This window comes from Epargyreus clarus, unplaced genomic scaffold, assembly GCF_041222505.1.
Source record: "Epargyreus clarus isolate Ecla_fem2 unplaced genomic scaffold, WU_Ecla_fem_2.2 ptg000027l, whole genome shotgun sequence".
Classification (NCBI taxonomy): Eukaryota; Metazoa; Arthropoda; class Insecta; order Lepidoptera; family Hesperiidae; genus Epargyreus; species Epargyreus clarus.
Window position 1 is genome coordinate 6,492,592 of NW_027332234.1, and position 569,772 is coordinate 7,062,363.

At 34.6% G+C, this 569,772-nt stretch overlaps 3 protein-coding genes across 13 annotated transcripts; 1 reads left to right on the forward strand and 2 right to left on the reverse strand.

Moving 5' to 3' along the window:
• Positions 1-13,378: 13,378 nt before the first annotated feature.
• RapGAP1 (Rap GTPase activating protein 1) lies at positions 13,379-396,952 on the forward strand. Of its 10 annotated transcripts, none has more exons than XM_073088859.1 (16): positions 13,379-13,584; positions 125,646-125,845; positions 249,443-249,578; positions 336,934-336,984; positions 367,917-368,115; positions 376,202-376,386; positions 388,059-388,203; positions 388,732-389,025; positions 389,369-389,550; positions 389,841-389,938; positions 390,770-391,126; positions 391,372-391,462; positions 391,884-392,073; positions 392,818-392,856; positions 393,789-393,946; positions 394,511-396,952. In XM_073088859.1, the coding sequence occupies exons 2-16, from the start codon at positions 125,772-125,774 to the stop codon at positions 394,655-394,657; spliced, it is 2,346 nt and encodes a 781-aa protein (XP_072944960.1). In that variant the 5' UTR covers positions 13,379-13,584; positions 125,646-125,771; the 3' UTR covers positions 394,658-396,952. The 10 variants fall into 10 exon arrangements, with proteins under 10 accessions (XP_072944960.1, XP_072944958.1, XP_072944961.1 ...); XM_073088857.1 differs by lacking the exons at positions 13,379-13,584; positions 125,646-125,845 and adding exons at positions 189,440-189,694; positions 221,867-222,088; XM_073088860.1 differs by lacking the exons at positions 13,379-13,584; positions 125,646-125,845; positions 392,818-392,856 and adding exons at positions 189,440-189,694; positions 221,867-222,088.
• Positions 396,953-441,648: 44,696 nt separating this feature from the next.
• Positions 441,649-552,985, reverse strand: LOC140753985 (synaptotagmin-15). 2 transcript variants are annotated; one of them, XM_073088880.1, is made up of 12 exons: positions 552,885-552,985; positions 520,414-520,581; positions 518,407-518,592; positions 502,870-503,032; positions 497,848-497,984; positions 470,143-470,231; positions 458,813-458,937; positions 452,291-452,384; positions 450,850-451,017; positions 450,243-450,350; positions 447,129-447,345; positions 441,649-441,969 (listed from the first exon to the last, which is right to left on the reverse strand). In XM_073088880.1, the coding sequence occupies exons 2-12, from the start codon at positions 520,559-520,561 to the stop codon at positions 441,842-441,844; spliced, it is 1,563 nt and encodes a 520-aa protein (XP_072944981.1). In that variant the 5' UTR covers positions 520,562-520,581; positions 552,885-552,985; the 3' UTR covers positions 441,649-441,841. The 2 variants fall into 2 exon arrangements, with proteins under 2 accessions (XP_072944981.1, XP_072944980.1); XM_073088879.1 differs by having other exon boundaries at positions 552,800-552,950.
• Positions 531,258-533,321, reverse strand: LOC140754079 (uncharacterized). The gene has a single exon (XM_073088992.1). It carries the CDS (start codon positions 533,319-533,321, stop codon positions 531,258-531,260), a length of 2,064 nt encoding a protein of 687 aa, XP_072945093.1.
• Positions 552,986-569,772: the final 16,787 nt, after the last annotated feature.

Here is a 569,772-nt window from a genome sequence, read left to right on the forward strand (position 1 = left end):
ATTTCAACCCTACGTGAACTTACACGAGCGCTATTAAACCACGTGCTATGTGGATTTGCGGTTGGGTGAAAATTGTTTGCTAAAACTAGGAAATTGGCAGCCAAGAGACGTTAATGGAATTGTAACATCTCTAACTCTGTTTGTTTACATCTGTGTTTTGAGTGTACCAGATCTAGAATGATGTTTAATTAAGTTACTGATATTCGTAGGACTCGTAGTAGCCGAAGTAGATTTGATTATTATTTAAATTTTTATTACAGCTATACGTTTAAACCTGAATTAGGGGAAAAATACTATTATAATATTTGCAATATTTTTTTTTGTAATAAACTTATCTTCGTTTTAATATTTGCTTATTTTTTTTTTCATAAAATATCTTGGTTTTTATTGTATTTTTAAATGGCATTATACTAATTCATTCGCATTACCCAGTAGGTACCCTCAGACAAGACGGCACCCTCGAAGTATAACTTGAGAGCATAGGTATAAAAGTAGCGAAAAAAAAATAAGTCTATGCTTGAGAGCATCATCGCTCTAACTTTTTTCCAAATAGCATTAATATAGCGCTGCTATGGTCTACTTTGGGGATACACATATTTATTTTCGAACTTTCGGTTGAGATTTCAGGGACACCAACACAAATGTAGGTAGGACTCTGTATCAGTTATTACTAGGTAATAGGTATTAGGTATTATATCGTTTAAGATCGATAGCAATTTTTAATAGCTTACAATGTTCATTTAAAATCCGTTGAATTCCTTTATTCCTATTTCATACTAAATGTAATGCCTTCAAGACCCAACAATATTTGATTGCACCATAAAATATAATATTCAGCAGAGCCTACCTGAGGGATTACTGACCCGATCTAAGCTTGAATCGTAGCCATAAATAAACTTGAATCTGAATATCCAGCGGATAATGAAGGTAAATGTATTCAGACTTCATTTCAGGAAAATTAGGGTCAGGGTAATGAGTTTACTAACGCTTATACGCGAACCGTAGGTAAGCAAGATTGAGAGGTGAGTGCATGGTGGAGCCGGTTACCGGTAACCCGATAGTCGGCGCTGGAATTTTAATGAAAATTCGAACATAAAAGTAAAATTTGTGGTCATAACTGTCTTTTTTCTAATACTTATTTATGTTATTCCAATAGTTAAAAACAGCTCGCTTTACTTTGTTTGTTTATAGGAATACATTAGAATCGTATTTTCACGAGAAATCAGAGGTGTTTTTTGGAGTAGGCTATTGGAGGCACAGGCTATTTTTACGCCTTTATTTATTTCTTCGGTGATTTTGAATCATTTTTCATTTGTTTCATCTCTATCTTGCTTGCTTACACGTACAGTGTACCATGTACGAACAAATAAAACAGTTAATCAGATTACTACGTTTGTTGTTCTAAATACATGGTTAAGGCAAAATACCCAGAATAGAGAAATTGAGCATTCTCTGATTACGTCTGGAATCAAACGACCACGCCGATTGTCAAAATAAATCATTTTAATGAAATAAATATCGACGATAAGAACGATAAATCCATTTACGTTTATAAGAATAGTTAAAAATAATATATTTTCGCCTCACCTATTTTCTATAATATAAATCTGTATCTTTATGCACGCACCCATAATCCGTACCAATATGCCAATGTACCCTGGAAGTTGAAGGTATAGGAAATTCGGGTTTAGGAAATCTTAGTTATTTCACTTTATCGCACAGATTTGCAAAGATTGTATTTGCTTAAACTTTGTAAGGTGTTATAAGCAACTTTGTAAGTACTTGTTTATACAACTTTGTAAGATCTTTACAAGAGGAATATCAAATGTGGAATACTTAAGAAAGTTATGTACAAGGATACAACTTGATCTACACTGTTGTAAACCTTGGATTTCTGTCTTTGTTATCGGATTTGTGTGAAGCTGGCAATATATTACAATATGTATGACTGCGTTCAATTCCATTTTGATTATACTTTGTGGTATAGAATGGTATATTATAATAATTGTATATTTTTATTTAGTGTTTTAGTATCTTATGATTTATTATCATGTAATACCCCATCGTTATGAAGTTCAAATTAAGAGTACCTACAATCTAATTATAATTACTTATTTCGCATTACTTTTTTTCGTATTCTTGCATTGTTCAATGTTCAGGTGTTCACAGGTGATATTGTGTACGTGTTTATATCTGTTAACTACAAAACATATGATAACACCTAAATTACTTACTATTATCTAACTTAAATAGCAGTCCACTTTTCAAAATAAATCTGTCACGAGGCGCAACGTTAAAAGTCACACTATTTATTAAATCCGATGACAGTACCTACCATCTAATTAGAACAATACAAAATCCGGCCATCATCCTGCTTTCTATTTAATTCCAGAACGAACTCAATCAGCGCCGTCAACTGTCGAATGCCAATAGAGGGTTCGACCCCAAGTGCGGAACCCATTAAGCTATTAACCACAGGAATGGAGTGATCAACGCGCGAAAATATAACGCTTCCTCGCTACACGGTCGGTGTACGACGGGTTGCTACATCGTAATTAAAAAGGGAAAATGGTTTCAGTTGTATTACGTATGTATTATTTAATTGTAATGGTTCACCGTTTACTAAACTTTATACCTACTACTTTTTATAATATTGGAGTAGCAGACGAGCATGTCCACCTGATGGTAAGTGGTTATTGTCGCGCATAGACATCTGTAATCAATCCCAGTTAAGATTAGTTTCCTACCTGAGCTCGGTCACAGATGCTCCACTGCTCCTGACGACTAACCTGGAATGTCCCGGAAAAGTACGTCTCGCTTACCACACTCAACATTAGTTTTGTCGACAATCCATTCAGTGTTCCATTATTACTCCGTCATTGATCCATTGCTGGACACAAGTCCCATCTTGGAGTGAGAGTTGGCCATGGTCCATCGCGCTTGATATTGAGAATTGGTAGACATCATACAAATTTAAGAACTTTTTTCTGACGAACAAGCATGTTCGTTTTAGAATAGCAAGTGATAATGAATTTCAACCACTAGGCCACTATTACTTGTCCCTGTAGTTTCGGGACCAGAATAGGGCTACGGTATCCCCTGCCTGTCGTAAGAGGCGACTAAAAGGGGGCTTCCGGGGTTGCGGGCGGTAAGTGTGGGAGCTCGAACCGCTCGGTAAGCGACCCCGGGAAGGGCGGCGGTATGTGTGGTCGCATACCGTCGTACACACCAGATGGTGTGGCGAGCGTCAAGCTCACCTGGGCAGAGCCCGACGGGGCAACGCGCTAAGAGGACTCCGGTTGCGTTCCTTTGGAGATCCCGGAGCCCTCAACGCAGCGCAGAGGACGGCCACCGAGGGGGTTTTAGTGCGGTAAAAATCCCACATAACCCTGCGTCGCTCCCACGGCGCCGGGTACCTTTTGAAGGTTTCCCCCTCGTGAACAAAAAAAAAAGGCCACTATTACTGTTGTTTCTTTAATTGTAAGATACGTTATCCTGTAAGGATTAAAATAGGAGCTCATTTGGAGCGGCAATCTTACTACATTGATAAGACCACGCAAAGGGTCAGAGTGTTTCTGGTTAGATTTAGGCTAAGCATTTAAGTGTTACATTCAGATATATGTCGTTAGTCTGGATGTTTGTCTACTTATCTTTGTGTATCCATGCCGTCTGTGCCAAGGGAATGAGTTAATAACCTGCAAAGTACCAGTAACTATATAAATGTCATTTTCATTTTTACTTTTATAATTATTACTTTAGATACAAGTCTTCTCACAAAATGAGAAGTTATTTGTAAATATCTTATATCCACAGACCTATATCTAAATATACCTATAAGAGAATTCCCGAAAACACTCAAACGTTAATCAGTTTGGGCTGGAGAGCTGGAGAGCACAATAAATAGACCTATAAGTACATATGCTCGAAAAAAAGTTTACATTACCCTCTGTAGTTTGATAAAAAATCCATTGAGCTATCACTAAACAAATTCATACTGTACAGATGAATTTAATTATTCTACTACCTATAAGTTTGACGTAAAAACAGATAACTTTTAGGAAGCTTGAGACAGGCGCATAATTAATTTCAATTGTTTTAATCACTTTTCCATTTTAATCTGAAAGTTTCAAGTCCGTAATCGCTTTCACGAAAGACATAGACCATTAAGCTTCACTTAGAAAACTGGTATATAGCTGAATGTATGTTTTCAAGGGTGGTATTTGTTATGCATAGCTTTTATCGGGTCAACATCCTTGAACGATCAAGTGGAACAGCTTCCTAGTCAAGACGTCTTATTCGGTATAACGCTGTAAAGTATGAAACCACGAGATCCGAAGAAATTCCTTTTACCATATAGGATAGATGAGGCGACCATCTTACTAGTGATCGACGTGGTCTATGAAGTTGTTACATATGTCCATGGGCAGTAACCACTTACCTATTATCAGGCGAACGGAATGTTCATTTGCTATTTATTTACTTCGTTGGGTCATCTTCCCGACGTGAATCTTGGTCTCCAAAACGAGGAATCGTCATTTCTGTCGGTCTTGTGCAATTCCTTGTCAGTTGTGCTGTCCTAGCTCCATGAAATACTTGGCTGCTTCATCTTACAAGCGGTATATAGGCCGGCGTTTGCTACTCAGTTCAGTTTTAAGACGTATCCTTATTTTAAGGTGGTGATCATTGAACGAAATGAGCCGTGATGTTCAAATTTTTTCTCGAACAATCAAAATCAAATATACAGCGATGCAAATGTGACTATTAAGCATCACATATTTGACTGTCTAATTTTTTTCAATATAATTATGTGTTGGAATTTTAATATTTTCGGAATAATATGACTTCGACTAAAATGACATTATACAACCTGACGCGTTGATGGTACAACTTTTTAAGATACCATTATTAACATTGCGTTTAATAGTAATCAACTATAAAAAACATATCGATAAACAAAAAATATTTCGCTTACCTATACGAAATAAAAAAGCAATAATAAACACCTAAAATCGTAGAACAATATAATTACGAAAATTAATTACGAAGAATTATAATTATAGAGAAGAAAGATAAAACGCTTTTCAAAGTACATAATTCCATAATGATTCCAAATTTATTAGATTGTTGAGCGAGTATATTAATTAGTCATTGCCTATTTCAAACAATCTATTAACGTACCAAGTTTGCGGCTTTTCTAAACTTAGATTGAACTTTAACTTTGCTTTAGAATTTAAACGGGTTCCTACATTACATAATAGGAATTATTGTGGTTACCATTATGTCATTGGAATGTTAGAGTTGTATAGGAATTTTAATTTGGAAAATGATCAACCTATTTCTGTCCTGCTCATTGCCATGATCTTTCTTAGAATGAGAAGTTTTAGACCATATTGCACTACGCTGACCACGTACGGATTGTTCATTTTAGATCGGTTTTTAAGCTTTTTGAAGAATTTTGAGTGAGAAAATTTTAAAAAGTTTACCTAATTCCTGTTAATATCTATAACATTGTCCTGACTTACAAGTGAAAATTCAAATGATAATAAATACAATTTTAATCCAAAGCCCTCGCAAGAAGGTCGCAATTCATACTACGTAAGGTTATTAAAGCCTTTATAGAAAACGATCAAATACAGAAGAGCGAGTGCTTGAGCGTTTCAAAACAAGCAGGTTAAACTTTAGGTGTAGAAAATATATGATATCGATTAATTTGTTCCAAAGTCTACCAATCGGAACATCCGTAGAGTGCTACGTAGAGTCGCTACCGGAGTATTATGTACCCTTACCATGAGTTTTTACGTTGACAAATATGACTATTTTTAACCGACTTCAAAAAGGAGGTGGTTATCAATTCGGCCGGTATCTTTTTTTTTTATGCATGTACACGAATTACTCCGCCGTTACTGGACCGATTTTAATAAAAAAAAATTATTGTATAGAGACGAGCTGGAAGTTGGTCCCATTTAAATATGGTTAGGATCCATCGATGGGTTCTGGAGAAATTGAGGGGAACTCCTCCACCCATGTAAATATAACAGCCATAACTTCGCCGTTTATGAACCTATTTTAATGCCTTTAATTTCGTGTGTGTACAATTGCTACAAGTTGGTCCCATTTAAATATGATGAGGATCAGAGCGGGTTCTGGAGACCAAAATATGTAACTCCTCAACCGATGGGTATAATTGAGTTTTGTTTGAAGATATTTGGTGTAGGTTCTAATAAAATTGCAAAACCAGTTTATCATTGACTATTTAAGGATCTGATAATGTAGCTCAGAGACAAAATATGTAACTCCTCAACCGATGGGAATAATTGAGTTGTGTTTGAAGATATTTGGTGTAGGTTCTAATGAAATTACAAAGCCAGTTCATCATTGACTATTTAAGGATCTGATAATGTGGCTCAGAGACAAAATATGTAACTCCTCAACCGATGGGAATAATTGAGTTGTGTTTGAAGATATTTGGTGTAGGTTCTAATGAAATTACAAAGCCAGTTCATCATTGACTATTTAAGGGTCTGATAATGTGGCTCGGAGTTAAAATATGTAACTCCTCAACCGATGGGAATAATTGAGTTGTGTTTATAGATATTTGGTGTAGGTTCTAATGAAATTATAAAGCCAGTTCATCATTGACTATTTAAGGGTCTGATAATGTGGCTCGGAGGCAAAATATGTAACTCCTCAACCGATGGGAGTAATTGAGTTGTGTATGAAGATATTTGGTGTAGGTTCTAATGAAATTGCAAAGCCAGGTCATCATTGACTATTTAGTTAGGTTAGGTTGGAACATATAAGACAATATAAAACGCTCATATTAGACATGCTGTTTACATCGTTATCCAACGAAATATATTGAACGCCGACTTCAGAAATATGTACTAAACCAACATTTATTTCAATTATTTTTTACTTTGTAGTAACATAGAAGTCGGTTGTATTTTTTTGTTAAAAAATTTATGGTATTTGTTTACGTATTTGCCCATACAAATTCCAATCAGCGCCTCTAGCGGATTGTATCAGAACTATAGTGTCAGTAAGGTAACATTGAATGTCTAAATTGACAAAATGCCGCTTATTGGTTTGTCTCTCTTTTTTACGAACATATGAGGCAGATAAAAAGACTTGAGCACTTACTTATTGTTAAATTTACTCAGTCTATTGAAGCAAACGGAATAAAATAATGGATTGTGTAAACGTAACGTAAAATTGTGGGATGTTTTGAAAACTCTTGGTAGTAACGCTTTGCTACGTCGGACTCCACCTAGGTGAGCATGACGCTCGCTACACGTTTGGTGTGTACTCCGGTACACGATCACACATACCGCTGTCGTACACGGGGTCACTGGCTGAGCGATTCGAGCTCCCACAACTTGCCGCCCGTGACTCCGGATGCCCTCTTTTAGTTGCCTCTTACGAAAGGTAGGAGATACCGTAGTCCTATTGGTCCCGGAACTACAGGGATTTCACATAGGATACAGACACGTAGTGGATGGCCAGAAATAGGTGGATACTAATAAAGTTGATGTTGATCATTAGGTACGACGTTCAGGAAAATGTATGAAACAATATCGAAGTCACAAGCGATACGAGTAAGTCAAATTAGTACCCACGCAATACTTTCCTGGTAATCTGTTAATATCGTGTTCAGTTATAATTAATTATCGCAGTTCCTGGCAGGAAAGTTGCAAATGATTAACGATTTACAGATTCTTAAAATTTTCGTCGTTGAAATAATTTTCTTACTGCTATGCACCTGTCAGCTAAAATTATACTTTTTAATCTTTTATCAAGCAATAGGTCAAAATACATGATGAATATTAAAACAATAGAAACTATCTTCAAAATTTTTCAAATCAAACTTAGGAAAAAAAAAATATTACGTAAAATAAACTAAGTCGAAATGCAGATGTTTCTCGAGTAACTTAGTACCGGATGCTTCATTTAGAGATACGAAATAGGTAGTATACTTTAATTAATACTAGCTTTTGCCCGCGACTTCGCCCGCGTTTAAAAGAAAATAATATGACATACTAACATACATAAAACTGAAAATTCGTACCTTCATTGGAATACCAGTGGCGCCATCTGGCGAAAATTGGTCGTACCAACTCTGAAACCTTCGTGGGCTCATGGACAACAACTTTGCTAATGATCATTACTTGATCAAATGCATAGTTTAAGATTCAATCCTTACTAAAATCGATTAAAATAATCGATTTTTTGGTGATTAAAAAGATCGATTCTCTCATTTTTCGATCTTAGATCACCATCCCTAGTTCCCGTGGGATTTCCAGGATAAAAACTATCCTATGTCCTTTCTCGGGTCTCAGACTATCTTTGTACAATATTTCATTAAAATCGGTACAGTGGTTTAGGCGCGAAGAAAAGACAACCAGACAGACAGACAGACAGAGTTACTTTCGGATTTATAATATTAGTAAGGATTATTAAGGATAAGGATTTACTATTACGTAGGCATTTAACATTTAGAAGATGGTAGAACCCCTCGTGATTCGACTCCGGCGGCACCACCGCCACACCTATTTCTGCCTCATAACAGCAGTGTTAAGCACTGCTGTGTTCCGGTTTGAAGGATGTGTTAAGGGAGACATTCTTTTCCGAGGCGTACCACCTTAGTCCTCAGGGGTAGCAGCGCATCTGTGGCTGACTTCACGTAGGAATATCCAAACATATCTGGGTTTAATTACAGATGTCCATTGGCGGCAGTACCCACTTACCATCAGGTGGACTTGCTCGTCTGCTACTCCCATATTATGAAAAAAATTTGCTTTCAGAAACAAATAAAGTTTGTATATTTTACAAAAAAATTAAAACTGAGCAGTTTGATTGAATATATGTGTCAATTTGATCATATTATGCCCGTAGGAGCTCACAACCCCATATTAATTTCTGCCACGTAATTTTACAGCTATAAATTAATTACAGTAATTTTATTAATTTGAAGTTATAACAAATATTAACAAATATAAAAAGCAATATTAAAATTAATACACAAAAATGATCAGACATGTTAATTGAGTAATCCGTTAGACTAACAGCATTACATTAAAACCCTTTTAGGTATTTTAGTAAGTCGCGCGTTATAAGCGGGATGGTAAACGATATAAGCACAATGTGAATATACACTATAAGTACACTGCGTATAAGTCGTGTTGCAGACACCGAAATTAATTTTAATGTTCATATTGCGTTACTTTAAATTGGTTACACAAACTTAACCGTCTTAAGTCCACCAAGTTATTATAATTAATAATTAAGTGTTGTTTTACTTCCAATCTACTTATTTTTAAATCGGCGAGTTATTGCACATTATTAAAAGGATATGCAATGAAGATTATGCATGAAGTATCGAAAAATAACTTCACTCATTATTTTTAAATTCGGCAGTCAACAACGAAAAATTAGAACGAATAAGATTTTTTCACAAATGATTAAATTTTATGTTTTGAAAGTACCTTTTATAAGATATTTTTATTTATTGTTTTACTTCATGGCTCGTTATGGATACGTAGATAATAAATTATTAAATAAACAAACACATTAGGCATCTGTATATGATGCGTACCTTAATCCTACGCTACATATTTACATTTCAAAGAGCCTGTTGACGGCTTAATAATTAATTATTAATAACATAAGCGACTCTGCAAATACAAACACTCATTCACTTTAGGGATGGCATATTGGATCCTAATTGTGATAAAATTAATTATTCAACATGGCTGGAAATTAATTACGAATGGTGTAATATAATTATGTTTTGGAATATTTTGTTCTCCGGTTTTCGCAATAAAGGATATTGGGTATCAGGAAGCGAACGTTAATGTTATTTACAAAATATTAAACTGTAATTTCGATATTACTCATAAAATATTATATTTGCGTTTTGCACGGCTAGTTCCGCTTTTGTAATGTTATAAAAATAATGAATCTGCAAATTGACAACTTACTTAAATAATAAATGTTGTTATTGTGATGTCGGCCACAAATAGCAGTATAATTTTATTTCAGGTTTCAGGTTAAAGGAAAATAATGAACTTACGAACGCTGAAAAACGAAAAGCAAATTTGAAGGTATACATAGAATTCGTTAGTGAAAATGTTTTATTAGTAATCTCATTCACCTGAGTTTATTTATCTGGCACACACCCTTATTCCTCTTCGTCTGTTCTGCTAATATGTTCCCCCTTACATATTAACGAAACAGACGAAACATCACGGCTCGGATTTGTTATTAAAGGTCTGATAGGGTCAACCCTATTCCGACCCTTATTAGTTCGTATACGATGAAACACCACAGGACAAACTAATTACTGATCAGACAGAATTATTGTCAAGCCAATTCGAGCTATATTAGTCAAAAAACAAGAGTTGGTGTGTCTTATTTTAAGTCCAAAATTCACTTGCAGGGTCACCCCATGCAAAGGGTGGTGGAAAGTTGAAAATTTCCGGTGAGTATATAATTAATTTATCAGTCGCGAGACGTATTCGAGCTGAATAAATGAGGCTTGTATCATTTTTATTGGTTTCAAGTTTTGAGTTAAACGTTTAAAGGTATAAATTTAAGGCTCATATCCGCTTAGGCTTGTAATATAAAAACGAAAATATGCACAAATAATAACAAAAAATATTTTTAACTCTATTTATCAATACAAATTGGCGACGTTCACAGTATAATAATTGGGCTTCTATTCTTATAAGTGTTTGTGCTGGGATTTTCCTTATTCTACGGAAATAATCACAGAAACTTAAAAATACAGAAAATTCGGCTAAAACTATGCATGGAAAAATCTTGGTGTAAAATGTATGGAACATGGTATCACGTGACACTAGTGTGCCGTGGGTTCAATAAAGGAAACTTAATTGCATTGGAAGCCAAACAGGATAGCCACGTTCCTATCAGCTGACAGCGATTGGGGTCAAGATTTTTTTAACGACACAGCTACAATATACTCGAAACATCTTTAATGTTCTGAGTGTCAATGATTGATGTTATTTTTATTGCTTAGTCGTGATCGGTATATGTCCCTGCGACCCGCGTGGCGGAGCGGTTACCATACCGGTCTGACGCGCAGAGGGTCCCGAGTTCGATCCCCGGCCAGACAGATATCTAAATGATGAATTTAGATTTCTGTTTCTGGGTCTGGGTGTTTGTGTATTCGTCTATGTGTGTGTCCATGGCACCTACGACACAGGAAATCCTAGTGTGGGGCTGTGAGTGTAGAAAGTGTGTGTGTGTGTGAGTGTGTATGTATAAAGGTAGTGACTGACTTGCGACGATTGCCTGAAATGTATCATTTTGATCATTATTTGAGATGATATTGTAAGTATCACATGAATAAGGCAAATGCTAACTTCAAACAGCTCGACTTGGCTTGTTGACTGGTCGATTTCTAACGCGACATATTACACTCAAATATTGATATCTATCTCCTCCTTAAGGGGATTTTTCGCACAATAATTTGCTCTTGATAACCGATGCGATGTGATAAATACTGTCATCCAATTGTTGGAATACAAATTGTTACCTTATTATTTAAATCGACTGCAAATTAAATTGACTTTTTAATCCTGATGGTAACTTGATGGTAATAAGAGAAATTGAAGTCCAATCTCAGGTTGTCATGGTTTTCTTACCATTGAGGACTAACTGAGAACATCTCTTGTACCCTTGCACCTTCAAGAGAGAACAGTAACGCTTCATATTACTATTATAAGGCAGAACGGAGATTATATTTCTAAATCAACGAACTGAATACAGTACACAACAGTAGCTCGCTCTGCACCGTGCTAATGAGGTCAAGATTTCCTCACGAGACCACACGCATGCTTATTTCAATTCGCCTTGATAGTTCCTACTTGAAATATACTACAACCCTTTTGAGAATTCAATGCTTATGAATAACTTTGTGTCTTGCTAAAATATTTAGAGTTCCTTACCGAAGGAACCCTTTGCTTAGCCTAAGATTGAGTGTTCATGGGTTACTATCGCTTGAGCAACTGGTAGCTTCTGCGGTTAAGGCGACTGTCAAAAATTACTTAGCGATTATTTAGTACTTTATGTATCTCTTTTGACTACTGTCAATTGTTAATCAAACAATAAATAGGATTTCCGAGCGGTAGCGTGATCGTAATTTATAATCCATCTAAATATATTTTTTTTCGAGCACAAAGATCGAAAATTAACAATGTGGTAGTAGGGAAAAAATGACGATTTTTGATGTAAATTTGCATGACATCGGATAGATATGTATGACGGGCAACAAACAGTAGTTAAACCGACAAAAAAGTCTGCTTCTATTGCTTCAGCGACAGTAGCCAATAGGCGATCAGACTTAAACATTCAAAATTCGTACATTTATAGTTTACGAATTTCACATGCATTATTGCGTATACGCTAAAATATAAATGTCAATATCTCAATTATTCAGGTCAATACATCTATGAAATTGTATTTGTGATACTAATTTGCTATTTCTGAATCAGGTGGAAATTTATTAAAATATGAATAGAATTTTGAGTTAATTGCGCTTCACAAAATAGAACAATAAGGTTATAAAGTTACATAAGAATGAATTATTGTTTAATAATGTTATAGTGCAAATACAAATATATTTATTTTTTATATCATTTTTTGTGCTATTAGATTTCTCTTGCAAAATAATTACGTAATTACGTAAGTACATAAAATATCTATAAATAACTGCAATACACGATATATTTTTAATATAATAATTGTTTATGTATGACTGACTTATATTTTTATTAAAAAAATATGGGGAGTTTTCGAGCAAGAAAATGCGATAATTAGGTATATTATTTTTTATTGAAATAAATGAAAATGGAGGAAATACTTGAAATATGAAAGGAAAATTAAAAAAAAGACTTTTAATCCACCTGACGAGTTGCTTTTGTTTTTAATAAATAAAAAAGTTTGGAGTGTAGAAATATCTCTTTATTTTGGCTGAGATATCTAATGTTAAAAATTCCTAACATACTTGTATACATGAATACTCCATGCTTTGCGTAAAATTATTTAGATTATATTACTTATGCCTTTTTTAATTCATGCGTCTCAACTTTACCACTCGTGTAATTAAAGCTTCTCAAAAAACATATATTTTGTAAATTATACTAACTGAAGGTACTTAAGAAACGTTTCAAACAACATTTTCTACCATTTAAGTACTTTTAAACGTACATTTAGTTACATTAAAATTAAATCGCATTCTTTATTGCGTTTAATTAGTTCAAAATTAGTTTACTTAAAGTCCTAGCTCGTCACCGCATTTTCCACAGTCAAGCGGCGCGAGGAACAATTTTCTTCGCACAATTGTCAGTACAGACTGAACACGGGGAGGGAGAGCGCGTCGCTTCACGACCGACGCGCCAACATCGCGAATGTAAACATTCGAACGTATTTTGAATTCGGAATCGTAGTGTTCTTTTTACGGATGACGGTTAGTTTTTAAATTTTATGCCAGTTGTAGTTTAAGTGAGTGTGTGTTTGTGACAGTTGGATTTTACGTGTATCGGGTCGTTGACTTAATTTTTTCAGGTGAGGCTTAAAGTTTTTTTACGTGCGTGGTAACCCCGACCGGCAGCCACTTGTTTTGGTTTCACCGGAATCTTCGGTGTTGATGTAATTGCATGTAATTTTTTAGACGCAATGCATTGCTCAATTAAATACATGCGTGTTGAAAATTTTCACGCGTTAAATATTTTTATAGCAAAATTAACTGCATTTCTGACGCTTAGGTATTTTTTATTTGAAAACTAACGTAACAACGAATTTAAAATGTGTATTTTTTTCTGTGAAAACACGTTAATTACTAACTTCGAATAGTTGTTTAAAAATAATTATACAAAAATGTACTAATGAACAAATTAATAACAATAGCCGTTTGGCTTCAACGTTTCTAATTTGCCTTAAATGTATATTAGTAAATTTACTGCGTAAGGTTTAAAATCTACAATGTACATAATATGTACGTTTTATCAGCACATGTTTTGTATATAACTATTTTATCTTTGTTGTTTTGTCTTAGTAATAATACATTAATTTACGTTATACTTACTACTTAAAACACAGATTAGTAAAGATACTTCGCCGCCTTGAAATTGAATGAATCCACAAACGGCTTATAAGTAAGTTATTTTTGTGAATTCTTGACAAATAAAAACATTTTTAGAGAAAATTTACGAATAAATAACTACTACTGCGTAATTTACATAATAAATAAATAAGTATTTCAAATATTTTAGGGTCATTTTAGCACGGAGACGTGGCAAAACTTTTTTACGCAACTATTTCAATTCTCAAAACTGGGTGCATTTTCTTGTTAGGAGTGAGTAATCTTTACTAATCTATGTTAAAACATTAAGTTTTCCAAAAGCTCCACCTTGTGTTAGCATTTTTAAATTTCGGTACTTTAGTCTGTAACGCCATCTGTAAAACTTAGATAACATATACCATGGTTTTTATTATACCCTCGCGATGTTTTAATTTGATTTTATATAGACTTTTTTTTAATTTTGAAGTGGCAAACAGATATGCTGTCAACATAATAACAAGCATTCCCTGCCTTCTATGGACATCAGTAACCAACCTGATATAGAACAAGGATTTTGAAGTGTGTCACAGAAGCGTAACCACTTGTGAGGTCGATGGTTTCTTCATATGTATAACTTGCGCGTGCTTTAACTGAAATTCCTAACAGCTTCACGGTAGAATTAGGAATGACAGTGATACTTCCCTTACCGAACCGTATTGGTACTACAACCTTTCAAGTTAGCTTCATATCCATGGCATTTTCGTAGCTAAGCTACGAAGATCCTCGCATGATTAGAATTTTGCGGTCCCTAAACTTACGGTACATTTACGGTCTAAAGTAGTATTTTCTTAAATATATTTCAAGAATAATTAAGTTTAAGTTTATCTTAATACAATAAAATTTGGAATTTAATTTTGAGTGTTAATCCTTAATGCACCTATGAATCTACAGGGTCTGCGAGTACGTTCCCTTTGAAGTCTGTGCTCTCACGGGCAGTCCCTTACCCCAGACATGGGTGCACTACGCGGAAATAAAAAACCTATTAATTGTTTGGTTCAACTAATCCGCATTTTTTGCGTTGGCAGCACAAACAAACAAGTTCTTCATTTGTTTGATGCACTGACTTTCGCATTTATAATATTAAGTAAGGATATCATGTAAGTAATTGCACCGTTAGTCATCAACGCACTTTTCACGTTTGTTTATATAATAGCGCAATTAAAGTGATGTACTGCCTCGACCGGTGATTATGTGTATGACTATAATCGCACCTAATCTTGTAACGTAACGTAAAAATAGTCAACGACATCTTTTTTTTTAAGCAAACGACCATGCAGTTCACCTGATGGTAAGTAGTTACTGCCGCCCATGGACATCTTAAATCAACCCCAGATAGTATTAGATATTCCTACCTGAGGTCGACCAGAGATGCGCCGCTACCCCTAAGGACTAATACAGCATAGTCCTCCCCTCGGAAAAGTATGTCTCCCTTTAACCCTTCAAAACAGAAAACAGTAAAGTTTAACATTGATGTTATCAGGCAGAAATAGGTGTGGCGGTGGACATATATATGGACATTTGCAATATCAGAAGAGTTGCTTATTGAACGAGAGCTCCTTTTGTCCGTTTATTGAAACGTCCATGTCATAGTTCGGAGAATACTGAGGAAAATTCGTTGTTCATACAGCATTTCCCCGGAATCTTTCATATCATCCGGTTGAAAGAACATTTAAAAATGTCTTTTAGCTAATACACGAGTGACAGTTCACGTGCCCAACATTGGGACAGTAATGGGTTGATGATGATGACATGACAATGTTTAAAAGCGATGACGTTGAAAATGATCAGCGTGGCGGAGCGGTCAGCACACCTGTTTGATACGTAGTGAGTCCGGATTCGATCCTCGGCCAAACACATATCAAATGAAGACTTTACAATTCTGTTTTGGGTCTGGGTATATTCGTCTTTGTGTGTTCATGGCGCAGATGAGAGAGGAAAAATGTTAGCGTAGGTCTATAAGAGTAGACAGTGTTATTCAATTAAAACAATTAACGGGACATACTAAGTAAATAACTCTATTTATATTTTAGCTCTACAATTTCTAGTCCTAGAGATATTCGTAGCACGCTACATTCCAAGCGGAAATTGCTAAATCGAGCCTGCGAGCGGAAACTTTCCAGTCGCTACAGATTCAAAGGTGGTCGATAAACGGAAATACTTAAATAATTAAAATGTATAAAAAACTCATCTTCTTTCTTGTATTTAAATGTGCTTGGGTTCTTCACCGCGAGAGTAAAAATTGGATCCTATCACTATGCAATCGTCTGCCAAAACCGTCCCTAAATTATGACAGTATATGACCGCTATTACAACAAAATAAAATGTAATTAATAGTAAAGGGGGTGCCTATACAAAATATATGTACTCGTATGTTTCGGAGTTTTTCGGTTTAACTACTGAACTGTTATGGCTTTCAAAATAAATCTACTTTCATAGCTACTATGATAAACCCACGGATGTAAGAAACCCTCTGTGTGAGAAATTGGCTCGTAATTTGACAATTAAATCCTTAGTTATGTTCTCTAAACCAATTATTCAAACCTTTTTGATTTATGTTCAAAGAATTACCTCCATGTACCCCTACATTCTTGACCAAGACTACCATGGCGTTTTTTGGTCAGACACAAGATCCTAATTTATCATCCCTAAATCTTATCCTTCTTATCCTAATTTAACATCCCTAATTTATCAAATTAATAATTAAAACAATATATTTTTAATTCCATATGTATTTCAAACACTTAGTGAAACTTCCTATAAATTTGGTTAGTTTTAATTACGTCACTCGGCACTCCTAACTAGCTACAAGTATTAATTACGAGTGTTTGGCATAATATAAATATTCATTCACATTTAGCATATAGGTGTTGGTGCATGTAATGTAAACGTCAAATTAAATACCTACTATACTAGTGTCTGTATCGCTTATATTAAAATGGCTGAAATACTTTTGAGACATGCGAACGTGTGTAAACTCTAGGACAATTATTATAAAAACGAAATCTCCGATTGCTTCAGAATATACAAATCCATGTCTCTCCCAAAAATTAAACAAATCCAACGTGAGTACTTGATATGTTAAAAGGCGTTTGGTCTGTAGGGAACCTTATGTATAATCCCCACCAAACAGCTAGTCCAATCCAAAGTTGTTACGAGCAAGTTTAGTCAAACAATTTGCTATGGCGACGCGATTCATTTCTACGAGTATATTCAGAGCGGACTAATAGTTTCACGTGGACTATACTTACATACAGTCGAAAAACATTACCCTCTGCAGTCGGGTAAAAATAATGATTTTTATTTTGGTAATAAAAAGATTTCGTATGAAATAATTTAAAATAATAAGCATTCGATAAGTATATGTATATATAGTTATATAAGTGAAAATCTATATAATTTTATGACAGTTTTTAATTAAATCTTTCAGAAGTCATTTTTCGCCGTAAATCTTGACTACTATTTTGCACTTCATAGCAAGTTCAAACGGAAATTACTTAAACGACCTTCCGAATGGATTTTTTTGTCACTACAGAAGCATATCTATTCTACAAATCCTATATCTACAACTCTGCAGCCAAAAATATCACAAAATTAATTTATTAATACATTTGTCTAACAATAAGTTGATTGATTTTCTGGTACCCATTGCGACAGACTTTTTATTATATTTTTTTTACTTTTATTATAATTCAAGTTATTGTATTGATCGGATCATAAAATAAAATGGAAATTTCCAACAATTACGCTTTAGTCTTCAATGTGACTTCTGACCCATTTCACGCTAACGCTGGAATCGAAAGTTTGAAGTTCCATATTATTTAAATTCGAATCTATTTTGATTTATACTTTCAAAAAACATTATTATAACTGATTCCAGTAATTCGTTGGTTTCCTAATAACAAAATTAAAGACAAGAAAGAAAAAATAGGATAATAAGAAATCATGAAAGAAAGTGTAGAGTCCGTAACTCAAAAAGGAATTATTGTAAAGAATTATCACTATTGATTCTTACACATTTATTCAATTTACTCACCAATCCTTTCATGTAATTATTTAAAGTCATGCATATAACGCTACTGCACCAAACAACAGGCAACGTTTTTTACTTGGAATCGCTGAAAATGTGGAAGGAAATAGTGAAGCTTTAAAACGAATTCCATTCCATCTTTGTTCTCTTTGTTATGAACGAATGAATGAATCGTGAACACATTCAGGAAGCGCCAGCTAATTATATTCGGGGTGTTCAGGCTGAATCCATTCAGATTAAGGCCCCAATCCCGAGATTCCTGGTTCTCGAAAATACGAGATTGCAATTTAGTATTAACCTCTGCGCACATTGTTTACAAGTCAGCTTATATTAGTTTTTATCTACACTTAGCTTTAACGCTGGATAATGATAAGTAAGCTTTTGAAGGGACTTTCTTTTAAACGTTTTTTTCTTTACTTTTAATTTTAGTTTCGGCGTGCAAAATAAAACAAAGTGAATCGGGGGAATCGGGTGAATCGGGTTTGTATTTTAGAATATTAAATATTGATCGTCGAGTGTTTTCAAAGTGAAATTAATACAATTTTGTATGTAATGGAAATTATATATAATACACATTGACGGATGTCGCTCATGATAACTTTACGCATGAAAAGCAAAAAAAAAATAGTTTATTTATGTCTCTGGCCCAGGAATGAATCATACTTTGTATCAAACTTTGTATATTAGACAAGACCGATATACGAGTAGTAACCAGTCAGCCAATAATTATAAGATTAAAATTAATAGCACTGCACTACACACGGTGGTAAGTGACAACTACGATTATTACGAGTATAACCAATTCTATACCGAATAGAACTTGAAGCCGATCACAGGTCGTCTTCTTATGTAAGCCAGCTAACATTTACACTTTTTCACCGATACACAAGAACTGCTTCGTGGTAGAAATATATTATATGCCGATAATACGTCGTTGGTTGAACCATACTAATTTTACCTTCTTTCAATATATTCGCTTGATCATTCACGGTAATAGGATTCATTTTATGAGTAGAAGTTATAAAGACAACGGTCTTTGAAACCTTACGATTATTGCTCTAATTAGAGTTACATAATTAGATGATTCAGTCCGTAGGAGTCTAAACAATTGCAGACTTAAGTGTACTGATTGGATCTAGTGTAATAATTATAATTATTTCACAACTTTCACGATTGTGTCCAATGTGGTAATGTTCAGGGAGTTAGGAAAGCTGCGTATTAAAGTAAGTGCGACCCAAGATACATATTGGGATTACGAGAAGTACTTACTAGCTGTTGTTGCGTAAGACAAAAGCATAATATAAACTGGAATACCCTTGAAAGTAATAACTCTTATTTTTTAGTTTATCTTTACGTATTTCATTCTAAGAAGATTTATCATCATAATTAAGTCGTTAATATTTCACAGTTGGGGACAAGATACCTCTGGGAATATAATTTCTTAAGGCTTAGTCGTAATGTCCGTGGGTGGGTTCACACATCTTTGAGAAAATTATAGAGAAGATGACACATATAAGTCGGTCATACATATAGGAGCAGTTTTTGGTGCTGCTTTGTTGTTGCGTTTTAAGCTAGCTTTAATGCAGAAACTCTTAAGTCCGTTAGACCTCCCAGCTCTGTCTTCAGCGGAAACGCATAAGTAACCAACCAATACACCTTCTGCCATATATGGAGTTGATTGGAGATGTCCACGGGCGGCTATGTCCAGTTAACATTAGATGCGTTGCGTGAAAAAACCTTCGTATAAGTTAGTTTATGAAGGTATTCTTCACCGTTAAAAGATTCAAACTTTTAGTTTAATATACTGCAAACAATACCATAGTGAGCTATCATTGTTACATAATATATGTAATGGTCGACCTCAGGTAGGAATATCTAATCGTATCTGGGGTTGATTACTGATGTCCGTGGACGGCAGTAGGTAGTTCCATACTATCTAGGTAGACTACATGCTCGTCTACTACACCCATATTATAAAAAAAATCATAATACTTATTATCTAAAGACGAATTCAAAACTATTGTGTAACCTTTTTCTTTACAACACTATGTTTGAATTGTTTCGTACTGCGAACCAGTAAAGGTTCATTTATATCTACATATATTTTAACAGACATAGGCTGTGTCAGATATAATATTTTTCTTATACAATATTTCTCACAGGCCGTGAGAAATATTGTATTGGGTTTGCTCGACTGTGTTATGGTAAATAATAAACACCTTCATAATATACTCGTAAATTGTATGACAATATATTAAGATTATTTTATCTGCCAATCTAAGTCTGTCGACATAAATAAACCCAAACAAAGTAGTCAACAATGTGCGTTGCTCCTTACAAAGGATCGGTTACAAACTAAGTGTGCAATCCCAAGATACATCGCAAGATTAGTAAGGTCTAACAAGACGTATCTTCGATACGTTGCGGGAATTATCCCGTTACTACCCCACCATATACGATATGCATCCGCTAAGATATTGTTTTTGTGACGCAACTCGTTGAGCTGTGCCGTATTATTATAATAACCGTATTTTTGTTTTTATAGCAGTTAAACAGTTAAGTACTTAAGATGTCTTCGTACATGTGATTTAATAGCGCAGTGATATGAATTTAACACTTTAATTCAGAGCGATTCATTTTTTCATACAATTTTCTTACGTGTCAACGGTTAATAGACGGTTGTAGAAAAATGCCGTGGGAAATAATCTTTTTAAATAGTTGCTTGTAAAGTAATGTATTAATGTACCAATCCGTTCTTGGATACTAAGAATAGGTAGAATAAGTATGATGTTTATTTGGAGAGCAACTTTTGGTTGAGATAGCGAATTTCGACCGGGTAAATACCACCCCCACGCCTATTTTCCTCGAAAAAAGAACTTACACTTGCCCAAGTTTGTGTATTGTGTCGCGTGTTTTTCTTTACTATTAAATATGTCTAGGGTTTGAACCTCTTTACCAAATCAATCAAGAGGCCGAGTTTGAATCATTTCATGGTATTATTTTTTTTAGCGCAGAAGCCTATTTATTTTTCTAAAATGATAGTAACATCAGCTTACTGATAGTGGAAGTCCCGTGAAAATTATTCCAACCGTTTCGGAGATTAGCGGAACAAAGTACAGATAGACAGATACACAACAAAAGCATGCCTTATTTATTCTTATAACTACCGTATATATGTACATTCAAATGCAGTAACAAACTGTTTTTTGACATTACAAACAGACGCTTCATTTTTTATATTTGTATATATAAATTTGGTAGTATAATTGTACGTTTCAGACTTACGACTTTTACCATCATATTTATATGAGCTTAGAAAGCGTTCCGTTTATAATCGTTATTGTTATATACCGGAAACTAAATTGCTGTTATTTACATTTATAAATGACATAACTGTTTTATATAACGCACAGGTTACACGGAAGAGACGTTGTTACTTAAAAAAAACGATTTAATATTTACATTATCATTCTATTTCTGTCCAACTAGGCAAGAGTGTCCTCTCAAAATGAGAAAGAATAGTATGAGTAGTCAACACGCCGCAAAAGCGCGAATTTATAGAGTTTACATTTACATACTTTTGTAAGCTTATTGCCGTACTCATGTATGTTGTTTTCTCACGACGTTTTACAACATAACTAGGAAATCTGAAATATTTGCCTTAGGTAGGACCCTACCTCGAACTCTTATTATAGCAGGTCGAGTTTCAGATCTCTAGCTTATCATTGCTTTTTGAACAACTTTTGTACACAGCATGGATAAGATAATTTATCAATTTATCCAATTCGCCTTACGTACCTTCTGTTTGGTCTTCACCTAACTCATATTGATCAAGTAACTATACCCACATTGTTCAATCCTAGCATATATTCAAATCACGTAAGCAATTTGAGTATAATATTTACTATCGTTGACGTGTTCCCGACATTTACGACTACTATTAATGGGGATATAAAGTTTAACGCTCCTGTTTGTTCGTGCAAATACATGTGACGTCACGCATTCGATCATGCTATTATGTAGGCTGTAAAAATAGATCTTCAAAGGATAAAGGACTTGTCTTATCGAAAAACGCACTACACTATTTCTGTGTGACAGTAGTGTTAGGGGCTGCTGTAGTCTGGTTTGACGGGTATGGTAAGGGAGACATACTTTCTGGGGTATTACACCTTAGCGCCCGGGGGAAGCTACGCATCTGTAAGCAACAAAAGGCAGAACTTTTGATCTTATTTGAGGTAGATTACAGATGTTGTGTAACGGCAGTGGCTGCTTACCAGCAGGTGGACTGCACACTCGTCTGCTTGTAAATTGTAAATATTCTATAAAAATGTCAAGTTTCTATCTATTACGGTTCAAGAGATGGAGGCATAGTAGGTAATAGGGTTCCGTTTTTGTCCTTTAGGTACGGAATCCTAAAAGGCGGGCGGTACACTCGATTGGGCTTCTTTTAGATAAATACAATTGAATTAGATGATACTAATTGTCTATAATTTATGTTAAACATTGCTTAAGAAATGCAATAGATCTTATATTTTGCACCTAAATATCCAAAAGACATAACTTGTCGTTTGCTCGCTTACGATGTGACTAAATATAAAATTCCAGAGATGGCTAGCATAATCTGTGTTTGGTGACTAATTCCGAGTGTGGGTGTAATTATACTATTATGACACCTTCGCACATACATTTTTGTTAATGTTTATAAGAGTTATATGCATGTTTATAAATATTTATAGGCTTATAACCGTTTTAACTGCGCATAGGTAACTGTTATCGATAAATCTGTGTATAGAAAATTCTGATAGATAGATCATAGATGTATTAATGATATAAATTCAAATTCAAATTCTTTATTGCTCATGTTTATTTTCATAGACAGGTCTTACCAATTATTTATAGTGCAAGCAAGCATCATGCTAGAGTGTTGCAATATAATATTTACAATTTTATTTTATAACACCGAAATATCTTTATCATTATTAAACAATAATTTTAAATTAATGGGAATAATAGATATAATTGTAACATAGTCAAGATAGAATGTCAATTATTTCAAAGAATTAATATAATGTAATAATCTTAATAGTTAATTAATCAATCATTTGTATAACTCAGAAATGTATGTATATGTATTAGTTCCTTAATTTGAACGACGATTTATTGAGCTCCTTAAGTATACGTGACAGATATTACTATTAACTACTTCACTAGAATAATGTCCGTTATTATAAATCTATCGAATAATATCTATACGCATAAATCTATCCAATGTTTTACGTATTGAAAAATCGACGTTTGACAATTGCTTCCTATAATTTGAAAAAAATCTTTGGTTGGCAAAAAATTGATTTAAAGGTGGTAGAACTTTCTGTGGTACGACTCCGGCGGCACCGCCACCACACTTATTTCTGCCTAATAACATCAGTGTTAAGCGCTGCTGTGCTTTGTTGAAAAGGGTGTGGTAAGGAAGACATTATTTTCCGAGGCAGTGCCATACCTATTTCTGCCTAATAACATCAGTATTAAGCGCTGCTGAGTCCTGGTTAGAAGGGTGTGGTAAGGGAGACATAATTTTTCGAGGCATTTCAGTTTAGTCTTCAGAAGTAGCGGCGCTTTGGTGGCCAGCCTTAGATGGAACTCTGGTCTTGTCTGGCTTGATTCCAAATGTCCATGGGTTGCAGTACTTAATAATGAACTAAATGCTCGTCTGTTACTTTCATCATACAAAAAATGATAGATCGATTAATAACAAAGGACGTAAGTAACCCAGAGAAGACAGTTAATAATGATGGATAGCATTCGATGCTACATGAGCTTCATTGACAATTATGAAGCAATCAAATCCAATTGGCATTGATTTTGATATCGTATATCCATTTCTATTGTTACCTTTGTTATTGGGCCATGTTTGATTGTTTTGTTTTGTTCGTTCATGAAATCAATACTGAATGAATTCTGAAATGAAAGTTTGATGTTTTTGTATAAATTTGAATTAGTATACGAGTAGGCCACCTGTTAATAAGTGGTCTGTCCCTACGGGCATTGTAGAAATATTAGATGAGCATGCAACCAGATAGTAAGTGGCTACTGCCGTCCATGAACATCTATAATCAACGTCAGAAAAAAAGAGTACTGACTACGGTCGATCACAAATGTTTTGCAGATATGCTTTAGTTTTGAACGTCTCAAATAAATTTGTCTTCCTCACCATAACTCTAAATTGGAACATAGCCACGCTCAAGTCTACTATTATTACAAAGAAACAGGTGTGGCGGTGGTGCCTCTGGATTCGGTTCCAGCACCACCAACAAGATACAAGATTAGCAAAGTTACCTAAGTTTACCTTCATTACAAACACTTAATTTCCATTAGCGATCCATCATCCAGATCAGTAATACTAATAGATTCCCCACTATAGTAACTACAAAATCAATCAAATACCCAAGCAAGACAGTTTAAATTGTTAACAATCGTGTACCAATTGAGTGTGAATCAAAGTATATTATTGTTGTTCCGGAGTCGATCTTCAATGAAATTATCGGTAGGCGCTATTGTTCAGCGCTTCCCCAATTCAGGCTAACGAAGGTTTGGCAAGAGATGTTTTGCTTAGTATGATGTAAGGATTGAATTTCAATAAAGATTCCAGGCGTAACGTATGCGTGTTGAAATATAAAAACAATTATCGAGTGCACAATAGGTAGATATGGAAATGTCACAATGAAAATTAAATAGAGAAACCTATAACCATTTTTAAGACCACAAATCACGCCCTTGAGAACTAAGCTGTGTTGCCTCAAAAAACTCTTATGTGTTTCTTACCGCACACTTCAAATTACATCACAGCACCGTTTAACACAGCTATTATTAGACAGAAATAGAAGTGGTGGTGGTGCCGCCGGAGTCGAACTAATGAGGCTTCTACCACCTTTAATGTGTGAGAAATCCGTCAGCACTGTACAGTGTACACTCGTAGTATTTAATTTCTTGGTTTTTATTTTTCCCTTATTCAAAGAAGTTTTTACAGAAGGTAAAGATTTACTTTAAAATGCTTTTGAAATTACTAAACTTTGAAATCGCCATCACAAAAAGCAGCTTAGCAATTCGTTCGATTTATTGCAGTTCTATCTTCAGTTCAAGTTGAACGCTCGTAGGATTGTGTGCAATGAATCACTGGTTAGACGCTAACTGACAGATCTTGAACAATTCCGTGTTGTGCGTGCTTTATGTGTTTTGCGGCTGGCAATTTGTTAGCTACGGACATGTTTATGTCGTTTTATCGGAGCTTTCTTAAATATTTACTTACTTACGGCTTTTCCGAACAATTGTTTCTATTAAATATTCATGTACTTAAATAACATTGACATAACGCTTTCTACACTCAACGCACCATATTAGGAATTTTGATGTTATGATGTACACACAAAGACAAATACGAAAACACCTAGACTTAGTAAAGCGATTTAAAATTATCATTCAGATATCTGTCTAGCCAGGAATCGAACCCGGTATGGACGCTCGGCTACGCGGGTGTCAAACATTGTACATTTAGACAACGAAGATACTAACTAAGTATTGGTTTATATTGTGATTAATTCTTGTCATATCCGACTTATATAGAGTAATAGAAAATAATATACTCGTAGATGAAACATAAAATATTTGTTCATAAAAATCTCTGGTGGATTACACAAGATAAGAGCCTAAAGACATTTGTACAAAAGCCTAAACTTTTAATCTACTTTTTCGTTGGGTTTTGTTAACTAAGCTGATTAAGAGATCGGCCAAGGATCATCTTGAGAGGAATCTTGTAATCCCGTAAAACTTGATAAAAGAGTATATAAAGAGTTGTAGGCTTCTCAGCCAGTAGTGATCCGACTACAAAAAGATGTTTTATGTTATAGACCATTTATGGTGAGGCTGATTGCTAGCTATTCCGTTAACATTAGATATATGAAAAAAGCAACGATATTATCATCATAGTATTAATTATGGCTTTTAATATTATGGGTTCGAATCATCGCACTTCTCTTAACTCTTATTAGCTTCGTGTGTTCGTTTGTTCATCGAATATATTTAAAATCGGTAATATAAATTGCTATATATTATAACAATTTCTAACACATTTCGGTTACTTCTGTGTCTGAATGTTTGTCATTACTTCAAACGACAACCACTATATTCAATCAATATATGGTCATAGACCGTATCTTGACTTAACATTAAGTCTTCATTTCATCAAAATCGATGAACTCTATCAAAAGTTATTACAATTTAAATTCGGAAGCAATTTTTCTAACATTGCATGACGGAACGGGGAATTTCAGTTTACCGGTGTGTTCCATGAGCCTGATAGATGGCGTTTTATTTTTGACATTATATCCTGAATCCACGCGAACGAAGTCGTAGGCACAGCTCGTAAATAATAATTTATTACTTTCTAAATACCCGAAACTTTTCCATAGGAAATGCAATTGATCATGGTGGACTATGGTGTAAATCCTTCTCGTATAATAAACTGGTGCCCAGCAATGGGGCAGCAACTAAAATAATTGATATTGGAAGGTAAACAAAATAAAAATATCTTCTTAGATGCATTTTATCTAATTTAGAAACAAGAAGTAGCGTCGCTATGATCTAACGAAGTATCGGTGGATAAAAATACGATTTGAATAATAAAATTGGGTCAGTAATGTCATTTGAACTGAGATCGCTGGGTCACGGAAGCAATGGTAAGAAATAAGTTCCATTTGAACCGCAATAAGTTAGTGATAAACCACAACAACGCTATTTGAAATCAATTCTAGTGCTGTTTAGTTTATATTTTGCAATCGAAAATGTGTGGTATTGAGTGGGAATTTTCCTATCGTGAAAATCGTAAAGATTGAGAAATGGATTAAAGTAAATCCAAAGTTACAACTGCATCATTTCCTTTCGACCAATCAGTGACTAAAAGTAAATTTCAAGACTTCTTTTCCGCTTTTTATGCTTACGAAAACACGTTACGAAGTTATTGTACTTTCACATGATAATATCATACTTATTTGTTGACTGTTGGTATATTTACTTGGACACAGTTAATAAAATTCGTAGAAAAATAAATTCGTTAGTAAAACGGTGGCCAAGCCTACTTCGCTTATAAGTGTGTACATATCATTAGTAGAAAAATATATTGCTAATTACAAGTTCAGCTTAATCTATACAACCAATGTCAGACAGTAATGTATAATACGAGTATGTCAGTCGTAACTCGCATGCTGATAAGGTCGAAATAATAACTGTCATGACAACACAGAAACTACAACTAACTACAACTGTTGTCATGTTCAAATTAATTGTTTTAGTATTCAAGTACATTATGTTGGCAATACATCGTGTTTAGATTAAATATTATGACACAGATGGAGGAATTAAAACAATAATTTACTGAACATAATATATAATTAATTGTTTGTGTTTTGTTATAAGATTGGAGTTGTAATCGAGTTTGCTGTTCACCTGATGATAAGTAGTCACTGCCGAAAATGTACACCTGGAACTAACTAGAGCAGATTCCACCTAAAGCCGATCACAGATACATTTCCGTTTTTGAGAATAAAGGTCACCTCATATTTGATTCAGCCGGCACATACAGGGTGTATGTGCCACTCAAAATGCAAGAAATGAAAAGATGAGGCAAGTGGTACCTGCCTGGGCGGACTATAACTTCTTTAATTTGGAATTCTTCTAACACTTCTTAAATTTGGAATTATAGTTTAAAATAAGTTCATTAACACAAATTTTGGCGAACAATGCCTAGCTAAATAGTTTTTCGGCATACTCAATAACCCGAAGCCTGTGATATAAATTAAATAGAAAAGTTTAAAATGGTGTCCAAAACTTTTCAAAGCTTGTCATTAATCTAAATTATCGTCTTAAAATTTTCGTCATAAATTGAATTTTTCTTTCTCATATTTTCGACATTACTTTTATAATTTTTCCTTTAATATACCTAAATTATTTTTCAAGGTATATAAAACTTCCTTTAATTGTGAAACGCATTAAAATTAATTAACCCTTGTACTATACAACATATAGTTTTGTATATAGGATATCTGGACTTCGACGAAACCACTGCTCAACTATTCCTCCAAAGCATTCCACAGGCATTCCATTCTACCCCTTGAGGGTAACTAGGGCACATGAAGCATTCCATCTTTCTTCATTCCCCCAAAGTTTGGTGTCGACTTGGTATATTGGTTTATTTCATTGGCCCACTTGTAAACTATTTCTGATTAGATTATCGTAAGTTTAGTAGTGCTGTCAGTGCTTTCTCAAAATGTTCTGTTACATTAATCCATAAGCAGCGATAGTCTATTGACCATAAAACTAAATCTCACGTACTGAGTGCTAGAGTCTTGTTCTTAACACGCATGGACATCTATAATCGTCCTTAAACAGTACAAGTAATCCAATAATTTAATAAATAACACTGTCGCGTATTAGAAATTAATTAAAACTTGCTAAACGGCGAAGGAAATCATCGTGAGGAAATCTGCATACTGAAAGATGTATAAAAAAATCTCAAAGGTATGTGAAGTCTTCCAATACGCACTTGGCCAGCATGGTGGACTATGGCCTTCTCATTATGAGAGGAGACCCGTGCCCAGCAGTGAGACTGTAATGGGTTGATGATGATGATGATGAACGGTTGCTTATTGCCTATAATTATCGTTAAAACAGATAATAATTAATTTCTAATACCTAAATAAATTCCAAAAGATGTGTCTGGAATTCGAACCTAGGACTCGTAGATTGAGAGGCCGAGTTCAAACTACATACTGTATTAGGCCAATGTTTTCGATCAACGTTTGTTAAACTTTAGCTGATAACAGCTAAAGTTAAAGTTAGTATAAACTAGTATGTTGTTCTTACCTCTATCATGCATGTAACACATATCATAACACAATATTTACCGTTAGATTGCTTGCGTTAATTAATTAGCAATATATTGTACTGTTACAATAAGATTACGGACTGATATCTTGGCATAACATCAGATTGACTTATTACTGGTTCTTGTGTGGTCGTTGATGGAATACGGTGTGTGTTTTTGTATGTAACTTGTACTTTATGTTTGTTCTTAAAGCTAATGATCTTCTGGAAACTATAAAGGTAATGATAGGTGCAGTAAAATACGGTTAACATTTAACTTTCTTTTGTGACAGTCTCGAACCGAACGGAAAGAGCTACTCTACTATTCGTGTTCCTTATAGGTATATAGGTATGAGGCTTCCCTGGTCCTCAGGAAAACAACGGATATATATAAAGCAGTGATAGCCTAGTGGGTAAGAAACGCGGCCTCTCGATCGAGGGGTCCGAGGTTCAAATCCCAGGCACGCACCTCTGATTTTCAAATTTATGTGCGTATTGGAAATTAATTATCACTTGCTTGAAAGGTGAAGGAAAACATCGTGAGGAATCCTGCATACCTGAGAGATAAAAATCTTAAAGGTATGTGAAGTCTACCAATACGCACTTGGCCAGCGCGGAGGACTATGGCCTAATCCTTCTCATTCTGAGAGGAGACCCGTACCCAGCAGTGGGACAGTAATGGGTTGATGATGATGATGATGATGATATATATATATATATTTCTGAATGAAATCAAAGTAGGAAACCAGCATGTAATTCACTAGATAATAACTAGTAACTACCGCGCAAGGACATCAGTAATTAATTTCAAATATGTATAATATTCCTCAGATTGACTACAAATAAATCACTATCTTTAAGGATTACGTTTTGTGTTAATGTCTAATCACACCTTTCAAACAAAAAAATAGAAATTCGTTATACCGCTTTTACGAGGTAGAACTATTTCCCATCCGTTCATATCAAGCAGTGCTATACCTACTCCTTTGCGCCCCTATATTAAATGACCTAAATAAATATTGTTAAGCTTTAATTATTCCACAATATCATAAACCTGGTACAATTGCATCACTTATACTTTATCTGATTTTGAAATAAGAAACCGATACTTCTTAAGAAAGTCGGAAAAGAAAATAAAAGCTGAATAATAAAACTGAGTGGTTCTGAATATCGTTTCAGAGATCAGTAGATGGAAGCGACTTCGAACTATCTTATTAAGATGTTTTAGATATCACAAGACAATCATAAAACGAAATTAGAAGAGATTTGCTATAATAATTATTGTGTAGATAATATTTTTATAACAACAAGATATGAAATATGAATGTTGTGTTCGTGTTATCCAAATACATAATAGAGGAGTATTTAAAAGTTAATGATGTCTGTACCTGTCATTTATTCATTCACGTGCTTAGAAAAATATATACTCGTAAAAAACTTTTACTCTTAGAAAATTATTTTTTGCAATATTCTATATCCATAAAAGTGAATGAAAATTTGTACCGTCTCTGCCGAGATTCTGCTTTGTAATAACAACAGAATAATTATTTTACGCCTTACATTTTTTGCCAAAGGCTAAGTTTTTTTTATAAAATAGGACTAGCGGACGAGCATGCAAATGCAGAGTAGATGGCTACTGCCGGCCATTGACATCTGTAATCAACCCCAGATAATATTAGTTTCCTACCTGAGACAACATGCGCCGCTACCCCTGAGGACTAAGGTAGAATGCCTCGGCTAAGTATGTCTCCCTTACCACACCCTTCCAAACCGGAACACAACAGCGCTTAACACTGCTGTTATTAGGCAAAAATAGGTATGGCGGTGGTACCGCCGGAGTCGAACCACCGAGGGTTCCACCACCTTCAGTCTCCTTGTAGTCTGAGCTCACATCCATTACTTTTATATTTCATAAAGGATGACTATCGCAGCATCTGCCGCATGCAATGCTGAAATATTTTCGGCGAAAACAAGAATATTAACGGAATAAATCCATAAAGATGCGGATATTAATCTTGCTACAACAATAAATGTGAGCGATAGCCGTATTTATTACAATAAATGCCTCTACCATGACGTTTACGATATATTTTATAGACTTCTCGACTTATACATGAGCTGTAACGTAGTCTATGTAATATTTGGATTTGTCTAGACTAGGAAATACCTACTCGTTATATTTTTCTAATAGTAAATAAGTACATTTTCAATGAATCTCTATCTCATTTCTTTCTGAATATTCTTATAGTGGAGTGCCTGGAGCATTCTAAACCGTAAAACCTCGGATTAGAGTTATAGTGAATGAATTAATATGATCGATGTGGGATATTGTTTTTTAAACTATAAATTGCAATGTTTACCCAATTTTTTTTTGTGCACTCCATTTTTTTATTGTTTAAAAAATATTAAAAAAAAAAATAATGTTTGACCATATATTTTCACTTTAAACAGTATTTTATTTTTTTAATTTGTTAAATCTTACCTGAGTACACATATAGGAACATTTTTCTAAGATATCTGTGTATAAAAATAGCAGTACCTAGGGATTTTGAACAGGTAGAAAAACGTGGAGGGGAGAGCGAAAGCTGCAATGTACAATGGAATTTCTCGGCTAGTTTAGTTGCAAGTAACACGTGTTCTGTGAATATTGTGCTTCTATAACAGTGAAAATGTGGTTTATTAGTGAAAAATTCTTGTATATTTTTGTACTGGAAGGTGTATTGAAGACGACGTTTTTATATTGAACTATTACAAATTATTTTGTATTGCTTAATTTGGTAAGTGATTAGATTGAAAACTACAGTTCATTATTGAATTAATTAAATAATAAATAAATCGAAATTTAAAGATCAGTTTCAATAAAAAATATATATGATAATACTGAATCAAATGCAATTAATTAATTATTAATTGTTTTTATTAGATTTCGAACAATGGATAAACCAACGGCATGCAGCATGGCTGATGAAAATAGCTACATAATATGTATACACCAGATATAATATAAGATTTAACATATAAATAAAAAGATTACTGTGAAAATATATGGTCAAACATATTTTTTTATAATATTTTTTTAAACAATGAAAACATGAAGTGCACAAAAAATTTTTAGGTAAACATTGCAATTTACAGTTTAAAAAACAATATCCCACATCGATCATATTAATTCATTCACTATAACTCTAATCCGAGGTAAAAAGCCCCAGGCGCTCCACTATTACTATGGGTCTGTAGTAATGAGAAGAGCTAAGATAGTCTAGATAGTCTAGTACGGTATCCGAATGTGTAGGTCTTTACACGCTTTTTTGAATTAGGTTTTCACCAATGCCTCTAAATCAAAAATCTATTTACGTGTATTGATCTAAATATATATAATTCAAAGATGACTGACTGACATAGTGATTTATCAACGCACAGCCCAAACCACTGGACGGATCGGGCTGAAATTTGGCACGCAGGTAGATGTTATGACGTAGGTATCCGCTAAGAAGGGATTTTGATCAATTCTACCCCTAAGGGGATAAAATAGAGGATGAAAATATTTCTTCGTAACGCGAGCGAAGCCGCGGGCAAAAGCTTGTTTAAAATAAAGTTATTACAAAAAATATATATGTACATAGTGATATTTATTTTGTAATATATGAATCCTAATTCAATAACAAAAACTAAACATTATCAAACGAACGTCCACAACAGACAGTGAAACTGACATATCAATAACCAGATGTCGGCTACGAGTGCCCACACTAATCAATAAAGTCCATCGGTCTTCCAAGCCATGTGACAAATTCCTAACCCCTGTCTTACTTCCGCGCCCAGCGATGTCAATCAAGCCCTAACCAATTGGAAGAAAACATTCTGTGTGTACCGACCGATCCACCGACTAATCGATCGAGCTGTCGGACAACTTGATCAGCCGTTAAGTAGATTGTGCTCCTTCCGACTTGTAATTACGTCATCGGACGAAAACGTTTCGTCTGTTTCAATCATTACAGTGGTCTTCATTTCGATCTATGATTTCGAATTCTTGTGAATCTTCTTAAGAATTTACTAAATATATTTTTGGTTATTGATCGATGCACGAATGATACTATTTACTTTCAGTCAGGTAGATGCATAGATGGCAGAGGTTTCACGTCATATGTGTGAGGAGCCACGGGCTCTAATGTGAATTTTTAGCTTGCGAACGTTTGGGTACCACGATACCACCTTTTTTATGTGCTATGGCTCTGTTATTTAAATAATACAGCTAGAGGGTTAAAGTATTTTCCACTACCACACCGCCATGCCGCAAATACAGTACCCTTACCATGAGTTTTTACGTTTTGACAAATATGACTGTTTTGGTATTTGTTTACGTATTGCCCATACAATTTCCAATCAGTACCCCTAGCGGATTATATCAGAACTTGGAAATTGTATGGTCCAATACGTAAATAAATACCAAAACAGTGATATTTGTCAAAATGTAAAAGCTCATGGTAAGGGTACAGATCAATGGAATACATACGTTTTCCGTTTCCATCTTCGATGCCTAATTTACAGATTGTTTTACTCCATGTAACACATCTAACATACAGTGTACAATCCACTTTACAACGCCCCGTCATTATAATTTCATGAGTCCACTCGGAAGACCGTCAATTAATTCTTAGATAGACCAACTCCACGTGCGGAGATTTAATTTTTCCAGCTGATAAATGAAAACTTTTTGGCGCATAAAGTTTTTCAAACTCCTACGTTTCTTATTGTCTTTAAAACGTGATCTGGAACACGTTTCGCTTGATTACAACTTTAAACGTGGAATATTTATAAAATTCGTTAAACTCGCTGAATTATAACTCCAATTTCTTACTAAATGAATTAACTTCCTGTACTATTTTTCACGTGTTTTGTAGCTGTGAATTTAAATACAATGGTATGGGATTTTCGCGTCTAGTAGAAATTGCCAATCGATTGGCGAAGAAAAACATTATGAGGAATTTAATGCCTGGGAGTTCGCCATAAAATTCTCAAGTATACGCGATGTCTATTATTTCGCATTTTATTAGTTGGATTGGTATTTATATTACAACTCCTTCGAGCTTTATGGATTCAGAATGAAACATTTCTTATTTATAAAATAAGGTATAAACCTTTTGTAATAATGTAGGTACACAATGAAGATTATACGATTAAATATGCAGATAAAAATTTATCTGTTATTAAAGTTGTCGTCAAAGTAGTCCATTGAAAACTTACATTTGAGGCAACGAAAATCAGAAAATGCATTTTTCATACCCAAAGGTAGTTAGTATAAAGCTTAATCCAAGTTTGCGAGGTTTCAACCCTTATAACGTGACTGCCATTTCGAAAAAGAGACGCGAACCTTATTTATCGGGCAAACAATTCTTTGCACAGAAAATATGTAATAGCATTTATGATCCCAAATTAAATTCTCTAACTTTATGTCGTAGATCCAAAAACAATAAAGTCATTAACGAAAAGAGTTTAAAATTTGACGGTTTTTTTATTTTCTTGATTTAAGTGGGTTTTACAGCGCTGCGAAGGTAACAGTTAAAAAAAAGCTATTACATATATTACTTACATATTTCCTTACCCGTGAATCGAACCCGAAACAACGACCACTGCCTTATATGGCTCGTCAAACTAAAACAACATTGCATAGACGCTATCATTCACCAAAGCGGCTTAATTAAACGATTGAGACTAGATAAGGATTAATTAATTCTAATAACTCATTCTCACCGCAAATATTTGTTTCAACAGAACATAATGTTCAAGATTGCGTAGTAACCTCAACTTTGGTTCCGTTAACTCGATCTGTGGTGATTGATCTCGGCGTTACAAAACCCGTGGTCTGGTTTAATATGCACCCACTCTGCTGTGATCTGTGATTTGTCATGGTTTGTATAGGGCAGATACCGAACAATCTTAATGTTATGTAATTTATATATTGGGGTTCAGTAACATGACTATGCTGTTAATTCTATCGTGTATTTCTATTCTATCAATAGAATAACGCTTGATTTTTAAATATAGAAGCAGTAAACTAGCATGCCATCCATTTGATGTTAAAACGCCGTTGACACTTATGTGCCTTTTGTAATTAACACCTTTTTTTTTTTTTTCTCGAGTGGGAATCCTTCAAAAGGTACCCGACGACGTGGGAGCGACGCCGGGTTATGTGGGATTTTTACCGCACTAAAACCCCCCCGGTGGCCGTCCTCAAAGCTTGTTGGAGAACTCCGGGATCTCCGACGGAACACAACCGGAGCCCTCCAAGCGCGATGCCCCGATCGGGCTCTACCCTGGGGGAGCAGTTTTCGCTCCTGCCACACCATGTAGTGTTTACGACGGTATGCGACTACACATACCGCCGTCCTTCCCGGGGTCGCTAGCTGGACGGTTCGAGCTCCCACTCTTGCCGCCCGCAACCCCGGAAGCCCCCTTTTAGTCGCCTCCTACGACAGGCAGGGGATACCGTAGCCCTATTCTAGTCCCGAAACTACAGGGACTTGTAATTAACACCTACGACTCTAATACAATCTGTATTGGAGTGATATTTGAGTTTAAACTTTTGATGTGAAACATCTATAGCCGCACGTAAAAAAGATTTCTGGCGTGGCGACGCTTACCTTTAACTACATAGACAAATGTTCTATAAGGGACAGAGCTATTAGAACAATGTGATAAAAAAGACAACTAGTGTTTGACCTTGCGTTTCAAGTGTACGCAAACGTAAATATTGACAATGGAATATAGTGACCAATGATTACTTCAGTCAAAACGGGACATCGATTTTTTTATGTCAAATACTTTTTACTTGAAAAAATATAGTTAAAAATAATAACAAACACGATTTTATGATAAAATTAACTAAAAAGTAGAAAATAATTTTCAATCTAGGAATCATTTAAGGAAAAGTAAATAGTATAATTGTGCAAAAAATGTGGGGCGCTTTATGAAAACTGATAAATGGAGCACCCCATGTTTTTTTCATAATTATAATATTAACTGTTACTTAATTGACAATGGCAACGGTTTATTTCGGAGACAACGGCACGAAGCATCGAAAAAAGGGACTGTCCCGTTAAAAACGGGACGTATGGTGGTTTTCCCATTGATACGCATGCTTGTCAAAGACAATGAAATAATGGAACAGAAGGTAAAAAATGTCCAAAACTGTCGATAATAGTTTTAGTACATCGTTTACGTAGAAATGTTATTAATGTTATAGTACAGTTTAACTAAATAAATTATTATTATATAAATATATAATTTGAAAGAATGTATCTATACAGATGTATCGACTGGTTTAAAATATACGATTTAAAAATTGTTTATATTTATTATCATAGATTAGTAAAGATTACTCACTCCTAACAAAAAAATGTACCCAGTTTTGAGAATTGAAATAGTTGCGTAAAAAAGTTTTGCCACGTCTCCGTGCTAAAATGTCCCTAAAATATTTGAAATAATTATTTATTTATTATGTAAATTACGCAGTATTAGTTATTTATTTGTAAATTTTCTCTAAAAATGTTTTTATTTGTCAAGATTTAAAAAAAAGAACTTACTAATAAGCCTTTTGTGGCTTCATTCAATTTCAAGGCGGCGAAGTATCTTTACTAATTTATGTTTATTATTTTCAGTTTTATTTTACACACGACCATTAATTGCAAAGTTGTGTACATTTTATAAATGTTATGTACTAGCTGACCCAGCAAACATTGTGTTGCCATATAAATAAAAAAAATGTTAAGGGTGAACAACCCTTATCACTTAAGAGATATGAAAAATAGATAGTAGCCAATTCTCAGACTTACTGAATATGCATATAAATTTTGATGAAAATCAGTAAAGCCGTTTCGCAGGAGTAAAGTAACTAACATCGTGACATGCGAATTTTATATATAAGATTCGAATCTTACCGTGGTCTTTTTGAGGATTAATTTCTGGCTATACAAAGATTGTTTATTAAATTATGTTTAGGTTAATTTATTCAATTAAAGAAATTTTAAAATACCGTATACTATCCTATATAAATTTTATGGTAATATTTTTTATTATTTACCACAGGTATCGAAGAAAATTTAGAGATTAGGATACAGAATTTCCCATATATCGCTTTTATTTTATTAAAATAAACTATAAAAAGTTATATTTTGACTAAAAACACACTAATATAAAAATTAAGCAGTGGGATCTTAAACTATAACATACGACATATGAACATCGTGAGCTTCAATAAAATGTCACTTCTGTTCTGTTGATCTATGACCATGCATTTTGCGTCTTTATCACTTTCATTGACAAAAACATACTTTGTCTCTTTCTGGTTACTCACGTAATCATGGCGGATCGAACACGAAAAATAAACAAAATTTAATAATTTCTCTTTATTTACGTGTGATAGGTGATTCCATAAAGCTTGTTTCTTTTTCGAGCTTAATTTTTGCATTTACGCATTGCACAAGAAGGCATTTTGAGGCTTAAAATTCAAAATAATGACGTTTAACGTGTTCAGTGACATTAGTGTGTATTACTACGCCGCGCGAGAGCGACTGGAGTCGTTTTAACTCGTTTTACACCACTTGACGTATTTTGTATGTTTCAAGTTTTGCCCGCTTGCGGCGTAACTTCAGGTTATAGATCAATGCTTGAAAACAAATTATTTTTGATGTGAAACATCTATAGCCGCACGTAAAACCGATTTCTGGCGTGGCGACACATGTCGCCACGCTATACGATGGTATATATATACAGTCTATATGCAGTAGTGTGTACGGTGTGGCGACGCGTCGCCATGTGCATTCGAATTCAATAAATAGTCATCGTTATATAGAAAAAAAATTGTAATATTTTATTTTATCATTATGACATATTTAGTTCGTATCACAATATGTTCTTTTCTGTATATTACTTTTACAAAATAATGTCGATGTTTCACATCTGCCAGGCGTCCCGTGACGGCTCACATTTTTTTCTAGCTATAATTATTGTGTGTACATTTATAAAATATTAATTTAAATTAGGACCAAACAAATATTATCTTAGTTGCGCTGATAGATTCTATTCTTTTCTCTTCTCATATCTGTTAAACCAAACAGGAGAAAGAAACAAAAATAATCCTTAATGAAGAGTAAAACCTTTTGTTTGGCAAAACACTTATCTAAATATGGAGTTACTCGTATCAAACATGGGTCATAGGGTTAACGCTATGTCTAGCATGTCTATGTATAGCAAACAAACATACATGTCCCTATCGCCCCAGAAAATATATGACCAAGTACAAGCTTCACACCAAAAAAACTTTAAGAATTGATCAGTCGAAAACCTACATAAATGACGCGTTATTACACCCAGAAAATTTATCTCAACCCAAGAGAGATACGTGGACTCGTCCGAAATAAAGGTAATTGATGAGCAGGCGTCCTAGGGGAGTTCATGAAATTTAAATTGCCCCCACACCTGAGGCTGTGACGGATTGCACTGATACTGTATCAGATTCTGATTGTATAATACTGAGGTTAATTTGAATATCTGAATACGGAGATCTACAGAAATTGGTGATGATCAATACATATACCTATTTAACTTTTTAATAATATAGGAGTAGCAGACGAGCATGCAGTCCACCTGATGGTAAGTGGCTAATGCCGCCCATTGACATCTGTAATCAACCCCAGATAGGATTAGATTCCTAACTGAGATCGGCCACAGTTGCGCCGCTACCTCTTAGGACTAAGCTGGAATGCCTCGGAAAAGTGTGTTCTCCCTTATCACATCCTTTAAACCAGAAAACAGCAATGCTTGACTGCGCTTAGCTGCTGTTATTAAGTAGAAATAGGTGTGGTGGTTGTGCCGCCTTAGTCGAGCCACAAAGAGTTCTACCACCTTCATCTGATAAATAACTACGGATTCTTCACAAGAATATCCTGTGACTCATCTGTTGATTTACGTAATATCTTATGCCGGTTATTATTAATCAATCTATCCAATGTTTTGCCTACCTTGTATCAACATTTGACAACTTCTGTGTACTAGATATCCGTCAGGTATGCTCACTGTTACATCATGCAGATTGTAATTTGTGGAGGATGATGACAGAGTTACCAAATAGGCAGATCTTTACTATAAGGGTAAGGGTAAGTATCCTATGGAGTACAGATCCTGGCTTAGAATGTCGCTTTGGTAGAAGGTATTGGACAGATACGACCGGCCACCTGGGAATATGATATGCTGGCGAAAAACGGGAGTTAGTCTTATACGGTAAAGCTATTTGTTCCAAGTAATACTTTAATTATAAAATTCAAGTAACATTCCTTAGCGTTTTGGTAAATTGTTTGGCGCTAAATGAATACTAAGATCGTAATGCATTTCGCAATCCGATATGGTCTGATAACTTCCATGTAATACTGAATAAGAGGCAGCCTGCTATATCACTTCGTCATATTAACATTTGTTATTATTTTGTATACTTACACCAGCAGTTAGACGAGCCATCTGATGCAAATATTATAACTCTCATATTATACATAGAAAAGATGGAAACTCGGAGCCACAGGTGACATATATGTTCTCAAAAATTATATTTCTGTTTATGATTAAATTAATATTCATTCCATTATTAATTTCCTGTTTCCTAACAATTTCTCATGATGTTTCCCTTTGATGTGTCGTGACATAAATTTGCCCAATTTATTTAGATATTGTTGTTAGCTACGCCGAATTTCCAAGGACATAGTATAAAATCTATTCACTCAGCCATTGAAACGTACCATTCCATAGCAATATTCGTAGCATAGCGAAGTATGATCTAGGCCTCTCCGAGTGAGATCCTGGAGTCTTCTACGTAGCGCTGAGGACGGCCAACGGGCGGATTTTGTTGGGTAAAAATTCCACAAAATCTGGTCGTTCCCATGGCATCCTTTGCCTTTTGAAAGTTTTCATAAGGTTTTGTCGGCGACAAAAAAGGTATCCAAGTGATTGTGGAAACAGATGCCGAGTATAAGTAAATCGTGCAACAAACGGATAAGAACTGCATTTTCCAGTCGGTAGCTTGGTTATTTCGACATCTATTGAGATCGGATCACGTATCGCATTGCGTCACAACTACTAAGCATTAAGGCTTGGAAATCGTTACAAATGTGCGGTTTGCCACCTGGTTGCAGTTTTCGAAGAAAATATATTCATATTGGTATACGAGTATATGGATTTTAAAATTTAAAATTTATATTTAATACTTTGCTATATTTAAAGAATCATAAGTAATATTAAGTATACTTAAATTTTTAAGGTTGTCACCAATTTTGAGGATATTTTTGTTTTCTCATCAATGCTATAAATATTGTTTGTGATATTTTTAATAAATATATTTTCTTTCTCATTGTTCATTAAATAATTAAATTACACAGTAGTCACAGCCAAGTAAAGTATAAGAAATCAATACATTTACGGATGAATAATTACAGCGTTTATTCATCCGTTTCGTACCCACATTTATCGATTACAAAATATATTTATAACTTATCCTTGGGTTAGGATATAGCGTGGATAGCTTATTATTAGGAATATATGTACAGTAACATATTATAATTGTGAGAATTAAGATCCATTAATAATTTCACTATTTATAAATATCACGTGTTGATGCTAACAGGGTTTTTAAGCTATATCACAATTTTCTTACTTCTAATAAAAATAAAGCACTTTGCATTAACCCCCTGCTATCGACATCGACAATATCACAGTATGACTCCATTACAACACTAAAGTTTACGTCATATAATGTTATTTCTTTATATCGTTGTATCCTTGAAACATAGAGTGTTTGACGACCCGCGTGGCAGAGCGGTCTCCGTGCCGGGCCGAGGCGCAGAGGCTCCCGGGTTCGATCCCCGGCCAGGCAGATATCTAAATAATGAATTAGGGTTTCTGGGTCCATAGCACCAACGGTATGTGGAATCCTAGTGTCGGGCAGTGTAGAAAGTGTTTATAATTTAATTAATTTCATTCATGTTTATTATTACGATTTGTTTATCAGTAACAACTAAGGTTGTTACTGATAAACAAATCGTAATAAAAAGTAAGGGAAGTAAGCCCTAGTAAGACGGGGCCCTGTAAGGGAGTAATATCATGAGGTAAGCCTCATGATATTACTCCCTTACAGGACTTATTCAAATACGGAAGGATCTCTTCGATTCAAAATATCCTTGCCTTTTCCCAGCAAACCTATTTGTCAGAAGGAAATATAGGTTATTTTGTCTTGAGCAACATATGCCTGTAGAAATGGCGGTAGGGGATACATCACTCTAATAACATTTGTAGTAGATAGTAGTGTAGTAGGTAGTTCCGTTCGTTTACCTGATTAGGTTAGTCAGGTGGATCCGTAAGCTCCATTTTCTTTCCGTGTGGCACGGAGGAAATAACTAAGTGATTGGATACAAAATATGTCCATCAATGTCTTTTTAGGAGTTATTTACTTGAAATCACCAACATGCACAGTCGAGCATGGTAACTTTTTTGATTCATCCTCAACCCATGACTGTCTCCTCTCATCATGAGAAGGATTAGGCCATAGTCCACCGCGCTGGCCAAGTGCGTATTGGTAGACTTCACATACCTTTGAGATTTTTTTAATAAGTCTCTCAGGTATGCAGGTTTCCTCACGATGTTTTCCTTTCATCGTTTAGCAAGTGATAAATAATTTCTAATACGCACATAACTTTGAATAATCAGAGGTGCGTGCCTGGGATTTGAACCTCGGACCCCTCCATCGAACCACTAGGCTATCACTGCCGTACTTTTTTGATTAGGGGAACCTAATATCAAAACGTATTCGGCACCATGGGAAATACGGTGTCTTTGTCCTCTAGCCCAGTAGACGTCCTCAGCGATACGTGGAGGACTCCGGGTTCTCCAACGGAACACAATCGGTGCTCTCCGAACGCGATGCTCCTTATGAGACTTCAGGGACAAAGCACGGTGACTATAATTACTAAAAATTTAACTTAACAATGGACTTAAGCTTTAACGTCTTCGAGTTCTTAGTTTTGTAATTCTGTAAATAAACAGAATAAACATTACATAGACATTTTTAATCCATATCAAATTAATCATTTCGAGAAAAATAAATTATGAAAAGTACTTACGCATTATTAAAGAAATGTTGGCATTAGTATGCAGTACACGCGATAAAATATGACCTGATTATTTATCAAACCCAGATTTCAATACTCTAATTTATTCCTATCTCAATAGGCTCATTTAGCTTCGGAAGCACTATTCCGTTCTCAATCAGGCCGATTCAGTTTGACCGATGATTCTAAACCTGTATTTTCCCTCTATTTACTTTTGATTTATAGATGTTCATTTTTCAATGCTTTAAACTCAATGTTTTATATTTCAACAAATATAAGGGGGAAAAGGAAATGCTAGCGTTATTTGTGTTATATTAAAAAAAAGTATTTTATGTTAATTATTTACAACAATTATTTTAAGTATACATATACATAAAGGGAAATGCCTGTACACACCTTATCTAATCCGGATTCCATTAAGAACCCTCGAACAATTTTGAGTCTGATGGGGGTCTGAATCGTGCCTTATCTAAAAGCATATTACTTAATAAAGATTAAAATTCCTGTTTTTATTTCCGAGTGCTATTTAGTTAGGCTAATAAAAGAGGAAATTTACACGGAGATCTCTTTGCGTTGTGCGAAATCTTCTAAAGAATATTTCTTATCCTCACGACGGTCGTTTATATAAACATAAAAATAACCGTTAGGACGTCCTAGAACGGCATTAGCTCCTCTTTAAAAGACAGAGTTTAAAGTTCAGTTTATATTATGGCCACCTTAATATAATGTAACAAATGAAATACACAACTTTAATTATTTTTAGGATACACAGCTAAATTAGGCATGATTCCTTCCTTCATCCAGAATGTATAATTGTGGGGTGTTCCTGAAAATAATTAAAATCCTCCTCCCTATATAAATAATTTCTTCAGTCTATGTAACATTTTTCTAAGTAAATAAGTGTAAAAGAAATTCTACAATTGTGTAACAGTTTTCCTATAAATTGCTACAAATAAGAAAATAACTAATTCAGGTTGACACCGCAGTAGAATTCCTACAATATCTTCTGACCCTTACTATTTGTTATTGTCGATCGAAAGTCGATAAGTAAACTCGTATATCTGCGTATAAAACGTCTTAGCAGTACTTGATTGCCTAAAAAATTATATTTCTTATTTTTCATTTAAATCAAAAACAAAACATATTATTTCGATACAATTAGTATCTATTCTTTATCAATTTTCCCATTTCTGGACACAATTCATTGCTCAGGGAAGGTCTATTGTATATGGCTTATTAAAGTTAGGTATATACTATGGGTCATAAAACTATATAGAAATAGCTATATCAGTAGATCATAAAATGAGGAAGCGATACTGTTTTATGTCGTCATAAATTTTGTTGCATTAAGTTAGCGGTACGATGAATAAAGTATTCTTCGCTATTTTTAAGTTAGTTTTAACGTTATTATATAAATAAGTTAAAACAGAATTTCACATTTATAACACCGACAACATTTTTTATTTTATTGTATCCTTGATAAATATTTTAGTCGCTTTCAGATCAAAATCTTTATTCAGATTTACTATTACTTGTTCTAACCCAGCGCACAGAATGTTCTATTCTTACGAAATTAGAACTAAATTTTATTACTGCTCTTCTTTGCTAACTAAATAATAATCATATTAGGGTTATTGTTCCATCACGACATTATTTTTACGATGTTACTTAGATAAGTTTACGTAGCGACTGCGGAATACCATTGTCTCGTCGCAAACAGTAGTCATTAAGATGGTTATGGTTCTTACGTAAGTATAAAGTTCATGGTTGAAGTAATGTAAAGAATACGCGTATTTTATATTTTCGTGGGGTTTTCCTTATAAATTTGTCATTTTTGCGATAGATAAAGGTAACGGAAACACAATTTTGGTTATATTTTATTATATTGGAGTCGAGAACGAAGTAAAGTGTAGAAAAATTCATGTGGTTTGACTATGCCGGTTTTTCTGCCACATTTATTTCTGCTGCTGTATTCTGTTTTGAAAAATTGTAAGGCAACCTTTGTAACATATGACATTCCAGTGTAATCCCAAAATTTTTACATACATTCTGAGAGATCCTTTGTAAATATTGGTCAGTAAAAATGCCAACAAAATAAAATTCATTTGAAACATCTTGGTAGGGGTTTATTTGTAGCGTGTGCGGTATCACGTGAGGCCTTTGAAGCAAACATGAGGACAAAAAAACATCTGCTTTTGTAACAGAATTTTCACATTTTCTTTGTATTGTATACACCTTTTTTTTAACTCTAATTGATTTTTATTGGAGTTTACTAGGCCTAAAATATTGGAATTTTTAAAAGAATTTCGTCTGATTAGTTTGCAAAGTCTATAGCGTCTAAGGGTCCCGCGCGTTTTGTTTAAACTATTTATTTAACGAGTTAATGAAATAACTTTGAAGGTACTATAATATTAGTTCGCTTTTCTAAACCTATTATTCTGTAGAAAGTTTTAAGAGTTATCTGAGGCATGACCTCATATCGAACAATGGTTAAGCTTCATAACTTTGAAGCAACTCGATTTGAATTATAATTCACTGTAGAAAATTATTTCTAAATTTGAATTAAATATAAGTACTTTATCCATTGGGATATTTATTCTTTTAATTGACAACAACTTTTCGTGTCTGGGAAACTGGCGAAAACAGTATTGGGCTAAACTTAACTGAAAAATGTTGTAAAAGTCGTTCAAGCAGTATTTAATACTGCATCCTTAATATATTACACAAACGTTCTAGTAATACCAGCCACGTTTATTTTAGCATTATAAATACTCCTAATATGATAAATGTATTATTATTATTATTGTTTAAAAGGTTATGGTACAGTTATATCTATATTACAAGCTCCTTACCTAGTTTTCAGGTGTAATACTTGTGTAATCTATTTCAGGTAAGAGCTCTGTTCTATTTACGATCAGTAAAGAAGTTCATGTAAAGATGATCAGTTTCACTTAAAATTATGCAGGTAGGCTTTACGCCCGACACAGAAAATATTATTTATCTTAGGTATTTGTCTATATCTTTACTAACAAGGGCTAATATACAAATTTCCAAGACCAGAAATCTTACTTCAACATTAAATTTTTGATTGACTTAGAATCGACCTGGACTACTCTAGACCGAACTTTGCGAGACAGTTCATACAGATAAGGTGACTTGCAATAAAACAAGCATGTATATTTATAATATTATAAGGTATGTTTCTATAAACAAGTAAAAACTACGTAAATATATAATTAAACCAGAATATTATATTCTAGGTATGTTTATACATTCGTTACTTTGCTACTCCCATTCCCATTACACGCTGCGCCAACAATTTGCGGCGGAGTGAAATACGGCAGAACGCTGTCCATTTGTACACTGACGCAGTGGGATTTGTCCCGAATATGTGCGTATTTTTAACACTGTATTAGCTTGACATGTACATTAGCTTGAAGGTGGTAGAACCCTTTGTGGTTCGACTCCGGCGGCACCACCGCCACACCTATTTCTACCTAATAACAGCTGTTTTAGGAGCTGCTGTGTTCCGGTTTGAAGGGTGTGGTAAGGGAGACAGACTATTCCGAGGCGTTCCAGCTTAGTCCTCAGGGGTAGCGGCGCATCTGTGGCCGACCTCAGGTAGGAATATCTTATCTTATCTGGGGTTGATTACAGATGTCCATGGGCGGCAGTAGCCACTTACCATCAGGTGGACTGCAAGCTCGTCTGCTACTCTTACATTATAAAAAAAAAAAAAAAAAATAAAAAAAAACATATTTTTACTGTAATTTGATGTACCGGTACGCAATTCACAGATCTTTAGACTAAAAAAATATCGTCCTGTGAAACATCCTCCAGTATTCGCATTTTTCTGCCCATGGAATCAACAAGAAATTTAAGTGTGGTTCTATAAGTGTAGCTTTCCTTAAAATAATATAACAAATGCTTTGCTAACTTTTAGTAAAAAGAGCACCTTAACATTAGCCTTTTTAGACGTTTAACCAGAATATTAATTCTAGCGTACAAAGGAAAGATTATCGCGGCATTTTAATTTCTAGACACCTTTTGTCTTAACCACGAGTAAACTTTTTCTTGCCCTAACCTAAATAAACTTATCCTATAGAACAGTTGAATGTGAACGATTAATATCTTATGAGTTAAATTTCATTGTTTATTTCATTCAATTCATCAAAAAACTGAGCTTTTATTGCATTTTCATATTTAATGCATCACCGACGAGTATCAGAAAAACTCCAATTCACAGCACAGTAAATACTTTTATTGCTTTTAAAACACTTTTATCAGCCAACTAGCATAGTTTCCACTTGACAACTTACCACCTTGACGGTTAACGTACGACTACCAACCGACTACCAGAGCCGACGTTATCACAGACTTTTATACTTTTTTAACCGACTTCTTACTTTATATTTTAGGTGCATACTACCCACAATATAAGTTTATTTTAATATCAAACTACCTATTTTAATATTAATTTTTCAATCATTGATGTTAAGACGACAAAAAAATAATTATTAAATTCGGAAATCATGACGTTAGTATCCCGCTAACTTTAGTTACTGGATAACTACTACTAGATTCGCGGAAAATTTGCTTTCTGGTAAATAGGCACACGGCTATTCAGTCCTTAATGATGCGGGAATACTCATTTGTATGGCGAATGGAAGTTACACTATCAGAATCATCAAGCATTCACTCATTCAGCTCAAAGGTAGGCAAACACAATCGAAGCGAATATTGTACTGGCATGCATACGTTATGAAAACGTTCATCTTCCTTTATGAAAGTTTATCTCTTTTGATGTTTGGTTATATTTCATTAATACGACATCTTTTTTATACACAGAAGAATTTGAAGATTGTAATTATAACCTATATCTTTATTCTCTCTCTCTATTCTTATTCTGTATTTATTTTCAATAAAATCGCAATATTATTATTAGAAGAGACCTATTTCAACCTTATAATAGTAGTTACCCCAATACCAGCAGTAAAGAGTACGTAAAGAGTAACATATTTATCCGAGAAGTTCCAACTTAGTCCTCATGGGTAGCAACGCATCCCATCTTAGGTAAGACTCTCATCTTATCTGGTGTTGATTGTTGATGACTATGGGCGGCAATAGCCACTTCCCATCAGGTGGACTGCAAATTCGTTTGCTATTTTTTTTTTTTAAATTATCGGAGTACTGCCGCCCATGGACATCTGTAATCAACCCCAGATAGGATTACATATTCCTACCTGAGGTCGGCCACAGATGCGACGCTACCCCTGAGGACTAAGCTGGAACGCCTTGGAAAAATATGGTTCCCTTACCACACCCTTGAAAACGGAACACAGCAGCGCCTAACACTGCTGTTATTAGGCAGAAATAGGTGTGGCGGTGGTGCCGCCGGAGACGAACCACAAGGGGTTCTACCATCTTAAATATTATTAATATTATAAAACGGAGGATTGTCTACTTGTTTGCTACTTCTATATTATAATAAGAGAGTTATCCGTAAACTAACATTTTTATCTCTTTGATCATGTTCTTTAATTAATTTCTCATAAAGAGTTTATATAAAGTACTTTAATAAAGGTTGAAAAGGTTTGAAAATACTTTAAGCGTCTAAACTCAAAAACTTGGCATACAATTTCCCAGCAATTTCTTGGGAAATAGGATCTCCATTCCGGTCGGATGACAGGCAGCATCTAGAAAGAAAATCTTATTTAGTAACGCATTTTAAATTCAAAGGAAAAATAGGAAAATATTTGTTTCCCCAGTTAATAAAGTCGCTACAAGTTTAATTATCGTATTGTGTAATATCAAATTAATATTATAAAAAGAAAGAGAGAACCAAAAATACTTTATCCAGGAAAACTGCAACACACAGTACAATTTCAAATAAATTATTAATAAATAAATATGACAATCAGTTGCAGTTATACTTTTTACCCCAGTGCAGAGGGTAATGTTTTCTTTTGAGCGTATGTACGAGTATGATTTGTTGGCATGCTCTACAGCCCACCCGAATTGATTTAAACCTATGAAGTCGTTGGAATCATTTAAATTGTGGGAATTACTTACCTTGTCGATTCTTTATTTTTAAGCAGTCGATTTTTTTTGTTTTGTTATAATTTAAATATATTTAAATATTTAAAAATTTATTTAAATATATAATAATTTAAATATCTAGTTTTTTTTCCATATTTACTTATATAATGACGAACAACATTAAAAACTTTATTGTAACTTACCTTTAGCGATAATAGAAGATGTAGTTAAGTCAGTTAAATTACACAAGGTGAACTTTGAAACTGCATTAGGATATTAAGGCATGTCCATAATAAAATAAAATATTTGAACTATATTTTCTATATTACATATCACTTATCGGGCTATATATGTCTGTTATTAGATCACTTCGGGCGAGATTGAGATTGCCTCAAGCGACATCGCCGCCAGCATTGATATTATGTATATTAGGAGTATGGAGTCTTGATCGCGGAGTCATCTACGTAGCGCTGAGGACGGACTCCGATAGGGGTAAAAATCGTACATAATCTGGTGTTGCCTTTAAAGGAAATAAACCTTTTGAAGGTTTTCAAAATGAACAAAAAAAGGAGTGTGGAGGAGTTTACTATGACATAGTATTATAGAAAAACATCGGCAAACATCGTGAGAAATTGAGACTTGTTGAAAAGTTCTAACGGGTGTGTGAAAAATATGTCTGTAAGAAATTGAAAATTTTCTTACCATTTTGGATTAGGAATAATTAATTTGACTAAGTAAGACTTCTTGTTAATACGTATTAACGTACGTACGTTACTTCGATGTATTTATAATAATTAAATTTAAGATATAGGTATACACCATAATATTACTTAGGATATGCTAACATCGGGATTGTTAGGGATAGGGTCTAACCGTTTCGAATAACGATGTGAGTATAAGGTATCGATTTCAGATACCTATATGTATATGAATTATTTTAGATTCCCGATAGTTTCGTTTTTAAATATTGTTATAATATGAGATGTCTGACACAGTCTAGTAGTTTGAAAATTGGTCTCCCATGCATCCCCATCCCATGCACATTGCAATATTTACTAGATTACTAATTATCACAAACATCACTTTACTTTACAAAGTTGTTTTTTCATGATTTTAATTCGTTATTTCAAACTTTAAAATAGTGAGGATGAATTAGTATTGTAATAATTAAACTATAATAATATATATTAAATATAAGGTCATGATTTAAGGTGTAATGTGATATATAAGCAACAATAACATAAATAAAAAAGAAATCTGATGATAAAATGTATTTATTGTACTCATTATGAAGTAATATGTAAATCGCAAAGACAATAAACTCTTCTTTAGAATTCGTTGATGTAATATTAAAATTATTTTCAGTGCCTAATATTTGAAAGGGAATATCTTCAGCTATAGTTTCGGATCACTTTACTTTGGATAAAGCGAACCTCTTCACATCCCTAGTTGACACCGTTCCGTTATTACATCGTGTCGGGATTAACTGAGTCTCAGGCGTCATCTTCGCTTCGTTTAATATCTTCTATGACTTTTTATATATAGAAGACGGGCTTTTCCACTTGATGTTTTGTGGACATCTACAAATGTATTTAAAAGTTGCTTGACTCGGGCAGGTTTTGAAGTGACATGGAATTTAAGAGTTTTATTGCTTAAGTTGCGTTACTTTTATAGAGGTTTTTTTTTTAATTTACAAGTGTCTGTTCGAGAATTGAACCCGAAACTATCGGCACATCAGATCGGTGCGTTTATTTTTATCGATAACATGCAATCAAATCGATTGATATTGACTTTTTAATTTTAATAATATCATGTAACACATTTTTAATCGTGTAGCACAGTACCTAATTTTTACGCACTGTAAACTAATAACTGTGAGTAATGCATAAAGCCGGTGCAGGATGTATGCTTCAAGGCATAACGGAAGGAGCTCTTAGTAATAACATAAAATCGATTGTTTCAAATACCCATCTGTTAACATCTGCTGACGTACGTATGAACTCTGTATATGTATTCTTTGATTTTTTTATTACGTTCAAATAGCAAATGAGCATGAAGCAGTTGTGTTGGTAAGTGGCCCCTGTAGCCATTGGACATCTGTAACCAATTTCATATAAAACAGTGGTTTAATCTGAAATCGATCACAGATTAATTCCCACTTCTGAGGATACAGATGGTCGTTTCAGATGTAACTTTATGCGTTACACCCTTCCACCGAATATCAAGAACTGTTTCACGCTAAAATAATAATCGACTTCTTGCGGAAAGCCTAAAAACTGCACAATAATATGAACATTGCGTGGAATTTGGTTCTTCAATAACAAAACAAGGTGTAATAAGTACTTTATTACGGCCCGAAGGCCGGCAATTAAACAATATCATTCGTACTCACGCAAAACCTAATAATGTACACTACTGTAATTCTTATACAAGTACTTCTGTGTGCGTTTCTTTTCGTTTAAACTGCAGAATTAATAGCATATCGCATTTGCGTGATCAGAAAAACTGAACATCCGAATACCAACTAAAACGTCTTCAAGTTTTGTATGTGCACGAATTTCCTAATTGCATTGCCTGAAAATGTCTTCAATTACGTTTAAAGGTATAGATTATAGTTATTTATAGTACTTCCTTGGTGTAATGTACGCGGAGAATTCGTACTATTGCACCATATTTTGGTGCAATAGTACGAATTCGAAAATAATCTTATACATAAAATTCTCGTGTCACAATGTTAGTTACCGTACTCCTCCGAAACGGCTTTACCGTTTTCCACCAAATTTTATATGCATATTCAGTTGGTCTGAGAATCGGCTACTATCTATTTTTCATACCCCTAAGTGATAAGGGTTGTTCACCCTTAACATTTTTTTATTAATATGACAACGTTTCCCAGCTAGTAATAATGTAAAATAATTCTGTGACAGCGATCCTTTTTATGTCCTTATGTTCTATTTTATAAGCAGGGACAATCCTGTAGCATTCTTCCACGCCGCACGAATACTACGTGTACTTAAATAAAAATATTATTTTTATTATTTGACGGTTAAAGAAAATATTGTTGAAAAGTTGACCGTTGCTTATATATTTAAAAAAGATAAAAGTTATTATAATTGACGATATTATTTTTACAACAAAACGATTTTTTGATTTTTTAAGAATTAAGAAAAACCGGCGTAGGAGTTGCAAAGTGGAACATACCCCGAAGAAAAAACTACGAAGGCTTTGTATAAACATTGGTTTCTTAAGCGGCGATCGACTGCCAATCTATTTTACCTTCCACCTTTTCAGCGAGAGTATTTTCATAGAACACGTGACCGCGAAAAGTTAATAAAGGGTGCCTGGCTCTATTTATATTCAAGGGTGGTGAATATCATTGAATTCTAGTTTGCTATTTATAAAGATTCATAAATGCTATTCTACTGTATATCACAGTAATATAACACTTTACATGGATGCCTCTGCAAAGTTCATGTTTGTTTTCCTTTTATACGTAAGAGGATAAAGTGGGAACGTCTTTATGTAGCCTTGAAATAATATTTCCTTGTGTTGTATGTTTTGAGGAGAAAATAGGTTTAAAAGTTATCTTGTGATGTTGTGGAGGATGTATTAATGTATAATTTTAATAACAATGAAGCAACAAGCGAACATGCAGTTGATCTAGTGGGAGTAGTTACTGCCGCAAAGGTAATACATATGTCAACTACATATAGAACAGGAATTCTAATTGGGGCCTGTCACAAATGTGATGTCTTGAAGATTTTAACCAAATCATTATTTGTAGTCAATAAATAATTTACATTCATATATACTTCAGAAAACATAATTTTCATGAATAAGAGGAAAGACAAAGATTAGGTACATATATTTATTTTAAAAGGACATTCAAAGTACCATTATTTTTATAACAACTAGTGGGATGAGTGAAATATAATATACTATTTTATTTTACATTATAATCCATGACTATAATACAAAGATATATCTTGGTCTAGAATAAAATATCATCTTTTTATGTATGGCCTGGGAGTTTGTCTAGAGAAAACGTAATTAACATTGAAATATGAGCTTTCTTTCGATTTACCCAACGTTTTCTCATAAACCGGCTGTTATTAGTTTGAAGATATTGCGAATTTATTTCAAGAGAGAATGGACGAGAATTAAACTTCATCGGTATTCTTATGGCCTTTGAAAATAAGGCCATTTAGATCTTAAAACATTGAACGTGTAGTGTTAGACAACATCATTATTTCCATGCGATATTTTGACAGGCACGGCTCGTGTCTGCGTGGTCATGTTATGGAAGATAAATACTTTCATACACAAAATCATACCGTTATAGATTTTGTTTTGCCACTGACCGTGTCTGAGACGGTAGATATAAATGCAGTGTAATCCTCAATCTTTGGTAGATTGAAGCTACGAACTATTTCTAGTAACGGCCACTCAAAATTTGGAATTATACAATCGTCTACGCGAACCCCTTAGTGATACCAGTTTGAAGACATTGGGCTTTGTTTTAAGCCGGGGGCAAATAGGTCAAGAGGTCTGCTCCCGACATAATCCTTGGTTTTGGATTTTCGGAGTGCTTTGCAACTGAATCGCTCGACTGGATCATTATTTTCACGGGTCAAATCCACGTAACATCAAAAGGATTTTTCGAAAAGGGTAGAGGGAATTATTTTTGCATTTCAAGAGCTGGAATTCGTTACTGTTAAATGTGGGGCGCATTTTTAACGTGAAGAATGTAATGTTATAAATATGTAAATTACACAGCGTTGTAACCTATTTTAACATCGGTTTAATTAATGTTTCGTTGTAACGCGAATTGATACGGTCACTTTGACTAAAATCTTCGCGATAAGTCTATGTAACTTCGCTTTTGATGTTGCATATCAAAGAGCGTGCAAGAAAAAGTTGTGTGATGATTACCGGATCACTTGGCCAGCATTGTGAACACTGGTCCAAACCTCCATCATTTTGAAATGTCTTCTGCCAAGCATTAAAATAACAAAAAACATTGAGAGAAGAAAAGAGGAAAGTGTTATTTAGTTTAGTATTTCAAAATGTATCCACATCTTCTTTAATTTATTGTCTGGTCGTTGCTATAAATTTTCCCTACAATATGTGAAGCCGAGCTTCGCACACGAGATTTTACTATCAACAAAGTTAAGTATAGCGATTGATCTTTTGTTAGTGAGTTCTCCCTTCTTCTGCAATTAGGTCACATCGGTTCCCTTTAACAAAGATGTGTCCACTTGTCGTTTTACTCAGGTGTCTTGAGGGCTATTCCCAGCGTTTGCTATAGAGCTGAGTTTATCGACGTAAAAATGTTTTCTTCTTTTTGAGTTCATTAAATGTCTCTGGTTCATTAAATACTGGTCTCTTGTTGTCAGCTGTTTTAGTGAAGGTTAGTAGAATTAGGGCAATGCAAATATTGAAACCATCTACCACTAATGAGAACCTGGTAAATTATGGTCCAGGCCACTCCAAGTTCTAGATATCTGTGCCCAGGGATGGTATACAAAAATGGTTGCAGTCATATTATGTCAAATATTAAAATAAACATATTATGTTATGATTTAGGCAAAGGCGCGCATAACCGTGTAGTAAGGTGCATGAAATATGAATGGGCAATTTTACGGACGACATCAACCCATCAGTCCCAATGCCGAACTCGGTTTCCTTTCAGAATGTTGAAGCTATAAATCATTTCGCTGATCAAGTGCAAATTGACGTTTTTATCACCAGATATCCTTTTATCGAATTTCAGATAATTGACCGGACGATCCGGTGTCTATAAATTATCCTCTATTTTTTGGAAGCCTGTCATCGATAGGTGCATCGGAAATCAAGTTGGCATTCAGGTCATGTACCTCCGGCATTTCCCAATTCAGTCAATGCTGAAAACTATTGAAGGTATTTCATTGAATTCAGTGTGTTGACGCACTTATTATGATATACAACTATCCCGTTCATTTTTTGCCCAACAAAATCGTAGAGAAATTAAATTCTTCTAGTAGGCAGAAATTAACAAATTCTTTCTTAAGAAAAGTATTACATAGATCGGTTATTTATAACGCGCGTTAAACTATATGTCATATTTTGTTTATACTTAGATAAAGTCTGGTTGCTTTCTATTAAGCATAGATCAATCAGAGTTCAATTGGTCGGACCCGCTTTTTCTCAAATTGGGTCACACAGCTGTTTCCGTTCTGTCATCATATTTGAAGCGCTGCATTCTTTATTACTGAAGTGATGCTTTTGTTAATTAGCGAGACCACGTCTGATATATTTTGTAAAATATCAACGTAGTAACAACGAAACAAATGACTTTTTGTACAACTTTTGAACTCTTTAATACAAATAAACAACCTAAAAGGGTCAGAGTGGGCACAATTTTCATTAAATTGCATTTGTTAATGTAACAAGAAACATGCAGTTAATATGACAGATCTAAAACCATAGCAAAATAGTTCTGTAGTCCTGAAATGCTTTGCGTGTATCTCTTTTCATTTTTACCTACCTCCGAAATATAAACCATCGTTAGGTACATATCTATGTGTCCCTGTAGCTCCGGGACCAGAATAGGGTTACGGTATGCCCTGCCTGTCGTAAGAGGCGACTAAAAGGGGGCTTCTGGGGTTGCGGGCGGCAAATGTGGGAGCTCGAACCGTCCAGCAAGTAACCCCGGTAAGGACGACTATGTGTGTGGCTGCATACCGTCGTAAACACCAGGTGAGGAGTGTGAGGAGCGTTCTGCTCCCCCAGGGAAGAGCCCGATTGGGGCATCGCGATCATCGGACTCCGGTTGTGTTCCATCGAAGATCCCGGACTTCTCCACCAAGCGCTGAGGACGGCCACCGGGGGGTTTTAGTGCGGTAAAAATGCCACATGACCCAGCGTCGCTCCCACGTCGTCAGCTACCTTCTGAAGGTTTCCCCCTCGCATACAAAAAAAAGGGTACATATCTATAAAAAGGTAAATTATTACAAAAACCGAAAGGAAAGAAAAAAGTTTTGAATGCAAATAATATGCGAACAATACAATGCTTTAATGTAACATTCCTCGTAAAATTTCATTGACCGTAACAAGTGCTTTTACAAGGCAAAGCTCTTTTACATTATTTAATTTTATTCTTTTGAGCACCAACCATTTTATGAATAAGTGCTTTAATATGCTAGTATTAGCTTAAGTATATCATACAGTAGGAGTGTTTTTATCGCCATCCATTTATGAGTATGTATCTATAGTAGATGTTTATTTTATGTGTGTTCACATAAACATTTGCAAAATGTAGTGGAATAGGAATGAAATGGATAACAATAATTTAGTCAAATTCAAAGAAAACTTGTAAATTAAAATCGGCTAGACTGAACGAAGTGTCACCGAATATGGCATTATATAGGTTCGAAATATTTTCAGCAGTTGGGTATAAAATAACTAAAAAAAAATCATACATTTTAAATATTATTATATATGTAATTTGGTCTGTTTCGTCTTCAGATACAGGTTTTTAGGTATCGTTTTTATAGATGTAGCAAAATTGTATACTCTCCATTACAGAAAAACAATTTTATGATATATAGTTGATATAAATTAAAGAAAATAGTTCTACCAAAAATGAAATTCAGAAAGAATTTCTAAAATAATCTAGAATCATAAGGTAAATATATATTGAACGTACTCGTATTATTTTATACTGTTATACAAATATTCAACTTTTAAATCTGACTTGAATCGACGAATATTGATTACAAAATATTAATAGTCTGTCCCTGAAGTTGAAGGTTGAGTATCCGAGACCGTCCGAACAAATTGTACACAAAATTTGTTATCAGCGGTGCTCAAATTTCGACGCTTATCTCCCCTGAAATAACCGAGCGGTCCTTCGTCTTGCGGCGATATAAATCGCCTCCTGAAACCGATACAAAGGCCGAGGGTGCCGAAAGGTCACGGCTGCGTACTGAATAATTTGTTTACTGAAAATAGAGCATAAGATGGTTTATAAAGTACAGTAAAAATAATTAATTTTATAAGCCAAGTTCTTAAGAAACATTTTGTGCATAATGACGGTGCTTCTTCAATGAATATTATGTTCGCATACTTGGAGTTTTTATTACCTACTTTTAATATACACATAACTAAATTTTGTAAGTTAGTTACGCTCTACACATGACGATGTTAGGCAGCGTCAAGCAAGTCGTGTTACCATTAGTGGGTAAATTTCTTGTGCATCTTTGTTTTTGGAAGAACGTTCTGAGGGCAAAAAGTCGCCTTATGATTTTCGCCCGTTGTTATCAATATAGCGTGAAGCAGTTGCGTTTAAGTGGAAGACGCTTTCTACACTCACAGTACCATACTAGGATTCCCTGTGTCGTCGTTGCTATGACAACTCACAAATACGAATATACAAACATCCAGACCCAAACCGATATCGAAATTCATCATTACGACATCTGTCTGCCAGGGCATCGAATCCGGAAACCATTGCGGGTCGGATTGGTATGATGTCCGCTCCGTCAAGCGTCAGTTGCCGTACTCCTCCGAAACGGCTTTACCGATTTTCACCAAATTTTATATGCATATTCAGTAGGTCTGAGAATTGGCTACTATCTATTTTTCATACCCCTAAGTTATAAGCGTTGTTCACCCTTAACATTTTTTATTTATATGGCATCTCAACGTTTGCCGGGTCAGCTAGTCTTATAATAAAAAAATCTTTCAAGTTTCCATGAGTGTATACCACTTTATAACTCTCGGGTGGGTTCCATATTCTTTTGCTGCTTCCACGACATGAAGAAAACCTGTTAAGTTCAGCATCGTTGTTACGTAATAGATGTTATACAAGACCCATTAATTAACAAACTCGATAAGTGAATTTTCGTCAGCTCAAATAGTTCAACGTCCTGAAGTACTTAGCGCTCTAAATTTATAGCACTGAAGGGACTAAACACTAATTAAACAGCGTCCCGGCGATGGGTTTTCGTCAGAACCTTGAAGTTTGTTGTAACTATTTTAGGATATTCATAGTGATGAATAAGCTTTGGGTGATAATATTCTTAGGTACTATTTTTAGAAATTGATTTAGCAAATCAGTGTGATGTTCATCTGATAGTAAAAGGTTACTACCGTTCATAGACAATGTCCAATGGAAGGTTAAGGGCCCCCAGAATCTCTAGCAAAGGCGAGGAATGAAAAAAAATCAAGCAGAAGGACATTTTTTATATTTATTTCGCTTTTAATTTTTTTCAGATATCTCCATTAGTATATCATCGATAAACTAAAGAGTTACCTGTTTTTTATCCCACCTCCCTTCAATCCAGAACATAATTAATGATGAACATCGCTACCATAAGACAGAAGCACATTACAGAACTATTTTAATGGTCATTAGTTTAGGGGAATCATCCTCCTATAAAGTCTACATAGCCTCTGATTAATTCTAAAAATATTTCATCAACGTTACTTAGATATACATTTAGCCGTCTCTGTCGCGCCGTCCTAAGTGTCGGTGCGACGGCCACTAATTCCCTCAGCATGTACACTCTAATTACACTGTGCACGGTTCAAAATGACACGACGGGTATAAAGCATCATTTTATTAACAAGTGCATTTCGACAGGGTTCAACGTTCTGAAACGCTTATCAATGTACTGAGGGAGTACTTAATAAGGGCTAATTAAACAGCGTTGGCTATAAGCTTTTCGTACTGTATTCGTGCTTAAATTTGAGTGAATGCGAATTTATTTCAATGGGTGGATCAGATTTGATTTGAGAATATTTTAAATACAGAATTACTATGAATGATTACTGAATTTAAAAGAATTTACATATGAGATGTATGTATGTATATGTGAAAAATAAGAATGTAAACGTGATTATGTCGGATTTAGTTAAGTACATTTTATTAAAGTACCGACCTTACATGCAATCACCATACCATTTAATGATGAGCGGTCACCCATGGACATCTGTGATCGACCCAAAATAGCATCATTATCCAAGGAAGGACTATTCGGACTAAGGACTAGTGGGACACAGATGTGTGTCTATCCCTATTAATTAAACTGAAATGCCTAGTAACCATTCCATTCCACTCTTACCCAGAACATAGTAGTATTTGACTGATGTTATAGGGCCCATTTTAGGGCTGACATATATATTACACATTACACATTACATTAACATTTAAGGCTAACAAATAAAACAAATTAAATATAAAATGCCTATCGTTTACCACGCGTTTACGCCATATCTCAGAGCTAGGGAAATATCCGATTATCTCCATCTGTACCCTTACCATGAGTTTTTACGTTTTGACAAATATTACTATTTTGGTATTTGTTTACGTATTTTCCCATACAATTTCCAATCAGCGCCCCTAGCGAGTTGTGTCAGAACTTGGAAAATGTATGGGCCAATACGTAAACAAATACCAAAACAGTCATATTTGTCAAAACGTAAAAACTCATGGTAAGGGTACTGTATAAAACTAACTTTTAAATAAATACGTTAAATAAATGGAGCAAATAAAATCACACACTCACGTGAATAGGGAAATCTAATACCGAAAGTATTGTAGCAATTACGGTTGCACGATTGCCGTTAAGCTTAAGCTATAGCGCGTCGTTTGTCATCCATCAAAATGACTAGCTTTCTACAATTTCCCGTCGCGTAATGAAATCCCGTCACACAGTTCATTTCGCGTCATTTTGCGTCATTTCGCGTTGGAAATTCAAACGGCAGCGGACGTGCCGGCCTTATTGTTGTCTTACTTATACAGGGTGGCCAACTTTTGTAATTATCTTTTATTAAACTTTTATGTAAATTTTACATTTTGTTAGCTTTATAAAAGTAGGTAATCAAGTAATTCTTCTGTTACAACACATTTTAAATCGAAAGAAGTATATAATGTATATTATTGCTTGTTACTTACAATTAATGGATCATTTAGATATAGATAGGGCACTTAATTTTTATAGTAAACACTACAAATCATTTAAATGGAGTAATTTGCTGGACATCAATAAAAAGTATATAATTATAAGAAAACGTAAATTATAATGTTAACAATAATGTCGATTGTAATAAATTATTTTAATTACAGAGACGATATGCAGTTTATTGCGTCAGTCTAAATTGGCGCACCCTGTATAACTATTATAACAGAGCCCTAATGTCAAACAATACTAAATTAAATGGCAAAGCCGCGGAACTTTGGACTTTATCGCAAACATGAAGGGTTAGGATTATGATGACAAGGTTGAGATGTTCTGTTTATTACGTTGACATAGGTCAATTTTGCGTCCGAGCAAAATTAATTAGTGTCCAACATTTCATTATGGACAATAACGGAGATATTGCGAGGCGAGGTAAATACGTGGCGTTGCTGCGAATGCGAATAATTAAATAAAGTAAATGTAATAAGGAACGTATACTTTCTACTTCGTCGCTTTTACGTTTATTATATTTGCTTTCTATAATTCAATGAAGAATGTCCATTGGCTAATTAATAAATGGACGTCGATTCTTAAATTAAAGTCACGAAACATTCTTTCAGATATATTTTTTTAAATTATACATATACGGCGTCATTACCAGTCATTAATACTGTCATTGTAGTACTTTTTAACACGCTTTTATTAACTTGGGTTGTACGTTTGTATGTATGTATGTACGTAACAGTAACGGAATCTTTGAGCCCGATTTCTATCCACTTTGAACGTTCAGTTTAATTCAAAATTTTGAAGAACTATCAAGAACCGATGACAATACACGATTTTAATAATTTTGTACCATTGTCCTTATCAATATCCTCAGGATTAACGATTTTCGAGGCGAGAGAAAGCGTCTTATGGAGCGTTCAGGCAAAGTTACTAGATTGATTTTTAGTTTTGAAAAATAATAATGTTATTTCCCTATAACTAAAATGTACTGAAACATATCTATAATGCCATCTTGTAGAATAATTTTTAGGATTCCGTACTCAAAGGATAAAACGAAACCCTCCGCTGTCTGTTCGTGAGTCACATGGCTTTATCTCTTAAACCGTAATAGATAGACACTTGATATTTTTACAAACGATGCATAATGATGGTCGCTATAACAACAAATACTAAAAAATCATAAAATAAATATAGTTCAAAAAACTAAAAAACACGCTTTTATGATAATATCAACTAAAAAGTGGAAAATAATTTTCAATCTAGGAATCAATTGAGGAACAGTAAATAGTATAATTGTGGAAAAAGTGTGGGGTGCTTTTCGAAAATTGATAAGTGGAGCACTCCACGCCTGTGCCTTGCCTTAAAGTATCTCGGTATTTTAACATTATTGAGGTCGATTATAAAACGTAACTTATGTCCCAAAATAATACTTGAAATTCTTCTATAGCATTGTTACGACCTTTAGAAACTTTTAAGCGCCAAACTTTTAAATCGGGCCGTCTGAAATGTTTTGAGATTTACATTTTTTGTTTTATTATGAAAATTTTTCTTTATAACTTAGATGAACTAAATTGAGTAAATGAAAATATATTCCGTGTATATTTTGCTCACTTCTGAATAGGGTTTGGATTTTGATAGTGGATCGAATTAAAAGTACCACTACCATAATTTTACTGTACTTAAGAGAAAAATCAAGTAGGTATATCCATACTTTTTTCTGTGAGTACTGCTAACAAGCTCAATAACAGGGTAGAATAAGTATTTTATTACAACTATAATACAAGAAAAAACACGGAATAAAGCATTTATTATTTTTGAAAAAAAAAAAACAACTGAAGCCAGTTCCCAAAGGTCAAAAAAATTATAAACATGAACATAAACTTAAACGAATTTAACATACTTTAATTTACATACTTCAAGGCACCAGTTGATATTATATAACATTAATGAAATGGAACTAAACCTGTCCATATAAATAAAAAAACAATGTGAGCCGTCACGGGACGCCTGGCAGATGTGAAACATCGACATTATTTTGCAAAAGTAATATGCAGAAAAGAACATATTGTGATAGGAACTAAATATGTCATAATGATAAAATAAAATATTACGATTTTTGCGCATGGCGACGCGTCGCCACACCGTACACACTACTGCATATAGACTGTATATATATATCATCGTATAGCGTGCATGCATGCACGGCATGCATCGCCACGTCAGAAATCGGTTTTACGTGCGGCTATAGATGTTTCACATCAAAAATATACAAAACAAAGCAGGGTATCGTTGAGTGGCATATTTCCTAAACGCTTTGTTTTCAACTCCTTCGCCTGCCAACGAATAGCACGAAACCGACTAGCTAATTAAAAATTCGTTTTGAAACTTCCATGGCTGCATCATTTCAAGTGCAAGATGAACCTAATTAACAGCGGGTTGGAAATAAAACACTTGGTACTTCCGTTCTATTTTTGTCAATTGTACGAATATTCGGTTTTACCAAATTTTTATAATAGTGACTGCGTCTTAAGAAGTGTTGTACTCTTTTTTATACGTTTGAAGTAGTAAATGATTATGCAGTCCATTGATGGTACCTGTTTACCGTTAAAGCAAGTGAAATTGATTTCTAAAAAAGCGTATTAAAATACGCACTACGCAACTTAATGTAGTTTTAGCAAAATTAAAATGTGTTGGGTGAACGATTTTTTCTTATAGTGATTAGCCGTCAAATGTATCAAATCATTTTGTAGCACTTTCTGTGAACGACATTTTTATGGTATTGATTTGAGATGTGTGAGCGCGTACCGAAAAATTACTTTATCAAGAAAAAACATCTTTAACAAGAAGTAAAACTTTTAAAGTATACTAAAGCTTTTTCTACTTTAATTACGACAACACCACCGCTATGCCTATTTTTGCCTTACAGTAGTGATCTGGTTTAAGGGGTGTAATAAATTAGAGAACACGTCGCGTTCGAACTTAATCCTTCGACGGATTGGAGGACTCTAATCCTATCTGGAGTTGATTACTGATCTCTGCCGCAATAAGTCTTTGCCATGAAGATAAGTCTTTCTCGTGATCATTTGCTTCTGTATTTTATATAATAAAATTACGATAAAAGCAAAAAATCCTATTGCTTAAAAATAATGAACTGAAAAAGGAAACCAATGTCACTCCCACAATTTAAACGACTTTAACACTTCATATGTTAAAATCCACCAAGCTGTTTGAGGTGTAGGTTGCCAAAAATGAGACAACCACGCATAGATACGCTTGAAAAACATTACCTTCCACAGTCAGTTATAAAATCTTGTCATAGCGTTCTATTGACTATATATAGTGTTACAACAAAATATAAACGCAGCTTTTAAACATAACAAAGATATTTTAAATCATTTCAGTTTCAAGATATTTCAAGAACACAAGTCGAGTGCGATTATTCAGCTTGTGTTGTTTTGATGTATTGCATCGTGAATACCTTGACATTGTTCTGGAGAAATGTAATATGTTTTGGTTGAATGTTCCTTGTCATTTTAATATGAAACAATGGCTCTAGAAATGTGCTTGTTGGATTTTACTGAAATAGAAGTTTGAAACTATTTTGAGTTTAAAATTTTAATTTAACAAAGCTGCTCAAAATTCTAGTTGTAATGTAAAGATATCTTGTCAAAATTATACAATGTTTTGCTGATCAAAGACTGATATTTGGCATTTGCTTCATCCCAGAAATGATCAAATTACGATTTTTGGTGAGTATATTTAACAAGCATAACCAAATTTTATGTTTCAAGTTCAGACAACATTTTTAGTAGGACTGTAGTACAATATTTCTCAACCCAGAAACCTATGAATTGTTTCTAAGCTAGAAATCATACGGTATCAATAAGGTAGAAATCATAGCAGAGTGATGTAAGAAGGGGTTACAGTCAAAACAAGAATTCAGTAGTTTGACGCTGCTGTTACGGCTACAGAAGGTGGTAATACTAGCAGTTAAAATACGAGTTTTATTGCAGTGGGTACCTACAATAACTTAGAAAGCGTCCAAAGCACGTATTATCAAACTCAGGGCATATCCAGCTACCCGGGAATCCCGCGGGAAATCACCAAAAAAGGTTATTTCATACATAGTTGGCGAGTAACCAACCCTTATAGATTTCTGTTACCCTCGTTTGAAAATATAATTTCCCTCTGGTACTAATGTTTCACGAATTTGGTATGCTTTACCCGATTACGTTTATAACAAACACTATGGTAATAAAGCTTAATTACTTTAGTTAAAGCATTTGAAATTTCTAGCTGCTTAACATGTTTCCCGTTGCTATACATGCGCGCAGAGCCGAAGGTGGTAGAACCCTTTCTGGTTCGACTCCGGCGGCACAACCCCCACACCTATTTCTGCCCTGTTTATATATAACAGCAGTGTTAGGCGCTGCTGTGTTTCGTTTTGAAGGGTGTGGTAAGGGAGAGATACTTTTCCGAGGCGTTCCAACTTAGTCCTCAGGGGTAGCGGCGCATCTGTGGCCGACTTCAGGTAGGAATATCTAATCCTATCTGGGGTTGATTCCAGATGTCCATGGACGGCAGCAGCTACTTGCCATCAGGTGGATTGCATGCTCGTCTGCTCCTCGTATATTATAAAAAAAATACTTGTCATTTGCTCCAATCGCGAAGAAAAACTTTGTGAGGGCAACTAAGAGTTCTTCATAAAGTTCCCAAAGGTGTGTAACGATTACGAGGGAAAACCTTGAAACCACTCTAACAATTTTCGTGTGTGTATCACGCTATAGGGAAAAGAAAAGGGTTAATATTCATTAAAACTCAAACAGATTCTTTGATCAACCATTTTTAATACGTCATCGTCCTTTTAATCACATATTTGGATCGTATATATCTTATCTTATTTATTTACGTCCTATATGATCAAATTAGCAAGGGAAGGTAATCTTCGCTAAAATTAATTTATCAATAGTTGATCTGTTGTTTAAATATGGCAGAACTTTCTTTAATTTATCTGTGGCTGCACCACAATTATAACTTTTTTTTCCTTATAGCAGTAGTCTATGTTCTGATATGTAGACTGTCTAATAGAAAATACCCTACATGAGGCGCGCACATGCTCTTCAGTAATAGTAGTCCGATGTGACGTTCACGTTAGCTACGCCAATTTCACAACAAAAACAAATATGAAACCAATCCTCACACACACTCGCAAATCATCACAAGTTTCGTTTACATAAATAAAAGCAAACTGTTGCGCTAGGCGGCCTGTACAAATCCGTTCAGTTTGTTTAGGACATATCGTGTTTGTGTGTGGTGACGTCCACTAGAAATGTTATTTCTCTTATATTTTCGGTGTCGATGTTTGAATAATCTGTATAAATAAACACTGTATCAAAACTTTGTTCGAACAATACGCTGACGCAAGCACGCCAGACAACGGAAATTCTCTACGTATATGCAAGCTGGTCCTTAATATTTAATTAACATTCTGTAGGATACTATAACTCGTTACTAAATTGGGTGGTAATTTACTTGTTAATTACGGATTTCGGCAATTGTAGTCCACCGTCAATCATTTCTAGGATCAAATATGTTGTACACAGATATTTAATCTTAAGGATCTAAAGGCATGGATAGTTAAGTCGTTGGAAAGGCAGTCCGTCAATCCGGGATCCGAGGCTCAAATCCTACCCTCTGATTTTTCGAATATGTGAATTTAAAAAAATAATTATAACTTGCTCAAAAGGCAAAGAAAATATCGTGTGGAAATCCACACCTGAGCATTGTTAAAAGATAAAGTAATTACATAAGTAGTTTTAAAACTAAGCTAATAAAATAGTAAGGAAACTTGCAATGTTGGAATGTCTTTCTTAGCACCCCCTTCAAACCGAAACAGCAAAGGTGGCTTCGGACTTGAACCATAAAGGGTTACATAATCTTCAAAATTATTTTACAGTTTCGTATAACTCCTTGGCTCTAGCAATCAAGTAATAATGTTATCTCCATAGTAAATTTCAGTAAAAGCCCACCAAACCAGGTACCGAGCTTAATAAAGAAAAAAAAATCGCACTGCGGATAGGTGCGGCTGACGAGACTGCAGGACATTGACCTGGCTGAAACGGAAGTGCTGGATTAGATTTCAATTTCAGAAAATTATTTGAAAATAAATTCATTAGGACTATTCGTATAATTTACATTTTTATCAATAAGGCTAATAATACAATTGCCATGGTATATATGTATTTACTACGTACATACTACATATATCTATGATTTTTATTAGTTATATTAGAAAATTAGTAGTCAATCAACTTGGTAGTAAGTGGGTAATATCGCCCACATTTGTTTTATCTATACATACATACTCGTAGGTAGCTTTTACTTACAAGAATATGTAAAATTTTAATTTATGGCTATTTAAGCTTATTACAAATTGTCAAATTTCGTTCTTTGGTAGGCAAAAATTTGGAAAAATTAATTAATGAATTAAATTACGTACATAGGTCAAACTTAAATATTGCGGACTTAATAATGTTATGAATTTTACGGCGTCTTCTCAACACCGTGTGTCGTCAAGCGATTTCTGTCAAGAAGCAGCCGGCATTAAACGACTAAGGTTTATATATAGAGAGGAGACTCGTGCCCAGCAGTGGTACGGTAATCAACACATTTGTATAGATATAGACATAGCAACACGTGCCGCTAATCGTTCAAACGCCAAAGGGTCAACATCAATCACAGGACTAAATGCGGGCGCTTAGTCTCACTTAAATTCAATATTTCGTTTCTTGAGAGTTAGTTAGTGACCAATGTTTTTTACTCAGTAATCTGAAAAGCAAAATATATTACCAAAATTACCTCTATCTATAAGGACTTCAGATTATACCATTACACATAGGCTTCCCCAACAAAAAAAGTTTTAACACAAGTTTTTGATATACGAGAATTTTTTACAGTTCTGTATTAAGTGCATACTTTGTGTTCAATTCTTTCATAGTAATTAAGTTTGTAGGTAATGCTCTAATTTAAATTACAAAACAAAAACAATTTATTTGGACATTACAATACATTTTTTCAATGTTCTTACGTAAGAAATAAACAGGTAACATTTACAAAAAATGTATTTTTAATTAAAATATCAAACACATTCCATTTAAACATTATATTTTTGTGTATACGCTGAACACACAACTTGGTTGTGTGAGTGTCATGCACATAAACACCAATTTAATAACGAGTTTAACGAATTTATAAAAATAAAGACACAAACATGAAGGAAACTTAATTTTAGGTCCTCGTTCGTTTAGTTAGCACTACTTCAAAAATTCATCAATACTTAAATCTAGTACATATAGAATACTGCGGAATAGTGCAGGAAGAATGCGGGCCGTTGACCCCGCTGAACTTCGGTTTATGCCGCTCGGCTGAAGCACTACTTCTGTAAAGTGTTTCACAATTAAACTTTGCTGTAATTTTTAGTTACGAAATGTCATTCGATATTTTAAATATTTCTATAAAGTACCTATTTGTTGTCGTATATAATTTTAATTATATGTATGTAAAATTAATAATGAAAATGAATTTTTATTGTACGTGTAGAATAACAATTGCTGGACACTAAACCGATTCAAACTACATTTTTAAATAGACTGATAGGCCTGAATAGATACGCAAAAAGACTTATTGATCTTATCTGGTTCCTTCGTTTAAACTAAAAATCTTTTATAAAGTTTTTTAACTAAAAGTATTTCACAAGAATAAATTGTAATATGAGTAATTGTACGTTTAATGTAATGATTTCTTTTTTCTTATAAGAACAAAATTATTATATTCTACTAAAACTTTATTGAAACTATAGTTAAGACTTAAGATCTTTTAACAATTAGATATTAGTTGTAAGTATAGTCTCCACAAATAATAATTAATAAATCATTTTTCAGAACACCGAGGATCATAATAAATATTGGTTAACTATCAACATACTTAATGTGTCTACAAAGTACAAAGTAATTGGTCGACAACCATTGAAATTTATCTCCGATTGTGTGAGAAACTCGATGTCCGCGCCTCGTTTCATCTCTACGATAGGCACTGAATGGCCTGTTTGTTCCCTTTTAGTTCACACACATTTGATGCAGTAGTATTCGGTTAAACTGAATATCTAAGCTCAAAGGAAGTAGCAATTAAGAGTATTAATTTGCACTGAGTCGCGCATTGTTTCATTTCTGTGTTGGAGAATATTATGTTGAAAGCTATTTGAAAATTCATAGGTACTCGTAAATAACAAATTTTCAGTCATACTTTTATATATGAATAATATTTTATGTTTACCCGACTGCAGAGGGTAATGTCTTTTGCGCCCTTCAGCTCAAACGGCTCAACAGATTTTAACGCTACTCGTAAAATGTGGGAGTAGAGGAGCTTTAACTCTACATTGTGAAAGTAACATTGGCTATATTTTTAAGTGGTCGGGTTTTTCTTTTCATAATTATTGCGAGTTGTTTGTGTTAAAAGGTGATAGAGGTAGTATGGTCTGACCGCGAAGATACTACATTTACAGCAAATATCAAGCGTAAGCAGTTCTGCTTTCGGTGGAAGAGTGTGCACTGTGTACTGTGCAAGCCGTTTGACTTACATATAAGGCACTTGGTCCTTAGCAATGGTAACACATCTGTGATTGACTTCTGGTAGGACCTACCTGTGTATGGAATTACACGAAGAAGTTTAGTAGAAAAAATAACAAATATTGTGAAGATGTTTTGTTAAATGTAGAACTATCTCTAACTTAACTTAACTAAATTAACTCTATCTTTGTCGGGACAAAGTACTCGTATTATTGCAGCTTCGTTTCATCTCTATAAAGGACTTACCTACTGTTACTGAATGGTTATGTTGTTTTAATACAGTTGGATAGTATAATAATAATATTTAATTCCACTAAATTCAGATAATCTAACCTCAGTTGTATAAAGTAAATCAGGTAATGTTGTTAACGTTCCGAAATAAAATATGTTCTACATATTTTTTGCTTTTGTTCTACATACCGTCTTTCCTAAAATCACAATAAAGAACAGTGTTTTACTACATTTTTTTACTATTGTTTTTCTGTTTGTATTGTATGTAATGATTAGTTTATTACGATTAAGTTACGGTTGGATGGGGGACCTCTGGTGATAAAATTCGTGTTGTAACTCTGACAGCTCGTTTTAGAGCCATCCTTCCCGTGGTTAGCATTGGATAGCAGTTGTTAAACCTAGTATAAGGCCTTATAGATAAGCGATTTCAAAATATTCGACACTGGTTGATTATGCAGTATGCACATAAATAATATGCTATGGAAACACAAAGACGAGTACACAAACACGTAACAGAAATTTAATTTGAATTCAACCAACCGACAATTGAACTAGGGACCCTCTAACATCAAAGCGGTATGTTGCTTTACCATCCTGTTCTTCATAAATATTTATTTCCATCATAGATCAAAATCGACGGAGAATCAGAGTTCGTCTCAACCTAAAGTATATTTTGTCACGACATTTACATAATCTTATCGCAGCGACGGCGGTTTATTCCCGAAATAATATATTTACAGGCTCAGCCTTGCCCTCTCATAGGGTTGTCGTCCGTTGTACTGTCTTCCATAATAATAGTGGTAGGAAAATACTATTCTAGGTTAATATATCAAAATTAACCTAATGGAGGGTAGCTAGTCCTAATATATGGTCACCTAGCGTAGTAGGAAATCTCTCTTTGACATTTTTTTTGAGTACCTATATATATACTTATAGTGGAAAGCAATCACCGTCGCCAATGGACATTTGCAACACCAGAGGAGTATTTTATGTTGTTTTACTTTTATAAGGTTGAAGTAATAAGCAAGCATACCGTCTGGGGCCTAAAATGCTAAGCAGTTATTGCCGCCGATGGACGTCTGTTAACATCTTCATATGGAGCAGAGGTTCTATTTTTAAGTAGTCGAAATATTTATATTATGATAACTGCAAGTTATTGCCGCCGATGGACATCTGTTACCTCTTCATATGGGGTAGAGGTTCTACCTTAAGGCTCTTTTGTAAGCGCTACCACTTCTAAGGAAAGAGGTGGTATTTTCATATTAATACAGTTCAGGCGGCATCCACAACGCATCATCGAAACGTAGAAACTTCTTTATCGCTCGAGTCAATTATAATGTCAACTATAACTATTATATAACTTGCTGTCGACATCCACCGTATTGTTTTAGTTTCAATAATATCGATGCAACTCTATCGTTTTAAGAAGTTTTGGTTATAATATTTATTATGAGTATTATGAACATAATTGTAAGATTCCTGCTCGACATTTTTTCAATAACTTGCGGTATTTGTACAGAATAAGAAGAATAATATAAGCTGGATATTTTTATTTTAAATATAAACTCTGACCTTTAGATTGAAACGACACTTCCTTCCGTCCATTCTTTGGATTTTAATTAAAATATATAAAGACTTCCACTTTTTATACAATTTCAATTTATTAGTTAACAGCCCTGTCTCCAGGCCGTTGTTAGTGAAACACGAAATTGATATTTCAGTGAAATGAGAAAAGTTGTTTTTTTTGTAACCCTTCTTAGTATAATTGGTTTGGACAAAATGAGAGAGGAATTTAATTATTCCGAAGAATCTGATTACAAATGAAAACACAAATTGGTAAAGAAATTAAATTGATGAAAATGTTTTATTTTGTATAATATGGGTATAGGAAGGCGATATGAGCAACAGTTAGATAATACACGAGTGACGGACCACGCTTACAACAGACGAGGGCTTTCGCTGGTTGTCGTTGCCGTTGCCGGTAACAGTCTGTGACGTTGGTGATGGATAACTTTTATGAAAATTTGGCTATTTTTATTGCTAAGGAAGGCTGAAATGTTATAACTTCATACTAATAATAAAGAAGCTTAAACCTGGCGCTACAAGTACTTAAGGCGCTCATATATTTTGTGCATAGGTACATATGTATTTCAATTATTTATTTACAATTTTAATTACGCAAGAATAGGAGTGGGTTGCTGGGTTGTGGGGTGATTTTAAGCTCATCTAAAAATCTAATTTAGCATCTAAAATAATGAAAGAACCACTTTATAAATGCTCATCATACAAGTAAGGTACGAAGAGGGGTCCACTTTGATTCCAGCTGAGGCAAATATCTAAATGACAAGTTCAAATTTATTTTTAGTAGTATGCATTTTTTTTTAAATATAGGTGTAGCAGACGAGCATGCAGTCCAACTGATGGTAAGTGGCTACTGCCGCACATGGACATCTGTAATCAACCCCAGATAGGATTAGATATTCCTACCTGAGGTCGGCCACAGATGCCCCGCTACCCCTGAGGACTAAGCTGGAGAGCCTCTGTAAAGTCTATCTCCCTTACCACACCCTTCAAAACGGATCACAACAGCGCCTAACACTACTGTTATTAGGTAGAAATATGTGCATGTTTGCACACTCTATTTCTGCACGCTCTACTCTATTTTATCGTTTTCTTATTAGTAATACCCATTTATTAATGCGCTTATTCCCTAAAACCGCTTAATTACATCCCTACATTTCCCGCGTTTAACGATTTTGGACGACAATAAAGTGAGTTTATGCTTGTAAGGAATATTATACCCGTAGCTAAAATGAACATTTTTATTACATACTGTAGCCAGTTATTTTATTTCGCGGTTAATTTTATTAAAGCTGTTTGTTTTAGGTTATTTGTTTTCGTATAACATAATTGTGGTTTAGGGATAGTCACATGTTATGGAAGTAAAACGATATATTGCATAGACACTAGCTTTTACCTGCGACTTTTTTCGCGTGGCCGGCTATATGTTACACTGTAGTCACTAATTTTCATTTAAAGTTATCTCCTGGTTATCCCTTTAGGAGATGGTTCAACATTTATTATGTTACCTTTATTATTTATGTTAACTTTATTATGTTATAAACGTACCATGCATGTATGCATAATGACTTATATTTGGCACTTATGGACACCCAAGCTACTATATTAAACTTTTTCTAAATAATATAATAGGTATAGTCCAAAAACGTAACGACTTGGTCAAAATTTAGCTTTGTAATCAACGCTAACGATTAATTAAAGCCGTATGTCTGCATTATTCATAATGTCAGTGTATAAGGAGCACTGTATAAGTAGGTACTACAAAAATTGACATAATTGTTATTAATACTTGTTATTAATAATTGTTATTAACGCTACCGATAATTTTAGCCGTATGTCTGCATTATTCATAATGTAAGTAGTATAAGTAGGTACTACGAAGACTGACATAATTGTTATTAAATAAACTCAATTGACATAATTGAGTATTTTACAACATATTGTTAGATAGGCTGAGTCTATCTATGGTCGGACATACCGAATGAAAATAATGCTAGACACTTTCAAATGTGTGTTCAGTGGTAAAACGAATGTCAAGCTTCCAGTTTAGTTTACTTCGACCGTCGCAAGATAGTTATTTTGTCACGACAGTCCAAGTTCCTATAATCCTCCTTCAATCAGAGCCCTGTTACTACATGTATATCTTATCTGATGAATATTGATGAAGGGCGGCGTGTAGGTACGTGAGACCATTTCAATCGAGGTCTTAATTTAAAGGTGTTTAAAATGTATTCTTAAAGTTTTCGAGATTTTTTTTATTGAATTACTTGTTTGAAGTGTCAGGTAAATAAATTATTTTTATCCGGAATCATATATTGAAGTGTATATAATGTCTCGGTAAATGAGATTAATGCGGTATGAAATTGAGTAACCGAAAGTAACAATAAATATAGAATTATTTGAAGTACTTTATGGGTACCACCGGTACATCTTTTTTTAAACGACTTTAAAATACCTTGTAATAGTGTAAGCCGCTGTTCTGATTTAAATGTTTAAACTACACATTTTTTGTTTGTTTATGTAAGTTTACTATAATGCAGCGATTCCAACAAGAAATCAACTAAGTCCTCAGGAGAAAAATCATTATGATCGAGTTCTGGCTGGATTCCTCTATTGAGCAGCATTTATTCAACAACTCAGCATCAGGTGAATTGCTTATAGACTAGGTAGGTAATGACCCAACAATATTATGTAAAGCAGGCGTTCACAGCTCTACAATATATCAAACAAGACCCACGAATGCATTAGCACTGTCTAGCAATATTTTAAACACAGTTCACTCTGATCCTTTCGTCACGACACCCCTGGGATGTAATCCCAGCGCAATCAGCTGACGTGACTGGTGGCAACCCGAAGCACGCCACTTGAAATTCTAATCAGACCTAATGAGGTCACATACTAGTGTCTAATTGAATCTTATTGTGCATGTGTATAGTGAATACCTACATGAGTTCTCAGTAATATCAGCATAATAAATATTAAATATATTGTGTTCATAAATTTCAGAGTACGTACGACTTGTTTAATAAAGATTGCTCACAGTTAGAACGAGCGAGGGATAAATAGAACTGCGGCTATTTTAGATTAAACTTTTTAATACATGTTATGTACATTTAGACATATACAATTATACATGTATTACCTGTTAAATAATTACGATTCGTAGGGATAACTTATACATGTTATTTATATCTTGTTGAGTTTACTTAACTTTGTGCCGACCCGAAGTGGTTACTAACTTTCGTTTTAAACTGAAATTTTCATATATTTATCGACATTATGATTCAATATTTTGGTTGCAGGAATACAAAATAAGGAAAATATATTCAAATATTTATTTATGAAGTTATTAACCAATCAATCAATCCTGTGTTTAAAAATCTCTAATGATAATTATAAATAATAGATGTGGTCCGTTCAATAAATAACCTATAATTGTAGGAAATTTGCAATTATTGAAAGCAATTTAATACCGACTATTTATTATGTAATGCACTTTTCTTTTAACAACTTAACTTAATTGTTTTTTTTTTCCTTTCAGGTACGAATAGTTCTGTCAAATAAAAATTATATAATGGTAAGATATTAGTAATATATTTTACAAATAAATTTACTTCAATAAGAATAACATTTCCAAGAACATATTTAAAAAGAATTACAGAAGAAAGTTTTTAATACGTTGACACTTAAGTTTATGATATTTCAAATCATTTGAATAGGTTGTCATTAAAATTTCTGCCTGAGCACCGGTTGGAATTTTCTAACTTAATAACTCCTCAGCTCAGAAATTTCTATTATTAAAAACCTGTTAAGCAAACATATAACTTTAACTGCAAAACGAAAGTGAAAACTGCAAAAACTTTACGAACAAGTCATAGGAAAGTATGTAAGCAAAGGAATGTTAACTGCAAGACATGAGGAATTGAGAATGTCGAACATATTTGTACAATAAGTATGTTGTTAAGGATTTAAGGATATATAGTATGATATAGATGATGTTGCTGTTCAAATGTATATGTTTATGTATGGGAACAAGAATAATGGGGATTCTAGTTTGATATACTTTCAACTACTAATCCCGAATGCATAATATTTGTACAAGGTAATATTTTTTTGTCTTTTTTGCTTATCAATAATCATAACATTAGATTAGTATATAAATCATAGCAAATAATAAAAGTCTAAAGGTGTATACAAAACGCAATATTAAACGAGGTCTTACTAACTTTCAGTAATTAGAAAAGGACTGCACCATTACTAAAGGTAAAGTTAGTTCATAAAACTACGAACGAAGTTACGGGTACTAATAGTTCTGAAAACAAACTTCAATACAAACTTCTCATTATTGCTTCATCCCGGCGAATAAAATGCTAAGTCGCTTAGCGAGGATCTGGTTCCAGAAAAGGATTAAGAAAAACTTAGTTTCGTATCGTAACTTTACAACTATCTTGGAAAATGTTGAAATCGTAAAATGGTTTATAACAAACCAAATTTTAGTAGTTTTCCATGTTTAACAGTATTTATATCATATCGTATTATCATATACTAATGAAAGTGTAATGCTAGTAGGTAATAATAGATCCGTCCCTGTAGTACCGGACCAGAATAGGGCTACGGTATCCCCTGCCTGTTGTAAGAGGCGACTAAAAGGGGCTTTCGGGGTTGCGGGCGGCAAGAGTGGGAGCTCAAACCGTCCAGCAAGCGACCCCGGGAAGGACAGCGGTTTGTGTGGTCGCATATCGCTGTAATCACCAGGGGATGTGAGAGGAGCGTAAATTGCTCCCTCCAGGGCAGAGCCCGATAGAAGGGCATCGCGTTAGGAGGACTCCGGTTGTGTTTCGTTAGAGATCCCGGAGTTCTCCAACAAACGCTGAGGACGGCCACAGGGGGGGTTTTAGTGCGGTAAAACTCCCACATAACCCGGTGTCACTCCCATGGCGTCGGGTACCTTTTGAAGGTTTTCCCCTCGTCAACAACAAAAAAAAAGGTAATAATAGATCCATTCAAGATATTTTCTTCCAATTTTCTTTAACCAACATGAGCTTGTAATAATATAGGCCACTTAATTGAACACGCAAATTAGGTTCTTTGTCAATATCCAAATTAAAAGCAATCAAGTTGTCTAGCATACATACTAATTAATACGACCTTTGTTTCCCTTGCAACAAGATCAGCCAAGTTTTCCGAATGTGACGTTTATGCAAATGAGGAACGGATATAATGATCGTAGTCTCAATGAGACAAAGCGGGGAATATTTCAGTAAAGCACGTTGCTTTGTACCGCATAACGTTTGCATACATTGCGTGTGTATTTCATTCATTTGCAAATGTATGCCGTTGAAAGTGATCTTGATGAGTCATCGGAAACATGCATATAGCTAATGAAGTAAGTAGAACAGTGAGCTTAAGGCTCGGTTCGCACTGTCCGCAATTTCGTGGAATATTGGTTATTCAGCCCGTACGATATGTAGAATTAAATAGGCCGATCGCGGGCGATTTTCTTTATAAACCCGGTTATCAATTATTTTATATCTTCGTCGTGTTTTTGTTACCATGTTTTCTAGTTTATTATTTGTAGAGTTACATCTCATTCATCATCAGTACAAAAACATTCACGGTTAGGATGTGTTCACTGGCTCGTTTCTAGCATAATTTGACACATAATTATATTGAATAATAATAATAATAATAATACTTTATTTGACCAAAAATGTTACAAAGTTTATATGATACATACTAAATTAGCTTAGTGTTTAACACAATATTTCAGAAGGCATTGTCTGCCGTGCTAGGTGTTACCCTGTATTACAGCATACATCGCCCACCCCCAAGTTATTTTAACTATAAAAACAAACTAGCTAATTAAAATTAATAGTAACACATTGTGCTTATATTTCTAGTTAGTTGTGTAGTGTAAACCTCTCTGTGTGTTATATGAGATGATGTGTGAGTGTGTGTGAGAGGGTAGAGAGAATCCACAATTCTTGATTTAAAATTGGTATTTATACTAGACTTCTGAATAGTCATAATCATCCAAAAATAATACATTGTGTAAGTTTTTTATTGGGACTCTAAAAATTGCTAATTGTACTGCGATTATTTAAACGCAACGTTAGTGCTAACCTAATGTAGTTAGTTATACAATGTGTCTTGTCTTTCGAACGGATACAGAATGTTGTATTAAATCTGTTTGAAACTTACGCAGGCAGATGTACATTAATTTTATTTCATGGTGATCTGAAATATAATTGAGAATTACAATGTAGTATCCTTCTTCCCACTCGTCGGCATCGCGATTGTTTAGCCTTTAAAAACAAAAAAAGTTTAAAGACCACTGACACTGCGTATGACAGTGACAGCTCCGGATTCCTCACTTCTTTTTCGCGCTTCCAAGGCATCGTGATACTATTTTTTCAAAGTTTTGTTAAACGTGTATAGTGAAGCAAAGCTAGTGAAAAAATGAAGAAAATGGAAACTAGGAATGAAGAATCATGTCCGCGTAGTTGTAGTCGCAGTAGCAGGAATTTACGAAGCAATTCTTCGGATTGGATCACCGGTTCAGAGGTTATGTACAAATTACTTACCAGGTATGTAAGAAAATAATGCATTATTCACCTTTTACAGTATGTGTGCACGACTATAAAAATGCCTAAATAACTAACATATTCTCAGAAAGAAACTATATTGTTCGAAAAACTTTCTCGTATCTACAACTTCAAAACTATTCATGCACGCCAATCTCGCTGTTGCACATTACAGACACCAAACGGTGCTCATATTCGCCATTAACCGTAAGATGCTTGCATTTTTATGCATATAATTTAGCAATTAATGGTCCAAATATAAAATGCACCCGAGCCATTGAGTACGAGATACTCGTTGCGTCGCTTTGTCGACACTAAATGTTTCCCATGTTCACCATTAAGCACGAGATGCTGGCCCTAACATTTATATGTGGCAAATGTTCAAATATTCAAAGAGTCACAACCGTCGAGTACGAGATACTCCTAGTGTTACTTTGTTGACACTAAACGGTTCACTCATTCGCCATTGAGTACGAGATACTCGCGCTAACATTTCTATGTGGCAAGTGGTCGAATATACAAAGCATCAGAACCGTCGAGTACGAGATACTCCAAGTGTTACTTTGTTGACACTAAACATTTCACTCATTCGCCATTGAGTACGAGATACCTGCGCTAATACTTATATGTGGCAAATGGCTTGAATGCTTCCATCACTAGCTATTGCACTAACAATACACAGTATAAAGCATGAATGATTTATAAGCACCAAGCTAGAGCTGCTACAACACAAGGTTATGCCAACCCTGTTATACCAACTCTGACAAAATAATTTTCAGAACCAGCTATAATTTCAGGAATCATTCATGGAGTTATTGCAAATAGCAAAACATATTTGTAACTTTATGACAAAACAGTGTCCTAACAGAAATGGAAAATATTATGTCAACATACTGGGACAACGAGTGAATACAATAATATCATCAGAGTTCTCTAAAATTGGGAGGTATGTGTGAAGCAACTGGATGAATAACATATTTCAATGAGAACTGAGGAAATCAACCTGGTACATTTTGATGCTCTTCTCAGAATAACACTTTAACTAGTGCTACCTATAATGGTCATAATAGGTAATTTATGCTCCACCACAATACACACGATAAAAATATGTGCAATACATGGTGGAGAACAGAAAATAGGAATCATCACATTGCTGGTGCGCTAACCCATAACAAATATAACCCCGTGCATATAAGAATCTTATCAGGATTCACCGCACAGCATGATGCTCATGAGCTCATGTAACGGAATCATACTGAAGACATTGAAACTCACTTAGCTGCATTACAAATGATAGAAGACTAACTATCTTATCAGAAAACAATGTCTAAAATAGACATTTGTGACATAAATGTTTTATGCAGCACCCCGTTGCCAATTTGAAATTGGTTGAGATTGGTCGTTCCACACAAATCAATTGTGTTATATGATATTAAAATTTAATATATGGCGTCAAGATAAAAATCTTACAACATTGATGACAAAATTATCTTTGTATACTAGTTAATCCAATGCTCGATCTCAAATGGTAATAGATGTGCTCCTCACATTATCACATACACACTGGTGTATATACATGACAACTGTTTCATGTTAACCTGAAATAGAACAGAAGGCATGCTCTCTCAAAAGAACCACCTCAGGAGGACAATGATTAAGCAAACAAGACTCCGGCTTATTGATACTGACACATATCTGTCCAATATATTTTTAGTCATATGAAGAAAGAATACTATAAGTATCTCATATATTGGAACCAGCGTCTGAAGTCCTAGCTTTGATAGTAGCATTCTGTGTTAATACCTCAACACAATTGAGCAGAGTTCATTGATTTGTTATGGATACTCTATAGTTCCTACTCAATCTCAGCTGTTTTATAAGCAAATAACAGGTACCTATACATGGCTCAAAGTAAACAATATTACATGGGTTATATTGTAGTACCTCTTACTCACATATTATTATATACAAATTATGTATAATAAAATTTAATCAGTTACCAGCTATATAAAGCTGTTTGATTTGATATCTTGTGGGCTAGGTATATGAATATCCTAACATCCAGATTAGGTGTATTTCAAGATATTGCGGATTTCAGGAAATACTCGTATTATTAAGGTATAACTCTAAGGAGATTTGTATCAAGGAGTACAATCAGAACTATAATGCACCACTTAACTACTGGTACAGAGTACCTACTTAAAGTCATTGAGCTTACATAACATATATAACTCTATTATATATAGATGTAACTTGAATTGAAGTTTTTAAATTATCTATTTAATACACTGGTTTACAGTGATAATCAATGCAGAAGTCTGGAGTTGTCTTTGGACACAAATACCTTTATGATTTATTCTAAGGCCAGGCACTATAACAATACCTGCAATACTATAACAATACAAATGTGGTAAATAATAAATGTACATACTTGTAAATAATTCAAAAACCTTGTTTAGTATTACTTATTTATATGGCATATGTGACATAAATGCAAATATGTGAATGTCAAGAGTGAACTTTATGTACAAATGTGAAAATTTATACAAAATTAACACTTTGGATTTCGTTACACTTATGTTTCAGTGACTCAATAGGAATAAATACAGTAATAATTAAAGGTTTGGAAGTTCAGTCCACAAACATATGGGTAATTATTAAATATCTGCACATATTTTTTCACTTTTACATGTACAGTAAAACTGCTTAAAATATGAGGCTGATCATCATGAAAAAATTGACTAAAGATTATTGGTGCCTATGTAATGCTCTACAACAGAAGCCTGGTACTCCCAACATTACAAAAAGCAATCAAATATTAATATACTACTTATATTGTTGCTTAAACATTTCCTTTAGCAACACCAGGTTTATATAGAAACATGCATCATACATTTATACACCAGTCATCAGGTCAAAAAATAACACAGCAGTCCATTAATCCTGGAATAAAGACAAGCATAATATGAGAATTGCTATTGCACCTAAGTCTTCATAATGTCTATGTTAGTTACACTAAAACTGAAATTGTTCTCATTTCATAATGAAGCTTAGGCTAAGGGTAAATAATGTCCACCATGGTAATATGTGACACATTAATGATATAAAAGTAATAACAATATTATTATATCATGTGAATGGCCAGCCATTAATATGATATCTTCTTTGGGTCTTTTATGCCCAGTGTGTATACCTAGATGCTCTTATAAAACATAAAACAAAGAAAGTAAGCTGCATGTCCAATCAATTTTCAAATGTAAATCTAGCATCCCTAGAATTAATAGGAATTCTTTAGGGGTATGTGTGATGAACGGTACTATATAGGACACACATGGCAGACATATGGCCTGGAACAAAGAAAACTATACTATATATACAAATTATTATTATAATTATTATATATAGAAGATTTATCTACTTTCCTTTTCTTAAAGAATTAGGATGGAGAAAAATGTGGGTAATAACTTTATAATTTATCACTGTCAGAGCTGTAACTAGAACCAGTTGTGTTAGTAATCATTACAGGCTAAGTAAGCCAGAACCCCATGGAAATTATAAAATATTTGACTTATTAAAACTGAATTAATCCTGGGAATGCTCAGCATAAATACTTTTGAGTCAAGATAAGCTTTTCTGGTCTAGTCATGAATGGGGTTTGAAATAATCATATACATAAATACTGCTATGAAAACTGATATCAACTTTTACATACACATAACTGATAGTTACACACATTTTTAGGAAAAGATGTTAGATGGAAAGTCAGATTGGATTTCAAAAGGAAACACATCATAAGCTTTCCAACCAACCATATAGATATGTAACTTTACAGAGGGCATGCAATAGCATGGTACAGCAAAAAGTATAAGTAACTTTTGCAAATCTGATATATACCTACAAAAACAGGAAGTCATATAAAACTAAAATGTTTCATTGATCTATGAATGATCATGTCCCTCCTGAACATGCACACTAATATAAAGAAACAAAGTAGGTATAACACCCAATATTATACCGGGTATACCTACAACATAAAATATAAATTTATCTCACATGGGGCATATATCCTCCCAAGATCAAATCAAATACCCAATCATAATTTGTCAATAAATAATGGTATTAATTCCTTAATATTCAACATGGGATGGGATGGCTTCCTATTTTAATAATATTGGAATACATACAATGTACCTACTGGTACATTTAAGTATAGTATTATATAAAAGTACATAATTATATAATGCACATCACATATGAAACATATTTATACACATATTGCTATATAGCAAAGGAAATAGTATTATTTGTGTCAATAAAATTGACCAAGTAATTCATTCTACACATAATTATGACATACTATGGAGGGTAGAAAACATATTTTCGACCTTGTATGTATTTATTTTTTGCAAGGTGCAAAAGCTTGAATTGAATAATATTACTATTATTATTATTGTTGGCCAATTTTAGTAATAATATATTTAGAGAAAAATATTGCATTATTATTGCACTGAATATTATTTCATCTAATTCAGAGGGAATCTCACTTAGTACTATGTGTTTCAGAACATTTCATCCATATTATACAGTAAGAGTAAATATTCAGTTAGCAATCCTAATAATTATGTATATTTTATAATTATACCTAATTAAGAGAAAAAACTCTTATTAATATGATATTTTCATATTGTATTTTTATATATATATAAAAATAATATAAATATTAAATATAATAAATATTTTATTATTGAGAATAAATCTCACTAAGCACTATGGATTTCACAACATCTCATCCATATGATGCAGAACAAATAAATATTCAGCAATGTAATTAAATCCATATAATAATATATATGTATGGTAATAAATCTTTAATTTAATTACATGTCCCATTGTTGCAGTTGTCTCTAAACATCTACATTGTAATTCTCAATTATATTTCAGATCACCATGAAATAAAATTGAAAATTAGACGAGCTTACCTGTAAGCGAAGTCTGATTATAATTTTATGAATGGTGATCTGAAATATAATTACCCACCCTCCCAAAATCAAAACCCATACTGCAACAATAAGAACAAAAGAGTCTCCTAGATATAGACAGCATGCATATTATCAAGGAGACTAAGTTGGAAATGATAGACTCTAAATTAAGTGAGGAATCCGGAGCTGTCACTGTCATACGCAGTGTCAGTGGTCTTTAAACTTTTTTTGTTTTTAAAGGCTAAACAATCGCGATGCCGACGAGTGGGAAGAAGGATACTACATTGTAATTCTCAATTATATTTCAGATCACCATTCATAAAATTATAATCAGACTTCGCTTACAGGTAAGCTCGTCTAATTTTCAATTTTACTCATTGATTACAGACCATGGAATTCTGTCAGATATTTTCTTACGAACATACTTTATATACGTGTATTATAATAATATACAATACATAATTAAAATATTAGCCTTTGAATTATTATTGAGAATTTAGATTTCTTTTCATTTTAATTTCACCTTTATTAATAGTGTACAAACATTTGTGTTAACGAAAATAAAATGTAAAAAATATCAATGAAATAAACGATACACAAAACAACAAAATGGCCAATTTTAGCACATGACGCCCACCAAGCGTGGAACTGACAAGTTTATTTTAAATCAATAGCCAATTTATATCAGGAACGTCAAAATATTACAATAATATATTTCACAAAACGTGATACTGGTGGTAGGTGTAATGACGTCAATACTTAGCTTTAAACTGGCCTATGCTATATTAGAAACAATACTAGGAATGGCCCAATAAAGACACAGGCTTACAATAGTGGCAGTTGCGTCATGAACCAAATAGATATTGTGGATGTCCTTATTTGATCAATTTTAGGTATTGATAAATTTTAAGCCAAAAGTAAAATCCTAAAGTAACTTCACTTTTTTCATACCTGATTCAGTGGTGACTAAATTGTATCTTTTATAAGTTTGTTTGAAACTTATAAGTTTAAAATAGAATCCCTCATAACTTGATTCAACCAGATGATAAAAGTATCCTTTAGAATGTTTACCTAGTTTTGATCGAACTTAGACTTAAAAAAAATCTGTCAATTCATAACTGATTTTGATTCCGATACGATTGTTTAATCCCGATGGTCTGGGTATTTAATATCGATGGCAATTTTTCTCTTTGTAGGTTGAATCATTTTTAACATAATACACACTTATATTTGATATGTGTACCTCCGTCCTCCTCCCTTAAGAAACTTTTTGATCCAAACCGCCAGATTTCCAAAACAGATGTTTGTTACACGAATATAATTGCAACTTTCCTAACCTGGAGCTGCCACGTTATTTCAGTAGCCAAGTTATTTCTGGAGTCAAAGTATTGTTTGTGTACACGCGTGCTCTTCAAACGTAAATGTTAGACCCGTTTCATCTTGGGTGCAAAAGGTGGAATCTTTCACTGTCACTGTCCTTTATAATAAACAGAATTGGATTTATTTCTTATTTTATTGTAATAATCTTACTTATTTCGTTATAGTGTGGTGTTTTACATTTTACGTTATTAATTAACTTTCAAATATTCTTGTCTGATTCGTAAGTTTCATGTAAGATTTTAAATAATTAAATCAGTAAAACCCTTGCCGTCTTGTTGGAAAGCTTCAATGAGACAATATTTGGGTTACGATGAGGATGTTTTAAAGTTAAGCAAATTAGTAACGTAAATAAATACTTCAAACAAATTTAATTTCAGTAGGCGAGCGAGTTTCAATGGTAGCTGAAGTATCTACTATTCAGATTAAATTCAAAAGCACTGTACCTTTCCTTGTATACAGTTATCTTAATAAGGAAGCCAAGTTTGCATAATTGCAAAACATAGGCAGCGTTAACGACGACATATTTTGCATATTCATCTAAATGAAATATTAATCCATTGCACGCGTGTGACCAACAATTCTTAGCTAGTCTCCCATTTATTATCATTAAGAAATTTTCAATCTCATATCGTAAACACGTCAACGTAACTGTTTCATTTCATAAATACCCATTACGAGATCCTTATATGGTAACACATAAGGTTGTAAGTGGATTAGATGTCGTGCCTTCGTGAGCTACAATAGCACCACCTACTGACAATGGACTATCTTCTGGAACGTGAGAAAGATTTTCAATCGACATTTAACAGAACAATGGTAAGAATTGTGAAAAACATTCAACGACCGGTGTTTTGTTTGCTGAACGCTAATTCTACTGTTATTGTATCGCTTGTGTAACCGTCAGTGACGTGAGTGCCTCGTGCCAGATACGAAAAATTATCGTAATTGCTTGTTTAGATACGTAATCTGCCTTGGATTAGGATTTAACAGTTTCACCAATGCAAATAACTGTAGCATTACCATGAGTTGGCATAGGAACGCCACTATAGAAATGGTAAATAGAAAACTATTGTCATTTTGCTAGTGAATAACATAACTACTATCGTTACGGTATTTCTTGACAACGTCTGTCAAATTAATGACTCATGGGACCGAATTTGTATGGCAATAGATCATAATGACATTCGCTAGCGATTTGATTTCGATAGGTTTTTTACGTATCGAGTTACGTCACTACGGATTTTAGTTCTACGAGTAACCACCAGAGGCGCTGTACAATTTTTCATACATTTATTTTACGCAGTCGCTAGCGAGTAATACTTTTGTAAACTCATGGTAGTCCTACTGATTATAAATAATGATTTCTATTGTGTGTTAAATGAAAATACAATTTGATTGCATTTTCGTGGGATCGCAGTCCCTCTGTGCCGGCTAAGAGGTTTTTATTGGAAAAAAGTATCGTTCAATGCAACGGTTAAAATAAAAATAATCACGAGTATACCTGACAACGTGTCATGGTGTGTCAATGTCAACGTCAATGGTGTATAAAACCTTCCTGTAATTGGTTAGCGTGATAGCCTACCTCTTTGGTAGATACTAATGAATTTAATCAAATATTGTAAATACCTATAAAGTTTGATTGTAACGAGGACTGAGTAATATTACATAATAACGACAAAATTGAACTTAGAATGAAAGTTTACAAGGAAATTACATTATCGATAGAAAGTGACATATTGCAGCATCAACAATATAATCATCTTCAAAGAAACATTCATTGATAGGTACTCTATTACCTCTTACATGCATGTATACAACTTTTTCTACATTTCTAATACCCAGATGTAATTACCGCGTATATACGAACGCTCTTCCATCACAGGTGACAGTTATATTACCGTTTTCCGCAATTTATAAACTGATACGTACTTAGTATTTCACTATCATTCGTTAGTTTCTTCTAAGTATTGGAATGAGGTAGGAGTTTATTGGTATTAAGCAAGTTAGTTACATAGAAAAAAACTGGAGTATTATTCCACAGTCAGTAGAACTCTATATGGTTTGCTGCAATTGCACCATCACCACAACCACACCTGTTTCTGCTAACATTGTTAAATGGTCGGTACGGTAATTTCCAATAGGAGGTGTTCTAACTTGTCCTTAGAGTCATACCTTCATCTATGTGGGTCATCAGCAGTGCTGAGCTATTATTTTGAATTACCCGTTCATGCATAAACACGTTATATTTTACGTTAAAATTTAAATTTCGATAACAAATTTATAACTCCAGTTTCGTAACAAAATTATATCTGCCCAATTTTAAACGCATTAACGTCAAAATATTTTGAATTAACCTTATTTTTGACAGAATATAGTCAAAATATAAAATACTATCCGAGGCGTGTTTTAAGTAGGTATATCTCTTATCCTAAGTATGATTTTCGTGTAATTGAGTATTCTTATTTTAGGGTATTATCCGAGGCCCTTCCATATTAGAAATACCTCCGAAATCTGGAAATGGATTGAGAAAATATTTATTTATTATGCTGCTCTGTTATTCTATGTAGATTGTAGATGTTCTAATATTGAAGGAAGTCTCATATTTATTTAAGTACCTGTTTTGTAAAACATAACCAAATAACTATTAGACTTCAATTTTACATGCTGTTTTCAAATTTAAATAAAAGCAAAATGAAAGTAACTCAATGCTGATTACTAATAACGATACAAAAAACTTATTAACAATTAAAACTTTAATGTTGTTTATGGTATTGTTCAAATAAAATGATACAAATAACATTATTTCGTAATTTTAGACAGAATTTGTACTGACAACAATTAACCTTGTAAACGACACCTATATATGTTAGTAGATCTCAAAGCAACAAAAGCAAATGTTTACATTCACACTCGCTTCGTACGTGAACGGAAACAAAATATATCCGTAGAGACTTTCTATCGAAATATTTAACACTGCGTGTGCGTCGAATATTAAAAACTTACATTTCACGACGGCACCTTTATGTCCTAAGAAATAAAGCTAAGATTCAATTAATTACGTGCCGTCGTGAGGTGGTAAGCTATAGGAACAATGGCGGCGGCCGACTTTAGTTTAGGAGGTGAACGCGCGATCTTTATGGGTACTCTATTGTTATTATTACTACAGGTGAATTATAGAGTGGTGTTGGAATGTCGCATGTTGTAAGATTTGTTTCCCATGGTTTTGGTATCCCATGTATTGCCATAATTTAGCTGGTTATTTCATAATTGGCACATTTGATTAATTATAGGATTTTTGCAAAAAAATATAATACGAGAAATTAATACTCGTACCTGTAGTAAAAATTTTAAATTAGTCTTATTTATTTATTTATTTATTCATTTATTGCGTCAAATATGGTACATTAGATGGTATATTTTGACAAAGTTCTGCACATTTGGCCAGCATCGGCATGCAACAATATAAAAGTAGATAATGTCAAATAAACTAAACATAAATTAAAATACATCCACTAAAATTACACAGTATGATAATTGCTGCTCAGTGCTAACATCAATTATATGGCGTGATAACATTACAATATCTACTTAAATTAAATAAAAAATATTACATCATTATTATTAAATTATCGTATAGAAAGTGGTTCCTCCTGACTCCTGATGTATAATTATCATCAAATTCAAGTAGGAAATTTTGAAAATAAGATTTTATTAAGAACTATCCCGTTTAATCCATTATTCGAAATAAACCGCATCAAAATCGACCCAGCTTTATATGAGCTACCTCAGCATAGACACAGACATACACACAAAGGCTTCAAGGGTTTAAAAGCGTTTTTGCGGTAAAGATTAATAAAATTTAACTATCATTCTCATAATTTAACATTACTAATATAAAAGGTATCTTTGTTGAACACTGAATGTGAAGATTTATTCGTCTCAACCACAGACGTCTTCTGAAATAATATTCTTATAAGAATCCACAATGCCATTTATCCACGCCATCCAATTTCATTTTGCAGTTTAAGCAACTCTTATTCAGATAAAGCAATTTCTTTTAAAATATTACACTCATATACAAGACTTTTTTGGACAAAAATACGATTTTATTTTCGTGTAATCCATGCGAAATTGGCGCTCAAGTTAAAATATAACTTAATACTTTTTAAAGAGTGAAAATTTTCTTCGTAGCTATAGAATTAAAAAGCTTGCAAGTAAAATTTAAGATTTTAAAACCACAGAATACTTAAAAATAAAGTCAGCTAGTTAGGATACGAAACATTTTAAATTACGTTACCCAATCGTAAGTGTGCGAAAAATTGTAGATATTTCACGGCAAAATAATCTATATATTTCCTGACCTCTATATTTCGAGATGTAAAGTGGCTGCCTTAAAAACTTTATAAATGAGTGTAGTTATCTCATGGAGAAAAGTCGTCGTCACCTAGGCATATCTAAGTACATAGTAAAATTCAAACTGAAGTAGATAAACATTACTACCGGGAGTTAACCGGCAAGTCCATTTGCAACATTTGTGTATAAATTAATATAGTTAGTTTATTAATTTTTAGTATTTGTTGTTATAGCGACCATTATTATGCATCGTCTGTAAAAAAACCAAGTGTCTATCTATTACGGTTTAAGAGATAAAGCCCTGTGACTCACGAACAGACAGTGGAGGGTTTTGTTTTATCCTTTGAGTACGGAATCCTAAAAATCATTCTACAAGATGGCATTATAGATATGTTTCAGTACATTTGGATTATAGGGAAATAACATTATTATTTTTCAAAACTAAAAAACAATCTAGTAACTTTGCGCTTTTTCTCGCCTCGAAAATCGTTAATCCTCAGGATGTTGATAAGGATAATGGTACAAAATTGTTAAAATCGCGTATTGTCATCGGTGTTTGATATTTTTTCAAAATTTTGAATTAAACTGAACGTTCAAAGTGGATAGATATCGGGTTCAAAGATTTCGTATTCCGTTACTGTTACGTACATACATACAAACATACAACGCAAGCTAATAAAAGCGTGTTAAAAATAAATCATTTTTACAAACGATGAATGTACCTAATAGCGATTTACATGAAGGGCTCTCAATAATTTTGAAGAGGGAATATCTCTCTTCAAAATTATTGAGAGAATGCTTAGTAAGCGGCAAATCGAGGATCTATGTCCTGCCTCTTCGGCTGAGAGCTTTTTACGCCTTCATAAGAACCCTACGGCGGATGAAAAATCCACATTTATGAGTCCGGTATTTTTGTATTCTTAAGACCAAATCTTATGCTTATACGAGAGTACAGTTGATAATTAATATATAGATTTGTAAGTGTAAACGAAAAAATATTAAAAACAAATGTTTATGTATATAAGATTGAGTTACATTAATAAATGTTTATAGATGGCTGACGTATTAGAATACAACTACGTATTACTTCTCAACCAAAAGGATAATTACATCATTAATTTTACTTACACTTTATTCTTCAACACAGAATGCCATTTGCAATTATGTACCGAATATTTTACTTAGTAGACAAATTTATTTCTTAAAATCCATTTCTTTTTTTACTGTCGTCTCCAAAAACTTCCAGTTGATACTCTAACAAAACATTTCCAACCTAAACGAAGAATGATATACCGATTGATAACTCCTGATTTATGATACTTCCGCAAATCCTTATAAAGGAGACTGCGACCAAGTTTGACATTCGTAATAACTCTGACGCGGTTGAACTTGGCGCATGGAATCCTGAGTTATTTATTTCACTTGTCTGCGACAATGCGGAGTTTATCTTTGAGATATTCTGACGTCACGTATCATATTTCATAACTTTTTACAAAGATTGGAATAGAAATTGAAATTATAATTTTATGGGAATCAAAACATGGTGGGATACTTCGTGGTTCGACTCCGGAGACAATGTCACCACACCCATTCTGCCGCATTCGTTTTTAAAGGTATGAAAGGTTTGAAGGGCTCATAAGGGGTAGACACCTGTAAGAGACATTATATTAGCATTAGCTCTCAGTAGAAACGTACCTGGTCGACCTTAGGTATGACCTCAATGCTCTTTAGGTTTAATTTCAGATACTCTAGAGTTGCGGATTCTTCGACTGTATACATGTTTGAGATTTTGTACACATCTTTTAAGTATGTAAATTTCCTTTTAACATGCTCTTTCACCACTAAAATAATTTAGTACATTTAAATTAGAAAAAAAGTGTGTGCTCCGGATTAGCATTCTGGACTCCCAGCATAAGAAGGCCAATTTTGAATCACTGGACTATTAAAGTCTGAGCGTGAAATAAGCTCGTTTATTCCCAATATTTATTGAACACGGCACTTTGAGCATAAATCCAGATAAAATACAATCGGTGCACGCCAAAATGACACGTTCGGCACGCTTCCGACCGTATTAAGCTATTCAGCGTCATAGCTTCACACAAATACCATTTATTTAAAAATTGTACGACGAATTATAGCTTCATTGAAACTATTTTGTAGATGGTAGAAAACAAGATATGCCGAGTAGTCGTTACTCGATACTCGGCATACTCGGTGTTTTTTCAGTACTCGGCCGAATAGCGAGGTCGTTTATGACCGAGTTATTAACCGAGTCTTAACAGTGATTAAGTTGAAGAGTTATAGTAACATTAGAGGTAATGAAAATAACATGTATTTCTTTATTTAAATACGTAGCAATTGTAAAAAAATATAAACAATGAATATTTGAATAAACCGATGTTTGTAATTATTCGATTGAAGGCACCAGCACTATTTTTAGATACCACGTTTAAGTGCTGCTGTGTTCTGATTATGAAGGTGGTTTGAAGGGTTGTAATTTAAAAAGGCACGTAGTACCAGCATCACCTCGGATAATATGAAATGATAATTTTACTAAATCATAAATGAAAATAAAAGGGATTCTGAACGTACGTGTATTATAAAATTCTTGTTTGTACAAAATTTCATATTCAGACCGTACCGCAAACGTAATATAAAAAGGTATAAATTCTTATATCTTTAGCTTTCCATTTGTTTGGGAGAGCGAATAAAACTTAAAAGGCTGCAGTAACCGTATACAAGGCTTAGCAAAACTAAATAACGTAGACCACACGCGGGATATGAAAATATTTGTGACTTTGCAATCCTGAAAAAACAATTTATTCGACCCGTACGTAGAAAAATATAGTTCTACGTTCTCGGTATCATTCATATTCTTAAAAACATATGAATACTTAAAAACAGACACGATAGTAATTTTTGCGAAACTTTATTAATAGGTATAAGTACATATCTCTTAATAAGAAGGATAACGCCCATAAACGTTTCTGACCAAATAAGGGATCCTCGCAACATTTAAATCCCAGAAATGTATATGAGTAAATTCTTGAATTAGGCATGGATGACATAATCATCCCTTTAAATCCCTCATAGCTGGGCCATGACTATTTTCTATTCTACTATTTAAAAAAAATTAAGACTATTGACTCTAAAGAAACGCGAATGTTTTATTCGAATCAATTTCTATGTGAAACTATTATAAGGAAGGACTAAACAAAGACAAATTTTCAAAGGTCATTTTGGAAATCTTATCATTAATTAAATGTTTTATTAAAAACACGTAATGTATTAAATATTTAATTAAATACTAACTTATCATAGATTATTGCTAATACATGAAACAATATACGAAATAACTAAACGTCTTTGATAAGGGATCTTCATAAAACGTAAAAGATGAATTCGCCATTTAGTTTGACAAGGTACTAAATATTTTTAGATTTCTTAATAATTTATGTACGAGTACATGAGAAATTCAAAACACTGAACGTAATAGTTTGTATTTATTAAAGGAATCTTAGCCTAACTTTACTATGAAAATTGCATTCACCTTGTAGAACCCAGGCAAGCGTTCAATACCAGTATACAATATACCTACCTTATCTAAATGTATACCATACGAAGGGTTTACGACCACTGAAGGGTACTGAGGCATAGTGAAACATGTATAAAGAAGGGTGTGTGAGACAATAGTGTTTTACTGAAGTGCTGTCTCACCTGCATCCGTTTCAGAGGAAGTGTTTTAGATAACAGACACTTGGGAATAGGGACCTATATCGTAAGTGAAAAAGTAGTCTAGAACAAAAATATATAGGAACAAGCGTCTGAGGTATCTAGATGATGTACAGCACTAATTAATCGAATGTCATTGTAAGGATGATCGGACGGTGTGTGAGAATGCGATCTTTGTCTTTAAGCCCCAATCGTAGCGGGACACCAGGGCCACGTCGCAAACGATCGTATCCAAAAAAATATTAAATATGACTCGTAGGAATCTCACCTGGCGATAGTTTGTCACCGTCGCCAATTTGTGTAGCTGTCAAATGTTTCCATATGTTTTGTTTGGATAAGTCACCGGGGATGTTACTTGGCCTTAAGTCCTTTCAAAAAAAATTAGTAGTATTTACTTACACATGCAAATACAGCAAATTTATAGATTAAGTGAGTAGATTAAGATAGATTTAAAAATAATTTACTGAAAAAGAAAATTTACTACCATACGAGTAGATAACGACGTATTTAGCAGAACGGTGACCATAACTGTTCAGATATAGAACAGTTCTAGGTTGTTTAGTTTCTAGGGTGTTCCGGTACTAGTTTTTGTATGTCGATACAGAATTTTTGTGTGGCACTGAATACTAAAAATATTATCGTTCAGTGAAAATGAACACAACACATTTCACGTTTATATTTCTTTGTTCTATTGTATATTCACTTCATATTTGTTATTTATTAGACCTTTTTCCCATTAATTATTCAAACTGCGCTGTATTTTGCGCTTCATATCAGCCATCTTTCAGGTGCTTCGTGAAGGCCAAAGGATTCCTCGGCCGAAAATATCTGAATATTTCATAAGTGCTTCTTTCTTTCTATTCGCTGTTTATTTGAAGGTTGCAAATAAACCTAAAATAACTGTTACTCAATTATTTTAATTCATAACTGTGCATATTAACATGTACTTTTAATTTTTGTTTATATTTTATTCCAAGGGTTCCGTTACCAAAGGATATATTTTTTTTAAATACAACCGACTTCTTTGTCACTACAAAGTACGATATAATTAAAATAAATATTAGTTTAGTACATCGTTCTGAACTACACCTTTGAAATATCTTTTTTCCAATAAAAAAAACATCAAAATCGTTTCATAAACGATAAAGTTATCCGCGAACAATTTTTATGAAAAAATACATATATATTGAATTGAGAAAACCTCCTCCTTTTTTGAAGACGGTCAAAACGGGACTATTACTAAGCCTCCGCTGTCAGTCCATCTGTCACAGAACTGTACCTCTCGAACCTTAATAGATAGATACTTGAATATTTTACAGAGTGTGTTTTACTATGGCTGCTACAAACAACGTAACGTATGTACAAAAATTAAAAAGGTAAAAATAAAAGGGAGTTCTCATATAAAAATCAGGTATTTTTCAGTTAATTTCTTGAACTTTAATAGATAGATACTTTAAAAAAATCTCTGAAGACAGGTGGGTACACGAAATTTACTGATGTGGAATATAAATAATTGAAAAAAAAAACAATAAAAAATAATATAGTCACCACGTATAAAAAATACAATTTTACAATTCTAGTCACATTATCATAATAAAATAATACGTCATAAAATTTAGTATTTCATAAAGTTCATTTATAGAAGAAAATGTCATGAAGAGATCATAAAATAATATCGGATGAAATATCTTTATTTTAGAGAAGACGGTACTAAAATATAAATTGGTATTGTCAGAGCGAGCTTCAAAGATAGCTAACTTCTACGACACATAAAGTTTAATTTCACACTTAATTTTAGTGGAAAATAGAGAAATTTACAACCTTAATGTTTCTATATTAAGCTGATTAAGGTTTAGGGCACATTGAATTAAGAGTTCTGTTTTGATAAATCAGTTTCGTGTCTGCGTGTTTGTTTCATTGTCTTTATTATTTTTATGGCATTCACGATAGAAAGACCGTCGTCGCCAAATCAATTATCACAAAGCTAGCTAGGCAAGCGTCTCCTCTCCCTCAGAAGGGTTTAGGCCATTACACCACGTTGACTAAATGCGGGTTGGTAGATTTCACACAATTGAGAATTTATTTTATTAAAATGTTTCAGGCGTGTAGCTTCACGATGTATTTCTTAGAGCAAGTGATTTAATTGCTGATACGCATAAAACTTTGAAAAATCAGAGGTGCGTGCGATTTAACCACAGACCTATATCTAAATAGATGACACATATACCTTTATTTGTATGAAAACCAAGCGTGCCACTTTTTTCCGATCGACTGACACTTGTCAAGAACGTTTTAGAGATGATGGATATAGAATTCTCCGTCAAATAGAAAATCGATTCAAAAGTCGTGTCGATTCTTCTATAAAAATCGATTTTGAAATCGAAAATTCGAAAAAATTAAAAAAAAAAGGAAAAGTTGAGCAGAAAAAAATTCTGAAATGATCGATGTTCAAGAAATCGATCGACTAGATTTCTTTTACTAGTGCTCTGCGAATGTTGTACGAATGCGTGCCATTTTATACGAGTAAATGGTTAAAAAATAAAAAAATGTTTTATTTAAATTTTATCTTATTTTGTACAAAATTGTGGTAGAAAATAGAACAATCTCTCTAATTACACATTGGAAATAAAAAAAAAAACCTTACAGTGATTAAAGTATTTTTTTATATAAATTTAATTTACTGATACAAAACATAGATACATCAATACCTTATACAAAGTAGTAAAGATATCGCTATTAGATTGAGATGCGTCGATGTTGCGTTGGCGTACTCGTAATCACGTAACATATGAAAAAATCCGCCGAAATGACCACGACAACTCAGAGATACCATATTTGATAATTATGTTATAAATTATTTGATTTTTTTATACTAAAAAATTAATCTTCTATCTGGCCATGATCCAGCCATAATGAATTCATTAAAATGAGCAGAACAAATTCAGTTTTGTTTGATTGGGACCAATATTTATGCCCGGTCTTTAATCCATCTCTCTTTAACCTTGACATCACTTGGATACCTGTAAATTTAATGGTAAGTATTTTGAACAAAATAACTAAACATAATCATGTAATTAAAACAAAAATGTAATTAAAAAATACTTAAACGTTCCACGGATAACAATTCAGTTAAATAGTTTGAAAATATTTATTAAGCAAATATTATTCATTCATTTCCAAAATCGATTAAATAATCGAGAACAAGAAACTGGCATTTACAACACCAGTTACTCAATTTGAAATAACCAATGACAATTGTCTTTGAGCGACGAGAGCAAATATCGATCGTTTTACTTTTCATTGCGGGTTTTAATACAGAAGCTTTATAACCAAAACTGGCAATGTACTATAAATTATGAAAAACACATTCGGTTATTAGTTGTCTTTGTAAAACCACAACAAATTTTTAATAATTGATAATAAAATAAATCATACATATTTTAAGAAAAAAATTACTGACCCATAAAAGGAAATATTTTCTTTATCGCTGCAATATTTTCTTGTGGAATTTGTACAATTTATTACCGCGCAATTCGGCATATTTATTGATGTTATTTGACATCCGATGTCAACAAATGTTACTTTCGGACTAAATGACATTTCATCAAAGTGAGTTGAATCCACCTCCTTATTTCGAGGTTTAACCACGCTAAATCGTACACATGCGGGATCTATTTAGATATAGGTCTGTGGATTTAACCCTCAGACCTCCCGATTGAGATGCTGACTTTCACACTATTACGTTATTACTGCTAGAATATATTAGTATGGGTATAAATATTTATATCTATATGGAAAGCGTTAATTTACCAGCTAATACTGGCCAGGTACTCAACAATGCCTTATGTATACAATTTATAATTTTCTATAGTTTTGATACATTTTAAAATTTCAGTTCTCCATTTATGTCCAATCTTTTTGCTACGAGAAAGTCTTAGTTCACTTGAAAAGCTCAGGTAGAATTATCTGCGCTTTAAGCTCTTAAGCTTTCATTCGATATTTGCTAATGCCATACGTCTGTCTTTTATCTATAGTATCTGTTTCAATGGCTACCTCTGAAGGCTTAGTTTAGTGAAAAATTCCCTAGACTATTTTATAAGAGCTATTATAAGCTTGTAATAAAAATCCTAACTAATATTACAAATACAAATATGATATTCTTTATTTGGTACACTTTCACGTCTAAACTATAAAATCGATTTTCATTAAATTTTGTTTACACGTTGTCAGCGGTTCAGAAAACGACATAGGGTACGTTTTATCCCAGAAAAGGTACCCTTCCCGAAGGACAGATAAAAACACTGACCGCGAGCGAAACGAAGTAAAAGCTAGTTGAAATATAATTACCAAATTCAAATTCATACTTTATTTATTAATTTTCGAGCTTAGTAAACTTTTATATTAAAGTTGAAACATCGAAATATGTATATCAAACAAAGCGAGTAAATACTAATATCTCCAAAACACGATATTGGATATTCTGAAAATTGATTATGCCTATGAAATATTTAATTTTATCACTCAATTTCAATTCTTGTTTGAATAATAAAGACTGTCGTCCATCCAAATAAGGGGCGACGGAGATTTTTAATCAGAGTGACATAATTCACAAAATCTCGAGCGTCGCGAATGGGCAATTTTAGTAAGGAACTTGTTTTATTATCACGGTGAAACCATTTTTTTGTGGAAGTAAATGCTTTTATATTTTTAATGGTAACTTAAGAGTGCCATATGGTAGTTTCTCTTTCTTACACACACACAAAACAGAAGGGCTTTAAACTACCGTTGATATAGAATATAACTGTCAGAAGGTGGTAGAACCTTTGTGGTTCGACTCCGGTGGCACCACCGCCACACCTATTTCTGCCTTATAACAGCAGTGTTAAGCGCTGCCGTTATAAGAAGATTTGGTGTACTACACTACAGTTGAACCAAAGTATTTTACCACCTTTAAATGTATAAAATAAAAATATGTCAATGTCGTTTTAAACATACAAATAACGTTTTCAAGGCGGCTCCACGAATATTTCTTATATAAATAGTAATTGTTAAACGTGAAAAGCTTTCGGCTCTGTATATATTGATTATTCTAGTTACAACTTACCCCATAGAAATAAGCAAGAATTCTTCGTGTCGGAAAACAAGCCATAAACAGGGTAAGTTAATTCTACAACGATAAATCATAACTTAAATGCAATATAAGCCATGTAGAATAAAGATATCATTATGTTAAGAAAAACATCCGGTACTTATAATAATATGCTATCATCCGATTTTTACTTGAGACACTTGTCCCTCGATAAATTATCAAATTTCGAACTTCGGCTGGGAAAAATTTGGTTTGCATTGATTATTACTAAAGGAAATGAGATTTTCATGAAATGAGTATGTCATGGGCTTATAGCGTAATTCACATACAAAGTTTGCAGGTAAATGACGGTTCAATACACGTGCCCGTAAGTTTAAGCTATTCGGCCTAAAACTAATAAATTGTGTGGTAATAAATTAAGTATATAGAGTATAATTTCAAACTTCTCAGTAATTCCTCTGGGTAGTATAAATATTTTGTTAATCTGTATTGTAGGCTATGCGAGATTACTCCTTTCAATACATAGAAACAAGATACAATAAATATATACAAATAATACTCCTCCCTTGCGTAAGCCGGCACCAATTCTACTATTTGTTCACATCATTTCGTTTCTGTAAGTCCTAAACTTATATATCAGCTCATAAAAAGGTCATTATTTGAATACAAAGTTTAGCGAATCAAGCGCGTTGGAGATGGGTGACCGCTGGTGGTTATATTTCATGTGTGTTTCAACACTCGTAGGTCACAGAAAATTGTAAGCCATGATTATTATTTTAAATTGTCATTAAATCTTGTCAAAGAAGAAAAAAGGAGAGACTTCATAAAATATTTGTATATTATGCACGAATAACATAAGAAATAAAACACTTTTTTTAATACATTACCTACATGTAGATTAATTAAACCCGATGTGTATTATATACGAACATTGACCGATCCATTTCGAATCCAAAGAGTTACAAATTTCCATATCTCGCAATAAATTTCTCGTATTTATAGAGAAAAGGCAAATACTTAATACATTTGGGAAATCAGGGATTATGGGTACCTGAATAACGCCCCAAAGTTAAATTAAGATACCGAATGGAGAACTTCATTAACAAATGTAAGGCCTGTGCTAAGGTTAAGGTGAGGGACCGATTTGGATATGCTTTTGTTTCTAATTTATTTACCGGTTTTATTGCCGACCCTTACCCAATTTGTACTTTTATGGGCCCTTTATATAAGAATACAATACAGTCATAATTATGTAATAATACGCCTGTATTATTGCTTCTAAATTTCCAGTATCTTTTTTATAATACGAAAGAAAGAAACAAGCATGTAGTCCATTTGATAGTAAGTGGCTACCGTCAACCATGGACATCTCTATCTCTAATCGACCCCATAAGTTAAGAGTCCTACCTGAGGTTGGTCACGGATACGTTTGTACTCGTACTCCTGAAGACCACTGAAACTGCTGGGATAAGTAATGTGTGTCTGACATATGTAGGTCTGCAATTTTTTTTGCAATAATTTCGGTTTTAGGTAAACCCATGCTAAGCTTTTGTTCACGAGAGGGAAACTTTGCTGAAGCTCGTATGATATTTGGCCACTAGCGATTACACGTAACTGCCCGCCCGAAGTAGTTTAACTTTGTAGATCACTCACAATGTATCTAAACCTTTATGTTCACTGTCGTTCTGGTTTAATAGCTTAGTAAATAGCTTTAAGAGGAGCCACGCATTTTTGACAATCTCTAAGTAGATCTGTCTTAACCAATAAAATAATACCTATCTTATATTGAGTATCGGTATATAGGTAGTTGTAGAAGCGTTTAACATTAGATGGACTCTCTGTGCGTTTGTACTTCCATTATAAAAAACGGCCTTCACGGGATGTATACAGAACACCTGATGATCAAAGTGTCGCTACCGGATCTCCATAACCCAACGGCTTATATACAAAACACACGTTTAACTAAACAAAGCCTAACTGTACGGGATAAAGTTTAAGTTCCTTTGAGCCTAAAGGGTCTTTTAGTGGACGAGATGGGTCCCACGAGAGACATCCAAGCGAAATAACTGCTCGGCCTTCTTTCGTCTCTTATAATTCACGTGCCCCATATTGAGGCTGGCTCTCTGTAAATATAAATAAAAGGCCAGAGATAGAATCTTTCTACGAACTTTTACGTTATATCGGGTTTGTGAAGATTTTATGGGAATAAAAGGCAAATAAACTTGCAGTCTATCTATTAAAGTTATTGCGATAGTGCAAAAAGAACATAATTTCTATATCCCAGTAATTAAATAGTTATATACATACTCGTACCATGTAGATACGTACAATGTCGATTCTTTGTCCTCATATGGCAGAGCTTTCACCATACCGGTCTGACGCGCAGAGGGTCCCGGGTTCGATCCCCGGCCAGACAGAAATCTAAATAATGAATTTATGTTTCTGTTTCTGGGTCTGGGTGTTTATGTATTTTTCTCTGTGTGTATCCATGGCGCCCACGATACAGGGAATCCTAATGTGAGCTGTGAGTGTAGAAAGCGTTTTTATATAAGAATTGAACCTTTTTTTATATATTGATAGCGATTACTAGAAAATCTATAATTATTGAGTAACTTTACTATTTTTAATTTTCGTTCGAGTTTCAAATCACGTTTCAGAATCAGCAAAAATAAAATGCTTGTCTAGACTTATAAATTTATTTGAGGCTGGCAACTCACCAAAACTGAAGCCAGCTGACTTTTCACTTAAACCTTTTTTTTCGGAACTTTCTCAACAGTTTTCTTCATTTTTCGGCGATAAATCTTTTACTCATAAAAGCTTTTATGCATATTACTTCTATACTTCATTTGTTTCTCAGATGATTTTATTAATAGACGATCAGTAATTAAAACAAATAAATAACCCATATACGAACAGTCCGCCCAATCGTAAAAACAACTTTATGAAAATTATTTTACCAAAAAATCGCTAAAGCATAATACCAGCAGAGGTGTTTTTTTTTACAAAATTCTTCACATTCAAATGATTTCTAATAAAATCTAAACTTATTGATATGTGTTGAATAGATTACTGTTATATTAATATCAGAGTAATTAATACACAATTCAAAGATTAATCTGTCCAAGGTGATTAAAAAATTTCCTACTCTATCAGGTATTTTTCCTTCATATGTTATTTCTCAGTCTGTCTGCAATTCCGTTTTCTTACGTGGTGTCGTTCATGTATTGGATGAATATATTGGATCGATTCATTCAATCAATTCATACCATTGGTCTGTCGCCGCCAATATAAAAGCAATAAGAAGCAATAATAATGTAAATGATGTACTTGCGATGAATTGGCGCAAAACGCAAACAGTCGTTATGCGTCTTACTTCGTTGTTTGCGTCATCTAAGACATTATAAAAAGCGATAAGAGACATTAAAAGTTGTTCGTTTTGCTGGATTTCTTTTGCTTTCCTGCTATAAAGGCATTGTGAACAAACAGATAAAGTTTCGTAACAAACATCCGATTATTACGGCTTGGGTGAGGGCAGAGGTGAGAAGTGAGCGGAAGAGGTGGCGTTGAGGTTTCCTCGTGCGTTTGTATGGCTTAATAGGAATCAGGTGTCAGGATTACTCAGGGTGAGTCATATATCAGTCAGTGAAACCGCCTCCCTATAGAGATAATTATTTTGGGTCTGAGTGTAGAAATAGGGAACTTAGTTAATTCATTACGAAATGAACCTGAGTTCTACAACTTTTTATTATATTTTAAAATTAATTATAGTTTTAATGCATACGTCAAGACATTTGCATTTTGTTATTAAGTAAGTTTAGAATACTATTACATTATTAGTCATAAATCGAAATCCACCTGAAGTAATATTTATCAATTACTCACAACTGATATTTAAAAGCGTGTGTTATGTCTTTCAACGTTTTTTCTCCAAAAACAGAACACTATCATCGACGATAGGTTTGTAAGACTCAGAAAAAAAAACATTTGATTTTAACTAAGTATACAATACTAGTGGACGCTATCGTCCGCTAATCGCGCCGCCTATGACAGTGTTAACACCTTACTTACAATTGTTCTGCACAAACGTCGAATTAAAACTTTGCACAGGATACGGGCGCCGGGCAAACGTTTGTAAATGGATTTATAAATAGCAGCTACGGTTCGAGCAGAGCCATTATTGTTATGCATTTTGTTATAATTTAGATCTGTTATTGTGTGTACTTTATAAATATTACATTAATATTATTACTTTCTTTTTTAAATCTATTGACTTTACTTTTTAACGTATAACGCATTGTGAGTATATTCGAAAATAAAGTATTTACTTCATGTTTTGTGTGTCACATAACATAACATCAGGGACAACTTATGTACTTTAAATTAAATTTGCATAGTAACCAAAGATATTGGGTCCACGCAGCGCAAGAAACAAACAAATAATATATGCGATACCGCCAAGATCTAGATCAAGATTAAGATACATTTTCTTAGTAAAATAAACTTAACCTTATTCGGTCTGCTTAAAAATTACTGAAAAGGAAAGTAATATGCCACTTCCATAATTTAGATGGATCTAACGACATCTCATATGTTAAAATGTTTCAATGCGTTTGTGCTGGAAGGCAAACCAAAGAATGAGACACACACGCTCAGACACATTACCCTCCGCATTTGGATAAAAAACATTTTTCATAATGATTGTCCGCTATATAATTTCTCACTACATAGTCGCAGTACGTACATATAGATCCTAGCTTAAGGCAGAAATTAAAGCTACCTACGCGTTTCTTTTGCGAGTAGCGTCTTTGAGTTAAAGCTCAAGTGTTTGATGATACTCGCAGCTAAGTGCCTCGGGGATCTCACTGCACCTGCGACCAACGGGAACACGTGTTCTAGCTTACTTGTTCCAGAACTTTCTATGCATGCACACATTAGAACAATACGTATAAATGATAATGCTCTAATGTTTAAAGTTGGTCATAAATAATGTAGAATAATTCGTAGTTTGATTGCGAAGGTGCTTTATATGTGTTTATCGTTACAGCAAAATCAAGCGCCTTTGTTGTCAGGTTAAGGTTAAGTTAAGAAGTAGATTAGTTTAGAAGCATTCCAATATAGCTCACAAAGGTAATTAAGCATCCGTGGCCAACCTTATACAGGTCTCGAATCTTAATAAGGGACGATCCCAATGTCCTTAGTCCATATGGGCACAGACATAGAGGAGTAACAAATAATAAGAATGCCAGAAGAACCTTAAAATTTATTGGATTCCTATCTGTCAAGAACTTAAAGGTATACATACATATTAAATTAATTTAAATGCTCTATAGTTAAATTGATAAGAAACCGTTTCAGTTATAGAATAAATATTTAGGTATATTGATTTACCGTAAAAGAATTGACTTAAACGTAAAAGTTTAGCACGAATTGATAGCTATCTACGATACCGCGGTAGCAGCGACCCGTTTCATTCGGATTCGCATCGATGCATCCAGTTTCATTTTTAATCATAGGTACCACTCAAGCATGGAGTTCTTGAAGTTAGGAATCCTAATTGCTAGAACGTCTTATGTTTTAACATGTAAAAATTGATATAGGTAGAATGAGATTTGTATACCCCACGCCGTTTGACGAGTCGCCATAAATGTTGGCGTACCTACCCACTTAAATATTTTTTCGTCCGTAAAATGTTTATATTTGTTCTTTGTTACAATTGCAAAGATGGCAATACAGCCATTTACTTCTTTACAAATTACCATTAGGCGTACTGGTAAATATTTTCTCTTGCATTTTCGATTACACTGATAAACTAAATTTTCAAAATTTCATACAGATAAGCACCATTAAAGTTATATTTTATGCTACTAAACAGTGAAGAAAAATATTACTTTCCTGCAATGTGTAATTTGAAATTCCTGTGATTGTTTTATTACGACTACTCCATTTTACAGTTTAGCTCCTAGTTCTTAGACAATTGCTTATACAATTAAAATGGTGAACTGTGCATTAATCGTACAGAAGCAATGTAAGTGTTGTGCACAGAGCGAAGAAATATAAAACTTATATGCTATTTTATTACTTTATTCTATATTATTATACTAAATGCTTTTCTTAAGTTTTTAATGTGAAGTCCTTGGTAAGGTACCCAGGATAAAAAGAAAATATTCCGAAATATTGCTCATGTTATATCAATGTAAATAGATACATAATTGTGTGTAAAGTACCACCACATTTGTGAAAATGATTAAGTTTATAGCTTTGTAACATATATGCAGCACAGTCTCGTGAAACAACTATAAATTTTAAATGTATAACTCAATGAGCGTATAATTTTGGTAAACAAGTTTGTACTAGTAAAAAAAAACTTTAATATGTATAATTTTAATATGGAAACTTGCATATCGTTTCTCGTTCGCAGTGAGACTTACCTATATCAGGTATCGACGTGCGTAATGAGTAGAATTAAATAGACTTACTGCCTGAACGAGTGATTATTTTTGCTTCGTTCGCAATGGTTCTGCTTATTAGATACGTGCGTTATTAGAAACTGAATCGATTGCTCTGAATTGGCTCTTAATTAATTTTGTTATTGTTCTTATGGATCAAATGAAATTAAGATTTTAATACAGATTCTATAAATATGATTTAACTGGGTATTCTCAGAATATTCAAAATATTGAATATTATACAATACTACATTCCATGTTTTTGACTAATTGATGTATAGGACCAATTAAAGGTAGGTTGGTTTCTTTGTGTTTTCCTATATATTTTTATTTATTACTTCAAAGGCATTTAAAAAGTCATAAACTTTGAATGTATGTAGTCGACAAAATAAATATATCTAAAAAGTTACAAAGTAATTTAAGATCTGTATCTTATACATGAAACATAATTTAAGATACAATTTTATAAGATTATCTATGTAAGTGCCAACTAACACTAACTAGTACATAAACACCGTGCTCCTTATATAACTCCTGTAAACCAATATCTTTAGTCAAATGAAATTCCTAAACTTGAACTCCACACGTCGGGTAGTCGCCAAAATGGCTGGAGCTTACTGCAAAACTTTTGCAGACAATTTGCGGGGCGAACTATAGAATTTCTGAAGAAAGTTTAGTACATAACACCAAACGAAACGAGATAACGCATAAGCAGCGTATTATATATATATAATCCTGTAAGGAATGACGTGCGTTCTCCATGTTGCCGTCTAGGAGCGACTTTGTTGTCTATGGCGGGTTTTCTCCTCTCCCCCCCGAGGCAAAGGGAAAAATATGAGATGCCATAGATTCAAGATGGCGGCCGATATTTATTGACTTTACCCTGATGTTTGTTTCTTTTTCGAATAATATTCGGGTGGGTATTACGATGAAATTGGAAAAAAATGAAAAACCAAGATGGTCGCCGAGATATTTGAGTTTGAAATTTTTCAATTTTCGAGGTGTTTTTGGGAGGTCGTATCTCTTGGGATTTTTAATATTTTGTTGCCATTTTTTTAAATTTTCTCGGATATATCCTCAATTTTGCCAAATCGGATTTATTTTTTTTTTCAACAAGATGGCGGGTCGTCTGTTAGGCGGTTTGTAAAATGTACGAAAAAACGGATTTTTTGAAGTGAAATATTCGGAGGTTGGCAACGTTTGAGCTATTTGGTTTGTTCGGGGCGGTCGTGGGGCTCGGTCCGAAGTGTTGCCAGGTTTGAGTTTTTTTCTCCCCACTCTTACAATTTTTCAAACTTTTCATTCAAAAATATGAAAAGTAGAAGGAGAAATATTTTTGATAAACATTTTTCACAGGAATATTTTTTTTGGCTGTCGTAATGACATTTGACCATTTTCGTCGATGTCGACTGGCAACACTGGCCGCAGGATTTTTTTTTCAGTTTTACGAAAAATCGACTTCATCGACCTGAAGGAGTGGTGGGGGGTGGGTTTGATGTATGAGTGGAATTTTTTGTTTGCCTCCGTGTCTATGGGAAAAATCTGAAACTTTCAAAATTCAAGATGGCGGCCGAGCTGGATTGGGCAACTTTTTTTTTTATTTTGCACCTATCCAAGATCGGTATCGTTTCCGGCTAATTTGAGGGCGACTGATACGATGAAATTAGAAAAAGTTGAAAAAACAAGATGGCCGCCGAGATACTTGAGTTTGAAATTTTTCATTTTTCGAGGTGTGTTCGCGGGGTGGCACTGATGTTTTTTTTTTAATATTTTTTTGATTTTTTTCGTTTTTTTTCTCGGATATATGCTCAATTTTACCAAATTGGATTTATTTATTTTTTTAACCAGATGGCGGATCGTTCGTCAGGCAATTTGTAAAATGTATGAAAAATCGCATTTTTTTAATTGAAATATTTTGAGGTTGGCAACATTTCCGCGAATCGCCTTGTATGGGGCGGTTGTGGAGCGTGACTTGAAGTGTTGCCAGGTTTAGGATAATTTTTTCTTCGTTCATACTTTTTTTGGAACTTTCCATTCAAAAATGTAAAAAGTAGAAGGAGAAACATTTTTAATGAAAATATTTTACATGGGTATTTGTCAGGGGGGTCGTAATGACATTTGACCATTTTCATCCAAATTAACTGGCAGCACTGGGAGCTAGATTTTTTTTTTCACTTTTTTGACATTTCGAGTAGCCCAGCCTAAACTATTGGTAGGGGGTAGGAATAATGTATGAGATATTTTTTCGGTATATTATGGTGGTTATAGGAAAAATGGGAAACATACAAAATTCAAGATGGCGGCCCCCCTGCGATTTTCAATTTTTTTTTATTCTGCGCGCCTACCTGAGATTGGTGTCATCTTCGGCTAATTGTGGGACGACTGTTACGATAAAATTAGAAAAAATTGGAAAAACAAGATGGCCGCCGAGATATTTGAGTTTGAAATCTTTCATTTTACGAGGTGTGTTTGTGGGGCCGTAGCGCGATGGTTTTATTAATATTTTTTCGACATTTTTTTTTATTGGCCGGAGTGTATCCTCAATTTTACCATATGGCAGTGTCATATTTTTTTAACCAGATGGCGGACCTTGTATCAGCCATTTTGTAAAATGTACGAAAAAATGGATTTTTCGAAGTGAAATATTTTGAGGTTGGCAACATTTGAGCGAGTCGCTTTGTATTGAGCGGTTATGGAGCTCGGCTCGAAGTGTTGCCAGGTAAAGTTTTTTTTTTCACCTTTCATACATTTTTTGGAACTTTTCATTCAAAAATGTAAAAAGTAGAAGGAGAAATATTTTTAATTAAATTTTTTCACAGGACTATTTTTTATGGGTGCCGTAATGACATTTGACCATTTTCGTCTTAATCGACTGGCAACACTGGGATACAGAATTTTTTTTCATGCTTTTCACTTTTTGAGTACTTGGGCGGAAACCGTAGACAGAGCATATAAGTAATGTATGGGAGATATTATTTATTTCAAATGGACCCTATGTAAAAAATCGAAAATCCAATGTTGCCATATACAAAAAAAATGTTTTCATACAAATGCATTTTCTACAGGATTATCGAAGATTTCAAGCTGTTACCACCATTTGACGTCATTTTTTTGTATGAGGCGCTTAATGGCATTTATAGACTGTACCAATGTGTAAAAAAATATTTCAGTGTTGCCATACAAAAAATAATAATTTTCATACATGTGCATTTTTGTATGTTACATTTTAAGCTGTTGTAAATTTTTGACATCGTTATAATGTATGACGCGTTTGTATGTACTAATAGACTGCACATTTTGGTAATAAAATATTTTAGAGTTGCCATACAAAAAATATTAATTTTCATACATATGTATTTCTGTATGTAATATTTCAAGCTGTTGTCTTGTATTGGTAACATTAGAATGTATGAGGCGTTTGTACGTACTAATATTGCGCACATTTTGATTAAAAAATATTTTAGTGTTGCCATACAAAAAATAATAATTTTCATACATTTGTATTTTTGTATGTGGCGTTTCGGGCTGTTGTCTCCCTTTAAAGACCACCACCACCAATACCCAACATCACTAAACGTCAGTTTTCTGTATGAGGCGTTTAATGGTACTTATAGACTGTGTAAATTGGTGGAAAAATATTTCAGTGTTGCCATATAAAAAATAATAATTTTCATACAAGTGCATTTTTGTATGTCATATTTCAAGCGGTTGTTTCCTTTTGATGTCATTTTAATGTATGAGGCGTTTGTAGGTACTAATATTCTACATATTTTGATAAAAAAATATTTTAGGGTTGCCATACAAAAAATTATAATTTTTATACATATGTATTTTTGTATGTGGTGTTTCGGGCTGTTGTCTCCCTTTAAAGACCACCACCACCATGCCCAGCATCACTTAATGTCAGTTTTCTGTATGAGGGGTTTAATGGTACTTATAGACTTTATAAATTGGTGAGAAAATATTTCAGTGTTGCCATATAAAAAATAATAATGTTCATACAAGTGCATTTTTGTATGCCATATTTCAAACTGTTGTTTCCTTCTGAGGTCATTCCAATGTATGAAGAGTTTGTTGATATTAACAGTTAAGACATTTGGGTAAAAAAATATTTCAGTGTTCCCATACAAAAAAATAATAATTTTCATACATATGCATTTTTGTATGTAATATTTCAAGCTTTTGTGTATTTTTAACAACCTTATAATGTATGACGCGATTGTAGGTACTAATAGACTTCACATTTAGGTAACAAAATATTTAAGTGTTGCCATACAAAAAATAATAATCTTCATACATATGTATTTTTGTATGTAATATTTGAAGCTGTTGTCTTGTATTGTTTGTAGGTATTAATAGACTTCACATTTTGGTAAAAAAATATTTCAGTGGTGCCGTACACAAAATAATATTTTTCATACGTATGCATATTTGTATGTAATATTTAAAACGGTTGTCTTACCTAATACCTAGCGTTTTTAGCTACTAATGCTTTGAACATTTGGGTGAAAATATATTTCAGTGCTGCCATACAAAAAATATAAATTTTCATATGTATGTATTTTTATATGCAATATTTCAAGCTGTTGTCTTGTATTGATATCATTAGAATGTATGAAAGGTTTAGAGGTACTAATATTCTGCAGATTTCGAGAAAAAAATATTTTAGTGTTGCCATACAAAAAATAATAATTTTCATACATTTGTATTTTTGGATGTAAACTTTGAGGCTGTTGTTTCCCTTTAATGACCGGCACTATTTGACGTATTTTTTTCTGTATGAGGCGTTTAGTGGTACATATATACTGTACAAATTTGTGGAAAAATATTTCAGTGTTGTCATACAAAAAAAATACATGTGCATTTTTGTATGTAATATTTCAAGCTGCTGCCTCCTTCTGACGTCATTCTAATTAATGAGGTGTTTGTCGATTTTAACAGTTTGAATATTATGGTGAAAAATTATATCAGTGTTGTCATACAAAAGTTCATATGCAGGTATTTTTGTATGTAATATTTCAAACGTGTATTCTTTTGATATCATTACAAAGTATGAGGTGTTTGTGGGTATTTATAGTCTAAAAAAAAACACTTTGTTAAAAAAATATATCAAAATTGTCATACAAAAAAAAAATTCATACATATGCATTTTTGTATGCAATGTTTCAGGCTCTTCACTCACTTTAATGACCACCACCACGATGACCGGCACCATTTTACATTTTTTCTTAGTATTTATTGTAAGGTCACATTTATTATTATACCTTACTGCGTTAGTTCAACATTATAAAAATAAATTAAATTAAAATTAATTTAAAACCTTTCACTCGAAAAATAATGCTGGCCATATATTGAATTGGCTGTAACGCTGTACTCGTGATTTAAAAAAAAACTAAAGCGTTTATGGCGGGAAACGGCAGATGTCAAGGACGATGTTTGTGGAGGTCTTGGAATAAAATAAAAATAACTAGCTTGATTCAAGCCTTTCATTGGAGACACCCCCAACAATTTAGCCAGTGGGATCGCCTGTGTAAAACTGCGTAAGTTAATTTATTGGATATATTTAAATACAACAAATTGAGAATCGATACAAATGTTGGTTGGTACAGATTGTCTTAAGTTTGCTATCTGAGTTTATTAAATAGGCATGTAGTAGCCTAGCCGGCCGTTTTACAGGAATTTGATTGGGTCAAATATTTATGTTTTCATTTTACCTTATTTTGATATAAATCATAAGAACACTATATTACAAGTTCTTACTTACACAGTTGAGATATAAAATGGCAGTACCGTTGTTATGAGCAAATGTTATATTTGTTTAGAAGAACTTTAATGTTATAAGGTAACTTTTGCAGGCTTCAAATTATTAATATTTTGTCATACATTTAACACTTAACGTTTCGGAGTATGTGTTAAATATTTATACGTATATTACGAATAATTATAACAGTCCTATATTAGTACTAGGGCTTATTGTGTTGATAATATTCGAAAGCAATTATTGATTTTTAAAGTTATCGATGTTATATTGTTTAACATTATATTATCCGTATAATAATAATAAAGGGATTAGGTTATTGAAATTTTGTTCTATTTGCGTTATTCCTAAGTGTCCATTACGTTACTAACAATTGGAAAAGTATGGTTACAGCTTGTACTTACTTAGTTACATTTTTAAATAAAATTAACTGCAAGTTTTATTTTTGTTTTCATGTTTATATTGGATCAAACAATGGAGAATACCTGTGGTCTTTGGAATGTAAGAATAATGGACTGGGTATTCAACACTAAAGTATTTAAATCACTTGTTACCATTTCGGAGGAGAAGAATTCATAGTCAGAGTTCATAGAAGAGTCATAAGATATAAAAGAAGAAAAGCAAGACAAATTGTTTAAATTATTTGGAGAGAAGTAATGGTTATCGATTACAGGGTTTATAAGTATAAGTATATTTTGAAATTTATTTATGAGTCGTTTAAAAAGGTACATATATGATTCAATCTTAATTAGCTAACTTATTGGTATGTTAAGAAAGCAATAACTGGTTTGAAATTATTTATGACTTGAGTTTTTGAGTATTATATTTATTTGAGTTAAATTGTTTGTATGTGTTAAATTGTTTGTGGCTTACGTTACCTATATGAATTTTACTCGTGATTCTTATTTTTGGAGTGTAGCCCTACCATACACATAGTGGGAAGGGACGTAAGATGTTAGATTCTCTTCTTACATAATAATTTATAATTATTTATTAACAGACACAGAGAAACAGATTTTGTGGATGTTGTATGTACTCAAGTAAAGGATATAGGTAAAATGTAATAATCTTCTACATTTTTGTGAGTTATTAAAGAGGGTTAATATATAAGATTTACTTAAGAAGGGCCATAATCTATGATGTATATTCGGACATTTTCATGATGCCGTAATGACATTTGACCATTTTCGTATTAATCAACTGGCAACACTGGCATACAGATTTTTTTTCATGATTTTCACTTTTTGAATAGTTGAGGGAGAACCGTTGACAAAGGATAAACTTTTTACTTAAAATGATCGTTACGTAAAAAATACAATATCCAATGTTGCCATAATCAAAAGAAATGTTTTCATACAAATGCATTTTCAACGGGACTATCGAATGTTTCAGACTGTTTCCACCATTTGACATCATTTTTTTATGAGGCGCTTAATGGTACTTAGGTATATACTGTACCAATGTGTGAAAAAATATTTCAGTGTTGCCATACGAAAAAAATATGCACTATGCATATGTAATTTCTTTTTTTGGGAAGCGTATATGCTGTAAACATCATATTTTTAACTCATTGTTACTTTAAAAAGCTATAATCCGATGAGTTTATTTTTTTACGCGAAAAAAATGCTGTAAGTTGTGGCATAAACAAAATTAATATTAAAATAAAAAGACGTATTTAGGGATCTGGTCTAAAACTAAAACACTTTAAAATCTTACTTTATTTTTTATTGCAGGTAATGAAAATGTAATTCTTTAACGTTTTAAATATAATTGAATTGACTTAAGAAGAAAATCGTACATTACAACGGAATCTTAAAAAACTGAGATCGTAATTTTAAATAATTTTCACTTAAACGTTATAATTAAACTTTTCTGATTTTTTAACGCCTCAACTCAACTCATAATACCTTTCATCTCATCATTGTTTAATTTGTCTCTTACGTTATCACTCTTCTTATACATCAACATCTTCCTCGTCTGTTTCTTCTAAACAATATTTTTACTTTAGTACAAGGCTTTATCAGTCCTCCTGATGGTAACTGGCTACTGTCTGGACTGTATGTTCGTCTGCTACTCCTATATTACATAAAAAGGTACCTATAATACTTCCCTCAAGATACACCTTTTTTTTGTTAACAAGAGGGGAAACCTTCAAAAGGTACCCTATGCCGTGGGAGCGACACGGGGTTATGTGGGATTCTTACCGCACTAAAACCCCCCCGGTAGTTATCCTCGGCGCTGCATAGAGGACTTCGGGATCTCCAAAGAAACTCGGGCTCTGCCCAGGTGAGCATGACGCTCACCACTCGGTGTGGCGTGCACGACGGTATGCGACCACACATACTGCCGTCCTTCCCTGGGTAGTTGCCCGTGTGGTTCCAGCTCTCACTTATGCCACCCGCAATCCCGGAAGCCCCTTTTAGTCGCCTCTTAAGACAGGCAGAGGATACCGTAACCCTATTCTGGTCCCAGAAATACGGGAACAGATGGGTGTTATCTACGCCCACGGCGACTCCTCCTCCGAGTTGTGCGCTCCCTAGCTCGCTCGGCTTCTCCCTTCGTGGACATGACAATCTCGCAGGTGATCATGCTATATCTCGGAGCTATCCAACAATGGCGCTGGAGATAGGTCCGGTCCCACTTTTGACACGAGGATCCGCCGCTGAGACTCCCATGCTGGGCAGTACTGCAGCGTGTGCGGAATCCTCGTAAGGCCGTTATTTCCCTCTATCCTGTTTAGATACTCACCGAAACGGCCATGTCCGGTGAGTATCTGGGTCAACCGGTATGTTGCATGACCTTTCGCGAAGAGCCAAACCCGAAAGTTCAGTACGATAGCATTGACCACCCGTTGGCGTATGTTACGTGGTCCAAATAGCCGATGATGCTAGCAACCTCTAGATACACCTACACAGGGTGAATTTTTCAAATAGGCCTTCAGGGCTAAATCCGAAACTATAAGGATTTGCGAAAAATGCTGAAAGGAGTTACGAGGCCGATTTTGATAAAAACTAAAACTGCATCATTCGGTTTTTAAAATATCTTCTTCCTTAGCCGAGAATCGAACGAGTTCATTTTGGAAAATAATAAATTTCTATATTATTTCACTATCTGATAGTGTTGCTTATAAGGATCAAATTCTGGGAAGTTATGTTATGTGATACACTAGGATTTTACTTGAAAAAGTCATTCTCCCAAATTGTCAATTTTACATTTGTATTAAACGAAACCCCGCGCAGAGCAAGTTGAAAATCTATTACAATGGTCCTAAAAATAACCTTAACTAAGTCAAACATAAAAATATAAATTCTAGAAGAACAAATCGTCCGCTTCTGAATGATTTGAAATATTAGACCAAAAACATTGTTAATACGCGAGATGTTTAAATTAATGAATGGCGGCAACTTAACTGCCAAATTAATATGAAAAAATATGTATATTCTCAAAATTTACGCTTTTCCTTTAGTTTGTCATTTATCATTACTTCCCAGAATTTGATATTCCAGAATTCCCAGAATTGAATTTGACGTAAAGTTCAAAATACAGTCTAGATTCTTACAGGTTATATAGATTCGATGGTCCGATATAATAACGAAAGTCGAATAGGTAAAGTAAATCCTTTAGTTCATATAAGAAAAACAGTAACATTAAAACTTTTAATTTTTAAAACAATATTTTTTGAGGATTTCACCAGACTTATATGTTAACATCTGGAACCAGCAGCTGAACGTAAATTCAAATGCACGAAAAGGTTTGAGGAGACAAATAACAATACGTGGCGGTCACCCATCCATCTACTGACCACAAATTTAACCTACTCAACCCTGTTAATATACAATTATTTTCAACTTAATAAAAGTAAATTATTTGTGCTTGCGCATATATTCAATATTAAAGTCCTTAATCCTGATGATACAGGGATACCACCTGTCTATTCGGCCATTTAGCGCTCACTTTTTTACACTTCACAATATGGGAGTAACAGACGAGCATGCAGTCCACCTGATGGTGGGTGGCTATTACCTATGGACGTCTGTAATCAACCTCAGATAGGATTATATATTGCTACCTGGAATCGGTCACAACTGCGCCGCTACCCCTGAGGACTAAGCTGGAACGTCTCGGAAACGTATGTCTCCCTTACCTACACCCTTCAAAAACACTGCTGTTATGAGGTCTAACCACAAAATGCTCTACCACCTTCAATGACTATATATATATTTGAATCATGATAAAAAAAATGTTTTACTTTTGTAACATTAGTACAGAAAAAGATAGTAGGTATGTAGAATTTGTTAGGTTAGGTTAGGTTAGAACATGAAAGAAAATATAAAACAAGTAATTTAATTAAAAAAATCAAAAATACGAATGCACTAAAAAGGCTGAAGTAGAACTCTTTTAAAACGTGTTACTATTTCGCGAAAAAAAAATCACAATTTATGCTCCATAAAATATATAACTTCAGTAATTTAAAATTCCAAACATTATTTTACTTCGTTTAAGGGTAGAATTTCATTATTTTTTCCAGCAAACCAGATACAAAATTTCATAGCGTTTGCTTCAAAATTGACGGTTGTTCAAATGAACTTTCAACCCCGATTTTATCCTCTACGGGGTTGATTTTTGGGAAGGTGATAAATGGGTGTGTCCTTGTTCCTATCCAGGAAGCCAAATACTAAATTTTATAGTAGTTGCTTCAAAATTAAAGGATTTAAAAAAAAACTGACATGATGCCTATTTTACCCTCTTAGGGGTAGAATTTTAAAAAGTACTTATTACTTATTAACGCTACATAGAGAAACTATGTGCAAAATTTCAGAACTCTATGGTCCGTGGTTTCGACTGTACGTTGATTTCCGAAAAATGAATTAGTCATTTATTCAGTCAGTCAGTCACCTTGCTGTTATATATATATACAAATATGTTTTTATAATCTCCGTTTAACTTCCTTTCATTTGATACCCTGCTTGATAGGTTCGGTTAGCTTTATTTTTTAAATGTGTGCCATTGTGATTTTTTTTCTAACACCTATCTAAGGACACTCGGGTCATTGAGACGAATATAATGATACCTTAACCCTCGAAATTTAAATCTCCAAAAGAACGCAACTGAAGTCTTTTTAGCGCGTTGCCTTGTCGGGCTCCGTCCAGGTGAGCAGACGTACTGCCGTCCTTCCCGGAATCGTTGCCCGGGTGGTTCGAGTTCTCACTTTTGCCACCCGCAACCCTGGAAGTCCTTTTACTCGCCTCTTAAGACAGGTAGAGGATACCGTAACCCTATTCTGGTCCCGGAACTACAGGGACAAATGGGAGTTATGTATGTCCGCGGCGACTCATCCTCCAAGCTGTGCGCTAGCTCGCTCGGCGCCTTCCTTCGTGGACATGACAATGTCGCACGTGATCATGCCGTCCCAGGCTTTGCTACGCTTAACTAAAGCTCCAATAATGGTGCTGGAGTCAGGTCCGGTCCCACTTTTGTCAAGAGGAACCGCCGCTGAGACTCCCACGCTGGGCAGAACTGCAGCGTGTGCTATACCGTCATCTCCCTCTATCCTTTTTAAATACTCACCGAAACGGCAATGTCCGGTGAGTATCTGGGTCAACCGGTATGTTGCATGACCTTTCGCGAAGAGCAAAGCCCGAATGTTCGGTACGATAGCATTGACCAACCGTTGGCGTATGTTACGTGGTTTCAATAGCCGATCATGCTAACAACCTCTATATAGATACACCTATATATCAAAGCTCGCAAAAAAATCTCTATTCTTTAGTCTAGACGTCCACTGGACAAAGGCGTTCACAACAGTCGCATTAAACCTTGATTTATAGATGGGTATCAGTCCAGAATACTACAACAGTGGAAGACAGATCGTCTGGTCCTCCTGGAAAGCAGGGCGTCCAGCGCAACCCCACCCGCGTACCGTTCCGTCGTGTTGCTTGACGAGGACGGGCACCTCGAGGATGTCGGTCTGGATCTGTCTGACAACCAGTTGAGATTTCGCAGAGGGAGATCCACCGCAGACGTGGTACAGTAGGCGAAGTCCCTGGCGAAGAATACAGTTACCCGGGGTGAGGTAATGTTGGCTGTATCACTTGATATGGCCAACGTGTTTGACACCCGCCCCTAGAATTGCAAGAAGGTAGCGTCCCATTACCACGGAGGTTTTCCCGGAGAAGATTGTCGGGGACCACTTATCTAGGCGTATGGTGGAATACCCTGGCCAAGACCAGTGGTGTCGGCGGGAAATATGGTGCGGAGTTCCACAAGGTTTGATGCTGGGTCCTCTCTTGTGGAATATCGGCTAAAACTGAGTGCTGCGAGAAACTCCCCTTCCGGGTGTCAGCATAGTTCGTTATGTAGACGACACCCTGATGACTGTCTGTAGCGGAAACCATAGGGATGCTTTCCTGCGCGTCACCGCTTACACGGTATTCATAGTGAGCCGCGTACGGCGGTTGTGTTTAAAAATCTTGAAAAATCCGAATCTGTGCTTCATGGCAATCATGGCGATGCTTCATGGCCCTCGGAAGGCGCCGCCCCAGGATGCTTAAATCGTCGTCTCCGAAGTTCGTATCGACGTGAGGCCGTTGCGAACGTATCTGGGATTCATCCTGGATAGCCGGTGAAATGTCGGACCCGGCTTTGGATAGACCCCTCAGCGCCTGAGGTCGCCGGCGACCTTGGGTAGATTTTCTGCCTTATCTCATGTGAGGCAGCCTACGTGTTGGCGGGAAGTTTGCTCTGGGATTTGGGAGCGATGACCTTTTCGTCGCTACGTTATTGGCGCGAGGAAACACACCAATCCTGGAGCCGCCCGCTCGTGCGACAGGAACTGGAGAGACACAGAGCTGAGCTGCGCCAATGGGTTACCGAGACGTGGATCTCAAGGTTGGTGCATCCTAGAGCCGTCCTGAGGACTATTGAGGCAATTCGTGCGTTATTGAGAAGTGGTTATGTAAGCGCAAGGGCGTCCTGTCTTTCCGTCGGACACACGTACTCTAGGTATATGGTTGTTTCTGGAATTATTTGTGCTGGATCGGGCGGGTGTCGACGGCCAGATGCCATCACTGTGACGATTACCTCGAAGAAATGGCCCAGCACACGCTAGAAGTAGTGCTGGTGGTTCGCGCTATGGATGAAAGTGTCTGGTTGCCGGGTCGTGAACGTAATGCTAATGCTTTCTCGTGAACCGTCTCTGAACGTCCAGAGGAATGCCGCGGAGTTTTAGTTGGTAAGAGTCTGACATACCACTGTTCCCCCGATCTTCTGATCTGATATGCATGAATTGTCATGGATGCTTTTCTGGATTTCTCCGCGTTAAAAAAATGGGTAGAAGCAATAATTTTAAATATACCTACCTAGCACTTTTTGCCATTAATAGCTTAAATTTTTACATTTTTTTACTAAACAAAGACTGTAATTATAATATTCAATTTATACCTAAAATGCTACTTATTTTTAATAATTAAATGTACTTTAATGAACACCTTACACGTCCTGCCACTTCGCTTACCGCTCGGCAAATGGAACATTTTCGTCACCTCCGTCAAAAGGGCGCGAGCACACGTAGTAACATTTAAAAATATCGTAAATATTGTGAAACTTAAATATTGGATGACTTTAAAATGTTGTAAGATATGTTTTTGTGTCCATTACAAGTGATTAGGTTTAGTTTTTATGTCCATATTTATATGTGTGTGTCCATTACGTAATTAAGGATTTAAATATGACATATTTGTATTTCTTATACCATATAAACGCTGTAACTATAATTCGCCTTTAAATCTCATACCGCGTAAATACTGTAACTGAGCTGGGACTAAAATTCTCAGACCGCGAAAACGCTGTAACCCGTGTTGTGTTTAAATGTTTTGATAGTGAAATTAGTGTAACAGGCGCAGTACAATAAAACGAAGGACTTTTACAGGGTTATTGCAATTTAAGGTCGAAAAAAAAACATTTCATTGAAATTTTCTACGCTGTAAATGAATTTAAAATACTCTTAGAGCTACACGAGTGTTAGATCGTTCAACACAGAAAAAAATCTGTTTCCAAATATGTATATAACGTATTTCCAGACTTTTTGGCGAAACAGCAATAACGCATTCCTGGGTCGATATGCACTATTTTATGTAATATTTCAAGTTGCTGTATATTTATGACGCGTATGTACTAATAGACTACACATTTTGGTAAAAAAATATTTTAGTATTGCCATGCAAAAAATAACAAGTTTTATAAATAGGTATTTTTGTATGTAATATTTCAAGCTATTGTGTCATTATGTTTTTAAAATGTATGGCTTATAGACAAAAAAATCAGGACCCAAATTCTTGGTATTTTGCAAATATTAACTCGTATCCTTTACAAACGGCCCCAAAAATTAACAAATTTTCAATAAATATATAGAAATAAAAATTGTAAAAAATCTTGCACGCAAAACTAAACAAGACATTTCCCCGCGAGCTGCTTGCAGCTCGCGCACCCACGCGATACCTAGTCTTTAATATAATGTCAGGTGCTAGATGCACCTAGATTTAAATTATATTTGATATATAATTTTTTTTTTTCATTATTATTAACACGCTTTTATTAGCTTGGGTTGTATGTATGCATGTATGTATGTATGTATGTATGTATGTATGTATGCATGTATGTATGTATGTATATATGTATATATTAATGTATGTATGTATGTACGTAACAGTAACGGAATCTTTGAACCCGATTTCTATCCACTTTGAACGTTCAGTTTAATTCAAAATTTTGAAAAATTATCAAAAACCGATGACAATACACGATTTTAATAATATTGTACCATTGACCTTATCAACATCCTCAGGATTAACAATTTTCGAGGCGAGAGAAAGCGCCTTAGGGAGAGTTCCGAGAGAGAGTTGATTTTGTCATAAAAGCGTGTTTTTTAATTTTTTGAACTATATTTATTTGTATTTCACATGCTAACTAAACCTTGGGTATGGTTTAAAGGGTCCGTCGCACACACAAGGACTTCCTTGTGGGTTTCCTAATAAAGTTTTACATTTTGACTTAAATTACACAAGATAAAGAGCTGAACAGTCTCAAAAATGTCAGGTAATTAAAAAGATTCAACGAATATAGGTTTGTATAAGACAGGTAGTTTAATAGCAAATATACTTGTGTTTTAAAGAATACTTTTGGTTACACGCAATTTTTTAACTACCAGCGTACATATAGGTACATCATGGGCTTTTCACTATTTGAAAAGCTTTTATTGAACTTAACTTGTATTCATGTATGTATCGGATTTTTAGAATGATGCCGATAAATGTTCATCAGGAAAGGAACCCAACAACATGCGTCGATCGACTCGCACTATCCTGCTGTTACTGAAAGCACTTCAAGATTAATTTTTCCAATTATTAATTACTTGTCCACACTTCGCCGTCTTAGAACATTTTCTCACAGTCCATTAATAGTTTTAATGAATGTGAACAATTTATTACACCCTCGACTAAGAGGGATGGTAGTATTGAAAGAAAATTTGTCATTACCTAAGTACATTGTTATAACATAGCTGATGTCGCCGTATTTCAGTTTTAAACTTATTTCTTTTGCCTTATGATATTAATGAAAATGGCTATGACTTGGTAAAAACAGTAGATATGTGTTTGGCCGAGAATCAAACTCGGGACATTCTGCAAGACGGAGTGGTCGATTATATTCGCACTTATTATTTCTAAAACCTAAAACAATATAATTCATATAAGACTCCTGAATAAATTCTCTAGTGTCCATCTATTGAATTATTCCATTATACTCCCTAATGCATAACTATTTAACTAACAAAACTTCTAAATCCTTAGAATAATAGGGCGGTTTCTCTCTCGTATTCTCTGATAAACGATATCATTATCATTACAATGTGGCAATTTTATTGTCATTTCGTTATCCGATTAACTTGTAAGCTCATCCAGATTCCAGTGGTACGAATGTGTTGAGTCCGACCAGCATAATCTTATATATAAAATTCTCGTGTCACAATGTTAGTTACCGTACTCCTTCGAAACGGCTTTACCAATTTTCACCAAATTTTATATGCATATTCAGTAGGTCTGAGAATCGGCTACTATCTATTTTTCATACCCCTAAGTGATAATGATTGTTCACTCTTAACATTTTTTTATTTATATCGCAACACAACGTTTGCCGGGTCAGCTAGTTGGTATATGTAACTTTTTTTCTAGTTCGACTCCAAAGTCAACGGCGTCAACGCTATACCTATTTCTTTCTTCCTTATATTCGAACTACTCCTGATCTGCTGTGAAAGGTATGATATAAGAGAGACACTTAAACAAGACGGTCCTACTTAGTTCTTACGGGTAACAATGGACCTATTTTGTGGCCAATCTCAGGACTCCAACTCTTTCCTGGGGTCCACCATCATGTGGACCATCAGGTGGACTACATACTCGTTTATTTTACTAAAAATAGTTTATGTCCAATAGTCCGTAATTGGTCTGTATACTTCCCCAAAATTTCATTTATCAAATTTACTTATGTACTTGTAAATAAATTATGTAACGTACTTATATGTGTTATGCTCACTTTATTTTTTCAATATCAAAATTTATTTTTTCTCTCGGGCAATATTCAAAATTTCGTGAATCAAGTCATCCGACGGAACCTGACGTAAAGATTAATTCAGCATCAACAACATTTTGAATTCTATCTCTCAGAGTCAAACTTGTTACTTTGAAGTTATAATAGGATTATGAGGTTTATTTTTATCGAGTTATATAACGGTATACTTAGTACGGTATCCGGTTAAATGGGTTTGTAGGTCAGTCAAGGAATTTCGGAAAGTACTTACACGTTTATTTAAACGGAAATTGGAATGACGGCGAATTCCGTACGGTTCGTTTACGGTGGCAGTAGCATATCAATCGTTCTGCCTTATACCAGCCTTACAGTACTGGTCTGGACTTGGTCTTCAGGGGTAGTACCTAAGGATTTTGTGGCCGACCTCAAGTAGGACTCTAATTATTTATTTATGGCCATCATGACGGTCCATAGACTTGTAATGAACTACAAGTGATCATGACCACCTAATTAAAAAAAGCACGTTTTTGGTAAATAGTTTAATATTTTATTGTACATAATATGCAAGTATAGAAATGTACCTGATATTTTCACGTTTGCTTTATGAGTCCGAACCCAACAGAGTGGGATGGCGAACGGCGAATTCAAATATCCGTCTGAAATAATATTTATTCCAAGAGAACGGAAAACATGAGTAAACAACATTTCACTCGCTTTTCAACTTTTAATAATATCTGGCATCTTATGTCAAAGTTAATCCAAAGGAAATATTATCCGAAATTCCGGATACCGTTTCCGACAGGTACACTCGTGAGGTAATTGGAAACCTGATAGTATTGATTTTTGTGTTTTATGTGAATTAAAATTTTCATTACAAGTTAAATTGAGTATTTCTAATAAATTCACAAATTAAACATAAATTGACCCATACCATAGACTTGTAAACATGGAAATAAAAAACTCTGGAACGTCGTATTTTAGCAAAAACCAGAACAACAGAAACGACTGTAATATTAGATAGACTTTTTCAGTCATATATTACATTACTTTGCATAATATATGGGCTATGAGGCTATGACTGTTAGGAACATGAGCAAAAAAATAAAAACCATATCGTATGAAATGTGGAACGGGAAAATGATTCTAAAAATATTTTAGGTATTACATTCTCATTTTAAGGTTTATATTTATTTTACATTTTAGCCTCATTTTAACAATCATGATGATGTGTATAATTCAACACTTAATCTAATATTTCCTATTAGCATTTATTTTTGTAGTCTTCAAGGTACCTGCTACTTTAGAAAAAAAACAGTTATAATAGTAATGAAATTAATAATAATGAACTAAAAAAAATAAGTAACTCTGTATGTACTTTAGTACTATAATAATAGTAGTTAAAATGTATGAACCAGTAGGATTATTTTTTGACCGGAAGGCACCACCGCCACATTTCTGTGAAATACTCGTAACATTAACTTTAAGGGCTGTGTTTACTTCAAGCAATAAATAAAAAGATATTATAACTAAGCTAACGAGCTTTAAGGTACATTCCAAGTTAGTTAACTACTGCATTATTTACCTAACCGGTAAACGCAACGTAACTTTATTAATGTTTAAAGTTAAGATTCCATCACTATTTTAATTTCCTGGATAGATGTTATTAAACGGGAAGGTATGGAAAATACATCAAAGTATACTGCTAGCGTCGTGAACAAGTTTTATTATCGGCTTTGTTGGCGCTAGAGTGACGTAGCAATAACGACGTTATAGCGGCAATATTCTTAACAAGAATCCTTACTTTGTATCTGAGAAAACAAGAATATGAGCCTTTATGAAGGACCATTATGAGAACGTTACACGTAGAACTGGGAGGATCATTTCTAGAAAATACTTGGGAAGCGGTAAGATAATGCGAGTAGTGAATGTTTATAAGATTTACTTATTCGTAGTATTCTTAGTGATATTTTAGTAAGCGTCTTTTAGTATACTTTATTAAGCGCCAAGTGTAAGCGCAAAAATTGCTGTTATTTATTAACAGGTGGTAGATTCGATATGGTTCCACCAGGAATCCACCACCACATCTATTTACGGTAGAAGGGTGTGTATGTCGGTTTACCTACAATTACCACTACAATTTTATAAAAATTGTTGCATCTTTTAATTAAGCTTTACTAACTTTGACGACTAGGTAGAACGCAGGAACCCCTCGTGCAACTACATAGATATGCCTTATTACTATCTTTAAACAATACATTAGCGTTTAAGTGCTATTTAAAAGCAGAAATAGGGTGTAACGCCACCTAAAGAATACATTTTCACTGCGTTTAATCTTTACTTTGAAATAGAATCCCTATGCACGGAAAAACAAGAACTTCACAGCACACGATTAAAATTTACAAAGAGAATACATAACACGACCGTAGGAAATATTCGTTAAGTGCAAGTAACCACCTCGTTATTCTAAAGTATAATTGCACCTGCAGTGAAGGAGACGGAAATACTTTAAGCCGTATGTGCGAGGGAGATGGAACCCCTCACCCCCTTTGATAGTACAGGGGCGGTTTACAATGACGTTGCTTTGTTTACACGGCTACGTAAAGATGACACTTAGCTACGATAAATCATAGTTGTATTGCATATGTTTCCGACCTTTATGCTGGAAATTTATATGCGAAATGTTAAAGCTAAGTAGTTATATTTAAAAAATAATTTTATATATTGTAGTCACGTCAGTAGATAACATAGTCTGTTTATTACAGAAGTAATTGGCAAGTTGTTACGAAGCTGTTTCTCGAACTCGTTTTGCGAAATGTTAGAAACTAAAACTAAAATACAGTATAGGTAATAAAAGATTGGCACAGAGGCAAAAATAAGCCGTTAACAATCTCTACTTGTACACTATCCTATGACCGACCCTGCAATTGTGAAAAAAATTGGGTCTGTTGCAAAAAAAAATACACAATGCACACCCCAAAGTACCCTATTATCTTCAAACTAGACAAATAGATGCAGGTAAAATTTATAAAACGCGGTATTAAAGTTTTCTAAAAATTTCTAATAAATATAAAGTGCGGCCATAATTTCTGGGAGTCCGTATCTTCGCGTTGAACCAGTAAGGGAGCTGGCCTAATTCCCGTATTTTTAAGGTTTCTACGACCTTGACCTTGAACCCAGTGAATCTACCTCTGATGACTTGATATTTGGCACTGAGTGCGTGTCAGTCTCAATCCCAATGACGAAGAACTCTTGACTCCTTTTGCTGCTTGAAAGATGTAATAAACAATTTATGCATAGAAATAATTAAATATCGATAAAATCAGCAAAACAAAAGGCATTAGTTATAACTTTTGTAGCTACTGTTAACATTAACCGTGAAAACAATTTTGTAAACATTTTAATAAAATATCATATTATCTTTTAACAATCAATTTTAATAATAAAAAAGTATAAGTATTGTAGACGTTACGAAATAATACTTAAAATTTTGTAATAAGAATAACTTGAAAATTTAGGCCTCCAAATGATTTATGTTCCAATATTTCGGTCAATATTGCGAAGTTACATTTCAAACCTTCCAAGTGAAAAGTTAGTGAGCATAGAAACAATTCTGCATTCAAGGTTTTTCAAAAAACATGTTACTTTAGCTAAAATTGATGCAAAACCTGAATCACGCTATTGAAGTTTTTTACCCTCGCCGTATATATACAAGTTCCAACGCTTGTACAGAGGGTGGGCCGTCTCTACAAGGGAAGTCGGTTTACGACTGATCCGATCTAATTCAGTCGTAACATTCAGATGATATTGCGAATAGACTATGTAATACAGACACTGTGGTTCCAATAATTACGATACACGTAAACAAATGGGTGCATTCATTGTATTCCATACAACCACCTTGTAGAGGATTTGTCTACCTTTTTGTTATTTATTTTGATTTTAGTTTTACTTGTCTAAAACCTTTTTTCTACATTATTTTAAAATAATTCTTGTTGTATGTTTATTATAATTGTATGTTTAATTAATTGAAATACATATATTTCTAGCTGACCTAGCAAACGTTGTATTGCCATATAAATAAAAATATATTAAGGGTGAACAACCCTTATCACTTTGGGATATGTAAAATAGATAGTAGTCGATTGTCAGACCTACTGAATATGCATATAAAATTTGGTGTAAACCGGTAAAGCCGTTTCGGAGGAGTACGGTAACTAACATTGCGATACGAGAATTTTATACATAAGATAATTGAGAGTAAAAGCATAGGTAGTTTGCTTCCCCCGTTGCAATAGCAGTATTTGATATTGAATTCACAGGCCACAGATAATTTAAAATAATGAAATTCCGCTAGCTGTCCGGTATTGGAATATCCCGGCACACACCTCTAGTTATTATAAGCTTTTAATTAACTTGCATTGTTATGTCGTAAGTATACGAACCTATGTGGGGGTCAAATCTTGTAACTGGTTTAAACCAGTTAATCCCAAGCGATGGAATTGTGCACATACGTGTGGTTTGGATGACAATAGGCACAATAATTGCTGATAATAAACTAATCCCAGTCCAAAAACTGCATTAGTTATTGAATAATGAAACAGAATATTACGGCTTTATTGAAATTTAGTGCAAAAATATATATGTAGATATTGTTCCTTGGCTACGTAATAACCACAAATTTTAACCAAGCACAGCATAATCTGCATACACAGCACAGTAATTATAATCCTCTAGTACTTAAAGATAAGGTTTGAAGGCAATTTACATTTCACGTACTAGCTTACAGTCTTATGTACTTATGTGCGTTTAAGAATAATTGTTACTTAACATTAACTAAACCCTTAACTGTACTATTTGAAATTTTTACATACAACTTACTATACATTTTTATTTACAGGCTTACTCCCTTCTGTGTCAAATTCCGTCTATTTGATTAACGTACCTTAATTCCGTATATTTACAATGTGTAAACCATACCGATACAAAGAAGTATTTCGGATGGGTCGTTAGGTTTTTGTAAAAAAAATAATATAAAGTATTATTTTTAAAGTAAAAAAATAATTAAGTATTATTTTTAAAGTAAAAAAATAATACTTTAAAAAATCTGTTAATAACATCTAGTCGCAAAACATAACTCGACATAGTAGGTAGGTAGGTATGTTGCGCTTAAATGCAAGGTACAGTTATTTTTTTTAGTCTCTTACAAAAAGGAGTCAAGTTTGCTACGTCAGTGGTGTTGAGTGCTAAGCACCTCCCTTTCCTCATCAAACAGCAATTTGCCCTCTGATGCATGATCCATACTTTCAAGTACTTCACGCCAAGCCAATAGATAATGTGATTGTTACCAAGTCACACTTCCTGCGTAGTAACGGACTCCCTGGTGACCTTGACGCGTTGGAGTATATATTCTAACAATGTAAAAAACATTAACAGCGTGATTCAGGAATCATAGAAATTCATAGAAAAAAAATTGCATCCCTTGCCTAGGAGTGGGGATACAGGTAGCGGAACTGTGTAGGCGATCCCTTCAACAATAGATTCGAAATGGCCGTGAAGTAACCGTAATGTTGCAGAATGCTCACGCAATTATGTCCTTATTGTAATGAGTCCACTTGTACGATAAGTGTCATTGTGCCTTGTACCCTCAAAAGGGATTATCGTGACGGTTAGAAGTATCACTATCGTTCTCCTTATTCGTTTGTGCACAGATAAAAGTACAACATTTTGGTACAACAGTTTTTCAAGTAAAATAATTCTTTTCAAACAATTTAATTTAATTTTCTCAAGGTGGTCGAACCCCAACGTGGTTCGACTCCGGCGGCACCACCGCCACACCTATTTCTGCCCAAAAACAGCAGTGTTAGGAGCTCCTGTGTTCCGTTTTGAAGGATGTGGTTAGGGAGACATACTTTTCCGAGGCGTTCCAGCTTAGTCCTCAGGTGTAGCGGCGCATCTGTGGCCGACCTCTACAGATGTCCATGGGCGGCAGTAGCTACTTACAATCAGGTGGACTGCATGCTCGTCTGCTATTCCTATACTATTAATTAAAAAAAAACCTATGAACTGATAAACAATGATCTTACAGATAACCTTATTTATTATGTTTATATGTTTATATATCTTCTGGTACTAACATTATTTTTTTTAATTAATATTATTTACCAATTCCAATCAACGGCAGATGACATTCCAGGTAATGATTTCTCTAAGCGTTTAATTTGGGACGATCTAAAATCCTAATGAACTAGACGATCCAACTATTTCAATTAATTACAACGATCAAAGCGGCTTCAAAGTAGAAATGTGCTTAAGACGAAAGTTCAAAAGGTATTCTTGAACTACTCACACCAGTCGGTGTGAGTAGTTCAAGAATACGAGAGTTTGTAACTAACACTTCTAGCGCTTAGTGTTTGAAATACAAAATTAGGTAATAATTAGTATACAATGATTGTATTGAAATAAAGAAAAAAAGAATATAAAGTGAAATCTATGCATATAATAAAACTGTAACTGATATAAAATACAATTAAAGAAAGAAAGACGAAAGACTAGACAGGAAATTTACTATATTTCATATGTCGAGTATCTGAGAGTGTTTCAAAAACAATTCGGACTAAGATGTCCCTTAAGACTTAAATATAAAAGAAAAATTTGATCTAGACATTAAAAAAAAACTGACCAACGAAACCACTAGCCAGACTGGAGGGAATCATAAGGTCGATGCTTAAACAACAGTGGAATAGCTAGTAACAGACGAGGGGAATGGATAAATAAATTGTTGTACGTGACAATTTTTTATTTTAAGAATCTAAAATAATCTAAGATGTAACTACTAAACTTATTTTTAAGCTTTACAAATTGAATAATTTACCGAATTTTCTTTTTAAACGGGTGAAGTTGGAAGTAACAGGCAGGTGTAAGGTGTGTCTATAAAAAACAATATTACTTCATTTTAAGGTGAGCTTACGTACATAGTTAACGATTGAAAAAGTTTATGGTACCTAATAAATAATTATATTTTAATAATACAAAAGATGTTTTACCCTCATTCTTCTATTTTTATTTTTATAAATATATTTTTTTTTCTTTCCAGGAGTCAAAACAAGACAACCGAGATTCGACTTAGCTAAACTGACAAGCGACTGAAGTGATAAGACATTAGTGATAAAGTCCAGTGTAAAGTTGGTGAGTGCAAACGAGGGTCATGTGAGGGTGGACGATGCTGAAGATACAGATGTTAGAGTCCATAGTCAGCAATGACGCCGACGAGACCCCCGAGCCGCAGAACACAGGGTGAGTCATTTTATTTACGTATGTCATAGAAACTTAAATAGATCTTACGTGTATTTCGTGAAAAACTGGAACTTGTTTAGAATATGCTACTGAAATCTACTCAAAATGAAAGCCTCAAAACAACGAAACGAAAAAAAAAAAAATAACTCATAATTTAGTGATAAATGAAGTTTGTTACGCGTATTTTTTTTTAAATAACCTAAACTTTTTTTAATAACTAAATATAAACAGTCATCGATAGTTCATAAAATTTCTTAAATTCTTGAGTTTTTAATAACATAAATAAATTTATAAGTAAAGAAATGCCATTCATTTATTGTGAAAATAAATATCACGGAAGTATCATCATTAATTTAAAAACTTCTTCCTCGTTCAAATATTGTAAAAGAAAGTTTTTAATTAAGAAAAGTTTTGGTGGAGTTAAAGTTACATTTATCAACTCAACAAGTTACATAAAGTGTGTATGCAACTTTTTAAATTATTAGCACAAATAATTGGAATTCATGCTTACTTTATTTATGAATATGAATAAAATAAAGGTAGCAAATAATTGGTGTAGCTTATATATCACTGCCGGTATTTAGGCATTTATAATCGACCCCAACCAAAAAATATAAACAAAAAGGAATACTTTATAAAGTGTGTTGTATCGTGGTTAATAATTGCTTTTTATGATGTTAAAATCATGTTCAGAAACTGCTTATACTGTAAATAAACCGAAAAGTATTTCCTTTATAACAACGTAGATACTCGTAAATGCATACACGCGCTAACAATGCGTCGCAATTTCTTCCGTCCGGACGATACTGCAAAATAACAAGTAATATTTCACGTACAAAAATAATACCACGCTTTTCTCTGTTTCCATTTCAGATGTGTATTGTAGAACTGTGTCAATGTTCAATTTACGGTTTAAAATACAGTTTGTGTTGAATTCGTTCTGAACAATATTTATGTTTCAAAATTTTAATTCTCACTATTAAATATTTAAATTTTGTAAAACTTATATACATAAACAACCATCTAAACGAAACTATATATATTATTCTAAGCTAATTTAACTATTATACACATAAATAATAACTATAAAAATAGTAACAATAATTAAATATAATAGGCTTCATCCAAATTGTTGTTCTTCGAAAGAGTTCCACTGGCGTCATTACCCCGCTGAATAGCTAACTATTCTCACTTCAACATGAACTTGAAGTTGGACACTCTTACCTGAGGTTTATTATTAATGTTTTACTTACAACTAAGATATTATATTTTATACTCTGCTTTACCACACTCAACAAACTAGAATGTAGCACTACTTAACACAGTTTTTATAAGGTTAAAATACGTAGGGGTGCGGTCAAAGTTGAACCCTGAAATGTTATATCATCTTAAAATGTTCATGTGGGGATCGGTACCAGTCAATAACAATCTATTAGCAACTTCTGAACATGGATCTCTTCTCGGAATGACAAAGACTTAAGTTATTATTCGTCCCAATATTCGTTGGTAAAATTTATATAAGCTTGAGAACTTGATGTATAGTCTGCATAAAACTGCTAGTCCGTTCTGAATATAGAAATGAATCGCGTCGCCATAGCAAATTGTATGATTACACCTGCTCGCAACAACTTCAGAGCGGACTAGCACTTTGGCGCGGACAATACTTACCTAAATCCTCCGGCGTGAATCTTACATAATTTTCCTTCGTCTGTTTACATATTAGAATTCGTAGATTCTTCTAATTTAAGTTGCAGTTATATCACTAGGCTATCATGACTATAAATTATAGTTACCTATTCACTAGATACTCCACTATTAAATATTCAAATGTATTTGTTATCGTCAGGTAACTAATATCGATATTCGTTCTATTCACCTACATTCCATTTCCACTTTAACAGGTCCATCGATTTTTCCTTCACAACTCGTCCCAGTGGCGCCGGAATTATTCGCAAATAACTTTTTATAGCAACATCAAGAGTTTGTGATCCACTAGGGAGCCGGAGAAACCAATGTACAATAAATTCTATACAACGTAGCAAGAAGTCTCTTTGAAAACAGCGGCTATTGTAAGAAGCTTTAATTAAAATTGCGCGATTTCCATTTGCTTAGAAACTTAGTATTCACTGTATCAAGGTAGGCTAAATGTAGGTTTCTAGATTTATTTGAATCATTATAATAAATAATATTTGAATGAGAATTTTGTAAGTGGTTATCATCAAATTAAATTTTAATTATGGGTTTATTTCCTAGGATTTTGTCTTCGTTAAACGTAAACAGAGAAGAGATTAAATTCCAAATAAAAATTCAACATCCAATGTAAATAAATTCTGTGACGCATTTCTGACTCAACATGTTGAAAATAAAAAAAAAATTATAAAAAGGATATTTTTAAAACAGACCCAACCAGTTTAAATATACAGCCTATGTCACTCCCACAATTAAGATGTTTGTATAAACGATATTACGACTATTTTGACCAATAATGTAATATACTAACAGGAACGGGTAGGTAGTACGAAAACAAATACGAATACGACATAACTTATATAATTGTAGCTACCCACTGTCCTTATTTATGACGTTTGCGTAAGAGCAAATGGAACTGAACCTGTAGTAGCTCAGTTATGTACCATTAATCGTGATATATAGACCGTAAGAACGCGCGTAAACCTTAGGAGAGATGAAAACAACCTTAGGGGTCGAGAGATATTTTCAATAGAAAAAAATATGTGTCATGGTCACTCGAATACGAGTAGCGAGTAAAAGTAAGAAAATATAAAATAAATATGTTACGTAATATATCACAATAGCAATATAGAAATGGGTACACTATAAGGAGTTTATACGACCCGCGTGGCGGAGCGGTTACCATACGGGTCTGACGCGCAAAGCGACGCGGGTTCGAACCCCGGTCAGACTGTCATTTTAAAGATGAATTTAGATATTTTTTCTGAGTCTAGGTTTTCATGTGTTCGTCTGTATGTATGTCCATGGCACGCAGGGCACAAGAAATCGTAGAATATAAAAAAAAATGTGGGGCTGCGAGTGTAGAAGGCGTTTTTTAAAGTTGGGAGAAATATGTCACAGTGACAATTATTTCACTTTTCCACAAAAAAATAATTATTCTCGGGATAATAAAGTAATCATAATATGCTATGCAATATGTTATATACCTACGCGTAACTGGCAAAAATTGAAACAGGTTTAGTCAATAAATTAATTAGTTGATTTGTTAGTGGTTCTGACATCCAGTTCTCATAAATTTATAGTGTTGTAACTTTGTTCGATAATCTTGTCTAATTCAGTTCAGGGGTTATGAATAATACCTAATCCGTTATATTATGCGCACTATTGTTACACAGAATAAGCAGATGTGTAACCGTATATCTATTTATGTAGGTAATATTCTACACAATAGAACTTTGTCATAATTAATGTTGTAGACTCATCTATTCTAACCTGACTAGATATAAAAACTATGGACTGCTACTTTTAAACCGTTGTCTTACTTGTCACTTAATAATAGCGTCAATTAAAATTATATCATCAAATCGCCCATCACTATAGTTCTCCACCCGCTATAGTACAAGCGGCCAATAATCGAGTAAAGCTCAAACATTGTATGCGATGTTGGGGATCGTAAACTAAATGAAAACAAGAGTTCCCGACAGTCGCCGCGCCGTCGCCGTTCGGACAAAACAAGTTCGTCACTACTTTATGACTACTGGCGTACCACCAAATAGTTAGATCGCTAGATTGAATTGAACAAATAACCTCTATTTCGATTCCTGCTCGCATCCTTTTGACATTCTTGCTTTCAAAAGGTCACAAGTTTCAAGGGATTACGGGCATAAACAACATTTATAGTCTTATTTGTTCATCTCAGATATTACGAAATATTAAAGTAGAAAACCCGGTCATGCTTCGCTGTGGCTCAGTCTGATATTTCCCATGGGCACTTTGGAATAAAATTTATATAAACACACCTATATAAAAATACAATGTCTTCTTATTTTTCAACTTCGAATTCTTTTTAAGTTTTGTGGTCACAAATACACGGAATCTGAATTTCTAAAAATATATTTTTTAAGATCACTTATTTAAAATCATATCAGTAAAGACATTAATATTCATACATTTTTTATAAATCGTCAATTTAATTTGGTACTCGTTATAAATTCTCGAAACAAAAAAAAAATTGGTTATAATTATGTCTTTCTTGCAAAGAAAGAATTTTACCAAGATCTCGCTATTTGACTAAAAACGTTGAATATATTTGAATTGACTCGAACATTATATAGTATGAATAAAAACCAACCAACCAAAATCAATTCAAGTTTTTAATAAAATTTGTTAACATTAAAAAGTCAATGTTTTGCAATATTTCAAATCTACCTTCACAATCTGTCACAATCTGAATCACGCTATTGAAATTTTCCTAAAACGCGACATATAAGCAATCTAGTCAAACACTTAACCGGGGAGGTCCGAAGTATACACAGTAAGCCAAGGGGTATCTGGACATTACCCTTTATACCTGTTGTACATCACCTAGGAGCGCTTAGTGGGTGTACAGCAGGTACAGCTGTAGCGAATGTCTGCGGCTACGCTCGGGCCGCGGCATCCAGCGGAGTGCGGCTTCCGCCCAGTCTCAGATAGCCGCAACTACACACTGCAGTATACGCCTCGACTTCCCTTTTATTACTATTAGTTAATAATCCATCATTCCAAATGAGTCTATTTGGAAATGATTTCGAAATTGGGTGTCGTACGTTGGGGTCCGGGGTTCAAATCCCATATCATAATATCTATTTTTTTTTAATTTGTTAAATTAAGTGAAGTAATAAAGTGGCGTCAAAGTCAGTTTAACCAATCCAGAAATTAAATTTAGATTATCTTATTATTTTCGCATAATTCCAAGCGTGTTAGTACTTACCTATTTTGAAATTACAAAAAGACAACTTTATTTATTTTTGTATATTTGTACAAAAAGGGTTAGTAAATACGAGAAATGGGTAAAATATTCTTATTCCGCTCGAATCATGTTATTTACATGAGACTTAAGGTTACACAAGTTTTCCTTTTGATAAGGAATGTTACATTTTTGTGAATTTAGAGGAGGTATTTCTAAATACAATATGTGTGTTTATTTGATTTTTTTCGCGAGCACTTCTGAATTAGGAAATACATAAACTTTAATTTTGATTTTTAACTTAAACGCAATAACCGGCGATGATATATAGGATGATAAAATGGGAAGATCTCTGGAACCTCGTCAGGTTTTCTGGATGTATTTGGATTCGTTATGTCGATATTATAAGACCAGCCTTTCAAAATCCAAAACCATAATATGACTGTATTTACTTTCATCAGCCATAATATTCAGTAAAAATCGTTTTATAATCTTATCAGATTCACAATGGTATATTAATTTAAAAGACGACAAAGTGATGCTGTACTTTCGAGTGTGGAAATAAGACGAACTAAATTGCGGGCCTTCTGACATGGAATGTAATGTACCGAACCGCACCTCGAATTTCATTGTTTTCTAAATTCACCCGTCTTCATATCAATTATCTCAAAACAATCTAGATTAAAATGTAAAATACAAAAAAAGAAACTCGAATATTGTGTTGATATTTACCGCATAGCACTACGAGTACTTTACAAACATTATACATTCCTGTATGTCTATTAATTTGTCTAGTGCATAGTTATCGTAGGTACGTATTATATGAGTGGGTAAACGGTGTGAAAGGTTCCATTATATCGATAATTACTCCACAAGCTGGGTAATCGGCTGCAACCAATTAGAGTTCGTTGATGCGGCAATTATACTCTCAGGTTAGGGCGCTCCTACACTGAAGTTTGAAAGTCAATGTCGTTTAATGAAATTGAACCTGGCTAATATTACTAATAAAAAAATGTGATTTTAAAAATATTTCATTCAATAAATAACTGAATATCGATTTTTTTAAAAAGACCAAAATAAATTAAAAAAATTGAAATATGTAAAATAACGACATTTTTCCTGTGACTCACGCATGTTCCGCTATCATGGATTAACTCGTTGCAGTGTCTTCGCAACGCGTGCGTCGGCGTATTAAACGGCGGGATGGAGACACGCGTGCAGGTGGGACGTAAATACTCGCGACAGGAAAAGAAACTTATTAGAATTATATTCTGCTAGAAATACGTGTAATTACTTAATACTGAGTCTATCCTAAACACATAAACACAAAAAGATAAACACTTAGATCATAGTCATAATCTACGTACTTGTCCGCCCGAGAATGAAACTCGGACCAAAGGGGTATAAGCCACTACCGTAAACAATAGTAACAACAGCGTAACTTATAATCAATGTTCACGTCAGCTTGACTCAAACAGCACTAATTTTACAAAAAACGCAATCGTAAGTACGCACTAGACTTAACAATCACGACTGTTACACAACGGTGAGCGAGATTCCGTTGTCGTGCGGCAATCCGTGAACAGCGTGTATTAGATATGTATAAAAATGTCTCAAATGGGACATAAAATACTATTTCTTCCCTATGTTATGCACACACTATAAATATGTAAGGAGAATTGAGAAACATCCAAACCCGGAACATAAATTAAAATACGTTATTTAGATGTAATATGTTATTTTGATGATTTATGTTGTTACATGGTTGGCTGGGAATCGAATCAGAAACACTTCTTACTCAGTAATCATGTCGTTAAGAGCTATTTTGGCAAAATCCTCCCTTGCTGTAAAGTGTTATTATTGTTACGTGGTGCACGTCTCACCTGAACATTGAACGCAACGCCGCAACTGTCATGCGCAGATTAGTTAGTTAAACAACGTACCCACTGAGTGCATACCAACATAATTTAAATGTGTGTTCCAAATCAAAGCATCTACAAAAGTCTAATTAGTGTAGCTTCGTGCGTATAATAGACGCGGCTTTTATGTGCCACTTCTACGAATTCTGTAATCTGTTGCACATGAAAAAATGTGCTCAGGTTTAATGTTCCATATTCGATTGTTTGAAGATAATGAATTGTAATTGTAGGCTATGAATATGCACAAATTTAGTAGAAATTCACTTTGCTTTACACTGCTTATTTAAATATTATTAGATTCTCATAAGATCTTTAAGAAGAAATAAATCTTATAAGATCTAGTAAGACACTTGTGTTACTAGAATACTTTTCTTATTTAATCAACCTAGACTCTTATTGCAATACACAACATGGATAATTAATTCATTAATGGTATGTGAAATTAAATATTTAAATTTAATTGTGATTGCTTTTCATGTAATAAATTGTGAATAAAACTATCATAAAAGTAATAAATAAGGAAAAAAATATATAAGTAAATACTATTTTCAAAACTTTAAATTGCATAGCTTTGTTTTAATTATTATGTTCTTTAAAGTTTTCCCCACGTTTACATTATCGTAAAATATTGGTCGCTAATACATTTAGACAAGACATGGATTTTCCCAGCTCAGCAAAGGAATACGAGTATAATTCCAACTTTGCAACTTATTTATTCTTTTCTAATCCAGACAATTTCCTGTTTTCGTAACTTATGACTATTGTTATTAGCTTCGGAAGTAGTTCGCCGTTACCGATGTTAAACGAAGCAATATATTATTTACGGGGTAACAAAATGTGTTTTCTTTTCTCTGACTTTTATTTGGTTTTCCATCAAGTAAATTTCCTTTTATTCGCCGGCCCTGATCAAGTTTCGACAGTTTGTTGAGCGATAGGCTCTTATGCTTCGCGAATTCATGTAATTCAAGAAATATATCATGAAAATAAACGTTCCTTTTTCTATAGGGTTGATAACTTTGTATCTGTAATGTTATGTAGGAGAGGTTTAAGGTACTCGTATTATGTAAATTTATACTACTATATTATCTCTAAAAGCAGATAATGCGGTTAATTTACGAACAGAAAAAGTTTCCGTAAACCAAATAAATACTTGTTTCATCCGCAGCAATAATAGGTATGTATTTTTCAAAACTGTTCTTCTGTTCCTTTATTGAAAACACTGTAAAAATATCGTCGAAAAAAGTCTGTACTATTTTACTCTTATAATCTACGTACGATTGAAGTAGTGGTCTTTCCCTAGCTACAAAAAGCATAAAATACGTTTTCACTCAAGACCCTATGACCCAAAAGTTCGTTTTTCGCCAGACATCCTTAGATGCTTAAATCGCCTAACCTCTAGACCATAATGGAATCCTTTCTACATCATATTAAACGTCAAATCACTGAACCGTATCACATTCGGATTATTCTTTGATACGAAACGGGTTAGAAGTTTTGTAACCTTTTGGTATAAGAATTTTATATAGAAGTATACCTGCGTAAGTATGTAAATCATATAATATCAAACGACATAGGCCTTTATTAACCAATCTATCTAATTAGTTTTTATACATTCTTATTTTATTTGTATAGATAAATATATAAATTGGAATGACAAAATTTATATTTCATAAAAAAGTAGGATAAAAAAATAAGAAACATAATATCATGGGTCCCAATATACCCCGTCACTGTATAGTATAAAACAATAAGCCTAAATGTATAAATACTACACTTATATGAAAATTTAACGCTTGTCTCCAATAATTTCCCGTTGACAAAGGTATTACCTGTCAAAGCCACTGGCTCGTTACTACCTCCTTCGATCGAAGGGCAAAGAAAATATCGCTTACAAGAACACGCCGTAACAACCAGTGCAGTGTGAACCCCGTCATAATAGTAATCCCACTATTCATCCTCATAAGAACTTAACTCCAAAGTTCAGGTAAGGTTGGTGCAATTACTACACAAGTTTTGCTTATTTCTCAGAAAGATGTCGTTTGTTCCAAGTGTCCCAATGACACATTTTCCGCTGACATTATCCTTTGATGCCATGAATCATTTACGCCTCGAGGAATCTCGAATGTTAAATGGATCAAGAGGTTATAGGAGTGCTTATAGCTTAGTGGTGGCTGTGTATAGGAAACGTTTTATTGAAGAGGCATACGGCATACAACCTAGTCAAAATTATCTTTATATCTGACAAACACAGATAAAATTAAATACTTTGTAGTGTCTAATAAAATTTAAAATAAAAAAAAAATAATATAAGACGTGATTACTGGCATAGATAATATACAATAGCCATCTTCCGGCATCATTTTTATCGGTAGCGATATCTGTTCCAGAAAAAAATATGAATCAGCAAATACAAATTAATTAAGCAAATAATTATTACAACATCGCCTTTTGTAAAAAGTAAAAGTAGCTATGTAGATATGTTTAAAGATGTTACAATAGATGAACTCGTATATTTCGTAAGGGACGTATATTATTATACGCTTAAATAGGATATTCAGATAAAAATTCAATACCTTTTTTATTCAGCGGCACCTTTTGTACCTACACATTTTTTCAGCTTCTTTCAAGCCAGGAGAAGATTTATGGCAAATATGATACAGATATCAGAAAAACTCCATAAAATAATAAGTAGTCTAGGATTCTTTTTTATTTTGTTTTTATCTTTACTAAAACTGAATTCTTCGTATATTTTGTAATAATTATTTATTTTGATCTACTGATACCTATAGATATACATACTGTTTTCGTATTAACAATTAAAACCGGTTAACTGCGTAGTTATAATTTAAAGCTGTTTTTTTTACGAAAGCTACATACACTTTTTCGCTATTGTCAATTGTTTTTCTTCGAGTTCTAATTCCACACTTTTCTTTTTAATGAATATTAGGCGTAATGTCATGCCAGTATTAAAATATAAATATAAAATAAAATAAAAATACAATAAAATATTCCGTTGTAAGCATTATAATTATCTTAAAAATTAACATAAGATTATTTAATAAGGAACAAAATATTTCCCGCCGATTGAATTAATTTCATACTCATCAATTCACTATAAGAAAGACTGCCATCTATTGATGCGTTTGGGAACTATAATAAATTTGCCTAACGTCGCTATGTTGCATGCTTTCAAGTGCGCTCGCTAGATGGCAGTGCAGTGCAATGCTGTAGATACTGCTCTTACGCATACGGAATGAAATATTCATCGATATACTACTAATGGAAATATTAGATTTATTTTCGATTATTATCACAAATTATATATATGTATTTGCTACATCTGAAATGAATGTAAAATAAAACCGTAAACAATGTAACATTCCATTTTTTGTATCACAAATTCATACGGTCTTAAAAGATTTAAATCCAAGTTATTTATTAAAATAAAAATCTTTAGTACTAATATAATTGTCTAACAATATTATAGTATTATTATACTGTAGTTTAGGTGTAGATGACAGGCCCTTAATAAAAATATTATTATACCTACATATTAATACAATACGATACGATGAGTTGATTTCTAAGTGTAAAACATGTCGCGACATTCCTAACCCATACTTAATAAATCAAAGACTTAATTAAGTAAACACTAAAATAACCTACGTATATATAATCATAGTGTTATACATGTCACGACAGACACTGAGGAACTTAATTAAGTAACAATGGCACAGTGCCATCGGCCCTGTTAGCGTGTCATCATACGTCGGGGAATTGGGTCACATACCTACAAAGTATATGCCAATTTATGGAGCAATAATTTTAAAATCATTTTTAGTTTTATAGCAGCTGTTGTGATGTATGTCTAAAGAACGTGATAAAGATTCTTTCAAGCGCATGAGGCGTCCTAACGTAGGTGGCTGAAGTAGATAATCCGTTATTAATATTCAATCCATCCAGTTTTTGCTCATCAAAATTGAAATCTCTTGTATGCACGATTTGAAAAAATTCTATTTTTGGTAATCAAAACATTAAATAGATTATTAAATAAAGGGTGATAGATAATAATATTGCCTTATACACGCACATCCCCACACTAGGACTTTTCATGTATCTCAGCGCTTTGAACACAAGTAAAGACAAATACCCAGACACAATTTCTTGAAGGTGCCAGAACCCTTTGTAGTTCGACTCCGGCGGCACCACCGCCACACCTATTTCTGCCTTATAACAGCAGTGTTAAGCGCTGCTGTGTTCTGGTTTGAAGGGTGTGGTAAGGAAGACATACTTTTACCAGGCGTTCCAGCTTAGTCCTCAGGGGTAGCGGCGCATCTGTGGCCGACCTCAGGTAGGAATATCTAATCCTATCTCGGGTTGATTACAGATGTCAATGGAGGGCAGTAGCCACTTACCATCATGTGGACTGCATGCTCGCCTGCTACTCCTATATTATAAAAAAAAACAATACAGAAATATAAATTTCTGGTTTAGGTACATATCTGTCTGGCGAGGTTCGAACCCAGAACCCACTGCTATCAAATATTATATGTATGTTATTTTTTACCTTTTTTTATTCAATGATAATTTTAATATTGCTTCGTACACTTTTATTCAACTAAAAAATTAAATAGGAATTCCAATTAGACTCGCTGACAGTTGTGTTGCTTAGAAATAAGTTAGAATAGTATTTAAAAATACATTTGCATTCCATTTTATTTTAAACCAGAGATTCCAATTGTTATTGCTATTGGTATTTTAGATATAAGTTGGAATATTAAAAAATTCATTTTTATTATTTTTTAAACCAGAGTCTACCGAACCCCGTAGTTTCGTCCGAAGATTCGGGCGTTTCCTATTCCGACGCACTAAGGATATCCGTGTATCATCGTGTGCTCGTAAAAACGGCTTTGTATATCATTTATCTCGCTCCCACATTATAGTGGGTGAACGAGAGGCGAATATCGTAAGGTACTTTAGATTACAATCTTTATTGAAAAACGTTGCGTTAAGGACTTTTTTTCTCGAATCTTTTACCTTCAACATTCTTAAATATAAGACGTTATAGTACATAATGTTCAATAATTTTAAAATAACTTTTTTTATAATATAGAAGTAGAATTAGCATGCAGTCTACAATTAAATAGCTATTGCCGCCTATGGACATCTATACCTAATCAACCACAGTACCCTTACCATGAGTTTTTACGTTTTGACAAATATGACTGTTTTGGTATTTGTTTACGTATTTGCCCATACAAATTCCAATCAGCGCCCCTAGCGGATTGTAACAGAACCATAGTGTCAGTAACGTGACACTAAATGTCAAATTAACAAAATGGCGCTTTATGTTTTGTCTTTCTTTTTTGCTAACATGTGAGGCAGACAAAAAGACTTGAGCACTTACTTATTGTTACGTTTACTCAGTCTACTGAAGCAAACGGAACAGAATAATGGATTGAGTAAACGTAATGTAAAATTGTGGGATGTTTTGAAAACTCATGGTAAGGGTACAGTTTGGCGACTAATGCGTTAATACGTTTAAGGGCTAAGTTATAACGCCAATGACAAGTATGTCTCTATACAACAAGTATGTACCTACCACACCCTTCAAACTGGAACAGAGTGGCGCTTAACACTGCTGTTATCAAGCAAAAATAGGTGTAGCATCGGTGTCGCCGGAGTCGAACCATAAACGGTTCTATCTTCAAACTATGTCTTTTAAATAAATATATATAAACTTTATTACTTTAATACATAACTGTGACATAGTGACATCGATCCGTTAACTAATATTCCGATACATATCAAATTGGGTCAATTAGACAATGACCTGCTGTACGCTGTCAGCTTTTAATATCAGTACTTCCTTTTGCCGTAGAAGTAGGACAAAGGATTTAATTGAATAATATTGAGTTGTCTTGTGAAATTGTTCAACCACATTAGCCAACAATACAAGCAGTGATAGCCTAGTGGTTGACAACTACAACTGTCAATCGGCGGGTCCAAAGTTCGAATCCCAAGCATGCATGCATTGAAACTGTTGTCAAATTTCCCGTCCGACAGTAAGAACATATTTGACAAGTAATATTGAATGTTTCACGTACTTCCAAATAAAATAATTATAATTTTGGTTCCGGCATAACATTGAGACTAACCGTAGGTCTTAAGAATATTGTCCCTGTAGTTCTAGACTAGAATAGGGCTACGGTATCCCCTGCCTTTCGTAAGAGGCGACTAAAAGAGGGCTTCCGGGGTTGCGGGCGGCAAGAGTGGGCGCTCGAGCCGTCCAGTATGCTACCCCGGGAAGGACGGCCGTATGTGTGGTCGCATACCGTCGTAATCACCAGATATTGTGGAAGGAGCGAACGCTCCCCCAGGACAGAGCCAGATCCGGGCATAGCGCTTGGAGGACTCCGGTTGTGTTTTGTCGGAGATCCCGGAGTTCTCCAACAAGCGCTGAGGACGGCCACCGGGGGGGTTTTAGTGCGGTAAAAATCCCACATAACCCGGCGTCGCTCCCACGTCGTCGGGTACCTTTTGAAGGTAACCCCCTCGATAACAAAAGAAAGCTCTTTAGAATACCTATATCAAATTCACAATAATTCATGCCTTTTTTGTTTTACACCGATATAAAACAACCCTTTAGCTACATTAAAACAACTGCAATAACAAGCAACCGAAACAAAATTTAAAAGCGACGCCTCATTAAACTTCGAAAGTAATGGTCAAAGTTATTAAGTTCTGGCATCTGTCTTAAGGAACTTATTCAACGCAATATTGTCTTGTGTGACGACCGTGACGACTGTCGATTGTATTGTTAAACTTTTAAAATGATGACAAAGAAGTCTTACGCATTTATCTTCCCGTCATTTTACGGAAGTTTTAGCCTTTAGCAACGAGCAAGAAACTAGAATGCAGTTCACCTAAATAAAAATGGTAAATTTTTGTATTTGAGTAAGTTTCCAATACTATTTTACACTATTTAAACTAGAACATAGCGACGCTTATCACTGTTTTTATAAAGTAGAAGTAGATGTTGCGATGGTGGTTGAACCGTAAGAATTCTAGTACTTTAAGTATATTACTATACTATAATATTTAATTTAACAATAATGGAAAAAACGTCATCCAAAAATTATCTGTCCACTATTTGAGAGCTATGCCATAAACAAACACAAATCCACTGATTGTGTATCATACTTATAACACCCCTCTTTTTACGCCTGGGGTTAATTGAATAATATGATAATTTGACATAAAGTAGGAAGAAATTTATAAGAACCGATGGCTATTACTAAATAAACTAACTCTTGACGTTCGGAATTGCTTGTTAGTGAACGCAGTTGATAAAACGTAGTACGTGTTATGAAAACCTTGATGTTTGTGCCTTAGATTTCATATAATAATATATTATGTATGTACACGCAAGTACGTATGTAAGCAGGGGATTTTCTAGTATATTTCCATGAGTATCTACTGTTGAATTTATGTGACAATAACTTGTAATCACACTTTAACTAAATACAGTATCAGATTAACTCAAACCTTATAAACCTCGCTCAAAGGTTTAATTAATTCCATTGACCGTTTCAAATTCCTTAATTCGAACCCTAAAAATCGTGTTGCTATGTCACCCATCTTAAACGTCCAGATATTTAAGGCACAAGGCATTTCAGTGGAATAAAAATCCGCTTGGTAAATAGGAGGTAGCCCGACCCCATTAAAACGTGTTTGGGACAGAAAAGTGCGAATTAAACATGACGATTTAATCATTTTCTCCTTGGGTTTCGAGAAATTTATTCGTGAAAAAGAAGTAATTATTTTGTTACAAAGGCAGATCTTTGTATTGATTTGTCCTGCTTCGTATTTGGTTTATTAGTTTTCTCAGTACTCAGTATTTTAATAATATTTAAATTCATTGAACATCGATTGAGAGGCTGACACTCGGCCTCTCAATCGGGGCGTCCTAATTTCGAACCCCCGGCACGTAGTTTATTCAAATGTATTTTATTAGCAATTAATTATCTTGAGTGATATTAAAAAATTAATACCAATCTGTAATTGGACAGCGTGGTACTCTGTGGCCTAATACTTCTCATTCTACGAGGAGACAAAAGCCCAGCAGTTAAGCAATAATGGGTTGAAGACCATCTGTTACCTTCATGTTGAAGGTAGTAGAACCTTTTGTGGTTCGACTCGGGCGGCACCACCGCCACACCTATTTCTGCCTAATAACAGCAGTGTTAGGCGCTGCTGTGTTCCGTTTTGAAGGGTGTGGTAAGGGAGACATACTTTTCCGAGGCGTTCCAGCTTAGTCCTTACGGGTAGCGGCGCATCTATGGCCGACCTCAGGTTGAAATACCTAATCCTATCTGGGGCTGATTACAGATGTCCATGGGCGGCAGTAGCCACTTACCATCAGGTGGACTGCATGCTCGTCTGCTACTCCTATATTATAAAAAAAATGTGGTGGCCTTTTCTCAATTTGTATGGAGGCTTCATTTTCATTTTGTTTTATATTAGGAGAATTCTACTTAGATTTCACTTCTTAGCTTATTTGTGTTCTTCTTAAAAGTACACACAGTCCTCTTAGATTGTAGATACAATCCAAGGATAGAATTCGTCTATCTCTTGGAACTTAATTAAAATACTTCATCCAACTTTGTTGGACCTTTTAAACGCTGCAGCAATATAACATTAATACACGAAATGGAAACATAATCATATCCATCTTATAAACTTAGGAAAGTATGACTAGCATATAAACTAACTAAATAGACCTAACATCGGTTATAAGAAATAAAATCCTGTCCGCTAAAGGAATAATAAATAGTGGTTATTTATCGGCTCTGCCAAAGGAAGTCTATTAAAGTTTGCGCCTTAAAGTAACTTAATAATGCATTCAATAGAAAAACTAGTTCGAAACAAGTCTCCATTAAGCCGTTTCCTTTTAAAAAATACAAAAAATCACACTCCCACCTGGTTATGCGGGATCGAGTCCTTTTCCGGTAGCTTCCCTTCAAATAAAGCTGATAATTTGTAAAGGGCGTATGTATGTTGCTCTTTTATGTAGTTACGGCCTTTTGGAGTTAGGTTTCATGATAATACCGGTTTGTTTTTCTTATAATTTAATAAGGAGACGCGTGGCTGGCACGCGCATTCAAGCACTGTGACGCCGTTTGTCAAGTTTTTATAAGCAAAAACGTTAGGGATGCACTGAGCGAATCTAACGACTAATTTTTAATTGATAAGTGTGACTTTGATGTCTTCCGGTTATATATTTAAGTATGTAGGTTTAAGTAGTTTTGATTAAATGTGGAAGGAGTCGTGATTTAATTGCGGTATGACCCTCATGCCTACGTTTGCCTTATTAGCGCAGTGTAGCGTTACTATTCTGATTTGGAGGGTTCAGTAAAACACACTAAGTGACTAACGTACAAAATATTACATTGTGAAGTATTCTTATTCTATTATATTCTGAGTAGTTTAATTAAGCTGAAATTCCTGTTTAGCTGAAAGTAATAAATACATGACATTGAATACATTGCTTGCTATTTAAGTTGTAATTGGAATACCTGAAACGTAACGAAAGTAAACCAAAGAAATAAATAATCGTATTAATATTAATATAATGCGTATAGGTAAAGGACACAATAATTATTTGAATACATTAATAATATTCGTAAAACATTGACGCCAAGAATGTGTTCGCACAATTTAACAAAGTATTTGAAATTTAAATTCTGCTCGACTAAAAACAGTATAATCTGAAAGCCGAATGTAAGCTTTAGAAACTGTTAACCCTACAACTGTCGGAAGAGCAACCGGTCGTATTGTCGGATCTGGAGCAAAATTTATTGCATTTAATTCGGAGCGTAAAGAGTTTGATTCAGTGTCAACGTATTGTTGTTGAAGAGTTACATTGTTGCTATTGTTGTTTACCTTATTTACGATAATGAAGAATTTTCACGGACCATTTATTTCCTGATAATTATTTATGCGTTGATAAATGACGGGTTGTTAATAAATCTTATTTCTGTTCATATTTCATTAGCACTCAACTACTTCAAAATGTATTGCGCATGCAATAAGCACTTATGACATTTTAAACTAATTACATTAAAAAATTACAATTTGAAATGGTAAAATTATTTTTTTTAAGCTATTGCACCTTTTTAAAATTAAAGTATTTTTCCTCCTCTCATTCTTTCAACTTAATAAAATTCCTATAAACCTGCCTTAAATATAAATCTAAAGAGTGCTTTTGTTTATATTTTTATTAAGTAACATGATGTATTATGATGAGTAAAGTAAGGATGATAATTAATTAGCATTTTATATTATAAAGGTAAAATAATCGTATTTAACCCTATCATACACCGACTCATATAAAGCACGCACATCAAACACTCAAGCAAAATGGAGCGAAATTTTAAACCAAAATTTCATTGTATCTCCAGACTGATTAATTATAAAACAATGGCGACATGCCGTGTTTACCTTTGCTTTTAAAATTTAAGCCCTGTACGTACGACTGAGCTCATTAATAAAACATGCCGTGCACTTTTGGTACATACGGTATTCAAATTTCATTTTCAGTACATTCGAAATAGGTGGCCATGCGTTTATTCAGAAACCTACTTAATTTATTCATTCATTTGCGGTTCCTAAACAAGAGAGTACAAACAAGCCAATAATTCCTGATCCAATAACGGATAAAAACGGGTGAAATTTTAGGAACAAAAAATTATAAAAACAAACAGGCGTAGACTTCAAATAGAGATCTGAACAAATAGTCCCGTTTTATAACACTGTTTGAAGCAAACACAGAGCATATAAGCTACTAGAGTTGGTCGTTAGAACTTGCCTCATTTTGCCCTTCCTCATCTAATATTGAAACGGCCCTGGTAAATATAAATGGGATGGAGGAACTTTGATCTTGTGAGATCGTTTTTTTAATAAAACTTTGCTTCACTTTGGGAATCTATAGCGTTCTATCTATTCTATTATTTAGACTCGTCACAAGTTTGCCGTCGAGTTGGAGGACGTATCGCAAACTTTGTCGCATAACATAATAAATAATGGTTTACTCGACTTTGCAAGATGTTTTTAGTATAGAATAATGTAAGTAAGAAGTTCCGTTGCATGAAGCTGATATTTTTAAAAGGTTGAATGTAAGAACTTTATTAATATTCAGTTACATAATTTTTACACATATCCACCTTGTTTATATTACTTCCTAAGAGGTAAAATTAATCAGTGACATTTTATACAAATACTTGACTTTCCTGGAAAAGTTCCATTTGAAACGGTGCAGACTTTTTATAAGATTAGTCCAAATTAGCTTTATTTTGTTTGTTAACCCTGTACCTATTTTTTTAACAAATCATTATCATAACATCTAAGTGAACATTTAAGGTAGGCATGTCTACGTCGTTTATAAGCCAATAATCTCCCAATCCTGCGGTTGGATTGTAGCAAACAAGAGCCGAAGACAAAAACAAAACAAAGCTGTTTGATTTGCAGACATACGTTTGTTACCGTGTTTGTTCATATGGGGCGAGTGGCGACGCAAAAAATATTTGCCGTTTCGCTAACATCAATAAATAAAATTGAACACCCTCGGAATAGGCGAAGTCATTGTTGTTGTTGTTTATTGAGAGCATTGTGCGTGTGAAGTGGAGTGTGAACAATTTTTTACCTTCTGTGTGGATATGATAGCCTGGTATTTTTCTGCTGTTAAGAAGCATTTTTTTTTAACAAAAAGCAGCATACAAGCATGTAGTCAACCTTATTGTGGTGAGTTACTGCTTCTCAAGGACAGACGATTTTAATATAGACGTAATATACCTAGTATTGGAGTTTCATGTAAGGACTAAGGACTAAGACAGAACGTCTGATGTAAGTGTTACCATAAGTGGCTTTACCATACACCTAAATTGGAGAAGAGTAGGCTGAAAATTACTACAATCAATAAATTAATTTCAAATTATACGACATAATATATCAACGTCATAGAATATTGGCATGCTAAACAAGTAAAGATAAATGAGCTTTAAAGGAGCTTCAAGTTCAAATCCAATGAGTTTTCAGTCTGTGAAGTCATGAACGTGTTCAACTTTTTATACATATAATTTTTAAAATGAAAACATCGTACAGAATCCTTGAATAATCTCTTAATTTCTACGATATTGTGTTTGTGTCTAGTATGTGACGTACGTTACATAATGTTTTATCGTTTCTGAGAGTTGGACAGTAATATGACGATATCACCATAGTAATCATATTAATATAAATCCCGTACATTGAACTAAATGAATAAAATGAATTATAATGAAATAATTTCATTACTTCCACTTGCAATTTAACTACATAGACTCATTCATATAATGGTTGGGCGATTTAATTAACGTTTCATGTATTAATTAAATCGCGTACGAAACTATTAAAATTATACTGATTTATCGTAATGGAATCAAACCAATATTCGATATAGTCGTGTAAGTAAATAATTTCTGCAGATATAAATTAAAAATAAAACATTTATTTATTTACATATTCCTTTTTTTTATAATACAAGGATACCAGACGAGCATGCAGCCCATCTGATGGTAAGTGGCCACTGCCGCCCATGGACATCAGTAATCAACCCCAGATAGGATTAGATATTCCTACCTGAGGTCGGACACAGGTGCGCCGCTACCCCTGAGCACTAAGCTGGAACGCCTCGGAAAAGTCTGTCTCCCTTACCACACCCTTCAAAACAGAACACAGCAAAGCCTAACACTGCTGTTATTTGGTAGAAATACTCGTAAGTGAGGCGGTGTTGCCGCCGGAGTCAAACCACAAAGGGCTCTACCACCTTCAAAATTATATATTCATTTGGATAAATAAAGGCGGTAGAACCAGTATAATTTAAACAGGAGTTACTACCGCTACATCTACATAGATATTTCTATTATAAAGAAGGTTTTGTATTTTCGCGGATACTGGCCGACTGATATAAAATAATGACGATTATCTGATCAGTACTTACAATACAACAATACAACAAGGCAGTGATAGCCTAGTGGTTAAAAAACTCGGCCGCTTGATCGAGGGGTCCGAGGTTCAAATCCCAGGCACGTACTCGTACCTCTGATGTTTTAAAAGTTATGTGCGTATTATAAATTAATTGTCACTTGCTTAAAAGGTGAAGGAATACATCGTAAGGCAACCTAGATACTTGAGAATCCTATCTCAAATAATCCTAATCATTCTGAGAGGAGACCCATGCCCAGCAGTGGGATAGTAATGGGTTGATGATGACTTATAATTCATCTGTGATCGGCTTTAGTTATAGGTAACGTCGGTTCTATATGAATTTTGGTAATTGATGTCCATGGAAAACATTCACCATTTAGATGGACCTCATGCTCTTCGCTACTTACCCATGTAGAAAAGAAATCATAAAACTAAATAAAATACTATAATTAGGCACTAATAAACTGCTTTACTAGGGCAAATGTTAATATTAATGTCCTAGGGTACGTATTAATAAATTAAAAGTATAAACAATATGAGAACAAGAATCGCGATTTACGTTACGTTCTTGTTATGCTAATTAGAAGCACTTTTACGAAGCTAATAATATTTCAAAGCGTAATGTGGTACAACTTAACACTTGTAACAATAATTTGGGGTTACTTTTTCTCACAATCAAAACAAAGAAACATTTCAAGCACTCTTTTGTGGTTATAATGAAATGTAGAGCAATTGTTTTGAACTGAATTGAATTCGTTATAATTAATATAAGGTTGTAACGTTTATGGAAGCCGTGTCACAAAATTTTATTAAACACAGAAGTTTAATAATTGCTTTGTTAAGAAATGATTTGTCATAATCGCCGACTTAATAAACAAAGAGATTAAATATATATGGAACGGAGGTTGTTAATATGTTCATATTATATTTTCACCCCACACTGATAGTAAGGAACCTATTAACTACTGATACCACCTCGAATCATTTGACGTTTAAAATATATTTCAGAACTTGTTACCAATCGGTAATAACTCGTGGACCCTTTTTCCTACGTAATCTTTTGATTATAGAGTGGAATGCCGTCGTACTAAACGACTGACAATTTTAATCGGAGATACTATTTTTTGGAGAAAATTATGCATCTAACTAAAGCGTACGTATCTAACCTTCGAATAGAAGATAAAAAATAAACACACACTATCATACCCATACAGCATACCATCCTAAACTATGTTAACGGAAATTATTGGAAGGTGGTAGAACCCTTTGTGGTTCGACTACGGCGGCACCACCGCCACACCTATTTCTACCTAATAACAGCAGTGTTAGGCTCTGCTGTGTTCTGTTTTGAATTGTGTGGTAAGGGAGACAGACTTTTCCGAGGCGTTCCAGCTTAATCCTCAAGGGTAGCGGCGCATCTGTGGCCGACCTCAGGTAGGAATATCTAATCCTATCTGGGGTTGATTACAGATGTCCATGGGCGGCAGTAGCCACTTACCATCAGGTGGACTGCATGCTCGTCTGCTACTCTTATATTATATTATATAAAAAAATAGTTAATTTCTACGCTATTCGCACAGATAATCTTTAGCTTTTGTGACACAATTATATTCACTTACAGTAAAAAATGTGTAAAATTATGCACGAAGAAACAAAAACTCATGCATACTTTTTTAAGCGACAGTGTTAGTGTCCCACATGACACCTGGAGCCTTTGGTTACGCCAATCATTCGTCATAATGTTAGAAAATAATGTGTGTCATACAACTCGGAACAGAGTGACAAATGTCATAATGCAAATCAGTTTTTTTATATTCAAAAGGAAGCGCGCGCCCTCTTTGTTATGCCGAATGAGTAGGATTGAACGATTCGACAATAATAATGACGGAACCCACCGATTTTATGTTTATTTTAACGGCACTACGAGCATCAAACAACAATAATGTTTGTATTTTAAATGTAACTCTTTGGGCGGGCTTGCTTTTAAAATAATACAATTTTGTCTGGTTATAGTGCCTATTAGATGCTGACACGCTTCAGCTAGTTTGAAGATTGTAACGTAATGTAGACTATGCTAGCACTTGGAAAATACCATCCCCCGATTATGACTAGTTGTAACTGTAAAACTTTTAGGCAGTATAATCGTAGCGCTGATATTGTGCTACACTAGAACGTAAGGCATTCCACTTTAGGCTAATTCAGTTGAATAGGACTACAATGATAATTGAAATAAGACTAAATATCAATTGGCAAAGGTTCGAAGCATTTCTCAGACAAGACAAGACTTCTGCATACAAGATGCAGCAGTGAGACAAAATTACTTCATGATGATGATTACAACAAGTAGTACTGATCTACAATCAGGATTTTTATTCTAGATATGTATATATTTTAGTTAAGTAGAATAGACGAAAAAAACAGTTAATTTATTCGTACACGCATTTGCAAGTATTTAAATACGCCAGAATATTTAAACAGTTTTATTTAACATAATTTAAAAATGCAGTAGATAAGTTCACAAAATCATGAATTAAGTTCTTTGCAAAATGGTTTTATGAATAACAATTTTATTAGATTCGAAAAAATCCAGTTAATTTTCAGAGTGATTTATGTAAAAGTTATAAGAGAGAATTCAGAAACTTTCTTAAGAAAATTAAAACGGCGAGGTAAAATTTAATGAAATATAGAGAGCAAGTCAGAAGACAAATTCGAGCTTAAAGTTTCCTTTTATAAAGATTGGTCGTTTTATGAAAATTTTACGGCGAACTTTCAAATCGTGATTTTTTGTCAAGTCATAACAAATGCGTAATTTAGGTTCTATTGATTATTTCTGAACCTTTATCAACGACCTCTCCTGAAAATACATAACATTTTTCGTTAATGTATTGTTATTAAAACTCATGTAATTTTCGGACTAACTTTGTATTAGAATAGAAAAAAATATGTAGTTAGAAACTAAGTTAGTCTAAATAGGTACGACGATTGGTATTTTTTTCGCATTGTTAACCTTACTATTTGTAATTACCTTTAAGTACCTTTGTAATACGTACGTCAATCTTTGAAAAGCTCTATATATAATTAATCTATGAATCTACAAATGCTTCAAGAAATAAAATTCTCTTCTTTACTGAACCTAAAATAATCTTAGGTCACATGCACGTAGTATCTCAAGAGAACTCTATCTTTAATTAGTCTGTGAAAGTAAACGCTTCACGAATTACGAATAAATATTTCTTCTTAAGTATGTAATATTCAAGCTAGGATATTCTTAGGTTGTTCACGTAGGTATCTCAAGAGAGCTCTACGTTTAATTAGTCTGTGGATGTAAACGCTTCAAGATTCACGTATAAATATTTCTTTCTTAAAACGTAATTCTAGCTAGAATAATCTCAGGTTCTTTACGAGTAAACGCACTATCTCCAGAGACCAGAGGTGTAATTAATCTGTGGAAATAACGCTCTAGGCTCCCAATAAATCATTTTCGAACCTAAAATTTGTTTGGCAAAAATAAGACTTTTTACAAATCATATACCCAAAAGTCCCGATTGTCAAGTTTACTTAGAATTGGAAGTTCGAAATTTTGTTCCAATAATTGTATATTTTTCGTCCTCATACAATTTTTACTTAATTTAATTTTCATGTAAATTCGGGTCCATATTGCCACTTCCGTCAAAACATGCGATACAATATGGAGTCACAAAGGTCAGTTGAGGGTCGGCATTGTCGTGATTTGATGAATCGCTGTCATATTCAGCTATACATATGTAAATCATGCATCTGTATTGCACGTCCAACTCGTCACGTGCTTATTGTTGACAAAAAGTGAAAATTTCATTAAGGGTGAGGTTAACGCACTTTTTTAGTGGTCCGTTTCGAAAATAATATAAATTGTAAGTAGATAGCGTAGGGTATGTAGCATGTTATAATTTTGAGGACTTGTACCCAGCAGTTGCATTAAGAGCGTTGCATAAATATTTTTTATACATCAATTTAAAAAATAATATTAAAATGTACGTACAACACTTATTAATATTTAAACTGCAACTTAATATACTAAAATAATTATTGTGTTTACTAACTTGGTTTTCTTTATAAATATTTAACAAATTTGTGCATAATGTACCTAACTATATGCATAAATATGTAAAATACTTATTGCAAAATATTTCATGTAACAAAAACTGAATAATATTGACTTTAAAAATACAACACGACTTAATTAGCAGTTACTTTACACGAAAAATGTAACATTTAATATTACGGAACCCTTTATATTTAACAAAGTCACACTTCACTACCTCCAGATAATAATACCTGATTTATTGTATTTTAAATTTGTGGATTGTATGTTATAGGGTGATTTATTACATTTTTTAGGAAACATTTGTTACAATTTTAAAGAAGTAACTTTTTTCATATTATCACAAAACATTTAGCAAATAATAATTCTTTAGATGTATAAAATTTGGTTATAACTGAGAAATAAAAAGGCGTTATTGTGTTCTTTCTAGCAGGTGTCATAATTTACAAAATTAGTAAAGCATATCAGTCTCAGTTAGAACTGTATTTTTTCAGTAACGAAAAATGTTATTCCAAAATAGCAGCTTTTATACATGTTTCTTGCTCCTTCATTATAGATAACAAGCGAGAGACGAATAGAAATGGTGGTTAACAATCTTCATCAATACAAAATATATTATACCATGTATCAAAAATTCCACGAGCATAGCTCAAAATATTGTCACCACGCGTCCCGCCCAGAAAACTGGCAACGGGCGTGCGTCGTTTTCATTTTTTAAATAAAAGGGTTGATGCAACAATGCACCATGGAATCAAGTTACATTTATTATTTGACTACATTTCTTTCAAAGCCAGTGGGCCGGCGGCCGATGTCACATTCAAGCAATGATGGATGGAACTAATTAATTTTGTCGAGCCCGTGTTCGAACGCACAGATACTTGAATACGAAATTAAGAATCGGAATTGTTCATTGTCGAGGAATGCACTCACTGACAAAGGATCGATTTTTAATTTTGAAACCCGTGAAGTGGAGGGAATGTTTTTAAAATGAGCAACCCTAACTTTATAACTTTCAGAACGTTGGTTATTTATTTGTAAACAAAAACACGCTGTTTATGTACAAGCACCGTAATAACAATGGAATTTTAAATTAAATCGAAAATTATTTTGATATTTTGACGTAAAGAAATACAAATTTATAATAAACTTTATTCTCAAATACTTCTTTATTTATAAATTAAAGATGGGTTAATAAATTATAGCAGTGTACGATGTTGTGTCATGGTTTTAAAGAACTCTGGTAAAACAAAATGTGTAAGCCCTCGCAACTTGGTACTTTAGGGTATTGTCTGGGATCCAATTTACTTATTTGATATTAGTCACGATTACAGCCATTGATGTCCATATACATATTTACAAATTTATATAAATGCATAGTAGGCTTAAAATTCAAACCATAAAAACATCCGAATTTTTTGTTGAAGTGCTCACACACTTGAACAGTGTTTGAATAATCCCAACACACATATTCGTCTATATTTTCATTCATCACAAGTCGAGAGAACACCGCAGAGCAATTTGCTGTACTGTTGCACCGTTGAATAACACAACACATAATCAATTTTCGTTCTTATGTCCTTCGTAATAGAAACCACGCCAGGCGCCGTCGTGAAATGAAACGCCGACCGCAGTTTTACATCGTTGCGGGCTTATTTGAAACTCGTGCACTCTGAATTCTGAACAGCACAGTGACACGCAGTCCAACAGTTTTGTACGCAGTGTGTTGTAGTTGGAAAACTCATAGTTCGTTCAATCGTACAATTTTGCATCGCATAAACTATTAGGTAGCCATTCAGAAACCACCAATGTTTTAACCGCAACCACTGTTTTGTATTTGGTGCATAATTCCGGGTTTTATTTTAAATTCATACAGAATCATTATTTAATGAAACGTTGCATTATAAAATATAATAATTAGTTGTAACCAAAACGTAATAATTGGTTTTCAAAAACATTTTAATTGATTAGACTATAATTTAATTTGCATATATGTAATTATAATTTTAACTCGAAAATATATCAAGATTTCGTACATATAATTTATTATGTGGTGCAAAAAATAAAATAATATTTTATTTTTATTTTTAAAACACCATGTATTGCGGTATTCGTAATATATCCGTAATCATAAGTAGATGACATCGAATGATAAGGATGTTCAAAACTAAACAAAAATAAAAAGTATAAAATAGACCGGTCCTTTATAAATACTTGTACATCATTTCTACTGAATCCTCGCCTGATTGCTATAATCACACAATGTCACACCGTCGTATCGCTTAATGAGCGTCAAATCGTCTAAAAACTTTACTCAGCTTAACGGCATTTTTAGCTGAGATTTTCAGATGTTTATAAACCTATGAATTTCATTTGCCTTTCCTTTGCGAATTGAAAATTCTGTGACCGTCAGAATGGCCGGTCACTACCCATATTTTACATCGAAATAATTACTAAGAGTTGCTACCTAGTTGCTACTAGTTGCTATTAGTTGCTACTAATTGCTACCTTCGATTAAAAAAAGATAAACTACTTTTTAAGGTGACCGGCCATTCTGACATCAGGATGGCCGGTCACCTATCCAGTGAGAAGAAACTGCGCAAATAAGTAGAGTTTTTTTGTAATCAATAGTTGCTACCAAATTGCTACCTTCATATGCATTGTATTGGACTTCATAGCTTTTAAGGATAAAAAAATATTACGGATTTAATATAAGAGGACTAAACGCCGATTTTACAGTAGTGAGTTTATGAACTATTAGAATCGAGGCCTTCTGTCAGTATAAATTAAAAAAGTGTGTGTGTGTCAGCTACGACGCACGATTGGAGTTTACTCCTTACGAATGATAATTATGATATATATCGAATAGAAAAAAGGGTAGGTAAATGAACGCATCTGCTAAAATGATAAGAGAAACAAACATATATCTGTAATTATTCGGATTATTTATATTACTTCAATAATGCGTATTACATAAAGTATGTTACAAAATAATATAAAATAGCGCCATCTAGTGGCAAGTTTTATAAATTGTAAGTTTGCAAGTTTATCAATCTATGTATTTTGGTTCCAAATATTATAATGGTAACTTAATATAATTGTTTATATTAAAGTAAATTTTAATATAATATAATTATTTATATTTAAAACAATGTTAAACGTTTTAGAACTTAAAACTTAATAATTATAATTTCTTTGCCATCTATAAAATATCCTTGTTGCAATTTACGGATGAAATTTATATGAGACTCAATAAACATGTTATTATATGTAATTTGGATTGTTTCTGAATGTTTTATAATTCTAGAATTCATTTAAAACGTATTGCTAATTTTATATAACTTATTTTGAACATAATTCATTAGCAATAATTCTGTAATAAATATTAAATAATACTGTTTTGATTTTGCCCGTTTATCGTTGATAGATGGTCTGATCAATAATGCATCCATTTTTATAAGTTAAAAATTAATATATCAGTAACTTACAAAAGCCTCTTTATGTTAAAAACTTATTATGCTAATATTATATCTTATTCAATTGCTTACTGATTTTATATGTTACTCTTCTTTAAAAACGTTCATAAAAGATTGTTAATCATATTATGGCGCCAATGTTCATATTTTTCACAGTGTTTATAAATGATCAAACCTATAACTTAATTTATGCAAAAATGTAAACAAATTAGTTAATGACGTTTTAATGTTTTATATATTGCTAATTATTTTTATTGTAATAATTACTTTCATATGGGATTTGAACTTACTTGTATTTTAAATTAATAAAAGCACTCTTGATTCATATTTTGGCTTCCGTTACGCCTCAACTTTTCGTGTTACACTTGATTTTACTCCTCATAAAATTTCCGTACCGGGCCTTATAACTCAAATCGTTTCTTAAGGAGTAAACTCCAAAAATAAATTCAATTTAGAAACGATAAACAATTAGTACGTATTAGGGTTTCAATCGAATGAAATTAAAAGGATCCGTCAGGGGAGTACATTTAATTATTTGAGACACTAACTCCCATTATTAATAATAAATATAATAACCAATCTATCCGATGTCCGATCCGATCTATTGTTGGCAGGTAAAATGCATGAATTGTTTATTAATAGCGGGTGTTAATCGTCTAATTATCAACTTACTATAACAAACAATAATAATCCTAAGATTATCTACTAATATTACTATATCTTATACTATATACTATATCTTACATCAAAGCATGCAATACATTTATGGAATTGCGTTAACTATCATTCCAGGCGAGGAAAAGTGAGAACAAATCAACTGCAGAATCTTTTAATTAGCGCCAATAATTAACTATTTCAGTGAAACTTGTTGACTGATTGATCTACTTCTATTTACACCTCTATAATTATCTTTTTAAGAGGGCTGTCACATTCTTTTCAAATCGTTTTTCAATGATGCAACGATATTGCATGTCACTTATTTTATAGTTTCTACAGAAAGTGAGTCATTAACCTTGTGGAAATTTCTTTCACTACTTTACACAATTATCTCTGAGCAGTGATTTATTTTCTGTAAGTTATTTACTATTTCTATTATACTACTCGATACGCGTAAAAAATATTGACGCATATACTCGTACTTTCTAGATACATACCTAAGGTTCTGTAACTCTTAGATACCATTTGAAAGGTAATCTACTCGTGTTATTTGACTGGAAAAGCACCACTGCCACATACACACACACACACACACTTCTATTGTGAAACGGTCTATATGTTCGGGGAAAGGATGCGAATGGCAGCTGCCTAAATAATGAGGTGACCATCTTAGTCCGTACAAGTAGCAAAATATCTGTGATCGGTTTCGGGTAGAACTTATTTCATATCAAGTTGGTATGAGACGTCGTTAGGCTACTATCATTTATAATTAAGTGTAGTGCATTCAATTGCTGCTTTAATCGTAAAAGAAACACTTATCTCATGCCGTATATAATATGCATTTACGAATCATCATAAACCCATTATTGTCCCACTGCTAGCCACGGGTCTCCTATCAGAATAAGAAGGATTAGGCCAGGTGCGTATTGGTAGATTTCACAAACCTTGGAGATTTTTTTTAATATCTCTGGTATGCAGATTTCCTCACGATGTTTTCCTTTACCGCTTAAGCAAGTGATAATTAATTTCTAATACGCACAGAAAAATTAATCAGAGGTGCGTGCCTGGGATTTGAACCTCGGACCCCTCAATCGAGAGGCCAAGTTTCTTAACCACTAGGCTATCACTGCTTACGAATGACTTACTGAAAATATTCGTCTCAAAAAATTTTTAACAAAAAATACAACCGACTTCTATGTCACTGCAAAGTAAAAAATAATTCAAATGAATGTTGGTTTAGTACATATTTCTGAAATCAATGATGAACTGTCTTTGCAATTTCATTAGAACCTACACCAAATATCTTCAAACACAACTTAATTATTCCCATCGGTTGAGGAGTTACATATTTTGTCTCCGAGCCACATTATCAGACCCTTAAATAGTCAATGATGAACTGGCTTTCCAATTTTATTAGAACCTTCACCAAATATCTTCAAACTCAACTCAATTATTCCCATCGGTTGAGGAGTTACATATTTTGCCTCCGAGCCTCATTATCAGACCCTTAAATAGTCAATGATGAACTGGCTTTGTAATTTCATTAGAACCTACACCAAATATCTTCAAACATAACTCAATTATTCCCATCGGTTGAGGAGTTACATATTTTGACTCCAGAACCCACTCTGATCCTCATCATATTTAAATGGGACCAACTTGTAGCAATTGTACACACACGAAATTAAAGGCATTAAAATAGTTCATAAACGGCGAAATTATGGCTGTTATATTTACATGGGTGGAGGAGTTTCCCTCATTTTCTCCAGAACCCATCAATGGATCCTAACCATATTTAAATGGGACTAACTTCCAGCTCGTCTCTATACAATAAAAAAAGAATTATTAAAATCGGTCCACTAACGGCGGAGTAATTCGTGTACATACATTAAAAAAAAATGATACCGGCCGAATTGATAACCACCTCCTTTTTGAAGTCGGTTAAAAAATAGTAACTTCTATAATATTATGTGTACTGAATTACCGTAAACACACAAATAATCAACTCCATTTCAGCAGTGAGTAGGCACAGTGAAGCCGTTTGCATAAAAACAAAACAAAATAAATTGACATGACACATCCAAGCCCGGGACGTCCCGTGGGAGTCACTGATCCGCTGTGAATTACGAAAGAGCCGGCGTCGACACGGGTACACATATATACATAATACAATTTTATGTTATGGAAATAGTAAAAGGAAGTGGAGAGAACTCGGTTACAAATATTGTAGTTGATGATTTGGATGGGAATTAAAAATAAACCTAAATTGAAAATGTCTTTAGATTACCCAGATACTTCGAACCAGATACATCGAAGCATCTCCTAGTGGTTGAAACTCAGCCTCTTAATCGAAGGTTCAAATCCTTCATTCGCATCTGTCTTTTCAAAGCGATATGCTTTAATGGTGAAAAAAACATCGTGAGAGAACCTGTATATCTAAGACATCTTAAAAATAATGTTTTCAAGAGGTATGTAAAGTAATCCTTTGACCAGCGCGGTTTACTATGACCTGATACTTCTGATTCTATAAGGAAACCCGTGCTGAGCAGTGAGATAGGTTGATTATGATGATGCGATTTACTATTTTTGATAGTATACATTCACTATATAAAGTTCATCATCCGTTCATGTTACAGTGGAACATTTCCGTGCTAAGTAAACACATTTTAAAACCAGTCTTTTACAGCATTAAAATAACACGCTAAAATACAATACATTGAAGTGATACTCCGAAGCTTGGAATATTGATATACCCCGGGGGCGCACGTCTCCGGCAAAACCACAATTCAGCTTACACTGAATTAAGAAGGACGTGAACACATGGCTTAACTACACACACGTGACGTGACCTCGTTAAAATTACGCATGAAACTGAATAAATTCCATGCGGACCTATTATACAATATATGTATGTATGTGAAACAAGACAATTCACATGGTTCCAAAAACGAGAAACAGGGTTGCGTAAATAAAACGCATGTGCTACGCCAAAAACAGGAAATTAAAGACGCCATTTTGAAATTGTCAAATTTCGAACTTTGTTAGGCAAAAATTGGATAGATAAATTATTAATAACCCGTTTAAGTTACGACTCTTATCAGAACTCGTCATATTATATTATGTACGTCCATGTATATGTCCATAATATTTATTGAAATTATGAACCTTGACTAACATTTTAAAATTGTATAGAAGTAAACTAAACAATTTTAGGTGCAATTTATTTGATTACATCTACGACAGAACAACTTAAGGCTCAAAATAAATAATAATAATATACTCCGCCAACAAAATTCATCAGTCAATGCAGAGTGATGTTGTTGAGTTAACGAATGCTGCTGAATAGGCATGGAATTATAGTTTGTCATAAATCGCTAATTCTTTACCAAGAGGATTTCAAAGCTTATAAAATGTCTATGTTTATTTTACGGGTAAATTACCAAATTCTGGATGATAATTATAAGTGCCCCGGATAATACTTGAGTAGGCTAGTTGAGTTCGACCAAAGACGCACAGCTTCTCCTTAGGATTAAGTTGGAAAGCCAGGTATTTGCAGGGAAACTTCCAGAAATAAAAGTCATTAATATTTAATGCCAAGTCCTGCATGAATAAAGAATTGTTGAAGAATGCTTGAACGAGAAAAAATGCATTTACCATAACAAAAGTAGTTCATGCTTAGCAACATATTTGCAAGTTAAAACTGCACGTTTATTTGCACTTATACAGACTTCTAGAACACAATTTGCATGAACCTCGTGCCCTAGTTGCCTTGACTTTGAGTCTCATAAATGTATACCTCCACCATAACTGGCACGTTTCAAACTTAGTCCTACTTCGACACAGTTTCATATATCATTGCGCATTCGTTACGGGCACTGCGCAAATATAGCTTCATGTGTACCCACGATGTTACCTTGACTTTATTTTCTTTGAAGTTATAACCAGCATGCACAAATAAAACTTTATCATGCTTGTTATTATGTGTTTTGGTATTTTTATTGCAAAGTTTGTGCCGCGTGGACCGTGTAGCACAAACATCTATTTCAGTAAAAGAAGTTACTTTTGTATTATATTTTCAATGGTGCAATAAAATAAAACTTTTTCTATCAGATGTACGGAATATACCGGATGCTTGTTTCCTATTTATTTATCATTTCAGTTATTTTAGCAGTTGAAATCAAGCAACTTCTAAAACGCTTCCTTAATAATGGTAATGGAGTGAATTTTTTCATTGTCGTTCGAACTGTAACAATAAAAATCTGTATGCACCCAAACTGCCTATTGTTCGTATAACCTTGACTTAGTTTTCCGTTTCTTCTTTACACGAAGCACGTACATTCTTAATTAAGTTAAACTTGAGCGACCGTTCTTATGAGTTTATTCAGAGGTTTACCGTATCTGCTGCGTAAACTCCGTCCATATAAATCTGTATGTACACAAAGACTATGTTGTTCTCTACCTTGACTTTGCTTTTCTTTGAAGGTAGATAGGCACGGACTTACGTAATGAAGTTATGCTTAGCATCCATTCTTATAAGTTTTCATGAAAGCTTTCGGTGACCGCTATAGAATTTGGTTTCAAATTTTACTTGAAGTTCTTATGGACGCTTTTAAAATGGAATTATTGTCACCCTTGTCATTGTCACGGTTTATTTCAAACATGACAGCAATGCCCCCAAATGTATTGTATGAATTTTGGAACCAAAATTGAAAGAAATAAATTATGAAATAGTTTATATTTTTTTCAACAAAAATATACTAAATATCTTGCAACTTCGTCTGCAAATCTAAGCAGTATTAGGTACCTATGTAGTATATAGATTTTAATGTTTATGTTTAGTCGTCGTTACACGAAATTGTAGCTAACATCTTTCATTGCTCCAATAAGACCAACAATAAGAAGTATTTGGTTTGCGTATACGTTGGAAATTTAAAAAGCTTCAATATATGTTTTAATAAATCACAGATATACATGATTTACCTTTTTAGGTTTAAATCCATTTCCACGGTCCTTCGACGGCAATTCGAGTGAATTCAATTTATATGTGACGTGTATTGCTATCCCAGGAGGTCTTACTCGCGGTAAATTACAATTAGAAGGTAATGAAGATGAACAGGGAACGAACACGCACTTGCAATGATACCTACTATAATATTGTTTTAAGGTCTGTTTTATTTCGCAAATTTCTTAACATATAAGCCTTAAGATCCTCTATAACAATGATATAAAATTATACCTCAAGAAATTAATTATAAAATTACAGAAAAATAAATTATTATAATACGATATAAAATAAAACTTTTTTAAAACACTCTTATTTGTACTAAAATGAATAGAATGTATGATTGTTTAAAAACGTTATTATTTAAGAAAGTATGATTATATAAAATGTATGATTTTTTATTTATTTCACATTTATGTCATGTATAATATAAATTTAATAAAGTAAATTAATCAAGGTCCTCTATACATTTATTTTAGTACCGACCTATTTAAACGAAATATAAGGAAAATCGCGAAAAATATATAATTATTACAGTAAATGCTTGTAGCGCACAATTGTGTATAAATTCCCATCCGAGATTTTATTTGTGCTATACTGGCGTCCCGGTTGATGGGTTGCCACGGAGGTGTAAGATGTGGAATGAACTTCCTCCCGAGGTATTCCCTAAGCGCTACGACATGGGGCTTCTCAAAAAAGGTGCAAAAAGAGCTCTCCTTCAAAGCCGGCGATGCATTGGCGACTTCTCTGGTGTGGCAAATGTCCATAGGCGACGTTAACTACTTTCCATCAGGTAGCACGTCAGCAATATCGTCAGTTTCAAATATAAAAAATGGCGTTATACAACTGGGTATCAGTACCCATATAGTATGTCAACTCGTAACACAATAATATTAATCATAAGGAAACATACATGATACAAGTGCACGTTCCGGACACAGCGCGTGACGCCACGCTCCGCCGCTCTTAGTATCTACTGATTTAATTATCAGCTTTTTGCCTTATTCTTAATTGTTTCCGACGGAAGCACTTGTAGTTTCGTTTTTATATCACATAATTTTGGTAATAGTGTGCTTTATGTACCGGGTTAGGGGTGACGTCATTTCGTTTAATTAGATGGAAATAACGCTTTCTGGACTCATAGCACAATAGGTTTCTTTTTGTGGTGAATGTCATGGACAGCGGATACACATAGACGTGTAGGGTAAATTGAAAAAAAACGGTTACTCGGTTATTTTATTTAAATTTTAGTATGATTTTAGCAATCTATGAAAATTATTTATTTAATATTTCTTCACAAACGTTAAGACTGATATAATATTTACAAGTAAGCCGATTTAATACAAACTTCAAAACTTTATTACTAAAATTGAAGCATTAGGAACGAGTAGGTATACGAATCACCTGATACCTAGAAAAATCACTGTACAGTGTACATCTTTCATCAACCCTTTATAGGATTAAAGTTCTACCTAAAATTGGCACAGGTTCGTCGTAGGCCTGAGAACTAAGTTGAAAGCCTCGTATCTTTCCCCGCCTGTTAAAACCGTGGTTTAGTGGTGGTGTCCCACATCAATCGGGTCTATAAAGAGTTTATTTTGCTTACTTTAAAAAAATTATATTTCAAATTGAGACATTTAGACATTTTGATAAACACTCAACAGCTCATAACCAAAATAAATCGATTTTTTTTATCGATTTATCTTAAAAATGTCTTTAACATTTTGTTTAGTCGAACCATAGAACCGTTCAGCCACTGACACCACTAAAATGGTTATGAATTATGTATTTATTGCTACTATAATAATATTTTTGTAACAAATGGTGTCGATAATGGACGGATAACCGTAAAATTCTCGCACGAACTGTCACGAAATGTCACAACGATTTCTATCGGTTGTTACAACGCGTGAAATTTGGGTTACGTCGTTTCACTGTTTCAGTTTATTAACTCAGCCTATTTTAAGCGGTTTGCCTAAAGCTTTATTTAAAATCAGAATATCTTTATTCGGAGTATAATCTTGTCATAATTATTTTTGAACGTTTAAGAAAGAAATAAAGATAGCGCTTCGCAACTGTGTTTCATTGAAGGAGAAGCGACGAAATAAGTTTTATAACAAAAATAGAAAAATAATTCCTCTATTTGCAAGAAGCATAATAAAAACATTCTTCCATTTCATGTTGCTAATGAATTTACTCGTAGCATTGAAGTTAGGTAGACACACAGTTTTGTTCATTCAGTTAAGTAGTATACAGATTCAAACAGTATATAAATCAAATATAAATTTTGATATATACACTTGGATAGTAAGCATCTCACCTATATTCAGAATTAAGTATCTAATATTACCGATTTAACAAAAATGAAGTTCTGAATAACACGGTAAAATTTTGTTGCCATTCAAAAAGCAATTTGCTTCTTTCTGCTATACCTATGGTTGTAAATTTAATAATCCTAAACCTATTAAAATCTCACTCTAATGTGCACCTCATTATCGTCGACAAAAAACTGTGAAACTAACGATCTTTTTCGAACGAAATATAATTCATTGGGTCTGACGAAAATAAGAAGTCGGTCTTCCATTAATCTTAAGAAAATAGGGTTGGAATTATATTACTCCGGTAAATTGAGCGTAACTTGTAATTCTCACAAAATACGGCGCTTCACTAACTCCATAAAAAGTACGACTAAGTTTCAATAAATATGAATTAGTTCAATAAATTATTTCTACTAAAGGGGATCTTGTAAAAACTTGCAAACAAACTTAAATAACAGGGTATGAAAAAGATAACTGTAATTTGACTGATGAACGATGGTGATGTTTTGTCATTTGTTTCTTAAAAATAGCTAAAGGTATCATAACAAAATTAATATAAAGTTAGGTCTTGAATTAGGGTCATTTTGAGTTAATCTCTCCAAGTAATCAAAATTTATTTTCACAGGATTTTTTAATTTAGAACTAAGCTTAGCTCTCCAAGTATCCATTTTTACTTTACTTATTGCTAATTTAGATATATTACAAATTATCTTTTCATAATTACTGCGCAGACAATAAATTCAACCCGTGTCTCTTGAGAAATATTAGCATACTCTAAACAATAGTAATTATTCTAGCCTTGGCTATAAATTACAGTTAAAGGCCTCATTTATTAGACACCTGCCATAAATTCACATCGGACTTAATCAAAACTTTAACACAGATGAATGATGCTTTTCAAGAGCATCTTGTTAGAATCTTGAAAGGGTTTGGGTAAACGGCTTCTCATTATACAACACTCGCTTTCTTATTACAGGTCTATTTCATAACTTCTTTAATACATACAGTTTATACGTCAGTATACATTTATTTACATAAAACTGTAGCATTCTAATAACGTAACCAAAAAGGTAAAATCTGTCGGGTTGTTCACGCTAATATAGAAAACCACTGCGGTTTCATACAAAAGGCAAGACTTTTGAGAATCCTTAAAAAATAATTTTGAGATAAATATTTAAACAAAAAGTATGTGTGCAAATAGTTTCGTAAATGTTGTACACATATAGCAAACAACTTTGGCATGTATTATCAATCTTAATCTTCTGTCAAATATATTGGCGTCATAATCCACATCCTGTAATCGATACATAACCTAAACAATAAATAAGCAATTCATTCGCCGCTTCGTTTGAAACGATGCTATCTTTACCTCTTTATCGGTTTTTGCCAATACCGATTCGCCATCTGTTACCGGTTTATAAATCGATTGAGTGACAAATCGTGCACCATTGTTGTATCAATAAGGGCGGTGACGATAAAACTGTCATTAATTGATTAGATAGTCACGTTAAGGGACGCCACATGGCTTGTTCGGTGCTTATCTTAATTTATCTGGCATTTTTTGTCTTCATTATACCCTAATTAGGCTCTAAAGGTAGTTTTATTAATGTGGTTGTCTAAAGACGATGAATGCTTATGTTAAACGGATTCGCCCTTGCAGTTAATTTTTTTTCAGAAGCCAGATATTATTGGTGTAGAAATAAGTAATGTCACTCGGTAGAGTCCATCAATGTCAAGTTTGCTGTTTATCCCCCTCGTAATTGTTTGTTAAACCCCTCGTAAAGTCTGAAAAAAATACAATCTTGTAATATTATATATTTTTTTTTATCTTATGCTTAAGACAAATGAAGATTGCAGTTGTTTTGAAAGACATACAAACAATTAAATTATTATGTATGTATTTTTATCCGTTGATCTACTTTATAATGACGAGTTTCTGACCTTACTTCAAAATGTAGGTATGTTATGTTTACATTGTCATTTTTAGTTTACCTACTTAGTAATTAGGCCGATCGACATGTAACTAACGTTCAAAGTTACGTATGTCCGTACAACTGCTATACACCAGAATATAATTAACAGTTTGTGAACAAAACAGTGGTATGCTGTGATTTACAATGCAATCAGGAACTCCAAACATGCAATTTAGCTACAAACTTTGCCAATTGAACGTCGACACTGGAAATGGTAAATTGATTAGAATTTCGTTTTAATGAATGTAACTCTGGCACAAAAAGTTTGGAGATGATCAATAGAATGTAACAATTGGTTACTAAATTACACTGATTATCATGCATGGTAACGCAGACTTATCTATACAAATAATTTTAATGAATGTGTCTGTTTGTAAAGCCACAGCCTTTTACTTATAGCATATGAAAGTATAAACGGTATATTTGTCATAAAATATTGTCTTTTTTTGTTTGTTTGTCTGTCTGTTTGTCGGCGAATCTCCGAACTGACTAGACCGAATTTGACGGGGCTTTCACTTGCAGTTAGCTTATGTTATGATGAGTAAGTAGATTTCTTTATTTGCGAAAAATAATCGGGGATCCATGCATAAAAACTAGACTCGTAAAATCTGCCTCCGAAGTCGAACCACGAAGGGTCCTCTACCACCTTTAACACCTATTGAATATATAATACGTAATTGTGGAATGATATAAATATTTCAATTATTGTATTTGATTCATTTTTTTTTATTTTCAATGCACGTCCCTAGTTATCCGGATTTGTCCCATTATGGCAAATGCAGTTTTTCTAATATTATTATTAAATCGCACAATGGAACTAATCCCGATCTAATAGACACCTCGTATTACCTGTCATACGACCCCTTGAAACGCGATATTTTGGATCTCGTTATTATTACACTGAATGCAACGTTATTAATTTTCGGAAGTATTATTATCTATAATTAATATAGGAATTATTATCGAGCGCAATATGTAAATTAAGATTAAGTAAGAGCTTAATTTCATTACCACTATAAGTAAAACAATTAGACAAAAGTTAACAAAATTTAGAATTCGGCTACAAAAATTTGGTGCCAGACACATTTTTTCTTATCGTGACATGAATTTGTAATCGCGCTAAAATGCTGTCTTTCGTCAAAAAATCTTAAACATTTTAGACAAAGCCTACGCCTACATTTGAGTAAAAGTTCCCAAATAATGGTCTCTCTTTTTAGGAAAGTAAGTTTTTACAAATAATTCTCAAGGATTTCTTGGTAGGTACCTAAATCAATTTGAAGGAAGTGATGGAACTGTATGAAAATTACAAAAAAGTATTGTGAAGTTACCTATAGCTAATTAGTTTCAAATATATATACTACTTTTGGAAGGTTGTACCACCGTTTCTGGTTTGACTTAAGAGGCACCAATACCAGCTTCCAGCACGAGTACCAGGTTCCAGCTTACACCTCAAGGATGGCAATCCTATTAATATACTAACTATAACTGATAGGACTCTTATTCTATCTAGGATTGATTATAGACATCCAGGTGGCAACAGTAAAATATTTACAGTAAAGAAAATATTGGTACATACGGTAAGTAGGTACATCTCGAAATACTCTGTTCCGAGTTCATGAAATATCACTGAAAACTAAAAAAGGGTTTACAAAATATTTTATTAATTGCCTTCATCCTCGTTAAAAGAAAATTTATGATCTGTTGAAGGGTCCAATTATTTTGCATGGGTTATATTATGAGAGAATCCTAGAGCTATGTTCAAATTATTAAAAATGTCAGGCGGAAAGCGAGTATAGTTTGGTGCTGTAATTTCATAATTCGTTTACGTAAATTCGTTAAACTTAGTTCTTGAATTTACGTCAATCGTTACATTTTGATCATGTAGTAGTATAATATTATTAAATTAAATAAATATTTTATTTACATACTAATTTCGTGGGTTTAACTCGCTAAAGTCACATGATTATAAACACTGAGTCCGCTTTCTTTGCCTGATTCTTCAGTTTGATTGTGCGCTTATAAAAACCCACATATTTATGAAGAAATAAATCATGGAGGCGTTTGTCTATCATTGTAAATCTACTGTCATTTTAAGACAGACAGGGTATAAAATAATATCTTATTAGAAGTTTAATACAGTCTGTCACAAAAATCTTTTATTTTTTTAACCGACTTCAAGATGTAAAACGACTTCAGAAATATGTATTAAACCAACATTTATTTCAATTATTTTTTATTTTGTAGTGACATAGAAGTCGGTTGTATTTTTTTGTAAATTTTTTTTTATTACGACAACAACCGTAGGTTCTTCAAAATAACTAGACTAATTTTATAACTTTTTTAGGCCTGCATACTCACAGAGAGTCATATAAGCCATTTTAGATTCTACAATGTCACCATAATACATTTTTATGAGTAAACAATTAAACATTGTGTACGGCGGCACATGCAGACGGACCCGAGTGAGGAAGCTAGTGTTTCTATTAAAATGCTGGTTTCAATTTGCGCTCCGTCGTTTTATTGGGCCCAGAATTATTACTGCCATTTTTATTACCTTAACGGGCATATTCGAACATTACGTTTATTGCCTTAAGCATGAGGTCCTTTAAGGCCGTCTTTTCTGACGACGTTAATGAAGTGATAATAAAAGATGTGATGGTTAATTTGTAATCTGGATAATTTGAAGGGAACATAACTTTAAATGTTAGAATTAGTTTTTAGGTTAAATATCACTGTATGTAAAAAAAAAACTTTTTTTATTATCTATACAGATTTGACAGACAGACAGATCGAAGGGCCTCCTAAGTTAAACCAGAAAGGGTTCCACCATCTTCAATTAATTTAAAAATTAAACCGTTATTACTATTTTTCCTTTGTTTTGAAAAAAAAAACTGCAAAAAAAACGCAGATATAGTGTATTATTTTAACAGCACAAAAATATAGAATAAAATAAAAACTTTCTTTACTTTACTTTTTCAATAACTAATTGAATAGCTCAAAAATATAAAGAAAAAGATAAAAATAACATAAAGTTTTTAAATAACGCAATTTATATCATAAAACCATTTTACAGCTAACGAGAATTAAGAGACAATTTCATAAAACTGAAGTAAGCTTTTAGCTGCTCGGAGGTGCGGAAACACTAATTAGAAATATATTACAACCCTAGAGCTTTCGAAAGCTCCAATATCATCTTTAAGATATTAACCATAAGATACAGATTAAAGCGAAAATATAACCTTACAAAGATACCATTTCCACCTTGTCGCTTTAGCTAGTTACTGGTGTGTAGTTTATATTTGTTTCTTTTGGGAATACTGAGTAGGTATTCAGAATGGGGTTATCTTTTAGGGGAATATCTATTCATAGTAGTCGTTATCGTGACCTATATCTCAGAATTTCTGACTCTCAATCATTGGAGTTTATTAGTGACAGATTTATTTCATCTGCTTTTTCCTCGTTACCTGTATTTTGGCGACGCGCATTGCAGAGCGGTCATAAGATCGATCTGATATGCAGAATGTTCAGGGTTCGATTCCCGGCCAGGTGTCTTAATGAGGAATTTACGTATCTGTTCTGTGTATGGGTATTTATGTATTCGTCTTTCAGTATCCATAATACCAGCGGGAAATAGCACTTTTTCCTATAAATTAATTATATTTACATTTGATTTTTCACATTACATACTTGACTTCTCTATTGTTTCTTATTTTTCGCCTAAAATTCATACGTAATTTATAGAAGAACCGGTTACTATTCGAACCCTAAAACCCTCTGTCAAACACGTTTTGTTAACTTCAAAAGGCAATGTTATAAAAAGTTCGATTTTGGATACTACACGTGTCTATGACACAATGTGCAAGATTTTATCTCTGAATAAATTAACACATTACTAATTTTTATCACGTATGTCCATCAGGTCAGTCACCCCACACGAACTTTTATTACGTAAAAAAAATTGCAAACGAAATTTTGTCTATTCTACTTTGACCCTTGTGACTATATATTAAGGGCTTCTGGAATAGCATGGGTATCGTCCCCTTTGATTACATGATTAAATGCAACCCTCAAACCCTCTGTTTTCACGCACTGTTGCATCGATTATGTAAATGCATGTAATAACTGCTTAAATAAACAAAACGTTAGTCGGTTTCGAGTATTGTGACAATTCTTAAATTGTGCAGGCTGGGCAACGGACATGACATAATTATGTAACCAACTTCATTATGTAATAAGTATCATGTTATTACGATGAGAATTCAGCCCACCTGATGGTTAGTTGCTATTGCCGCACATGGGTGCCTGTAATCAACCCCAGATAAGATTAGGCAGAAATAGTTGTAGCGGTGATGCTGCCGAAGTGGAATCTCAGAGGGTTCTTATGATTTCAAAAGCTTGTAAAAAGGAGACCCCCGAGCGAGATCGGAAGATAGCCGGTCGCGCTCGGATGTAGGTGGCGATGGTAAATCCCATCTTAATCCGAACGCCAAGTAGTATCCTGTTATTGGTCCTTCGGGCCATGAGCAGTTATGAGTTAGAGCACTGACCGCTCACCATTTTTGAGTTTGGGTAGACAACAACTTCTTGAGACCCTGAAATGTGAAGGCTACTTACCCTGGGAAGAGCTAGAGGGGCACAACGCATGAAAAGTACCGGTGTGTTCTTTTAGCGATCCCGCTGTTTCTCCATATGCAAATTTTACACAAAATATAAACGGATATAAAAAGAACTTAGTTTTCGTAAGAACCAATAGTCCGTATTAGAAATCAGAACAACAGGGTGTTTGTCAGTTGGCTATTAATTTTCGGAACCTTATTTTTTACATTACGTAATAGTAGGTAACAACACATTATCAAGATAGGTTGAAAACACAATTTATTATCAATATAACAATGTTTCTTTTTATAAATTTTGAGACCATACAAAAATAGCAAACAAATTTTATTCATTACATAAATTACATTGTAAAGCTGCTTCGAGTGTTGCAATTTCTTGCATTACAACATCGCGTCACTCGACGGACCCTTGTAATCGGGGCTTACTATTGTTATGCGACACAATGTGTCATAGATGGGGATCAACCCTAATTTTTAATCTAAAACCCGATAATATAAAACCCTCGACAGTTTGAAGTTTTGGTGGTCAACGAAATTCGATACTGTAAGTGTGCGTATACGCATATGAATTTAATTTGGTTTCGTTTAAACATAATGTAAGAGTGTTGATAGCCGTGGACTATTTCATCGTCTCATTTTGTAATTTTTTTTTATTAATTAGTTTAATGTTATCGTAAAACTTGGGGGCCCTCGCATTTTGCGCTTATCGTCTACTTTCCGAGATTAATAGAATAATAGTACAAAGAATTAGGGTAAGTCTGGAAAATAGTAGATTAGTAGCAGACTCATGCTTAATCTTTTCAAAAATAATAACATTTTATTTTCTTTAGTGGGTCATGTACTCGAATATCTTAGAAAGTATATGTTTCGTCATGTAATTGTCTATGATTGTCACTTATGGTAGATGCCCTTTAACGAATAGTGGTCACTAAACTAATTCCCAGTAGCGTTCGACACTCCTTAACTTTGTTTTTGAGTTTCTAACTACACATTTTAAACTAGTTATGCTTGCCTAGAAATCGAACTCAAACCGCCGGTGTACGACTTGGTATACCATAAAATTAGACTTGCACCACACGCCGTGTACTAGACAGTACCTACCACATACTATAACAATTAGTACCTACTAGCATTTGTATCCATATCAATATAAACATTAGCCTTAGTATTAGCACTAGTGTTAACATTAGTGTCAGTATAAGTTAATCATATTCTATTTCAATAAACAGCGGAAAATATCTAATAATATATTAACGATATATTAATTTTTCCTAACAAGATTACCAGGAAGTAGGCAACGCTATTTTGTAAGCGTGACCAAATAAGATATACCATAAGGGTTTAGCCGCCATAATGGCGTAGGGTCGGAGATTAATTTGCGGATTATAATGAATTTCATGATAGATATTTGATGTTGGGTAGAGGGAAATGAAAGTTAATCAATAATATAGTAGCGTGTGTTCACTGGAAGTTATTTCGGTCTGGTATTTAGGGCTTTGTTTGAAAAACATGGCAAATATTCTTATGTCAGTTTCATAACGTACCTTACCTTCAGCCTCATTTTTTCAGTCTTCATTAGGACTAATGTAACCAACTAACCATCTACTTAATAATAAAAAAATCTTGAAAATAAATTTTCACCTACTTTTCATTTACTCTGAAATTAGACTATGAAAATAAATTTTATACTTATATAATATTTAGATAGAGAGATAGGATAATTTGTCACAATATAGACTTTAATTTGGTATGTGGGAGCTGAGCAGATGTACGAGTATCTAGGAAATTGAACTCTTCGTTACTTCGTTACTTCGCTACTTTTGGTGAGTTTTATTAAAAAATAAACACCTGTAAACAATTAGCACAGCCCAGACATTATAATATGTTAATCCAAGACTCCTAGGAGCTTTTTGATCTTTGCGTTGAAGTCCAATAAGATAAGGCAATAAGAAACTTTTTTAGGGTTTAATATCGAACGGGTAAAAATGGAACCCTCTCCCTATTACTAAGCCAACGCTATCTGTCCGTCTGTCATAGAGCTCTATGCCTTGGCCCACAATAGATGTTTTACAGAGTATGTATGACGGTGGCCATATAATATATATTTAAAATAAAGGTATTATAATAAATGTTTAAAATAAAGAAGCTTGTAAATAAACGAACAGGGGACCATAGAAGAAATCACTATTTTCCGACGGGTTTCGCTTTATCTCATGAACCGTAATAGGGCAGTTTACATTTTCACAATTCATTTACCTCTATTACTGCTATTTATCTACTAAATAAAAAGTTAAATAAAAATTGGGTGATATAGAAACCTCTGAACTCGTTGTGCAAATTCGAGTCACACTTGGCCAACAATTATTGTAATACGCTTATGCAAGCATGCACATACTCCTTTAGAATATAATTAAATAATATTTTTAACTCAGAGACAGACGTTATTTCAACTTATTCGTCTAGTACAGATCATTTGAATATTAAAACCAAGTTAACAAACTAACGACTTAAGGAGAATGTGTTTCATTGAATTGAGTACAAAGACGTTAAAAGCCATTGTGAGAAGCATGTCGGTTTTACCTTCCATTTCACCGCTTTGTCCACAAGAAAGCCAGCGATGGAGATGAAAATAAAAGAGCTGTTGAAACATTTTTAAGTATTACTACTTACCTATACCTATAGGTAATTAAATGCCTTTCCGTAAAGTTCTGAAGTTGTAAACCTATTAATGAGGATAAAATATGCCTTGATGATTGAATACCTTACTTACTTTTAGTATAATGTATGCGTAGGCTATTTTTCAAACAATTAAAAATAATTAAAAATGAGTTTTTGAAAATTATAGTGTAATGGTATGTTTTTGCCGCTCCTCCTATATTGCAAAAATATCTCGCGAAATAGATAAGCTGGTACTTTTTAATTGCTATCGTATAAATATGACTTCGTACACAGAAAAGTTGAAGTAATAAATAAAATTTGACACTTTTTATATCTAAATGAATTTAGATTTCTGTTCTCACTTTGTGTATTCGACTTTATGTTCATGCATTGTACCCGTGACCCATGAATAATCTTAATGTTATGACTGTAGAAAGCGTTATTTATGTATTTAATTAAGTAACTATCATCATCAATAGTAATAACCTAACTTTAGTAAATTAACTGATGAAAGTTTAACACACTTCCGAATTAACTCTGCCCTACTAACCAAATCAGCAATCTCTAGGAAAATTGCAATCAAAATTTAATTCCTACTCTGTAGTCTTATACAATTTTAACACCCCAAATCCCTGTCCTATTGCGTAAGCAAACATTGTCAAGAAAGGGGTCATTGTACCTGAGATAAGGGTTGTTTTCACCCATTATTTCGGCACCTTTCCTTTGTTCACATTTATAGTTACACTTGCACGAAAGATGTTTGACACCTTAAACACTGAGTGAGTTTAACAATCATTAGAAGATAAATGCTTACATTTATTATTGAAAAAAAGAATAGTTTAGGTTTAAAAAAAGTGTAAGCAAAATTCTGCATAGTGCAGCGTCAACATACCAATTGTATTTTCGGAGTCTATGAGGTTGTTACTTGTCTTTATGTGTCAATGCCATCAATCGTACCACGACTCACGCAGGTAATATTAGTCTAGGGATATGAATATAGAAACAATTCTTCATTCTTCAATTATTATTACGAATAATGTGGTTGAAAAAATTTATTATGTGCCTGTTGAGGTAAATGTTTTTAGGTTTAGTATTTAGGTATTTCTATAGGTATTTTGAGGTAATTTTTTACCTATAGAAGATCGTATAAAAAGAACACATATTCCAAATAGCATGCAATGGTGATAACGAGGACCGATTAGTACAAAATTGCATTCAATTGACCATTGTAAGCCAAAATTTAAATCCATCATGCTATCAACAACACGTGTAGTAAGCGAGATAATAACACATTAACATCAAACAAAGTAATATAGTACAGAGTTAACTGTGTGAATAACAGCATCCTTTTGTGGTCCATTGTAGTTTTGTGGGAACCATACTAGCCCAAGATTCTATTGTGAAAGGCCATTGTCCAACGCATTAAGTAGTTCACCCCAATCTTGAAGGGTGCAGGTCATTATCAGATTTGAAGCCCTTATTATTAACAGTCATATGCGATTTTTTGTTCTAATGGTCATTGTGTTCTTGTTGGCGATGAAGCAGGTGTTATTTGAGTTGCTGAGGTATTTTGTTTTTTTTTTAAGTATATATCTAAGTAAATCATAAACAAAATATTTATTTATAGTTGATTTATTTGGAAGTTTTGAAAGTCATCCTACCACCGCTTCAGAAGGAATTTTGCGATAGAAAGTTGTGGCGCAAGAAACTCGTCCTTTATCTTTTTTTGTCATTTTGGTCATTTATGAATATCTGAGATTCAAATAAAACAGACTCCTTCCTGTTGTGAGGTTTGTGGTAGAACTTATCGTGGTTCGACTCCGGCTGCATCATCGTCACACTTATGTGTTAAACGCTGCTGTATATTTACTTACATGTATAGAGTATCAATATCACGTTATAGCTTTAATGAACGTTCAGCATAATTACTCTTGCACATCAAGGGCTACGCACAGATTAAAGTTTCGAGTGCAAGACGCATAATAAAGTTCGTAGGCGCATAAAATTTTAATTAGCCTCATTAAGTACGGTGCTTTTAATGCTCGAGCATATCAGTATTGACTTTTATTGAGGTAAACCGGAAAGCAGAAACTCTACCGCGGCTTCAATTTACAATTTTAAAAGGATTTAAAAATTGTTGATTTTGTATTGATATAAAATCGAAAATTGGCATATGTTTTGCACTTTATGTTGCACTCCTCAATGATTCCAATTTAGGTTAGGTCAGTGAAGTTTAAATATATGTTAGTAGTAAGATAGAACTTGCTATTAAAATACCATGCAATAACTATCAAATCCAATATTTGCATGAGCCTAAGTACCTAACTAGAAAGCAATTGTCCTCTAAAAAAATTCATCGGGCACAGCCTATATGTAATGATAGACCTGTACACGTTAATACACATTGAATACAAATTGAGTATGAATAAACTATTATGTCTCTCTAACACGGCTCTCGTCTGATACGCTCTATGTCTGTAGACTCCACCAAGCTCGTTCGGATTATACATACGTGTACACAAATGTTCCATAAATTCCCAAAATAATAAGTCACGTAACTACGTATTTCATGGAGACAGTGTTGACATTCTCAGTATACGAATCGCCAATATCTATAGAACACAAATTAGACAAATTATCCATATAATCATATATCCATAATAAACATGACATCGATTTATCTAATCAAGGAATCAGGTCAGGAAATTGTATGTTCATTTTAAATCTACATATGAGCTTATATTTAAAACAAGAATTTTGCTTGCGGGTTTCAATTTAGTATGATTTAATCTCGTCTAAACATCTGTTGGACATTCCGAGGTAGTAATTAATGTACTACCTTATTACTGCAAATAAGTAGGCGTAGATATATTACACGCTGTAGGGCACACTGAGATCAGTCAAATCATAGGTTAAGATAGTTACACGGTCACGTGCAAAATGTGTCAATTATAACCAGTGCTGATAGTAAATAATATATCAAACTTTAAATTTGAAGTAATTAGGAAGTCATAAAATTTAAAATTAAAAATGTTGTACTTACTACAAACAGAAAAATCAACTTTGTACATTAATACTAGTCACAGTATATAGATCTGACTTGATTTTTTTTATTATACAACTTGGTATGCATATCTCTCTCACAGATTCATATTTAGATATGCTAGAACTATTCATATTACTTTGAGACACCTTAGATATCTATAAGCTCTAAAAGTTTCACAAATACATACTTGAATTGCATAGTCACTTTACATATTATGTTAAACACGCCAGTTGCCTACAGACCACCCAATATCACCCTTGACGTCTAAAATGTTTAGTAAATGTGAACTGTGTCAAGTAAATTACAATCACCCATTTCATCTCGGTAGCCATAAAATCTGAAATGGTCGATAAATGTATTATTCGTTTTTACACTTTTTTGTCCATCTGCTAATGGATGGATTCATTGCCACAGATGTTTGTTATGGAAATGTGTATGAGAGTAATATTATCCAAAAGAGCTCAACATATTGTACCAAAAAACAGCAAAATAAATGAGTGTGAATTCTATTTAAGGTTACAATTCGACGCTAAAATTCTGGTTCTCATTTAAGTCGCCTCCAGTAGCATGGTAATATATAAAAATCAAAATCAAGAAAATAGTAGTTGGTTGTATTGTTTGGCGCCTAACCTAATCGCACATATTGCAATTTTTGAACAAACCTAAAACGTTAGCGCTACTAAAACAAAGCTGACATCGAATATGGCGGTGTGATATTTTAAAACCACAAGGACCTAACCGTCACTATCACCCTTTCCAATAAAATGATAAACAAACTGGAACAAAACCAAATCCATTCAAAACTTCGCGAAAAACTAAATAACGATAAGCCCACACGCGTATTTGCTCATCGCTATGTCAGAGAACAAAGTCAATTATTGGCCAAGTGCGAGTCGAACTAGCACATGAAGTGTTCCGTACCAACAAATTTTAATTTATTTTTTGTATTTATTATCATAGCAGGCATAGAATTAAATGCATTGTGAAAATTCGAACTGTCCACCTATTACAGTTCAATTGATCGGATTGATCGAAAATCGGCGAAAAATAGCGGTTCCTTGCATGGCGACCCTATTTATTTTCAAGCTATTTTTATTTTTAGTATTTTTTGTTATAGTAAAAATAAATAAGTAAATATTCCAAGTGTCTACGAGTATCTATTACGGTTCAAGAGATAGAGCTCTGTGACAGACAGCGGAGGCTTAGTAACAAGGAGGCAAGTTTCGAAGGTGGTAGAACCCTTTGTGGTTCGATTCCGGCGGCAACATCGCCACATCTATTTCTACCTAATAACAGCAGTGTTAGCTGCTGTGCTCCGTTTTGAAGGGTGTGGTAAGGGAGACATAATTTTCCGAGACGTTCCAACTTAGTCCTATCTGGGGTTGATTACTGATGTTCATGGGCGGCAGTAGCCACTTACTATCAGGTGGACTGCATGCTCATCTGCAGTCAAAAAAAAAGGTTTCGTTTTACCCTCTATGTACGGATCCCGAAAACAAATAGTTATGTTGCAGTTAGATAACACCACGCATGAATCCCAGTCAAACCCGATCACGCTCTCATCGGAGTGGCAGGAATAAAACAAGATTAACTAGTTAGCGTTAACAATCAGAAGCTGCACCTTGCTTTGCGTATGCTAATTCCTAACAGATTTATCTCTTCGCACATTTATTATGCAATTTCATTTTGTGGGAAGGTTAAACATGTTTATGATTTTATCTCCGATAAATTTTTCGCTTGAATGTGAGTATTCCTCCTGATGATGCTTACCTAAAATAAATAGATTTTTGTGAAGAAAATGTTGTTTTTAAAAGATATATAATGCACTTGACAATTATTTATAATATGGGAGTAGCCATGTAGTCCACCTGATGGTAAGTGGCTACTGCTGCCCATGGACACATTTAATCAACCCCAGATAGGATTAAATACCTGAGGTCGGTCACATATTCTATTATCAGGTTTCTTTACAGAGAAAAGACATGATTTTTTTTTTAGATATGACTAGCCATAGATACTGGTAGCGATGTGGATATTAACAATTTAGTTATTTTTAGATGAGTTCCTACCAAAAATCCCTTGAAGTGTATGAAATTAATCGTCTCATTTACCCATTAACTGCGGCAATTTGCCCGAAAATTATACACCACAGTAACAAAAACTCACCAGCTCGTGTTCTGAACTTTAACCGCTAATTAATTAAAGCGATAATGAGTAATGAATTTTGACGCCAACCCAGAAACTTCGTGGTGAAACAATATAAAATCATCAAATAAACAAAACGTTTTCTCGTATTAAAAAAATGCTTTCTACATCCATAGACCCACACTAGGACCCCTCGTATCGCGGGTGCAGTAGCATACAAATATAAAAATACACATATATCCAGACGCAGAATAGAAATCTAAATTCATTTTTCAAATATCTGTCTGACCGGGGATCGAACCCGGAACCCTCTGCGCTTCAAAGCGGTGCCGTTGCCGACCGCTCTGCCACGCTGGTCGACATGTATTTGTTTTGACTCGGGTATATGTATAACATCAACTTTATGGTCTCTATTGATAAAATTAACCTATTAATTTTTTTTTTACATAATTTGATGAAAACCTTAGATGTATTCTGTTTAAGAACCAGCATAAGTAAACATACGTTATTATAAATTGTTTATTTAATTTAATATTTCAGCATATCTCTCGTAAAACCCTAATTTTAACTAAAATTCTAGATTGCATGCTTGAAAACTACTGTAGGTAACAAGTTTCAAATTGTTTGTTTCAGGTAAGGCAATCTCGTTTGGAGCTTCATTTCACAGCACAGAATAATGAGAGAGATGCTAACAGGTAATGTAATACCTTATCTTCATTTAGGACCCTGTATAATGCAAAGCATTTACTAAAAAGGTTCTTCCAAATGAGTTATTTAACGAACATCGGGTTTCGTACGGAATTTCGGTTTATTCCAGTAAGCGGAAAGGTTTATTCTATGTACGGTTTTGTTTTCCATTTGGTCAAATTTACCTTTGTAAATATGGCCGTGAACTCTTATTTGTAATGTAATAACGAACCCTTTTACAGAACAATACCTTTTTACCTTGTACTTTAATTAAAAGCAAACAATGTTTAAGTAGTTTTGTTGTCATCTGGTTACCTTTAACTATAATCCTAGAGGAATGCTTTCTGCAATTGTCTGAGATTCTAAGCTGTCTCTTTGTTATGAGACTCATGATAACAGTTAAAGTTACCAGATTGGAAGGTGCATGTGACATTGATATTATTAGACTCTGTCATTAGGTATCGATTGGGAGCACTGTATTGGAATAACCTTTGTCTTTTCAACAGCTTTACACTATTATAATAAGGAAGAAGTTTTGTAGTAAGTTCTCCAGTCCCATCTTTGGTAGAACTATACGTTTTTTTTATAATATAGGAGTATCAGACGATCATGCAGTCCATCTGATGGTAAGTGGCTACTACCGCCCATGGACATCTGTAATCAACCACAGATAGGATTAGATATTCCTACCTGAGGTTGGCCACACATGCACCGCTACCCTTGAGGAATAAGCTGGAGCGCCTCAGAAAAGTATGTTTCCCTTACCACACCCTTCAAAACGGAACACAGCAGCGCTTAACACTGCTGTTATTAGGCAGAAATAGGTGTGGCGGTGGTGCCGCCGGAGTCGAACCACAAAGAGTTTTACCACCTTCAAAATAGTTCTAAGAAAGACGAAGTAAGAACTAAGTTTAATAACAATTACGTCACTCAAATAAAAAAGAACTCTTATGCATATTAAATTAATCTCGGTGAAGCTTATAAGCAATTTTGAAATTCGCCAAACCAGAAGTCAAACTTACGTACACTACCGTTATAAGTCAAAAAAGGTCAAATTAAATGTCACTAAATTTAAAACGATTCCCATTACACTGTGCAAACAATCAAACTTGTAATTTAAGGAGCGATCGGCGTCCCATACTGAGTTAATTATAGGTCAAACTGGACTGTGACCCTTTCGTTGGCTTTGTGAGAAGGACCCGGTGCTTAAGCTCTTTAGGCTCGTGAGGTCATTGCCTTTTTAATTCGGGTACGGATTGTACCGGATTTTTAAAAGTATCCCATTTCATGTAATGAGAAGATCTTCTTTGCTCAGTGCTTACAATGTTGCGTATTGTAATGTTTTTTTATTAAAATTAATGTTAAAGCTTTCAGAATGCTTATCGTTTTAACGGTATTTGTTTACATTATTTAAAGAAATTATTGTGAATTGACTTCGTATCAGAAATGAGTATATTATTAAGACAATTATAAGTTTTTTAACAATTTGATTATATCCGGCACAGAAGAGACGTCGGGCAAGGATGAGGCGCGCCGCACAACTACCTAAATATGATCTACATTGATTTCTATACATGCGCATCGGAACAAAACATATATTATTTGATAAAAAACCAACGATGGAGTACAGACACGTATCTTTAGTATATAGATTTCTGAAACCACCAGTTCTTCACCAGCAACCTTAGTATAACAATGTCAAACATGAAACAGATTTTTTTCTATTCTGTTTCATGTTAATATTTTGTTCTATACTTTTCTACTGAGCATTCCTCTCCTCTCTTAATAAACATATTTTCCATTGTTTATCAGCGTACTGACGGGTTGGAAATATCCCTAGCCCTATCTCGGCAATATTTCGTATTCAGCGAATAAGTGCTCTCACTAAGAGCCCACGTTTTATTCCTCCTATTTTTAAGATGAATGGCTCAACAAAATAGATTTAAGGCATAAATTTGAGGTCAGTTTTTTCCTTGCTCGGATGTGAGAGGCGTACCAACGGTAATATATTTATGTTCTCGTTTTTATTCGCCCCACGTAACTATCTGTCTCCACAAATAGTTCAATTGACTGCAAATTGTGCTTTAAATCAAGTCTCCAAATATTTATTAACGCTCTATAGAGGGTGATTCTTTTTCAATACAAGTTTTAATGATAGATTAATAATGTTTGCTTTACACTTAGGAACATACTATAGTGATTTGTGTATATGAGTTACTTCTACCTATTATATGTATATTAAAATATAACTAAATGCCTTTGCCCATCTTTAACAGCGTGGCCATATAATAACATTTTATAAATTAGCATTTAATAATAATAAGTCAACATTCAATTTCGTAATATTTTCTATACTTATTAATCTTATTTTATTCAGTAAGGTTTATTTTTTCTACTTACACTATGCGTTTTAAATAACATAGCAATTTATTGTTTAGAATTATAAAGCATTCGAGGTTTTATATTTTATTCCATGAATAATAAGTAATTCCAAATAGATTTTTTATTATTGTATCTAGTATAGTGAAGGTATAACAAAAACACTGTTTGATATTAATATTATTTTAGAAGAATTAAGACAAAGTTCAAGAGTACGGACTACGGATGCGAAAATAATTCGAATTAGAACAAATACATTTTGTTTGGGAACTGCACAAAGGTGTTTTAAGCCGAGTGTAACACGTGTTGAGCATACAAGACAACAAAGTTATCATACCAATATCGTAGGGTTGACACTTATTCTATAATTAGTTTTTGCCCGCGGCTTCGCCCGCGTTTAAAAGAAAATAATATGACATACTAACATACATAAAACTGAAAATTCGTATCTTCATTGGAATGACAGTGGCGCCATCTGGCGAAAATTGGTCGTACCAAGTCTGAAACCTTCGTGAGCTCATGGACGACAACTTTGCTAAAGATCATCATTTGATGAAATGCATAGTTTACAATTCAATCCTTACTAATATCGATTAAAATAATATCGATTTCCTAATATCGATTAAAATAATCGATATTAGTAAGGATCTCAGACTATCGATATTAGTAAGGGTCTCAGACTATCTTTGTACAAAATTTCATTAAAATCGGTTCAGTGGTTTAGGCGTGAAGAAAAGACAACCAGACAGACAGACAGGGTTAGTTTCGGATTTATAATATTAGTAAGGATTAGTAAGGATAAGGATTTTGTACATATAAAACCTTACTAATAAAGCGGACTGCCCTTGAGTAGACTTCTAGTGGTAGAGTAGAATTCTAGTAGTTAGAAATTGTCAAATTTCGATTTTCTTGTGCGAGAATTGTAAAGATTGATTTATTAGAAACTTAAATACATGCAAGCTCATTATTTAGCTCTAAGATGGTGAAAGCCATCTTAGAGCTAAATAAACAATAATAAACATTTTGGAGCCAATGATTTTCATTACGAATAGTGTCAAAAACTGTTAAAATATTTTAAAAGTCGTCACTAATATATTTTTGTATAAATTACATTACCTACCTATTTGGAAACTAAAAGCATTTAAAAATCTTTCCATTTATATTTCTGTACTTTTCCATCATAAACACCAGCCCTATAAAATCTCGTCTGCATTTGGCAGTCTTCCGGACCTAAAGTATGGGATTCTAATCACGGGCCCTAACTGTATGGTAATGATTGACTCACGCAGACCCATTGATAGCTCGCTTTAGCGTATAGCAGTTTTATAGTTTTATACGCCTCGCCTTTTCCATCTTTATGCCTCTTCCTTTATTTATTTTGTAACTCATAAAATTTAATACGGGGTTTGCGTAAGCTTATTTCAATGATGTTGCAATATTTGCAGATACGTTGAAATGCTTCGCATAAATATAAAAAGACGTACCTTGTAAAATATGATACAGTAGGACTAAATTGCTCAGAATAAAACTTTTAAAGGTGGAAGAACTCATTGTGGTCCTACTTTGGAGGCCACCTCACACCTGTTTTTGCCTAATCTAGTATTAGTGTTATGCTCTACTGTGTCCTGGTTTGAAGGATGCAGTAAGGGAGACATACAATGCGCTCCAATTTATCCTTAAGAACAGGTTCCAATTGATCCTTAAGGACAGGATCGTATTTGTGGCCGGCTTCAGATCGGAATTTAAAGGATTTGGGGTTAAATACAGATATCCACGAACTGCATGCTCGTTAGCTACTTACAAAAACGCTCAAATTAGGTATATCTAATTTCAAATGATATTACATAGTACATAACCAATACTTAATACAATATTTAAACTTAGTGCATCCTATTTTAAAAAGCGTGACAATATTATCGTGGAAACAAGATGTGATCTGAGATAAAACTCGCTCGTCTGTAAGTAACCTTTTCAGTTGCCTTTTGTTAGACAAGTGCCGTGTTGTTGCCATCACAATGATGTAAGGATCTAAAAGCTTTGAACGAGGCTTGTGGTAATTTTCATCCGTATTATTTGAGGTATGAGGAACCGTATTATTGTTTTATGTACATTACATGGACTACTTGAAATGTCGTCTTCGATTTTTAATCCGTAGTGAACAATATAAATACGAGTATCTGTTATTATTTACCATCGAAACTCATCGGTTATAAATTATAAAGGAAGAAGTATACGTGTATCCTACAGTAGTATTAATAATATAAAAAATAATCATTTTGATCCATCTTATGAAAAATAATCATCTTGCCGAGAATCAAACCTGGAACCCTCTGCAAACTAAGTGACAATTATCGTGACCTGTACACATAGATCGCCATTACTAACATAATATAGTTATAGATAATACTGTATAGGTATATTTCAATACTATTACAGTAGTATTTTTATAAACTATTATCTAAAGTCTAATTTATAATAAACATTTTATTCCAAGAAAGTTAAGAAGATTATCCGAGTTTAAAATATATTCAAGTATTCAACCAACATTAACTTGCTAAGTGACGATATACGGAGTTGAGCTACATACATATAAAAATACATCACGAATTTATTGTAATGCGTCTCTCAACTTATCATAGTAAGGTTGTATCAAAGTTTCCCTTTTAAACTAAAAGCATTGAACTACGAGTATAAGGGAACATGTATTCGAGGGCTTGCAAATAAACATTTATACGGGGACAACACTCGTGCCGAAACAAATATTCGTGTGGCGCATAAATATTTATCCAGATCGGAAATCGAAAACGTTGTGCGAAAACAATACAACTATTGTAACTAAACTTGCCCGCTTTTATACAGAGTGTTGAATGGTGTGAATAAATGGTATGCCTATTTTTGCAACCGCGAGCTAATATATACTTTTTTTAAATATAGGAGTAGCAGACGAGCATGCATTTCACCCGATGGTTTGTGGCTACTGCCGCACATGGACATCAGTAATCAACCCCAGATAGAATTAGATAGAGGTCTGTAGGCGACCTAAGGTAGGAGACCTTAGGTCGGCTACAGACGCGCCGCTACCCGTGAGGACTAACCTGGAACGCCTCAAAAAAGTATGCAAGTCTTGCTTACCACATCCTTCAAACCAGAACACATCAGCGCTTAACACTGTTGTTATGAGGCAGAAGTAGGATTGGCTGTGGTGCCGCCGTAGTCAAACCACAAAGGGTCCTACAACTTTCAAATAATATATTCTTAGTAAAGATGAGTACATACTTTCAAATACAATTAGTAAAAATCTTTTACTTTGAAATTTAACAAAGTCTTTCATTTTTTGTATATCATAATTTGTATAGTATGTAGAATTACACTCTGGTTGAACTCTTTGCAGTTCAACTACTTCGATACTATTGGTTGTTAATCGAAAGGCGGAACGAATAGGGTTTGACCGGGAGGTACCACGACAACACCTATTTCTATCGTAAGATATATATTGCCTATCGGTTTAATGCAATCTCGTTTTGTCGTAAACTATTTTTTTACATAATACCGTATTACAGATTCATGGTACGCTTTTATTTAAACTCCTTATAGTATATCTGCGTCAGTACAACTATCACCTCTATTAGGTACTACTCTCTCTACCTCATGAGAAAAGTCGATGTGTTTCAATTCAAGTGGAAGTAAGTATGAACGTTTAAAATAAGTTCTTAGAAGCAGCATCGCACCTGTGACAGACCTCAAGTAGGACCGCTGACCTATTTAAAACAGTTTGCTCGTTTAGTGCCTGCATTACACATAAAGAAGAATATGATATGCAAAAATGGAAATGACGTTTCATATACATTTTAATATAAGGCTCACGCCAGGGCCCCTGTTTGAATTTAAATTTAAATCACACATACCTATATGCTTCTAGAGATGTGAATAAATAATATTTTTAATAATAATAATTGAGTGTAAACCTAGTATTATTTACTTCGATTATGAACACTATTATGCCTGCCTAGCCTAGAATTTAGAGCAAATTCAATGATGTCCGTTTCTTTTTGTCGTAAAATTTCACTTTTGACCTTTTTTTCTCGCGCACCAAGTTAATTTATGTACGAAGCGCTAACGATGAAAAATAGTAAAAAGCGATTTTTAATTGGAACTGTTCACATTTGACTTATCGGCCCAATTAGCGTGGCTGAAAATGAAACAGTGGCGCCCTCCTGTGACACAGGTGAGCACTAACACGGTGACCCCGTTTCTCTCACAGCGGGACTCCGCCCTGCAATTGACTATAATCTCGCCATCTCACTATGAAACATTTTTGGGAAGTGCTCTCAGTGGTTGTGATTCTCAACCCTTTCAAAATCATGAACAGTAGGTAAATTCATTTCTTATACCTAAGTAAGTTTTAAGGTAGTTAATAACTATAATAGTATTTCAACTGAAGACGCTGTATTGGCATTATCAGACGAAATAAGCAGGCACTTAGATTCCGGCCGTAAATGTCTAGGTGTATTCCTAGACTTAGCAAAAGCTTTCGACTCGGTTTCCACGAATATCCTTCTTGACAAACTTTATAACTTTGGTGTAAGAGGCCTACCACACTTACTTTTTAAAGATTACCTCTCTGGCCGCCAACAACAACTTAAATTAGGTGATCACCATATTATAAGTGATATATCTCACATTGCATATGGGGTGCCACAAGGTAGTGTCCTCGGGCCTACCTTATTTCTCATCTATGTAAATGATCTATGTAACCTCAATCTCCAAAATTGCAAAATTTATTCATACGCAGACGATACCGCCCTAATATTTCATGAGGAGTCCTGGGAGAAATTAAAGGTTGTTGTGGAGGAGGGCCTTTTTCATATTTCTAATTATCTGAGATTTAACCTTTTAACACTTAACACACTAAAAACAAAATATGTACCTTTTTCAATTCGTAAATGTAACTTACCTCATACTGATTTTGATTTAAAAGTTCATACATGTGCAGATCCAAAATTTACTGACTGCGTTTGTGATAATATAATTAACGTAGATCACATAAAATATCTCGGAGTTACCATCGATCAACATCTTACCTGGAAACATCACATTCGTGCCATCAGTGATCGAATGAGAAAACTGATGTGGGTCTTCAAAAAACTGAGACAAGTAGCAAACGAAAGGCTGTTAACAACCACTTATAAAGCACTAGCGCAATCTGTTTTAGGTTATTGTATTACGGTTTGGGGTGGAGCAGCAAAGACTCATTTCTTGGCTTTGGAAAGAGCTCAAAGAGCTCTTCTTAAAGTTATCTTTAGTAAACCTGTGCGATTTTCTACCTTCGACTTATATAACTCTCATAATCTGCTTACCACCCGTCAGCTTTATATTTTGCGTTCTGTGGAAAAAGTTCATCAGCAATTACCTTACATAAGTAGTCAGGCTCACAAACGTAGAAGACCTAAAGTTTGTCATATACCAACCTGTACAACAAAATTCAAGAAAAAGCAGTATAAATGCCAGTCTGCCACTCTTTACAACATAATTGACAGCAAGTTAAACATTTACCCGTTAACTATGTCAAAGCTGAAAGAAGTCACTATACAATACTTGTTGCAACTAAACTATGATGAAACAGAACAACTGTTATAAGATATTATTTGCTTTCATTATATCAGTGCTAGTGAAATTCGGATCACATACACTCTTTCACTCACAAACACTAAGACACACCATCATACACTCACACACACACACACACACACACACACACACACACACACACATACACACGCGCTTATATGAGTTGGACATGCCTTAATTTAAGTAGTCATTATTCTTAAAACTATTTTTATATATTTTATATTTGTATACTTGATTAAATTTTGTCCTGGTGATGAGCGGGGCACCCAGTAATACGGGCTACCAACCCAGTACAGGGGCCCTTGCGCCTTGATTTGTATGTAAATGTACTTTAATCAATAAAACATTTTTTTTTTTTTTTTATTTATTTTATAGTGTTATTTCGCTAAAAGTTTTACTTAAGCAACAATTATTATATAGCTATAATTTTTTTTAATATTAGCAACATTTTTTTTTGCATTTGTACTACACAATTTATTAGCATTCGGAATATCTGTGTACGAGTTCTTGAAAGTGATATTTTAAAGAACAGTTATTGCCACAAAATTTCTATGCCTCATTTATTTAATTTTCCATAATAAGTAATAAAGGAGAAATACCTACCTACCATTTACTAAATTAACGACGATAAAATCAGGCAATAGATTAAGTAATTAATAATTACTCCCGGAATTTGAGAACCACTGCTTCAATAGATAGATAAAATCATGATAGACACGGATCATAAAATAATGTGGTTGCTTGTACTAACTTTACACTTCTTTTATTTTATTCTTAGCTTACGTTAATCCATCACTAGATATAGGCAAGTCGCTTTTTCATTTGTCATACGAAGATAGCCTTAAAATTCTACCAGATAATATACAGCTTTAGTCCGCGTAAAACTGCTAGTCCGCTCTGAATATAAAAATGAATTGCGTCGCCATAGTAAATTGTATGACTACACCTGCTCGCAACAACTTTAGAGCGGACTAGCAGTTTGACGCGACTATACATTAATATTATTCATTCATTTAAACTATACACGCTGTATATTTTCCAATATATAAAAATACTTACGTTTATTAATATTACTGATAATATTCATCTTATATTGCGATATGAGAAAAATAAATTAGGATATTAAAGTTGCGAATATTACATTTAACGACTCCCTATATTAATAGGGAACTCCCCTAAGCGTCATAGTGTTTCGTTAGATGTTATTAACTATTATAACGGTGTTTGATCTGTAGATAAGCTAACCGTTCATCGAGGGTCGGAATAACTCGAAAGCATTTTAACGCCTCACTGAGTGGAAGTTTTTTCTCATGTATTAAGATACGTTTTTTCATACGGTTCAAGTGCTGGTTTAACTTTATTGCCGGTTTGAAACGAGTTCTCGTTAAGCTTGTTTATGATTTAGGTAAAGTGGTTTTAAAAAATATTTCAGTAAAAACTTCTCCTATTTGTAACTTAGGAAATGCGTTTCTTTTTCGAATTGTGTAGTTACTAGCCCTAGCGGCCTCCTCAGCTTCACTGGGTTGTTGGCGAGCTTAAAGCTCAGCCAGGACTAGAAGACTATGGTTTAGAGAGGAAGAATAGTTTTGGTCATCGTTGCTGGTTCCCTCTAAGGGAAGTCCGTACTCTAGAACTAATATACTCTTTGAACTAATATATTAATAATGGTCTTTATGTAGGCATCCTTAAATCAAACACAATTACAAACATATAAATCCACGTACACACATAATTATGTTTTGGTTGTAGTTGCGCGAAACTACTAACAGTTGTTACCATAAATAATTATTAACGTTGCATGTACGTAGGTGCTTAAGTTAGTAAATAAATCATCTAAAAGATAGATCGTTTATATGATCTGAAGTGAAACATTTTAGCCACGGAGTGACTGTTTTACACGGCTTTGCAGTTAAAACGTGTCACGTGTATATGTCGTGACGGACCGGTATGTTGTGACAGTTTAACTAAAAGGATTATCATGATATTCGTTTTTCTTTTAAAGCTTGACGTTTCTATGACATTAATCGCTCGAACGCTTTGTCACCTTGTTGCATAAGCTGCATGCATCTGAACCTTTGAAGTGCAGTATACAATGTAGGACATTAGTATGCGTCGCGGGCTGAAGAGGCGAGTAGCATCAGTAAGCGGGCTGGGTGACTAAGCGCCGATAAACGATGCCCTCTGCTCTCTGGGAATTCTGTAAAGAGTTACTTTACCTTTGAACATTAAGAATAGGACGTTAGCGACATCCTTCCTTTGCTATCCAACTACTGAGCATGGGTCAACTCAAAGAAATAAGGGTCAAAGCAACCCTTTTTATGCCCCACTACTGGCAAGGGCCTTCGCATCGCTATTGAAAGAATTCTGAATTCCGCCATCGAAAAGTCAAGTGTCGATAAACGTTATCTGTGAAAAAAATATTGTCAGGAAACCTGTATCTGAAAATTTTCCATATTTTTTTTCAAAAGTCACCATCGTCAACTCATTATACCCCATTGCTAAGCATGGGTTCCCTGTCAAAATGCAAAGCATACTTTTATAAGTAAGTGTAACTTTCTAGATCCAGTAAACTTTTTTTAAACTTCAAAGATCTCTCTGGGGCATACGTACCTAATATTTTCTGAGGATGTTCTTCTTTACCGTTAAAGCAAGGGATAATGAATATAAAAGATCTAAAGCCTATTAATTCGTACTTGACTAGCGTGATGGACAATAGCCTTAAGTTTATATTTTAAACCCTGGCCATTCCGAGAGGTGAACGAGCCCACCCGTAGTAATAATGCAGAATTACGAAGTCGAAAATGCCATATAAGTCAAATAAATAATACTACTACATTACTTTGAATTATTTTACTACTGGGCAATAGGATTATTTTACAGTTCCAATGCGCAGTCGTGACCCCTGATCTCTCAGAATATATTACTGCTTCGTGTAGAAACAACGTGTACCGCAAAAGATTTTACTTTCAAAGGAATCTCTGCTAGACTCTCACCAACAGTTATTGCCTACTTTGAAATTTTCACACATGAAACTTCCACTCTAAAATATGAGGTACGTTAGAAAATTGATAAACATAGTGCTTTTACTAACTCAAATGGAAATAATCACGGTAAAGATGAAAAACCATGAAAAAATCCATTTTATCAGCGCCTTTATTAGAAGTAAATTAAAAAAAGAAGGTCTGTCATTCACACTTGCCCAGCGCGGTGGACTATGGCTTAAATCTCCCTCACTCTGAGAGGAAAGCCGTGCCCAGCAGTGGGTTGGATGAGGTTGGAATGGATTCGCAAACGAACAAGTCCGATTGTCTAAGTGGAAGTTGTCCACGTGAATCATTTGTCAAAGTGCTCAAAGCCAAATTAGTTCAAGTAGGTATACCAAATATCGGAAATAGTTATGCTGATCCTTATGAAGATTAATTTTATTATCTTTTATATTTCCATATAGAGTAAAATTAAACCTTTTAAGAGGTCCACTGCCTCCGTGATGTTGACTGGATTGAGCAGAAAGGGGGGTAGATCATCATCATCCCCGGAGTAGACCAAGGGGGTTACTACCATCTCTTAACACAATATTATTATAATCATACTTTTACTTTTTTGCAGGAAATTTAACTTTTTAAGCAAAATATGACGATTTCAGTTAGTTTTATACAATGGATAAGCGAAAAATTAATAAGGGTTTAAGTTTGTTCAACTGTGTATGACGGAATATTTTACTGTTTTAAGGAGGAAATAAAACTTTCTTGAACTATGATGGTTTTTAAAAGATAGTGGTAGGCTTCCTGGTCTATGAGATTCATCTTCCTAATTAGTATTATAGTACTAAGACCACTTATAATGAATATTACCGGAACACGACCTCAACTGCACGGGAAATGCCATTATCAAACTATTTACTTCAATGCCGTGTTGTTATATGATAGTAGTAAAAACTAGTTCCAAAAAGTATCTTGTATCTAGTAAAGTAATAAAACATGAAATTAACTAAAAGGTGTTTCGGAGTGTTCTAGATAAACGTCTTATACTGTATTGTCCACTTTTATTCGACTATTCACATGCCCATCGATGTCAAAATTGAAGTGAATTTGAAATAATTTGAGGTTCGTGTTCAGAGGCGTTATTGCGTAATTGTTTGCCTTCATGTCTACGTTCTCGTTAGTGTGATAAGGCATCCATACACTTGGCACTATATTTTATTGCTCAAATAAAACAATTTTGTAATTGACATAAGAACTCATAAAGACTTTTCTTTTTAGGTATTGGTCGTATAGTTTACGTTTAACATTTGCATCACATAAAAATATAGCTAAGAAAATTTTAGTTAAATAAATAACATGTTTTATAATTACCATTTATTTATCTTTTACCCATTTATTGATCTTTTAAACCTGCCGCTTCGATATATCCTTGAGATGTTTCAGGAATATTAAATAAATAATGGCTGACATTAAACTTTTATTTTACATAAGAACCATGAATAAGTCCATCACAGCGCTACATTGTGTCTTATCATATAGATACTTCCTGAGTGCTTAAAGAGAGATGATGCATGGATTTTGTTTATTGAACATGATATTCCAATAAATTGTCTGAAATGATTGTAATAATCACAACTTTATAAATTCTATTAGTCTGATATTAGGCCATAAAATACATTTCAAATGAGACCTAAATATTTGTATCATTTTCCCATTAGTATTAAATATTAATATAACTTATAACTATTCAATAATATTTACGTGACACTATATTTACCTTTTTATTTTATTTTACAGAAATACGTGACACGCTAGGTATCAATTTCAATAAAAATAAAATAATACTCATGGTAGCTTACAATATAAATACCTGTATAATAACATAAAAAGTGTGATAAAAATCTATAGATTTCTAATACACCTTACCGCGTATATCATAAAACTAAAAAAGCTTAAGCTTATTAGCATTGAGTAATAATTTACCTAAAAACAGAATTCCAACGAAAATAAATTCAAACGTATTGTGTACACGTGCGATGCGCCGGCACAGTTGCATCGCATCCCGCGTGCGCCTGAGCGGCCAATCAAGGGGCTTCTATGTCTCACTCGCAGTCAGTCGTATCCCGACCGGCGTCGAGAGTTGACGTGTCGGTTTTCGTTATGATAATTCTACGTGTTTCCGACGATCCAAAAAATAATCGTTGACACTGAAAAATGTTCTTTCTAGTGGAAATGTGCTTCTCTGTATCGACTTTTCAGTGCTGATAGATTGTTCAAAACTTTCTGTTCAGTTTGTTTGTGCTTTCTGGATTATTTACTATGGTGATCGTCAGCGTTTTTAACAGGTTTGAAAAGTTACTTATTGATTTTTCTTTCTTGCATGTTACTTTTTACTGAATTAACGTTGAATCCGTCATAAATATTATTGTTCGAGTGTTAACTTGAATATATTTAACGCATATGTTTGTATATAATATTTATCGATTTATCACAACACTTCGACTGATTTATAAAAAAAATGTATTGCACTATATTTTTACTGATAATGAATGCAGACGTTACACTTTTCGTTACGTTTGATTTCGTTTATAATGTAGGATACATACATAGAGTTATGTATTAGGTCATATAACTGATAGGAACAGTTCCAGTGATTACAAATTACATTTGTTTTTGCGTTAATTACGAACATTTACGGCTACCCGAATGTTCTGCTGGTTAATTTTCTTTCTATGTACTTGGAAAAAGTCAACTGTCATGTATTATACCTTATGTTATGTGGACAGTCGCAGTGTCATGGATTTACTAAGACCAAATAAACTAGTCTTACCTGATATAGACACACACAAACATGCCTAACTAAATTAATGCAAATTTTATAAAGAAATATCCCGTAGTAAACAAAGGGAATTGGGAGGTACAAATAATTGCAATAAAATAACAATATGCAAAACCTTTTTATATAAGTACCTACTGCTGCGCACACGTCTCTCCTCACAATTGAGGAAGCGTAGGGCCATAGTGCACCACGCTGCTTCATTGTAGATTGGTGGAAGAAGGTACCAGTTAGTAGTCAATGCGTATAAGTTGGATTCTTATTTACCATAATCATTATGCCTTTGACGTGGTTTATGATAGATATGCAAAGGTTTTAACTAAGACCGTAAGATTACGTATCCTTCTAAGATCGGAACACCCATCAACTTGACCGCGGTCTAACTTTGTAGATCAGTTACAATAGAGGACGCGCGCTTCGCATAAAAGCAAGAACTTAAGTTTCATACAAGTCATAAATAGGTGTGACATAATTACCCTTTTTATTTTCTTGAATAGAGGTGGTACACAAATAGCAATGGAATGAATGTGAATAGTAACCAGTTTCAAATTAGTATTACAAGTTGTACATTTAGCTATGAAGTAAGCACCTATTGTAAATCTTTTCTACAAGATATCGATCAATCAGTCAAGTTTGGTGTTGCATATTATTTATTAATGCATAACAAGTTTTAATTAAATGATATTTGTATTTAAAGGTCAATTTAAACTCTATTGCTAACTGATCGATAAAATGTACCATGGTTATCTTTAACTATGGTACCAGATTGGTGTGGAATATAAAAAAAGCATGCAACCTAATGATTCGAACCATCTGTCATCGCGGCAAGGGCATGGTCGGCGAACCCCCTGCAAACAATAAACCATTAAATGACAGATATCATTAACACATCATCGTTTGTTCGGGGTGATGTATTTTTTGTTTGAATATCTGGTTATGATTATTCGTGTTACAGGATGCCGAGAGTTTTGATGAACTTTTTGGTATAAACTTTAAATAGTCTACAGTAAAATTTGCTAGTATCTACAGTAAAATTGTAAGGAAGCACACATGTATATTAGTCATAGATTTTATTGGCACAATGATTATCATGCCGCTGCGAGGGTCCGGGATTGAAATTCGGTTATACAGAAGTGTAAATGATTAATTTAGATGTTTGCAGAACATGCTATACGAAATTGTGGTGTTGTCTATGATTGCGGAAAACATTTCATGTTTAATATTTGTTCTTTTTGGCAGATTTAAAAGGCAAAATAATACATCTTTATATGAACTGCTACTATCTACTTTTTTTAAACGTAATATTTACTCTGCATGTATTTAGATCCATAGGTTCAAAATTGAAATTAATCTAGATAAAAAATATTATATCTACACGTAAATTAACTATTATCATTTTTTTAATTATAGCTAAGTACCCACCGCCTTAAAAACACTTGATAAAAATTTAAAACAAAAAATGTCACTTTCTTTTCCTCTTATTCCCAAGCGTTGTCAACGGTTTTCGATTTGGCACGGTAGCTTACTAACCAATATTCTGCGACACCTGTCAACACTTTCGTGTTGTACATCCGTCTCGTTCTTCCGTAACCTGCTTGTATAATGCGGTCACACTCTAACGCGTGCTATACTGTTCTTTATTCAGTTGCCTTTTTTCTCCCATTCGCGGTCTACCTCTTCCTCTTTACTGGAGTAATTTAGAAATGAATAAATCATTATCGCTACCAGTGCATCGTTATTAGGAGCGTGCTTATTTGGTTTAGAGTTACAATTTGATTGGCAGGAACTAAGTGGGTGTTTAGGCTCGTTTCCGATTACGCACGCGAAATGGAAACTGACTGATCTTTGAATATGCATGTGCACGCGGTCCAGCTGTGCTCACTTCCATGCATAAATGTTCGCTCTCAGGACTATTGAGTGTTTGGTTTTCGGTCCCTCGCACCGTGTCATAGATACCCGCCATTAGCGGCCCAATGTAAACACTTTCAAGCACTTGATTGATTAGCCGTCTCAAGTCAACAACCCGGCTCATGTCTTCACTTATATCCATCCCAGTTACTTTACGTAATTAAGGTTTCGTAGATTGATACATAGTTGTTATTCTTAAGACTACATTATCATTTTCTATTTTAACGGTGGAACTAAATTCATTTTCAGTCGTAAAACTTTTATTACTTGAAACAGGTTGTTGTTATAATAGATATAAAACTTTTTAAACAATAAATTCAATAATATACCTACATTATACATCTGCGATAAAGTGTTCAAATGGTGATAGGCAATTGATAATCAGTGAGCTGATTAACTATCGCCAATATTATATGACATCATAACACAAGATTTTATTAAAATAACTTTTTGTTAAAAATTTAAATCGTGAAAAATGTTGACAATTCCTCCTAGTCTTGTTTTGGTTGAGATTTACGAGGTAGGTTTAAATTGCGCAAGTAAACTCCCACACCGGTGACCTTACAGAAGCTCCATAGAAATATTAACATGATCTCAATTATAGATGTTAACCTAAAAACCGAATAAGCTAAATAAAGATTCCCATATCACATTACCATTCTCTAACAACGTAATTTGCGGTACTCGTGTTAATTAGAAGAATAATGAGAGAATCTCATATGAAATAGATAATTGAAATGATTTATGAGACGGCTCCTTGTGATGAAGGAGTGGAAATGTTAATTATTCACGAAGCGCTTTAGGTTATAAATGGGCTTTATGTTAATACAAACAAGTTAATAGATTCTCCCAGATCCGGTTATGTGTCATCCGGAAAAGATGCAACTTGGTATTTTTATAAATAGTTAGTTCTTTTGAACGAAAATATGCAGCTGTGTAAGAAATATGATCAAATACTGTAACTTTCAATCTAATAGCTATTTTACCTGTCTGTTTCTTTCTTGTACTTATAGATTTTTATCTGATTTTACGACAATTTTTTAAAACGGAAACAACTGAATTTAAAAAACTGAATACTTTAGATGTAATGTTGGAATTCAATCAAAGCAATTGATCAACATTATATAATAGTTAAGATAATTACTAGTAGTATGTCTAACTAAATAATGCATTTGACATTTTTCTGGTCACTTTTACCAAACGAGATCTAGGAACAGCTAACAATGTTTCGTGACATTGTTTTAAAGTATTCTAATATGGCGCAGAGAAAAAACCAAACGCGCGCCTAAAAACTTCAACAGCTTCAAAAATTTAATAAAGCATGGTCATATTATACAGTATATATAAATACAATTATGACAATATAACAAAGTGGACATGAAATAATCATCTGGTCAGTAAAGTTACTTTTACTTTCTAACTGCAGTTTACATGTCAATAAACTTCGGAGTGACGTTTTATTCTCGTTTACTTTGAATCGAACAATATAAAATTTACAAAGATGGCGTGATGACGATGACTTTCCCTTACAATTAGCCTTTATAGACGCATATTTCACGCTCTTGTTTCTACACTCTCCTCGGCAAATATATCATAATAACTAGGTATCTAGCGTGGAAAATGTTAATCGACTAATCATTTGGCATAACGAGCACATATGACTAATATAATTGCTTTCGCAGAAAAAGCATCTAACGATCTGCCTTCCGTAGCACGGCATATTCAAATGAATCTTATCTATTAGATATACTAAGTACATCATAAATTTGAAGCTCCAGTAGTTTTTACTCTCTCACTTCATTGTGTTCACGTGATTTTACTACTTTCATTACGCGTTAAATAACAAGTTGTATTTCATGCTATTTTATTAATTTATAAGTTGGCAAGAATCTAAATTATCTCGTAATTAAGATAAACGATTGTAAAACAATTTAACTTTGAAGACGAACAGTTTGATTATCCTCAGAAATTTCTCATTACATTGACATATTTTACCTGATTGGCGTGAAATAAAACGAACAGAATTGAAATGAATTAAATGACTACACTTACTATGTATGCTGCTATAAAAAATAGTTTATCCAATCACATTTGTTAATATATCTGGATCATTTGATGAAATTGTTAAGGTTGACTAAAATGTATCAAACCAGCTCGTGTCATATACGAATTATAAACAATCAATTCAATATTCATAAGTTGGAACAAAGTCGTTTGATTTTGAATCTTCCCGTGACATTCAATGGTCGCACGACTTCCATTAATTGGTGGCAATTTCGCAAAGTGGAACGAAGTCTACTTTCAACAAAGGTATGAGTCCCTATGGGCTTGCCATAGATTATACTACGCTCATTAAGCAAATGTACCTTACGATTAATATTCTATTGCACATTTAATAGCAAGTAACAAGACAAACGACTGAAGATTGAAATCAAATGTTAAACTGGTAATAAATCAGCATTATCAACTCATTATTGTCCCACTGCTGGGCACGGGTCTCCTCTCAGAATGAGAAGAGTTAGGCCATAGTCCACCGCGCTGACTAAGCGCGGATTGATATACTTCACATACCTTTGAGATTTTTTTTATAAATCTTTGTTTTCCTTGACCGTTTAAGCAAGTAATAATTAATTTCTAATACGCACACAATTATGAAAAATTAGAGTTGCGTGCTGGGATTTGAACCTCTGACCCCTCGATCGAGATACAGAGTTTCTTAGCCACTAGGCTATCACTGCCGGTAATAAAATCATAGTGCAATTTACTGTGATTGTTGTAAGTAGTTAGTTCTTAAACAGCGTCGTAAGTGTCATCTAATGTAGTGATCGTGATAGTATTGTGTCCGATGAAGAGATCGATGGCAGTGAAAGTGGATACAGTTCTTGTATTAAGCTTATGATTTGTGAGTAATTTGTCGCCGTATTAACTTTCTAAGCACTACGATTATATTTCAAAGCATGGCAAATATATTGAGCTTGCATAGACAGTTAAACGAAATCATAACTCCAACAGTCTACGTCCGATGAACCATATTATGCGTACTATTTTTTATACTTTACTAATATTTAAGCATTTATTTTACTAAGGAAGCTCACATTATGTATTTTTACCCTACAGTTTTCTGTTTACTTAAAACCGTCTGACTGCACTAGATTTAGATTGAGCTAAGCATTGAGAAAAACTAGAACTATGTAAGACTAAATAACTTAACCTAACAAAAGTGAAAAATAAGCAGGATATAAAACTTATTACAAAAGGTCTTAATGCTACAAAAAAATCTGGATCGTTAAGTGCAATAGTCGACCTCGAGCTAAGGACTGACCTGCGGATGACGTAAGCTTTATCATTCAGTTAATAAAGCTGATATCTCCATAAATTAATTGAAAGGAAATGAGGTATGAGCACTTTGAGAGGTAAATATGCCCGTGGGCGAAGACACTACGTGATTCATTGCGGACTGACGTCCCACTCTCAAATCTGAGAATGGACAAACGGCGATGTGATTTATTGAAGTCTTTAAAAGGTCTCTATACCATACAGCTTTATCATTACGAATTATTATAATGAGTGCTATTATTTGAACAAACATAAACAGTAATAAGACATGCTGTACACCTACTGGTGAAAAGTAAATTATTATGTAGCTTAACATAAATCCATCCCATTATTGAAATTTAGTAGATCGGCTTTATCTTAAATTTAATTCACATCTAGATCAGAAACCACGTTTGTATTAATGACAAATAACAAACAAACAGTTATCGAAAATTCATAAATGAGCATCGAATATCGTGCAATGAAGCAAATATGTAGAAGATTATTTTCTATTACATACAACACGTAATGTTCACGGAGTTTTCAACATAATTCATACAAATATATTTTAATTGTTGTTAATTAAACTGTTCAAATTCATTTGTCTTTGTCATCGTCTACGAGTCAATGAAAGGAATTTAGTATTTATCTTATGCGTTTTGTTATTATTTGTTAATAAACATCGGCATTCACTACTGTTTGTTATTTCGGCGTTTCATTTATCAACACTAACCGCGGGTCAAATACGCTTGGTATTATTTTTTGCAAACAATTATTCACGCATGTCACACGAACAATCAATAATCGCCATAATCGTAAATCCATCGTTACGAGTAAGAAAAATAGAGAACTAACGGCATGAATACGCAAAAATGCCCCCAATTCAATATCCGATCAAAAATTGGACTAACAATAACTCGTCGTATAGGCTATTGTGTATACCATCTGTCATGGAGGGATCCAGCTATTCTCGACAATACTGGGTTAGCTGTATATATCCGCCTTTCGTCAATTGCACAGATTTCGCCTCGTTTTATCACAAACAAACCAATAAGCAATAATTTTGCCTTGCGCACGCGTCTGCATAGAAAGTAATATAGCCATTATCAAATTCAATACAACTTTTTTTGGTCCTGAACGATATTCCCCGCAATCGGATAAGTTTATTTATTAGTGCAGCAGTAAAATTGTTATAAGGGGTAGAATTTACGAGCCAGTTTATTTCGTTGTGAGCGGGGATCTGCGCCGAGTTGTCAGTCAATGTACCCTTTGTTAGTTGCTCGTTAATCTTAGGGTTGTCGAACGGTTTCATTACCACGCTACATCCATTGAAAATTACTTTCTTTTGATGCTCGATTATAAAGTATTCTAGATATAATACTTTTATAGCCATCGTCAGCTCATAAGTACTAAAATAATGATTTCGGAGTAATGGCTCAAATATAATTAAGAAAAAGTGATTTAGATAATGAATCCTAGTCATGTAATTACAATTAAATTCGCGTGTCATAACAAATTAAATTTTTCTTGGTAACATGCTCATAACAATAAAGGTATAGAATATCTTATAACACAATATTTTTTGTTAAGTAATAAATGTAATAAGTATCTTGTTGTATTCGATCTGATATATTTTTTGTTGTCAGCTATGACTGGCGTGGGTTAAAATTAATAGCAATGAGAAGACAAAATCAAATAAATCATTATCGATACATTTGCGACGTGGTTATAAGAATTTTAAAATCCCATTTGATATTGATGTAGACAAATTATTTTGGAATGTAATATTGTATGATGTAAACGTTAATCAATTTATAGGTATTAGTATAGAATTGTTTTTAGAAGGAATTTTAGTATTGACAATTAAAAAAAATATTATTGATCTCATTTACTCTTTGTATCTTAATCATTTTTTTACTTTGACACGTACATACAGTAATAAAGTCACTTTATCATCTGTATCTGCGACAGCCTCTTGAACAATGTTTTCATTTTAATCGATAAGGTTTTTTTGTTGTAAAAAGTGTATTGAATTTTAATTTTTTTATGACATATCATTCCAAGATTGATGTTTGCAATATTTCATTCGATTATGACGCAATTATATTGCAATTAAGATTAAATAGGACGTAATTATTATTTAATATTTACAATGAACTTTAATAATATTTAACACTAATTTAGAGAAATATTACACTAATTACTATATACAAACTAACGAAGATAGTAATTAATATCTTCCATAGTTAGGATTTCTATAGTTACTGAGTATCAGCTAAGTAAACGGCTAGCAGTTTGAACTTCAGAATTGGGATTACTATTATACGGGGATATTCGTAATACAGTTCTCAATTCTGAGGGTTTGTAGTTACGAACAATGCTTGATATGTTTATTAAACGTTCATATTATTTATCGAGGGATCCATTGATTCGACAAATCCTATTGTGTTCTAAATTATGAATATTTTATGGCTTATCCGCTATTTTACTTTGAATGCGGTCATTGTTACTGAGGGGCGAAGCGGTTCTCTGATCATTCCGGTCATTCGAACTCAATGGCTGTGCCCATAACCTCTTGTCTATGGGACGAATCGGGTGGTTGGAATGTACGCAATTTGACCGTTATTGAAGTACTTCACTGCTATCGCACTATAGAAATGATTTCTAAAATACCTTTGTCTAAACATTTATCATGCTGATATGATTTTTGATTTCATAACATTTAAAAACGAATAATTTCATTAATATGTAATAGTATTACAAAATTCTGCAGTTACTATATACTTTGATATTAAATTATTATTAGACAAAACTACCAGAGAGTCCTATCATAATCCACCACACCATGACGAAGATACGGCTTTGTTGTCTCATAATCAAGGTGTTCAACCATTTAAAGGTATTTAACAAGGTTTTACAACGATTAACAACTTAAACGAATACTCATTAATATTTTAAGAATCTCGTTTAAAGATGGACCTGATCGATGTTGCTTTACCTGGGTTATAATTTTCGAAACGCTGACGTCACAGAATAATAAGCGTTTCCTCGTTATAACATTTAGACAAATCTCTACTTCTAAGTTATACAACCATTACGATTGTGAATACTTCATGATTCTCAAGTGTAATGTCGTTAACCTTTCCTTTTACACATTCAGCAACTATTCTCATTATGACCAATTTGTAATTCAAATGTTACTGACTAAGTACCTTAATGAGTCTAAGCGCCCGTAACTGAACAATCGCCGGATAATTTAAAACATCTACTCTTAGTTTAGGTACTTGTGTTGTCATTTAGATCGGTATCGTCGATAGAAGACAATGCTGATATAAAAAAGACTGCTTTGTCGATAAGATCAACGCGTTGCTGTAATTCAGAGTCCACAGTTTGGATAAATCGAAATTCCTTTTGCTAACGGTACTTTTTAACGGTATCATAATCGGATTGTCGTGGATACAAAAAGCTTGTGGTCACATTCGATTCAAGTTAATCGGAAATAATCACATTAAGGCTTGTGTGTGGATGTTTGCACGGTTCGAAGCGTGTTTTATTCTCGTAGTTTAGAAGCTTGCAACATAAATTCGGGTTTTATCGTTTTGTTTGACTGTTTATGGTATTTATTTAGTGTTTATCGGCAAACTAAACGATTTGCGGATGATTAAGTACGGATTTATCAATAATTTTATCCTTTCTATTTTGTCCTTAACAAATACTATTAGTTATGCTTTGTTGTCACAAAATGGAACTTACATTTCTTTTTAAATATTTTTTTTTTATTTATATATTTTATATGCAACAAAAAATCGGATACATTATTATCATACGGGTTTTTTTTTAATTATTATAAAAAAATCGCTGCTTCTTGAAATACTTCCTTGAATTGCAAAAATAAGTCACAACCTTTTCCTGATGGCATTTCGCTCAATAAAGGTATATCTACAAAACAAATCAAACACAATCATTACCCAAGAAAGAGAATAATGGTACATAAATAACTCAGAATTATATGATTGTCCGATGATTACACTACGAGATTGTACTTGTTACTTTTCCTTTAGGTGTTATTTATTCTACAGTTACTATTATTGAAGTGACTTTTTTCTTTAACTACATAATTACAACTATTTCTCGTCATTTTTCCTTATATCTGTTTTTACCTTAAAATTATTATCACCCCTATTTACTATTCATTGGTTTTTTAAATTATTTCTGATATAATAAATTACTTTCTTTAATTTTAATCAACCCAATTGTTTCTTGTATAATTAGGTGGCAATTGTGTAATGTGGCTATCTTATCGAAACGGAAAGGTCAGCGCAAATCGTAGCGTCAAACTTCCGAGCAGTAAATAATGATGTTACAATTGTAACCACTTACCATAAACAATACTGCGGTACTTATCTTTATTAAAAGTTATTTGATTGACATTGTGATATGTCGTGACCTTAAAAGTTATCAATATAAAGGAAGAGATACTAAAGTAGGTGAGATAAAAGAACTACGGAAATGCAACAACGAAACTAACAACATACACCTAAAAATATACACAATGTGTATATTTTTAGGTAAGTACTTTATATTTTTAATTGGATTTTAAACATGTTATTTTGGAATAATGCAAAACAATATACATAAATTAAAATAGGCCCAAGAGTTCTTCCTTGGTGCACTCTAAATTAAATAGCACGCTGAGATTGAATACGTATTTTTAGTTTAGTAACAGTAGCAGTAATGTTTGTTCCAACTTGAATCCCTAATGAAAATGGTTCGTATTTCCCAAAACAGACTAGCAAAAGGCAAGATGAAAACAAATGTGTAATTCAGTTAATAGCATACTTGCTCTTAGTATTTACGTTCTGGACGAGTATTACTGTAGTCCCTGTTTGTGTCCATAAATGTACTGCACGGACTTGGCACAGGATATCCTAGTTTGTTTATTCTATCCGCATTGGGGTCGCGATGAATAGTCCTGTAGAAATATTCGCTCCGATAAAGCAAAACTGCTTGTTATAGAGCGTATCATAATTGTGCTCGTACGGGCATGTCAAAAAAGAATACTTGATATATTTGTTTGTAATCGGAGACCAACATTTTTAGGTAGTATTTGCAAGATATGATATAAGTTTTTATTATGAACAAAACAGGATAAGATTAATCCATACATGGATAGCGTGTCGGAATCAATAAGTTTTGGAGTAAATTCTATATATCCACAAATACAGCGATTCTACTTCTACACAAGGTCACGACACAACCTGCTTAATAATCGAACATGTTTGTCCATTACTCTTGTACTGACAGAGTTCGATCGAAAATAATGACAAAATGTTACAGTCTCAAAGACAGTAGCCTTACAAAGTAATAAAAAAATCAGAACATATTTACTTATAAGTACTTTAAACGAAGTATACTGGAGACAGTTGACGCCAGTCGAAGACAGTCGTCGATGGCCGCTGGCGACAAAATTGCGACAATCGGCGATGGTTACTGACGACAGGTGCCAACAATCCACTGACGACGCCGGTCATCGACTTGAACTGTCGCTCGTGTATCAAGTCACTATCGTTCTCGTGTTATCTCCCTAACAGTTGATGATCCATACAAATATATAAAGTAGAACTTTACCTGAAATTTCAAACAGACATATTTATATAATATAAAATAAGTTTTTAGTCTGTCTATTTGTATATAAGTTTATATGGGCCCATTTGAATTCATTTACGAGCTACGAAGGCAAGACATTTCAACTATATAACTTTTGAGTTATAACTTAATAAATATTACAGTTAAATAAAAATAAGTAATATAACTCGATCGCATTAGAAAATCATTTGCGCATATTCAATGGAAGAGAACTGCATAGTAAACGAAAGTCGGCATAGAAAGTGCAAGTGTACGCTATTATGGTTAATTTAACCGCAACTTTTATTAACGGGAAAGTAAACGACGACAGTTATAATTCAAAGATTGTCAGGAAACCTTAAACATAAATATTTTATTTAAATTATCCCGTAAGTTATCTCCGTTAACTATCTATAAATGTTTACTTATTTTGTTATATTCCAGCTGCTATATTTCTGTCTAAGAACTATGTTTGTTTTGCAAATGCAACTTTAAGTATATTATTAATGTTGTATACTGATATTGTTTTATTCGTATGCAGTGTCTTTCGCTGTGTAGTTTCCAAAGTGAAAGACCTTCCGAAGCTTTGGTAGATTGTTGACGTTCATAAAGAATTCTGTAAGAATAAATTCTGAATAAATTATTTTGATAATTGTATAATTTAAACAGTTTTGTTGTATTAGTAATTCATAAGTGTTAGTAGTACATAATTAGTATTAGTATTAAGTTACTTTGAATCCAAGTTGACTATTTCTAAATCGAATAATTCAGATAATGTCACAATATTCAAAGATGTTTAGACCCAAAGGTATTAAATATTATTTTGATAAAGATGAAAAGCCTTTGTGAAGAACTTATAGGTATGCTTTGATTACTAACCGATTCCCAAAACTCCGATGAACCTCCAATTACTAGATTTATGTCAAAAACATCTAAAACCTCGTTAGATGTTATTTATTTATATGTATAGACATAGGTAACCTTAAAACAAATCGTACCAATTTCGGCTTTTCTTGTACAAAGTGCGGTTAAACGGTAATAAAAACAGCAATTTCTTTTCGATCGGTCAAAGGTAAAGGAAAAAGAAATTCGTTTTTGGTAGCTCTTGGAATTTGTTCATCAAAAGGGCGGTCTCTATTTTACCTTATATTGTACGACTATATATGTTTTTAATTAAATATTGAGCAAATAAGTATGTAAGATTCATATAAAACAGTTACTGCTTCTTATAAACATCTGTTAACCATGTTAATGTTTTCAAGAAAATTCTATCCGTCATAGTTTTTTTTCTACTTTTAAGAACAAAGTTAAAATTTCACATATAAGTAACATCTGTATCATGACACCCTTCAAATAAGAATAGAGTAACATAAACACCGCTTTTTGTCTCTTTTGTTCTGGAATCGAACCCAAGACCGGCAGAAGCGGCATTGGTCGTGTTTTTCAAAACACGTGGCATCATAATTAATGTAGGTACTCGTACAGCGCTCATTTCAATTTTATTTAACGAGTGGTTTTTAAGTGGTGACATATCGAGGATCGGCCTAATGACCATTCCGATTGATTGGGCCATGTGGAACCGTGCATGCTCAATTAGATCGTTTATCAAGGAAACCTCGTTACATGACCCAAAGCCAAAGTAATAAATAAATCTTTCTCCGGTACCTATTGGGAGAGGATTAAAGTATAAAGCGAGTATGCAGTCCACATGATGGTAAGTAGCTTCTGCAGTCCATGAACATAATATATTATCACACCAAATAATATAAGTCCTACCTGAGTTCAGCTAATTATGCTTTGCTAAGAACTAAGTTGGAACCCCTCGGATTAATATATCTACCTTACCACACCGATCTGACAGACACATAATAACAGTAAGTAGTCCTTCTACAAATAGTTGGACTACAACTACATGAATTTTTCACGAGATGACGGTCAAGTTCACCAACGCCATCTGGGTCTTGGCACACGAAAAATGTTTGTGACATATGGACAAGCAGACGTGTGAGTCACCCTACATTCAATTGAACTATATTTTTTCTTGTTAACCAGATGTTTCGTCTAGGACACTTAATATTAATGGCATTGATAGGTCAGAGGACATACCAAAGTATTTTTAATCTGCTTTGACAGTGAATGTTTTTACATGTCTTGCTGATAAATTAGAATTTCTGTTAGTCGGTTTAGTCGTATTTCTAGGGTTCCGTATCGAAAGGATCGCTGTACAATAAACCGACCTTTTCGGTGTTATCACTTTATCTATTTTCACAATGCATTCACTTCTATATCTGCTATGATATCAAATGCCAAAAATTAAACAAAACAAATGAAATTTTGTTGGTACGGAACCCTCCATATGCAAGCTCGACCCGCAATTTCCCAATTATTTTTATAGGAAAAATTTCTGCCACCTTCAAAATGTAAGTGAAATCTATTTCTAGATTTACTTAGGTATTTAATCCAGAGGTATAGCTATAGTTATTATCATATGCATCAGTCGACTGATATTGCCAAATCATATCATATTATATCATATCGTATCGATCTGCTCATTGACCATGTACCCGGGTCGTCTTAGGTCTGGCGCAACCATTTTATGGGTATTAGCTACGCGTAGGAGGAACTGTTAGCCTCGTAAACTATGCGATACAAAGTAGTCGGTTTAGTAGACTATGTTATTTAAACTAGATTACGAAGTTACGAATAGAGGATTGTTACTCAATAATTTGCCATCTGTGAATTGCATTGGCTATAAATTATAAATATACTACATATTTTCATTAATAAAATGTCGTGTCATAGAGGATTTTACGCCAATTTTCTCTATCAATACGTAAAATGATTCATCATTTGGAATAAAAATCCATAGTTTATGAATTACTTAGCAGATTATTTTCCTCTTAAAACTTTCTAATCATCACATGCTCATATTATTTTCCATAAAAATGATTCAATTTTATGAGTCATTATCAATAAAAGTAATTCCTAATTTATACATAACTTAGCCGATAACTTTTCTTTTAAAACTTTTCAAGCAATATTGACCTTTAAAAGCTGCGTAGGATATAAATGCGTTCTATAGAAACACTTTCTTTTATTAAAAATCCGTAATTTATTCATTACTTAGTATAGATTACTTTTATAATACTTAGACCTCAACTTAGAGCTAATTTAGTTTAATACGTCTCAAAGTGCAATAAAAATTCAAAAGGGAATTATGGTCAAACTCAACGTTAATGACGTTAATTTATACGATGATAGCAATAAAGTACCATTACACTGCAGTTGACATCAAGAGAGGTCAACATCGGCATAAATTCAACATTCCTGTCTTGGGTATCGTGAAGACCAATTTAATAGCGTTTCAATATTATACTTTTTCTTGTTTTGTAAATGGTGGATGTCGTTTCGATTTAACTTCAGTAGCCTCATTGTTTAACAATGTTGATAGTTAAATTACATTATAAGAGAGGTTACAATTTAAACATCAGTTCGGATAAAAATATATAAGGAAACCTAAGGATGTTGATAAAAAAGTGATAACTTCAAAAACATAACAAAATTTCCACTTGATGGTTGCTTACTTTTTGAAAATAGAGATATTAACAGAATACCCTAAGGAAGTTAAATACGTTAAATACCTAAGGAAGTTAAATACATATTTTTTTCAAATAACAACAGCTCAATATTATTTTTCGAAATTATATTACCCGAGACAGTTTTTGATTTATTATAAACGATCGATGATCGATAACAAAACGATGGCTAAATACCAGATAGATTACGTCAGCCCTATTTAAAATGCCTTCCGAAGCACGAAAACTTATTACTGTTTATCTCGAATCAAAATCAAAGCAACCTTGCTAAGCCCTGATGACAAATGGCTAAGAAAACTCGAGCAAGCTTGCCACGACATCATTTACTTCCCATGACGTGATAGGGATCACAACTGCGACTTACAATACCGTATTATGGCCTAAATGATATATCGGTAAATTGTGACCAGATTTCACCCGTTCAGGGGTTAGGAATTTTTGTCATTGCAAACGAATAACTATTATTTTGTCCTTAATTAATTCTATTTAAGATATTCTCGTGTTAAAATGTGGTATACATTGTGCCACCTTTGAAATTTCGTACCAGTTAAGAGACACAAAACAGTTATTATTACTAGCTGACTATTTTAGGTGATCAATTTAGTCCTCAGGAGTACCAGCGCCTCGGTAATAGCCTTGACATAGAACCGATTTTCTATACAAAGTTGATTAAAGCCATCTGTGGGGGGCAATCGACCACTTAACATCAGGTGGACTGCATGTTCGTTTGCTAATAAATATATATTAAATTACAACCATGAAATTCAATGTTTTATATGTTATCTACTTATGTGTCAAATAGTTTGCTAGTAATGTATTAAGAATCTATTGGCAGTAAATTAGTCGTGGTTAACAGTAACGGTATATCAACAGATCATTTCGTAAGCGAGAATATAGTTGATCTCCTTTTATATAACTATTACCTCTTGTTTACATAGATAAGGACACACAATGCTTTGCCAACATTTACAAAACACGTAGGCGTGTAATGGACGATCCTTTACCGATATTTTCATAGAAAGTTACGGTTATTCGAATGAGCCGTGTTGTAATCGTGTTAGCGTCGGTAATCTGAACATTAATTTTATAGCGGTTAGTTTGTATTAGCAAATTCATAGCCTGCATTGACACTTACATGGTAGTAAATGTTTGTTTCATTTCCCTCTTTATTGATCAAATTGATCATTGTAAGTGATTTATGTTCAGAAAATTATAGTCTATTTTTTCCAATTAATTATTCCAATTAGACTTTGCAATTTGAATTTAACTCATCAAGACAAAACCCAATTTTGTTTATGTCAAGCCATGATCCCTATTTTACATCGTAGATTTTCTAGGCGTGTCATCATGTGGTTAACCCATAATTAAATCTCATGGTCTAAATTTAAAACTTCCTAGTATTTCGACCTAAGAATTCCATTTATGTTCCGCTAGAAATGTCTCAAATAATCAAAAATCCATTCCTAATTTAAAGATGAATCTTCTGACAAGCAGCTTCGTTGGGAATTGTGTCTAAATAAATCAAAGGATACTAAGAAATCCCATCGGTGTCGTGGCCATTGTCTTCAAAGTGGCCAGCATTTGGCACGTAAAGTATGTCTGCCCACATCTCTTTATGGCGCACAATGCTACTGTCTCTGTTTCAAAACTTGAATTTGAATGGATTAAGTCCCTATAATATGAAAGTGACCGATAAAATCTACGTCGGCGACAATAGGTTCCCTATAAATGTTTCGCGTAACTTATTGATTTAAAAGTAAGTATTGTATATCTATTTTGTGTTTATTGTTTTCTGCTGTGGTTCTCCCTTTTTTTTTGTGGTTTGTCTTTCCGGATAAATCTGAATCTTCTTAAATTACCACATTGTTCCCGTTGACATCCCATATAGAAATAGAATTGAAGGATTCTTTTAAACATTACTGTCCCACTACTAAACCCGTGACTTTTCTTATAGAGAAATAATAGTTACTACGTCACTATATTACAAAATAGGTTTTTCAATGTGAACAATTTTTGTGTAGTAGGAGCACTTCACGATGTGTTTCTTCATCATTAAAACAAACAGTCACAATTTTTTAATTACACCTTGGATTATAATGCATACCATGAGATTGGGTGATTCACATTCACATTCACATTTTAAGATATTACCTACTACTATTTAAAATCTATGCATGTCGTAATAGTTCATTTTACATTTAAAAAGATACTTGAAATAATTTCACGGCTCATAAGCTTGTAGCATGCGGAAGGCAATAAATACTGATTCCGGGTCTAAACTAATCAGGCTTACATTACCTGCACTAAATCAACTGTTTAGTCAATATGGATGTTAAGCACCTAATTACAGATCTAATAATAATGAGCATCGCGGATAAATTATACTGTTAGGAAATAACAGTACTTACAAATGAATTCGAAATGGGATATGTAAGCAAAGCATAACAGTTTGATAATGTGATTTATTTATTTATAAGCGCACACAGAGAAATATTATAGACGTAGACTTATACTCAAAATTTAGTGCTTATTCATAACGAAATTTTTGACAGTAGACTTGTAAAAGGAGATTGGTTGATAGACGCTGGATATGAGTAGGTGACGTGATTAGGACAAAATACGTAATTAATATTAGATCTTCTATTTCTTTCGACTATAAACTCCGTTAGCGTTTCAACGTAGCTATTACTTTTAAATACATTTAATATATTTTACTACCACATTTCGCTTTTTGTTATAGCTTTATTGTTAAATAAATAACGATTATAAATTTGGTATCATGAGTCACTGATAAAATGTGTTCGCCTCTTATATTTAAAAGGGAAATCTGGCCGAATTTCCGAGTTTCCATCAAGATAATGACTATTATTATTTTTTTGTAAAAACCTGGCTGAAATATACCTGACTTTTAAAAAATAATTTTCTTATTAGAGTAACTATAGACGGGAAAGGAATCGTAGTAAATGAGCATGCAGTCCACCTGATGGTAATGACGACTATCTAATGCTTTAAGATTATAAGTTCTACCTGAGGTCGACTACAAATGCGTTACTACCTCTAAAGACTAAGTTGAAACACCTTCAAAAAGTATGTCTCCCTTACCACATTCTTCAAACTAGAACACATCAGCGTTGAACATGGTTCTATTGTCTTCATAACTTTCCACCAATTCTCACTGGAGAAGTATAGTGGGGAACCAGGCCTCCCACAGCTGTCTAATGTTGTTTATAGTTTAATAAGCATGTCGAACCTAAATTGCTTGTTCAAATTGTAGAGTTAACATCTTAAACAATGTTATCGAACAACAATATTATTAAACAGATGTTATCATAAGATACCTAATGAATATTCATAGAAATTCGTGAATAAAACATAATCTGTTGCGTTGTTTGTGATGCAATTGGCAACTCCTGTTTTGTTTCGCTTGTGAATCGATAATCAAATCACTTGAATAACAATGCGGGATAAAAATGTAATCATTACATTTGATCTACAAATAATTGTTATCAAATAGATCGGATAAGTTTAAAGGTTGAAGAACCGATCTTCGTCTTTATACGGATGCTTCACGGTTACTTACCTACACTTTTCTGTGATGTCGAGCACTAGATAGATACTGGGTTTTGAAGAGTGTGGTAAGAGAGATACACTTTCACAGGACATCCCAATTTAGTCATTTGGGAGTCTTATTTTAAGCAAATCTTATATAAGACTTCAATTCTATCTGGCATTAATTACAGGTGTCTATAACCGGAAGTGATCACTTGCCATCAGATAGATTACACATGTTGCTCTTTACTTCAATGACTCATGTGGTGGAGCGATCCCCAACCAGTCTGGGTGTTTGTGTATTTGACTATGTATGTGTCCATGGCACCCATGACACAGGGATTTTGGTGTGGGGCAGTGAAGAAACCGTCTTTCAATTTCAGTAACAAATCTATATATTTAAGTAGGCGCTTAAATTCTGCTCTATTTAAGATGACGATATGTCTTCTTTGACGACGCCAACGTAAATAATCATTAGCATCTAAATAAGGATGTCCTGATAACCCACAACACAACCAGTTATATTAGTGGCGCCGTGAACCGGCAATTTGTTATCTAATTTTAATTTACATATAATTGTCGCTACCTAATACGTCTTGTCAATTCCGGAGGCGTAAGAAGCAATCTTATTATGCTTGGTTTTAATGAGGAATTAATATGCATGTTTTGATAATTAGCAATTAGTTATTGATAAGCTTCGATGCGCGGTTCCGTGGGAGTAAGAAACACTCCTCATACGAGTAGTATACTCAATTTTAAGTATAAAATATAATTTGTAAAATGACTGACGAGACTGTTTGTTTGTTTGTCAAGACTGTTTGTTTTGTGTTGTATTAGACTTTGCATATTGTAGTAACCGACATTAATATTCATTTGTGTAGTCAGTAAAATTATTAAGAGCGGTGTCTATAAAATGAAAGAACGTAAAACGAAACCTGCTTTATATTATAAGACTGATAAATTAAAACTAATCGCGATTTTTAAAATAACAAAATGAAATAGAATACAAACATGTCTAATATATTAGATCTGGAATTAAATAATGTTTTTATATGATAAAGCGCTAAATTCCATGAGTGTTTGGAGTACATACTTTATCAAATAAAATAGACGTGTCAAATGTTCTTTCTTTAGGTACCTTACGTAAAGTCCTTTATCTCTATCATACATGTTTTATTCGCTTTTAATCGGTGAAATGAAATTTACGTCTTACGTGACAATATAATTAAATGGTAAAACACGTTCGGAAAACTAATGTTAAACACTCCTTCAACAGTATTTAACGCTGGAAAATATATAAAACGTATTATGAAAATTGTCTAACTACCTGATGATTCATATTAAATTTTTCGTACATTAGGTACGTAACTTATGTATTTGTTGTAGAATAAGTCACATATGATAACCATATTATTATCCTGTCAACTGTATCTACTTAGTTCTTAGGAGTAGAAAACCACTATATACCATGATCAATTTCTGATAGTATTCGTTTTACATTTGTAGCTTTCGTTTTTGCTTTGTTCACATTAATGAGATGGAACTACTTAATCACATGGACATTGATTTAGGCTTGAGCCTTCTTCTAAGACATAAATAGCAGTATAGGCTTTATATCAATCAAATTTTGCCTCTTAACAGTCGCAACGTTTGTAACAGCCCTTACGCAAGCACAATTAAAGTACTTGTAACGACAAGTAATTGCTTCGACCTATATAAACAAGCTGAGTATACTCTACCCTGCCCGTAATAGATTAGATGTCGAAGGCTAGTGAGATTTATCGATGCGGAGGTACGCAGTAGCGGTAAGAAAAATAGAATATTTCCACCCTTAGCCCTTGCATGACTTAATTGATTAAACTAAGGTTTTTAGATAGTGATAGGACTCTTCATGAAAACCACATATGCTTTCCCATTTCTGCCAAACATATAGAATAACTAGTTTGCTATGGCCAAGACGTTGGTAGACGTAATAACTTTAGCAACTCTAGCGACTTTAGCAACTGCAAAGAGAACTGTTAGTTTTCCACGATAATTAACATTAACAAAAGAAGAGATTCTCAATTAATTTGACGTAGATTTGCTTGGAAGACCGGTCACCATACCCGTCTGACAGGCAGAGGATGCGGGATTTAATCTCTGGACAGATTTAAGTTCTATGACTGCGTTGTCTTCATTTTCGTATATGTATCGCATTCACAATACCGAGAATCCCAGCCAAAAGTTTGTAAGAGACATAACATAACTTCGATAACTACCAAATCGGTAATAATAACTTCAAATTGTACTCCATATCTCTATGAAGACACCTTCTCGTACAAATCGGATCTCATTTTCGCTCGGAATTGCCTCGAAACATGTTAACAATTTACTTCGCGAAAATGGCGCCCCGTCCATTACCCCGGAATTTTTCTTACATTTCTTTACATTCTCCTCCTCGATTTCTTACATTTTTTTTACATTCCACTTCTCGTTTCGTTACAAATTTCCGTACATTAACAATGCGGCTTTGAATTCAAATGTATGCATCTCATTTTTCTCCCAGTTCGTTTTCTCCGCAGCGAAAAAATTCTTCGAACAGCACGCGACCTTACTCATAATTTTTGCTTAATGGTGGCAGTCACAGAACATATAACTTATAGAAATGATAGAATTAAAACATCTTCAATCCCCGTTTTTACTATATGTACATATTTGTTTGACGCTTTATAAAAATACCAAGTGTCTACCTTGGCTATCCTTAGGGGAAGAATTTTAACAATCTAAGCCAATGGGAACTGCTGTAAAAAATATTCTTCTAAATTCTCCTAATAATTAAATATTGGAAATACTAAGAATGTAGTAGTGGAAATATATTTAATTGTTGATAGGTCATTTCTAATTATTGCCTGCTCTATGGTGCCAAGTAATCACTAGGTCTTACAATTGTAGAAATGCGCGTGCAAAATTATTTACCAGTCTTTTAATTGCTCGAAGCTGCTCATAATATTACTTAAGTTTTATATTTACTGTGTTTTATTGTTTGAATGCATAGATAGTATAAATGTCATTGTTGAAATGCCTTTTATTTGCCTCTTTCTTGAGGTTGATTATGGGCATCTAAAACGGCAATAGACATTAGCCATTAGATACTGCTTGCATGTTCGTTCGATTAAATAAAAAAAGTTTTTACAACTCCAGTAAATCCGCGGAATGTAGGTAGTCACTTAGAAATATCATGATATTATGAAGGAACTCGAGTATTGATCATAAATAAAATAAATAGAAATCTAATTTCAACAAAATCATTTGTCGCTTAGTCCAAGTAAATTTAGCGCCTAGTCCTAGAACATTACCCCTAATGCGGGCAAAAGAGCGTTAAATCCTTTCATATCTCTGTAATGTGTTGTTCTGGCAACACGTTCGCGTAATTACTGTGCACACAGGCCTTATACAGCGCATTAGCTTGTTTTGTACAAAAAGACCAAACGTGACTCGAGTTTCAAACAAAACTGTTTTGTCGCTGTTAGTTAGTTACTACGCAGTACTGCACAATTTTTCAACACAATTTAGTCATTTTGATGCTTAGAAAAACTGATTTGCTACTCACGACTATGATGTCGTCATCATCAGAACGTAATAGAAATTTGTACCGCCGTTCATGTTCAATTAATATTTTTCGTAAATAATTAAAAAAGTATTTCAACTTGTTCCACTATCATCCTAAGAATCAAACAATATAAAGTCAAAGCATTATAGTTAGGTACTACCTATATAATAAATACCTTTGAAAATTGACAAACATAGTGAAAAATAATAGGAAATAAATATTGGCATGGAGATTGTTATAAATCTTGTGGTAACAGTAAATCATACAGATAATTTACGATTTTCAAAAAATTAAAAACAAGATGCGTTACATTATCAACTTAATTATAAAATATAGGTTAAAGTTATTGATGTTGTATGATCGTTGATCGTGAAGGTCGTGTCGTGATAGAATCGGTGTCGTACATAATAAAGATTCAAAAGCGAACACAATTGCTAACTAACGCGGTTTTCATCCTGCGGTGACAGTTTGCAGTTCTGAATAAATAATAGTAGAGAATAAAGCGCCGTCGTCAGTTGGTGCGTTTATTTGTTCGTTCTACTTATTTTCTGTTTCCTGCATATTGTATGAGGTCATAAGGTCTGGTGTTTCCAGTATTAAACATTTTTTATTATCATTATAGTCATTTATTCGACCTTTCTTTGCATATTTCCAGCAATACCAGTTGTAAATAATGTTAAATGGATTTCCGTCGTAGATCTGGTTCTAATGCATAGCTTATTTGTTCCAAATTAGATGTAATATGAGGACGCGTTCAATTTAGTCTTTGGAAGTAAGATGGCGCTTGAAGGAGTCCTCATTTAAGAATCTCACTTTATTTAGAGATGAATCCAGGACCCTTGCCACGGGTAGGAACACATAGGTACTCTTTCACGTCTAGAGTTTTATTCGAAGAAATACCTGAAACGCACTAATATACAAATATATTATATCACATTATTGATATAATTTGGGGACTTAGTGAGAACATTAGATTCGCTACTGACCTTAATACCAAACCACTGGAACCCAAGCTCCAAGTTAACTGAACTTAGAATATTTTAAACAGTTATGTTCGTCTCTCACTACCTCACATGAAAAAGTATTCTTTATTAAAAGCTCAGTAAAATACACGTACGCACGCCGTTTGATTTAAAAGTATAATTATGTCAGCAACATGCATATAATTTTAATATATGCACGTGCCTTAAAGTTGTTTACGAGACCCGAGCAACTTCTCGACATGCGTCTGAAAATCGAAGTTCGCAAGCCACATGTTAAATTTTAAGTAACATGTCGAAGTGTTAACTTAGTTATGCGCGTTAGTTTACGCCCTACTTAGACATTGTCTCAAGTTTTCCATGAAACCGGTTACGTGGCGCTATTTGGTTTTCATATCGATATGGAGAACTGTTATTGTATATCGATATCTGAAGCACGGGTTGTGAAATCGAGTTTGTAGTTTCAGTTGCAATGCATCGGCGATCGTATTTGCTTTTAGATTTTTAATTTCTTTATCATCTTAGCGAATATTAAATATGGAATGGAGGCATAAAGAAGTATGTAAGAATATAACATTATGACGGATTTATTGCTTTTGATAATATTTTTTGTACGTTTATCGAATCATTGGTTTTATTAAAATATTTAGTGTATCAATATCGTGTGATATATGGATAACAACGGTTTTTAGTAACATTATAGTATATCAGAACTATACTAAATCCCGAATTCATTACGTATTCAAATTTCACCATAGGCATAGGTCTGAATGCTGATTTGGTAATCTCGATACTGGTTCATCTGATTTATAATTAACAATGCTCCATTATTTGTCGCATTAATGCCACGTGAATTGATATACATTATCAACACCGAGACCGGGATTTAGCTTTATGTGACAGTACCTACTAGTGGCTGATTCTGAACAGCTAATTTAAAACGAATTTTTGACGCTTTTTATTCCGTTTTAACAGTTTTTGTCCGTCTGATGGTACAGATTTTTATGATACATTTTCAACTGTCTTTCCGATTACTTATAGAATGAACTTTAAACGTAGCCGAGAAATGCTAAATCATCTTAGTAACAATGACTCTGTTATTTCTATACGGCTTGTGTATAATCTATTAGCTATAGTTTTTGATGTAGATTTCAAACTTATCAAAGTTATTTTTGGATAAAATATGTTTTAAATTTATAAATACTTTAAAAGTTATAAAAACTGACAATCTTTCATAATAATTTAAATCAAGCTAGGAAATTATATTTTATCCATTTTAGTCCATATCAAAATCTATTATCATTACCATGATTATCATCATATATTTCAATTTAACAATCAATGATAATTAATATTAGTATCTTTTAACGACACAGTTTTTATTTATGCATAAAAACTTGTGAACATGGATCTTTATAAACGCACCCTTGGGTAATAGTGATATCTTATAAACGTTAACTAGACCATAACCAATAAAGACGGAAACATCTTCAATATGACATTGCGGTTAACCACAAGAGCTACTAGATTGAGTACCTTCTGTGGTCATCGTTCTAATAGACTAATTAGCCTGTTTTAGCATATCAATCAGAGGCAAGAAATCTTAAATTCCTATCGCTACTATGCTATTGACGTAAAACACCTGTACTTCTATTTTTTACATAGTATAACTAGGAAACTGGACATCTGTAACCGATACTAATTAGGACGGGATACCTATCTCACGTCGATCAGGGATGCGTTGCTGCGTTTTACCTTTTTTATTTTCTTTTCTGCGTTTTACCTAAAGAGCAAGTTGTAACGCCACACGCTACGAGTAGCACCCGTACTCTTTACCCTATTCCTAGATTCAGAATTATGTAAAGACGACCAACTATTTATTTATAGTTGACATAAAAGTAATGATGTTCATGATACGAGTAGTAACATTTTACATCATATTTCAGAGTATGAAACAGTTTTGAATTATGTATTTTTGAAATTACAAACACCGCCCTAATCTTAAGTTGTTTAAATAGTACTTATAATGTATTCCCTTAATCCTTCCTCTTAATCTTCAACAGTTGTTGACCATGAATGAAACAATCGAGTCATGAATAAAGTAGGTGGTAACGGTAGAATACTTTAACATAAAACCTTTCATGTACAACAAGGTATTAAGTACGCCTTTGTTTATAATTGCGAAATAATCTGTTCGATTTTAATAGAACCATTCCTCAAACATTTGACGGTAACTGTCGGCGCAAGAGACAGATTTGAGATTTGCTCATAATTGCAAGACAACAAAAGTGCGGTGTAAATCACGTGCGAACATTATTACGATAAACAAGGTATAGTCCGCGCCAAACTGCTAGTCCGCTCTGAAGTTGTTGTGCGCAGGTTTAGTTACCATATACTCCGTAACGTAAAGGTACACTAACGCAGCTATATACCCGTGGACGCGAGCGGGCAGCGGACGGGTGCCGGGGGGTCCCGCGTGGTCTTCATCCCGCTAATATCTGCAATTTGCTATTGTGACGCGTCCCGTTACTCGTTTCTATATTCGGATCGGACTAGCAGTTTGGCGCGGACTATATTCGATTTGATTAGATTAATTTGATCTAAACAAATAAATCAATTTGAAATTTCTGCTGTGTTTCTAAAGAACCTTGATTTTTTATGAATTAGTAGATAAGATAATTTGGGGTTTATGATCACAGCAAAATATCATGCTTGTTTTTTTTTTAAGGTTGGAGGAAATAAACAAGGAAACATACGACGTTACAGCACCTTATTAGTTTTAATGTAGGTTTTACGAAAATTCTTGTAATATGTGTAGGTAAAAATTCGTAAAATATTTTTAGATTAATCAATAAAACTTCGATGACATTGTGACTAATCACAACTTAATAGAAACCTAACCGAAAGGAGGACTTTTCGTGCTTCGCTGTACTTGGCCGTTGCACCCACGATTTGGCACTAACTACAGATTTGTTCGGTTGCGAGTGCGGTCTAGACAAGTACTAGATTTACGATGCCCGCCAAGCGTAGGAGCCGTTAGCCTTGCCTACAAGTCCCACTCGGCTACTAAATTAGTCAATAAAATCACAATTTGACAGATTTGTCAGATATTTTATCGATTGAATTTTGATGGCGAGAAAGTGTGCCTACTGTTTGTACCAAAATGGTTTTGAACAACAATTTCTATGGTTTATACGAAGTTTGATATTCAGACTTTCTAATAAAAATATGACAAACAGAAAAAGTTTCACGACATTGAAGTTATACATATGGACGTTAAACTCTTATCATAATATACGTACCACATATAAAGAAACGATGAACTTTTATAATTTATATTAGGCCTATTTTAAAAACGTATTACTAAGCAACAGCCCGCATCGCGATCGTTACCGATGGTCGTCGGCAGTCCCCAACGACAGTCGGCAGCAGTCGCCGGCAATTGTTATCGACCGTCGCCACCGTCAGCGACTGCCGTCACTGTCACCGCCGGTCGTCCGCGACTTCTAGCGACAATCGACGACAGTCGCTCGTATGACACGTCCCTTGCATGGACTGCCCGTTCACTACTGTCTTTAGCTGTTACACATTGTAAACTTATCGTATTAACCTACTAAGCTTAAATTATCCTTGTAGTAATAAACACAGTTCAATTTACAAAGCCAATTTCACTTCATTTAATGTCTACCGCGGTAACACTGTCTATTAATTGTAACGGAATATTTATAGTTTTCAGAGCGAATGTGTAGTAATCAAATCAACATGTATGTTTAAAATGTTATGTTTATTAATATGGACTAAATAAATTTAACTTCTGTTCTATGGAAATATCAATATGATATTCGCATGTTCTATGATATATAGAGTAAATTAGGGTTCCGTATCCAAACAATCGAACGGAAGCTTAACTTTTATTTTTTCGTAATAACTCGTAATTGCCGTGGTCGGCTTTAGGCAGGCTATACATAATCAAAAATTAAAATAAATTCCTTGAGTTTCTCTATAATGACTGGGGCTTTATATCTGCAATTCTCTGAAGGGTTGTTAAATTTCTAAAACGCGTAGCCTAACAGTCAAACATTCCTATACGCACGCACTTACCTAATAGTTTCCGCATTCGTGCTCCAGTACTTCATGGTTCAGGTGTTCAACGGATAGGTAGAAATGGCATGAAGTGATACGCGTTCCTCAGTCTTATAGAATACCGCAAAATTGTATTAAGCGCCTTCTAAGTTTTATAAAATCTGGCCAAAATTCTTCCAATAATATGATGGAATTACGAAAATCTTATAATTATAAACAGACTATAAGAAAATATTTCCTACTATTCGAAATGTTACTTTGACAGAATTATAAATTACTTTCAAATTGTGTCCGTAATACTTAGGCTGTCCAATCAGAAAATATTCTAATATATTTTCGAGAGAAAAGTGATCCGTTTAGATTCAGTAGAAAATAAGTAAAATACTAAAAGTATAATACGTATTATTGAACGAGATTTCTAAATATATCATACGCCATTTCTACTTACTACTAATACGGTATTCCGTGGAATCCTACCGTAGTCCGAGCATGACTACTTGTGAACAATGATTCTATTAGAAATAGCTTAGGGAAATTATGGCGTATCATGTCATACTTGTTTTTGTCATAATAAAATGTAATGCATTTTAAATTATACATTCGCCGAACATCATATAAATAGTAATAATAACAGTTATAATAAATTTCAAACTATTAACTGTTGAATCAGTATGATATAAATAATTCCGTTAAATTAAGGTAAGCTTATTCGCTGAATCATAAAATATCGGTCTTTTAAAATATGAAACTCATAATATGATTTTTTTAAATTACTTGCTCCTTAAACTTAAACTCTTGCTTTACACTTTTGCATGAAAATTACCTTGCCTTTTCCCCGTGTGTTTGGGGCTTATTTTCTGGTTCCAAGTTTAATTAATGACGTAATGCAAAGTCACGTTTTCTTTACCAAATATAACTTTTTCGCAAACAACTTTGTTTTTCCTGTAAACATTTTTCGTCTGGTTTAATTTCCAAGAAATAGTTTACAGTATTCCGTGGGAGTAATTACATATTATTGGATTTTTAATTGGGAATATTACTATGATAGCTGCTTCCGCGAAACCAATACAATGCATAAAATATTGCGTTGAAATGACCTCCTTTTGAAAATAATTTGTACAAATATTAACAAGTACGTTGTTTGTGTGGCGTTTACCTAATGTTTGTTCTGAAACATTGCATAGTTTACGTACAATAAGAGAGGTAACATATGAGCGACAATAAGCCAACACCCAATCGTCAGTTCGCGCCGGCGATCATCGATTGCGATTTGCAATCGTCGGCGACAGTCGTCGGCTGACGACAAAACACGACCGCCGTTTTCCGATCGTGTTTTGTCAACCATCGCTTCCTGTCACTGCACACGCCGCTGTCGCATGTATATTAGAGCCCTTAGATCGCCTTATAAAATACGAACAACGGAGCAAAACGAAGAAAAAGTTCACTTTTATCACGTGCGTCATTTTAGTGCGTAAACGCAAGTGAACCTACTATGAAAATATTGATTCATGTCCTATATAGCGAACCGATGATTCAAATATGTCCTGCGGTTTGATGTTTGTTATATTGTAGAATAAGCTTCCTTCAGCGACTTAAACTGCTTGTTTGTATGACTCCTACATACGAGTAAAAGTATTCGACAGAAACTCGAAGTATAATCATTAATCTTGGGTGCAAGTAAAAATGTAAAGTATTTAACGTACACCTAGTTATTTACACGGCATATAAACGAACGTACACACGTAAATAAATTATTATAAAATTACAGATATACACTTAATTTTACTTATTCGTTAACGAGTCACTCTCGCTTGTATTTCAAGAATTCCAAAGCCGCAAGGAAAGCCAGTTTTAAATAAAACATATCATCACCGGGTGAAGCTGTTAAAATGCGTATAAAAAGGCCACTTATACTAATTTTTACGAGCGCACTTAACGAACACGCGAGCTGCAGGCTATTACATTTAAGCTTTAAAAAAATTACGACATAGATCTGTCACTATCACTGTACATTCATGCAGATAATAAGAACGCCCCGAGTCAGACGATATCAAAGGTCGATTTATTGCGACATATCCTATTATTTGGATATGCGTCGGAACATGGTCATAATGAACCTACGGCATGGTGCAGTTATTGAATGTGTTTTAGTAATATTATCGTGTGTCTGCGATATTCTAGATTGTCAACGTTGTGGATAAAAGAGTTAAGATTTTGACGAATGCCAAGTTTCGTAGTATTTCCTTGAAGTATGAAATGTTTATAGGTACATTACATACTTTAAGGAAATACTTGTCTACAAGGAAATACGTCCCTTGATTTAAAATAATATTTGATATTTTCTTCGACATTTTATAAATTGACAACTTCTATATAGGTACCTAATACCCAATTTTTTGTAGTATCTAATACTAAATGAAAATTGAAGCTTGTATTGAAGTGTAATATTTTTCATACTTAATAAAACGTGCCAAGTTATTAATTAAACATTAAAAAATGTAACATTTTTACTCCATTGCAAAACGTTGTATATTTTAAGAGCTCCTTAAGATACTTCCCGAACTTGGCATTCTTTACGAAACTTTACTGTTGATGAATTGCATAATTTTTACCTCTTTTAGTATCTACACACTTATCAGACGCTAGCGCCACACATTACTCATTGTCCTTTTATCAGCAAGATGTTATTACTTATTCTTGACATTATAACGTTTCCTGCCTAACTGTTGTCATAATAATGATTGATAATTATTTAAATAACCCCTCAATCATCTGTTTGTGTACTATGCATGCCGTTATCATTTTTACGTTAATTTGTTTACTGCTAGTTTTCCTCTTCTGTTTCTATTTGGTTTTGTTTCTTGTGTTTATTTTCTCAATAGTTCAATGGCATTTAATCTTTAACCCGTTATAAGCTGCAGGTTTACGTTATAAATTTAATAAATACTAAATGACAATTTAACTTTAAGTTGACTAAAATATGGTATCGATGCGAATTCCTACCCCTTCATTACAATATTATTATGTTTTCGATTTGCTTTATTTTTTTCTCACAAAGCGATCAATTTATATTCCTTTTGAACGTGAAACGTGAACGTGGTCGTTTATTCTGTCAAATTGATATATCATTTCGTTATTACAAAATGGTCTACCCACGCTATCATTGTCTGTCAGACGCCTTGTTTCGTGTAACGAGTAGTAAGTATACTTACTTAATTCTACTTAGGCGTCTAGATTACTTCCTTATTCAAGAAACGAGATCATTTCATGCAATAACAATTTTAAAGGTACTTTAAGCCCTTCCTATTCTTATTTTTAAAATGTATCACATCACAAGACAGAACTCATATTATAGTTTTGTTTCTCTCAAATTCCTTATAAAATGACTATAAATTTTAATGGTCAAATAAGTTATCTGAAAGAAAATGATTTATAATCATCATAAAATATAAGTAGCAGAATCCTTGACACTAAAATTTTAACAGTAAGAATTCTTGTTAAAATTCCACTTTAGTTAGAAGTCAGCCTTATTGGAATTGGCTAAAACTGCGACCTCGTTTTTGATTGCCTGCGTTCCTTTTAAATCGATAATCATCAATATGTCTGTTTTGTTTTAAAGCTCCATCCAAATATAAAACCCGACCTGCGATTAATCATTCATTGCTCTTTTTATGAGTACTTACTACTTCCACATATAATGCTGATCATGCGTGTAGGTGTGGTCCCGTCGAACGATTTAAGTACCTTATTAAGGTAGTTTGATTACGCGATAAAACTATAAGTAACAGGAATGAGGTAGATAAAATTTAAATGGGTGACGTTGTAGTTTTCAGAAAATATTAAAGCAAACCGAATCTCTTAAATTTATGGCGATCTTTCACTAAGATTATTTTTGTTTTCATCCTACTGAATAATTTACCTTTGTTGTGATGTTGCGACCTATATTCTTAACGATAAATAAGTTTATGCTTGAAATAACGTCGTATTTTGTAGCACTACCATTTGATTTACAAGCGTCAATAGCAAAGTTTCTCTCCCACGGACCCAATTAACTTTTGTTTACAGTAAAAGCTAGCTTGATTTATTGTTCGCTCTTTTAGTGCCTGCTTTTGTTTTTTTTTCGACATAATTTTACGAGTTCTATGTATGTCATAACGTATGCGGTGTTTATTTTAGTCTGTCAACATTTATACTTGAGAAATTTTTGGACCATTTAGTTGTATTCCAAAATAAGAAATAATACAATTACTTGTTAACAACTATATAAAAGTTATTTTAACGATAATGAAAAATATAAATCTGAGTTATTCAGTGGAAAATTGTAAGTAAGAAATGTAATTAAGTAATTATACTTTTTGTTAAATAAATCAGTTTCATTAAAAAGTAAGAACACATTCCTGTGTACCGATAGCTTTTATTCTGGCTTCATCATGCTTTTGAACTATAGTTTCAGTTCATATCTTATCTACGATAATTCGAATACCAACGGAAACTTCAAAAGCAGCTTCTGAGATCAGTAATCACAATTCTATCTGATACCATGCGTTACGTTCTGCTAAAAATCGTAACTACAGCTATCGAACCAATGTAATCATAGACTCCAAATAATGCTTTGTAACGATTATTAATTATTGTAATAATAACGTTAATTAGTAAGTACTTCACACAACTTTACTATAATGCATATAGCGATAGTAATTTAGGGTCATTATTTATTAGTACCAAGAACTTATCGGGGCTTTTGTGTATTATCTTCTAAGTAGAATTTAATTTAACAAAACGTACGAGGTGTAACACTGCAGGTTTAATTTCATGTAAATAATTTTATTCGCTTTTATTAACTTAAGCTCGCATGTGTCATTTTATTATTTAAATAATCTATGTCAATATTTTCCTTGTATGACTGCCGTAGTTTGCTACTTGGCCATTTGTAGTTACCTATGCTTCCTGCTTGGTCGTTGGTTGCTTCATTGTAGTATCCGTTGTTTATTCTGTAAATACATTTCTGTCAATCTATTTTTCTCTTTCAATTATAGGAGTGCTGTCAATTTGGACACTGTGAAGCTAACGCGGGCAACTAATAGGACAAAGTGTGTGCAGTAGCTTTGTGAAGTCAATCTTACTGACTCTAGTAGTGCGTTTGGGGCCGTTGGCCGAATGAAGTCGAAAGTAGCGAAAATGAAATATTTGCCCACGGGCGGGCAAAAGGAAACTTATTCTTTGTTCTCCGCGAGAAGAAGACATATGAAGAAGCTTATGTACGTATATTTTTTCTTATTTTATGATCAGATGGAGAAGGTATTGATACGTAACCAGACTTAGCACAATGAAGAGGACATGGTAAAAATCTCTGTTTTTTAGAATTTCTCTATTTTACGATCTAGAAACCATTTTTTTAGAATTTCAGAAAATGTGGTAAAATAGAAAGATATATCCTGGAAAATATATATCATGGAAAATGATTCTTCATCATTGCCAATGGGTAAATCCTATCCTATAATGTTTTAATTATTTGCTTATTAAATAATTTCCTGTATCTATCTATACTACTATACTATTAATGGCATCCATTGTGGCATCAATTGTGGTGACAATTTAATTTGTCGAAGAGTTGCCATGCTTCTGGTTTAAATTCTCATGAACAATTCTTATGTCAATTATTGAGTTTACGCTTATCATGCTCGCCAAATGTCTGTAAGAATTCAATATTTTGTACATTCATTTATATAATATTGTTTACTTCTATCTACATCTACATTTGTTATTACTCATTATATTTTTAATTACTATAAATAACCGGTTGCTGCTACTTTACATTCCTTACATTTTTTTATTAAAATGAGTTGTTTCACATAGGTTTTCATTAACACAAGGTTTAACAATGGATTTACTTTTGGGACTTTTGTATTAAACAGTGCGTCCATTATGAGCGTCATAGAATCGCGAATGGTTACAGTCCTATGATGCACTTCTCTCCAGAATATAACACAGCTAAAGACATAAAAATACATATGTCAATTAAATAATACAATAAAATTAATCATATATAGATATATTTGATTTATATATATAAAATCTACAAAATCCAGAACTTATATAATGTAGAAAAAGAGGTGAAATGTCTTTTAAACTGGCAATATGCACGATCTCGCATGCGAATTACGAGTCCATGTATCGTCGCACTGCGATTTGTTACGGTGCGACTCTACAGTTTCAATCAAAAAAATATAGTAAATAAATTTATACAGTGCATGGATGGTCTGTACTTTAGGATCCCTTAGGCGGTTCTTACGGCACCCACGAGAAGAGAGTGGAAGGCCCTATTCTACTACGCCGGGGCCTCACAGCAGCTTGCCTTGCTATTATCAACTACTTACTATACTAACAAATTGGTACAAATGATATGCAAAACAAATTTGTTTTTGGGGTAAATTGGGAATTTTGAGACTGTCGCAGATTCTGTCCAACCATAACATATAAGAATGGATTCGTTCATAGGGCAATTTTTCGACTTTAGTCAAATATAGTTCCTACTTGGTTTCTCAAATACGACATACATTTACATAGATATGTTTCTACGAATAAAAAGTATTAAATCTTACATCTCTATTGAAGTTCAATCCATTAGATTGCATTCGTTGATATGGGATTAGTTTCACAATATAGTAGCTGGTTGGTTCAGACTACAATGTTGGCTCCCGTTAGCTTAGAGATGTTTAATCATGATGGATGAAGGAGTCCGTATCGAGCAGCGTTACCATTGTTGTTAGATGTACCTTACAGATGTCTAGTACAGGTTTCAGTTCCCACAAAACTTAGGTAATGTAGCCTCACAAAATTTATACTGAATTGTGTCAGTGAATTGTCGAAAATTTTGTAATAGGGTATGATCCAACTATCTTAACTAGAGATACTTAAGCTATGTCTGCTAAGAAGGTTACTGTCGTCAATAAATTTGAGTGTTACAAACTATTACAGTCATAATTAAACTTGATGAAAAAAATTGCTTCACTAAGGATAACATGTAATAAATAAGCAATTGCCTTGATACACTTTTTAAATCCAAAAAAACATACAACTTAGCACATGAAGTCCTTATTTAAAAAAAATGTAATAGAATTAAGAAGTAGCTAATAGTAATACAACCGTACAAAACTTCGAACTTTACTCTAAGTTAAAGCACCTGTTACCAAGCAGGCTTGTAGTTCCTTCAGGATAACACGAGTATCGATCCAGTACGTTCAGGAGCCACAGGTCACGAGTCCAGAGCAAACTTTGCAACTCGTGCCTAGTTTGAAGGGCAAATATAAGTGTTACACGAGACGACTTCAATAAATCGAGTTTAAATGTTTACGACTTTTGTTTGTGGCTATCAATTTTTAAACGAGCTTCCGTCATCAGTCTGGTTTTGTTACATTCACGATTTTTGGTTTGTGAAGGAACCCCAAAATCTCAATAAAATAAGTAATGGAATTTAACAGTCCATATCACTTTTCGTAAAACATGGTTAAATTTTTGCGAAATTCAAATGTGGTAAATCGTTAAATGTTCTTATGGCAAACAATATTGATCTTAAATATGCACGTTTTCAAATGTCTATCTTATGTATCTACAACCTGTCAGTATTGTGAATCTCCGTGTGGATTACCACTGATTTAATAAAAACAATAAAACCTTTGTTTAAGTATAATTCTGTAAAAATCTTCTTTAGATTAAATATTGACTTACTTATAAATGATTCTGTAAACTTCTTCTTTAGATTAAATATTGAATGATATTGATATTCCCAATATTCTCATAGCAAAGACATTGCACTTGTGACATAGAATGTCGGATACCTGCAGTATCTCAAGTCGCCGCGTGAAATGGGAAATCTATGATCTATTGCCCTGATATCTCTCTCAAAGGTATTGTTTCGTTCATTGGGAAGATTTATTAGCGAGGAAAATGTACTGTTTGTCCGCTAAGCTCGATGAATAACTTAGCTACAATACTGAGAATACGTTTTCGAGTTCATGTTAGTTGATTTGAAATTCTTAAAATTGGTAACGTCATACCGACGATATAAAGGCCGGCATTGTTTTTGTCCTATATAATTATATATTGTGTTTTTATGTTAAGATAATTGAGTGGTAAAATGACTACTTTAAAGGTCCTTTTGGTTGCTGAGTTTGAATATGGTACAGAAAATTGCGGAGCTTAAACGTTCTTCAATATTTCACTGAAGATAAGTGGTTAATGCCGCACATGGAAAATGACAAACTCTAACTAAATTCTACCTGAAGCCGATTACAGTGCTTAAGCAGATATTCCAATGTAATACTACACTGGCATGCTAGGAATCAAAATAGGCCAAAGTACCTCTATTTTTGGACAAAGGAAATATATTTACATATTTACAAGAAAATCCATTTTAACTATGTAGAAATGAATGGCAAACGAGCACCATGTTAGTATTAACTGCATCACAAATATTCCAACATTCTTTAAAAGTTCCTTCTGGCATAAACGTTTAGAAATGTTTGCTCAACTATTTTCATATATGGAAGAATTTATGGGTTTTGTCTTCCTGTAATGTGCTTAACATTTTTACAAAAAGCGGTCGATTTACCGGTACTGTGCTGATCTAGGCATAAGTTTTTCAAAAGTTACATGTGTGTACAAAATACAATTACTTTTTCGCTAATTTGCTTTTTCTTCGATCAATCTATAACATTTTATATACCTAATAATATCATCAATTTTAATGTTAAAGTTAAGACGCTTGAATTAACAAATCTCATTACGTTAATGATCTTCGGATTACAATTCAAAATCTTCAACTTACTTTGAATGGACTAACCGCTTAATCTTTGGGTGAAAGACATTGGAACATTGAGCCTGGTTTACACAATTTGAAAAAATGTAAATAAATCAAATTAAATAGTATGTGAATGAATACAAGAACTTTGCAAGATCTATGTAAGTATAATCTACAGAATAACAAAATATTTTTATATTCAAGCGGTGAGTTGATGAAGCGATGGTTATTATTTTCTAGTGTTTAAACTCGATCATCCGATACGATAAATACTTTTACCCGGTAGAAATTCCTTTGTCGCGGACTAAGCGATTAACTTTCTTCCTCCAGTATCTGATAATTTAAAAGTATTCAATAACTTCACAAGATTGAATAATAAGACCAGTGAATAAGCATCTTCTATGCAAGTGATTCAGTGATTCGTAAAAAATAAGTGAGATCGCAGTCAAACTAGATGATCATAATATTGAAAAGTAAGTTGCAAAAAATGATCTCGCATTAGAGAAATTGCGATTGTGAGAACAGGCATTAGTATGAATGGAGCAAACGACTTAGCCAGGTCATTATATGGCTTAGCTAAGTCATTACAGCTTAGCGAAGTAGTTATTACCCAGTTGGTCACATTTAAAGTGACGTCGAGAGGATCAATGAAAATGGAGAGATGATACTTTGGTTCTAATTTATTCTAAAAGATTTCAGTTCTATTTTGATTCATAATTGTTTCGCAGTATCTTTTGTATAATAAAAATACTTCCCAGTTTGTTTTTTAAAGTTTTACTTTAATTTATAATCTATGAATTAAAGCATAATTTCTCATGTCTAAGATTAATTGCTTGGTAAATACTATTACATCTGAAGGTCATTTGAATTTGAAAGTTCAGCAACGATCTTTCTTGTGATCTTACTTACGGTTATGCGGGTTACTTAACTTTCATGTGACATACTAGACTATTGAATAAGTCTTCTTACATAATATTTTACTTATTAGTGCAAAGGTTGAAGTTGTACAGAAATAATATCTGTACAACTTCAACCTATTATATTTATTTTTAGGGATCAATGCTCAATATTTATGAATTTTATCTACACACGGAGGAAATTATTTATTAAACATTTTGATAACAACGAGCACGTGCGTCTAAAACAGCACAAATTATTAGGAAAGACCCAAAGCGTATAACACCTATAATTATGAATGGGGATCGCGAGCACATAAACGCAGATAATGAATAGTTGGTACATTACACTAATAGCCGACGTATAATGCTAATTACCAATAAATGCGGGTCACACCGAACCGCCAATTTGCAATGTGTTGGCCCGTGCGCACATCAAATGCCATCGTGTAACGGCACCTGCTAAAGCTTTGCTCACACTGGAAGTATTTTTTTTTTACCCGGAAGGTAATGTTTTAAAGCGTTGTATGTATGTACGTATGTCTGTATGTCGTATTCTTTAGCACGCCCTGCAGTACAAACGGCTCGACGGATTAATATCTGACGTGTCTTTGGATGTGTCTAAATTGTGGGATTAAGCAAGCTACATTAATTTTCTTGTTAATTAATTATTTTGAAGCAGGCGTTTTTTTGCTTTTATAATAGTAACTAAGTATTATTAAAAATACCACATACGCGAATGCCGTCAACCAGCTGGAAAATGGTCACTGACGTCATTGGAGATCTATAACGGTCATCAGTTAGAAGTGGAGTGTTACTTGAGGTCGGTAACAAGTGCGTTTTGCTCTGTGGACTTAGTTCTAAAACCTTGTAGAAGTGTATCTTCTGTGCTACTACCTTTAAACCAGAATACAGCAGCGCTTAAGCTTACTACAGAAAAAGGTAATAGTGTACCTAAAGTAAAAAAAATCGTAATGCCTTTGATTTTTAACTCGTTTACGAGTTTGTAAGAACGAAACTGACGTTAAGAATATCAGGTAACGATGACAAATTGATGTTGGCACGTTCCTCTATAAATTGATTTTAATATCAAAATTGAAAATTCATTGTGAATAGCGGTTTTGGATGCATAAAACTGTTACACCTTTTTCGTTGTATTAAAAAACTGGTCGAGTTATCGAAGCGAGATACTTTTGCTAATAGTTGGACTATTATGCTAATTGCGAGTGAATACGGGTGACAAGGAACCGGTAATTTGCAATGTGTTAGTGCTCATGCCAAAATGCCATCAGATAATGTTACTTGATGGAAGGTAGTGGTAAATTTTGTATTATCTTTTATTTTATGGTAATTTCCTCAAAAATATGAAACAGCTCAGAAATTGAACAGGAAAATTACCTATGACAAAGAATTAATTTGTAGTATTTTTGTAATAAATATATCGATCCATCAGTTGATTGTTTTTTGGTTCCCCTGAGAATTTAGTTAAATTGGCTACAATATAAATACACAGGCTTTAAATCTTATACTGGGTCTTTATTAGCTATGTATATTCGAAAATAATAATCCTACTTCTGTGATAAATAAAAAAGGAAGTGTGTACGCAACCTTACTTAACAACAGCCAATTTTGTTCTAACACCGGGTGTGATATAATTATGGTATTTTACATTGTATATTTTACTGAGAAGTGTATTCCCGCACACTATATTTAGGTTTTTACAGTTGTTTAAAGTCTATTTACAACGGAGCCAATAAAATAAACTGCAAAACACAATTTTACCCTGGGGTCGTCTAAATTAGGGGGTTCTTTATAAATTGAAGGTTTCATTATACAATGCAATGTTTTTCTTCAAAAAAAATTGCATAAAGTGAAACTTTTTTTAACTCTATTTTTTATATTTAAGTATTATGAGCACAATTTAAACTTACTCCACGTGTCTTAAACCTTTTTAATGAAACAATTGTTAGATTTAAAGGTAACATATTTTTTTAAAAGACAAACACTAATAAAACGAAGGGATCCGTCCTACATCCGACATTAAATGCTAACAGCTGGATCATGGATGAAAGGATTGTAGAATAACATTGCTGACAAAAATCGTTCATAATCAGTTGCTTTCTCTAAACTGAACTCCTTATCTCTCACCAGCAAAACAGCGCTGTATTATTAGACAAAAATGGAGACAATGTGCCATCGCGCTCAAATCACACAAAGTTGTATTACTTCTGATTACTTCCTCATTATATTCTAAGTACTCTTCTCGCATCGCATTCGATTTTCCCGTCCGCCCTTTGAAATACTCCTTATATAAAGTTTTTACAGTTATTGCCAACACGTGCCCATAAACGGCGTGTGTTTCCTTATTATCGTAATGTCCCCACTCATGTTTGAATAGAGTTATACACCATTACACTAAATCCTCAGTGACAAGCGATGTGACTTATGTATGGAGTCAGTCACGAAACTTTACTTGTTAATAAATTTCTTTCAACCGCCTAGCGGGGTTCTGCGGATTTGAATCCCTGACGTAAAGACATGTTCTTTAGCACTTTGATAAGAAATGCCTGGAGTGCGCAATAAATAGCTTTCGCGGATTGTGTACGAACAGTGTTTGCGTTCAAATTGTTAGGACTTAGTTTTATGTGTATGAAGACGGTCTTTCTACAGTTTGTTAGAGGGTTTATGGTCTTTTCGTGTATAATCTTTGTTATTTTGTGTGTATCTTGCACACAAAAAGCCTAAAGTAATCTATAATTAAGATCTATAAGTTTTTGTACATGTATTTAACTTATTATTTTATATTTGTATACATAATTGTGTTAATTACTACAAAATATGTCAAATTGTCCACAGAAAAATTGGTATCTATCACAATACAATTATTATTATACGTCCCTCCACTCACAAAACATAAACACAAACTCTATATTTAATTAATCTAAATAAAAATTAATAAAGTGGTCCAAATACAGAAATGAAATTCTTTTTAGAACATTTTTTCTTCAGTCCAATTGATATGTTTGTCTTGATGATAAAGTTTCGGATAAAGATTTCCATTCAAATTGATTTGGTTGTCTGACGAACAGAAATCGTAATTTTGTCGTCGTTCGAGAAAATAAATTTGAATAACAGATTTTTGTGCTCTTATTTCTTTATTTGGATAAAGCTGGATTGCTTGTCTGAGCGACCGATCGAGGTCTGGTATTGAATGAACTAGATTATCTAGACATAATGGCCAATTTCGATTCGGTTTGATATTACCAAATTATTTATATCTGAGATTCGGTAAAAAATTAATTCCTAACTATGGTTGATTTAATGAAATAAAAAGCAAATAAGTTTATACATTTTAGCAGACATTAGATAACAACAAAATCAGCTTAGAATAGTACCTCTGCTTTTTATCTTTCAATGTGAGAGTTATTTGGTAATGGTACATATATTATACTCAACCAAGTGTAGGTTAGTAAAGTCACATAAATTCTTTCGAGAACGTTTTTAGACCTATTAGTCATGCGGGTTTCCCCACAATATTACCTTCACCTGAAATAAAATAATAATTTATTTCCGATACTTGAATAACTTCAAAATGTCTTAAAATAACAAAAAAAAAAGAATAAAAACTATTACCATCTCTTAAAATTGTATTCGTGTAAGTAGCGACTAATCAAAACAGTAATATTAATAATAACAAATTACTGATAAATTATTCACGGATTGCAAATTATAATGAATAAGCAATTAATGCGGCCGGTTTAATTATTGACAACACCTGTTTTGATCCAGGGACATCGGTTCGAATCTGGACAGGTGTAACGCTTTTATGACGGACATATATTTAATTTTTTCAGGGTTATACGATTACCTACCGGTGAGTATTTTAATTGGGTAGTTTTATGTTATAAAACTAAAACTATCCTTTATAAATTTTTGAGTGACTGTTAATCAAATTGTTGTCAACGACTTCCCATTGCTAGACTTGTAATTTCTATGTACAATGACCTATTGTTAGTTATTTTATAAGAAAATGTCTATTGTTGGTGTTTTCGAATCATAAAAAAGTTGTCTTGTCATTCAAAAACTTCGATCATTGGCTGTATATATTTTTTTCTAGAAAACTCATCATCATGATCTTTTTCAAGTTTTATGCTCAACATTTTTATGTTTTCTGAAATCAAAGGAAGACAGCCAATACACAAACGTATTTATAATTTGTCTCAAAAACTAGTTATTATTATAAGAACGACTGCTTCAAAATAATTAGGTAAATAAAAACAGAAGTAAGTTAGCCTGTGTTACTCTAACAATTTAGACGAATGAAACGCAAAAATCTGTCAAGCCGCTTAGATTGTGAGGCGTGCTAAATACATACATACACTCGAAAAAGATGCCCTTATCGGGAAGAAATTATAATCCATAAATTCGGCATTTTTCATTCCATTCTATATTGAACCAAGATGTAAGTACACACATTTTCAAATGTTTAAAACATACGCGGTCAAGATGTTTGCAAATTAACGACATACTACAAGATAAAGTAAACAGCCGTATTGAGTCATGTTTCAACAAGCTGCCAGCATGCTGCCAGTTTAGTTTGGATCCGTAGACCTGATATCGAATAGAAATTGTTGCGGCGATATTTTATATGAATTTAAGTTAATTAATGAATGCATTTATTTTAAAAAATTGAAGTAATTTATTTTAGAGAAGTATTAATATTTATTTGTTTTTATAATATAATTATTTTCGCGGACTACGGAACGCATTAGTAACAATTTAATTTAAATTCAAAAATCCATTTTTCAACCTACTTCTCTAAATAAAAAATGATGAGTATTTTTTTATTCAATAGCGAAATATTGATTTTGATTGAAATAAAAGAAAATGTTTGTTCAATAATAAGGTTGTAGAATTCCATACACTTACCTTACATTTCATTGCGAGGAATATTGTAAAAATAAATCCATATAGATACAAAGGCATATTATTATATAGAGCCACGAACGTATGTCACTTCTATATGTAAGCGCTCTATGGCTGAACTCTCTAGAATATTGAGACATTCAACAATTTGTGGACGATGTAATGCGAGAGATCGAACAGATAATAATAATTAAAGTATCCGTACTAGTATTTAATCATGGTAGGAATTGCAAATTTATTTATAAAATATAACAAATTTATTTAGTACCTGCGTTCAACTTGAATAATGATGCATAGGAGAGAAATACTCGTAAATAAGTTACTTCGAGATATTTTTAATCTGTTTGTCGTACTTGTACCTGTATTTTGACGGCTAAATTTTCAAAGTATTTGAATTAATAAAAAGACCAATAAAAGCACAACTTCATAAGAGCCCACTAGTGAAACATAAAGAGTTGCAGTGTGTTAAGATCCATAATTGGCTTAACTTCAGACGAACGCTTGATGCTCTCCATCAAAAGTTCTGTTAATAAACTTTATTTTTATTTGCATATTTACCTCAGGACTAATGATTGATTCTTTAAAAAAATCTTGGTGTACCAATTCGCACTTTCTAGCGCGGTGGAGTATGGCCTAAATCGCTCTCATTTTAAAAGAACATCCCTGCTAATCCGTGTCCATTGTCCAGCCGTTAACGTTAACGACGACGCAAAACTAGAGGTGGATGGTCAGGACTCTGACAGTCCCTCCAGCGAAGATGGACGGTCTAGGAAATTGAAAATCAAAATTATATCTACCATAATTATTCTATCAATAATTTTATCGCTAAGTCAGGTATCCTTGTCTTCTGATATCGGTAGATCTTGTAAGCTGACACTGAATTGATAAGAACCTAACCTAGCCGTAAACAACGGTAGGTGCTTTCAAAACCGACTTTTCGAAATCTATAAGTGTTACACAATTTAGGAAGCCGGTTCACTATTCTAAGATATTCAAGCAGATAACATTGAGATGAACTTTATGTAGTGTTGCACGGATCTGCCATTTTTGTAGTTACTTAAGATTAATTTGTTATTTCTTGCGCCATTTCTTCTTAGCAGCAAAACCTATAAAATCAATGGTAACGGTTATATTAAAAATATTATTATCATCACTGTTAAAATGTATTCTGAATCATGCATTTTATAATTTAAAACTTTCATATCATACGTGAGTAAAACACTGCTACGTATCAAATACACACATATTGAATAGTATACGCATCGAACCACTAATATAAAAAGAAAAACTGTATAAAATAAGTTAAGAATATAATACATATTTCACCTTTCAATTACACTATTTTATCATTTAATACGTTCTGTTGTAATTTAAAACGTTGCAATTTGCAATGATCGCTAATGTCTACACCAGCAAACAGCACGTGCGGGCGTCCCTAACACAATGATAACATACCCTTTGGATCCACAAGTAGGGATGTACCTTCCCGTATATCAAACCATACATATCGATATTGAATTACCGATAAAATATTGACATTAAGAAAATATAAATAATATTATTATAAATAGACATTGTTATTTTTATAATAAATAATATAGCTTGACCAGCGCTCGGTATTATTAAAAAATCTATCCGATTATTACCAAAGATCTTTGTGCGGTACCACAGTCATAAAATCCCACATAATCCGGCGTCGCTCCCACGTCGTCGGGTACCTTTTGAAGGTTTCCCCCTCGAAAACAAAAAAAGGTTAATCAGTGGATAGGTCGATTATTTATTAATAACGGGCGTTAGTCGATGAATTACTAGGTAAGCTATAAAATTTGTCTGCGAAGAAAAAGGTCCTCCTTTACTTACTTTAGTATTTTTAATTATCGATACAACCATAATATCGATAAATTAAACCTTCGGTGTTTATATCGATATTTATACTAACCAACCCTATCCACAAGGTCCGTTATACGATCAAGTGGCAGCTTGCAGCAGCGGTGACGCACAATGCACTTTATCTATAAGTAGCGTTGCGGATTGGTCCATTCGATGTAATGTTCAAAAGAATGAATGTACGGTTCAAAGCTCATTCAATAAGTGTAATGTGGCAGTTATTTTTCTGTTTATGTTATTGGAAGGTGATGTATATGGAATATCTGGGGACATTATAAAAATTGAATTACCGAAAAAGAATAATCCAATTTGAGATGAGCTTCGCAATATTAAATTTATTTTAACTGTGGACCTAAATTTCCAACAAAATCTAACTCACACTTTTCCAATTTTATTGTTTGATATTAAAATAGAGTTCAAGGTACGATGTTACTAAGTTTTTATTTGAAGGGTGTGGTATGGGCGACAAAGTACTCCGAGGCGTTCCAGCTTAGTCCTCAGGCGTAGCGGCTCATCTGTAGCCGACCTCAGGTAGGAAAATCTAATCTTATCTGGGGTTGATTACAGATGTCCATGGGCGGCAGTAGCCACTTACCATCAGGTGGACTGCCTTTATACGCTAGAATAAACACATTTTTTGTTCACACTTCAGTAAGAACACTACTCTTTTAGAGATCCACCTTAATTATTTTTAACACGCTTTTATTAGCTTGGGTTGTACGTTTGTATGTATGTATGTACGTAACAGTAACGGAATCTTTGAGCCCGATTTCTATCTACTTTGAACGTTCAGTTTAATTCTAAATTTTGAAGAATTATCAAAAACCGATGACAATACACGATTTTAATAATTTTGTACCATTGTCCTTATCAACATCTTCAGGATTAATGATTTTCGAGGCGAGATTTTTCAAGCACCTTCAGCAAAGTTCATCGCAAGTTTAGATTGCAAATAATGATTGCTTTTTAGTTTCAATAGGCGTAATTGTTATAGCGTGATTTTTAGTTTAGAATCATATACACACAAACACAATCATATACACATCATATACACACAAGCGTGTTTTTTAGTTTTTTTTTAACTATAAATTTATTTACTTTTTAAATAAATTATTTCACTCAAAATAGACTATTTACCATCACAAAACAATGATTAACAAAATAGAGCACTAACTAACTCAGCGACATACGATATGCGACGTGCGCTACTAAACTTGTCAATTATTCAATTCAAAAGTTTGTTTATAGAACAATAAGTTCTGTGAAACTAAAGCCTGAGTGGTTCTACCGTTCAACTTCCTTCTTGTTTGTCTGAAACTTATTCGGGGATTTAGCATCAATTTTACAAGATTCTAAGTAGAGACGAATTAAACCTATTGTGTTCTAGTTCACGTTAGATTTTAGCACTTTGTAGAGATTATTTACTCCTAAAAAGAAAATGTAACCAGTTTTGACAATTGAAATTGTCACCGTCATCTATTTTCGTGTTTGAAAAATATTTAAAAGATGTAGTTTTTATATTATTTACGAATAAAATGATATTTCTCCGCAATTTTTCTTCGATTTCGTGTTTTTGCACGTCTTAACTGTACATGTCGGCATTGTTTCGCGTAAATTACACCATGACAGCCTAATAGCTGACACATTTGTCTATACTTTTCTATGAGTAGAACTAAGACTTCTAATATGAAATAGACTATTTTCCGTAGATATATTTATATGGCTTATTTTATTTATAATTTTCATGTTTTTTTTTTCTTTGTTTTGACGGCAAATTGTATATACCCATAATTATAATAATGTAAATTAGAAATACTTTGTACATACTACTTATTATCTGTAGGTTATTATTTATGATTATTATATATGATATGATAGATATGTAGGTATGATATTTGTGAATTAATATGTTCATTTTCCGTGAAGATATTTATTGTTTCAGTGTAAATAAAAAACCGCACGCAAATGTAAAATGAATGAAATGAATTTTTGGACAATTAAGTTAATTACAATTACGACATAGTTAAAGACGTGTACAGCATTGAAATATTTATTAGATAATAGTCCATTTAGTAGGTACTTATGACTAACGTATAACGAAGCGTTTTTTTAATGAAGAAATAATAAATAACATTCACATATTTTGAATGAAGTAAATGCATGTTATCCTTAATATTGATTATCTTTTGAAAGATGGTAGAGTTTGTAATGTTCGACCGAAGAGGTACCTCCACTCATTAATAAATTATAGCATTTCAGGATTTTTTTAAAAGAGAGTGGTCGACTTTTTATATAGACAGAAAAATACATAGCGGTCCAAAATACATTTTTACACCAACTCCTCTTGCATGGGATTTACATAAAACCTTTCGAACGGTTTCTCCTCCAGAATACCTGCAATGGTTACGGGGAATATAAACACATCCCATATAATGATATTAAATTGCCGGCTACCGAAAACAAAGGGTATAATACATGCAAATTTGCCACGTTTCCCTTCGAGCTATCTTACTCGCAAATTACTTAGCAAAAAATGGGTCTTCGCTGCAAGGAAGGATGTGGAACATTGGTTAGTGGGAAGCCTTATTTTATTCTGTCTTATTTACATCTTAATAAATTGTTCGCTATAATTGATTAACAATCAAATTTTTGACATTCGCAATTTTATGCAAAAATGTACACGGCAAAAGTAAAAAATAAATATATTTATTAATAAAGGTTTTTAATTTAAACATTGGGCAATCATCACCCCAATACCATTCAAAAGTATTTTAAGATATATGACGTCACGATGCTTATGACACTGTCAAATTAATTATTTCTCTCGCTCTAGAATCTATCAAACAAAAATCTTCATAATGCTTATTTCATTGTCACTTCAATGAGTCGTTCTTGGAAACATCGTGCGCTAAAAGCATTGAGTCCCCGAGTATACATTTTTCATGACTGCGGTCCAGCGACTCCTGGAATTATTTACCCTGCATAGGTATGAGTGGATATGACGTCGTTTCCCCTAAAATTCTCCAGTCCAATGTCATAGACAAGGGAGCTGTGTGTTCAAATATCTATTTTTTTACTTAGATTTTTTATGTTGATTTTATTTAATGGATAAACCTTATAAACTAAAATGTAACATTGTCTTTGTCTTAAAATAAAGAGCATTTTTGAAAATTCATACGAGTTACACGTTATCGGGGTCGGTCCGCGCCCAGAGTTTTACGAGGTAGAATAATACTAAATTAAATTATGAAGTCATATTCGGTGTTCTCAATTCTCGGTGTTTGTATTCTTAATATATAGGTAGCAAAAATGTACAGCTTATAGTAATTGGCCACTACCACCCATGGACATCTGTAATCAACCACACATGGGATAAGAGACGTACTGAGGTCTGCGACGTACGTATCTTTCCATTGTAAATAAAAGATTCATACGAGCAAAACATACTCGACTAATGATTTATTCATGACAAATATTTAACGCAGTAAGCTCTCGAGCACCAAAGCTATATTCTCATGTCCCCGGAAGCTTTGCGGCGAAGCCAGACTCTTTCAAAAGCTTTTGTCAACGTCAAGTGTGAGTCGTGCGTATTGTGCACGCGTTTCCTGTTGTCTTATGATATCTATCGCCATGCAAGTTTTATCTGTTTACATGCACCGGAGTTTTACATGTATGAGCTGCAATAGTTTGGTAAATGAGTCTTATTTTGAATGTGTATTTTTTAAACTTTCTCCAAACATAAACTAATAACAGGTTTTTATGTGTTAAAGACAAATATACAAATGCCTAGATTAGATTGTATTTTTAAATATAGAAGTAGTACATGAACCCCAGATAAGATATCGGCATCAGACCCGTTGCTTCTGAGGACGTCAGGATCAAGTAGGAGGGCCTTGGACAAGTATCTCTCCAATCTCCACTACCATACCATTTAAACCAGAAAATGTCTATTGGAAGCAGTAACTTACCATCAAATCGACTGTTTGTTTACTACTTCAATTTTATAAAAAAAGACATAAACAAATAGAAGAACAATATTTAATATCTTTATAAGGAATGCTCTATTGATCTCCCGATATGTCACAACAATATACTCGTATTGAGGGTTTGGAGTAGGTATGTTGTAAATATTCCGTATCAGTACGTGTGAGATAATACAAAGTCAGGTCGGTAAATCTATCACATATCTCTTATACAAAATTCGTTAGCACTTTTTAATAGCCGTTTAAAGATATCGGAACACCTCGCGGCAATCAAGCGGCGATAAATCTTGTTTCGTTCGGTATTTCAATTTGCATTTGTCGAGTTGTGTATTAATTACCATAGGATTAAAGATTTTCGATCGAATTGTTGTGGACTTGAGATCCTTAGTTACCGGGGAGGCAAATGTTTATTTTTATTAAATAATTATTTATTATGTAATGCTGATTTTAACCATAAGCATAATTGAGAAAATTTTATGAACAAACAAACGTAATAAAAATATACACAAACGGACACTCATAATTTTTTCTTGACATTTATCAAGATGATACGATGACGATTTCAGTAGTTTTAAACGTAATACATACTTAATACGTAAATACGTATGACAGTATATATAACAAAACGTTTGCCTGTCTGTCTGTTTGTTTCGGGTAATCTCCGAAACGGCTAAGTGGATTATGACGGAACTTTTGCTGGCAGGTACTTGATTTTATAAAGAACAACTTAGGCTACTTTATTAAAGAAATAATAATTAGGGTTACGCACAAAAAAAATAAACTCACTAACTCTCCTGCGTATTTGCACTTACAAACGCGAGAAAAACCGCGGGGTACATCTCGTTTATAATAAATTCTATGACAACTCATTCACATTAGTTCATGAACACAGATCATATGTCGGTCATGCGCAGTGAGTTCGATCGACATTAATCCCGTAACGAGATCGCTCGGGATGCTGTGCTTACATGTTACGTAAACGTCATGGTATCCGTACGTATGATTACGTTATGTAAGTTCCCGTTATATAGCGCGTAGAATATGTTATGGTGCGGCACCCGCCACACCTATTTCTGCCTCATAACAGCAGTGTTAAACGCTCCTGTGTTCTGGTTTAAAGGGTGTGGTAAGGGAGACATACTTTTCCGAGGCGTTCCAGCTTAATGCTCAGGAGTAGCGACGCATCTGTGGACGACCTCAGGTAGGAATATTTAATTCTATAAATGTCCATAAGCGGCAGCAGCTACTTACCATCAGTTGAACTGAATGCTCGTCTGCTACTCAGTCAGATACAGATGTGTTACGACTCGGAGTATGAAGATGGAATGCCTCGTTTAAGTGCATCTCCCTTCCAACACCCTTCATATTATAATAGAATAACACTGCTATGTTAACAACTACTATCACACCTAATACGGTAGTAGTATTAAGTGTGACGACGGTACCTTCGAAGTCGAATAATGAACCTTCACATCACCGCGCTTATGTTGGTGGAATGGTAAATATCTTCACAGGGTGATGTTTATGTCCGTCTTTTAGATTAATTTCAATTGATTCCCCTTACATTTACATATGCTGACAATGCTAAATACATGCCGACATTAAAATAGACGAAATAATTTTGGAAAACCAGAATATTTAAAAAAATTGCCGCTAAACTTATACTGTTAAAACATTGGTTAAAACGAATAGAAATACGAGCAATAAAAACGACAAAATCCCAATATGTAACGTCGTTTGATATTCAAAGGCACGCTTTACTATCGTCATAAAATATTTAATAGATTTATTCGAGAACCACATGTTGCAGTATATACCGATGCAAACATATCAAAGGATCGTGGTACTGAGCGTGGGAAGATAAAACAATTGTATTCAAAATCGCAATGCATTACTTCACCTACACATTTTGTGGATTTAAATTAAATCAATGGATTGATATTGACGCAGATGTATCATTTACGGTACAAACAAACAAAGCTAGTTACTTTTAGATTAAGATAAGCTTCTTTGCTCCCCCTGACTAGCTTCTTTTAACCGATTTAGTTGCTTTTCGGAAGCTAGATTCCGTACATGTTTGAGCGTCTGAACTACTTTTAGATGTTCGATGCAGCAATTGAATTGAACGCAAAAAACTGCGATAAACCATTATAGTATCGTAGTCTTTAATGAATTAACGGAGCTAATCGCTAAACATGTTACAACATCGATATTATCAGCAAAATGAGTATCTTTAACTATACTTAAATTAGTTAGTTTGCTAGGGTCGTAGACGAAGTCGTTGTCTTATTATATTAGAAAAATATATATTGCAATTAAATTACATATATTGCATAAAATAAATATATGCATCTGAACGTAAATAGATGTCATATTCATATGCTAAAACTCTTCATTTAAATATAAATGGTACACCTATTGTAGTATTGCTATTGTGATCTCATTTCAAATGTACACACAGATTTTTTTTTTTTTTTTTTGGCGCCCAGATGTAGGTGGAAAAAGGGCTGACCCTCTACGGAGAGGGAGGAGCAAAAAATGCGTCCAAGCACTTACAGGCCGCGACGGCCGGTGCCTGCGTCGTGTGGGGCTGACTGAAAGGTCCTCCTGAAGGGAGGACCATCCCACTAAAAACTCCTTTAAGGCATTCGTCCAAGGGGACCGTACAGCCGACATCGGATAGCGACCTCTCGTTTGCGGAGCGAGAGGCGCTAGCGGCGCTCCCTAGAGAGCTACCGCTGGATAGATGACACTGAGGGTGTCAACGTATCATGAATAAGATTAGAATCGTCGGGAAGACGATTCTCTATGGAGAGTTGTACGCCCCTGTGGGCGGCCAGAAGATTCTCCACATCGGTGGAGAGTTTGTTAGGAGCGTCGGTCAAGATATTTCTTGGCCGACGGCAATTGTAACGGGTAGGAAGAGGGGCAGCATAGTCCGCTGCACCCTTGATTAAGGGGTTGGAATGGTTTTCTGAGCGGTCGAAGAACGCTTCAGAGAATTGTCTGAGGACTTGTTGTATTGGAGCGAGCTCCAGGTCGCGGTGGAGGTCAGCGTTTCTGACATACCAGGGGGCATTAAGTGCCCGACGACAAAAGAGATTTTGTATGACCTGGAGTTTGTCTAGGATGGTGGGATTCGCGTGAGCGAAGACTGGAGAGGCGTATGTTAACACCGGTCGAATGCAAACCTTATACAGCGTTCGCTTATTCCTGGCTGACAACTTGCTGTGTCTGCCAATCATGGCGTTGAGGCGGCTCATGTAAGAGCGGGCGGTATGGGTGACCTTAGAGACGTGGGGTCTAAAGGTGAGGCCCGGGTCAAGGGTAACTCCTAGGTATTTTACTGTGGGCCTCCATGGAATGGGGGCCCCAAGTAATTTGACGGAGGGCAGGTTGTTTAAGCGCCTGCGTTTGTGGTCGAAGCGCATTGCGGAGCTTTTCTCCGCATTGACTTCGATGCGCCATTTCCTAAACCAATCTCCTAACTCGTTGACCGAACGTTGGAGTTTGGCGAGGACAGATGACTCCTTTTGCCCTTGGATGTAAAGGGCGGTGTCATCGGCGAAGAGTGAGAGCTGCACCCCATTTTTGGGGATAGGAATATCGTTGGAGTACGATATGAATAATGTAGGAGCGAGCACTGAGCCTTGAGGGACTCCGGCTGTTACGGGGCGTGGGGGAGAGAGGATACCTTCGTGTCTGTAGCGGAAGGTTCTGTCCTGAAGGTAGGAAGCCACGATGCGGACTAGGCGATCAGGAAGACCAGAATGGTATAGCTTGTATACCAGTCCTCCATGCCAGATTTTGTCAAAAGCCTTGGCGACGTCGAAGAAGACTGCTAGTGTCTTGTTACGTCTTGGATAAAACCCGCTTGTGATGTACTCGACAATGCGGTGGACTTGTTGGGGGCACGAGTGCTGGAGGCGAAAGCCAAATTGGTGAGGAATGATGAGTGGGGGGGCATCTATTGGGAAGAGGTGCCCTCTTATGTGAACGAGGATCACCCGTTCGAAAACCTTGCCCATTGCATTGAGGAGGCTAATGGGGCGGTGGTTGGAGGGAATATGTTTCGGTTTCCCAGGCTTGGGAATACCGATAACTGTTGCTGTCTTCCAGGCTGTTGGAAAGAAGCTGAGATCGAGGCAGGCATTGAAGATAATGACCAGAAGGGTCAGTGCCTGCTCGGGGAAGTGTTTGAGCGCCAGGTTGGAGATACCATCCGGACCTGGGGCTTTACGAGGTTTCAAACCGCGGATGACGGTCCGGACTTCGTCTGTAGTGATTTTAATGGGAGCAGAGGTGACAGGGAGAGAGATCTTTTTAAGGACCTCCTCCTCCACCTTGAGAATGTGGATAGGGTCGCACGGTTGAGTGCTGGGGGAGCACTGCGCAGCGATGCTATCTGCGAAGCATTCGGCCTTCTCAGCGTCTTCGAAGGCTATGCTGCCGTCGGGACGCGTGAGAGGGGGAGTGCTTGAGAAGGCTTCGGTACGAAATCGTCTAGCGACTTTGTAGAATGCCTTATGAGATGGTTGGATATCCTCCATGAGAGAGTTCCAGTTGGAGTCCCTCATTTCGGCTAGCCGGGATCTGACTTTCCTTTGGAGGGCGTTAGCGCGCCTCCTAAGGACAGGGGTGGGATACTTGGCGGCCCATCTGAGGGCTGCGTTTTTAGTTTGGATTAGCTTCCTGACCTCGCGAGGTAGTTTTCGGTTCGGGACCTCTACCACCTTCGCGTTGTCATGAAGCGAAGTCTGAACTAGCTGGGTGAGTGAGTTCACCGTACTGTCTATTTTCTCCGGGCTAACAAGGTAGTCTGGGGGAATAGTATACGGTGAATCGGGGGCCTCTATGGCCGAGGTGAGAGATTTCTCGTACCCTTCCCAATTAGTGAAGGTTTTCGAGGAGGTATGGGGAGTTGGATCATAGGGACCTAACTGTAGAGAGACTGGACGATGGTCTGAGCCCAGATCGTCCAGTGTTTCGATCGCTCTTGTATTGAGCGCGACGCCTTTAAGGAGGGCGAAATCCAGCACGTCGGGTTCCTGGTCTTCCCGATCGGGGTAGTGGGTTGGCGCTGTTGGAGAGAAGATATCAAAGTCCAGTGCGCGGGAAATGGTTAAGAGTTTCTTACCGTTGGTGTTAGTCAGACGACTGTTCCAAACGGTATGTTTGCAATTGAAATCTCCAAATAGTACGACAGAGTCTCCGAGCGAGAGGAGGGCCTCCAAGTCGCTTTGGAGAGGGGCTTTATTGGCGGGGAGGTAAATTGAGGCTATGATCAGGGACGGGTGTCCTGTCATGCCTAATTTGCATATGGTGGCTTCCATATTGGTGAGCTTGGGTGTTTCCAGAGGGGTGCAATGGAAGGATCTCTTGTAGTAGATGGCAGTGCCTCCGCCACGACGGTCGTCGGCTCTGTCATTACGTACAAGTGCGTAAGAGGGGAGACTTACGCCTTTAAGGGAGGGCTTGAGGAAAGTTTCCTGAACAAGCAACAGGTCGATATCCCTGTTGCGGACGAACTCTTTGAGTTCGGGAATGCAAGGCTTAAGACCTCGTGCATTGAAGGAGATAAGCGAGACGCCTTTAGGTTTTTGACGACCGGGATGAAGGGGTTGAGTATGAACGTTACTCATTGAATGGACTTGAACAACGCTAGGTGTTCAGAGTAGATTGCGATGCGCTCCGCCTGGCTGGCGTTACGCATCTTTTGCGAGACGAGTATGATCTCGTCGAGGTTCACGCCCTTAACGCAGTCCTTAAGGAACATGATATGTTCCCTTACCGATGCGTCTTGGGTGGGACGGGGAGTGGGAGTGGCCTTAGGGGCCGAGGTTGGTGGGGCGGTCGCGGGTGCGACTTTCCTCCAACTCATGGGAGCGGTTGGGGTTTTGGAGGCCCCTAGCCGCGGGAAATTGGTCGAGTTGACCGGAGGTGGGCCTGCTTTCGAGGGCTGCTTTTTAGCAACCTTCTTTTGAGCGGGACGGGGGGCTTTAGGGCAGCCACGGTAGTTAGCCGGGTGCCCTGAAGTGGTGCATAGCACGCAGGCAGGAGGGGACTCGTCTTCACGAGTTCTCTTGCACTCACGTGTGGCGTGGGGTTCTAGGCACTTGACGCACCTTGGGGGGGCAGTGCAGTTCGCCGCTGCATGGCCGTAAAGCTGGCAGCGGTGGCACTGGGCAGGGTAGCCACGCTTGTTAGGTGGTTCCACCTTGATCTCGGAAAGGCCACAGATTGTGAGCTCCTTCTCCTTGAAGATGTCCTTGGAGGACGGAGTTTTGGCTAGAATGGCCAGGGCTAGAGGGTATTTCACCCCTTTGCGGTTGTACAGCTTGTGTACACCTTCTACGGGGAACCCTTGGTTGACTAGATCCGTTAGGATTTCGTCGGTGGGGAGCTCATAGGGGAGACCCCTAAGGACCGCTTTGATTTTGCGGTCCTCTTCTAAAGCGTACGTGTGGTACGGGAGTTGAAGGTGAGTTAGGAGCCTAATGAGGCTCCTGAAGTCCTCGGTGGTGGGGCATGAAACGCGAATAGAGTCGCGAAGGTTACGTGCCTTGGTGTAGTGGATCTGTTTTTCCACTAGGGTTTTAGAGAAGTCGGACCATTTCGACTTATCTCTGAAGAAAATGTGTGGGGGCGGTTTGCACTTGGCAAGTGCCGGTTCGTAGCGCGTGGCTGGCTTGGCGGGCTTAGCCGCGGGGGTTGAGCTCTGGGGCTCGGTGGAGGTTTTTGGCACGGGGGCCAGGGTGGAGGCTTTTGGCACGGGGGCCAGAGCGGGGGCCGCTGGGGCTGGGGTGGCTTCGAAAGAGGCCTCGGAAGAGGTTTCACTTGTCGCCTTAGCGACGCGTTTCACCGGTCGTTTCTTGGTCTTCCTCGACTTGACAGGGGTGAAACCCTGGTCGTCGTCGGAGGAAGGGGCGGTGATGAGGGTGTGTTCCGACGATTCGTCGGAGGAGGCGGGGCGTTTGAGCGAGATGGCATCGAAGTCCATCTCGTGTCTCGGGGTGGCATCAGGGGATGCGGGTGAATCAGTAACGGACAGGGGATCCGTTACGGATTTTAAGGGCTCGCAAAGGGAGCGGAGTTTGACTGAGTCAAATGGGCGATTGAGCTCCTTGCTCAAGAGGGAGGACAGAGCCTCGAAAAACCTATCTGTTACCATGTAGGCCATGGTAACCTGGGATGCCTCCCTGCCGAGGCAGGGAGCTAACGGGGAGGGGGAGGGAAATGCAATTACCCCTAAGGGAAAGTAACTGCTACCGTCACCCTTGGGATAGCCCAAGTGCAGTGGGATCGGGTCTGCCGGTTTCTCTCAGGCCGAGAGGTCTGAGAAGCGCACCGGGTCAACGCTAGCTGGTTTCGTTGGCACCGTTAGGTATCCACCAACTCAAACGCGTCGGGACGTGAGTTTTGTTTATTCCCAATAAATTGGCAATAAACAAAGCACGGACCGCTATCGATAATATCGAGTAGGCGAGAACCGGCCGAAAGGCCAGAGAAAATTCTGGGTTAGGAAACACTAGAGCGCGAGCAGGCGGGGCTGCTCGGTCTGGCGTTCAAACGCAGAGTGTACACACAGATATAAAGCATCCATACTTATCCAAGCGGATTTTATATGTTACTAGTTGCCATATAAATAAAAAATGTTAAGGGTGAACAACCCTTATGTGTATGAAAAATAAGAGTAGATAGTAGCCGATTCTCAGACCTACTGAATATGCATATAAAATGTGAAAATCGGTAAAGCCGTTTCGGAGGAGTACGGTAACTAACATTGTGAAACGAGAATTTTATATATAAGATATTACCTGGCGTGAAATACCATATTTTAGTGTATATAAAATATAATAAAAACTTGTCAAATCGGAGGAAATTAAATATAACAGTGAATATAATAAAAGTTTTGAGAAATTAATCGAAGTTTCAACTAGATTTAAAATAAAATAGATACAAAAATTCTTACATGAAAGATTTTTTCATATTTGCACAAATGAAATATTCTTCAATTTTGACAGCCCTCGTTTGATACCCGTTAAAAATATTGTCTTTTAGATAAACAGTAACCCTTTGATTGCCGAGGGCCGTGTTTAGAAGTTTCAAGGGCCCGAAGTTAATTTGTTGATAGAACTGATAAAACCTTCAGTTCGTCTCGCTAATTGAAAAAGTTAAACATTGAAATGTAAATTAGATGAAACTGGAAATTTGTAATGTCTTTGAAAATTCACTATCTGAAAGGATTTTGATATAGACGTTTAGAAGTAACACTTCCGTGTTTTTCTTTACTTTGGAGCTTCTGTTATCATTACGACCGAGTAATAGGATTTCGAGTCTGAGAAGGAAAGCAGATTTAATTTAGGGGTAAGAGTAACGAACGATATCTTTCATTTCTTAACAACTATGTAGCTATAGGTACCTAACTTTGAAATTAAAAATAAACCGTGATTACGCGTCACACCGATTTTGTTTAGGTGACAATAGTTACAAACAATACCTCCTGTATCCTGGCAGTGAAACTTTAAATGGTTTAAGGTAATAGTGAAAACTAAACAGGCTTCTGGGTAAGCAAGCGTATTTCACGCTAGACCGCACCTGTCTGACTATCAGGTGAGATTGCGGTCTAACGTAAGCCTATAGCTATATAAAACTAATATGTGGACTAGCAGACTAGATTATGCTTAATTATCGCAGAAGCCTGTGGACACCAAATAAAAATAACGACAGAATTTTACTTAAAGTTGGTCATAGATGCTAAGGATTAATTTGGAATGCCGTCAGTAAAAGTATATACGATACCTACTCTTGAAATTAGTTAAAGGTGGTAGAATCCCTGTGATAACAGGAGTGTTAAACGCTGCTTTGTTCCGATTTAAAGGGTCTGTTAAGGAGACATACTTTTCCTAGGCATTCCAGCTTAGTCCTCAAGTGTAACCGACCTCAGGTAAGAATTCAATCTTACTTGGGGTTGATTGGAGATGTCCACTAGCGGCAGTAGCCACTTACCATCAGGTGGACTGCATGCTCGTCTGCTACTCTTATATTAAAAGTACAAATAGGTAAGGCAGTAGACTTCACATACATGCATAAAAAGCTTTTAAGTGACGTCATACATTTAAGGATTCTATAACCTTGTACCGAATTGAAGCGCAAATATGGTAGCATCCGTTTTATTATAAAAAAGGTATATCTCTCAATTCTTTGCCACAATTATTTCCCAAAATTAATAAGGAACCAGATGTAAGTAATTAATTGGGTTCTTACAGAGACAAATTATTGTTTTTTGACCGTCTGGGTCAGTTGTCATACCATTTTTATTTTTAAACCCACAAGAATTTAAGTACATTGATTAATAACTTCCTTGGCAGTAACATGAGAATGGTGTTATATTGCTGCCTAATATATGACTGACTACAATTTGTTAGTAAACTAAAATAATTGACAATCGTTGATTGAATTTTATTTCATTAAGGTTTCGAATAAAATAGGTAGGTATTTTCTGGCACATATGCTTAAACTTATTTAAGTGATATTTTAAGCTAATGACGTCATCCGATCACTGCAAATCGTTTTGTAACATGAAAATGGCATAGACAAATCATACTCAAATTTGTTAGAGTTTTGTGCTACTAACAACAATAAGATCAAAAAATCCAAAAGATAGAATTAAGTAACATGTAATGATAAAAAAAAACATTGAATTAAAACAAAAAACAACAAGAATTAACAGTAGTCAAAGATATAAGGTACAACGTTTCGTATAATTTATCTGTTAACTGATTACAAACTAATATTTATGTACAGCGCCATCTATGTAGTAATAGAAGAAGTAAAATATAGCCGTTAAATTCAATTTAAGTACTTAAGAATGCACGTCAGCAAAAAAGAGATTATCTTTTATCCTTAAAAAGTAGTATAAGGAACATAACCACAGGCATAAATAGATTAGTATTATAGTAATAAACGGTCTTAATGCTACATACCCGTAAGTATTAACTTCCAATCAGCCGTAAGTGATATGGATCGGACGAGGGTAGCGCGTAATTTGGAAACGGGAAAGAGGTACAGTATAATAATATATTATTATAATAAATTTAGTGGAATTAATTTTGACCTTCCATGTTAAAGGTCCGGAGTTCAAATCCCAGGCACACAGGTAATAGGTATAGGTAATAGGTATAATGTTATTTTTTTAATACAGCATTACATTAGTACATTGATACAGCAAACTTGCATGCGATCGATCTCACTATGAACATCATTATTTTCTAAATGCCCTATTTAGGTCATTAGATCGTCTTTTCGCCCTTTTACGAGGATCGTAATCTACTAGATACATTCTTCTCATTTGAGTATTCTTCTGTTATATAATACGTATATTTTATTTTAACATTTATTTTTTTCAAAGTCCAGTGACACTGTCCACTTTTGCTTTGTGAAACGGTATCGTTTGTCAATTTTTAATATTGAAATTCCTTTCGGGAACATAATAATCATGTTTTATTCGTAATACGATTACATTTCGACGGCTTTATTTATTTAAATAAATATTTAATTTGTCTGCGCATGAATGTTGTTCGTTTGTGTTTGGTTTTTTGCACTTGAATTGGTATTGGAATACAATGAAGTTTACGAAAAAATACACTATCAATAAAATAGATTTCCTTATCATACAAACAATCCTTTCATTTATATTATGTTTATACGTAAAATACCAATCTGAAATATTAAATAAACAAGGGGAAAATTAAGATGAAAATAGTTAAACAATTTTTTTTATAAATAACTGTACGAGCTCATTGTTGTATAGATAATAGATATCTACGCTTTATATCTCACTAGAAATATTGTTGTACGACTACCAAATTTGTAACATTGTAACAGACAAGGGATCCAAAAACGGTTTAAGCGGTAAAGGATTCACCAACGAGGAAATTTAACATAACATACCTCAAATCAAATTGAATGAGAAGATAATTAAAAGTAAACAGTCATTATTAGACACACATCTGCCATAAAATTACATGTGCGTTAACAAAGGTAATAGTATTTCGGCTTAGCGCAAAACAAACATGTCTTGATTAAGCCATGGGGACCGGTTTCTGCAACTTAAACAGGGGTGATTTAATTTGAAAAACCATCAAACTCGGACACAATGTCGAGTGGGGGAACGAGGGAATCACTGAATGGTCACTTAATTGACCAATAAATCACAGACTTGAAGCGTGAACCATTATCTACACGTAATAATTCACTCGCTGAAATTCTGGTATCTCTATAGATGGTAGCTTTGTTTAAGCTTTTAATACAAATAAACGGGCAACCGGTTCTCGAGTTACATTTTACGGTCCATTATGACGATTTTAAAAATTGGAATATTTAATATCTGGCGCGTGCTTATAAATGATGGCAATTAGAGCGTAATTCAATATAAAGTGGACATTATATTCAATTAAGCTAAGCAAAAGCACGAACTTATGTTTTGAGATGTAGATTTATATCACTGACTTGGTCCTTAGGAGCAGAACAAGCTAAACGTTACCTAAGTATTGTAAATTGTAATGTTTTAATAGTTGTTGTTCAGATTAGTTATTTGATTATATAATCGTTTTATACGAGTAATAAACACAAATGTAATTAAGTAAATATTCAAATAATGTTTATTCGCTCATTTCGAACACCCTTGTATTTCGTAAAAATAACCAATTGGTATTACTGGTTAAGCGATGAAATATTTCATTTAACCGGCTATCAAAATAAAATGCAAAATAAAATGTTTTGCATAGCCTTCGAAGTAACGAAGCTTATTGTTAAAGTACAACTTTATTCGTACAATTCAACCTTTCAAGAGTTTGCACAAAAATATCTTGGCGTTGATAAATGATACAGTAACTTCACAATATATGTTTCACAATGAATAGATTTCTTATTGACTATGCATGAGGTAAAATGTTACGACACCCAATTTTATAAAAACAGGTATAGAATTCTTGTTTACAACTTTTCATATATCGTATTCTTATATTCCAAGTATTTTAGAGGCAACGCCATCTGGTAGCTATTGGGCACACTACTGTAAAACGCGGTAAACTAAAAAGTTCCTTTATTGTCCGCCAGGCGGCAGCACGTGGCGGCGCCATGGAGCGCGACAGGGGGCGCTCGCGCTCAACACGAACTGTTCGAGTTGCTTGAACGAGTACAATGTTCCCGACTAGACGACCAGAGGGCAGTACTACCGCCGTATTTTTCTCAGGTAAGTTTTTAAAGGAAACTTGAGTAGGTAACATAACAGAACAAGCAATTAAAATATGATTTATTCAGTTTAGGAGTTACGAAAGTTGCATGTTTGTTACACAAGTCTGACAATTAAATTATTTGTTACGTTGATTCGCGTGGTAGTGCAGATCTTGTAACACAAAGATGTACACTTACTGTAAATCAGTAACCTATCTTTAATTTAACTTATTTTTAAAAGACAATAATATATAACCCATTTAACAAAATTATTACAAGATCAAAATTCAAGAAGCTTTACGTTAATAATTTCTCTGGAATGAATGTAACAATTTATTTTTTCTTGGGTGATAAGCCTTGATACCTGTACCAACCTATAATATATTTCAGTTTGTAAATGAGTTAATAGAATAAGACCGCATTATACAATTTAGTTACATGAGAATAAAATTAAGATTTTAGATGTCACTAAGTACTGACAAACAATGATTTACAAAAAAGTCGGTTAAAATGATTCACCATTCGAAACAGAACAGAATTCGGAAACTCATCCGTTGCGGTCAAGTTTGATTCGGTGAGAATTTCACAGTGCTTGCTCAAGGTAGGGTCAACAGTCACTCAGTTCGTTGGTAGCAGAAATAATCGGCGGAAGTGGTACGATGGAGCGATAAAATAAAGATGGAACGCTGTGGGGTGGCAAGCGGAGCATGTCGGAGTGAAGAATTCGCTTGTCACGATGTATCCATTGTTTTCTTTCTCCGTACATAGCACTAAGTACGAGTACATATCTAGGTGTGTTTTATGAAATCGAAGAAGCAAATGAACACGTAGTCGACTAAATGGTCAGTGTTTACTGCTGTCCATTGACATCTATAGTCAACCCCAAATAAGATTAAAGTTGTTGGTACCTGAGGTCGAGTTGATGCTTTGCTAAAGACTAACGACCGTCATCAATAATCAGTCTGCCCACTGTTTTGCCTACTAAAGATCACAATTTGATAATTTCTAGTAGACAGAAATTGACGATTTTCGATCTTTTTCTGTTACGGCCAGTAACTATTCATAACCACTGCCGTTAAAAGTCAAAAATATAGGTATATGGCGGTGGTGCTATTGAAGTTTATATCAATAAATGGATCTGGGCAACAAAAAAATCATAATTATTCAAAACTTTTTCCATTTCCTTAGTTAAGACATTACAGAAAGTTGTTTTGATTTGGTTGGCTGGAACAAAAGACGATCATTACAATATTCCCCCAACATTATATTAGCATTCACACATTAATATTTATAAGGTACAAGTGTTTGCTGGGAGCGCATTGGAACTGAGTAAAATTAGTGGGAATCTAATAGGAATGAAATCCGATATCGCGAAATAATCCGGGTTTAAAGATTTTATAAAGTAATTAGAAGTATTCGTGAGCTTTGCTGGTTTAAGAGGAATGATAGTACCTATGTCTAAAATAAAGATACTTATTAAAACTCCTTTAGCGACTTAGCTGACACGCTACTTTTGACATCTGCGATCCACAATTTAGCCGGTATTCGGAAGGTAATCTAACGCTAGAGTCCGCATATCTTTGAGCGTCGGTCGTATCTACTTTTTGACGTACGATGAGGCAAATGCATGATGCATCAATGCAGCTGCGAAAATGTGTGTTTCCCATACTGCGACCGAATGCGAGTCACCAAAAGTATAAAAAATCTATTGGGCCCTAAAGTTACTTGATCACGGTAGGAAATACTGATTGTCGCAAATCCGTTTAACTCAAGTCCTGATAATCGAGTGTCAGTTGTGATGGACCTATATATAAGTAGGTAATTGCTATTTCAAATGAAGGTAAGATTGTGGAAAAAGATGACACTAATAACGTGGATATCGACATTAGGTTTCCAGCTACCAATTATTTCTTTTAAATAAAACTTCAGAAGAATAATCACAATAACCTTACTTCGGGAGTACCTTAGTCGGAAAAGGAAGCTGCAACTCCTTCCAAGAATTCCATAGTCATTTAAAATGATGCTATTATTAAATAGTTTATAGTACGACGAGAGACTTATCGGCCAATTCTTCTAATAGAATAATGTTTATGCGTTCCGGCTACCTTTGATGTTATAAATAAACCTGTAAAATAAATATCCAAAATGTATGGTTATATCAAGTTTGTCTGGCCTTAGGTAGTAGATAGTTATTTATAACTAAATAAAGCAACTGTAGTAAAAATTGATTTATTTAATAATCTGATTAAAAAATAATAAAAATTTAACATTTTTTTTTGTATAAAAGGCAATTGTTACGAAATGAACTATATTCTAATAATCCTGTTTTTCAATTAATTCCTTATTATATTTGAATTTATTAAAAGATGGAAGTGAAATTTTTTAATAAAGCTACAAATTTAGACTAATTAAATTAGGTTACGTAATCTTTTCATCCACTTATATAGAAATAAGTTTAAAAAATGTTCGCTACTTTTTTAACCTTAATTTTCTCTTAATTGGGACCAGGCAGCCGGTTTGAATAACCGAATTCATTTAAAAGCAGGTTTAAAGCGTAAGTCCAGCAGAATGACCTAAATTTACTTTTTGCCAAATTCAAAGAACTGTGGAACAGCGATTTTTAATGTCGTTCTCGCTTATAAAAGTACTCGTAATGCGAAAGGTCAATGGTGATTATAAAATGTATAACTGTGCGACTTTTTGGTTTTCCATGTTGCTTCTTTACGGTAGAAAGAGTTAAAACAATATGATGTTTAAACAAACGATTTAAGGCGAGCTCATGACTTAATGCCAATATAAAAAAAGATGTTTTAAATAACAAAATTAAATAAAGCATTCATATGAATCTAATATTTTTGAAGATTTATAGAACATCAGATTATTTGAAATGTAAATTTTGAAAGACATGGTTTTGTTACAAAGTGAGACTTGCTGCGGACTTAACCTCTTACAATACCGTTAAATCATCTTAGTGGATTAAAGCATACACAAAATACACGTAACATACACAAATATTTGGCCGAATTAAGAACCTGCTCCTCCGTGGAAGTCGGTTAAAAAATAAGATTTCACATTATTTCGCTGCAATGCAGTTGAAGTTTTGAAAATAGCATTTGGCACTCGTGCAATGCTTCGAGAACATTTAAAAGAAGGATAGTAAAGAGGTCAAAGATTGGATACATGCCTAGAAAAAATAGTGCTAATACTATATGCAACATTTCAAGAAGAAACGTAGGTAATCTATTAATGTTTATTTATCTGTTATTTTAAATATAAAGAATTGTAACCAGGTACAAGTAAACAGGTAGGTATTTTTTTATATTAATACCAATATATATCGATGGTATCAATTGCTTTTTTATAAATATTCCATTACGGCTGGAGACATTGGGAAATGTATTTTTCAATTCATTGTATAAACACTTTAACAAACATAACATTAGCATCATCACGATATTATTTATACTCTTCTCTTGGTTTTACCATCACCAACAATACGTTCAAATAATATATGGTCTCCTGAATCTTTTTGATAAATTTCTCAGCGGTTTCTAGGCGATTAGTTCAAACGGTTTTAAGACAATTGTTCCCAGCTTTGTCTCACGATTTATTTTTATATGCGTCTTGGATATTCAATCCAGATGACCTGCCGACCGCAAACTTGACTATCGTTTTCACGCACGTATAATTTTTCAGCCAAATTGCGGTTAATTTTAATAATATTCAATTGATATGTACGTATATTCTATTTGGTTAATACTTTTCTGTAATCATAATATTGGTTGAACAGCGGTTCTCAGGAGTCATATCATTACTTAATAAGTATTCTTTACTTGTAAATCATGAAACGAGTACATGTAGTCTACCTAGTTTTAACTGGGCATTTGAACAAAATATATGAAAGGATAAGTTACGAATATGATAATAAAAATTAAAAAAAAACTATCCTCAAGACCTTTATAATTGAAGCTTTGATTATGCCCAAATTTTTTTTTTCTCATTAAAGGGTACCAATGCGTCTGGCACAATAACATTCAAATGTGTCGCAAACTAATTGTATAGTGTAATTGAGTAAACTACGAATAGGTTAACACACATTGTTTTACGCATAAATTAGAATTAATCAAATGTTTCTGATTTTAATCGTTCGGTAATATTTTCATCGAAAATAAATTAAGATTTAGCTATCCCCATGGCGATTTATATCTGACTTAATAAGACCTTACAGGACAGGAATACGTTCAATCTGTTTGTGAAATGTATTCCGGACGAATCGCATATAGTCTTCTACAGTTATTACCTTTGTTTGCATTACCATTTCATGCGGAGCTTTACTGATTGCGGCCTCCCTGATCTGATTAAATGTAAAAGTGCAGATGAGTTTCTGTACAACTGACCTCGTTTGTGTGATTATCGATTCCTTTTACTTTTATTATGCGAAACATCTGCCGATTCTCTGGATTTCGTTGCATATTTTTCATTCAAAATTTGCCTATAATTTATTACATTTGGCTTGGGGTTGATTTCATGAAGAATGCAAATCTTCTTCTTTCTCTCTTCTTATTGTAATATTTATTACTTCATTGCACTGATGTTCTTTAATTTGTAGGTTGTATCTTAATACAATATACGTATGAAGCATTTAACATTGCATTGTTTCTATTATATGAAAATATACATGTATTTAATTATGACTAAACATTCATTCTTTATTGTAATTACATTAGATGTCCACTTTATCAACACAAACACATTTATGTTAAATGTACATAATTACTCATTAGTAATTTATTTGTTCTAATCACTAACAGACAGCCAAAACATTTTATATAAAATTCAGTAATCAGCGTACGATTACCACATCTTGTCCCCCAAAACTGTAACACATTCTTATAACTGAGTTTATTTTGTGTTTTTTATCATGCACTCGTGTGTTATGTTCATCTTTAAAATCATCCGTTGTTTCTTCGATACAAACAAATATCAAGTAAGTACATAAAACACTTTAATATTTTGTTTGACGCATTTGTGTACAATACGTACGCATATAAACTAGACTAATTATTTTAATTGGAACTATTTTAGTATCGTGCTTGTAAATTAAGAATTTCGATTTCTGTTCTGGGTCTGGGTGTTTGTATATTCGTTTTTGTGTTCATGCGACATTCAAAATCCAGGAATAGTAATGTATGGTTATAACAAATGTTCAAATTCGTTTCAAAAATATCCAAGTCATTAGTTTATATAATAACGATGAGCTTATCAACGATACTAAAAATATTTATTGATGTGGGTGAGTAAAGGGTGTTTAGTGGGCGATTGAGTGTAATTTTACTGTCACCTAACGCATCAGACATGTTTGACAATCAGGTGAGGGTACCCGCAGACTCGGTTCGGTTGCGCTAACCACTATTACTGTAACGGTTTAAATTCCCTATACGTTTAGGGAAACAGAGGCTTACTTTTGTATGAAGTATAAATCGAAGTAGTATTCTTGATTTTTCAAAGTTCTACGTCTTACAGAAACTTTGCTGTGTACTAGCATTGAGTGATATTTCTTTATTTTATTATTATTTTTAGATAAGTCGCTGACATGTTAGTTTTATCTATTTGTGTGGCTAGTTTAAATTTGGTTAGGAAAGCAGTTAAAATCTTAACTCTTTTATATTAATGATCCTATTAGATTGATTGGTGCCAAAAAAATTACGTATTGACAAGTATGTCAAGATTACAAAAATGTACAGTAATTTTTTTTCATTTACCACATACTTGCAAACAACGAAAACATACTATCTAGTGACTACAATACTCAAAATTAACATAGTTACGTTACCACTGTTACTAATCTCATTTAAGTCGTGATTACGAAACGTTGGCAACCCACAGCGGTTACTGACCAAAGAAAATATTTTCTGTTGTTTGGTTAAATCGTATTTTCGGATAAAGCGCGGTTAACCGGCTCCGTTTTTTCTGTGCGTGCCTTTCGAATTTATTTTCGTCCGACTATTTTGGTCGCGAATTGTCCATGTCGACAATCGTGTACAAATATATCATCTAATTATATTTATTCAACGAGCTTCCGCCCTTAGATGTACACGTGTGCACTGTATCTTAACGATTTTTGTCTAGGAATATTAAAGTGTAAAAGTTATAGAGGTAATAATAATAAGATTTAAATCTACATAACTAAATTGATAAAATTTGGTATATGTGTTGTTCATTAACTAGTTCTTTCAAATTAGAAAACAGCAGCACAACATTACTAATTGGCATGAAAGAGGTGGCTCTGTAGTTAAACCGCAAACGGTGGAACCACCATGAAAAGTCCCTCAAACGACGCGCAAAATCGGCTTAGTTGTTTCAGAGGTGCCTTACCAATACGACCCTTAGCAACGACGAATTAAATCTGCTAAAGATCGAATCCTACACTGTACATTCAATATATCAGTGAGTTGTACAATTGTAATAATATCGAAAAACCGCAACATTGCAATAAGGTCGGAGAGCGGCACTCTCGAACCTCGACCTTACTTTGCATGATCGTTATACGAGAAAAATATACGTATCCGAGGCGTTCTAACTTAGTCCTCAGGGGTAGCAACACACTTGTGGTGAACCTCAGAGAGGAATCTTATCTTAGGTTGAATACTGATGTCAGCAGTAGCCACTTATCACCAGATGAACTGCTTGCACGTTTTCTACTTTTAAATTACATAAAAAAGGACTGAACAGAAATATAAAATAATCATTTTGAAATCCCCTTAGATATATAGATACATTATTTCTTTCATTTCATCAAGCATTTCTTTTTATAACTACCGACCGTTAAATAAAATACTTAATAATATTATAAGAAACCTTGTGAGCGAAAAATATCAAATTACTATGTATCTACTTACATGAGAACTGTTAAAATTAATCAAAGTTTTGGTTCATTATAAAATGTTCTAATTTTTATGCAGTTAAAGTTTACGTACCGTAGCAAACTGAAATAAACACGAATTCAACCAATGGGAATAAGCTTTATTTCTTCATCCAATAAATCTCTCCTTATACTTTACGAAATAAGGTTGAGAATTTAAATTGTTTAAATGAACACTTTCAAATTAACTATTAAAGATTTAATTGATACTTTCTCACAAAATTTTCGTAACATGAAATTCTTAGGTTGATGGGAATATTTACGTTTTAAACTAGCTTCTTGCTGGCGGATTCATTTGCGTTATATAGTACAATTAAAACATCTTTACTTCATCTTCTTAATCAACATTTTAATGATCCACTGATGAGCATATACTTTTTTACCCAATTGTGGAAAGTAATGTTTTTCGAGCGCATGTGTGTTTGTATGTATGAATGTCTTTCTTTAGCACTCCCAACATCCCAAACGGTTTGACGGATTTTAATATATGAAGTATCGTTTGATTGATCTAATTTGTAAGAGTGACTAAGTGTTAATTGAAGCCGTCGGGTCTTTTGTTTTTATAATAATTGCTAGTAGCTTGTAAGTCATATATAAAGTCAATACTCTTAGTATGAGTTTTTATTATTTGACTACTGAAAAGTAAACTATTAAATGCTGTGTCTGGGTTTTAGGAAACTAACTATTTTAGAAGCCATTGCAGTACTTAAGTGGAACTGTATGCTTTTGAACTGCAAAAGTCGAAATTGGTTCACTGGTTTTTGCTTGGTGCCTGAACAAACAAACGTAACCTCGTTTGAGTTTTACAGTAATACTTTGGATAATATTGTATGGGGCTAAATACTGAAAATTTTATTATTATTGGTCAAAAATGTTAATGACGATTCACTGTATTTAGCGTTAGGATTTTTTATACTATTGAAACAGCGGATTTAAACATTTATTTTTAATTATAGTAAACTTTAAATATGCTATTTTTATTGGAGAAGTTTTTATTACTTTGAGTAATAAATGTTGAAATGTTGACCTATTTACGTTGACCTAAGGTAGTAGTTAGAAAGTAATTAAAATTTAAAAAACATGGGTAATATTAACTTCACGTTAAAAATAATAAAGTCGTTAAAATATAAGTATTGTTTTGACATGTTTTCTATTAATGCTTTAATAAGTATAAATACACAAAATAATTTGTAATTCCAAAATCTACTAAATCAGATTAAAAAATATATATAGTCATAAATTTCTTTCACAACATTTTTGATGTAGGTATATTTGGATCGCTTTTTCGGTCGCTACCAAGTTAGTAAAAGCAAATATTAACTCAAGCGATGTAATAAATAAATTAGCGCAAATCGTGACCAAATAACGCCCAGAAACGCTTGTTAGCTCATAAATTGGATTAATGCTCTGAATTATTTCTTGGCATTCGATGTTATCGGAGTAAAAAACGTTACTACTCCGCAATGGGCGTTCTAGAAATTTCGTGTAATAATATTTACTTTTTACAAATTGACCGTAGAAATATAGCAAGTTAAATTTAAAGGATGTATAACACTGAAGTAACTTCTCGTAATTTATTTAAACTTCTGCATCCCTATTACAAAGATTGAACAGATTGTTTTGTGCCAAGAAATACATACATATCTGAAACGTTCCTTAGTCCTCAGTTATAGCAACGAATCTGTAGCCAACCTTAGGTTGGGCTCTAATGTATTCTGGGATGCTTATGGATGACAGTTGACATTTACCATCGGGGGGCCTACCACCATCTTTTAAAAACCATCATAGTTCAGGAAAGTTTTATTTCCTCCTTAAAACAGTAAAATATTCCGTCATACACAGTTGAACAAACTTAAGCCCTTATTAATTTTTCACTTATCTATTGTATAAAACCAACTGAAATCGTCATATTTTGCTTAAAAAGTTAAATTTACTGCAAAAAAAAGTAAAAGTATGATTAAAATAATATTGTTTTAAAAGATGGTAGTAACCCCCCAGGTGGGCTGCATGCTCGTCTTCTTCTTCTATATTATTATTATAAAAAGTTTAAACATAAGTATTGTATATGAGATCGAAACTGATGAGTCAATTAGATCGACGTATACTATTAATTTTTCTCACCCTTCCAATTAGAACAAAGTAATATAGAAGTTTTACAGAGTTATAGTGATTTTAGATTACTTCTTGAAAGCTCAAAGCCGCAATATCACAAAACCTATACGTATGTGCACCTGTGCACTAACGACCTCCAAATGAGGCGCATGCAGTAGCATAAGTGATGCATTGCTTACATAATCACTAGCTTAGGGATGCCAACTATTATTTACAGTGAGACTTTTATTATTTACTTCAATTTGTTCCGTATATCTAGAACATAAACAAGAATATGTTTTTTTTTCTTAACTACATTTTAGAAAATGTATCTTTCTTCGTTTATGTCATCATCATCATCATCAACCCATTACTGTCCCACTGCTGGGCACGGGTCTCCTCTCAGAATGAGACCCCTCGATCGAGAGGCCGAGTTTCTTAACCACTAGGCTATCACTGCTTTTTCTTAACCACTAGGCTATCACTGCTTTTTATTCGTTTATGTGCTTTTAGTGATATCCCCAATTCGCCAAGAGATGGCGCTATACGATCTGAATCACGCTATTGAAGTTTTCTCAATCATTTCCTCGCCTAGCGGATCTCCCTTTGCCAAACGCTTTTAATTCTAAAACTAATTATCCGATTTACATATTTTAATGTGAAAATGCCATACCGGATCACGTTTTAGAATATATTTCTTATAATATGATATGATTTTTCTTCGATTAAATAAACATCAATCCGCGGGAATAGTTTATACTGTAATAATAATTGCTACGCACTTTCTTTTATAGAACTATCATATATACCTAGGTACTCGTACTGTGCCCTTTCGAGTGCTAGCTGAGATAATGCTATCGATAGATTCAAACAACATCACTGGGCGACGTGATCTTGAGTATGCAAAATTGCAGCCCGACCCGCCCCGGTCGAATCAGTCACGTATTCACACCACGTATCCAAAGACAATGTTTGGTCTTTGTAACTTCATTTATTACACCAATGTATACATATCAATGGGTAGAAACTAAAAATCGATGATTGGTTAAGCAAAGACTGATATCAAACTTTTATAATTTTAAAATTAGATATACTTAATTAAAATCAATAATTATAAATTAGCTTTGCATACAAATCTTGAAAGAAAAAAAAAGGTTATGTATTTGGTTTAATCGTTGATAAAAATACTGAATTATACATTTAGCAACAATATTTCATCGTTCAAATATTTTTATAAGATTTTAAGTTCACGTTTTCAATTTACAACAATGCTGCAAATAGTTTTATAATATCTGTATTTACGATCGTGTTCGTGTCACGTAAAAAAAGACATATTTATGGTCCTTCGTTATGAAGCTAAACGCTAAAAAGTAATTAATATAATTAATTGACTTCGCTAAAACCCGCAATGGAAATAGACGGAGTAGTTAATATTCTACTAACCTTTGGGTAGATTAGATTCGTATCTCCGTGGTTTTAGGCATTATTAGCAAACATATTTAACTGTATACGTAGTAGCATTAATAGTAGTACTTATTGGTATTACTTATTAGTACTACTATTTGTCGAAACAATTATGTCAACTGTCAATCAATCAAGGATTTGTATGAAAATCTTGACAATGTCCATTCTATAGTAATATGTGTATATTTTATCTGCTTGATTATTATCTTCCTTATGGTTAGAGGTTAAGGTTAAAAGAACACGATGTAATGAGAGAATTATTAGTTATAGTTACGACCCTTCTAAGGTCGTAATTATGTTAGTTATACTTATACTGCAGAGAAAATATATTTTTTCAGTAACACAATTTGTTATTCACATCCAATATATCTAGTAAGTAGTAATAATATGGTTTCTTATCTGCCTTATCCCAACGGACCATAACAATGTCTCATATAGTTAAATAGCAACTTTATACTCATACATAACAATGGTAAATACATCATTTTACATTATTCTTCAAATTAGTGCACCATTGATTAAAAATAATGTGTTGACATAAACTGTATACGGAACAAAAATTAATGAATGATAACGCTAAGTTTATGTCTATAATTAACTGAGTTATATTTAAAGATGTGTATTTTATGTTATCGTAACGCTAATGAAAATACATCTAATGACTCAAACGTTTTAAATAGCGATGATCTAATTATTTTATTTTTATTTAGACAATCTTGGGAAAAAATACGAAATACTTATAGTTAAAGTTTATTATAACTATTTATTCCTTTTTTAACGTGGTTTTTATTGCGAGTATGATGGCATCTCTATATGTATATACTGCATGTGTTTTTGTTACATATTTCTGTTTCCGCTGTCCCGATCTTATTTTTGGGTCTAGGTTTAGTACACCCAGTACATCTGTGATTAATTTGAAGAACTTATTACAATTATGTATTTGGTGGCAGGTCCATGGGCTGCATTAGCCCATTTACATTAGGTGGATTAATTCAGCTATTAAAATCTCTGTGGCTAATTGTGATAACACCCAGGTGATCAAATTGGAATAGACCAGTTTACTTTCCAAAGTCATGTGTATTTTATAGGTAGCTTCACTACTTATTACTGTTGGCATTATTTTCAATGTAAGTTTACCATTAATAAGTAGGTATTATTGAGCGATAAAATAGTTTTGATTTAATTAATACAAGTAGTTAAATTGATCTAATCTGGTTAAAGGTCCGTAAATGCACAGACGAATTGGCTATTAACCCGTTTCTCTGCTAACCCGCATTTCAGCTGAGTGGAATGTACTTCAGACAGATAGACTTTCCGCCAGTCCCGATTAGTCTCGTGCCCAATAGTGATTTACAGTTAACAGTTAAATTAATTGATTTACAAACAGTCATTATCTATATATAAAATATAAGCGGATAGTTATACTCGTATATTACAACACCCGATTATTACCGATTACCCAGTGTAAGACGGGTGTGTACTTTTAAGTGTCTTTGAAGAGATACTTCACGAAGCGTTTCACCTTAGTTTTTAGGAATCGTAACTATGACCGATATTAAGTAGGAGTCCGATCCTATTTAGAATTGGTTATAGGTATCCAAGGGCGGCAGATGTCTCTTACCATTAGTGGAGTGTACAGACATTGGCTACAATTATAATATTGAGAAAAATATTAAAGTCACAAATCATTATTGTCTTGAAATTGGATATTTAATACTCGACCTCCCACGTTTTGTTTTATGTTTGCCGACTTTCGACATTGTTCAATTTCTTATTTGTTATTTGAACCCCTGTGGTTTTAAAAATAAGGGTCGAAAATTTCACATGTGAATGCAATTAGAGATGTTCTTAGTTTTCTTAATAAACAATGTAGGTAGATTTCCTTTTGCTTGGAACTATACGGAAAAACGGAGCTAAGTGTATTCCTATGAAAATTGATCACAGGAATGTAAGCATGATAGGTGGCTTTATACTTATTAGTTGTGCATTTGTAACTTATGTTATGTCATCGACGTTTTCATCCTTGGAACTATGTTGTGTTGTGTTGTACTTGTAATATAAAATGGTGTAGTCTCTTCCTTTACCGTTAAATTGATTAGTCATTGAAAATATCCATCTTAATGACATCACCGGACAATTGAAAGACGCAGTTTTCCTTTTCTTTGCATCTTTGAGACTGTAAAAAATGCCTAATGCTAAAATGCCTGTAAAAAGTGCCTATAAAAAATTGCAAATTTAAAAATATCTATCTTTGATTTTAAAGTTTTAACCATTACCTAATAATGATACAAAAATATAAATACACGCCCCTCTGTTATTAATTGTGTCTTTTGTATCAATTTTTAGAATTTTAAGTACTATTTTGGCTGGTTCGCTTATTTTGTAGCTACATTTAGCTTCGAAAATTTGGAGAATTTCTGAATCTATGATTTACTTGAACTTCCAAACTAGTAATATAATACATACTTACTTAGGTTGCCTTACCTTCCTGTCCGCAACACTTTTTCATCTTTATTAATCGTAAATCGATAGGTTCTGCGCCACATCCTTCCTCTAGATGCTTCCTGCAAAACATTTTGGGCTTCGGAAACAGCTGCGGTCATACAAGGCCACCTGTTGAATTGTCCTACCATCGAGGGTGACGTCGGCCCACTGGAGCCACAACCGGATGTTCCCACGCCACTGCACCACTCCTACATACAAATGCCTGGCCCATATTCGCAATTCGAATGGTAATTTCTTTCAATACACTTTCAGTATCGATGACATATAAATGTTCAATCTTTACCTTGCGTAATTAATGAGGTACAATACCGTTCATATACCTGGTATATAATAGTTAATCATAACTTAATACAATCTTACCTGAAGATACAAATGTTGTTTTCTTGGGGATTAAGTCGGAATGTCTCACAAGTCATAATATCTTTACCTTATCCAGCCTCTTACATAGCACCGGATTTTTTTTATTGTAAAGCAATTAGATGTGATGGTAACATTGCAGTAAACCATAAAAATCTTTTAAATTATTTTAAGATTTAATTGACTGTTACAACTTTAATTAAGTTTTGTGCAAAATGTACGATATCTCCATTACGATCTTGAACAATTGCAAGAGGTTAGAGTAACCGAATTAAATTCTTTCCCAAAGTGGTAGCTGCATACGAACGAAACGTTTGTAAACTTTTTGTTGTTTTCTTCAGCAGTTACATTCACCTGTTTTGTCTTGGGTCTGCATCTGAAGTTATAGTATCTATCTATCTTTATCTGCGTCATATCTGCGGAGCAATAAGGAAAGGGACGGAGTGTCTTCGTTGAACCGATGCCGGTGGAAGCATGTGGCACGCGCCATTCGGTTTCCGAGCGCACGCTAGTGTACACGCCGTGCTTCGTTTCGATAGCGCATTTTCACGCTTCGCTGTGTTTTGACAGATCCGGTATTTCGAATTCGGCAAAGTTAACTCGATCCAAAGGATACTCGATAAGTGCTAACAAAAGTGATTCATTAAAAATATTTAAACATTCGCATGGTGTTATTGAACTTCTTGTGTTGACGGTTTTTCTACGTGAATAAGAAGAGCGAAAGAAATCTAACCTACATCCAGAAAGCGACGAAAACGCCGGTGCGAAGTGAAAGTTTAAACTTCACTGTTTTTGTGAATCGTCGTGGGTCTGCAGATATATTTGGAGACTTTTTGCGAGACGGCATTTTCTAAGTCCGCGAAGATAATTGAAAAACTTGTACGAGTCGCATCTGTGTTACCCAGAGCGGGAATAATAGAAATTAACGATTTAGCGTAAGAATTGTCGAGTGCAAAGATAAGTTTATGATGATTAATGGTGCGTCTGTGAGGATGCGATTCGGAAAGCGCTAAGAGGTTGGCGGTGGCGACTTTTTTGGGCTTTATGAGGGAAAGAAGGTCGTTGCCTATATCCAGCGAAGTGGCGGTGAAGAGTGATAAGGATGGGACTGGGAGAGGGTTGGCTGTGAACTCAGTTTTGTGTGGTGTTGTTGATGAACTCTCTAACGGACGAACTGGGAGGCGCGGCTCGTGGGTCCGACACGCAGTCATGGGCGTCCTTAGATGGAAGGACTTGACAGGAGTGAGGAGTAGTACTCCCACGGAGCAAAAAGAGGTAAGCCGATGTTATGCCTGTTATAATAAGACGTTCAATTCTCAATTACACGTACTAAACGCCTTTCTGACTCACGTCTGCCCATGTTTATGATGTTTTGTTTATTTACGTTGCTAATTGACTAATTGTTTGTTTCTTAACGATTTCATTTTAAAATGCATTTCTGAATCCGTCTTCCTTTTTTTGCTTGTACGTAGTTCTGCTTGTATTTTTTATTTGAAATGTTTACCAAAGGCTAGGCTATTACTACGTTTTGTGGCTTAGTCTAAGATGATGCTTGTCTACAATATGACGTGAAGATGATTCACTTTTTATTTCTAAGTTTATTGATTTTACGTAAGCAAATTGCTTTTCCTGTTAATTTTGCCGTATTCATAGATTGAGCGAATACTCATGTCCGTTTGCGATAATGAGGGTCTCTGATAGTGAAATAGTTATTAGAAACATTTTAGTAATTTCATAGAATACCAGTGACAATATAGGAATTTTTAAAAGATCGCTGGTTCTTAAACCGTATAATTCCTTATAGGAAATACCTAAAAAAAACCTAATAAGTATTCATAACATAGCCAATTTTGATCTTGAAAATAAAGGTTGTCAGGTAAAAAATAAATATTTTGATACCTATAGATATATGTATTTGACAAATACCAAGTATATAGATACAATTACTTGATAGCTAATCATGTAGTATACGTACACTTTGATAAATACAAGGATATATTGACAAGGATATAAACATGACAATTTATCCACACCCCGTTGAGGTCTATTGTTTGTTCCGCGAGTGAATCACACCGTTAAATAAACAATCTTTAAAAGTCGATTAAGCTTTACGTTACGTTATAGGAAGAAGTGTTATTTATCAAATATCTCTTGAAAATTTATGTTTATTCGTGGATAACTTCGTCGTTTATGAATCGATCTTGATGATTTTTTATTGTTAGAAAAAATATATTTTCGAGGTGGTCCCATTATAAGGAAATCAGGGTCCGATGATAACAAGCCAGAGAAATAGAGGGAACTGTTAAATATCGGGCGCCGAATGCGTTTGTAATTTTTTTCATTAATTTTTATTATTTTTATATTTAGTGTAAATGCTCGGTAGCTCAGAATAACTATTTGTAGATAAATTTTCACGTTACGATGAATAATACCTTGTTATGTAAACATGAGTTCAAATACCTAATTCCTAATGTATTTATAGCTTATCGCGTACCAAACCAATTTACCAAGTTGGGAAACCAAAAATATTGACTAAAATTAATTAAATAACTGCGTAGATTTATTTCGGTATTACTAGTCGTTTAGGGAAAAAATAATGTATTTCAAAATAAGAGGAATTGACCAACCAATTATTATCTAAGTTTAACCACTGGGAGGGATTAGAGATCCCTTAGAAGATTGGGCTGTAATCAATCCTGTGGCAAACTTCACTTTCATCGATAACATATCTCTAAACTCTCAAACTATTTGAATCTAACGCGGTTATTTGAGAGAAGTACCAATCGAGCATGCAACGCACCTGATAGTAAAGTGTTACTGCCGTCCGTGAACATTTGTACTCAATCCCAGTTAGGATTTGAGTCCTACCTCTGACCTATTACTAATGCTTTGTGATATGAATTGATGAATCTTGAGAACCCTTATAATATAATAGTAACCCTCATACTACAACACAGTCAGTTAGCTGAAAATTGGACGACTACGGCTACGTACAACTCGTAATTTTGTACCAAATACCACATAAAATCATTATATACGGTACTATTACACCAGGTGTTTAATTTCCCTCCCTGGCCTTCGGACGTAATGAAAAATTACAGCCTTCCCAAGACGTAGGTAATAACCGCCACAAGATTTATTAAGACCACCCCTCTAGAGCACCTATTATGAAAGGGTTGTTTGGTAGAATTTCCTTTATGTTTTCACGTAATGATTTTTAGAACGCTAACAAGTATTTACCGTTACCGATAAAGGTAATTACAATGAATATTGCCACGAGTTTTCATAAATAATAATAATTTTCATATTACATGATGTAGATATGTAAATTTTATTATTGGTAACTGTTATATATTCTTGAATAGTTTATATTTATTTATTCCGGGTTTTTGTCATGTACATATCAATTATTGAAAGAGGTTTAATTTAAAGTAGAATGTACTGAAATATTATTTAACGATATCTATATTTTTATTTGCATCCTTTTGTCTTAACCATTTGCTGAATCTTTTCGTCGACTATAACTTAACATAAATAATAAAAGTTTAACTTGTAAATATCCTTATAAAGTTGTATATTCAAAACAAAAGCCATGTATGTAGGAGAAGAAAGATTTCGTATACCTGCACGTGCAGTTAGCTCTGTTTTAATTAAAAAGTCCGTGTACACAAAATCTGGAGGCACGGCAGTGCCTCCGCCAAGTCGAGCCAAAAGAAGCGGCACGGCCGTACCATACTTTTCCCGAAGCAATTCGGCCCATTTTTGACCCCCTGTAACTTCGTTGCATATGAAGCTAGAAGCCTGAATTTTCAGGAGCCAAGCAAGCATTGTATAGGCACGGTACATTTCAAATTTCATTCAATTTTAACCAGTAGTTTAAGAATTACAAGTAGTTAAAGTTCGTGATTTTGTCACTCACTCACTGACTGACCGATCATCAAAAGTTTAAGGCACTTCCAGCAGACATAGAAGGTTGAAATTGAGAATACAATTAGTGTTTAGTATATAACTCATGGAAAAACTAAAATATTTTGTAATTTCTGTCCAGTTATCTAGATACACCAACTACATTAAATAACTTTGTATCCTATATAAGTTATATAGGATTACAAAGTTACATTTGCAGTTAATGAATCTGTGTTTCTGTCCGCAAAATGTACTAGTAGTAGGGGAGCCCATGATGTTAAATGGGTAGAAACTCGAGCGTCAATAGGACGTATACGATTGTGTAGATTACACGTTAGAGTGAAGAAAAGGTTGTGTGATATTTTTCGATTCACCGTGGGAATAGTTTCTAGATGATTCGAAATATGTAAAAAGCAGAGTCAGACATACTCAAGGCGCGGCAGGTTAGTGATATAGTATATATCTCTGATGCCGGAAATATGTTTATCTGCTGGTTTGCATAGGGGGACAGCCATACGAGAGGTAAAAATGGAAAAAAAAGTAACCAGCACATTAGATTTTCAAAGGGTATATGAAGTTACCCCAGGTGAGTCTCCCATTCGAAAGACTAACGATTAGATTCGAAAGACTGTCAGTGACTCTTCGAAAATGCAAAAAAAAAACGTTATCTTGACACACTCGAGGGCGTAAGATTATTATACAGGAAATTCCAGCTGATGTTTTACTTATCATAACCCTTCATCTGACGATTTAGTGGAGGGATTCTTTATACTGACGATTTGAAAAAAAAAAATAGAATGAGAATATATAAAGAATAATGTATTTTCCATAAAATTTGCCTTTTCCTTTAGTTTGTTGTACGCCATTACTTTCCAGGGATCCATGCTAATAAATGGCGCTATCAGATAGTGCATATTTTCTAGCATTATTTCCTTTGTATTAAAAAAATTACCGCACTCGAGTATGTCCAGGTATAGATTTTTTGCAACCTTATTACTCCCTAACGCCGCCCTCAAACCATCAGATTATAAATTTATTGTTTTCAGCATGTAATTAAGCTACTATAGATAATACGATTTTTTATTAATAGTCTGATGGACTTCCCTGGTTGAACCCCTCAAATGGATAGTTTAAGATACTCTATAGGATGTAAGGTATCTTCCATATCTTAATCTGCCGCGTTCGAGTCACTCTCGAAATCCCGTCTTGGGCTCCCCTACTATTATAGGCGACGTCAATTGTTTTTATTCTCGAGACAAAAGACGTTTTCAATTCCAACTTCAATTTAAATTCAATTCAAATAATGGGTGAAGTGCGAATCGAACTCGTACACTGAGGGTTCCGTACCACAAAAATATTTGTTTATTTTATTTTTATTTTTACTAATTGATGTTATAGCAGCCATATAATGCATTGTGAACATTTCAAATGAAAAACGCTAAAAAATAGCAGGTCCTTATATGTTTGTCTCTGTAGTTCCTGGACTAAAAAAGGGTTACGATATCCCGTGCCTGTCGTAAGAAGCGACTACAAGGGGGCTTCCGGAGTTGGGAGTGGCAAGAGGGAGCTGGAACCGTTCAATAAGTGTCCCCGGGAAGGACGGCGGTATGTGTAGTCGCATACCGTCGTGAACACCGGATAGTTTAGGAGGAGCGAAAACTGTTCTTCCAGGGCAGAGCTCGATCGGGGCATCGCGCTTAAAGGACTTCTGTTACGTTCAGTCGGTGATCCCGGAGTTCTCCAACAAACGTTGAGGACGGCCACCGGAGGATTTTAGTTCGGCTAAAGTCCCACATAACCCGGCGTCACTCCCACGTCGTCAAGTACCTTTTGAAGATTTCCTCCTCATAAAGAAAAAGAAGTCCTTGTATGGCAACTCTCCTTTATTTGAAAGTTTTTCTTTTTACTTTTAGTACTTATTGTTAAAGCGGCCACCATTATACATATTCCGTAAAAAAATTAAATTTCTATCTATTAAGGTTCCAGAAATAGAGCTCTATGTCAGACAGACAAACGAACAGCTTAGAAATAGGGTTCTGTTTTTACCCTTTGGGTATGGAACCCTAAAAAGTTATATAATATCAAAAACATTCCGAATTTCTGACAAATGTCATGAGAAAAACTAGATGTTACGGCTAATGTGCCTAAATCAGTTAAAACGCAGATTAGCTTGTCAAAGTACAAAGCGAGATTGTATCAATTTTCACCCCTTGACGTCGACCCGTGCATGCCATGATGCGTCGTCGTGTCATGAATTTACGACAAACATTGTACATTTTCACGAAACAATATCGCTTTGCGGCACGATGTCGCTATGTGTCACGATACGTCGTCGTGTCGTAAAAAGGCATGTGTTTTAGCCCTAAGAACAAGTCTGAAAAGATGTTCGAATTTTAACTACATAGTTAATCTGCATATTTTCTAGCTAATCTTAAGACTGCCTAGTTAATGTGTATGCAAACGTATTCTACAATCTAACGGTAACATACACTAAATACAATAACTGTCGTGAGGTAAAGCAACTGTCGCCGTATTATAAAATAATAATAAGTTTGTTTCCAAGGAAACAAGTGTTTAGGCAAATTTCGGCCTTATTGCGCTTAAATAAATGTCTGTACGAAAATAAGCTTACATATAAAAATTTACAATGTTCACAATGGAAAATCCCTAATAACTTGTAAACGGATTACCCTAATTACACAATTCCTTTTGCCCTATCCGTTTTAGACCTAAACCTACCAAATGGCATTAAAGGCAAACCAATATCTACACAAACAAAAAATCATGTTTTCAACTTACGTAATATTAGGTACGTAATATTACAACGCAATATTACAAAAATTTAGTTAAGTTCGTTGCAAATGATTCGAAATAGGAAACTGTTATATAAATCGAGCTTAGATAGCCACTAGATGACATGTTCTTGCCATGATCACCAAAAATATCAGGTCCTAGTGGCTTGATAATTGATAGCTATAAAAAAACGAAAATCCACAGTTTAATGTTGAATTTAAACAACCGTCCATTACACAATTAGGGTAACTTTCTTTAGCTCCATTGCTTGTACAACAGTTACAAAAGCGTGTTAGAAGCGGACTGACAGTCGCACACGTATGCGCCCGAGTCCCCTCGAGATAACGAGTCGGTAAGCGAGGTCTATGTGTGCGTTGCTCGAGCCCACTTTGTATGAAGATTGACTTCTGTTAGCTTTTATTTTGTGGGCTTTCGAATGATTTAAAACATAAGGCCAAACAATTGTTAATATGCGAAATGTTTAAATTAATGAATGGCGGAAACTTAACTGCCAAAATATTATGAAAAAATTTGAATTTTCTTAAAAATGAGGCTTTTCCTTTACTTTGTCATTTATCAATACTTTCCAGAATTTGATCCTTATAAGCAACACTATGAGATAGTGGAATAATATAGAGGGCGTATTTTTTTTCAAAATGAACTCGTTTGATCCCCGGCTACGGAAAAAAATATTAAAATTAAACGAATGATGCAGTTTTAGTTTTTATTAAAATCGGCCTCGTAACTCCTTTCAGAATTTTTCGCTAATCGTTATTGTACTGTTTGTGTTTCACCTTATGTTAAAGTATCGGCTCACTCAGCAGTGCCCGCACGCACATCCGTCTTACACCACAGCTTCCAGCAGAGTGAGGGGGGGACCATGCCCCGTTCACACCATACCATTGTTCACGGCGTGTACACATGAGACGACGGAACCTTCATATTACTTTTCATACACTACAGTTATAGATTCGGATTTGGCCCTGAAGGCTTATTTGAAAAATTCGGCGAGTTAAGTTTTAAAAAGTGAATAAAAATATGGTCTAGCTGAAAATATGTATTATTAATATACTTTGCAAATAATAATTTTAAAAATAACTACAGGTTGAATATTTTGAAGAGATGAAATTTTAAAGATAACTACAGAAGACAAATACAGACTAATAATTTAAGTATGAATTCGTTATCGGTGAGTAAACTTACTGAAAAAGGATTTACTGTTAATTTCCTGAAAAACGGTTGCACTATTAGTATGGATAATATCATCGCAACTGGCCACAACGTACATAGTATATATTATATATATATATATATATATATTTTTTTAAACAATTTGTCATATCACCGATAAGTAATTTGACAATGTCAAATAAATATTGGCATAGAAAACTAGCCCGTACTAATCCGGAATATATGCAAATTTTAAAGAATATTGTGACCCGTCTTGATGATGTGAACATTATGACGGATATGTTGACTAAGAGTAAGATGTAAGAAATCATTTCCAAATCTCTGAACGGGAGCGAACGATATACTGGAGATCGTACATACGGGTTTATGTGGTCCCTTGGAAGCTACTTCATTCAACGGTTCATGGTACATGTTATTATTTATCAACGATATATACTCGAATGACACATGTTTATTTTCTCAAACATAAGAGTGAGACTTTATAAAATTTCAAAAAAATAAAGTTCGCGTTGAAAAGGCAATTAGCAAGTCGAACAAGTGTATGAGTTGAGATGGTGGAACGAAGTTTTGTAATAGAGCTTACGATATTGTTTTGTCAACAAATGGAATTCTACATCAGAAGGCGATATGTAGTATATACCACCAAACAGAATGGTATGGTTGAAAGAGCTAACAGAACTATTATCGAAAAAGCGAGAAGTCTATTATAACTTTAAGCAAATTTGTGCAAGAGCGTTATATATGTACTAAGATTTATATCAAAAACCGGATTCCGACGAAGACAGTGAAAGACTGTGTGCCTCTACAAAAATGGTCTGAGAAACGAGTAGATGTTACCCATTTATGCTTATTTGGATGTGCGGCGCATAAAAAAATATATAAAAACGCATTTATTTAAGGAAAATCATTGAAACTAATGGTCGGGGCTTCCTGGTAAGTAGTCAGAGACACTTGTGATAGGAATGCGTCGCTCTTCCACTGTTGGATTTCTTAATTAGGATTATACATAAAAGTATTGACATTGAATTACAAATATAGGATTAACATAAATATTACACCATATTGAGTACAATGTTTAGATATTATTCGCGCATACCCTACGGACTCATAATGATATCCTAGGAATCGGAAGCTAAGTCCACATACTTTTTTTTTTATCTAGTTGAACATGTTATTTTAGTCTTACAAGGAGGTTCTCGACCTTTGTGTAATTTAGTGTTTGCTGTTTGTTATTAGAATTAATTTACAGTTGTGTGAAGTTAAAGGGTATATTTGCAGTAATCGGTTGATTTTATTATATAGATAAGATGCTTGTGATAAATATTGGCGTTGAGCAAAAATGGTTCGAACCGCATGGGAGGGTGCTACAATATCGGAACGTCTCCTATCAAGGAAGGTGTTATCAAAAGGTAGATCTTTATGGAATTTTAAAATTAGATTCACGATATATAATTTTCTAACAGATAATAAGTTACTGATAGCGTAGAGATATACGTATATAGCGTAGCGTATACTCTTATACCAAACAGAAAAGACGAAAGTTGGATGCAAAGTCAAAACCAGTGATTTTTGTCGGATATTCATAAGAAGATATCGATTATTTAATACGAAGACATTCGAGGTGTTAAGTTTTTAAAATATGTTTTTCCTGAGGATAACGCGAGTAATTCCAGTTGTCAAAATAGTAACTTTTCGATTTAATTTATTGTCATGAAAAAGAGTCCATGACTGATGCTGGTGTTACAGGTGATATAGGTATATGTGTGCCTGCGGTTACGGATACAAGTGATGTAAGTAATGTGACTAATACTATGACGGATGTAAGCGAGCCTGAGGTAATGGTACGTGAATCTGTTGATATAAGTAATGATAGTAATAGGCGTTATCATGTTAGAGAGAGGAAATAAACTGAATTTTGCAACTTTTTAACATGTGATTTAATTTCAGAGAGTGGTCCTGTAACGGCCTGAGTGTAGGCCTGATCATAATTTGTGCTAAAATAAAATCAAACTTAAATTCTTGTTGGACCGCCGCGTGATAGCATGCTTATAGATGACTGAGTGATTATTTGAGACCAAAAACAATGTATTTTAAAATTATTGCAAGCCTTTGGTATGACCGTTTGTAAGTCCGTATCAACTTCAATGGAGGTTGATTTGAAATAAACAAAAGGTAACTCAGATAGTAACAGTAGTCTACCGTGTCAGAGTTTAGTGGGGAGATTCAACTATTTAGCCAGTTCCACGAAAGAGTTATGTTTGGTAGTATTTATGTAGAGTTTTGTTATAGGTGGGTAATATAGATAAAGGGGGCGTATTGTAAGAACCTTTTTAATATAAATTGTAATCTATATTACTGGTTGTGTATAAAATGATATTGTTCGGTGACTCAAGATTAAAATAGAAATGAATAAAAACGTGGTCTAGCGGAAAATATGTTTTATTAATATACTCTTCAAATAATAATTCTTACAATAACTACAAATATTACCTACAAAAAAGAAGGCTCATTCTCGTAAGACAGTGAGGGGGCTTTAAAAAAATCTGTTGTTGACATTCAAGTAATAGAAGGTCCCGGAAAGGAAAAAAAGTAGGCATACCTACAAAAAGGAATGAGATGCCATCAAAAACATTGCTTGTAAAAAAATCCAAGTCTCGCCATTCAGCTCTTCCACCGTAAAAAGTCGTGAGATCCATGGAATCCAAGTCCTTGGATTCATGTAGTCTGTACTTAAGAGACCTTCTGTCTTAAGGTATTATCTCACTATGTAACCTAACAACATCTCATGGGACCATATCAATATTAAAAATATTTTATGTTTCAAATAAATAGATTGGACTTGGCAATCGTAGTAATGTTACTCGTGTGCTGCGATATGATTCGATTAAAACACAATGTGAACTGTTTGTGGTATCACCGCTTCCAGCGGCACCACCGCTAGATCAATTTATGCGTCTTAAGCGCTGCTATGTTCTAGTTTCAAGAGTGCGGTAAGGAAGATATACTTTTCCGAGGCGTTCCAGCTTAGTCAGCTTTCTCTATATTATAAAAAAAAAAACAATGTATATCACAAGTATATGTATATTAAATTAAATTAGTTTGTTTAGTACGATTGCCAAATCCAATCTATTTATTTGAAACATAAAATATTTTTAATATTGATATGGTCCCATGAGATGTTGTTAGGTTACATAGTGTGATAATACCTTAAGACAGAAGGTCTCTTAAGTACAGACTACATGAATCCAAGGACTTGGATTCCATGGATCTCACGACTTTTTACGGTGGAAGAGCTGAATGGCGAGACTTGGATTTTTTTACAAGCAATGTTTTTGATGGCATGTAGTCTTTACGTATAGAAAAGTAAGACATGCTCGAAGTAATTATAGTTTGTAGAAAATGCACGTGGAAGGAAACCTTCAGCAATCTTATCTACATAACTACTCGTAAAATATCTAACTAATTATACGTATCCACTGAAAATAATGTATGTTTGTATATATGTACATAAATATATAATAATAACTAGACGACATTATCATGACTAACTTTCGTTAACTTTGATGACGATGGTCAATTAACATTTTAAAATTAATAAAAACAACAATTAAAAATCGTGTAAACATTACTTACTTTATTATTGTAGTTATGATAAGAAAGGTAATGTAATCTTAGTTCTGGAACCACCTTACAAATACTTCTTTTTGTCGGACATAAACAGAACGTCATGACGGTAGAGCCATACATTTCTCGCACATAATTTAGAAGTGCATATATCAAATATGTGGCCAGATCATAGTGTCCCAACGGTAATGTGCGCCGAGGATTTCCACGAGGGAAGGAGGTCGTAAACAAAAATCGCACAGAGAGAGCCCGCCGTATATCGTCACGGATATTTCTCACTCCAATTACTCTCGCGAATATCCGCAGACAGGGTTGTCGATGTTCTGCTGAAATTTTAAGAAAACTTTAATAGAAATATGTATATTATCTTTTATTTATTTTACAACAAAGTTTTCTATGTCTACTTTACAATATTCATAAAAAAAACATATTTACAATACCTATATTATAACTATATTTATGTACATATATACAGATAGAAATTAGATTCTAGTTACTATGTTTATTTTATTATTTGAAATTAAAAACCATACATTAATAGTTATGGTTTATCGTGTATTTATTCCAATATAACCACCTGTTGACAAATTTAGTGATAATTTATTTGAATGTAAATAACTTCCTTACAATATATGATGCGTATCATCAGTAATTAAGAATACAGTCATTTTAATTATTAAACATGCACCAAACTAAGAAATTAAATTATTACATTAATTTACCTCCTAACGAATTAATGTTAGTCTGTTTTTCTTTATAAAGTTACATAATAAAAACACTTCACTGGCCTTTAGTAAGCTAAAAATTTCAAGTCTATTACAGTGTTAACAGTTACAGTGTTATATTACAAGCTCCGCCTTTGACTGACAGAAAAACAGCTTTACCCTTTAACGTATATGGGAACTAAGAAAAGACGTTAGAAAATATCTCACAATGAATTTAAATAACTAAGAAAAGACGTTAGAAAATATCTCACAATGAATTTAAATAATATAAGTATTTAGCTCCCTTATGGTATTTACTAAAATCATTTTTAGCGCCCATTTACATTATCAATCTCCTGTCAGTGTCAGACTTTTACTAAAAAGACTTAAATATTTTTGCCAACCCTTTGCTTATTGCCGATTCGACGCCATACCGACACATTCGGGTTGAAATTGTATTAATACAAGCGGGGATTCCGTCAAAAGAAATGTTTCCGCATAAACTAGATGTCTCTGTTTATCCTAAATATGGAAATTTTCATCCAAATTGTTATTCTAAATTATTTATTTCGAAGCAAATCGTCTTGTTGTGACGAGACGTGAATTTTCATCTATTAATACATATTATTTTCACTTGTCGATCTAAATTGTGTATTTTGAAGTCTAAGGAATATCCATGTATGTGCCTCTTTATGAATTGGTTATGTAACGTTATGACTGATATATCAGGATAATGTTATTTGTGCAAGTTATAGTTTATTTTGTATCGTAGATACTAAATATCTAAAAAGGTTTCTGTAACTGAAAAGATCGGAAGATCCGAAATTATTCCATATCCTAAACGATATAATATAATAAATAAATTTGTATCTATATCCGGATCCGAAATTTTATATCCAATACATCCCTAATTGTTACGATACCACATGGATCATCGCCGTCACATGACGTCACGACGCGCGTAGCAAATCATTTCAAACGGTAGTAACTCTAGACCATTCTGCATCACTGGTTATAGAAACATCAATACTGCAAGATGTGTTGATGTTTGTGGATGTAACTGACGCTAACAGTCGTATAATTAAGATGCAGCTTCGAACCGAGTAGGCGGAACGTAAAGCCCGTACGATCGTTAAATGCGAGATATTTAGATTTAACGTCAAAACGGCAGTTTTAGTTACGTTTCACAGTACAGTAGCAGTTACGGTTTTGTTCAGGGGTTGTTAACCTTTTTTGGAATTGACCGTTTAATATAGTCCTTTCATTGACTGCAAAATATTTGGCAGTATTGTTTAAAGCTGATATTTAAAAAAGATTTACGTTAGATTTCTCGATCGTAGAAATGCATACTATATACCAAATTTCAACTTAATCGGTCTAGTAGGTATATTCGCAGAAATATTGGCTGTAACGGACGGACAGACGGAAACACGAGTGATATTATAAGGATTTCATTTTAACGTATGGCACTCTAAAAAAGATAGCATTGTTCATCAATCCAAGTATTTAATTAACTTTAATTTTGATTAAGTTAAATCGATTTTTATATAGGATCCGTGATAATTAAACAATTAATTATCGGAAACAAAATTTTGGGTACTAAAAAAAATAACAAAAAAGTACAACCGACTTCTATGTCACTACAAAGTAAAAAATACTTGAAATAAATGTTAGTTTAGTACATAGTTCTGAAGTCAGCGCTCAATACATTTCGTTGGATAACGGCGTAAACAGCGTGTCCAATATTACAGTGGCCGTAAAGCCACTGCGTTAAAATAATTTGTATGACAGTTAATTATATAGCGTTTTCCAGCTTCATCCTAAAATTAATAATATATTCCTACTTGATTTTAAATAGACTACTGTAAAATTTTATTTCAGATATCTATCAACGGTACTTACCACTCTCCATTACATAAAAGCTTTTGGACTCAGCTATAAAACCATATCTGCATATGTTATCATTTTAGACCTTTTAGTTAGCCATTAACATAATTTAAAATATAGAATTTAATATTGTTAACGGTATCACACATAACAAACATCAATTAAGTTAATTACCGTTCATTGTAATAATTAGCTGAGCGCATTCGATAATTATTGCCTTTCCTGTTTATTCGCTGCTTATAATGTTAATGCTGCTTTATTTGTAAACGTACGATTACTTAATAAATATGCAGATTTAAGTCTTGAACGCAGTTTATTTTAATGAAGTAATACAATTGCTATTAATTGATACTAGCTTGTAAATTCGGCAAATCCAAGGCAATACATTTTATAAGCAACAAAGTAGTTGGAAGATAAATAAATGTAATGTATCTATTTTTTATTTAGTAAATATTCAAACAAGATTACGCAAATTTCAGTGATTGCTGTCCAAATAAAACAGGCGTCCTAATTACATTTAATCATCGATGTTTTGGTATAACTGTCGTGGAAATTGGAATTCCTGGTACAGCAACCTATCTGAGGCTGTCACAGCTTGTCATATTAAATTAATTTTATTTGCGAAAATAATAGGGTCTTAAAATAATTGCTTAATTCCGAGTTGAACTCGCACACAGAGGGTTCCGTACTACAAAATTTCCATTTTTTTAGTATTAGGTATCATAGTAAACATAAAAGTAAATTCAGTATGAAAATTTGAACCAATTGCGGTAATCTATTACGGTTCAATAGATAAAGCGAAATTTCCATTTATTTTGAAGACACTTATATTTTTAGTATTTGTTATAGTGGCCACCACTATTTTCAAGTGTCTTTCTATTACGGTACCAGAGATAAATCCCAGTGACAGACGGACAGAAGCTTAGTAATAGGATTCCGTTTTTACCCTTTGGATATGGAACCCCAATAAAACTAAATCAAACAACTGCAGAATCCCCAAAACAAGTTAATAGTCGCACATTAATTTGGCGAATGCAGTGTAGTGCAGAAGCCAAGTTGGCGCTCTGACAAGTTACACAAATTGTCCTTTATGTCGTTTGTTTTAACACTTTTCTATTATAAATTTTGTTAAGAGGTCAATCGGAAATCCAAGGATTTTGAAGCTATAAAGCTTTTATTGCTGGACATTTAAACGACGTGTGTGTTCGGATCACACGGACAAACTTCCGTCAATGTCGTCACTCAATATGGCAACATATTAATTAGAAATAATGCCTCCTAAAGTTACTTTTGAAATTAGATACATACAGTGCAATAAAACCTATTATTGCTTCATAACAGCAGCGTTAAAAGTTGCTGTGTTCTGGTTTAAAGGGTGTGGTAAGGGAGACATACTTTTCCGAGGCGTTCAAGCTTAGTCCTCAGGAGTAGCGGCGCATCTGTGGCTGACCTCAGATAGGAACATCTAATCCTATCTGGGGTTGATAACATATGTTTATGGGCGGCAGTAGCGACTTACCATCAGGTGGACTGCATGCTCGTCTGCTACTCAATTATTATAAAAAAATGAGTTACGACACTGGAATAGTTGATATGGTACCATATATTGGTCATAATTATTAATGCTTTATGTAATGTATATCTCATCCACAATAGCGAGTCTAAACGGTTGTTATGTACAGAAATAAATGTGTCATAAAAAGTGTGCATCGCCGCGACTTATTTAAATATATGTAGATCATGCCAAAACAATATCGGTCGATGTTGTAAGTTGTATGTGTGACCACCAGTAGTGACGTCTTTTGTGACTGAGTGATTATTATATTATTTAAATGTAATTTAATTTGTATTTAGTTATCAGGGGTAAATACCCAAAAATTCAAAACTTACCGAGGTTTATTTTAAATTGGCAAATAAGTATATTTTAGTATTAATTAGTTATTACCACAAATTGCATTTTTATAATTATGATTGATTACCTCTTGTATATTTAATGATTTTGTTTAGACACTAAGTTACTCATTTTGGTCCATTTGGAACCATCGACAATAGTTGTTACTTGATCATCGTATTTGTATTCTGTAACATAAATACGTTGAGTCTAAGTTATTTATGGTATTCGCTATGTTCTCTACACTTCTGCAACGTAGATTATACCAGAAACTACAGAATAGACTCGAGGTATTCAACATTGAAGCGGATTTGAATTTGTTAAGAATCTATTGCTCTAGTTCCAATCTCAGCTGTTATATAAAACCCACTTGTACTAGAATATAAAATGTGTTATGTTAACTAGATTTTCTGTAGAATCTAGAACTTCAAACTGAAACGGGTCAATCGTTGCACATCAATTCGCCTTACGCACTGTACGAGCTGGCACTATGACAACTATTCGCCAACATTTGTCCTGTCTGTCAACTCGGTTGTTGACTTCTCTTTACTGTAAGATGTTTGGATATCGGTCAGTCAAGCAATCGGTCATATTCGAGCATTTTGGGGCAGTGCAAATGTAGCGTGGTAACCGGATTAGTTTGATGTTTCTCGGATTTGTCGATAGATTTGTATTTAAACTAGCGAGCGGAACGTTCCGTTTAACGGATACTTGGTATTTATTAATTTTCCAAAACTTCTCGGAATAAGACCTATGACGTTAGAATGTTAGCTTCCTAACTATATTTGTATAGTTCAAAACTATCCCTCGACTGCATATTGCATTTCTCTTTTTTTTTTTGTAAAAATCATTTTATAGCACGGCACTTGATTTTTTTTAAAACTTCATTATGAAGTAATTATTGTCAACTTATACTCAATGTAGCAAGAAAGTCATATTGCTATTAAAATTGCAAAATAAATTAATATCCAATTAAAATCACATTATTGTTTTACTGACACCTACCTACGTGCAATTGGTTTCATGCTTAAGTGTTTTTGTAATGACATCAACCTAACGGTACATTTACTTACATTAGTAATTTACACTTACATTAAAATGTATGTAGGAGCAGTGAAATCATTCATGAAGACGATTTAAATTTAAATTTATAGTCGTGGGCTTATAGACTTTCTTGTCAAACGAAATTGTTCCCAAATCTCCAAATTACCTTCAGAGAATCGGTGATAACTTTTTGAGGTTTAAGTAGGATTGTAAAACATGGTTTATTCTATACTCAAAACAGGTAATTAGTCTAAAGTAGTCTCAAAAAATCATAACCAATAATAATGTTTTTATCTCATCTTAGTTGTTTATAAGAAAACAAATAAAAATTATACGTTGATATTGTGGGGGTCCTTTCACAGTTTTTTTCACCATGATCATACGGCGAAGGGATGGTGATTGACGTTTAAAGTAAATCTATAATTAATTTACGAATGATAACGATTTGGAAATTTTAATTTATATTATCTGTCCGAAAATCAAACACTGAATCTCATAATCTTTCGGGCCGGGAATCGAATCCAAACCTATTGCTAGACCATACATAAGAACTCACATAATCTCACGTGTGGTCAATATCGTAACTATGTCCGCAAAAAGGTGAATGTACGCGTTAATGGTACAAAAACTAAGAGATAACGGTGACAGCTGATGATTTATAGTTGCACCCTGACGTTACTTGTAGCGTTGTAAATCAAACGTGGGGTTTATCGATTTATTTCTATGTAATCGATGTAGGTCGCGGGGAAAGTATTGGGGCGAGTAGCTAGGTAAATAAATGACAAATAAAATCCATATTATGTTGTCCGGGTTTTTGTCCGTCATTACTCATTACTATGTCATTTAGTACCGCCCGTTATTAATAAACAATCTATCCAATGTTTTGCTTCTATAGATCGACAATTCGACATTTTCCTTCTACTTAACATTGTCAAAATCAAAAAAATCGATGTTTTAATACTAGAGATAACCAAAGATCTATAGACATTAGACAATTTCTTCCTAGACACAGTCAAATTTACATCTTTGGTAAGTAGAAAATGGATAGATTGATTGATTATTGGTAAAGTCTGTAAAAGGCTATTGACTAAATTTAATAAGTGTGTTAGATTTGTCATCCAAGAATGTAGAGGTTATAAAAAAGATTAGGGTAGCCCCTGAAGAGATAGACAAAAATCGAAAGCAAATGAGTGTGTCAAAAAGCATTTAAAAATTATTTTCTTTAATTAAGCAAATTATTTGTCATTTTCAAGCATGAATGGTTGTGAAAAGAGTTACACATCTAAATTTCGTCTTTACAACCGCACTTTTAAACCAGAACACAACAGCGCTTAACATTTTTACATTACTGTTACATGGCAGAAAGTAAAGCTTTAGTAGTAAACTTTCGCCGTCCAGCCACCAAAGATCTTACCTATTTTTATATTATACTCCTATTTCTGCCTAATAACAGCAATGTTAAGCGCTGCTGTGTTCCGTCTTGAAGGGTGTGGTAAGGGAGACATACTTCTCCAAGGCGTTCCAGCTTAATCTTCAGGGATAGCGGTGCATCTGTGGCCGACCTAAGGTAGGAGTATATAATCTCATCTGGGGTTGATTACAGATGTCCATGGGCGGCAGTAGCCACTTACTATCAGGTGGACTGCATGCTCGTCTGCTACTCCTATATTATATAAAAAAATATCAGTCCTATATTATTATACAAGTACATTCATGAATGCAGTTAAAGTTTTCAGTGCGTACTGAAACAATAGCCTTCATTCATACGCACTGGCTTCCACGCACGTGCATTGAGCATCTTGCGACGCCAACATGTGATCTTAACACTGTGACGCTACGTTCTAAGTATAGAATGTTTGTTGTGCGGTATTCTGAAAAGATGTAAGTACTTAGTGCTTGTGAGAATACGACGTGCCTTGAAGACTGAAGAGGAAGCTTGTCGCGTTTCGCGTTTTTATACTTTTCTCACCTTACTGTCTTACTATATCTAACTAATAAATACTTATTATATTTATTGAATGTTTTTATCATTAAAATTAAAGCAAAATATTGGAGAAATATACCTAAGTGTTTATTTGTTAGTGTGACTGAAATATTATTAAAGTAAAAGCAAAAACCTTGGTCGATTTCATTAACACGTAGTATTCTGGCCTTATCTTTCGCTCTATTAACACTTCATTTATTTCAACAATCAACTTCAGCTGCAGCACTTCCTATTTTTGTTTAAAAACAGCAGCGGCAAGTTTCGCTGTATTCTGATTTCATTGTTTGGTGGTTGTGGTAATAAAAATATATTTACAGGAGACGCTTTAATTTAGTCCTAAGGGGTCCTAAGCGACGCATTTGTGACCATGAGCTTGGCCAGTAGGACTTTAATCCAATCGGGAGGCAGTTTATGTCGTTTACAACTCTTAAAATACAAAAAATAAATTGTATAAATAAAACCGTGTGAATCAGAGCTTTGGTAACAGCATATTTTGCATTTAATTAGTATAAAATACCCATTAATATCAACATCGTTTTTAAATCGGCAGCTTATAAAAGCGACCAGTGAAGTGAATTATCTAAAACATTAATGGATTTAAATCTAGGCTGTTGACATTCCCAACTCAGTATTTATTTTATGCAACGGCCAAGGCCATACCCACTAGAGTTCTAGTTGGTGCTTATATTTAAATGCGCATTTTAATGGCGTTCAGCGTAATATTGTCTTTATTTTTGCATATTTTATACTGTTCATTGAAGATCTGTCGCATAATGATCACCGGATCAAATGATTCTGGGTTCAATTCCTTCTTATTAGTACCATTCGTATGTTATTTGGAGTTGACGTTGTATGTTCATTGTAGCATTGTATGTGTTGATAGGTTACAGTGTCTACTATACTTAAAGACACGATACGATCTCTGATGTCTCCACATTGTCCAAAGAGGTAGCATAAGCTGACCCAAAGACTATAAAAATATTGTTTTACGAAGTAACCCTTGGAAAAGTGGTCGTGTGTGGCTAACTGAAGACTAAGTTGAACCTCCTACCACCTGTAAGGTTTTACACCCTTCAAATTAAAACATAACTGCTTCAGGCACGATAATAACAATTAAAATGTGTAAATGTTGTATTGTTAAGATTAATTCCTTCCTTTTTTTTTTGTTTATGAGGGGGAATCCTTCAAAAGGTACCCGACGACGTGGGAGCGACGTCGGGTTATGTGGGATTTTTACCGCACTAAAACCCCCCCGGTGGTCGTCCTCAACGCTTGTTGGAGAACTCCGGGATCTCCGAGGGAACACAACCGGAGTCCTCCAAGCGCAATGCCCCGATCGGGCTCTACCCTGGGGGAGCACTTTTGGCTCCTCCCACACCATCTGGTGTTTACGACGGTGTGCGACCACACATACCGTCGTCCTTCCCGGGGTTGCTTGCTGGACGGTTCGAGCTCCCACTCTTGCCACCCGCAACCCCGGAAGCCCCTTTTAGTCGCCTCTTACGACATGCAGGGGATACCGTAGCCCTATTCTATTCCCGAGACTACAGGGACAAAGATTAATTCCATCCTAGCGAGCGATCAGCGATGTCATAATGTAATTGTATTTCAACCGGAACGTTACGTGTTCTGTATATTATTATTGTCACGTAACGATCTCATTGTTGGCTCAAAAGAATCATAAAAGGACAAAGAAGTAGGCACTGAGTAGTGACTTCAATACGTCGAAGTAAAGATTTAGTTGTCTTGCAAAACCGGTTACGTTCTGTGGCAGATTTTTTCTTCTTTATTACCTCATAGCACTTAGTGCTATTAACGTTGAGAGATGAACGTTTCAAATGTTAGTGGAACAGAGGAAAATAATATTTCTGTAAGCTCGTTTAAAGATGGTAGTATTTTTGGGTAATTTGTATGCGGCACTAATGCTGCGCTGTTATCATCCTTTAGTTTGGTATTATAAAGGTAGAGTCCGCTATCTCTACTAAGATATCGCCTAATTACTTACTACCTACTCAAAAAAATGCTTTTATCGTAAGATATGGTAGAAAACTTAAGTGTTTGACGAAAGTTTTAGATTTATAAGTTTGGATATAACTAAAATTAGATAAGGCACTAGTTGGCAGTGATAGAAAGTTCTTTCAACAAATATTCTATTCCTAGTATTCCTAGTAGTCACATTTATTGATTAGATATTTCTCCAATTCACTTTGATTTAAAATTTCTAAAGACGTCATCACGAGTCTAGCCGACACTCCTTCAATGGTAGGAAGTATTGCCGATTCAATACACGACGACACGTCACGTGATCCTAATGTTATATGGTTTAAAATCGAATATTGATTGATTGACGGGCTGTCGTTAGATGCAACGGACTCTTTAATTCCTTGAATTGGTACTTTTATGGCATATAAGATGCTTTTAGTTATAAGTACACAGTCACGTCTATTGACGATTCTAAGAATTGTAAATGTCCGATTAATTACAATTCTAGACAAGCGAAGGTGTAAGTTTTCCTATTGAATTACTAAAATGGTTCTACGTCATCGCCCATTAATGTTTCATAGAACATAAGTACATAGTCTCTTAACATTACACTGTCCATAAGCAGCTACGCTAAATATATATTATTAACTTTTATATGAAGAACATAAAAGAATAAAAAAAAACCAAAGTCTTAAAAATATGAAAAACTCTAGTGTGTAGATTTCATTCAACATGAAAGGAAATGGCAGTGGTTTTCAAAAGTGTAACATACAGTCAGAATTCTTTTACAAAAATCAAAAACGCATACGTCTTTTCTATTTACATTTTCGGCAACATAGTTACGTACTTAAAATCTCGGAATAGTTTTAACGAGATACAAAACAAACACATTCTGTCACGCTTCTAAACACCATACAAATTCTGTCAAGTAGTGCGTGCTAACTCGCATGCATCTTCGCTACTCGTAAGGAAATGCCGTAGCGAATTAGCTGCCGTGTAGCTGAAAACATTATTAGCGGGCACGATTCTCCTGCTCAATAAGAAGCAGTACTTGTAGTGTTCTGAATAAGTGTAACTGTTGCTACTGGAGGCCATTTGAATGCGCCACGTGTGATCTTAAAAGGGTTGCCTCATTCATATTAAACTACTCCAGTCTTAGAGTTGTTTAATATTGATGAATTGGTTCACTGATGTGATGTATTTTTGAGATTTTCATTACGGAATTGAAGTACTTTACGAATGGTTGACATACATATGAGACGTCCATGTTGAGTCCTTGGGAGTGGTAATCTGTAAATTACTTAATATAGAAATCGTGTTTCATGTGGAGTTGCTATTAGATTGCTATAAACGGCAGTGATTACTTGTCATCAGGTAAACACATGTTCGCTTCCTACTTCAATATTATAAAAAAGACTATGTAGTGAATACTAAATACATCATTGGTAACGCTGCTCGACTGCTGCTGAGAATCTGTAGTCATCTGTAGTTAATTAAACAGGAAGGGATTCTACCTTTAAAAATTACAGATTTAAAAATAAGATATTTATGGTTGAAAATATTGGTATTAGAAACATAAATAGAACATTACACTTGGAGGTGACAACGTATGTAGGCCGCATCTTCAGTAACATATTAGTCTTATTTGAGGTTAGTCGGAGATATCTACAGCTGTTGATCTGAAGTGGTCACTTAACACCATAGAACCTTTAAACTATATAGATCGTTAGGTATCTGATATCATTAACCTAGTGACCTAAATGTTTATGCATATCATGAAATTTATGTCAAATGCTCTTTAACTTTTAGATTTTGATGTTGAGAATAAAATTAAATTTGAAGCAGATAAAAAGTTCATTATTTTTAAAACAACACTTACTTTGTTTTTTAATATTGTTATATTTTTATGCGTGCAGTCACCTGATATAAGTAGGACCATCTGACCATTTGAATCTGAGGTTCACCACAAATCACTTGCAGTGGTTGTTACCCCTGAGGATCAAGGTGGAATACCGTTGAGGTAACGGTAGTAGCACTACCATGTTTTAATATGAAGGGCCCTTCATATTAAAACATGGTAGTGCTTAACACTGTTCTTATTAGTCAGAAATAGATGTGGATGGGATGCTTACAAAGTGAAATCACGAAGGGTATCTACAACTACCTTTATTTGTAGTGTCGGGCACTTTCCATTAAATTATGAATTCATGTATCATCGCATCTAACATCAATTTTTCGAAGGCAATAGCGCATAAACTACAAATGACTGTCGATTCAGTAAGTACCATTTACGGTGTTATAAGCAATTTTATGCTTTCAACATGACATAATGTCTTTTCGATATACGTGCACTTTCTCCAAAGTTTGCTTTCGAGTTACGCTAAGAGGTATTGAAACAACAATTTATTTCTGTTCCCCCTTCCCGAGTTCAAAATCCGTCGAAAGTTTCAAGTTTTACGTTCCGAACAGAACTGCTACAATCAAACTTTAAACAAAGCGATACAAGCTTAGACCAGCAGTTCGGAAGTCCTTTGTGCTCATATTGCTTTACGCTTTCAAGGGTATTAGAGAACTTTGATGTCCGTTGACATTGAGAGGTTGTATCTCAGTGTACCAAAAGGAATAGACACAATGATTTTGTTGTAACAAAATAACAAAATAAATTTACTTTGAAATAGTTTTGTATTATTTTTGAAGATGAATAGTAAAGAGTTCTTGTTGATACATAATTTGCTGCAGCGATTTGATTGTCCTTATTTGTATCACATAAGGGTATCACTTATTAGGGTAAAGGACTATTACTATTACAACTGAATTAAAAATTAATCACGACAGATAGAATAAGTGTACTTAGATTTGCTTACATTTGCAAGTTGGTCCTTAATTTTATGACACCTAAGAGGAGTAACAATAGCTTAAACCATAAAACCAAGAAACATAAAAATACAATTGTAATATTCCCAGTAAAGTAAGAGTACAATGTTATAAAATAAAATTCTATTCGAATTTTAAAAACATTGTTAAAACAGTTACATAAAATGTTCGTTAAATCCAGAACGCTCGGAACTTCTCGAAGAAAGTACTCAGTTGCAGTTTTACTAAAAAGTTTAATGGTTCACACGTAACCCATTTAACTAGTGCATTTTGTTATCTTAACTACTCTCTCGGTACTACAGAACTTTATATAAATACTGTTAGTTACAAAACGCGTTCGTTTTATAGGCTACCAATTAGGTTTATTTCTTAGCACTTACTCCATTCGCAAGATTTTCACAATGGGCATGTATGTATCGCTATAACGGGAGATAAATCGATTTACTCACGATTTTATGGTCGATTAAGTTTCACAATTTCTGCCACATTCGAGTTTTTAATGCTTGTAATGTTTCTTTGAATACGTGCTTATTAGAAATTCATTGTCGGTTAAAGGAAAATACGGTGAGAAAATCTGCATAAGATCATGAGATTTCTTGATCGCATCGCATTTAACAAGAATACTAAAACATTTTCCTTCTAGAAGGATCTAAACTCAGTCATACAATGACGGATTGATGAGCATGACGATGTAATAAACAATATTGTATATAAAAATAAGGAAACGAATACCCTACAGGTGTGTGTAGGCAAGCATACATAGGCATACGTTCAAACATACATTTACATTCTACAGCACGAAATTCGCTAGCGGCTCTGTTCATCTCAACCGCCTCTTAAACTACCCCTTTCGTTTCTCTTCAAGTAAAATGTGGCTTGTATTACTTTCTTAAGGTTTCGGTTTGGTTCAGTTAAATTGAGTAACGAAGTAAAACTAAATACTTCAAAGATTTTATGTTTTAATATCGCGAAAGTGACTAGCGTTCGTCATTTAGAAGGAACTGTACAATTGTATTTATTTATTTACATGTGGACTATACCTCCATTTTTATTTACATAACAAATTTAACAACAAAGCAGAACAAAAAAAATTAAACCATATATTTTTGCTGTAAGCAAAACAAACTCACAAATCATGATTACGAGAATCGTCCCTCGTTAAATTCTTCAAACTTTCTAAGAAAGCGTGGATTACACGTAAAAGTAAAGCTACCGTGCTTAACTCGTACATTTATGCAAATCGTGATTTAGTAAACCAAACGCGAGATGTTTCTCCACAATTAGCGTTGTCCATGGCAACGCTTTCCAATGTGAAACCCACTTTAGTTTAACCTCAGTCATGCAAAACAAATTATAGTATGCGCGGATCGCTCTTTGAAGAATGGCGTGAGATTGGTGAACTGGATTAGTATTGCAATTTTTATCAATGGATTTTATGCGTCTTGCTCTAGTAGTCTAGTGGATCTATCAGCGATTGTACATGGTAAGCCTCTTCACCATATGATTTTAAATGATAACTACATAATTTTTTAGACGAATCAGCATGTACAGATGCTACTAGTATCTCAATAAGACAAATATTGCTGAGTGGTAATTCTTCTTTTGATTTGGTCTTGTATGTTGGTTTAAATTTTGTACCAATATTTTCAAACTTGGTATTGGTTCGTATCTGAAAGTTTATTTACACGAAATCTATAATTACCTGTTATTTTTCGAACATTTCTGCAATGACCAATATATGTAACTTGAAGAATGAATGATTTGACAACTGGTAGAAGTACGTAGGTTTTGTACAACCTGTCCCTAAAAACATTAAACAATTGTTTCTTCGAATCTATAATTAGATGAAATGGAGATATTTTGAACGGATGTGAACCTTTGAATGGATCGAATCTCTGTTGACGGATATACAAATCAGTCTACATTCATCAATTAAATCAGTATTACCATTAATTACATTACACAACATGACGTTAGTTGCGTTAATCGCATCCATACATCGTATCGAGGTGTGAAGGTCGAATGTAATAATATTTACATACGTCACGTCAGTAACTACTTACAACTGTCAGTACCGGTAAGACGAGGCCACTGTTATAAGCCGGAATGCTATTTATTCCTGACTTATTGAATGTGTTTTTAAGTTAATAAGCTATTTGGATAAGCCACACTTAACACAGATGTTTTAAAGATTGTGATTACTTTGATGTCAATAAGCAGAAGAAAATGAAGTGTTATACAAGAGACACCGTTCATTTCTCATTTACCTTAATGATTCTTAAATTTTAAAAATAAATCTTCCTTTTAAATATAATAATATCTATGTGTCTGATTTAATCGTAAAATCAAAAAAATACGAATCTTGTTATCTTTGGTACTAAATGTCTATGTTCTGTAAATATATTATTATTAAAGAAACCTACAGCCGTATACAAACAAATACAGTTGCACCGTCGTAGAGTTCGACACGTCGACTCTACTTTATTATCATCCACGGTATAGAGCTCCTATAGAGTCGTAAAATTCAAGATTCATACAGACAGGTAATCCCCGGCAAATAGCAGAGACTTGCTTAGTCAGCTAATGCTAATAAAAGTGCGGGGTGTTCACTGACGTGAAACGAACTTCGTACAAGTTGTAAAGAAAAACGAAAAGGGGAAAGTGCCCTTTTTGGATGGGTATGAAAACTGTGTTGTAAAAATGTGTGACTCATTGATGTACTATACGTTTGGCGTTGGAAGATAAATAGAGGATCAGCTTGAATGGAAAATGAAGGAACTGAACCTTATATAATGCCTTATAAAGTTTTCGAATTTGACAGTTTTTTTATAGTGAAGTAAATACAGAAGGAGGTATTTTTAACAATTTTGAAGTTGTAAAAATACGAGTAGATTTGTACATCATAAGTACTATATGACTTAAAATGGTGGAAACAATTATTATTTCACTATGACGTCCTGGTGGTGGTAGAACCCGTTGTGATTCGACTTTGGAGGTACCAACCACCGCCACACATACTTCTACCTAATAATTTCAATGTATTTGTATTTAAAAAAAAACATTATTGTAATTTAGATAAACCTACATATTTTATGTTGTACATTTACGTTTTGTTATTCTTAAAACACATGATAAACATGTTGTAACTTTTAACGAACGATTACAAACACGATACGACTACAAAGTATAAAAATTTCACATGCACTCCAACATGTGCATGTCTATTGTTTTTGTTACAACACTTTGTTCCGGTTTCGCAAGGGCCCTGCATTTTGTAGGACCTATAATATCGCAGTTTACGAGGTGTCGAGAGCCCGTGACGGGAGATTACGCTACATAGGGATGGCGATTCTTTCTCAAAAATATCGATTTGAATCGAAGTGCAATAAATCAGTACACAAAAAGATCGAGGCCCAAAGAATCGGTTTCCTAAAAAACGATCTTCGATCTTTTCGGCTACAAAGGGCCAAGACAGCGAAAAAAGGCTCTCCAGGACCAAACAAGCACTGAAATATATATCCGTCATCAAAAATATCTACAACAGATTCAACCAACTTCAAAAAGATCGACTTTCGATTTTCTAGAATGAAAGATCGATTCATTGAATCGATTGAATCGATCTTTCATCGATCATTGAATCGATCTATTACTGGAGATGGTTAAAAAATATCGATTTTTTGGCCCAAAGGATCGATTCGATTAACCGATCTCAGATCGCCATCCCTAATGCTACAAGTGTTTGTTTTACGGTGGGAACTGGGCCCTTCGGGGATCATTCTGTTTACGCTCTTAAGCTTTATTAGATCCGTAAATTTTGTTTTATGGGTTATGTCATTTTAACGGTTGCTTTGTTGCGGTGAATGGATTGCATTTTTTGGGACTCGGATAAATGTAATTGTTTTGGTAGTAGCGTTATGTAAATGGGTGTTAAACTGTACAATTTTTGTAGCAACAAACGAAACTAACCCTTTCCTCAAGAGCCTACTCCCGTCTAAGGATCAATAATCAATCCCAAATAAGATTGTTGTCTGAAATAACCACAGATGAAATGTTATACTCTTGAGAACGAAATTCGAAAACCTCGTAAAACATTGATTTAGATGTGGCGGTGGTAGATACCGTGCTTACCCAATTCTTTAGTTTCTTCCCTCTTTCAACGTTGTCAGATAAAGTACATAATATATTCAAACTAATTTGTATTTTTATTTTTACAGGTAAGTCGATTGGAACTACAGAGTGACTTTATGAATAATGGGGTAAGTTTATCAAGCAAGATTTATTGCATTGACGATTATGAATATTCGTCGTGAAATACAACGTTATGCTTGAAAATTGACACATTTTACGTCAAAATACAACGGTTTGCGTTGATTTGGATATATGACGCTGGGTTATTCGCGACTATATTTATTTATTTTCAGTTTTTTTAAGTAAATTATACCGTCAAGAAATAGCCCAAAAATTATGAAAAAAGTCTAACTAAACTAAGTAATTGAATTCTAAAATTATTTGTAACTCTTAAATTTGTTCTTTGATTACGAAACATAATGATTAATTACATCGCTTAATTTCTATTAAGATCTATTTGCACAAATTTGAATCGAATTCTACGTTATCTGGTTATCAACACAATGATAAATTGCTTAAAACTATTTTATTTACGTCTACGAGTCGATTTCTAAATGTGTACACACACACATGTAAAATGGCCCATGGGAGCTTTAACCGCGGCGCGATTCCTTCAAACATGCTCCAGAATTAACCTGGAATGACAGTTTTACAACATCACCACAATGGCCGGTTGAATGATCTTTATGCTCTAAACATAAGGCCCAAATACGGTTGACTTGCGCCTTGTTTTGAAGCGCATTAACATGTGTCTCTAACTATACATATATACAATATCACATACACTGTAATAAACTTAGTACTCAAGACTAAAGGCTCAATTGTGGCAGACTTCAGGTAGGAATTTAATATTAACCGGTGATGATTACAGATGTCTGGTGGACTATATGCTCGTCTGCTACTTAGATATAAAATTAAAATTAAAAGGTGTAGTCCACCGGATTTTAAGTAGTCTTTACTGGCCATAAATCCTAAACATCAACCCCAGAAAGGATTTGGATCTTACCTGAAATTTGAGACAATATTTTCAAGACTCAGGTACTGCCCTTGGGGACTAAGTTGAAATGCTTAGTGTAAGTGTCTCTCCATTACTCCCTTCAAAACAGGTAACAAAAGCGTTTTACACTGCTTAGTATTAGTTGGAAACGACAATCAGTCTACCGTGATTTGTGTAAAACTTCATTTAGGCTAAGGAAAAAGAAAAATTCATGCAACGTCGATAAACTTTCCAGCTACTAACTTAGATAACGTAAACCAGTCGATTAGTTGATAGTTAGAGCCAATACGAACACACGCAATATAACGTGTAACCAGAGCAGATACTGAATTACGCAGAACAATCTAGAAATTGATAAGTAATTTTCATGGTACACACATTTTCACCGCACGAACGATCTTCCGTTCCGTTAAAGGTGTTACAGTTTATTTATGATTCGACGTCCGTACAGGCTCGTTGATTTACATTCTCTTATGGCGTTTCGCGATCTTGTACGATAACAAGGCGGCTGATTTAAATGGGATTTGAATCTGAAACTACGTAGAATGGATTCTGCTTCCTATTAGGGAAAATTTCTAATATCGTGCTTAAAATCTTGCTCGCTCGCTTCTAATATTAATCAGGTTAAGAGGATTATTAGTTCGATGAACGTGTTAACTGTTAATAAGTTATGTGGTTTGTAACAGTATAATTATGTTTCATTGAGATATTAAGAACGTAAGATTAGTTTTAATAAAAGCTTTGTTAGTTTACTGCAATATTTTAGTAATAAATTCATCCATACGTAAACAGAGATAACTTTTTAAAGGCTGTAACTGATTGAAATACAAAAAGATCTACATACATTTCCTGTTGCAGAAACTGATGACGATGTTAAAAAGTTTTGGTCAGCTGACAATCGAATTACTCACGGATAAGGGTCTAAGAAATACCAGAAATCGACCTTGACTTGTGATTGCATAAAGGAGATTGACTCATTGGGTCACTTTTCGAAAACTAAATATCTTCTTTATCGTTGTTTTATTATTGTTCAGTAAGATCCTGACTATTAGAGGTTAGCAGATACACAAATGATAATAGATCTCTCTGTATGTAATGAGTTGTCAGTAGGATTTCATACGATAATGTGGTACGAGTATAATAGTATATTACAAGCAGATAAATTGTTACTTTCGTATTGAAGCTATTTCAACCGGTTGCTAACTTAAAATCTCCAAATAATTCCCATAAAATTCAATATTGAGGTAGTAGATTCGTTCTGCTTAACCTGTACTCATAACTTAAACCTACTGTTTTTTTCACATATAGTTGTATATACAAAAATTCAAAACGTGCAGTTTATTGCGTTAGTTACGGTTATTTCTTAAAATAAAAACATGGCCACGGATTTGTTTCCGTCATGCCATCGGGCGAAGGTCAATTCAATTACGTCATTAACTATCTTATGTTCTAATGGTCTCGTGTTCTTAACTTATTGTCGATGTGTTTTTGGAGTTATAATTTTGGCGCGTTTCTAGAAACGTATTAATGTACTAGCTGTCCCGGCCAACGTTGTGTTGCCATATAAATAAAAAAAATGTTAAAGGTGAACAGCCCTTATCACTTAGGGCTATGAAAAATAGATACTAGCCGATTCTCAGACCTACTGAATGTGCATATAAAATTGGGTGAAAATCGGTAAGCCGTTTCGGAGGAGTACGGTAACTAACATTGTGACACGAGAATTTTATATATAAGATTTTCAGGTAGTTAAGTGTCGCGCGCGCATTATGCTAGTTAATTACAGAACCAATACCAATAAAATCTTTTAAATAATTACTACGTTATGTATATACACAGTTTTTATCAGTATATACTTAAAACATTTTAAAATTAAGATTCACTTTCAAGCTTTATTATATACGTTAATGACTGCACAACTTACATAAATATGTCCGGTGACAAATTTAAAAATTAAAAAGTCCTATTTTAATTTAACTCGTCATTATTTTTATTGCCAGTATATTTCCATTACAAATCTTGTTTTATGACAGTGTTTAACTCAAGTTCAATATATATTAAGTTAAGGTAACTTTTAGCTATAAATACATGTATTACATGTAAATTATCACATCATTTCACCGAACAAATGTTTTGCTCAAATTCACTGTTAATCTAACTAAGCTAACGGACTTTAACCGCATGAGGATTATAACAGTTTTCCAAGATAAACTAACAAATGAAATAAGAGTATAATTAATAAAATTCATAATGATATAATTACACCTAACGTTTATTTAAATTTATACAAGTAAGCATTAGCATATTTAGAAAAAATAAAGCAAAAAGACCGTTTTTGGCACAGTTATTTAATTTATATGTATACATTACTGTAGCATTTTTGATCATGATAATAAGTGATCTAAATTTTTGATACAGTTATAGTAATATCCAACTAATCTCGTCGTACAAGTTAACCCATTACTGTCCCACTGCTCGGCACGGGTCTCCTCTTATAGCGAATCAGTGGCTAAGTTCGAATTAGTCGACTTCAGATGCCCTTGATAACTATTTCCTCACTATGTTATCCTTTGCTTCTATATCAAGAATAATTAATCCCGAATTTGCACAAAAGTTAAAAAATCATACGTGCATGGAATCGAACAATAGACCCCAATTAAGAAGCTGAGTTTCAATTACTAAGCTTGCACTACTTTATACATTCAAGTAATGTACATTAACTTGAAATAATTTCACGTACGTTCAATAACAATTCTTTCAACGCGCCCACGAATGCCGGTGAAAACTTCTCATGGCCTTGCTCTTAGTTCGCCTGAGTCACACAACTGACAATTACGTATCGTAATAGCTTCTTAAGACACGTGTCTCACTGTCAGCGAGTATCACGGATCAGTTTTCTCGCTTAGGGACAAAATCAACAGTCACAAAAAGTACGAAACTCTAATGCAAAAATATCTCAAATGAAAACTGTCTGGTAATTGGTTATCGATCACTCAAATTACGAGTACAACTGAGTTTGTAATATTGTTGAGTATTTTCATGTTTTAGTGAATAAGTTAGGCAGTCCGTACCGGTAGCTATCATTTAGGCTTGTGGCGGTGCAAACTTAGCGACAAAGTTATTATCATTGATCTCTAACGGTAGTCTCTATCAATCGGATTCCGAGTCATACTCCTATACAAGGTTTCGCTTCCTTATTTAAAAGGAGAGACAATTGTTGATATACATTTGTTATATTTTGCCAGTATTTTTAAAACTGTAGTAGATTGTAACCGAAAAAAACGATTAATTAATTTTAGCGATTATAATTATTTTATTATTTTATGAGTGTACTTTACTCGTTTATCGTCTACGATGTGACAAGTACCTAATAGTTAGTGTGAGCAAAAACATTGTCTAACAGACTTTATGGCGCAATCGTGCCAGCACCTCCTTTGATTTGCAAAGCTATTAGCTGATTGAATGCCTGTAGGTCTTTTTTATCGAGACCTTTGATGTCTTAGTGCGATTTGTTTTGTGAAGTGATTATTATTAGTTCTTTTTGTATGAGTGGTGTTGAGACTAGAAGTGCGTGTACACAACTTACTTGTAACATGAGTATATATAACCTAAAACATCTGTTGCGTTAAAATATTGCCTTCCCAGGTGTTAATACTACTGTTATTCAGATGCCGTTTAAGATTTTTTCAATTCTTCAATCCACTATAATTTCATCAGCATTCTAATCTATAAAATATATTACATTTATATACGTATTAATGACGTAGAGAATGGTTTACAAGTAAGTTCGTTTTCCACGGTCATTTTTACCGCGTACATGCTAAATGTGGAATGAACTTCCTCCTGAGGTATTCCCTCAGGACTATGGCATCGGGCTCTTTAAGAGGGGTGTAAAAAGAGTTCTCCTTCAAAGCATTTTGCAAATGTCCATAGGCGACGGTGACTGCTTTCTACCAGATAACCCATCTGCCTTATCGTTAGTTTAAATATGAAAAAAAAGTATTATTAATGATGATAAAATTAAAATGACGAGATAATTTAAAAATAACTGTGTTTATTTAATCTTATATTCGCTAGCAAATAAAACCTGTACTTTAAATATTGTCTGTCTACTCCTACAGCCTTATTTTAGTTAAGGTCCTATGTATGTTGTTCATGCTTGGAAATAATAAAGACTTATTAGTACCTTGCCTAATTTTGTAATTTTATATGTAGGTCGATTTTCTATGTTGAAAATAACACTAAAATCACAGCTACTGTGCGTAGTCACGAAAATTTAATAGAAGTAAGATATAATGGCGCATGTTGTGGTTGTAATTTAATCATTTCGTTCTACCATATCGCTTCGAAATTGTAAGTATTTATCACGCATGGAATACTATGCATTTTATCTATTCATATCGCCAAAAAATAATAGGTTCCTGTGAGATTTTCGATTCGTTTCAGTTATTTTCATTTGTATATCGATTACTATAATACCTAAATAAGCAAATACTCTGAACGAAGTTGATAAAAAGTAGTTTTGCTTGGAAAAATACAGAGTTAAATGAAAGAGGAATACATACTAATTGTTTTAAAAAGTTAAAACTTACACTAAGATTTTCCGCGCTTTTTAATTGACATAAATATGAAAAGTAGTGTATAATTATTTCAAACTGTCAGTTACTTTTTGATAAACTAAAAAAAGATTAAAAAAAGAATATTAGTTTCTTTGCTGTTTTAGTTTCGTGAGCCTTATCATGTGTAGATGGCGTTAAACTTTTTTAAAATTATGTTTGAATATGGGTCTCATCATAGAAGTGAAAAGCAAGTGTTTCATGGGCATCATTATCTAAATTTTCTAACATTGAATGACAAGTCATAATGACAATTCACAATAAAAATAGTTGAAATAACTCTATCCACTTATATCAACAGTGTTATTGATTTCAGAAACTGTGTCAAGAGTCTTGACATCAACGTGGGTTAATAATGAATATTGCCGTTTCCTATTATATTTTATTAGTTCTGCTGATAAACCTGGATTTATTGGTTGAACATTTGACCTAGATATTGTAACTAGATATTCTAATGAAAAGAGGTTTAAAGTATTAAATACGCCAGGGATTAGAGATGTTAGAATATTCGTGTGAAAATCTGAAATCGTAAATCTTTTTAAAGGATTATTGTAATAGGATATAAGTCAGTTATCAGGTCAGAATGTCTTGTCACAATGAGTATGCTTATCTGTTTTGAGAATCCCTTAGCCCTCCTAAGTAAACACCATCATTCTGTTGTTCGTACACATAGATGATCTGACGGCTTTTCTCCTATATGTTATTAGTTGTTTATTATATCTTTTCCTATACAACTTGAGGAATACCGTTATATATAGTTTGAGAAGTAAAAGTATTGTGTAATAGTTTCTTCTATAACAAATACGAAAATTGCATCACAAAACTTCATTGTCATTTTACAGGATAATCCTGAAACTAACATCGAATGCTAGGCCACACTTAAGGTTAAAGGCCCTAAGATGTTAATACGGGATTGTAATTCAACGACCTCCGGGTAATCCGACTAAATCTAGAGATGTGCGCAATTCTTCCATATTCTTCGGAGTTCGAGCCTCATTAATATGTATGAGGTGTCAGCAAGATTGCGTGGAAATGCCAAGTCTAGGTGCAATATTATGAGTGACCCTTGTCAGCGAACCTTTGGAGGATAGATGGCGCTACTGGCTTCGCGCATCAGATTCTAACCCACCATAAATCTGGAGACCCTCATAAGTCTCTAGAGTTGTTTAGGATAGGCGTGAATCTTATTAATATGTATGAGATAGAGGTAAAAGACAATAGTGGTCCAGGGGAAACGAGAGAAAATATTTTCGGTGACAACATATTTAAGAAGACCCTTTTGCCTATGCATCACTGGCTGAAGAAGTGTTTTTGAAATTCGTGGTGTTCTAAGATTTATAAGGGGTAAAACAATATTTTTAGGTATCGATCGATATAAAAAATAAGTTGGTGGGTAGCACACATACAGACACAGAGACATATGTAAATTCTTATATCTACTTCTAGATTATTTTCTGATTTAATATCTTAAAAACTTTGTACCAAAAATATTCCTTGAAGTAACATTTTGTTACTAATTAATTATTATTAGTGGATTACATAATTGTTTTTAAGTATATAACATAAATATAGAGTAGGGAATTACAAACTAATAATAAATGTGAGGTGCCTAATATTAACAAAGGATATCTTTAAGGATTTTCCTTTATAGTCGGGTTAGTGACCTTTAAGCTAACAAGGGTGATTGGCCGTAACATTGTGTAAAACGAAAATGTCACTGATAAAGGCCTTTGACCTGATATAAATAGTCTGCACGATAGCGTTTTATATAATATCAGTCGTTATCTTTTTCAATATTTATGAACATATCTGTATTACGGAAAGAACATTGAAGTTCCCAATACGTTATAAATAAAAACTTCGCACGTAGCGAAGCAAACGCCCCAATATTTCAGGGAATCGGAGAGATATAAACATCCTGTACTGAAATGCCTTTACGTGAGTAAAGTACTCAAGTCGAAATGCCTAACGTGTGACCGTTCAATCTTACGCAATCCTAGACCAAAGGGAAGGGACAGCGGTCGGGGACAATAGAAAAGTGTTTTTTTTTAAGATCTTTCAATAATTTTCATACACGAGGAATGGAGTGTTTTCTACGGAGATAAGAAATGCTTTGCGTCTTCGATTTATCAGTGTCACACGTCGCTTCTTTGTGACCTAAGGCCATATCAAAGCGTACATTATAAATTTACCCTGGTTATTAAATATGTATTTATAAAATTTAAATTTCAATACAGCATAGGTACATATTCCACTGTTAAAAACAGTAATAAGTGGTGGTAACGCCATAAACCCAGAAGAGTACTATCACTTCACCTAACAATAGGCTTGTTTCCAACGGAACTTCACAAATTGCAACATTACATTCTATCTATTCTTACACTTCCCTCTCATAAATAGAAAGTATCTTAATGAACACATATATCTCCGGTAATATCTAATAGATTAATAAATAACAATCTACGGCCAACAACAGTCGTAATTAAGAATTAATTATAACATTCAAGTTATCAACTTGAACTTGTTAGTTAGTGCACTAGCTATTAATAATACACGTCTACTAAATGATTCGCGAGAAACAGCACAAGTTGGAATACTTTATGTTATGAAATATGGAATATGCTACAGGCTTAATTGAATGAGTTTGTTCCATTGGGACCGTCTTTCTTGAAGGGGATTTTAGCTCACGATAAAGTCTTAACAACAAGTTTAGTAATAACGATTTACAACGGCGCGGGTATACAATTTAGATGTCTTTTAGCGATTTTATGAAAGAATTACTTACAGCAATTAACTTTAGAATTCATTGGTAATACTTTAAATTGAAATTACTTATTATGAAAATTCTCCATTACGTTAAAATGATTTAAAGAGAAATCTAAAAAGAAACATTTAGAATTTAAACCAGTCTCCAATGTTAACGATATGTTGCATTTTATGCAAGTGAAAACATGCCGTAGCCATTAAATGCGAAAAATAATTAACATTTTGCAGTCTTCTATTATTTCTTATAGGTGTTTTCGCTAATGTTTTGTCATTTATGACATTCAACTAAATCCATTCATTCTTATAAAACTAAATCTGTTTATCTATCTGCTAATAAACAATGAATTGCCCAGATTATTTTAATCTAAGATTGTTTATTATATTCGACATACATTATAGTAACTGATAGCAGTGTGTTGTCGATAAAAATATTTTTATACGAGTACCTATATTACGTTATCAGTATTTTTGTTTGTACAAGTGTTTCAAACAAGGACTTTTAATATTTGCTGCAAAAAGAATTATTTCACTGGCGCGAAATGCTCTATCTCATTCATTGTTAGAGAAGTAAATGAGACAGCGTTAAGAGACCTTACTACCAAAGAGAGCGTTGAAACAGTGTAATCATAATTTGTAAAGTAAGTCGAACTCACACTGAGGATTCCGTATAACCTTTTTTTGTATTTGTTAATGATGTTATTGAGGATATCTTAGTAGTAAATTCATGAAAATTTAAATTTTCTTCCTATTACGGTTAAACAAATATAACGAAAAAAGGCGAAAATATCGGTATTTTATATGGGTATGGGAGTGGGGACCCCTTTATATTTTTAACTTTTTTTAGTATTGGTAGAGGCCACAACAGTACACACTGTAAAAATTCAGTGTATATTTATTACAATTCAAGGGGTAGAACCATATTATGACAGACAGATAGATTATATCATTAATAGGCTCATTAATAGAGTTCTGTTTTTAACCTTAAACGGGTACGAAACTCTAAATGCTTTCCTATTCGTGCGAGAGTTGCACCCTGTTTAATCTTATGCAGTCAGTAATAAAGATGTATCATGCGATGTAAAATTATAATACAACTTAGTGGCAATGCGCTACGCTCTATAATCTTTTAAGCAGATTTGCCAGTAGGGATGGTGATTCTTTCCGAAAATTTTTGGCGATTCTTGAATCTATTCGAATCGAAGTGCGATAAATCGATTCACAAAAAAATCAAGGCTTTAGGAGTCGATTTTCTGAAAATAGATCTTCGATATTTTCAGGGCGTAGCTAGGCGAAAAAAGGTCGTCAGGACCAAATAATCATGAAATACGTATTCTTCAGCAAACAATGCCTATAACACAATTGTTATTACTCAATCAACTTCAGAAAAATCGAAATGCGTTTTTCTAGGATATAAAGATTCACTGAATCGTATCATTACTAGAGATCGATTCAAATAATCGATATTTTTGGCCCAAAAGCTCGATTCTTTTATTAATCGATCTCAGATCGCCATCCCTATTTGCCAGTTTAAATAGCCGTATGCGTTTATCCGCGCTATCGCAATGTTTAGCGGAGCGGTGAGTTGTTAATAGATTGAAGGTAGGGCTCAGTTATTTTGAACGGCAATTTAAAATAATTTAAACACAAAATAGCGACGGTGATAATGAAACCTTTTCATCTAAATAATCAATTTTAGGTCGTTCATGATTTGAAGTAAACTTTATGTATGAGATTATAGCAATCGAGCATGCACTTCATCTGATAGTATTTTGTCATTGAGGTCTGTAATCTGCTTGGAATACTAATTAAGTCCTATCTGAGAAAAGGCAAAAGATGCGTTGACATCTCTGTGAACTAATTTGATATGCCTCATATGTTTCTTCTCATCCAATCCATCAAAGCAGAACACAGAATCGGTTGATATCATTGTAATAATCGGAGGCCAATTAAGACAGTTGCAATCGAAATATTATATCACCTTTGAAACCTTTCATTTTTGTTTGAAAATAATTTTAAGTCGTATAACAAATCGTTTATTCGTTGTCTGCTAAGACAATAAGTATGACATCTGCATCTCACAAAAGCGCCCATTTTTGCGACATCGTACTAAACGAGATTGTCTACAGACGCTTAAATCGAGCAATGTCTAAATTAATGAACTTGTTCAACAAAATTTTATTATTTTTAGTTATATTTATTTTAAAAGGAACTTCTTTTTATTTGCCGTCGTGTTTATGAAATATTTTTTTTATTTCAATGCAGTTCTGTACTTAAATTTGTAGAGAAAATGAGATATTGACATATTAGTTAAATAATCATACTTACATACTTTTCTCGGTAACAAAATAACAACTAATATTTATTATGTAAGTTACGAAAAAAAGTTATCTATTTTTCTTTCACGTTTTTCTTTTGGGAAATTAAACAACAAACAGGTTTTAATTCACAAAATCTATGTGTAGTTTCATACTAGTGAATTGGAGTGCATATTTTTATTTTTATTTAGGTAGGTACATTTGTATCAAAATAGGCTGAATAGTAAATACGGATTCTTTTTCAATTTTAATATCTGAGAGTGAGTCCTCACTCCCCACTGAACTTTTCAATCGGAATACTTCACGCAAGTTCATCCTTTGAGGTTCTTCCTGTTTTGGTAACCAAATTGAGTGAAATAACAGGCTATGGAAACAAAGCTTTGACCCATAGAGCTCTTTATACAGTTTTCAGGCGAAATTGTAAATAGTGCATAATTACTGTTTTTCAGATCTTTTGATTTTTTGTTTTGTTTTTTATTCCATTCGTAGTCTGTTTTCTTTTGTAATGAAATAACTCCATCATTTTTGATAATTATACGAATATGTGTTTTGTTCTGTGATTAAGAATTACTTTATTTATTGTCTTTGTTTAAGCCTGTTTAACTATTCAGTTGTCATAAAAATATAATTAAACTCCGAAACACGTAGTAGTAAACATTACAAAAGACCTAATGAAATGTAAACCTTTTTAAAACTAATCTTTAGTTTTAAATTATTGAAATATGAACATAGATTGATCAATAAATCTTACAAGCTAATAAATATCACACTGTCAATCTATTGAAAAGCTTTCACAGTTTTGAGAACAGTTACAAGACCCATTAGATGAGACATAAAATACGTACACAAAAGAATTGAAGCCATTTTGGCAATGTAGAGGCGTTATGTGGGCGATTACATAGACTTACCTAGAGTCATTATGCCAACTGCACATTATCAAGAGTCATCGAACCGGTCAATGACCTCATTGTGTGCAAGGTCGTATGTGCATTTTATGTATTAATGTTCTTACAAGATTCACAAACAATGATGACTGTTAATGACATCGCATGATAAGCGACAATAAATTGGTAATTTTTCGTTTTGGTGAGATGTAATGAGATTTATGATTGACTCTCGGTGATATCAAACGGGATTCCATTAATGTGAATTGGTTTTTCATCAATTCTTATAAATGTACTCAAAATCATATAAATAATGTTGACTTCAATTTTTTATAAATATATCTCTTATAAAAAAAAATATGGCAGCATGTTCTTCAAACTATACAATATAGTTGTATTTTAAATATTTTAATATTAATGTCTTTGCTGCAAATAGAAGTAATGCAAAAAAATCTTATTCTATTTCCACTCCTTTTAACGTACATATTTGCCTACTGACTACATTAATTTACGCTATATTCTAAAATGAGTTTTTGAGTAATAACAATCAGTTTACGTATTAAACTATTTTATTAACTTTAATTAAGTTTATTTTTCTCAAATGTGTCATATTCATCTTAACTTAAACTGGCACAACAACAAGAATACCGCTAAAAATAACCCAATTAACCGTGATGTTTCTTGGCAAAAACAATAAACACGATGGAATTCCCACATGAATTTCCCTAATACAATATGCAGACAGCTTGTTCCGATCTATCTCTGGAGTCCTTCGAGGGAATAATTTGGGTGGAAATAATGAAATGGTACAAGTTTCGTGGCGATGTTTTATTCAACGCGCTTGTTTCGTCTTGTTTTGCTTGTATTTTGTATTTTCTGTCATATAGAAGGCCTACATCCAGTGATGAATGACTGAAAATTTGGGTGCTAATAATAAAGTACAAGTTTAGTGGTAATGGTTATTAACACGCTTGTGCTGTCTTGTTCTACTCATTTGTATGTATTTTAAATGTGTTTTGGGTATGAGGGGAAGTAGATTTTATTTTCGTGCCTTCGCCGTAACGAAATACCTTCCGAAGGGGTGATAGATTATCAAAACGAATTCTGTAAATTGTTTGGTGTTTGTTTTGGTGGCATAAAAAGACTATGCTCATGTATTATATCAATTTAATAAAATATACTCTTATGTCTGGTTTTAATAAATTTTCTAGTTATCTCGAATTAATTTTTGCTCATTAAATATCGTAATATTTACTCATACATTTAAACATTTTTTTGCTCAAAATACAACAAACTGCAGAGAAATTTCGGTTTTCTCATATCTTCAAAGCGACCCACCTCGTTTCTCTTTATTTGCGATCCGTTTGTACAGAGGTCATTTAGAGTAAAACGGAACGCCATTGTTTATTTTTTAAACGTAAAACAAACATTAGTCTTTTGTTCGAACAGCCTTCCCGCGGTCGGATATTCATTAACTCTTGAAGACGAGTGAAATACGGTTTGATGGTATTTGCTCTTGAGAGTAATAAAATAAAATAAAAAGAATGAGAAGAAATACAGGTATATATAAATTGAATTTCAAATTTTATTTTTTTATCGTCCCTGTTATAAAAATAGATACTCGATGGACGTGCAGTTCCATACACATGTCCTTCTATCAGTCATTTGAAGTTCACAGATGCTCATGGCTTCCCCGAATTCCATTACTTCTATCAATACTGTGTTTTTTGTATCGCGCGATATATACCTAGTTTCTAATCACCTGTCCACATGCTTTTCTGTCCACATAGATAGATAGAATATTCTTTATTGCACACTTCAATAGAACAGCACAACAATTTTTATTTGTAATACACAATTGTATAAGTTAATCGTATCCTTGTTTCCAATTTAAAAGATGTGTGTTATGGAGTTTCTTTCGCCACTTCTTCTCTATAACAAAACACCTTGTAAAGAACATATTTTGAATTAAAAAAAATGATTTGATTTGATTTGAAATTGGTTTTTATACGTTGTGCCCTTTCTGGACTCAAAACTCCTTATAACTATTGTTGTTCTGGAAATTTAAAGTATGTGTTATAATTGATATTACGTATACTTTGAACATACCGATTTTAAACTCCAAAACAGTTTTCCGTCAAAAATATTTCATATCTAAACAAACTATCACCAACCGAGTAAACCCAGTAAACTATTTAAAAAGTAATTTGTGGTAGCAAATTGGATATAATAAAAGTGATTACTGTAAACAATATCCCTGATATATCGTAAATGGGGCAATGCAACACGTTGCATGATCGGGTAATGGAATTGAGATGGGATGTAGCTCGGGCAATATCGCCGACAATGCGTTCATAATATTAGGTCACAAAGCGTGATGTGGCAATAGACAACGGACAAAGGCATATCAAAGGACCACCCTTTGATAGATCTGATAGATATCCCATGTCCAGATAGGGTATGGAGTTGATAAGTTATGGTAATACCTGTCTAGAATAGAATAAATAGAATCCAATTATGAATTACGGTAAGGAGTAATAAAGTTAATAAATAAAGGTTTGGCATTTTTGGTCACATTTTGAGAATCTCCGACTCTAGGGCCCGACTTTGTCAGGACTGTTAACTAAATCCTGGGTACTAAATTCGTCCTTTAGATTTCTGCTTGGCTAAAAATCGAACCCGGAAATCCTCGTTTTGAAGTGATATAGTACTAGTAACGATGTTTGAAATATATAAACAATAAAGTCTTGTTAATTAGATACTTCTGACAGGATGTTTTTGTTTGTGGTATTTCCCTGTGGTGCTACTAAATTCCTAAGTTATTTTAGATACAAATATAATTACGCGTGATACCTTATTGCGTCATTACGGTTTCAGTAACCAATAATTACGATTTTAATTATAGAAATATAAAAATGTTAAAACTAAAATCAGTAGTGTGGTAAATTAGGTACATTAACACGTTGCGTTCACACTTTTTATTGAGGGTAGTTACGCCTTTAAAGGACTACAAAACTTCAAATCATATTTAAAGTTAATCACATCAAGCCGCAAGCTCGTTTGGTATTGAACGCTAATACAAATATATAATAACGAGCTTGTGCCCGCGACTTCGCTCGCGTTACGAAGTAAGATTTTCATCCCCTATTTTATGCCTTTGGGGGTAGAATTGATCAAAATCCTTTCTTAGCGGATGCCTACGTCATAACATCTACCTACATGCCAAATTTCAGCCCGATCCGTCCAGTGGTTTGGGCTGTGCGTTGATAGATCACTATGTCAGTCAGTCACCTTTGAGTTATATATATTTAAAGATATTTTGTGACGCCATACGTAGATATTACTAAATATATTTCCATAACTATATTTCCTACTACTATATTTCATACTTACTATATTTCATAATTATATTTCCTCTGCACCTTTACAAACTTCAGCAAGAGAATCATCATGGTCAACCTGGTTGTGACGTTAGTATATCTCTGCCAAATTTCTTAAAGAAGAGATTAGTTGAGCCGTGAAGGCGGGACAAACATAACATATAAGTGGTGGAAACAGTTTCCACTTTACAGTGTAACGTTATCACCATTTTCCTGCTACCTCCGCTATCAGCCCGCTAGTGTTGTGTGTTGGACGTCATTATCCTCAGTCAATTCGGTTCGGTCGGACGCATTATTTCGATCAACATACGATTCGGGAGCGTTTATTTTTAAATACCGTGGCATTTCCTCCGTAGACTTACTATGAAGTGTTTGACTGAATAATAGTGAGTGTTACTTGTGTTTTGAAAATGTTCTCGACGCGTAGAAGACAGTCACTGAATGCGGTTTCTGAGCTATGGCTAAAGCGAAGAGGCTCGAAGGAAACTCCGCTCCCCTCTCCTATGTCAGATGAAGTAAGTGTACGCAATATTAAGATAGCTGCATACTAAAATATTATGGCATGTCGTTTATATTAAGTTGTATCGTAGCATACACTTTTTTTGAAATTCAGCCACGTAAAAGAAGTTTCAGAGTGTCGTAATATATTTTGAATGCATCTTTTAATTATGACTTTTAGTTGGCTTATAAAAAATATCGTATTATTGTATTGTGGGGCTCAAGGTTCGATTTCCAATTTTACATTTAAAAAATAAATTCGACGGTCCTTGACAATAGTCGAGGATTTTTTTATAAGTGTGTGTCACGGTACTCTTAACTTTGAATTTTATTTCCCGAAAATATCATACTGTACAAATAGAAGTGGTTAATATTACCGAATGTATCTAATCGATTTACGATACTCATTCGTAAATAGAGTCTCTTTACGCTTGTAAATATTGACGTACAAAACGATGCGTCTATGGCCTTGGGTGACCGCCAATCTTATCTGTGGATGGATTGCAGAATTTATTTTTGATACCTATAAATATTACGACACGCCTAACGTAACGCCATTGAAAGGTCAGTAAATAGAGGTTAACAACTCCATTATTTATTGGGATTAACACATATTACACATTAACATCTTAGTTTTGTGGTGCGATTCTGGAGGTATCATAGTCACTTTTATTTCTACTTTAATGTATAATATCAATGTTAAGTGCTGTTGCGTTCTGGTTTAAAGGGTATGGTAACATACTTGCATGATGTACCAACTCAATCCTCCGAGGCAGCAACACTTCGGCTAACTTCAGGTAGGACTCTTAGGTGTAGGATTATAGTTGTGCAGTAGTGAATACTTGCCGGTTGCTATTTGAAATTAAAAAAATAGGAAATTACTAATTGGAAAATTATACAGTAAAAATTCAATAAAGTTATGCAGAGTGTGTAAAGTCAACCAATTAGCAATAATTTAATGTGTGGACAATGGTCTAACCTGCCTCATTGTGTGAGGAGACACGTGCCCAGCAGTGAAACACTAAGAGACATTTCAATTTATTTACACGTATTGTAAAATAAATAGATGACTAATAAAGCAAAGTAGTTTACGTTAGTCTTACTATTGTATTGTTGTATTGTCATTGTATGTTGCACTAAAAGCACTCAGTTATTAAGCATATTATCTAAACACGTAGAAACACAACCGATCAATAGTATTGAACGCTCATACAAATTGAACAATACAATTTTTCCATACATAATTAATCTTACATTATATTATTTGTGCATATGTATGATTTTTTTTCTTACGGTATTTTGTTTTTGAGTGAAAAGGCGTAGATAAAAGTAATAGAGAGTTACAATGTTATTCTTGTGGAATTTAATTTCGCGCGTTAAGTAGCGGTGCTCATAAGGCTTGTCGTCCACTACAGTGAGTCTCTCGACACAGTTGATATTTTTGTAATAGAATTATCCAAAGATTGAAGTCCGGCTGATGTGGATATCTACTCTTCATAGTAAATCTATAGTAGTTCAACCTCACATTAGTAGTACAACTAAAGTGGGTGTCTATTGTTGCAAGTATGAGACCAAGGTGTTTTAAACAAAATTCGTCCACCATCTACTGCTTCAAACTTCTAGATACATGAATTAAACCAAGTAATACTGGACTACAATTAAAAATCTCTACTTCTCGTTACTTATCTTGGTTTGTATGTGAAATGTAACTTAATCTAACCTAACCCAATTGAAGCGTTTATGAACCACTTAGTATCAAAATGGCACTATTTTCATACAGCATAGTTTGCATGTAGTGTATAACGAACCTTACAATTCCCGGGACCATTTTGCAGTGTAATGTTCGTGTTCGTATCGCCGAAGTAATTGGAATACCTACTCATTATTTTGGCGGCCGTCGTCGTCACCTGTATACACCTTTTTTGGCGGCACGCGAATATCAACGTGAATAGGGTTGCCAAATTTGCAATACGAATATTTTTATTCATAAGGAAAAACAGGATCTGAATTATATTTCTGCTTGTGTATGTGAAGATTTTTGGAAATGCTTTTTATAAACGTATATTTATTTATTTTTTACAATTACTTACAAGTACAAACTTGAAGTGCGTATTACTTATTTTAATTAAGTAATTTTCGCATTCATTGTTTCTTTAAATTAAACTAGATAATTATCATTAAAACTATAACTTTATGACAATCAAATGACATATCTCTTGCAGCTGGCGCCTATTGTTTCAACAGAAACACAATATAAAGTCATGTCTGAAATATTAAATTTATAAATTTAATACTTTGAATTTTTCTTGAAATGCAATATAGAGATGTGTCAACCCTAGCAATCCACCGGATACGCAAACCAGTTATGTTCCGCGCGGCTTATCGCATCCCCAATACATTTTTAAACTTCTTAAATTGCAAACACCTTTTTAGTTCGATACATTTGATGAATACCCAGATCATTATGAAATTAAATACACTATACAGTATTATAATAATATTAATTATTGACCTATATATTTTAGTAACAAACCACAATGTTTTTTCCGAGTGAGCTTCCGAAATCCTTCTCAATTGTATGATTTAAGGGTTATACCATGCGGCTGGGTAGTACCGAAAATTGATTTAGAATATAACGAGTGCCAGATACCTAATTATGGAACTAAAAATATTTTAGAAGGAAATAGCGCACGCCTTCTGTTCCTCTGTGCAATTTTTTTAGGGTGATCTTTCGTACCGTAAGAGGTAGTTGATTGAAATATTTACAGGATAAATGTATGTATATACTTGGCTAGTTATATTTTATTGATAGCTTCTAAAGTATCTCTTGTGTTGGTTTCCTCATATAATAGTAGGTACTTGCACGTGTATACCTTTATTGATAGGCAACTTGCGTCAATGTATATTTCGCGGTTGGGATTAGAATAATGGAAGGATAATTAAAATAATTATTGAATTCAGTGATTCTATTTCAAGCCCATGCGAGGAAAATATTATGTTAACACAGATATATATTGCAATAGACAATTGGAATTCCTATTTGTTGTCAAATTTGCTAATATTTAAAGAATGTATTGTGTTATGTAAATGTAATTTGCCTTATTTCTATTTTATTTGTTAACAAACTTTTAGTAGTACGAAAACTAAATGTATACAAAATGTATGTAGAAATGTATTTACAAAGATTATAACTTTTATCCTACTGCACATAAGCTATTTTTCAGTTCTACGAGATGAGCTGAACCAATTTTGAATCATGCAAGGAAAGCATTAAGCTGAAATAAGTATGGTGGTGCCGCCGAAGTCAAACAACAATCGGTCTACCACTTTCAAAATTGGGGCCTTAGCTATCAATCGATTAAACTACTCAATTCGTGAGTTCGTAGTAACATTAGTTACGATATCGCGTGACCTTCCATTTTAATGCCCGTTGATGTAATGTCTAATCCCTAAAGTTACTCTTTTATTAGCTTCGTCAACAACACGGCAATGACATCATCGCACAAAACAGACACTTTGAAGTCATAAACCGTTGAAATACGCATGCTTGCTCTAAAAAAAGAACACCTATTTACCTTATGCAGATATTTTTGGAAAATTATTTAGGTACTGTAATAATTATTAAATAAGGTACCAATTACTGGTAGTAATATTTCGTGGCTTGATAACGCAATTCTGCTTTATAGTAATAGTACTAAGCTGTTGCTTTCTGGTTTGAAGTGTGTAAATTACAGTACAAATATAAGTTTAGACAAGTAGGTCCTTAGGGGCAGCGAGACACTTATGATCCTCATTATATAGGGCTCTAGAATGTCTTTAATGAATTTCTTTATATTCATTGATGGCTGTAAGCATTTAACATGATTTATTCTACATAGTCATCTTCTTAAATAAAAAATCCTTACCTAAATATATGCACATACGAAAACGTTTCTTCTGAAGAGTTATACTGAGTTACGTTAAAGTTTAACATTTACAATTGTATACTTGAACCAGAGTTCAAAGACAAGTAAGCAAGTGTTTTGCAATGTTTACGATGTTCTTATTTATTTAAAGTAAGTGAGAATACATTTGTAGTGCGTGTAATGACATAGTTAAATTCGAGGAGCTTTGAACAGAAATACACTGTATTTATTTATTTTCTATTTGTGTGATGTATAGGTACTTGTGAGATCCCTAGTTATATTCATTCCCTATTCCAAATTTCTTAAGGATGGGTTGAGGATTAAACTTTCTGTAAATATATATAATGACAATCACTCATACGTAGTAGAATATATCAAGATGCTACGAAACGCTAAAATTTAAATCATATAACTAAACCATTTTGTATTACAATCTTTATTGAATCGGGTTTTATATTTCGAGACATTTCAAACCAATTTGCAGTTTCTGTTATACTCGACTTTATTAAATCCCTTTCAGTTCCAATACCCGAGGAAATTTTCCTCCAAACTATTTCCATTACCAGTTTCATACTGGGAGTTAACTTGCATTGCTGTTGTCACGCAAGTCTCACCGCTTCCTTTGTCGAGTTTTCTGGAATAAGGATCTTTAGTATGAGTACTGCTAAACTAAAATAGAGTATTCTTGTCGAAATTAAGAAAAGAAGAATTAAGAAAATATTTTTAACTTTTCTTAAAAATATAAAATTTTATGAGACTATTAAGATGTTGAAAATAAATTAAAATAGTCGTCAATTTTAGTGTTGCATTGTTTATTACAAATTTCCGTATTCGCAAATTTTAAAGTAAAGGGAGGTTTGTTTATATTTACAGATAACGGATCAGATAGCACATAACATACTCGTCTTGTATAGAAAAATACGAAGTTTTCTGACTAGCTGAAAATCGAAGATATAAATGAACTTTAACGCCCTATGGTCTAGGTACTTGGAATAATACTCGAATAAAAAAGGATCACTTTCATCCCATACAAGGAACCTAATTTTAATACAAAAAGCTAACGTACATTTCATAATGCTAATCTATAAGGTAGTAATTACACACAATCTACAAAGCGGACATTTGGATACATGATACCAACCATATGCCATACTACTTTTCACCGATATCCATACATTGGCCATATGATTGGTCGTTCGATTGTAATGCGTTCCGTTGTTATAAAACAGTTGGCGGCAGGTGCGGCGCACATCTGTCTGTGTGTCTGCGATATCGGTGTAGGATAAAGGTGTTGCCACTTATGTGGATCAAAAAGTTTTTTCGTACTTTTTTGTACAAACGTTGATGCAGCGCACAGTGGAATATAAAGGTGGCCATTAAATGGATCGAATTCTGCGTGTGTGCGCTCCATTTTTTAAATCAACGACATGCACACACATAATGTCACATCTTAACACTAAGTAATAACACGGGGTAACTTTATGTCTGATTTTACTAAAATGTTACAATCATATTTGTAAAACCCTTAACAAATTTTTAAAACCGTCTAAATGGTAAACATACTAACCTACTAAATATGAATTACTTATGTATAAAATTATGGTTCAATCAAATATAATTAAACTTTAATAATATAGGTACTAGTGTTAACGGTATAATTGATAATACATTTGGGTCAATACAATGTATAGGAAATAAAACTTATAAACATAAAATAATAAACAGTATTAATAAAATTAATTGCCCCATATTACATTGAATAAACAGGGAAAATGTTTAATTATCCCCATGTACTATCTTTATTTAATTGCATCATATACCTATGTTAATAAATTAGTTTAATTCGCATCTGAAGAAGGCAGTGGCCCACAATTGTCAGGTCAGTGTTATCTAGTGTTAAAGTTGGATGTTTACGGCACGAGAGTTGCAAGGCCTCCGCCTGATTGAAAAGGCCTAGTGGTACGCTTTAGTCCAGTGTAGTAGCTACATCTTCATCTGAAAATTGCAAAACTGCCCATAATCAGAATATGTCTCTTATCATTTCATATTGCATCAGGTAGATTTCCCATTTTCTAATTCCATGATATAGGTATATGGAAAAAAAAAATATACTTCCCTTACATTTGCATATATTATTAACTATTCAATTTAAGTACTACTTTAGTATAAATAACTTTTTACATTTCATCTATTTTTATTGATTTCTCTAAAACAGGGTGTCTCTATTCACATGTGCTCAGGTCGTACTTCGAAATAAATTCACCTTTCCATGCCTTCACGACTTCAATTGAAGGACTCTTTCTATTCAATCATTCCAACCTCTTTATTGAAATGGCATATTACTCAGGGATTTTGGAGTTCTGCGTGATAAAAAAATGTGTTATCCAATATTAATATACTTGTCATTAGAAGGAAATTTAATGAAAATTTGTTCGTAGTATATACTTAGGTACCTACGGGAAAGACCATATTTTCCGTATAAGTTAATAATGAAGCGTGTGGATTAATGGTTCGAAGCTGTAGAGGATATTGTAATTTGTGGTTGCACCACCGCCACACCTTATTCTGCCTTGGTGGCAGTGTTTACACTGATAGGTTTTGGAGATAACTCTGTGCACCTTACGCAGATTATTCCGAATGTTCTTCTTTTAGACAAAAACATTGAGATAAAGATCTAATTGAATAAGTGACAAATTCAGATTTTGGAAGTAATTAAAGTCATTTAGGGCTAAGTTGTCAAATCGTTCTTTCGTCAGTACACCGGTGTAGGAAGTGCCGTCAGGAGGCGTATTATATTTTCGTTTGCAAATTTTTGCTAAATGTGTTAGAGTTGTTTAGTCTACAGAAGAGATTACGAAAATACTACTCTTCGTAGCTCTTTTCCAATCCATATTCCATTTCATGTATAAAACTACAATTATTTTAATATCAATTCAATATTGCCCGTCCATTATGAAATTTGCTCTAAATTAAATCGCATGAATAAATTGACAAGTTCCGAACATCCCACAGATTGTGTTACCTAATTTCCTGAAAGTCCCGGTCATTTGGCATTATGTTACGCTCAATTGGTCACGTACGTACTGGATGTCAATGTCCAAGGTTTTTGCATAATGTATTTGATTGTGCAAAGTTTAACTAAACTGTATGTTTTGGGGTCCCGGAGCCAAGTGGCAAACGGGACGCTTATAATCTCCTTCTGGAGTGTAAGTGTGTGCGTTTGTACGAGTAAAACTATTAACATCGAGATGGCACACAGATAAATGTGGAAAGCTGGTGTGTTATAAAAACCGCTCAAAAGTTGTAGTGGTATAAAATACCTAAAGGTATAAAGGTAAAAATAGCTAGAGAAAATAAAAAAGAGAAACTCTTTGTAATCATTTGTAATTATTTATAGGGTGTGTGCCCTATTTAGTAAATATTTAGTGTTCTAACCTTATAATTATATTAAACTCGTATATAAAATATCATCCTATTAGACCCACCGATGTTGTAAGTACTTTGTCAATCAGTCGATGGTAGGGTTTTATTAGGTAACAGATTAGTGCCTACCTTTAATAATTGGAATTTACGAGTACAACGTCTTTTATGAGGTTTTTCAGTGTTCGTAAAAGTATAAGCTCTATTTATGGAAGGTATAAACGTCGTGGCAGTATATTACGGTGTCCGAAAAATCGTAAATGTAACACGCAAGCCGGAACAAAGTGCGTATTAGGTACTTGGTCTACTGAAATCATATGATCAATAGCGAGTAAAGAGATACATTCGTAATGTGATTTATTAATGATCGATAAGATAAATCTGATATTTTTTGGGCTGCTTATTTATCAAAGGAAAAAATATATAAAGACAAGACATCGGTAGAGTCGACAGATTAATGTTGTATATTTAAGAATGTCACTATTTCTTAGTTCATCTGAGGTGTATACTTGTGATGAAATTCATACTCAAATAATAAACACGTGTTTCAAGGATCTCTTCCCATAGTTAAGGGACACCTTTTCATTGCTTTCTTATACCTTAAAATTCTTTAGTGAACATAATTTATTTCTGGTATCGACCTAGCTTATGTCTTTTTCACAGATAATTAATTAAAATTAATTAATTTATTATTAATAATTAATAATTTCGCAGCTTACTAACTCTTAATACGACAAAGGTTTTATCGCACACCGAACCTAGAAACGGAAATAATTATATCGACGAGGCGTTACCCTAAACCCGAGGCGAGTTTCACTCGAATAATCTTTTATAAGGCTTTATTTGACTTCACTTTTATTACACCTCGTTACGAAATATAAACGTATGAATAATATTAATTTGAAAAATTCATATTAAACGGGTATTTCGTTTCGGCGCCCAGAAGTCTTATCCGTTGACAAATCTACGTTTATTTTTTTTTCGTTGTACACGTTGGAAAATGTATAACAAAATGTGTTTGTAAAACTACGATAAGTACTTTGTTAGTTCTTAATTTGTGACATTTCTGAGAAATGGAAACAATACGTTCATTAAAAACCTGTAAATATTAATCATTAAAATGTATTTCTATTGTAAAAGAAAATAATTTATAAGTGTAGGTAGTGTTTTCATTAAACTACAACTACTTACTACTGAAAGAAATATTACATTCTACATTAAATTCGAGAAAATGAGGATCCGAGAAACTGAGAAACAAACATTTCTCGAATTGTTTTCTTAATCATCATTACGTTTTTCCAATCTCGCTGTAACATCGAGATTTCTCTAATTACTCTTGAACCGCTCATTCCCACACTAAATTGATTCCATTGAAAACCTGCAATGGCTTTTTAGGTTTCTCATCAACCCATTGTAATGAGATTTATGTGTGAAACCGCTTCTACGGTCATGGGTAGACAATTGCATAGCTGTATCGCACGATATGAATGAAGTATGCCATTTTTGTTAGCATTACTTATGCCAGAAAGAGTATTGGTTGATTGTAACACCTTATAAATAAATATTTTAGTCATTCCCACACCATTACTTTACTTATTGATGTCACTAATAAGACAGGCACACTAATAAGACCAATTAATAGCCGGTTTTCCTTGCGCCAAACAATAATAATATGTTTTTACCTGTGTGACATTGAAGTGGATATGTTTTATGAAAATAAAATAAAAATTAATAATAAAAATGCTTAAAATAATCATCAATTTTATTGTTGAAATTGGGTATAACATATTTGGTAACGCACTTTGATCAGTCTGATCGTAAATGCAATTAAATATACATTTTATACGCAAAAATAGCAAATAGGTATGATACATTTTATGCGCATAAATACCAAATAAGTATTTCTTAAATATGGCACTGACTACAAGCATAAATCTGTATTTGAAATACATTTTCAGCGCAACTATTTTCTGATAATTTTCAACATATCAGTTTGAATGTAGTAAGTAGGTACTCTTCGTGGGTACTTGAACGTTGGAAGTTTTCATTTGATTTGGCATAAGCCACGTCAGCGTATCGGAAATGTAGATTTTCTCCAGCCACGTTGCATAAGTCGTATGTAGACGTATTTTAAATGCTTATCTCGTATTCTCAGCCTTTGGATGCTTTGCGCTTTCCGTTAGCACTGGGATTCTATAATGTTGACTGTGATTTTGTTGCATGTAGTTCTTAGAGCTGTAAATCATGATAAATAAGATGTTCTCGTACTTATTTTTACACTTATCTCAAGTTTCAAAGAACCGCGTCTAAGTGATGTATAAAGAAATGCAATTCTGAGCGTGGTATAGAGTTGGATGGGTGACCGCTTGGGATTAAATGTCATGCACGCTTTCGTATTTTAAAGGGTCGTTAATACCAGTTGTTGTTCATGTGTAGCAGATAATAAAACTTGTTGGATTCATAAATACTTTTAAAAATATTATGAACGATCTACTTAAAGCCACACCAAAAATGACTGACACTTTTTTGTTGGATTGTAATTACAAACTTGACGGTGTAGTAGCAGAGAACTTTCAGATGCATCCGAAACTTCGTTGACGGATACACAGAGAAAACTTATATAGATACTTACCACATATGCTAAAACTTCAGAGGATTCCTTACGCTTTCCTCCATTGCTCCAGAAAGATCTGTAATGTAGTGTATAATTTTGTGGCATCCAGGTACGAGACCCCTTGCATTTATGTATTTATTTTCGTTTCTATGATCGTTACAGTAGAGTTAATTGTTACAAGAAAACAATAGAGATCCCATCTTTTGTGCCTTCTGAGATAATTGTTTCTAAGGTAAGGAAGGGACATTAACCCTTAGGGGAGGGTAATGAGGGCCTTAATAATAGCCTCCTCCTATACGCGGCTCTACTAGCCTGGTAAGTTGCATTTCTCGATACAAATAAAATTTAATAAGGTATTCTAATTCTATGAGAACTATTACTTCGTTATTATATATAAAGGTTAGAAATGATGTAATATCAAAGTACAATATACTTCTGTAAAAGATTGGTTCGGAATATTTTCAATATACAGACATTACAGCCATATTACGTAATTTAGAAAGTAAAAGACTAGAATAGATAATTTTGTGTGACTCAGTCCAGGTAGAAGAGACGAAAAAAATAAGGGCGATGCGCGCACACACGGCCTCTGTAAGTTTTTTTGCAGTGATATAATTTTTGTACGAAAGATGAGTCGTGCACCTTGTGCTTTTGTATCCTTGCCCTATGTTTCTTCTGTCTGCGCTGAAGGACTTCTGCCTAATACACCTTTACGCAGGTCGGCCACAGATGCGCAGCTACCTCAGGGGTAGTGTGGCTGAGGAAGCTGGAACGCCTCGGAAAAGTATGTCTACCTTACCACACCCTTTAAAATGGAACACAGCAGTGCCTAACACTTGTTGTTATTAGGCAGAAATAGGTTTGGCGGTGGTGCCGCCGGAGTCGAACCACAAAGGGTTCTACCACCTTCAAACCTACGTCTAAATAAGACACCCGTACGCCTTACTTTTCTATTATTAAAAATAAATCAGAGCATATTGTTCAGTGTCAATGAACGAAAGACAGTACATTGGCAAGCAGTGTTCCGGAGTGGTTTTGTAATGGCTGTCTCGTAACCACTAATTATTTCGTACTCCGAGTAATTACAACCTGCGCTTGTAGAACTGATAACATTTTGAGTTATTTATACAATATATTTGTAGTTCGCGGATATACTGTACAGCACGCTATTTAAAAGCAAAATTTAATAAGATTCTTATTTTTGTGCGAAGTTAAGCCGTTGCAGTATTAAGATAATAAGCTCTGAGAATAATCGACAACCGGGACATGATCAAACAGTCCTTATCATAGAAATAAATTTTAAATACATCCTCAAAGTATGCTCGAATATAATTCTTCATAAGGTAACACAGAAATAGAGATCTTAAAGGTCTTAGAGATCCAAGATCAAGACGTAGACAGGTATAAGGAACGCTTCCCAAATTTTGATGAAACGCAAACACGAGAAGCCGTGGGGCAATCCTGTGAATGCAGGATTGTTTCAACCAGTAGATACGCCTTGCTGAGCGTCTGGGGACGTCAAAGGACAAAGGATATCTTGAGAATGTTCAAGTAGTGTGTAGACTGTATCCTCGTATGCAGGTAAGCGCCCTTTTCATATTTGAAGAAAGTTATTTATTTGCACTGTACACTTCGAAACAGTTTAACTATGTCCTCCACTATCTTCTTGTTTAATGATGTGGAGGTGGACTGTTTTTAGAGAATCTTCTCTGTTTATATTTATAAGGAAGATAATTTAAAGATATTTAGTAGACAGATATTTCAGATATATTCAAGCATTTTATAGGACTATTTAATTGACATAAAAAATGCACATGTAATATTTAAAATATTATTAAACGAAAGGATATTGGTATTTAATCGGTAAAAGGCAGGCAATTAAAAGATAATATTTTGTATAACGGACTAGCAAGCTTTCCATTGTGAGTCATTATATTATTCTGCTGTTCCAATTATAGTTTTATTGGTATTTGATTGTTTTTAAAAAGAAATCAGGATTTCGTTATATTCGGTAAACAAATTTAGCTATAGATTTCGGTAGAAAGTAATGTTGTACTTAGCCTATCATTTAAGCGTGGCGCCGATCAAAGATATTCAGTAGACGTTTGAGATAATAACGTCATTGGTCATAAACTCTTATCTTGTGTCTTGAACATTTATTGATCACTTTGTTGGTAAACTGAGCGATTATGAGTCAATGTGACTCATGGGGGTCTCCTTCGATTGAGCTGATTCCAGTTTCGCTAGACACGTCGTTTATTTTTACTTTCATTTTGTACCCAACTAAGGCAGAAAGATTTTATGTATGTGTGTATGAATGTATGTATTTGTGTGTTTTATTATTTATGCCTAGTTTTTGTTGGCACAAGCTTCTCTAAACGGTTTGATGAATTTTAATATATGAGATTCGTAGTATCGTGAGTGACAAAATAGTTCAAAATAAAAATAGTATCGTTTTTCTCTTTAAAAGGGTGCATTGCGATTTATTTCTTTAAATTCTGGAGATAAAGACCGCTACATATGTTACAGACTCTTAGGTGCAGGAGGGGAGTTCCTTTTTCCCTTTTTATGTCTCGTGTGTTTACCGTAGTGTAGGTTTCTTATATTACGACGTAGAGCATCCCTTGTTTTAATTTTTAAAGTGTGTACACTATATGTGAATGTAAAATCTACTATATGTGAAAGTAAAATTGTTTCTTAGCTTAGTTTAATTCAATGTGAAAATTAATAAAATTATAAAATAATAGCAATAACAAGTTTTTATAACTTACAACATACATTGTTTCTTTTTTCTGTTTTACAAAAAATATTTACATAATATGTTTATAGTAGCAATAACGCAACTTTAAGTAATACAGTAGACATTTGAACGGACGGACAAAGACTCCATAACAATAAATTTGAGAAATAAACAAACAAATTAATATAAGCAGTAGCTAGTCACTTATTACTGTTTAAAATTCTACCGAGGGACTAAGTAACGGGCCAGTGAGAAATAGAAAACGAGGTATACCTCACCTCCTCTGAGTCACTCTTTGCATCAATGCCAACAAGCGATCCTCTCGACGCCATACCAAACAGATTGCCGTATCACGTCATCATAAGAACTGGTTTGGAGTAACAAGGCGTGACTTGACATGAAATCATAATTCGGTCTCGACGTAATCGTCTTGCCGTTTGAATAAATCAGGTATGTCGCAATCACAGAGCGTTATAGCTATAGAGATGTCATCATTACCGCAAACAACGACGACTCGCGAGTCGGGGCGGTTACACGAATATGTTCAATTGCCGGTAAAGACGAATATGTAAATGATGAATTTCGATTTCTGTCTCACGTCTGGGACCTGGGTATTTCTGTATATGTCTTTGTGTGTTCCTATTCCCACGACAGAAAAATTCTAGTGTAGAGCTATGAGTCTAGAAAGCTTCCATGAGCAAATGATACCTTACTTGAGATAAATGTAAAGGTTTTTGACAATAAATGATAATTATATGGTAAGTAATACCATGGTCCTTGGTACTTGATTTACTGTTCTTCATTTACGGAAATTATCCTTGAAGATAATTGACAATTTTGTTCATCTTAAGACACAATCTATGCAAATGTTTATATTTCATTTTGTTATAAATTTATTGAACTGTTTTATAATAAGTGGCTCAAATTTAATAGTATATAGGTATAGGTTCTCATTCTTGGTATTGTTCCTAAAAAAGGATGCTATTTCGAAACTGTCCGACCACGCGCTAGACGCAATCACACAAATGAATGCTCACTGATACAGTTGTACGAGTCAATGGGATGATGACATATCTATAGATATGTTGCTCTACGGTGGCAATGTACAGTCAGGCGCGGACGCTTGCAAATGGAATTTGCAATGATAGGCGCAACAAGCGTTTTTCCATTGTTTTTTGCATTGTATGCAATTTTACGAGGATCCTGGCACTTAGTTGTCTATGCACGATTTGTTTTTTTGTCATACGAAATGGACGACAAAGGAAAAACTCGTTGCCACGAAACAACAAAAGCCTTTGTAAGTTGTTCAAAGCTAACATTGTATGGTAAGTCGTCTACTAAATGATTATCTATATTATGATGTTTGTTCCTTGAAAAATCTACTAGTATTTTAGGGATTGATTTAAATTCACCTTGTATGACGAAAAATGCCGAATATTTACCAAATAATTGCAATTTACCAAATATTTTCACATGTGTGGTCGCATATTTAACCTTCAGTTGAGTCACGGTGTTGTTAGGTGGGGTTTTTATAAAATAAGTGTTACCTACCGGGCTCCCGTTTTATTTTTCAAGAATTTTTAACAAAAATGTATTAATCGATGAAATTTAAATTCTAGCGCTTAAGTCAGCAGGATTTTGCTGCCATATTTGTGGAAAAAATAAGAGGGATTAATGTACTATGATAGTTACGAGAAACAACGTAGTTATTCCATTTTAGATAGGATTTTTCCTCTACTTCAATTTCAATAAGTGCTTAACAAAGCAATGCTCCTTATACATTCCAAAGGTATTCGTTAAAGACCAAATAGTCAAAATGTTCATTTCCCAGCTTGCAATTACTTAGTATAAATTAGTATTTACCACATACGGCGAATTTCTCACTTCCGCTTAATGTGGCACTTTCGAGCGCACTAACTTTAGGAAATTTCGCTAAAATATGGAGCTTACAGTGCAACTTTTGCGTGGTATACGGCGAAGTAGCAGAGTTCATAGTTCGCGATATTTAGTAATTTACGATCGCAATCACTACGCTAGGGCGTGCAGTAGATTGTTGATATACTTACGACTCAAGGCTGGGAATTGTTCGTTTGTACATGGATTTAAATCATTAATATGCCCTTGTAAAAACTGTATTGTTTTGGAATTGTATAGACAATGTCCAATGTAAAATGGTCTCGGTGATAACGAGGTTTGGGACAACGGCGTATCAAAATAAATTTGATCTTGGAATATGTCTTAATTAAAATGTCTTAATGGTTCTTAGCACATACCTATCAATATATGAAATAACTAATTAATGGTGTTAGCTTTACTAATATTCGTATTGCGGAAATTCTTTAGCACTTTTGAATAGGATAAAATAAAATACGAAGTTATTTGTTAACAGTATTAGTGTAACAAAATATTAAACCATTGCATTTAAAATCCTTTTAGCTGTACACCATTTCAAAAAAATACACCGTCAGAAAAAATATATCTACAAAAAATCCAGCAGACATTGAAAGCGCTAATTACATTTCGCGTCTGCTTTTTCTCTTTACATTTAGACGACAAATTGATCTTAAATGACTCAGCTGACTCAGCTGTGCTATGTCATTGTAAAATTTGTGACTATTGTACAACGGCATGGCGCATCTATAGATTTAAATCTGTGGTTCCGTGTCCATAACTCAACGAAACCAGTGGTCAGTTGCGTTTCGTAACAGATTTCGTAGCACAAAACTTTGATTCATGTTTCGTGAAAACGAATATAAAGCTTTATTTTTGTTTGAACTTGTTTTGATTTTCACTTGATTTATGTAACATCGGTACCGTATAATTTAGTTTAAGTATACTTAGGATTGTGCCTATTTTTAATTCGACATTGATTTCAATTTTACCAATTTGGATAAGTTTAACTTCACAAAGGGATTGACGCGAGTTGTGTAGAAAGTTCGATGGGTGACCGCTAGTGGATTATTTTCATGCGGACTGTCATGCTTTCCAGAGTACCTAATTTAGACGTTGTTGAAGGCCATGGACAGTTTGAAAACATCTAATAATGTTTGGCCACTAACACGCCCTCATGTAATGGAGTAGCGTGTTAAAGTAAACTCCAGACCTTGACTCCAGACTAAAAAGTGCTTCAGCGACTGTACCCTTACATAATATATAGGATAAGTAACTTTTTTCATAACACACATTGTAAGTTTTTATAACACACTTCTGGCCAAAATAATGTACATAGTTTTAATTGACCAAATTGTGTTTTAGTGTTATGTACAACGAATATATTAAAAACAAAACCATCGCATAATAGCGGTACGCAATACCAATACATTATATAAACATGAGCCCGCAAGTAACAGCTTCGCGTAATTCAGTGTGAAACTACTCGTACATGCACAGTTTTAGTCGATAGTTGGAACCGCTGGTTAAATGTAGTGTAGTTAAAAATACATTAGGCTTGTAACACGTGTTAACACTTCCTTATATCGACAGTTGTAACGTGTGCTATTGCCCTAAATATCCGTTAATGGGTGACCGGGGTTTACTCGTTTTACGCGCGTAAAAATGTTAGTACAATTTCCTGGTGTTCATAAAAATATCAGATTTGCGTTCTTGATATTCGAAGTCGCTAAGGAACATGCTTTGCATCTGATGGTAAGTAATATAAATATAGTAATGAAATCCGAAAGCTTTCATATTTTTATTACATCTCAAAGTAAAAGTAAACTACTAAACATCTATTTTATGGCTATGAAAAACATAGTAGACTCTATCAAAAGGAATAAATAAAATAGGAAGATCGTTCTTAAAACAACTCTAAAAATAATTATTACTGTTTAAGTAATTGAAATCTTAAATGATTAAAAGCACAAATTATATTTGCCAAATAAAACAAACATCTATAATTTAAAATGACTGTTGCATGTTATGGAATTTCTTTCATCGTCTTCTCCACTGAAAAAACACCGCAAGATGGTGGTAACGATAAATAACTACTTAAATCAGTATCGTGAATAATTTGTAATTTGTAATGTGTTTGTGTAGTAATAAATAATGCTATTCTGACAATGTAATTGTAACAGAATATTGGAAAAACGTCGTTTAATATTGATATTTTGCTGTCACAGAAAGTTTGTTCTTGAAAGGGCATCTATGTTATGTGTCTAATTAAGACTCTTTATGTATGTGTTGCTAATACCAAATCCAAGTTAATACCAGATTACGGCTACCAAAAAGAAATGTGTTCGAAAAAGGGAAATGGAACTATTTTCTATTTTTTGCGACGTATAATTACTATACCAATTGAACATGTGAATTTTCCCGTGTTCAATTCGCGATTAAACAGATGATGAAATATTAATAATTTTTGATTTAAGATTATTTTGGGTTTTGGTACAAATACTCACTCGTCCTTTTCTTTGTGTGCGTCCATTTAGGCACTAATACATATAATGAGGTGACATTAGGGGATAAATTTGTATTTATTTATCAAAATTGTAATGTAATATTAATAACAGTGATAAACCAAAAGTCATATACTTATTAGGTACTTGCCCAGTTTCCTATTAAAAAAAATGTGTACGTATTATAAATTCATTACGTATCACTTACCGTAATGATGACAGAACGTTGTGAGAAAACGAACATTATTTAAAGGTTGCCTTAATATCCCTTATGGCACAGTTCAGAAATAGGTTGATGGCAATAACGAGCTATCCCAGAATTCGTTTAAACATTTCGGAGCTGCATCTTACGAGATTTATCCGATCGATAGCACGCGACTCTACTATAAATACTTCCGAGACGATGTGACCCACTAAAGGAAGCCGAAGTTTCACTTGAGTTTGTGGAAAAATGTTCAGCAACGAGCCTAGTTTCTAAATCGGTGTTTAAAATTGAATTTCAAAACCTTTTTCTGTTCTGCACTAGTATTTGAGAAACTTCGCTAAACAACTTTCCACGACCATAAAACTTTCCAACGCAGTGTTGTTAGTACTTGTACGAAAGAAATGATCTTGATAATTATAAATGACAGATTACATCCATCACTGAGAGAAAGGTAATTAACAATTAACATGCAGTCAATGTGGTATTCAGTGTGCTGTAGCTGAAAATATTTGACTCATTTTTCAGGGTAATGTAAAATTCTTATACTTTTATACTAGCGTTTGTAGTAGGAATTTATTTTTCGTATAGCTAGGAGATGTCCAACATAATCATGTAATTGTATAACAAGATATCATAACAAAATAATACGTAGTTAATTTTATTATAAGAATGATAGTTACTAAATTTTAAGAATAAAACTTCAATTTTAGCGAAAGCACTTAAACAAAATTTTCCTGGAAGTAAGTCCAGTAATAAAGTACTCGTACATTTAGTTTAGGAACAGAGTAAAAGATTTCGTTAGTTTCTAATTTTTCCTTCTAATGTTTTTCGTAATAAAGACATCTTAGTCCAGACATTCGCTCTAAAAGAGAAAATTATCCATTTGACAGTCAGTGAACTGTCAATTCTTCGAACAAGGGTCTTTGAACATCTGCTGTGCAACGACTGTCTGAGATGAAGTCGGTGGCATCGGCCCGAGTGTCACGGCATTACGCGATGGTGGCGATCATGCGTTAAGTGTAAAGAGGTGGCGAGTCACACGAAAACAACTTACCAATACCAATTAGGCAGATTACCATTTTTATGAGCTAATTATCTTGTTATGTACGGGTCAAATACGTTAACTTTGTGTCAATTATTTTAACTCCTAAGATATAAATTATTAAGTTGATAGTATTTAACTTTGAAGGTGTACAGGTCATAGTGTTGTTTTAACTAAATAAGACATCCTCGTCCTTTTAGAGCTCGTTGGTTTATTTATATGAGTACCAACATAATTGTTTCAGTACATAAATGCTATTTAAAATATATTCTTGATAAGATTATTATTAAAGAAAAACCCTACTGCTGAAAAATATAGCCTACGTCACTCTCACAATTTAGACGAATTCAACGACACTGCGTAATTATGTTAATGTCCATCAAGCCACTTGGATTACAGATCCAGCCAAAGAAAACACAATACATACAATCGAAAGACATTACCCTCCGCACTCGGCAAAAAATATTCAAGTCTTATTTAAATTATTATTAGAAACATTAATTTCTTCTAATAGACATATAAATAATAAATATTTTTACGTTGAATTATAATCCGGATATACTCGTTAACAGCAGTTTAATTAAGACTGCATTTAACTTTAAATTTCAACACGTTAGCGAATAATAAATTTATGAATGTTCTTACTTACGTGTACCAACGTACGTAAGTTACTAATTAACGCAGACTTAAACTAATATACTTTCATTAAAACACGAAGGTTTTTACAACTCAACGGCATTTACCGGTTAATGGGTTGATATTAACATTATTCTACAATTTCTATCGTACTTTCCAATATTTTAGTTTTTTAATAATGAAGTAGCAGACAGACATGCAGTTCATCTGATAGAAAGGGACTACTGCCATCTGGGTATCTATAATCAACTCCTGATTCTAACTGAAGAGTAAGTGCGAACCCCTCAGATAAGTATCTCTCCATATCCTCAAAACGAAGTATAGTAGCGTATAACACTGCTGTTATTAGGTTGAAATAGCTGCCTCCGGACTCAAACCATAGAGGTTCTATTCGATAGAATAACATCGAATCAGATGATCATGACTAACTAACAATTTGACAGTTGGCTCAAATTTTCCCCATTCGATGTTAATAAAGCAATGCATACGGAATGGTGTTAATACGTCCAATCAACATTTTCATTAACAGATGACGTAGTGCTATGAAGTAGGATAATTGCCAGCGCAATCTCAAATGTATGTATCAATCGATGCACACGTATGTCTTTTATAAACATACATGTCTTAAACTATTGACTTTATATATTTATACTATACTTAGTTGTATGAGTTGTGTCCCTTTCTAAATAGAGATCGTCTGTCAAGATCAAATCACTATGTAAATATTATTGTACTTTTTCCAGTGCAAAATAAATGGTATTTGTATCCGAGGTCTTGCATCGAAGTTTAAAAAATACTAAAATACAATATAGCAGTGGTCTTAAGATTTCGATATACTTATTTAAGGTTTTTTCACTTCCAGACTGCTACAATTATTATTTTCCATATATTTAGTAGTATAGTCGAAGCTATTTTTAATTAGTAAAAAAATAGAGACTAACTCTATTATACTCACAAAGACAATGAAAAAAGACGTCTAGTGCCATTTATCAAAAACACGAAAGCTTTTAATTCCAAGCTTTTTAGTTAAGACAAATGCTTAAAGCGTTTAGTGTAAAAAAACAAAGCTCCTAATTTATCTTTAAATTTTAAATCTTTACCTGAGTAAAAGTGGGACTTACATAAATTATTTCCACGCGAGCAAACCCGGGGCGCAGAGTTGGCTCAAGCATAAATATTTAACAGGAAAGCCAAGACTACAGTGTAATGCTCCATAATCGTTCGCGTAATAAGCGAGTAAATATTCAAAATATTCAACGAGGTCCGTAAAAATGTAGTAAAATGTGAAATTTTCACAATTTATTGCCGCTTAGTTATGGTATGTTATGTTAAAATGTTCATAAGAATGTTTTGTGGCAGTTCACTCTGTTGAAGCAATGTTTATGAGCCATTTCATATTTATATGTGAAAGTATTATATGTAGCTACAAACACTTCGATTTATTTCAGTCCTCTATAAGATGTATGTATCTTCAAATAATAACATTCATAATTTATTGAAAAATTGCTCTCTAGAAAAGTTTCCTGAATATTCGTTTGAATATCGCTTAGGACATTTTAATCTTGTATTTTGTTATGATATAATGCATCAGAAGTAAAACATACACATAATCATAGATAGACAGAGATTACATTAATTTGTATGATTCCTTATCACTTATTTTAATCCCGAGTTGTATAACGCTGTCAGATTACTTTAATGAATAAATAAACCTAGAGATTATTCTTAGAAATCTCGGCTCTGCAGTGCTCAACATAATTGAATCTCATATTCAACATAATTTTAAAGCACATTCAGATAGTACAAAGGTTAGTTGGAGCTATTATGAAGTTAGAGATTTTTGCGCAGCCTTCACTTAATTAGCATCCCATTACAGTGCTCAGTTGCAACGGTCTTTGTACTCAATGATAAGATTTTACGAGATTTTTATACTTCAAGCTCATTATCCTATGAAATTCAAAAGTTATATCGAGGATAATTATTGTATTATAATATTTAGGGTTACATTTTTTATGACAACATGATGACATTATTTTTTTTTATTGATAACATTGCTACATCTCTAAATTTATTGTATCAATGACAATTACTTACCTTATTTGATAACACAAAAGAGTGCAGTGTCAGAGGACGCCACTTTCATTATACGATTATTTAGCAGTTTAAGTTAGCGTAGAATTACTCATTAGTCTTAAATTAGAATAGATTGTAATTAATATAAAGTACCGTACTACTCTCTTGGTACTTTATATATACAAAAAAATACTAATACTTATTACAATTCCTACTACTTATTACTTACTTATTGATTAATTTAGTACCTCAATGATATATATTTTTTTGCTATGTTACCTAAAAATAAATCTAGAATAACGCCCCTTTCTAAAAGTTAACTTATGCACTAAATTTCTCTAGCCATTTATGAGATTATACCAGAATATAAACATAATCCAATTTTAGATATCAGTAAGATTGATGTTAGACAGAATAATCCCCTTTTAATATCAAATTATCACCTGCGAAGAATTGACAGCTCTTATCGGACCAAATAAGAGCGTTGAACTTTCTCTACTTTGCAAAATTTATCTATAATTTTTACTACTAGTAGTCAAGTGACTGACGACTCTAATGCGAAGTTGTTATCATTTCAATCGGTCATGCAAAAAGGGTTCGATCCATGGTAAAGTAACATTTTAAGTAAGTCTCTCAATGATAGAGCACATATCGTCTAACATTGCAATCGTTGTAGAAGAGTTTCTACTGTTATCTAAATATATATCGTATTTCTCTCTGCTCTTATATGTATTTATCTTATACATGTGTTTCTTATAAACAGCGAATAGCGCTAAATGACTTTTTTTTATTAAAATTTATCATTAATGCAAGCTTAAACATGAAATAAAAATACTGTTATGGGGCTATTCGTAAATAGTGTAATATTAGCCAAAGTGTTGTATTAAACTGCACGTTAATATTACTTATAAACGCAATGTACTCGTAACGTCATGCTTCAATTCGAGAGATGGTAGGCGTATACTTATAGTTTCGCTTGGAGTAACATGTGATTACATACGAGCATAATATTACCGCCACAAACACTGTTTCCCTCGTTTATTGCGATTTTATGGACATTCAACTCACTCAGGTGTGTACTAAGATCAAATGTTTCGTATTCTAGTGCATTCTGTCCGGCATTTCTATCTTATATGAAGACTAAAATGAAACGTTTCGTGTTTTAGTGTATTCTCCCTCAAATGGCATTGAGTCGTAAAATAACTGTTACTACATAAAGATGAGTGTAAGTAACTGTTACATGTTAATATCCTGAAAATTAAATTACTTAATTAAGACCACTAAAAGGCCTCTTAAAGGCCTTCGAAGCTGTTTTATGCAATCAAAAACGGTTGCAAAGTCCAGCTTATGTAAGGGGATACTGCCACCAATGTATAATTATGTGTAACCAGTACCAATTAGACGAAATTTTAATTACCCCCCATTGATACACGTATCAATGCGAAAGTACAAGTATGCCCATACTCGTATGTTTCACATATCACAGAGTGTTCCGAAAAATAAGCTTGATAGAAGTCGGTCACAACTTGCTGCTTCCGACGACTAAGCTCTTAGCGAAGTAATTCTGTGTAATCATATCTTAACAATACCGAACCTAACTAGACAATTATTATAAAAATAAAAACACAACTTCCGCAATCCAGACGAACCCATCAATACCTCAGATGTAAAATCCGTCAAGCCGTTTGGGCTGCAAAGCATACCAAAGTGTGAGGCATACATACATATGCTCAACCATTACAACATTATCTTTCTAAATCGGGTAAAACTACTTTACCAGAAGCAGTTGTAACGCTGATGTTGTTTTAAAGAGTTTGAAATGTTGTCTCTATGCACGCAACAAATTACAAGTCCTTTTATCTTTATTCAAACATCTTAATCATAATTATTATAATGTAAATAGTAAATGTATTTAGTATTCTGTGTGGCCGGCACAGATTATTAAAGTCCACTCATGCACGTCCTGCTTATAATATCAATAATATGTCATCTGTATATCGACGCACAAGGTGATCGTTTTCGCAAATGGCAATGCCATTAGTACGTCATAATAATTAATTGAAGCGAGTCATGGTTGTTAAAATATAAGCTTGTTCATGGGGGCATCACCGTGACAACTGCCTTTAAAATTATTTGAGCTTTATGAAAACAGTGTCAAGCGCTGCTGTGTTCTTAAGTAAAGTTTCTGAGCAAAGTAGGAAATAAGAATGCAGAATATCCATGAGTAACAACGACCATTGCATGATTATGCAATTGTTGCTCATGGATATTGATAACCATATCTATAGAGTTAATATGGGGATTCTTTCTGATGTCGATAACAGATGCATTGTCACTCCTCAGGACTAAGATGCAACTCAGCCGTCTTTCATACCCATCCAGCGAAACGTAAGAACTAGGCGTGGCGGTGGTACCTGCTAGATCGAACCATACTGGTTATACCACCTTTCTTGTGTTCTGGTTCAAAGGATATAGTAAGGAGACACTTAAATAAGGTGTTCCAGAGCTTCAATGCTATTTGTGGTTGAGTAATGGTGTCTTAGAACTTTGTGTATTACATATAAAAGTTATAACCAGCTTACAAAAATGTTCAATGTAAAACACGCAAAGTTTACAATTTCACAATTCCATGCACAGAATGTGAGATAAAGATGCGAGCAATTTTAATATTTTAGGTACAGAAAGCCATAAAACAACTGAATCAAAGGAAGTTATAAAACGCAAGTAAAAAGTCGATTAAACATAGTCCATAAATTCTTTACGTTAAAATGAGTTTTGCGTTGTAGGTCGCAGAGTAGAGCGAAAATAAATTATAGTTTATTCGGTGGCTGCACGTTTTCCACGTGCAAATGTAGGATTGCGACCTTAATGAAGGCTCTCCGGGTATACCTGCCGCCGAACATTTACGCTCTCTTAATGTGGGTTTGCCATGCCTTTCGATGCAAGTTGTAGGCTGGCCACATGCTTGCTACTTTTACGAAATTAAAGAAGAAAATTCGGATACATTCCATCGAATAGTAAATGGTCACTTCCGTCTATAGACTAAAACAGTCTACAAAAATCGATCAACAAATTGGATTGAAATGTTAACATCAGTGTCTAACTTTTCACATACTTTAGAAACAACAACGAAAAAGGTTCCTACCTCTTTACCTTTTACTACAATATGACTGAACGTAATGGAATTACGATAAATCTTTTCAATCGCATTGCGTGATAAATGCGTGTTTGATAGCCTTATTTTTGTAATTTAATTAGTAGGCTTCCAGACGTCTCCCCTTCGACTAGACTTATGTGAGATTAAAATAACAACAGTCAATCACGATACTAAATATAATAATAATATGATCAGTCACCAATAACTCATCATATGAATGTCTTCATCTCATAATCAAATGGTATAATATTTTAAAGCGCTAATATGATATCTGTAAATCTTCAATCTGACCTCATTTAACAAATTCTCCAAAATTATAAATGAACAGTATACTTGTATAGCCAATTAAGAAAAAAAAATTAATAGTAGTACTTGTAAAGCCAATTAAGAAAAAAATCGCAGTCGCAAATTCGTTATGTTAAAAGTAGCAAGTATGTAGTGGTCCTAATTGTGAGTGTGGTGTGCATTTCGACGCAACGCTAGCGTGTTAAGGTTACGAATGCTTAACGTGAAATATTAAAGTAAAACGTGTATACGTTATGTACAGTTTAACACGTTTTTTCTTATAAAATACTCGTTCTATATTAAATAGTACTTGATCAAATTTAATGTAATTAAAAGTATTCTATGTATACTTTATTGTGTTTTTGATATTTAACCAGGATCTTCCTGTATTCGGTTGTAAATGAATTTGTAAAAAAGATTTTAAAACTCCTTGATATATTAAGGATTAAAGATTTAAACTAAAATTTGTTGTTGACGCCACATGAAAGTATATAAACCGGCATTTACACAAAAGCATTTGAAATTGTTATAGTAACATTATAATCAAAACGCACAACTGTTCGTTGTCAATTACAAATGTTTTAAATTAGGAGTAAACTTCAAAACAAATAATTGAAATAATATTAAATTTTATCTACATATTATAATGTCATTATGTTGTATAACAACACACGTTCGGAAATGTTCTGGTTTACGATGAAAAATTATGAAAATATTTCATGAGTTTTGACAGTTATACCTTTGCCAACAACCATGAAATGGCGTTTAAAACGATATATAGTTTAAATTTAGCGCGTTATTTATATTTTACTTTAAGAAAATATTACAACAGAATAACCGTACTTCTAAGAATAACAACGTTCCATTCTAGTTCGTTCCATTCAGCTTTTCAATTCCAGTTGAATGATTCTATTATACAACGAATCAAACTATATCTATTAGAATCTGAGAAATCGATAGCTAGTTATCAAACAAAAACTGTACTAAAATAAGTAAAGTATCACGATGTATATTAAGTATGGTTGTAATTCTACCTGAATCCAAGTAGGTATGTTGCCATGATACAACTGAGGTAGAGTGCAGTTACTCACATCAGATAAACTACATACATAGTAGATGTTCCCGACATATAAAAGGCCTTTATCGTTTGATGCGGTTACCAAAGCTGTCTCTAGCTGGTCGTATTATATATGGCGGCTTATTGTGAAACCGGCAAAGAGCTTTCCTATTTTCCCCGCCAGGTGCAGTCGCGGGAAAAATGGGAAAACTGGGCAAGTGGCGAATTAAATCGCGTGAAAAGAGTTCCGTACAAATTGTACTGTAAATGAATTAATTGTTAATGAAAATCTAGTTCTCCCAGTGTCATTTAAGATCATAGATTTGCTAAAGCATTTCCTATAATAGGTATTTAAGTAAAGAACTATTTTCTGGATTTCCTTCAAAACTCTAGCCTCATTCGAAGATATGTACTAATTTTCAATTCATTTGTTCCAGTAGTTTCGGAGCAAATTAATTGTGACAGTTATCCTATAAGAGTTCCGTTTTCTTTCCGTATGGAACCCTAAAAATTCATTTCATTTTTCTTACGAGCAGGTCATTCGTGGCGCCATTGAAAATACTAAACAGTAATGAAAGTAAAGCGAGAAATTCCGAGCTCAAGAAAAATGAGTCGCGCGTTAATGAGTTGACTAATTACCCGGTTGCGTTTTAGATGTAAACGTTCATTGTATAGACCACGTAGTGAGATATTATTTTTACTAAAGGGCTGTAGCTAAGGCTAAACCTACCTACTGTTTTAGTTAGTTTGTAAGATCAAAATTTCTATGTAAATGACCGCTAGAAAATAACTACATATATTAGTTTTGTTAAAGGTTAAAATAAACATCGTATGCAAAATTAAATGCATTAGGTTTCCAAAAAGTGTTTAAAGGTGTGTGAAGATTATATTTGATACATATTTAGATAACGAAGGATTATGACGTAATCCCAAGAAGAGACCAATGTCCAGTAATGAGTTATAATTACCCCGCTTACATATTACGCATAAAAGCTAGTCATTGCAAGCACTGTTATGTTTTATAACTGAGAGATAACAATAAAACTAAGCTACGAACTACGGCGTCTGTTTATAGCGCCAAGAAATCCCAAGCATGCGGAAATCAACATGACAAGAGCCATTTGCTTCCAAAACTGCTTTTCTGGCAATTATGAAAGACGCGAGGGTATACCGGAAGGACTGCGGTCCAAATTAAACAGTTAATTTTATTCAAAACTATGCAACCGTTGTCTGATTTGGCACTGAAGCCATTTGGATGTGTGGCCGACGTGTATTGTTTATCAAGCATTAAGGGCGTTTGCAGACTGAACGTGTTTGTGGCCTTTTAATGTGCAGACAACAACATGTTTAAAATTGGGACAGATTGGTATAATGCTTACAAATTTTGATATTTTTGAAAATTTTGTTTAATTTTTGTTTTTTTCTTTTGTTATGGAAATATTGAACGTCAGGAAAAAAGGTGACTAGTTTAAATAACCTAATTAGACTGACTTACTAACTGACAGTGATATACCTATTCAAATCAAAATAATAAAAATTATAATTAATCTTTTAATAACATTAATACTTACAATTCATGAAATAACTTCGAAACGGAGTTACAGTTACAAGTACAAAATACAAATACAAAAATCTTTATTTGTAGAATAAGGTGTATAACTGTATACATTGATGTTATAGTCAAGAATTTTCGCTCATTCTGCCATAAATGGCATACAAATATAATTTTATTTTTATTTATTTATTTATTTTATTTATTATAATTTTATTTTACCAAAGTTATAACATCAAAAACGCGTAAAGTCCATTTTGAACATTTGCGTTTACAAAACGCCTTGCTGAAAACCGCGCAGTCAGTAACGACCCTTATAGAACGCGCCGTTCTGTCTGCAAATGTACTGCCCGTGATATTAGATGTACGTGCCTAATGTTACTTTCGATGTAGAAACATTAAATAATGCTTTCACTCGCTTTTATCGCTCAGACATGGGACATTAATTTCGGAGAATAATTGTGCAATGCCTAGAATGTATAGCGGCATTATCTTTTACTTTACGCTTATCTTAAAAGGATTAAGCCTCTTGGTGGCCTTACATGTTGCAGATATATGTGGAAATATATTTTGCACAAGTAAGCACGATTCTACTTGCACGAATAATTTGTCTAATTTAACGCAGAAAGTATTTAGTTGAAATATACGTAAAAGGTACGGTGATATATGCAAAGACATTGAACTATGCAGTAGCAGTAAACAGGATATGGGGACGAAAAATGTCATCCACGAGTTATTACCAATTGGTAATTAGTCGATTTTAAATATATATTAAATATAAATTAATCCGAAATGGTTTTTGTAGGAGGCCAAAATTTATTCACTTCCCAAAATTATTCACCACCAAATGGAAACTTTGCGTTTCAAAACCATCTCTCGATAACAACTCCCGTAAGTATTTCTGATGGCATAATTTTTCCCGTTCATTTGCCCACCGTCACCGAACGCCGATGTTATCTTTGTAATTTGCGAGCCTATTTTCATCTCTCATTGCCGATTAGTCCCTGATTTCCCTTTGGCCAGCCCACGGTAATGATCGACTTTATCTGGGTACCTGTTATCTTATAAAGGCAATTTAAAATAAATCCTACAGGATTTAACAAGGGTACCAACATTTTTTACGTAAGGGCTTACTTTATATACTCGTACGTAAGGCATAAACCTGATATAGAAAATCGAAAAATTGATGTATGACTATCCATTTTAGAATGTTGAATAGAATAAGATGTTATAACAAATTCTGATATTAGTACATTCGTAACCGGTTCTTATGCTCTTCGACGATGTAAATGTGCTTAAAACTAATCTAGTACAAGTCCTAAAACTTAAAAGGTAACAAAAGCCCTATTGATCACATCAAAATCATTAAGATAACAATACTTGAATAGAGAGTGTTATAATGTTTCTCCTATAAATAGGTATAATTCCCTCACATTGTATTTTCGTTCTATCTGCGTCCATTATCTGGAAACTAAACAGAGCCGTGTCCAGTATCGGTGAACAAATACTTGCAGAGATAGTGCGATATGCAGAGCACACTCAATATTTTTAGCATTTACTATCGAGCTCGATTGCTTTATACGCTATGTGATTTTATGAATTGATGGGAGTTACCTAAGGATTAGTGGCAGCTCATCGTTGCTTAGTTATGTGTCCTCTTAAAACGAAAATCATTCTATGATTTGTTTTGTGATCAAACTGGCATAGTGTAGCTATATTTTTTAATTTGATTGATTGATTGGTTATTTATCTTGACTAAACAAACCCTAAAGGTTAGTCGGACGAAGACACTATCACATACAATAACTACAATTTAATGGACCAGATAAATCTGTACTTAATAAGAAAACATATGTACAAAATTGTTGTTACGATGTGAAATTACACGTGGTTCATTTCATTTTGAGTTACTATTGTGTTATTAAGTTCGCTCAAAATAAATTGGACGATAACTATATTTCTATCACAATTTAGATGTCTAACGCAAACTCTTACATCCCATAAATTGTCTATCTCGGAAGAAAATTGTTTCCAGACTTGTGAAACTTTCTTACCTGCTACGGTTCTTAAAATCCATCCGGCGCATTCAGACCCTATTTCATCGAAATTGACCGCTTTTGAACGCGGTCCAAACGTTCTCTATTCAGATTATGTTATTTATATACATTTTCGAATTTCCTATCAATATTTGGTAGATAGTTATAAAAATTTGGCACGTTATCGTGTTTGGCGGGATGGGAGCGGTTGTGAATGTGTTATTCTTTTATTCACTGCAAAATGTTATCGAATAAGCGTTATGTTACACACAAGGCCATATTTGATTCAAATTGTAGCGTAGATAGGCATTTGTGTTACATTAATTGGCAATTATTTTCACAAAAAACCTTGTGAGGAAATTTGTTTAGATATTCTATGGTTTGTGAAGTCCATCCATGTCCTTTGTAGTTGGTTGGACTAGTTCGTAAAATTAAAAGGACATGCGTAGCAATGTAGCATGTTTTTAATACTTGGAACACAACAAATTTTATCATCAATTTCTAACACCAAGTAATAATTTCAAAAATAGTTCATAAATTCCTTTATAACTTGTATACCCTTTTAAAAAGGTTAATAAATAACTACTAATTAAAAGAACTTATGAAAAAAAACAGATCAATATGGTAATATTATTATAATATGGAATTTATATTATTCTTTATATACTACTTGCAAACATTAAGTTTTGATGTCGGCGTACATAAAATAGCGATACGTATTTTCATGGTTATCTTACAAACCAAGTGAATGCGTCCGTGCTTGAGAGCTGAGGTGTTTATAGTGCCAATATCTCTCCAGATAAGCTCCCTTGCACCTTTATTTCTTCGATTTATTCATGTCCCCGCATAAATTTCCCTCCGATAAAACTGCTCTCGTAAATATACATCTTCAATTTTGATCTAGCACATATATTACCAGTTTCAATATACGGTGTAATGTCGGCAGAACAAAATTTGCTAACCACATTTGTTATGCTAGCTACTTTGAAAATTTATTCAGCAATTCAGCAGTTTCAAATTTATAGAATTTAGCTATTTTGTTTATATTATTGAATTGTACATCGTTAGTTATTCCCGATAGAACATGCTAGTGAACCGTAATTGGCCTAAATTTATGTGATTGCTCCATGTTCATTATTAATGGGATTTTGGATTGCATGGCTCACAATTATTTCTGTCTATAACTCAATAACCCCATACGCAGGTATACATACACTGAGTTATTTGTAGGTGTATTTAAAAAATATGCATTTTCTCTTTAACCTATTCTATAAAAGATGGCGCCACCATTATCAATTAATCATGAAAGTATGTTAATCCTTCACAATATTGCAATGTATAGAATATATGTATAGTATATATGTTTTTCGGTTTCGTTTACATACCTATATTTTACTTAGAATTACTTTATGTTATAATTGTAATGTTACTTAACCCTATTTTCTCTTTTACAGGTATTTTGGGACAAGAAACAACCTCCAGTAAACGACGCTGAAAGTTTAACTGTAAGAGAAATTTTCGCAATTAGCATGAAAGAGCCGTTGAATTTTAAACAAGCTCCAATATTTAAATGTACTCACTCTATCTCACGAAGTCATTGATCCTTATAAATAGGAGGATAAGATACGTATTTGTTAGTCACATTGTAATAAACGATTCATTTAGTTTTAGATCAAAGTGCACACACGCTTCTTTTGGCAAATTCATAATCTTAGATTTTCATTCATTTTTTAACGCTTTAAAGTTTTATAATGTTAGAAAACATGACGACCATTGAACATAACATATTATGTCTAATTCAATTCGTTAATACGTAACTACAAACATGACATGTAATACAATATAAGTCTGTTTTGGTGAACGTAAATCCGTAATATAACAAGATCTTCGCGTTTCATAATTCGGAGCGCATAAATTAAGTGCAGAACCGCTGCAAAATCTACAACGTCTATTTACGTCAGCTGTCTTTCGCCGTGTACTGACGTAACGAAAAGTATAAATCGGATAATAAAACAGTAACAAATGCGAGCGTTTTATGAAAAGGCGTCCTTCTTGTTTGGCAACGTAACCGCTGTTTTGTCGGCTTCACGGGTTTTTTCGTTTTGCGCCTCGGTCTTTCATTCAGTGTTCAGACGCTGCATTTTTCATTTCAGAGCTGAAAACCCGCTCGAAGCCGCGTCGGAATATTGTCTTCGTTCAATACTTAAGTTTTGCGGACAATGCGTTTCGTTCGACATGCAATTTGTTAGACATGATCGGAAGAGTACTTCTGGAAATTACGATCGATTCTTCGGAATTTTCACACCTCTGTGAAGTTCCTTTATTATATGCAGTGTCGACCACACTCTGTCGTCATTTATGATATTCAATTTCAAGTTTATTGTTCGTAGTTTGGTATTAAAACCGATCGCCATAGTTTCTGCACCCATAAATCAATTACCATGGCATATGGTATTAGAATGTGATCCATCAAGGTTATTAAGTTGTAAAACGAAATGACTCATATGGTACTATGATGACCTAGTTACGTGTCTGGAGTTCAATCTATCATCGTCATGTTCTATATCGTGTGTACAAATTCTATGAAACTATATTGTAATCACACGCTTGACTTACCATGTTTGACTTGGAACAATCGATATGTCAGTTGTTAAAACGTATCGACAGCAATTTTGATTGTCATTTTTTTTGTCGCAATACAATTTTTTGCTCACTTATCCTCTCGGGTTATGAACGTGTCAAATGGGACGGGAAATAACGTTTTTCATATTGAAATTTCATAGAACGTTACTTTTTTCGATAGATTTGTTACGTAAACAAGCGGATTTACGCCATAATATATCACTCTTGTCATAGATCGTATTCGTATGTTCGTTTAGGGAATTAATGGTATTAGAACTGTTATTGATAAACTCAAGATTGACAGGTGAATGTTTTCTTTCCTCTGGTGCGAGTTTCTGGTAGAATCATCTATACGAGATATTTGACTACATGTTTCTTGTTAAAAATAATTTAATTAGTAGCAAAACGAAAGTATATTTGAAACGCAATAATAGTGGCTGCATGAAACATCAGAAAAACATTGATTTATACTGTCACCTGACATGTACCTACATTGAGTAGGTAATTTATAACTTTATGACCAACCCAACAGTCAGTTGTTTTCAAAACAGTCAAAGGCGTTGGTCAAGGATTTCGTCAAAGCTTGACGATTGTTGCAACAATTGTGAAAATTGCAGGAAAACATCACATTTTCGGACACATTTCTTTTTATTTTTTCTTAAGTTATTCTGTACATAATTTAATCATTTCTTAAAGCCTGTCGGCTGTTGGCGTTAAAGGGCCCTCGTTGTTCTAATGCCGTGCCATTGTGCAGAATACCTTTATGATACCTTATTATACTCCTACGCTCATTCCTACACTATTTGCCACCCACCCATTGTATCTGCGATGTTATTAACATTTGCTTTCCAAAAGTTTACCTTAATGCCAGAAGCTCTTTACGAAAGGTCTTAAAGTTGGCTTATGGCAAAGGTGACCTGGATCTAGTCTTTTCAGGAATTCGACTTAAAACACCGTCGGAACGAAAAGAGGCTAAGAAAACTTGGTCAGGAGGAAATGTGTCACTAGAGTGTTATGCAAGTAGTAAATGGACTTGCAGTCCACTTAATAAGTGGTTATTGTATCTCATGATCATCTACAAACATAGGTAGATCCTGTTAGTTTTTAATGGGTTATATTTCGTGTGTGCTTTTAACTGCATCCTTGCTGTCTAATTTATGTTTTTCTGTTAGGAATATATCTCCCACCACAACTGGAGGTGGCCTGGTCATACTTTACCATGTTATTCTAATTTGTTTAACTATGTAGTAATTATAAAGTAGGTTCTTAGACTAATATTTAGCCAAACCTTTCAATTATTTTAACCAAGTATCTATTCTACTTTCTACGTATCCTATTTCATATTTTGCTACTTTGGATACCATTTCTAAATAGTGATCAGCTAAGTGAAGTAATTTGCAAATAACGAGTACCCACGAACTGTGTTAACTAAGATTATTTATCAAGTATCATACGTTAGGCAAGAGGCAAATTAACTCTCATCTCGTGACACGTCTAATAGAGTTATGAATACGAGTATTTCGCACTCACTCGATAGGTTGCTTGCGTAACTGTTATTAGCGTACATCAGATTGGGTTAATTAAAAACTTGCTATTTCAGAAATAGTTGTTTTATCTTGAAATATTGCGCTTATTGAGTGCTTGCAGTGGTAGGTAGCAAATTTAGTTAGCGGTAATGTAGGTTAATGGTAGTAGGAAAAATATGTAAAGATTTTTTCAGATATTTTCTTAAATATGTTCGTTAGCTTAGTTGACTTCATTCTTAGTTAGCTTAGCTTTGAAAGTTCAACTTTTAATTATCTATCTGATGCCAATATGTTGATCTGTTTCAAGTAGGTATAGGTAAACATCATGATGACCAGAAACTGTCATATTAAAGTTTGTACGATTAACTAAAATTGCTATACATTTGTACATACACTAAGTAAATATAAGTAAATAATAGAATACATATGGTGGGATATAATCCAAACTATTAGTTTAAACAAAATAGAAAAAAAAACTATAAAACTAATGAAAATACGATTATTTGATTAAAATGAAAGCTTATTCTAAATTACCTCTAAAATATTCGACTGAATGGATTCTACATTTAATTCTTAATCGATTTTGCGATTCACCCTCCTAAATCTAAACTTTGCTAATTACTTACCAACTTAATGACTGTCTCATACCTATTCAAATCGCATAAGTAATGTTATTCAACAACGAGACTTAGATTAAGCTTCGTAATTTAAAACCGTAAATGTCAGCTCAGACACATACATACTAATATGGTTATGATCTTTAAACTCTGTAGTGCTTATAAATATAATGTTTACGATAGTAGTTTTCCAATAGTACAAAATATTGAAAATGTGAGTTACTGAGGTACTCAAATAGACATAGTATTTTGATTTATATTAGTGGTATTTCTTAAAATTTTGTTTTAATGTAGTAATTCTTAAAATATTCAATATCACTTAACTTTTTTAAGTTGTGGAACTAGAAATTATTGGAAGGTCACCCTCGCCCAACAACGGGTTTAAAGTGTCGAAACTATGTATCTTGTACAATAACTTAACCTTTAATTATTTCAACATTCACCTATACATAACAAACACGCAAAGTAAATTATAAGAAATTAGTGGTAATAAATGTAAACAAATGACAATCTTTATAAACGCAAGCTATTCACGCTTGTAACTCAAGCGCGCTGGTCAAGTCGAGAAAACTCGTCAAGTGCTTGTAGTCGAGCGAACGACGCACTAATTGACGACGTCATCGCCCAAGTTCGCCCGAACTTGGCGCTTTCAAATTCCAATTTTAAACTAGAAACGCGATAGGCACTGCGGCCAAGTTTTCTAACGGTCTTATTCATAAAAAGTTATAGCACACTTATAACGTTGCTATAGTACGATTGTCAAAAAGTGTTATTCATAAACGCATTTTAGGCACTAAACCGTTCTATAAGCCTTCTATAACTTATAGAGGCCAGAACCCTACTATAACAGTGCTATAAGGCAAAGATGGCCGACTCTCAACAGCTGATTCGTGATTACTAACCTAATTTGACAATATGTTTGTAATAAATTATGTCAATGTCCATTTTGTATACAAACTTGAAATAATTTATTTTAATATCCGATAAATAACATTATTATATCACTATTTTAAATTACAATGCAAATTTTACAAAGCTTAGATTATTAAAAATCTAGAAAACCGTCCACTTCGAAGAACATTGCACCAAAGAGTGATCTGTTTCATTAGACTATAGGAAGCGTTATCGCTTTAATAAATCGACTGTAAATTTTATAATTGATCTCGTACGTAATGATCGTAAATTAAATCGCAGAGGTCCTGATACACCTTCTGAAATACAGGGTTTACTGCCATAAGATATTGCGAATGTTTACAAAACGAAACTTAATTGAATTTAACTTTATATAATTATATCAATATTACATAAAACATTAATATCCAACCAATTTTCACTCCTTTATCTTTTAACAACTTTTGCTTCACATCCCATTTTAACAAATAAAATATTTTTAAATTCGCGGTATTTACAAATACAATGACACTGACATGTGATTTGGTTTTATCGACAACCCATTGACAAGAATGTCAAGACAGAATATTTTTTAGTACGAAATAATGTCATTTAATGATGTTTATCTATGGATATTCGTCAATTTGTTCGCCGAACTTCACTATAATGGCAACATTTTCATTTATAGTTGACTTTAGCGACACATTAGTTATAGAAGGTTTATGGAACGTTTATGAATAAGCAATTTTATAGAACGTTTTATAAGCTTATTGAACACTTTAACTAATGAGTGCTTAAAACCTTCTATAAGCATTTTTTATGAATAAGACCGTAACAATATTACACAAGTTATGGCCGCCAAGTTATGAGTACGCCTGTGAGTATGTAAGTTCGTACGAGTAACGTGTACTTGAATCGTTTAGATAGTGTTATGCTAACATTTTATATCTTTATTATGCATCGTAAAACTATGTAAGTACTGTGTAAGTAGGTTATAATGTTATTTTTCTTATCTGGTTAAACATACTTTTTAATTTATTTTACTTATTTGTACTATTTGTAGATATACTTTGTTAAACTGTGTACATCGTTAACAGAGTGCTAACAGTTAAAGTTAACAGAATTATCAGTACTAGGCTACTACTACTACTAGTAAGTCAATTTAAATAATAAATTTTACCGATTTTTTTTGAAAGCATCTTATTCGTATAAAAATGCCTTTTGATAATTAATGTTGTATTTAAATAAATTATTATTTTTACTTATAATCTCTACAAATAAACGTAGCTGAAGTGTAGTTTTTATTCCGACTCGTGGATATTGTTTGGGCGGGCGGCGTCGCTGGGGTCAACGGCCCCGCTAATAACTTCCGCCTACCAGCTAAAGCCGGTCGTTAGCTAGACTTTAGGCTGTCGTGATAAAATGCCTTTACCTGACTTTAGATTTGATGACCCATAATTACGAATGTAGCTTGCTTTGTGGTTCTTGCTTCCAGATTGTATACAACTTTTAGAAGTTTCGTGTGAACGAAAATGAACAATCATTTGTGAAGGGATGTATTTATGTATGTTTCATTCTGTGGAACACCCTGCAGCCTAAACAGCTTAATGGATTTTAAACTTATATGAGGTGTCGTTGAACTTAACTTGTGGGACTAAACTTAAATTGTGGAAATAACATATGTTTTATTTTTAAGCAGCAGTTTTTTTTAGTTTTATAATAATTCTCTAACATATTTATATTTAATATTTTATTTAATATAGGAGTAGCAGACGAGCATGCAGACCACCTGATGGTAAGTGGCTACTGCCGCCCATGGACATCTGTAATCAACCCCAGATAGGATTAGATATTCCTACCTGAGGTCGGCCACAGGTGCGCCTTCAAACCAGAACACAGTAGCGCTTAATGCTGCTGTTATACGGCAGAAATAGGTGTGGTTGTGGTGCCGCTGGAGTTGAACTACAAAGAGGTCTACCACCTTCAAAACTTCTCCTTTTTTATTTTCGCTGTATTGTACTGTTTGGAGTACCTATAATTATTGTTAGTTTTATTTTTCAATGTTCAGTTTGATGACCTGTGTAGTGTTACTTTTTACTAATTTTATATACAGAGGGTTCTGTGTTCGATCTCTGGTAAAATTCATGATTGGATTTACATTTCTGTTTTAGGTCGTGTTCAAGAGTATTTAACAAAACATTAAACATTTGACATTAAATTTGCCATCCAATTTGTGGTTAATATACTGACACGTTTAATTAATCTTAAATCATTCAATATTGGGAAAACCAATTCAATTATGAAATATTAATACTGCATTAAATCAAATTAAATATCATCCATATGATATTGTTAGTGATGTTTTTATGTTATTCAATGTTTTGCCGTATAATAATAATATTAAAATATACGTATTTTCTAAACAAAATTCTTACACAAAGAGATCGCCTGAAGGTAAATGTACTCGTAATACCACAAGAAACTGATATTAAGGTATCGAAAATTTGATCTCCTTTATAAAACTTACCACTCAAAGACCTGTCGATATGTCGCCGAGGGCACTGATGTCACCTGACATTGCTTTATAATTTTAAGATACTTTTACTTATATTTATTGAATTATACACTGTGATTTTAAGAGACATGTGTTTCCGTGGATAGATGTGGATACTGGCTGAGTTACATGTGAGGCAACCATCTATGTCCTCAGGAATGGCAACGTATCTGAGATCGGCTTTAAGTGAAACCACTGTTCTTTATAGAGCTGGTCATGAGAGATTGACAGATGATGATGGTGATGACACAGCTGGTCCATTTAACTATCAGATGAACTACAATATTGTTTGCTACATAAATCTTATAAAGAAATCAATGCCATATAAACTTCAATCTTGCCAAATATTGTCTACAGATTCAATCAAGATCGTATTTCTCGTGTAAATGACCCTATCTTACCAAACCCTACAAATCAGAACACAACAGCTCCTAAAATTAGCTAAAATAGACAACTACATTTACATACCCTTAATTAGTCTTTAGCATATAACTCCAGCAAAGTTTCCACTAAGGCAGACTGCATAATTACATTTAATACCAACTTTTGCAATTACTTAAGATCGCGTCATAAACTTAGAGTAAATAAACTATTTCAAAGTAAATCTTGGTTTTACTCGTTTCGAAATGAAAAATTTCACTACTCACTATCACTTCAAGTTTAACTGGAGCAAAACTTACTTTCAATGGTACTTGGAAAGTTTTTAAATATCAAATTTGAAATTTAATACTACTGCGGAACACAATTTTATTTTTAAAATTAAAATTTAAATGTAATTCTATTCCCAGTTCCGACGTTTCCGTAAATAATATTTCGCTGAAATCGATATATTTGTGCTGCATAACTATTTGCAGTATGAAATGTAATTAAATATCCACACGTATTAGTTACTGAGTATATTTATAACCGATATTTCATAATTATTCCAGGACTTAAGGTCAACGTCCACATTCACACCTTTAAGAGCATTATGAAATTTATGAAGAACACTTAGATATAGGTATAGGTATCCTCATTAGACTTTTCTTTCGCGTTAAAATGAGATCAGATTGCGAAAATATTGTATAAAAATTGAAATAGGATTTTTTCACTTCAATAATTGTAATATTGCGTTAATACTGAATCTTCTGTAAGGTCAAAATTCATACTTTTGAGGTACAATGCTTAGGAAACTGCTGCAAGCACTTGATTGAATCTATTGTCAATCGAAGATTCAAATCCAATCTCACGTCCTAGTTTGCAATATGAGCCTCGAGCAATGAGATGTAGATTTGAATCTGCACGCAATTTGCGCCTTTGTTCCATTCACAACACACGGTATATTCGCTTGATCTATACAATGAAGATGTTATTGAATGCATTGAACTAATATATTCCTTGAGATTTTAAGTTGCGAAACAGCAACTTAGCATCGCGTTTTCAGCGCGTTTTGCTCTTTAATTAAAACTCCATTACAGTTCATATTTGTTAATTAAAGTCGGTGTAAACTTTGCTAACTAAAGTTCAACGCGTTGACACAGTTTCAGGTGAGTGTTTTGAGGTTATTTACACGTTGCTACTCGTAACAGGCTTTCTCAGTACTAACGTTGTATATTTTGAACAAAATTTGTCTTCGCGGTATTCCAATATTTATTAAGGGATCCTAAATGTTTTGGTAAAAATCAGCCCGTGTCAAGGGGCCCTGCTAAGCCCACTTTAATTATATGCATTGTTTCTTGAAAATAGGTCTAGCAGTTTCTGAGACTACCCTGTACAAACAAACGTACGAACATAAAATCTCTAAGTACTTTTACGGCTCACTATTATAGAAAGCTTTTAGTCTCTATTTCATTAGGAAGGAAAGAAGTAAAATTTATTATAAAATTTCAATGTTTAACATGGACACGAAAATTAAATATTTAGTCAAAATACACTTAGAATATATCGTTTATAGTACCGTATTGTACCTTGTGTTTGTATGTTACAATTTGGCTGACAAAGTGATAACCAATAATAAATCAATCGAAATAAATCGGAATATAGCCGGACTTTAGCCGGATCCAAAGGAATATATTTCGGTCAATTTCTTAGTTACCTAAGCATCGAGCCGCATAACAGGTACCTACGCAAGAAGTCTAAAACCAGACGTAACCTCGTTACGACAGCAATCTGGTTCCAGAGCTCCCGAATCGAATTTACTAGGTTTAGTTTGGCGTGCTGCCTACGTAATCAGGGGCGTAGTATTAACTTGACTCCCAAACCACGTGCTCCAAATATACCTCGCATATGAGAGTAGAGGTTTCTAGTTCAAATGTTTTTTTCATGGAATTTATATACCCAAGTGAGTAGTGATAGCCTAGTTGTACTCGCATTACGGTCACTTACCCTGGGATCTGGGGTTAAAATCTAAATCACTAGTTTTGTGTGTTCTAATGATTATTTTAAACTAAAGAACTAAACAACTAAATAAATCCGAATATACCCAAAAGTAGTCAAACAGAATGTTGGCAAAAAGCCTATCAATCCGGACCGGGCCAGCGTAGTCTATGGCTAAGTCTCTTCTCATTCTGAGAAGAGCCAAGTGAAACCCAGTGAAAGAAGTGTTCAGCAATGGAAGATTAATAGTTTTATAGCAACTCTGAAGTTTGAAACGATGTTAAGTGGTTAGTTTTAGTCGAACGAATGGTTTTCGATCCATTTCATGTGATCAACCTTAAATCCAATAGTTCCAAATCCAACCAGAAATAGGCCACAGAGTTGCTAATCCTGAGGATTATGGTGCCTCAAGCTCAAACACAGCAGCGTTTAACACAGTTATAATACTTCCAAATATATCTAAAATCCCGTCAATAATCCGAATTTTATTAATATAATCATTTCCTTCCTTTAACCAACCATAATGATTGACTTTAAATAATTACAACGTGCAATTACAGTCACGAAAATATTAATTGGTCAGACATCACTTTAAATTGCGGCGAATATTATAAGGCAATTCATCATTATTATCAATAGTTTAACGTTGATTAATTACGTTTTGGGGGTTATTGAAAATTATCTCGTAATACTTTTGATTGTAATTGTATTTCAAGTGTCAGGTTAAGATATTTTCAAAATACTTTTAACGATATTTTCAGTGTATTGTTTTGCCTACCATAGATCAGTTCCACAATATCTTCATACCAGACATTGTCTTTGGATCTTTGGTATGTAGTAATTGGATGGATCGATTATTAATAATGGCTATAAATCGAGGTGATTACAAATATTCGTAGTAATTTTGGGCCGCCCTTCTTTATACTGGTTGTACATATTCTAGTTTGATACAGTTAATGTGAAATGTGCTGACGGATAGCTTCCCCATTTATTCTACGAAATGTTTTTAGTTGATGAAAAAAAAAAGTGATTTTATTTTTTTGTAAAAAACGACGATTATTTGTGCTATCTACGAGTATCTAAATAAATACAAAATATACAAAATATTATTCATATCCGCAGAACTGTTTCGGAATGATTGTAAAATAATATATTATATGGTAAATAATTTTATTGTTCGTTTAAACTTACGTCGATAATTGCCATTAAATAAGATAATCCATGAATTAACCATTAATAGAACATTATAATAGCATTAGATACACAAACGTCATAATGGGTGATCTATAACCGTCATACCGTATCATTTAATGATACCATCGCGTCACTTTGTAGCTTTCTATAGGCCATTACAATTTCAAATTAGCACTTTAACGCCATTAGTAATACGGCACGGGATCGCATTATGCGTGGAAACAATAGGTAACACCAGGTGAATGGTGCTTGAATGGTGTTATTTCGCGATTATGTGCTTGGGTTTTGTTCTTGGTCTGAATTTTTACATCCGGTACTACGCACGACTGGCAAAAATGCTTAATTTATCCCGTTTCATTATTGTACACTGTTTTTTTCTGTCCTTTAACGGCAGTGTTAAGTACTGTGTTGTACTTTAAGGGTGCAGTAAGCCTTTGAAGATGGTAGAACCCTTTGTGGTTCGACTCCGGCGGCACCACTGCCACACCTATTTCTACCTAATATGTTATTAGGTAGTGATAACATATTAGGTTATTTAGGCAGTGTTAGGAGTTGCTGTGTTCCGGTTTGAAGGTTGTGGTAAGGGAGACAGACTTTTCCGAGGCGTTCCAGCTTAGTCCTCAGGGGTAGCGGCGCATCTGTGGTCGACCCCATCTGGGGTTGATTACAGATGTCCATAAGCGGCAGTAGCCACTTACCATCAGGAGGACTGCGTGCTCGTTTGCTAGGCTTATATTATAAAAAAGAAAAACCGAATAGTACAGTAAGAATGTTTCGTCACGAAATATCATACGATGTGAATAAACCCATATGTTTTCCTTAAATGCAACCTCATTTGTATTAATTGGTAAAATGTATATTTTATCAAAATACTAAATATAGACTGTTAACAACTGAGTGATTTATGTCACGATTTGATTTCCGTTGGAAGCAATGATTTGTGGGGCAAACCTGTTTGTACAAGTATTGGTAGGTATATATCCGAAAAGTGTAGGCAGAAGATGCTCGTTAGCCAAAATAAAAAGAAAATATTTGGCATCTCAACATGATGATATTTTATTATACGAGTATTTACATAAATTATCTATTTTTGAGTCATCTTACGAAGGTCGAAACTAGTAACTGTTCCGGTAACGGCCTTTACAACGAAAAGGAAACCAAAACTTCCGAGAATGTAGCCGCCTTTTGACGACCGAATGTTAAACACAATACACTTATCTTTAAGTGTGTCGTATAACTGTAACTGTCGTGAGTCGCGACAACCTGTTACATTGCCGTGCGGCTCGTACGTGCGGCTTGCGTGTGCGGCGTGCGTGTGCGGTTTGTACGTGCGGCTCTTGTTATCGACAGGAAAATTCAGGAATATATGTTTTTTTCACTCACCTAAGTGCAAAGGACTCCACAAAAATAAATTCCACATTTCTATTTACCTTATTCTGAAATGTGTAAGCGAAGAACAAACTTTCCATGCGTACTTTCATTGTTAATCTTTGTTTAGATCGTTGTTCATAGAAACGTTCAATTACAACAAAGGCTTCAAATGCCCTATAAATTAGGTACGTCATGTAATGTACTTTTGTTCTCTCAGATTATCATATTTTTGTGTTTTCCCCATTGCTTATAACAAACGCAAGCCGCAAACGCGCCGATAACATTTCTTCGTGTAAGCACGTAGTTATGCTAATTTCGGAATGTCAACAATTATCGTCTTTTCCATGACGTTATGACAACTTTCTTTTATGGTATGAAATAAGGACAAATATCCACATACGATACCTATATATAAGTAGTATTTGTATCTCTTGGTTTGTGTGCTCTGTTTACTGAAAATTGCGTAGTAGATTCATTGGGCTTTATGGGCAGTTATATGGGCTTAAAATTTCTTTCAAAATAAGAATTAAGGTCCATCACTAAGTGCACACGATTTCGTCTATTTAACTTTAGGAGGATATTTTGGGAGATGCGCGGAGATGTATTTTACGGATTTTCCCTAACGTCAAAATAATCTAATTAATCTCTAAAATTACGCTCAATTTTATTCCAACATTTGGCAAATATACTTCTCTACTGTTTTTTTCCACAAACATTTCTAGAGACAACAAAATCTCAACTAGCATGTCAGTAAACGAAACAAAGTGAAGTCCAGTGCAGTTCCGTTCATTCAACTTTTCCCAAACTCGTCTCTAAACACCAACTCAACAACACGAAAACTAATCCCCGACGTAGTTTACAAAATTCGAATGCGATTGTAGAATCGATGACGATTTCGAAGCTTTCAATTTAATCCTAACGTTGATTAAACTATCGTGTTTCTCCGGCATACTTTTTTCTCTTGCAATCTTTACCTTTCAAGACCTTAATTGAGATGCATCTTTGCTTAAGCTTTCTCGACCATGTGATTTCGCTTTAGTGTTGACTAATTTTGTGCTCGTTATTTCAAAGTCAGTGTAGCTTTTAATTGATCTATAAAAAGAAACGACGGCAAAGTTAGTTGTTATAGGTGACCGCTTGGACCTAAACTTCTTGTTCGCTGGTAGGTACCTAATTTTCTTACTTCGAAAAGCATACTAAGTCATCGAATTCAAACTTGTTATCATTGGATAGTAATTGTACCTTGTATAATCCGCGCGAAACTGCTAGTCCACCCTGAAGTTGTTGCGAGCGGGTGTAGTCATACAATTTGCTATGGCGATGCGACTCGTTTCTATATTCAGAGCGGACTAGCAGTTTGGTGTGGACTATACCAGGCTTTATAAAATTGGACACGCGCTGTCAATAACACATAGGTGACCATCGTTCTTTATTTCAGCAGCGTAGTGTAGTATGATCTTAATTCTTGCCCAGTTCATGAGACCACTGCCTAGGACAAAAAAGATTGAAGCTGGACAATCTCGACATGATTCTTGGTTCTTATGTATTCGGTATTTTATTTCAGAAGCTTATGATATTCAGAGGCGCATTCAAAATTAGCACTGGTGCATTTTTGTACAGTACAATGATGCAATCCAAAATTCAGGAGCCGCTTTGTACGGATATTCTCCTTTCATAATGAACTTTTTGAATAAAGCCAGAACACTTTGTGTAGCCGTATAGGTACGGGATTCATTATGTGTATTTTGACGAAAAAAACCTTGAAAATTTGATTTTTAAGATCTCCCTGATAAATTTTAGTCAAGTTTTCAATTTCGGTGGAATTGTGTTCTGGCGAATAACTCGCTGATTCCTAAAACGATAAATCGATACTTTCGAAACTGTTATAAGTTTTGAGCAGTACACAAAACAAAGGTCACTTAAGTTAGAAATCTCGGCCTAGGTCCTCCATCTTAATGTTTAAATAGACCTTGTTGAACATTAACGCTATGGGTATCATAATAAATAATAATCGATTTATTACCTATACACGCCCCATTGCACTCGAAACTCGCAGGTTGCTCAACGAAAAATAACAATGTACGCAGTATGACTCGTTTCAATACAGAATGTGCTCAAACATAATAGAGAACGAGCGAGTGGCAAGTATAAATGTCGCCATTCTGGGTTCCAATCTTTATTGGTACAAGTTATCTACACATTTGCGTCACGGTTTTGTTATTTATGTCAAACCCTGAGAATAATGAGAACTGGATTGCGATGGACGATTGCTTTTGGTATTCGTCCATAACTGCACAATGCAAACGATGTGTGTTGACGAGTGCGTATGCGCAGTATTATGGTGAAATCTTTATCGCTGTTCATAGATCGATCGATACAAGTTTTAAATGAAATTGAAGGATGAAAATATTTTTTGTTTTGCCTGCATCAACTGTATAATCATAGACAACTTGGTTCTTCTCTACTTAGTGTGTTATTTCCTGCGAATTCCATTTTAACAGAATATAGAATTCCGATTTTATTCTTGTCTAGTCACGTTTTTCATTGTATCATAATACTTGTACCAAAAATATCACTGTAACAGTTTTTTGCGATATTCCCGGTAATTTTGCGTGGTACTAAACTATTCCAACTATTGTTGACATTGATCCAAAAACCTTTATTTCTGTGTTACCTTATATCACAGTTCAGACTATCTATTTGGTCTGTTGTTGTTCGAAAAATTGTTAGTTTTTGTTAACGACTTGCAACTAAGATAAGCTAAAACACTCGTAACTATTCACAAATCAACGCTATCAGTTTGGGAGTGCTTTATCCACTTACCTCGTATAATGGAACACTTCTTCTACGGCAGTGACGAACAATGGTTAATATTATGGTGTAATGCCATAGGTAAGTAGAACGCATTATTAGCCCAGTTTACAAACAATGACTTTTTGTTTGGAGTACGATAAGAGGGCTCCTATCTTAATTCTTCAGAATATCTCGATTCATTCTAACATTCGCAATATGTACTCGTATTTGCATAAAAATATTTTTTGGCACAAACACAAATTTGGTAGTGTAACATTTCTTGTGTAGTGTGTAAAAACTCCATTTCAGACTTTTATTTGTTTTATTCGTCGTAAGTCGTATATTTTAAACTAAATCGAACTTCAAAAATTACTCGTTAAAGACTCGAATAATACGAGAAAATTATCGTAAATACAAAGCTTTTATCAATTAACTCGTAACTCAATCTTAAAAGCGAGTTACGAAACCATTAAGACAATAAACGCCAGCCCATAAACAAACGGGAATGGAATTTAGCGAAAAAACAAAACAGCCGAACTGATTACAGATTGCAACACTCATTTCACGCTCCGATAAACGCAATTACGTCGGCTATCTAGGAAGAGGTCTTGTTATTTTTTTACTTAGATGAGAAAATACATATATAGATCACTCCTAACAAGAGAGTGTTACCAGATTTGAGAATTGAAATTGTTGCGTAAAAAAGCTTTGCCACGTCTCCGTGCTAAAATGTTTGGAATATTTATTTTTATTTATTACGTAAATTACGTAGTATTAGCTATTTATACGAACATTTTCTCTAAAAATGTTTTCTTATTGTCAATAATCAAAAAAATAACTGATAAATCAGCGTTTTTGGCTTCATCCAATTTCAAGGCGGCGAAGTATCTTTCTATTTTACTTATCAAAGATTTTTTAATGTTTCTTCTGAATTTAAAAATTTCACTCGCTTCTTTGAAATTATGTCAACGGTCTCGTTTTCTATGTATTTCTCAGTATTTCTATTACAGTTACACACTCCAAGGACATGAGGATTTCTCAGAAATGAATACGTGAATAGGTTTTATTTTTTAACGAGATTTTTAGCTTTTATATTAATTTGTCGCTCATAATTCTAAAGAATTATGTAATTTGTAGGTTATAGTTTGTAATCCTAACCTAAATGGGTAAGAATTACTGGTTAATTATAATCTTGTGATAGCATTAAGTATATTTTAGACCTAATTATGAATAAAAGTAGTTACTTTGTTCACAATATTCTTTTCTGTAGAAGTGAAAAAACTGCAATATATAGTAGTTCAAACACATTCGATCACATAAATTTATTGTTTTCTTTTGCCTTCACTCTCTATAAAAATGTACAGATCAATATTTACTGAGCAAGGCGTATTTCTACTCTATATATACGTCATATGAATAGATGCATGCGCAGCTGGAAGTCGCAATTAACTGCAGTATAACTTTATGAGTTCGTAATCTCATAGTTTCAGTAACATCTTTATTAAACTTTAACTGCAATGTGCTCCCAATCTTTGAATTGCTACGTGGAATGATGTATCTAACAAATTAGATAATTTGCAACGTTGATTTATATATATAATATTAATAAATAAAAAAAATATAAAAAAAAAAAATCATAAAGTTTATATTTATTTATTTCCATAAATTGTTCATAATTTATTTTCATAATAATTATTTATTTAATTTTCATTGTCTATTTTTAGTAATTTTCATAAATTGTTTGTATCTGGTTTTATCTGGTCCTCATAGCACCAGTTTTGACGTAAATTTTATTCAAAACATTGTCAAACGAAACACCATGATTCAAAACACCATGAAAATTGTATTTGCAGTTTATTTCAACCAAAACAAGAGAACTCCTTATCTAGGGCGTTACAACAATGGTCCCTCAGTAAGTGTACCACTGAGCCCAGTATCCTTCAAACCTCAACTGTCATTCAACTTGAAGACATTAAAATAATGTTTCAACTCTAACGGGAAGTAACTTTATCTCTGAAACAAGTATACAATATTACAACAATAGACAAGGAAGCATGGAGAGGCTCATTCGTTAGTAGAATTGAAGTTTTAACTAATTTAACTAACACATTTCTCGTCATTAACAAATGTTAACAGAAATCTCTTCTTATTGATGGAATTCTCACAGTAAATGTATTAGGCTCGACTTGGCAGAGGCACTGCCGTGTCTCCAGATTATGAGCCTAGGCTAGTATAGGCTAGGCTAGTATAAGTTAATATTGTAATGGTATTTTTTCGTACAATATTATGTAAGTAATACTAGACTCATATTAATTATCGACTAAGTCTGGATATGTTGTAAGGAATAAACTTAATCTACCTATCAGTATCAATCATAATTAGAAACAGTTTTTTTATAAAATTGCAGTAGAAAAGCTTGCTGTCCGCCTGATGGTAAGTAGACACTGCTGCCCATGAACATGGGCAACAAACTACATACAACAAGTTCTACGTGAAGCCTGAAGGCACTCTTGAGGATTAAGATATATAAGTGAGCCGGCATCTACACCCTTCCTCTAATACATAATCTATGTAATGTACTATCTGGATATCCTACAAAAATATCATTCAATAATTAACTGACACGTAGCCAGAAGGATAACAAAATCATTAATCAGATCAAACTCAGCACCCTTCGCTAGTTGTACCAATTTATTCATGATTCCATAACTTTTCTGTCGACGATAAATCTTAGCGATCTGAGCATTGCCTAAAAAGAAATAGCGAATAAATTTTATCTTATCTTTATCGCGCTGTTTGTATGCGTAGTTAGATAAAACGGTTGCCCTTTATTTAGTGCCAACACGTGCTTCAGAATCGTGATCTCTGGTTTAGTAGCGATGGGAGAAACTTCTTTTGCTCAGTTATTCTAGGTTGGCGAAAGTAAAGGACGGTTTTTGCGCTGAACACTTTTGCTTGTGAATTTGTTTATTTACAATATACCTACAAATAAATAAATGTTTGTTTGTAATGTCAAAATAACGGCTTTTTACTACATGCCTATTAAACTTATAACAAAAATACTGTTGTTGAATATTTTGTCTCTCCGCCTATCTGTTAATATGTTCTGGCTAATCTTTGAAACGGCTGGACGGATTTTGATGGAACTTACACTGGCAGTTTTCTGACGTTATAAGGAGTAACTAAGACTTAGTACACTTTTATTTTAGAATAATTAGGGTTCCGATAATATGAAAAAAAATATGTCATAATATGAAATTTGATCCCGCACAGCTCCCAAAATTTGAAAAAGTGATCTTTTCTATATTACAACTACGGCAACAGTGCCATTTACATTAAGCAACGTTTTACATTATTCTGTAAGTGATTCCTTTATGATACAAACCACCTTTGACGTCATTATGCGACAGCAAGTTCGAGGTAAATTAAGATGGATGGAACGGTAAAACAGCATCCTGTGTCGTTTACCACAGTCTTAAAAATTGATGGATCAATTTGTTTTTATAGTTCAGTGGAAAGACAAGTCATTATGGAACATTGAAAGACGTTTTTGTTTTGTTTTCGATGATACATAAATTTCCTTGGCTTTTTGTTGAACTTGGTTTTGCTTACTAGATAGGTACAGGGAAAATATATGCTGTCCATATACTATATACATATACTAAAACCCAGACTCGGAAAAGTATTTTTACCAGTCACATAAACCTTCCTACCGGAGATCGAACCTGTTACTCCCGTAGCAGACCAATGTGGTAACCGCTGCACCATCGGTCATAGACATACCGTACAATATCATATGTTTTAACCAAACAGAAGAACAAAAACTGTTGTAAGGCATTATGTACATTGTATGTAGGTATATACTTTGAACACATTATAATGACGGTATAAAGCACAATAAACCGGACAAGCGATTAAACTTTAATTTCTTCCCATCGTACATTTCTTCCAACTTCAATCTATATTCTAATAATAAATATCCGCGTTTAACGTGGAATCCGTATTTGTAGCAGGAAGGAGCGCCGCCAACGATGATTGGTTTGTGATGGAAAGTAAATTGCTACGATGGAACCCGATGTTCGCTGCACTATTCCTAACACTCGGGTTTCTAAATAAATAGTGAGAGAATTAAATAGACTATTCGTAATACTCGGGTTTCTGAATAAATATTGGGATTTAGCAATTAAAGAATGATCATTTGAAGTAATTAAAGTTTTAATTTATTTACTAAGTGTCCAAAAGAGCTCTTTTTAGGTTTATGTTTTAATGTTTTTTAATATATTAGATATGTAGATGTAAATCGTTTGATAATGTACTAATTTAATATATTTGTCTTACATTTAATTATCAAATAATATCTATTAATATTGTTTAAATGATAACTTACTTACAATACTTACAATAGAATACTATACAATACAATACAATTGCAATACTAAGAATAAATATGTAATATAATTAGTTACCATAAAATTTAATAGTAATAATTATAGGACGAATGGTACAGTATTTTGTAAATATTTCTGCAGATACATAACTCACTAATATTTAGCTTACCATACCTATATTTAGCCGATGTCACACTCCATCGAGTGTTCAGTGTAATATTCAAACATAAGCCGTAGTGTCGCCGACGTGTCATGATGACCACTCGATGCTAAAGTCGTGCTCAGATGCACGACTTGCTAATATTGACAGTAACTGTACTCAGGATGACGACATCTCTTGTTCTATCGTACGTGCAATGTCGTGACGAATTCGGCTGATTGAGTTCACAATATTTTACAAGCTTTTATTTGAATTGCTTAGTTTTTTAGCATGTGAGGGTCGAATCTCATCAATCGGGTTAACTGATTTCAAATTCGGTTAATTTGAAATCAGTTAACCCGATTGAGTTAAAATTCCACATACACCTTTGGTTTGAATAACAATGTATTATGATTAGTTCCGTGACGTTAATTTTTTTATCACTTAATGCCAATGTTAGATCAAAAAGAATTGTGGAACATGCACTTTTAAAAAAGAATGTGTTTATGAGTTAACACTAATATATTTACTAAGCAGTGATAGCCTAGTGGTTAAGAACCGCGGCCTCTTGATCGAGGAGTCCGAGGTTAAAATCCCAGGCACTCACCTCTGATTTTATTCAAAGTTATGTGCGTGTTAGAAGTTAATGATCACTTGCTTAAACGGTGAAGAAAAACACCGTGAGGAAACCTGCATACCAGAGAATTCTTAAAAAAACAACAACAACAACAACAGTTTTCAAAGCTATGTAAAGTCTACCAATACGCACTTGGCCAGTGCGGTGGACTATGGCTAAATCCTTCTCATTCTGAGAGGAGACCCGTGCCCAGCAGTGAGACAGTAATAGATTGATGATGATGATGATGATGACTAATATATTTATATGAACTGCCCGATATAATCAAATTACGCTGTTCTGTTAAGGCGCTTACACGTTTTAACTATCTAAATGGACTGTGTAAAGTTTTTAATTCCACATACGTCATAGACACACCCTCTTAGCTCTTACAATATACGTTGGCGCTATGAATTCGCTTCATTTGCAATGCAACGTCACTAAGCGCCATATGTTCATATTGCACGGTACCTTGCACGGTACCCAGTTGCACGTCTAATATTGACACTAACTTGGCTGTCACAATACTGGCGTTACGTTTTGCCCATACAATGCGAGTTCAATTCGGCTTTCGTTTGACATTTAAAGTGTTGAAGTAGAATATAGCAATAACCTCTATCAGATCGGGTTACACATCAGGATGTACGTGTGACTGTCTTACAGCTTCAATGTAATATTATTTTCAGTATTTAGTCGCATCTGTTTTTGTAAGGATTTCTGCCACATTCACGGTCGCGGTATCACTTAATATCAGATGAGCTACATGTCCCTTTGCTATCTCTATTATATAAGAAACTGACCTGTTGTAACTATTTTTATAACGCTTGTCGTGACAAAAATATAGCACCATTTCTATTTGTCATTTAGATTTAAGGTAAAATTAAGATAAATGTTCGAGTAAACCCGTGGCTTTTCTTAGTATATCAAATTCAAAGAGTAAATAAACGCTCTAGTACATTTGCTTGATTAAACGTGCTTCGAAACAATTGTTACTTGTCATTTATCATCACAAAGTTTCACATGTTTTAAAGACGAGCTTGATTTATGAATTTTCTCTAGCTGTCTCCCTTGATGGGTTCTAACAGATTGTATTTTATCCATCGTTCATTTTGATTGCCGTTTGGTGTATCGGAACGTTACTCCAATTAAAGTTCCAATTTAGTTTCGACAACAATGGTATTATTAAAAAACATGTTAAAATACTAAGGGTTTTATCCTATCACGCAGGTTTGTGCATGCGTGATAAGACGCGTGAAGATCTGGTCTACATGCCACTCGTCCACTGTCATCTTAATGTTTTAAGTATAGATATTCCTTCTGTCGTGTTAGCCGTACGCATGGCTTAATTCATACATGCATGTGAGTGTAATTACGCGTGATAAGAAAAATATGGTTTTCAATACAGTGAAGTCTAGTATTAATTCTGAGCTAATAAATCAACGGGAATTTTTAAGATCATTTTGTAATTTCAAAAGAAATCGGTTTTAGAATTTATTACGTCTCTCTAGGCTGTACATAAACAGAAATATGAATAACGTCTTATAGGCGCCTTATTTCATACTATCTGCTGTTATCTGAATTAGATTTTAAAATGATTTACATTCAAGTATAATTTATTAAAGGAATCTTACGATAAACATGTTTTCTTTTAACTCAAAAATAGATGGAACTAAATCTAAATTTACACGAACCAAAATGTTGCCAGACTAGCGATCTGGCGTATCGGATTAAAGAGACAAATTTAGATCCATTTCTGTAATTTTGAAACCGTAAGATAGTCATTTCTTATTGGATATAAGTATATACGTGCGAAAGGGGAGCTGAGACGGAGGTTTGGTCACTCTGCGTTTGAACGCCAGACCGAGCAGCCCCGCCTGCTCGCGCTCTAAGTGTTCGCTAACCCAGATTTTTTGTCTGGCCTTTCGGCCGGTTCTCGACTACTCGATTTTTATCGGTAGCGGTCCGTGCTTTGTTTATTGCCAATTTATTGGGAATAAACAAAACTCACGTCCCGACGCGTTTGAGTTGGTGGATACCTAACGGTGCCAACGAAACCAGCTAGCGTTGACCCGGTGCGCTTCTCAGACCTCTCGGTCTGAAAGAAACCGGCAGACCCGATCCCACTGCACTTGGGCTATCCCAAGGGTGACGGTAGCAGTTACTTTCCCTTAGGGGTAATTGCATTTCCCTCCCCCTCCCCGTTAGCTCCCTGCCTCGGCAGGGAGGCATCCCTGGTTACCATGGCCTACATGGTAACGGATAGGTTTTTCGAGGCTCTGTCCTCCCTCTTGAGCAAGGAGCTCAACCGCCCCATTGACGCTGTCAAACTCCGCTCCCTTTGCGAGCCCTTAAAGTCAGTAACGGATCCCCTGTCCGTTACCGATTCACCCGCATCCCCTGATGCCACCCCGAGACACGAGATGGACTTTGACGCCATCTCGTTAAAACGCCCCGCCTCCTCCGACGAATCGTCGGAGCACACCCTCATCACCGCCCCCTCCTCCGACGACGACCAGGGTTTCACCCCTGCCAAGTCGAGGAAGACCAAGAAACGACCGGTCAAACGCGTCGCTAAGGCGACAAGTGAGACTTCTTCCGAGGCCTCTATCGAAGCCACCCCAGCCCCAGCGGCCCCCGCTCTGGCCCCCGTGCCAAAAGCCTCCACTCTGGCCCCCGTGCCAAAAGCCTCCACCGAGCCCCAGAGCTCAACCCCCGCGGCTAAGCCCGCCAAGCCAGCCACACGCTGCGAACCGGCACTTGCCAAGTGCAAACCGCCCCCACACATTTTCTTCAGAGATAAGTCGAAATGGTCCGACTTCTCTAAAACCCTAGTGGAAAAACAGATCCACTACACCAAGGCACGTAACCTTCGCGACTCTATTCGCGTTTCATGCCCCACCACCGAGGACTTCAGGAGCCTCATCAGGCTCCTAACTCACCTTCAACTCCCGTACCACACGTACGCTTTAGAAGAGGACCGCAAAATCAAAGCGGTCCTTAGAGGTCTCCCCTACGAGCTTCCCACCGACGAAATCCTAACGGATCTAGTCAACCAAGGGTTCCCCGTGGAAGGTGTACACAAGTTGTACAACCGCAACGGGGTCAAATACCCTCTAGCCCTGGCCATTCTAGCCAAGACCCCGTCCTCCAAGGACATTTTCAAGGAGAAGGAGCTCACAATCTGTGGCCTTTCTGAAATCATGGTAGAACCTCCTAACAAGCGTGGCTACCCTGCCCAGTGCCACCGCTGCCAGCTTTACGGCCATGCAGCGGCGAACTGCACTGCCCCCCCAAGGTGCGTCAAGTGCCTAGAACCCCACGCCACACGTGAGTGCAAGAGAACTCGTGAAGACGAGTCCCCTCCTGCCTGCGTGCTATGCACCACTTCAGGGCACCCGGCTAACTACCGTGGCTGCCCTAAAGCCCCCCGTCCCGCTCAAAAGAAGGTTGCTAAAAAGCAGCCCTCGAAAGCAGGCCCACCTCCGGTCAATTCGACCAATTTCCCGCGGCTAGGGGCCTCCAAAACCCCAACCGCTCCCATGAGTTGGAGGAAAGTCGCACCCGCGACCGCCCCACCAACCCCGGCCCCTAAGGCCACCCCCACTCCCCGTCCCACCCAAGACGCATCGGTAAGGGAACATATCATGTTCCTTAAGGACTGCGTTAAGGGAGTGAACCTCGACGAGATCATACTCGTCTCGCAAAAGATGCGTAACGCCAGCCAGGCGGAGCGCATCGCAATCTACTCTGAACACCTAGCGTTGTTCAAGTCCATTCAATGAGTAACGTTCATACTCAACCCCTTCATCCCGGTCGTCAAAAACCAAAAGGCGTCTCGCTTATCTCCTTCAATGCACGAGGTCTTAAGCCTTGCATTCCCGAACTCAAGGAGTTCGTCCGCAACAGGGATATCGACCTGTTGCTTGTTCAGGAAACTTTCCTCAAGCCCTCCCTTAAAGGCGTAAGTCTCCCCTCTTACGCGCTTGTACGTAATGACAGAGCCGACGACCGTCGTGGCGGAGGTACTGCCATCTACTACAAGAGATCCTTCCATTGCACCCCTCTGGAAACACCCAAGCTCACCAATATGGAAGCCACCATATGCAAATTAGGCATGACAGGACACCCGTCCCTGATCATAGCCTCAATTTACCTCCCCGCCAATAAAGCCCCTCTCCAAAGCGACTTGGAGGCCCTCCTCTCGCTCGGAGACTCTGTCGTACTATTTGGAGATTTCAACTGCAAACATACCGTTTGGAACAGTCGTCTGACTAACACCAACGGTAAGAAACTCTTAACCATTTCCCGCGCACTGGACTTTGATATCTTCTCTCCAACAGCGCCAACCCACTACCCCGATCGGGAAGACCAAGAACCCGACGTGCTGGATTTCGCCCTCCTTAAAGGCGTCGCGCTCAATACAAGAGCGATCGAAACACTGGACGATCTGGGCTCAGACCATCGTCCAGTCTCTCTACAGTTAGGTCCCTATGATCCAACTCCCCATACCTCCTCGAAAACCTTCACTAATTGGGAAGGGTACGAGAAATCTCTCACCTCGGCCATAGAGGCCCCCGATTCACCGTATACTATTCCCCCAGACTACCTTGTTAGCTCGGAGAAAATAGACAGTACGGTGAACTCATTCACCCAGCTAGTTCAGACTTCGCTTCATGACAACGCGAAGGTGGTAGAGGTCCCGAACCGCAAACTACCTCGCGAGGTCAGGAAGCTAATCCAAACTAAAAACGCAGCCCTCAGATGGGCCGCCAAGTATCCCACCCCTGTCCTTAGGAGGCGCGCTAACGCCCTCCAAAGGAAAGTCAGATCCCGGCTAGCCGAACTGAGGGACTCCAACTGGAACTCTCTCATGGAGGATATCCAACCTTCTCATAAGGCATTCTACAAAATCGCTAGACGATTTCGTACCGAAGCCTTCTCAAGCACTCCCCCTCTCACGCGTCCCGACGGCAGCATAGCCTTCGAAGACGATGAAAAGGCCGAGTGCTTCGCAGATAGCATCGCTGCGCAGTGCTCCCCCAGCACTCAACCGTGCGACCCTATCCACATTCACAAGGTGGAGGAGGAGGTCCTTAAAAAGATCTCTCTCCCTGTCACCTCTGCTCCCATTAAAATCACTACAGACGAGGTCCGGACCGTCATCCGCGGTTTGAAACCTCGTAAAGCCCCAGGTCCGGATGGTATCTCCAACCTGGCGCTCAAACACTTCCCCGAGCAGGCACTGACCCTTCTGGTCATTATCTTCAATGCCTGCCTCGATCTCAGCTTCTTTCCAACAGCCTGGAAGACAGCAACAGTTATCGGTATTCCCAAGCCTGGGAAACCGAAACATATTCCCTCCAACCACCGCCCCATTAGCCTCCTCAATGCAATGGGCAAGGTTTTCGAACGGGTGATCCTCGTTCACATAAGAGGGCACCTCTTCCCAATAGATGCTCCCCCACTCATCATTCCTCACCAATTTGGCTTTCGCCTCCAGCACTCGTGCCCCCAACAAGTCCACCGCATTGTCGAGTACATCACAAGCGGGTTTTATCCAAGACGTAACAAGACACTAGCAGTCTTCTTCGACGTCGCCAAGGCTTTTGACAAAGTCTGGCATGGAGGACTGGTATACAAGCTATACCATTCTGGTCTCCCTGATCGCCTAGTCCGCATCGTGGCTTCCTACCTTCAGGACAGAACCTTCCGCTACAGGCACGAAGGTATCCTCTCTCCCCCACGCCCCGTAACAGCCGGAGTCCCTCAAGGCTCAGTGCTCGCTCCTACATTATTCATATCGTACTCCAACGATATTCCTATCCCCAAAAATGGGGTGCAGCTCTCACTCTTCGCCGATGACACCGCCCTTTACATCCAAGGGCAAAAGGAGTCATCTGTCCTCGCCAAACTCCAACGCTCGGTCAACGAGTTAGGAGATTGGTTTAGGAAATGGCGCATCGAAGTCAATGCGGAGAAAAGCTCCGCATTGCGCTTCGACCACAAACGCAGGCGCTTAAACAACCTGCCCTCCGTCAAATTACTTGGGGCCCCCATTCCATGGAGGCCCACAGTAAAATACCTAGGAGTTACCCTTGACCCGGGCCTCACCTTTAGACCCCACGTCTCTAAGGTCACCCATACCGCCCGCTCTTACATGAGCCGCCTCAACGCCATGATTGGCAGACACAGCAAGTTGTCAGCCAGGAATAAGCGAACGCTGTATAAGGTTTGCATTCGACCGGTGTTAACATACGCCTCCCCAGTCTTCGCTCACGCGAATCCCACCATCCTAGACAAACTCCAGGTCATACAAAATCTCTTTTGTCGTCGGGCACTTAATGCCCCCTGGTATGTCAGAAACGCTGACCTCCACCGCGACCTGGAGCTCGCTCCAATACAACAAGTCCTCAGACAATTCTCTGAAGCGTTCTTTGACCGCTCAGAAAACCATTCCAACCCCTTAATCAAGGGTGCAGCGGACTATGCTGCCCCTCTTCCTACCCGTTACAATTGCCGTCGGCCAAGAAATATCTTGACCGACGCTCCTAACAAACTCTCCACCGATGTGGAGAATCTTCTGGCCGCCCACAGGGGCGTACAACTCTCCATAGAGAATCGTCTTCCCGACGATTCTAATCTTATTCATGATACGTTGACACCTTCAGTGTCATCTATCCAGCGGTAGCTCTCTAGGGAGCGCCGCTAGCGCCTCTCGCTCCGCAAACGAGAGGTCGCTATCCGATGTCGGCTGTACGGTCCCCTTGGACGAATGCCTTAAAGGAGTTTTTAGTGGGATGGTCCTCCCTTCAGGAGGACCTTTCAGTCAGCCCCACACGACGCAGGCACCGGCCGTCGCGGCCTGTAAGTGCTTGGACGCATTTTTTGCTCCTCCCTCTCCGTAGAGGGTCAGCCCTTTTTCCACCTACATCTGGGCGCCAAAAAAAAAAAAAAAAAAAAAAAAAGGAGGTTTGGTTATTATAGAATACGATTTGATATTTAGAAACTTACTTGCATTTGTTTGCTATTTAATAAGATGTTATATGTTTCGTTTAGAAATTAATTGTATTTGTTAAAAATAATTTGGTACATTATTTCATCTTATTGAAATCACTTGAAATATTTCAGTTCATTATAGTTTGATGGTTCTTCAGAAAAATGATATTGATATTGAATGCATAGTGTCTACGCTTACCGGTATATAACGGCATAAAAATAATATGAAAATATATTAACTATATTATACTTTTATTTATAGAAGTGGTATTTTATTAAATTGTAACGAGTTGTGTCCTATTTTAATAAGGGTCAATTTATGCAATTTCGAATAAAATTCCACTGAGATTAAAATATAACTCCATTTCAATGCTTAATTTAATTTATATTAATACCTAAAGCTTTTCAATTTATTATTCGAGTGTACTAACTAAATTACGAGTAACTATACGATCAGAAATTTGTCTTCTCGTTTTAATGATTCGACTAGAATTATGCGCGCAATTTGTTCCGTATCGCTGCAATTAATTATTGTCACCGCTCATGTGTCCATAGAATCAAGCGTAGGTATATACTTGTTAGACTACATGGTTTTCTACTTTACACTTATAAGCGAGTGTAACGCTTATTTTCTACTTCACTTTATACAAAAAAGACAGAGAATGAATAGAGAAATGTAAAATCCTGGCGACGAAGCCCTATACATACACACTGTCATTCAATACGCAAAATCCATACAATTACAAACGTGTACTGTATTAATTTGGCTAATTTGCTTTTGCGTCTCCCATTCCACATTTCTATGAAGGAAACGAAAATAAAATTAATTTGGACGTTACTAATTAACGAAATTATGTTATGACCGATTTCACAATATCCGTGTTTAAAGGAATTTGTGCCGCGGCAGATTTTGGAAGTTATTTTTGAGAAGTGCTTCCGTGCCTTTATAGAATTCTTCGGAAATGGTAGTCGCCCGCGACTAAACAATGTTATGTGATGTAATTGGGTCTTGATTTATTATTTACTTATTAATATATAATATTGTTATGTGTTTACTTTAAAGTTAATACAAATCTCCGACTCCCAGAGAGACCAGCCAACTATGAGAGACTGTGCCTAAAGCTGTAATTTAAGCCTATGGGTTATTAACGTAGCCGGTAAAATAAGCTTCAAAATCAGTCTTTATGAATTTGAGTGTGGCGGAACAGTACCAAAACGTACGTTAGCTCTATTTCAACTATTTTGCAAAATGTAGTAGATACGTATTCAAATATGTACCTACAAAAATATGTACAGTTCTTCCGACAAGTTCTAAATAGGTACTCAAGATTAGAAAAACACCTTTATTAGAAAAGTCATGGAAGGTTATATTCCTTCCAAGATATATTCAATTCTTATAATGAAATCCAATACTTACATTTTAAAAAATAGCGCTAATCTTACCGAATTGAAAATACACTAGATATTCGATTTCAAATTCGCTACGACGTAAACACAGTGTTTTGGACTTTAGATTAGTCTGATCAAAGGTTGGTCTTCCACGCCACTAGTTTCACGCTGTCATCGGTCCGCCTAATGCTTCCGTTGGGTGTTCCTAAACTTTTGATGGTGTTTACAGACCGCAGATTTATGGGCCGATCGATAAATCGCTATCAATTCTGTTTGTACGGGTATTTATAGGCGTGAATTTTTGATGTAAGGATTAAATAACTTAGCAACTGTCTTACAATATGTATGACCAACAGGTATGGTACCTACTAGAGTAGAGTATATTACCCTGATGATGCTCACTTTGAGAGTGCAACTTGGTGGGTAAAATACACATACCTGGAATCACTAAAACCATCATACCTATTACAATTTCATAACAGCAGTTTTCAAGCGCTGCTGTATTCCGGTGTGACTACAATTTCATAAAGGTACATTAAAAATGCCAAGTTTCATCACAGAACTGACATCGAAGTTAAAGGATATCGCTACGCTTGAGGACGAAGTTTCTAACTTACTCGGCTCATACTATTAATAAGTTTGTCTTATCATAGACTTGTCTTTAGCTACTCCTTCTTCAAACTTGTATATATGACAATGTATTAAGACTTGTATAAAGCATTTACCTTCACGCAGTTAGTTATACTTTTACAATTGTAATAAATCGATCCAGAAAATTGGTTACCGACACCTGTCGTTACGTTTCAACCGAACCGTATCTTTGGAACTTTCCGGCACAAATAAATGAGTAGGCAGATTGCGTTCACAAATTCAATTCGCTCGCGGCCTCAATAAATTCGGTAATATGAGTACAATTAGTCCATCTACCAAAATGTCTTCATTGAAATGGTTACCGCGAATCCATTGCGGAATGATACAGTTACCACAATAATGGGATCCCACGGCGTTGGGTCAACGAACCGCACGCTTCGCTACTTAAGTCGCCTACTGTACCGGAGATTTACTGCTTCCTTCTATTCGAACAATATATTGCGTGGAACTTCTCAAATCAGAACTATGGCGTCCCATTTTTAGGATCAACAAACTGGTCGATTAAAACGCCTTTGATCTCTCACTCTGAGTTAATGTAGTCGTTTAATTACTGGCTATACATCGTCGATTTTAAACGATCGATTAGTACGAATATGCGTTTACTAAAGATGCAGCAGAGATGTACTCGTAATTATTTATGCCGGTAATTCGTTTTAGGGGTTCAGGTCCGACCTCTAGTTAAATTGTTGATTTTGTTTGACTTACTTTTATTAGTGTATCCTTGTAACTATTTCTATTTGTTTGTCGTCGTCATTCCTCTTCTTCGTCAAACATTATCCACCTACTGGTAGTTGGGTCTCCTGATAGTATTCTTTGTGTTAGTTTTATACAAAAACCAAATAAATAATATATCCTTTGACTACATTGCACTCACTGGAACCTATTACTTATTTTAAAACCATTTTTCTTTCATAATACTTACGAAAGAAAAATATAAGAAGAAGACATATAACATTTTACCTGCAATAATGCCTTATTAAAAAGTCCACCCAGAGTATAATATATTTTCTTTTAGACTTTTAAAACTAGTATCCATTACGACAGCATGTATATTAACTGCATGGAGTTGGCTTTATTCCAGCGGAGATAAGCGCAGTGTTCACGACAAATAGTCCTGTACCTTTATAGGTTAATAGCTAGTTACGGAATATGACATGATAAAAGCTCTTGCTTGCTTTATCGCTGTGACTTACAGTGTTGGTTACTTACAGACTGGGTCTCAGATGTTGCATCAGCTTGTAATTAAGTTGGAGACGCTGTTGAGCTGTGTCGAACTTTGCAACGTTTGCTAAAGTGGGTTTTGGGTTAGGGCTTACGAAATTTGTTCCATCTACTAAGTAGCGTAGGTCTTGGCAATTTCTGCTTTATCTAGTATCTCGTTGTGCCTTTGTATGCGGTTTGAGTGTCCATTTGTGAATTTACACGAGGCGTTTGTCTTGGATCTATAACTACCAATGTGTCTGTGATCGGCTTGTCAAGAGGTACTCCTGTTCTGTGTTGATTTTATCATCATTAAACCATTGTTGCCCATTTGCTGAGCACAGTCTTTTCTTAACGTGATAACCTTAGCATAATGCGGAGTACAAGTTTATTTATCTAATGAAAATTATTTTATATACTCGTATAAAGTTTTCGACTTTATACTATAAGTTCTATTGGGACAGAATATACACTTAGAAAAACCCAAACTACCGAATACTTAATAATAATATAATATAATAATAATAAATTTTTATTTCATAAAGCATTACAAAGGTATATTTGGATGTTGTCGAGGTAATCTTTATATAATAGTAATTTATTTTACAAAATTAAGTATCGTCAGCTGCCTAAACTGGGTTAAAAAAAACCTGTAATATAGGCAACTGAACTCTCCCTAAAGTGTGTCCGAGTTACTATATAATCTGATTTATTGGAATTTATATAAACTTATACATAGCAATATTACTTCTGATTTTTAACATAATTAGATTATTTAATTTATAAAATAGTTTAAATTATTAATTAATTAAGTTATAAATTTAAATATGTATCTACTATAGTTTAGCCAACTGCAACTTTGTGTGTGTGTGTGTGTGTGTGTGTGTGTGTGTGTGTGTGTGTGTGTGTGTGTAGAGTGTGTGTGTGTGAGTGTGTGTGTATTGTGTGTGTGTGTGTATGTTAGTGAGAGAGTGTGCATTTAATGTATTTGAGGGGATTTAAAGAGGTCAATTGACCACTGAAAGAAGTCTTTCAGTTTCATCATAGTTATAATTTATACTTCTATCATATTCAAAAATAATGTGGATTTTTTTTTATCTATTGTCAATCTATATCTATTTTTGTTTATTTCCAGAGCACGCGAATCGAGTCTCGTCGATCGGTATCAGTGGGAGCGACAGCGGCGTCTGTCGAGCGGCACTCGTACGCTGAGGGCAGGGTGCCAGCGCCCCATGGGCTCCCACCGTCGCCCGGCGCGGCGGCCGCGCAGCGACGCGTCGCGGCCGCTTGCCAGGCCAGCAGGCGACTGCTGGAGGAGACCCTAGCTAAACCTGGTAAGGAGTTATTTATAATACTGAAGAAGCAAACACGCAGTCTCAGACGGTACCTACCTTTATAATGCCACCTGGTCTCTATAATCAAGTTTATATGAGATGCCTACCCGAGGTCGATCACAGATCTGCTGCCACTCTAGACGTCTAAGTAGGTCGCGTCATATGTAATTTAACGGGGTTGCACAGCTTTCCGCTCAAACGCAAGAGCTTTTCCATGCTGTAAAAAGGTGTGGCGGTGGTACCCTTCGTGTCTAATCATATTGTTTATACCGCCTTTTAAACAGTTACACAAGAATAACATTGTAAATGTAAAGAATTTTAGATATACTCCAAAATCAGATTGCAATCATAGGTTTCAAATTAAAATGTTTTGTTTTTATCTTGACGTACCTAAACTCGACATCAGAAGAAAGTTACATGATAAACGGAAAAGTTAATTAATAAACCTTCAGCTAGAAACAGGTTTACGAAGCTAACTGTACTATAATTTTCTTCATCGCATATAATTTTTAATCTCTATAATATCTTGTTATTATCGTTTAAACAAGATGTTGTAGCAACATGAAACATTAAAGAACTTTCGTTTTAATGAAAGTTTTTAATGAGTCTTATTCTACAATAGAATTTTTTTGTTATACAAAGAAAATACATATTACGTAGAGGCTTTATGATGCTATAATATCAGTTTACCCCTTAGAGCAAAAGACTAGTATTTATTTAATACAAGATTTTCTCCAACGCTTTCCTTAGCGTTTATGTAGGATAACTGATGTCTCCAGCAATAAATGCTTCAGTTATTGTGCGCTATTAAATATGCTTCTAAGGGTGTACAAGACACAGTTTAAAATCATTGTAGTCTTCAATGAATCCTATTCTGTTCAGAACTCAAATATCTATTTTTGCTTAGTTATACATATAATAGTTTGTAATGGTTATGGTTATCAAAGTTAAAGGTAAATATGAAATAATAAGGTAAAGATTGAATATTGAAGTAGTGCTTAGAAGCGGTTGTAATTTAAATAATAAAACAAGAGATATTTCAAAATACTATACTAACCTATACGTTTTAGTATTCATTCTTAACTACAAAGATGTTCTGTTCTATTCCTGCAGCATGTAAAATAATAAAAATACTTTGTCATTATTACCATGAACATGTTTCAAATAAAATAAGATGATATACTCGTAATTTGTTACATATTTACGCTAAAAACGAACAAAGGATTTCTCAGAATACAATAAAGATAATTATAATTCTCTAATTAAATTACTTAGAGAGGCCAAGATCCTCCGTTGCGGGTGTAGCAACCTGTATATTATTAAAATAGCTTCACCCACGGATTCACTCGGTATAATAAAATAATATTTTCATACAAACAACTATTACATGTTTATTCTAAAATTATCCGATATAAAAATATTCAATATAGGTTGTAAAACGCATCTGACTGTAGATATATATTGTATATCAACGGTAGTATTGACTTAGAGCGCTTCCACGCGTGCTAATACCACGCACGTCTCGCACGCATGTATGCCACTTTATTTTCATGAAATATTTTGTTACTTCTATAAGTGGCAATGTAGATGGCGTTACACATTTTAAATACAAATATTTATAGGTACGATTTTATTATGTGCTATAGATAGATAGAATGAATTTAACCAGTCACTTGCATCGTTTTTCAACGCTTTGACGAGCATTTAAAAGGTCCGCCCGCTGAACCATAACACAATTACAAGCCCGACTCAAATTTCCGTCGAAAATTACCCCTTGTTACAGAAATATTCCCAATTTTTGGCATTTTGAAAACACTGTCTCGAGTGTGAGGTTGGTGTTTCATATCATGCTGGCATGCTGAGCGTGATGAAGCTATATTGTTAGAATAACCATATAAGATTAATATTAATCTAATATGGTTATTCTAACAATATTGCATAACTTTTTATTGATGCAACAAAAAAAAATCATCGTTAGTTTTTGGGTAAATTTTTACAAAATAAAAAAAATATCTAAAATTCTACCTATAGAAACAGGTAACTTTTCCACTGAATAGGCCTGTTTTATTTATAAACCTTATGCATGTGTCCCTTATCATTAAATGATAATAAATTTGTAAATATCACTATCTTCGTCTGAAACTTTACAAGTGGCCTTGTTAATAAAACAACTACATAAATAGCCAAGTAACTCAATAAGTAACTAAGTACCTGGGTAATTAAAAACAAAATTATTTCACTTGATGAGGCGTACCAAGTTTTAACAATATGTAAGTTATAGTGACGTAAAATAACGATTTCTGAGACAAAATGTTGTAAATACTAGTAGCTTGTCGCTTTAGCGTTCGGAGTGTGACAAGGTAGTAAACACCATCAGGACTTCAAAGTAACGAATGCTCGAAACGTGAAAACTTTTAATTAGTTTACGCAACGTCAGTGACTAAATAAACTAAATCTGTTTTAGGAGTAGAGGTTGAAATTCGGCATTTTTCTTGTGGTTTACGAAAACAAGAATCCGAATATATTATCTCGACTAAAAACACCTTGATCACTTGCTATACAAATAAATCTGGATTTGATTCCTAGCGAAATATTTAAATAAGTTTTATTACTGCCTGACTTATATGTGAGACAGCCATCTTAGTCTTTAGCGGCAGCGCATCTGCAGTCAAGACAGAACCGATTCCGATTTTAAACAAGTAGATAACATTTCTACAGTAACATAAAAAACAATAACAATATCGTTATTTAAATTAAACAAGATAAAAATAATCCTAATAACTGCATTGCAAGAAATGTAGATAAATTCTATCAACATTGACACTTTACAGCGTGAGATGCATAAAATTTGCATTTCTAATATAAACCAGTGCTTATATCAAAATCATACGATCTAATGCGTAATAACTTTCATTATTGTTGCAAACGATTTGCAAGCGAAAGTAGAGGAAATGTTGAGAACAGCGTGAAAGTGTTGTGGATTAGAGAGGTGCTCAGCTATGCGCAGTGATCTGCTGAAATTCATCTATCTATACTGTTAAAAGAGTTTGCTTGTTTCTTTGACTGTCGTGCAAATAATTATCTTAATCGCTACATACGTAAAAATAAGTATAGCAATATAAAAACGCAGGTGTCTATAAAAAAATAAAAGGTGGTAGAACTCTTTGTGTTTTGTCTCAAGACCCACTGCCACATCTTCTGTCTAATAACAGATGTATTAACCGATGCTAAGGGAAGACAAGCAAGTAAGGGATAAATACCGAGACGTTTCAACTTAGTATTGCTATTTGTATAAAGAAGTAGTAACAAGCATAAACATAACCTTAAATAAAATAGCTTTCACGTAGGACTTCATGAAACAACATATGCGTTATTGAAAAGACTTCAAAAACGCCAAATCCAAAATGGCGGCATTTCTACTTGTATCTCGCTCGTTTCCTATAATGTGTAAACGAGATAGGTATACAAATTCCTAGTCAGTAAAAACTTTAATCTCATTAAATTATCACGCAACAGTATCTTTTTAAAAATATCACAGATTAAAATACTTTGTCGTATTTCCCACGATAATACAGATAATATAATGACTTGTGACATCTCTTTACCATTTTGTTACGTACAAAGGTTTTCCACAAACAAAATGGGAACAAAATATCTCATTTACTACAAAAGTGAATACGTTTTAATCGTAATTCAAGTATGATTTTAATAGCATTGAAGTCAAGTTTATTTATGGAACGAAATGTAATACTCTTGTACCTGGCAAAAAGTTCTACGCCGCAAATTAGTTGATTAAGGCGTTAATTAAATTAGGTGGCGGGTACGGGCTCATATCTTGGGAAATCACTGTCGGCGGAGTTGGGACGACTTCCTTGGAGTAAGGGTGGTGTCATATACAATGACGAAATATTTTGACGTAATTCTGTAGTTTATTTAACTACGATTCATATTATAAAAATCTAATGAAGATGTTCTTAACTATAGTGATAATGAAGTGGTGAATGGTAGGTATAATAGGAGATTGAAGCCGCAAATTGGTTTAGTTAACAGTTTAGTGATATCCATGTGATATCGACCCCCTATAAAAAGACTTAGAACTCAGACAAAAACACATCTGGAGGTCATGAACTTGTAAAATACAATTAAGCTTGGTATGCCTCCATTCAAAACCGAAAAACATGGCCTATGGTATTCGAGACAAAACATTTTGGAACCTACGTTTTAGATAATATTTTCCTCAGTTGCGAAGGCAAGAAATGCCCAGTAGTGGGATATAAAAGGGGTGGACCCAGCTGAATTGAGATTCAGTGTAAGCACGTCCTTATAAACGTGAATGTTGTTAATGTACTGTGAAACATATTTGATAAGGGAACATGTTTATGCATGAAAGGGGTATTATAAAATAGTTTTCATTTGTCATTAAAACCAAATACCTTACTATAAACTTAAAACCAGTAACTTCACCAAACGTATTAAAAGTCGTTCAAACAAGAACCAAACATACGCGTTTCATACTCACAACATTTTATTGAAATCACGTTATTTCTATAAATTTAGAAAATTACCTCTTCACTCACAGCTCCATCTATTGAGATGGAGCTATTATTAAATAATGTAATGAAAATCTTTATTACTCCGAATCGCAAATAAACTTACAAGATTTATGTTCACTTGCTGTATTGGGTTTATGTATAGTTTTAAGCTTTTTAACAATCATCATCAACCCATTACTTTCCCACTGCTGGGCACAGGTCTCCACTCAGGGATGAGGCCATAGTCCACCGCACTGGCCAAGTGCGTATTGGTAGGCTTCACATACCTTTGAGCTTTTTTTTATGCATCTATGAGGTATACAGGTTTCCTCACGATGTTTTCCTTCACCGTTTAAGCATTTGAAAATTAATTTCTAATACGCACATAATTTTTGAAAATCAGAGGTGCGTGCCTGGGATTTGAACCTCGGACCCCTCGATCGAAAGGCCGAGTATCAAACTACATCACCACTAGGCTATCACTGCTTTTTAACCACACAAAGTTGTAATGTCTTATTTTCAGTACGTGGGTACGTTAGTAGGTGCGTCTATATTTTCTGTGCTGTCATTCGAGTCCTATATCATTATGTTTGTTTACATTTGTTAATGTAGATAAAGCATGTCGAGCAATAATCGATACATTGGGTTTAGCTTTTACTGTTTGTGTAGTAGTGTACTGATAATATCGGAACCAGTTTCATATCGACAGGTCATCAAATATATGCCATTATAGGCTGATGTAACCAAATTTACATAGGAGTCTAAAATTTACCATAATTACGTTACTACTCCTAGACTATGATTTGATATTTTTATAACATAGTAGTAGCAGACGAGCATGCATCCACCTGATGGTAAGTGGCTACTGCCGTCCATGGACATCTTTAATCAACCCCTGATAAGATTAGATTCCTACGTGAGTTGGCCACAGATGCGCCGCTGCCCCTGAGGACTAAGCTGGAATGCATTGGAAAAGTATATCTCCCTTACCAAATCTCTTCTTACTGAGTATAGGTTTTTTATATTCTTATATCTTTATGAAGTGTAGATCTAACTAAAGCTACTCTGTGGCTTCAAGGCGTAAGTAATTAGTACAACCGGCGAACCACAAAGAGTTATAGCACCTATTAAACGCTTTTAGGTCTCGGTAGCATCTGTGGCTTAAGTAATATTACGTATCTAATTACTGTTCTATAAATACTAAGAATACTTAGATATAAACAAATAAATAAATAAAAATATTTAAGTAAGTTTGAAGGTGGTAGAACCCTTTTGGTTCGACTCCGGCGGCACCACCGCCACACCTATTTCTACCTAATTAAATAGCAGTGTTAGGCGCTGCTGTGTTCCGTATTGAAGGGTGTGGTACGGGAGACAGACTTTTCTGAGGCGTCCCAGCTTAGTCCTCAGGGGTAGCGGCGCATCTGTGGCCGACCTCAGTTAGGAATATCTAATCCTATCTGGAGTTGATTACAGATGTCCATGGGCGGCAGTAGTCACTTACCATCAGGTGAGCTGCATGCTCGTCTGCTACTCCTATATTATAAAAAAAAAAGTAATTGACGCGCCCTTCAAACTAGAACACAGCACTCATAAATCGGTGCTATAGGTAAGGCAACGAAAAAAACAAAAATATGCTTTGAAACCTATGCAATACTAGTTACGGGCGGGCGCGTGGACACCGGATATGAATCTATAGCCCACCGGCGCCCTTAGGAATCGTTTGTCCCTGTTCACTTTTATTTCGATACTGGAATATACGAGACATGTGGTGTGTATCGCAACGTATGGTGATTGGTTCTGATATAGTATCAGATGTTGAGTATTTTAAACATATGTTTCTTTGCATCAAAAGCATATATGGCAGGAAAATCCGGGAACTTTACATATACCTATGATGTAGGTTCATCATTTTTTTTTTTGTATATTTAGAATACTTCGTAATATAAAGATATTGAAGGTGGTAACGCACTTCCTACATTCTATTTCTATTTACATTTATTTCTTATTGTAATGATGCTGAAAGCTACTCTACTACTTAGGGGAGTGTGTTTAAGTCCCTATTCTAACATAAAACTTTTCAAATGTGACCTGGAACTAGTGTTAGTAGAATAAAATGGTTATGGCGTTAATACATTTTATTTAACAATTTCTCGTGAAAATTTTAAAATGTCAGTGTTTTAAAAGCTACCTTTTGTAGACTTCCCAATTTCGCGCTAATCCAAATGTATGCTATGCATATAATGTATGCCTACTGTGTGCATGCTTTATGAAGGGAGATCGCGGACAATAGCCATCCCACAGGACTCCATATTGAAAGCCTCGTAAAAATATCCTCACAAAAGCGGGTCTAGACTAGAATAGCCTGTTTGAAATTAGATGCGGTTTTAACGGAACAAAAGGACTTAAGCATGATTAGATTTATTTAGTGCGAGCTTCCGTCGGCTTTTTTATTTTTAACAGGACCCCTATTTAAAGTATAAAATAACTCTTTAATTCCTTTTGTAAGAAATATAACATTCATTTCGTACGTAATATTTTAAAATTGAATAAGAGTAGAATTAGTGTTAAAGTTGAAAAAAAATCTGAGGAAATTTACTTGTCCTACAAATTCGTAGTGTAGCCAATCTACAGTTTAAATAAGTAAGTAAGACATAGATATATATTTATAGTCTCAAATAGTCGTCTCTATGAACTTAAGAGAAGATATAGATATTGTTATTAAAAATGTAAGGTACTTACCGTATTTTAAACTTAGTTTTGGTCATCAATCCATTTTTCATAGTAAAAAACTTCTGTCCAAAATATCTTATTAACTGTATGTAGTTTGCGTTGTGTCTGCAATTTCTAAGATTTTTTATTGGGGGCGATTCACATTGATACATTGGGTAGCATTATTTAAATTTGCCGTCTTAAAATCGTTAAAACTGTAATTACACTTGCCAAGTAACAAAATTTAATTAATGTAAAAACTGTGTTAATAATTGTAATAGTCGGAAATCATAATTGCTGAGAGAATTAAATACGGCTGTTTTTTTGTTTTAACACAAGGATATTTGTCTAACGTAATACTCGTTTTAAGATTTCCAGCTTATTTGGTGTCTTACATGGTTTTATGAGATTCGTGATGAACTCTTCGTGATTGGTTTGCTGTGGTACCCTATCACATTTATCTGCCTCATATTGGGCGCTGCTGTATTCTTGAATGATGATGATAAAGAAACATAATTTCACGGGATAAACCAAATTTGTCTTTAACAACACATCTGTGGCCGACCTCAGTAGACCTTCAATCATATTACTCGTACTTATTATTTGTGGTTGATATAATAATAAACAGTGTTTTTCAATCGGTAAATCATGATTACGTAAAACCTGATCCGTAAATTTAAATCTGTATATAAGCACGGGAGACAAGCATTCTCCTCTACTCCCAAGGCATCATTATCTACGAAGCAAGACAGCTTTTCAATTGCGATAGAATATATGCTAATATGATAATATGCTTGAACATAATACATACTATGACTAATGAATATGAATTTCTTCCACAGGCACCCCACCGACCATAGTGCACCCACCGAGCGGCGGTTACTGGGTGGACGGGATCGACGACACGCCCCTGGACGAGGAGAACGAGCCTCGTCCGCAGCCAGGAACCCCTCGCCAGAACTCCAGGCGGTACAACATCGACACTGATGACACCGCCAAGTGCTACAGGCGATTCTTTCTTGGAAAGGTAAGCTGGAAATCTAGAAGTTCGCTGCTGAAAGAAAGTTTTAGTCTTGTAAGACGGGCTCTCAGATAGCCGTCCGATGTGCGAAACCCATGTACCTCGGATGTTTCAAAGTTATATGCGTATTAAAAATAAAGTTACTTGCTTTATCTGTGAAGTAAAACCCTCTGAGAGAACCTACACACCCGAGAGAGTATAAAAATACCTTAAAGGCATGTGAATTCTGTCAATACGCCAGTGTGGGCTATGGCTTAAACCCCTTTCACTTTGAAAGTCCAGCAGGGACAATAATAAGTGGATGACGATGCTCGACGAACGATTACGAAAACAACTATTTCACTTTAAGGATATCACCAAACATTTAAATGATATAAACCTTTACATACAGAACACCACTTGTTTAAATTTATAACTTCAGTCTTTTAGAGTCAAATCATTAATCAATAATAAAAGTTCCCAATATCTTCATTGTAACAGACGAAATGATCCGTGAAATTCGTGCGCCGATCTAAGATTGAAATGTCAATAGCAGTGCAAAAAGTTGCTCAACTCTAGTAAAAGAAACTACAAATCAAATCACGAAATAATTGCAATCGTGACTAGCGCTCTCTTTAATGGTGATAAAAAGTTGTGGGAATCATTAAAATACTTGGAGATTACATAAATATTTGAAGTTGAGAAGAAATTTCGCTCAAGAATATCTATGACGTAATATTTAACTCTACTTTTGTGCGAATGTTATCAAACTCGCTTTAAAAATTGTATGATCACTGATCAGCCAGGAAGATAGATAGACAAAAAATTAAAAAAACTGGTCAGTTTTGAGAACACTAAAATATATGTTGTGTTAAAAAATAGATTCTAATATCGACCAAATAAACATGCACAGCTTAAACCAAAAGATGTAGAAGCAAAAAAATCTGCAAAATCTTATATAATCTAGAAAAGCTCTAAGAAATTCGTTTTCAATATTCGTCACTTCATTCACTAATTCCATATAAATACACTAATCATCTAAATTCTCACATACATTTTGACACATTTGTTAATTAATAGTCCGATCTGAAAATTTAGTACTGGCATTAAAGTATGAAACGTTAACAATGCCTTAAAAAGCATAAACTCAAGTACTCGTACAAAACGTTTTGCGCATCTGACGCGAAACTCATCTGCCTTGACATTTACCGCGCCACGCTGTCTGTCGCAGGAAAATTAAAATAAATAAAACAGATCGCATGCCAGCTGTTCGCGAACTCGCCAGACGCTGCCTCGTCCGGAAATTATTATGATCCTTCATATCGATGGCAGTTGCTCTTATAGTTAAAGGTATTACTAGTAGTGTTGCGGAAATATCGACTATCGATCCATCGACAGTACTATCTCTGTCGCCCGTTATAAATAAAAATAAATGTATCTAATTTTCCATCTAGCAAAGATCAAAATTTGACAATTTCTAATTAAAATAATCAGATTATTAATAAGGGGCGTTAAGGAAATGTTGCAAAAATATCGATTACCGCCTTTGACAGTGTTAACTCTAAATTACTTAACATCGGTAGCATTATCGATAATATCGTTTGCTGTGCAATGCAATCAGATGCATGCGATACAAATCGTATCAATGTACCTATCGATAGCGTAATTGACAATAATACGTTAGTGATTTGGGGGCGCCTAGATCGATAGAATCGATTGATTGCTATGTTGCAACACTAGTAAGTATTTCATCTGATTTTAGTTTAGTATCAGGGTTAAGCCTTTATTAATCCCTGTTGCAACAAAAAGATAAATATAAATTGTTATACTACGTACAATAGGCTTTTAGTTCATTTTTCCTATCTGCTTGCAATATTTGATTTCATTACAATTCCTCAGAACATAGCGCTTTGTAGAGGTGATTCGATTTTAAAGTTGGAAATCATATAGGGAGAATAGTTCCCCGAACTACTATACTATAAAACGGGAAGTACACTAAGTGCTTCATCGAAACGGTCGGTATTTTTTGCATCATCACTGAAATACGGCCACTTTATCACGATCCCCTTGACATCCCGAACCGTGGACTGACATACGCTTTTTTCAATGTCGATGCCCTTTTACGCGTTAACCTTCATTACATGCGCATATGCAATTATTCAACGAACTTCCGCGAGACCCCGGTGTTTAATTTCTACGCGAATACCCGAAATAATTGCGACTTAAAAGTATACTATGTCCATGTATACATGCAGTATTCAAGTATAACTATTAGCCTACAAATTCCAGGTAATCTGATTATTCCGATTCCGATTTAATAAATAACTTTATAAATCGGAATCACATAAAAATACTTTAAATAAAAAAATCTGTAGTAATATAACTAATAAGATTTATAAATCGGAATGATAATTAAAATTCAAATAAATATTTCTATAGTACCTAAAATAGGACTTAAAATTATTTAATAAAAATAAACGAGTAATAAATTATTTCGTTTAGTGTCCAAGTAACCAACTACGTAAAATAATTCGTATACGGATAAAAATTTTAAGTCCTTATAAATATAAATTTCAGTTAAAAAGACAGAAATACATTACCATTTGCTCGTATAAACATTTCTAAACACAAACTCGTACATCTAAAAAACTATAATGCCATAAATAGACTAGCAGTAAGTTCAACTACCCGCTATGATCTATATTTCAAAGGAAAACTATACAGTATACAATGTTACTCCGACCTTAAAGACGCATCTGTATTAATGAATTCATGTCGAGGAACACAATACAAGCGACTAGTTCGATCTAAGATTTACGTTATAGTGGATAAGCGGTAGCGGATTAGTTTAGCGGATAGATGTCATCTAATTAGTGCTAGAAATATAATATCTGTGGTTGACTTCAAGTAGGAATCTAATGGTATTTCGGATTGACTGCAGATGATGAAAGCGCCAGTTAACTCTACAATAAGGTTAATTGCACGTTTAATAAAATTTAAGAAAAACAAACCATTTAAAAACGTCGCTTCGTGTTTATCTAACTTTTATTTGCTGTCTAACTAGAATCGTCACAGAACATTTGGACTGTTAAAATTATTGCTAAAATCTATATCAAAGGACTTTATGCCAAACTTCATAAATAATCATCCATAAAACTAATAATGTCGTAATATAACAGATTTTATGCGAATCCTATAACAGTTAAGTACAGTTTTCTTTTAAATTAGAACCACATCGCTCATCACGCAGGTCGCACCGCCCTACTACATTTGACATCAGCGGGCGTTGTTACTAACACGTGTGAACTTTCCCATACCCACGGGCTTTTTCTCTTTTTTCGAACCATTATGTCTTCTGCTAGGCTCGCTCTTAATATACGATAGTTGGTCAGATTTCAGATTATGATATGAAATAAATAAGTGCGTTGGTTTTATTTTTATGTGAGTTTTTATTGATGGATATTACGATAGGGTCAATAAAATTATCATGTAAATGAGTTATTTTGTTCCATCATAAAAAGGAAGACCATTAAAACTAATGTATTGTATACACGTTGTAAACACCTATATTTTTCTATGTCTGCGCCGAGGGGTGACCACTAACCATTGATTGATTCAGAATGACAGTTTATTCCGGCTTTTGACATAAAATACCACAAGAATAAATCCGAAAATTGTTCGTTCATTTCAATCAAATTCGGACACAATTAAAGCAGTTAATGTTTTAATTTCTGAAATATGAGGCCATTGCAATCAGAACTGAAGCATCATTCGTTAATGGAATATCGACTTCATTCATATTTCAGCTCATTTAAAGCAGATGTGGGTTGAAAGAGCATCAGAAACGATTACGCTTTACGATTTTCACATCGTAAATTAAACGGACGTCCACCAATTAAAATTGCTGAGTGAACGTTAAGGGCTATACTACTAATACACCTTCTCATTACGAAAAATGTAGTGGGAAAGTCTGGAATCACCTACGCGTAACTGGTTTCACGCTCAGTGACGCGCTAGTGAAGGGCTAGGGCTGTACTTATCTATACGTGATAATTATTATTAGATCGAAAGGTAACACACATTTTGCTCACGAAAAATAGTTATTTATTAAAAAAAATTCTAAGTAACAAAATAACTGTTTTTGACAGCACACAAAATTTTGATTACTTTTCTTTTCACCTAACTGATTGTGTACAACGCCATCTATTCTCGTTTGTAAAAGATATAATTAAAACCCAATAAAAGTATTTCATTTTAGAAGGAAGGTTACTCATGTTTTGCTTATACTGTGAATCGATACAAATGAAATTCAAGAGTATTGCCAAGTAGCTCTTCCGACTATATTAGTACAAGAATAAATTCTAGGAACTAAAGCCTGTGGAAGCACTCCCAAGAGTACTAATTCGCCCTTGAAACTTAATATAGGGAGTAACGGCAATACGATTCAATTAAAATAATTTGGTATAGACTAATGTATAAAAAGTCAAGAGAAAGACAAATGATAAGTTAACAGAATAGAAAGAAAGTAACAATGTATTTATGACACTGCTACCTACCTCTGACTATCTTTATCTACTATGTGTGACTTAAACAACCGTGGTTCCTCTGCTTCTAATTTGAAGGTTTATAGGGAGTTTATACTTTAACATAATGTGCATCTTGTTTTAACTATCTCTATATCTAATATATTTCACAGATATTAATGTTTTACGATTATGAGAATGTCTTACTCATGATTAGAAGTTAAAATAAATCCACTTTATAGTTGTAGTCGATGGATTGGCAATATTTTTTACACGATATTTCATTTCTGTATGAGTGTTTAATATACTTTTTTTTTGGTTCCCACGGCGAAGCTTGACGGTTTATTAGATTTGCCAATTTTTTAAATGTAACTACATCTACGATCGCACTATTTTCATTATTTTAAAACTTTACTGAATTCTTCTATTGTACTTTTTGTCGATAGCCCTATCACAAGTTAGATGGGAAGATTACAGCATTACCCAGCAGTTTAACCAAGCGTGTGTACTCGACTATCGCTCGTACGAATCTCGCAGATAACTACTGTGTTTCCTTAACAAAAGTACTTTTTACAAGCACGTTTAATTTACGAGTTAAAACTTTATTTCGACTAAAGAACATACATATGTACAGTGAAACATGTAGCCTTATTCTTTACATTATATACATACCTTGTAGATGTAAAAACGCACATGCTGTCTACTTGGTGTTAGGTGTTCGCTAAAAGCTAGAAATTGTCCAAACTTAAAAACTTGAGAAACATAAGAATCCAAGGCTTTACGATAAAATAAGATTCGTAATAATAATGATCGATTTATAGTACCGACTACACGTTAATTAGTCAACTCTAAACAATATAAATAGTAACGCTTCATGTCTGTAAAAATATATTCGACATTTGTCATTACCGTTTCTATTACTTAATCGAGTTATCGCTGGACTGGTAATGACATTATCTACTTAAGATGTCTACCGTCTGGTACCCGACTTCCCTATAAATATACCCAAAACTTGGCAACACTAGTATACTGAATGCTATCTTAGATTGGGACCGCAATATGCAAATAGTAGACGTTCACACACCGAACGTACAAATAAAACATACAAGTGTACGTAATACGTAACTACTAAAGTTCGTGATGCAACAGAATTTCTGTTGTAGGCTTTTTATAAGATTTTCGCAAGAGATTAGCCTCGTACATGTACAATTTGTGAGATGGGACATCTAATTCATGACCTTAGATTTCCTTGTAATCCTTACAAAAACAATTTCTTTGTATGAATCGTTGTTTTTTGGGTTTAGAAAAAAATAGTGATTGACTATTTTAATGTCATTTTTATTTTACTTCACATGCATACATTTATAACCCTTTTTAAAAAAAATTAATAACATTATATTAACATTAAAAATTTAAATAGCATTTGATAACAAACATCAGTCGTAAGAATTTAATCAAATTAAAATTGACAAATATTAGCATACCTACTCGTACATCTATAGCAATTTTATCTGAGCATTAATTGAAAAAAAAAGTTTAAAAATTTAAGGACCCTCTAAATCTTCCTAGGAAATTCCATAGCGTGAAATAATTTTGTTGAAAAATCACGTTCATTACCTTCCGCGTCAAGCGGTCACGGCAGCGCAAGGGTTAGGCCAGATGAATGAACGCTGATCGCCGATAGCAGTCGACGGTTGACGGGTACATCAGTTACACGAGTAAAGGTAGTAGCACATAATATACATGTTTTTGCGTACAGCGGACTTTGTTGTTCCCATGAGGTAATATAGATTAAGAAAAATAATAATAGTAATGAAATATCGTGATAATTAAAATAAAGGCAATTTTTTATGTTACACAACTTCACTGAGTTCATTTTCTATCCTAATCTTTACGAGTAAATATTACAAAATATGTAGTGTGCGGCTATCCTAACTGGCAACTCGTGCTGAAAGTTAAAACGACAGGGCTATTAGATTTTAACAGCTTCCAAGAGGCTTATGTTTACATTAATCAAATTTATCACCGGAATGAAACTTGTTAAATCTCTGAATGTTGGCCCGATTGAGGCTTTGGGTGACGTAATAAGGGATATGTCAGTTTAAATTCAGGATAAATGTCGTAATATTGGGTACATATGCCATAAAGATTTGAGGAGTGTGATCGGGTGAAACCAAAGAGATTAAATACGTATGCCTATAGAGCGGACTTTAAAATATTTTCTTTAATAAAAATCATTCTGCTTCACACTGATACCATCGCGGATAGATTGAAGTTAATATAAAATATTCAGAATAACTTATTATCACTTCATAATAAGTCGTGGATGACAATTGATTATCCTAACAGTTGTTTACTTAACTTGATGGTATCTTTAAAACATATCCAAACATACGAGCTCAATATGTAAAAAATAACGGAAAAGTATGAAATGCAGAATACTATGTTAACCTTCAAATTTAGGATTTTAGAGATACCCTATCAAGTGCTTTTATTAATCTTTATCCATAAAGTGATGTCATGTAAAATATATTCTAAATTACTATTAATCCATGACTATCGTCTATTTAAAATAAAATTTCTAGAAATTTTCCCGCGAGTCATTTGAACGAATAATGAAGATAAACGGGGAATGACAAAAGAAAAGTGGAAGCAATAAGCAAATGCCTTCTTTCATAAGACGAAATTGGTTCGAGGACAATTCGTTTGGGAGAAGAAATGATGGGTGCTCAGAAATGATTGCCGTTTCAGAGCCGCCATCAGCTCGATTGAATAAATCGGGGAAAGGTGAAAAAGACCAGCCATTACGTAGGCGGACAAATGTTCGGTGGATTTTTTGAGAATTTTATAGAGAGGAGCGCTGCAGTTTTCCTTCCTGATATTTTCCTTCGCCGACAAAGTAATTGATGTTTGATTAAACGTGAATAAGTTAGAAAAATCATAGGTTTGCGGGATTCAAATCTTAACCTCTGTTTTCAATGTCAGAATATTACTTACTAGTTTTTGCCCGCGGCTTCGCCCGCGTTTAAAAGAAAATAATATAACATACTAACATACATAAATCTGAAAATTCATACCTTCAACTTTGCTAAAAATCATCACTTGATCAAATGCATAGTTTACGATTCAATCCTTACTAATATCGATTAAAATATCGATGTTTTGGGTCCAAAAGACCGATTCTCCGATTAATCGATTTTAGATCGCCATCCCTAGTTCCCGTGGGATTTCCGGGATAAAAACTATCCTATGTCCTTTCTCGGGTCTCAGACTATCTTTGTACAAAATTTCATTAAAATCGGTTCAGTGGTTTAGGCGTGAAGAAGAGACAACCAGACAGACAGACAGAGTTACTTTCGGATTTATAATATTAGTAAGGATTCAAATGTTTCAGTAGTATCAGAAATTCCCAACAAATTACATAACGGCTGGCTTGATCCTCAAAGTGATGCGTATAAAAATCTTTCCTGGGACGTCTTAAAAGAAATCCGGGACATTCCATCTTGAATGGCGTGATCCATCAACGCGTTCGAAGGGGCATTAACCCCTCGTCCCTTCAATTACCATCTTTAGCTTTCAATTTGCGTCTTTGTTGCATTCGCGAGAAGGGACAAGCGATAAATTCGGATTTTTCAATGCACGATGACAGGATGAGATCAGAAGTTCCGGTTTGAGCGATGCGTTGTTAATGATAATGGTATATAAAAATATCGGGTGTTGAGGAATGTGTTGCGAAATTTTCAGTTAGAAATGCGTTTTTAACACATTTCCGTCTTTAGATAGACAGAAGTAGTTTATGTAAATATTACTATTGTGTAATATGTATTACCAATACTGTCTAAAACTGATGTTAGTATTTATCTGGTATTGGATGCTATGGATGTAACTTATGTACAGATAAATACCTTCCATTTAATCATCATCGTACGCAGTGTCACTTGTACTCATATTCAAGTTTTCAGGGTGATCAAATTATTACCACTTCTCTTAATCCTTGCGAATATTATATTATATTCACATAAATAACGTTCTCGTCACAAAGGTGCAGAAGTGCTCCCGAGCGAGCTACAATCAGAGGAATGACGTGGGTATGATGCGGCTACGTCGTTACAATAGAAACTTCATCTGGTAGAGTGAAATGTCATGGACGTTTGAGCTTTTCATAAAAGCCTGAATTCAATGACGTCATCAAAAAAGAGGCGATATAAGAGTTGGAAATGTGGAAATTAAAATTTATTTCATTTTAATGTTGAATGAAGTTTTTTGTTTCGTTTCTACGAAATCGGTATTCGATACTGCAATCAATTGAAACGCTATAATAATTTGTTACTTGTAGATACAAGTAATATTAAAATCTTAAAATTTATAAACACGGTAGTCATATATTGATTTCAAATTAGTATCAGCGTTTTTTATGATAATACAAACTATTTATAAATATACAAATACTTCTCTTTCTTGAAACCGATATCTAAACGATTGAAATTAAATATCAATGATGACCTAACAAAAACTTTTACTTCCACTTTAACGGACGGAATACAAAAATAAATTGTGTTATCTTTATACATTGCATTCTCCGAATAAAACCACACTTCAACCAACACAATTGTGGCTTATTTCGTTGTTAAGTGCACTAATGATTTCCTGGCAACGTTTCTGCAAGTCGCAAACGGAAGTACTGCTTGAGACTGCTATAAATTATATAAACCGATCACGTCGCATACTTAGCTATTGTAGACTTTTAGACAATCGATCATTATTGGCTTTTGTTGTTTCAGAATACCATTTCAATCCAAAGCCTATTCTAGGGTATTAGTTCGAGTAATCTGCTCATTTGTTTGTCTACGCGTTCGAACTTAGCATAGTCTAAGCTCAGTCTTACGGATAGAGTTTCATTGCCTCGGATACTCGAGTTTGCTTTTGTTTCATACGTAATGAAGTTTTGTACAGCATTGAGCATGTCTCATTTCTATTGCATTGAGTTCAGTCTCAGAGTTCCTTTTTTCGCCGTCTGCATCAAGCACTCAAGGCTTGGTATAATGGTTCGCCTAACGAACTAGCGATGTCTTTGTGGGCTTAGCTTGAATAGATGGTATTGTTATTCTATTGTGCCGTCCTTGAAATATGACATTGTTAGAGTCAGTATAAGAAAGTTGTTAAAGAACTTATATATTTTTAAACGATGCATTCTTCAAAGATTGTCTGATGTATAAATTGATCAAATGTAAGTGTTTCGAAAACTAGTTACAAAATTTTATGTATAATTTTGGCGTGATATTGATTAACTTCGTAAATTTCGGATTTTGTTATGCCTGGTTTATGTTGATAAACATTCATATAAAAAAGGAAAAGACAATTTGAAATAATTTCATACTCGTAAGTAATTTTTGTATTGAGAAAATGGTAAGTTCAAACGTTCACCCTTCGATAGAAAAAAACATTGTTTTAAACACAATACTTTTCGACCTTGCAACTAGCCTGGGTAAAACAGGGCTCGGCAAGGTTAATGTAACAATGTAACTAATTATTATCACTTCCCTTGATAATTGGAAATCCTTGTATTCTTTATGTACGCGTGACATGTCTATTAAAACACGAATGTTTTCATGGACATACATATAAGCATCAAGTTGTCGTCATCAGACAAGCCTTAACAATTATTTTTTGGAAATAGAGCATTTACTGAATATATGATTACAAATACTCGTAATCTGCCGCCCTGTTGATAGCATTCAGCACCGCTGTCGTTCTATTTGATTTAAGGTTTATAAATATTATTACAATTACAAATTCGTGCATGCCTTAGCGTAATCCTCATGAAAACATCAAGTAAATGCTCCAGCCGAACTTAGCTATACGAGAGAACTGTGATCAGCAATAAGTATGACATAAAAAAGGTTGCAAACAATACATTCGTAGCTGTAAGAAATTATCGTATAACTTCTGAAAATGCATTATTTTTTGCTGGACCTTAGATTTTAAAATATCAAAGAAAATCGGCTAACAACGTTTTGAATGCATAATAAAAATATAACTGTATGATTACTGTGTCTTATTAGCGCATCCATACGTGTACACATTGTAGTGTCGTAGTATCTATTTCTATTTTCATGGAATTACTCGCCACTTGTCAAGAAAATTAACAACCTGACGCAATCGTGAATCAGAGTTTAATAGGCCAAATGATGATCTCATACGAAACTCACAAAGATTATATTACCTACAATAAGATACATTACACCGCATCTTATGATACCTATGTAGTAATCATAATTGTAGAAAGTAATAAAAAAAAATTTAACTTTTATTTTTAATTTAGGTAAAAATGTCTAGTGATTCTTCACCTTAAGCTAGTTTAGTGATTTGATTATAATGACATCTGGATCTATCGCTTTTCCTTTGAAAAGATATCTTTATATAGTACCTATTTATTTATATCGAAACCGTATCGTATATTCAAAGAAGTTGTTATTACTGCGGAGCCTTAACATAGAACTTATCATATTAGTAAAGAATGAATAGGCAAGATATCAGTCATACATTACGATGTTTACCTTGACACAAATTTGGTACAAAAATCCGTAAAAATTATGGCTGACTTCAGATTCGTCGTGTGAATATAACCATGTTTTTATTGCATATGTCTGTAAACGAATATAACGATAGGGCTGACCCACATGTCATAAAAAATCCATTAATGAAAAATCACTATCTTTTGCAGTAACCTTCTGCGTCATAAATTTCTTGCTATCATATTTCGTGGTTTATTGTCATTGGGTGTGACCGGACGTACCGTTGCTTTGTCAATATTTGTTTTATCATTCCACTTCTAATTAGTGCAACATTTTCCTGTTGCCTTTATTTGCAAACGGGAAGCCAGGATACTAAAGGCTCTAATTAATGCGTTCTCGGAACGATAACCAAAGTATTCCTCTATGTGAACTCAATTTGATAGATAAGGCTCAATTGTGGTAAACACATAGGTATTTTCAGTGTTTACAATGTTGATTCATTGTTTGAAGAAGTATTTATTTAGTAGAAATATAAATTTAGTTATTATTTTTTTACTTATAAATAAGAAATCAAGTATCTATAAATTAAGATAAGCTCTTTTGAGAAAATCATGTTGCTTTAGGAAGTACAGCATTTTCATGTTATTTTCTTTCTTTGCAGGAGCACATCAACTTGGTTGGGTTTGATGAGAACCTGGGCCCGGTGGTGATATCCATCAAGAATGAACATATGGCAGGACAGGATCACACTAGAATACTTCTCAGGCTACGCACAGAAACCATGCATGGACTAATACCCGTCACAAGTAAGTATGGTCGAAATTATAAAATAAGATTGTGGAAGATTAAATCGTATTTCTACTTTTATTCTGCATCATTATTATCTTTAACAGACCTTGTCCGTTATATAGGTGTTGATGCCAAAGGTCGCTTGATCAAGGTCTGTCTTGAAATTCTACTGTCTCAGACTCTAGTGGACTTTTCAAATGTCTTATATTTGTTCAAGTTTTAGCTTTCTACTTGACGTTTGTGTGCAACAGGTTGTTCTTACGTCTTGTCTTCTTGTCTTTTATTAAAGTGGCATATGAATTTTGTTCGTGACCTAGCTTAAAGTGTTGTTGTTTCTTTTGTACTATTTTATCAATGAAATTGAAACAGTAGGAAAAATACAGATGCCTCCACAATCTAGCAACGTTACCTTTACCTTTATTTTGTTACTATCATTTTAAAACACCACTTAGCTTTTTAATATCATGTATGATTCTAAATAGTAAATTTTAACCATCATGGAATTTTAAAACTGTATTATTGAAGACACTACTTACTATTTTCAGGATCAGGTATAATGCCATCGCCATTAAGAATGGTGAAGATGCTCTGTGCCGAACGAACGTTGAACGAACAAGTCAATGTAGACAACTTCATGGCGGTGATGTGTCTGAACGCGTCGTCCCTGATCGCCACCTACGACGAACACGTGCTGGTCAACAACTTCAAGTTCGGAGTACTGTATCAGAAATACGGACAGACGACTGAAGAGGATCTGTTCGGGAATAACGAAACATCGCCGGTTTTCGACGAATTTCTGGAAATGCTCGGGCAGAAGATTAAGCTGAAGGATCATAAAGGTAAACTTATAATTTACTTTTTAATTACTAAATCAGAAAAGAGCTGGGCTTAATGTAAAATAATGTAACAATCAAACCATGATTTAACAAAGGTGGATTGTAATAACAAAAATATTTACGTTAAATTTCATATAAGTAGTTTAAACGAAATAATATCAAATGTTTTAACAAATGTGTAAAGACTGTTGAATGTCTAATTACAATTTCTAATTAAGATTCAATACAACATTCACATCTGTCAATTGTCTAGACCAACATTTCTAGATCCTGCTCAACATTCCTAATTCGCTAGCTAAAGTATGGTAGTAGTCCAGATACTTACAAAATTCCCATCTATTTTCAGGGTACCGAGGAGGGCTGGACATAATGAACGGGCACACCGGCAGCGAGGCAGTATACGAGAGACACCAGGACCGAGAGATCATGTTCCACGTAGCACCCCTGCTGCCGCATACCGCGGGAGACGCGCAGCAGTTGCAGAGGAAACGACACGTCGGGAATGATATCGTGGCAATTGTTTTTCAGGTTGGTTGAAGTGTACATTGTAAGCCGTTTGTTAATGGTCCACTGCCGGATACCTCACAACTGGGAAAGACACCACATCTAGCGATCCTATGATAATCCGAAGCGCGCATAATATTTTGGCACTAAAAAAATCTAAATTATACACGATAATTTGTATCTCCGTCTATTTTAAATTCAGTGAGAAGTGTATGCTTCCTTTACAGAAAATTACAAATTATCTCCTAAATTTAACAAAAGCAGTTCTGGTCGAAGTTTGTTTAGTATTAATCCTTTTTGTGTATAAATTTCAGGAAAAGGCAACACCATTCACACCAGACATGATCGCTTCCCACTTCCTACACGCATTCATAGTGGTCACACCTGTGGAGACGGCTGGCGGGGAGACCAGGTCAGTACATACTTTATAAACATATTCATATGTAGGTTTATGTGGTGTGGTGGTACTTCTCGGTAATTGATTTATTTGTTTTAAAACCGATTTATTTTTAGTGTTATCGGTTCTGTTTAATATAGAATCTAGGTATATCACACCGTATTACATTATGATCTGTAGGTTTTTTTTATTAACATTAACTAATACTGATACTAAAAATATACTCTTTTTATTTAAAAAACTTGAAATCATTTTGTAAGTTGTTTACTAACGCTTGATGCATCATATTCATAAAAATAACAGTTAAGTTTGGTCTTACTCGGGAGAATGGGATTACTGTAAAACATTTTTACTTTCGCAAAGTTCTCATTGCCACTTTGATACTTACCCAAGTTGGTTGTTTAACATAAAGTTTGTTTCGCAACGCACTCGAGGGTGATTTGCATGAAGAAGCCGAGAGAAAATGACTCGAAACAAGGAATGGAAATCTTAGTAATTTACATGCAAACGAATTGTGACTATGTAATTAAAGAGCTTTTAACAACAAAAATAAATTAAATGCCTTCAACAATCAGGTGACAAAGTTAACAAATTACGTAGAGAAAATCTTTTTTGAAGGTTTTCTTAACTTTGATTTAAGTTTAATTGAACTAGATCTGGTAGATAATCTATCATATTCTATTTGTAATGGATTTTCCACAACAGTTAAACGACTATATAGGAGACAAGAAGTTTAATTATTATTTTCCTCCCATGCTAGATATTACAAAAACAGTTATTTTTATTATTTGTTTCCTAAACATGCGTAATCTTAGAAACTTTTCAAGACGTGCAAACTTATTACAGGTACAAAGTGGCCGTCACTGCTCGAGGGGACGTACCATTTTTCGGACCGACTCTCCCTCAGCCGCCAATCTTCCGTAAAGGGCCGGAGTTCAAGGAGTTCCTGCTGACCAAACTGATCAACGCCGAGAACGCATGCTACCAGGCAGCGAAGTTTGCCCAACTAAAGTTAAGAACCCGGTCATCGTTACTCCAGAACTTGGCTGAGGAGTTGAAGAACAAAACTATCGAATTTCTCGGCACTGGTGCGAGAATAGAGCCTGGAGCGGTATCTCCTCAGCCAGAAGGCACGCCGAAGCAAGACGGGCCCGGTGCCAGATTTATCGATACTGTGAAGAAAGCGCTAATTTCCAAAGTCAGGTAAGCTATCTGATGCGTATCTGATTTTACTATGTAATCTAGTAATGCAAACAAGAATATATTTGTCTGTGATGTAAAAATTCACAAGTACGTAAAAGCTATTTTAATGTTTCAAATTCAAATGTTATAATTAATCTGAGTAAAATCAACATTTTATTGCATAAAAGAAAGAGACATTAGAGATTATAATAACAGTAGTGTGGTGCAGCATTAAAACTGTTAATCATCAAGTATTTTTCTTTCAGATCACCCAGCGTAGACACTAATCTCTCGGGTGATAGTAACAAGAATCCCATAAATAAGAAAATTCACCTTCACGATACACCTACACCAAATGTAAGTATATTTTCAATAAAACCTACTATAGGTATACATATTTGTATTTGTCCATAAAAATCCTTTAATTTTATATTCAAATCTACCAATATTTGGCTAAAAATATCAACTGTAATTTATATACCAATGCTCAGTTGCATGACCACTCTGGAGAAGCTAGTACACATTTTCTGGTTTTACGAAATTTTCTTTGAATTTTCTTTTGCTTCTACTTAAGATATAACAAATAAATCATTAGTCATTTAAAAGATACTACTGAATATTTTAAAAGAGTATTAACCGCAAACTAAACAAAAGTCATAATTAAAAAGTACAATAGTGACAAGAGGTAATTTTGCAATCTAGACCAATAAATATGCTAACCATAATTCTAATACTTTCCCTGTACTTTTTAAATTGAAAATCCAAATACAATTTGCAGAGCGGTCGCTCCAAGTCCTCGATCCCGTCGTCATCAGCGTCAGCGGTGTCAGTACGCTCCGCGGGCTGCTCGGGCGCGTCCGGCTCGGGCGAGTCGAGCCCGGACGTGACGTCACGCGCCGCGCCGCCCCGCCCGCCGCACGACCACAGCGACGACTCCAGCCTCAACTCCGTTGACCTTGATCCTCTCGGTAAGCTTACAATTTCAACTATATGCTACAAACGGCGTTGATTGTGATTTTGTTTTTTTTTTGTTGTACTCCAGAAGAGTTTTCATTGAAACGTCCGTATGGTTGTGAGTTTTAATCACATCTTTATTCAGTTTGATCATTTATGAGACTTGGATATTTTTTAACCCTTTACGATTTATATGTCTTCATTGTAATTCTTGTTTGTATGAAATTTCGTGTTCAATGAGAGATTGACTATCTATATTAAGCGTTAGCCTCATTCACTTTAATTATCTGTGTGTTACTATTGTCACTAGTTTATTCATATTGAACTAGACCAAGGAGCATCATTTCTATTAATTTTGATTCATTTCATTCATCTTGATTCTCCCGGTGTTTTTTTTTCTATTATTCCCATACTTTACTTCGGCATCATAACTATGTGTGGATTTTGATCTGTTGGCCTGACAGTTGAACTTTTATACTAATCATTAATATTATTCGTTATATTTCACGTTGGTAAAAGTAATAATTGGACATTATATCGTCGTTATATTTGGTACTAATACTGAAAACCATTTCAATTGTACAATGTATAATATGTTATTTACCATCCCATCTCGTTACGAGAATTTGTGTACTTTACATTTTTATCTAAAATAAAATAGCGGCATCGATCCCATTTGTCAGTGAATCATGTTGTGTGAAACCTTCATTTAACAATTAGTACCTCTTAGTTATTACATTCTACCTTTTCTCTCATAGACGACAAGGACTGGCTGTGTTGTGGTAAAAGTGCAACAGGTTAGTCCTCAATCGATGTTGTAGCGTAGAATGTCGTAGATATATTTTATCGATAAGTAATAAATTGTAGATTCGCCCTGAAATCATAAATAGCTACCATAACTATCATGAATAGCAAAAGTATAAAAAAAAATCTAACTCTGTGATTGATAACGATATTTGGCAGATAATGTGATATTAATTGCATTTTAGTTAAATTTTCAAATCACTGAACAAACTATATTTAAAGCTAATCTTTTAGCAGGGCGTATCTATTATTTAAATATCCGATATCTAGCATGACTGCACATAAGATAAAAAACAAGCATGTACAAATTTATTCCATAGATAGATATTTTTTTGCGTTTTATATCACAATCCAATATTACATACTATTTTTAACTTATAATTTAATTCATTTCTAAAATATTACTATACGTTTATTTAATTGTTGTTAGAGCTTTACTAAATTTATGAACTAAATATCACATTAATATTCTAAAATGCATATTTTTTTATTTTTAAATTATGTACGTTAAATAAATAAAAAAAATATTTAAAACGAAAAAGACTTATCTAACTAAAAGTTAGGACCTAACTGATACGTAGATTCTACTAGTAAAAAAAAAAATATTATTATTAAGTATTTTGGAGGAATTGTACATCACCTTATAAAAAATTAAAAATGTCTCAAATTACGAACTAATTAACTTAAACTTCACTAACCAACCAACTTTGGGTGGATCATAAAAAAAACCCGACAGCGAAGGTTAATGTTATTCGAGCGTATGTGTGTCTGTGGCACGCCCTACATCCTTGACGCTTGACGGATTAATGTACGAGGTGTAGTGAGTTTCGTACCTGTGGGAGCGACATAGGCTACTTTAAAGGTATTTTTCAAATGTCCGTATCAACACAACTATGACAGCAGGCTAACGAGTACCACATTGCAGGTGCAGTGTACGTGGACAGCGACACGGGGCTGGAGTCGATGTCGTCAGCGGAGGCGGCGCGCGGGGACGCGCCCGCGCCGCGCCACGACGCCGACCTGCTGCGGCAGGAGGTGTGCCGCCTGAAGAACGATAAGCTGGACCTGCTTAAGCAGAACATTGTAAGTATTATTCAAATTCCAGCACGGATTACGTTTTATAAGCACGCGATTCAGCTATTGTAAGTCGATTGCGCGCCAGAGCTGCGACACGACGCCGATCTGCTGCGGTATGAGATGTGCAAGCTTAAGAACGATAAGCTGGACCTGCTTAAGCAGAATATTGTGAGTACCACACATTTTCTCCCATTTTCTAAGAGATAACTTGGCAAAAACTATTTGAACTTTTCATACGTACAACAAACTTCACGAATCATCCATATTGTTTTTTTCACTGAAAAGCGCGCCTAATCTTGTGCCATGACATGACATGCCAGCTAGTGATGGCCACCAACAGTAGTGATGTCGCTAACACTATGAATCCTTATAAGCCTATAAATATAACTTAACTTAATACTTCACTCTTATTGCATAGGTATAACCATTAGCCCTTATAAGTAAATGCTTCACCGATATATCTATCCATTAGCGCTTGTGACTTCATGCTTCACCTATTTATTCGTCTACCCATTAGCAATATTATAAAGAATTAAAAGATACTCATAAAATTGTATTTCTTTGTTTCAGACATGGCAAAACGAAATTAAATGTTTGCGAGAGAGAGAGATAACATTACAAGCGGAGCTGGCAGCGGCTGCCAGAGAAGTGAGAAGGCTTCGAGATCAACAAACCACCATCATACCCAACCCCTCCACACACGATTCTACGGCTTAAATCGGATTTCCATACAATTTGTTATAGGGTTTCTATTCTATTACAGTAATTGTTAAATTTTCAAATGATTATATTAGATCTTAGTCGCTGGTAACGAGAGTATAAGTAATTATGGAAGGAAAATAAAAGACTTGTTGAAAGTTCTGATGGTTCATAAGTTATATTAGTGGCCGCGTAGTGAGATAAGCGCTTTTGAATAAATGTATAAAAATTGTACTATAAGAAGTTTTTTGCGCTTAAAATACATTTTATGTCCGTTTATAGGCACGGCACAACGATTTCCACCGTTTAATCATGTTTTCTCTTTATGGGACTGTATATCGGCATACCTATAAACGTACTTAATTATGCGTATGTTTATACGAGTAATAATGAAAGGCTTTGTATGCCTTTTATACTACTCGAATAACTAGGTCATTTGCCTTGTTCTCTTAAAATATTCAACGCCACAAAATTGTATAAATGTGCAATATATGTCTAAAATAATGTAGTATTTATCAATATCTTGATCTGCAATACGAATATCTATTTAATACAAACCAGTAGATTTTTGCAGTAGTTGTACACGTTGCTTGGTTTTTGAACCACATTGCAATAAGTATAAGATTTAAAAAGCTAATATTCTAAGCGCTGCAGTCGCCTGAAGATGGCAAACGGTTTCGTGGCTTGACTGATGTACGAAATTGCTATATTAGCTAATATAAATATATATACGAATTTCTTTAGCAAATTAGAGAGAATATGATTCGAATCTTTTATATGTGTTGTAACTTTAAAACGTCTACTGTAGACGACTCGCTTTGTAAATGTGTGATAAAGATTTACGCACGATCGTAATTTCTTCGAAAAAATATGTTACGAAACACGTAATTATAGTAGATATTTAGTAGTATATCTGTCCTTATGTCTTGAAAAAATGTTACGAAAAAATAATTGAGGTAAATATTTAGTAATATATCTCATTATGTAAATGTTTAGTTGGAGGTATACTAAATCTTTGTAGAAAAGTTAATAATTCGAACATTTCCTTCATTGATGTTGTAGATTTATGTACAAGAGTGTGACGAATCACAATAATCTCAAGAATTAGAATCTTTTTCCGTCTCCGTTCTTTGTAAAGTGATTTAAAAATATATATGAAAACATGATTAGGAAAATTCAAATTGATGTTACGATTTTTGTCTTTGATCATATGAGCAAATGAGCATCTAAACTTATTTTAGTGAAACTTTCCAAATATCCTATGAAAATACTATGCTTATGAAAAATGAGTCCAAATTCTTAATTAGTCGAAATCTGAGTCTAATATCTTAGCATTTCTGAAATAAGTTATGGTTTAAAGGTCTATTATTATTATTAAAAACTTTTCGTAAAAATTCAACAATATTTAGCAACAATTTTATAAAAAATGGTCAAATATTTCATAAGCATATAATTGTTAGATAACAGTAGATAATTATGGCTCTACTTTATAACAATGATACAAAGTCGAAAGTAATGTTCTGGGGTAATGTAGATTAACCTATGTGTTAGGTAGTTAGAAAAATAACGGTACCTACGAAATAAGCCTTCACTATGTAGTAAAAAGCCTATGCATATTATGGTGCATTAGAGAATTCATATACTAAAAGAATATAATCTTTATAGTCTATTAAAGTGTTAGAATTTCTATACTAAATTATACCCAGTATGATTCAATTTTGATTTGTATATTTTCTTATTATTTTTAAGCTTCGTCGACAGCGCAGTGCAATTTTTATATTTGTTATAACAAAGCTTGTTTACGGAAAAAGATTAATTATAGAGTTTACTTTATTTAAAGTATACAAACTTAAGTTCGCCAGTTACTGTAAATATATTTTTACTGGATTAGACTATTAATTAAACAGTATTTTTCTTAATTTATGCTCGATATAAGTATCGTTTCTGAGTGTATTTGAGTTTGATTATGTTTTGTTGTTTATAATATTAATATTTTATACCAAAGTTAACATTCCCCACTAAATAGTGTAGATTTTTTTATAATAATTATTCAGTAAAGATGATTCAGTATTCTTAATCGTTTTAGTTGGAAGCACGCTAACATATTTCTAAGTTTACATTTAGTTTTTGTATTAAATGTATCCTTTTGGGAGTTTTGTTCGACTGTTGATTATGATTAAGTTAATCACTAACTGTTGATTCGTCTTTCCTTAGACTTAAACCAAATATTGCGAGCGCGGAGCGTTAGAAGAAATAGTTTATAATTTTAAGAGATACTATTGAAATATATAAATAGTTAATTACTAAAATAAATTATTGTTGTTTTATTGAAACTTACCCTTTATATATTTTACATACCGAGAATATTTATAATAACAATTACAAGGTAGAAGGTAGTAGCTCAGATACGACCCAATTCCCATATAGAATTAGTTACTGATGTACATGAGTGACCATTTACCATCAAGTGGATTGTAAGCTCGTCTGCTACATAAACTTTATTTAAAAATGTATAAATATTCATGTGTGTTCATAGCACATCAACTTAGTGTCGCTTCGTTCCAATGCCTAAAATATATATCGTATACAATATTCATAGAAATCAGAGCATGTGGTGACATCTAACGAATTGCTCTTATACTCGTAGCTATTCGTTTGTTTCCCTACTGTGTGTGTACTTTATTTCTAACTCTTTTCGCTAGAGGGCATTGTTCAGTTCATTTTGAAATTACACTTCCTTAGTGTAGTCGGGTTTTGAGTTTATAAATATATTTCTTGTTATATGACCTATTTGTTAGAAATTAAATTTGTATTAATGTTGAAAAAATAAAAAGAATATATTTGAAAATAAGTAAAACTAAGGCTCAAATTTTATAGTTTAGCATAATTTAGTATAACAACCTTCTGGATTAATAATAATACTAATTTCTAATAAACTTAGTCGAAAAAAAAATCAGAAAGAAAACATTATGAATAAATAAGCAATTAGGCGTTACTAATAAATAAGAATACTCTAATTATATAGTAGATACCTATAATACCTACTATAGGAACATAATATTTCTTTATACAGAACGAGCTTTCTTGTCGAAGTCAGGTTAAGCTCCAGGCGCTTTCAAGTTACTAAGACAAAGTAAAGCTTTTCACTTATTTAAGTATTTACAAACTTCCTTATCTTTCATGTTCGCTAATTATTTAATTAGTGCGCAGTTCTTAAGTCTTTCAGAGTACTAATACGTTCTATTTTGGTAATATTTCTAAGACTATCCTATTTCGGATACGAATATCTGTGAACTATAGAATTCTATACAATTAATTGCTAAGAAGCAATCCATCCATTGGTAAGTGTTCCAATAATGGTTGAAGTCTTCGTTGAAGTTAGCTATATAATGCATTGTTACTCTTGAGGACTAACTTGGAACGTCTTACTATCTATTAATACTCTACTCTATTAATAAGAACCTAGCAGTACTTACCTCTGGTGCTGTAATATACACAGGAGTAGCTGTGCTACCTCCGCAACAGAACTGGGAAGAATTTTAACTTTCCCTGCGTAGGCGCCTAATCGAGAAGACGAACTTTACTAATAACTTTACTTTTAACGAGATTTTACTTTACCAATTTATTAACGGGAAGTTATTTACTACTTTCAAAGTGTAGATCAACGCCCATTACCTATAATATATTTTACGCCGGTTATTAATAATCAATCCATCTAAGTTTCATCTTCCATATTGAAGTTGACAATTTGTAGTAAGCAGAAATTGTCAAAATTTGATTTTTGGAAAGTGAAACTTGATAGATTGTTAACGGGCGTAAAAATTTAACCGTCGATAAATCATATTTATCTCTCATAATAATAATATTATAATTATCTATATATTTTAATGTCTTTCCATTTTTAATTCAATGAAAACAAAGGTACTATTTACATATGTAAATAGTACCTTTGTTTCTCCGGTTTTACCATTATAACGGAATGTGTTATTTTATAACAAAAGCTGTAAAAATATACTGTGAGCTTCCGTTCAATAAACACATTGTGCGAGTAATAGGTATTTACTTTTCTCTCTTCCGTATACTGTTACGATTTATTTTTGTATAATAGAGGAATCTCAATAATGTAACCTACTTCATAGGAGGTTGCAATATACTTTGAAGAAGAAACGATATGTTTAAACGAAATAGTTATGTTTCTAATGGGTAGGTATGTCTTTCGTTTTTTTATAATGTACAACTGACTACTATTATATTATAATGTAGATTGTCTCCCTTACCACACCCTTCAAACCGGAACACAGCAACGCCTAACACGGTAGAAATAAGTGTGGCGGTGGTACCGCCAGAGTCGAACCACAAGGGGTTCTACCACCTTCAAAATTTACCTCTAACCTATTATAAAGGTTATAATTTACTCTAAACAAAATATATTAAAATACTATTAATTTAGATAATAAGAAATCTAATATCATCAACCATACATCAATATCTCAAAATAAACATTACTACAAGTTGAAAATAAACAGATCTTAGACTTATTACAAACAAACGCAAACCTATAGTTTGTAACCAGTTAAAACCAGTTTTTTTTTTTTTTTTTTATAATATAAGAGTAGCAGACGAGCATGCAGTCCACCTGATGGTAAGTGGCTACTGCCGCCCATGGACATCTGTAATCAACCCCAGATAGGATTAGATATTCCTACCTGAGGTCGGCCACAGATGCGCCGCTACCCCTGAGGACTAAGCTGGAACGCCTCGGAAAAGTCTGTCTCCCTTACCACACCCTTCAAACCGGAACACAGCAGCGCTTAACACTGCTGTTATTAGGTTGAAATAGGTGTGGCGGTGGTGCCGCCGGAGTCGAACCACAAAGGGTTCTACCACCTTCAAAAGTTACATAGGTTAAAAAAATTTAAAAAAGCTTTTGCAAAATTGCTTGTTTTCGTATCTCCTGAGGGCAATTCATTGATAAATGATAGCCTATCCCTGCATTCCCAAAGCAATTCCATTTCAATTTACTCTAAAAATACATACGTTTATACTACCCTAATCGAAAAATCTGCAAATTTCTTACTCTGAAAATAATTTCTCTTATCGGAATTGTATTTGATTGTTTAGGGACCGAAATAACGTATTGTTAAACACACAGTCGCAAAAGTGTAACAAAACAGGAAACAAAACCAATTACAAATGCCAGTAGAACTTTAACGTCACACACATAATGTTATTATTAGCAGTGTCTTTGCTATAAAATATTTTTTGAGGAATGAAGCAAACATAGGTACAATACCGGTGTTTTTTTTCTTAACGAGGGGGAAGCCTTCAGAAGGTACCCCACGACGTGGGAGCAACGTCGGGTTATGTAGGATTTTTACCGCACTAAAACCCCCCCGGTGGCCGTCCTCAGCGCTTGTTGGAGAAGTCCGGGATCTCCGACGGAACACAACCGGAGTCCTCCAAGCGCGATGCCCCGATCGGGCTCTGCCCTGGGGGAGCAGTTTTTGCTCCTCCGGCACCAACTGGTATTTACGACGGTATGCGACCACACATACCGCCGTCCTTGCCGGGATCGCTTACTGGACGGTTCGAGTTTTTACTCTTGCCGCTAGCAACCCCGGGAGCCCCCTTGCGGCCAGCTTGCGGAGGGACATAGGTTCCCTCTGCGTGTTCTACCGGCTTTTCAATGGTAAGTGTTCCGAGGAACTATTTGACCTGGTGCCTACGTCACCATTCCTCCATCGCACCACTCGCCGAAGGATGAAGTTCCATCCACACCAACTTGACTCGTGGCGGTCCTCCACGTGTGGAATGAACTTCCTTCTGAGGTATTCCCGGAGCGCTATGACATGGGGCTCTTCCAAAAAGGTGTAAAAAGAGCTCTCCTCCAAAGCCGGCGATGCATTGGCGACTCCTCTGGTGTTGCAAATGTCCATAGGCGACGGTGACTGCTTTCCATCAGGTAGCCCAACTGCTTCATCGTTTAAGTATAATTATATAAAGAAAAGAAATGTAAAAAATACAAAAGAAAAACGCAAAAGATATTTTAAAATAAAAAGTCTAAAGACAAAACAAGGAAACAAAATTAAGGATATATCCACAGACCTGTATTATGTAATAGGTCTGTGGATATATCTCTGAAATATTAAAAAGGTGGAAATGAAACCCCAAAATGCGGCGGACGATACAAATTGGGATAAGTCCATTAGAAGATAACGTTGAATTTATGTAAAGCCGCATCGAGTTTTTGGGTCATTGGTAAGACGCGACGACGAACTTTTTCAATACTCGAACATACGTTTTCAATGTCATCTGATATAAAGAGTCCTGAATTCTTTATTCATATCGCTTAGGGAGAGAATTCTATATCTAACACAGGTTCTACATGATTGGGATCAGAAATACGTTGCTACACGTTAGGACTAAGATAGTCGGCTCAAATGTAAGTCAGCCGACTTTCATAGGTCTACCGTTTCATCTACTTCCTACCGTCACCAAAACGCGAGAATTCTGTCACGCTAGGAACATTTGGTGGAGATATTATGTCCCCGACAGAATAATACTGCTTCTAACTATTATACAAACTATAATTAAATACTGGAAGTGTGTAGATTTTAACTAGGGGGCATATTAAAATGTTATTTGTAAAATTTTGTGACAGAATAATACTGCTTCTAACTATTATACAAACTATAATTAAATACTGAAAGTGTGTAGATTTTAACTAGGGGGCATATTAAAATGTTATTTGTAAAATTTCGTGACAGAATAATACTGCTTCTAACTATTATACAAACTATAATTAAATACTGGAAGTGTGTAGATTTTAACTAGGGGGCATATTAAAATGTTATTTGTAAAATTTTGTGACAGAATAATACTGCTTCTAACTATTATACAAACTATAATTAAATACTGGAAGTGTGTAGATTTTAACTAGGGGGCATATTAAAATGTTATTTGTAAAATTTTGTGACAGAATAATACTGCTTCTAACTATTATACAAACTATAATTAAATACTGGAAGTGTGTAGATTTTAACTAGGGGGCATATTAAAATGTTATTTGTAAAATTTTGTGAAATTAACTTTACCTTGATTATCCAAGTCTCATTATTTTAATTAAAGTAAAACAAAAAGTTAAATACCAAGGAAATATGAGTACATAATTAAATTAGAGCACAAAGTATAATGTAAGCAGATAAAAGCTTTGTGCTTGAAAACTTCGATCATATGCTATAAATTCACTGTGAAAATAATAACTCCAATTTTATTAAAGGGGACACTGAATAAGTCATAGAAACTTGAATAAGTAGATATCATTTTTAGGAAAGGTCAAAAGAAAAGAGCCGAAAAATGCTAATATCTCAAAGATCTGTAATTTACAAAGAAATGTATAAATACGATGGGACTAATATAGGACTTAGATTGCCAGGACTTCTCTGTTCTGTGAGCCTCATTTTAAAAGTCATTCCTATTTCACTTTGTTCTACTCGCTGAAATTGAAATCTTGTTAGCTGTCCTAATGCTCATTTTCTACAAAAGGCGTTTCATACGATCCACGGTAAACTCTTTACATCGTAATCGTATACATGATAATACATACATATACATATGATACATATACATATATATATGATAGTATACATGAATAAATTTTCCGCGACACGTCATTTCGACTTTTCTTTTCTAATGCCGGTGATAAAATCGCATAATTGTCATTATTATACACCGAAACCGATACGAGAATGAACCTACTTTATATATTTGTCATTTAGCGTCCATAATATGCAAACCATATTTCTCTTAACATAACATGAATCCTTTACATAATAATACACTTACATATTTTACGTAAAACGATAAAACGCATTTTGTCTGAAACGTTTTAACATGTTACGCTTTTACAACGGAAACTACGTTGCCTTCAGAACTTAATTGTGGAAGAACCGACGCGCTGTGACAACATGGATTTCTATTTCTGCTAAACGTCTCGCAGTGAGAATTAATCCACTTTGTGAAATGAAAGGGCTTAAAACAAACCCAATTTACGAGTAATTTGAAATTTTAGGCTCTATAAACTGAAATAATTGACACTATGGGGGGTATAATAAATTGTATACTGTTCGTATTATATTATGTTTAAAGGTCAATCAGGAATATGATATAAGTAAAAGCAACTTTTATAAAAGTATGGTTGGCTCCGTTATTTATTAGAAAAAGGGAAAAGGCATGTTACCAACTGCAAGTCAGTTAGGAGGTCCTAGATCTTAAGGTTGTTATATTTGAAGACTAAATTGCACAAGCTTAAGCTACTCAGCTATAAATAGTATGACGAAGTGTCCCCCGTCGCGTCCGTCTATGTATAAATCTATAAAGAAATATAGTTACGAAATAATCTTGTTTCATACACTATTGTTTGAGACACTATTACAATTCCATTCATATCCATTACATCCATTCTAGTACGTAGTATATATCAATTTAAGTTTTCTCGTTAACCTTAACTCTAATGATAACAAAATATGTGAACAGAAAACCTAGAAAAACAGGACATAGGTGTGACTCATAGCGTTACAATGAAATCCTTTTACGTTCATAAACGAAAAATTATGTTCTAAAAGAAACATTTGCATACCCATTTCGTGAAACAAAATAAAGATAAATAGACAAATATATCTTGCATAATACACTTATTTAGTACCAGAGAGGCTTAGGATGTCTCACAGAAAGTAAGAACAACTCGCATTAAAGTAAAGCTCAAAGACATAGATTATGGGTTATGGTCTGGTCGTTTATTAATTATAACAGAGATACATCTAAGTTACTAACGTCGAACGCTGTTGTGAGTTGGATGGATGTAGGGACACGGTATCGAATGGATAATGATCGTGACGTGCTGTGTTTCTGGCGAACATATTTGTGACCAAACGGGTGATTGACAAACATAAACATAAACATATTTATCGTCACAAACGTGATAAACTGCACCGGTGACAAAGCAAGTTCGCGATAACCTGCGCGTTTAGGAAACGTGTTTTTGTCAATTATCTTCGTGATTAACTGCGCGTTTGACGATCATATTTGTAACGAAATCCACGTTTGACAAACATGTTAAAAAAATACTCTTTGTCACAAATTCGTGACAAATTACGTGTTTGACGAATTGCATGTTTGGCAAACATATTTTTGACATATTGCATGTTTAACAAACATGTCTGTGACAAACTGTATGTATGTGACTGTATGTATGTGACCAACTGCGTGTTTGGCAAACATATTCGGGATAAACTACAAGTTCGTGAAGAGTTGCGCGTTTGAAAATCATGTTTGTGATCATTATTATCTGCTTGTTTGGTATTTGACAAAATTTTGTACATTTCGCTATGACATTATGACAAATGGTGTCAGTTCTTACTATCAAGTAACACCAAACTGTTTTTTCATTAGCTGCTTCAGGTTCCTTAAAAAATATTCCGAACACAATACAATTATTATGATTTCAGCACCATAAACATTCTTCAAAACAATTCTACTCACATAAAATGTTTGCCTCCGATATTATCTCTCGAGACTCGCCATTTTCAGAGAGATCTTCACAGCTGATCACACACAATTGCTTGAACGAGCGGAAGATTTCTTTTATTATCATTGACATATTTTTCGCTGCGTTCATTTCTCGTATGTTTTATCGTGTAAAGTTTTATTGCTTAAGCTATTAGTTGGTATTTTTTAATATAGGAATAGCGGATAGCATGCAACCACCTGTAAGTGGCTACTGCCGCCTATGGATATATGTAATAAACCACAGGTAAGATTAGATTCCTACCTAAGGTCAGCTACAGATGTGCAACTACGCCTAAGGACTATCAAACCAGGACACAGCAGCATTTAACACTGCTGTTGTTAAGCAGAATTAGGTGGTGGCACCGTTGGAGTTGTACAACAGAGGGACCTTTAAATCAATTGTCAATCCAGCGATAGTAGTCAATGGGCGGTCTGCCGTAGTTAACGCAATATACCCGTACGTTTGCGTCAATATTCGGTAACGTCTGTTAGGTTGTCCGAGCTACTAAATGTTTCGAAGGGTTGACTTTGAAGGAAATGACACGGGTTGTGGAGTTATACTAATCTGACCCGTTCTGTATTCAATTGCAAACGTCATATAGCTTCGATGTACAAAAATTGTTACCATGTGAAATTATTATCTCGTGTAGTCAGCTTCATTAGTAGATGAACAGATCAAAATTCCAAAAATACCTATACATCCAAACATTCATAAGTAGCTACGTAATTACCCCTTTATTTAAAACATCCCTAACATTATAATTAGATGAATATCGTAAAGATGACGCTTTAGATAAGGTAAACACTAAGCGTCAAAGTAGCTGAACACCATATGTGCAAAATGGGTATCGTCACTTATATGAGATGTTATTGTTCAGCTACTTTTGACAGTGCTAATTATTAATGTTTGGGTATATAGGTTTTTTTGAAAGCTTAATATGTTCATCTATTTTTGAAGCTGGCTGCACCTACAAAAAATTGACTTGACAAAGACTTAGTTTGATATTTACACTGTAAATAACTTTTCAACCGATACCAGAAATTTCCTTGAAAATTTCTTTGGAATGGAATTGAAATGGAATGGAATTATTTTATATCATTCACAAATATTACGAGTAAATGAAACACTCCATAAAATTAATTCAGACCGAGGGCTTTGTAATTATTGAACGCTATTCAATTTGTTAACATTGACTTACCAAAATATTACACAATGGTAATGAATTTTCTGGAGCGAAACAATCAGAAATTAATCTAACAATCAGTGCGATATTTCAGATATTAAATGTTGTCCAACGCTGTTATTTCCGATTCATACTTTATTTGATGCCATTAAAATTTGGAATATTTTACGTAATATACAGAATTGGAAATGCGTTATCACACTCCAAGTAGGATAATATTGACTGAAGCAGATTAAACACTTTTATGTTGCGTCTGTACGTTTGGCACTTGCCACGAACTCCAAACATCTTCAAAGTTTTGGCTTAGTTTATGTAGTAAAATTTGGTACACAAACCAAATAAAACACTCTACTCACTCGTTTGAATTTGTAACAGTTTGTTGAGGTTTGCCTTGTATGTGGATACGGCGTAAGATTTTCGATGATTGTTCACGCATCAACTGATCGACCGTCGATCGATGCGTTTGGTGGACGTCAAACGATTAGTTTAGTAGCTGTGACTGCTTGACAGACTCCGATATGTCGACAACGCCTACAGACATCGTACCGTTGACGACGTCGATAGACGTCGATATAACGACGATCGACGATTACTCGATGATAATTAATTAAATCGACGACGATTTTCGATGTACGACGTCAAATTACACATTCTATGGTAGATCGATATCACCGATCGCTTGGTACCACAGGTGATCGACGTTGAATGATCGACTATACCATCAATCGTTGACATCTATCCACGATGAAACTATTGGTTTGTGCGCACCCTAATGTTAAAGTAACTAATGATTTTTATGATAACCTCCATCCAGAATAAATTGTAAGGATTACTTTCCTTTTACCACGAGACTCTAATTTGCCTAAGTACTTAAACATTTTGACAAACAAAAGAAAATAGCAGTAGCATTTAATAAGAAATAATTTCTGAAATGTGATAACCGCCGATATGATAAACTAAGTAACCGCCCACTTACATATTTCTGAATCTTTCGTAAACGCAAATAAATTTGTCGAATATTGTTTTTTCTTTGTGTTAAAGTACATCGAGTACCAATAAACAACAACAACAATTGAAAAAATGTTGTTTATAGTGCAGAATAAAAAAATACAGTAAGAAAAACAACTTTTTCTTGAAAAATATACCACTTAACATAACATTTTATTTGTTTACTCACAATTTTTTTTAAAACGAGTGTTGCCAAGCCTGGTTCTTATACGGAATTAAATAGCTAATAGTGTAGTCACGGCATTAATTATAATTTACTTCAGGTAACTGTATCTTTATCAGTCCAGGGCAAATGGTAGTTAATCTGAGTAACATTAACGAACATATAGAACTGAAAAGGTTAATTTATACGTAGGCGTTCGTTTAAGAAAGTTTACCTGCTTGTATCTATACTAATATTATAAAGAGGTGAAGGTGGTAGAACCCTTTATGGTTCGACTCCGGCGGCACCACCGCCACACCTATTTCTACCTAATAACAGCAGTGTTAGGCGCTGCTGTGTTCCGGTTTGAAGGGTGTCGTAAGGGAAACAAACTTTTCCGAGGCGTTCCAGCTTAGTCCTCAGGGGTAGCGGCGCATCTGTGACCGACCTTAGGTGGGAATATCTAATCCTATCTGGGGTTGATTACAGATGTCCATGGGCGGCAGTAGCCACTTACCATCAGGTGGACTGTATGCTCGTCTGCTACTCCTATATTATAAAAAAAAGAGGAAAACCTTGTTTCTTTGTTTGATTGTAATGAATAGGCTCAAAAACTACTGGACCGACTTTAAAAATTCTTTCACCATTCGAAAGCTACATTATCCACGAGTAACATAGGCTATATTTTATATGAAATATATATGATAAATAGATTTTGAGGCGGTACAAAGTTTGCCGGGTCAGCTAGTGAGTAATAATAGCCATAGTGATAATGGTTACGTACCTCAGATTTTAAACGTTATGCGCGTATTAGTAAGTATACCCTGAGGAAACCCACACATACGATGTTAAAATAATTCTCTGTATAGTAGGTTGTGTTATCGTTGTTAATACGAACCTTGGATATTAACGATATCGCATTTTTATAATAGTACTTTAAAATAATAAGTCACTCATTTGATTACTACAGTTCAAACACAGATGCAGTGGGGATGTCAAGTATGGATGATATCATGGCGGCGCTCGAGTTAACAGAGAGCTGCATTCTGGTCGGAGACTTCAGCAAGAACAGCTTAATAACGGGGTTATAGTTATAATACCTGTAATCACTAGAGTGTACTTACTTACGTGTAATTGTAATATCGTTACTCCGTACCGTATATGTGACTATATTTAAACATGACTACCTTCAAGAAGACGTTGAATATAGTTGAAAATACGTTAATTCGAACTTGGTCGTTGATGACGGTCTGTTAATATAATTTTAACGTTAACCCATAGATTAATAAAGATTGCTCACTCCCTAACAATAAAATGTAATCAGTTTTGACAATTAATTCAATTGTCACTGTCATCTATTTTCGTGGTTGGAATATTTTCCATATTTAAAAAATGTAGTTTTTTGATCATTTACGAATGAAACAATATTTCTCCGCATTTTTTCTTCGATTTCGGGTTTTTGCACCACATGTCGGCATTGTTCCGCGTAAATTACAGCCATTAAATGGCTGACACATTGTAAGCCGTTTAAGCCATTTAATGGCTTCCTTCGATTACAGGGCGGTGATATATCTATACTTATCTATGCGTTAACCATTTAACATAGGAAAAACAACCTACCCTACCTACATTATCTAATGAGCTGATTTATTTGATACCCACGTAAATAAGTTTTCTTCACAGTAATATAGTTTCAAAGGTCGCTTATTGCGTGGTAAGATTAGGAAGGTTTATATTATTGTATTACATTTTGCAGTATACTCGTACACCTCCGCATCAATCTTTAGTCCTTTGAAAGCTGATAAAACCGGCGAGTTTGACCAGCAAGCACATACCGTCAGATAGCAAATACCGGCAAATGCCGTCAGATAGCAAATACCGGAAGGGTGCCGGCTGTCTTAAGTACTTACATTATGTGACCACCGTGGTCTTCAAAAGTGGCAACATATCTGTTGTCGGCCTCAAGTAAACCCCCTGTTGTATAAATATATTGTTGATAGATAGATACTCGTAGATGCAATAATCACTTAACATCATGCAGCCGCTTGCTCTTGTGTCCGTTAAATTTATTTTATTTATTATTTATTTATCGTTACATCTATAATTACAGATATTCTTAACCTAAAGCGATAGAGTAGCCTAATTATAGCGTTACATATACGATATTAAATATACTGACACTTGCGAATTCACTCCAGTGACAACAAAAGACGTCACTTCTATTGTGGACCTCATTAAGAATTCGAACAGCTCTGGTGAGGTTTATAAAAATAAAATTCGTATTATGATAACGCTTGAATAACCCTCGAATACTTCTATCTACTTTATAAAAACACCGCGAATATAAACCGTTCTTACTAAAACAACGTGTTGAAATTGCAATAATAAATGTGTGAAACATTTTATTGCGAAAATATAATAAAACTTCATTACCACCAACCGACACATTTACTTTGTTATGACCTCAATTAATTGCCCAGCGCAAAGTTGCATCTGGCTTTCTTTTCACACAATAAATTACCTTTCCATGATTAACTAAAAAGATAAATGACTAAAAGATGCCACATGTACTTAGACTATGTTATCTAATTTTCTTTTCACGTTGTTTCAACAACTTTAAAAATAATGAATGAATACACAAACGTAGTACATACTAAGAAATACGTTATGGACCACTGAGGTGCTTGTACCTTTATTCTCTTATAACAACTCTAATTACTGTTATCCACGGGCAGCAGGACATCTTACTATTTTTAATAAAAATGAACTACTTAATATTACTACCAAAGTACCTAATATTAAGAAATTTGTGGTAATACACACATAATGTGCATGTAAGAATGAACTATGTACTTAATTTTATTACCAAAGTATCAAATATAGCTTTACCTAAAATATCTCATACCGACTGTACTTTGTTATTGCAAAAAGATATTTATTGTGTTCTTCAGCGCATTTTATATCTTTTCAGATTATTTCACAATAATAAAAGAACAGCCGGTGCGAGATATTATTTTTATCTATCTTTTATATTTTCTTGCGACATGACGTGCAATAGAAAATGTCATGAGTATAAGAGGCAAGGCGTGAACCAACAATTTATTGCGGGTTTAACTCTCTGTCAGATCAACTATCTTTTAAGTTGCGGTAAAGTTTAAACCCATTAGTCGGGCTTAAATCACAAATACCACGAACCACTGATAACAAAACATTTATCAAAACTCACTAAAATTAATTTAATATCATCGTCGTCGCATCATATCTGTCCCACTGCTGGGCACAGGTTTCCCCTCAGGGTGACGAGTTTAGGTCATGGTCCACCACGTTAGCCAATACAAAAATTTGTGGACCTTTGATTTTTTTAACTATCAGGCGTTTTCCTTTACCGTTTAAGCAAAAGATAATTAATTTCTAATAGGCACATAACTTTCGAAAATAGCGTGCCTGGGATTTGAACCTTGGACCCCCGAATAAGAGGCCGACTCTTAACCACTAGGCTGCTTTATATAATTTGCTTTTACCAGAATTTTATATAATTTAATTAAACCGGTTCTAATTTCATATACTTACTGAAATTAAACAAAAAACCTACATTTTAATAAAATAAGCAATTGTTAACAGAAGCTTTAAAAATCAGAAAATTTCCAAGTCGCTTTATTTTCATATAACACTATTTACGTATTCACGGCAAAGAAGCTTTGAAGTTATTTGCACTTTGTGTTGAGGATTTGAACTTTGGCTTTTCTCTGCATTTTGAACAGTTGCATAATATTTCTAGGAAATATTTATTTTGAAGCAAGTCTTTAGCGATATGTATCGAAAATATTATGTTAAAGTAATATCAGCGTTTTATAAAATGTATTGCTTACATTAAAGGCAATTTTTTTTAATATACTTTTTTCCTTTTTAGCGGCCAAATGTCTAAAATAGAAAAGTAATTTTACGTAGGTTAAACATTACTTGAAATTCATAATTAATTATTATAATCTCATAATTATCATAATCAATTATTACGTTTGACTATAAAATATCTCTTACAAAATGTATTTTTTATTAAAAAATTCAAGAAAAGAGTTTTGTAGGAAATTCCTAAATTAGGTAATTCTTTACTGATTTACCCGATGTTGGTGTTGATGGTGATTTACGCTGCCTAGAGTTTCATGAAGAAACGCATCGTTGATTTTCTGTTTTACATATTTTTGCGTGCATCTAAAAGTGCGTGCATAAAGCAGAAGAAATTGTTTCCCTGCGAGTCCTGCTATGCTTAATTCAGGATTGCAGAATGTAGATTCAGCAGTAGGTACATATAAATTTTGTATTCTTTGTCAAGACCATGAAGTAAAGTTTCGAATGTCGTTCGCCTCTACTTGCGCATAAGTCATTTATATGACGCATGGCAACGTAATAATTATATTTTGTACAAAATAAATACTTTTGTCACATTTGGTATTTAAAGTGGATACACACTGTCTTTTAGGTTAAATCTGTAATCAGCCACAGATAATTTTGAATTACAATATGATGTTGGCCACAGATGCGCCGCAATACCTGAGGACTACGGAATACCTCAGAAAAGTAAGTTTCCCTTACCACACCCTTCGAACCATAAGAACAGCGGTTAAAACTGTTGTTACTAGGCAGAAAGAGGTGTGGCGGTGGTGCCCTCAGAGTCGAATCACTGTAAGTTCTACCTCCTTGTACCTAAGCCTTTTCTTTTCTATAATAATGATGTAGCTCAGATACTTATTATATCGGAAAATAGGTCAACATTATTCCGGTATAGTTACCTGCAACGTCGCCTGTATGGAAGCAAACTTCCCCCTTATACTAAATTAAGATTGTTTATAACCATTTATAACTTACCTTTGATCTACCACCGACCACTGAGGCTACGTTACCCTTTGTGTACTAAGTTACAAAGCCTAGGGTGCTTTAGTTGTCAGACCCATCAAAGCGGAACACATCAACAAACAACGTCGCTTTGTGTATCTCTCGTATCATATTGTAGTATTTCGCTATGCTCTTAATTAATTTGGGGACAACGTTTTCCTCGTTAATTCATGGGGCGCTTCCTCATTTGACAGGACAAGGTACCGGCACGACACCGGCATCGTGAGCACGACACCGGCTATTTTGATGGTTTTTGATCGTTGCTTACACGACACGACAAGTGAGGGATTAAGTATACATCAGCTTATGTCCACACCCACACGCACACACATGAAAGCTTACATGTGTACACGCCAGCACCCTGCACGACAGTGATGTTGTTGCCGCCAACGAATCACATGCCAGCGTCGTGTCGTTCCAGTGAGACAACGTGCAATACAATTTCATAGAATTACTCGTCCACGGATGTCGTTGCCGTTAAAATCGTATCGTCTAAATGAAGAAGGGCCTATTCATATAATGATATAAAACAAAGGAATACGGGATCCTTCGTGTGCGAGTCCGACTCATACTTGCCAAGTTTTTTAATAATATTTTTTTAAGAAAATATATTTCTTTTACTGTGAAATGTAATTTCGTAATTTCTATAATATTAAATACCGAAGGTAATCCAAAGTTTCCAACCTATTTGAGGTTGAAAGTTTTAATTGCTTTTACCTAAATTAGGATACTGATATTACTGGTTCATGTGTTGATTTTATAGGTCCATAGAGCAGTAATTAAATAGACTCCTAACGTAAAACCTTTTTTTTTGTTAACGAGGGGAAAACCTTCAAAAGGTACCTGGTGCCGTGGGAGCGACACAGGGTTATGTGGGACTCTTACCGCACAAAAACCCTCCCAGTGGCCGTCCTCGGCGCTGCGTTAAGGACTCCGGGATCTCCAACTTAACGCAACCGGAGTCCTCTTAGCGCTGTGCCCCATCGGGTTCCACCCAGGTGAGCTTGACGCTCACCACACCACACGGTATGCGACCACACATACCGCCGTCCTTCCCGGGGCGCTGGCCGGGCGGTTTGAGCTCCCACTCTTGCCTTCCGCAACCTCGGAAGCCCCCTTTTAGTCGCCTCTTACGACAGGCAGAGGATACCGTAGCCCTATTCTGGTCCCGGAACTACACGGACAAAGCCTAACGTAAAACCTAAGATTCTGTTAACAAAATAGTCATATACATACGGCTCATGTAAAATTACATGTCCTCGAAATTAACTTTATCCCTTTTTTATTTACATTTCATACTGTATTTTCTAAAAGTGATGATTGAAATATTTAATGTGGCTTGTTGCATTTGACGAAATACAGCTACAACCAATTTCCATAAATAAAAACAAAAACTAAAATGCAATACCCCTTTTTCCTCAATGATGCGATGTTCACAGCCTCATAAGGAGAGACATTTATACAAGGTGAAGCATGGATTCATAGAAAGGATGCCATAAAAATACAGAGCATGATTTTTTAGATTTTATCAGGATCGGTTCTCAGTTATGACAAGCAAAAGAGGTATAAAATTCTTTGAGTGCAGCTTTATTTCTTTTCAAAAATAAATGATTTTTCTTTTAGTGAAATTTTGTATCTCTAATATTTCGAGCATCTTCCTGGTGGTGTAAAAATTTCCATCCAATATAATACGCAACAAAACTGCAATTTTGTTACTTGATCTATGTTCAGCCCGACCAGTGTAATTAACAGTTTTATCTCAAAACGAAAAACGTGGGTGTATTTTAACGAAAGTAAGATTAATATAAAATATTAGTACCTGCGCTTAATGTATCAATTTATATGATTTCAAAAGTTAAATCTTCCAAAAAGTTTACAGAAGTGAAACTTTGTATTACGCCTCGCGAACTCCGTAATACAAATTGCAGAGTAGTTTTCTACTAAACAACGTCGGTGTTATAAAAGTTTTGCCATAAAAGTAAGCACCGGCGTGAATAAGGTACCGATGTGTCATCTCTATTGTTGAGACAATCTCTGGAAGTTTTACAGTCAGTAAAAGTCGTTTTACGGTATCCCGTAAAACAATTGTAAAACGCCTTCGCAGTTGTAATGGTAAAATAGGCTTTACAATCGGCCTAGATATTTATAGCAAGATTTTATATGTTTCTCGTTTTAGACAGATAGTGGTAGATTGAAGGTGGTAGAACCCTTCGTGATTAAACTCTGGGGGTATTACCGCGAGACCTTTTATCTGCCTAATAACGGCAGTGTTGCTGTAATCCGATTTAAAGAGTGTGGTAAGGGAGACATTATCTGAGAATTCTGACTTAGTCCTTAGGTGTAGCAACACCTATGTGGCCAAACGCAGGTATGACTTTCATCTGACCTGGGTTGATACACATGTTTGTGGACGGCAATAGCCACTTACCATCAGGTGGAATCTACACTAATATTATAATATTGGTTGTAATAAATAGGCTCAAAAACTACTGGAACGATTTTAAAAATTCTTTCACCATTGGAAAGCTACATCATCTACGACTAACATAGGATATATTTTATATGAAATATATTTGATAAATAGATTTTGATGCGGTACAAAGTTTGCCGGGTCAGCTAGTATTTAATAAGTAGATATAGTTGTTAACCCATGTTGTGTGTTTCCGAACTGCCTTAAACGTTTCCGGCTAAGTTTAACAACTTGAATCCAATTATAACAAATCCGACCGCCGGACTAACGTGTCCTTCAAAGCACGGAAGTGGGCATGAAATTTAACTACTAGCGGTCCCAACCAACTCCTCGCCGTTCCGCCCAAAGTTGTTAAACTTTGTAAATCTTACAATATACCCAAGCAGCGACGCTTTTCACATATGCCATTACGCGATTGCCCAAGAGAGTAATATTTCTCGAGCTTCCATACAAATGCATATACGTTTGTGCGTACGTCTGTATGTCTGTTTGTGTGTATTTGTAATATAATATCTGCCAAATGAACATTTCAACCTCCCCGTATTTAATTCAAATAATAAGAATAATGCCGTATTTAATTTAATTATTTTCGTCCTCGTTTTCCCTTTTCAGTATTTTTTTTATATTTTACACTTTTCTCAGCTTGTACATTACTTAGGGATATAAGTAGTAGTAGAGCGTATTAATGAGAACTCTTCTCTCTCTAACTGCACCATCAAATTTAAGTTACGGCTGAATCTATTTTCTTTCTACTTATCTATTTTCTATTTATAGCCCTCGACCGTTTTTATTCACATTTTTGATGATACTAACATAAATATAAAAACCTTATCTTTCTTACAATTGGAAATATACGTTTGTGTATTTTTATTTTACCAGTGACACAAATTGAACTTTTACAATCTGCGTTGCTGAAACAATTTATTCAAATACTCATGGGGACGACCCTAGGTCGTAACATTTACTCATTTATTACCCATTCATATACCTGTACAAATAAGTCCGTGTAAAAATAAGAGCAGTGATAGTCTAGTGGTTAAGAAACTCTGCCTCTCGATCGAGGGGTTCGAGGTTCAAATCCCACGCATGCACCTCTGATTTTTTAAAGTAATGTGCGTATTAGAAATTAATTATCACATGCAAAGGGTAAAGGAAAACATCGTGAGGAAACCTGCATACCCGAGAGAAATATAAAAAAATATCTCAAAGGTATGCGAAGTCTATCAATCCGCACTTGACCAGCGCAATGGATGGCTAATCCTTTTCACTATGAGAGAAGACCCGTGCCCAGCCGTGGGTTGATAATGATAAAAAATAAAGTTTTTGTGTTTTTCATTTGCTGTCTATTTTCTTTATATGTTTATTTATAGGTCACTCAAACATACAATTGGTTTTGTGAATTTTATAGTGCAGTAATAAAACCAAGTTTTTTTTTATTTTTTGCTTTATTAACATGTTAACGTCTACATGCCATTTGTAACTTGCCTTTGCCTTTTGTAACTTAAGTGCTAATTTTTTCCAATATTTTACTTTAAAAGGTGTAAAAGCCTCTCTAAACACTACCGCCGGGTAGTTAGATACTACACCCACTTTTAGTGACAGGTAGATTTTGCGTTTTCGTGTAGCGTTTAGGTGTAGCAGACGAGCATGCAGTCCACCTGATGGTTAGTGGCTGCAGTCCAAGGACATCTGTAATCAACCCCAGATAGAATTAGATATTCCTACCTGAGGTCAGTTACAGATGCGCCGCTACCCCTGAGGACTAACCTGGAACGCCTCGGAAAAGTCTGTCTCCCTTACCACACCCTACAAAACGGAACACAGGAGCGCCTCTATGGACGGGAGTGGACACAAGCCCACTTACATATAAGACTATCATCTTAATCCCAAGCAATTTACTTCAAACATTTTTATTTTTTCCCCAATTCGACTTTCAATCTAGACAAACTCAATTACATTTGTCTCTTACAAAAATTACGCAACATACAACAAGACGTCGTTAAAAATAACTAACAAAAGAAAAGTTATTAGAGATCTTATTCTTTTGACTTGAAGTCCACGGAACAGAAAGACGAACTGGAAGGCTGCGTCGTCAATTTGTAGAAAAACTCTTTTAAACAAGAAAAACTTTTAATTAAGCGTCTGGCTATAACGAAATGTCAGTAGCGCAGATTAAATAACAAATAGAAATGCTTCATATCCCACTGTTGGGTACGGCTCTTCTCTAAAGATAATAATTGGACAAGTACGAGTTGAACTGTCACGCAGAGGGTTCCGTACCACCCAATTTTCATTGTTTTTTTAATGTTTTATAATAGAAACCATAGAAGTAAATGCATTGCATTTTAAAAAAAAAAATTTGAACTATATATCTATTACGGTTCAAGAGGTAAAGCCATTTGACAAACGGACAAACAATGAAGGATTAGTAATATGGTTATTTTTTACCCATTGGGTACGGAACCCTAATAAAGGGTAACATAGTCTGCGCATCGATGGTAGAGGTCAAAATAGCAGACTTCATAATGTGGAAGCCATTGTAAAATAAATAAGTGTGTATCTATTATAGTTCAAGTGTGACAGATGTCTGTGACAGATGGATAGACGTCGAAGGCTCGGTAATTAGCACCTGTTTTTTCCCTTGTTGTATGGATCCCTAAAAATGATGAATCGTGGTGCGAATGGTGGTGGTCATATGAATTCGCTTAATTTGAAAATCTACTTTAAAATATGTACTGAATCATAATTCATTGTTAATCGAAAATTAGTTTTAGCACAAAGCTTTGTGCATTCATGCATAAATTAATCATTATTTGCAACCAAACGAGCCCAATTTCAATGCGATTGTCATAATGTGCCATTTCTATTTATGGACATAATATATTTTCTGGGAACTCTCAAGAAAAGTAGCTGTCAAGTTGAGTAGCGATACCGTGCGTCTGAGTAGGAATGACAGGGACACAGGTATGAACAAAAAGATTTTGTGTGTGTGTGGTAAGTTGGAATGAGTGATGTATGTGTGTATGGGTGTATCCTTATTTTTGATGTATACTGGGTTAATTTATCAAGTGTGCGTGAATAGCGAAACCCGAAACAATAAGGATAAGCAAACTATTCTGAAAGAAGAGGCCGATTTTCCCATAAAATCACATATTCACATATCTGTATACGAATATACGGAATAATATCTTATACGAATTAGAACATTTTTTGCAATTTTTGTCAATACTTTGTGCTATATAATATATAAAAGAAAGTCGTGTTACACTATTTATAACTCAAGAACGGTTTTGGCCGAAAATTGGTGGAGAGGTAGCTTACAAGCAGGAATCGGACATAGGATACTTTTTATCCCGTTCGACCGCGTTTCCATGAAGTCATTTTATAACTCGAGAACGGCTGAACCTTTTTGGCTGAAAATTGGTGGAGAGGTAACTTAGAACCAGTAGACGGACATAGGACACTTTTTATCCCGTACGACCGCATTTCCGTGAAGTAATTTTATAACTCAAGAACGGCTGAACCGATTTGGCAGAAAATTGGTTTAGAGGTAGCCTAGAACCAGGAGACGGATATAGGATACTTTTTATTCCGTTCGTCCGTGTTTCCGTGAAGTCATTATAAAACGTGGTATAAAGATTGAAATTAAAAACGCATCTGACATGGAATAACAAAACATTTAGGGGCAACATTAGCGTATATGTTTCATTTTACGTGTATATCCTAAAGGAAGACCTTGAAACTAAATTCGGCCACGGGAGGCAAATTTCAAAGACCATTTAGTCTTGACGATATCTTTGTTTATGATATTGTTAGATTTATTTTTAACGCGGGTGAAACCGTGGGGCACAGCTAGTAGGTAATAAAAATGACTGAATTAGAACCATAAATATAAATGTCACGTCATCCTGCAAAAAATGTGTGATGAAGCAGCCATTGAATAGAAATTGAAATAAAAACACATGCCCGATAACGATCACGTCACACACAGAGCATAGCGTGTTCAACATAAGCCGTATGAAATTCACAAATGTGAAATATGAATATTAATGGCCCTCGTATGCTTGTTGATTCGTTCAGAGGTGATACGTGGGCGAAATATATTGGATTTAGATTTTGAATACGCGATCAAAAGTTACTTTATGAATCAGTTTGTTTTTATCGCTTTTTACTCATAAAATATGATTTTGATATATTTTATTGATAGGAAGCACACATGCACTCTGATGGTAAATGGTTACTGCCACCCATTAACATCTGTAATCCACCTCAGATAAGATCAGATTCCTACCTGAGGTTAGCAACAGATGCATTGCTATGTATTAGAACGCCTCGGATAAGTGTATATCTACTTATGTACCTAACTATCTAATCTAATATTAAACTAAGTTAAATTAAGTTTCAAATTGGGCATCTCATCGTTATAGTTACATACACACATTTACTATATTCATAGTATTAAACCATACAATAATATACTTACAATATGTGCTATTTGTTTCTCTCCGTTACCGCTGTTTCGCTCTGTAGCACTACCATGAGTTTACAAAAGTATTACTCGCTAGCGACTGCGTAAAATAAATGTATGAAAAATTGTACAGCGCCTCTGGTGGTTACTCGTAGAACTGAAATCCGTAGTGGCGTAACTCGATACGTAAAAAACCTATCGAAATCAAATCGCTAGCTAATGTCATTATGATCTATTGCCATACAAATTCGGTCCCATGAGTCATTAATTTGACAGACGTTGTCAAGAAATACCGTAACGATAGTAGTTATGTTATTCACTAGCAAAATGACAATAGTTTTCTATTTACAATTTCTATAGTGGCGTTTCTATGCCAACTCAAGGTAGTGCTACTGACATAGATTCATGCAACTGAGATGAAATTTGTCATGTAATTAACGTATGAGTGCTCGCTATGTATTAAAATGAATCTATTCCACGGGAACATCACAAGTTTAGCAATAATTCCAAGCGTTTCAATTGTTTAATGTACCCGCGGAAGCACGAAAACGCTCATGAAAATTTAATACTCTCTAAAACCTAGTTGTTCCATGTTTAGACAGTTCCACATGTGGTTCCAGTTTTAGAACTGTGTTAGCAAATATGACATTCGTTACTTTTGATGTAGCGTGTACGTTGAATAACCTGATTATTTGCATAATTACTAATTTCACGAGTATTCCGAATCGTAAATAAAATTATAAATGCGAAACTGAGTTTGTTTCTTCGCTTCGCTTTCACGCCTCAACTACCAAATCGATTGTGATTAAATGTGTACAACGTTGTCAAAGGTCTATCTTTTATCCCGAAAAAAGTACTGTTTCCGAGGGATAGATAAAAACGACTAATCTCGTCGACCCAAGATCGCGAGCGCAACCCCAGGTAAAATCTAGTACTGGAATGTATGTCTTATTTATTACTTAATACCATACTCGTATACAAAAATATTAGCAAAGATACTATCATACAAAATATATTTAACAAATATAGTATCTAAATCTAAATGTACTCGTATTTTTACACAAAGTATAATCCTATTTTCAATTATATGTCAATCGAACAACTATATTTGGAAGTTCTTTACTAAAATTGTAAAGACAAGAACCTCCAATAATAAACCCAATTAACTATTCAGGTAGTTCGAATAAAACCGGAGATTTATATCTGAGACCTTTGTATTTGATCCGGAATAGACCTGAAATAAATTAAGACTGGCGTTTCCATTTACATCCCTCTATTTAGAGAGCTTCGGTCAAGTTGAATTGAATTGGATATTAAGTTGAACTTTGCCTAAACCTAGAAAATAGCTCTTAATATTTTTAGTATTCTTTGGATCATTCGATATTTAGTTACGATTAAGTAAGGAAATATTAAATCATCATCATCAAGAAGGTGGTAGAATCCTTTGTAGTTCGACTCCGGCGGCACCACCGCCACACCTATTTCTACCTAATAACAGCAGTGTTAGGTTAGGTTAGGTGCTACATCTGTGTTCCGGTTTGAAGGGTGTGGTAAGGGAGACAGACGTTTCCGAGGCGTTCCAGCTTAGTCCTCAGGGGTAGCGGTGCATCTGTGGCCAACCTCCTTTTAGGTAAGCAAGCTTCCTCACTTTTTTTACATTATAACACGTATTGTTTAATTTAAAAAACCCAGAGGTGCATAAATACGATTTTAGGTGCCAAATTTATCAAGAATTTTAAATAAATTAATATTTGTCAAGTTTTAGATAACTTGTGCTGCGTAAGATAATAATATTGCCAAAAAAACTACATAAGGCATTTTCGTAGACTTAGCGAGTCTAGCACAGCGAAAGTAGCACATATCTAATTGACCTACGATACGCTTAGCTGTTATGTTATGTTGAGTAGACGTCGTGCTACGAATTCGTAGCACTAAACGTAGACCCCACTACAGACTCATTAGGACAGTTCTCTATCCTTCATGTGACTTTTTTTTCCGTTTGATGAAGTCTATCGTTGATACGAATTCGCCCATGCAAGCAGCGTCTCTAGTGGATGGTTTAGGAACTAAAAATTACCATTGTAATGTAGCGGAGCTCGAGCTATCGAGCTGTCGATTCAATTGATCGAGTGCTCCATTGAAAACTCATACTAAGAGTTTTGTAGTCCCCTGTCTAGTTTATCACACTAAAATTAATGTATAGCTAAGGATTATATAAACGAAGTATACAAACTTAACCGAGGCGTTTCAACTTAGTCTTCAGTAGTTTTTACAAATCTGTGGGCTACCAATTCTTACTCGTAACTTTTGTAGGATTGTTTACAGATGGGCAGCAGTAGCCATTAACCATAAGATATACTGCATGCTCATTATCTACTTAAATTTTGTAAAAAACAACCCCATTCTCATAATAGTTATATTGAAAATGAAAACATAAATACGACAATGGTGGTACATCAGTCAAACCACGAAGAATACTACTACCGTTAAAATATAATAATTAAAGTAGGCTTATAACAACATCATAAGGTATGATTAAGGATTCTATTTATACGTCAGACTTATGAAGCTTATTTATTAAAAATATAATCTTCTAACAGAATAACGTGCGAAGGATTACCTTTAGACCTACGTACTTACCTGGGTGAAGTTAATTACATCTTTCCTTAGGAGGGTAACAGACGAGCTACAGTAAGTTAATCGTCCGTGATGACTGTCGTTGACTGTCATTAGCAGTCACTAACGATAAATGATGACAGTCGGCGGAAGACATCGGTGGTCGCTGCAAAACACGATCGTAAAACGGTGATCGTGTTGTCGTCATTCGCTGATGGTCTAATTATGATCTTTAGTAACCAAAACGTTGGATAATTTTGATTAGGAGTTAAGGGAGTTTTGTGCAGTAAGAACCTCACATGAACCTGTGTCGCTCATCGCTCGCCCAAGGTTCTTGGGTACCTTTTGAAGGTTCGCGTAAACAAAAATAGTGCAGTTACAGTCGTTAGCCGTTACCGATAGTCCCAAACTGTCGTTAACGACCGCTGACAACGGTCTTCACTTACAGTCGCTCGTATGTTACTCCCCTAATTAGGGCGACGCAGACATTAACCCAGTTAGTATGAACAAGATGGTAATTTTAAGTTCTAATGTTGCATTATGAAGAGGTTTGTCTTGTTATATCATTATGTATTTTTCTATTTTATTTTTCTTTACTGAGACTCACTAGATGTACAAGATAACTTATTAACAATATAACGAACAAATAACATTACAATAACAAACAATATAACATTTTCAAGCGAATCTTTTAAACAAAATCCGTTTTAAGTACTTGTTCGAAGAGTCATCTCTTAAAGCAGCCATTTCAGTTACTAGGAGATCATAAAAGTTTAAAACGAGCTATTTAACTCGGAAGTGTTACAGTACTAAAGTTTTAATGCCGCTAGTGCCTTATGTAGGTATCTACAAGTATGAGACTTTTGCTTCTTCCTAATCAAGTCTAATGTGAATAACTGGCAATTATAAGATGCAAACTTGCTATGCATTTTTTTTCTCATTATTAAAATTAAAATACTATTTTCTCTAACGATTAAAATATAAAGAGGGTCGTTACCCTAGCGAGCACCACCGCCACATCTACATATTTTTTATACATAGCCTTTTAATTAGCATTGCAATTGGTAACTCTTTAAGAATGTCATTTAATATCTTTTTAATGAATTCCATTATATTTGGGAATGATGCTTGATTGGAAATGATATGACTGCTTGCTTACCTTGATTTCAAAGAAATAGACATTATAACTTCAAGTTTTGAAGTATATGCATTGACATTAAAGCTAGACAAGTATCATGTCCTGTTTACCACGTTTTTATTAGCTTTATGATTTGTATGTTTGCATGTAACGGAATCTTTGGAACTGAATTTTTACCCACTTTGAACGGTCCGAATAATTTTTTTTTTTAACAATTATCAAGAACCGATGACAATACACGATTTTAATAATTTTGTCCCATTCTCCTCATCAGGATCGTCAGGATTAATGATCTTCCTTGTGCGATTTTAGATTGGTTTTTAGTTTTTTAACTAAAGTTATTTAAACTAAATTTGACAAATGCTTCATTACATAAAATACGTAGTTGGTCAAATTTCCTTTTGGATGGATTCGTCTCTTTGTTCTAAGGTAGAAAATATAGCCTAGAGTTAATTGTCGGCATATGAGCCAGTGATTGCGTCGACATTTCCTTGACCGTTCTAACTGTATTACTCGTAGATGTTACGTTATGCATGGTTAATTCTAACCTCATCTCGTCGGAATGTACAGTTGACCTTTCAGAGGTCTACCTAATTGTTGACATTTCGGTCGTTGTATCTTATGTGTTATGGACAAGATTTTCGCTGTTTATATTTATTTAAGGTTGTACCGTGGTAGATCCAGTATGGTACGATCAGGGAGGTACCACCGGCACTGTCCCTGTAGTTCCGGGACTAGAATAGGGCTACGGTATCCCCTGCCTGTCGTAAGAGGCGACTAAAAGGGGGCTTCCGGGGTTGCGGGCGGCAAGAGTGGGAGCTCAAACCGCCCGGCCAGCGGCCCCGGGAAGGACGACGGTATGTGTGGTCGCATACCGACGTACACACCAGATGGTATGGCGAGCGTCAAGCCGCCTGGGCGGAGCCCGACGGGGCAACGCGCTAAGAGGACTCCGGTTGCGTTCCTTTGGAGATCCCGGAGTCCTCTACGCAACGCAGAGGACGGCCACCGGGGGGGTTTTAGTGCGGTAAAAATCCCACATAACCCGGCGTCTCTCCCACGTTGTCGGGTACCTTTTGAAGGTTTCCCCCTCGACAACAAAAAAAAAAAAAACCACCGGCACAACTATTTCTAGCGTGAAGCAGTTTCACCTGGCGTACAATCATATGACGGGTTTAACTTTTGGTATTACTATTGGTACATATGATAATAATTAATCATCTACTACAGGAATATGTATATTAACATTCCGGTGCATTACTTTGCGGTAGTATAATTATGTTTCAACACATGTATGTACAATATTACCTTCAATTAGTTCTAACAATTAATTCGATGTGCGTAAATGGCCCGATTCATGAATATTAACAGGATTCGAACGTATTAGCTATTGATACGAACGGTGTATTTGCTTCGATAAATAATTTGGAAGGTACAATATTAGGGCGGTACTTAATGTGATTGTTTTCGTCGTTCAGGCTCGCAGGAGGTTCTGGGTTCAATCCTCGGAACGCCAACTATGTCTATGTGGAAATAGGGTACATGTGGTAATTATCAAGTACCGCTTTACAAGTGGTAAAACTCTGGAGGCACCACCGTCACACCAAGTTCCGTCTAATAACAGTGTTAAACGCTGCTGTGTTCCGCTTTCAAAGATGTAGTAAAACAGTCATACTAAATTACTTACTTGTGGCGTTTTAACTTAGTCCTGAGGGGTGGCTACGCATCTGTAGCCAAACCCAGATAGAAATTTAATGTTATCTGGGATTGATTATTGATATCCATGGCTGTCAGAAGCCACTTACCATCAGGTGGACGTCATCTTCGTTTGCTAATTAAATTATTATGAAAAGAAACAATAACCAAAAATAATTTATACTAATTTGCTTACCATTCAATGTAAACGAAACGATTTCATAGTTTTATTTTTGTAAAAACGAAATAAATATATTTATCGTGTCGTAAATGATACGAAAGTTATAAAACGAAACGCCCTCATAAAAGATACACGCTATTTACATATTCAACTTGTAAGGCCTATCTCCTAAAGAATCGGCAACACGTTCAAATGGATGTTGGTAACATGCTGACATGTAAAAGGGCTGGGTATGTTTGCTACATGTGTGTTGAAACCTTTATCGTTTTTCCCTATTTATTCATGATTTCCTATTTCGTTTCGTCGATTCAACTTTTTGCGCATAAAGCGCTTTTGTAAATAAAATTCTCACAAAATAACATATTACATCAATGTACTCGTATTTGTTTTGGAGCTATTTATAGAATCGGGGAGTATAATTATATTTAATAAGCCGATTGGTTATAAAATAATTCCGGTTTGCCGTTTGCCGAATTCTGGTTTGAAGTTAGGTAAGGGAGACATACTTTCCTGAGGCATTCCAATTGGGCCTCAGAGGTAGCGGCGGATCTGTGGCTGTCCTCGGGTAAAAATCAAATCTTATCTAAAGTTGATTATAGATGTCCATGGGCGGCAATAGCCACTTACCATCAGGTGTACAACATGTTCGTCTGCTAATCCTATATTGTATTTTTTTGATGTGAAACATCTATAGCCGCACGTAAAACCGATTTCTGGCGCGGCGACGCATGCCGTGGCGACGCGTCGCCACGCTATATGATGGTATATATATACAGTCTATATGCAGTAGTGTGTACGGTGTGGCGACGCGTCGCCATGCGCAATCGACTGTGCGATAATTAAGTAGTCACGATTTGAAATAAATTCGTAAATTTTTGTATTTAATGAAAATAAATGTTTATTCAATAAATAGTCATCGTTATCTGGAAAAAAATCGTAATATTTTATTTTATCATTATGACATCTTTAGTTCCTATCACAATATGTTCTTTTCTGCATATTACTTTTACAAAATAATGTCGATGTTTCACATCTGCCAGGCGTCCCGTGACGGCTCACATTTTTTTTCTTAATTAATATTACATAACCACTATGTGTATCTTACTAGCCATAAAACCCAAGAGGGTCCAAAATTGGATACACGTAAGAACTCTTTTTGCTGACATGTTACTATTTCCTGTTACGTTTTCTACGTTTACGAGACAAACGTTTTACGGTTAGATACATTTTTTATATTTATAGGCTTCGCTTCATATTTAAACTTATTTCGTTTAATCATATTGTGGTACTTTTTTCCATTAAGGTAATTCGGTGGGCTATACCGTATTTTTTTTTGTGTGATTTTAACTGCCTTATCGCCGAACAAAACACATTGTAGACATTTTATTACCGCTACGTATAATTATGGGGTTAAATATTTTTGCAAAGCGCACACAATTCAAGTTTTAACTAACCATCGAATTTAATATAGAAAACCTTTGTTAAAACCAATTGAATCACGAATAGAACTTATCCTTTGTTTCAAATCGGCCCGGCAATTAATATGGATTTCAACAAAATCAACATTACAATGTTATGCTTTCTCTCAATGGTTAATTAAACTTGACGGAACCGAAACTCATTTTGACCTACTTGATTTTTTGGACCAACGTCCTCAGAATTATTGAAAACTTGCAATGTAGATTCATTCAAAATCATAGAGATCTAAGAAAGGGCTACAGAGCGCACTTTGTCAAGAATTTCATATAAAACTTTCACCCTACTTCATACTATTACCATCTCGGGTTAATTTAAGTTTGACATAAATTACAGAAGTGTAGGTACTTCTGTAATATGTTAATATGAAATAAGTCGTAAACACTTTTCCTCTTTACATCGGGTATAAAACAACTATATAGTTGAATGTCTATGATCAAAATTATGTAAAGCGTTAATAATCATAATGTTACGAGTAAATTCTGATGACAAAATATCATTACTAAATACGAAATTATAAGGATGCTGAGAGGTATACGTTCAATATTGGGCACTGTTGTCCTTTCTGACTGAGAGTTTAGGTTCAAAGATCATCTTGCTAACAAAGTGCGAATTATTAGAATTGTAAAGAACGTTCAGATGTGTAAGTTTTCGCGCGATGTCTTCCTTCATCGTGTTGCTATAAGAAGCGACGATTTCCAAATATAACTATTAAAAATGAATCTTCATATCCTATTTAAAATCTAGATTAATGATGCGTATAAAAGCTTTTCCAAAGCAATTCAACCTTAAACGAGACCTGTCGTCAACCGGGAATGAGATCTGTCGTTTTGAAATCGGTAGCACGTAATTAACACCGGTCATGACAGTTTGGACATACGCCTTTCATACGATTTATAAGGACTCGTTAACCAGGAACCTGATATTATTTTCTGCTTTCTCATTAGCAAAAGTTCATCCATAAAATGGAACGAGGTTAATTATGTAATTATCTTAAGATTTATGTATAAATAATCCTTCAAAGCAGTGTATCCACTTAACCACTAGTTTCAGAAATCCGGCCTCTTGATCGAGGGATCCGGGGTTCAAATCCCAAGAACTCATCTCCGATTTTTCAATGTTAACGACATGACATTTGTTGGATTTATCTTAGACCAGACTAATTATTATAAGAACTAAAGATTACTCCCACAAAGAAACAGAAAGGTTACTCCCACAAATCAGACAATCAATGATACATCATAAGTATGTAACAAACATTTATGTTACAAAAACAATAAGACGTATGAATACATACATGGAATAACATTATCCTCCGCTGTTGGTTAATACAAATATAGACATATCTATTTATTAACATAATAAAAGTATAAAAGTTGTAAGATCTTAGTTAAGGTCTTTGAAAATGCCACCTTATACTTTTTTTAAATAAATATATCTGTTATCTACATATTTCACCTCACTTCAAATTAAGTCAACAACTTTAACTAAAACATACTCGTATGGATTACATTAAATAATATCAATATTTCGTTACAACATTATGTTAACAGCTTCAAACTAAAATACATTTATATCACGGCGTGCGTAAATGGACGTTTTACGCACGCTTCGCGTGCGCATAACCCCCATTTCCGACCCCGTAATATAAAATTTTATACAACACGCGGACGAAAAATGTTTTTCTGACTCGTGTGATTGCAGTCCTCGCCTGCGGCTCGGCCTGCAAACTCACACTTGTCAGAAAAAAATTTTTCGTCCTCGTATTGTAATGTACTATTTTTATAGGGCGTTTTTATATTACATTGTGTTAGAAGCAAACTCTTCGTAGAAATTTTATTCATTTGTTATTGAATTCTGGAATACATTAGGGTTTTCCTTGAAGAAATTACCTTACATTTTGTGAACCTGAAATATATTCTTTCGACTTAAATATTTACGATTTTTATTTGGAAAATGATCTTCCAACATATTTTATGAAATAGGTAACAATATTTCGGGTAAAATGCTTTTTGAGTAAGTGCTAAAAAGTTAAATTATGACGAGCTAGAATTTTGAAACAATGGATATATTTATATTTTGGTATACTTATAAGAACAGTAGTTATATAATGCGTCGGAATGCAGCAGCCAGGATACAGAAAGACCGAATTACTTATATATATGTATTTAATCAAAAAAGAATGTTACATGTTTTGGATTAAATCTAACCTAAATTATAACTAACTATCCTAAGTGACTTGCTGGGGCAATGTTAGCGCCCAGAGTAAATTCCCACGTTCGGGACTGTAAGATTGGACTGTGTGATTAAGGCCAATATATAACACAGTTGTAAACATGATAATACTGTGTTATATATTATTTGTGCCACAATGTATTGCAATACGTGGGTTTAGTCTCACAATGGCGATACAAAATGTCCTTTTGTAAAACAGACAACACTAATCCTCGAGTCTGTCAGTATACTAATGCAAGTAGTGCTTAAAACCACTTAAGACAAACATTCAAGAATACATTTCATTTCGACATTATGATTAATATTTGTACATAACTGTAGAGGGTAATTTATTATTATCAAGGTAGTGAACGAATCTTAGTATAAAATTGGTTTTATCAGGCTTCACAGTTAATGTACCCCTTTTTTTTGTTGACGAGGGGGAAACCTTCAAAAGGTACCCGACGCCGTGGGAGTGACGCTGGGTTATGTGGGATTTTTACCCCATTAAAACCGGTCCGGTGGCCGTCCTCAGCGTTTGGTGGATAACTCCGGGATCTCCAACTAAACACAACCGGAGTCCTCCTAACGCGATGCCCTTCTATCAGGCTCTGCCCTGGGGGGGAGCAATTTACGCTCCTCTCACATCCCCTGGTGATTACAGCGATATGCGACCACACAAACGGCTGTCCTTCCCGGGGTCGCTTGTTGGACGGTTTGAGCTCCCATTCTTGCCGCCCGCAACCCCGGAAGCCCCTTTTAGTCACCTCTTACGACAGACAGGGGATACGGTAGCCCTATTCTGGTCCCGAAACTACAGGGACAAGTTAAGGACTAGGGGTACCCTAGTAAAATATTTAAAAAGCTGTTTGATTCTTGTAAATTTCAGAATTTTCACGATAGAAACATTTTATTGCAGAATAAACTACTTATGACCTTTATGCTTTACATTATTCCACGTAATACATTAAAAATCGTCTAGCAATGAATTTTAAAAAGCTTTCTTTATTGTCGATGTGCGAGCTTTTATATAAAAATCTTCTGTAAAGGTCCTAAGACATTCTACAAATTGAATTTTTCATCCTCTAAAATATTTTTGTTGCAGCCTGTCTTTTGGAGATTAGATCAAATATTTTTAAACTACCAAATGTTTATATCGACTCAATATAATATTTATTTATATGGTGTATATTTCTGTCAGAAAACTATTAATTTACTTGCGAATAGTATTATATAACTTAAAATATGAGTTGCGTTACACTTCAAACAGAAATAGTAAATGAATGAAAATGTTATCAAGGTAACAGAAGTCAGAATCCCTCATAGTTTCACTTCAGCAGCACCACTGCGTTTCTTCTTTTGTAACAGCCGTGTTAAGTGCTGCTAGGGGCTTGAGGGCCTAACTCTAATTTCATTATTTATATATCTGCCGGGTCTTTTATCCTATTTGTAAGAATAATCATATTGGTGTCGTGGTTCGTTTTTAATTAACGGGATTAGCTTAAACCGAATAACAATGAACGTAAAAAAATGTTTTTGCGAGTTGTAATTTTCCTTTCATAAATTGATATAGCAAATGAGTTAATTATTTTTGAGTTCGGTCACAGATTCGTTGCTACCTCTGAGAACTGGTTTAGAATACCTCGTGTAAGTGCCTTCCTTTCCATATCTTTCAAGCAGAGCCATACAGCGTTAGTCACTTGTTATATGTAGGTACTTTTTATATCCCATATCATAAATGGTCCTTTAGAACAGTGTTCCGCAAACTTTTTGTGTTCAAGGTACATCTAGGAAAACTAAAATTTTTGGAGGTACACCACAAATTAAAAATTAGTTTTTAAGGAACATTAATCAACATTTATTGAACCCAAAGATTAAATGAACGAAACGAAACGCCCCGCTCGTGCGCTCGCGTGATTTGTGTAGGTATTTTACTTACCCTTACTTACTAAAATAATTTTATAAGATAACCTAATTTTATAAGAGCAGTGATATCATCATCAACCCATTACTGTCCCACTGCTGGGCACGGGTCTCCTCTCAGAATGAGAAGGATTAGGCCATAGTCCTCCGCGCTGGTCAAGTGCGTATTGGTAGACTTCACATACCTTTGAAAACATGTTTTCTCAGGTATGCAGGTTTCCGTAGGTCGCATTAAGCGACCTACGGGACCATACCCTTTGCCCCAATTTGCTACTGAACGTGCGAAAACCTTGTTAGGGGTGCGTTTACTTCCCTTGCTCCTATTTTTATGGGAAACTTAATAATGATAATGATTGTGAAATGTTCCTCGCGTATTTCCGGTGGTTATTGATGCTACAGCCAATGTTATTGATTCAGGGTTCGATTTTAAATTGAGCACTATATGAAGATACTGAAAATAAGGATTTCATCTAAATAAACTGTCAATAAATTGTTTGTTAAAATAAATTGATAAAGAAGCGGTCAATATCATAGATAAGGCATTTAATTTGACTTAACATAAGATCTATTTGACTGATGCCAGAAATATATTTTTATTTACTTATGAACCTACATAGAAACAAAAAAAAGTGAGGTAAAAACATCTTCAAAATATTATTATCTTAGAATGGATGTTAACCCGGATTAAGTCTATTAGGAAAATCTACAGCCTCTATAGAGCGGGGATAACAAATCAACTTACTTTAATCTGTGTCTCCGTGGAGCGATAAATTCTAATAGACGTTGGGTTTACTTCGCCCACATTCCGTGACTAGAAAGTATAAAGAATGTTCCTTAAATGAGGGTTATTGTAAGAATATCTTCTAACGACATCAGCTAATCACTAAGGCTGCTAATATACGGGGCGACTACGCGAGAACCGTTGCCGGGTGTGGACGACAGTCACTAACGACAGGTGGTGACAGTCAGTCAGCAGTCGTCGGTCACTCGATGGCTGTCTACCGTCGCCTACTTTCGTAGGCTGTCGATAACAAAACACGATCGGGTTGAAGGTGGTAGAACCCATTGTGGTTCGACTCCGGCAGCACCACCGCCACACCTATTTCTACCTAATAACAGCAGTGTTAGGTGCTGCTGTGTTCCGGTTTGAAGGGTGTGGTAAGGGAGACATACTTTTCCGAGGCGTTCCAGCTTAGTCCTCAGGGGTAGCGGCGCATCTGTGGCCGACCTCAGACAGGAATATCTAATCCTGTCTGGGATTGATTACAGATGTCCATGGGCGGCAGTAGCCACTTACCATCAGGTGGACTGCATGCTCGTCTGCTACTCCTATATTATAAAAAAAAAACGATCGCAAACGGCAATAGTAACTGCTGTTGGTCAACCGACGATTGCTGAGTTTTGTACCATTGTACCGCGCTGGCCTAGTATGAATAGGAAGACTTCACACAGTTTTAAAATTAGAAAAGAAAATCTCGAGTAGAGGTTATAGATTAAAATATCTACTTAAATTTTGTGATACAAAAATAAATAAAAATTATAAAATTACGGATTACACAAACGGTCATTTGCTTTAATTCTTAAAAGCTCATGGATTGTTTGTCACCTTGTTTGAAACAATGATACCTCGTTGATTACATTGTTTTGTCGAGTGTCTCCAGTTATAGCCCTCTTCAAATTGACACTATTTCAATCCAAGATCCTAGTCGGAATAACGGACAGATATATTAAGTTTGACTGCTAATCTAGATAAATTCAATTCTGAGGATTGTTATTTAAAAATAACCCCCTTCTTAACTTGTAGGTTTACGCGAAATATAAATTAACAAAAGTCAATTTAAAATGCTTCGTTGACCAAGTTACGAGTATTGTTCCCTCGCTGGGCACAGGTCTCTTCTTAGAGTGAAAAGACTTAGACCATCTACCTGCTGGTCAAGTACGGAATGATAGACTTTAGATATATTTGAGAACTGTTTTCCTAACTAAGGCATGTAAACCTCACTATGTTTCATGTTACCACTTTTGTCAGTGATAATATTTTTTTACAGATTAAAAAAAATACTGTCAGTGGATTTCCAAATCAGCTAAATCAATTTGACGTAACTTTTGTAGTAAGCTAAAGTAGTTTCAAAACGTAACATTTACTTTTACTCAATGAGTTAGTTAAGAAGTTTAAAGTTTATTGTTTAATATCGTTCTTACTATCTTAGCACCTTGGAACTAAGCTCTCTAGACATCAATTCAGGTTAAGAGGTCAGACTAATTGACACTGGTCGGAGATAATTAGTTCTTATAAATCGCTAAGCACGTAAGCCAAGGACGAAGAAAATAATAATATATTATGTTTCATGAGTGACTTTATTATATTTCTTTAATTTTTTTATAAGATTGGATAGTGGCCGAGCCTTTCAATCAGATGGACTGGTCTTTCGCTACTTGAATATTCATCATCAACCCATTATTGTCCCACTGCTGGGCACGGGTCTCCTCTCAGAATGAGAAGGATTAGGCCATAGTCCACCGCGCTGGCCAACTGCGTATTGGTAGACTTCACATACCTTTGAGATTTTTTTTTAATATAAGTCTCTCAGGTATGCAGGTTTCCTCACGATGTTTTCCTTCACCGTTTAGCAAGTGATAATACGCACATAACTTTGAAAAATCAGAGGTGCGCGCCTGGGATTTGAACCTCGGACCCCTCGATCGAGAGGCCGAGTTTCTTAACCACTAAGCTATCACTGCTTTACTTGAATATTATAAAAATAAAAATAAAACATTTCTTTGTTCTTAATTTAGAAATGTATTTTATCAAGAAAGTCTTACTGACGTCATAGAAGCCGTCTTACAAGTTATATAGAAAGATATAAATAAAATTATCCTAGCAATAAGGCTATGACACTCTCATTTGGCAGCAAAATTGGTGCATAAATCATAATAACTAGACTCTTGATATAACCCTCCTTTTGACTGCGTCGTAGTCGGATAAAAAGACGCAAATATTCTTTTTATCTATATATAATATATCTTTGTTCCTATTAAACTTCGAGGATAAAACTTATAACTTAATGCCTCAATGAATAAACTTCAATATTGTCAATTTATTACACATTTTCATATAAATTACCAAAGCGTAAAATCCTAAGACGCGAATTGAGATGCTATCGGCATTGAGAGCAGATTATTTAGCGCAAAAACGTTTCGCAGATAAATGTAATGGCAATTTGTACGATACCATATTATAAATAGGGTCTAGTAGTATGGGTAGGTTTTAATTTTAGTATCATTTTTATTTATCTAATTAATTAAATAGACGGTTAGTGATTCTAAAGGGTTTTATGCACATAACTTTGAAAAATCAGAGGTAAGTGCTTGAGATTTAGACCTCTATTAAAGCTGCTTGTCACGAGACTATCATTGTTAAATACTCATATATCATTTAAAAGAAAGTGGTTTATATCTGGAATACTGGACCCGTAAGGAGTCCTGTAAGAAGTCAAAAATCATACCAATAGACTATCATCGTGTAATGGATGTCCTATAATCTTATTTAGTTAAAATAGGTTTATATAGTTTAGTTGAAATAGTTTTATATAGGTATTGGGAGTAGGACAAATTAATCTATGTTACAAATTTCAAGAATGCTTAGTAATTTGCCCTCAATATATTATAGAATACAATGTAATGTTTAACAATAGTACAGCCTTGTCGTCTCATCCTGCCACCCACACGAACCAATTTCACCCACCGGTTCGTATAGAGACTCTCATTTACGCTACTAAGTAATGTAGTTAGTTTTTATTCTGCATGTCAATATACCTAAATGGAGTTTTTTTTAATCAACTCTAGATAGGATTACATTAATAGGCCTGTGCAAGCAGAGGTCGTCCCCAGATGCACCGCTACTGAGAACTTAGCTGGAACCTCTCGGAAAAGTGTGTCTCTATGTAAAGTATGCACAGCAGCACTTAATACTGCTGGTGTTAGGCAGAAATAGGTGTGGCAGTGGTGCCGCCGGAGTCAAACCATAAGCGCTCTCCTTGTATTCGACTAGCGACCATGCTCCGTCGAGTTCGAGGCGCGTCCGTAACCGCAACGGCAACGTAACCGCATAGAACTGCGATCTCATTAGTTTTCAAATAAAACAGCTATTTTGCGCCCGCGAGCTTAGTATAAATAATATACATACATGCGTGTATTTATAAATATAAACATTTGAAAAAAATGAAACAATGTACAATTGCTCATTAATTTTATTACTTTATTAATTTATAGAGTATGTATTTACATTTTTATGAAACGAATATTAAAATTGATTTAAGTAGGTATATAATTGTCGTAACCAAATCATAGTCAATAAACTGGGCGCTGACCACACAAATTTACGATGATGTGTTGATATTTTTCAAGATCGCGTTATAAAAATATGAGTAGGGTATATGGTATTTTCTTTCTGTTCTTATTGCGTTTTTCATCGGTGAAATAAGCTGGAATACAATGGATATAATTAGGTATTCATTCCACAATATGATGACGTGAAGCAGTCATTCCTCTGAAGATAAAGCTTCAGGATTCGAATCTCAGACAAAGCCTTTTTAGATTTAAGGAATATAAAAATATACTTCTTATATGCATTTTAGGAACCTACCAACATGTCTTTGTAATTTTTTGTAACCAATATGTATTTGTAATTGTCTAAACTTTTTTGCTTTGTGAGAAGATTAATTTATTTCTATATTCTAATATAATAAACAGTTCAGATATAAGGAACAATGGATAGGATGTTTACTGGAAATCTGATTTTATATGTATCTACAAATAGTTATACAAAAACATATTATTTAAAACCAAGTCTAAAAAGAAAGGAACTTAAATGGGAACACAGTAGCAATACAGTGACAACTATGGCCAAGTCTTAACCTTATTTCGTTGTTTTCATTCCACGTTAAAGATTTAAAAAACGCGTATTTCGAAAAAATAAGTCTGAAATCCGAACCCTAATTCAACCAACAAGAATATAGTTATTATTGAAATACCTTAAACGAATATGGCGGGTCAACTACTATATTATTATCATTAATGTTTCGTTTATCAGTGTCGCTTGTGGGAAGCCTGATATCTGATAGTTCATCTGGGCATCCACAATTATCACAACAATACTTTTGTTGCCGAAATGTGTCACTGCACTGACCGTATACGGCGTTTGACCTGGAGAAATCGAAAATTAAGATATTATTTATAATATAGAATAGCATGTGTATAGCCCATGGACATCTATGTTTAAGCAATATCAAATAAAATAAGGTTTCTGCCTGATAACAACAAGTGCTGCTGTGCTCTAGTTTGAAGGGTGTAATATGGTCTTCTTTACATATTTAGCGAAATCATTCTAAATGAAACCTTCTACCAACGCTTCTGTGACCGACGTTAACGTTACGTTACGTTTGTGTCCTTAGGATTCTAATCGTATCTGGGATTTAAGTGTTGTTTTTGACCCATTAATGCAGAGCTAAATTGGAAAAGCCACGTATAGGAACAAAGTTAGTTTTATTAAAATAATACAAAAATGTTACTTACTGAAGAAAATAGCACGTCATCATGAGTAGAAATGGAATCATTTTCATCATCATTTCTAATACAGCAGCAGTTGACTGGTTTACAGTTGGCGATTCAATGTGTTGAAGGGAGCGTTACGCGCTATTTATATCGGCCTGTAGTCAATCTGCATCCTCATTACCGACTCATCAAAATGGTAATGCCATTCAAATTGCTAAATTATTATTAAAATTGCTCCCAAAACATCTTATAATCAGGAAATCATTTTTATCTAGTTATCGCTTAACATGGGCTTCATTTGTCTGCCAGCTATTTACATTCATTCATTATTTATTTAAAAACGGGCAAACGCAAAAATGTTCTTTAAGTAAATAAAGTTTATTTTTCTGATTCTGTAGGGTCGTCGTATATTGTTATATTAATTGCCCGATTTTGACAAAAAGAAGAAGAAGATACGGATACTATACTGATAGATACTATACTGTTCAGTTGGTATTTTTTTTAAGAAATTGCATGATTTTTCACACATAGGCTTTGGTTCATATACAGGGTGAATTTTTCAAACGGGCCTTCAGGGCCAAATCCGAAACTATTAGGATTAACGAAAAATGCTGAAAGGAGTTACGAGGCCGATTTTGATAAAAAATTTATTGAAAGAATTTACGAAATTAATGTCCTTATGTAAAATGTATGTTTAAGATTTGATTTTGACTTAGTAAAACTTAACTTATAAGATTTCATTCTGTTAAGATTATTATTTGTAAGATTTATAAATGTATATAAATATAAATTCTCAAGAAGTTCTTGGCTACATTTCTACCTTTTCTTTACGAGGGGGAACCTTCAAAAGTTTAAAGTTACACGACGAAGTAGAAAAGTAGAAGCAACGCCGGGTTATGTGGGATTTTTACCGCACTAACCCCCCCCCCCCCCCCCCCCCTCTGTGGGCGTCCTCAGCGCTTGATGGAGAACTCATCAACCGATTGGGCTCTGCCCTGTGGTAGCTTTTTACTCCTCTCGCACTATCTGGTGTTCACGACGCTATGCGACCACACATACCGTCGTCCTTCCCGGGATCGCTTACCGGACGGTTCGAGCTCCCACTCTTGCCGCCTGCCATCCCAGAAACCCCCTTTTAGTTGCCTCTTACGACAGGCAGGGACTACCGTAGCCCTATTCTAGTCCCGGAACTACAGATACAAAGCTACATTGCTACGTAGAACTAATTTCTTTCTTGTAATATTTATCAGTCCAGTTTTCTAAAAGATTTTTATTCATTGTTGTTATTGTCGTCGTCGTCATAATTTTTCGATCTATTTTTATTAGTGCTACTATTGTCGTAATTTATTAATGTTCGTCACTAAAGTTCAATATGACCACTAAACCCACAATTTTCAATATTTTGATTGATATTTTATTTTTTACATCTCTTACAATCATACAATCGTGACACGCAATATGGATAATGTTATTCAACAATTTACACAAAGATTTCAGTAAATAAGTGTCTTCGTATATCAGATTGTGATTTTATGATCGTCATCTAGCACTTCGCAAACTGTCGAGCCGTAAAAAATGGTTTAATCTCGTATAAAATATGGCTTCATGATCGAGTTATTCATGTTACCGTAATAAATTGGCTGGCGGGAGGCATCATAGAGATCGATCCGCTAGTAAACCCAGTGTGATGTTGATTATGAACAAACTTTTTGAACAGATTGAATCGTAACTTTCAGGCTCTTAACATTGGCAAGTTGATCTTGTGTTTAATGATTCGGCTTAACCAGGGGTCTTGGGTTCGATTTGGGTGATGGAGTAGGTGTGTTACTTTTGTGTCTTTATCCATAAATAACTATCTTATTAAATAAACGTGACAAAGCGTATTAAAAACGAGTGTTTTTTTAACTAATAAAATTGTTGCACAGTGCCTTCAGAGTTTAACAACGAATGGTTCTAACTCCTTCAAAATATGTAACCTAATGACGTGTATTAGATAATCCATGTTAGATTCATAATTCATGGGTTTGTCTATAGGAGAAACTACATGCCTCAGAGTGCTGTAGTAAATTCCGAAAGAAATTCTGAACACTCTACAACACTCCAAACTCAAATACTTGTCGGATCAAAAGTAGATTGATGATGATAATTCCATCTCAGCCTAAGAAACAGAATATCTTATTATGATTTAGTATTATACAAGCATGTGTTCCTCATTGTGAACAATGTCGAGCGAGCACGAATATTCTAATTTTGATTTTACTATTATATTATGTTCCGTAGAATGCAATATTTCAAGCAAAGTTACACTGCCTTATTGTATTTAAATATCAAATTCATCATCAACAACCCATTACCGTCCCACTGCTGGGCACGGGTCTCCTCTCATAACGAGAAGGATTAGACCATAGTCCACCGCGCTGGACAAGTGCGTATTGGTACTCGTAGACTTCATATACCTTTGAGATATTTTTTTTATAAATCTCTCAGGTATGCAGGTTTCCTCACGATGTTTTCCTTCACCGTTAAGCAAGTGATAATCAACTTCTGATACGTACATAACTTTGATAATTCAGAGGTGCGTGCGATTTGAACCTCGGACCCCTCGATCGAGAGGCCGAGTTTCTTTACAACTAGGCTATCACTGCTTTGAATATCAAATTAAACATCTAAAATACTCTTTCTATTCCAACACATACTTAGGAGGTTATAATAAGGCCATTTTTTGGTTGGGTTTATAGAAAATACTAGTTTGAGTATAAAAGTAGTGATTGTGGTAGTATCTTAGTGGTTGAAAATTCGGCCTCCTAGGTTGGATGGAGGTATAGGGTCGAATTTAGGCCAGGCATGAATTAAGTTCACATAACATACAGAAATTGATGATAACGTGCTTGAATGCAGTTTATCAATCGAGCTTTCAAGATGATAGAGCCCTTTGTAGTTCGACTCGGGTGGCACCACCGCCTCACATATTCCTGCCTAATAACAACAGTGTTAAACGCTGCTGTGTTCCGGTTTGAAGAGTATTGTAAGAGGGTCAAATTTATCCTAGGCTTTCCAGCCTAGTCCTCAGAGGTAGCACATGTCGATCTTAAGTCGATCTTATGTCCTATGGCGACCCGCGTGGCGGAGCGGTCAACATACCGGTCTGACGCGCAGTGGGTCCCGGGTTCGATCCCCGGCCAGACAGATATCTAAATGATGAATTTAGGTGTCTGTTTCTGGGTCTGGGTGTTTGTGTATTTGTCTATGTGTGTGTCCATGGCTCCCACGATACAGGGAATCCTAGAGTGGGGCTGTGAGTGTAGAAAGCGTTATTTATTTATTATCATATCTGGGAATGATTACAGGCAGTCGTGCAGGTGGGCAGTACCCACATGCCTTTAGGTCGACTGCATACTTTATTATTTCTGTAATATAGAAAAGGATTGATATTGAAATAAAACACATAAATATCACCAATTTGGCGTTACACATTTTTATTCTTCGACTTCGATTGCATATTATCGAAATTATACACTACATAGTTATACAGTATAGTAATACACGTCAATATTTTAATGGTTATATTTGCGTAAATGATACATTACATTAAATAGATTGATAATTATACTATAATAATAAAGATTATATTGAAACTGTGAAAATGCTTACTATAATTATTATGTGATCTACAATAGTTTTTAGTTCAAGCGATAAAACATATTAAGATATAAGTATTTATTAAACTTCACATCTGTCTCCATCCTTTTCCTTGTAAATTCAATATTAATAAAAAAAAAACAAATACTCGTACTTTGTTATTTACACACCATACACTTAGATAATTTATTATTCTAATCTAAATAAACGATTTGAGTAAATTTAAAAGTAATTTAAATTTATAGAATGCATACCGAATCAGATTTGAAACAATTTCATCAATGGAAGACTTCACATTAGCGAAAAATAACCTACTTTAAATGAAAGGTGAATTTTAATCAATAATACCGTACCGTAGAAATATACAAATTAATATTTCAAAACTAAAATATCTGAAGTATAAACCATATTTTCTTAACTTCCCAAATATTTTTTTATAAAGTTACGGACTTACTTAAAATATTTTCTTTGTAATAAATAGTTTATTTGTTTAAAGATACGATAGGACCTTTTTGCTGCCACGCGGGTCTAAGCCGGCACATGCGTGTTACCTGCACGCGTGACACTGTACACTATCGTTTCAGAGACATATGCAATCCAGTTGCGACGAGCCTGGAGTGAATTTATATGTGTACGAGTGGAAGGAGAGTTATGGTGTAAACACGCGTGCAAGAAGACGCCCCTTTGGTTACTTCGAGACCGGCGTGAGCCGTGAATGTGACTCACATAATAAAAAGTAGCTATAAAACGATCAGATGCATGCGTAACGCCCACGGGTGGGACACGCGGGCAGTCGTAAGCCCGCGTGGCAGGGAAAAAACTTTAAGAGTGAGGCATTCCAAAATGTTAATTGTTACTGAATTTTTTGTATGAAAAAATGTAATCATTATTATACAGAACAATAGTTAGATTAGATATGTACCCAAAAATATGTCTAATTGTAGGTATTATTAAACGAAGGTTGTAAGCCAGTTCATTTTATAAGAATGCATTACTTTATTATGACATAATTTTAAGGTGTATATTTTACAAAAATATTGAATATTTTGTTGATAAAGTATGATATATTTGTGAATGAATGTTTTAACCTACGTATTGATAAATATTGTTATTTAGCTTATAAATAAATCAACGATATAATTTCATAATTTTAGTAAGAAATGTATTAATTTAATGAATATTTATGTTTTGCAATTAGTAGATGCCCTAGGAGGCTAAACAACTCAATCCAGGAGCGATTTCTATAATTATCCATGTTCTGCGGTCACCAAAACGCACCCAATTTAGTCTATGATTTATTACAAATTTCTAAGGATGTATATAATAAAAGTATTTTTCAATAGAAGTATTAAATAAGCATGCAGTCCAGCTGATGGTACGAGTAAGTAACCACGCCACTTCGACATCTGTATTCGACTCTACCTCTGAGATCGCCAACAAATGCGTTCTTAACTCTGAAGACTAAGTTGTGATGCCTCGTAAATGGTAGTACTGAGTATTTTGTAGTGTCTTATCAGCATACTTAGTTAAACATATTTGTTTTCACATCCCTTATTAAGTCTCTCCACTAATAGGCCTTAGGGATAAGAGCGCATGTACTGTAGACAAGATGCGAAGGTAAAACACGAATAAGAATATATTACACTTATTATATTGCTTTCTAAAATACTTTAAGTGTCACAAAAAGAATCCTTACTTCGGATAGTTATCAGAAATTCATATTTTCATCTATAATAACAAGACATAAATTATTTTTATTTTAAAACATACATAAATTTTGTTAGAAGTGCACGCAGTAGTTATAGTTGGTTATAGCAACGTGCCTATGAAATACATTACACGTATATAATATTAATCGGTTGAGATATTTATTCGCACATTAGTATTAAATTAAACATATTGAGAGTAACATTGTATAATATAATTTCTAAATATATGAATTGAAAGATACAATCTTTTTGGGAAAAATATTATTAGGCAAATAAAAGTACATTCAAAATAAAATAAACAAAGAAAAATAAAAATAAAAAAAGTCAGCAGTGTTACTAAATAACAATGACATTATAAATATTTTCATTATAAACTGAAAACTTACTAAAATAATGTTAACTAAAATAATGTTAAAAATATGTTAACAATATTACACCAATTTAAGAGCAACGTAATTAATTATCTACATGAAGTACGTCTTTTCACGATATTCATGCGTATAATGACTTGGCACATAATAATATACCGAATTTTTCCTATACAAAGTCTTACTATACGTCCTATGTTATTTACTTATTCATTACTTTCATTATATAAGATGTCCTCATATACCTTAATATACCTGTTTTAATTACGTAGTGCCAAGAAAACAACTCGGAATATAAAAATATGTAGACAGCGCGTCATTCGAGTAGAGGCATAGTTATTGATTTCATAACCGTTTTAAGATGAGACAATTACAAATAAATAGGCACCCTTTGTCAGTTTTACCGGCTTCACAATGGTGAGTGTTCCGAGTAACTATTTGACCTACGTCGCTTAAGAATGAAGTTCCATCTACATCAACTGGATTCGTGGCAGGTTTGCAATGAACGTCCTCCTGAAGTATTCCCCGAGCGCTTTGACCTGGTGCACTTCAAAAAAGGTGCAAAAACGCTCTCCTTCAAAGCCGGCAATATATTGACGATCGCTCTAATATTATTAATATCCATAGGCGACGGTGATTACATATTATCCTACCCTATCTACCTTATAGCTAGGTTTAAGTACAAAAAGTTGATAAACGAAAAAGGTACTAACTTGTGTACTTCCATGCAAATTGCGACCTTTTAAGATAAAATTGTATGAAAAACGAGCTATAAAAAGACGCCAAAATAGTTTCAAATAAAACCTGGTTGGCACCTTCTACATATTTTCTATATTCCAAGGATTTGATACGAAAACCTCGTAACAAATGCGAGTCACGATTAAATATCTCCACCGGCTAATACAAGTCCTACCTAATATCTAATTCGATCCGTTGTACGTGTGAGTATGGCGAGGGTCGATTAGTTCGTCAGCGGATGCCATTGCTTGACTTGTTCCATGGGGCTCGCGAGAGCAGAGTTCCAGTGCTGGAGCGCTCGTCCTCGAGCAAACATGTAGGATCCTAGCACGAATTTACCGAGCAGGCGATCTGTAAAGAAAATACACATGAAATGCAATGCAATAACTAAAACTAGAATTATTTAACAAAAACAGGACAGCTTAAAAATATAATATTTTTCACTCGGAACCTCATATTTTACTGATAAAGATATAATACGTTTTCTACACTTACAGCGTGTGTCATGGATGCCATGAACACACAAAGACTTAGACCCAAAGCATATATCCAAATACATCATCCAGATTCTGTCTGACCGAGGATCGAACTCGTAAACCGGAGGAGGTGTTGTGTTATATTAAGTGATTTTGATACTCAAAATCCCCCACTCTGGTTACATCTGTGCTTACTAAGATTTTGGGAATAAAAAGAATAAAAAAAATCGTTGTGAAAAAAAAAATCAAATAATAAGGTCCTTGAGTCTTTTTTCTGCGTATTTATATAAGGACAATATTGAAATTCCAAGTGTAGATGTTAGTTTGCAACATAAATTTTGGAACGTATGTAAATTTCTAACATCTACGTTCGTGGCTTGTACTTCCGCTAGACACGAGCGAAGCTGTTTCTGAATTTACACTTTGGTATTTGAGAGTTTAGAGTAAAGGTCATGTTATGCTCGACAGCTCAAATCCTTTAGCGTGAAATGAAGTTTCCGTAGGTGCATGAATATTTGGATTTTCGTAAGCTTAAAAGATGGTAAATAAGAACGATGATACAAATACTTAATTATTAAAGATATTATAGGTATTTTTATAACCTAGAAGAACCCTGCAGTATGAAGGTGGGAGTGCCTCTGTGGTTCGACTGTGGTTACACGACCGCTATACCTATTTCTGTCTAATAACAACAATGTTAAGCGCTGCTGTGTCCTGGTTTGAAGGGTGTAGTATAGGAGTCATTCTTTTCCGAAACATTCCAGCTTAATCTTCAGGGGTAGTGGAGCGTTTGTAACCGACCTGAGGTGCAAGTATAATTTTATCTGGGGTTGATTACAGATATCCATGGGCGGCAGTAGTCACTTATCATCAGACGGACTGCATGCTTGTTTGCTACCCCTTTATTATAAAAATGTAGTACGAGCTTCATAGGAAGTAGCCACTACCGCTAATGAACGTACTATGTAATCAAACCGAGATAGTATTGGACTAACACGTCGGCCACATATCCGTTGCTTGTTATTCCTGAGGAAGCTCGCCTGATATATAAGTTAGGCGACACCCAAACCCTTCCGCTGATTTCATCCTTGCATTTGCAAGAACTACTTCCCGTTAGAAATACACGCCAAAGGATTCATACAAGTTCTTAAAGGTGTGTGAAGTATGTCCTAAACCAATTTCACTCTAAGACGATGTCTGTGCTCAGCAGTGGGACAATAATCCGTAGAAGATGACGACGACTATATAATAAGTCTTGACTATATACGTAAGGAGAATATTATAATCTCTATGTTCCAGTAATACCCTTTGTCTTGTCTGAAGCGATAATTAACTGAAACTATATATACAATGCTATCAGTTCCTTTAACCACAACCTATTATTATTTTATAGATAGAATAATTTATACAAACAATATGACGTAGTATTCGTATTCGTATCGTGATATTGTTTGAGGAACGTTGTAGGTACATATTATGTAAAACGCACGAAAAAGTGTTTAAAATTTAGTATCCTTTTTGTAACGGATGTAGGCACTAACCCGTATTGTCGTTACTCAGACAACAAAGGTAGAATGAGTCTTTCAAATAAAATATTGTAGTATAATACTACCTGAAAGGGTCGAATAAAGCGCACTTTATGTAACCATTTTAATACCTGTAAGACCTATATTTACAAATAAAGAGATTTGATTTGATTTAAAAAACAAAAATTCTAAAAAACAATGATAGCTATGTATTTTCATTAGAAATAAGAATTAGTATCCCCCAGGCATGCACCTCTAGTTTTTCAAAGTTACGTGCTTTAAATTATTATATACACTGGCACGCCTATGAATTAAAAAAAAATCAAGGGTGTGTGAAGACTACAGCACTTGGCCACCGCGGTGGACTATAGCCTACAACACCCCATTGTAAAATAATTATAAGAGATCACATACGAAATTCGATTTACAACATCACGAAATGTACCATGACGTTCAGTTACTCAGAAATACAATCTGTTTCGTAATGAAATGCAATCTTCGCAGTACATCTGCGAAGCGTTATCTTTATTTTTTTGGTCTGAGTATCTCCATTAAAAATTAATGCACACACCCACATCGGATCCCCACAAGCTATTATAGTGAGCAAAGAACATTTTAAATATGGAAAATGTAGAGTATAATAGATTTAATTTTTTTGTAATACTGCATAAAAGCAGTGTAAGCCACTAAAGTCAAACATTATCATCATCATATTACCTAAAACTAATACTCTCATTATCATCAGTCTGTTATTGTTCCATTGCTGGACAAGGAACTTCTCTTAGAATGAGATTCAGACTACTTTAAGTAGAGAACTATATATATTTCCCAATTATGTTTTCATGTAATGAGTGTAATTAGTTTATACCTGATTGTTTAAATATGATTAACTGAAAGAGAAGTAACATAGTCACGTATGTCACTCGCAATTTAGACGAATTCAACGACATCTCATATGTTAAAATCCGTCAAGTCGTTTGGGCTGCGTGGCATGTCAAAAAATGAGACATTACATACGCTTGGAAAACATTGCCGCAATCGGGCATGTGGCTGGAAACCTCAACATGGGAAGCGAAAATTCACTTTACTGCTTAAATTATACACAAATATAAAAGTCCATTAAAATATTGTTTGGACAGTATAATAGTCTGAGGGCAGGAGTGAACAGATGCCGAGGTCGATAATGTTTGCGTCGGTTGATTGTGCGGCGATAATGCATTTTGCTTTACTCGCTTCACGTTACGAAGTTTATTATAACACGGGATTTTCATACTGAATATTGTTTGCTCGGGATAATAGCTTGTGGTTGCAGGAGCTGATGCTGCCGATCGATATTGCTTCGGTAGATACATAATTACGATGATAATGTATTTTGGTTTGTTTGGTACTAAATATTATAAAAACAAAAATCCCGACATCTTAGTAAAAAATAACTGTAAAACTAAGTAATGTAACTTAAATCACTGCGACAATTGACACATATTAAACGATACATCTTATTTTTAAGATCCGTTAAGCAATTAGGACTGCAGCGTCATTAAGAATGAGACATACATACGAGTACGTACACTTCAAACACATAGTCGGGTGAAATTCACAGATATGTATGTGGCCGTTTTGAACCCTGGACCCTTACTATGACAGGACAATACTCATTCTACTGCTTATATTACTTAAAATATACCCAAATATAAAAGTCCATTAAAATATTGTTTGCACAGTATAATAGTCTGTGGGCAGGAGTGAACAGATGCCGAGGTCGATAATGTTTGCGTCGGTTGATTGTGCGGCGATAATGCATTTTGCTTCACTCGCTTCGTACGCTACGAAGTTTATTATAACACGGGATTTTCATACTGAATATTGTTTACCTGGGATAATAGCTTGTGGTTGCAGGAGCTGATGCCGCCGATCGATAATGCTTCGGTAGATACATAATAACGGTGATAATGTATTTTGGTTTATTTGGTACTAAATATTATAAAAACAAAAATCCCGACATCTTAGTAAAAAATAACTGTAAAACTAAGTAATGTAACTTAAATCACTGCCACAATTGACACATATTAAACGATACATCTTATTTTTAAAATCCGTTAAGCAATTAGGACTGCAGCGTCATTAAGAATGAGACATACATACGAGTACGTACACTTCAAACACATAGTCGGGTGAAATTCACAGATATGTGGCCGTTTTCAACCCTGGACCCTTACTATGACAGGTCAATACTCATTCTACTGCTTATATTACTTAAAATATACCCAAATATAAAAGTCCATTAAAATATTGTTTGCACAGTATAATAGTCTGTGGGCAGAAGAGAACAGGTGCCGAGGTCGATAATGTTTGCGTCGGTTGATTGTGCGGCGATAATGCATTTTGCTTTACTCGCTTCACGTTACGAAGTTTATTATAACACGGGATTTTCATACTGAATATTGTTTACCCGGATAATAGCTTGTGGTTGCAGGAGTTGATGCCGCCGATCGATAATGCTTCGGTAGATACATAATTACGATGCATGATGTATCAGATTGATGAAATCACTGAATACTGCCGATATTAAAATGATACGTCGACTACATAGTGACTACATACTTACTCTCTGCTGTTCAGGAGTTGTTAAATAATATTGATGAATTCAATCAAATCCTGTCCTGACTTTTATATAAATGGTCATTGTCGCCCATGGCCGTTTGTAGTGTCGACTACAAATACTCTTTCTCTTAAGGATTAAGTTGCACTTCATACTAAAAACATTAGCGCTTAACACAGTTATTAGATAGAAATAGTGTATATTTTTATTTCACTTATCTGCATGCATCCTTTGTGGGTGGGAGGGTGCTATAGTCCGCGTAAAACTGCTAGCCCGCTCTGAATATAGAAATTAATCGCATCGCCATAGCAAATTTTATGACTACCTAACTACTGACCTGCTCGAAACAACTTCAGAGCGGACTAGCAGTTTGGCGCGGATAATACATACTGCATTGTGTCAAATATAATGATGGTATATATTGCGGATTGTTGCTAAGAAGTTTTAATACTACCTTAATAGAAATAGGTGTAGAGATATCATCAGAGAACTTTAAATAATTCTAAAATTAATGACCAAATGACTTGTGAAATCTTTATATATATATTTCTTATGTGCGTGTGTATGTCACTCAACTCCTCCTAAACGACTGGACTGATTTTGATGAAATTTGTTGTGTGTATTCCAGGGGACTTGAGAATGGTTTAGATTCACAATTTAGTCCGTGGGAAAAGGTTTTTTTAATTAATTTTTAATTCGTAAGTAGTTATAGAATCGGAAACTATGCATTTGATCAAGTGATGATCTTTAGCAAAGTTATTGTACAAGAGCCCACGAGGGTTTGGGAGTTGCACCACTGTCATTCCAATGCAGATATAAATTTTCCGTTCAATGTATGTCATATTATTTCTTTAAAATGCGGGCGAAGCCGCGGGCACCACTAGTAACCTTTAAGTATTTGTGACTTACCTTTGGCATACACGGAGTGGGGCTGCAACGCCTGGATAGTGACGCTGGTGGTGTGCAGCTCGTCAGCGCGCAGTCGGAAGTGGAAACACTCGGCGATGTGCGCGGCGCCCTCCTTGGACACTTCGACAGGCGTGGTCCGGCGCGCCCGGACACCGCGACAGGCCCGCTCTTGAGTCACGCGGGCTACCATCTCGTGTTTTGATGATGACGGATCCAGCTTCAGAAGGAATAAAGTGGTTTTAAAAAGAGTTTTTGGTATATTGGTTATGTTGTCTTACCAGAAACTTGTATTTGATACCCCAATATCAATTTGATATCCTGGGGGCATGAACATAATTAGCTATATTGGGGAGTCCGCCATATTGGAATTAGGATGACGTCACTATGTATTTTTTCATGTCATTCAAAACAACGTAAAATTTTTGCTCAATCAGCGGAGGTTAACTAGTTTTAAATCAATTGCAAAATTTGTAACTGAATTTTTAACTAACGTAAACGCCCAAATCTAGAATAAATACAACAATATAAATGTATATCTCTATCTGTAGTTAAACGTTTAACTCGTAATCAATTACTATAGTAACAGTAGTGGTAAGAGGGTCCTCGCATATCCTCAGTGAAGCTTAATTAAATATGATAGTTGGGTACATAAAAGCAGAATTGCGTGACTAATTTATTTGTTGACAAAATATATTCTAGAACTACGATAGACTCATTTTCACTCATAGATAGCCGTTATATTTCAGTGTAAACGTTGTATATTTTACAAAAAGGAATTAATTTGCTTGCTTTTGTAATTAAAATAGGAGCTAACGATAGGTGGAAGTAATAAATTAACTCTGAATGTTAGAGGTTAAAAATTAAAGTTAAGTTTCTCTAACGTACGCAAAGGAAAATATTTACAAAGTAAAGATAAGACGGTAAAGGTAAATAAATTAAAATACGGAGGTAGACTTTGTAAATTTACAATGTTCCAGAAATAGTAAACTATAGTATTGCTGTCTACAAAGGCCACATACTAAGAGATGGTTAGGCGGATAACATATGACCGACAGTAAGCATAGATTAGTAAAGATTACTCACTCCTAACAAGAAAATGTGGGTACATTTTCTTGTTAGGAGTGAGTAATCTTTTGAGAATTGAAATAGTTGCGGAAACAAGTTTTGCCACGTCCCCGTGCTAAAATGTCCCTAAAATAATTATTTATTTATTACGTACATTACGCAGTATTAGTTATTTATTCGTAAATTTTCTCTAAAAATGTTTTTATTTGTCAAGAATTAAAAAAAAGAACTTACTAAAATAAGCCGTTTGTGACTTCATTCAATTTCAAGGCGGCGAAGTATCTTTACTAATCTATGACAGTAAGCTAATACAATAGTGACAGCCTGCGTTGACGACCGTCACCGACTGTTACTACCAGTCCCTAACAATGTAGCAGTCGCTAACGTCATTTGGCGCTAGTTTTTTTTTTTTTTAATATAAAAGTACCAGACGAGCATGCAGTCCACCTGATGGTAAGTGGCTACTGCCGCCCATGGACATCTGTAATCAACCGCAGATAGGATTAGATATTCCTACCTGACGTCTAAGCTGAGGACTAAGCTGGAACGCCTTCAAACCAGAACACAACAGCGCTTAACACTGATGTTATTAGGTAGAAATAGGTGTGGCGGTGGTGCCGCCGGAGTCGAACCACAAAGGGTTCTACCACATTTTAAAAGTGGTAAGGTTTATGGTAGTTGACAGGAAACGCCACGATCGCTGACCACTGCTCATGACAATCGGCGACCGTCTGCGATATCCACTGATGCGGACTGTCGCACGTATATTAGAGCCTTAAGGCTGACGACCCATTAGCTATTATCGCTTAAACAATCGTGGCTCAAAATATGCTGTCCCTTAATCTTCTGTACAGTCGCTAGCTGGCTGGCTTAAGACCCTGCGCTCGGGCGTCTAATTCTTTGGTTGAGCGGTCAACAAGCGGTACGTGTTCCAGATTACTTAAAACAAAGTTGGCAACAGTTGATTGTTGATGCGTCTGTATAAATGTATAAGCTACTAAATAGTTGCCGAGCAGTCTTGCAGCCTAGGCCATCTAAAGGAACGCCGGGGCCCTGTGACACACAAGGATTGGGGGCCCCTTGGGAAAGTCATAATTCAATAAAAAATAAAAAATGTACATTATACAATAAATTGAAACATATTTTTTTTATTTTTACATTTAAAAGTACAATAAAAACTGATTTAGTGTATAATCGATACTTCCAATTAGAACCCATATTGTTGACCATAAATGTGTGTCGTAGAAGTGAATATATGAGACTTACTGGACACCTGAAGATCAGGGCCCTTGGGCACGGCCCCCATGCCCCTTAGGTAAAGACGGAATAGCTGCCATTACTTTGGCAGTCGCATTAACTCATTAAACGTTAAAGCTACTAGTAGTAGCTCAAGCGAGCCTTAGAGAGTCTGCTCAAACAAACTGGAGCTTAACTACCTATATTGTGTTTACCAAACGTTTGCCGCATATTGGCTTCTTAATAGATGTCAAAGGTTCCTTTGGGATAGAATGTTGGTATCAATTTTATCGTAAGGTAAAGACTGGATTATACGTATTTTCTAAGTTTCTCATTACTTCGTTTAAATTATTTCTTATTATTGTAATTATGGAGAAAATTCAAATATTATTGTATCGGGCGCTGGTTTTTTCTAAAATTGAGAAAGGATTATATCAATACTTTTGTACCGAAGTCTTATGTTTATTAGGCCTTTCAACGGTTAAATATGTAATTAATTCTTATTTACATTAAAATCAAAGTGAGCTTCTGGAGTTTAAACCTTGTGGGCAAATGTCAGTTCTTAGTGGCACAAATATATGCGAGTAAATAATAACTGCTGCTGTTCTTTGAAGAAAGAAAGAAAGAAATTCTGTTTACGTTCATTTAAGTCCCAATGCTGGTTACCAGTATTTTATCATAAATGGGGGAAATCGGAAGCTGCAATGCACTCCGTTGTCTCACCAATAACAAATAACAATAGCATTCAAATTGATGTTTTTTTTTTTTTAAATGAATATCACAGTTGGAATAATAATAGCAAGTATCACTTACCTTGATGCCACGCGCTTCCAGAACGGTAACCGAGAGCCGGTGTAGATTTTCATTGTATAACAACGAAACTTGAATCTCGCCCAGGTCGGATGGAAGTTCTTGTATTTCCTGATAAACATTTTTTTAGTGATTTTATTGTTAATCACGTGTTTCAGAACACCGTGGAATTTAAACAATAGTCAGTGAAAATAAACAAATTTTAGGATAATAAACTAAAACTACTTAACTTCTCTTAGAGGGTACGGGGCATTTTTCGCTCCTGCGTGCGGATGCGGAACCGCAATACGTATAGAAATATGAAAATATCGGTGAATAAGAGTTGTCGTTATAAAGGTGCGATTTCTTTCCGCTGTAACGGTATATTTGTAAGGAGAAAATTGCATCCATCAATGAACCATCATACAATATTAGACCAATAAATTATGAGAATTTGGAGAATAAATCTTGTAGTGTCATGAGAAAACATCTTTTATATTATCCTGAGTCAGTTTACATAAAAAAAAAAACTTGTGTTACTTAGCGATATGGCTAAATCACATTCTATCCTCAAAGTGATCTGTTATATTATTTTAATGTTACAATACCCTTATAATATTAGTATAGATACCTTTTCAACGTCCAGTTTATAGAGCTGCGGTTCCTCGTCAGGCGCGACGGCTTCCAGCTCGCTGAGCGGCAGTATAACGTGACCGATCAGCTGTTTGCTGCGGCCTACTCGCCCTCCATCCAGCACTGACAGCTTTAAGGTCAAACCCTCGAGCTTGCCTGGGGGTATCTGGGAAAATGATACTAGTTACTAGGGACTAGGATGCCGGTGTGGCAAAAACAAACGGGTTTCATCTTCAATCAGAAGTGTGAGTGATGAATTCTTTTGGACTTCCGGTTTGGGTCTGGTTTTAGTAAATTTATATCTTTACGTACACGTCTTACAGTGTTTCAAAGGGAAATATACTTTCGTGGAGTTTTATATTTTATGCTCAAATGTTGCGTGGAAGAGATTTATTCTCTTTAATTTCTGCTGTATAACTTTGTTTTAGTCTTTGTGTTTCAAAAATATTTAAATAAATAATTGTTAGAGCATTTACGATTTTTACATTTTTCTTCGATTTCGTGCTGTTTTGGCACCACTCAACTGCACATGTCGGCATTGTTCCGCGTTACTATTTTAAAGGCGTTAAATTTAACAATCACACCATGACAGTCGGAGACGTAATGGGAAAACAGTCAGCCATTTTACATGTGTCAGTTTTCTTCAATTACAAAGTGGTGAGATATCTATACTTATCCATAGCATTGTATTGTATTGCAGTCAGTAATATTTAAATTTTAAGTATAAGTTGTTATAAAAGGAGAATTATAAAAAATATTATACTTTGCGCATAGTTAATGCAGTATGTTTTTAAACAAAGCTTATTAAATGAAAAATCAAATATAACGTAAACTTTTATATAATTTCAAAATTAATTCCACGTTTACTTGTTAGCTTATTTATATTGTTGTACTTAGTGAGTTGTAATCCGCAATTTATAAATACCATTGGTTAGAAATACAAACGAGGGAACCTTACAAAATGTAGCTGTTTGAGTTTATTGGGATTAAATTTATGTAAGCACGTTTCGTTGGGCCGGGAAATTTGCAATCTGTTGAATTTTTGGAGCACGAAATCGGCTTATAACTTATTTATGGGAACCCTATCGGAAGTACACAAAGTTCAGACTTTGTTTTGAGTAACCATCTAAATATTATCAATTAATTTATATTTAACAAACAATAAGCCGCATTGGTACAGTACAATGATTTCTTAAAAATAAAAACAATATGGTGTTTTATTTTTTTTATTTTTGGTTATTTATATATGTGATATATATTTTTAATATAGTAAGATAACTCTTTCTTTCTGTCATTTTTGTCTTACTCAAAATCAAAGGATAGGAATCTCTATCCTATCTATGTTATCTATGTATAAAAATATTTCAATTTAGAAATCTATTTTGTTCCTACGTCTACGGAATCAATTAACCAAATTAACTTATTGAACTAAAACTTACTTGGTATACAAATGTTTCGTCAAAGAACGGGTTACACGCCTTCTTTCTCTGTTTAGTTTGCAGAACTCTCCTTTCATCAGGCATCAGTTGGATCCTGGGTACAAAATTTAGGATATTATCATATTATACAAGTTTAATACAAATAAATAGAAATAAATTGCTTTATAATTTCAAAGTGAGTAAAGTAACAACAAGTTTCGTGTAAAGATTCGCTCAAAATGTTAAATTTTAGAAAGGAGTATATAGTTTACTATTATACAAATAGATATATACGAAATATAATAATTTAGACTACGACCTGGAGGAATAAATACATAGATAATACACAAACTTTGGTATGTAATGAATGAAACTTAAGTCAAACTTAACTTAGTGAAACTTCACTAAGCAGTCAGTACAAACGTGTTAAGTTTGTACTTTACCTCTTAATCACTTGACTGCAACCGCTACAAAATACTAAGTGCTTTCGCCTAAATTCTATAGAAGTTTGAATTGCACATTAATTGTTTGTAGCGTGTTTCAGTACTTGATTAAAGTTTCAATTTTGTTTAGAATATTATTGTATTCGAAATGAACCCCTCTATTATAAACGGCAACAACCAGTATCGGATAATCGGAAATATTTTTACCCGTATTCGCATTTGTCTAAAATCGATAAGTTGTCTCTAATTTATCCTTTTCCAGATCCGAAACTTTCTATCTATAGTATTATTATTGAGAAGTTTCTCAACGTTGTGTTGCCATATAAATAAAAAAATGTTAAGGGTGAACAACCCTTATGACTTAGGGGATGAAAAATAGATAGTAGCCGATTCGCAGACCTACTGAATTTGCATACAAAGCCGTTTCGGAGGAGTACGGTAACTAACATTGTGTCACGAGAACTTAATTTAGAAGAGAAGAGAATTTTATGTATAAGATAAAACAAAAATAAGTATATTTTACAATGTTGAATAAGTTGTATAATAAAAACACTGCGAACCTCCCTCGTCTGTAACAAAATTGAGTGTATATTATCGCAGAAATAATACGAGCCAGACTTAGATTTACTTACTCCAATTACAGATATCAAATATTGTTTTTATTAAAAGTTTAGTCAGCGTTTATTTTGAAATGATTCTCAATTTGTAGCTCTTCTTCAAAGTAAATATACCACTCTCAGAATAATTGACCTAATTACTTTGCTTGAGCCACTCAAAAATATCTTAACAGTGAAGGTAAGAAAAAAAAATATTTTAATACGTGATAAATATTTTTATACAATAGGAGTAGCAGACGAGCACGCAGTCCACCTGATGGTAAGTGGCACTCTTGGACATCTGTGTTTACGGCCAGATAATATCTATTCCTACCGGTTGGCCACAAATACGCCGCTACCCCTGAGGACTAAGCTGAAACGCTTTAGAATAGTATGTCGCCTTTACCAAACCCTTCAAATTAAAACACAGCAGCGCTTAAAAGTACTCTTATTAGTCAGAAATAGGTGAGGTGTGCCACCGGAGTCGAACCACAAAGGGTTGTACCACCTTCATAACTCTTACATATTACATACGTAAAGTACACGCCAAAGTTGAAACACAAAGAGTTCTACTACCTTCAAAGCCGTTTGTCAGTCAGTATTAGAGCTTTATTACGAAGATATTTATACAGACAACATCTCTGAGTAAATCTGACCCAATTTCATGACACCGTGACTTAAGCCGCTTTGTTCCTACCACAAATATAACCTGTACATAAATAAATAAATAAATTGTTACGTTTATATACCTACGTTTCATAAATTGATAGCAATAAGGAAAATGAAAGATTTAGTCCGAATATACGAATTTTCAGATTTTTTCTATATAAATGTAAGAGCTTACAGGGCTTTACTTTAACTGTAACACATCTTTGGAAGCCAAATATTAAGTAGAAAAATATCCTGTAATGATAAAAACGAAAAAGTAATGACCGAAAAGCCTACGCTACTGAAGCTAGAACCATAAAATCAGATCGAATCGCACTAAGATTGGACATTATAATCTACCTCTAACTGGTTAAAAAAGGGGTTAAAATGTAATTTAAAAGTTTCTGTAATTTCAACCCCGGATTACTAACATTAAGGACAATAAACATTACATTAGACTATCACTGCTTACTCTGTATACGAGTACTCTATTGAAATGTGTCATATATGTAGGTACAATATTCGTATGTGCCGCTTTAGCGAGGGACGCGACTAGCTGACGATAAACAAAACACGTACGTTAGATGTGTCAATATTTGGCAGGTTACGTATCTCGTATCAAACTGGTATACCCGTACAGGCACCTAGAGGGTATGAGGGTGTGTGTTCAATTCAATAGGTTTCAATGAATTTCGATACAGTTTTGAACTAGACATAAACATCCATAGGATGTAAATGTGTTATAACGTATCTGTAGACGGACATGACATTTTAAGATTCACTCGTGTACCTAAATAAATCAAAACCAACAATTATGTCTATTATACCTACCCTTTCCGCTAGGTATACTTGTATGTTATTCTACTCGACAGATACTCGTAGTGATCATCAAAAATAATTACAATAATTTAATACATAGTTCAAATCATAAAATGGCAACGCATTTTTTAAAGTTTGTGATAAACAATAAATTATCATGTAATTTAATGGGTAAAAAAGTTCTAGAAGGCAAGTGAAGTCTACCAATTCGTAATTGGTGAGCGCGGTAAACTGTCTTTAGCCGTCCTCATTCCGGAGGAGATTCCACCAGTAAAAAGTTGTTGATAATGATGATTATTCCTAAAAAAATCTGTAAGTCATCGCTCAAACAATAGATAAACCGTATTGGTTAACCTGAAATGTCTCATTAAAATACAGTATGCTGATCACATGTGTTGTTATGCAAACGACGTGGCCGGTTTGCAATTGGGTTTTGTTATATGTACCGTAATACTAGCTGTCGATTGCGGTACGTTTCTCTTTCTGTACGTTTTCCATTTTGAAGCCATTTTGAAGGTGATAGAGCCCTTTGTGGTTTAATTTCGGTGGCACCACCACCACACATACTAGTAATTCTGCCTATTAACAGTATCGTTAAGCGCTGTTGTGTTTCGTTTTGAAAGGTAAGGGAGACATACTAACTGGATGCATTCAAACTTAGTCTTCAGCGGAAGTAATGCATTTGCTGCGGCCTCAAGTAGGCCTGTAATACTATCTGAAGTTGATTACAGATGTGATCATCATGGGTGGCAATATCCATTTAACATCAGGTGGATAGCATGTTCCTGTACTACTTGCATAATTAAATTAGATTCAAGAAGTAATATTTTTCTATCGCCCGGGTTTCTGCCCGTGTGATTCTGGTCCGTATGTGTGTCACTGACATCCTATCCTATTCCTATCTTCATACTTCATTTTTCATAGATACTTGTATGTAATCCACACGCACACGGTGCACGAAGAGAGTGTAGTGGGCTAATTTACACATGTGAGGGAGAAAAGCATGCAAACTTTAACCCCTATGACAAACAAAACATTCTTAAGGATTTCTTACTTATACAAATTTTGGAGTTTCACGCCAACAACCCAAAACTCGGTCTATAGTTTTAGAAGTTTTATGTAAATTAAAATTAATTAACATTTGCATGAACAACGACATAGAATTAAGCAAATTTACAAGTCTGAGTGTTCCCCATAATGTTTTCAAACGAGTGCGATGCAGATTAATCCCCAGCCAGCCATTGTGGACTATTCACTAAGCCCTTTTCATTCTGAGAAAGACCCAAACCCGGTAATGAAGCGGTAATGTTTGATGTTTATGTCACGAGAGTGTTATGAGCAAAACTTACTTTAACGAGGCGTTTTATAAGTTCTCAGGGGTATTATGCATCTATTTTAATAGAATCATATTCCTATACCATTTTATGCTAATATTACGCAAAATCAGGATATTTTTCATGTAACTGTTAACCAAACCTTTATTATACAACCTTAAACATTTCCAATTATATTTGTAAACCAGGTTTAAATGCGAGTCTTATAGAATAAGTAAAATAAATCAAATGTGAAGTCACGACTGCTAATGTTATTGATTTTATTATAAAGTGCGTTTATCTAGCGAATAATGAGTGTATTGTATAAGCCAGTCCATTATAAGTTCTCCCGAAGAAAATTTACTGACTTGCACGACAACGAAGCTTACTCAAATAGACGAATAAGTAGTCTTTTGTATGGTTATAAATCAATCAAAATAATTATGTTGCTCCTATTTCTTAAAAAAAAAAGATAGAGCTCCGCGTAACACATTATGTACCTATTGAAATAATTTTATTTGTTTCGTATTTAGAATTTTGAACTACAAAGAGAATTCGTGAATATACAATGAAATAGCAACAATTGTAATAGCTGGATGAAACGAGAATTTTAATGGATTCTGAATTGTTAAAATGGGGTGTTAAGCGGAATGGGTTAAACGATTATCAGTATAAAGACTATTTAATACACTACTCTCCATGGATTGTATTAATTTTTATTCAACAGCTTAATAATACCAAAATAACAATTCCGCTGAATTGTTAAGTATACCGCTGTAAAGTTTTACATCGAATTACTAGATATAATATTTTAAAGGAAACAAAGATGAAGACTTAACTTCAAGAATATCTAGTTTTAGTATAAAAAGTCTAAAAATTATGAAACAATTTACGGCCGGAAAGTACGTTAAATTAACACAACATTAATAATATATTTCGTGTTTTAAATAACGGTAACTACTTAAAACCCGAAACAATAAAACCAACAAGAAAATGTAGGCTATAAATTATACTAGACATTCCATGTATACTAAGATGGTTTATCTTAGTACTAGTAATTATTACAAAAACTAACTGCTTAATAACAATAAAACTAAAAAAACTAATATGAGTCGAACTCGCACATCGAGGGTTCCGTACCGCCAAAATTTTCATATATTTTTTTTATTTTTAGTATTTGTTATTATAGCAGCCACTGAAGTAAATACATTGTGAAAATTTGAACTATCTACCTATTATGCTTCATTTCATTCTTTCGCATTGATAAAGCGAAAAAAGTCGAGAAATAGCGATTTCTTGTATGGCATCCTCCATTTATTTTCAACTTTATTTTTAGTATTTGTTGTTATAGCGGCCGTCATTATGTATCCTCTGTAAAAATTTCAAGTGTCTACCTATTAATGCCAGAGATAGGGCCCTGTGACAGACGGACAGACAGCGAAGTCTTAGTAATAGGGTTCCGTTTTTACCCTTTGGGTATGGAACCCTAAAAAGGAAATTAATGTCACTTTCACAATTCTGACGCATCCAACGATCCCTCATTAAAATCCGTCAAGCCGTTTGGGTTGCAGGGCGTGGCAAGAATATACATACAAAGAAGCCTTTGTTCCAAAAAATATTAACCATCGCAGTAGGGTAAAAGAAAAATAGCAAATTATAATATTGCCAACCCTAGTTAGCAACCCCGTTTAATTAGGTTAAAACTGTATAACAGTATGCCTAAAAGCGTCAAAGAGTTTGGAGTGGTTTGCTCATGAAAATAATAGGCACACGTCGTATATTGTTGGACCACTCATTTTATAGAAATTGGGACTCTACTAGAGTACTCTGTCTAAAATATAAAATATTTTATGCGTAAATAAGAATATATTACTAAAGTGAAAATGAGATACGCTTCAAAAATTCTTTATAGCCCTTTGTTATATTACTATTTTAAAATATTACGCTTTTATACCTAAGGTTGAATATTGAAATCGTAATTCTCTAGTGAAATATGATATGATTTTTAGCAACACTCACCTAAAAGACACTCAATCAAATCTAATTTAAATTTCAAGGCATGAAATATAAATCTAGGCGATCATTTTTTTTCTAGATTTCTATAATTATACAATGCGACCATCTTAATCTTAGTGAGATACTCGTTTGTTATCGGCTTCAAGTAGGAAAACTGCTTTTGTTTAAATTACTTGTCTTAATTTTAGTCGCCATAGAGATATACAAATTGTGATATGTCGTAATCGGATTTAGTATGGCCATTTAACAAACTACAGGTCCATCAGTTATTTACATCGCGATTTTTTATACAGAGCCTATTCATAATTGTGAACCTATTATAAATGAATAACCTCTTATATCTTACATAACTTTTAATATTATACTTACATAAACAAAGTGACTCATAAAATAAAGTTCAGTATATTAATACCAAACGGTAGGCACCTACGTACACAGAGTTTATTCATAATAATAAAAATTAAATAATTATAAAATTTGAGATTTAACTTACATAAATATCATACTTATATAAACAAAGTGACGCATACAATAAAGTTCAGTATATTAATATCAATCAATCGGCCTACGCAAACAGGAACCTACGTAGACGCTTTGTCCGCTGAAAGTTCTATCAAATGTCATCATAATTTGTCTACTTCATAAGCTTAAGTGATTACATAATGGCCTAATATTATTTTATTTATAGCATATAATGGTAATACTTACTTTATGTAAGGATCGCAGGCATTAGCCAGGGCGGGTGTGCGTGACGGGAGATGCTTCGCCTTTATAATGTGCACCTGGAGTCGCTCCGTACAGCTCTCGTACTTCAGCGTGAACCACACTCGACCCTTGGGAATAACGTAAGGTTAATTATACATGTTAGAGAAGGTATAATACTGAGGTTACAAGCTAGCATCAGACCACCTGATGATAAGTGACTACGGCTTGTGGACATCTATTAACTGCATATAACATTTGATTCCAATATGAAATTCGTCATAAATTTCGTTAAACAATTTTAATTTATTTATTAAATGTATTAAGTAAGAAACGTTTGTTTTGTTTTATATAGGTTGTCTTCGCAATTTTACAATATTTCTCCCACCGAAAATAAAATCTCAGGTAGAAAAATTGCAGGTGAGAATGATGCTAATATATTTCAAGGTAAAAATGTCAACCCGACAAAATAGGTAGTTGGGAGCAAAATCTATAACGCCTACGTAGCTCTTTTGTATTTTTATCAATGACCTCTTTGCTACTGGTATAACATTTTAGACTATATATTTCATAACAACATATACGTCGTGCTAAATCGCTTGATACGTTTAAAAATGAAGTTATGAAATTATATTCTAATCCATAACTTTCCTTCTTCCTGTCGTCATTTGCATGAGATATTATGATCCCTTTCTTCTATCAATATTTATTATCTTATGTTCTTTACTTTATTCGTCTGTGCTTGTTTCTATGTGTTTCTATGTTTACGATAAGGCCGCCTATTGCATATGATTAACTATAATTGTATATATATTTTCTGTTGAAGTGTGCAATAAAGAATATCTATCTATCTATTATGGTAATTAAATGAAAATTCTGTAGTTTATTTTTATAAATTAGAAGTAACAAACGAGCATGCTCCTTTACCACACCCTTCAAACCAGAACACAGCAACGTTTAACACTGCTGTTATAAGGCAGAAATAGGTGTGGCGGTGGTGCCGCCGGAGTCGAACCACAAAGGGCTCTACCACCTTTAAAGTACGTAACTACGTACAAATTATAATAAGTCTTTTTGTGATAGCTTATTGACAACGTTTTCCCACATTTTCAGTCTATTTGTGACCACGGTACAAATATATAGATCCTTATACCGTGTTGTGACGAAGTCTATAAATACTTGTCATGTTTCAATCCACTTGTACCAATTTCAGTTCACTTCAGTGCAACCTACGTCGATCCGAATATTCCTTTGAGGTATTAGCGTATGAAACCATAGTGTTGCATATAAAACGCAAACGGAATATTCAAAGTTCATTTCAATACATTAATGTTATACAAGTTTACTCCCATTAAAATGCAAGCACGGTAGGGCTAAGTTCCAAAATACGCACATAAATATTCATTAGATAACTTTTGACGGAAAAATTTAAGGGAATTTATGGCATCACGTAATTTAGCTTATGATTAATGACATTTTATATCCTGAAGAAAATTATTTACATAATATATGCGAGTTCGGTAGCAAATGAAAGAATGTGTCTGTATATTAACACAGAGAGTCACATTTGGTACGAGTATGTTTGTGTGTCGTACGTTTTTTAGAGAGTTGTTTCCACGAAACTTGCATTCAAATGGAGACGAGCCGATAGAAGAAGAAGGTAATTTTCCCATATTGAGTGTATTGGGGAGTCGGAAATAGTCTGTTTCAGCATGATAGTAATAGTAAAAACGCAGTGTATAAATATTTCTTTGAAAAAGTATCGGGAAAGATCTGGAGGCACGGCAGTGCCTCCGCCAAGTCGAGCCAAAAGAAGCGGCACGGCCGTACCATACTTTTCCCGAAGCAATTCGGCCCGTTTTTGACCCCCTGTAACTTCGTTGTATATGAAGCTAGAAGCCTGAATTTTCAGGAGCCAAGCAAGCATTGTATAGACACGGTGTATTACCAATTTCATTTAATTTGAACCAGTAGTTTAAGAATTACAAGTAGTCAAAGTTCGTAATTTTGTCACTCACTGACTGACCGATCATCAAAATGTTAAGGCACTTCTAGCAGACATAGAAGGTTAAGATTGAGAATACAATTAGTGTTTAGTATATAACTCACGGAAAAACTATAATATTTTGCAATTTCTTTCCGGTTATCTAGATACACCAACTACATAAAATAACTTTGTATCCTATCTGGAGGCACGGCAGTGCCTCCGCCAAGTCGAGCCAAAAGAAGCGGCACGGCCGTACCATACTTTTCCCGAAGCAATTCGGCCCGTTTTTGACCCCCTGTAACTTCGTTGTATATGAAGCTAGAAGCCTGAATTTTCAGGAGCCAAGCAAGCATTGTATAGACACGGTGTATTACCAATTTCATTTAATTTGAACCAGTAGTTTAAGAATTACAAGTAGTCAAAGTTCGTAATTTTGTCACTCACTGACTGACCGATCATCAAAATGTTAAGGCACTTCTAGCAGACATAGAAGGTTAAGATTGAGAATACAATTAGTGTTTAGTATATAACTCACGGAAAAACTATAATATTTTGCAATTTCTTTCCGGTTATCTAGATACACCAACTACATAAAATAACTTTGTATCCTATATAAGTATATAGGATTACAAAGTTACATTTGCAGTTAATGAATCTGTGTTCCTGTCCGCGAAATGTACGAGTAGTAGGGGAGCCCATGATGCTTAATGGGAAGAAACTCGAGCGTCGTTTGGACCTATACGATTGTATAGATTACACTTTAGTGAGTGAAGAAAAGTTTGTATGATATTTTTCGATTCACGGTGGGAATAGCTTCTAGAGGATTCGAAAGATGTAAAAAAAATGAGTCAGACGGACATACTCAAGGCGCAGCAGAAATATGTTTATCTGCTGGTTTGCAGCCATACGAGAGGTAAAAATGGAGAAAAATAATTACACCAGTGCATTAGATTTTCAAAAGGGGATATTAAGTTACCCCAGATGAGTCGCCCATTCGAAAGACTGACGATTCGATTCGAAAGACTGTCAGTGTCACTCTTTGAAAATGCAAAAAAAAATCGTTATCTTGACACACTCGAGGGCGTAAGATTATTATACAGGAAATTCCAGCTGATGTTTTACTTCTCATAACCCTTCATCTGACGATTTAGTGGAGGGGTCTTTTTATACCGACGATTTGAAAAAAAATGTATTTTCCATAAAATTTGCCTTTTCCTTTAGCTTGTTATACACCATTACTTTCCAGGGATTCATGCTAATAAGTGACTCTATCAGATAGTGTATGTACATATCCTCTTTTTAAATGACTGTTTTTTCTAACATCTATTACGGTTCAATAGATAAAGTGAAAAACGCCAAAAAATAGCAGGTCCTTATATGTTTGTCCCTGTAGTTCCTGGACTAAAATAGGGCTACGATATCCCCTGCCTGTCGTAAGAGGCGACTAAAAGGGGCTTCCGGAGTTGGGCGTGGCACGAGTGGGAGCTCGAACCGTCCTATAAGTGTCCCCGGGAAGGACGGCGGTATGTGTGGTCGCATACCGTCGTGAACACCGGATAGTTTGGGAGGAGCGAAAACTGCTCCCCCAGGGCAGAGCTCGATCGGGGCATCGCGCTTGGAGGACTTCGGTTGCGTTTCGTCGGAGATCCCGGAGTTCTCCAACAAACATTGAGGACGGCCACCGGGGGGTTTTAGTGCGGTAAAAGTCCCACATAACCCCGCGTCACTTCCACGTCATTATAAAGAAAAAAACTCTCTTTATTTGAAAGTTTTTATTTTTATTTTTAGTACTTGTTGTTAAAGTGGTCATCATTATACATATTCCGTAAAAAAATTAAGTTTCTATCCATTAAGGTTCCAGAAATAGAGCTCTATGTCAGACAGACAAACGGACAGCTTAGTAATAGGTTCCGTTTTTACCCTTTAGGTACGGAATCCTAAAAAGTAATATAATATCAAAAACATTCCGAATTTCTGACAAATGTCATGAGAATAAAACTATATGTTGCGGCTAATGTGCCTAATCAGTTAAAACGCAGATTAGCTTGCCCATTACATTTGTATTAAAGTACAAAACGAAGATTGTATCAATTTTCACCCCTTGACGTCGTTTCGTGCATGCCATGATGCGTCGTCGTGTCATGAATTTACGACAAACATTGCATATTTTCAAGAAACAATATCGCTTTGCGGCATGATGTCGCTATGTATCACGATACGTCGTTATGTCGTAAAAAGGCATATGTTTTAGCCCTAAGAACAAGTCCGAAAAGATGTTTCGAATTTTACTACATAGTTAATCTGCATATTATTATCTTCTAGCTAATCTTGAGACTAACTAGTTAATGTGTATGCTAACGTATTCTGCAATCTAACGGTAACATACACAAAATACAATAACTGTCGTGAGGTAAAGCAACTGTCACCGTATTATAAAATAATAATAAGTTTGTTTCCAAGGAAACAAATGTTTAGGCAAATTTCGCCCTTGTTGCGCTTAAATAAATGTCTGTATGAAAATAAGCATACATAATTATAAAATTCACAATGTAAAATCCTTAATAACTTTTAAACGGATTACCCTAATTACACAATTCCTTTTGCCCTATCCGTTTTAGACCTAAACCTTCCAAATAGCATTAAAGACAAACCAATATCTACACAAACAAAAAATCATGTTTTCAACTTACGTAATATTTGAAAAAAAATACACCCTCTATATTATTCCACTACCTCATAGTGTTGCTTATAAGGATAAAATTCTTGAAAGTAATGATAAATGACAAAGTAAAGGAAAAGCCTCATTTTTAAGAAAATTCAAATTTTTTCATAATAATTTGGCAGTTAAGTTACCGCCATTCATTAATTTAAACATTTCGCATATTAGCAATTTTTTGGCTTTATGTTTTAAATCATTCGAAAGCGGACGTTTTGTTCTCCAAGAATTTATATTTTTATGTTCGACTTAGTTAAGGTTATTTTTAGGACCATTATATTAGATTTGTAAATTGCTATGCGTTTGTAACTTGCTATGCGTATGCGGAGTTTACATACAGATGTAAAGTTGACAATTTGCGAGAATGACTTTTTCGAGTCAAATCCGAGTGATTACTTAACAAAGAGATATTGAAAATCATATTCAACGTTATTACGAAGTTGTAAACAACGAAAAATAAGAATTTTCCAATTAATCAGTTATCTATTTTTATTAAAAATAAATCCTCGGCGGGAACTTAGTTGCCAACCTATTACTTTCTCATACTAAGCCGTAAGTCATGGCCATAACATCGAAGAATTAGTTGATTAACCAACAAATTCTTCAATTTTATGACTTATGTATAGTCCTAAAGAATTATACATAAGTCATATGATATGTATAATCCTTAAGGATTAGTATGCCAAGGTATGAAAATATATGTATTTTCTTCAAAATTTTCCTTTTACTTTAATTTGTCACATAACATTACTTTCCAGAATTTTATCCTTATACGCGACACTATCATATAGTGGAATAATATAGAGGGTGTATTTTTTTAAAACTGAACTCGTTCGATTCCCGGCTAAGGAAAAAGATATTTTAAAAACTAATGATGCAGTTATAGTTTTTATCCAAATCGGCCTCGTAACCCTTTTCAGCACTTTTCGCTAATGCACTTTTCGATATTGTTCGGTGAAAAATATGGTCTAGCTGAAAATATGTATTATTAATATACTTTGCAAGTAATAATTTTAAAAATAACTACAGGCATTGGATGCAGAAGACAAATACAGACTAATAATTTAAGTATGATTTCGTTATTGGTGAGTAAACTTACTGAAAAAGGATTTAGTGTTAATTTCCGGAAAAACGGTTGCACTATTAGTAACTCTATAGATAATATCATCGCAACTGGCCACAACGTACATGGTATACATAAATTTAAACAATTTGTCAAATCACCGATATGTAATTTAACAATGTCAAATAAATATTGGCATAGAAGACTAGCCCGTACTAATCCGGAATATATGCGAATTTTAAAGAATATTGTGACTCGTCTTGATGATGTGAACATTACGACGGATATGTCGACTAGTAAGAAACCATTTCCAAAACTCTGAACGTGAGCGAACGATATACTGGAGATCGTATATACAGGTTTATGTGGTTCCATGGAAGCTACTTCATTCAACGGTTCAAGGTACATGTTATTATTTATCGACGAATATACTCGAATGTCACAATATGTTAATTTTCTCAAACATAAGAGTGAGACTTTACGAAATTTAAAAAATATAAAGTTCGCGTTGAAAAGGCAACTAGCATGTCGAACAAGTGTATGAGATCAGATGGTGGAACAAAGTTTTGTAATAGAGCTTACGATATTTTTTGTCAACAAATGAAATTCTACATCAGAAGGCGATATATAGTATATACCACCAAACAGAATGGTATGGTTGAGAGAGCTAACAGAACTATTATCGAAAAATCGAGAAGTCTATTATAAATTGAAGCGAATTTGAGCAAGAGCGTTAAATACTGTGATTTATATCAAAAACCGGAGTCCGACGAAGGCAGTGAAAGACCGCGTGCCACTACAAAAATGGTCTGGGAAACGAGTAGATGTTACCCATTTATGCTTATTTGGATGTGCAGCGTATACTCTTATACCAAACAGAAAAGACGAAAATTGGATGCAAAGTCAAAACCAATGATTTTTGTCGGATATTCATAAGAAGATATCGATTATTTAATACGAAGACACGTGAAATCACAATCAGTCGAGTTGTTAAGTTTTTAGACGATGTTTTTCCTGAGGATAACGGGAGTAATTCCAGTTGTCAAAATATTAACTTTTTCGATTTAATTTATTGTCATGTTCGAATGAAAGTGATGATGAATGAAGAGAGTGCATGACTGATGCGGGTGTTACAGGTAATATAGGTGTACGTTTGCCTGCGGTTGCAGATACAAGTGAAGTAAGTAATGTAACTAATGCTATGACGGATGTAAGCGAGTCTGAAGTAATGGAACGTGAATCTGTTGATATAAGTAATGATAGTAATAGGCGTTATCCTGTTAGAGAGAGGAAATAAACTGAATTTTACAACTTTTTAACATGTGATTTAATTTCAGAGAGTGGTCCTGTAACGGCCTGAGTGTAGGCCTGATCGTAATTTGTGCTAAAATAAAATCAAACTTGAATTCTTGTTGGACCTCCGCGTGATAGCATGCTTATAGATGACTGAGTGATTATTTGAGACCAAAAACAATGTATTTTAAAATTATTGCAAGCGTTTGGTATGTCCGTTTGTAAGTCCGTGTCAACTTCAATGGAGGTTGATTTGAAATAAACAAAAGGTAACTCAGATAGTAACAGTAGTCTACCGTGTCAGAGTTTAGAGATTCAACTATTTAGCCAGTTCCACGAAACAGTTATGTTTGGTAGTATTTTTGTAGAGTTTTGTTATAGGTGGGTAATATAGATAAAGGGGGCGTATTGTAAGAACCTTTTTAATATAAATTGTAATCTATATTACTGGTTGTGTATAAAATGATATTGTTCGGTGACTCAAGATTAATAGAACTTAATAAAAACGTAGTAATGTTACTCGTGTGCTGCGATATGATGCGATTAAAACACAATGTGAACTGTTTGTGGTATCACCGCTTCCAGCAGCACCACCGCTAGATCAATGTTTGCGTCTTAAGCGCTGCTATGTTCTAGTTTCAAGAGTGCGGTAAGGAAGATATACTTTTCCGAGGCGTTCCAGCTTAGTCTGCTTCCTCTATATTATAAAAAAAACAATGTATATCACAAGTATATGTATATTAAATTAAATTAGTTTGTTTAGTACGATTGCCAAATCCAATCTATTTATTTGAAACATAAAATATTTTTAATATTGATATGGTCCCATGAGATGTTGTTAGGTTAGATAGTGAGATAATACCTTAAGACGGAAGGTCTCTTAAGTAGAGTCTGTATGAATCAGCCGACTTGGATTCCATGGATCTTACGACTTTTTACGGTGGAAGAGCTGAATGGCGAGACTTGGATTTTTTTACAAGCAGTGTTTTTGATGGCATTATATATTCATATCATCTTTCAAAAAAAAAAACTCATTCAAGTGAGAAATAGACGGATAGTAATTAGATGTAAATTGTCTTATAATATTCCCATTTTTTGTCAGAGTAAAAAAATGTTTTGTGTAAAAATAAAGTAATATAATATTTCTAATTACATAAGCCTGATATTAAAACATTAAAAAAGAATCGTTCTTGCGAGCGAAACTAGATTTTAATAAATTAGTTTACATAACTTCGCAAAATTGATTTAATCAATTTTAATATAGATAATAATCTCTATTGTCGAGAATTAGCAAATCATATTGCGTCAAAATCAAAGTTGACTTTCAATTACTTTGCAGTGCTTTCTATTATAATTAACCGATTCATTGATTACCACGCATACTTGAATTACCTCGTTAAACAATTAGAGATATCACAAAGCTATTAATATCTTCAGATTGTTATATTATGTTAAAATTTTGTAATTGAAGGTAATTAACATGCCTACGACTTAGTATTGTCTAGAAGCCCTTGACATGACTTCTACTTTTATTTGTATTTTTTTTCAAAACTTAATGTAGAAAGCATTCAGGAAGCATTCAAAGAAGCATTCAGCCTATTTAATGGTAAATAGCTACTGCCAACCACGGACATCTTTACGAAGGAAAGTGGTCGTCCTATACCGCGGCGTGACTTCGCCGCGTGGCGTAGGGAACGCGGGCCTCGAGGGATCCAGGCAATCCCCTCAGTGAGTACACTGCCCACCTGTGTTGAGCTGACGTAAGGCAGCGGTGCAGCAAGCGGTCCTCTATGCGACCTGTTCTAGGCTGCGTGTGCAGATTTTCAGACCTCCAGATGGTCGGAGGACTCCTGTCCCTCGAATTCACGAGGGAGCAGGCGCCCGTCAGGTGATCGAACGTGAAGGGGCGCGATGCCTCTCAGATGGGCATGTGGCCCATCTTCAGCACGTTCGTACATAAGACGCGCCAACATGGCCACAATCTTGTCCAAGGTCGGAACCTTGAAGTTGTGCTTTTAATGAACTCACATAAGACTAGAGGCCTATCTGAGGTCACCTACACCAACACCTTCAATACCACCTTGCAGCAATATTAGACTCGATGTGGTTTAATTTAGTTTTTCGGAGTATCAATGGATCACCGGTCGACCTGAGATAGAACCAATTCTATTTGAAGAGCGGTATACAGACGATAGTAAGTTATAATGATAAACTAATTTTTCACTCGCGACTTCAATTTCAATAACAGAAAAAGCCACTTAGCTATTTTACTGTTTTGAGCCAGTTAACATCAAAATAAATACATTAGTCAAGGTACTATTTTCGGCTATTCATAGAATAGACATACCTTTATGGCATAGGATTATGGCATAGGTACTCAAAATTTGATAGCATTTCAAATTACACAGCAACGTATTCCATTTCAGAGGGTATCCGTAACAGAGTTAATTATCCAGCTCTAGCAACGCCTGTAGGTCCGTTTATAGAGATGCAGTACTCAGTGTACTTATTTACAATCTAGAAATATCTATGAAAATGTTACTGACTTTATATTTATTAGACATTTGTATTTCTTAGTATAACGGAGATACGATGAGATACTGACAACAATCCTTTTTATGTACTTCTGCTGGGCATGATTTTTCCCTACAATTAGGTAAGGGTTAAAACACTCTACTAGTCCTAGAAAAGAATAATGGAAAAACCAAGAGCAAATTGAAAGCCTACATTGTTCAGTTACTTCTATGTGTTTCTTTAACTAACTTATGTATCAGTAACTCAGTTACTTAGTTAAAGAAACATTTGTCTGCGTCTGTGTGATGTAGGTTCGTTAGTCTACCCTGTCAACCTCCATTCATCGAGTTAGTGAACTATACGGTATTCCTCTTACTTCAAAGGGACGTACGAAATAGCAAATCTTTGAACTAAATAGTGTCTAGTGAATTCGCATATGTCATAAGATTTTTATATTTAGATGCTTTCTAATATAGCCGAAAATATCTACTGTGAAATACGGTATTCGTGCTGAAATAAGCGAGATATCATATAAGTGACAGTTGGTGTCGGATACCGCTGACGCTTCCTGATATATCGTCAGTGCCGAGTGTCGTCGCCATACGTCAGCAACTGTGGTTATCTGTCACTGATGACAGGTGGTGACTATCGGCGACGTTAGCTGAAAATCTGTGACAGGCGCTGACGAAAGTCATCGAAAATCGATGACGGGCGCTGACGAAAGTGGGCGAAAATCGGAGGTACGGTCGCTAACGAAAGCCGGCGAAAGTTGGTGACGGTGATGGTGACAGTGACGTAATCGAAGCATAGATGTATTACCTAAAAATGTCATTGAAGCGCAGACGTTCGACGATATGAACTGTTATTTGTATATAAAAATCTGACTCGGTTGTACAAAAAGATTACTAAGTAAGTATAAATTAATGATATTTTGTTTTCTTATTAATCAATGTCATTTTTTTTCATACTCGTATATTGACTAAAGAATAATATGAAGTAAGCATATCAGTCTAGCGACATGACACAGGTATAGTACATAAGGAAATAAGGTTCATAATAAAATAATGGAAAGCTACACACAGAAATATATAGTTGTTCAAACTTTGGTAAACTTCCCACTTCTTAAGTAGTAATAACTGAGAAAGTTCTGCAATCTTTCCTTCACTTATTTAAACTTAATGTACAAGTCAAGTTGGTTGTTAAGGTTTAAACTTTACAGGTACTTTTTAGGGTCTCGGACCCTAATGGAACAAATCTTCCGCTTTCTGTCCGTCTATCACAAAGCTCTATCTCATGAATCGTAATAGATAGACAATTAATAATTACGACTAGACAATACTTTTTTATTAAGTTTTGGTGGAAGGGTTTGGAAGGTGCAAATGCTCATGGGTGGCAGTGGCAATTACCACCAGATGTACTACTTGCTGGTTTGCTATTTTAGTCTTGTAAAAAATCCTTACATGTCAAAATCTATGCGAGTTTCTGCATTACAGATTTTTTACTTGTTGTCAACATTTAACCCGAGTTCTTTGCTGCCGTTAATAATTATCAACCTATGCCGTTAATAATTATCTAATTTTTGAGTAATCTATCTAACATTTGTGGACAAATTTTCAAATGACGATCATGAGTAATGATAGGCAAATTTTGAATAAATTGAGTATTACCAACGGGTAAAACATTGGTTAATTTTTTTTTGCTATTTTTTGATATCTTTTGCTACCCATGCTTAGTTGAAAATTTACTATATCTACTGTACTCACCACATGACCTTCAGGCCACATATTATCCTCATCAAGACATTCCGCCTTATACAGAGACGGGTCCAGTACTCCCAAGTCGGTCGTGTTCGCTGAAACAATAGTCAACAATTAAAACTTGAGAATTAGGATGTACGGAGTAAGTGTGTGGTAATGCTGCCAAAGTTTGGTTTACTTATTGTCTGTTATGACGGCGGTATATATATGTCTTGGTTTGTAGGGCACACGTGCGTTATTATATAGTAGACATTATATAAAGCTTATTCGATGAAATTCAATATATCCGACGCGTGTCAAGTAGAATTTGGGATGGATGATCGAAGTCCGATACTGACAGTGGTATTGACATCTTAACGAACTCAGTTGAGGCTTCTTGTACTACTACATTTTCTTCTTGTAATACTATAATTTGTACTAAAAATACTACAAAAAAGTTAAACCCTAATAATCATTTGAATTTTAAATTCTAACCCGCCTAAAATTGAGCGCAAGGTAATATTTGCACAGACACTCATTAAAATATTTAAAATAATCTTGAGTTTTAAGAAGACCTTTAGAGGTTATTTCAAATTGGAGTAGGCAAAGGGCCTGAAGTAATTGTTATTGCTCTTGTTGGAGCATTCAACCCTTATCAAGTAAAAGTAGTGACAGTCATTCTACTACAGTTGACGGAACTGTTAACCAGAGGCGATTTAAAGAAAACTGTTTTGAAGGGTAAATAAAAAAGCGGTAAAATATATCGTAGATCATACATAATTGAAAAAGAAATATCAAATCAAAATAATCATGATTTTTTGAGGTTTCTGTAACGTATAATATGTAATAATAGAAATGTAAAACTGTCAGACATGTAATACTCTACTTGTATGAGAAACAGGAGTTCCTTATTTAACATGCCTGAAATAATAAATAAGTGTAAATTATTAATGTTTATAATTATATAAATGTTAATAACATCATTAATTTGGTCTGGAATATACAAAAGTATTTCTTTGAAATTAAAACGAATTTCAATTAAATGTGCTGTACTTTTGTATTCTGTAATGTGCCTTAAGAAGTATTACATCAAAATAATAAGTCGTAAATGTATTATACATGAAAAACAATTCAAAACTTTCCTCTTCATTCAACTAATTGTTATCAGTTGGTTCTTACTCTTATAACTTTTCTATACATTTATTAAGGAGAAATATGCGTAAGAATTTAATTTTGCAACGTTTCTAATTTAATTATTTAGACGGTAAGAAAGTTTCAGCTGTTTGGGGTTGGTTTATTAAAACAAATTTTATACAACAAATTAAACACAACAGGTAAATACCGGAGGGTCAGAGCGCTGGTAGAATATACAATGAGCGACTGAATTGTGTGTTTTTGAAGTGTACAAAGTACAAAGGTTTCTTTGCGAGTTGTACGTGTAAAAGTGTAATAACACCAGGTGAATAACCAATCCCAGATAAAATAAAAACAATTATACGATAACAGCGTACAAATAACTAAAGGTATTTCATTTTTAATTGTGGTAGATCATTTGTATGCAATCCACTAGATCAGACGTTCTCAAAGTTATTTCGTATTTCTCACTATTAGAATCAATTCATTTTAATAGGTGGGTGTGATAAATAATTTCGTATAACAAATCTGTCTTTGAAATAAGTCTGTTAAAAGTTATGAATCGAGGAAAATATTTGGCATATTTAGTAAAACACAAATCAATCACCACTTCTAAAGTGTTTCAATGCTCCCAATTTACTCGTACATTGGACCCTTAACCACCCATCTGTAGATCAGTAGTGGCTAGTGGGCATTATTATTGGCTTTGTAATTAGTCAGATAGCATTAAAATCCGTTCTGTGGTCACCTGAGGTCTAAGTTTAAACGCTTCGTTATGCATCTAAATTAGCACAACTATCAAACCAGAACAATAGCAGCGCTGACACTACTAAAGGCCAGAAACAGCTGCCGTAGCAAGTGCTAGCTTTAGAATCAAACTACGATAAACTTAAATTTTCACCTCTGTTGAACTCAAGAACAATGGACGAAGAAATTACTAAGTGTATGCCAGAAGAAGATTTAGCATATTTACGGAAGTTGTTCTTCAGGCGCGTTGGGAGAAAAGTTGAGACAGAAATTTGAACTTTGAAACCGCAGTGGCAAATATCACGAGGAAAGTATTAAAGCTGAGAATTTACTATGAACTTTTTAATTATGTTCCCAAAGCAGGTCAGTATTTTTGTTTATTTTTTCATTCATTTGTTTAATCAGTTCAAATAGATCGTTTTACAATATTGAAGTAGTAAATGAGGATGCAGTTCACTTGGTAGTAAATGACTACTGCAGATACTCTTTTTTTATAATATAAGAGTAGCAGACGAGCATGCAGTCCACCAGATGGTAAGTGGCTACTGCCGCCCATGGACATCTGTAATCAACCCCAGATAGGATTAGATAGGATTAGATAGATACTCGTATATTCCTACCTGGGGTCGGCCACAGATGCGCCGCTACCCCTGAGAACTAAGCTGGAACGCCTCGGAAAAGTCTGTCTCCCATTACAATCATACAACATTACAACATACTACTAGTACTACTACTACAGATAAGATTTGAGATTGGTCACAGATGCGTTGCTACCCCTAGATGACCCCACCTTTCGAAGCGGAACACTGCTGTTGTTAAGCAAAAATAGATGTGGCGTTGGTGGTGGAGTCAAACCACCAAAGGTTCTACCACCGTAAAAAATAGCGAGATGTGCTGTAGGTGGATTGCTTGAGGGTAGAATTAATTATTTGTGATCAGGTAGATGATTTTTGGAATTATTGGAACCAAACGTGGAACCAAAAAGAGATAACAGTAAATCACCAGGTAACAATTAATCAGAAATAGAATATACTCGTATATCCAAAGAAACAATGCCATGATTATCGAATCGAGAGTCCTCTTTTAACAAAAGCATTTCTAACTTCTTCGGGAAGTTCACAAACTATTTGATTAAGATTGACTACGTAGGAAACAATGCGGCTTAGTTAAACTACTTTCAGTACGTTGTAAGTCTGTTTCAAAGCCGACAAAACCGCAGGTAATTTTGCTACACGGAAATGTTAATTGTCTGTTTTAATTTAAAACAATTCTCGACGAAATTAAACGTATTTATCGTAGGAATCAGGTTAACAAAACCCAGCTAAGTTGATGGATATTTCAGAAAATAAACTTTTTCGGGCGTGTCTTCTGATTTTGCTACTGAAACTTATGCATTATTTATACCTTACAAACGGGAATATAAACGTTTCAAAATTAAAATTTATTTTATTCAAAAAATATTTATCACATATTTTTCTCTATTTTGATATACTTTAAAATACTTTTTTATTGCAACAATGATAGTTTATTTATTGTTAAATGAATCAATACATCACTTATATTGTCAAATAAGTATTCCCCATCATCATCATCATCATCCATTATTGTCCCCTGCTGGGCACAGGTCTCCTCTCAGAATGAGAAGGATTAGGCCATAGTCTACCGCTCTGGCCAAGTACGTATTGGTAGACTTCACATACCTTTGAGATTTTTTTTATACAATCTTTCAGGTATGCAGGTTTCCTCACGCTGTTTTCCTTCACCGTTTAAGCAAGTGATAATTAATTTCTAATACGCACATAACATTGAAAAATCAGAGGTGCATGCCTGAGATTTGAACCTCGGACCCGTCGATCGAGAGGCCGAGTTTCTTAACCACTAGGCTATCATTGCATTAAATAATATAAGTAATAATAAATATGATATACAAATTTTACTTCAAAATAAAGACTACACAGCACTATATTTAAAAATAAGACTTTACAATTAAATTCGCATACGCACAATATTTTGTTTCTAAATTCGATTGATCTGTCTCTATATTCAGAGCTTAATTTAAATTCTATATTCGTACATGTATTCATAAAGTCCATAAAGACGTCTGGCCGCTTGATCCAAAGTTTTTTAGTACCTAAGTAAATAGATTCTGTAAATAAATTCCTTTTACTGGCCGCCCAGTTACAAATGACATTTCTTTTACTTCTGACACTTGATTTATTAATTCTTTGTGGTATTAATGAAGTACTGAAAATGTAGTAGTTAGCTTTGGGATCTAATATTAGGTTAAGTTAAGTATTAATTGAGATTATGTTAGTAATTTCATTAACATTCATTCCTCGATGTTCAAAATTCCAATAAGAAAACTTAAATAGTACTTCCTAAAATATATTACTACATTTATTCTAAATGATACGAAATAATATTATCGTGAAAATATGCACCGAGAGAATGAATTATTTTTCATAAGCCAATTCTATAAAAGCGAAATGGGTAAATTTGAATTTGTTCATCACAAAACCAATCTGCCAACTGTACATTAATTGTATCTTTTTTCAATACAATCTAGATAAATTGAAAAGACAAATTCGTTTCAATGAATTTAATGAAAATGTGTTTTAAAAAGAATAAACGTTGTTAAAAGTGATCGAAAATGTAGGTTTTATAAAATTGGTACAGTAGAGACTTAAAGAAATTCTAAATATAAACGTTTGTGCAGATAAAGTCCTTACTATTTCTGTATTACAGTGATCTCCGAAGTAGTACGATTTTATTTTACGATCAGAAACTCGATGAACTGAAGAGCGGAACGGTTATTATACATTTTTAGAGACGCGTGAGTTTGTATACATATATTTATTTTGTGTATGTGTTAAACTAGATACGAAGTACTACTTCGTACTAATCTAAAAGTATATATTTAAAATACTAATATTTGTATAGTCCGCGCCAAACTGCTAGTCCGGTCTGAAGTTGTTGCGAGCAGGTGTAGTCATATAATTTTGCTATAGCGACGGGATTCATTTCTATATTCAGGGCTGACTAGCAGTTTTACGTGGATTATAAATCTACTAAATAAATTAAACAAAGCGTCTTTATGTAATAAACACCGCGGTACCTATTTATCTAATGAAATATTCACTGGCCGTAGGAAACTTAGCGAAAATATTTTTAGGCGTTTTCACCTTAATTGGTGTGTAGCGTTAACCTCAAACTTAATTCCAACCTTGGTTAGGTGAATAAACCGAAAAACGAATAAATAACATCACGTACTCTTTATTTTTGTAACGTATAACTCATACTGAAATAATATTTTTGAAAGCAAAGTTATTCTAAGTACGGTTACATAATAAATATATATTATTACGTTTTCTTCTATCAATTATGCTATCAAGATATGGCTAATTAAATATATTCGCTAAAAGAAATAATACATGTTAATCAAGAAAAAATATTAGTGTCATCTACCAATAATGTTCTTTGGTAGAAGACAATATCATTATATTTAGTCCTCTAATTAACCGTCTTGGGAGATGTTTTTTTATGAAACTTCTCTTTAGGATGACCTGATTTATTTATACTTATATAATATGTATAAAATTTCATGCTTATAAACCGACAGAATAAAGGATCAAGGAGCTGCTGCTACTGACATCCCACTGTTGGTATTTTATCATAGTGAGAAAGATTAGATCAAAGTTCAATGCGTCAGTAGAGTGTGAATTGGTAGACTTCACTTTTCAGAATTTTTAAAGAACTCTCTGGCAACGGTATCTTACAATAAAAATGTAAACAATATTTCTTAGTATAAAATTAGTATATTATTTAAAGGTGGTAGATCCCTTTCTGGTTTAACTCCGGCAGCTCCACCGCCACACGTATTTCTGCCTAATAACAGCAGTGTTAGGCGCTGCTGTTTCCGTTTTGAAGGGTGTGGAAAGGGAGACATACTTTTTCGAGGCGTTCCAGCTAGTCCTCAGGGCTACATGCTCGTCTGCTACTCCTATGTTATAAAAATAAAAAATATTTCTGCAACATTGTTTGCAATAGTGCCTGCAAAATATATTGGATCAAATATATTGTAGGTTTCATCACGACGTTTTCCTTTACCGTTCTAGCAAGTGACTTTGAAATATAACTATAAAAAATCAGAGGCTTAAGATTCGTATCTCCCTATTAGGCTCTAATTACTAAGCTATGATTGCTTATAGGTATACTCGTATATTTATACCCGAAGATATAATGTTCACGCCATTTTCCCTCCGAGATAGCGATAAATAACATTTTACTCCCAAGTTCCGTTTGACAGTGATCCATTTCGAATATTCCTTGAAGGTAAATATAATCCGCAACCCCAGGGGATTATCCGGGAATGTCTAAAATTGTGTACATTCTGCACATTCGAAGTCAAGGAAGATAAGGTAAACAAACGTTCCGAAGTATTTTCTATTAACTTTACGTTGGCGGTTCATACATTCGAAGATTCTTAATATCGTAAATTATTTATCCGTTTCGGTAAGGTTTTAAACCTGGTATACTTTCGGACTAGATTAGCTCATGGTATTCTTTAACTAAGTAAATGTTATTAATACGTTCTTATTACGGATCTTCCCGAATAAAACTCGATGTTGAAATTAATTCTTATATAAATAAATAAAAATTACATAATATGTTTATTCCAAGTAATCCGATTGTTTATTAATTTGATTTATTTTACCATGTAAATGTTGAATTTACATAAATTCAAAATTAACATCGAAATTTGATACCCACGCCTAATTACCTACATGTTCTTGGAAATAATTTTATTCCTTTCATTTATTTTATAACATTAACCTTATTAACTTACGTTAACATACTTTAGAGAAAATAAAGCACTAACTTACAAACCGATGTTTCTCATCTTGCAACAAAAATGTAAACAATATTTCTTAGTATAAAAATTTCTGCAACATTGTATGCGATAGTGTCTGCAAAATATATTGGATCCAATCCATTTTACATGACTTCAGGAGATCGAAGGAAAACAGCTGGAGTTGACCTAGGCGGCCGTTCCGAACACAATCTTGTTACAAGTACGGTTTGTCAAACAAAGAGGCTGTGAAAAAAGCAATTTGACACTTTTTCTCCACTAGATTCTACAAATACGACTTTCAGGGCGTGGAATAATGTTTTATATAGACCCTACTAGTGATAGAATAGCATCTGTACAGTAATATAGCTGGAACCCTTTAAGGGTGAGGTGTGGAAACACTTCACCTTTAGTTATTTGTGAACTATTTTATCATATTAAGCGCCGAAGGGTATGTATTTTAAAAAAATCATTTTTAGCAATATATAGGTATTTGTGTTACTTAAGTAACTCCTGCAGATATGCGTCTAAACTAGATTTAAGTTGCGTCAGCTGTACATGTCAGTTAGTAAATGTTAGACAGTCTACACAAGGAAAAGAATTTTATACTATCATTGTTTATATACTTTTAGCACCTGCGCTACAGAAATCGTCACTAATATAAATATTTACATACATTATAAAGCTAAATAGCATTGTCATTGCATCTTCTCCATAACGAATCACCTTGTGAATTGGTGGTAGTTGTATTGATATTCAAAAAGTGCTCTGTAAAGAACCTATTTTGAATTTAAAAAAATGATTTGATTTGATTTGATCTGCTGTTCCTAGGATAGGAAGACGAACTGACTTTTTGAGTAAGTACTTAATAATTTAAAAATATAATAGTGTTAGGAACGTCAACAGATGATAGAAAATGTAATCTTAAAATGAGGGTATTCAGTAAAAAGGGGCGTATAAAAGGGCATTGTAGATCGCTTTCTGGGCAGTTATTTTCCGACTATTGTAAAGAACGTTACTCTGCCACTTTTGTTGTCGAATCTATAATTTGTATGCTTAATTGTTATTTTGTTAACTTTGTAAAGTAAAATTGTGAAGTAAAATGTTCTCGGTTTATAAACGTTTGTTTTTAATTAATAAATTCCTGACAAGTTTTCCTAATAGTTGTTTTTAAATTATTTCCTAACTAATTTTCCTAATATCAGAAGTGGGATTGTATCCGCCCCACGTTCTGATCTACCGCCTTTTTGTTTGTTCTTAATAATTAAATAAGTAAGCAAGAAAAGTGGCAGAGCACGTGTATCGGTAAAATAACAACGGAAGTCGTGAGTATTGTGGCTGTACTCCAGGGGCGATATTGGTAAGGTTTTAGCGTTATAACAGCGGCTTGCGGCGCAATGGAACATATTGCGTCAACCACGTGCATCACCACCGTGGTGACCGCGGCTTAAGTCTGTTCACTACTGGTGGAATGCTCGGGCATGTAGTGGAGCCTGAGCTGGAGGTTATTGCTGGCAAGTTTGATATGATTGGCAAAGCGGTAAGATCAAACCAATATTTTCTTATTACTTTTAATTTCAGAGTTAATTGCTAATATTTAGTGTTGGAGTTTTAAAACATTTTATGTTTGTGACAGACAGACAAAATATTAACTTTCTTGTAGGTACCGACCTTTGGCATTTGGTATATCAATGGTACCAAAGATTTTAAAATTGTTAGTATCTTTTAAACATTTTTAAGTCCTTTAACCATTTTGTTTTGTAATAAAAATCTGTGTAGTTGTTAAAGAAATTGTTTAGAGAAACTAGTGGATGTTAGAAATCGTTCAAAACATTTGTATTCAAATTATTTAATCGTTAAAAATATTATTTTAGATTTGTATTTTTGTTCGTAGACCTATGTACTTAAGTTTACAAGATTGGAAACTTTGAAGGCAATGATGGAAAACTGTACCTTCACTTAACATGTACGTAAATCGGGGTCAGGTTTAGCCGAGCGATGATGATGGAACTTTTATTAAATTCACTGCACTACAGTTATGTTATTAAAACTGTCTTGTAAATAATTATTCTCAGTGTACAGGTGAAATAGTGACACGTTGAAGACCCAGTGCTGACTTGTGCGTGTCGTCGTATGGTGTTCGGCAGCTGTGCGCTATGGGAGCTGCCGTTCTCTGCGGGCGCTGCCGCTCTCTGCGGGTGCTGCGCTCTGCGGGCGCTGCTGCGCTCTGCGGGTGCTGCGCTCTGCGGGCGGTGCGGCTCTCTGCGGGTGCTGCGCTCTGCGGGCGCTGCCGCTCTTATCGGGCGCCACTGTGCTGTGTGGGCACCACTGCAGTCTGCGGGTGCTGCCGCTCTCTGCGGGTGCTGTGCTCTGCGGGCGCTGCCGCTCTATGGGCGCCACTGCGCTGTGCAGGCGCCACTGCGGTCTGCGGGCGCTGCCGCGCTGTGCGGGCGCTGCCGTGCTCTGCGGGCGCCGCCGTGCCCTGCGGGCTCCGCAGCGTGCTATGGGCGCTACTAGGCGTTGCCGGGCGCTGTTATTCAGTGCGGGCGATGCCGTGCAGTGCGAGCACTGCTGGTGCTAACGTGTGCTGCATAGTCTACCGTGCGATACTGGCATTAAGGGTACTTCAAATGGAATTTAAATTGGTCCTTGGTAAGAAAATGGACGATTTGAATTTGAACCTGGGTGAGTTCAATTAAATTACAATTTTATTATTGTTACACTTTTGTTACAATGTGCAAATAAGTTTGTTCTATCAGTATTTTCCGTACTCGTTACAATGTTTGCTATCAGCTCAATATATACGGGTTTTGTAATGACTTGGGAGGACGGAGCGTGTAAGGCCTAACGCGACTTCGAGAGGACCAAGATCATTCATGTAATGCCTGGAGGTCAACAACGGGTTGTGGATTGGTATAGAAGACTCTTCGAAAGAATGTTATGCTTTCGAGGTGACTATATCCCACGTAATGCCTGGGTACTGTCACTTCAATCACGGGACGGGTTATGGTTCTTGGAAGACACAGTGTAAGACCCGCCGTGGCCTCTGTTGACCAAAATCATGTAATGCCTGGGTATCGTGCGTACAGGACGGGTTTTGGTACTTGGAAGAAACAGTGTAAGACCCGCCGTGGCCTCTGTTGACCAATACCATGTAATGCCTGGGTACTGTTACAGGACGGGTTTTGATACTTGGAAGATACAGGTGTAAGACCCGCCGTGGCCTCTGTTGACCGAGATCATGTAATGCCTGGGTACTGTGTTGCAGGACGGGTTTTGATACTTGGAAGATACAGGTGTAAGACCCGCTGTGGCCTCTGTTGACCAAGATCATGTAATGCCTGGGTACTGTGTTGCAGGACGGGTTTTGGTGCTTGGAATGATACAGTGTAAGACCCGCTGCGGCCTCTGTGGACTAAGACCATGTAATGCCTGGGTACTGTCCGGGACGGGTTGTGGTACTTGGAAGGATACAGTGTAAGACCCGCTGCGGCCTCTGTGGACTAAGACCATGTAATGCCTGGGTACTGTCCGGGACGGGTTGTGGTACTTGGAAGGATACAGTGTAAGACCCGCTGCGGCCTCTGTGGACTAAGTCCATGTAATGCCTGGGTACCGAGTGTTAGGGCTATAATAGTGACGACAGCGTGACGATATTGGCTGAGCTTGTAATAAGACATTTTTAGTATTTAGCACATTTACCGCGGTTCTATTGAACATGTAACAAAGTGTAACAAACTGTGTAATATTTATAGCAAGTTGGAAATAATAAGAAAAATAATGGTAAACGTATTAGTTAGTGTACTCAACTACACAATGTGTAGGACTTTGTTCGTAAGTAAAGTTCACTCTGCGGGTGCATATGAAACATACCCTAGCGAATGCTGTGTTTTGCTTTGTGTGCTCGGACGCTGTCTTGGAGTCGCTCAGACATGTGGTCCTGGAGCTGTGTGCAACTGTACACGCAGAGTGAACCCACGGACACCTGTGATGAGTCACGGTGTGTGTGACGTTCGTGTGGCAAACATTTTGTTTTTATTATTAGTTTGGGTTGGAACAACCTTTTATGGGTACCGATTCACACATGCAAAGTTATGTCTCATTCGTAGACCCCTAACGAGTCATGAGGGTGCACTCCGTAGACAGGAACTGCCCCGGGTGATTGGTACTCGTATCTGTTTGTTTGATATCCGCTGAGTTTAGATATTACTATGTCCAATTTTATTGACTTAAAGAATAAACTTTTTGCCGTGGCCTGCATAGAGGTGAGCATCTTTATGCTTTACTTTACCATCCTTTACGGTGAGGCTGAGGTGGATTCGGCCGGATTTTGCTTCTCCTACCGCGAAAGCGATGTGTTGCTAATGGTCATTGTATCGGTGAGCATTGGGAATACAGCGTGCTACTTTGTTAGAACGTTTTCTGAACGGGCTAGCCATTGTAAAGGTGTCGTGCTTGTGCTTTGAATTGCGCAGTTTGAGACATATGCACGACATTCATCTTTTTTGTTTTCTCTTGCCTAGATCTTTGTTATATCTCTTTTCAAAATTTCATATTGAATTACTTATTGCTGATGCTTGAGTGCACGTTTGCATCTGTAATGATGGTTCTGAATTGTTGTTTCTAATTACTTTCTCAAAAACAACGATCTGAGGACATTACACACAAATAAGTATGAAACCTTAAATGTGTCTGTTCAATTACAGAAGGTGAACAATCTAATCCTCTGAATGCAGCTGGTCGAGGCATGCCGCTGTTGGGTGATGAAGCGGTTGAGGATGCCTCGCCATCAGAAACAGTTGTATTACCGAATCAAAGTTCCTCTGGCGTACTTTGTATCGGTAAGATTAGATTAAGAAGGTTGAATTCTGTCAGTTTTCTTTATACCGTTCTTTCATCTACAGAGTTTGACATTGAAGACGACGCTACACCACCTTGTCTAGCCGTGGCAACAGCTCCGTCTGCTACTTCAGCCAGGACAGTCAACGCGCCTGTGCCACTACTGCACGCGTACGAGGCAGTTCCTGGATCTACAAGGCGTCTACAGGTGCATGAGAAGAGTGTGTCGAGGACGCCACACCGTCAGGAGAGGCCGTGTTAGGAACGTCAACAGATGATAGAAAATGTAATCTTAAAATGAGGGTATTCAGTAAAAAGGGGCGTATAAAAGGGCATTGTAGATCGCTTTCTGGGCAGTTATTTTCCGACTATTGTAAAGAACGTTACTCTGCCACTTTTGTTGTCGAATCTATAATTTGTATGCTTAATTGTTATTTTGTTAACTTTGTAAAGTAAAATTGTGAAGTAAAATGTTCTCGGTTTATAAACGTTTGTTTTTAATTAATAAATTCCTGACAAGTTTTCCTAATAGTTGTTTTTAAATTATTTCCTAACTAATTTTCCTAATAATAGATTAATATAATAGTGACACTAAAGAAACCTTTTAGTACAAGGTAAGTAACGAAATTTTTCAAAGCATAAAAATACAAGACTTAGAAATCGGCTAACATCATTATTGTTGATATTTAAATTTATTTTTAACATCTCAGTCTCTTGAAAAGTTATCTTTGTCTATAATATTCTTTACCAGAAAATAAATGTTAAAAGGTCATCTGGAATTTTTCATTAACTTTCGCAATTTTTGCGGCGTCTAAAAATTGAACTCGTTATTTTGAATTCAATGGGTTCAATGAACAATAAGATGTTGTGTTCCTTTAAGGTTAATTAACATAAGTTCGTGAAATAAAAAAGTGGCCGGAATATTGATTTAATTTATTATAATTGAATAAATTACATAGAGCCTCCACACATACCTCCTTCTTTTTCGAAATTGGTATAAAGTAAGTAGACCCTAAAGAAAGCAATGATACCAGATAGTATTTCGAGTCAATTTGGTTGTCATTAATTTTTTGAAAAAAAGTATCGTTAGGAAAGCTAGACATTTGGAAGGTCTAAAAGAGTTACTTTCATAAAAGTGTCTGAACTAATACATTGATTAAAGATACTTGGATTGACCCAATATCACAAAAGACCATCAAAGTAGCATACATAAAATTAAATTCTATCTGTCACGGAAAAGCTACACCGGGTGACAAGTACATGAACACTCAACCCCGAATTTTATTTCCGCCTAAACATACTCATTTTACACAATTATTGTAGCACGCGATGCGCCAATCCACAAAGAAATCAAGATAAGGATAAAAATACTCGCATTATAATGATGGTGGATTGTAATGATGAATATATAATAATGATGATTATAATGAATTGGCATGGTTTAACCGGAGAGGTTCCACTGTCTCAACTATTTCTAACGTGAGGCAGTTCTGTGTTTCGATGGACGTTTCCAGCTTGTAAATGCCGGCTGCCTTACATATGATGCAATTATGTTAGTCGTCAGTGCCATTACCATGAGTTTTCAAAACATCCCATAATTTTAAGTTACGTTTACTCAATCCATTATTCTGTTACGTTTGCTTCAGTAGACTGAGTAAACGTAACAATAAGTAAGTGCTCAAGTATTTTTGTCTGCCTCACATGTTCGCAAAAAAGAGAGACAAAACATAAAGCGCCATTTTGTCAAGTTAGACATTTAATGTTACGGTACTGACACTATAGTTCTGATACAATCCGATAGTGGCGCCGATTGGAAATTGTATGGGCAAATACGGAAACGAATACCAAAACATTCATATTTGTCAAGGTAAGGGTACAGAAGACGCATGGGATTGACTTCAGGTAGACCCTTATTTCACGTAGAATTGATCCTCTTTCCATCAGATGGCCTGTTCTTCTTTGCTACTACAGTCATAAAAAAATCTAAGTACATTTACCGCTCCACTCCACAAAAATCTTCGTGACATAAATATGAAATGAAGTTTGGATACACGGGACTCAGTAAAACGGAAACGATACCAATCCCTGGAGAATCGTGATTTATCGAGCTAAAAGCTACAATACATTTCGACCGTAAATTCTCTGAGCATATTTTCTGTGAGTACAGAGTAAATAATCTGTTGAACCGTAAATAAAGCAGTTGTTACAGCTCGGAATACAAAGTGGTTGAAATGTATCTGTTCATCTGTTTGGTAAATCATACTTATATAAAGATTTGTTAACTTTGCTTATATTTACAGAGTTTATCGTGCTATCTGTTGGACCGATTTTAATAACTTTTTCGGTTTTAGAAGGGTATCCCAATAGGCACAATTATACTATGCATAATTAACATGGGTAAATCCAAAGTACTAGTAAGTGACTATGTATTAATTTAAAAGTCTTAGTAATTACTTGGACTAACAGTAAGAAGATAAAATATAAAAGGAAAGGAAAGCATCGCAAGGAATCTTATATAGTAGAGATCATTATAACGTATTAAAATTTATTGAAGCTTAGTAAGCATACGTAGCATAATAGATTATGGCCATAGAACTTCTACGAAGTGAGGAAGGAAGGGATGATCTATAATGATATGATCTATTATCAGCAATGAAACGGTAATAAGATCTCTAAACATACCATATTATCAAAACACTAGTATTGATAATCATATTGCAAATTACCCTTGAAATTCATATGCATAAAATTTTCCTTTGTCCCATTAGAAAACTTTGTTTAATAATATATGCCGTCAATTTAAACTCACGGCAACCAGTAATTAAGTGAAGTTACACATGTCTCGCGAATCATTGTAGGTAAATCACAGTTAAAAAGGTGTGGCGTCTATCAACCCTAAATGTAAGGGTGAATTACCTTTTTAGACTTTAATAACTGTAAAATGTATGCCTATAGCAGCAACACCCACTTGTTTCATTAATATTGTAGGGATTAAAACCAGGAAGCAGGAAGAAAATAGTTCCTGAGTTATGTATAATCCACGTAAAACTGCTAGTCCGCTCTGAATATAGAAATGAATCGCGTCGCCATAGTAAATTGTATGACTACACCTGCTCGCAACAACTTAAGACCGTACCAGCAGTTTGGCGCAGACTATACCATGGTTATTAATAAGGGTATCTAAATAGGGTACTTACGACAAACCTCTTTAAAAAGGAGACTTATTTTGATAGACAATATTACAGCTATAACTTGGCTATCTAAATATATATAACTCAAAGGTGACTGACTGACATAGTGATCAATCAACGCACAGCCCAAACCACTGGACGGATCGGGCTGAAATTTGGCATGCAGGTGGATGTTATGACGTAGGCATCCGCTAAAAAAGGACTTTGTTCAATTCTAGCCCCAAAGGGATAAAATAGGGGATGAAAATATTACTTCGTAACGCGAGCGAAGCCGCGGGCAAAAGCTCGTACGTTATATGTCAAAAATGATTCACAAGCAAATATTATAACCCTTTATTTGGCCCATATATTTTGTAGATATAGGTTAAGGGAATAACAGGTATTACCAGACTGCGAAGGATAATGTTGTACAAACTTACATTATGTGTATATATGTAGGTACATTTGTGTGTAAGAGATCGAACATAGTACTTAACTAACTCTTCAACAAAATTAAACTATAAGTTTAAGTAAAACAAATATAATATCTAGTAGTACAAGACGTAAATTAACCTTTAATTTAGATTGTTTCAAATACAATTCATAACTAGAGCTTTGCAGAAAACAATGATTGTTATTTCTAGACCGTTTGTTTCATTATTTCATAAATTGTATTGTTAAATTAAATAACATTGTAGTTAAAGGATTATGTTTACTTAGAGATATTTTAAGAATTATTTTACTACTATTTTATCATTAAAACAGAGTCGTAGTATAATTCTTTTTCGATGGTTTTCCACACGTTTAAATTGTAATGATATTTTTACTTGACGAAGCAAAGGGTAACGTTTTTCAAATATATGTACGAGTATCTCACATTCTATGGCCCGACCTTAACACATGAGATGTAGTAGAATTTGTCTAAATTGTGGTAGTGACAGGCTACATTACTTTCCTTTTTTACTTATTTTTAATCAGGTGGGATTTTATGTTCTAAAAAGTTTTTTTTTATAATATAGGAGTAGCAGACGAGCATACAGTTCACCTGATGATAAGTGGCTACTGCCGCCCATGGACATTTGTCATCAGCCCCAGATAGGATTAGATATTATGAGGCCGGCCACAGATGCGCCGCTACTCCTGAGGACTAGTATCCTATACCACACTCTTCAAACCAGAACACAGCAGCGCTTAACACTGCTGTTGTGAGTCAGAAATAAGTGTGGCGGTGGTGCCGTCGGAGTCGAACGTGAGAGGTTTGTACCACCTTCAAAGACTATTCATTTGTAATTTTGTTATAATTTGTATTGTATTTCCACATAATAATATAATATTATTATAGTAAACAAAAGTAGCTGGGCCTGGGTTTACTCATTCAAAGAGTAAAGTTTAGGACTACGAGTATAAACCACGCGTATCAGCGCAATAAATTACGAGTGAACTTTACGCAACTTTGAAACCATAAAGAACTCTCAGCTAGTAAGTTTTGACGGTATTTTTATTCTCCAGATATTTATATTCTAATTTCATATACACTATTTTCAATGATTTAGTTCACGCGTAAAAAGTCGAGGATAAAAGCTAGTATGATACTATGAATTATAGTGCCATTGCTTTAGTAGATAAATAAACTAGAGCCTTTTCCATGAAAAGGTTCTTAAAAGATTACGACCTCATTTCATCATTTCTTTCATCTCGTTGGAGTTTCATGATACCAAAGTCATAAAAACAACACCTGTATGTGATAAAATCATATTATTATATTTGTTTTGTGTAGGTTTAATAATACGTGATATAAAATGTAATAAACGATTCGAAGGTTCTGAATATTTTTATGGATATAATAATTATATGCGAGTGAAGAAAGTTTACAATAAGATTCAAGACATTGTCTTTTGAAAATCAACTCTAAGCGTGTAAAAAATAATGGTTTTTAACACGCTTTTATTAGCTTGGGTTGTATGTATGTATGTACGTAACAGAGTAACGGAATCTTTGAACCCGATTTCTATTCACTTTGAACGTTCAGTTTGATTTAAAATTTTGAAGAATTATCTAAAACCGATTATAATACACGCTTTTAATAATTTTGTACCATTGTCCTTATCAACATCCTCAGGATTAACGATTTTCGAGGCGAGATTGTTCTAGCGCCTTATAGAAAGTTCATCGCAAGTTACTAGATTGCAAATAATTATTGCTTTTTAGTTTCAATAAGGCGTAACTGTTATAGCGTGATTTTTAGTTTAGAAAATAATAATGTTATTTCCCTATAATTCAAATATTCTGAAAATATCTATAATGCCCTCTTGTAGAATTAAATTTTTCAACGATTATGTTTAACATCATACCTATGGAAACCAATATGCTGGGTATAACCAATATAAGGGTACCAATATAAGGGTTCTCTATAATTTAAAGAGTATAAATTCTTAATCAGCAGAGTAAAATTTGTTTCAAACTCATTATTTAACAATAAAAAGATTTAAAATATTAGGTATCGCGCAACCAAGTATATGAAATTAGATAAGATAACAAAATAAAAAAACAGAGTTCAATTTCAAAGACAACTTAGTATTTTATTTTAAAACAAGTAGACTGCTTTAAAATAATTAATTAAGAGAAGCAATGTAGCCAATGTCACTCCGATGATTAAGACGAATCCGACGACGCCTCATATTTTAAAACTTGTCAATTCTATACGGCGTGTCAAAGAATGAGACAAATATATATACATACACTTGAAAACTTTTTTTGCGGCTTTGGAATGCTCTTCCTGAGGAACTTAGAAAGATGTGCTCCAAATACACTTTTAAAAAGAATGTATTTGCTCACTATTGTAATCTAGTTCATCATTAAATATGGTGTCTACACCATTTTCCTTCATTTTCATGTAGTAATTTATTTTAAATGTATTTACTTCTTATCTATTTATATCGTATTTCTTTTTTTCTCTCTCTTTCTCTCATTCTTTCTTTTTTATGTTCTCCTTTTTCCCCTTTTTTATCATTTTATTTTATTTCCTATTTATTATTATTATTATGATTATTTTAGTATAGTTGTACCGCCTTTAATTTTTCTGCACATCCCTAAGGTTGACTGGGAGAAAATGCTATTTAGCATTAAGTCCGCCTTTTGCACCACATTGTTTTTAACATGGTCAATAAGGAGTAAATAAATAAAATCCTCCGCAGGAGACTAAAAATAGTACTAGAGATTATATTCCAAAATTATCCGTACGTGAGTAAATTGAGCTTGAAACCATTCGCGAATATTGATTTACGTGCGGAAATACGTGCTTTCCGCCAAGTCTCCGGGGGCGAAATTGCGTGTTGTAATGCGTTAGTCGTCCCTTAGAGAGATTCCCGCCCTGTATTTTTCGCATCCAATTTCCGTCACTTTTCAGGTTTATGTTTCATATTCGACACTCATTATTTTAGGTATTACGAACTGTGGCCCGCGGTTTCACTTGCGTTTTAAAGTGTAAACACTGAATATATTATAGGTTTTAATTTTTTGTGCGGATACCTGGATTTTTTTCTACAATAAAAGTACTTACATTAAATTACTCCTTATCATATAAGCTAACTGCAAGTAAAAGTCCTTTCAAAACCAGTGAAATAGTTTCGGAGATAAGCTGGAACAAACATATAGACAGACGGACAGAGAGACACAAAATAAATAATTGTTGTTTTGCAAGTAGTAAACGAAAGTACATTAAAGTATGGTAGTTTTAATTTCAGCCTATGAACACTTTCATGCGACAAATGTATTAATTATAATGCTTCGACAATATTTAAAACACATTTTCGTGTAAAACCTCATTATGTTGTCCCTAGGTACCTCTGTTTATATTCAAGTTATTAGCATTTTAAATTCCTATTCTATGTATTTCATAAAGTATCCATACATAATGTGTAACAATTCCTAAAAATTCAAATGCCTTCATGTTATTTTCATTAACTCTTACTAAAATTAAGTATCTAGCGGTCGATGACAATAGTCGTTTCTATGGGGAATAATACTTTTTTTGGAATAAAAAGTACCCAACGTCCTTTTCAATCAGATTGGTAGTTAAGGCGTGAAAGTTAGCAAAAAAACAAGTAAATTCACTTTCGAATTCACAATATTAGTTAGGATTACATATCCTAACTAATATTTCGAAAGTAAATTCGAAAATTTGATTGTAACTCTGCATAAAACCCACATTATTATAATAACGACCTAATCTAATGTGGGTGAAAATAAGAAATATTACACTTGGTTATTATTTTATTCTATAAACTCCTATTATTGCGGCTACGATAGGTGGAGATTTCCAGGTACATACCTTGTTAATGAACTTGTTACTCAGAATACAAATTATAATGTTAACATGAATGTATGTATAAGTTTATCAAGATTTTTAAGGTTCTAAAAGAAAATTTATTTTGAACATTTATGTTACAATGATATTAAGAATTAATTAGAGAATAATTAAAAATAACAATTCGACTGCTTAAAAATATAGTCTGTGTTATACGAATGTTATGTTAGACGAATCCAATGACACTTATAATGTAAAATCTGTCAAGCCGTTTGGCCTGCAAGGCGTTTCAAAGAATTGGACATACATATACATTTTCTCGAAAAACATTACCTTCCCCAGTTAGGTAAAAATGGTGCAGAAATATTCAAATTTAAACGTATAACGAACTTGAGTAGGTAGTATTACACGAGAAACTACTAAATCATGCCCATATACGTCATACGGTGCTGTTGTAAATATCAATTCACCGAAAGTGCAGTAGGTGTGGGAGTTATGCTTACACAGAACTTAAACGGAAAACCATTTAGACTCCTAAAACAAGAACTATACTTTCAGTCTGGAAATACATCTTTGAAATGTGTTTAAAATGGAGTCACGTCTACTTTAAGTACTTTAGTTCCGTTTCTATTTCCGTCAATCCATCAACCTTTTGAGGTCCTCTGCTATCTTCCCTTATTGGCGTAACATCAACCGGCAGTGTGCTTTCTAGATCCAACGAATTCCCGCTATCTTTAAAACATAAATAGGGAGCCATTAGCCGATAAATTTCTTCCATTAAATATTGTTTCCGTTTCAGAGTCTACTTTGTTAGTTCGTCATTGTCCCCGGTACTCTAGCAGTAAGTCTAGTGTTATCTAAAGTAGATTGTGCTATATTTGCAAGTAGTCGTTAATTCCTAAGGTGGTTTAACCTTGGAATAAAATACTGCAATAAGTGGCTAGGAACTTAAAATTAAGGAAAACTATAATTATAGTGGAAGTACTGGTTAATATAGGCGCTTTTCAAAAATGAAAAAAAAAAGATTAAAAACACAGCTGATATGACACGCGGTGGGTCTCGGGTTCGATGCCCGGTCAGGTCTTCCTAATGATGAATTCAGAAAAAGCATTCGTTATCGAATCACAAGATATTCTGTCACCTGTTTAACTAATTTAAATATAATTAGTCAACAAGAAAATAATATCTTACTTACTGAAAATTATATTTATTACTTACTTATCTACTCCACAAATAACACGAAACACAGGCAAGTAGGATATGGAATATTTTTTTTATTTTAGTGCTTTGGTTGTAGCAAGAAATAAATTGGATTGGTTGCTTCGGGGAATAAAGTATTACGAAATAATATCTTACTTATATTAACTTGTACTGCCGGCATCTCATCGGAATGTACGACTGCGAGAAGATATTTTCAGTTGCAATATATTTTACGCTGTAAATGTAATAAAATTTAATGTTTGTTTGCTTTTATCAGTATCTTAAAGTAAGGATTACTTTTTAAATTTTAGTGTTACTTAAAGTTTTGCACGAGAATTTAATCTCCTTATAGTCCTACATGAAATACTTAGGAAAAGAAGAAGGGTTGATTTAGAATGTTGTTCTTTTAATAACTATTATACTATACGGAATCCATGACAAAGAGGGTCTAATTGTTGGGTTATGAGTGTAAAAAGCATCTTTTTTTTTAATCATCATCATCATCATCAACCCATTACTGTCCCACTGCTGGGCATAGGCCTCCTCTGTCTCCTCCGGGAAAATGAGATTAGGCCATATTACACTGCGTTGGCCAAATATTGGTAGACCTCACATATATTAGAAAACTTTTCTTTGTTTTAGATTTCTCAGGCATGCAGGTTTCCTCGCGATGTTTTTCTTCTCTGTTTAAGCAAGTGATAATTAATTTCTAATACGCACATTACTTGGTAAAATCAGAGGCCTGGGATCTGAACCTCGGACCCTTTGATCAAGAGGCCGAGATTCTTAACCACTAAGCTATGACTGCTATTATTACGTATCTTTTATTTAATACTAAGTCGTAATTCCCGTAAACTGTCCCTTTAAGTAAACATGGAAGTGTTTACAAAAGCAAAATAAAATCTTCATTCCGTGTTCTTTGAACGAATGAATGATAAAAGGACGAGAAAGATTAAACACGGGCTCTAAGTAATTTATTTCGTCTGTCTCATAGGGGTGGGCCGTAATTTAAATATTTTATGAAATATTCTCCAATTTGACGGTTGTTTAAAAATGGTGCCTTTTCCTCAATTTTGAAATTCAAAATTGATGTCTACTCACGATTTTATTTTTAAAAAATAACTTAAACAATGTCCACTGCTACAGGTGCTCCCATAATGACAAAAATAGTCAATCTATAATGACTGCAAATAGTTTTTCTTTTAGGTATAATATACAAAATGGTAAGTGGCAACTACATCCCATAGACATCTCTACCAGATAACATTTAAATCCTACCTGAGGTTGGTGTTAGATGCGACCTCAGATGACTAAATTGGAACGCCTTGGATAAGTGTGTCTCCCTTACAACGCCCTTTAAAGGAGATTACGACAGCATTTAAACTGTTGATATTAAGCAGAAATAAGAAAGTGTAACGGTGGTCCATCTGGAGTCGAAAAACAAAGGTTTCTACTACATTCGAAATAATGGTTTGGTCCCATCGATATACTACTAATAAAGACGTAGTAGTATATCGATGTTTGGTCCTTATTCTATTCATCTATCAATACATAAAGATCCGGTGCAGGACAGAAAAGTTTAAGTTATTAAAGATTTGTTCACGATATTTTCCATCACTGTATATGATAATTGATTTTGAATAAATAACTTCAAAATACTCTCATTTCCTGGAAATTTACGTTGCTACGTGTCCGCGTTTTGGATTTAAATCCGGATTATATTTGCCTATTATGGCTAGAAAATGTTCGGATTATAAATTTAAGGGTTAAGGCTGAAAGGTTAGCGAACGTTTAGTACGTTTGATTGTTATCTATATTTCGGATTTCAAGCTATTCACTAGAAAACAAATTGGTTGTGCCTATGTAACGGGATTATTGTCAGTTGAATAATCATATTAGGTTCGGTCGCTCTAGTGTTCAGTGTTCAAATTCATCCCTATCCTAATTCACAAGTTTAAGTACAAACTGAAATTAATATTGATAACATGATTCGCTATTTTTGTAGCGTTGCTCCTAAATTTCAAATTAATTATCTTTTACAGAAAATGGGGATTTATTTTAAAACAAAATAATATGTTAAATAAATTTGTTTTGTTATTAAAATATACGAGGAAATATTTAATATATAATTTATAGGACTATGACTATTACGATTATTTTGAACATTTTATTCTTCCCAATAAAAAAAAATACCCTCATAAATTTATGAGGGTATATTTTTTTTTAAGTAAATACTTTTTTTGGCATTGGTGCCTACTATATTTAGCTACAAAAGTTTTAATCCTGCTAACATAAGAATAAAACTACACGCTGATATTCGCCGTAAAAATTCGTACAACGAACAAAGAGATTTTAAAGTTTTTCGTCTTTCCAACTTCGTGCAAACAATAAAAAGAAAAGCAAATATTGCGGGAAAACAACTACGAACCTAATAATGGAACTAAGATAACGGAAAAATAACTTTCCTTTGCAGCAAACGGTGTACTTTTATTATTTGTTACAGAATAAGAAAACAAACTGTTGTTACGGTTTGTATTAGGAACTTTCTCGTGGATTGCTGAAATAAAGACAATAGATAGGTACTTATTTTTTTTTACAAAATATCGCGGTATGAATGTATAGCTACATTGTGAATAAGTATTGTGATCCACATTGATAAATAAGATTAGATTCTTACCTGAGGACTAAGATGAAACACCTCAGATAAGTATCACAACTTTTAAAGCGGAGAACAACAGTGCTTAACACTGATGATCTAGGCAGAGATAATTGTGAGGGAGGTGCCTCCATACTCAAATGAAATGAAATGAAATATATTTATTTGTATAGGCCAACGACGGCACTTACAAATTGTCAGGTACAATTTTTTTCTTAAACAACTACCGGATCGGAACGCGACCTCTACTGAGAAGATCCGGTAAGAAACTCATCGGGTTTTTTTTTTTAATAATAATTATTCTCTTCTTTTAATGCCATCATTTTTACATATAATTAATAAAGCATTAGATCCAGTATCTTGCTTTACATTTATCTAAAAAAGAAGTTTGTTCAGCAAGATACGCTACACTTTGACATTTTCTTAATAATTAATAATTTTGTTATTGATCAGTCCCAAGCTGTTTTATCATCAATATAATCAGAAATTTTATAATAGGCTTTACGACTAAGTTTGATTTTGATTATGGCTTTAAATTTATTAATTGACAAATTTCTGTTTTCGGAGGGAAGTTTATTATAAAAACGTATACATTGACCCATAAAAGAATTACTTATTTTGTGGAGACGAGTAACATGTGTAGAAAGATTATGTTTGTTCCTTGTATTTACATTATGCGTGTCATACCGTTTTACAAATTTATTAATATTTTTCCTTACATACATTAGATTTTCATATATGTATTGAGATATAACAGTTAGAATATTTATTTCTTTAAACAGTTCTTTTAGTGAAGCTCGAATCACAAAGGGTTCTGCCACCTTCAAAACTTATAAGTACAACTTTCAAATTACTCTGAAACATAATACATTCTGAGAATTGAAATACGAGATTCCGTTTCAAATTACGGCTTATTTATATTATTAGCTAAGTTTTCAGAAATACCGGTAATTAAAATCGTTCAAGTTACACAAACAGGCTTCGTAACTGACAAGTGCGCTTTTAAAGTTATTCTGATAAATCCTTTCGGCTTAGAAACTTGTTGTTTTCAACTGTTTATTAAGGAAGAATATAATTTTAATTAAAATGGCTCTACTATGTATATTCCGTGATTTAAATGATCTACTTACCTGTAAAATTAGGATGAAATTTGTCACTAGTTTGAGTTGTAAAAAGGTAAGTAGACACAAGTCTTGGCGTTATTAATTAAATATTTTTGTTTAATAGAATTACTAGACAGAGTGATTGGTTTTACAACTCATCTGTAGCAAATGAAGAGATAGCTTGAAGGGAGAAGATAAGAAATCTTAAAACTTATCTTTTATATGGAAGAAGACATTTTATATTATAAGCCCTTCCTTAATGTATTAAAGACTCCAACGAAAAATATACCATAGTCCAAGGTCAATAGACCAAGTGCGGATTTGTAGAAGAGATGTTCTGAAAGCCGTGTTGGCTTTCAGTACTATTATAGAAATATTGTGCGTGTAGATTTCATTGTGATATGTTTTTTCACCGTTAAAACAAGTAATAATTATTGCACGCACTCAAACCACTACGATTTTACGCCTACATTTATTCTATGCCTACGGAATAACCTTTAATATTAATACGACTTTCCTGGCTTACCTATAACATAAATTATTAACGGTAACCTATATTCGCCTAAGATTTATTTACATATGTGAACGGTACACCGAAGCTTAACCAACTTAGGAGTAATGTGACATGTGATTTTGATCTAAGTTTGCTTAGCTTTATTTGCTGAGCTTAAGTAAATGGTTCCTAGGAATATACGGTATGAAGAGAATAATTATGTTAAGCGATACTTGAAGTAGTGAAATCTAAAGTAGGGAACATACGAGCGACAGGTTGCACTGACAAACGTCGCTAATAGTAGTCGGCGACCGATGACAAAACTCAATCGTCATTTTGCGTTCGTGTTATTTCATGGATACGAGAAGGAACGACGTGCAGCGACAGTTGTCGTTGGCAACTGCTGACAACAATCAACGACTGTCGGCGACGGCCGTCAGCGACCGCGGACGACTCTCACCGACTGTCGCTGCCTGTCGTTAGCGACTATCGGCGACCGATTAACATTTAAGCGGTATAATAATTCATTTATAGATTAAACATCAGTCCGTTACTACAAATTCACTCTTGATCTTAATGGTGATTTACAAAATACATTTTTCTAGGTACATAGGATACATATCTTGAAAATAATGGACATAGAATTAATATCAAATGCAAGTAATGAAAATGTTTCATGATCTTTTGACACGCGAATGCTTGTAAGAAATATAAATCTCTTAGGGCACGCTAAGTAGTGCATTATTTTGAAAGTTATTAGATAAAAATGCTAAAAGTACAGTAAAGTTTGAGACTTTAATACTTAACTTATAAAATAACGTTTTGTTTACGGTTTTGTTTTTGGAAACTATTTTAATCATAATGCAATTAACACTTTTTTTATATATACCTAAACGAGATGGGCTACCTGATGGAAAGCAGTCACCGTCGCCTATGGACATTTGCAACACCAGAGTAGTCGCCAATACATCGCCGGCTTTGGAGGAGAGCTCTTTTTACACCCTTTTTGAAGAGCCCCATGTCATAGCGCTCCAGGAATACCTCAGAAGGAAGTTCATTCCACACCTTGCAATTCCGTGGCAAGAACGTCCGTGCAAACCGAACCGTGGAGGACCGCCACGAGTCCAATTGATGTAGATGGAACTTCATCCTTATACATCTATACATGAACACTACTTATACACCATCAATTTATCAATATCATACTCTTGGGTAAGCTTTTCTAATACGAGTAATTGCTTACACGGAGACACGGAGACAACAAAATAAACACTAAAATAATTAAAGTCTGTTGTGTTTCTTCAGAGAATATTGGTGACAGGTTTTTATTCTTCTCTTGAGTTTCATTTTAAAATCTATAACCTAATATTTTGTATATTTTTTGCACTATCTATTCAACCGATAAATTGAGGTCCTTTATTCAAACTTAGGTAAAAAGCTTGCCATCTTATTAAAATAGGAAAAAAACACCAAACAAATTTGAAGGCTTAAAATTATCGAAGGTTGCTTTAAATAAAAGATAAAAAGTTCATAAATTAGTACATACGGAGTAATTAAAAAATTAGACTTCACAATTATGTTAAATGTTTTGATAATTCTAAGTATGGGCAAGGGTAAGATTAATAAATTAGTAAAGGTCACCTTAATTAATATCAGATCTTAAATTAATAAGAATATTGAGAAAGCCGCATTGTTTCTAATAGTAACTAATAACTCGTTACCTATAAGTTTCTACGAAACTGAATTTATTTGAACTCAATTGAACTAAGATAAGCCACGAAAAAGCACTGTTCGTTAAATATTATATTGAAATAGAACTAGAATTTCGTTACAGGGTCGCCATTCTATTGTTTTCAAAAGGTATTGCCGAAAGGGTAATATAATAGCGTATTCATTACAGCCAATGAAATATTGGAAATTGTTAAAGTAACAAGTTTTTGGGCAACAGATTTAGGTAACAATAACTTTAAAAGCTAAGCAGAAGCCATTCTATAACTTATGCCGTAAAACGGTCATCTCACGATATATTTCTTTACGAATCCGGTATAAAATATTGGAGCTCTTTTAAATAATATCCTTTATGAGATTTAGATTAGATGGATTTCAGAAGCTTGTGAACGAATGTATGTAAATCACTCCTAAGGCTATTTATATATCAAAAACAAGCTCTAGTCAAAACAACAAAACGAAGGTCGCAGACGACATTACGCAAGGCGAGGATAAGGATCAAAACTCGCCAAAACAAAAATGAGTGAAGAGGGCAGATGTTTCATAAACTATGAGAGTCTGAGTTATTTTAATATGGTTACATTGTATAAATATTCTATTTAATTCCATCGGATATTACAGTTGAAGTATATTATTTGCATTTCGATACCCTAATTCGCAAATCAGCTAACTCCACTTTTTGTTAAAATGTTTTTTTATTTATTTTGAATTCGTTCAACGCCATTTACTATCAAAATAAATAAAAAAAAACATTTTGACAAAAAGTGGAGTTGGCTGATTTGCGAATTAAGATATCGATTTACAAGTTGGCCTTCGTAAAGAAATAATGTACGGATTTTGGAATAAAATTACCAAAAGGAAATTATTTAATGGAATTAATTGACTTCCCTTGATTGGAGTTAACGCATTCATGCATTAGAAACTTAATTAAGTTAATTTAATTAATTTTCTTTCCTTGAGTAAGAGTTAACGCATCAATGAATCAAAATATAATGTAACATAATTAACTTTCAGAGTAGTATTATGGCAGATTGTAACGTTAACAAATTGTTAAATATGGCCAACATTCAAGAATTATATGGACAATATAAAGGAAAAATATTTAATTGAAATCAATATCTCTAATCCACCCGCAACCCTAATTTTGATTACTTAAAATGTTTAAAATATATCTAAAACGATATTTAAATTAATTATATTTACAAAATTCATTTAGATTCAAGCAACCGAATAAATTAAATGAAATGAATAAACGTTTCAAAATTTTTGTTTAAAAAATGCACGTTCGTAACAGTTATAACTAAAACAGTTATATTTACGCGCATTATTTATAGTCAATCTATCTAAAGTTTAGTCTAATAAAATCTACATTTGACAACTACTTCGTAGAAATTATCAAATTTCGATACTTGGCAGGCAAATAATACGTAAATAAGCTATAAATTCGATTACTTGGGATAAATATAGCATCCAAAATTTGTAACCTGAGACTAATACTAATACTCACTGAAGGAGTTAGAGCGAAACTGCGTGGGCATGGGCGGGCACAACACGTCACTCGCGAGGCTGTTGACGCTGACGTCACGGAGCTCGCCCAGTGACGAAGACCTCAGCGTCGGCAACGAAAAGTTCACCTCCTTCGTCCTGCGTACAAATGAGATTTGATTTATCTTTCCTCCTATCACGTTCGGCTTCATTTATTGACAAGCTGTTTCTAAGGTTACACATGCTATCGTTGACAGGCTTTTGAATTTTAATGTTAGAATTCCAAATTCAGAGAACTAAACCTATTTTCTCGTATCGTCTTGCGTATGAATGCGACTTTACTTATATATTCTGCTCCGACATTCCATATTATTTATTTACTACATTTCTCGCAAGTCTGCACAGATTCTACTCTTAACAAGGTTACTAATTATTTACGTGGAAATTATAAATTTAAACTAGATGCTTCAGTACACCGTAAATTTGCTTATTTATTGCAAATTTTTTGTATCACATTCAGTAAAGAATAAAAATGTAACTAAGATTCTTTGTCACTAAAATGTGATACAACTTCATTTCTGATAGTAAACAATTATTATTACGAACCGAAATATCAAAAATAGAGAAATGAAATATCTATGGTATTTAGGAACAATGAAAAAATTAGCATGTAAAACTGGCATCATTATAATGCTCTTCTTATTCAATTCACAACGCAGTGTTTACCATAAATTTACGAAACTTAGACGCATGCGACAAATTAAAACCTAAAGTCGAACGCGTTGATTTGCAAAACATAACATTACGGAAATCTGAAATTTGCTAACGTTATGATTATGGAAGTGATGTATTAAAAGACGTAAATGATGCCGGAAGAAAGCGTCATATTGAAACGACACACTTAAGTAACACGTGATGAATCAAATACGAATTGCTGTCAACAATACGTACGTGAAGCAAATTAATTTACGTCCAAATTTAGCTGCTTTATATTCCTACATTTGAGTTGACGTTTTTATTATTGCCTTGATGTGTATCCAAGTCTTTTTGATCCGTGATTGTATTATATTTTGATGAATGCCTACAACTTCCTTCAGAGCATAAAAACAGTGAACTTTTATATAATATGAGAGATATGGTTGCCTATATCATTAATCATTCATCATATTATATGTTTATTTTTACTGAAAAATGATAGTAGTCTAAAATCATCACAAATAGTATTTTCGCGTGGAATCAAGACAAACATCAAAATTTGCTTTCGCTATACATACTATACACCTGACATTAACTATTTTAAACTTATTTTAAAGTTTTTGCTAATCTATTCTTAACAATCTAATGCTTTGAATAATTTATACTCATTACTCATGCTTATCTAGTGCCAAAAACACCTTTGTAAAGGTGATGTAACTATTCACACAAGGATCGATTGGGCAAATGTGTCGTCCTATCAGAACCACAATTAGGCAAATTACATCCAACCCGAGGAGACTTCACATACCCCTGAAACATTATACAGTACTCTCAGACAAGATAATAAGTATTTTTGTACTTCCTTAATCTATATGAATGTATCTGACTTGAAAAATCGAAGTACTCTCTATCTTTATATTTTATCAAAAATGGCGCCGAAATAAATAATGTAAGAGTAGGCTGTTATTTAATAGTCGAACATTGAACGAGAAGAGCTTTCGAATGAGAATAGACAAAGTAGAATACATTAATAGGCAAAAATAACAAAAGTTAAAATTACAACACGGTAGTACAGATAATACAGCCACCATAGCATACACCATAGACATAAATACCCCGTTATCCAATACCTTGCATCCAAATACGCTCTATCAAATCTAGCAAAATATCACAATTATTAAGCCTCGTCGACTGAATGACGTAACCTAAAATCGTCATCAGCGTGAATGGTAAACAAATCAAAACTAATTTCGTTTATAGCTTTAATGAATGGAAATATTTCATTCCGAATCGAGGACCGTTCACAACGGGACAAGCACCTCCTACGTCAGTTCCACGTTTCAAATGATTGGCGTTTGTTCGATAACAGTATTTGCCTGGAGTGACAACTACCCACTTATTGTTTTGTTTTTCTCGACAAAAACACGCTCCACTTGCGAGCGATTGGTTTGCGATACGTTTTATTTATTTAGTTGTATTTCGTTTACAGTTCAGTGAATGTCGTTGCTCCTACGAGTACGTTATACGTCTTGTGTGAATTTTGTCAACGTTTCACGAAAAAGCTTAGATTTTGATAGAATTCGTTCATTTTAATACTTCCACGTTTCATAAATTTACGTACTCTACTAAGTCGTATACCATATTTAATTTGTAATTGAGTGTAATTTGTGAAAAAAAAAATTGTTACTAATTTAGTTCCACAGAAACATAATATAATTTTAAAATCCAGGTTCGGGGAAATGTTTTGATTTGTGATGCATTATGTGCCTTCTGTTAAATAAATGAAAACAGTGTTTAATCTTATTTCTTTATACTAATTATAAAAACTAATTAGGGAATATTATACTTCACCTTTTATCATTTACCGAACACCCTAATTATATTTGTATTGCCTGAAACTTACTTACCAAAGTTTTACGTTTATTAAATGTCTTTGAACAAACTGTGAGGAAAATCGATAAACCGATATAGAGGTTACTTTGTATTCAGATTTATGCTAAGTAATAAGAAAGCTGAACTTAGAACTTTTCCGATTAAGTCGAAAACTCCTCTTGATGAAATGACTTTTTTGACAAGTCTTAGCGAAAACATTTGTTTACATGTAAATGGATGAAATTGGTTCTATGGATGCTTATAAATTGTTAAATTTGTATATTTAACATTTTTCATTTTCAATTCATCAGCCCATCAAATATCTACATATAAAAAATCATACACCGGATGAACGACAAACGACATAGGTAAGTGACTGTTTATATTACAGATAAATTAGTGCTGGAAAATTGTTTTTATTCGTCGTAAAGTAGATGACTTCTAGTTTTAAACTTTTTAGACTTTTTCGTTTTAAACAGGAATAAGACTTTGAATTTAGATAAAGAAGTAATATTATATAAAAAACATACCTTACATCACTGCCACATTTTAGCCGAATCGAACGACACCTCAAGGCTCATATGTTAAAAACCATTGAACTATTTGATTGCACAGATTGCGAAATATTCAGACAAACAAACCTTTATACGTACGTACGAAAAACATCGTGAAAAACATAACCCCACAGCTGGGTAAGATTTTAACACATAGGTATGTCTTGCACTCGAATTCAGTTTCAACGTTCACTATTTAATTATGAATCAACATTATATTTAACTTACAAATGCCATAACCATTTATGTCTGTACCTACGATTCGATATAAATACATCGGTTTGTTCAATTTAAAAAACTGCAACCACTAAGTAAAAATAACTTCCATTAACGTATTAAACGTGGTAACACAACGGCCTTTTAGCTCAGAAATATCGAATAAAATATATGTAAATATGTTTGTTACGTATGGCCATAAACTACCGATTTTATTGCCTGTGGGAGCTCATGGCATTTTAAATAACACGTAGGTATTTGTGTAGGTACTGCGTAATAGTAGTGGATTATCATGATGCCAGAATTACCGCCACCTAACTGCATAGATAAGTATAGATATCTCACCGCCTTGTAATTGAAGGAAGCCATTAAATGGCTGACCATTGTCAGCCACTTAATGGCTTTCTGTCATGGTGTAACTTACGCGGAACAATGCCGACATGTGTAGTTAAGTGGTGCAAAGACACGAAGTCGTAGAAAAAGTGCTGAGAAATATCGTTTCATTCGTAAATGCTCTATAAACTACATATTTTTAATATTTTTCAAACACAAAAATAGATGACAGTGACAATTTCAATTGTCAAAACTGGTTACATTTTCTTGTTAGGAATGAGTAATCTTTACTAATCTATGCCTAACGATAGCAAATTTTATCGAAGAAACATATACAAGGGATTTTAATTCACATCTCAGGAGTAGCATCGTGTCTATGGTGAACCTAAACCGGAATTGTAATCCTATCTGTGGTTCAGTAATTAAAATGTATATGCTCGGCCGTACCGGTTTACCATTAATTAGGTGAATAGTATACTCGTTTGTTTCCCCTAAGACTAAGAATAAATATCTATTTGTGTGTTATTTCTTACTATACCTACCCTTTATAGACCCAGCCTAAACTCTGCTGCTATAAAACAGAATTAGGAGTAATTGTGTTACTTTGGAGTATTCGAAACTGCTCTTCTAACTACTACTAAAAGTTATATTACATATAATAAAATTTCACAGTTCACAAAATCTATTTCCTAATAATTCCCCGAGTATCCGCACTAAACACCACACTAAAATTAATTGGTTAATTAACATAATAACAACGGATTAAATTTTATAACCAGATAATATTGGCTCGGATATTGGATATTTCGGCCGTTGTAAGCGAAATTACGTGCGTAGGGAAAAACAATGTTGGGTTAATGGGTACTAACGGTTTCTATCTAATATATTACCTAATTAAGCTACCTTGAGTTGTTCTTCTGATATCTTCTAGCAACTATCTTTAGTATATAGAGTATTTATAATTTTTATTAACTTGTTTGTGCTTCTTTACTCGTATTAAACAAAAGAACACGATTTACGCCTGTTGGTAATAATAGTAATAATCAATCTCAACCGATCTTTGCTTGCCAACCATTCTAATGAAAATTATGTACGCAAAAGTTGACAAATTTCGAACTTGGTATGCATGGTAGTTGCCAGGATGTGGAAGCCATGTTCCTTTGCTATATCTAAAAAAACCTATCAAATGATGACTCCCACACGAATAGTCATAGAAATTCGTATGTGTGACAAATTTTAATTTATTGGGTACATAAAATTCGGAACATATTAGCCATGACAGAGAGACAACAGACAATCGAGTAATCTTACGAGGTTACCATTTACAACTTGACTTATGCTAAAAGACATAGAAACAACATTTATTTACTTACAAGTAGCAAGGCGCAGTGATGTCATGAGGGGGGTAGACGAGGATCGGGGGCGAGGGCGCGGGGGAGGGGCTGTTCTTGCGGCGACGAGCCACGAATACACCCGCCATCACTAACAGCAGGACAATAGCTGCGCTTGCGCCGCCCAATGCTACCAGCACTGCTTCTGTTGGAGAAAGAGATTAAATAAGCATATTTGTTTCTATTTTAAGATAATCCCACGTCTGAATTAACAAAATAAAATTATTTCTTGAACCAATTTACAACTTTTATTATTCCCGCGCGGAATACAACTCTAACGTCAAGAGCATTCTTTTTCTTTATTATGCTTATGCATAGAATCCTGTAACGCATACAGCCAGTGACGGTATAAATGGGCACTTATTATTGTAAAAATAAAACAATGAAAATTACATAAAATAATTAATTAAAATAATACAATAATTAAATAATTTGAATATATTTCTAACACTATGTTTTATAACGAAATGGTAGTGAATGTATACAGCGCCATCTATTATCGCACTAAAGATATAAAAGTAAAGACAACACGCCAGCTTAGTTTAACGTATTTACCGTAGTGGTAATGTTTTTTATAACGTCCGTTAACATTAATTTATTTTTTCCTAAAATTGAACTCTAACAATTTAAGTAGGTGGAAATTATATCGTATAAATATTAGAAACAGCCCTTCTCAATATCAAAATACATGTAGGTACATTGTTACGAGTATGTAGGCACGGATTAATTTCGCTTTGTCGATATGGTATTAAATTATGTTGAACTAATAATTTAAATGTTACAATAAATGATATCATCAGTCATCATTTCATTTCCAACATGATGTTGTTAAGACTTTCGTTTTGACAAAATAGTTCCTATTACAGGACCCATACGGGTTAACGGTATGATTTTTGACCAAACTAAATTTTAATATCCGTTCCACAAATAGGTTCTCGTAGCACCAGGATGAACATACTGAATTTTATTTATGCGTTCAAAACTTTGTATTCATATAATATGTACCACAGACCTATATCTAAAATACAGGTCTGTGATATTTAAAGTCAAAAGCGATCATATAACTTCACAGACATCGGTTACGTCACAAAGTGTTACGGCGCCAATTTCGCTCAACTCCACAAGTGTAGGGTATTAACTTACAATTCCCCGATGTTAAGATACTTGGCGTGTCGTATTTCCTGTAATTTTGTTGATATATGTATTATATTAACATGGTTGGATTGAAAATCGACTTTCTGAGAGATGTTAATAGCTAAGAAGAATTTCCTGTATAGGTAGGTGTATGTTACGATACTTGTAATTATTGTATTTCCTTTAATTCTGGGTAGCTATATGTAAACAGTGTACTATTAACAAGGTTAGATTGGAAGTACTGACCTTCTGTAGGATATTAATGGCTAAAAACAAATCTTCTTTGTGTTAATACCTTGGGCAAACCAATAGTCTTGTTCTTGCTATAGCTTGAAAGGTGTTGAAGGTTTTAATAGCATGGAGAGTTATATCATAACCTTCAAAGGTAGTAGAAATGTCCATGATTCATTCCTGTTCACTAAAGGTTTATCTATAAATTGAAACATCGGCGCAAAACTGCGTTCCAATATGAAAGATTTGGTAAAGGAGTGATACACGGAGGCATTCTCCAACTTAGCTCTTAGGAATAACAACGCATATGTGGCAACTCAGATAGGAATTTAATACCACCTAGATTTTATGACAGTTGTTGTTCTTATATTCAGTTGTTGTTCTTCTATAACTTAAAAGCTATTGTAAAGTTTTTAATGTTAAGTTCTACCAGAACCTTCTAAGTTAGTAGAAAATTCCGTGATGACCATAGTTAATCACTGTTTACTTATACTGACATGATTTTCGAAGCGTTCCAGCTTACTCCTCAGGGGTAGTGGCGCATTTGTGGCCGACCTCTGGTAAGAATGTCAATTTCTATCTGGGGTTGATTACAGATGTCCATGGGCGGCAATGACCACTTACCATCAGGTGGCCTGCATGTTAGTCTGCTACTCCTATATTATAAAAAAATGAAACAGCGGTGTTAAGCAAAACTGCGTTCCAATATGAATGGGTTAGAGAGAGATACACGGAGGCACTTCTACTTGGATCTAAACTTAGTAGCTACGCATATGTGGCCCTTTTCAAATAGGACTTCAATGCCCTCTAGGTTTGATTACAGTTGTCCAGGTGAGGCAGCATTTATCATAATTCTTGTTTGCTACTCATTTAATAAAATAACTTTAGAAGTAGCAATACTTTTGTCAATTTTGTTAAGTCTTTCTATCTCATATGGTCTAATGGAATAGTGGTAACTTATATTAATTAAACTCACATAAAAAAGTCTGTCAGCAATGTTATAAATATATTCATTTCCTTAACATGTCAGTTCCTCATCTATTATACAAAGTGATTCATGCCAAACTTTATAAGCCCGTATTAAATTTCTTAGAAATAATGGAGCAGACAACTTCAAGGGCTTTTGAAACATTACGCCACGTTCAATGTAAGTAAATTTTGAATAGAATATAGCTAGTACCCTTAGTGAATAAACGTTGTAAGGAGGCATATTTCTAAAATAATAAGAATGTTTTTGTTGAAATGATATTCGATAAAGACATCATAATCATGGCGTATGTATAGCTTAGTTACATTATTGTGTAATTAATTAAGGAAATATTCATAAAGATTTGATAGTATTATCGACAAATATTGTATTACACCCATCATATAAGTAAATTTACTTTTGTATTTACAAACAATAAGTAATACCAACATACTTAAAAAAGTATGTTGGTATTACTTATTGTTTTTTTTTTGTTTTTGAAACAAACTTAATAATCGTAACACGATACTATCAAATTCCAATTCGATATCTAAATATATATAACTTATTGACTGACAACTTGGTGATTGACTGACATAGTGATCTATCAACGCACAGCCCAAACCACTGCACGGATGGGGCTGAAATTAGGCATGCAGGTAAATGTTATGACGTAGGCATCCGCTAAGAAACGATTTTGATCAATTCTACCCACAAGGGCATAAAATAGGGGATGAAAATATTACTTCGTAACGCGAGCGAAGCCGCGGGCAAAAGCTCGTCTGTTATAAAACTATTCATCAAATAAATAACATAAATAACAAAAACGACATTTCGATATTTCCAACTTTCACGAAAGTTATAACAAGTGACCGCTACCGGAGAGTAGCGTAAATACAATATTTCATAAATTGGTTTCCATTATATTATTATATATATTATTATATATATATAATCCTGAACTTACCACTGACTGACTGACATGCCGTTCTCCATGATGCCGGCGAGGACCGACTTTGTTGTCTATGGCGGGTTTTCTCCTCTCCCCCCCGAGGCAAAGGGAAAAATATGAGATGCCATAGATTCAAGATGGCGGCCGATTTAAAATTTTTAACTTTTTTATTTATTGACTTTATGCTGATGTTTGTTTCTTTTTCGAATAATATTCGGGTGGGTGTTACGATGAAATTGAAAAAAAATGAAAAACCAAGATGGCCGCCGAGATATTTGAGTTTGAAATTTTTCAATTTTCGAGGTGTTTTTAGGAGGTCGTATCTCTTGGGATTTTTAATGTTTTGTTGCCATTTTTTTAATTTTTCTCAGATATATCCTCAATTTTGCCAAATCGGATTTTTTTTTTTTTCAACAAGATGGCGGGTCGTCTGTTAGGCGATTTGTAAAATGTATGAAAAAAACAGATTTTTTGAAGTGAAATATTCGGAGGTTGGCAACGTTTGAGCGATTTGGTTTGTTCGGGGCGGTCGTGGGGCTCGGTCCGAGGTGTTGCCAGGTTTGAGTTTTTTTCTCCCCACTCTTACAATTTTTCAAACTTTTCATTCAAAAATATGAAAAGTAGAAGGAGAAATATTTTTGATGAAAATTTTTCACTGGAATATTTTTTTTGGCTGTCGTAATGACATTTGACCATTTTCGTCGATGTCGACTGGCAACACTGGCCGCAGGAATTTTTTTTCAGTTTTACGAAAAATCGACTTCCTCGACCTGAAGGAGTGGTGGGGGGTGGGTTTGATGTAGGAGTTTAATTTTTTGTTTGCCTCCGTGTCTATGGGAAAAATATGAAACTTCCAAAATTCAAGATGGCGGCCGAGCTGGATTGGACAACTTTTTTTTTTATTTTGCACCTACCCAAGATCGGTATCGTTTCCGGCTAATTTGAGGTCGACTGTTACGATGAAATTAGTAAAAGTTAAAAAAACAAGATGGCCGCCGAGATATTTGAATTTGAAATTTTTCATTTTTCGAGGTGTGTTTGCGGGGTGGAACTGATGTGTTTTTTTAAATATTTTTTCGATTTTTTTTTCTTTTTTTCTGGGATATATGCTCAATTTTACCAAATCGGATTTATTTAATTTTTTAACCAGATGGCGGATCGTTCGTCAGGCAATTTGTAAAATGTATGAAAAATCGCATTTTTTGAAGTGAAATATTTTGAGGTTGGCAACATTTTAGCGAATCGCCTTGCATGGGGCGGTTGTGGAGCGTGACTTGAAGTGTTGCCAGGTTTAGGATTTTTTTCTTCGTTCATACTTTTTTTGGAACTTTCCATTCAAAAATGTAAAAAGTAGAAGGAGAAACATTTTTAATGAAAATATTTTACATGGGTATTTGTCAGGGGAGTCGTAATGACATTTGACCATTTTCATCCAAATTAACTGGCAACACTGGGAGCTAGATTTTTTTTTGCACTTTTTTGACATTTCGAGTAGCCCAGCCTAAACTATTGGTGGGGGGTAGTAATAATGTATGAAATATTTTTTCGGTATATTATGGTGGTTATAGGAAAATTGGGAAACATACAAAATTCAAGATGGCGGCCCTCCTGCGATTTTCAACTTTTTTTTTATTCTGCGCGCCTACCTGAAATTGGTGTCATTTTCGGCTAATTGTGGGACGACTGTTACGATAAAATTAGAAAAAATTGGAAAAACAAGATGGCCGCCGAGATATTTGTGTTTGAAATCTTTCATTTTTCGAGGTGTGTTTGCGGGGTCGTAGCGCGGTGGTTTTATTAATATTTTTTCGTTATTTTTGATTTATTGGCTGGATTTTATCCTCAATTTTATCATATGGCAATATTTTTTTTTTTAATTAGATGGCGCACCTTGTGTCAGCCATTTTGTAAAATGTACAAAAAAATGCATTTTTCGAAGTGAAATATTTTGAGGTTGGCAACATTTGAGCGAGTCGCTTTGTATCGAGAGGTCATGGAGCTCGGCTCGAAGTCTTGCCAGGTAAAGTTTTTTTTTTCATCGTTCATACATTTTTTGGAACTTTTCATTCAAAAATGTAAAAAGTAGAAGGAGAAATATTTTTAATGAAATTTCTTCACAGGACAATTTTTTTTGGGCGCCGTAATGACATTTGACCATTTTCATCTTAATTAACTGGCAACACTGGGATACAGAATTTTTTTTCGCGATTTTCACTTTTTGAGTACTTGGGCGGAAACCGTAGACAGAGCATATAAGTAATGTATGGGAGATATTTTTTATTTCAAATGGACCCTATGTAAAAAATCGAACATCCAATGTTGCCATATACAAAAAAAATGTTTTCATACAAATGCATTTTCTACAGGATTATCGAAGATTTCAGGCTGTTGCCACCATTTGAGGTAATTTTTTTGTATGAGGCGCTTAATGGCACTTATAGACTGTACCAATGTGTAACGAAATATTTCAGTGTTGCCATACAAAAAATAATAATTTTCAAACATGTGCATTTTTGTATGTCACATTTCAAGCTGTTGTAAATTTTTGACAACGTTATAATGTATGACGCGTTTGTATGTACTAATAGACTGCACATTTTGGTAAAAAAATATTTTAGTGTTGCCATACAAAAAATATTAATTTTCATACATATGTATTTTTGTATGTAATATTTCAAGCTGTTGTCTTGTATTGGTAACATTAGAGTGTATGAGGCGTTTGTACGTACTAATATTGTGCACATTTTGATTAAAAAATTTTTAGTGTTGCCATACAAAAAATAATAATTTTCATACATTTGTATTTTTGTATGTGGTGTTTCGGGCTGTTGTTACCCTTTAAAGACCACCACCACCATGCCCAGCATCACTTAACTTCAGTTTTCTGTATGAGGCGTTTAATGGTACTTATAGACTGTACATATTGGTGGAAAAATATTTCAGTGTTGCCATACAAAAAATAATAATTTTCATACATGTGCATTTTTGTATGGCACATTTCAAGCTGTTGTAAATTTTTGACTACGTTATAATGTATCACGCGATTGTAGGTACTAATAGACTTCACATTTTGGTAATTAAATATTTAAGTGTTGCCATATAAAAAATAATAATTTTCATATATATGTATTTTTGTATGCAATATTTCAAGCTGTTGTCTTCTGTTGATATCATTAGAATGTATGAGGCGTTTGTAGGTACTAATATTCTGCACATTTTGATAAAAAAATATTTTAGTGTGGCCATACAAAAAATAGTAATTTTCATACATTTGTATTTTTGTATGTGGTGTTTCGTGCTGTTGTCTCCCTTTAAATACCACCACCACCAAGCCCAGCATCACTAAACGTCCGTTTTCTGTATGAGGCGTTTAATGGTAGTTATAGACTGTATAAATTGGTGGAAAATTATTTCAGTGTTGCCATATAAAAAATAATAATTGTCATACAAGTGTATTTTTGTATGTCATATTTCAAGCTGTTGTTTCCTTTTGATGTCATTCCAATGTATGAGGCGTTTGTAGATACTAGAAGTATTAACATTTGGGTAAAATAATATTTCAGTGTTCCCGTACAAAAAATTATAATTTTCATACATATGCATTTTAGTATGTTATATTTCAAGCTTTTGTATATTTTTGACAACCTTATAATGTATGACGCGATTGTAGGTACTAATAGACTTCACATTTTGGTAACAAAATATTCAAGTGCTGCCATGCAAGAAATAATAATTTTCATATACATGTATTTTTGTATGCAATATTTCAAGCTGTTGCCTTCTATTGATATCATTAGAATGTATGAGGCGTTTGTAGGTACTAATATTCTGCACATTTTGATAAAAAAATATTTTAGTGTTGTCATACAAGAAATAACTATTTTTATAAATAGTTATTTTTGTATGTAATATTTCAAGCTTTTGTCTCCTTATTATGTCTTTAAAATGTATGGCTTATAGACAAAAAAATCACGACCCAAATTCTTGGTATTTTGCAAATATTAACTCATATCTTTTCCAAACAGCCCCAATCAGAATTAATAAAACTTCAATATAGGGGAAAAAATGTAAAAAAATTTTGCACGCAAAACTAAAGAAGACAACCGTTCCGCGAGCTGCTTTAGCAGCGAGCGCACACAAGCGATACCTAGTTATATATATATAATCCTGAACTTACCACTGACTGACTGACATGCCGTTCTCCATGATGCCGTCTAGGAGCGACTTTGTTGTCTATGGCGGGTTTTCTCCTCTCCCCCCCGAGGCAAAGGGAAAAATATGAGATGCCATAGATTCAAGATGGCGGCCGATTTAAAAATTTTAACTTTTTTATTTATTGTCTTTATGCTGATGTTTGTTTCTTTTTCGAATAATATTCGGGTGGGCGTTACGATGAAATTGGAAAAAAATGATAAACCAAGATGGCCGCCGAGATATTTGAGTTTGAAATTTTTCAATTTTCGATGTGTTTTTGGGAGGTCGTATCTCTAGGGATTTTTAATATTTTGTTGCCATTTTTTAAAATTTTCTCGGATATATCCTCAATTTTGCCTAATTGGATTTTTTTTTTTTTTTCAACAAGATGGCGGGTCGTCTGTTAGGCGATTTGTAAAATGTACGAAAAAACGGATTTTTTGAATGAAATATTTGGAGGTTGGCAATGTTTTAGCGATTTGGTTTGTTCGGGCGGTCGTGGGGCTCGGTCCGAAGTGTTGCCAGGTTTGAGTTTTTTTCTCCCCACTCTAACAATTTTTCAAACTTTTCATTCAAAAATATGAAAAGTAGAAGGAGAAATATTTTTGATGAACATTTTTCACAGGAATATTTTTTTTGGCTATCGTAATGACATTTGACCATTTTCGTCGATGTTGACTGGCAACACTGGCCGCAGGAATTTTTTTTCAGTTTTACGAAAAATCGACTTCATCGACCTGAAGGAGTGGTGGGGGGTGGGTTTGATGTATGAGTGGAATTTTTTATTTGCCTCCGTGTCTATGGAAAAAATCTGAAACTTTCAAAATTCAAGATGGCGGCCGAGCTGGATTGGGCAACTTTTTTTTTTTATTTTGCACCTATCCAAGATCGGTATCGTTTCCGGCTAATTTGAGGGCGACTGATACGATGAAATTAGAAAAAGTTGAAAAAACAAGATGGCCGCCGAGATACTTGAGTTTGAAATTTTTCATTTTTCGAGGTGTGTTCGCGGGGTGGCACTGATGTGTTTTTTTTTAATATTTTTTTGATTTTTTTCGATTTTTTTCTCGGATATATGCTCAATTTTACCAAATCGGATTTATTTATTTTTTTAACCAGATGGCGGATCGTTCGTCAGGCAATTTGTAAAATGTATGAAAAAACGCATTTTTTGAAGTGAAATATTTTGAGGTTGGCAACATTTCAGCGAATCGCCTTGTATGGGGCGGTTGTGGAGCGTGACTTGAAGTGTTGCCAGGTTTAGGTTTTTTTTTCTTTGTTCATACTTTTTTTGGAACTTTCCATTCAAAAATGTAAAAAGTAGAAGGAGAAACATTTTTAATGAAAATATTTTACATGGATATTTGTCAGGGGGGTCGTAATGACATTTGACCATTTTCATCCAAATAAACTGGCAACACTGGGAACTAGATTTTTTTTTTCACTTTTTTGACATTTCGAGTAGTCCAGCCTAAACTATTGGTGGGGGGTAGTAATAATGTATGAGATATTTTTTTGGTATATTATGGTGGTTATAGGAAAAATGGGAAACATACAAAATTCAAGATGGCGGCCCTCCTGCGATTTTCAACTTTTTTTTTATTCTGCGCGCCTACCTGAGATTGGTGTCATTTTCGGCTAATTGTGGGACGACTGTTACGATAAAATTAGAAAAAATTGGAAAAACAAGATGGCCGCCGAGATATTTGACTTTGAAATCTTTCATTTTTCGAGGTGTGTTTGTGGAGTCGTAGCGCGGTGGTTATATTAATATTTTTTCGATATTTTTGTTTTATTGGCCGGATTGTATCCTCAATATTATCATATGGCAATATTATTTTTTTAAAATCAGATGGCGCATCTTGTGTCAGCCATTTTGTAAAATGTATGAAAAAATGCATTTTTCGAAGTGAAATATTTTGAGGTTGGCAACATTTGAGCGAGTCGCTTTGTATCGGGCAGTCATGGAGCTCGGCTCGAAGTATTGCCAGGTGAAGTTTTTTTTTCATCTTTCATACATTTTTTGGAACTTTTCATTCAAAAATGTAAAAAGTAGAAGGAGAAATATTTTTAATGAATTTTTTTCACAGGACTATTTTTTTTGGGTGCCGTAATGACATTTGATCATTTTCATCTTAATCAACTGGCAACACTGGGATACAGAATTTTTTTTCATGATTTTCACTTTTTGAGTACTTGGGCGGAAACCGTAGACAGAGCAAATAAGTTATGTATGGGAGATATTTTTTATTTCAAATGGACCCTATGTAAAAAATCGAAAATCCAATGTTGCCATATACAAAAAAAATGTTTTCATACAAATGCATTTTCTACAGGATTATCGAAGATTTCAGGCTGTTGCCACCATTTGACGTCATTTTTTTGTACGAGACGCTTAATGGCACTTATAGACTGTACCAATGTGTAAAAAAATATTTCAATGTTGCCATACAAAAAATAAAAATTTTCATACATGTGCATTTTTGTATGTCACATTTCAAGCTGTTGTAAATTTTTGACAACGTTATAATGTATGACGTGTTTGTATGTACTAATAGACTGCACATTTTGGTAAAAAAATATTTTTGTGTTGCCATACAAAAAATATTAATTTTCATACATATATATTTTTGTACGTAATATTTCAAGCTGTTGTCTTGTATTGGTAACATTAGAATGTGTGAGGCGTTTGTTGGTACTAATATTGTGCACATATTGATTAAAAAATATCTTAGTGTTGCCATACAAAAAATAATAATTTTCATACATTTGTATTTTTGTATGTGGTGTTTCGGGCTGTTGTCTCCCTTTAAAGACCACCACCATCATGCCCAGCATCACTTTACGTCAGTTTTCTGTATGAGGCGTTTAATGGTACTTATAGACTGTACATATTGGTGGAAAAATATTTCAGTGTTGCCATACAAAAAATAATAATTTTCATACATGTGCATTTTTGTATGGCACATTTCAAGCTGTTGTAAATTTTTGACTACGTTATAATGTATCACGCGATTGTAGGTACTAATAGACTTCACATTTTGGTAACAAAATATTTAAGTGTTGCCATATAAAAAATAATAATTTTCATATATATGTATTTTTGTATGCAATATTTCAAGCTGTTGTCTTCTGTTGATATCATTAGAATGTATGAGGGGTTTGTAGGTACTAATATTCTGCACATTTTGATAAAAAAATATTTTAGTGTGGCCATACAAAAAATAGTAATTTTCATACATTTGTATTTTTGTATGTGGTGTTTCGTGCTGTTGTCTCCCTTTAAATACCACCACCACCAAGCCCAGCATCACTAAACGTCCGTTTTCTGTATGAGGCGTTTAATGGTAGTTATAGACTGTATAAATTGGTGGAAAATTATTTCAGTGTTGCTATATAAAAAATAATAATTTTCATACAAGTGTATTTTTGTATGTCATATTTCAAGCTGTTGTTTCCTTTTGATGTCATTCCAATGTATGAGGCGTTTGTAGATACTAGAAGTATTAACATTTGGGTAAAATAATATTTCAGTGTTCCCGTACAAAAAATTATAATTTTTATACATATGCATTTTTGTATGTTATATTTCAAGCTTTTGTATATTTTTGACAACCTTATAATGTATGACGCGATTGTATGTACTAATAGACTTCACATTTTGGTAACAAAATATTCAAGTGTTGCCATACAAGAAATAATAATTTTCATATATATGTATTTTTGTATGCAATATTTCAAGCTGTTGCCTTCTATTGATATCATTAGAATGTATGAGGCGTTTGTAGGTACTAATATTCTGCACATTTAGATAAAAAAATATTTTAGTGTTGTCATACAAGAAATAACAATTTTTATAAATAGTTATTTTTGTATGTAATATTTCAAGCTTTTGTCTCCTTATTATGTCTTTAAAATGTATGGCTTATAGACAAAAAAATCACGACCCAAATTCTTGGTATTTTGTAAATATTAACTCATATCTTTTCCAAACAGCCCCAATCAGAATTAATAAAACTTCAATATAGGGGAAAAAATGTAAAAAAATTTTGCACGCAAAACTAAAGAAGACAACCGTTCCGCGAGCTGCTTTAGCAGCGAGCGCACACAAGCGATACCTAGTTTCATTCTATAAAACGGAAACCAATTTCAGATTTACAAAATCAAACTTTAATTTATAACTGCAATATTTCATCTGAAAGTAACGAAGAGGCAGCACTGACAGTAACCGAAAACAGGTATACTAGTAATTAGGTTAACTAGTAATAATTAAAACAAAAGAAAATCTAACTGCTGATTATTAATTAATTGAAAAGGAGAGTAATGTAGCCTATGATATTCCTACAATTTAGACGAATCTAACGACACCTCATAATCATAATATTTAAAAATCCGAGGCAAGAATAAGACATCATCATCATCATCATCATCATCAACCCATTACTGTCCCACTGCTGGGCACGTTCTCCTCTGAGAATGAGAAGGATTAGGCCATAGTCCACCGCGCTGGCCAAGTGCGTATTGGTACACTTCACATACATTTGAATTTTTTTTTATAAATTTCTCAGGCATGCAGTTTCGGCGCGATGTTTTCCTTCACGGATTACCAAGTGATAATTAATTTCTAATACGCAAATAACTTTGAAAAATCAGCGGTGCCTGGGATTTGAACCTCGGACCCCTCGAGACGCCGAATTTCTTAACCACTAGGCTATCACTGTTACCACTGGCTGCACTAAGAATGAGACGTACATACGCTTAAAAACATTACCCTCTATAATTGAGTAACAATTAACATTAACTTCTATTAGTTGCTCGAAGCTGACATTTTGCGTGCAGTTAAATTGCATTTTACAGTTGAAGTATCTCAGGTTTTGGCCTTCAGACAAAATTCACTCAGTAGTCAGTAGCAAATAAATGTTCCGAGTGGGTAATAAACTTTATGACACTCGAGTCTGGAATTCTGGATACAGGGCGTAAAAATGGAGGTTCTTGTGAGTAGTGATCTCAAAAGTTTTCGTTTTCTGTACAAACTTATCTGTAAATAGAAATATTGTATTTGTGAACTTTGATAAGAATTGTTTGGTTGACATGCAAAAGTCAGTTATTTAGTTTTTCTACGAAAAAAGTTATAAGAATACAGTAAGATAAGATTATTTTGAATGTGGAGTCTATTTGGTTGTCTTGTCTATGCCTTTTTATAATATTGAAATACCAAAGGAGCATACAGTCCACATGATGGTAAGTGGCTACTGCCGCCCATAGTTATCTGTATACAACCCTTTGATTAGTGTCTTACTGAGGTTGGCCACAGACGTGTTGCTACCCCTGAGAAATAAGTTAGAAGGCCTCCGATAAATATATTTCCTTTACTACACTACTACACCCTTCCCACCGGAACATAGAGCTCTAAATATTTAAATCAGAAACTCCCGAGTTTTTTATCTTTGTTCGCCATAAACAACAGCTATTTAAATTGTAAGCATAACCTTTCACGTGTTTCTCATTTCATTTAACGCTTCATTGTAGGTTACTTGGTTATAATACAAGTTTACAATGAACAAACGTGACATTGTTTGCCCAATTTAGGACATAAACACGAAAACATAAGTTAGAATAACGACTAAAATGTTATAGCGCAGGAAATATGAGCCGGCGTCGTTAACATTTTTATTGGTCTCATCAAACTGCGCTATTTGACATAATACACCTACGTATGTTTTAATGGACAGGACAAGTGACGGGCTTGTTTCTACCACGGGTTGCTACAATCTTATCTGGGGTTGATTACAGATGTCCATGGGCGGCAGTAGCCACTTACCATCAGGTAGACTGCATGCTCGTCTGCTACTCCTATATTATAAAACAAAAAGCTGTAGCTCGTGATTTTCACTTGTTATTGCCTACACGATTGTGTCAAAACTGAGTTGAAATGTGAACATGCCATGACAATCAAACTGCCTTTTATTCGATAAAATAAAAACTGATTTAAAAAGTGTCAAAAATATTTCCATGCGTCTGTATGAGTTCTTGGAAACTATTATTGGAACACGGAAAATTTTCCGATAAAGAATTTAGTATAAGAAGGATAAATAGTCTATTTTTATCCCGAAACTGTCTGCATCAAAATTGAAAAATCACACGGTCGAACATGGGCGGAGCGTGGTAAGTTTATATGCTACAAAAAGTGTATAAAAATTGTGGTTATTATATCAAAATTTATTTTCTTTTTCTCTGTAAAGTAATGGTACTTAAATTTACATTTATTACTAGCGTTAGCAACGTAAGATGGCATCGTTAACATTTTTATAGGCACCATCAAAATACTCTGTGTCAAATACACGAGGGTCGTAACGGACATGACAATTGTTAGGAATTACTGTTTAAGGAATTATAATTATAATATTATTTCTAAGACTTACATAATATAATTTAAAAAGTAGTTACCATCCATATGTATAATATAATATAAAAAGAGATTACCATCTGTACTGTAATAATCCATTAGCCAATATTTATTACTGTATCAACATGTTTGTAGACTAAAATAATTATTTTAGTTGAAATAAGACATACATAGTAGTGATGATAGCCTAGTAGTTAATTGCGGGCTCTCAGTCGAGGGGTCCAACGTTCGAATCCCAAATACCTCTGATTTTCAAAATGTTATGTGCGCATAACATCACTTACTTTAACGGTGAATGAAAACATCTTAAGGAAACCTGAGAAATCTTAAAAAAAGTTTCTGAAAGGTGTGTTACTGTTAAAGGCAGGAACCACTAATATACAAGTAAATGACGTCATAAGCCTGTATAAAGCCTATTTCTTTATGCTTTATGTATTATATTATATTGGACATAGTCGGATGTCAGCTCTACAATGTTGGTACGAGAAGTTGGGAGAACAGAATGTATGTCATCGGAATACCACTGACAGTTGTTGGAATATGTTTCAAACTTTGCCATGATATTTAACTAGTTGGTGTCATAGTACATGTTATATACTAAACATACATATAAAACAATTTAAATTTACTTAATGTTAAATCATCAGTAACTTAAGATTTATAATTATAAGTAATGGCAGCCTAGTGGTTTAAAATTTGACCTCTTAGACGGTCCAACGTTTGAGTTCCAAGGACATTCCTTTGATTTTTCAGTTTTGGAGTTAACTATTTCATGTTTTGAAAATGCAAGAAATGTTAAGGAGATTTACAATTTTAAGATCCCTATAAAAATCCCAAGGGCTAACAATCCGCGCTTAACTTGGCTTGGCCTTTGATGATCCTATACTATCAGTTCATGATAATTTGATCAATACGATCTCAAAATTTATGGGCACGCTAATTTATGTTCTAATAGATATATACAAATGTTGATTCCATAATGCTGCTACAAGTTTAGAGAACAATACTCATAACACGATATGACTGTCACATGTTCGCATATATTTGCAACTTAAGCATACCAGTTAATGATAAATTAGCATCGTATGATAATGCACTATACGTAAAGAGAACAAACACGTATAACTAACATGACATGACATAACATGAAATATTAGCATTATAATAGCTTTACTTATAATTTTATCATATATATTAACACGATAAAGTTAGTTTAGTACTAAAAGTTGAGAACAATATATTAGTGATTAGATACAACTGTCATGTGCTGGAATATGTTTCGAACTTTAGCAAATGTTTTATGAAATATCAACATATTTAGTTAATCATACTCAATAAGAGCCTGACGGTGTCTGGCAAATATCTAGGATTTCTGAGATAAATGTATACATTTACCAATTAAGTTTTGCTAAAGTATCTGTGTAGAACGTAAAAATATCTTAATTTTTTTTTATAAATAAAATCTCCTTTATTACATATTTCAAATCAGTGCACAGCAGCAATTAACTTTGCTGTTATAAGACAGTGATATATTGTGGTGGTTAACAGTTGTGGTAGTGGTGTTTTCGGGGTCGAAACAAAAAGTGTTGTACCACCTTCAATCTTCAAATGTGACTCAATAACACAAAAGCTCACCTCTCAAATTAACAGCATTAGCAATGGAGAACTCGGAGACCGTGCTGGTGGTGACAGCCTCTTCGAACACGGGGCCAGGGGACGCGTTGACCTTCACAATTGGTGCCGGTCTACTTGTCACCGGGTCTTCGTCTAGTCTTCCATAGTACTCCTCGTTACCGTCTCCGTTGTAATCAGCGTCGTAACCTGATGAAGAATTCCATAAATAAGTATAATATAGTATTAAATTAAAACGCCTCGGAGAAGTCTCCCTCACCATGCCCTCGAAACCAGAACATAGTAATGCTTAACACTACTGTTATTGCACAGAAATAGTTGTGGCGGTAGTGCCATCAGAGTCAAACCATAAAAAATTATATCTTTTAAAAGAATACTTGAACCTTCAAAGGTAGTATTCTTTTGTAAGGAACTTAACGGATAGTAAGTACATAGTTTAACTGATATTAACATATTATAAGGTGTTGTTGCATTCGTCACAATTGTGAAAGTAACGGCTATATTTTTAAGCAATCGGGAGTAGGTATGGTTTGGGTTACATTATGGACTTAGGTTTCTCATTTTTTATTGTCGCTGCCTTAAATAAAGTTAAAATTAAAGTGAGTGTTTTAATTCTAAGTTTGTGTAGTGTATTGATTGCATGTTGTTGTTCTGTGTTCTCTAGCATGTAAACGTGTTTAATTACCTTTCCAAAGTATACCTAGCGTAGTGCAATTAAAACAATTATATTACTAGAGTTACTAGCAATAAACCCTTCAAAGCAATTATACCTCATAGCGTTGAGTAACAACCTAACATTACAATATATTACAATGAAAACATGGTTGGAAAAACATTTTATATCGCATACTTACCAAAATTAGGTACTAAATCTAGTGAAAATGAAATTTAACTATGAATAAAGTTTCGTGAAAACGTAATTCATTTAGATAAACCTCAGACGTTCCGAGTTAGTTGTTTGTCTTCGTAAGCTTTGACTTTCCTAACCGCTAATTTCACTCCCGACTTCGAATTTTAAATGAAATTCGTTAAATAAGTAAATAGATAAGGAAAAACGATAAAAGAAGAGTTAGGATGATGTTAGAAGTAAGTAGATTATAAATGCAAGAGATTAATAATGTAGTGTAAGTCTAATCAGCATTGTAGTTGTGTAGTGGAAGTCCAGACCTTCTTTTGTAGGGGTACTTGTACCATTCATGACCAAAAGTGGCAAACGCGGTATCAGTCTACCTCTGTAAGTCGTTCGACTTCCAATTCATCTACCTAATTGCCTATGCGTTGGCACTCCCGAGGTCTAGAATGGGTCGCCTCATAATTTTGTAATTTAACAACCACACCTTTTTACTGAAACGCAAGAACTGCTTTACGATAGAAATATGTGTGGCGGTGGTACTTCTTCGTTAGAACAATTCTTGTTCTACCAACCTATGGCCTAAGGAGATCCTAATGTTGTGGTAATGTGGGAATAACCAATCTGATGATCACTGTACCGGTTTCGATCCCCGGTCAGACAGATATCTGAATTATGAATCTGGGTCTCGATCACGACACAGGGTATGGTTCTGTTTGTCCCTGTAGTTCCGGGACTAGAATAGAGCTACGGTATCCCCTGCCTGTCGTAGGAGGCGACTAAAAGGGGGCTTCCGGGGTTGCGGGCGGCAAGAGTGGGAGCTCGAACCGTCCAGCTAGCGACCCCGGTAAGGACGGCGGTATGTGTGGTCGCATACCGTCGTAAACACTACATGGTGTGGGAGGAGCGAAAACTGCTCCCCCAGGGTAGAGCCCGATCGGGGCATCGCGCTTGGAGGGCTTCGGTTGTGTTCCGTCGGAGATCCCGGAGTTCTCCAACAAGCGTTGAGGACGGCCACCGGGGGGGTTTTAGTGCGGTAAAAATCCCACATAACCCGGCGTCGCTCCCACGTCGTCTTGTACCTTTTGAAGGTTTCCCCATCGAGAAAAAAAATTAGGGTATGGTTCTGTAACTGAAGTAAGTGTATTTAGTGGCATTACCTGTATTATACTGAACGTCTTCCTTGATGACCTCGATGGGGTCTATGGGGGGAGCATACCACGGCCGCCGTGAATACACCTTCTTCCTATTCACCGTGCGCTCCCCATCATTAATGTTGCGGTAACTCGACGGAGACAGGTTTAACATCTCTAAACATTTGTTGATACCTGAAACAATATTTTCGAAATGTATTCAATTACCCATTTAAATCCTAAGGTTTTCTTTTTAACACGGTTTTATTAGCTTGGGTTGTATGAATGTGTCTATGTAACTGTGTAACGGAATCTTTGAACCCGATTTCTATCCATTTTGAACATTCGGTTTAATTAAAAATTTTGAAGACGTATCAAAAACGATGACTATACACGATTTTAATAATTTTGCAACATTGTCCTTACCAACATCCTTAGGATTAACGATTTTCGAGGCGAGATTGTTCGAGCGCCTTAGAGAAAGTTATTGCAAGAATTATTGCTTTTTAGTTTCAATAACCGTTATAGCATGATTTTTAGTTTTGAAAATAATAATGTTATTTATATCTAATATTGAAGTAACAAACGAGCAGTTCACCTGATGGTAAGTGGCTACTGCTGCCCATGGTCATCTGTAATCAATCCCAGATAGGATTTAATTCCTATTTGAGTTTGGTAACAGATCCATTGCTACCCCTGAGGACTAAGTTGGAATCGGAACACCTTTGAAATCGGAACATAGCAGCGCTTAACTCTGTCTTTATTAGGCACAAATAGTGTGATGGTGGTGCCTTCAAAATCACAAAGGGCTTTACCGCCTTTAAAATTTACTTGTGTTTTTTTTACCTAATATTATTAGTATTATTTGGCAATTTAAACTATCATTACCGATTTCAAAGCAACAATAAGCAGTTGAAAGTGCTACCTACACAATAAAATTATCTATTTACTAGAAAGTTATTTATCATTCGCTTCAGTATCATTTATCACGCGAGAGTTCTAAGGGTCCTTATTTTCTATACATCGTATTATTGGATTTAGATGTTTTCTCGCTTCGTATTGCATGATTTATTACATGATGATATACTAACAATGATACTTTTACGAAGTATTGGTATATGGGGTTTTGTGATTTTAATTTTAAATATTGTAATCAAGCGACAGTATATTGCCAAAGTTTGAGTAACAAGCCTAACACTTATTTAGTCAGTTATTTCTGCCTTATAACAATGTGAAGCCCTAAGTTGTTTCAGGTTTGGTAAGGAAAATACAGGAAGCGTTTCAAGTTAGTCCTCGCTAACCCTATTTCTACCTTATTGTAGTAATGTCCTTGTCAGTAGAATAATTTAAGTGAGATATACCTCTTCAGGCATTCTGACCTGATTATAGTTTCAGAGGCAGCAATGACTAATAAACATTTATACTGTAACTGTTGCAAAAAAAATTAAGTTATAGTTCCATTCACAGTAATTTGCCAGTAAGAACTAAATACAAAAAATATCCGATAAACCTCTTTCATTCGAGCAACTTTTGATTGCTATTTGCCGATAATTCAATTGCGTGCACCATTTTCAAAGTTGGAGGGTTGTTATTTATAAAACAACAATTTATAAGTTTTTCCTTCGCCTTTTTAAAAGTAGTTTTCAAAGGTAACTTTCTACGAACTTATTTGTTTGGCGTTATTTTTTATACATTAGAGTGGGTACTTAATTAAACAAATTGAAATAAAACTTTATTTTTTGTAACTTTTGTCATTGTTAATTTGTTTATTTTATCCTGGCAATAGACAAAGATTTAATATATTTTCAAGTAGTTTAAAAACCCGTACAATATTATAAATATTGTGATATACTTAGTTTAATTAGTTTCACTTGCTTTCTAAGTTGTAACATCACTAAGGGGCTATTATCATTATATCATTGGTAAAATGACGTTAATAAAATAGTGAAAAAACATAAATTCAACTCTTCCGCTTCTTTTTAACAATTCCTAGTTGGCAACCCTATAGTACATAAAATAAAATGAACCAAAGCACTCCACTCTAACTCAATAAGAACCTCATTCAACATGCAACCACAAGCTGCAGTCATTGGATTATTGTAAATTGAGTTAATCTGATCGTTTTGTAGAGTACTCCGATATTGTCCAGATTAACTTTACGAGTAGCTTTTCCACTGCCCTGATTGCAAGATTGTTTTAACAATTCTTGATCAACATTTCACGCGAGTTAAAATGTAATTGATGAAGCAAATAGCAGTTTAAATAATTTATTGTTTGTATTAAACACTAGAGTTTCTTTGTTAGACAAAATGCTACTCGACAAAAATCAGTTGCATAATTTGACATTATTGATTCACTATGTGGAGAGATTTGGGTTCGAAGCAGTTATTAAATTATAAACAATGTTTTTAACAATGCTTTTCCATTGCTCTGATTTTAACATTGTTTCAACAATTCTTGATCAATATTTCACGCGAGTTAAAACCTAATTTGGTGAAGCAAATAGCAGTTAAAATAATTTATTGTTTGTATTAAACAATAGAGTTTCTTTGATAGACAAAATGCTACTCGACAAAAATCAGTTGCATAATTTGACAATAATTAGAACACATTATTGATTCACTATGTGGAGAGATTTGGGTTCGAAGCAGTTATTAAATTATAAACAATGTTTTTAACAATGCTTTTCCATTGCTCTGATTTTAACATTGTTTCAACAATTCTTGATCAATATTTCACGCGAGTTAAAATCTAATTTAGTGAAGCAAATAGCAGTTAAAATAATTTATTGTTTGTATTAAACAATAGAGTTTCTTTGATAGACAAAATGCTACTCGACGAAAATCAGTTGCATAATTTGACAATAATTAGAACACATTTTTGATTCACTATGTGGAGAGATTTGGGTTCGAAGCAGTTATTAAATTATTTACAATGTTTTTTTTTTGGGTTTAGCAGTTATTTACCCTACTTTATAAATATAAAATACAGAGAAAATCCTACTAGTTGAGTAAATAAATATTATTTTATTTAACCATAAATTGAATAGTATTTTCACTTTATAAAAAGTTTATGTCTTCTTTAACATAACATACAAAGTTGAATAAAATACACTTTTATTTTGTCACATTTTGTTGTTTTTAAAAGTTAACTAAAATTTATATGCGACGACATAAGTATAAAATTATTATTCATTTATGCAGAGGTTCAGTACCGTAATATTTTAATTAGGGTTTTTCTTGAAAAAGGCAAAAAAGGCTACGTTGTGAAGTAGTTTACCATAAAATATACTGTTTAAGGCTCTGGGGACGGTATAAATATCCATTAACCGAGTAATAAGGCACGTAAAACGGGAAGTTTTATTGTTACTTCGCCTGTATAATACAATGAAACAGCGAGAAAACTTCTTACAGAAAAAATAAAGACATCATCAACCCAGTAATATTACAAAGAATACTACTTATAAATAACTAACTGAAAAGGAAAGTGACGTCGCCTATATTATTTCCACAGTGTAGATGAATCCAACGACACTTCGTATGTTAGAATTTTAACAAGCGGTTTGTACTGAAGGGCATGTCAAAGAATGAGACATACGACTACGTACGTGGGTATGTAAGCTCGAAAAATGACACTTCGCAGTCGAGGACAAAAGGGAATAATGAAATAAAAACCTCATTAAAATTATAAAGATCATATACATATCGATACCTTAATTCGCAAATCAGCCATCTCCACTTTTTGTCAAAATGTTTTTTTTTAATTTATTTTGATAGTAAATGGCGTTGAACGAACTCAAAATAAATAAAAAAAAGCTTTTGACACTATATATATGTGGTTTGAATTAGTTCCAGCTTCATACGCACCATTAGCGTAAGCTATTAAATGTTGAAAGATATTATATGGAAAAAATGTGTTGAAGAGTTTCTTTCGCTGCTTCTTTTTAATAAAACGAAATATTTTCCAAGGTGGCGATATATTATGCTCACCTGCCTTCTACAGAAGTTTCAAAGAATTTTGTGAAAAAATATTTTTAATAAAATATTTTGTTTCGGCAAATGACTGAGTCCATTATATAAAATGTATGTCTTATTTCCATCCATCCATCCACAGCTTTTTAATGTCCACTGTTGGACCTTGAAAGGTTTTATTTATTTTCTGTAAACTTAGATCTCATTTTCATTCTTTTTCTCATTATAATGTTACAACGCTGCTCATGCTCCCGAAATGAGGGAATACTGTTATTTTCAGAATTATTTCGTTTTACTTCGTAAGAGATGACATTGATAAATTAGAACATTTGGTGTTAATAAACAAGCCGGGGATCTCATCTGTTTTCATTTTTTTATTTTTACCGAAAGGTTTAAAAAGCTGTCTAGCTCAGGTAAAAAAAAAAATAGTATTTTTTTATGTTTTGCTTATTAGTTATTAATGTAAATTTAGTGTATTTAAGATCAATAGATTAATTAATTGATAATTAGGTTTTGTATTGGTGTTCTTTAGATCCTAAGTACGCAAAAACTTTTTTATTATAAAAATGGCAAACGGGCATGCAGCTCACCTGATGGTTGGTGCCTATTGCCGCTCATATACATCTGTAATCAACCTCAGATAAGATAAGAGTTCCATCTATGATCTGCCATAGATGGGTTGCTACGTGAAGACTAAGTTGGAACGCTTTCTTACCCGCTTGCACGCACGCTCTTCAAACCGCAATATAACAACCTGAACATTGATGTTATTGGATAAAAATCGGTGTGGCATCCTCAAACATACAGGTCACAGGTATCTATACAAAATTAAAAAAAAACCTTCAGACATAAGTTTTTATTCGGTCATACATATTCCATGCCTACTATTTTAACCCATAATTTATACACAATCGAGTTTTTTCTGATAATTTGTGACCACATACGAGATACTAGTGAATATTATGTATAGCAAAAGTATACTGAATAATTTAGTCATAATATCATAATCCTATAGTTATATAAGAATAATAAGATCCTATAAGAGTTTAGATTATATATAATTATAGAAATATTTTTCTCTAAATACTTACCAAATAAACACCGTCAAAAATCAATAATAATTAGAATAAACTGGAAGATTGAATAGAAGTTTTATACAAGCTTATTAATTCCACTAGAAACTAAGAACCTACAATAATTGCCCTGGAATATTCTCAGTTCCTATTGTCGTGGTAAATTATCTTTTCATCAGCTTAATAAATAAATGCCGGTTCCCGTAAGAAATAATTCATTTCTATTTGAGATTTATTCTTGGAAAAAATATAACAATTTAATAACAAAAACTCAATATCATAGTAAGGCTTGCACCTTTACAAAATAAGAATAAGAGATTCATTTTAAAATATGAACTTAAAAATGATCCAAGGTTGTTAATTGTGCAGCAAACCTTGATTTACCATATTCCAAGAAGTATTTATATATGTTTTTTTTCGATATCTGTAACTTAGACTACATTTTTAGGTACATTTTATATCGTAAAATAATATGTAAACTGGAAAAAATATAGGGCATTGTATTGAGATATCATACGGTAGAGCTCATTATAATGCGAAGGTAAGAGCTCCTTCTCGGAACAAGAACTTTCCCTATTAGGGTTTGTTTTACGTTTCCAAAAAACATGTTTCGTTTTACGTTAGTATAACATTTATAATACTTAGGTTTAAAACATAAAGTGTTGCTTTATGTGTTTTGTTATAATATTGGAGTGGCAGACGAGCAGTAAGTAGTTACCGTCCGGTGGACTGCATCACCGGACAGTAAGTACCTACTGTCATCTATGGTCAATCCCAGATAAGATAAGATTTTTACCTAAGGTCGACCACAGATGCCCCGCTTCTCCTCAAAGCTAACCTTGAATGCCTCGGAAAAGTATGTCTTAGCACACCCTTCAAAGCATAACACAACAGCGCATAACACTGCTGTTATTAGGCAGAAATGGTGTGGCGGTGGTACTGGTGTAGTCGAATCACAGAGGGTCCTACCATCTTTAAAAAAAGATTTTGATTAACTCTTGAAACTTTCTATTTATGTCTCGTACTGAAAATTAAGTTATATAAATCTGACACCGATTTTAATGGACTATTCTAACTCCATCTGGGTCATCGAATCAGTAAAGTTTTGACGTTGTTGGAAGACGTCTTTTATTGCCAATATTGATAGGATTTAATAAATATTATAAACAGCAAAATCAGTGTTTATATTATTGATTAAGGACCATCGATTTTATTAGTAGTATATCGATGTTAAGGACATATACCATATACATTGTGTCTATATTTTTTCACTATTAACGTCTTCCTCGTCTACAAAAACGCAAAAAAACTTCTTTCATTCGATATTTTATATTTCTATCTTTATCGACTTTTTGGTAACATTATTAAACAGGTGTTAAGTGTTAAAGTACTTACGAGTTGTAATGGGGAGAAATCCACGATCTCACTTCACAACAATAATAACAACGTGTGAATGTCCTAAAATTTCTTATGCGATAATCATTATTTATTACTTGGTTTGATGATGAAGGAAAGAGGAAAACATCATGGATTTCCTCACAATGTTTTCCTTCCTGGATATCAAGTTCTCAACATGTTTCACAGGTGTGCAGTGTATTATTCTGTACGTGGTCATCGTTATGATTTATGACACCCTTCAAATTTCTGAGAAGGGTCTCATGCTCAGTGGTGAAATAATAAATAAACACTTTCTACACTCACAGCCCCACACTAGGATTCCCTGTGTCGTAGGTGCCATGGACACACACATAGACAAATACACAAACACCCAGACCCGGAAACAGAAATCAAATTTCATCATTTAGATATCTGTCTGACCGGGGATCAAATCCGGGACCCATTGCGCGTCAAATCGGTATGGTGATCGATCTGCCACGCGGGTCGTTTGATACTACAGTAAAAGAAATTATGTTAAAGATTATTATTGTGGATTAAAATAACACTGTTTTCAATAATTAAATAAACTTAATAGTTAATGGTCACTGGCCTGCTAAGTTAGATAATTTGTAGTCCATATCTTTTGAGGAATTCATCTTATTCACGTATATCTGTTTTAATTTTGTGTATGCCTCTGTGCATGCAGTAACAACCTTATTTTTTTAGAAATGTTTAACAGTCTTTGTATAGTAAACCTTCAGCCAATTTTGAAGCTTATGATGCATTTATATCAATAGACATCATACGTCTCACATATTATTATGGTCCGTGGCAAAACTAAATTATATAGTTCTATAGAATTGTATCGTTTAACATGTGTACGTATTTCATATGATCAGTAGCATTACCATGAGTTGGCATAGAAACGCCACTATAGAAATGGTAAATAGAAAACTATTGTCATTTTGCTAGTGAATAACATAACTACTATCGTTTTTTTTTTTTTTTTTTTTTACGCGGAGAAATCCTCATGGATTCACTTCCGCCCGGGGGAGCGAAAGTGATATGTCGGACTCTTACCGACTAAAACTCCGCGGCGTTCCACTGGACGCTTGATGCCGGGTCGCGAGAAGCGTTAGCATTACATTCGCGACCCGACAACGTCGGCCGGCGCTGATGTTAACGCCAGCCACGTCCCGAGAGGGAGGGGCCTCTCTCAGAGATATTCCTCATGAGAAGAGCGTGCGGAACGCACACACGACATCTCGAGCCCGAAAGACCGGAATTGGATTCCCCCGAATCCGCCTCCGTGGGCTCAGGGAACGGGGAAAGAGCGGCTTTCGAAAGCCGCTCTACGGCGTCCCGTGCGCCTGCGACGGATTGGCTGGGCAGACATAGCTTCCCTGGCCCTTTCCGCCGCCTCCTTCGCGAGCATTACTGCTTCGCAAAAGGAGCGCACCGCCTGCCACGACCTGTCACTCTCGACCATGGCGTGAACCACGGACGGGAGCGAGAGGTCGGCCCCCAATACAGAGCTGAGCGCGCTGCGCTCCGCACTCCACGCAGGGCATACCTCCAGCGTATGCTGGGCCGTCTCATCGAGGCAATTGTCGCAGTGATTACACCTGGCCGTCGGCTCCCGCCCGATCCGACACAGATAACTCCCGAAACAACCATGTCCCGAGAGTATCTGAGTCAGACGAAAGGACATGACGCCGAATCGCCTACGCAACCACTGTAGAAAAATCGGACGAATTGCCTCGATTGTCCGCAAGCCGGCACTAGGATCCGCCAGCCTGGACCTCCACGTCTCGATAGCCCGTTGACGCAACTCAGCTCTGTGCCCCTCCAGTTCCTGCTGTGCGGGCGGGCGGCCCCAGGATCGGTGCGCCTCCTCACGCCACTGACGTAGCGACGCGAGGGCTCTCGCTTCCAAATCCCAGGGCAGAGAACCCGCTAGCACGCAGGCTGCCTCACACGAGATCGTGCGATAGCCCCGTATAACCCTGATCGCCATCACTCGCTGTACTCGCATTAACAGAGCGACGTTTCGGCGATTCAGGGCATCGGCCCATACAGGGGCCCCGTACAGGGCCATCGATCTTACGATGCCCGTGTAGAGACGTCGACACGACATCTCTGGTCCACCGAGGTTCGGCAACAGTCTTCCCAAGGCTGCCGCCGTCCTCAGTAGCCGAGGCACCAGGCATTCGAAGTGGGGACCGAAGTTCCACCGGCTATCCAGGACAAGTCCTAGATACCTCATCGACGGCCTCACGTCGATACGAACTCCGGAGACGACGATATGTGTATCCCGGGGTGGCGCTTTCCGTGGGCCGTGAAACATCACAGCCTCGGATTTTTCGAGCGCCACCCGCAAACCCAATCGCCGTATGCGGCCCACAACGAATGCCGTGCCGGCGGTGGCGCGAAGAGAAGCGACCCTGTGGTTTTCGCCACAAGCAGTCACCAGGGTGTCGTCCGCGTAACAAATAACACCGACACCCGGTAAGGTAGCTCCTCGCAGCACCCAGTCGTAGCCGATGTTCCACAGGAGGGGACCCAGCACTGACCCCTGTGGAACTCCGCACGAAATTTCCCGCCGACACCACCGGTCTTGGCCGGGGTATTCCACCGCACGCCCAGACAAGTAGTCCCTGACGATCCGTTGCAGGTAAGGGGGCACACCATGGTAACGGAGTGCCTCCCTGATGCAACTCCAGGGGAGGGTATTAAATGCGTTGGCGATATCAAGAGACACCGCCAACACAACCTCACCCCGGGCAACTGCATCCTGCACAAGGGACTTCACTTGCTGCACCGCGTCTACGGTGGATCTCCCTCTACGAAACCCAAACTGATTGTCAGCCAGATCCGGACCGACCTCCTCGAGGTGCCCGACGATTCGGGACGCCACAATCCTCTCGAAAAGCTTGGCATCCTCGTCAAGCATCACGATAGGCCGGTACGCGGATGGGGATTCCGCTGGCCGCCCTGCTTTTCTGAGGAGGACAAGACGACCTGTCTTCCACCGCTGTGGTATCCTGGACTGTGCCAGACAGGCGTCGAAAAACCTCCTCAGACGAGGCGCAAGAGCTTCCATGGCCAAGACCAATACGCGGCCCGGTATGCCGTCAGGACCGGGGGCGGTGTTTTTGGTACGAAGCCGTGACACCGCAGCTCCCAACTCTCCCAAAGTCACTGGCGGTACATCATCCGGTCCGGGCGCCACGACAGTTGGAGACACCATGGGAGGACACGGGTGTTCCTCCGTCCGCGGAAACAAGGACGTCACGACTCTGTCCAGAAGTTGAGGCCGGAGACTTTGCGTTAGTGGGGGTGCCCAGGGGCCTGCCCCATGGATCGCAATCTAACGTCCCCAACAACTCCTCCCAGGCCAGAGTCTTAGCCCTGCCGATCGCTGCCACCAACTGCAACTTGGCCTCCTTAAAAGAAGCATGCAAGAGTGCAATCTGCCCCTCGTCCCTGATCCGCCGACGCCTGTAATTGGTGTACTGGCGTCTGGCCACAATACAGGCGCTGCGCAATTGCATGAGCTCTGCAGACCACCAGTACACTTGGCACTTGGGAGGACGACGCCTGGAACGGGGCATAGACACGTCACACACTTGTGTGAACGTTCCCCGAAACCATTCGGCTTCGTCCTCAACCGCCACAGGGTCAGCGGGTGACACCCAAGATTGCACGATTGCAGCCTCCTTCGCTAGGTCCCTGTCGAGGTGCCTCAACTGCCACCTCGGGCCGTTGTCAACCGGGGACCGGCGTGTGCTGATCGGAGCGTTCTGGGACGCGGAGAGATCAAACCGAATGTATCGGTGATCGCTAAGAGTCTCCGCATCGACCATGACTTCCCAGCCTCTTACACGGCGCGCGAGGGTGTAGCTTGCGAACGTTAAGTCCACAATAGACTCACCCTGAGGCCGCACGCACGTGCTCACCGATCCCCGATTGAGAAGGGCTAGTCCCTGTCCGAGAACCCATTCCTCCAGTACCTCACCCCGCGCACTCGTGACGCGCGATCCCCAAGCCGTATTCCAGGCATTGAGATCGCCCGCCAGAAGTACGGGGCGAGGGTGGCTCTGAACGATCAGGGCACCCACCTGTTCCAGAAAAACCTCGAACTCGGCGAGTGATCTGTTGGGAGAGAAGTAGGCGCCAATGACCACAACATCTCCCAACAGAGCAGCGATGCATCCCGGGCCCTTTGCTACCTTTTCAAAGGGCGGGGAAGCTATCGCGTCCTGTCGTATGATGGCCACTAAGCCGTCGCGGTCCCCTACCCAATTCGTATTATCGGGAGGAACGAAATACGGCTCAGCAACCACAGCCACGTGAATCGACCACTCCTTAAGGTGTTGGGTCAGGAGATTCTGTGCTCCTGCGCAGTGGCCGATATTAGCCTGGAGGAATCGGAGGTTGTGGTCCATAATTAGGATTCCATGGCCACAACTCCGTTCCCGGACCCTCTAGCTGAGCTGCCGCTAACCGACTGTGTTGAGGGTACAGTCGGCGGTTTTCGCCCTTTAAGCCGAGGAGCAGCACAAGACTTGCCCCCTAACCTGTGGTCGGCCGGCTTCTTGGCTGCCGCACATACTGTGCAGTGTGCCGCGGCGGCAGTGCAGTCTCGGGCAATGTGGCCCGATTTCCCGCAGCGGTAGCAATCACCACTACGGTCTACCGTGCTACTGCACTGCTCCCGAACATGCCCAATCACCAGGCAGCGGTAGCAGCGCAGCGGTCTCGCTTCAAGCAGAGAGACCTTGGCCGACACCCATCCGACCAGCACTCGCCCGCCATCAGCCACCTTCCTGGCAGCACTCACCGGGCAGCTCAACCAGAGCGTGCCCAGACCCGAGTGGTCGCGGCGGATTTCGCCAGTCTTGACGGACGCTAAAGCACATCCGCCAATTCCGGCAATCGCCGCCGCGACTTCTGCTGCGGAGACGGCGTCATCTAAACCGGACACGCGTAACTCCGCACACTTTACCGGTCTGGACACTACCGCGTCCTCCCCCAGGGCTGCACGCAGCTTGTCTGCCAGTGTGTCCGCCTTGTCGGAGCTGGTAGCACCTGGAATCTCAAGGATTCTAGCCCCTGTGGCTGACACCTTAAATTTAACAGACTCAATTCCGAGGCCTTTAAGATCAATCTTTTCTTTGGCCTCGGATAGAGCTGCGGCGTAAGTAACGCCCTTCTTTAAAGCTTCTGGCTGCAGCTTGATAGCTACAGCAGAAGAGCGGGGGGGACGCAGCTTGCGCGTCTGCCTTTTTCCCTCCTTAGTCTGCGGTCGCTGAGAGCCTGGCACCGCAGACTGGGCCCCCTGTGGTTGCAGTTGGACGGCACTCGATTGTGCAGGCTTGGATCGTCGCCTTGCAACAACATTCCACCCCTCATCCATGGAAGCCGGAGCTGGTGGCAAAGGCCGAGACTCCTTTTGGGCCGGAGTCTGGTCAGTCTTCCCCTTCTTCCCCCTCTGGGACTTCGGGGCTGGACTGTTGGAGGGCACAGCCTGGGAGGTCGGCGCCGCTGTATTCTCTGGCTGTTGGGCATCTTTCGCCCTATCAGCAGCCAGCGGCGGGCGGACGCGCGGTTCCGGTGGCAGCCTCTGCTGCAGGGCCTCAAACCGTGCGTTGACCATCGTACCCACTCGGAGCATGATGGTCCTCTCAATCTCGGCCAATGAATCAGAGGCCGTTGCAGCTACAGTCGGCGGTGCCTTGTCGGCAACTGAGGTCAGATCCTCCACCACCCGGACGTTACTTCGCCGGATATCGACCCTCAGTTCGGCCATTTCCCGGCGGAGTTCTGCAAGCTCCGTTCGCAGCTGGTCATTGTCCGCTTTATATCTGTCATTGACCAGCCGCAAACGGGTGACCTCCTCCGTCTCAGTGCGACGTTGGAGCGCATCTATTGCCTCCGAGATGGCGGCAGCGGCGTCGCGCAAAGCCTTCACTGAGGTCCCCTTGAGGTTCCTCGATTTGCTAGCGACTTTGGAGATAACCTCCACCGAAGCGCGAACGCGGTCTTGGAGCTCTGTTGCCAGAGCCTTCTCTGCCGTGTCATTAGCGTCCGCTGGCGGGGTCTTCATCCCTCGCGCTATTCGCACCTTGCGTGCCGCTTCTTCAACCTCTTTTTCGGCCCGTAGCTGCATTTCCGCACGCTCTGCAGCCACCAGATCCGCCTTTGCCTTAGCTAAGCCAACGTACTGCCCAGTAGTAGGCGGTCGACCTCTGCCTCGGCGTGCAACCGAAACTTTCGGAGCCTTCGCCGGCTCTGAATTTACGCCACCGTCCTCATCAGACACTTCTCCTGCGGCGGCTCGGTTGCGTTTCCGCGACCAGAACCGCCCTTCCACCTCCGAGCCTTCAAAGCTCATAGCCGAACCGGAGCGTGACTCCACGGCTTCCGCTCTTTCTACGCCCTTCTCAGGCACTACGTCTGTTTCACCCATCTCGGGCACACCATCATTTATTTTTACAATTGGATCATTCATGTTGTTCCCACGAGAATGGGGGATATAAAGGTCCACCAAAGGAGAGCCCCCTGTCCTTTGGTAACTCTAATACTGTGCGGGGTCGAGAGGTCCCGCACAGATGGCCGCTAGCAGGCAGACTTGTCCCAGCCTACCACCTCTCATCTGTTGTGAGAGGCGGCCGTACGCCACGTACCTCAGCGTCCAGCCTTTGGGGTTTTTTATAGAGGTTATCTCCTCGCGGTCCGGGCGGTTAAGCCGAGACCCCCGCTTCACCAAAGCCGCGAGACATGACCACGACACTCTGGTGTGTTACGGTTTTGGTGACGGTGGCAGATGAATGCCTACGTGACGGCAGGGTAAGTGCACGCCACGCCCGTCACCCTTGACCCGGGAAAATACCCCGACGGTCAACAACATGCCACTGCCGCCCGATACGGGACAGACGCAGCGCATCACAACCACCACACGTGGTACTACTGCCGCCCGATACGGAACAGACGCAGAGTACCACAGCAACATTACGGGGTAACGCTGCCGCCCGATACGGGACAGACGCAGCGTACCGATGAGATGCAACTGCCGCCCGATACGGGACAGACGCAGTGCATCCCAACCGCCACTGGAGCGCTTTAGCTTCACCCGCTGCTGGATTGCAACGGGTTACTGAGCCCCCCCACCACGACAAGGCGCACTCCAACTTGAGGGGGAACTACTATCGTTACGGTATTTCTTGACAACGTCTGTCAAATTAATGACTCATGGGACCGAATTTGTATGGCAATAGATCATAATGACATTAGCTAGCGATTTTATTTCGATAGGTTTTTTACGTATCGAGTTACGTCACTACGGATTTTAGTTCTACGAGTAACCACCAGAGGCGCTGTAGAATTTTTCATACATTTATTTTACGCAGTCGCTAGCGAGTAATACTTTTGTAAACTCATGGTAGTCCTACTGATATAGGTCTGTATATGATGGTTACACGACCGCGTAGACAGGTGTCGTGCCTATCAAAATAGTGTATAGAGAAATATGAATTTTACTGACACGACACGATCAATGTCAGTACATATAAAGGGGAGTTATGGTTATGTACATGGTACATAAGACGATTACTGATTTACAGACTGGAACGAAATATCGTTTAAAAAGTCCTAGAACATTTTTGCCAAATTCGGCTTAGTGTCCCAAAATTTCATCAATAAATAATCCGTCCTCCTATGAAAGAAGTTGAAAAATTGGTATGATTTTAAGAGGAATTTTGGAACAAATGTATGCCGTTAGCTAAGTTGTTCGCTATAAACTTATTTGTACAGTAAAACAACTTTAATAAAGTACAGAAGTTGCAAAATCCTTACGCCACTCCTAAGAACTAAATTGGAACATTTTGTATAAGTACGTAACTCTCTCTTATCACACTTCAAATCAAAATACAGCAGCGCTTAACACTGTTACTAGGCAGAAACATAGATTAGTAAACATACTTCGCCGCCTTGAAATTGAATGAAGCCACAAACGGCTTATTTTAGTAAGTTCTTTTTTTAAATTCTTGACAAATAAAACATTTTTAGAGAAAATTTACGAATAAATAACTATTAGGTCGTTCAATAAGTCCCGGGACTAACCCAGAGATGGCATGATTCATATTAAATCAACCTTATTTTTTAAAAGTACCAACCTTAAAGTGACATGTGTCAAAATTTCATGTCAATCGAACCATAAACAACAAAGCTACTGTGGTGAGAGTGACGCTCCTTTTGCATTTGTTTAAAAAATGGAAAAAAACGAATATCGTGTGTTAATAAAACATTGCTATTTAATGGGAAAAATACCGTGCAAGCTCAGCAATGGCTTGAAAAGTGTTATCCAGGCTCTGCTCCATCGAAAACAACGATTTGTCGGTGGTATGCTGATTTCAAACGCGGTCGAACTGATACAAGTGATGCAGAACGCTCGGGGAGGCAAAATGAAGCAGTAACTCCGGGAAATATTAAGCAAGTTTTGAAAATAGTGATGGATGACCGCAAAACGAAAGTTTCTGAGATCGCTGAGATCGTGAACATATCGACTGGAAGTGCGTTTACGATTTTACATGAAAAATTGGGCATGAAAAAGGTATTTTCCAAGTGGGTGCCGCGCTTGCTCACAGTTGAACAAAAGCAACAACGAATAGACGATTCAGAGACCTGTTTGGCACGGTTTACTCGCAATAAACAGGATTTCTTGCGTCGGTATGTGACAATGGACGAAACATGGATCCACCATTATACTCCAGAGTCGAATCGGCAGTCAGCTGAGTGACGTGCAGCCGGTGAGAGTCGTCCAAAGCGTCCGAAAACGCAACAGGCAGCTGGCAAAGTCATGGCGTCCGTTTTTTGGGACGCAAACTGTATAATTTTTATCGACTACGCTGAAAAGGGAAGAACCATCAATAGCGACTATTACATTGAGTTATTGGTGCGTTTGAAGGACGAAATCGTGAAAAAACGACCCCACATGAAGAAGAAAAAAATCATCTTTCATCAAGACAATGCACCGTGCCACAAATCAATGAAAACAATGGCCAAATTGAACGAGTTGGGCTTCGATTTGCTTCCCCACCCACCATACTCTCCAGATCTGGCCCCCAGCGAGTACTGGCTCTTTGCTGATCTCAAAAGGATGCTCCAGGGAAGAAGATTTGGCTCGAATGAGGAAGTAATAGCTGAGACTGAAGCTTATTTTGAAGCCAAGGAGAAATCCTTCTACAAGCATGGTATAGAAAAGTTAGAAAAGCGTTGGAATGATTGTATCGCACTTGAAGGTGATTATGTTGAGGAATAAAAAAGATTTTTTCGAAAAAACGTGTTTTTCCTAGTTAGTCCCGGGACTTATTGAACGATGTGTTAATATTTATACGAATTTATTTATTACGTTAATACTGCGTAATTTACGTAATAAATAAATAATTATTTCAAATATTTTAGCATTATTTTAGGGATATTTTAGCACGGACACGTGGCAAAACTTTTTTACGCAACTATTTCAATTCTCAAAACTGGGTACATTTTCTTGTTAGGAGTGAATAATCTTTACTAATCTATGGGCAGAAATAACAAAATTTACACCTAATAAAACCTACATTATATTTACACCTTTGCAATTATCTTAAGTAACGTTACCTCCGACCTTTAATAAACAACCTATCTCCTAAATAAGTAATTATCAGAACAACCACCTCTTTAGAAGTAATTACTCTTTAATAAGCATTAAATTAGACAAGATGAACCTGTATTTAGATTAATTGCTGCTCAAGGTTTTATTGGTGATTAGAAAGCAAAATCTATGTAGAAGCTGGAATTAAATACAGTAATCGCCCATCAATTGTTAATGACTATTAAGTCATTAACTTATTTTATTAAAGTGTTTTAATTTACAGAACAGGCATTCTGGCGTATATGGCGTAGATGGTAAACATTACACAGGAATCTGATATAGAGTAAGTTGTAGACCAAGTCAGTGATAGCCTAGTGGTTTAGAAACTCGGCCTCTCGATCCGAGGTTTAAATCCCAAGCACGCACCTCTGATTTTTTAAAGTAAAGTGCGTATAGAAATTAATTATCACTTGCTAAGCGGTGAAGGAAAACATCGTAACGAAACCCTGTACACCTGAGACTTATAAAAAAAAACTCAAAGGTATGTGAAGTTTACCAATACGCACTTGGCCAGCGTGGTGGACTATGGCCTAATCCTTCTCATTATGAGTGGTTACGCCGCAACGCTTATTTGCTTGTGCATACAGTCCCATCCGCAATCATCCAATCCCGACGCACGTACTCCGGTGACGTCTACGATGACTGTATGCACATTGGCCACTAGTCCCAAGGACGGTTGAGTGGGCCTTGAGCTACGTGACCTTACGCACCGCGCCGCAATTGCGTACTCTTTTCGCGACCACGTGGCCCTATTTTCCCGCATTTTTCCGCTTTTCACATCGCGCACCGCAAACCGCTTACCCGCCTACAACTAGTGCACAGAATCCAGAGGACCTGCCGAGCTGCAACTACAAGACCACAGGTACGTGCGTTATTCCATAGGGAAAGCTACCCAATTCTTCTTTCTCCTCGCTTTCTTTATTTCGCCTACCTAGTTCCAGTGTGCACAAGTAATAGGCATCAAAACCGCCACCCCAATGAGAGTAATGGGACAGTAATGGGTTGATGATGAGAACAAGTATGGCTTAACCATATAGTTTAACTTATTATATAGATATTTAGCAAAACTTCTGGGTCCAGGTCGTTTTATCTTTATTGAATGATTATCTTTGGATGTATTAGATATGAAATCTACTTCCTTTTTGAGTAATTCATAAGCGCTGTGGCAAGAGTTTTCTAAAGCTACTCGTATCGAACGGGCTACTTTACAAATGTCAATGCCAGTTCCAACCATAAAAAATTTAACAATACAGAAAAGGAAACGTATGTTCCCTAGTACTGTGAATAGAAAAATGTTCTTTGTGTAAGCATCTCTGTCATTCACAATGCTATAAACAAAGTAGCAAGCGAGAATGCGCCTGACGGTAAATGGTTTCTGCCGCCCATGGATCTATAATCTACTTCATATTAAACTAAGGGATTATAACAAAAACAAAAAACCGGACTAAGTACTGTAAACTCCAACGACACCACATTTGTTAAAATCTTTTTTTTTCTTAACGAGGGGAAAACCTTCAAAAAGTACCCGAAGACGTGGGAGCGATGCCGGGTTATGTGGGATTTTTACTCAACGCTTGTGGAGAACTCCAGGATCTCTGACGGAACGCAACCGGAGTCCTCCAAGCGCGATCCCCCGGTCGGGCTCAGCCCTAGGGGAGCAGTCTTCGCTACGCCCACACCATCTGATGTTCATGATGGTATACGACCACACATACCGCCGTCCTTCCCGAAGCTGCTTACTGGACGGTTCGAGCTCCCACTACCGATACCGTATCTTGTGCCAAGCATGAGACATACGTAATATATGGGATACATAAACACGCTCAAAAGACATTACCCTCCGCACTCGGTCATATCTTAAAACCTGTCAAACCGTTCGGGTTACAGGGCGTGCCAAAGTATGAGCATACAAACACACGGTCAAATACTATTAAAATGGTGTGTGTGTGTCGTCCTTGTATGTGCCATGGCATCAACGGCATAAGAAAAATCTTAATGTCGGGCTATGAGTGTAGAAAGCATTATAAAACCTTACTTACTCCTTATGATAATTATGACGTACATCATGAGAGTGAAAGTTCATAAATATATGTAAAATATACATTGTACATTTTAATAAGCAGTACTTAAAAAGTACATATCTCTAGCCGTTTTCAAGGAACAAAGAAAGAGGCCTTAGGGAAATTATGGGCCTCATAACACTGACACATCAATTGACGATGTACGAAGGGTTTGTTACGCTTACTCGGGTTTGAATGCCTGCTTTATGATGCAAAATGAGTGCTCATTTTCTTTGCATATAATCGTCATTTACGTATCAAACATTTTTACATCAAATTAGGTACACTGGCGATAGATCTCTGGTGGTCGTTACGTTACAATTTTAGGGTCCGATGAAGCTATCATTGTTAGCAAAGAAAAACATGACATAAGAGTTAGTGAGATGATGCAAATTTTATTGTTTTAATGAGTCTTGTGAAAATTTCTGCCACAGTATATTTTATGGAGGTTTCGGTGAGTATTTTTAAACTAGCAGAGGGCACCATGATACTTCGCTTACAATAATTCAATTTTTATATTTTCGGTACTATCACCAATGTCTTTAAGCTTTCTTTGTAAAAGTAAGATTTAATATTATATGGACGGGTCCTTGTTTATCGTTTTCCATTTTAGATCTCCTCAACCTTCAAATGATTTTGCTTTCATTCCTTCTCATACATTTAATAAATCTCCATGTCTATATCTACGCCAGCAATACCCTAACTGCCAAATAATCATTCCAGCCAAAAATAACCAAAGAGTGAAACAAATCAGATTAGGTGAACGACTTCATTGAAGTAAAAAATCCTAACCTTTGTACAAAAGCTACGATAAAGTTCTTTGTGTAACCGTTGTGTAATTTCTCCGTGAACGAGTCTCGTGGCTGCGGACTTAGATAAGGGATTACTCTAATTGGAACCAGTGGATGAAAGGTACTCTCACGAGAAAAGGTTATTTAAATAACTGATTCCGCTAAACAAAGACGTTGAATAACTGCTCACGATTGAGTAAGTATAATGAGGTTTTCATTGTTATTAAAGACACTTAGCCAGCTCTTTGGACTATTATTGTCCCACTGCTGGGCACGAGGAAACCCATGCCCAACAGTGCCCAACAACTTTTAGTAGAACTATCCATCTAAATTGCATAGTGCTCAATTTCGGAGAGATTTTGGACTATTTAACGAATACATTTGGCACTGCTGGGCATAATGAAACCCGTGCCAAGTAGTGGGACAGAATTACGATTACAATACGAAAAACAAAACGAAAAATTCATTCATTTTCCAAACTCTCTTGTTGGGAAAATCCATAAGATAAATTGATCCAAAAAAAAAATTAACAAATTTTTAACAAACGTACGTATTAGTAAACTCTCTTTTTAGTCGATAAACAATTACCATTATGGCCATTCCAAAAATAGCGATATGCACGTTTTGCAAAATAACGTGGGCTTAAAAAAATCATAACTGTGTGTCCACTACGCGGCCATAGGCATTGCTTTAATTATAGAGAACGCGGGCTGCCAGTCTTTCGTCAGTTTCAATAGAGCTCTCCATCTAAATTGCATATTGAACTCAATTCTGGCGGCGAAATTGGAGAATTTTAATAGTAACAGGTTATAGTCAAATTGTGTTACAATATTTTACAACAAACACTAATATACTATACTATAACGATAATATAATGAAGATATACACTAAGAGTTTTTTTATTACATAGCAATAGCAGACGAGCCTGCAGTCCACCTGATGGTAAGTTACTACTGCCGCTCGTGGACATCTGTAATTGTAACATAGAATTCCTACCAGAAGTCGGCCACAGACGTACCGCTACCCCTATAGACTAAAGTTCTTGTTTGTTCTTCTTATAATTTGAGTAGCATCGAGATTGCAGTCTATTTCATAGTAAATGGTCACTATCGCCCATGGACAACGGTGTGGTATCGCCACAATAGGTGTGGCGATGGTAATTCCTTTGACGAGCGATACCAGATCTCTCAACTTCAAAATTCGAGAGATTTTTTTCCATTCAGATTTAGGTAGGCTACAGTGATAATTTAACCTGAAGAAAATTACACATTAGCTTGCTAAAATAATCAAATCAAAATAATTAATTACTAAGTCCGTGCCAATTTTATTCATTTATTCTTATCTTATAAGCTAATTAATGATGGAAGCGTAGAGAGCATAGGGTCCAGTCCCACTGAAGATCGAGACAAAATCGGGTTGGTAAAAAAGAATAAAGTTGAAAGGTATGGTCTGACTGAGAAGGTACCACTGTCACGTCTATTTTTATTTCAAAGTAGTTTTACATTTTGGGAGAAAGGGATTTTTTTATATAATTTAAAAGTAACAGACGAGAATGCAGTCCACTAGATGGTAAGTGGCTACTGCCGACACTGGACATCTGTAATCAACTCCAGATAAAATTAGATTCCTACCTAAAGTCGGCCTCAGACGCGTCGCTACCCCAAAGAACTAAGCAGGAAAGCCTCGAAAAAGTATGTCTCCCTTAACACACCAAATGGTATAAAAGCCGACTCATATACGAGGCAGCCTTAGTCGTGTAGCATCTGTCTTCATGTAAAACACCTGTTCTATAAAGATTTCTTTACATATGTCCAGGCGGCAGTGACCTCGCCGTGACACTTGACATCAAATGGACCGTGGGCTCGTTTGCTACTCAAATCTTATAAAATAAGGAATAATAGGATTTTAGTTCTGCCAAAAGACGATAACAAATATACCAACACCATATGACTAAGTTTGAATGCCTCTCATAAGCATACCCCCTGTAACCATATTCTTCAAACCAGAACACAACAAAGTTTTTTATAAACAGAAACCAACAAACAACGAGAAATAACACCGCTTTTTATAAACAGAAAAACTATAAAGCGTGGAACTACAAAGGATAACCATCTTCATTTATTATTTTCATTCCAATCAACGTTAACGAGGCTTGATTACAATAAAGCCAAATATTATTTTAATGATTGCTGCTTAATGATCAAAGGCTTCATTAAGCCTTCAATAACGATCATTACAATAATATTTGAATAAAATAATAATACGACTGCTAATACGACAGTGTGGAGCAATCCTATCAAGAATTTACGGCAAATATTAATCTTAGCTCGCGGTCTATGAGTGTACTTGAGGTAGTTAGCATAATTAGTTTTCATAAGAAGTTAATGGAAATTAAATATTTATTCTAACTCAGGGGTCGACAACCTTTTCGGCAACATTAGCTACATAGTAACTGTATGAAGTAATTGGCGTGCCGTACTCGAGTAGGTTCCAAATGAAGGCAAAAAAAAAACAATCAAACAGAAATACAAAAAGTCTTACAAATTTATTGACAAAACTAAACGGGAAGTAAGGTCCACGGTCCACGGTCCCTTCACACACCCTTACGGGTCACAGGGAAGGGTCACGGGCCACTGATTTCGACCGCTGTTCTAACGAATTCAGTATACATGCACTATAAAAACTATTTCCTATGTTAACTTTACATAAGGACGTATAGGACCATCTACATAAATGATAATTAAGTTTGCGACGTCACGTTAGTTAGTTATGTTAGGAATTGGGTCTTCCAATTTTCACCGCTTGAAATGCCTCGCCTCTATGTAGCGTGGCATAGTAATTTGTCATGATCTTATGACAACGTACTACAATCGTTGAATTCATACAAAGTAATATACAGGGTGAATTTTTCAAACGGGCCTTCAGGGCCAAATCCGAATTGCCAAATGAATATGAAAAAATCCGGCCAAATCCGAACTGCCAAATGAATATGAAAAAATATGTATTTTCTTAAAATTGAGGCTTTTCCTTGAGTTTGTCACTTATCATTACTTCCAAGAATTTCATCCTTATAAGCAACACTATCAGATAGTGGAATAATATAGAGGGTGTATTTTTTTCAAAATGAACTCGTTCGATTCCCGGGTAAGGAAAAATATTTTAAAAAAGTAATGATGCAGTTTTAGTTTTTATCAAAATCGGCCTCGTAACTCCTTTCAGCATTTTTCGCTAATCCTTATAGTTTCGGATTTGGCCCTGAAGGCCCGTTTGAAAAATTCACCCTGTATATCTATATAGATATTAGGCGCACATAATACAGCGGCTATGTAAATCTCAACTAATTTAAAAAGTTAAGAGACGTCGGGCGCGATCGGAAGCTGGATGGGTCACCGCTAGTGGTAAAATTTATTGAGCACTTTCGTACTGTGAAGATCACGTTGGTCCTCTAATCTCACTAATTATCATAGTACAACAGTCGGTAAATCTCGTCGGAGGCCTTATGAGTGGTTTGAAAATGCCCGATAACCAATAGACATTGTAGCTGCGTGTAGAAGTAAGCTCTGTCTCCGAAAGTTGTGGGAAGAACCCGTGCCCAGTAGTGGAATATAAAAAGAATTGCAGCAACAGTTAATATTTAGACGGATTCATACCTAGACGAAACAAAGACAAATCGCCTGAAATCAATACTAAATTCCACATCGCTTACAATGTTTCATCTATTTAAAACTTACGATATAGCGCATTGAAAACGTCCACAACTTGATATTTTCAAACTCCGATCTACATCCACAAGTGTAATTACAATGAAAACAGCACACATCTGTAGATCTCAAACAGCACTCCAATTCTACTTGACGTAAATTACAGATGTGCAGACAGTGACCACTAACGAATAAGTGGACTACAAACTTTTTTAGCCTTATTTATAAGTGTGAAGTAGAAAACAGCATGCAGTCTACCTAATGATAAGTGGTCACTCACGGCCATGAAAATTTGGAAACAAATCCACATTTTTTTTTTTTTATAATATAGGAGTAGCAGACGAGCATGCAGTCCACCTGATGGTAAGTGGCTACTGCCGCCCATGGACATCTGTAATCAACCCCAGATAGGATTAGATATTCCTACCTAAGGTCGGGCACAGATGCGCTGCTACCCCTGAGGACTAAGCTGGAACGCCTCGAAAAAGTCTGTCTCCCTTACCGTACCCTTCAAACCGGAACACAGCAGCGCTTAACACTGCTGTTATTAGGTAGAAATAGGTGTGGCGGTGGTGCCGCCGGAGTCGAACCACAACGGGTTCTACCACCTTCAAACTCACACTTGGGCAATTATATTATCTAACTCAGCCAGCAGCCAGAATTATTTTACTCTACAAATAGGTATGACGATAGTACCTCTACCATCGAAACATGGTTCTACTAAATGACGTTTTCTACACTATAATTGTACATACACGATAATACCTGTCCATGCTGTCTATGAATTGGTATTTTAACACCCAGACATAGAAACAGAAATTATACGAGTACCTTCTTCTTCTTACAATATTATCCTAAACTACCCTATTAACTGAGTCAACGTAACAAGTAGATAAAGGAAAATTAGTGTCGGTCCAAACCCGGAAAATTCGGGAAATGTATCCAGCTAATCACCATTTATTACTCGTTAACGTTCCAACCTTGTTAAGATATTTCCTTAAATTACAAGTTAGTATTTAGCTTTAATCAGTTCTAGTAATTCGTAAAGAAAACTTTAACCTTAATTAAACAATGGCTTTAAACCAATCCCCGAATTTAAACAAAAGGATTTTAATTAGAAACAATGAACTGAATCTTCACGTGAACGGTACGTTAATTAGTCTAGAGCGTAACTACGTTTTTGTGACGTGATACCTAAAATAAGACGAAAAGACGAGAGGAGAATTAAGAGAAGATATAATGGTTTCAATGTAAAAAATTCCAACAGGTGTTTCATTACAAAAAACATAAAGAAAACTCATTTAATAACCACTGTAGACACATATGTGATCATAATATGACACTTGACTTTATATATGTGAGGACCATTGGTCCTGCAGAATCTTGCAGAAGTGGCAATGCATCTGTGGCAAGGCTTCAAATTAAATCTGGTCTATATGGAGTTTATCACAGATGTCTATCAGACTATTTACTATCACATGGACTGCAAGCTTGTTTTCTATTTCAATGTTGCCTGGTGCTGATGAAACAATGCTTTTTAAGGGTTTACCTTCGGAAAACGTTCAGACAAGAAGAAGAATTGCAGGTGATAGCAGCCTCAAGTGCTGCTGTATTCTAGTTTGAAGGGTGTGGTAAGGGAGACATATTTTTCCATAAGCTTAGTCTTCACCGCCAGCGGCGCATCTGTGGCCGACCTCAGGTAGGAATATCTAATCCTATCTGGGGTGATTACAGATGTCCATGGGCGGCAGTAGTCACTTACCATCAGATGGACTGCACGCTCGTTTTACTCCTATATTATAAGACAGAGAAAAATCTGAAACCTCTAGTATTCTAACTAACATTATAAATGCAAAAATGTTGTTCATTTGCTACGATCCCGAAGAAAAAATAAAAAAATCTAACATATGAATCCGCGGGTAAAAGCTAGTAATATATTGTGTAAAGCTATATAATGTACAACTAACGTAATAAAATTCGAGCTTGCACCAAGATGTCGTACCTAAATGTATTTTTAATGCACTCTGGGGGCTAAAGTGCTTGCAAATATTATAAGCCGCCCGCTTCATACCAGAGTGCGTTCGGTTCTTACTTAACTCAATTTACTCTAACTTAACTTGTTGTGAGTGCTAAGGTTGAAAGGGTGTTTTGTATAAACATCAAAATATAAGCGTCAAATGAATTTCGAATAACTTTGTTTATTTAAAGTGAAGCAAATAGATTTAAGTAGATGTAGTTTATAATGTATAGTTTGCATTATACCGAATTTGTATAAAATGAGTAAGTAACTTTCATTGTAAGATTTTTTTTGGAAGGACGTTAGCGTTTCTGATTCAAGTTATTTGTAATGTTGTGCAAACCTGTAATTTAAGTGCTATGATCTAATTAAGTGCTAATGAAGTGTTGCAATCTAAGTAAAACTTTTTCTGATTGTAATATTAATATTAGATTCAATGTACGTACTTAGTTGGTATGCCTTATTAAATAAATAAATAAATAACCAATATATTTTTAAATCAAACAGCATAAAAAAATTAACTTTGTTCTGTCAGGTTCCGGCTTAAATTCGAAAACGGTTAATACGTAAAGAAAACCACAGCAAGAAAGTAGGTATTATAAATAATAAATGAAATACTCGTAGATGCTAACAAAAGAAATAAAAGTTTGGAAAATCCAAAAGTGCACGACTCATAATGCTCATTTAATTATGAAATATAAAAAAAAAACTTAAGTCGTTCAAAATTAATTGCCGAAAAAACAGCTGTAGTAGAAAGAAGGTAGTGCACAAGCGCCCCTGGTGGAATAAATGTACATAATATCTATAGATATATCACCATCCATATGTTAATTTTCTATGAATATAAATAGATGTACAGTCTTGTAGTTTTCGTTTTTTATTAATTGTAATTAAACGACACTGAAATAATTAGCCATTTGCATTCAGTGACCTACAATTGTCGATTAGAATTAAAAAAAAAATCGTTTTTTATTAATTGCAATTAAACGACACTGAATTAATTAATCATTCGCATTCAGTGACCTACAATCGTCGATTAGAATTAAAAAAAAAAAATTAACTCAAATGATGGATTTTTTCACAAGTTACAGTGTTTTCAGGTTTCACACATGACGGACAGGAATTTTTTTTGACCTATTTTGGTGTTTTTTTCCAATTCTATTGCAGTAAATCAATTTTTAAAAAGTATGGAATTAATCTCCATTAAATTATCTCGACAATAGTATGCAAAATATCTTGATTCCGTGAACTATCAAGGCTATAATAATAAAAATAGCCGCCAAAATGAAGCGAAAAAATTTTTTCGATCGTAAAGCACTCTCTGATGCTTCGCATCATGAGTCGTGCAAAAGTATGGAAACCTTTCATATTGTAATCTACTTAAATTTCTGGATATTTCTTCATTCGAGCAAAATCTCCTCTAAATTATTCCGGTTATTTCTGCATTCTGGTAGAATATTCAAAAATACATACTTGTTTCTATTTCTATTTATTTCTGCATTGGACCAGATGTAGCGGCTTCAGAAATACATTTTCGAGTAAGGTCAGGGGTCACTTCCATACGAGATTCTATTCTGAATGGAAACCCGCGCTGCATGAGGTAAAGTAGGTTCATTATACAAGTTGAACTATGTATAAAATAAACTTTACGTTTTGTAGCTGGTACATAATTTCTTTTACGTTAAAATCATGTACATACAATGGTCAGTTTGCATACAAATACATGTACTAACTTTAAACATGCAATTCTTATGGATTCGTATACAAATCCTATTACATAAATGGTTTCTGAGAAATGTAGTAGTACTTTGTATGGAGAGCGCTTTCATATTTTACTCTTCAAGTTTATCTAGATGGTGTAACAAATAACATTCAATTTACACCAATATTTTTTATCAGCATCTCATAATAAGCTGAAATATTCTCAATTCAAAAGTTTTTAGTGACAGCAGGTTAGATAGAATGATAAACATTATTTAGAAGAGGCCGTGTATCTAAATATGTATTATTTGGAATTAACAAATCACTTTACTTACTTTATAATTTAAGTCAGTTATAAATATGAAATGCTATAACATTCGATATTACGAGTAAATTTCCGTAATTTTATTTTATTTCATTTACCTTTTTCAGGACTGACTACAGATGTTTATGGGCGGCAGTAGTCACTTGCCATCATGTGGACTACATGTTCGTTTGTCATTATAAAAAAAAACACTTACATTTGACATCTAGGTCGAATAAAACATCAGGGAGCAATGTAAATCCAATTATCTGGACATCTAAAATAACTATGAGAAATTACACGCAATTTTCGTGCGGGTCGAGTCTTCCTAAATCCGTTGTATTAGAAGTGTCATTTAACGTCAGCAAAATTAAATGCCGCAGGCAGATGTAATTAAATTGGAAATCACGGTAGCTACCAAAAATGGCATGGTTTAATTTGGTTTTAGTGTTTACCCACAAACTTCGTTTGGCAGACCGGCTGCAATATTCCAATGAATATTAATAGTTGCGGCGTTTTAGAATAGCGTTCTCTTTGTGGATGTAATAGCCGTTAACTAAGGTTTACGTTGAGGAACTGGATAGAGGCGTCTTGTCAGTCGTCTATTGTGGTTACAAAGTCATTTATGGCAACTATGGTAGAACTATCTGACATAGACTTATAGGTCCATCGACTTTCAAGGTGTCGTGTCAGATTCGCCATTTATTATACGTCAGATGTAGTACGTCACTGTTAAATTAACTGGCATTTAATTTCTAATACACTTGTAACTTTAAAACCAAAGACTTGGAATTCAACTCGAAATTCTATTTGGCTGACCAAATTCCGACCGTGATGTCATCACTTCTGTGCGATCCGTAATATGTACCTCTTAGTTTCAAAAATCCAGAATTCATGTAGATATCTGCTCAGGGGTAGAAACCTGAACAACAAGCAAACATGGAAATTAAAAGTTTTGACTTTTGACTTTTAAAAACTCGAAACAGAAAAACTGAAATACTTTTGACTAACTAGAATCTACAGTACATAAAAATATCTTTAACGCAAATTGCTTTATACAAACGAAAAATTGTATTATTAAGCCACAGATTAATAAAAAGTCAAATCTCGAATGACGACTAGCATTCCTTGACTTTCATCGCTAATGAGACTTATGAAAGTGTAGGGCAATTTATATTGCGACTCGTAAATCTCGACGTTAACGACATTAACGAATAAAACTTAGATTGAACAAACTTTCCTTTGAACCTGCAATGTGGATTCGTGAAAAGGTTCGGAGCAATGACATTGAGTTGTATTGAGTTTCTGGACTTTTGTGGGCGTCAAAGATAAAAGGCTCACTCATAAATACGGCTCTTTTCTTTCTAAGGTTCTGTGCCCAAAAGGTAAAAATGGGAGCTTAATACTAAGCCGCTGTCTGTCCGTTGTCACTGAGCTCTATCTCTAGAACTATTATACATAGACACTTGAAATTTCCTTGAATAATCTTGGAAAAGTTGTATAAGAAGCCACGGGTGCTACTTATACAACATTAGCATTTACTAAAAGTAAAAAGAAAATAATGGGCGTCCTATACAAAAATAACGGTATTCCTTGGCATTTTTCATAAGTATTAACAAAGACTTATAAAGGCCAGTAACTAACACAATATACTCATAGTCATCAATGATACAAAATATTTGAATGTAGGTAACAAAATTTACTTAAATGATTATTATAAATGTTTTTTTCAAAATGTATAATGAAATAAATACGAAAGGGTTAGTCAAGCGTATGCAAGTTAAACTAGAATTTTCTAATAATTGGATTGGACCAGTTATTACGATTTGTTTAAACCGAATGGGATAGGTACCCTTGTAATTTTAACCGACTTCAAGAAAGGAGGTTCTGTATTTATTCGACCACTATGAATGTTTGTATGTCTGCAATTTTCTCAAAAACTACAAATCCAATTTCGACGGGGTTTTGATTATTTCAAAGAATATTTGACAAGACAAGTTTTAGTATATTAGGATTTTTTGACAGTTTTCCTGGAAAGCTGGTAAAACCGGATTTCATATAATCTTGAAAAACTCGAGTGTTTTAATTTTCTTTATAGTTACATGTATAAGAGCACTATGAGTAAGAGTGCTTCAATCTACGCTTGTAAATAAAGATCCGTGCCGGAAGTGGAAAATTTACAGAGAATTTATGGTTCGCTTTCGGCTAACCTCATAAATTATTTCTGACCTGCAATCATGGCGGATGGCTACAGGCAAAGGCTATAAATTGAACGAACCTTTATTTCCCATTAATCCTTAAAACACGAACGTTATAAAGCGGATTATTTTTTAAACGCACTTACGTTATTTGTTAAAACTTCCAATCATCATCATCATCATCATCAACCCATTACTGTCCCACTGCTGGGCACGGGTCTCCTCTCAGAATGAGAAGGATTAGGCCATAGTCCACCGGGCTGGCCAAGTGCGTATTGGTAGACTTCACATACCTTTAAGATTTTTTATAAATCTCTCAGGTATGCAGGTTTCTTCACGATGTTTTCCTTCACCGTTTAAGCAAGTGATAATTAATTTCTAATACGCACATAAATTTGAAAATCAGAGGTGCGTGCCTGGGATTTGAACCTCGGACCCCTCGATCGAGAGGCCGCGTTTCTTAACCACTAGGCTATCACTGCTTACAATAAAATTGCAAAAAATATCTTTCAAATTTATACTTATTGACTAAAGTATTATACTTGGACTTATACGAAATGCTATTTTATATGCAGATAAAACCCAGAACTAGTTTAATAAAGAGTTTCGTAAAAATAAAATAAGATTAACAATTTTAAACACAAATTAGAAGGGTCCGCTAAAGTTGAATACAATTATAATAATCTTCAAAAAGGTAACAAAATTGAGGAATAATTTGAGTTTCCCCAAGACCTGTAATAGAACCCTTTCGCGCAATTTACTACAATGGCGCATTTGTTTTGGTATCATTAGCTAAATTTTCAAATTAAGATGCTAAAAATACATTTTAAGTTATAATTACGCTTTTAAGGGATGCAGAATATTTATGTTATTCTCATATAACCGAATATAATTAATTTTTAATTTAACTTTCAAAATTTCCGATGCTACCTAGTGTAACATACACACAAAAATAAAATGGTATTTATTGATTAAAAGGCAATTTTTCTTAAAAGATGAGCTACTTTTTCCATATCACATCCGACTCCAATGTTTATATGTGCAAGCATAGATACAGTCATCATCATCATCAACTCATGACTATCCGACTGCTGGGCATAGACCTTCTCTCAGAATAAAGGGTTAAGGCTATATTCCGCCACGCTATTCAATAGCAAAATCGATAAATAATAGGCAATGGTACTCGATATCAGTAAAGGTAGAACTTCCTAATCACCTGGTAAGTTACAAATCTTTTCACCCTTAATTACGCCCTCGCGTGATACTAATCGCACACTTTCTCAATAAAACTTATAGCGGTAGTATCTACCTCCGAATCTATCGAATTGTAGGTTGAAGCCTCTTCTCTCGTGAGAATTAATACCCAAAAAACGATTTTATCGAGTCATGAAATTAATTGTATTCAGCCTAGAAAGCTAGCCTTATAAGATTACGACCATCAATTAATGTCCAGATAAAACCATTACATTAAGACCGACAAAGCACGCTATGAAATTCGTCTAAAAATGTTAACTTCACAAAACCCTATAACTAACTGCTAAGGTGGTAGAACCCTTCGTGGTTCGTCTCCTGAAGCACCATCATCACAACTATCTCTGCATTATTACAGCAGTGTTAAGCGCTGCTGTATTCGAGTTTGCAGGTGGTGTAAATGAGGGCAACTTATACTAGACATTCCTAATTCCCTCGCAAAGATAGGAACGCATCTGTAGTGCTCAGTTAGGACTGTAATCCTATTTAGGACATTACAAATGTCCATAGGTGGCAGTGGCCATTTACCATCAGGTGGCCTTCGTGCTGGTTTGCTAAAAAAATTAACAACATTATTTATCAAAAGAATACCTACCTAAATAAATATTCAATACTGTCATTACGATGTTCGAAAATTCTTATTTTAATACTACTTACCAATGTAAAAACAAAAAATAAATCCACCTTTGATCTACCGTTATAAAAATAACTTTCAAAGATTCCTTTTTATACGATCAGGAAAAACGTTAACGTGTAAATATTTGAGTTAATAAATTTGGATTACATCAATATTATATCAGGCAGTAACGTTATCCGAAATCTACCAGTATTACAAATATACAGGTAAAATACGCCCTTCGGGGCGTGGTTCATACATGGGTGCAAGCGGCCTGTTAATACTTTGAAAGGCCTGTTATGCGCTAAGAGGTAAGCCACTCAGTAACCACTCATCGTCACCATCTCAGGATAGTTTTACGATGTTTTCTCAAATTATTATAGAGTAGAGATATGGATAGCTAAATTACACTTAATGCAATAACGTAAGTTTTTATTATGAGCAAGCATGGACTGCTTGGTCATAATAAAAACTTGATGTTAAGCAGCTACAGCCGCCCTTCGGCATTAGCAATCAACTTCAGACAAGATCTGATGGTAGTTCGACCACAGATGCACCGCTACCCCTGAGGACTAAGTTGGAACCTCGGAAAAGCATGTCTATCTTGCCACCCTTCAAACCAGAACATTAAGCAACTTGACACGTCTGTTAATAAGCAGAAATACGAGTAGGCGTGGCGGTGGTGCCGCTGGAGTTTGACCACGGAGGGTTCCACCGCCTTTTATCGCTTTTTTGAGCTATTGAATTAAAACTTCAAAATACTTAACACTTACGCTTAAAATTTAAACTTGTATTCTTTATGTCGCAATAGTCTCACTAATGCGAATATATTAACCCTTTATACTTTTCAAAATACAAATAAGTACCAATAAATTAATACATAATAATAATATGTATGGCTTATTAATATTACCAAGAAATCCCTATTAATACGGAACAATAATAATTGATTTTGGAATATTCGACTTTGAACCGCGTTTTCAAAGTTTTTGGCGCACCTTTGTAACGTAGTGACGTCACGACCGACATTTTGAATCACAGTTGCGTTACGCAGATAAAATTAACGTAAAATCGACAAAAATACCGGCTGATTTATTTTACCGTAATTATTTATATTGCGGTAATTATCTCTAAAATTATTAATTATTAAACACATTTTAATTTTTATTTATAACACATTAAAAATCTACATGTAATGTATAATACGACAAAAATATAAACGCGCTTTACCCCATCATACTAACAACTGCTAAAAAACTTTTCTCGTAGGCGCCTTAAACTTTGTACACGATAATAACTTAACATCATACTTAACATTACTTAAAATACTTATCATTATTAACATCGCAACACCGACACGGTAGGGAGCAGGGTAGGTCAATTTATCATGCAACGTCAACAAGTTACATTCAAAAGCTGACACCTGTACCCTTTGTATGAGTTTTTAATTTTTTATACAAAAATAACTGCTTTTGTATTAGTTCACGTATTTCCCATACATTTCCAATCAGTTCTGATACAGTCCGCTGGGGCGTTGATTGGAAATGCATGGGCAAATACGTAAACAAATACAAAAATGGTATTTTTTATATAAACGTAAAATTTCATACTAAGGGTGCTGGGCAATACGATCTACAGGTACAGGAACAGAATACTTACCGTTAAACAAAAAGTCACACACACTTAGTTTCAGGAAAAGTTGACTTCGCTAAACACACATCTGCATGCTCTACGTAATGCTTACATATAACACTCGGTGTCACAAGTAAAGTCACGGGCGATCTCCCAATCGCCTGAACACTGTCGGAGTGTAAGGATACCAGCAGGCAACTGTGCGATATCGTGTTAAAGTTGGGAGCGGCACTGCGCATGTCCTGTTCAAAGTTGGTGTCGTTTCACACTAGAGGAACTTTGCTTGCAACGTCATTAGATCGGACACTGGAAGTTTGCTTTGATCGAGACTTGGAGGGTATAATTGGGTTTAGACTGTACGTGGGCTGACCATTTAATCAATATCAATCCCCATTAGCAATTTTGTATAAAGAAAGTAGTAAAGTTGCACGTAATGTATGTATGTAAATTTATCTCCACTGAAAAAAGTTATTAGGAATAATTTGAGAAGTAGTAATTCAGTGGTGTGTGACTGATGAAAGATAGTTATTTTATGTATTATGTTGATAGGTAAAACCTAATCAGATAAATAGGACGCAAGTGGTAATGTAGGTGACTGAAGTGACTAATGGGCAGGCAGTCGACATGTGAGGAGGACGAAAGAATATTACTCTCGAATTGTTTTTTGTCATTTGTCCTAGATTAAAATTGGGTAACCTAGCTACACACTAACGCTCACTATCATGATAAACTAGTGGATGGGTATAAGAAATATTTCTCAAGTTTTTTTTCAATTATCTTTTAAATTAAACAACTCGTACATCGTTAACCTGTAGTATTTAATTGGAATAGGAATATCTCTTAGACATATGTTCTTAACCTTAAAAAAGAAAATCCCGAAATAACATGCGTTTAGGGAGCCTTTAACATTTCCCTAGAATTATAAAATCGCTTTAAATAACATTTCAAATATTTCCATAAATACATTATTTTTAATGATAATACTTACCGGTAAATTCTGACCTCTATTATTACTTCTATGTTCAATGTATAATTATACATTGTACAGTATACATGGTAATTTATCTATACTTAGTTCAGAAATAGAACAAAGTAGGTATTTTAGCACCGCTATAAATTCGACCTCGTATCTAACTAACAGCGCACTTTAGGTCAAGATAAATGTACCTAAACTTTTTCTTTCGACAATAATTTACGCTGCATGCGGCTATTCGCTACCAGTGTCAAACTAACCGAAAGGTTTTATTAAGTCGTCTACTAAATATATTTAAACTTTAGCAGGGTTAAGGTCATATATTCTTCTTTACTCGACTACGGGTAATGTTTTTCGAGAGTATGTCGATATGTATGTCTGTATGATTTTTATGTCTAATTCTTTGGTATGATCTGTAGCTGAAACGGATTAACGGATTTAACATTTAAGAATCCAACGACACGGATTCTTCTAAATTGAGGAACTATTTCTCCGTGTTTATCACGTAGAAATATAAAAGTAGACCATTAAATAAATCAATCCAATTGAGTACTCGAAAATAAAACGTAAGAAGTGTTGTGTTTTAGAGAATGTTTATAATTTTCCTGCTAATAAACAACAGAAAAATACTGCAAGGTTGGAAAATTTAAGTGAGTTTTACGACTTCATAAAAACTATTTAACCTTCGTAGCACGAGTCCCTTAAGAATAACACTTAATTAACCTTAAGTAGAAATGATGAAAAACAGAGTTTATTTACAAAAGTATGTAGCTAACAGAGAGTTGTTTGTAATAAACTTCGTAAAAATGTATTTTGGAAAATGCAGTAGACGGTTAATTTACACGGTAAAAACCCCCTTACCATTATATCACGTTTTGTTAAAATTAGATACCTTTATTTTTTAATTTACGACTCAATGTTCCAGTTTAATATTATGTATTTTTTGTTTGCGTGAAAAATCTGTACATTTACGACTTTATAGTGACCTTTCAGGTTTTAGTACACAATTCTATCACCTATATTATTTTTTATAAGACTAAAGAAGCAAATGAGAATAACACTCGCAACTCAAACGAATTTTTCGAAATCTTATATCTTAAAACCTGTCATGCTGTTTGGGCTGCAGGACGTCCTAAAGAAAGAGATATACATTAGTCGAAAGCCCTCCGCTAATTAAAAACAACTATTTTCATATATAATATAGCACTTATCAAATGTAATATAAATTTATTTGTCAAGTTTTCCAACTTTATCTTCCCACGTATTGTATAACAGGAAGTGTAAATTGTTTGTAGTTGTCCTAAAAGGGTTTCCAAGCGTACGTTAGTGAAATTTGCTTGAATAAGTACCTTAAAGGGTCCATCAACGAACAATCACGGAAGACGTGCTATGAATACTTTACCTTGTCTCGTCTTTCGGAAGCAAATTAAGGGTAGATCAATACAGCTTTAGGAACCTCCGTTCCATTACGTATCTCTAACGGATACAAGTATTACGGAGGAAGCAAGATATATATTGTTGTTAAAGAATTTAGCTGTTTATTATATAAAAATTAAGTGATGTTAAATAAGCCATGAAAATGATTTACGTGAATCTACGATTTTACTATTTTTTATTGACCTACAATTTCGGAATACAAGTGTTGCCATTGAAAGTAAGAACGATCACTGTCTACCGTAGCGCAACACGTGGCTAAGTTTAGATGGTATACAATAATAAATATTATGTTAAATTCTTTTTTGTTTATGTAATATACATAGTTATATTTTGCAACCATTTGTATGTAAGACGTTTAATGAATATAAATGTTTCCTTTCCTTCTTTCTATTTTCCTCCCAATTTTAATCATACGCTTTCCCCAACTAAACTTACTCATAAAACACTTACCAAGATAATTTTGTACCTTTAATTATCTTAGTTTTACAATTATGAACAAATGAGTAGTTTATAAAAGCAATATTTGATGTGTAGGTGTGAAGGGTTTAGTCAAAGCAGGTTGTCTCAGGTGTAAGCGGAACGAAAAATTACCATGAAAATTGCAGTTTTCCGTCGGTCCTTGGTAGGATTTATCGCTCACCTTGCGAATAAACATGTAAAGGTTTAAGTCAGGAAACTTTAGCAGAAAATATAAAAGAAAAGTTAGCATGCATGAATAAATTTTGGCCTCCTATGCCATTCTGTTTTGAATCATGGACGCGTAGTAAATTTATACGTTACGTGAACATCTATTAGAAATTCTGTATCGTTTTTTCTAGCGCCGAAGTAAAATTAGTTAAGTACATACCTCAGAGTTCTCCATATTTAGGATAGGGACTTAATACATTTTGTACATTTAGCAAAATATAATTAGGGTTTCGAACATCCATCACTTTGACTCAAAGACGTATCTTCAAATTTCACTTTGCCTTCGTCCTGAACTATAATGTTTCTTCACTTTCATTCTTTCCTTTATCACTACCACACTTTTCCTGCCTAAAATAGCAATGTTCAGCGCTGCTGTGTTCCGCTTTGACGGGTGTAAGGGAGTTATATTTTTCCGTGATATTCTTACTTATTCTTACTTGGTCCATCCAAACTCATGTAAGGATCGAATATTGCCTGGTCAAGATTTTAGATGTCTAAAATTTTATTTAGATATTAAAAAAAACCTTTCTTTGAGAGGCCTTCTATACGCGAGGTCTTGCTTTTCTCTCCAAAAACCCTAATTGAATACTATACGGTATATAAATTGCCATAAAAGAAACCTAACCTTTAAGCTTTAGGGCTACAGTGGGATTTCAGCCCTGGCGTTATTTTAGGCATTTTATTACCTTACATAAAGCCTAGGCACCTAATAAAACACTACATAATATAACCTTTTTATTATCCGGTTTATTCTACGCTTAACAAAATCTTTCTAAAATATTTTTTTTTATACTAAAGTAAATATGTAATTGTAAGTAATGCGTTATGTAATAAAGTAGTAAAAAATTATCTTAAATTTCTGTTTCAAATTGAATGAAATTTGAAATATACCATGTTTATACAATGCTTGCTTGGCTCCTGAAAATTCGGGCTTCTAGCTTCATATGCAACGAAGTTACAGGGGGTCAAAAATGGGCCGAATTGCTTCGAGAAAATAATGGTACGGCCGTGCCGCTTTTTTTTGCTCGACTTGGCGCAGGCACTGCCGTGCCTCCAGATGCTTTGAAAACCTTATTTTAATCTACTTCAAAAAGAAGGACGCTCTATGTTCGGGATTATGATTCAAAATACATAGAGTATTTTGAGATCCTGATATCATGTAAGATGATTCAATAATAATGTAAGATGTAATCCACAATGCATGGTTATAAACTATATATACTCGTAGATGGAAAAGAGTACGGTATAATGAAGATGAATCATGACAAAGCTTGCGATTCATTGAAAGATAAAATGCATCTTCCGTAATGCAAATATGAATTTAGATATTTTGATTGATTGGCTTTCTGAAACTGGGAAGGCTATTTGGTGTTATTGATTTATTTAATTCTAAGTGGATCGTCGTGAGTGTCGATGATCGAGTGTAAAAAGTAAGTATACAAATTAATTCACATTAGAAGTCTATATGGTCCATTCGTCGTAGTTGAAAACACAAACGCCTCGCGAGGGTAATAAACTTCGATCACTAATAAGAACTAGATACACAATCCCATACAAAAATGAACATAAAAAGTGGCGTCAAACGTGTTTATAAAATTCTAAGCGACAGAATCTAAAATTAATGCAAAATCAGCCTTATCACTATTATTTAAAGGTGTTTTTCAAAAACTGCTTACCAAAAGCAATAAATTTTGACGACATAAGCTAGCTGTCAAAAGCTATCACTTTGACAGGGTTACTAACGTTACTAACCTAAAAGCGCACCCAAATGTCCATTTGGGTGCTCTTTTCGTCGCGCCATTTTTTTGTCGCCGATTGTGTATCTAGTTCTTATTAGTGATCGAAGGTAATAAACCGTTTTCATTGAAAAACATCCATTAAACATTGTTGGAGGCCTAACACTTTCTATTGTTATCTAATCCAATTGTCCTTTTATCAAAGTACATAGCAACACTGTTGCAATATGCCCCATTCCTTAATTTGTAACAAGATAATTTCTTATGTCTTTATTACTACAAAAAATACTACTACAAATCTCAATAGCTCTAAAACGTCTTCCAAAATACATCCCCTTTGGTCTACATTTTAAAACTTTGTATAGTTTTAGATGCAGTAAAAATTGAAGCTAAAACACAAATCAGTCGCAGTTATACCAATAGGCTAGTTAGGCCTAGGAGAGCAGACTTTAAGGGTTCAAGTTTATCTAGATGGCCTTTTTTGCTACTTTATAGAGACTATTTTACCTTGTTCGCTTTTTTTTCCGCTGACTATAGGGATGGCAAAAAATAAAGAATAATAATAATTATTTTTCCACGATCGTATCTGTCGTATCGACAGCCCTGAATTACGGTATCAAATTGTAGTGATCGGTCGGGGCGGCAAAATTTGAATAGTCCTTTGATGCCAAATGTGTAAATCTGCCACTGACCCAAATACTTTTAAATAAATACGTCAGCAAGTCCTTTGACCTAATCCGTAGAGGAAACGTGTCCCGTATACCAGATGGGACACATGTGGGTGGAACTTAAAGGTCGTATCTAAGTAATAGGCACGTACTGGTTATAGATATAATTTGATTATAATGTAGATAGGTCAGATTTCTAAAGTGATTAGCCCAATTAGACATGACTATGCAGAATCCATCGTGTTTTTTAGTTTTTTGAACTATATTTATTCTGCCTAACAACACTAGTGTTAAACGCTGCCGTGTTCTGGTTTGAATGGTGTGGTAAGAGAGACATTCTTTTCTGAGGCGTTCCAGCTTAGTCGTCAGGGGTAGCGGCGCATCTGTGTCCGACTTCACGTAGGAATCCTATCTGGGGTTTATTACCGATGTCCAAGGACGGCAGAAGCCACTTACAGGTGACATTTCATCCGATGGTAAGTTGCTTCTACATTGCAGTTCACCTAATGGATGCTCGTCTGCTACTCCTATTTTATATAAAAATCTACATGTACTGTAAATCGATACCAAGGGATATCAGGCGTAATGAATATTAAGTTTCGGTGAAACTTACTAATTTCGGACGTTAATTTTACACGTATATTCACTACAAGCTAAGTTTTGATTAGATTCGCCCAACTTAACCCCCAGAATAGTTTTCGGTGTTTAGTTACGGAAATATACATGAATCCTTGACATAATTAAACAAAATAAGGCTTAGGTAAGTCCAGCGATTACGAAAAATGGCTTAAATCAAAATAAGCCACGAAGTGACCACGTTACATAGTCAAACTAGAAATTATCATAAAAATAAAAAAACCGACTATAGTGTAGTCTTAATGATTATGTTTAAAAATATTATTATATGTTTGCGACATACATACATTCAGAAAACATTCCCCGTAGTTCGGTAAGATTAGGTTTTAAGATCTTTTAATTGTCGCTTTTTTTGAAATTCTGGTTCTTAATTTATTACCTGCTACTATTGAAACTACTAGCTATGTTTATTTTTGTACAACCATAATATTTATTTGGTATATTCGACTTTGGTCACCAGATTAATATCAAAGTGGAATAGACCACTTTTTACCAACCATAGACCGTTTTTTTTTAGGGGGAAACCTTCAAAAGATACCCGACGACGTGGGAGCGACGCCGAGTTATGTGGGATTTTTACCGCACTAGACCCCCCCGGTGGCCGTCCTCAACTCTTGTTGGAGAACTCCGGGATCTCCGACGGAACACAACCGGAGCCCTCCAAGCGCGATGCGCCGATCGGTCTCTACCCTGGGGGAGCAGTTTTCGCTCCTCCCACACCATGTACTGTTTACGACGGTATGCGACCACACAAACCGCCGTCCTTCCCGGGGTCGCTTGCTGGACGGTTCGAGCTCCCACTCTTGCCGCCCCCAACCCCGGAAGCCTCCTTTTAGTCGCCTCCTACGACAGGCAGGGGATACCGTAGTCCTATTCTAGTCCCGGACTACAGGGACAGCCAACCATAGACCTGTGTTTGTTTTTTGGGTTTAGATATAGGTATGTGTTACCAACAGTACATACTAGGACATTATAAGTAAGTAAATTGTTTTATGGGTAGTCTGGATCATAACATTGTTTCTAGTAGTAGTATCTAATGACCTTTTCTGACTGATAATCAGATTTTGTTAAGTAAAAGTTTTAATTTGTACATGTTGACGTCACAAAGTTTTGTTTAAATCTTAAACCACGTTAAAAGCTCCATTTATAGTTGACCTGCAAGTGACCCACTTGTCTCACAGGAAACGGGAAAAGGACGACTTTATTTTATTCCGTAACAAGAAGTTCAAACGGACATTATGTAAATGTTTAAAAAGAAAATTCTTTATACTTTTCGTTTATGGAATTGACGTAGCATACAATAATACATTACAGTACCCTTAGGGTTCGTACACAAAACTGCGATGCGACGTCGCATCGCAAAAATCTGCGAGCTCCCTCGACGCATCGCAAGAACTTGCGAATTGATTCGCATCGCACAGTGGTTGTTGTTGTTGGTAACCCTGAGAGACGCTACGCCGCACGATATCGCATCGCAGCAATTCGCATCGCAATTTTCTGCGTTGCGAATTCGCATCGCGTCGCATCGCAGTTTTGTGTTCGAGCCCTTAGTATGAGTTTTTGCTTTTTTACAAAAATGACTGTTTTTGTTTCTGTTTACGTATTTCCCATCCCATCCCATACATTTCCAATCAGTTCTGATACAGTCCGCTAGGGGCGCTGATTGGAAATGTATGGGCAAATACGAAAATAAATACAAAAACAGTAATTTTCGTAAATACGATATATATACTCATAAGGGTACAGTATTTAAGCGTCCATTAAATTAATAAGCATATTAAAAAGTGACCAATGTCGGTCATCGAAAAGGTCAACCACAAATACATTATTAATACTGAGGACTAAATTAGAACGCTTAAGTGGCCTTACCACCCCTTTCACACCAGAATCAGCCTTTCACATCCTTCACCACTGCTATTATAATACAGACAGGCGCAACTGATATGCCGCCAACCACAAAGGGTTCTATAACATTCTAAATTATTCTTCACTACTTAAAAGTAAGTTGGACAATACGTCACTACATCATCATCAACCCATTACTCCTCCACTGCTGGACACGGGTCTCCTCTCATAATGAGAATGATTAGGCCATAGTCCACCGCGCTGGCCAAATGCGTATTGGTAGACTTCACAATTCACATACTTTTAAGTTTTTTTTTTTTTTTTTATAAATCTCTCAGGTATGCTGGTTTCCTCACGATGTTTTCCTTCACCGTTTAGCAAGTGATAATTAATTTCTAATACGTACATAACTTTGAAAAATCCGAGGAGCGTGCCTGGCATTTGAACCTCGGACCCCTCGATAGAGGCCGAGTTTCTTAACCACTAGGCTATCACTACTTTTAGTCACTACGTCACTACATAAAACTTTCTAATTTTAGAACTATAATGGCTTGATGTTAATGTATGTTTCATTAACCAGTCACCAAAGCACTACTTGTCAAATGTTACTCTTTTCCGATGGCACAAGTTCCTAAGCAAGTTGTCATCAACATAAAGATAAGTGCTGCGCTTCCGTAGAGAATTCAAACTGTCACCAACATCCGCCCCTAAGTTAAAGTATCCAGAACAGAGGTTCTCAAACTTATTTTGTTTATTGCCTTCTTTTAGAATCAACTATTTTCGCCTCCTAAAAGACAAGAAAGATATGCAGATTTTCTTATAAAACCCTGTAAGGTTTTAAATTATATTACCAAATAAGGTAAATCTCTGAAAATCAATCTCTGAAATAAGTAGGCGAAAAAAGGGTCCAACTACTTCAGCCTGGGACAGTAATGGCCTATATAGTAAAATATAATTTACGAATCAACCATCGCCCTCTAAACTGCTACAAAGCCCCGCAATTTTCTTGTTTTCCTTCACGGCCCTCTAGGCCTTCAGCGTCCACAAGGCTGCATTATCGCTAGCTTTGAGACACACTGATCTAGAAGCCACTGCGCTATTATAGCTAAAAACAGAAGGGACTCATAAAATCTAACGTGACGTTAAATTAGCCTAGAAAATAAGCATTTGAACATATTCTTAAATAGTCTTCTCGTATTCTAAGAGTCTTACTAGATTTTTTGTAGGGAATATGTCAGCTGCCAATTTTTTGGCGTTACCCAAAAATATTACAAAACTAACTTTTTGACTAAACATAACCTAAAATTTTAAATTAAAATATAAATAATAACATAATAAATAATAACATATAAATTAAACTTATAAAATAAAAACGTCGTCCAAAACCCTTTCTTGTGGCATAGCTCCCAGAACACTGGCAGCGTTACCTCGCTGAATAGCTTGACTAATTTTTTGTGCGAAATAGCTGCTAGCCCTCTGGTCACCCGATGCGAGGATAAGTCTGTGGGACATATCTTTTACAATTTTTTTCATATCAGCCGACCACGGACTCAACGTCTCAGTTGCAAGCGCCGCAAATTCATAATCATTTATAATTGAAAAATATTTGCGACGCTTGAGAAACTGAGCGCGGTCGGCTGCAGCCCCAGCACTACTACAGGTGTCATGTATGTAGGTCGGGGCTAGTTTGTCCACACATGTAACGTCCCACACCAGGGCACGACCTAATTTCCACGGCACCAGAGTTGCACCATCAGGTCTCTTGCCGTCGTCTCTGCACAAACCATTTGACTCTAGTGAGGCTGGTACAGAGACGGTGACAAGATCCCTACGGATTAAATCATTTAAGGTGCTGTGTCTATATACACGGCCAGCGTTCCTGGAGCAGGACAGACCATGTCGGCCATACTTACCCACGCTTCGGTTATGTTTAGGTAATTTAGTTATTTGTATATAGTTTAATTTATTTTATCTTTTTGACTGGTATTTGTCGTTAAACTAATAGTTTAAAAAATAGGTTTAATTACGGTGAGATAATATAATTAAGCCTACTCAAGCCTACCAATCATACAATGATTCGTCAAATCAGACATTTAATGTTAAGATTGACCTAGATAAGGTCTTGGATATTGATCCAAAAGATTAATGAATAAAACTAATTACAGAACGTGGCAAGTCCATTGTAACTTACTTAACCACAAACTTTTTTATTCTAGTGCGGAAAAGGTACCCCTTTTTAGAACATATGTATGTATATGTATGTATGTTTGTTAGTATGTATGTATGTCCTATGACACGCTCTACAGTCCAAATGGCATGACGGATTTAACATGAGGTGTTGTTCGTCTAAATTGTGGAAGTGAAATAGGCTGCAATACTTGCCGTTGAAATTATTTATTAATATTTAGGGTGTTGGATTTTTGTCTTTTAGTAGTTAGTGTTATCGATATTGATTTCATTATAGCGAATGTGTCGCGTAACTAAACACTAAACCTGTTGCGATATACGCCAAACGATTAAGCTTCTGAATGAGAAAACGATCACGTCTCGACTCTAATGGAATCATAATACTTTCTACTTCAGGAAGCCAATTGAATGAAGCAATACTTTGTCACAAAATCAAACTGTTTCAATTTAACTGTTTTAACAGTTATACATAATTTGTTGTTAGCCCACTTCTGTCCCACTGCTGGGTACAGGTCTCAGAGTGATAGCGATTTTATCTATAGTCTACCACGCTAGCGAAGTGCAAATGTGTAGTCTCCATAAACCCTTCAAAACTTTTTCAAACACTCAGACATGTATGTTTTCTTTCGATGTTCTCCTTCGCCATTGAAGTAACTGATAATAAATTTCTAACACGCACACAACATTGAAAAATCAGAGGTACCCGGGATTCAAACCATGAACCTTGGAAAGGCTGACTGCTATACCTAAATATAAATTTAAATTTGTAATCCATTAATTAACTTTATAGTAAGGACAACGTTAGATTTCATACTCTAGAGAACAGAAGCTAGGAGTGACATGCAACTTTCAATATTGCTACTCAACTTTCCATTCCCTCAGGAGTATATTAATATTTTAGTTCTTCAGTTAAGTTCAGTGTCTGCGACATACAACAACCCACTGAGTTCAAGTTTCTAGATCTTGGGTGTTTGTATATTGTTGTTCTGCGTGTCCATAAGAGTATAAAGTGTCTTATATAAGAGGGGAGGTCAGAGGGTGTCTCTTAGGCGAGAAAATAATTCAACGGGTAGCACTACGGGTACAAGTAGTAGTGAACCCTTTCAAAACCTAACCTGAATAATAAAATATAATAATTAAAAAATAAAACTAACACCCATTGACGTATTTTTTCTGTGCTGACACCAGATGGCATCTTGACTTTTGCAGTGTGCTTTGTCGTCTTACGAATTTTCGATCAGGCCACGTGTCCTGTCACGAGTTTAATATTTTTACCTATCACAAAAAGTGCACAACGCCTCTAAATAAGTTTTCACTTCAAAAATTTATATGAGGACGTCTTTGGTCTTTCTTATTTTGAGCTTATACATATACATGATATTCTTATCTGAGCTACGTCATTTGTGTGTAATCTTAAGTTCAATACACTATGTCTAATACTAGATGAAACAAGCCACAAAAGCTTCTTTCCCTGAGGGCTACGTTGGAACTGACATACGCACATTTCTAAACTTTTAGTATAAATCAACAGTAGTATGAAGACGCGCGTCATTTCATACCCTTGGGTAAAGACCGGCAAAATGTCCCCAACTTTAAGGTCACTAAAAGACAAATGGGGCTCGTAGTGCATACTCAGAACGAAGTAAAGTGACAAAGCGACTCAAACAAAATATTGGAACACTAGAAATTCTGCCGATCACACACGATATATTGTACCGATATATAGATATCGGTACAATATATCGTGTGTGATAGGTACATACATAAGTAGGTATGTACCTATATACGTATTGTACGTAGCACTATTACTAGCACTCTAAACATTATAAAATGCCGCATCCTAATTTTCTTCTTTTTATAATATAGGAGTAGCAGACGAGGAGTAGTGGACTGCATCCACCTGATGGCTACTGCCGCCCATGGACATCTGTAATCAACCGCAGATAGGATTAGATATTTCAACCTGAGGTCGGCCACAGATGTGGTGCTACCCCTGAGGACTAAGCTGGAACGCATCGAAATAGTATGTCTCCCTTACCACACTCTTCAAAACGGAACACAGCAGCGCCTAACTCTGCTATTATTAGGCAGAAATAGGTGTGGCGGTGGTGCCGCCGGAGTCGAACCACAAAGGGTTCTTCCACCTTCAAACTCCATCCATCCGAATTATAGCATGCATAAGGCAAGTTTCCAATTTATTCAACAATTTTGAAACATACTAAAGTCAGGCGTATTTTTACCAGGGTTTTAGTTTGTGGAAAAACATCAGTGTACAAAAAACAAAGCCACGGCGTATCTCCATCCATTTACGTAGTTTGTCAAAAAAATACGCTACTTCGTCCCTTCTACTATATAAAACAAAAAAGATCTTTTTCAGCCGCTTTTTCAATGGACTCCTATATTTTGTTTTAGATATATGGGTTTCATTACGACTATTCTCGGCTCTTTGGAATAAAATACGAAGGCAGTTTTCTTCACCAAGATATATTTATCGTTTCTAGCGTCCTCAAGGGATGAATAATCAAATCCTTTCTTATTTAACCTTTCGTAGAAGAGATTAAATAAATTATTGATTGTTATAAATATCACTTAACCAAGCTTAGTTATAGCAGTGATAGCCTAGTAGCTAAGAAACTCGGCTTCTTCAAACAGGGGTTCGAGGCTCAAATCCCAGACATGCGCCCCTGATTTTTCAAAGTTATGTGCGTATTATAAATAAACTAGTTTTTGCCCGCGGTTTCGCCTGCGTTTAAAAGAAAATAATATGACATACATAAAACTGAAAATTCGTACCTTCATTGGAATACCAGTGGCGCCATCTGGCGAAAGTTGGTCGTACTAACTCTAAAACCTTCGTGGGCTTATGGACAACAACTTTTATAAAGATCATCACTTGATCAAATGCATAGTTTACGATTCAATCCTTACTAATATCGATTAAAATAATCGATGTTTTGGGTCCAAAATATCGATTCTCCGATTAATCGATCTTAGATCGCCATCCCTAGTTCCCGTGGGATTTCCGGGATAAAAACTATCCTATGTCCTTTCTCGGGTCTCAGACTATCTTTGTACAAAATTCAGTGGTTTGGGCGTGAAGAAGAGACAACCAGACAGACAGACAGAGTTACTTTCGGATTTATAATATTAGTAAGGAAGTAAGGATTATCTAGCTGCTATAAAATATACAAATTAATGTAAGAAGTTTATTATTTTAAAACATTATAATTATATTAAAATTTTATACGGCATAAAGACGAGTACTTCGAGTAGTACTTACATACTAAGTTGAGAAGAAAAAAATAAACTCATAATTAAGATGTATTTTAGAACCAGGAATGGACCGTTTGTAAGGAAGAAGAATACGTTGTTTTTAAACTATTCACTGCCACACCTATTGTTGCCTTATAATAGTGTGTTAAGCGCTGATATGTTCTGGTTTGAAGGGTGTGGTAAGAAAAAAGCTATTATATGAAGCGTTCCGAGTTGTCCTCAAGGGTAGCAGAGCGTCTGTGGCCTACCTCAAGGAGGACTTTATGCCCATCTAGAGTTGAATACAGTTGTCCAAGGGCAGCACTAGACATTTACAATGAAGTCGACTATATGATTTATTGTTACTTCTTAAAAAACTATTCATTGCGTACTGGATTAATAGTGTGTGCTACGAGGTAAGTTATACATACCTACATGTCATATTATATCCATAGACATAATATAATTATTTCTTAATTCTTTATGTCAAAGAAAATTTTAAAACCTTTATTTTTCGAGATCAAATAAGTTGTTTTGGATTTCATTTACATAATAGGTAAAACTAATTTGTATAATTCTACACATCGCCCTAGAAGTGTAATTTACATATTTACTTTATTCTCGGTGTTAATCCATATTGAAGTTGTCTGAGAAAATATAATTGAGAAAAAGTTTCACATTTATAGTTTCTCAATTTATTTTGTAAAAGTAGGTATCTATTTAAAAAGTCAAGAGTTACTCGATTTATTATTGGCTGTCAGCTGGTGTTTTAGAATTGTTATTAGATTTATCCTTCAAAAAGCGTAGATGAAATCAAATTATTGCCTGTAACGAAAATTTATTACATTTATTTATTTTATAGTAGTAGCAAGACTTTGAAATTAGGCTACTCAAAACGAGAATCCGGTGGTCGAATCCAATTCCTGTTTTTTTTTAATTTGCATATTAGAAAATATTTATCACACGCTTTAACAGTGAAAGATAACATGATAAGGATACTCTTCTCGCCTCTCTGTAAACTTCTAAACCTTTTTACAGAGTTTGCATGGGTGACTATGGCCTAAGCAATTAGGCCCTTTCGCTCTAACCTAAAGGCCACGAGCTGCAACGTTCAAAGGAAATTCACCTTGCGCTGCAAACGTTAGTATCAAGTGTTATAAACACACAGTTTGTTTCCTAAGGCCACGTAATTCACACTACAAACTGTAGCAAAATTTGCTGGAGTTTGCTTGTATTTAAAATTATGCTTGAAGCCGTGGCTTATGTTTTGTGGCACATAGATAAGAGAAAATCGTTAAAACGTAATTATTAGCAAGTTCAAACACTATGTTCTAAGTCATCTGCGTAAATAAAAACAAACCTAATTTCAGATTTTGTACTTATTTTTTTTAAGCGATTTCTAAATAAAATTATTTTACACATTCACACAGCCTATCCAACTGGTCCCAATACCACTACACTCTATTAACATATCCCGAGGGAAACTTGGCCTTTCATTAAATGGCTATTAACATGTGATACCCAAATTATAAACCAAATATTGTGTCAAAAATGATAAAGGTCTCCACACAATACCACACAAATACTCACTTTAACCTTTGGCTATAATAATCTCAACTAAAAACATAAGTACAATGGCGTTATAACATCTAAATATATATAACTCAAAGGTGACTGACTGACATAGTGATCTATCAACGCACACTGGACGGATCGGGCTGAAATTTGGCATGCAGGTGGATGTTATGACGTAGGCATCCGCTAAGAAAGGATTTTGATCAATTCTACCCTCAATTCTAAAATAGGGGATTAAAATATTACTTCGTAACGCGAGGGAAACCGCGGGCAAAAGCTCGTTACAACATATAGGTGGTAAAACCTTTTGTGGTTCGACTCTGGTAGCAATACTGCCGCACCTATTTGTGCATATTAACAATAGTGCTGCTATGTGTTGCTTTTAAGGGTGTGGTAATTGGACTTACTAATCGAAGTCGTTCTAACATAGTTTTTAGAGGAGCAATGCATCTGCGGTCAACCTCAGGTAGGAATCCAATCTAATCTGGGATTGATTACAGATGTCCACGGGCGGTAGTAGCCACTTAACATCAGGTGAACACGCTTGTTGCTACTTTAATAGATACACTAATATTGCGAAAGGCTAGAAGGCACACTATTCCAATGGGAATAAAAATAAAATTTGTATCAAACGTTTCTATATATACCCAGACAATAAAATTTGTTTCAAAGAGTCCAAATCATATTTGAACACGTTTGATTGAATCTCTTTGTAAAATTTAAACCACTCAACCCAATGTTTAACTTTAGCAAACATAGTTACAATTTAGTAACATATTCTTGATTCTATTTAATTAAACAGAAGTCCTAAAGTCCCTTGAGAATGCCCCTTTGTAGTGAACAAAGCAATTTTCAGCAAATCAAAGTAAAATTTAAAATTTGCAGGAGAAATTTATAATAGTAAAATTACTCGTAGCATAACGAGACTTAAGAACCTTTATGATTTAACTCCGGAGGCATCATCCCTATATCTCTTAGAACACGGAACAGAAGTGTGGAACGCTGCTGTTTTCTGGTTTGAAGGGCGTTATAAATACTTATTCAAGGGATTCCAAGTTAGTTCTCAGGGCTAGGAACATATTTATGGCCGGCCTCAGACAGAACTAATACTTACTGGGCGTAATTATTGATGTCCTTGGATGGCAATGGTCAATGAAGAATACATGAACTATTAAAAATATAATTTAATTAGTCAACATTGTTTTATAATTCATGTGTCTGCGAAGTGGTGATTGGCGATTAACATTTAATCATGCAAATTCATAAGAGTACAAGGTCATTTTCCTCCTGAGAGCCATCTGCTTTCACTTGGTTTTAATAATTAAATTACCATTTAGTTGTAGAGTAAACTAACCCGTATAAGTTTTTATAGCATATTATCTTTCAAAGAACTCTCTCCGAGAATCTCGATGACAAGGAATTTCATTAAAATAGCTTTTTAAGGGCTATAATAATATATCGGGTAAAAGCTTGGCTAATTCGAGGTAACTCAATTTTATTTTAGAGCTCATGCTTGAAAGAAAATTGTCGTTAAAAAATATATTTTTATAAAAAAAAAATAGTAAAGTGTAGATCTTAAAAATATTAACACTAGGTTGCTGCCACAATTACTAGTATTACTAGTATCGCTATTATTACTACAGACCACAACTACCACTTCTAGTACTTCTAGGACACCACTAGAACCAATGTAAGCATTGCTACCACTGCTGCTCCTGTTGCTGCTGCTACCTGGTATAGTCCGCGTTAAACTGCTAGTCCGCTCTGAATATAGAAATGAATCTCGTTGCCATGGCAAATTGTATTACTACACTTGCTCGCAACAGCTTCAGAGCGGACTAGGAGTTTGGCGATAACTATACCTTTTACCTAATTTTCTTACTGGTACTTCAACCATTTTCACAATTCCTACCAGACTACTTTACTGCAACTCCTACTATTGCTATTGCTCTTAGAAATAATTCTACTACAATTACTACTTTACTATTCGATCGCTACAAATTA

What these genes read in the sequence shown, in the direction of transcription:
- RapGAP1 (XM_073088857.1), top strand. Translation starts at nt 221,988, where the DNA reads ATGAAGTCGAAAGTAGCGAAAATGAAATATTTGCCCACGGGCGGGCAA. An exon ending in GGAGACCCTAGCTAAACCTG is followed by an intron (nt 368,116 to 376,201) that starts GTAAGGAGTTAT and finishes TTTCTTCCACAG; the next exon opens with GCACCCCACCGACCATAGTG. An exon ending in CGTTGACCTTGATCCTCTCG is followed by an intron (nt 392,074 to 392,817) that starts GTAAGCTTACAA and finishes TTTCTCTCATAG; the next exon opens with ACGACAAGGACTGGCTGTGT.
- LOC140753985 (XM_073088880.1), bottom strand. Translation starts at nt 520,561, where the DNA reads ATGTTAAACCTGTCTCCGTCGAGTTACCGCAACATTAATGATGGGGAG. An exon ending in TGTGGCCTGAAGGTCATGTG is followed by an intron (nt 458,938 to 470,142) that starts GTGAGTACAGTA and finishes GTTATTCCCAAG; the next exon opens with GGTCGAGTGTGGTTCACGCT. An exon ending in GCCTGCGATCCTTACATAAA is followed by an intron (nt 452,385 to 458,812) that starts GTAAGTATTACC and finishes TTTTGTACCCAG; the next exon opens with GATCCAACTGATGCCTGATG.
- LOC140754079 (XM_073088992.1), bottom strand. Translation starts at nt 533,321, where the DNA reads ATGAATGATCCAATTGTAAAAATAAATGATGGTGTGCCCGAGATGGGT.